General features: G+C 34.0%; 89 protein-coding genes, 4 long non-coding RNA genes and 3 pseudogenes across 167 annotated transcripts; 45 read left to right on the top strand and 51 right to left on the bottom strand.

The window, feature by feature from the left end:
• The first annotated feature begins 9,591 nt into the window (after positions 1-9,591).
• On the top strand, positions 9,592-12,713 carry RCAR3 (regulatory components of ABA receptor 3). The gene is made up of 3 exons (XM_088210661.1): positions 9,592-10,068; positions 11,446-11,661; positions 12,196-12,713. The coding sequence occupies exons 1-3, from the start codon at positions 9,934-9,936 to the stop codon at positions 12,412-12,414; spliced, it is 570 nt and encodes a 189-aa protein (XP_088066787.1). The 5' UTR covers positions 9,592-9,933; the 3' UTR covers positions 12,415-12,713.
• A 1,408-nt stretch (positions 12,714-14,121) lies between these two features.
• On the bottom strand, positions 14,122-21,314 carry FTSH11 (FTSH protease 11). The gene is made up of 17 exons (XM_022053577.2): positions 20,462-21,314; positions 19,986-20,139; positions 19,773-19,865; positions 19,525-19,610; positions 19,265-19,388; positions 18,585-18,704; positions 18,106-18,156; positions 17,802-17,863; positions 17,595-17,652; positions 17,309-17,434; positions 17,154-17,234; positions 16,669-16,798; positions 16,397-16,545; positions 15,633-15,914; positions 15,169-15,258; positions 15,037-15,090; positions 14,122-14,867 (listed from the first exon to the last, which is right to left on the bottom strand). The coding sequence occupies exons 1-17, from the start codon at positions 21,148-21,150 to the stop codon at positions 14,697-14,699; spliced, it is 2,520 nt and encodes an 839-aa protein (XP_021909269.1). The 5' UTR covers positions 21,151-21,314; the 3' UTR covers positions 14,122-14,696.
• Positions 21,315-21,925: 611 nt separating this feature from the next.
• Positions 21,926-27,508, bottom strand: PTB2 (polypyrimidine tract-binding protein 2). Its single transcript, XM_022053568.2, has 11 exons — positions 27,350-27,508; positions 26,332-26,577; positions 26,027-26,236; positions 24,855-24,917; positions 24,693-24,766; positions 24,210-24,305; positions 23,956-24,013; positions 23,680-23,784; positions 23,512-23,593; positions 23,026-23,138; positions 21,926-22,693 (listed from the first exon to the last, which is right to left on the bottom strand). The coding sequence occupies exons 2-11, from the start codon at positions 26,515-26,517 to the stop codon at positions 22,340-22,342; spliced, it is 1,341 nt and encodes a 446-aa protein (XP_021909260.1). The 5' UTR covers positions 26,518-26,577; positions 27,350-27,508; the 3' UTR covers positions 21,926-22,339.
• A 1,862-nt stretch (positions 27,509-29,370) lies between these two features.
• SWEET3 (Nodulin MtN3 family protein) lies at positions 29,371-31,319 on the bottom strand. The gene is made up of 7 exons (XM_022053805.2): positions 31,189-31,319; positions 30,905-30,941; positions 30,567-30,789; positions 30,279-30,440; positions 30,044-30,163; positions 29,709-29,908; positions 29,371-29,577 (listed from the first exon to the last, which is right to left on the bottom strand). Exons 1-6 carry the CDS (start codon positions 31,226-31,228, stop codon positions 29,732-29,734), a joined length of 759 nt encoding a protein of 252 aa, XP_021909497.1. The 5' UTR covers positions 31,229-31,319; the 3' UTR covers positions 29,371-29,577; positions 29,709-29,731.
• Positions 31,320-40,230: 8,911 nt separating this feature from the next.
• TRY (Homeodomain-like superfamily protein) lies at positions 40,231-41,171 on the top strand. The gene is given in 4 exon segments (XM_022053524.2): positions 40,231-40,486; positions 40,633-40,720; positions 40,902-40,971; positions 40,974-41,171. Coding segments are annotated over 4 exon segments (327 nt in total). The 5' UTR covers positions 40,231-40,419; the 3' UTR covers positions 41,076-41,171.
• Positions 41,063-45,115, bottom strand: SIGE (sigma factor E). The gene is made up of 6 exons (XM_022053521.2): positions 44,965-45,115; positions 43,243-44,013; positions 42,888-43,034; positions 42,050-42,286; positions 41,661-41,924; positions 41,063-41,462 (listed from the first exon to the last, which is right to left on the bottom strand). Exons 2-6 carry the CDS (start codon positions 43,948-43,950, stop codon positions 41,265-41,267), a joined length of 1,554 nt encoding a protein of 517 aa, XP_021909213.1. The 5' UTR covers positions 43,951-44,013; positions 44,965-45,115; the 3' UTR covers positions 41,063-41,264.
• A 1,326-nt stretch (positions 45,116-46,441) lies between these two features.
• LOC148239704 (uncharacterized) lies at positions 46,442-47,060 on the bottom strand. Its single transcript, XR_015816571.1, has 2 exons — positions 46,926-47,060; positions 46,442-46,768 (listed from the first exon to the last, which is right to left on the bottom strand). It is a non-coding gene; the product is annotated as an uncharacterized LOC148239704 (long non-coding RNA).
• Positions 46,791-48,839, top strand: LOC110823192 (putative WRKY transcription factor 53). Its single transcript, XM_022053523.2, has 3 exons — positions 46,791-47,499; positions 47,583-47,711; positions 47,989-48,839. Exons 1-3 carry the CDS (start codon positions 47,177-47,179, stop codon positions 48,671-48,673), a joined length of 1,137 nt encoding a protein of 378 aa, XP_021909215.1. The 5' UTR covers positions 46,791-47,176; the 3' UTR covers positions 48,674-48,839.
• Positions 48,840-48,887: 48 nt separating this feature from the next.
• On the bottom strand, positions 48,888-52,935 carry LOC110823543 (sm-like protein LSM6A; annotated as a pseudogene). Its single transcript, XR_015816570.1, has 4 exons — positions 51,861-52,935; positions 50,332-50,505; positions 49,286-49,399; positions 48,888-49,192 (listed from the first exon to the last, which is right to left on the bottom strand). The product of XR_015816570.1 is annotated as a sm-like protein LSM6A (transcript).
• A 2,187-nt stretch (positions 52,936-55,122) lies between these two features.
• Positions 55,123-58,763, top strand: LOC110823535 (uncharacterized; annotated as a pseudogene). The gene is made up of 6 exons (XR_015816374.1): positions 55,123-55,302; positions 55,428-55,478; positions 56,717-56,837; positions 57,768-57,881; positions 57,975-58,221; positions 58,467-58,763. The product of XR_015816374.1 is annotated as an uncharacterized LOC110823535 (transcript).
• Positions 58,764-58,906: 143 nt separating this feature from the next.
• On the bottom strand, positions 58,907-61,876 carry SPCH (basic helix-loop-helix (bHLH) DNA-binding superfamily protein). Its single transcript, XM_022053823.2, has 3 exons — positions 60,839-61,876; positions 60,034-60,582; positions 58,907-59,205 (listed from the first exon to the last, which is right to left on the bottom strand). Exons 1-3 carry the CDS (start codon positions 61,286-61,288, stop codon positions 59,140-59,142), a joined length of 1,065 nt encoding a protein of 354 aa, XP_021909515.1. The 5' UTR covers positions 61,289-61,876; the 3' UTR covers positions 58,907-59,139.
• Positions 61,877-67,494: 5,618 nt separating this feature from the next.
• GLA1 (Folylpolyglutamate synthetase family protein) lies at positions 67,495-71,461 on the bottom strand. Of its 2 annotated transcripts, XM_022053928.2 has the most exons (10): positions 71,118-71,460; positions 70,877-70,974; positions 70,601-70,751; positions 69,924-69,986; positions 69,581-69,742; positions 69,293-69,484; positions 69,039-69,138; positions 68,579-68,710; positions 68,343-68,474; positions 67,495-67,977 (listed from the first exon to the last, which is right to left on the bottom strand). In XM_022053928.2, the coding sequence occupies exons 1-10, from the start codon at positions 71,406-71,408 to the stop codon at positions 67,646-67,648; spliced, it is 1,653 nt and encodes a 550-aa protein (XP_021909620.1). In that variant the 5' UTR covers positions 71,409-71,460; the 3' UTR covers positions 67,495-67,645. The 2 variants fall into 2 exon arrangements, with proteins under 2 accessions (XP_021909620.1, XP_021909621.1); XM_022053929.2 differs by lacking the exon at positions 70,601-70,751 and having other exon boundaries at positions 69,908-69,986; positions 71,118-71,461.
• A 123-nt stretch (positions 71,462-71,584) lies between these two features.
• LOC110823185 (uncharacterized) lies at positions 71,585-74,451 on the top strand. 2 transcript variants are annotated; one of them, XM_022053516.2, is made up of 3 exons: positions 71,585-71,740; positions 72,068-73,042; positions 73,346-74,451. In XM_022053516.2, exons 2-3 carry the CDS (start codon positions 72,328-72,330, stop codon positions 73,849-73,851), a joined length of 1,221 nt encoding a protein of 406 aa, XP_021909208.1. In that variant the 5' UTR covers positions 71,585-71,740; positions 72,068-72,327; the 3' UTR covers positions 73,852-74,451. The 2 variants fall into 2 exon arrangements, with proteins under 2 accessions (XP_021909208.1, XP_021909206.1); XM_022053514.2 differs by having other exon boundaries at positions 73,343-74,451.
• Positions 74,452-74,904: 453 nt separating this feature from the next.
• Positions 74,905-75,761, top strand: LOC110823186 (arabinogalactan protein 41-like). Its single transcript, XM_022053517.2, has 2 exons — positions 74,905-75,264; positions 75,455-75,761. The coding sequence occupies exons 1-2, from the start codon at positions 75,144-75,146 to the stop codon at positions 75,526-75,528; spliced, it is 195 nt and encodes a 64-aa protein (XP_021909209.1). The 5' UTR covers positions 74,905-75,143; the 3' UTR covers positions 75,529-75,761.
• A 748-nt stretch (positions 75,762-76,509) lies between these two features.
• On the bottom strand, positions 76,510-81,535 carry MTM1 (manganese tracking factor for mitochondrial SOD2). Its single transcript, XM_022053513.2, has 11 exons — positions 81,425-81,535; positions 80,976-81,249; positions 80,300-80,389; positions 80,027-80,155; positions 79,708-79,767; positions 79,422-79,592; positions 78,929-79,031; positions 78,464-78,555; positions 78,178-78,327; positions 77,514-77,572; positions 76,510-76,932 (listed from the first exon to the last, which is right to left on the bottom strand). Exons 2-11 carry the CDS (start codon positions 81,225-81,227, stop codon positions 76,800-76,802), a joined length of 1,239 nt encoding a protein of 412 aa, XP_021909205.1. The 5' UTR covers positions 81,228-81,249; positions 81,425-81,535; the 3' UTR covers positions 76,510-76,799.
• Positions 81,536-85,437: 3,902 nt separating this feature from the next.
• On the bottom strand, positions 85,438-87,428 carry LOC110823240 (low affinity inorganic phosphate transporter 4-like). Its single transcript, XM_022053589.2, has 2 exons — positions 87,172-87,428; positions 85,438-87,066 (listed from the first exon to the last, which is right to left on the bottom strand). The coding sequence occupies exons 1-2, from the start codon at positions 87,353-87,355 to the stop codon at positions 85,649-85,651; spliced, it is 1,602 nt and encodes a 533-aa protein (XP_021909281.1). The 5' UTR covers positions 87,356-87,428; the 3' UTR covers positions 85,438-85,648.
• Positions 87,429-88,127: 699 nt separating this feature from the next.
• On the top strand, positions 88,128-92,693 carry PDV1 (plastid division1). Of its 5 annotated transcripts, none has more exons than XR_015816343.1 (5): positions 88,128-88,575; positions 89,668-90,179; positions 90,758-90,851; positions 91,369-91,471; positions 92,149-92,693. XR_015816343.1 is itself a non-coding variant. In XM_088211457.1 (2 exons), exons 1-2 carry the CDS (start codon positions 88,270-88,272, stop codon positions 90,181-90,183), a joined length of 822 nt encoding a protein of 273 aa, XP_088067583.1. In that variant the 5' UTR covers positions 88,129-88,269; the 3' UTR covers positions 90,184-90,694. The 5 variants fall into 5 exon arrangements, 1 of the variants encoding a protein (XP_088067583.1); XR_015816341.1 differs by having other exon boundaries at positions 91,291-91,471; XR_015816342.1 differs by having other exon boundaries at positions 91,369-92,693.
• Positions 92,694-100,692: 7,999 nt separating this feature from the next.
• On the bottom strand, positions 100,693-102,703 carry CRF3 (cytokinin response factor 3). The gene has a single exon (XM_022053348.2). The coding sequence runs from the start codon at positions 102,075-102,077 to the stop codon at positions 101,019-101,021; it is 1,059 nt and encodes a 352-aa protein (XP_021909040.1). The 5' UTR covers positions 102,078-102,703; the 3' UTR covers positions 100,693-101,018.
• A 13,506-nt stretch (positions 102,704-116,209) lies between these two features.
• UBC10 (ubiquitin-conjugating enzyme 10) lies at positions 116,210-120,660 on the bottom strand. The gene is made up of 5 exons (XM_022053439.2): positions 120,522-120,660; positions 120,306-120,383; positions 118,376-118,503; positions 117,303-117,407; positions 116,210-116,597 (listed from the first exon to the last, which is right to left on the bottom strand). Exons 2-5 carry the CDS (start codon positions 120,373-120,375, stop codon positions 116,454-116,456), a joined length of 447 nt encoding a protein of 148 aa, XP_021909131.1. The 5' UTR covers positions 120,376-120,383; positions 120,522-120,660; the 3' UTR covers positions 116,210-116,453.
• Positions 120,661-124,603: 3,943 nt separating this feature from the next.
• Positions 124,604-133,062, top strand: LOC110823109 (myosin heavy chain-like protein). 2 transcript variants are annotated; one of them, XR_002541345.2, is made up of 5 exons: positions 124,604-124,983; positions 125,772-126,090; positions 126,652-126,710; positions 126,803-126,893; positions 132,918-133,062. XR_002541345.2 is itself a non-coding variant. In XM_022053414.2 (4 exons), the coding sequence occupies exons 1-4, from the start codon at positions 124,716-124,718 to the stop codon at positions 126,832-126,834; spliced, it is 678 nt and encodes a 225-aa protein (XP_021909106.1). In that variant the 5' UTR covers positions 124,604-124,715; the 3' UTR covers positions 126,835-127,133. The 2 variants fall into 2 exon arrangements, 1 of the variants encoding a protein (XP_021909106.1); XM_022053414.2 differs by lacking the exon at positions 132,918-133,062 and having other exon boundaries at positions 126,803-127,133.
• LOC110823238 (putative inactive receptor kinase At4g23740) lies at positions 129,334-132,625 on the bottom strand. The gene is made up of 3 exons (XM_088211055.1): positions 132,253-132,625; positions 130,509-131,813; positions 129,334-130,000 (listed from the first exon to the last, which is right to left on the bottom strand). Exons 2-3 carry the CDS (start codon positions 131,761-131,763, stop codon positions 129,342-129,344), a joined length of 1,914 nt encoding a protein of 637 aa, XP_088067181.1. The 5' UTR covers positions 131,764-131,813; positions 132,253-132,625; the 3' UTR covers positions 129,334-129,341.
• A 1,018-nt stretch (positions 133,063-134,080) lies between the features above and the next one.
• LOC110823107 (hAT transposon superfamily) lies at positions 134,081-138,525 on the top strand. Of its 2 annotated transcripts, XM_022053412.2 has the most exons (4): positions 134,081-134,213; positions 134,865-134,900; positions 135,259-136,890; positions 137,871-138,525. In XM_022053412.2, coding segments are annotated over exons 2-4 (2,040 nt in total). In that variant the 5' UTR covers positions 134,081-134,213; positions 134,865-134,899; the 3' UTR covers positions 138,278-138,525. The 2 variants fall into 2 exon arrangements, with proteins under 2 accessions (XP_021909104.2, XP_088067758.1); XM_088211632.1 differs by lacking the exon at positions 134,081-134,213 and having other exon boundaries at positions 134,222-134,900.
• A 788-nt stretch (positions 138,526-139,313) lies between these two features.
• LOC110823110 (Ubiquitin-associated/translation elongation factor EF1B protein) lies at positions 139,314-141,962 on the top strand. Of its 2 annotated transcripts, XM_022053416.2 has the most exons (6): positions 139,314-139,631; positions 139,914-139,966; positions 140,262-140,426; positions 140,669-140,764; positions 141,497-141,639; positions 141,766-141,962. In XM_022053416.2, exons 1-5 carry the CDS (start codon positions 139,409-139,411, stop codon positions 141,629-141,631), a joined length of 672 nt encoding a protein of 223 aa, XP_021909108.1. In that variant the 5' UTR covers positions 139,314-139,408; the 3' UTR covers positions 141,632-141,639; positions 141,766-141,962. The 2 variants fall into 2 exon arrangements, with proteins under 2 accessions (XP_021909108.1, XP_021909107.1); XM_022053415.2 differs by having other exon boundaries at positions 141,497-141,962.
• A 724-nt stretch (positions 141,963-142,686) lies between these two features.
• Positions 142,687-146,766, bottom strand: LOC110823108 (Galactosyltransferase family protein). Of its 2 annotated transcripts, XM_022053413.2 has the most exons (12): positions 146,514-146,766; positions 146,307-146,370; positions 145,852-145,901; positions 145,517-145,704; positions 145,208-145,271; positions 145,051-145,123; positions 144,816-144,939; positions 144,053-144,140; positions 143,902-143,952; positions 143,681-143,752; positions 143,487-143,599; positions 142,687-142,916 (listed from the first exon to the last, which is right to left on the bottom strand). In XM_022053413.2, exons 1-12 carry the CDS (start codon positions 146,612-146,614, stop codon positions 142,894-142,896), a joined length of 1,011 nt encoding a protein of 336 aa, XP_021909105.1. In that variant the 5' UTR covers positions 146,615-146,766; the 3' UTR covers positions 142,687-142,893. The 2 variants fall into 2 exon arrangements, with proteins under 2 accessions (XP_021909105.1, XP_088067273.1); XM_088211147.1 differs by lacking the exons at positions 142,687-142,916; positions 143,681-143,752 and having other exon boundaries at positions 143,512-143,680.
• A 1,556-nt stretch (positions 146,767-148,322) lies between these two features.
• ABCC10 (multidrug resistance-associated protein 14) lies at positions 148,323-155,511 on the top strand. 4 transcript variants are annotated; one of them, XM_088211124.1, is made up of 13 exons: positions 148,323-148,637; positions 149,071-149,125; positions 149,302-151,399; positions 151,519-151,839; positions 151,916-152,002; positions 152,161-152,748; positions 152,845-153,009; positions 153,210-153,504; positions 153,605-153,819; positions 153,893-154,198; positions 154,342-154,402; positions 154,975-155,214; positions 155,315-155,511. In XM_088211124.1, exons 3-13 carry the CDS (start codon positions 149,339-149,341, stop codon positions 155,425-155,427), a joined length of 4,452 nt encoding a protein of 1,483 aa, XP_088067250.1. In that variant the 5' UTR covers positions 148,323-148,637; positions 149,071-149,125; positions 149,302-149,338; the 3' UTR covers positions 155,428-155,511. The 4 variants fall into 4 exon arrangements, with proteins under 4 accessions (XP_088067250.1, XP_088067249.1, XP_088067248.1 ...); XM_088211123.1 differs by having other exon boundaries at positions 149,066-149,125; XM_088211122.1 differs by having other exon boundaries at positions 149,049-149,125.
• Positions 155,512-157,678: 2,167 nt separating this feature from the next.
• LOC110823237 (ABC transporter C family member 10-like) lies at positions 157,679-160,468 on the top strand. Its single transcript, XM_088211527.1, has 11 exons — positions 157,679-157,876; positions 158,006-158,065; positions 158,255-158,326; positions 158,403-158,489; positions 158,647-158,850; positions 158,935-159,078; positions 159,163-159,234; positions 159,332-159,496; positions 159,616-159,828; positions 159,984-160,286; positions 160,388-160,468. The coding sequence occupies exons 1-11, from the start codon at positions 157,679-157,681 to the stop codon at positions 160,466-160,468; spliced, it is 1,599 nt and encodes a 532-aa protein (XP_088067653.1).
• Positions 160,469-162,902: 2,434 nt separating this feature from the next.
• Positions 162,903-165,365, bottom strand: LOC110823450 (tRNA dimethylallyltransferase). Its single transcript, XM_022053833.2, has 2 exons — positions 164,971-165,365; positions 162,903-163,322 (listed from the first exon to the last, which is right to left on the bottom strand). Exons 1-2 carry the CDS (start codon positions 165,363-165,365, stop codon positions 163,217-163,219), a joined length of 501 nt encoding a protein of 166 aa, XP_021909525.1. The 3' UTR covers positions 162,903-163,216.
• Positions 165,366-165,475: 110 nt separating this feature from the next.
• On the top strand, positions 165,476-170,283 carry LOC110823449 (LIM domain protein). Its single transcript, XM_022053832.2, has 3 exons — positions 165,476-168,120; positions 168,284-168,475; positions 169,046-170,283. Exons 1-3 carry the CDS (start codon positions 165,476-165,478, stop codon positions 169,608-169,610), a joined length of 3,402 nt encoding a protein of 1,133 aa, XP_021909524.2. The 3' UTR covers positions 169,611-170,283.
• An 80-nt stretch (positions 170,284-170,363) lies between these two features.
• On the top strand, positions 170,364-173,443 carry LOC110823323 (Tetratricopeptide repeat (TPR)-like superfamily protein). Its single transcript, XM_022053684.2, has 2 exons — positions 170,364-173,100; positions 173,246-173,443. The coding sequence occupies exon 1, from the start codon at positions 170,500-170,502 to the stop codon at positions 172,558-172,560; it is 2,061 nt and encodes a 686-aa protein (XP_021909376.1). The 5' UTR covers positions 170,364-170,499; the 3' UTR covers positions 172,561-173,100; positions 173,246-173,443.
• Positions 173,009-176,415, top strand: LOC110823324 (hevamine-A-like). Of its 2 annotated transcripts, none has more exons than XM_022053685.2 (2): positions 173,009-173,100; positions 175,280-176,415. In XM_022053685.2, the coding sequence occupies exon 2, from the start codon at positions 175,344-175,346 to the stop codon at positions 176,259-176,261; it is 918 nt and encodes a 305-aa protein (XP_021909377.1). In that variant the 5' UTR covers positions 173,009-173,100; positions 175,280-175,343; the 3' UTR covers positions 176,262-176,415. The 2 variants fall into 2 exon arrangements, with proteins under 2 accessions (XP_021909377.1, XP_088067447.1); XM_088211321.1 differs by having other exon boundaries at positions 173,013-173,100; positions 175,305-176,415.
• Positions 176,416-176,591: 176 nt separating this feature from the next.
• Positions 176,592-179,061, bottom strand: LOC110823327 (putative pectinesterase 63; annotated as a pseudogene). The gene is made up of 4 exons (XR_015816299.1): positions 177,769-179,061; positions 177,474-177,662; positions 177,085-177,326; positions 176,592-176,998 (listed from the first exon to the last, which is right to left on the bottom strand). The product of XR_015816299.1 is annotated as a putative pectinesterase 63 (transcript).
• A 50-nt stretch (positions 179,062-179,111) lies between these two features.
• On the top strand, positions 179,112-180,930 carry LOC110823328 (putative pectinesterase 63). Its single transcript, XM_022053687.2, has 4 exons — positions 179,112-179,615; positions 179,720-179,929; positions 180,069-180,310; positions 180,398-180,930. Exons 1-4 carry the CDS (start codon positions 179,112-179,114, stop codon positions 180,555-180,557), a joined length of 1,116 nt encoding a protein of 371 aa, XP_021909379.2. The 3' UTR covers positions 180,558-180,930.
• Positions 180,931-182,966: 2,036 nt separating this feature from the next.
• Positions 182,967-184,515, bottom strand: LOC110823231 (pectinesterase PPME1-like). The gene is made up of 4 exons (XM_022053578.2): positions 183,980-184,515; positions 183,684-183,893; positions 183,331-183,572; positions 182,967-183,204 (listed from the first exon to the last, which is right to left on the bottom strand). The coding sequence occupies exons 1-4, from the start codon at positions 184,475-184,477 to the stop codon at positions 183,045-183,047; spliced, it is 1,110 nt and encodes a 369-aa protein (XP_021909270.1). The 5' UTR covers positions 184,478-184,515; the 3' UTR covers positions 182,967-183,044.
• Positions 184,516-185,884: 1,369 nt separating this feature from the next.
• Positions 185,885-187,537, top strand: LOC110823229 (putative pectinesterase 63). The gene is made up of 4 exons (XM_022053576.2): positions 185,885-186,420; positions 186,525-186,734; positions 186,864-187,105; positions 187,223-187,537. Exons 1-4 carry the CDS (start codon positions 185,917-185,919, stop codon positions 187,380-187,382), a joined length of 1,116 nt encoding a protein of 371 aa, XP_021909268.2. The 5' UTR covers positions 185,885-185,916; the 3' UTR covers positions 187,383-187,537.
• An 839-nt stretch (positions 187,538-188,376) lies between these two features.
• LOC110823423 (acidic endochitinase-like) lies at positions 188,377-189,497 on the top strand. The gene has a single exon (XM_022053798.2). It carries the CDS (start codon positions 188,432-188,434, stop codon positions 189,383-189,385), a length of 954 nt encoding a protein of 317 aa, XP_021909490.2. The 5' UTR covers positions 188,377-188,431; the 3' UTR covers positions 189,386-189,497.
• Positions 189,498-190,721: 1,224 nt separating this feature from the next.
• On the top strand, positions 190,722-191,843 carry LOC110823407 (hevamine-A-like). The gene has a single exon (XM_022053782.2). The coding sequence runs from the start codon at positions 190,795-190,797 to the stop codon at positions 191,728-191,730; it is 936 nt and encodes a 311-aa protein (XP_021909474.1). The 5' UTR covers positions 190,722-190,794; the 3' UTR covers positions 191,731-191,843.
• A 560-nt stretch (positions 191,844-192,403) lies between these two features.
• Positions 192,404-193,596, bottom strand: LOC110824628 (hevamine-A-like). The gene has a single exon (XM_022055165.2). The coding sequence runs from the start codon at positions 193,513-193,515 to the stop codon at positions 192,583-192,585; it is 933 nt and encodes a 310-aa protein (XP_021910857.2). The 5' UTR covers positions 193,516-193,596; the 3' UTR covers positions 192,404-192,582.
• A 4,641-nt stretch (positions 193,597-198,237) lies between these two features.
• On the bottom strand, positions 198,238-199,383 carry LOC148239703 (hevamine-A-like). The gene has a single exon (XM_088211240.1). The coding sequence runs from the start codon at positions 199,359-199,361 to the stop codon at positions 198,432-198,434; it is 930 nt and encodes a 309-aa protein (XP_088067366.1). The 5' UTR covers positions 199,362-199,383; the 3' UTR covers positions 198,238-198,431.
• A 3,374-nt stretch (positions 199,384-202,757) lies between these two features.
• On the bottom strand, positions 202,758-204,080 carry LOC110825220 (hevamine-A-like). The gene has a single exon (XM_022055674.2). The coding sequence runs from the start codon at positions 204,072-204,074 to the stop codon at positions 203,115-203,117; it is 960 nt and encodes a 319-aa protein (XP_021911366.2). The 5' UTR covers positions 204,075-204,080; the 3' UTR covers positions 202,758-203,114.
• A 2,673-nt stretch (positions 204,081-206,753) lies between these two features.
• LOC110823227 (hevamine-A-like) lies at positions 206,754-207,847 on the bottom strand. Its single transcript, XM_022053574.2, has one exon. It carries the CDS (start codon positions 207,815-207,817, stop codon positions 206,888-206,890), a length of 930 nt encoding a protein of 309 aa, XP_021909266.2. The 5' UTR covers positions 207,818-207,847; the 3' UTR covers positions 206,754-206,887.
• Positions 207,848-209,004: 1,157 nt separating this feature from the next.
• LOC110823226 (hevamine-A-like) lies at positions 209,005-210,010 on the bottom strand (the record flags this gene model as incomplete). The annotated part of the gene is made up of 1 exon (XM_088211525.1): positions 209,005-210,010. A coding segment is annotated over one exon (789 nt), but the record flags the coding sequence as incomplete, so codon positions are not given.
• A 2,552-nt stretch (positions 210,011-212,562) lies between these two features.
• LOC110823432 (hevamine-A-like) lies at positions 212,563-213,681 on the bottom strand. Its single transcript, XM_022053811.2, has one exon. It carries the CDS (start codon positions 213,657-213,659, stop codon positions 212,721-212,723), a length of 939 nt encoding a protein of 312 aa, XP_021909503.2. The 5' UTR covers positions 213,660-213,681; the 3' UTR covers positions 212,563-212,720.
• Positions 213,682-215,846: 2,165 nt separating this feature from the next.
• PKP-BETA1 (plastidic pyruvate kinase beta subunit 1) lies at positions 215,847-221,022 on the bottom strand. 2 transcript variants are annotated; one of them, XM_088211515.1, is made up of 13 exons: positions 220,645-221,022; positions 219,710-219,997; positions 219,407-219,572; positions 219,025-219,159; positions 218,759-218,869; positions 218,565-218,653; positions 218,228-218,290; positions 217,936-218,111; positions 217,733-217,835; positions 217,467-217,615; positions 216,977-217,085; positions 216,352-216,473; positions 215,847-216,004 (listed from the first exon to the last, which is right to left on the bottom strand). In XM_088211515.1, exons 1-12 carry the CDS (start codon positions 220,876-220,878, stop codon positions 216,366-216,368), a joined length of 1,731 nt encoding a protein of 576 aa, XP_088067641.1. In that variant the 5' UTR covers positions 220,879-221,022; the 3' UTR covers positions 215,847-216,004; positions 216,352-216,365. The 2 variants fall into 2 exon arrangements, with proteins under 2 accessions (XP_088067641.1, XP_088067640.1); XM_088211514.1 differs by lacking the exon at positions 215,847-216,004 and having other exon boundaries at positions 216,273-216,473.
• Positions 221,023-221,593: 571 nt separating this feature from the next.
• Positions 221,594-232,543, top strand: ATIM (timeless family protein). Of its 4 annotated transcripts, XM_088211362.1 has the most exons (20): positions 221,595-221,921; positions 222,008-222,160; positions 222,246-222,405; positions 222,997-223,315; positions 223,403-223,540; positions 223,621-223,810; positions 223,923-224,053; positions 225,394-225,606; positions 225,854-226,020; positions 227,034-227,112; positions 227,269-227,793; positions 227,957-228,327; positions 228,746-228,850; positions 229,119-229,373; positions 229,464-229,532; positions 229,817-230,044; positions 230,578-230,688; positions 231,018-231,134; positions 231,905-232,244; positions 232,382-232,543. In XM_088211362.1, the coding sequence occupies exons 1-19, from the start codon at positions 221,819-221,821 to the stop codon at positions 232,197-232,199; spliced, it is 3,729 nt and encodes a 1,242-aa protein (XP_088067488.1). In that variant the 5' UTR covers positions 221,595-221,818; the 3' UTR covers positions 232,200-232,244; positions 232,382-232,543. The 4 variants fall into 4 exon arrangements, with proteins under 4 accessions (XP_088067490.1, XP_088067488.1, XP_088067489.1 ...); XM_088211363.1 differs by lacking the exon at positions 232,382-232,543 and having other exon boundaries at positions 228,749-228,850; positions 231,905-232,348; XM_022053391.2 differs by lacking the exon at positions 232,382-232,543 and having other exon boundaries at positions 231,905-232,348.
• Positions 232,544-232,790: 247 nt separating this feature from the next.
• LOC110823527 (uncharacterized) lies at positions 232,791-233,461 on the bottom strand. Its single transcript, XR_002541427.2, has 2 exons — positions 233,064-233,461; positions 232,791-232,972 (listed from the first exon to the last, which is right to left on the bottom strand). It is a non-coding gene; the product is annotated as an uncharacterized LOC110823527 (long non-coding RNA).
• An 859-nt stretch (positions 233,462-234,320) lies between these two features.
• Positions 234,321-241,041, top strand: LOC110823256 (uncharacterized). Of its 3 annotated transcripts, none has more exons than XM_088211073.1 (16): positions 234,321-234,480; positions 235,157-235,563; positions 235,642-235,705; positions 236,254-236,370; positions 236,466-236,764; positions 237,422-237,477; positions 237,647-237,741; positions 238,081-238,183; positions 238,292-238,386; positions 238,457-238,519; positions 238,870-238,945; positions 239,037-239,145; positions 239,383-239,495; positions 239,679-239,737; positions 240,346-240,454; positions 240,582-241,041. In XM_088211073.1, the coding sequence occupies exons 2-16, from the start codon at positions 235,173-235,175 to the stop codon at positions 240,714-240,716; spliced, it is 1,884 nt and encodes a 627-aa protein (XP_088067199.1). In that variant the 5' UTR covers positions 234,321-234,480; positions 235,157-235,172; the 3' UTR covers positions 240,717-241,041. The 3 variants fall into 3 exon arrangements, with proteins under 3 accessions (XP_088067199.1, XP_088067198.1, XP_088067200.1); XM_088211072.1 differs by having other exon boundaries at positions 237,419-237,477; XM_088211074.1 differs by lacking the exon at positions 234,321-234,480 and having other exon boundaries at positions 235,382-235,563; positions 235,659-235,705; positions 237,419-237,477.
• A 577-nt stretch (positions 241,042-241,618) lies between these two features.
• On the bottom strand, positions 241,619-245,835 carry LOC110823397 (Protein kinase superfamily protein). The gene is made up of 6 exons (XM_088211071.1): positions 245,199-245,835; positions 244,303-245,009; positions 243,521-244,180; positions 242,891-243,071; positions 242,312-242,765; positions 241,619-242,204 (listed from the first exon to the last, which is right to left on the bottom strand). Exons 1-6 carry the CDS (start codon positions 245,468-245,470, stop codon positions 241,857-241,859), a joined length of 2,622 nt encoding a protein of 873 aa, XP_088067197.1. The 5' UTR covers positions 245,471-245,835; the 3' UTR covers positions 241,619-241,856.
• A 2,371-nt stretch (positions 245,836-248,206) lies between these two features.
• MAKR6 (membrane-associated kinase regulator) lies at positions 248,207-254,976 on the top strand. Of its 8 annotated transcripts, XR_002541354.2 has the most exons (6): positions 248,207-248,505; positions 248,907-249,060; positions 250,657-254,024; positions 254,154-254,346; positions 254,478-254,514; positions 254,612-254,976. XR_002541354.2 is itself a non-coding variant. In XM_022053511.2 (5 exons), the coding sequence occupies exons 4-5, from the start codon at positions 253,361-253,363 to the stop codon at positions 254,159-254,161; spliced, it is 672 nt and encodes a 223-aa protein (XP_021909203.1). In that variant the 5' UTR covers positions 248,207-248,505; positions 248,907-249,060; positions 249,997-250,051; positions 250,657-253,360; the 3' UTR covers positions 254,162-254,563. The 8 variants fall into 8 exon arrangements, 5 of the variants coding, with proteins under 5 accessions (XP_021909203.1, XP_088067379.1, XP_021909202.1 ...); XR_015816271.1 differs by having other exon boundaries at positions 254,154-254,514; XR_002541353.2 differs by lacking the exon at positions 254,612-254,976 and having other exon boundaries at positions 254,478-254,563.
• A 5,256-nt stretch (positions 254,977-260,232) lies between these two features.
• On the bottom strand, positions 260,233-264,397 carry LOC110823512 (S-type anion channel SLAH2-like). The gene is made up of 6 exons (XM_022053907.2): positions 264,098-264,397; positions 263,147-263,301; positions 262,451-262,933; positions 261,310-262,080; positions 261,146-261,177; positions 260,233-260,987 (listed from the first exon to the last, which is right to left on the bottom strand). The coding sequence occupies exons 2-6, from the start codon at positions 263,297-263,299 to the stop codon at positions 260,633-260,635; spliced, it is 1,794 nt and encodes a 597-aa protein (XP_021909599.1). The 5' UTR covers positions 263,300-263,301; positions 264,098-264,397; the 3' UTR covers positions 260,233-260,632.
• A 15,116-nt stretch (positions 264,398-279,513) lies between these two features.
• LOC110823159 (P-loop containing nucleoside triphosphate hydrolases superfamily protein) lies at positions 279,514-285,862 on the top strand. Its single transcript, XM_022053479.2, has 16 exons — positions 279,514-280,045; positions 280,859-280,980; positions 281,133-281,221; positions 281,309-281,344; positions 281,480-281,573; positions 281,737-281,779; positions 281,909-282,009; positions 282,153-282,217; positions 282,314-282,810; positions 282,920-282,992; positions 283,088-283,222; positions 283,663-284,231; positions 284,383-284,518; positions 284,630-284,698; positions 284,771-284,923; positions 285,151-285,862. Exons 1-16 carry the CDS (start codon positions 279,840-279,842, stop codon positions 285,262-285,264), a joined length of 2,502 nt encoding a protein of 833 aa, XP_021909171.1. The 5' UTR covers positions 279,514-279,839; the 3' UTR covers positions 285,265-285,862.
• Positions 285,863-286,011: 149 nt separating this feature from the next.
• LOC110823160 (uncharacterized) lies at positions 286,012-287,948 on the bottom strand. The gene is made up of 2 exons (XR_002541350.2): positions 287,525-287,948; positions 286,012-286,226 (listed from the first exon to the last, which is right to left on the bottom strand). It is a non-coding gene; the product is annotated as an uncharacterized LOC110823160 (long non-coding RNA).
• A 193-nt stretch (positions 287,949-288,141) lies between these two features.
• Positions 288,142-291,733, top strand: LOC110823203 (F-box family protein). Of its 3 annotated transcripts, none has more exons than XM_022053537.2 (6): positions 288,142-288,799; positions 290,244-290,413; positions 290,516-290,603; positions 290,821-291,017; positions 291,105-291,229; positions 291,453-291,733. In XM_022053537.2, exons 1-6 carry the CDS (start codon positions 288,615-288,617, stop codon positions 291,600-291,602), a joined length of 915 nt encoding a protein of 304 aa, XP_021909229.1. In that variant the 5' UTR covers positions 288,142-288,614; the 3' UTR covers positions 291,603-291,733. The 3 variants fall into 3 exon arrangements, with proteins under 3 accessions (XP_021909229.1, XP_021909231.1, XP_021909230.1); XM_022053539.2 differs by having other exon boundaries at positions 288,149-288,799; positions 290,266-290,413; XM_022053538.2 differs by having other exon boundaries at positions 288,170-288,799; positions 290,259-290,413.
• Positions 291,734-291,933: 200 nt separating this feature from the next.
• On the bottom strand, positions 291,934-294,255 carry LOC110823204 (reticulon-like protein B3). The gene is made up of 5 exons (XM_022053540.2): positions 293,976-294,255; positions 293,026-293,206; positions 292,763-292,904; positions 292,530-292,599; positions 291,934-292,348 (listed from the first exon to the last, which is right to left on the bottom strand). The coding sequence occupies exons 1-5, from the start codon at positions 294,178-294,180 to the stop codon at positions 292,179-292,181; spliced, it is 768 nt and encodes a 255-aa protein (XP_021909232.1). The 5' UTR covers positions 294,181-294,255; the 3' UTR covers positions 291,934-292,178.
• Positions 294,256-301,246: 6,991 nt separating this feature from the next.
• Positions 301,247-303,491, top strand: MAKR5 (membrane-associated kinase regulator). Its single transcript, XM_022053401.2, has 3 exons — positions 301,247-302,775; positions 302,881-302,949; positions 303,040-303,491. Exons 1-3 carry the CDS (start codon positions 301,749-301,751, stop codon positions 303,123-303,125), a joined length of 1,182 nt encoding a protein of 393 aa, XP_021909093.1. The 5' UTR covers positions 301,247-301,748; the 3' UTR covers positions 303,126-303,491.
• A 4,556-nt stretch (positions 303,492-308,047) lies between these two features.
• Positions 308,048-310,302, top strand: ABCG8 (ABC-2 type transporter family protein). Of its 2 annotated transcripts, none has more exons than XM_088211659.1 (2): positions 308,048-308,160; positions 308,266-310,302. In XM_088211659.1, the coding sequence occupies exon 2, from the start codon at positions 308,310-308,312 to the stop codon at positions 310,101-310,103; it is 1,794 nt and encodes a 597-aa protein (XP_088067785.1). In that variant the 5' UTR covers positions 308,048-308,160; positions 308,266-308,309; the 3' UTR covers positions 310,104-310,302. The 2 variants fall into 2 exon arrangements, with proteins under 2 accessions (XP_088067785.1, XP_088067784.1); XM_088211658.1 differs by having other exon boundaries at positions 308,099-308,160; positions 308,291-310,302.
• A 1,861-nt stretch (positions 310,303-312,163) lies between these two features.
• Positions 312,164-314,085, top strand: LOC110823291 (putative small nuclear ribonucleoprotein F). The gene is made up of 5 exons (XM_022053656.2): positions 312,164-312,323; positions 312,497-312,584; positions 312,703-312,740; positions 312,847-312,911; positions 313,787-314,085. The coding sequence occupies exons 1-5, from the start codon at positions 312,318-312,320 to the stop codon at positions 313,854-313,856; spliced, it is 267 nt and encodes an 88-aa protein (XP_021909348.1). The 5' UTR covers positions 312,164-312,317; the 3' UTR covers positions 313,857-314,085.
• A 727-nt stretch (positions 314,086-314,812) lies between these two features.
• On the bottom strand, positions 314,813-316,522 carry UGT88A1 (UDP-glucosyl transferase 88A1). The gene has a single exon (XM_022053433.2). The coding sequence runs from the start codon at positions 316,401-316,403 to the stop codon at positions 314,973-314,975; it is 1,431 nt and encodes a 476-aa protein (XP_021909125.1). The 5' UTR covers positions 316,404-316,522; the 3' UTR covers positions 314,813-314,972.
• Positions 316,523-316,547: 25 nt separating this feature from the next.
• Positions 316,548-320,901, bottom strand: LOC110823126 (SNARE-like superfamily protein). 2 transcript variants are annotated; one of them, XR_002541347.2, is made up of 6 exons: positions 320,685-320,901; positions 320,343-320,594; positions 320,123-320,237; positions 318,135-318,253; positions 317,687-317,925; positions 316,548-316,811 (listed from the first exon to the last, which is right to left on the bottom strand). XR_002541347.2 is itself a non-coding variant. In XM_022053435.2 (5 exons), the coding sequence occupies exons 2-5, from the start codon at positions 320,564-320,566 to the stop codon at positions 317,874-317,876; spliced, it is 510 nt and encodes a 169-aa protein (XP_021909127.1). In that variant the 5' UTR covers positions 320,567-320,594; positions 320,685-320,901; the 3' UTR covers positions 317,454-317,873. The 2 variants fall into 2 exon arrangements, 1 of the variants encoding a protein (XP_021909127.1); XM_022053435.2 differs by lacking the exon at positions 316,548-316,811 and having other exon boundaries at positions 317,454-317,925.
• Positions 320,902-321,332: 431 nt separating this feature from the next.
• On the bottom strand, positions 321,333-325,643 carry LOC110810288 (protein SGT1 homolog). Its single transcript, XM_088211358.1, has 10 exons — positions 325,348-325,643; positions 324,584-324,653; positions 323,864-323,988; positions 323,496-323,622; positions 323,182-323,278; positions 322,994-323,059; positions 322,592-322,730; positions 322,379-322,464; positions 322,146-322,250; positions 321,333-321,783 (listed from the first exon to the last, which is right to left on the bottom strand). The coding sequence occupies exons 1-10, from the start codon at positions 325,508-325,510 to the stop codon at positions 321,676-321,678; spliced, it is 1,086 nt and encodes a 361-aa protein (XP_088067484.1). The 5' UTR covers positions 325,511-325,643; the 3' UTR covers positions 321,333-321,675.
• A 138-nt stretch (positions 325,644-325,781) lies between these two features.
• LOC110810287 (Pentatricopeptide repeat (PPR) superfamily protein) lies at positions 325,782-329,757 on the top strand. Of its 2 annotated transcripts, none has more exons than XM_088211356.1 (2): positions 325,782-328,958; positions 329,168-329,757. In XM_088211356.1, coding segments are annotated over exons 1-2 (2,685 nt in total). In that variant the 5' UTR covers positions 325,782-326,274; the 3' UTR covers positions 329,169-329,757. The 2 variants fall into 2 exon arrangements, with proteins under 2 accessions (XP_088067482.1, XP_088067481.1); XM_088211355.1 differs by having other exon boundaries at positions 329,066-329,757.
• Positions 329,094-331,371, bottom strand: LOC148239702 (NADH-ubiquinone oxidoreductase-like protein). The gene is made up of 2 exons (XM_088211359.1): positions 330,941-331,371; positions 329,094-329,611 (listed from the first exon to the last, which is right to left on the bottom strand). Exons 1-2 carry the CDS (start codon positions 331,251-331,253, stop codon positions 329,415-329,417), a joined length of 510 nt encoding a protein of 169 aa, XP_088067485.1. The 5' UTR covers positions 331,254-331,371; the 3' UTR covers positions 329,094-329,414.
• A 2,070-nt stretch (positions 331,372-333,441) lies between these two features.
• LOC148239701 (uncharacterized) lies at positions 333,442-336,607 on the top strand. Its single transcript, XR_015816510.1, has 2 exons — positions 333,442-333,585; positions 334,545-336,607. It is a non-coding gene; the product is annotated as an uncharacterized LOC148239701 (long non-coding RNA).
• On the bottom strand, positions 334,945-336,288 carry WRKY27 (WRKY DNA-binding protein 27). The gene is made up of 3 exons (XM_022036361.2): positions 335,714-336,288; positions 335,528-335,641; positions 334,945-335,431 (listed from the first exon to the last, which is right to left on the bottom strand). The coding sequence occupies exons 1-3, from the start codon at positions 336,286-336,288 to the stop codon at positions 334,945-334,947; spliced, it is 1,176 nt and encodes a 391-aa protein (XP_021892053.1).
• A 5,565-nt stretch (positions 336,608-342,172) lies between the features above and the next one.
• On the bottom strand, positions 342,173-347,051 carry LOC110810363 (Tic22-like family protein). 3 transcript variants are annotated; one of them, XM_088211603.1, is made up of 11 exons: positions 346,590-347,051; positions 345,670-345,764; positions 345,164-345,243; positions 344,963-345,004; positions 344,727-344,854; positions 344,143-344,323; positions 343,572-343,750; positions 343,250-343,456; positions 342,877-343,153; positions 342,634-342,733; positions 342,210-342,228 (listed from the first exon to the last, which is right to left on the bottom strand). In XM_088211603.1, exons 1-10 carry the CDS (start codon positions 347,006-347,008, stop codon positions 342,635-342,637), a joined length of 1,707 nt encoding a protein of 568 aa, XP_088067729.1. In that variant the 5' UTR covers positions 347,009-347,051; the 3' UTR covers positions 342,210-342,228; position 342,634. The 3 variants fall into 3 exon arrangements, with proteins under 3 accessions (XP_088067730.1, XP_088067729.1, XP_088067728.1); XM_088211604.1 differs by lacking the exon at positions 342,634-342,733 and having other exon boundaries at positions 342,173-342,228; XM_088211602.1 differs by lacking the exon at positions 342,210-342,228 and having other exon boundaries at positions 342,561-342,733.
• A 728-nt stretch (positions 347,052-347,779) lies between these two features.
• LOC110810320 (dnaJ protein ERDJ2A-like) lies at positions 347,780-354,580 on the top strand. 3 transcript variants are annotated; one of them, XM_088212008.1, is made up of 12 exons: positions 347,780-348,081; positions 348,384-348,725; positions 350,244-350,469; positions 350,584-350,679; positions 350,836-350,956; positions 351,083-351,189; positions 351,267-351,484; positions 351,828-352,005; positions 352,096-352,215; positions 352,429-352,515; positions 352,973-353,083; positions 353,517-354,580. In XM_088212008.1, the coding sequence occupies exons 3-12, from the start codon at positions 350,284-350,286 to the stop codon at positions 354,345-354,347; spliced, it is 2,055 nt and encodes a 684-aa protein (XP_088068134.1). In that variant the 5' UTR covers positions 347,780-348,081; positions 348,384-348,725; positions 350,244-350,283; the 3' UTR covers positions 354,348-354,580. The 3 variants fall into 3 exon arrangements, with proteins under 3 accessions (XP_088068134.1, XP_088068133.1, XP_021892146.1); XM_088212007.1 differs by lacking the exon at positions 348,384-348,725; XM_022036454.2 differs by lacking the exons at positions 347,780-348,081; positions 348,384-348,725 and adding an exon at positions 348,771-349,957.
• A 1,454-nt stretch (positions 354,581-356,034) lies between these two features.
• On the bottom strand, positions 356,035-359,008 carry EMB1417 (Pentatricopeptide repeat (PPR) superfamily protein). Its single transcript, XM_022036547.2, has 6 exons — positions 358,864-359,008; positions 358,250-358,334; positions 357,911-358,009; positions 357,552-357,695; positions 357,211-357,423; positions 356,035-356,682 (listed from the first exon to the last, which is right to left on the bottom strand). The coding sequence occupies exons 2-6, from the start codon at positions 358,331-358,333 to the stop codon at positions 356,368-356,370; spliced, it is 855 nt and encodes a 284-aa protein (XP_021892239.1). The 5' UTR covers position 358,334; positions 358,864-359,008; the 3' UTR covers positions 356,035-356,367.
• Positions 359,009-359,135: 127 nt separating this feature from the next.
• Positions 359,136-364,904, top strand: LOC110810322 (uncharacterized protein At3g49140-like). 2 transcript variants are annotated; one of them, XM_022036455.2, is made up of 11 exons: positions 359,136-359,295; positions 359,555-359,645; positions 360,182-360,404; positions 361,336-361,438; positions 361,547-361,614; positions 362,242-362,403; positions 362,521-362,646; positions 362,929-363,267; positions 363,549-363,701; positions 364,084-364,179; positions 364,488-364,904. In XM_022036455.2, exons 1-11 carry the CDS (start codon positions 359,226-359,228, stop codon positions 364,578-364,580), a joined length of 1,524 nt encoding a protein of 507 aa, XP_021892147.1. In that variant the 5' UTR covers positions 359,136-359,225; the 3' UTR covers positions 364,581-364,904. The 2 variants fall into 2 exon arrangements, with proteins under 2 accessions (XP_021892147.1, XP_088068140.1); XM_088212014.1 differs by having other exon boundaries at positions 361,529-361,614.
• A 144-nt stretch (positions 364,905-365,048) lies between these two features.
• On the bottom strand, positions 365,049-366,537 carry LOC110810323 (NAD(P)-binding Rossmann-fold superfamily protein). Its single transcript, XM_022036456.2, has one exon. The coding sequence runs from the start codon at positions 366,368-366,370 to the stop codon at positions 365,306-365,308; it is 1,065 nt and encodes a 354-aa protein (XP_021892148.1). The 5' UTR covers positions 366,371-366,537; the 3' UTR covers positions 365,049-365,305.
• Positions 366,538-366,931: 394 nt separating this feature from the next.
• On the bottom strand, positions 366,932-372,705 carry LOC110810386 (DNA primase). Of its 5 annotated transcripts, none has more exons than XM_088212009.1 (14): positions 372,507-372,705; positions 371,885-372,036; positions 371,452-371,657; positions 371,161-371,307; positions 371,006-371,057; positions 370,641-370,815; positions 370,303-370,385; positions 369,937-370,146; positions 369,387-369,503; positions 368,914-369,070; positions 368,454-368,561; positions 368,296-368,361; positions 367,914-368,179; positions 366,932-367,412 (listed from the first exon to the last, which is right to left on the bottom strand). In XM_088212009.1, the coding sequence occupies exons 1-14, from the start codon at positions 372,586-372,588 to the stop codon at positions 367,329-367,331; spliced, it is 1,905 nt and encodes a 634-aa protein (XP_088068135.1). In that variant the 5' UTR covers positions 372,589-372,705; the 3' UTR covers positions 366,932-367,328. The 5 variants fall into 5 exon arrangements, with proteins under 5 accessions (XP_088068135.1, XP_088068136.1, XP_021892241.2 ...); XM_088212010.1 differs by having other exon boundaries at positions 371,161-371,304; positions 372,507-372,704; XM_022036549.2 differs by having other exon boundaries at positions 371,452-371,618; positions 372,507-372,704.
• A 1,336-nt stretch (positions 372,706-374,041) lies between these two features.
• On the top strand, positions 374,042-377,941 carry LOC110810357 (CBS domain protein with a domain protein (DUF21)). The gene is made up of 13 exons (XM_088212013.1): positions 374,042-374,480; positions 374,843-374,919; positions 375,038-375,121; positions 375,204-375,317; positions 375,490-375,576; positions 375,737-375,876; positions 375,970-376,057; positions 376,132-376,205; positions 376,340-376,452; positions 376,586-376,836; positions 376,968-377,014; positions 377,173-377,449; positions 377,580-377,941. Exons 1-13 carry the CDS (start codon positions 374,300-374,302, stop codon positions 377,628-377,630), a joined length of 1,584 nt encoding a protein of 527 aa, XP_088068139.1. The 5' UTR covers positions 374,042-374,299; the 3' UTR covers positions 377,631-377,941.
• A 167-nt stretch (positions 377,942-378,108) lies between these two features.
• LOC110810270 (transmembrane protein, putative (DUF3464)) lies at positions 378,109-384,815 on the top strand. Of its 5 annotated transcripts, none has more exons than XM_088212017.1 (2): positions 378,109-378,729; positions 383,688-383,922. In XM_088212017.1, exon 1 carries the CDS (start codon positions 378,170-378,172, stop codon positions 378,710-378,712), a length of 543 nt encoding a protein of 180 aa, XP_088068143.1. In that variant the 5' UTR covers positions 378,109-378,169; the 3' UTR covers positions 378,713-378,729; positions 383,688-383,922. The 5 variants fall into 5 exon arrangements, 4 of the variants coding, with proteins under 4 accessions (XP_088068143.1, XP_088068141.1, XP_088068142.1 ...); XM_088212015.1 differs by having other exon boundaries at positions 383,675-383,922; XM_088212016.1 differs by lacking the exon at positions 383,688-383,922 and adding an exon at positions 379,968-380,112.
• LOC148239700 (heavy metal-associated isoprenylated plant protein 39-like) lies at positions 379,016-380,073 on the bottom strand. Its single transcript, XM_088212020.1, has 3 exons — positions 379,930-380,073; positions 379,674-379,752; positions 379,016-379,550 (listed from the first exon to the last, which is right to left on the bottom strand). Exons 1-3 carry the CDS (start codon positions 379,933-379,935, stop codon positions 379,219-379,221), a joined length of 417 nt encoding a protein of 138 aa, XP_088068146.1. The 5' UTR covers positions 379,936-380,073; the 3' UTR covers positions 379,016-379,218.
• Positions 379,930-384,268, bottom strand: LOC110810272 (heavy metal-associated isoprenylated plant protein 12-like). 3 transcript variants are annotated; one of them, XM_022036378.2, is made up of 6 exons: positions 384,204-384,268; positions 384,034-384,109; positions 382,571-382,679; positions 382,314-382,392; positions 381,890-382,201; positions 379,930-381,241 (listed from the first exon to the last, which is right to left on the bottom strand). In XM_022036378.2, the coding sequence occupies exons 3-6, from the start codon at positions 382,574-382,576 to the stop codon at positions 381,135-381,137; spliced, it is 504 nt and encodes a 167-aa protein (XP_021892070.1). In that variant the 5' UTR covers positions 382,577-382,679; positions 384,034-384,109; positions 384,204-384,268; the 3' UTR covers positions 379,930-381,134. The 3 variants fall into 3 exon arrangements, with proteins under 3 accessions (XP_021892070.1, XP_088068144.1, XP_088068145.1); XM_088212018.1 differs by lacking the exon at positions 384,204-384,268 and having other exon boundaries at positions 384,034-384,173; XM_088212019.1 differs by lacking the exons at positions 384,034-384,109; positions 384,204-384,268 and having other exon boundaries at positions 379,930-380,020; positions 382,571-383,056.
• A 6,504-nt stretch (positions 384,816-391,319) lies between the features above and the next one.
• LOC110810319 (heavy metal-associated isoprenylated plant protein 39-like) lies at positions 391,320-392,592 on the bottom strand. The gene is made up of 3 exons (XM_022036452.2): positions 392,433-392,592; positions 392,130-392,205; positions 391,320-391,904 (listed from the first exon to the last, which is right to left on the bottom strand). Exons 1-3 carry the CDS (start codon positions 392,436-392,438, stop codon positions 391,597-391,599), a joined length of 390 nt encoding a protein of 129 aa, XP_021892144.1. The 5' UTR covers positions 392,439-392,592; the 3' UTR covers positions 391,320-391,596.
• Positions 392,593-396,628: 4,036 nt separating this feature from the next.
• Positions 396,629-400,265, top strand: LOC110810312 (Homeodomain-like superfamily protein). The gene is made up of 8 exons (XM_022036442.2): positions 396,629-396,942; positions 397,996-398,053; positions 398,482-398,605; positions 398,709-398,876; positions 398,961-399,065; positions 399,178-399,287; positions 399,392-399,451; positions 399,694-400,265. Exons 1-8 carry the CDS (start codon positions 396,704-396,706, stop codon positions 399,769-399,771), a joined length of 942 nt encoding a protein of 313 aa, XP_021892134.1. The 5' UTR covers positions 396,629-396,703; the 3' UTR covers positions 399,772-400,265.
• Positions 400,266-401,763: 1,498 nt separating this feature from the next.
• LOC148239699 (uncharacterized) lies at positions 401,764-407,482 on the bottom strand. The gene is made up of 5 exons (XM_088211516.1): positions 406,769-407,482; positions 406,056-406,594; positions 405,398-405,953; positions 405,005-405,268; positions 401,764-404,456 (listed from the first exon to the last, which is right to left on the bottom strand). Exons 3-5 carry the CDS (start codon positions 405,539-405,541, stop codon positions 403,935-403,937), a joined length of 930 nt encoding a protein of 309 aa, XP_088067642.1. The 5' UTR covers positions 405,542-405,953; positions 406,056-406,594; positions 406,769-407,482; the 3' UTR covers positions 401,764-403,934.
• Positions 407,483-407,873: 391 nt separating this feature from the next.
• Positions 407,874-409,939, top strand: LOC110810318 (small ribosomal subunit protein eS10z-like). Its single transcript, XM_022036451.2, has 5 exons — positions 407,874-408,033; positions 408,139-408,187; positions 408,579-408,858; positions 408,957-409,086; positions 409,625-409,939. Exons 1-5 carry the CDS (start codon positions 408,031-408,033, stop codon positions 409,703-409,705), a joined length of 543 nt encoding a protein of 180 aa, XP_021892143.1. The 5' UTR covers positions 407,874-408,030; the 3' UTR covers positions 409,706-409,939.
• Positions 409,940-410,963: 1,024 nt separating this feature from the next.
• Positions 410,964-414,075, bottom strand: LOC110810309 (heat shock protein 83). The gene is made up of 4 exons (XM_022036440.2): positions 413,741-414,075; positions 413,198-413,339; positions 412,801-413,081; positions 410,964-412,701 (listed from the first exon to the last, which is right to left on the bottom strand). The coding sequence occupies exons 1-4, from the start codon at positions 413,876-413,878 to the stop codon at positions 411,151-411,153; spliced, it is 2,112 nt and encodes a 703-aa protein (XP_021892132.1). The 5' UTR covers positions 413,879-414,075; the 3' UTR covers positions 410,964-411,150.
• A 1,778-nt stretch (positions 414,076-415,853) lies between these two features.
• LOC110810315 (glutaminyl-peptide cyclotransferase) lies at positions 415,854-419,561 on the top strand. Of its 2 annotated transcripts, XM_022036448.2 has the most exons (11): positions 415,856-416,054; positions 416,305-416,361; positions 416,579-416,614; positions 416,939-417,003; positions 417,346-417,409; positions 417,706-417,823; positions 417,960-418,057; positions 418,683-418,753; positions 418,862-418,889; positions 419,086-419,140; positions 419,268-419,561. In XM_022036448.2, exons 1-11 carry the CDS (start codon positions 415,866-415,868, stop codon positions 419,402-419,404), a joined length of 918 nt encoding a protein of 305 aa, XP_021892140.2. In that variant the 5' UTR covers positions 415,856-415,865; the 3' UTR covers positions 419,405-419,561. The 2 variants fall into 2 exon arrangements, with proteins under 2 accessions (XP_088066766.1, XP_021892140.2); XM_088210640.1 differs by lacking the exon at positions 416,579-416,614 and having other exon boundaries at positions 415,854-416,054.
• A 458-nt stretch (positions 419,562-420,019) lies between these two features.
• Positions 420,020-426,767, top strand: LOC110810313 (glutaminyl-peptide cyclotransferase-like). 3 transcript variants are annotated; one of them, XM_022036444.2, is made up of 12 exons: positions 420,020-421,138; positions 421,219-421,275; positions 421,599-421,634; positions 422,043-422,107; positions 423,095-423,158; positions 424,293-424,410; positions 424,597-424,694; positions 424,830-424,900; positions 425,026-425,053; positions 425,231-425,285; positions 425,590-425,717; positions 426,418-426,767. In XM_022036444.2, exons 1-11 carry the CDS (start codon positions 420,887-420,889, stop codon positions 425,685-425,687), a joined length of 942 nt encoding a protein of 313 aa, XP_021892136.1. In that variant the 5' UTR covers positions 420,020-420,886; the 3' UTR covers positions 425,688-425,717; positions 426,418-426,767. The 3 variants fall into 3 exon arrangements, with proteins under 3 accessions (XP_021892136.1, XP_021892137.1, XP_021892135.1); XM_022036445.2 differs by lacking the exon at positions 426,418-426,767 and adding an exon at positions 425,810-425,900; XM_022036443.2 differs by lacking the exon at positions 426,418-426,767 and having other exon boundaries at positions 420,021-421,138; positions 425,590-425,900.
• Positions 426,209-431,780, bottom strand: LOC110810286 (ABC transporter A family member 2-like). Its single transcript, XM_022036397.2, has 16 exons — positions 431,263-431,780; positions 430,402-430,633; positions 430,084-430,262; positions 429,811-429,996; positions 429,592-429,687; positions 429,310-429,513; positions 429,047-429,206; positions 428,736-428,965; positions 428,451-428,568; positions 428,278-428,354; positions 428,107-428,196; positions 427,867-428,010; positions 427,480-427,785; positions 427,331-427,411; positions 426,894-427,070; positions 426,209-426,658 (listed from the first exon to the last, which is right to left on the bottom strand). The coding sequence occupies exons 1-16, from the start codon at positions 431,629-431,631 to the stop codon at positions 426,395-426,397; spliced, it is 2,913 nt and encodes a 970-aa protein (XP_021892089.2). The 5' UTR covers positions 431,632-431,780; the 3' UTR covers positions 426,209-426,394.
• A 1,071-nt stretch (positions 431,781-432,851) lies between these two features.
• LOC110810285 (ABC transporter A family member 8-like) lies at positions 432,852-441,434 on the top strand. Of its 3 annotated transcripts, XM_088210636.1 has the most exons (19): positions 433,523-433,764; positions 433,873-433,926; positions 434,289-434,661; positions 434,785-434,864; positions 435,005-435,143; positions 435,703-435,822; positions 435,898-436,022; positions 436,157-436,315; positions 436,704-436,866; positions 436,945-437,070; positions 437,170-437,253; positions 437,980-438,335; positions 438,735-438,935; positions 439,335-439,444; positions 439,552-439,636; positions 439,881-440,009; positions 440,112-440,217; positions 440,458-440,546; positions 440,961-441,434. In XM_088210636.1, exons 2-19 carry the CDS (start codon positions 433,924-433,926, stop codon positions 441,255-441,257), a joined length of 2,745 nt encoding a protein of 914 aa, XP_088066762.1. In that variant the 5' UTR covers positions 433,523-433,764; positions 433,873-433,923; the 3' UTR covers positions 441,258-441,434. The 3 variants fall into 3 exon arrangements, with proteins under 3 accessions (XP_088066760.1, XP_088066762.1, XP_088066761.1); XM_088210634.1 differs by lacking the exons at positions 433,523-433,764; positions 433,873-433,926 and adding an exon at positions 432,852-433,261; XM_088210635.1 differs by lacking the exon at positions 433,523-433,764 and having other exon boundaries at positions 433,804-433,926.
• A 60-nt stretch (positions 441,435-441,494) lies between these two features.
• LOC110810284 (putative polygalacturonase) lies at positions 441,495-443,676 on the bottom strand. The gene is made up of 6 exons (XM_022036394.2): positions 443,616-443,676; positions 443,195-443,527; positions 442,907-443,021; positions 442,623-442,797; positions 442,404-442,474; positions 441,495-442,270 (listed from the first exon to the last, which is right to left on the bottom strand). The coding sequence occupies exons 1-6, from the start codon at positions 443,649-443,651 to the stop codon at positions 441,582-441,584; spliced, it is 1,419 nt and encodes a 472-aa protein (XP_021892086.1). The 5' UTR covers positions 443,652-443,676; the 3' UTR covers positions 441,495-441,581.
• A 355-nt stretch (positions 443,677-444,031) lies between these two features.
• LOC110810283 (putative polygalacturonase) lies at positions 444,032-446,337 on the bottom strand. Its single transcript, XM_088210637.1, has 6 exons — positions 446,177-446,337; positions 445,723-446,055; positions 445,447-445,567; positions 445,197-445,371; positions 445,041-445,111; positions 444,032-444,848 (listed from the first exon to the last, which is right to left on the bottom strand). The coding sequence occupies exons 1-6, from the start codon at positions 446,207-446,209 to the stop codon at positions 444,160-444,162; spliced, it is 1,422 nt and encodes a 473-aa protein (XP_088066763.1). The 5' UTR covers positions 446,210-446,337; the 3' UTR covers positions 444,032-444,159.
• Positions 446,338-449,196: 2,859 nt separating this feature from the next.
• Positions 449,197-451,538, top strand: LOC110810314 (beta-carotene hydroxylase 2, chloroplastic). 2 transcript variants are annotated; one of them, XM_088210639.1, is made up of 7 exons: positions 449,197-449,824; positions 449,909-449,968; positions 450,075-450,146; positions 450,539-450,673; positions 450,844-450,969; positions 451,210-451,270; positions 451,380-451,538. In XM_088210639.1, the coding sequence occupies exons 1-7, from the start codon at positions 449,435-449,437 to the stop codon at positions 451,451-451,453; spliced, it is 918 nt and encodes a 305-aa protein (XP_088066765.1). In that variant the 5' UTR covers positions 449,197-449,434; the 3' UTR covers positions 451,454-451,538. The 2 variants fall into 2 exon arrangements, with proteins under 2 accessions (XP_088066765.1, XP_088066764.1); XM_088210638.1 differs by having other exon boundaries at positions 449,198-449,824; positions 451,210-451,266; positions 451,376-451,538.
• A 5,032-nt stretch (positions 451,539-456,570) lies between these two features.
• Positions 456,571-458,120, bottom strand: MIND (septum site-determining protein (MIND)). Its single transcript, XM_022036441.2, has one exon. It carries the CDS (start codon positions 458,000-458,002, stop codon positions 457,007-457,009), a length of 996 nt encoding a protein of 331 aa, XP_021892133.1. The 5' UTR covers positions 458,003-458,120; the 3' UTR covers positions 456,571-457,006.
• Positions 458,121-458,553: 433 nt separating this feature from the next.
• Positions 458,554-461,323, top strand: LOC110810317 (uncharacterized). The gene is made up of 2 exons (XM_022036450.2): positions 458,554-458,755; positions 459,945-461,323. The coding sequence occupies exon 2, from the start codon at positions 460,376-460,378 to the stop codon at positions 461,015-461,017; it is 642 nt and encodes a 213-aa protein (XP_021892142.2). The 5' UTR covers positions 458,554-458,755; positions 459,945-460,375; the 3' UTR covers positions 461,018-461,323.
• A 1,312-nt stretch (positions 461,324-462,635) lies between these two features.
• On the bottom strand, positions 462,636-466,887 carry LOC110810316 (deSI-like protein At4g17486). Its single transcript, XM_022036449.2, has 4 exons — positions 466,397-466,887; positions 464,693-464,954; positions 463,600-463,667; positions 462,636-463,131 (listed from the first exon to the last, which is right to left on the bottom strand). Exons 1-4 carry the CDS (start codon positions 466,529-466,531, stop codon positions 462,844-462,846), a joined length of 753 nt encoding a protein of 250 aa, XP_021892141.1. The 5' UTR covers positions 466,532-466,887; the 3' UTR covers positions 462,636-462,843.
• A 1,315-nt stretch (positions 466,888-468,202) lies between these two features.
• On the bottom strand, positions 468,203-474,945 carry LOC110810295 (Protein kinase superfamily protein). 3 transcript variants are annotated; one of them, XM_088211561.1, is made up of 3 exons: positions 472,004-474,945; positions 469,771-470,611; positions 468,203-469,289 (listed from the first exon to the last, which is right to left on the bottom strand). In XM_088211561.1, exon 1 carries the CDS (start codon positions 474,579-474,581, stop codon positions 472,098-472,100), a length of 2,484 nt encoding a protein of 827 aa, XP_088067687.1. In that variant the 5' UTR covers positions 474,582-474,945; the 3' UTR covers positions 468,203-469,289; positions 469,771-470,611; positions 472,004-472,097. The 3 variants fall into 3 exon arrangements, with proteins under 3 accessions (XP_088067687.1, XP_021892100.1, XP_088067688.1); XM_022036408.2 differs by lacking the exon at positions 469,771-470,611; XM_088211562.1 differs by lacking the exons at positions 468,203-469,289; positions 469,771-470,611 and adding an exon at positions 470,618-471,295.
• Positions 474,946-477,505: 2,560 nt separating this feature from the next.
• LOC110810337 (RNA-binding protein-like RNA recognition motif protein) lies at positions 477,506-480,307 on the top strand. 7 transcript variants are annotated; one of them, XM_022036485.2, is made up of 6 exons: positions 477,506-477,648; positions 477,747-477,845; positions 478,538-478,633; positions 479,458-479,531; positions 479,623-479,749; positions 479,826-480,307. In XM_022036485.2, exons 3-6 carry the CDS (start codon positions 478,631-478,633, stop codon positions 480,081-480,083), a joined length of 462 nt encoding a protein of 153 aa, XP_021892177.1. In that variant the 5' UTR covers positions 477,506-477,648; positions 477,747-477,845; positions 478,538-478,630; the 3' UTR covers positions 480,084-480,307. The 7 variants fall into 7 exon arrangements, with proteins under 7 accessions (XP_021892177.1, XP_021892176.1, XP_021892172.1 ...); XM_022036484.2 differs by having other exon boundaries at positions 477,507-477,648; positions 477,747-477,841; positions 478,532-478,633; XM_022036480.2 differs by having other exon boundaries at positions 477,507-477,648; positions 478,532-478,633.
• A 336-nt stretch (positions 480,308-480,643) lies between these two features.
• LOC110810344 (keratin-associated protein, putative (DUF819)) lies at positions 480,644-483,706 on the top strand. Its single transcript, XM_088211565.1, has 6 exons — positions 480,644-481,147; positions 481,493-481,719; positions 482,228-482,338; positions 482,495-482,650; positions 482,860-483,101; positions 483,230-483,706. Exons 1-6 carry the CDS (start codon positions 480,771-480,773, stop codon positions 483,551-483,553), a joined length of 1,437 nt encoding a protein of 478 aa, XP_088067691.1. The 5' UTR covers positions 480,644-480,770; the 3' UTR covers positions 483,554-483,706.
• Positions 483,707-484,034: 328 nt separating this feature from the next.
• Positions 484,035-488,493, top strand: LOC110810299 (uncharacterized). Of its 3 annotated transcripts, none has more exons than XM_088211567.1 (6): positions 484,035-484,446; positions 484,576-484,802; positions 486,644-486,754; positions 487,090-487,245; positions 487,418-487,659; positions 488,011-488,289. In XM_088211567.1, the coding sequence occupies exons 1-6, from the start codon at positions 484,154-484,156 to the stop codon at positions 488,152-488,154; spliced, it is 1,173 nt and encodes a 390-aa protein (XP_088067693.1). In that variant the 5' UTR covers positions 484,035-484,153; the 3' UTR covers positions 488,155-488,289. The 3 variants fall into 3 exon arrangements, with proteins under 3 accessions (XP_088067693.1, XP_088067692.1, XP_021892107.1); XM_022036415.2 differs by having other exon boundaries at positions 484,057-484,446; positions 488,064-488,493; XM_088211566.1 differs by lacking the exon at positions 486,644-486,754 and having other exon boundaries at positions 484,045-484,446; positions 487,114-487,245; positions 488,064-488,493.
• Positions 488,494-488,794: 301 nt separating this feature from the next.
• On the top strand, positions 488,795-496,961 carry LOC110810297 (ferric reduction oxidase 4-like). 3 transcript variants are annotated; one of them, XM_088211564.1, is made up of 10 exons: positions 488,795-488,909; positions 490,485-490,696; positions 490,841-490,943; positions 491,079-491,267; positions 491,845-492,079; positions 493,898-494,225; positions 495,285-495,522; positions 495,733-496,448; positions 496,635-496,770; positions 496,880-496,961. In XM_088211564.1, the coding sequence occupies exons 2-10, from the start codon at positions 490,534-490,536 to the stop codon at positions 496,881-496,883; spliced, it is 2,112 nt and encodes a 703-aa protein (XP_088067690.1). In that variant the 5' UTR covers positions 488,795-488,909; positions 490,485-490,533; the 3' UTR covers positions 496,884-496,961. The 3 variants fall into 3 exon arrangements, with proteins under 3 accessions (XP_088067690.1, XP_021892104.1, XP_088067689.1); XM_022036412.2 differs by having other exon boundaries at positions 496,635-496,961; XM_088211563.1 differs by lacking the exon at positions 488,795-488,909 and having other exon boundaries at positions 490,361-490,696; positions 496,635-496,961.
• Positions 496,962-497,360: 399 nt separating this feature from the next.
• Positions 497,361-501,053, top strand: LOC110810296 (ferric reduction oxidase 2-like). Of its 2 annotated transcripts, none has more exons than XM_022036411.2 (8): positions 497,361-497,682; positions 498,073-498,184; positions 498,254-498,445; positions 498,685-498,919; positions 499,060-499,387; positions 499,540-499,789; positions 499,952-500,661; positions 500,764-501,053. In XM_022036411.2, the coding sequence occupies exons 2-8, from the start codon at positions 498,081-498,083 to the stop codon at positions 500,904-500,906; spliced, it is 1,962 nt and encodes a 653-aa protein (XP_021892103.1). In that variant the 5' UTR covers positions 497,361-497,682; positions 498,073-498,080; the 3' UTR covers positions 500,907-501,053. The 2 variants fall into 2 exon arrangements, with proteins under 2 accessions (XP_021892103.1, XP_021892102.1); XM_022036410.2 differs by lacking the exon at positions 497,361-497,682 and adding an exon at positions 497,704-497,972.
• Positions 501,054-501,510: 457 nt separating this feature from the next.
• Positions 501,511-508,763, bottom strand: LOC110810281 (dentin sialophosphoprotein-like protein). 6 transcript variants are annotated; one of them, XR_015816392.1, is made up of 7 exons: positions 507,269-508,763; positions 506,991-507,090; positions 506,408-506,604; positions 504,355-506,294; positions 503,638-504,261; positions 502,181-503,545; positions 501,511-501,962 (listed from the first exon to the last, which is right to left on the bottom strand). XR_015816392.1 is itself a non-coding variant. In XM_088211560.1 (7 exons), exons 4-7 carry the CDS (start codon positions 506,600-506,602, stop codon positions 502,462-502,464), a joined length of 3,843 nt encoding a protein of 1,280 aa, XP_088067686.1. In that variant the 5' UTR covers positions 506,603-506,604; positions 506,991-507,090; positions 507,269-508,231; positions 508,400-508,763; the 3' UTR covers positions 501,989-502,461. The 6 variants fall into 6 exon arrangements, 4 of the variants coding, with proteins under 4 accessions (XP_088067686.1, XP_088067683.1, XP_088067685.1 ...); XR_015816391.1 differs by having other exon boundaries at positions 501,511-501,839; XM_088211560.1 differs by lacking the exon at positions 501,511-501,962 and having other exon boundaries at positions 501,989-503,545; positions 507,269-508,231; positions 508,400-508,763.
• Positions 508,764-510,625: 1,862 nt separating this feature from the next.
• Positions 510,626-515,756, bottom strand: LOC110810298 (proline--tRNA ligase, chloroplastic/mitochondrial). The gene is made up of 11 exons (XM_022036414.2): positions 515,318-515,756; positions 515,167-515,223; positions 514,788-514,898; positions 514,577-514,663; positions 514,356-514,469; positions 514,073-514,279; positions 513,304-513,441; positions 512,810-512,971; positions 512,279-512,478; positions 511,135-511,218; positions 510,626-511,012 (listed from the first exon to the last, which is right to left on the bottom strand). Exons 1-11 carry the CDS (start codon positions 515,648-515,650, stop codon positions 510,871-510,873), a joined length of 1,635 nt encoding a protein of 544 aa, XP_021892106.1. The 5' UTR covers positions 515,651-515,756; the 3' UTR covers positions 510,626-510,870.
• Positions 515,757-516,015: the final 259 nt, after the last annotated feature.

Raw genomic sequence — 516,015 nt, 5'->3', positions numbered from 1 at the left:
ATGATCCAACATGTCTATCGCGAAAGAAATAAATATGATGGATTCTCCTTACCAGTAAATCTCAATTCTCATGTTCAAGTAACGAATGATCTAACACGTCTATCCCGAAAAAAAATAAATGTGATGGATTTTTTCTAACAGTGGGACTCAATTCTCATGTTCAAGTGACGAATGATCCAACATGTCTATCGCGAAAGAAATAAATATGATGGATTCTCCTTACCAGTGGACTTCAATTCTCGTGTTCGAGTGACGAATGATCTCCAACAATTCTTCGCTGACAATATCATAATTGTCTCTTAACTCCGATTTCTTATTTTTCTTGTACAAAAAAGTAAACACTATTAACAAAACTATTTATTTGATTTGACATAATTATAAGATACGTGGTGGTAAATTTATAAGTACATTATTACTATTTATTATCGAAAAAGTTATTTTTTTAATTCGAACTAATTATAAAATATTGGATTTGAGATCATATTTGTTCCGCGAATAATTATCAAAAGATTTATTCGTTTAATTTACATAAATACTAGTTTAAATTCAAACTAAATTGTACGAATATTTTTTTCTATTTATTTAAATACATAATTAATATATTTATTTGTCGTACCTAACACTAAATTTATTGAATTACGTAGTAATTAGATGATATACACACTAATAATATAATAATTTTTATCACGAACGCACAAGGGATCGGGCCTATAATTATTTTGAAAGCGGATTGGGCCACGTGTTTATTTCTATTGGGCCTTTAAAATTTTAATTCCCCAAACTAATTTTGTAAATGGGCTTTTTATCTCAAGGCCTTGTTTTAAACTATCATCTTATGGAACTGGAACTAAGCATATATATATATATACATACATATGTGGGTGTGTGTGGAAAAACATCAAATGTTATAGTGTGTGTATATATATATATAGATGTACGGAACTAAGCATTAAAATCTAACAAGTGCATTAGTAGGGATTGTATCAGTGAAAATCTAACAAGTGTACAAATCAATTAAGTGGAATAGTACAGTATATAATATAATAATATATATATATATAATTGTATTGTATGCATATGCCATTTATATGTCAGTGGTAATGAATATAGAAATTATGATTGGCTGCCGCTCAATGTTAATGGCAGACAGGACGAGTACTCGGAAACTCATTTTTCTTAAACCAAACAAATTCCATCATCTCATTTTTTTTTTTTTCAAAAATAAAATTGGTATAACCTGCAATTAATTTCAAATATTTAATTGAAAATAATATTTTATAATTAATATAATTACATTATGTTAAAATTTTAAACTAATGTTTAAAATAATATAAGTGATATAATAATTATTCCCTAAGCAACCAACTATATTAAATATGGAGATTATTTTTTCTTCATTGCCTGTTCCTACGGTGACTGCTGTCTCCAAGCCCACACCTACTTTTTGCCGTCTTAAGTGCTCCTTAATCACAAATTAATTAGTACCCCATTATAAAGATGTGAAAATATCATATTATTATATATGTAATATGTAATTAAATATATTATAAGTAGATTTGTGGAAGCTGATTTGCTGTTTGCGATTATGTTAGATCTCGTGTAAAAGGTATATGGCTTTAAAATGAAGCTTAGTGTGCTTTGTGTAGATGCCCCATTTCACTAATTCATTTTATACTATGCTTTTTTTCTTATTTGCATTGTGTATTTTAATCACCCATTACAATATATACATATACACACACAACCCATTACGTTATATACACGTATATATAGATTCACACGCATACAAATAAGATATGTGGGTGTGTGATTATTTTAGACTTTAGAGAGATTATGAATGGACCCATTTACATTTTTGTAATAAATGTTGGATGGTCATTCCATTGAAATAGTATTTACATGTATATATATATATATATATATACACACACACACACTAATAATGTTAGATTCAAATAAAGTGTTATGTATATATATACATATACGCGTGTGTGTGTGTGTGTGTGTATTATTCCCTAAAGAGAACTATTGGTTTATATATCATTGGTGCAAATGGACATCCTAAGAGGTTTTAGGGAGGGACACATGTCCCGAAAGTGAAAGACATACAAGTTCACTTTTCACTTTCACCTTACCCACAAAAATGTGGTTCGTGGGCAAGGCCAGGTGGATAATCTGAACCGTTAAAATTAATTTAGTAAAAATCTGGACACGTGTCGGAATCTAGTAACTCTTGTCCGTGCCGTTTTATCTGGAAATTGCTTCACCTCTTTTGGCCATTCGTGTCACCGTGTCTCCTCTCTCCCTCTCTAATTTCCATACCATACATAATTGGTTTAAGTGTAAAGTTAATGTAGCACTCGAGCAAATGGATTTATAAAATTACGTTGATACTTTCACATATTGCGAGTGTATCGTATAAAACAATGTGAATAACTCGTCTTTTCGGGTATTTTCGATTATGTCGATATTCGAAATAATTTTATTTTTTTTATATTATTATATTTCTATAGTTAATAATTAAGATTCGAGTAAATTTTAGAATGTCAAATCAAATTTAATTTTAAAAAAATAATAATAATTGTATCGAATTGGGATAAGTTACGTTAAATTAAGTATCAAGTTGCAAATAATTCTAATTTGGACCTACACGAATCTAATTTTATCACTTTCATTTTTTTTTTGTCCTTTTTACTTTCGGAGTTTTATGTTATGTTAATTTTATTTTGTTGATGTAAATATAAATAACGTATATAATATAATAAAATGTTTAGGTAATTAAATAACACATGTAACGACTTCATAAATCAAAAATAAAATATATACTAATTTAAATGCGGAAACGAAATAAAATGTTAAAATTTACATCCCTTACACAATAATTTAAAAGTACTAAATAATATTACGGAATAGATATTATGAAAGAAACACGAAAAATAAAAAATAAAAAGTATTTAATATCTACACGAATCTAATTTTATTTATCTAAATATAATTAACGTATATAATATAATAAAATACTTAGGTAATTAAAAAACATATAATTCCGATACGTCTAAAAAAGATTAAGAATAACTTAAATTTGTTACCTATTTGGTGCGAAATTAAGTTTATTATTTATAGAAGCAGGTAGAGTTTAGAATTGGTCTTACTTGATTATTTTTTATAATATATATATATTTAATGTGTCAAAAAATATATAAATTTTATAATAAATAAGAGTTTGAAATTAAAATAAAATATGAATAGTAAATAAGATAATTATTAAGTCAAAATTTATTGATAAAATAGATATTTTTTTAATATATTTATTTTATTAATTATATGCGACACGATATTTTAATATTTTTATAAAATACCGTGTTTTATACGATTAATAAAATAAAATAATAATTATTTTTAATATTAAATTTGATGTTACGCAATTTTTATTAATTAAAATAAAAATAACTCCCAACTAACTTGCAGCAAATTAAATCGACCGTCTCACCCACCCAACCAGGCTGAAAAGATGAGCGCCTTTTAACATGGCGGAATTGAATTGGAATATGTTTCTTTTAATTCACACTCACGAGAATTTCATTTAATATTTACTTTTGAAATAAATGCTCGTATTTTACTTTTTAAAAAATAATAATTTTAAAATGAGTAATTGGGTATTTTCAAAAATATATATATAATTTATATAAATTAAAATTTTAGTACAAAAATGTGTTATTCGTATTATATTATATACAAAATTTATGATTTTATATAAAATTTAAAAATACAAAAAATGGTAGAAAGGGCAAAAAAAAAAAAAAGTACTATGTTTCTTTTTTTTTTTTCTTCGTTTGAGTGGAGGATGAAATGAAAGTGGTATGAATTATGAGATTCCAGAAGTTTGTAAACGAAAGAGACGACTATATATATATATATATATATATGTAATGTGTGTGGCCTACCACTTTACCAAAATAGTAGTAGAGGTTTATGGTGATGCTCTTGAATCCAATACAACTAACTTGCCCTTTTAGGTTTACAATTTCCATTTCGGTAAATTACTAAATTCATACCCGATTTATACTCGTTTAAGTTTATAGTTTTTCTATTCGTAGTTGTTATGTACTCCGATAATATGTTACATTGAAAGTCAATTAGGACGAATTAGTAAATTATCTCGGATAATTTAATATGACAGCTCGTCACATTTATAATCATTATTAGTAAATTATATAAATTTTTGTTAATTTTTTTATAAAAGAAATATATAATTTACTAATAAAAATAAAATAATTATGAGATTTAACAATAATTAACAAAAATAATTATATAAAATTAAAAATTAACCTGTAATTATATCAAGGGTTAAATGGTAATTTTGTTAAATATTATGAAAATTGTTGAGATAAAAATCTTTTTCAAGTTTTTTAACAGCCTTTTTGAAGAGCCTCTTCACGAACTCTGCCGTCTTCGACTACCGCAAGCCTTTTTTCCACTCCCATCACGTGCCAGCTGACCTAGAACTCACGCTTTCCCCGTCGTATATCCAAAAGGCAAAAATTTTCCAAACTCTTCTTCCCAACGCGTGCTCTCCACATTCGAATCTTCATCGTTAATGTAAAGGATGCACCGTCGGATATTGGAGCGTAGACGCACATCTTGATTGCGCAAGTTGCGAAACGAACCCGAATAACCACCCCCGTTTTGTAAACTTGTACGGTTCGTCTTGCGGAGCATGTGGGTCCCCACGTGTGATTTAATAATCTTTTTTTTTTTTTAAAGAAAAAAAAATTTATTGTTATTAAATGAACATTCGAGAAGTGTGTGAAAGACAATAGGAGTAGATGAGGTTGTATAATACGACAAGTGGGTGTCCTACCATAATCACTGACAATCTCACTGGTGATAAGTTGCTGTTCGTTTAATATCAGAAACTAATTTTGGTGCTTAAACTGCCGATAATTATTAGATTTTTTAGTTTTTTTTTTGTTTCTTAATTATACATTATTTCAAAAATAATATATTTATTTTTCTTAAAAATATGTCACGTATAAATATATAAATAACAGTAAATTTACAAATGAAATGCACATAAATTTTAAATTTATTTCAAATTTAAAATTATATGTAAATTCTATGTGAAATTAAAAGTTCATTTTTATTTTTAATTAGATTTTTATAATTTTTAAATGCAGTTTTTTTTAATAAATTAAAATAAGTGCGAATTTGTAAATAAATTCCGTAATATTTAAGCATACTTTTATTTTTTTAATTTGTAAAGAATCATAAATTAATATATAAAAATATAATTTTTAAATTTATAAAAATTTATTGAATGTAAATTAAAAAAAAAATAAGTGAAGTATGAAATTAAAAATAATTTTGAAAAAAAATAGTGAATATTTGGGTTTGGGGGATATTTTTGAAAAAAAAATACCAGAAACTGATGGACAAAATGCGATTAGAAAAAATTACGCTACGTAAGACCGCTCAGTCAACAGCCCTGATAAATCGGAGTGTGCCACGTAACAAGGCACATTGATTCGGTGCCACTGGGGAAGCCACGCTAGCAATCTACGTGCGCGCGATCGGACGGCCTGAATGCGTTCCTACGCGCGTGGACGGTCTGGATTTGTTCCCTCCTTAGGCACGAACAGACAGTCGCAATTAAACGTGATGAACGGTCCAAATTCGTTTCCTATTTAAACGCCATCGTACAGTCGAGATCAAATCGCGATTAACGATCTAGATTCATTTATTATTTAAATGCGATCGGACGGTCGAGATCAAATGCGATGAATGACCTAGATTTAAGGGAGACGGGTATAAATATCTCGTATCATACCGAACTCAAACCCTAGCCACCAACCTCCTACCGGAGAAGAAGAACCAATCGCCGGAGAAGGGAGCCAACCACCGCCCGCCAAAAAAGGAAAAAATTCTCCTATCCGTTAAGAATTTGATTCCAACTACTCCATGGTCAAATCAGAACAAAAGGAATGGTGGATGAGTCAGAAACCACAGACAAAGCCCGGCACCGCTGCGGACAAAACCTGAAACCGCCTCCAATGAGCCCCTTCTTGTTTTCTGTTTCGTGCAATTTTTCTACTATTGTGTTCACCGTTCTGTTTTCTATAAGTTGACTGAATAAGAACGTCCAGTCGCGAAGAAAAATTCTGCCACTGGTAGATTTTTATTTGTTGACTTTTTTATTCCAACCGAGATCTCCTAATGTGTTTTCTCATATGGATGGGTATAAAATATGCTAAAACTAACCGAAACTAGCCAAAACTGGTCGAAAACAGCCAGTCTGAGGCAAATTGCCGTCGCGAACGACAGTGCCATCACCATAGCACGGTGATGCCGCCGTGTCGGAATTTTGAAATAGACTAAAAAACATTTTTAATACCAATTTTGAGTTTTTTTGGGTATTTTTATGTAAGTGAAGCGTGTTTTAATTTCTGTAGGAAAATTTAGAAAATCCGGGGACTACTAGTAGGCGCAATATAAAATTTGATATTTCGGACACTGATTCAAGTAAGAATCTCTCATCTTATTCTCTATTATGGAATTGAAGCTTAATTATCAATAATACTGTATTTTGCATAATTTAAAAAACTTCAAGAATTAATTACAGGTTGCTAATTGAGGCAGAACTGGTTATTTATTATTGTTTGCCATATTTAATCAATTGTTTAATTTTACAGCTTTAAATGTATGATAATATACTAGAATTGGTAAAATAATTTGGTCATGTTTCCTTTATACATGTCTTTTTTGTTTTGCATCGATTTACGATTAAATTGTGAAATTAAAAATTAAATATAAACGAAAAATTGATTGGTTTAATGAATAAATGAATTGTAGCCTTACCGGATATCTTGAGAGACGGTGGACAGATCGAGTACAAAGGGAACCCCACCGTGAATGTCACCTCATACCGAACGGGGTATCAAAGATTGGTATTTTAGCGCTCATATCGGACGGAGTATGAGAATGACTCGTTTCACCCTCATACCGGACGGGGTATTGAGGGATGATATTTTTTGTTCTCATACCATACGGGATATGGGGACGGCCGGTTAGTTGACAAAGTTGGATGTTGGTTTATGCGAGTGGGACATCCTTATAGACCCCCATAGATACCAGTAGACAATTAAAAATGGAAATTTGTTATTCTTACTTACTTGAATATGAGATTATGATGTTGTTTAGTTATTGTCTCTATACGTCGGTTTTAAAAATCTTGCAACAGTAAGTATGTAATAAATAGTTTTACTTATGATAAATGAATTTATTTAAATTAAGAGCTTCATTAGTTATTTTTATGATTTTACTAACATTTATTCTTTGTATCGATAAGTAGTGTGATATTTTTATTGGGCTAGTGTATCTCACCTATTTATTAACTATTTCAGGTTAAGAAGATCAAGGCTCAGATCCCGATCAACAAGGGGGTTGTGGATAGTTAACCACCAAGACTCATTTAAAAGCTACTGAATGTCGTAATAAGATGCTCAATTGTCTACTTTTCATTTATTTCTTTGATTTTCTTTTGTTTTTTTAGAAGGGACATTCTCGTATCTCTATTGGATATTTAAAACTATTGTGTAATAAATGTAAACCTTAACTTTATTATTCCGTTTCCGGATTCAATTTATGATTTTATTTTTTTTTAAGTTCGCGGGTCTCTACATGAACAAATATAATAATACCAAAAGAAAGCACGCCTATGTATTACACATTGTAGGTCAGAAAACCCCGATAAAATTCTCTTAAATGATGTTCATAATTCTCATAGGAGGTTATTATAGGAAATATAGTTCGGGAGGCCCGTTAAAAGCCAGATTTGCTAAATAGTCCACACACCGATTTTTTTCTCGATAGACATATTGTATCTGAACAATCTAATATTTTATGAGTCAGACCTTAATAGTCAAAATAAAATTATAATGATATTAAAATTCGTGTTGAGTGGGAGCACATAATTGTTAAGAACCCTATTCAGGATCTGGACGAATAGAGCACTATCTATCTCCAATATAACACGGCACGAGCCCAGGTTCCAAACCAACTCGAGACCATACAGGACCCGCCATAGCTCTGACTGAAGAACATAACAAACACTAATGTTCTTGAGTTGCTCTCCAAGCCACTGACCATTGTTATCCCTACCAACCGCACCGGCGCAGACAATGTCGTTGCTTTCACAAAAGGCCTTGTCCGCGTTGATCTTGATTCTCATGGGACGGCGGTGTCCAACTGATGAACTTCTCCTACTTCTCAACGCGATGGCCAGATATTGAGTAAATAAAATATTTATTTTATCTACAAACGTACATTGATTAAGATTAAATTTAAATTAATTATTACAATAAATACCAACAAATTAATAAATTAACTTATTTATTTAATTTAATTAAATAATTAATCCATTCACAAGGCTACTAAAGTTTTTTCTCTATTACTTTATATAATTTGTGTATATGTAATATACATACATATATATATATATATAGGTACATAAAGAAATTAACTATTAAATAAATATATTTTATCAATTATGTGATGTATAAATATATATAAAAACACATCGTTCCTTAAATACTAACTTAGATTATCCATTGATTGATTATTGGGTCAACTACGGTAATTATGCATATAATTGAACCTTCCTTGCCTTTACATCTTCACTTTTCATTTACTCGAAAAGCCAAATTTAAATTATTAAACAAATTACAAGAAAATACCAAATTCAATTAACCCACCTAACTCATCCAATCCCTTTCTCAATAAATTTTTTTTTTTTTTTTTTTATAAAATATATAATATATATATATATACAGACACATAAAAATACCCATAAAAAATAATATTGAATTACACAAAAATTATAATTTATTAATTTAAATTTAAATTTAAATATAATTTATTTTGTCTGTGTAAAAACAAGTATATAATAGGATGACAATAAAGTTAAAAATGTACCATTCTCTTTAATCTTTTTTCAGTGGCCTTTTTATTTTTTTGCAGCACCATAAATGGTTCCATTGCTGCACCATAAATGGTCCACGGAGTGGCCGACATTTTCCCCCACACCTAATTCCTTAATTTAATTCCTAACTCTCCCACCCTAAACCTCATTTACTCCTAACCCCCGAGGGGCATTATCGTCAATACGCACGGCGACCCCTCACAAGCGGACAAAATAGGTGGCGCATTCGTAATATTCCGAAACTCTTTGGTTGAAAAAATTAATTACGGCATAATACGTCTCTAATCTTCTACTTAAGTGGAAATGACTCCAGGGGTATTATGGTCAAAACAACCGCACGGCGTCGATCGTAAAAGGACAAAACCGGGGGTACGCTCGTAATTTCATCGGAAAGATTGGTTACAAACAGAATGACGCCCAGGGGTATTATTGTCATTACGCAGACGACGAACGGAAACGGACAAAAAAAAATGCGTGGCATATTCGTAATATGGGAGCCCATGGGACACCGCTAATTATTTTTATTTTTATATGCTCAGAAGAAAACCGGTTTATTTTTAATTTTTTATTATTTTTTTGAGCTTTTTAATTATTAAAGAAGCTAGTTACATAATGATACTTTTTCACGCGGATTATTTTTATTTCAGGCGATAGAGATGATAGGGAGACCAGAGGCAGAGGCATTAGTTTCTTTTATGGCGGTGACTCGCGTATAGTTCCTCTCTTGGGAGTTTTAGGGACCAGCCCCAAACCAAGCGAAATCTGTTGTCTTCTTCTCCGGTAAATCGCTAGTCGGAAGAATCTCGCCGGACGGAGGTTAGTGTTGCGGCTCCCGTCTGCGTGGAGAGGGAGAAACGAAGACTCGGTGTTAATCTCACGTATCTTTTGCGGTTTAATGGTTGTTAGGGTGGAGAGAGAGAGGTAAAAAGCGTATTTGGATCAGATAAGGGGGGAAAATGAATGGAAGTGCTGTGGCAAATGGAATAGGGAGTGTGGAGAGTGAGTACATAAGGAGGCATCACAGGCATGATCCTGCGGAGAATCAGTGTAGTTCCGCTCTCGTTAAGCACATCAAGGCTCCTGTTCATCTCGTAACACTACTTTCTTTATCTTTTATGTTTCTACCTGTGTATCTTTAGGCGTGTTGTGTTTTTCCTTATCTGTTATGCATGTCTTTAATGTGTGTTTGTACTCTTAGGTTTTTTCTTCGATTAGGTTTCTTTTACTTGCGATCGATGATTGATTTGGAAGTTTTGGTTTATGAAGATTCTGTAGGTTCGTGTTTATCTGGAAAGTTTTTCTCTCCGTCTTAACTTTTTTCTTTTTTCCCTTTCGTTGTTCGGACTATATAGGTAGATAGTGGATTAAAGAACGGTACATACATACATGCGAGATCTTTGAAGATTAGGCTAGAGATTTGTGATGTAATTTGTTTTCCGGAATCGAATTTCAGTTTTTGATTTTTTTTTTCTCGAGATTCTATGATCTCGATCTGTTGTGGCTTCGTTTCATTTTGATAATTTTAACAGAATCTGGTGCTTCGCTCCTCGTTTCAGTTCTTTTCGTAATTTTTCTTTCTTAATTTTAATCACTCTGTATTTGTGTTCTGAGAAAGTGCAGAGGAGAAAAGATCGATATTTTGTTTTGTTGCTTCTAAAAACTTGTGTGGATTTTCTTTGCTATTTCTTTTTTGAAGTTGCTAAATATCGATTCTATCTTGCAGTTACTTAAGCAGGCAAAAAAGCGAAACACAAAGTTTACCAAGTTTATCGAGATTGCTTTTACTAGGTTTGGTTAATACTCCAAAAAAAGCATTTTCGTCCTCTTAGATTTGGATATGATTGTGTTGGAATTAAAATCTTATCCAATTCTTCCTCTCCTCTGCCCCTCCCCCTCCCCGCCCCAACCACCACCACCAACACCACCACTAAGCACCAAAAGGGAAAGTTCAACTTCTCAGTAATGTTTTTTGTGGATTTCCTTCCATGTGTTTAAGGTTGGTAAAAACTCATAGTTGATCTAGTAGATGAGTCCTTCCTTTTTTTTTTTTTTTTTTGGCTGAGGGTGTTTTCCAGCTATGACCTATTCAATTCTCGAGAGAAGTTCTCTGAGCTTTTCACTGTAAGCTGCCGAGAAGTAGAGATTTCAAACTACATTGAGCTGAAAGGTTTTGTATTGCATCTTCTTTAAATAAAATTGTGTGGAATATTCTTTACAAAATGTCTCTTTTTATTCTTTTCCTCTGCAAAGAGATGGGGGTTTGTGTATACAGTTGAAATGAATGTATTAAGGAGGAAAGTAGAGTGACATTGATGGTTGTAGAAATAATTTGTTTGATCTTAATCATGAAGTGTAAGTGCTTCTTTAATGAGAGTTTGCAAATTGTTGCCTTTGGTTTGGGTTGTTTGTTTTAAGATATGATTATACCTATTATAACTCCTGAAATATGTCTTACTTTGTTTGAACAGGTTTGGTCTTTGGTCAGAAGATTTGACCAACCTCAGAAGTACAAACCGTTCATCAGCAGGTGCGTCGTGCAGGGAAACCTTGAGATTGGTAGCCTTAGAGAAGTTGATGTGAAGTCAGGTCTTCCTGCCACTACAAGCACTGAAAGATTGGAGCTTCTTGATGATAACGAGCATCTTCTCAGTATCAGGATTGTTGGTGGGGATCACAGGCTAAGGGTACAGAGTTTCTTCTTTTGATAATCTAAGCGCTTCTCTTCTTTGGATTACTCTATCATGTTCTTTGGCCTACCTTGTTTGATGTTCTTTCAGTTTTATAGAACAAAACGAAAGTCATGAACTTAAAGTGAATTACTGGTTTACCCAAATTTAATTTTTTAATTATACAATTACTTCTTTTCACTTTGCTATCTAGTATTCAAGACCTTTACTAGTTGTTTTTAATTATACAATTAATTCTTTTCACTTCATGACCTTTACTAGTTGTTCTTATTGGTGAGGATATTTATACTCGTCAAATCAGGCTTTTAAGGTTTGAAATGCTCTGGATTCATAATTACTTTGTTGCTACCTTTGCACCGAAAAAAGACTCACATTTAACTTGCCTAATTTACAATGTAGCCCAAAGCTCAGTTCTTTCTGTTCTGGCTCAGTAGTATGGAGACTGGTTTTACCTTTTCGACTTGTGATATTTGATTAAGCATCATAGATCACAGTTCAAACCTTTTTGACTATATCTTTTCCTCCCAACAGAACTATTCTTCGATAATTTCACTACATCCAGAGATCATTGATGGAAGGCCTGGAACTCTGGTGATTGAATCGTTTGTGGTGGATGTGCCTGAAGGGAATACCAAGGATGAGACGTGCTACTTTGTTGAAGCTTTGATCAAGTGCAACCTCAAATCACTTGCTGATATCTCAGAGCGGCTTGCGGTGCAAGATCGTACTGAGCCCATTGACCGGATGTGAAAAGTGGATTTCATTTGGTTTAGGTGGAGGGCTTGGATTGCCGTGGATGAAGCTTCCGGGGCTTTCGTATCTCGGAGGCTATGGAGTCAGACTGGCAGTAAAAACTACTTCCATCTTCGTGATATAATTTGCTCTTTTTCTTTCATTCCCGTTTTTATGTTATCTGTCTTCGCTTTAAAAACTATGTGCTGGATTGTCCTCATTTTTAGTAGCTCAAGAACCACAGCTGTTATAAAATTCTCTTTCTAAGAATGAAAAAAAAAAATGGGAAAAAAAGAAAGAAAAAATAGGTTCTCCTATTCTGTCGTTTCCAAGTTTTGTCCCTGGTGGTATCTCCTATTGTCTGTGTATATACATATATATATATGTTATATATATAGATATAAAATATGCTGGGAATAGTTCATTTTTGTGTAAATTTTGCACCTTGTATTGTAGTCCCGAGGTTCCTGTGGCAGACATTTGGTTGCAGTGAAACTGTAGGGTAGCTTTACATTTCAAGTCACTTTGTAATTACTATGTTCGGTACTAAACTAATTTTATCTTTGTTTTAATTATATCTATTCCCCCGTCCGTCCATCTACCGTATCTCGAAGAGGCTCGTGGGAAAAAAGGTTGAAGAAAATGACACTATTCTATTACGTTATTATTATATTCCCACCGATAGTTTCATTTCCAGTTATCTTTTTTTTCTCTTTTGTCCCAAGTAGGAATTGGAAATTTAACTTTGAGAAACTGCAGGCAGGAGTAGAGATGGTGAATTGAATAAAGTAGGTCTTTTAGAGCCATGCACGGAACAGACGTTTTGATTTCTGGGCTCTAGAGCTGCTTCCCTACGCATTTAAGGTCTGTCGGTGGCTATTTTACGATGTAAGTGCAGTAATTTTAAGACGACGTAAATCCAGAGAACAAACAAATCTATCTGACTGTGAAGGACAAGAATTTTCGTCTTAAAATATAAAGGGTATCTCCATCCTCAATTAATATTTCTCTATTTGTTATGCGGCTGCTATTTTAAGAATGGGAATATTTTGGCATATTCGTAACGAACATATATATATATATATATGTATATGTATGTATATTTAAAAAAAAAAAAAAAACTTATCCCTCATTTAGTTCGGTACTGGTGATATACTATAATATACTATATCGCATATATCATGTATTAGGTAAGAGTAGTTTTGAGTTAGAAGAAACTGGTTGTTTACCTCTTTAAAGAATAAACTTAATTTTTAGTTGCTGAATAACCCAAAATAGGAAAGCAAGGACTGTATTCGTCCCCAGATACTGATCAGGTAGGGTATTATAAATAGATCTGAGACATTAATTTGAAAATTGAAAATACATAAATAAATTAGAGTTTTCTGTTGTTGAGTAACCCAAAAAAAGAAAAAAAAAAACAGAGACTGTATTTAAAGGTTGATGCTGATGTAGTAAGATAATATATATAGATTTGAGACCAATTAATTTGAAAATTATGAATAAAAATATAAACTTAATTATTCGGTGCTGAAAAGCAGAGACTCCATTCAAGATTTGATAATGATATGATAGGATATTACAAATAGACCCGAGACCGACCAGTTTGAAAATAGCAAGGTTGGTGAAGCATTAATGAGCTTCTACTGATTTCTAACTAAAATTAGAAACGTATGGTTGAGACAATACTAACCATCTTCTCAAAGTCAATTCAATAACAGAGCATAAGCAAGCACCATTACTACCAGAACTTTAAATAATCTCAACTACAAACTATGTCCAATAAATAGCACAATTCAAAATTTCACCCAAAGGAGGGTATATAAAAAGGTGTAATATAATACAACACACTACTGCTACAAAATAATGCATTGTGTTACAAATCATACATGATTCTTTTCGTTATACTCTGTTAGAACGGAGCAGTCTGCAGTCGCTGCTTCGGAGATATCGCTCGGAGGAAAAAAAAAAAAAACATTTGACGCCTCGAAAGCGTATAATTAAATTAACTGCCCTTTTTAAACTTTCTAACATTTAGTAGTATTCAATAACTTTTTTTAGTACCATTACCACAAAGTTATTGAATTACCAAAAAAATGTTAAAAAGATTAAATGGCAAGGTGCTTCCAAGACGCCAGAGAAGAACTCAGTGCTCGGAATCTGGAAGTGACTGTCTTGTGACATTCACTTGAAAACAGTGAAAAGAATAGCGTACGGGAGAGGCTTAAATATTCTGTACAGAGCACGGGTCCTGCAGCTGAGTAGGTCACAGAAGAGAGCTACATGTTATCTTTTTGGTTTTATGCCAAGACAAGGTCTCCTTGTTCTTGTTGCATTTCTTGCCCTTCTCGTTGCTCAAATTGAGATAATTGTCCTTCTCGGTATGGAAGAAGGATTCGTTTTATATCTTCTGCGCTGAGTGTTTCATACTCCAAAAGTGCACTGGCTAGTGCATGTAAAGCCTTCTCGTGCTGGAAAAATGTTGAAAGAAATTGTTGGTGAACTTCTGGAATATAAAAATATCTATAATATGATTGGACAAGAGTAGGAAAGAAGCCCACAGAATACATTTAAAAAAAATATATATATATTCACGTATAGAAATGCAAAATCTGATCTAACGAGACACTCCGGACAAACCTTCTTCAACAAAGCCTTTACACGATCATATGCTTCTCTTAAGAGTTTTACTACCTGGACAGTCAGTAGTAAAAGGTCAAAATTTAATTACTACTGTTGAATCATAAAAAAATTATGACTTTTTTAACGTACCTCGGCATCAATACGTGATTGCATTTCTGAACTAGGCCGCTCTTTGATGTGAACCGGTCCAATTGCATCACTCATCCCACAATTTGACACCTTGCATTATCAACATGATCATAGCATTAAGCAATTAAACTAAACAGAGGCCCAGCTGCCTCTAAGTTTTTCAGATGACTTGATATTTCCAAAACCCTTAAGCTTTCTAAACCCCCATTGTTTTTTTTTACTACTTACTCTATCTCTGAAAAGACTGCACTAGCAAGTCAAGAAGTAGAGACAGGATAGATAATAAATGCTCATGATTCCCATGACTAAAACAATAACCTTCGAAAAAACACTACGCCGGGAATAACAAGCAAAATAATTTGGCAAAAGAAAAACAAACATTAATGAAAAGAACAAGAAAACTGCAGAGCATTTTTGCTAGAAGAATGGAGGAGCTGAAGTCCTCAGTTTCTTGCGAATAATACCATATATTGAGCAAGCTCTGTGGCTGTGTTGAGATCGCCGCTTGCTCCAGTGGTAATTTGATCATTCCCAAATATGAGCTCTTCTGCAACTCTTCCTCCCATACAAACATCAAGACGGGCTAATAACTGTTTCTTGCTAATTGATGTCTCATCACTTGATGGGAGCTGAGTAACCATTCCTAGGGCAGATCCACGGGGCATAATTGTTGCCTTATGAATTGGATGTGCACCTTCAGTATTGAAAGCAACAATAGCATGACCACTCTCATGATATGCAGTGAGCTGAAATAATGTGCAGAAATGTCAGCAAATAGCAATCCATTGCAAACAATTTATTGATGGTGAACTCTTCACCTTGGAGAAGCAAAGATATAAATACATGCTGCATAGTAAAGCAGGAATGGTGTGTGTTAGCTCTATTAACATCCTACCTACAGAGTTAATACATACATCATTGATGTTAGTTATCACGGGTCAAAATATAAGCCATTCGTGGAGCTTTTCCTGAATAATTCTATGCTTTGAGCAAGTAGGAATTGTTTTCTACCAAATTATTGCTCATTGTACAGATTTACAAGGATGGGAATCAGATAAGTCCAGATTTACTATCACCAGACTTCCCCTACAACTCCAAAAATCCCAAATTACAAAACAAAGAAAGTAGAGATGCTGTCAAACTGAACGGGATGAAGGTTAATAAATTGACATGATATAACCCAGAAGAGTTAAGATTATACAGATTGCATAATCTGATTTGCATATACCTTCTTTGATTCCTCTGATATGAACATTGTTTTTCGCTCAGTTCCCATAATTATTCTGTCCTTGGCAAATTCCAACTGTGTAGCAGTTATCTTCTCTGCACCTTCCACAGCTGCTTTTATGGCAGCAATGTTTACCAAGTTCGAGAGATCTGATTGGGGACAGTTGTGAGTAGAGAAGAAAAGTTATAAGTACAATGGATCAACACAAATAAATTTACAGGAAAAAAATGAATCTCTGAGATTAAGAGATGGCCATTTCAGCAGAAGCTCACCAGCACCATTGAATCCTGGAGTTCCGCGGGCAATAGCTTTAACATCCACATCATCAGCCAAAGGTTTATCTTGTAGATAAAGTTCCAAAATCTCTTGACGACCTCGCACATCTGGATTAGGAACAACAATCTAAATATAGTTGTGTCAGTACTCTCTCCAACAGCATGAAAAATGGATCCAAGTACTGGATTGACAAAGATATTTTTTTGCGAAGAATCTAACTTCCTTGCATGAATTTGCAGCTGGAGCAACTAAATGAAAAATGTACTTTAAACTGGGCAGCTGACAACTCCAATTGGCAAATTATAAAATAAAGAATTACTAGAATAGATCAAGTTTTCAACACAATTGCAATTTTCATCACATGCAGAAACCAAAAACCTTCAGCAGCAGCATCTACATTTTCTCCATTAGACTGCTAAGGAAATGTGACGAACATAAAAGAACCAGAGACTACAGGGTTATTGAAGGACTTAATACTTACATGCCTATCAAATCTACCAGGTCTTGTCAAAGCTGGATCAAGAATATCAGGCAAATTTGTTGCTGCCATCAATATTATTCCCTGTGGAAAAGGGTTAAAGATATTAAGAACCGTGGACAAAGGAATTGCTAACATTTAGATCATATACTACATACCTCATTTTGTTCAAAACCATCCATTTCAACGAGTAGTTGATGCAATGTTTTCTTTGTATGTCCTTCCCATTGCTTTCTTGTGGATCCAACAGCATCTATTTCATCAATGAAAATGATACAAGGAGCCTGTAAAATAGGAAGCAATCACCCATAGGGTTGTGCGAGTGTAGAGAGGCCCATGACATAGGGCATATTCCCAACGACTTAGTACACTTAGAATTTCAAGTCAGGGAGGAAATCCCATTCTAAGTTACTGTTGACAATTTCAATGATGCCAAGAACAAACCTTCTTCTTAGCTGCTTGGAATAATGATCTCACACGCCGGGCACCAACTCCAACAAACCTACCATACAACAGAAACTTGACTCAGCATCTGCAACATCTGAAAGATAGAATCAGAAATTCCCAGATCTAAATGATACTGTTATTAAACATTATCATGTCACTCTAAGCAGAGCAGCTGCGAGAAATGCTGGAGCAAAGATGGCTTACATTTCCTCAAATTCAGATCCAGCCCTATAGAAGAAAGGTACCCCTGCTTCTCCAGCAATTGCCTTCAAAGTGCAGACCATATAAAACCATCATTCAAATAAATTATATGAAAAATTTAGTTGCTGGAAATGTGAAAATGCCACCAATGTCAAAGAAAGTTAATTGCCAACCCAGTTCATTAATTCCTAGGCACATCCACATAATATATAATAGATAGCAGGGATATTAGTTCAATGCTCAAGCCAATATGCAAGCATGTTTGAACTTCAAGAGGCAATGCAAGAACTTAACAATTTCATTTTACCTTTGCAAGCAGAGTCTTTCCTGTCCCAGGTGCCCCAGTCAGAAGAATTCCCTGCAAATGTACTAATGAATTAGGTCATATACAAGGAATAAAACCACTAGAGATAAATGAAATATCACATAAATATTATTAAAACAGAATTAATGTAAGAAGAGAATGATAATTAGTCTCACTTAGAAGCATGTAATAAGCCATAACATGATTGTACTTTTATCCCAAAAAAGAGAAAAAACAGGCATTTCAGTGATACATATTCTCACTAACATGCATAACCACATGTTAAAATAAATATATTGCAGGAGTTATAAAATCAAAAGACCCTCTATTTGCATTCTGTATACAAAATTAGGGATCTTGAAAACTTAAATCTTCTCTCCCAAATACAGTGCAGCTGAGGTCAGGTGAAGATCAGGATTCAGAAATGAACTTATTGTAGTAACAATAACCTGAGCCAAAATATCAAAATATTTTCTACAAACCTTTGGTAACTTGCCACCAAGACGAGTAAATTTAGCTGGGTTTTTGAGGTATTCGACTACTTCCTCCAGTTCTTGTTTTGCATCATCACAACCTTTTACATCCTTAAATGTTTTAACATTCTGCAAGCAAATCCATTGTCAGTACACCATGCCCAGTCTATGATAGATTGCCATGTAGTACATAAATGGTCAGCACTTTAGAAAAAGTAAACAACCACAGATAACCTGCAAAGTCAATAACGAACTTGGACATTATCAATACAGAAACAAAATAAACCTGCTACTAGATAATAGATTGTTATCAATGACTGCACAATCTCCCTTCACCAGACTATTCCACTTTACTTCCAGACATCAGACATAATTTTTAGCATTTTGAACAATTTCAAACACAATAGTTCCAATGCGTTTTTTTACACAACAAATGATATTGAACTTGGAACATTATCATATAAAAACAAATTGAATCTGTCACTAGATAATAGAATGTGATCAACCGTTGGATAATACCCCTTTCAACACTCTGTCTCATTTTACTTCCATTACTTCATATAAAATTTTTAGCATTTTAAACAACTTCAAGTACAATATTTCCAACAAGTTTTTTCTTATACAACAAAATTAACCTTCTAACTGCCAAAAACAACTAATACTTCAAGTACATAATATTAAGTATCTACCTTCTCTGGCATGACCTCTTTATTCAGCTCTTTTGGGGCATAAGAAGAACTTGAGCCAACACCTGAAGCTCCAATTCCACCCAGGCTACCTATATACTTCTGGAGCGCAGCTGCACCCATTAACCTGAAAAAGTGCTTCCAGATTAAACTAGAGTAACAATAGGGAAGACACGATAATTTGGGCATGTAAATGACAAGTCCCAACCCTCAGTAAAAAGCTCCAATTGGAAAACTCTTTTAGGTTTTAATAAAATCCTTACCATACTAAGCCAACAGCAACAGTGAATAAGATAGTTGAAATAAGCTCTTGTGCAAACCGTGATTTGTTTGAAACCTTAGGGTCAACCTAACAGGGGGAAGAACACATAATCAATACTACAATGGTATTACCTGGAAATAAAAGGTTTATATTGGTAGACAAAAGGTGTAACCCAATAATAATAATGAGATATCAAGTAGGCTGTCCCCAAGTCAAGGGCACCAAGTCAAGACTTTTATGGATCCTTACCATCACAACATGCAATGGTTGTTTCTCAGATGTGCCAGGGCTCAAAACTGGTTCATCACTGTTCTCTGAGGCTCGCTGCTTTAGTTCTTGCAGCTAAATTAAAAATTGAGAAATGATGAATTGAAATGTAGCAAATGATGAATTGAATGGATGAAACAAATAAATGCCATACACGTGTGTCGCATAAACAGAGAAAGGACCATGCCCAATTACCAATGTGGGAAGACTCGAGGGTTTTCCAGATTGTTCATCTGGTAGATAGTCAGCAATAGCATTGGTGATGACAAGAGCCCGAAGATATTCTGCAACTCCTCGACTGTCTACTGCATAGTATCTTTGTTCGAAACGCTTGATTACGGACTCAGGACTGAATGAAGAAGATTAAAAGAAAAGAACAAGCACTATTAAACACCATATCGATATTACTGCACAGCTTGCCCGTATAAACATCAATTGCACAACACAACTTATAATATGAAAGACCATCCATCTTCAAGCAACCTCTGAAAGAGACATTCTTTTAATATCTTATATGCGACTAAACTTTCAGATTATCCAACTAATACCATAAAAATAAAAAGAAAAAAATTTCTTAAAAAGGAATAGAACTTCCCGTTTGCCTTTCTACAGTTCGGCAACCAAAGATAGAATAATGGCAATCAACCAAACATGAAATTTCAATGCCACACCTGTGCTTATTGAGCTCAGCCAATAAAGCGCTCTGTACAGCTGCATCATTGGGATTTGCATCTGCCACCTCAATGAGCCGTTCGAGCCGCGTCTCCCGCCGCCAAAACGGCCACCAGCTAAACCATTTCAATGCCATCAACTTCTCTATCCCTTTCGTCGCAGTCGCCCACAGTCCCATCAGAAACACCACCAGTGGAATTTTGCTTTTCAGCCCCTCTTTCTCCGCCGATTCTCCATTGGCCCCTTTACTCTCTCCAGAATCCCGCCCTTCGTCCCCACACTGCGCAACCCCATTCTCCAACTCGACTCCATCGATTCTCGACTCTTCAAAACCAGAAACCGCACCCTTCTCCGAACCTTCCCCGCGAGAATCACCGAATTCGGATTGTTTGACGTCGTCATCCACGACTGCACCCTCTCTTGTCAACTCGGAATCGGAATTAACATTCTCGGGATGCAATGTGCAAGCAACGGATAAACACGCGGAGCGTAATCTGGAACAGAGAAACCCTGAAATAACTAAGGAAGATTTAGAGAGAGAAAGAGGATTGAACGATAGAGAAGCAGCGTTGCAGCGACGTAGTTGGCGGTAGCGTGGAGAGGTGAGATAGACGTGCTGATTCGAAGGAGATGGATAGAAGGAGAGTGAAGGCTTGCAGAGAAGTGAAGCTTGAAGAGTACAAGTCATTGTTTAGGGTTTATCAGTTCTCTTCCTTGCAATACTCGTCTCTCTCCCTTCGTTGAGCTCTCTGCGTGGAGTGAGTAACAGAGAGCCACAAGATTGGGATTAGAGGGAGAAACGAAGTTCTTAAAACCTTATCTCTGACTGAAATTGGCGCCGGCTTGTAAACTATTGACTTGCGACATCAGTTAGGTGCTTTATTTTTATTTTTATTATTATTATTATTTTTCGCTGAGTCGATTCGGTGAGTTTTGACGGTTTAGTAACTTTAAAACTGACCGAGTTGGGAAGTTCAGAAGAACAAAAACATCCGACGACGTTTTGAATTATTGTTCAGACAATTTCTGCATTTTATGCTTTTGTAAAATAGAAAATAACTGTAATAATCGGATACCCTTTTAATAGTTTTAATAATATTATTCCATCAAAATTATATATATATATATATATAATGAAGATTAGCTTAATCCTTTTTCAAACTTCAAAACATTATAGAATAGTATTACTGATAACTCTTCAATTAATAAAAAAAATCCATTTCTTCGATACAGGTTTTTTATTTCACATCGGAAAAAACTTGTTTCATCAAACTAGTCAATGAAGAACCTGCAGACAACCGAGTTCGGTTCGACCATGCCAATGCATTGAAAGGATTTAGTCTCAGTAAAAAAAAAAAACCGAGGTACTCGGAAAAATTCTAATCTGAAAATATTCTTCTTCACCACCCTAGAAATTGGAGGAAGAAGATATTTCCAAATCTCCCACCTGAAAAAGACATAAATAAGCAATCATGGATAAAATTAGATTAAGGATTGATGTCAGAGTTCTTTGTTGTTCGAAACAAAGAGTCAAAATGGTTCTTCCACCAATACGAGTACAAATGAGGCAAAAGATTTCTCCATTTGTTGTTTTAAAGACAGAAATTCCACAATCCAACATTCAGCTAAATAAATAAAAGCATCTCAATAGTTTCACTAGTACTATCAGCCATCAGGGTTGAAGATTTTGACCTTAGCAGGAAGGCCATGCTACTGTGTACACAACCTCGCCCCAAAATTGGACAATAAAAAGTTTTGAGGTTTTGCGTTGGATGATCTTTTCAGAAGTTTTTCGCACGGGCAAGGAAAATCCTTCTCCAAATCCTATCGTGCAGTTTCCTAGAAGATTGCCATCAATCTTGCAAATTCAGAAGATGTTATTGCATCCGGCCAGGACCATAGGGAGGAACAGGCCCTCCTTGTGGCATGCCACCGTGGCTGGGCATCTGCATCATTCCAGGGCCTGTAGGTGGCATGGTCCCAGGAGGCACATACCGAGGATTATTCATCTGCATTGGCATGGAGTGAGGTGCGAGTGGAACAGGAGCAGCCCATCCACCAGAGGGCTGGGGCATACCAGGCTGTTCTGCACTTGTAGCAAATGGAACCCCATTGTATTGATGAGCAGCAGGAGCCAGCATCTGACCAGGCTGTTGCCCCAATATTGAAGGTTGAGGATTTACTAGGGCTGTGTTAGGGATTGTATAATCTCTGCTGCGGTCATTATTCACCTGTAATCAGCACATTTTTTATTGAGGTTCGACTGTAAGGCTCTTTCCATTTCTCGATAAACTTTAAGGTACAAAAATGTCATAATAGCATGTGAAATTTATGACAAAGGAAGCATCATGAGTGACAAACAAATGCATTAAGAAAAATGGATCAATCAAAAGGGAAGTAAATTAATCGTGAATAATTAAACCATATCATCAGCAAATGAAACGAATAGTTTATCTGAAGACAAGCTTATGTAGATGGATCTTTGTATTAATCCTTTTTCCACTTTTCTCTTACCAACAACTTCAATAAGTATATAAAATTCAGAAGTACTTATTTCAACTACCTTTATACTAAGATCGGTGTGTCGTGAATATGAGATATGAAGCTTGCAGAATCCTCCATCATAGATGCAATGCCCTTCCAATGCTTCCTTGGCAACAACAGCAGTTTGCACGTCTACAAGGCAATGTGAAAATTAGAACTTAAAACAACATTTACAGAAAATAATAAACCAACAGTACGAATTGCCAGCTCTACTTCTTCACTGTTTCTTTCTCTTTGCACTGTTTTGAAAAGAAAGAACAGGATGAAAAATAGAAAGATCAGGCAACACACTCAAGACAATGATTGTACAACATAACATGTTTGACATTTATCATGGGATCTGCTAAGCAGATCAACTAGGTGCCTCCAGTAGAGCTCAGGCTACCCTAGTAACTTGATAACCTACCAAACAGCCATCACTCACAATCTAGATTTTTTAGAAAGGTTTTAGAAAAGAATATATGACTTTTTCTCATATCAAAAAGCAAGTAAGGTTTTTGCCTACCAAGGTATTGAATCAAAGCCTGCACTCCACCATTCTTGTCAAACATGGCAATCTTCTGTACAGGCCCAAAAGCAGAGAAAACCTGTTCATGGTGGGGAAAAAAAAGAAAAGATTGATAAGGGAACACATAACAATGTTAACAGCTGAAAAAAGAAGGATCTTGAATACCATGTGTAAAACATCCAAGGTGACTGCATATTGCATGTTCTCAATTGATGCAAGAAGAACATTACTCTCAGGCTCTAGCTTTTTTCCATCAAGACCCACTGCAATCTGCAATTAAGAGAAAAAACACAGTTACAGAACTTGCATGATATTAAACAGTCAGATAATAGACAGAATAAGCAAACTATCATCACCATACACGAAATTATACTCATAAGGGAAATTATTAAAACATGCGACTAGACAAAACCGATGAAAGAACAATTGTAAGCATATTACCTGACCACTGCCATCAATAGCTGATGGAGCCACAGGAAGGTACGGATTAGTATAGTCCCTGAGATAGTACAAAACAAGAGTCATTAACAAACAAAAACAGACAAAAGGAGGTATCCAGCGAATCACAGAGGATAAGGGAACGATTGACAGGATGTGTAGCAAGAAAACAACTACATAATGTGAAATCAAAGAAGCAAATTTATGAACTTACCAAATTAGCAGTAAGATACAAATCGAAAAACACAAAAAAATACCTGCTCCGATGGCTCTGGAACTTTACACTCAAGTCAGTGTGAGCAGAGTAAGTGATCCTAAGGGTACAGGGTCCCATATGCTCAGGAAGCAAATACCTGATGCCCGATAGAAAAACAAGTCAATACAATAAAAGCTGCTCAACAGACTTGATGAAACAGGCAGAATAGCTATTTATGTTAGCAGGTCCTATGTGAAGAAATTAATTTCCAACTTCACACCAAAACAAAGGAGTGGACCCATCACCTAAAGAGACTCTCCGATAATTAAAAAAAAGCCAAATATTCATTGTACTTCAAACTTTTAAGGACTAAATTAATGGAGAACAATTGACCTTAGAAAATTAACAGCCGTTTAAAAGTTTAGGTTGGACAACAAGTAACAGTCAGGTGCCCACTTCCAAGTGCATGTGCACCAAATCTATAGATATATGGTCCATAACAGTTGGACTAAATACCGTGTCAAAAAATTAATACAACTGTCACCTAGGGATGCTTCTTCCATCCAGAGCATTTTTTGCAGATGAAGCAGTTTCGGCATCAGAAAATTGCACCAGCGCCTAGGAAGAGCATACGCATGAAATCAGCTAGTTTGCAAATGTTAACTCGAGCAACAATTTAATGGATAAGCATATCAAAACAAAATACCTGGAATCCAGCTGTCTTCTCAAAGGTAGTAATTTTATGGACAAATCCAAAAGCTGAAAACACCTGCATCACCACACAACTTTCAGAAAATAGTTTGGATGCAGAATCTATATCCAAAAAGTGCAAAAATTCAATAAAAAATCAAACATATTTTGCAGACAGATAGAAGAACTAAATTCCTTCATTCACCAACAAAGCTAGACGTACGAACCTGATCGACTTTGCATCTTGAGAGGATTTTAGCATTTATTTATTCATTTAGAAATAGAAATTTTAGCATTTATTACCATTCTCCAAGTGTATCTTTCAATTTTCATAGGCATTATTATGCACACTTAAGAATTACATCTAACTAGCATGGTTTTATAAATGCAGAGAACAAAAAGTAGTAACTGATGAAACAAAAAAGGTATCCAGCGGGCATATTTCATTTTGGTTCCAGTTTACATAAGATGAACAACCCAGTCAACTATTTTACAAACTTACAGTTATAAAATGGAAACTAACCTCCATAAATTTGTGGAAAATTACCAAATGCTCATAATCGTTAAGACATTAATGAATCAGCACACGAAGTTACAATTATTGATCCAAAGTTACCAAATATATACACATCTATTCTAGCTCTTAGAATTAGCAAAACTTCCAGAACTCAGAAAACCTTGCATTATAATATGGTTTCATTCGCCTATAATTTGAGTAAAAAGTTTATTTCGCAAAGAGCAGCTAAGATAATAAAAAAAGTTACAAAAACAGACCCATACTTTAGTGCCCACAAATTCCAACTCAAGAAATGCATCTTGAGAAAAAAACAGCATGAATATAAAAGCACAGCATCACTCATGCAAAAACCCTAGGGACACACTTAAAAAGTCCTATTCTATAAAAATCATAGGAGTAGGGAATAAGAAGGAAGAGTAGGGAAGAAAGAGGCAGTGTTAAGGGAAGGAGAAAGGAGACAAACACACAAGCGCTCTTTCTCCCGATGCATTAAGCTGCCATCGAAGATATTGCCTTGACATGGGCCTGCTGATTCATTTACATTCGTGTCAAATAAAAGATTTCCAAAGCACGACAATCTACAACCTAAGTTACAGAAAATCATCCACAACATCCTCAGGTAGTACATTTACCTCTTCTAACCAAAACCAGAAAGCGTGCAACGAGCTTACCAGGTGTAAGACATCAATGCTGACTAGGCGAGCATCCTGACCCTCAATTGTCACCAACAGAACATTGCCAGCAACATCTGCAGTTGTTTTGTTGTTTACTATTTCTTGCCTGTTGGAATATTGGAGGTAAACAGTTTTACCCCGTACTTGAGCAGGTTCTGAAGATGAAGCATAGTAGGAAATCATAGCTATAGCTTGATTCAGATCAGCCTGAAGGATAATACAAGGTAAGAAACATTAGAGCTAGGAAAGAGATAACCGAAAAGAATATAGAAAAAAAGGACAAAAATAGACATAGGCCTTACAAATTCAATAAATGCTTGATTTCGGTTTGCCCCCACATTGCATTTTGTGTTTACAACTTTACCAAATGGCTTCCCAAGTTCAATCAACTCCTCCTCTGTGCATTCCCACGGCAAGTTCCTCAAATGAAGCACCTTAGAAGGGGGTTGGGTGTAACGGAACTGTGGCTGACTGGACACAGATGCCATTTAACACAACCACCTGTGCCAAGTAAGGGAAACCACCAACACGTGTATGCCTATGGACAACTGTAATGAAAACCCTCTTGAAAATCAGGTTTCTTCTTTTTTTTTTTTGAAATAAAAATGTATAGTATATATTACCAAGGCACAAAAAAAAGGGAGTATCACCCATGTACAAAAGCTTTACATCATGTTAGTGTATCAATGACATTCCCAAAATCCACATCACTAATAATGTCATGTCCTAACAAAATATAACTAAAATAATGAATAGACCTATCTTTTAACCTCGAAAATCAGGTTTCTTGCCTAATATAATCTTTCAAAAATAGTAAGCTACTGAAAAAAAAAAATCACCCATTTATTAACAAAATAAAACGACATTAATTTCACACTATGTTCCTGCCAATTATGGATTACCACAACCATGCCTACTCCACTGGATAAACCCTTCTGGAAACCAGGTTTTCTGTTTATTATCTTTTGTCGATAGTATCACTGACACAATTAAATTATCCGCCTACCATCAAATAAGACAAAAAAATCACCTATTTTTCTATCAAAAATTCACATAAACGAGTCAATTCCTCGCATCAATTTGAATCCTACACTCAAATGGAACGACAATAAACAGGGAATGTACAAGATACATGCAGCAAAACAGATCCTCTAAACTCAAAATCTAATCAAAGTAATCAGCTAATAGCAGTTAATCGACGAAAATTCAGACATCCGAAAACAAAACACTAATCAATCTCCATAGCACACCAACGCATAATTACTCTGCGAATAAGATAAAAATCGAGAGAGAAAGAAATTGAAAATAAGGAATAAGTACCTAGAGCAATTGAGGAACTTAAACCCGTAAATTGCTGATACTCTCCGAATTAGGGTTCGCACAAGAACGAATGGGGGAAAGAAGATTTACCGAAACGAAGAAAAACGGCGAGAGCTCTATCTAAAACTTGTACGGTTTGGGGGAAAACAATTTATTTTGGCGCCGGGGTAGGCGTATTACGCATCCCGCTGAGGTTAGCATCGGTTCTTAGCAGCGTATATTTTAGCACGAGAGGCGTATTTTAAGATTTGAAGAGGCCGTTACGTGCACGATACTTTGCGAATCATCCTATTAATACTGGGCCCAGTCTAGCCTATCAAGAAGTATCCAACGTGGACATAACCCGACCCACCCACTCATCTCTCAGCGGCTCGACCCGCTAAATATGAGTGCCGGCCCATTATTCGTTATTGGGTCGGGTTAGGCCTCAGTTTGGGCCCATATATTACATAAGCTCCCTCTAGAAAAATATCTATATATATTTTAAATGTACATGCGAGCATATATATATATATATGTATATTATTGTGTTAAAAGGGCTGAAGATGGCTCAGCCCAATCGCACAAGCCCATGGGCAGTAAAGAAATGGGCTGTGGGCAACCGAAGGAGTGGCACGTGTGACATGTGTATGTGTGTATATGTGTAAATATAGGCGTCTTAGGTTAATAACGAGCACTGTTGAGATGTATATGTTGTGTAGGCACATCATTAACCCTCCAATTCTTGGGAATACATTTGTTTCTCACTTACAATTTTAGGGTTTTTCCCTTGTTATTGTTTGTTCTTCGAGCTTCTTTTTCGGTATATTTTTTAATGCTTTTTTTAATTAATTTATATTATTTTTTATAAATTTCTACATATTTTGATCGACGGAAGGTAAAAAGAAGTTTCTTCATCGCTCAAGAGAAAACAGAGAAAATTTTTCGTATATCGAGAATTTAAATTTAAAATATTTTTAAAAATAAAAATAAAAATTTCAATAAACTGTAAAATATTACTATATCATAACGTGATGTATTTATGATATCAATATTTTTACCATAAAAAAAAAAAAAAAAAAAAAAAAAAAAAAAAAAAAAACTGTCAAATAAAATACGTTTCAATCTAAAACATTGCAAATACCCTGGTCTCGGACCATCACAAGAAAAACTATAACCGAAATCGTTTTTATCTGGTATTAATTTTAAATCACGTGTATCTAAAATACTTTTTACTAAGATTGATGTAGTCGTACGTAAATCTATAATAATAGTATGACGAACGAGGAAGTCTTCTGAACTTATAAACAACGTTAAATTTAGATTATTGATTAATTATTAGAACAAGTTTTTTAATTTTTAAATTATTTTTTTATAAAAAAACTCTTCCTTAATTCCCAAGTTAAAAGAAATAAAGTTTAATGGAACCAATGACACGTGCCCTTTATAATACATGGCTGTGATTCATCAAGCATATATACTGTAATGCCATCTGACCTGGACTTGTTAATTCATGACTTCTAATCCAAAGCATGTTCTTTCCATACAGCTTGACTATACATACACACACACACACACACGCACACATATACATACATATATATATATATATAGTGGAAGTGGATTGAAAAGTCATTATCATTTGGTGATTATGAAGAAATAATTTTGTTCATATTAATTGTAAATATTATAAATACTAAAGATTATCTTTCATGTTAGTGTATTACTAATACAATCAATCAAGTGCCTTCAATTTTAGGTTTATATACATATATATGGATATAATAAATTTATATCTTAACTATAGAATTTCGAGTTGAAAATCTAAATTTATATCGTATTTATTAATCAAGTAATATTTATATCGATATATTTATCTTACAAACTCAGTAATATTTTAAACGTAACGAATATTTAAATAGGTTTTTGTAAACTTTAAATATGAAAGTATATAATAATGTATATGGTAAAAAAAATGAGAGATTAAATGTTTTTGTTTTTACTTTTTTATTGTATGAAAAAGATAATAAATACAAAAAGTGTCAATAAATATGTACTCTGATTTCATAAGTGGGTTTCTTCATATACATACATATATGTGTATATACATATATATATATATGAAATTATATAATAAGAACAGCTGCTAACTAAAGTTACAAAAACAAAATCAGAAGGCTTGATCCTTTGAACTACAGCTGCTGAGAGAAGTTTATTGGATGCAATCTGATGGAAAGTTTCCCAGGGTTCTACAAACAATTTAAAAAAGAAATTAATACAAAAATTAGATTTAATATATATATATATATATATATATACAGAAGTACTTCAAGTAATTATAATTATAATATAAATTAATTAACTACATAAATATAATCACCTTGATTAATTTGACTCAATTGGTCAACTCTTGCAATTCTCATTGTCAACTTTTATGACAAGCTGTAGGTCAGCAGGTTTGACTGCATTCTGTTCTACATCTACTGTCTCTGGTTCTTCCAATATGACTCCTTTCTTCCTGTACATAAAGTACACGACAAGCTGGACGATTCCTACGGGGCAACCCACAAGATTCGGTGACTGCAAAACATTAATCCAAGAATTGGGTAAGACTTAAATAAACATATAAATACATATATATATATTATATTATATTATATGTTATAAGTTTAATATGTGTTATATTCTTAAGAGAGTGAGTGAGCGATTGCATACCGCAAGAACAATGTCGTGGCTAAGTAATCCATAAGCGAGCCAGAGTGAGCTAGCGAGGAACGAAAAGAAAGATAAGTAGAAGGGCATGAAGTCTACACTCTTCGTTTTTATTACTCGCTTCTGCAAATTATCACCAGAAACGGAGATAACCCAGTCAGTCTTACGAGAATTTAAAGCCATTAACATGAAGAAGAAGAAGAAGAAGAAGAAGAAGAAGAAGAAGGAGAAGGCTTACGACAGCGACTAAAGGAGAGCTGTACATGCCGATGGAGCCACTGAGACCAATGAGGCCGACGAACATCTTCCGGTGACGGTGGTCGTGGAAGGCGAAAGCTGAGACAAAGGCTGTGACCGTGAAGAGGATGATAACAGGAATCAACACAGCAGCCACCTTCTTCTGCATGTAATCATTGCATTATCATGCTAAAATGGATTCATTTTATCACGAAAATTTAGTAGAATAAGTTTTGATTAATAAAATCAAATAACAATAAATTAAAAAGTGTTAGAATAATTGAATTACCCTGCCTTTGTTGGTGGCGAACCAAAGGTATACAAGAATGAAAGATGACTCAAAGATGATTCCGGAGCCGTTGATTGTGGCGACCGGAAAATTCTCCCATCTGATGCTGACCACCGGCAATCCATACCATGTATAGAAAAGACAGTTTAACAGTGCAATTATGTAAGGTATGCATGAGAATTTCTCTGTGCTTCTCTTCCTTATCACCCTTCTAAAAGTTAATCTGTAAAACAAAATATTAGTTAATTAATTAATTATCAATTATATATATATATATATATATTATTTATATAATAACAATAAATAAAGATTATTAATTAACTTAAATTTGACATTACACTGGTGAGATAAAGAGCAGCAAAGAAGCAGCATTGCCTGCAAAAGAAAAGGCAGAAGACATGTAGATTTGACATTTCATAAAATGCATGATAATTTTAGGAGCTTTAAATGAAGTGGAAGACTATAGCTATAGCTCACGTGTTATATTATATTATATTATATATATATATACATATATTTCCATATAAATGTATAAATCTCAGACCAAAAGAAGCTGATTAAGTGGAGGTAAAGGCATGGTATCGGAACAATACTATATACATACATATAAAAACAAACATACCCATGATGCCGACTGCTAAACGCAGCGTTTCAGTACCCATTTGGGGGATGAGGGAGAGAGGGAGAGGGAGAGGGAGAGGGAGAGAGGGAAAGGGAGAGGGAATTGAAGGGAGGGAAGTGGGATTTGAGAGGTTTATGTAATTTGAGGGGTATAAATAGTGGGGAGAAATAGGATATGATTAAAAATGAAAAAAGAAAAAGTGGGAATAGTATAAAAAAAATTGAATTGAAAGCAGCTGTTGAGAAGTGGTGTATACATCTTTTCACTTTTATGTTCTTCTGTGAATTACTTTATATATACATGGGATTTTAATCTTTAATGTGTGTGTATATATATATATATATATAGTAAATTTTAGGAAAACCAACTTTTAAAAAAATAAAATTTATATATTTTAATAATTTAATTTAATTATACCCCTAATTAACTATAAGAAATAGGTCATCATTTACGAAAATATAATTCTAACTCAACTTTATATTTTTACTTATAAGAGTTAAAATTCAAATATCAGTCAATACGTATGAATAGTCAACACAAAAGTTCGTATAATTTACTTATACTCAATTAGTAACCGTAAATTTTTTACCAGGTAAATTGAATTGCAGCTCATTTACATTCTTAAGAATCATCGGAATTAAACATTTTGGAATTCATTTGTAAATGGATAACTATATATATGTATTTTGAATAATTAAAATTTAAGTAACTTTGATTATTTCAATTAAAATAATATAATTATTATAAGATATTTATTTTTTTTAAAAAAATATATTATGAAATAAAATTTCGTGAGACTCTGTTTGACAAACGAGTCAATTATTCGAGATATTTTGTCATTTTTATTGGGTCTTCACTATTATTACATCATTATAGATTGTCTCGCAAAATAGTAATATTTTCTCAAAAAATTCACATTTTTTTCTTATTTTAATGTGTATTTTAATTAATTAGTTTGTAAATATTTAATTTTTTTTTATGCCACTTATTCCTTATTTGAATGATTTGCACTTTCTTCATTATATAACGTGTTGTATATATTGTTATAATTTATTAATTTTAAATTAAATTTTTCATACATTTTAAAATATTAAAATTAATCTCGGGATAAATTACGGGGTCGGCTATTACAATTAATATATGAATTTAATGAGATTTGGTCAACTTTGTGAGTGTTGGTTCATAGAATTTAATATATAGTCAGTACAATATTAATTCACATAATAAATTTTTTTTATTTAATATAAAATATTAAGTTAGATAAATATTTTAGGCCGTATAATTGAATTAAATAAAGTTTTGGGTCATCTGTAACTTTTAATTATTAAATGATATCATAATCTAACCCACCAAATTAAGGGTGCAGGCCACATCAATCTTACATGGACTACTAATGCAATTTTATATGCATTATTAATTTTCAAAATGAAAATTGAAAAAATATATATATATATAATTTATATATAAAATATCTTTTACCATTATTTACATAGAAAATTTTATTATAATTAATTTATAGGGTTTTCTTAATTTAATAATTAAATGATCTTGGCTGGTTTTATGTGCAAATATATTAGTATGTTGGGTTAGAAGTTATATATATATATATATATATATATATATATATATATTCATATATAGAAGTATATTGGTATGTTGGAATGTTGGTAAATATCTATATATTCTTATACAGAAGCATATTGGTATGTTGGTATGTTGGTAAATATCTATATATGTATATATATATATATTCATATATAGAAGTATATTGGTATGTTGGTAAAATATCTATATATATGTATATATACTCATATATAGAAGTGGGAGGCTTCCATACTTCAACTAAAGAATTGTCTTTTTTGTGTTTTATTATTAATGGGTGATCTCAAATTTGCTTTCTGGTTGTCTTCCATATTCTCTAATTAGGGTTTCTCATTTTTTATTTAATTATATGACACACACACACACACACATATATATATATATATGCGTATAATTGGAATATAAAAATAAATATGCCATTTAAAATTAATTTTAAAATATATATTTTTTTAACCCAATTACGTATTTTTCTTAATTAAGATTAGAAATACAAATTATTTTATAAATAATAAAAATTATTTACATTATTTACATTCTCATAACACACAGCCAACGCCTCTCCGTGTCTGGATCCGCTTATTATCTCCTTTATTTTGTTTCAGCCGTTCGATTTGCCTCCGTGGCTCATTCAGAGCCATTGATCGAGTTTCTTTCTTTCGTGTCCACGTGGCTGGCCCTAATTAGCCTATTGAGACACCTCAACAGTTGAGATTTCTGAAATTTATAGTTTTGTCCTGAATTTTAAGAGTATTATCATTTTGGTCCTTTCCTAGTTTACATATTTTCCTCTATTTTCCAAATCTTTTTCAATTGGCTCCCGCGTAGGATTTTTCTTGATAATTTTTTTTTGTCTTGACTCGGGAAGTTTTCATTTCCGTGTCGTTACACAAAGCCGTGTTAATTTATATATATTCCTAAATCGCTAAACTACAATTTATTTAAACTATAATTCACTTATAATATAATAAATTTATATGTAACGTAACGAAATAAAATAAAAGATAAGATTTGGATGTTCTTGATTAGGAATCTATCGCACATTTAACACGTGATTTTACGATAGTTAAAATCACGCTTTAACACTATTAAAAATGTCAAATCATATGAATATATATTAAAATTATGCAACTTAGATTGCACGATTATGCTTAATAGAATTAATTATTCAAATTTACATTATATCCTTATAAGAATATGAAAAATAAAACATAAAGTTTCAGCATAACATAAAATTAAATAATAAAAAAATTATCACATTATATTTATATTCTATATGCATTTTTATATTTAAATACCAAAAAAATTTACCGAACTCAAATTTTTTTAATCCATTTTAATTAAAATTTTTAGCTATCATAAATTATTATTTTTATATAAATATATCGTAATTTGATTAAGACGAAACTCAACTTGGTCATTAAAATCACACTAATACATTAATAAATTATTATATATATATATATTTATATTTATATTTAGTAATAAAATATACCCGGAGATAGTAAGAGAATATAATTGGCACTATTGTATTTTATTCAAGCAAAAATGTTATTTTCCTCATAAGTATATATATATATATATATATGTAATATTCTAGTTAGAACATATTCTTTAAGCTAAAAACAGCACAACAAAATGCATAATTGTTGGTTTATTGTCAATTACAGAATTTTTGTTTTCTTTCCTTAAAATTCTTTTTACATGCAATTAAGATTATTTAAATTCCATTCGATTTTGTCACATCGATTTGTCTCATAATCATGTTCTTAACTTTGGCTTAATTGGTACTCCTCAATTTTTCTTTTCATTATTAATTTTATTTTCTCAAATTTATTTATCTATCTTATTGTAAGACACACACATATATATATATATATATTTGTACGATATGGGTTTTATATTTATATTGATGTCACATGGGAATTTTAAATAAAATTTGTAAAAGAAAAAAAAAAAAAAACCCTTGTAAAATTTTATCAAATTATTATCCCCTCTTAATTTTTTTTTTAACTTCTCTAAATTCAATTAGTACATAATAAGATTAAACTATTATAAAAAAACTTAAAAAAAAAATTATAAAAATAAAAGAATTTAAAATGATGCCAAAGAATTAAATGATTAAAGACTAAGTATAGAATATATTTAATTTATACACAACCTTTTTTAATCATGCCTCACTTTCCAACCCACTAATGAAGCTCCAGAACAAACAGTGCTTAAAAGTTTATTGTCTTCATTTTTTTCTCCAATCAAAAGGGAAAAAAGATACCAATAAATCTGATTTGCATGCTTTACAATATATAATTATATATATATATAGAGAGAGAGAGAGAGAGAGAGAGAGAGAGACCAAATTGCTACAATTATATGCTAATTTTGGTAATTAAATAGATGATCTACTAACTTAACGTTTTATTTATTTTTATTTTTTTATAACGATCGAAATTAAATTAAATTATATACAAAATAATAGATGATGATTATAAAAGAAAATTTATGTTGATGGAGTGGGTAACATTAAAATAAATTATAAAATTATTATATTTTATGAGAATTAAAGTATAATAATAAAATTGGTTATCAACACATTCAATTATCATGAATGCGTTTTGATCTCTTATCTCGTCTATAAAAGGACCGCAAATTTTTCTTTCGTGTGAGTTTTTCATCAACCGAATTTATAAATTTTTTGAAATAACTCGCAACCGAAAGGAAAATAAATTCATAAATTTAACGTGGAAGCGTATAATAACGTTAGTGTTTAAATTCCTTACACATAAATTTGAATGTGCAATAAAGTTACAGAAATGTCAATTTCATAACGGTTCATAAAAAAATGAAATAAACATATAAAACTAATAAATAAATGTTGTAGGGAGGTTAACCTCCACTATCTCTTGATGCGATCCGAGGGACACCTACTTACAGCTCTTCTGCTGTGAGTGATATATATATTTATAAGTTATCATGTAATATATAATATGATAAAATTTTAATTACAAAAAATATAACACCCGAGCCTGAAAATTTGGCGTTGGATGATTTTTTTTATTTATAAAAAATATATATAAATAATTAAATTTTTATTTTAATTTAACTTTTGTTAAATTTTTGAGAAAAAATAAATTAGAGATGAAATTGAAAATAATTTTAGAAAAAATGGGTGAAAGTGTGAATAAGAGGGATGTTTTTGAAAAAAAATTTAAAAATAGGGGGTAAAATTACAAAATTAGAAAGTTTTACCACGTGGGACAGTCCAGTCACCAGCCACGACGAGTCAGAATCCGCTGCGTGACGGACACGCTGACATCGGCTCCACGCGGGAGGCCACGTGGGCAATCCGTGTGTTTGGACGATTCGACAGCCTAGATCGCATTTCACACGCACGAACGACCAGATGCATTTTTTTTATAGATGTGATCGGACGGATGAGATTGATCACGATAGATGGCTCATATTCGCCCATGCAATTGGCTTAAACAGGTAACGATTGGATGACTCTCCTCACTCTACGTCGAAGTGGATGGACAACCAGGATCAGAGAGAAGAGAGGTATTTAAACTTCTCTTCAGCCGGCCTTGAAACCTTAGCCGACACCCAGCCAAAGAAGAAGAAGAAGGAGATGGTCGGAGGGAAGACCAGCTATCAGAAGAACGTTGTTGTCGCCGCATCGAAGACACTGTCGACTGCCGAGAGAGGTAAATTTTTTTTCTTTTTGCTTGGAATTCAATCATGAGTCTCCCTATACCCATATTGGAGCTAAAATATTAATGAGTGAATTGAAAACTACGGGCAAAGCTCGGCCAAGCCGCCGTGGCCAAAACCCAAAATCCTACCCGATGATCCCTTCTCGTTTTTTATTTCACGTGATTTTTTTACCACTGTCTTCTTTATCTTTTTTTGGTGCATCTTAGCTAAATGGGAACTTCAGCCAAAAAGGAGGACTGACATAGCTGCTGTACCCAGAGACTTTATGCCTGTAGAGTTTCAATTTTTTTATCTTTTCTGGCCAACTGAGGCCTCCTAATTGGGATTTTCACATATTTATGTGCAAAACTGGTCAAAATCGACATAAATTGGCCGAAATCGGTTAGCCCGATGTGAATGGCCACCGCAGGCGGCAAAGTTGATGTTTGAGCACGGTAGCGGCATCGTGCCAGAACTCTAAAATCGGCCAGAAAGGTTTTAAAATACCTATTTTGACTTTTTGAGATATTTTTGGATACATGACATGTGTTTTAATTTTTGCATAAAAATTTCAAAAAACTTGGAGACTGCCAGGAAGTATAGTAGAAAGTACGGTATTTTAGACACTGATATAGGGTAAGAATCTCTCACTTTTTTTTTTCTGTTACGGTAAATTGAAGCTTAATAATTGATAATACTATATTTTACGAAAATTAGAAAATTCTAAAAATAATTACATATCATTAGTGGATGCAGAACCGGTCAGTGCATAGTTTTCATAGTTTACTCTTTATTTTCTCATGTATTGCTTAAAATGCTTAATATTATATTGTGTGCATTAAATTACTAGTTTTAATTGCTTTCTCGGTTATTTAGTTTAGTTAACTGCATAGTTCTCATTTATTGATATGTTTTGTAATAAATGTCTCAATCATGTTTCTTAATGTATGTATCGACTATTTGCGTGACTTACCATTGATATGTAAATATGATATATTGATGTGTAATTAGTAATTAGTTAATGGTGTGAATCTATGTATGAAAGACTAATTGGGTACGCTGAAAAATGGTAGACAGACCTTGTATATAGAAAACCTTACTGTGGATATTACCTCAATCGGATGGGGCTGAAAGTCTCATACTAAAAGGGTTTGGGAGATATGGTTCACCCTCATAGCGGACGGGGTATCTAGGCGATAGTATGTTTGATGCCTATTACCGGATGAAGTATGAGAACGACCGGTTAATTGTCAAATTTGCATATTGGGTTCACATATAGAGGGACATCCTTGTGGACCCCAGAAGTATCAGTAAGCAGGTAAAAATGAAAGTTATTGTTTTTGCTCAATTGTATATGAAATCATAATGTTATTTGAGTTATTATTTTTATAGATCAATTTTAGAAACTCATAACGGTAAGTATGAAATAAATGATTTTATATTAATTGAATTTACCTAAATCAATGACTCCATTAGTTACTTTATGATTTTTTTTTACCAACTTTCAGTTTCCGTATCAATGATTAGTATGATATTTTTACTGAATCATTGTAACTCACCTCTTATTAACCATTCAGATCAATAACACAAAAATCAAAATCCTGAACAATATAAGAGTTTTGACTAAGATTACCTCCCAGATCCTATCAAAATTACTAATAGAGGTTAACCCCATATAATATTTATTTTTTTGTTTTCAACCATTTATTTAATTTTTTGTTATGAACTGCTGTAAAATGGATATTTCCGTAACCTTAGTGAGTAATTTAGTTTGCTATGTAAAAAATGTAAATCATAATATCGTTATTTGCTTAATTCATTATAATATAAATTCTTTCCCTTAAAGTTTTGAGCTTTGATAAAAAATTATGAATATTAAAATTTTTATAAAAAAAACTATGAACTTTAACAGAGTAAAAGATTACGAGTTTCGAATATGAAAAAAAATTATGGGTTTGATTAGAGTTGTCTTTTTTTTTTTTGTATGTGTTCATCTTTATTACATCATAATTAATATATATTGTATTTTTTTTAATATCAAGTATGATATTGAAGATTAGGGTTGTATATAGACATGTATATATATATATATATAAATATTAAAGATGATAACATTTTCAATGTCAATTATTGTATGCCATCGTGATGGAAAAACAATTATTACATGCTATTTTTGGAAGTTTCATTCTCCATATTAGTCTAGGAATGTGTTGAAATAAACATACATCTAGTTAGGTAGCTTCCTCTTTTTAATCTTGAAATGATTTACATATAGATATAGATATAGATATAGATATAGATATAGATATAGATATAGACTATTAGGTAGCTTACATATGCTTGGTATATAAGGCATTCACTTTACTAAAATGGAATGTGTTTGTTTTAAAATAATTTAGTTTTAATTACGTAATTATTCGAGTTCTAATCTAAATAGAAACATAAATCTTTATTTTAATTTAAAATAAGATTACTATATATATATATATATATATTATAACATTAAAAAATAATTTATTTTTTAATTATTTTTCTTTCTTATGGTATGGGAGGCATATGGCAGCTTTAATTTATTTTTTTTATTTTTATTTTTTATTTTTTTTATATTGGCACTAATTCACCACCTTTACTATTATTATTATTATTATTATTATTATTATTATTATTATGTCTACCATTCTAATTTAAGTATATAGCTATATAGTTTTTCTTTGTTAAGGCTTCTTTACGTGAACATATATGTATATATATATGTATATGTCTACGTATACCCATACCATAACAGAGCTTGATTATGTCACGCATGAGCCCATGGGCTAGGCCCACAAGCCCACGAAAGAATTCGTGCTTTTCACTATATGTATATGTGTGTGTGTATATATATATATATATATATCTTAGGGTTTTCACTATAATTAATTTCCTTAATATTCAACTAAAAAAATGAGTTATAAGATTTGAATTGTATACACCTAATCGGTACGAGGACATGACATATACCCACTAAATTTAATGCTCTTAATTACCAAACTTAATTACTTAATAGTTAATTTAATAATAAATTACTGTTTAATTTAATGGTTAATACTTTTTTTTTTTCATTTACAAAAACATTGTATAGTAATACTTAATTAATTAAATTAATATGTAGCACTAATTTGTTACTTGGATGGTAATTATTTATATCATTTATATAAGAATAGTAGATTTAAATAATATTAATACGAATATTAACATTATGTTATTTTTATTAGTATATTATTTTGTTATCGTGCGAATGTTAAATTAAATTAACATGCAATTAATAGTTATTTATTACATAATTAATTAATTTTTATAATATTCAACTAAAGTGTAAATTTTAATATTTGAGTTATATACATGTAACACGCACAATGACACGATACTTAAACTACTAAATTTCAAATTCTTTAATTATTTATATTATTTGACATAGTAAAGATCGTTCTATAATATTTAATTATTTAACTATTGTTCATTTCTTTAATTTTTATTTATTTTTTTAAATAAAATATTTTTATAATTTTATTAAATATTTTAAATTATTACATAATAAATATAAAAATTAAATTTTATTATTTCGTTTTCACATTAAATTTATAACTTTATTTGTTTTTTACATTCTCAGCTACCACACTTTAACTACAAATCCTAATAACTAGTTAATACTTAGTTTTTCTTTTATCTATAAGAAGTCTAGAAACCTGCAAGTCAATATTTATATGTGTGTGTGTGTATATATATATATATATATGTATTTGCACGTTTATTTACTGGGTTGTTGGGAGAGAGGGTGATATTTATAGTCATATGTACATATTTATCATATAAGTTGTTCCCAATAACTAGATTTTTCTTTCATTCTCTCTCATTCTTTTTCCTTAATCTCTTTTCTTCTGTTTCTCTTTGGAAAACACAAAGATGGAAGCAACCCAGCGAAGAAGACACCCAAGAAAGCAAGCAAAAAACGCCATTTTTGACTGTGAAGGTAACTATTTTCTTCTGTTAGCTTCTCGGATTACTCTTAGTTTCTGGGTAAGTTTAAGAACTACCCAATTGAGAAAATGTTATAATCTTTTCTGGGTTTGATTTTGTTTTTATGTTCATTTGAATTTTTTTTTTTTTTTTTTACAGAAGTTAGTAGCATGCCATGGGAGTTTATTAACATGAGTGAGCAAGAAGAAGATCTTCTCTTCAGAATGTACAGACTTGTTGGAGACAGGTGACTTCTAGCCTATTTTGGAGAAGAGTTTTATTTATAAGCTTATTTGAAGTCAAACATTTATACTAATTATGTAAATTATGAAAACTACCAACTCAAAAAAATTATATTAATTTCTAGAGGAAGTAAAAAAATAACCTTAATAACTTTATAATTCTTAAATGATTTGAGATTTTTTCAGATGGGATTTAATTGCTGGACGTATTCCAGGCAGGAAAGCAGAAGAACTAGAGAGGTTTTGGATAATGAGAAAAATAGCAGAGGGTTTGACCAGAGAATAACAGAGTATATGCAGAATTCAGCTACTCCAAATTTTTTATCCCATTCACAGTATACTTTCAGTAATCCTGTATAAGATAGTACCGTATATTATAAACAAGAGAAGAAGATGTATACATTATACAAGTATAGTTAACGATTGTAGCTATATGTTGAGCTCATTTCAGCTTTATATTACATGGTGTATGAGAATTTTGTTCATCTAATCAAAATCAAAATGATTATAAACAAATGACAAGCATGGGATAAGGTCCTGTTTGGTTTTTCAGACAATATATCGGCAAAGATAATCCACTCGAGTTGGATGCTTGAGCTTCATGAAAGCCTTAACTTCATGCTTCCTTACCATCTCTCTTGAAATATTTAGGTTTCCCGCGATTTCTCCCAACGTCCGGTCACCTCTTCCGTCAAGACCATATCTTTGTCTTATTACCAAGCTCTCTTTAGGCTTCAGAGAATCAAGCTAGAATAGGAAAAGATCATAGTTACAAAGATTGGTAGAGTACAAAATAGTATTGATTTCGGATTAGAATCTGATATAGTATCAGAATCAATTCTATTCCTATGTCTCGAAGCTAAATTTTAGATTTTTGTTATAAATGTATGACAGTCAATCGATATCTTTTATAAGATGAAGAGGAATTCAAGGATGAGTGATTACCACGTCGTCCAGAGCCAGCCTAAGAAGAGCAGATTGCCTCTGACTATCACTTCCGACACCATCAACATCTGTAATCCCATTAATGAACTCTTCTTGTGTGACAGCATGCCTCGAATGGAGAGAAAAAACTGGTTTCGAAGCTCTCATTACTTCGTGGTACCTTTCCGGGGAAATTCCAACTTTTTTTATGATCTCATCATCGGTTGGTAATCTTCCAAGCTCAAACAACAACTCGAGTTTGGCTTTCTGAATTTCTACTCTAACCTGCGTTCATAGAAAAGAGAAAGTTACATCACTTAGCACACAACATTAAGCAATACTGTGTGCATATCTGTCGGGGAATCAAGCTGAGAGATACATCAAGAAAGTAAGTAGGACAAAAGCAATACCGATTCAAGTCCAAACGAGACGCGGGTAAAGCTCGAGACAGTCATGGAACGTATAATGGCATGCCTAATCCAAAACAAACTGTAGGTGGAAAGCCGGAATCTCCTCTTTGGTTCAAAACGATCAATTGCCGTAATAAGACCTTTAACTCCAGCCTGACAGAGGTCTTGGAATCTTGATCCATTTGCAAAGTCTTGAAAGTATCTATTGATTACGAACAACACGAGCCGGAGATTGTGCTGCAATAACGGCAGCCATTATCTGTTGTTAGATCTTTTGTCTTGACATATAAAGAGTTGCTTGAAATAGAAGTTGAAGGTATGATCCAAAGATGTTTAATCCAATTCTTGGCCAGTAGAAAGATTCGAGAAGAACAATTTAATCAAAAGATTTAGTTTCCCTTTCGACAAAAAACCCACACTAGTTATCACTATATTGGAAGATGTTGTGGAAGCAAATCCCAAAATATATACACAATCGCACAAAAAAAATGATAAAATAAGAAAGATATAAAATTTTACGTGGTTCAATAGAGATACCTACATCTGTAGGTAAGATCGAGAAGAAATTTTTTATAATGATGAAGATTGAGAGCACATCACTAATAAAGTTGTAAATCTTTATATACACAAAGTATTAGGGTCTTTTCTTGAATTATTCCCCAAAATATATATAGAATATTTCTAGAATCAAGTCATCTAAGAAGATAATTCAGGTTTGCAGAAGGTTTTCTTAGAAACGTAGACTGAAGCAATGCAAATTTAGCATAGATATCTTGTCTCTAATATCAATAGGTAAACTTGTGTACTATAAAAGAAGGGAACAAGAGACAGTACTTGCCTTAATGAGCTTGTTTCTTGCAGCTCTACCAATCTCCATCTGTTTTTTAACTTGAACAATATTCATATTCGTTGCCTTGGCTAATTCACCTTCAGTTGGCTCATGTCCGAGATTCTTCTCCAATTCCTCTTTCACTTGAAGGAGTGCCTGCAAGATATCCAATATAACTTACTGTCATAAGACTATACAAATACTAAAATTGTACTCTTCTCTACTAATTTAATCAATTCGTTATCTAACACCATATTTGAGATCCTAGTTTTGAGCCTCTACTTTACATGCACAAGAAAGCTAATGAATTAGGAATACAAATTTCAAAGTTTAGGAAATAAGGAAAGAGAGAAAAGAGAAACACCTTCATAGGCTGCATCAACTTGAACAACCAAGCATGTTCAGTGGAAGATAAAACTGGAGGTATCTTCATTTTCTTCCAGTCCAAGCTCACCAAATCAGTCGAAGCCGAATACTCCCTCACAAGCTCCTCTATCTTCTCATTCTCATTCTTCCGATCACTTTTCTTCCAAAATGCAGCCACCTTTCTCTCATTCTTGTCCCTTCCCAGAGCAATCCTCTTATCAAGACTCAATCTTTTAGCCCTCTTAGCCGGGTTCCTAACCACAAAACTACCAATTTCATTATCTGCTTTATCATCATCTCCACTAATCCTCCTCCTCCTCCTCCGCTCTCTCCTTGGCATACTATCTACGTCTCCCACATCAGAAGTTTTAGTAGAAGGGCTAAGCTTGTATATACTCTCAAGTTTAGCTGCAGCCTCGTTGTAGTCAACATCCAAGATACATGGAGAAGCCTCATCGGTGGACACTGCTTTTACATTTTTCAAAACTTTGCTAGACTTTCTGAGTCTCTTTTGCTGCTTCTTAGGTGCTTCTACAGGCAACAAGATTTGTTCTTGGGGCAAAATCAAAGCTGTGCTATTCGATTTATCTGCTTTGAATGCAACAATTGATGGTCTTGATCTTGATCCAGAATGATTACTCGAAAGTTTTTTGATCAATCCCAATGGAGACCGGGCTGCTGAGCTCGAGACAGTCACAACTCCCATGCCCCAAGTTGTCTTCCTCCGAGATTTGAGCTGAAATATGAGACTTTCCCACAACACCAAACTCTGCAACCCATATTTTACTCTTAGCATAAATTCTATGTTTCTATAGAAAACCAAGTATTATGAGGGAGGAAAAAGAAACACAAATCAAATTAACTCAACCCATATCATCAATTCTACAATATGTACTTATATTCACACTTGTTAAGGGAAGAATCATAAAAGTTTCTGTTTGAATTGAATATGGAATTAACTTGAAATTAATTTGTTCTCATCCAAATCTCTACCATGTTTTTATTATTCTCTTTTACTATTTTGTATAATTAAAATCTGAACCAAATCTAACCTTAACCCATCTCATCATTTTCCTTAAGCTTTTATCGGAATCAATCACCGAGTCCAAATTATATTTGATCGATTGTTTAATCACGTTTGCAAATGATCATTTAGAGTGCATGCATCATTTCCATGTAAAACAAAACAGAAAGGGAAAAGAAAAAAGCTCTTATGTGGTTCAATTTTCAGGCACTGAAGCTTCAAAATAAAGCTCAATCACAAACCATACATAGAACAAACAATGAGAAGAAATTGCTCGAGTTGAAGATTAGAATTCCATTGTTAACGACTTTAACTAAGAGTTAATGTGATTCAAAACATGTAATTATGAATGATTCTATTCTACCGTCGAGATTAGTTTAGTAATTAACCCCAAAAGGGCAATAATCAAATAGAAAAGTAAGAGATTTCTCAGTTGATACTGATTCTTATAGTCCTAAATCTAAGTAAACTTTTATGAATATCATTACATTACAGAAAACCCATCATGAATATCACCGAAAAACTGATTACTAATCCTCTAAATTTAAGAAATTTTAATCAAAATCAACATTACTTCTCCTGCTCAAACAAAGCTCGATTAACCGTAAGTGACTCTACGAGTTACACTAAAACGACAATGTTTTGCACCAAAATAACACCATGAAAATGGAAATCCAATGCAGAAAGAAACTCAACCTGGTATTTGCAGAGAGAGATTTCCTCCAGAAGGCTGAATCGACCTGGATTCTTGGCGAGAGAAGTTCAGCTGTTACAGAGTTGGAGGCTTTAATACAAAAAAAAATTCAAGTACGAATTACGGTGACCACAACTTATATCTTCTACAAGATCGACGGCCAGGACAGGCGGTCCGGTTAAATCGACGGCTGATGAAGCGTACAAGTAAGACCTTGAAGAGGCGAAGCGACGACGTGGCGAGAGGAGATGCACGAAAAGATATGAGGAGCTTGCTTACGTGGCTTATTCAGAGTGGAAGGGGAGATATTTTTCACGGAGCTCATGGATTATGCTGCTACACGTGGACGTCTTTCATTGGGGGCCATATATCATTGTCTGATTGTGGGACCTAGTACGTGTGGTCGCCTTGGCTTTCATTACGTAGCCTAATTGCAGCCATTTGAAAAATTAATTGTTTAAATATTTTTTATCACCACCTTAAAAAACGACGTCGTATTGGTTAATCAACCAAACAAGATTTAACGGAGACGTTCCGTTAAGAAAGAAAAACGTGAGACAAACTAAACGCGTCTCAGCCAACGTGGCGCCCACAAAAACGGTGGTTAAGACCGCATACGACCCGATCGTAAATTGCGGCTCCTTCACGCTCCTCTTTTCATACAATATAATTTTATATGTCTCTTTTTAGTTAATAATTTAATCGAATCGGTCAAATTTTAATTTTATTTTCCTTTTTAATTTCATTTTTCCAAGTCTATTTAGAAAAAAAATTCAAAATTTTTTATGAAAATTCACGTAAAATTAATAAAATTTGAAATTAATATTTACGTAAAATTAATTTTTTATTAATTTAAAAAGAAAATTTTCAATCTCTCGAACATAAGCACTAGTACATTTTTATAGTACAAAAATTGAAACAAATAAAAAAGAACATAATTTTCCCACAATGTAAAGTAAATTTTTAAAATTTATAATCTAATCACTAAAATATTAGTGTATATAATTAATTTTGGAACTTAAAAACTTAATATTTATATATTAATATATATATATATATATATATATATATAAAAGTTGAAAAAATGTACCACACTTTACACCTCCAAAAATAATAAAATAAACGGTGCAAACGTAATGATTGAAGGCGTCACCTTTTCGTATTTCATCATTCCCCATCACTACTAGTAGTGACGCGTAAAATATATTCTCGCACTCAAAGATTCTCAGTCTTCTCTGACTATTATTATCGCAAGCATAATTTTCTACTAATTTAATTTAATTTTAGTAAAAAAAAAACTATAAACTTTCACCCTTTTTTTTTATAAAATAGTATATAATATTATAATATTTAATTTAATAAATTCGATAATTTAATTTACTAATATATTGAAGTTGATCGTAATGGGATCTTAACGAAATTAAATTAGATTAAATTTTAATATAAAAAATAATATTTTAGTAAAAATGATTTAAAAAATTAATTTAAAGTTGTTTTTAAGTAATTTTTGTAAACTAAATTAGACCCACTACTTCAATGTGTATTGGGAACAAGTTGAAAAGCCTTAATCGATTCTTTGATGAGGCTTCACTTGGTTAATTAGTAAAAATTAATTACCCCAAGTAAAAAAAAGGGAAGAGAGAAAATTACAGAGGGAGACGTACGCTTTGGTGAAGTTGAACAAGTCAGCAGTTGGACTTTCTCCCATCGTTGAACCTAAATGTATGACCAAAGACCGGTCTACACGAAGAAAATCCATTTCACCTTTTTCTCAGTCAAACTTCTCTTCTTCTTCTTCTTCTTCTTCTGTTCAATCACAAACACAGATCATTAAATTCCCGTTCCCTTAAAATCCTACATTTACCACCTTCTTCTTCCTCAACACACACTTCTCCTAGCTCTCCATTACCAATCAATGTGATTTACGCACATACATGTGTGAATGTGGGTTTGAATATCGTACCTTTTTTGGATGCTCTTCGAATTCAGTTCGGGGCTGGAGCGATTCTTTTTGTCCTAGTTTTGAAGCGATATAAGCTGGAGAGAAGCGAATGTTGAATACCCAATTCAAATTTAGCTTCCCCAGCTTCTAGATTCTTGGATTCTGCGACAGAGATAATCAGCATTTCATGAACTGACATTTCGTCGAGCACCTTCTGGGCTTTGCTTCGACGAAACGCTTTAATTCATTTTCTTGGTTTGATTTGTGTTCTAATGGAGTCGAAGATGGGGGATGAGCAGAAGAGCTTGATAGACGAGTTGACACAAGGGAGGGAGCTCGCGAGGCAGCTTCAAGTCCACATCAACATGCCGTCTTCATCGCCGGAGACGCGGGATTTCCTGGTGCAGAAAATTTTGGTTTCGTATGAAAAATCTCTTGCCCTGCTCAATATCTGCAGTCGTACCGGCTCGTCGGCGGCGGGGAATGTTGCGGGGACGTCGGAATCGCCGCAATCGATGAGTGCAAGTCCCCGGAGTGAAGACTCCGATCGTGATACCCTCAAGGACCAAGAGCCCAGAGATAGTTCCAAGAAAAGGTAAACTTGGTAATACCAATATATATATGTGTGTGTTTTTATATACAGATAAAGTAAACTAAATTTAGCTGTAATGATTTTAGGAAGGCGATGCCAAGATGGACACAGCAAGTGAGAATTACTCCAGGAACAGGACTGGAAGGTCCTCTTGATGATGGATTTAGCTGGAGGAAGTACGGACAGAAAGATATTCTTGGGGCCAAATATCCTAGGTTCTACTTTTGTTTCTTTACTTTTTTATATATATAATAAATGCGTATATACATATACATATATACACACACAAACATCCACATATAGTTTATATAACTCATCTGTTTTACTCTGATATTTTACGCTTTAACCGTCCTATCATCTTTTATATCATGCAAGACAAATCAAAAAAGTACATATGATGTGTGGATATATATATATATATATTTACTTATAAATACGTGTAGTATAAAGCATGCATGCGAATTAATATATATATTTTTAATTTTATTACAGAGGGTACTACAGGTGTACTCATCGAAACGTCCAAGGTTGTCTGGCAACAAAACAAGTTCAAAGATCCGATGAAGACACCACCATCTTCGAGATAACTTACCGTGGCCGCCACACCTGCAACCCAGCTTCTTCCTCCGGCGCCGTCACTCCTCCCCTGCAACAGCCGGAAAATCAAGAACAGAAACCTGTTACAGATTCCGGCGAACAAACGACGTCGTCCCACCTTCTTCCACCCCATCATGACCAGCGCCAACAACACCCGCAGCAATTGCTGTTAGATCTCCGAAATGGACTTAGGATTATCACCGACGATTTGGACAGAATTCACCAACCCCCATTCTCTTCTTTTAACTTCCAAACTCCGTCAAACTCGGCTATGAACTATGAAGCTCATTATCATGGACTCTCGCCGGCTTCCATAGCTGATAACGGTGGTTTCGTCGGAAACTTCTCGCCGAGCTTCATATCGCCGGGGACCTCTGGGTCCAACGGCTATTTCCGTACTACTAGAACCACTAATGAGATTCGTGAAGCTAACTTTCGAAACTCTGAGTCCGAACTCGCTGAGTTAAATAACTTTGGTAACTCGGGTACGAACTCACCGACTGTTGGGTTGGATTTCCCGTTCGGCAACGTTGAATTGGACCCGAACTTCGCATTTGGCAGCCCTGGATTTTTTTCTTAATTAGTTATTGAAATGTAAACGATTGGATAAAATGCGCGTAGATTAGAGAACCTGAATTTACTTTTTTGCCACCATAAAATGTTGACTGGTCAACGGATTGAAGTCATTTTTGTTTCTTTTTAACATAAATTTGCAATTTTAATTCCTTTTTTATAATTAATATAAATTTATATATTAATCAATAAATTATATATAAGCTATAAAAAACTATAAATTAGAAACAAATTTTTGTATATGCATTAATGTATATATCTACACTTGAGAAAAAAATCATGCTATCCTATATACTGCCGTGGATCTTTGAGGTACCTTCTCAAAGTGGTTCAAAACATATATCATATACACACACACATATATATATATCTTCAATGTTAGCGGTGAGCTACCATATACAATCACTCTCAGATTTCCTCTACATGAAAAATATCCTGCAGCCTCTACTTTGTAAGTTCCTCCCGACCTGCAATGATTGAAAGGGAGCCTCTGCTAAACTCATCTTTGATGTGCTGATAAAAAGAACTGCAAGTAAAGCAATTAATTTCTGATTAATCAACAGTGCAAAGATGAACTACAACCAACTGAGAGGAACCGGGAGGGAGGCGTCGTCGATACCATTGTTACCGCGAGTAAAAGCATCACTTTATTTATTTTTCAACTGCCCATTCGCATGTTCTTCTGTTTACTCCATTGCTATATTCATATACCCGTCCAGACATGCCAGGGTACCTGCACTGATGAGTGACAGATGGTAAAACCAGTTTTCGTATTCCTGAATTCACAAGTGAAGATACTGAAGGAAAAACCATTTACAACCGTATAAGCAAAACCATCTGCATATGGGTATTTGATAATCTATATTGAGTGAGATTAACCAAGAAATTAGGTGTTTAATATTACATCAAAATTCCTCATCAGAGATTAATATTGTTGTATTAACCAAGACTCGTGAGAAAACAACAGTTCACCCGTTAAAATTCACCACATTTTGTCACTGCGGTCTAGGAATCATAAAACTGGGATTACACCTCAGAAAACTCCTATATAAGAAACCTATAACCATAATTTGTAGTTTTTGTGCCAAAATTTTGATGCAGTGCATCACCAACAATACGAATTAGTGATCGTGAAATTGCAAACCATGATGTTTAAGATATGATGCTATCTATACACATCCGCACAGCATTAATTTTGATCCTGAAAATGATTATGGTGATTTTCTCTCTACCTCCCTTGTGCATAAAAAAAGAGCAAGAAAAATCCTTTTGGCTTAGAGAAATTAATCAAATAAGCAAAGTACCATCATGCTTTGAAGAGTTAGTTCTACACATCTAAAAGGCAATAAAGCTTTCATAGTGATGCGAAGCTAAAAGCCATAGCAATTTTAATCACATCCGATGATCTGGGATTTATACCCTTGGATTTCAACATAAGCTCATGAGCTACACATGTAATTACATTTAAACAACAGAGGCTAGAAAATCTGCAAAAAAGAAACAGCATTATTTTGAACTGTCAATCATCCTATGCATATAGGATGGGAAGTCTGAACTCGCAGAAAAATGACATTTTAAAAGGAAAAAAGAAAATTGGTGATGATCGACAGAGATATGAGATGTGAAGAACAAAACGAGACAAGAGAAACAGATAAAGAGACTAACCTCGATAATCAACATCAGAATTCAGTTTGACAACAACTAGTCACCCACGAATCGATTTGAGGAAGTCCGCTGGTGTCCTTGTATTTGCTGACCCTTTCTCTCCAGCTCCACTCATTTTTTCTTTTTCACTTACAATTTGGATATACCTACTGTGAATTTGTTATCACCACTGACCTGTACAAAATGTGAACTTTATCTGCTTGGATCAGCCACAACTTTGTAATGAAAAAAGGAAAGCTAACTTTCTGCCACATACCAACAAAAATCATAAAAGGTAATCCCTAATTCCAATACAACCACACCCTCGTTTTAACCGGAGGGAGAAAACTTTTGAACTTATTGACAAAATTTCAGAACTCTCAATCGGTAATATCTTTGATAGTCTTCCGTGTGGATTAACCAAAAATGAAAACCACAGCTAAGTGCATCTGTGTATGTACAAATTGTAACTGCACGTATATTATTCTAAGTTTATGGACATTCTTCAAAGTGCTTGCATCAAAAGAAATGTGTTGCAATTATTAAACTTCACCCCTGTGAGGTTTTTCACTCTAGAGCTGGTGACATGGAGGAGAGACACTAAAGTTTTTATCAAATTATCTATAGTGACTAGTAAAAACTAAGTGGTATAATAGCTATTCTTGAGCTTGTATATTAACACCCGGGACTGGATACATAACAGCTTATAATCAAGGCTGTTCCGTGCTAAACTATGCAAACAACTGATTCCAATATGTTAGGACTGTGTGTGTGTGTAACACAACTACATGCATCGAACGAGAGAAAACTTCACCACCGCCAAAGCAGAGAACTAAGAATGGGTCAGATTAGTTTTAATTTAGAAAACATCAAAAAAAAATATATGGTAAAACTTTCTAAAGACTTCGATTATAACATCTTCATATTTGGAAAATGGTTCAAACACAAGGAAAAAAGAATAGAAATTCCAAAAGAATCTGCACAGACCAGATTATGAAACAATAGTAAAGGGATGAAAATGGATTTTGATTTTCTTGAAAGCACAATTCTTTCTATAGAAAAGAATGGAAGCAAAAATAAATAAAACACCCTTCAGTAAAATAGCAAGAACAGTAAGTAACTTGTTCAAGGTGGATTGAAAATCTAATGTAAAAAAGTTCTTTCCTGTCTGATGCATAGCAGAGTCTGGATTGAAAATCAAATGTACAAAAGTTGTTTCCTATCTGGTGCATAGCAGAGTCGGGATTCTTATACAATTTAATAAATTACTAAAGATATAAAGTTGTTCGTAAAAAATTTGTACAAAAATTTACAAGCAGTTTACTGATGAAAATCGCCACTCAATCATAGAAACGATACTTCTCAATCACTCACCAAATCACTCAACATAGAGTTGACCACATGATAAATCTCTTGTATTGATAACTGAATCAGAAGAAATTCCCAATTCCAAATATCATTCAACGCAAGATTAAATTGAAAGGAAAACCAAAATGCCAGAAACTCTCTAAGTAAGAATCGCTCAACCCTAGGTAATGAATACATCGTACCTGAAGATTCAGAAAAAGAGAAGGAATAGCGGCCGGATCAGTGAAAACGCGACCGAGGTTTGGACTTGGTGGCGGAGCTGAAGGGGATGTGTACTGGTTGAGTTGCGGAGTAGCAGAGCACGAGCGGCGAAATTTATCTGGCCTTGGCCAAATAATCAGGTATGGTGGCCTGATTGTCATGCGATCAGTCTATGCCAAGGCCTGGTTGCACGACCATCACTTGTTGCAACACCACCAAACCATGGAGTTGGAGCAGGTGGTCGTGGGACAAAGGTCTGTCAATCAGCTGTGTGAAAAAGAAGGCCCTGATCGGACGATCAGTCCACACATTAAACTTGGCTCAGCTGGTTGCACAACCAGACCTTGCCTTTGTTGGTCGCCGACGGACAGAACTTGCCTCGACCAGCCACGTGACTCTTGGTAAAACATCAGACGACGTGGACCATGGGATTCGTAAACACGTGGCATGCGTTCATTGGACACATTATAACTTTCCTGAGTTGACTTGATTATTTTTCTTTCAAGTATCAATTAATATGAATAAAAACTGTCTGTCTCTTCCTCCCCCAGTTCATCTCTCAAATCCCTCTGTTTCCTCTCTGAAAATCTCTCCATTTTCCCGTCTATCACAATGAAACCCCCTTCACACAATAAGAAAAAGGGAAAGACATCCGATAATTTTTTTAAATTTTTAATCTTAAATAAAAATAAATATTTTAAATTATTTACCTGTTGATCAAGAAGTAAAAATTTGTTAAGTTTCCTAATTACCATCTATCCTCTCTCTCTCTCTATATATACCTACAAACCTTAAACTTCATCCCTGCATTTTTTTGTTTCTTTTGATCTCCTCCCATGAGAGGCTAGGAGATAGAGAGGGAGGAAGAGAGAGTCTTGCTAAAGTCCCTCGTTTGGGTTCTTCTTCGTAGGACTCCCTCTTCCTCCTTCTCTATCCCCATAGCCACTCATGCAAAATATTACCATCTATCCTCTCTATTATACCTTGTAGCTTTTTCTTTGGATCTGCTCCCATGAGAGGCTAGGAGACAAGGAAGAATAGAAAGAAGAGTTCTGCTAAAGTTCTATCGTTTGTAAGCATCCAAGAAGGTGTAAACTGGAAATTATCGTACAAGAATGATCATTACGAGAAGAAGACCAAGTGCAAAGTACATGAATTTCTTAATCAAGAGCGATTAAAATCAAGCAACCCTTCTCGCTAATTTTGGGATGCGCAGAAGTTCAAAATTTTTTTGTCCATTTGCTTCTTGGATTCAATATCAATAGCCTTATCTTTCCATGAAGCATGCTGATCAATCTCAGGGTTTTTTTTTTTATTTTTTATAGAAACTCTGATTATATAGAAATAAAAATATTTATAATGGAAAAATTAAAAAAAAAAATATTACCTATAAATCTATAAAAAAAATTGTAAATCATTTTCTAAATTACTTTTATTTGTAAATTTAAAATATAAAATTATTATATACAATAAAATAATATATTTTATTTATATTTATTACTTAGTTATACAAATAAATTTTACACATAATCTTTCAAAATTATAATGTTTTAAACTATTTTTTAATATAATCATATTCTTGGTACAAAAAGAATCTTGTAGAAAATTATTTACTTGTAGAATTTTTCATATTTAAGAACGATTATTACAGGAAGAAAACTAACTGTTAAGAATATTTAAGAACGATTATTACAGGAAGAAGACTAATTGTTAAGAATATGTTTTTCTTAATCAAGAATAATTATAATCAGACAAGCTTTTTCTTCAATTATTGGACGCTTAAGAGTTCAGAGATTTTCTTTTCAAGTTTCTTCTCAATTTACAGTTTGCAACTTATACAAATTCAACATTTCCATTGCTTAAATTTTCTACATGCAATGCACACGTATACAACAATTTATACATGCAAATATGCATTTAATTAAAGTATAAATTACTTGATTACAGGACATATATATATATATTTAAATATTAAAAATCAACGTGTAATATTTGGAGAAGCATGAGAGCGATGATGTGAATCTATATTTTGCATGAGTGGCTATGGGGACAAGGGGGGAGAGAAAGAGAGTCCTACAAAAGAAGAGACCAAACGATGGATCTTTAGCAGAGCTCCCCTTTCCCTCCTCCCCGGTCTCCTAGCCTCTCATGGGAGCAGATCCAAAGAAAAAACTACAAGGTATAATAGAGAGGATAGATGGTAATATTTGGCATGAGTGGCTACGGGGACAGGGGAGGAGGAGGAGGAGGAGGAGGAGGTAGTCCTACAAAGAAGAACCTAAACGAGGGACTTGATGAGAACATAGATCAAAGAAAAGCAAGGCAAAGAAAGATTGAAGCAAGATTCCATAAAGATTTCTTAACCTTTCTCCTACTCAACTGCAAATGTATCTGTCCTTTATTCTTCTGCTTTGACAGCAACCAAAAACCAGTTTTACACGTTCTTGGTCCTATCACGTTGTTCCTTTTTGGAGAAACATGAGAGCGATGATGTGAATCTATATTTTTCATGAGTGGCTATGGGGACAAGGAAGGGGAGAGAAAGAGAGTCCCACAAAAGAAGAGACCAAACGATAGAACTTTAGCAGAACTCTTCTTTCTCTTCTTCCTTTGGTCTCCTAGCCTCTCATGGGAGCAGATCCAAAAGAAAAAGCTACAAGGTATAATAGAGAGGACAGATGGTAATATTTTGCACGAGTGGCTATGGGGATAGAGGAGGAGGAAGAGGGAGTCCTACAAAGAAGAACCCAAACGAGGGACTTTAACAACCTCCGCTATCTCCTAGCCTCTCATGGGAGGAGATCAAAAGAAAAAATTGCAGAGATGAGTTTTAAGTTAAGGGTTTGTAGGTATATGTATAATTTTCTTTTTTATTAATTGATTAACATGTAAGTAATTTAAATTTTTTATTTTTATTTAAGATTAAAATAGAAAAAAAAAAATTACCCACAAACCCAGGCCACCTCACGGGAGGATCAGTTGCTTCTTTAGTCAAGTACCTGAATCTATCAGGCATTGTACTCTCTCCTCTCCCCAGTCTCTCTGTTTCATCAATCTTATCCCCAGTTCCATTGTCGGTTTCTCCTCTCTTCGAATTCAAACAAAAGTGAGATTTCCTATCCCTCAAAATCACACAGCTGATTGACAGACCTTTGTCCCACGACCACCTGCTCCAACTCCATGGTTTGGTGGTGTTGCAACAAGTGATGGTCGTGCAACCAGGCCTTGGCATAGACTGATCGCATGACAATCAGGCCACGATACCTGATTATTTGGCCAAGGCCAGATAAATTTCGCCGCTCATGCTCTGCTACTCCGCAACTCAACCAGTACACATCCCCTTCAGCTCCGCCACCAAGTCCAAACCTCGGTCGCGTTGTCACTGATCCGACCGCTATTCCTTCTCTTGTTCTGAATCTTCAGGTACGATGTATTCATTACCTAGGGTTGAGCGATTCTTACTTAGAGAGTTTCTGGCATTTTGGTTTTCCTTTCAATTTAATCTTGCGTTGAATGATATTTGGAATTGGGAATTTCTTCTGATTCAGTTATCAATACAAGAGATTTATCATGTGGTCAACTCTATGTTGAGTGATTTGGTGAGTGATTGAGAAGTATCGTTTCTATGATTGAGTGGCGATTTTCATCAGTAAACTGCTTGTAAATTTTTGTACAAATTTTTTACGAACAACTTTATATCTTTAGTAATTTATTAAATTGTATAAGAATCCCGACTCTGCTATGCACCAGATAGGAAACAACTTTTGTACATTTGATTTTCAATCCAGACTCTGCTATGCATCAGACAGGAAAGAACTTTTTTACATTAGATTTTCAATCCACCTTGAACAAGTTACTTACTGTTCTTGCTATTTTACTGAAGGGTGTTTTATTTATTTTTGCTTCCATTCTTTTCTATAGAAAGAATTGTGCTTTCAAGAAAATCAAAATCCATTTTCATCCCTTTACTATTGTTTCATAATCTGGTCTGTGCAGATTCTTTTGGAATTTCTATTCTTTTTTCCTTGTGTTTGAACCATTTTCCAAATATGAAGATGTTATAATCGAAGTCTTTAGAAGGTTTTACCATATATTTTTTTTGATGTTTTCTAAATTAAAACTAATCTGACCCATTCTTAGTTCTCTGCTTTGGCGGTGGTGAAGTTCTCTCTCCTTCGATGCATGTAGTTGTGTTACACACACACACAGCCCTAACATATTGGAATCAATTGTTTACATAGTTTAGCACGGAACAGCCTTGATTATAAGCTGTTATGTATCCAGTCCCGGGTGTTAATATACAAGCTCAAGAGTAGCTAGGAAAGTTATACCACTTAGTTTTTACTAGTCACTATAGATAATTTGATAAAAACTTTAGTGTCTCTCCTCCATGTCACCAGCTCTAGAGTGAAAAACCTCACGGGGCTGGAGTTTAATAATTGCAACACATTTCTTTTGATGCAAGCACTTTGAAGAATATCCATGAACTTTGAATAGTATACGTGCCGTTACAATTTGTACATACACAGATGCACTTAGCTGTAGTTTTCATTTTTGGTTAACCCACACGGAAGACTATCAAAGATATTACTGATTGAGAGTTCTGAAATTTTGTCAATAAGTTCAAAAAATTTCTTCCTCCGGTTAAAACGAGGGTGTGGTTGTATTGGAATTAGGGATTACCTTTTATGATTTTTGTTGGTATGTGGCAGAAAGTTAGCTTTCCTTTTTTCATTACAAAGTTGTGGCTGATCCAAGCAGATAAAGTTCACATTTTGTACAGGTCAGTGGTGATAACAAATTCACAGTAGGTATATCCAAATTGTAAGTGAAAAAGAAAAAAACGAGTGGAGCTGGAGAGAAAGGGTCAGCAACTACAAGGACACCCGCAGACTTCCTCAAGTTGACTCGTGGGAGACCGGTTGTTGTCAAACTGAATTCTAGTGTTGATTATCGAGGTTAGTCTCTATCTGTTTCTCTTGTCTTGTTTTGTTCTTCACATCTCATATCTCTGTCGGTCATCACCAATTTTCTTTTTTCCTTTTTAAATGTCATTTTTCTGCGAGTTCAGACTTCCCATCCTATATGCATAGGATGATTGACAGTTCAAAATAATGCTGTTTCTTTTTTGCAGATTTTCTAGCCTCTGTTGTTTAAATGTAATTACATGTGTAGTTCATGAGCTTATGTTGAAATCCAAGGGTATAAATCCCAGATCATCGGATGTGATTAAAATTGCTATGGCTTTTAGCTTCGCATCACTATGAAAGCTTTATTGCCTTTTAGATGTGTAGAACTAACTCTTCAAAGCATGATGGTACTTTGCTTATTTGATTAATTTCTCTAAGCCAAAAGGATTTTTCTTGCTCTTTTTTTATGCACAAGGGAGGTAGAGAGAAAATCACCATAATCATTTTCAGGATCAAAATTAATGCTGTGCGGATGTGTATAGTTATAATCATATCTTAAACATCATGGTTCTTAATTTCACGATCACTAATTCGTATTGTTGGTGATGCACTGCATCAAAATTTTGGCACAAAAACTATGAATTATGGTTATAGGTTTTTTATATAGGAGTTTTCTGAGGTGTAATCCCAGTTATATGATTCCTGGACCGCAATGACAAAATGTGGTGAATTTTAACCGGTGAACTGTTGTTTTCTCACGAGTCTTGGTTAATACAACAATATTAATCTCTGATGAGGAATTTTGATGTAATATTAAACACCTAATTTCTTGGTTAATCTCACTCAATATAGATTATCAAATACCCATACGCAGATGGTTTTGCTTATACGGTTGTAAATGGTTTTTCCTTCAGTATCTTCAATTGTGAATTCGGGAATACAAAAACTGGTTTTACCATCTGTCACTCATCGGTGCAGGTACCCTGGCATGTCTGGACGGGTATATGAATATAGCAATGGAGTAAACAGAAGAACATGCGAATGGGCAGTTGAAAAATAAATAAAGTGATGCTTTTACTCGCGGTAACAATGGTATCGACTACACCTCCCTCCGGGTTCCTCTCAGTTGGTTGTAGTTCATCTTTGCACTGTTGATTAATCAGAAATTAATTGCTTTACTTGCAGTTCTTTTTATCAGCACATCAAAGATGAGTTTAGCAGAGGCTCCCTCCCTTTCAATCATTGCAGATCGGGAGGAAATTACAAAGTAGAGGCTGCAGGATATTTTTCATGTAGAGGAAATCTGAGAGTGATTATCTATGGTAGCTCACCGCTAACATTGAAGATATATATATATATATGTGTGTGAGTATATAATATACGTTTTGAACCACTTTGAGAAGGTACCTCAAAGATCCACGGCAGCATATAGGTTAGCATGATTTTTTTCTCAGTGTAGATATATACATCAATTCATATATTAGTTGTTAATCCATACCCATATGCAGATGGTTTGCTTATACTGTTATACTCTTTATTATACTGATATATGTAGCTTATATGAAAATTGTATTGATTTATCAGTTTCTCTTTGTAAATGGGTTTTCCTTCAGTATCTTCAAGTGTGAATTCAGGAGTACTAACTCTGCTTTTACCATTTGTCATTCATCAGTGCAGATATCCCGGCATGTCTGGACGGGCATACGAATATAAGCAAACCATAACTAAACATAGATATGAATGTAAAGGAACGAAGATGATGAGGAACGAGGAATCATGAGATTTTGCAGGGCACCATTGATGGTGCATTGAAGAAACTAACAATTACTGCAACAGACGGTAATTGAAGTCAAATTATGACACTGTAAATTTGATCGTGCAAAACGATAAGAACGATAGAAATGTTTCAGCCAAATTAACTTTTTACTGTGTCAGATTTCGTATGTTATATAAATTTATTTATTTTGGTTTCAATTTTTCACCGTAAAACCCAGTAATATTAATAAATTCATTTTAAAACTTAATAATTTAAGTTGATATTTCAGTATTCTAAGACAAATATATATATATATATATAGATAGGTATATACACACACACACACACACAGAGTTACATATAAGGTTAAAGAACTGGATAAATAATATAGCAAAATGAAGTAGAGTTGTTCATAGATGCAGAAGGGTTACATGCAGTAGTTTCGACTGATCTACAAATTACACTAATTAATATGTTAAAAAAAATGCCTCCACATTCTCTATTATTAATTAAATCACATTAATTAAGCATTAATTAAGAGAATTAAGACAGGCTGCCTTCTAATTACTATTAATTAATTAATTAAAATTAATTTCAGCAGAATGTTTTCTGGATTTGTTGAGCGAGTTCCTCAGCACTGAGTTGACATTCAATTCCAATCTACGAACACCAAAAAAATAAAAAAATAAATTATTAAATTAATCTCGAAAATTTAACATTTGTTATAATTTAATGCGTAATATTTTAAAAAAATAAAATAAAATACATAAGACATGTTTGGATAGTTTTAAAAATAATTATTAATATTAATATATTGATTTAATTAATTAATTAATTAAAGTTTTATTTATAGAAGAGGGTCGTGGTTTCCAAGGGGACATGCAGTAAACTTATAGCAGACAGACAAGAGATAATACGAAGAAAAAATTATTATAAGCTTAATTTTACATAATTATTTTTATAGTAAAGTCGAATACTTTATTATAAAAAGTATAATTTGAATGTTAGACCAAGGGACAAAAGTTCAGTGTGTATCAGGATAATTAATGAAGAAATTAAAATGAACGTAATTAATGTGCTCCTTCGAGGAAAACTAAACATGCATACATCTAATTGTATGAACTCGCGTATATACACATATAGTTGTATTTGTACGTACATATATATATATCCCTTATTTTGAAATTTATTAGATATAATATAATTTATATACTGTTTTTCTTCTGTATACATACATATTTATACATATTATATGGCCAAAAGCTGGGAACTTATATCCTGTATATTCATATGATTATTTGAATACTATCCGTGTATATATGCATGATGATAATTATTAATTAGCTTAATCATTCTGGCTACGATTAATTAATCATTACCAAGGGAGAAAAAATGAGCTTTTGCATGTATATATATTCGTACAAACTTATATATATATATATATATATATATAGATTTATAATTTAAGAACTGGTAAGGGTCGCGTACCTTAATGGTGAAGGAATTAAGCATGGTTTCATCAACGGTATTTATGTTGACATGAAGAATTTCAAGCGCCAGTTCCTCCAGAGCCGCCATGATCTTCGCAGCCTGACCCGGAATCCGACCCGAAACAGTCTTCAACACCAAATTAGGACCGGAGAACTTAACCTCGACGTCCGCCAAGGCTGACTTGGAGTTGGCGACGAGCTCTTTGCCGCCGTCGACGGAGCAGCCGGAGGTGGAAGAAGAAGAAGGAGAAGGGTCGAGCTGCATGCCGGTCGGAGAAGACAAGTAGGGTTGGTTGTGCAACCTGGGTGGTTTGTAGGGGCTGTTTGGCTGCGGAGTTCTAGGGCTAATCGGGAGGTTTATTCTGGGACTCAGCGGTGGCTTTCTAGGGCTTAGTGGTGAGGGTCTGGGACTGGAGACGACGGGAACCCTAGGGCTTAGAACTTCGCTGTAAGCTTTTCTTTGTTTCTTAGCTTCCAGGGACTGTAGAACTTGCTGTAATTCGTTGATGTAGTCGATCACTCCGCTTATGATGGAAGCTTGGTCTCCCTTCAGCCATAACCAAAAAATAAAAATCAGTTCATCTATATCTATATATATATATGTGTGTGTGTGTATACATTCTCGCACATGAAAGATCAATTAGGGTTTTATCCGGTGTGTTCTGTTATGTTATAATTGTTGTCTTTGTATAACAGTTCATAAATGGGTAAATCAAGTAATCAAGTACCATGAATCTTGAAATATATATAATATATGTATGCGCGTGTGTGTATGTATATATGTATATATATGAGATGGGTACCCTTTTGACGTAGAAGCAAGGCATTAAGGACCTCAAAACCGATAAATGGTCATTCATTTGCTTTCTCCGGTTCCTTTCCACCGTGATATGGGACATTCTCTGTGGCTCATCTTGATTCCGACCTTCTTGATCTTGCTGACTGGAACTCGCTACCTTTGCTCGCTTGCTCTTAGGCGAGTTGCAGCAGGGTTCAAACTCAGTCTCTGGATAGTCATGAACTAACGTAGTAGACGACGTGGATTTCTGAGAGACCAATCTCCTCGTCGTCGCCTCTTCACCGGCGCCGCCACCTCCAGCAGAAGCGGAGGTTTCATCAAGCGGCGTCAACGGAGGAAAATCTGCAACATTGTCCAAACTCTCAAGGAGAGCGAACAAGTCGTCTCCTACCAAGCTGAGAGCATCCCCGAATTCTCGGTTGTCGTCAAAAAGATCTGATAAACTCTGACTCATTATTAAAAACCGACCAAACCGCAGTGAGAGAGAGAAAGTACTGAGTTAACTCAGTGATGAAGAAGAAGAAGAAGAAGAAGAAGAAGAAGAGGGAACAGATGAAGCAGGCCCAGATAGATATAAATGACAAGAGATTGTCAAGATCAAGAAAACGATTTTGAAAAAAGATTAAACAAATAAAATTACATACGTGAAAGGGACTAAACTATCGCAATCGGGGTAAAGGTGAGTTGAGCTGGGTGTTCTTTTTGGTGGGAGAGACGAGTGAGTTGCGGGGAATCAGTGAGAGTTGAAGAGCAGATCAGTGCAGAATCCCAAGAAAAATGGAGAAGAAGACGAAGAAGTTGAGCATATGGGTTACTGTAGATGACAACTCCAGATGGTGAGAGAAAGACGATAGGCTGTGAAGAGAGGGAGATTTACACATGGGGAATTGGGAAGGAGACAGAAGAGGAAGCTGAAGAGGAGGTTTATAAAGGTAGTTGAGTTTATAAATATACGAATCAAATTTTTTTTTAAAACAAAATCGAAACAAGTGGGGAGACTTAAAATCGAATTGTTTCAAATTCAAGAAGTCGTCCATTTCAAATAACTAAATTGAAAAAGTATATTATGTATAATATATACGTGTATATATGTATATGTATATGTATATAAAGTTAGTAAAATGAACTACAATATTAATTGAATATGCTTCACATTTGTCTCTTCAACAGTTACTGCCTGGGGATAGCTACATACATATACATATATATATATATACATACATACATGTACATATGCATGCATGCAACCTTTTCTCTTTCTACTCTTGCTATTATTTATTTATTTATTTCGATCGGCATATGTATACATATGTATCTATATATATGCATGCAAGAAATATCCTTGATTAACTTTCTTAATAAATGTTTTTGCTTTTATATATGTGTACGCAGCCACCTTCGAATAAGCCTGTTATATATCATTAATTATACAGTGTAACGTATACATATTGAAATTAAGGGTATACGCAAATAAATATTCTATACTGCATGAGTAGATGGTTAGGTTAAAATTTATTAGTATGAATGTTGTACCATGTCCGCAGATGAGTGAGTGATTCCATGGCCTGTGTATGGGGACGGGCTAGGGTTCATCAATCTCCCCCAGATACCCAGATATCAATGAAGAAGATCAGCTGAATTTGTCGTCTTCTCCCAATTTTAATTGAATTTGAAATTCCATCTTCAATTCAAAAAAAAATCATATACAAACACCCACATATATATATATATATATATATACACACACTGTATGCACACACAGAATTAGGTAATTTAAAAGACAAATAACTATCAAGAATTTTTTGGGTTTTCCTCATCATATACAAACACCCACATATGTATATATATATATTGTATACACGCACAGAATTAGGTAATTTAAAAGACAAATAATTATCAAGAATTTTTTGGGTTTTCCTAATCATATACAAACACACACACATATGTATATATATACACATAGAATTAGGTAATTTAAAAGACAAATAATTATCAAGAATTTTTTGGGTTTTCCTAAAATATATATGTATATATTTATCAAAAAGACAAAACCAATATATACAGCGGGAAATATACACTTATATATAGATACAAGCTAATGTCGATATAATATATATATATATATATAAAAGTATTCTAAGTCGACGACTGAGTGAGTAATTATTAATTATTAATTAATCTACAGAGGAAGTCATGATTGTGTCAACATTTCTAGGTGATTAATCAGATTTTTTTCTGACGAGAGAAGGAGTTGCAGTAACTCTTAATAATTACTGAGTAGAACAAAGGAAAAGAATTAATTACTGCTGCGGTTAAAAGTAATTATTTGGAAATCTTTTTATGCAAACTGATCGAAAGAATGTTCCAAAAAAGAAAAAGGTATTCTCTGCTGCTCCATGTAGTAAATAGTAACTGCCCTTTGTGTGTTTGTATGTGTGTGTGTGTGTGTGTGTACATATATATATATATATATATATCTCACTATGGCACACATATACACATACAGAAGGAGGCCGCCAAAAGCATATATGTATATACGTACATATAAAGTTTTCAGATTTTTTTGAAGTTCTACCATTTCGACCTGTACATCTATATATCGCGCACAGTATGATATCAAATTTTCTTTCAAAACCAAATAAAAATAATATGCGATAATGGGTATCGGGAATGATATATTAGTTCGTAACAATTATATATGTTCTATAAAACCTCTCGCTATATAATTAGTAATATTTTTTTATTTTTACTATATGTGTATGTATATGAATATGTACATGTTTTGAAACGTAAATAATTGGTGGAAGAGGGAAGAGGGAAGAGGGTAAGTGTGAATATTAGTGCTGAGCCTGCAAGTTGTAGTATGTTTTATATACATGTTATGTATATGTATTTATATATGATGAGTTTCATGTTATAAAGATGGTGGGTTTTCAATGAAGACAGACACGGCATCTCCGTGCCCTAGCTACCGATCATCCAATGCCGATACATATATTCTAAAATATGTACATACGACTATACACACACATGTTTTAATATATACACTTGCATATATATAGTATGTATATGTACAGAATCAATTATTAGCTTTCAAAAAAGTATAGAATCAATTATTTATATCGTGATTATTTCTCTAGATACGACAATTGAAACGTAATTGTAATCACACACATATACGCACAGATAGACGTATACATATAGAGAGAGAGAGAGAGAGAGAGAGAGAGAGAGACCGAGTGATTATTAATAGAGAGAGAGAGAGAGAGGGAGGTGGGTCATGGTGGCAGGGAGAAAAGGAGGAGGAGTAATTGCGATTCAGCATGGGAGTGCGTTTCATTTAAGTTAAAAGCAGAAGCAGCAGCCTACCAATTTATTTACTTCCTCATACGCATCCAACTCTTCCATATCATCCATCAATTTTCACATTTACCCACCCCAACCACCCCTTCCCCACATGTATATACATATATATACACACACATACATACCCACATCATGTATATACATACCCAAATCAATGTTTTGCGTATTATCAACTAATTCTTACGTGCATGCAGTTTTTAAGTTTTTGATAATTAACTCTTTAACTTTAGTGATATATATATCTCTCTTTAATAATTATGCATATGTGTGTACAACTATATATATATATATATATTAAAGTCACAACACGAACCAATACTTGCTCTTTCTTTGACCAACTAACATTCTCTTAATTTGGTAAAAATAAACTCCAATATGTATTTTAGCAAATCAAACTTGGTTAAATGAAAACTGTGGTGTTATAACTTTAGCAATATATATATATATATATATATATAATAAGATTCGGTTTGATATTATAAATCTGAGATGCATGCATATGGTGATGTAGCCGACAAGTAGAGGTGGGAAGGTTGGGTTTTGTTCGGGTCCAGATTTAAACCCTAACTCGAAATCCTATGCAGGCAGGTTTTAACTGGTTAGGGTTTAAATAGTTCATTTTGTAGAAGACGTAGCAGGAAACGACATTGGTGGAACGTTCAAGCAATACGAATATAATTATATCCTCCACCAGCTCTCCCACTTCCCCCCCCACCCTAGCCCCTCTTATATAAAAATATATATATGTATCTATATAACACACACACACACACACCATTATATATTATATAAATGTGGCATGATCGATGTTGTCAGGATTTTATCAAATCCGAGTAAATATCAGAAAAGTATTAATCTTTTTTTTGTCACCATTAACGGATATATATATATATATATATTTTATCTGATACAGTGTGTGTGTGTGTATATATGTATCATGCATCTTATAGTTATTACATTTTGATATATTTGTTATAAATATACAACTTTTTACATGACATTTATGGCCACCTACACATTATATGTGAAGAGAAAGAACGGAATAAGAGACAAATTTTAGAAACGAATTCTCGAAAGATTATATATATATACATATATATATATATATATAAAGTTGACATAAATAATAATAATAATAATATCAATTAATAATCTGGGTCCTCCTCAACTTCACTCCCCCCATCTGAAACATCATTTACTAGCACCACGAAATATATGAGCAAGACATTACTCCACTTTTGCAACATCATTTTCCTTTTTTTTCTTTACATATATATATACACATATACATACGTATATATACATATATATATATATATACTCTCCGACGAGTGTAATACATTTCGGCCTGGCGAGCAAGTGGCTCAGGGGTCGAATTAATCGGAGACGCATCGAGAATTATGCTGTCGTGACCCGATGAATGTCGGATCTTCGATTTGTGACCCACCAAATTGATTGCAAAATTTAGATTTCCATGTCCCATATCGGATGTGGTGTTCCTATCTTCTCATATAATTACATATTTAAATTTTGTAAGTTAATTATTGTCCAATAAAAATTTTGTAAATTAAAATTTGAAATTACATATTTAATTTTTAAAAAAAAAATAATTATTAAATTAACTATTAATTTTTTTATCTCATTTAAACATTTATAACGATTTTAATTAAAGAAAAAGTTTAAATTTTTAATTGATAAAATTGGTCAGTTAAATATTATTTAATGACTTATTAATTAAACAAAATGGGAAATTTTATTAAATAAAGTACCAATCTAATTTAATTAAATTTGGGCTTGTTAATTAATTAATTACCACGCAGTGTATATACATATATATATATATATATACGTGTGTATGTATAGTACAGCTAGTACAGGACTCATCAAAACACTGTACAAATTATTAATCACCTTGGTTCTTGTTTTCCTTCTTCAAAATTCGAAATAAATATCTATATATTCACACACACACACACACACACACATATATATATATATATATATATTTTGTGTGAATATATATACCCACATGTATCTAGTTCTAGAACAGGTAAACTTTATTAGAAAAATTAAGAAAAAAGATTATGGGTAAAGAGGATTTATCATGAAATTGATATATATATATATATATGTGTGTGTGTATATACATTATATATATGTAGATGTTTCTGTAGAGATTTCTCTGATTAATAGCTTGTGAATCTACTAACATACATACATACATATATATATATATATATAAGATTTCGAATATATGTAATGGGACCCAAGAGACTCTTTAAACGTTATTGGGTTACAGAACCCAACTTGCTTGTTTCATTTATTTTCTCATACCACACAGCTTAGAAAAATAATTAAAAAAATAATAAAATCAAACAGTAGAAATTTTTTAAAAAAATTTTGATAATATTTTACAAAATTATTTATTATTTACAGTACATATATATATATTATATTAAAATTGTCAGAAAAGTGTGGGTTGGTGAAATTTAAAAAACCCATATTTTTACCTCAGTAATTAATGAACTTTTTTAAAGAAAAACCCAGATTTTTATCTCAGTAATTAATGAATTTTTTGTAAGAAAAACCCAGATTTTTACCTCAGTAATTAATTAATTTTTTAAGAAAAACCCAGATTTTTATCTCAGTAATTAATTATTATTTTTTTTTAAAGAAAAACCCAGTTTTTTATCTCAGTAATTAATGAATTTTTTTAAGAAAAAGCCAGATTTTTACCTCAGTAATTAATGAATTTTTTTAAAGAAAACCCAGACTTTTATCTCAGTAATTAATGAATTTTTTTAAGAAAAAACCCAGATTTTTACCTCAGTAATTAATTATTTAAAAAAAAAAAAAAGAAAAACCCAGTTAATTATAAAATTAAATAATATATTTTATTTGAAGCTTATCCTAACCTGGAGAATCCAACGCAAGAGAAATTTTAGGCATTAAACACTTCATTCATTTTTGTAATAAAGGCAGGGGGGCCCAATTCAAGGATCCTCAAAGCTTCACATTCATGGGACACCTCTCCAAAAAAATACAAATAAATTAATTATATTATTATTATTTGGTTTAAATTTTATAATGATTTTTAAATATACATATATATATATATACACACACAAGTGTAGGTAATATTTAATTATAAAATGAGGATTCAATTGAAATAAATTTGACAATGAACTCTCAAAAATCTTGGTTATGGTGCTCTCCCTCTCTATCAAACTAATGAGAAATTTTGAATTTCAATGGCAAATGTTTTATGAAAGCTACCCATCAAGAACATTTACATGGAAGAAAATAAATACTTTATATAGAAGTATATATATTATACTTTGCTTATTTCATAAATATGCAATACTAAAACAAACAAAATCTGAACTTCTTAAGCTTTGAGATCACAAACTTGAATACAAGAGTTGATTTGAGTAAGAACCAGGCATTAGAGCTGCAGAGAAGCTAATACTAGAGAAACTATATGCAGAGAACCTGTGACTACGATAATACCCGAGCCATCTCCCGTTCGTTTTCTAAGAATCTGATTTACCATTCTCATGGAAAACAGGGGAGAGTTTTCGGCAGCCAATATTATCGCGGGCGAAAGTTGATCTTTGGATAATTCTTGGTATTCAGCCATTTCGTCATGAAGAATATTGATGTCCAATTCTTTCGAGGCTCTGATCCAACAATCTCGTAACAAGGAAGGTGAAGTTGTTCGCGATTTGCCCCCAGCAATGTCAGCTTCCGTTAGGTAGACAGCTTCTAATTGCATGCCTGAAATAACACGAGTGTCCCAGTTAACATGCACTCTTAAAGAGAAATTCTAGGAATTTGTTTTGTATAAATTTATATACAAGACCATATATGATTAGCATATATTTTAACAGAAACAATTTGTAGAGAACATCTAAAGTTTTTTACTTTTTTTTTTTTGGGTTGAGTCAAATATTTTCATTACCATTTTCCAAATATTGTCTTGATTAGGTGTCCCCGAGAACAAAACAACGAAACCAAAAGAAGAAATAGAGAGAAGGACTAGCTATATCGCATCTAGTCTCAAAGTCTTTTGCTCATTTTCGGGTTTAACTAGAGTAGCAATCATTGACTAAACAAATGACAAAAATGCCTACGGAGTATACCTGAAAGAAGTTCTCTTGCAAAACCCAAATGATCCTTATCATTAGCCATTGCTACAACAAGAGCCAATGGTGTGTCTGGATATGTCATTTGTATCATGTCCATCAAAGCTTTAGCAGATTCTTTCGTGTGTGCTGAAAAACATACAGAAACCATCAGAACACTTCAGATTTCAGAAGGTCAATAAATCAACCCACTCCCAAACCATAGGAAATAAGGAAACAGGGCATAAATCAACCTCCATCAAGCAGTACTGTCGCTCCTGATAGTCCTAAAGCCTCAGCTTCCTTGGCTGATAAAAACTGGCTTCTCCCTAGCAAGTAAGTATTCTCTAAGCCAGCCCGAATTGATTCATCCGACAATCTCCATCCTGAAGAATCCGATAAAGGTCAAAACAGACGGTAAGATTCAATATACTACCCATTCACTGTACTTCTCATTTTGAGTTTTATATGACTAACTTTAAATTCTAAATTTCGCAGCAAATCTTAATGAAGGAGCACTTAGAGAGAACTATCGTGATTGTCAGAAGAGAAAAGGGACATTCCATGGTAATAAAAAAAGGCTAAGGTTCTGGAAAACATGAAGCAGGGAAAAGAAATAAACGAACAAGAACCAAAACTCTAAACAGAATTCCAATACATGCCTACATCTCACAAGAATCCTTCAACTGATTATAAACAAAATTAAGCCCCCACCTTGATCACGGAGGCAGAGTGCCACACATGCTGCAGTTACTGCATTCTGAAGTTGATGACGACCAAGCATGGATAGGTTTACATCAAATAACTCGGTAAACTGCACGAATTAGATTTGTTAACACGTACTAGAGAGTTTGAGAATTGGTAAGAATACCTAAACATGACCAACAAATTCGTAATAGTGCTTGAGAGTATGTAGTGCATACTCAAGAATATGAAAGCCTTTGTTCAAATGATGTTTGAGAAAATACCAGCTTAAAGTCGCCCTCTGCTTGAATCCTCATGTCACAAGACTGGCAAGGTCTACCTTTGTAAACAATGACTTCTTTCATTATACTCCCGATTCCAGTATCAGATGCAGATATGACGGGTGAAGACATCGACGAAGCTTTGTCACGTAGAATAGCCTCAATATGGGGAAGAAAGGGCCCACCTAGAACCAACTGAAATTCAAAATCACATAAGTGTCAATATTGTTGAATCAGGAACAACTATTTGATTGGTCAACTACACGCCACTCGAGGGGAGAATCACCTAACTGGGCGACCTTGTTTGATGATTCCAGACTTCGCCAATGCAATGCTTTTCAACGAACCACCTAGTGCTGCCAAGTGCTCTTCACCTATAGTTGTTATGACAGATGCAGCTAGTCCCGTATGGCTAATAATATTCGTAGCATCCCTCGAACCTCCTAACCCAGCCTGTTCAATTGGAAATGTGACTTAACACAGCCTTTGCCAGCTTTAGTTAGTGAAGAAAAGAACACTTGAGCACAAAACACTTATATGTAAACTTAGTATACATGCATGGTCTTATACAACAAAAGTTAAAACAATATAGAAGTTAAGAAAAAAAAAGTTCTTTACAGTGAAGATGGATAACCTCGACAACTGAAATGTCAACATTCTCTTTGGCAAATAAGGTGAACGCCATAGCTGTAAGAACCTGAACAATTTTCCATCAAAATGAAGAAAAGCAAAAGAAAAAAGAGGGATTTATAGCATAAAATTAAATATTTAGCAAAATAATAATGTAAATTTCAAGATCAAACCAGTAAACTAAGGATAATTCTCTTCAAGCATGAATTTGTCAAGATGAAGTTTCTGATAAGAAAATCTGAGGAACAAGTAAGAGAAAATAGATTTAATCTACATTACTCCGACTTCAATGCTGGTGTCCAGTCTGGGTATAGATCTAATCTAAGACTAAGAGTCGAGCTTGGGAACACTGACACACCAACACTTCTACTCCAAGAGTCTTCCCGATCATCTTCGTATTATCCAGATGCTAAACCAGCATCAAAATTTGAGACTCCGAGCAACATGGCATTCAATCAAAAACTTAAAATGAAAAACCAAGTCCAGAGACATGGTGGATCAACTAACCAAATAATTTTTCCTATATATAATACAAACCCAAAATATACTTTAACCAAGATACGAAAACCAAGAGAACCAACAAACTAGACTAGGACAGCCTAATATGATATTCCAAGAAGCTAATAAGTTGTTCAATCATATAGAGGCATATTTCTACTCCAATATAATACTATATAGTACCTCAAAGTGACTCAGGCAACCATTTTCATCTTCAATTGCCTGATCAAGAGTCTGTTTAACCTCATGGAAAAGACAATTCAATGCCTTTGCAGACACTGGCTGACCGGATTTTCCTAATGACATGCGTTCCCTTATACTCAGGATATGTGGGCTGCTTAAAGAAAAATTAAGCTTGTTTTCACTAAAACGATAAGAGAAAAAGAGAAACAAGAACAGTGAAGATATATATATAAAATCTTTCAATATTTTGCTTGAATATATCAAATCCAACAGTACCTAGTATAACAACCAACTGAATACCCTTCTGCACGAAGAATATTTGAAACAAAAGCAGCAGTAGATCCTTTTCCCTTTGTCCCGGCAATATGCACTGCCTATAATTTCATTCAAAAATGATTTTCTTTAAATCCAAGATAGTTAAAAATCGACATCTAAATCTCAAATAATGGTAAGCTTCTTATATATAACCGAAGAATTATCTGCACTTTCTCGGCAACCAAACAAAGAAAGCACAAACCTTGAACTTGGACTGCGGGTTGCCCAGACGGTCCATGAGGCGCCTCATCCGACCCAGATCGAACCCTTCGTCGGAATCCGTACCCGCCCCCTTTGGCACACCGGATTTCTCGTAGTTCTTCAGGGATTCCATGTACTCCATAAAGTCTCTCATATCCGGTTCTTCCGTGTATGTAGATATGCACCTTTTCGACACTAACATTCTCGTGATATCTCCTCTATGGACTGGAGAAAGAAAGGGTTTGTTGCTGAAATTTCTGGGGAGCTGAATCAGTGGCTTTAGCGCTCTCATCTGGGCTTTCCGTTTGTTTCTCAGGAAAGAGACGAGAGAAAATCTTATGGATCCTCAAAACCGCCATGCATGGCGCAACGGCGTCGTTTCGTGTTGGCTTTTGTCTCCTTATGGTGACGTGGCAGCATCCAAATGGTTAGAATATTCGCACGTGGCAAAGAAATCTTTTACTGGTCACTCACACGTATGCAAACATTTCAGTTGAAGGGTACCCGGTAAGCCGAAGGGTCTGTCATTCAATATTTCCAGTTCAGTGAAAGAAGCAGAACGATCATGGCTCCTGCGCTAGGGTTTACTGTATATTTTTAACGAGAAATCGTCATATTCTCTTCGTAAGTATTCACTTTGCTGTATTGCTGTTTGTGCTTCTTGTTATATTTGGTTTATACTCTTGTTTGGTTTCCGAGAAAGTACCTGAGAAAGAAATTTTAGTACGTATAGCTTTCTCTCAAACTGAAAAAGACTTCATTTTCTTGGAAATTCTCTACGCTTTCTTGTATTTCCATCTTCTGGTTCTTTTATTTTGCGACATTAAACGTAGTAAGTTCTGGTTTTGAACTTACTGGTACTTGTAGAGTTTGCCTTCTATTTGATTGTGGAAAAGACCAAGCGACATTTCGTTTACAACTTTGTTCCTTTTATGGATTTGACCATGCCAGGATTAGGTTCTTCTGTTAGAAGTTTGAGTTCAACTTCTTTCTTCTTCTACGTTCCTGACCAAATAGTGGATTGCTGGGTTTGTTGCTTCTGGTTTTTAGAACTGGTTAGGTTTTGTAAGACTTTTGAACAAATGGTATCTGCCATCTGCATGAACAGTTGAGAGCAGGGAAAGGTTCTGATGATTTATGGTTTCTAGAACAGGCCTGATCAAAAAAGAATAAATTATTTGAAAGATGTCTTTGGATAGTTGAGAGTCATAATGCATGCTAATTTGGGAAACGTGGAAGATAAAGTTCCGAAAGAGAGAGTTAGTTGCAGGAAAGAGGTTGACAAATGTAAATGTGGTGAATCAGAAGAGAGAATTGAGACAGCCAGAGCAAGGTGCAGCAAACTGGAATTAGAGATTCGGAGGAAGGATATTGAGTATGAAGCACTTGAAACTAAATATAAGGCTTTGAAAGTTGAGAAGGTTGCCATTGAAGATGAACTGAGGGTTTTCAAGCAAAAGATCGATGAGTTGAACAAGAGGTCTTTTTGTGGAGAAGGTAAGGACAAGGTTGATTGTGGTCAAGCAGATAGGAAAACGGAAGGAGTTGTTGATTTGACAGAGGAGGACGAAGAGGAAGATGTTGTCATCCAGCTTATGATGGAGAACAGTGCTCTTGAACTGGAGAAGAAAAGGGCTGAAGATGAGGTTGGGGTTTGGAAGGAAAAGTACAGGAAATTGCACTCTTTTGTCCAGCGGATGGATAGTAATTCAATCCTGGAAGATGGGAAATGGCCCTTAAATGAGAAGATAAAACTGGTTTCAGAGGGGTTGGATTCCAGGACAGGTCTTCTGATGGAATCGAGGAGAAATGGAGCAGGTGAAGCCATGACAATCAGATATGATGTGGAGAAACGAAAGAATTCCCTCCATTTAGGATCTCCATGTGATGTCACAAATGAAGGAATTGAACATCTGCAAATTACAGGTAAAAGTATAGATTAGTATATATGTTTCTTTTCCTGTTATTATTCCCTAACAAGACCAAAGAGTAGTTCTCTTTGTTAGTGATATTCTCGGAGATAAAATGCTTCGTTTCTTGAAAATGTTTATGCTTTATAGGCATCGCTCAATTACATAAGCCTTTGTATAATATGAATTACTTATTCTTAGAGTGGTCTATCGACTTCTCCCCAAAGGGCATAACGTGTCCTTACATCTCTTAACTGTTCTAATGGTTATTGAATATGAAATGCTTTATCCATCTTTTATGTCATTGGTTCTGCAGCAGCATCACCTTACAATGTCACACCCTGTAGGCACTCGTCATCTGTTGAACAAGGAACGAGGGTTGTGCCAAATGAGGAATCTGAGTGGGATCATGGTAGAGAAGTTAGAAGACGTTTGGTATTTGAACAAGAAAGAAGCATTGGCCAAAAAATTGCTCCATCCACTCCTTCCGGTGCTGAACTTACTTCACTCAATGTAATTAATGTTTATGACAGTGATGACGAATCTGATGACGACGCTCCTATACAAGCACCTTCTACCAGTAACCATGAAAATGAAAAGATTCCTACTACAGCTGCTGATATTCAGGAAAAAATGACTCCTGCAATTAGTGAGCAGAGGAATAAGGAGAATGTGAATGGTTTCAAGGATGACATCCCATTTCTTTTAGCACGTAAAAGGAAACTAGGCTGTAATATCATTACAAGTGACACAGAGAGTGATGATGATGGTAACATCCTAGTACATAAATTCAAGAGGTTGCATCTGCTGGAAAAAAACTCTTGATGAAGCAAGTTCTGATTTAAAAAGCTTCTGAGTGACATCCTCTCCTTCTAGAGATGATGCTATCTCAAGGAAACCGCCAAGATGGTGCCTAGTTGAAGTCAAAGACAGGGCAGAGAAATGCTCTTCCAGTAATCCAAATCAAACTGAATCTCATCAACGAATCCCAGCAACTGATAAGTTTCAAGAACCTGAAGAGGATGAATCAGAGAGTGAGGGTAACAGCTTGGGTGGATTTATTGTTCATAGGTCTGATGAGTCCACTGGTGATGATGCTTTTCGCAAATCGCAAATCAATGGAGGAGTTCCAGCAGTGTGATCCAGGTGCTTCCGAAATCTGCAAAAAGCTAGCAACTTGCTACTCGAAACAGTTGTTCGAAATCTACAAGAACGAGGAGGAGGATCCTCACTTCCTTCCTTCCTTCCTTCTTCACTTGGAGTTCATGGTGTCAATCCCAGAGAATGGTCTTTTTGTTGTTTCTCCATTCTCATTTTAAATGGGGTAAAAATGGAAAACTCATTTTTGTGCAAGAGAATATGGTGCTTCTGTAAATATTTTCTAATATTTTATTATAGTAAATGAATTCTGCATGTGCACGGGTATATGTATATACACGGTGGGTGTGAGGTTATAATGATGAAATATTATAACAATGACAATGAACGTACCAACTGGTTAAACGAATCCAGAAAAGAAATCCCTCCCTGAAAAAAGAACATCATCGCCATGATAGTCAACAATCATCATTTACTTAAAATACACACAATAGAATATTCCATGTACATAAGAAAAGCTCTGGCAAAATTTCAGCCACCAGGCTTGCACACCTTCAAATACAGGTTGTAAAACCAATGCATATACATACATACATGCACATGTATGTCCATACGCAATAATACATAATAAGTTATATAGAGGCAATACATCATCATTTCGTATTACTTTTTGTGCATATGTATGTACGTGTAGATGTATGTATGTATGTATGTACGTGTGGATGTACGAATGTGTGTGCATGCGTATTAATGCTAATTCTCTGTTCTCCTTCGGTTATAAAACGGTCTGCCATTGTTGAGACGCATTAACCATCTCTCTTGCCTCTTCTCTCGCTCAACGTAGCCTTTAAACTCTCCTCCATCTTCTCCCTCTTTCCATCTCTCTCTCTCTCTCTCGCGATTTCCTTTCTCTTTCTCTCTGAGAATCGGTCCAGAGAGAAAGAGAAAGACGGCATTTCAGGCTCAACCAAGACAGAGAAAGAGATCAAAGAATTAATTGATTCAACATAACAATATCGATGGCGGTTTCAAGGGTTTCTTTTGAGGTTTTCGCCATCATCGCCATCGTTTACTCCGTCTTCTTCCCTTTGGTTCACGGACAATCCATGGCAGCTCCTGCTCCTGCACCCGCAAACGACGGTAAGCCCTCTATTACTCTGTTACATATATATATATATAATATGTAAAAATTAACAAATCTTATTTTTCTCTAAATTTTTATATATTATCTCTTAATTTTTCCTCCATTTAAATGTTAATTTCTTCAGATTGAAGAATAATTTTAATGGAAATTACTTGTTTTCTAATTCTGTTTTCATTAATTTTGCAGGCACAACAATAGATCAAGGGATAGCTTATATCCTAATGTTGGTGGCTTTGGCGCTCACGTATCTCATCCATTAACATTCAACAGCACAAGACACAAAAACCCACCCAGTTCATGTCTCAATTGTTAATCGTGGTAATTAGGGGAAGCGAAAAAGGTTCTTCTGTAACTTAAGGGGGAAGGAAGAGGAGGAGGAGTGATGAACTCGTTGTTGTTGAAATGGAGGAGATGATATTTTCATTGAATTGTATTTTGATTTTATTCTCCATTTTTTTCAATCTCTATTTCGGTTTTTGGTTTGTGGGTATCATTGATTTTGCTTATAATTTCACAGCTTCTTTTTTTTTTTAATAAAATAATCAGAAAAATGCATAACCTAATACGAACATGAAACTAACCCTAAATTAAAATGTTATATAATTAAATTTAAATTTCTATTCTACATTTAATGGTTTATATTTTTCGTTTCATAAAATTAAAGTTCAAAGCAATGGTTGGAGTGCGTGTTACGTTCTACGAATGTACATGTTTTGATTGTGTGTGTGCGAATTCTTCTGTGATAGTGAGAATCATGATCTCATAATAGTACTAATTAGATAATAAATACATCCGTTCAAGTTTTAAAAAAAAAATTTAAAATTTTAATAACTTCAATGTAATAATTGTGTTGAGGTAAATAAAAAATCAGAGATAATCGCTGAAGAGTTATAGATATGTCAGTTTGAACAAAAATTTGCAGAAAATTCTGGTACGTGTATTTGAGAGGGAAACCCGAAGTTCTATTTCTATTTTCTACCTCCTTAAAAAAATAAAAAGTGTAGAAATTTAGAAGTTTTTTTTCCAAGCAAAATCTTCTATACATGTCTTATAAATTAAAAAGCATAGCTTTAATTTAAAACAATTAGACATATTGTTATGGAAAAAGAATGCCAATAGAAGAGAAAAGCTCCTGGCAATTATTTGGTTCCTGCTAGCAAATTCCCTAAGTGTGAAGTGTAGAGTTCAAGCAACATGCAAGAAGAAAGACTACCAATTCTGGTCAAGGATGAAGATGGGAATTTGTAAAACTGAGACTAAACTCAGCAAAAAATTGATTATCGAGTCAAAATTCGATCCCGCTCAACCTAGGCGGAATATTACATGCAGATCAAAATTGTTGAGGAAAAAGAACATTTTTCAGACCTTCGTGCAGCCGACTGCCAATTATTATCTCCAAGCTAACGTATCAACAACAAAGGTCGACTAGCGCTTCTTCCTAGCACCTAAGTATTTGCTCTTATGCCTGGTCAGTAAACATTGAATAACAGGTGGATAGGGCCGAAAAAAAACTGCACGTTAGGTGACTCTGTCATGAAGTTCCGTATTGCCGATGTAGGACATACTTCACAACTTCGTAAAATGAAACAACAATCCCAACCGAAGGACCTGCTCTCGCAACTCTAGGACCGACTCCTGTAAATAGTCCCTTCATCCCTCCATCCCTGTTCCAAGCAAAATTAAACGGAGTGTCAATGCCTAGACAAAAACTTATCCACCAAGTTTTACGGACACAATAGAGGTAGCAACAAGAGAATCCTATGCCAATGTGATTCACCCAAAATCAGGCAAAAAAAGATAAGAAAAGCATGTCATCTACTCTATTATTGCTTCATAAAATGTTGACTTATCATTGGTACAAGATTTCCGGGCCAATATATCATATATTCCAGTGAAGGGAACAAAATAATCGATAAGTCACCATTAACCTTTTCATATTTTTTTGGTTTGATTGCTGATATTGGGTAACCAAGAAGATTTTGATAAAAACTTTTATCTTGTAAATCATAAAACCTATTTTACATCGACAACACCCCCTTCGGTGCTCTTCCTAGCGATCCTTTTACTGATAACACTAAAAGGAAGACCATTAACCATTTATTTATAAGTTAAATTTTTTCTCTTCTTAGGCAAAGACCAAAAGGCAATACAAGAGAGCTCAAACAGAAGTGCTAGTATTTCTATCATCTATGAACAATGAGATAAAAATTTAAAGCCTATATAAGTACTGAAGGAAGACTTATACCTCCAAATCTCCATCAGTGTTGTCTGTGTCGTCATCCTCAATGCTCTAGCAGGATCTTTCTGTAATTAAACGAACAACAGAATATGAGAAAACAAGCATGACAAAGCAACATTGCATTAATCTAACAATATGTTTGGAATGAAGAGAGTGAGGGAAAAGGAAAAGAAAGGAGGTACAATCATTTACTTCACTTTTCCCAAATAGGGGACAAAGAAGGTGAAAGGAAGATTTAGAAATCTTAAACAAAAAATGTCCATCATGTATCTACATTATAATTTTGTTAATGAATGGTAATAACAAAAAATGTCCATTCCTTCTCATTTCCTCTAAAAATCCTCGTTTCTTTTCCTGTACTTCAACTATTTTCCTTTCAAACATAATGTAAAACTCTAGTTCCTGAGAAGTGGGAATACAGTTACATGAGATCAAAATCCCATAGATTTTCCTCTGTTATAAAAAAATAAAGTATATTCCACTATGGCATAAGATTAGTATCTTAGTTTATTGTCTTCTCGTAAGTTAACTTAAAAAAATGTAACCTTCTGCACAAAAAAATGAAAAAAGTAAATAATATCTACTATCCTTGGAGATACCAACACTAGTTGGTGGTTAACATTCCACTAAGTGAAAATAATTGGTAATATGCTTCTAAGAAAAAACAAACCTCTATCTGCCTTCGGGTTTTTGCAACATCTAGGGGACAGGTAAAACCACCAGCCAGACTTCCAGCAACAAAACCAGCTGAAAAATTAGCGGCAAGGACACTGACAACATTAGATTCCTCGCTGACAAGTCCAAGAAGTCTTCTTCTCATCTGCCCAAGGAGATAGCAATCATCATTTAAAAATATGCAATGTGTTGCATATGTGCCATTTTATAGTGACAACGGATGGGAAAAATGTAATAGTAATCTAGAGAAGAAAGTAACATTTTAAATAGTAGGAGCTCACAGGTTCAAGGGTTGACCAACAGATTGCCGAAAATGGAACATCACGTGCAAGCTGTGCTCCCATGCCTGTCCATAAAACGCGGTAGCCTTGCACTGTAATAGAAAAACAGTGCCAATCAAAATCTGATAGGAAAACTCGAACATCGTAACCGACATGACAGGACTGATGCATATTCAATGGTCATATTTCCTTATTCATACATACTAGAATTTCTTTCCTTTCTCAAAATTATCCGGCTTTTATTTTTTGGATACTGAGTGAAGGAACAATTGCAGCCATATATATATATATTTTAAATAAACAACCGACAATTAGTAAATTTTTAAATACATATAGTTATGCCATATATGCTTAAGCCTCCGTTAAAATCTCCTGTCACGGGCCTTCACAATGCAAGAGGAAGTTCTTAAATAGGAAAATACATGGCTAGGCTACAAATGAAGATATCAAGAAGAATCATCTTACAACTGTTTTGAAGATTAGTTTCACCCTTGACATGAGACAGAACTCCAAGCAGAGTCTTCAGAACACCAGGAGGCTTCTTAGCAATTTGTGTCTCTTTAAATGCCTATCGCCAAACAACAATGTAGACTATAAGAAAATAAAAACCACCATCTGCATACAACATAAGTCTAAGGAGACACCGGCAAATGTAGAAGCCTATTTATATATATATATATAAAGAGAGAGACACACACACAGCAGTGTAGATTTCTGCTTAAGGCCAACATTTTTTTAAAATAAAAGAAGATTAGTATTAAAAGGTACCAAAGGGGAACCGCCATCTGCTTAAGGCTAACATACATAGAATATATAATTGAGGAAATGGAATTTTGTAAAATCCAGCTGCCTAATATTTTCTAGCGAAAAATGAACAGTAATGTGATCATCGGGGAAATTCAGAGTCTGCTTCTGATGCAAAACATTAAAAAAATACATAAATCAATAACCATTTTACCTGCATGCGTGTTCTAGCAAGTTCAATAGGGTAGCAAGTTGTGCAAGCTAAAGACCGTGCCAATGCACCTGCAACTAAGGGAGCATATGGTGTGGCACTCGGTGCAAGCTGGCCAGTAAGCTCCTCTAACCAGTTGCGGAATATATCATAGCAAGGTAGATAGATCCCCACCTGTACAGTAAGCATTTGCATTCATCAGCTAAAACTTAATCAACATAGACCTCTCAATAATCAGGAACGTTTTCCCTATGGTATAAGATTTTTCCTACTAATTGAAAATACTTACTGTTGGTACAGCAAGTGCTAGGCCTGCATTGGTTCCTCTCCATAGCCTTGAAATTCCTTCCTGCAGAAACTCTCCGTTAGACAGAGGAAAGAGAATGCAGTGTACATCACATGCAAAAGGTAAGCATCTTCTCCACTAGATATACTGAAATGATTCTTTCACGCCATTGAGCACCAGCATTTGTCACAGAAGACCAAGTACAATGTTATCATTTAAGTACCAAGATAAAATTTCTCACCCAAAGTCATATTCAAATATTTCCAAATCTTCACTCAAACTTTCTACATGAGATATAGGTGACAATATGAACACCACTGACCTGTCGTATGATTTTGTAGAAGACATCTAATGTTCCTTTGTAATGAAAACAATCAGGGGGGCACATTGATACAGTACCATGAACTCCAGCACGTGTACACGACGGAGAACACCTTAGATCAGCAAACATCTGAACCAACATATTGCAACATATCAATGCAGAACAGTGTATCATAAAGCATAAAATAGCCTGCCACATGGACTGACATCAGCTTATAACATATTTAAAGAACCAAGAAAAATCGCAGTAAAGAAGAGTAATAGGCATGTATACCATATTTGGACCGAAGTACGCCATACGACCAACTAGATTACTCAGCGGATGTGAATAAAGAACTCCAGCAGCCTGTGCTTGCAACCTTGTCTAAAAATGCAACAGAAAAAATCAAACACAACAGGACTCCAAGGAATAAACCAATCTTAACATTTATTCTACTAAACAAACAATCAAGACAATAACTATAATCGATGCATCACAAGAATTCAGTAAATAAGGTGATGAATGATTTTCCTACTCCACATATAGACATGGATAGAAATACCATTCGATCTCGATACCCAACCCCTAACCAACCAAACACATCAAATAGCTAGATAAATCGAATTTGCAATAACGTTGAAATTGAAAAGAGATTATTCCATTTATTTCCGTAGATGGATTTAGAACAGTAACCGGAAATGTAAGGGAAATCTACAGACAACATTAATAATGTGAATAGAAAATTGTACTAAATAGGGAACTCTCTCATGAACCAGCATGTTTCTTGTTCGTTGCAAAACCTAGTGAAGAACAGCTAGCATATTATAAGATGAAACACAAACGCATAATCATAAAAGGAAATGAAACACCACTGTATCTGATACTAATTAATTTTCTCACGCTTTCTCGTAAACCAAGCAGAAAATTAGAATAACCGGAACAACAAAAAAAGAAGCAAAAGGAGGATTACCTTTACAACATCAAGAGGATTCACAATAACAGCTGACAAAATGGCAGCGCCGGCGGCCGAGAAAGCTCTCTCCGCCAACCCTAAATTCCCATCGGTTTTGTTACAAGGAGGCTGCGAAGCACTAATTCCGGTTCCGTCTCTATCGTTTCTTATCGGCTCGGCGACTAATAAATCCCCTCCGTTGATTCCTACTCCTGACGAAGACTGCTCTGAACCCATCCATGCACTCCTCGTGCGCTCTGTTTCCGCCATATCCACAACCCTCTTACTCTGTCTATAATTGAAAAAATTCGATGCACCGAAGAGGGATCGATCAGTTTATACTTATCAAAACATAGTTTCTTCAGAATCAACTTTCTCCTTTAATTTTTGTAATTTTTTGGAAATAAAATATTTTTTTTTCCTGGTTCCGTGGTGCACAGGAAATAGAAGTACAGAAAATTACGAACCTCTATTGCCACACTAAAACGGCGACGCACATAAAACCCTCCAAGCTGGAGGCCACGTTTGGCGACTCGATTAAAAACGACTTCTCCAATTGTAAATCTGAAAGGGCTTTTCTAAACGCATAAAAAATTATTAATTGATAATAAATTAATAATAACCAACAAAATTTGTGGAAGAATAGTTTTTATTTTTCTACTTCTTTTAATTGAGAAAATTTTATTATTTTTGGATGCTTAATTGATAGAGTTAAAAAAAAAAAAAACACTTACTAAGTGAAGCACTTATGGGGAAAAAGCACTTACTCAGTAGTGGTAAGACAACGGCTGAAGAATGGAGCGAATGAAGCAGTAGTGCCCAAAAGCACTTACCGATTATTTTTGAGGAAGCAAACGAGGTCTTAGAAGACTTGCCGTTACCGTTTTCTAGAGGTTTCTATTCATGCCAGTAAGAAAGCGCGCCTCACGGTGCCTAGCGGAATTAACGGCGGAACGAACGTATAAACGAGGAGCTCGACTAGGGTTTTTAATTTTTTTTTAAAGGTAATATTTGAATTTATAAATTTAATTATCAGAGAATGTAAAATATTTTTGTAAATTAAAATATATATTTTTTAATTAATAATATTTTAATTTTGAATTTATTTAAAATATCACTAAAAATTACCAAAGACGCTTTAAAATTATTTTTTTTTACTAAAAAACGTGTGACTATAAATTGCATTTAATAAAAATTAATTGTAGTATTTAATATTTTTTAATAGAATATCATAATATTGATATGCAAATATAAATTATATTAATTAAAATAATTTTTAAAAATTTAATATATATTATACATTAAAATTAATCTCTTTATTTTTAGTTATTATACTTTTAAAAATTGTGCATATTAATATATCTCTTTATTTCTATTAGTAATGTTAACATCTTGTCGCCAACTCTAACATGTAATATTATTTTATTGAATATTTTTTGTATTATACTTTAAATGAAATTTACTGTATAAAATTTATTTATTTTTTAAATATTTTGAAAAAATTTTTGAAATATGAAATAAATAAATAAAATCCTTCCTAATATATCTCGTTGATCCCATGGTTAAATCTTTGACCCATCTTTTTAGTATTCGCGTCTCGTGTTTTACATATTTCAGTGTCAATTTTGATCAAATCATGCATTATTTTTTAAAATTATAATATATCAACATTATTTAATCGTAAGTGGTATGGAGAAAATCCGATAATTGATTAAATAAATTTCTTAGTTTTTATAAGATTTTCTCAGCTACCAAATATAACTCGTGAAAAATATTTAGCAGGTATGAAATGAAATTATTGGGAGGGTAGAATGAGTAGTCTTAATTTTATTCGGCATCCTCTCAGCATTAATATGATTAAGAGCTATACTCATAATCTTAATTAATACTTGATCCTCGTTTATTTAAAGCACGATTATCTTGTTATTAAACTTCAAATTCCATGCTGCCATAATCACAACATACCCAAGTCTTGATGTGAGTGGGGAGTGTTGGAGATATAAGTGTTATGCCAACGATCTAATTATTTGTGTAACATATTGAATACATTATTATTTGACAATTTATTTTAATATATGATAATAGTATTTTATTATCATATTATTTTATTTATGTGATAAACTCCTTAATTAAATTTATAAATTTTATATCAAGATGAATATATTAATAATGAGAGTAAAATCTTTTATGATTTAATTTAAAATATTATTAGTCGTTGGATTATCAAAATAAGACATTAATGATCCGGTAGAACTAATATATATGTGATAGTCTCTATAAGATAAATATTAGTTGATCTCATTAACTAAATTAACTAAATCGCATATATAAATTATGCATATGGAGATATGATCATTGAACCAACCTAATTGATAATTTCTAATAGTTAATATTACCTTAAATTGTCAATATAATATTATCTTATTTTGATGAGATGTAATAATTTTCTTAAACATGAGATAATCATAGTAATTGATAAGTCATTTACTATATTTTGATTTTAAACACCTATAATCATATAATTAGTTAAAAATATATTGAGGGTAATTAAATAATTATAGAACTAATGATTGATCAATACGAAATATGTCAATTTGGGTAATAAATTTAAGTTATATGTTGTCATTTATTATAATGACTAAATTAATATATTGGGCAGAACAGTTAAATGAATGAAAAAAATAGTTTATTTATCATTCATTAGTCAATTATAATTGATATAAAACATAATTAGTTATCTATTAGAATTTAACAGTTAAACCATATCTTATAATTAATCCGGAGCAATAATAATAGAATGAAGTATTATATATATTTTTTAGCAAGTTATTGAGAATAATTGTACATTTCATACTATTTGGTCATTGAGGAGTGTTGTTAGATGACAACCTTAATTAGTAAATTAGTTTGACTAATTTCCTGCCGGTTTAGTATTGAACCTATGAGGTCGCACGCTAACGAGTGTTTTGACTTTTGTTGAATAGATTAATTATTTTAATGTAATAATATAACATGTATGATTATTATAATAATTGAGATTATTATAAAATTTAATTTAAAATTAAATTGATTTATAAAATTATGTTATTAAATAATAATAATTAAAAAGAATAAACATATATATAAGAGATATGTATCTAAATATTTAGGTGTTAAAAAAAAGGGTGGATGAATCCAAATAAATTTGGACGTCTACAGGAAGAGTCCAAAAGCAACTCCTCCACCCATGTCACCTATATATATATATATATATATATATATATATATATATAGGTGTAGAGGTTTTAAAAATGTGTGGAGAGGAGAACTAGAAAAGGTAGCCGCACACCAAACAAAAAAATTAGAGAATTTTTCTCTTAAAAGTTTTGTAAAAAAAATTTAACCCATCAAATTCTCCCTATGTTCTGTTAATCAAATAGTTAAATAGTAAATATTAATTTCAATATTGATACATATAAAGTATTTGTATTTTTAAATAATTTTAATTTAAGAATTATTGTCAGATATATTTTAGATTTAATTTTTAACGTACAATATAATTTTTAAGTACAAATAGATCAGATTGAATTGTTTTTATCTTTCGCTGTGTATTATGCACGTATTATAATCTATCGAGGAGATGTAGCCATGGAGAGCTAATGAATGATTTTATTTTATATTTTATTTTTTTGAGTGTGTAATTTTTTTTTATTTTTATGAAAAAATACTCAATTATATAATGTCATATATCAGATATGATAACACGTGACAAGTATTTTAATTTCATCAGCATAAATTATTAAAAATATTTAAAAGTACAATAACCAAAACAAACTATATATAGTGAATCAAATAAAAAAATAGTACAAAAATCAATATATATTTTAGTCAGTGTCATATGGTAAGTCTAATGATACATGACAAATATACTAATAACATTAACATAAATTAATAAAAATAAATTAATACGCACGGTTATTAAAAATAAAATAATTATAATTAAAAGAAAAATACGTTGAGTAACCAAAATAACATGAAATAATCCGTAGACAAAGAAAAATGTATTTGAGCGAATAAAATGTTATAAATTATTTTTATATTTTCTAAGTTGTTTATTATCAAATAACAAACGATGTACTTAATTCTAATGACATACAAGTATATCGGGATAAAATAAATAACGAGGCATATTACATTTTCTCGTAAATTTTATTGTACTATATAAAATATTGGAAGACATTTTTATTTTATAAACTATTATATACTTTACCTCCTTTACATCTAGTAGTTATTTGTTTGGATGAATTAAAGGATTTACATTCATTAAAAGATGTATATATTACCTTGTGTGTTTTTTATGTATGTGTGTGTGTATATATATATATAAAACAAATTTTCTTGTGATCATCTTGCTAATTCACCAAGAAGTGCAGCAAAATTAAACTCTGTTTTCACTTCCAAAGTACATTTTTGATATATACACACACACACACACACACACACATATATATATATGGATTATTATTGCATACAATATTTTTATTAATTAGAACCACGTAAATATGTAATTCACCATGGCAAAAAGAAAAAAAAAACATTTTCCTTGCCTGCCTTATTAATTAAAAAAGGAAAAAGAAAAAGAAAAAGAAAAAACCCGTCACCTTAAATATATATCCTAATGAACGCACCGAACCAGCTTTTGATGATTTCTTCTACATCGAATCCACGCGGCTTCCTTGTCTGTCCATGGTAGCCCTCGACGGCTCCCGGCCGGCCATCTGCATATCATTCTTGCCTCCGTCTTCGCCGGAGATCTCCTCAAGACTCCGGCCTTTTGTCTCGGTCACCAAGAAACTAAAGCAGAACCCGAGCATATTCGTAAAGGCAAGAAACATCATAGCCTGTCTTATCTTCTTCGTGTTACCATTCAAAGTATAGTTCTGAACACCAAAAGCTCCAACAATGGCGCCGGCCTTCCCAGCCGCCGCACTCAGAGCATGACATGTGGACCTCACCCGGGTCGGAAACAACTCCGCCGGAAGCACAAAAGTAGTACTGTTGGGTCCGAAGTTGGCGAAGAAAAAAGTCAAACCGTAAAGTGCTGCAAATAACCATTTATGCTCCTTGGTCTTGAGATAATCGTATTTAATCCCGATAATCAGCATGAAAATAGACATCATGAAGAAACCCACGAGTTGGATGATGAATCTTCCTAGGGTTTCGATGAAGAAGACGGTGAACCAGTAACCAGGGAAGGTACCAAACAAAGCGATAACGAACATGGCGCGTGAGGTCTCGAAGACTTCTTCCAAGGCGTTGACTTCAACGTCTTTACGGGTGAGACCCATGACTGGGAAAATATCCTTCTGGGTTAGATTCTGGCTGTAAAAGGCAATATCGAGCAAGAACCAGGTGGTCATGGTGCCTAACAAATGAAGCCCGTGTCGTCTGAAGAATTCCGGCGAGAAGAGTTTATATTCATTGGAAGCTTTCATTTGCGCAAGCTTGTCTTGTTCTGCTGCAAGCTCAATATCCAGAACTCGACCCATGTCAATGGCGGCTTGTTTAGCGTTACCTTCGATAAGCGCAGTGTACCTTCCCGTCTCCGGCATCTTCATTCTCCAATAGTACGTTAAAATAGCGGGTAAAGCACCAAGCATCAGCACAGTTCTCCATAATAAATCAGCTTGAGGCTGCGTGGAGAAAACCGGGTCTTTATGAAAACTCGGAGCTTTGTAAGCATTGAGAAAGATCTTCGAGAGTATCATCGAAACCAGTCCGGCGAAGATAATACCGACGCCTTGCATGGCAAAAACCGCTGCTATAAATGCACCACGAGTCTTCTTGTTGGCGTATTCAGACATGATAGTTGCAGAGAGAGGGTAGTCTCCTCCGATACCGAACCCCAGCCAGAATCTGAAAAAACAGAGTGTTCCGAGAACGGAGGAAGCGGTCGACCCGAATGACAAACCAGAACATATGGCGCAAATCACCATGAGAATCAGAGTAATCCCGTAGACCTTTTTCCGTCCAAGCTTATCTCCAAGCCACCCGAACACCAGTTGCCCGCTCAGGGTTCCAACCAGCGCCACCCCGATCACCATGTTGTTGACCTGAGGAGGGAGCTTCCCTGCAACGTTGAAAAAAATCAAACGAAATCATCAATTTACTGATTAATCAATTTAGATAAATTTTTTTAAAAAAATTAACAATAATTTGACGAAATTTCACTCGCCTGGCTTTCCCGTCGCCGGGTCGAAGTAATAAAGGCGGCCGAGGAGTTTGGAGATGGTGGAGATGCAGAAGAGATCATAAGCGTCGGTGAAGAAGCCCATACCGGCGATGACTATGGCCTGAACATGGTACCATTGGGTACGAGCACTGTCTAGTGCATTCAGCACCGCTAGATTGTTTGACATTTTGGGAAGACCCGGTGAGAATTAATCTGGGCCGTCAAATTTTCCTCCTTGAATTTTCAAGTTCGTTTACATATCACATTTAGTCAGGGTGGCGTTATTTATAGTCGGGTTGTTTATATTAATTATATAGTAGTTTAAAATAAATCGTTTATAACTAAGTTTTGAGGATAGAACAAGAAATTTTAGAAGAGAATATATAAGGGGATATCCCAATCTTTGTAGCATATTGTAAAATTTATATATATTTGTAAAATGTAAGTATATGCGCTCTGAAATTAATTCTTAACTTTATGCTGTCCATATATATGAGTGTATGTGGGTGTGTGTATATATATATTTAGATTATATTGTCGATGTTATTAACATGACTTTTATGCATACCATAAGGACAGCATTGTTTTAGTTGTCATATATTGGCATGAAATCATTTTTTTATTAATGTTAAAATAAACTTTGACTATAATTAAATTTATTTAATTTATATTACTTTTAATATATATTTATTTTTACAGTAAGTAAAACTTACGTAAAAATAAATAAAAATAATCTCACCTAAAAATTATATTCGTGTATTATAAAATTTACGTAAAAGTATATAATATATTGTGTCACACGTGGGGACCGTTAAAAGTATAACTGAGTTTTGCTTACGTGGAAATTCTGTTTTTTAGTGGATGACGTGGAATCCATTTATTGGAGGTCAACATTTCTAAGCGTGGAGCTCGCTCCACCTTAACGCAGCTCATCCCAAGTGACTGTCGTAATGCTTTCTCCCTCACTTCATTCCAAAATTTCTTCCGCACCTTTCTCGAAAGTTGGAAACAAAAAAAAAGGCGCTAATCCAAACCCTAGGGGAAATTTTTCTTTTTTCCCTCACGTATCTTCATTTTCTGTAATTATCTTGTTCTCGTACCATGAAATGGGATATGGAGGTCGATGAAATCGAGGCTGTACTCGAGAAAATCTGGGACTTACACGACAAGCTCAGCGATGCCATACTCTTAATCTCGCGAACTCACTTCCTCAACTCCCTCAAATCGCTAAAGAAATCCGAGAGGAAGAAAATATACGGTGAAAACGGTGATGGAAACCGGGATGGTTTCGTGTTTGTGAAGGACTTTCGGGTCGACGGAAGTGACTTAGCGATTCAAGAGGCCAAAAGTCTCAATGAGATTAGAACCGCTCTCGAGAACCTCGAAGACCAGCTCGAATTTTTCCATGTTAGTTGATTTTTATTTCTTTTTGTGTAATTTCTTTCGGTTTGATAAATTTTGTTTGGTTGATTAGGAAATGAGCAGAAAGTGAAAGAACCTTAGTATTTAATGCTGAGGATGGTTTTGGCATATTCTTTTTACCGTTTCAAGATCTCTGTCTGGAACAAAGTGCAGAGAATATCTAGCTCTTTCTACTTTTTTATATTCTGTTTAGTTGCAGAGGAAATTGTAGGAGCATTGTTGTTTTATTAAGTTGCCCTTATATTTACAGGTCGTTGAGCCAATTAGCCAATTGTTGCCTTAGGAACAAAACATGAGTGGTTTTGCTATCCTTTATATTATGTTTTCTAAATGAACACGAGGGTTCTGGATACTGATCCTATGTTTAAACTAGTTATTGGCGAGATAAAGGAAATAAACTACAGTGGGAGTTTGTTTCAAGCTATTGACTTGTTTTTCTTTTCGGATAGCCATCTCAAGTTATTGCAGTCATCTTAGGCCAAAATATTTTAGTTTCATATTTCCTTGTTTTGAGAAGAAGATAGGTTTTAAGTACATTAGCCCTAGTGTAATTATAGATATAGTGCGATGGTGTTCTTCTAACAACCGAATTTTGAATTTTTGGCTTATTTATTATTTTTCCTCATTGTTATGCTAGCTAATTATGGTGCTTGTATGTAAATTTTCTGAATTTACTAATTGAATTTTTCTAAGAAGGTTTGTTTTTGATTCATTGGAAATTCGTATATTTATTAGCTTAATTACATGTGATTCTGGCATTTGGTGTTCTCAATGGTAACTATTTGAAGTGAGTATCAGAGAATCTAGTTCAAGTCAAAGTAAGAGAAAAGTGATGTGAGCGTAATTCTAGAAGTAGGAGGGGTGATAACAATCTAGGGTCACAAGGGGAGGTAGCTGGGAGTCATGGTTTGCTTTATTTCAGTAGGTCACTAGCCAATACATTTTTAATCACAAATGGATGTTTTTAGTTTGTTGACTTTCTTACAGATCTGACTTGGCCTGTGTTAATTATAACGGTCCTTTCAGATCATTTCTCTGTTTAAATTGCTGCTGATGGTTTCTAGTTCTATAAAACAGACTATACAAGCGCAACAGCGAGCAGAAAGAGATGCTGCTATTGCACGTATAGAACAAAGCCGTGTTGTTCTTGCTATGAGATTGGCAGAGCATCATGGCAAGAAGTATGATGTAATTGAAGAAGCTCTGGCCTTTGTAGGAGATGTGCGGAATTCAGGCCATTTTGTTTCACCCGAGAACCTCTATAGTTCACCAGTAAGTCCATCTGGTGGGAAGTTTGTTCCACATGAAGGGAAAAAGTCCAATATGCTGATCAATGTCTTTGTTTCAAGTTTCAATCTGGCAAAAAAATCCTTGAATTTTGGGCATATGGGTGGAGTATTGGGCAATGCTGCATTGGTTGCAGTGAGCATGATTGCAATGTTGCATCTACATCAAGTCGCTTACAAGGACAATATACACAAGGTAGAAGATAATATCTATAATAAGAGGATTGGTAGAAAATCCTCTCTACGGGAGTCTTCTTCGTCCAATGGTCATCTAAATCACTTGGATGTGCTAATGGCCCAAGGGTAAGGCACATGGCTTGAACTATTATGTCCCCAAGAGATGAGAGCTCAAGTTGTTTCTTTGAGTCAAATAAGTTGTTGCCAGTAGCTATTCTTCCACAAAAGGAGAAGATTTTTGATACGCAGTTAGGAAGCACGACTTGCTTAGCAAGAAGAAGAGGCAAAAGATTTGAATGAAAAATAGAATACGGCCAACGGCCATATATAGACGGCCGTAGTTGTCTGAAGAGCAACGTGCTCTGATAGTTGTGGCTGTTGAAAATGGTTCTAGGTAACATTATAACACTTGTACAAGCCGAGAATCCCTGCTAGTAGATTGGTTTGAAGGTTCAGATAGTTGTAGTTTCAGTTGTTACTCCTCTTCCACAAGCATTTTATGTAGATTCTAACATTTACTAACTTATCTTTGTGTGGGAGGCAACAAAAGAAAAAAGAAATATGTGTAAGAGAGATGTAGCTGGTACTGTTGCTTTATCTTTTTTCCACTATATATATCAAGGCATGATATTTGTGATTCAGGTTGTAAGGTTCATAATGTGTCTGCTGTCGCTAGCATCTGCAGTGTTTTTTTTTTTGGTCAGATTATGCAGACAGAACCAGGGAATTGCCTCGTAGACATAATGAGCCTGTAGATAGTCAGTGTATCAGAGAGCTATGCTATTACCGAAAACCCAGGTATGCTCCTAAAGTGTCCAACCCTGACGTCATTGATGTGCTATTAATCAGGGTCTGGGCAGAAATCAACTCTGTGATTTTCTTTCATAGGCTTAATGTTGTTTAGGGGGATGATGTATGCTCTTGGATTCAACTGTGGGCTTTTGGAGGCACTATACTTGTAGATAATCTCATAACTTTTTCGTAGTAATTCAGTAATTTGTGCAATAATCACCTAGCATTATATACTAATTGAGTTGATACACATTATTAATAGATTAGTATACAAAGTTACTGAGTTTTGCAAAACATTAAAAACTTTTCCCATGGTTTTTATAAAATTACTGGGAGTACTGCAGCCTGCAGAGACGATTATAAAAGTGTAACCTTTTTTTTTTTTACCCCTCAAATTTGATTTGTCATATTCCACTTCATTCTAATTCACTTAATTTGGTGCCAGGTATGTCTATTAAAACTGGCTTATGTTGGGCTCTTTTATCTGACAAATGAGCCCATGAATCCATGGTACTCTTACTAGGTTCTGTCTCATTTGAACTGGCCCAATTCTCATGAATGCTTGAAAGGGGATCAGGCTGTTGAAGGTATTGCTAGAAAATCTGAGGCTGGGAGTGAAATACGAGGTACTTTATTTTTAGCTATGCTTTTATGAAAAGCTTTAACAATATATGGGTCTCTAGAAGGATTGAAACAAAAATTGCTAACCCTTAGTTAACTTAATCAGAGATGTTACCGACTGAAAAAAGAATTACTAACGCATTTTTAAGACTTAAACATAAAGCTCATAATATGTATATCTATATAATATATTTAGAGAGAGAGAGAGAGAGAGAGAGAGGCTCTTTAGGAAGGTGGTTTTTAGGTTCATGGAATATGGCTGGTCAGGGATGTGTCTATAGATTTTAGAAATTTTACAGAATTTATTTGTATGTTGACGATTGTTTAACTAGAGAGAGTCGTGGATTCTGCTAGGATGATAAAATGAGAGACCTGTAACCTTGGGCATTTTATAACGGAAGACTACGAACTGAGAGGATTCTTAGTAGAAAAAGTGCCAAGTGAGACCATAAAGTCAGTAGAGTGCAAGAGAAGAAGAGATTATTTATCCTAACAAGAATTGAGCGAAGTGATAAAACCTCAGGTTTAGGACCAAGATTGACCTAGCTAAGCATCTGTTTTATTTAACAATCATAATCCATGCGAATCAGCTTTATTCAGGAATTGCAATTGTGAATTGACCAATTCCTGTTTCCTCAATATTTTTTCCTCTCGAGTGTACAATTCCTGTTTTTTTTGGCAGTCTTTGTGGGGTTCTTTTTCGGGGCCCCCGTCATCATGGAAGAAAGTTGAAAATTCTTGAAGATGAAACATCAACGCGCATCACACCTTCCACACATAATAGGTGGTCGAGGATGGTGCCAAATTGTATACCCATCATGAAAAAGCAATGGCGGAAAGTTTTGTTTTTTTTTTATTTATTTTTATTTTTAGAATCAAACTCAGGCAAACAGTAGATCAAGAGATTTACAAAGGCGGCCAAACGCCAGCGAGCTGAAAACAGCTGGGTGGCAGAAGGTTTGATTTTGTTATCTGACCCTCTGTCTTTTACTTTGTCCTTTCTAGGGGGGGGCAAAGTCTACGCCTGATTCGGTAGCATATGGTGAAGGATTTGACGGGAGAAAGAAGGAATTAAAATCTAAATCAGGTTTGTTTGTTTGTTTTTTTTTTTTTCCCTTTTTTTTTACCTATGATTGTCTTGAAGGCATACTGTTCAGTTGGTAATGACATATTAGTTCAGTAACATTTTGTGATAATTAATGGACAGTGTCAAAGTCTAAGAGATTACTACTCATGGTTACTGGATTATGAGGAAAAAAAAAAAAAAAGTTTTAAATTTTTTAGACTATGTTTGAATGAATCTACAAATAGTGTGAAATTGGTTTTCAAATCTGCATTTATTTCAATTTGGAGGGTGTATAAATTTATCTTAAGGGTGTATAAATCATAACAACCACTTATGAATCTTTTTTCGGATTACACCCATTATCTCAAGTTTTGGATCGAACTAATCCATTGACCCAAATAGTTCATGGGAGAAAATTGAGTTATTTGGGCCCTGGAGGATTAACGGGCCGAGCTGCTAATTTTCGGATACGAGATATCCATCCTAGTCACTATGGGCGCATTTGCCCCCATTGACATGTCTGAAGGAATCAATGTTGGGCTTATTGGATCTTTAGCGATTCATGCCCGGATTGGGGGTCTCTAGAAAGTCCATTTTATAAAATCTTTGAGAAATCAAAAAAAGCACGGATGCTTAAGTATGTATACAATTTGATGTAAGATTCATACAGCATTAGAGGTTACCGCCTCAATAAAATTACACCCAACTGTTCATCAAACGAAAAAGAAAGTTTGTATACGTTGTGTGTATAAACACTGGTTTGACTCAGTGGGTTAAGAAGGCACGAAACCCCACTTCATATTTTTTGTAAATTAGGAGACGATACTTTTGTCTTTTACGTTCCAGCATTTTCTTATTCGCGATCCTCGGCAGCATACAAATTCTTTGTGGGACACATCAAGCATTCTTTTCTAGGGTTTTAGGTCAACCGGGGAACAGGACTGCGAAATTTATAGAAGAACATATGCCTATATTTTATGTCTATATATATATTGGTTTTGGTCTTCGTGTCCGAAGTCAACATTTAGTTCTATTTTAATTTGCATAATAATAGTCGACGTGAACACCCAACTTTTCTTTGCCAATTACAAATTATCTTCGACCATTTTTCCTTGAGAATATGAACTGGTAGACTTCTGTACTCTGTTTCCCTCCTCGTAATCTTATACTTGCATGCTATATTAAAAGTCAACGTTCCAACAAACTTTTTAAAAATTTATAAATTCAATGGTCAGCGCAGTAAAGTTGAGTTTATATTACACTGCCAAGCTTTAGAATTATAAATAATATCGTTTTAAACCCAAAAAATTCCCTCGTATCGAAAGATTAGGGATTGTGGAAACGGATGCATTGCTGGTATATAAGTCACTTGGATCGAACGAGACGGACTGTTTGAAATTTGGCTTTATTGTTGAGAATTGGAAAACACTACTGAATAGCCGGTCTGATGTAGCCGTGAACTGGGTTAGACGCAATTGTAATGAGACCGTCTATTGTATTGCAAGGACTTCTCGTGAATTTTTGTTTTTTTTAACGTATCGAGAGGCTCTCACCAAATATTGTTATTTTGTTTGAGTAATAAGTTTTAACGAAGTTTTTTTTTTTTTTTTTAAAAAAAAATGTAGATGTTGAAAAATTTGTCCATTAAAATCTTGGTGAATGCATATCTGCCGGTGGGTGGAAGTAAGGTTTTTATGGGGCCTTACTCATGTACTTTCTCCCACTGTCCTGTTATCGTATGCCACGTGTCCAATGACTAATCCTGGCCTTGATTGGATGGAACTCCCCATACACGTCACGTGATCAACGCACTAGATTGTCCCCCCCCCCCACCCCCAAAATGTACTCTTTTAGAAAACTATTTGTTGGGCCCCTTGGATATTTCTATCCGGGCCCACTAAAGGCGAGAGAAACGTAAAGCTCTTTATTTTGCGGGGGAAAATCTCTTGCATGATAATATTGACCAGATCAGATGGGCTGATCAGACCACATATTGATTTTGTGGGTCCCTCCAGCCAGCCATCGCCTGCAGAACGGGGCGGCTAAAACGTCGTCGCTTAATGGGTAATTAGCATTTTTTTTTTTTTTTATAAAGATAATTAATTAGGATTCGATCAAATCATTAGATTAAGAAAAAGATCAACACTATATTACATGATTTGCATTGATTACTCATAATTTTGAGGAGCCAAATTTTAATTATGTATGTTTCTGAAATTGGGTGTCCCCCGCCACCCTAACTTTAAAAAATTCCTTTCTTTTTTTTTTTTTTTTTTTTTTTTTTTTAACGTACAAGAATAATCATTTTTATTGATATAATAATTTGTATAATTAAGCATATATTACTTTTTAAAAAAAAAATTATATATCTATATATGTGTGATAGTTTATAGCTTGTTCCAAACACACGTAAAGAAACAGAAAGAAACAAACAATGTGTTTAATTGCAACCGAATAAGTCCAATATCAATGCATCAAAAGTTGAGGTGGAGGTGGAAGCAAGGCATTGGGAAGAGCATGCATACACAACGTATATAAATACGTGCATATATATATATATATGTGTATAAGTAGTTAATGTTATTTAAAGAGAGCATCAGATGATAGTGAAGTCGAGGGGACCAAACCCTTGACCCTATCGAGTTTCATTATAAGATACATACATACACACACACACACACACACGTATAAACATATATACATACACAACATAATCTTGTACGTATAAATGTATGTAGGCACATAATAGAGACAAAAGGCAGCAGTGTGCGCAGAGCGGTTGCGCTTAGGTGTTGTCCTTGTTCGTCAGTTCATCAATACGCACAACTTGGCTCTGATTTCACACCTCATATATGTATCTACATAAACACCTGTACATATATATATATATATATATATATTATATACGTACAATGTAGATAGCTTGCTGTTATAATACACCCGGTACGTATACGTAGAGGTGCGAGTAAGTGTATTGTGTGCAAGAGTAATGTCATTTTCTTCCCGTTTGTGTAACGAGTGGCGATTCATAATGTCGCCGGCAGCAGCCAAAAAATTAAATGGTGAGTTTCAATTATTGGTAATAAAAAGACAAAAGCGGTAATTATTGACGGTAAAAAAAAAAAATCAAAATTAATTAATTACTACTGTTTTTTACTGTCATTTTCTATATTATTTACCGCCATATTTATTACACAGTATATATATATATATATATATATATATAACAATATTATCAACCACACACATTACCCACAAGTTTTTATCTCAATAATGGGTATAATTTTTTCTTTAAAAAATTATAATATATGTATATATATCACATGATTAGTAATATATATATATATATTAATAAAAATATTACGAATATGTAAATTTTTATTGTGTGTTATGAATATTTTATTATAAAAAAATTACGTCAAAAATAAAAAAAAAGGATATAATAAGTGGTGGATAAGGAAGTGTGTGCCTTTCAAGTCATTTATCATTAATAAATACACTATATATACATACATACATATATATATATGTATGTATGATACATGCAAATTGAGATAACATTGCAGAAATTTTGTCTTTTCGTATCTTTAGAATGCAATATTACAACTCTTGTGTATGTACCCATATATGCATATACATACATATATATATATATATATATATATATAAGGATATGTATGCATAGCTTCATCTTTTCTACAAACAACCTCTTTTTTTTTCTTTTTTTTTTGTATTCTCACGTTTCATTGCATGCAAAATTAATACGTATTAAGATGTAATTAAAAATAAAAAATAAAAAAACTTCAAATCTTAATTGAAAAATATCACGTAATCATTATGTCATCAAATGCATACATGTATAGATATACATATATATATATATATATACACACATATATGTATAATCTAAATTTCCCCCCTCAATTTAATGTGTATGTTTCAGGAGTTGGTGATTTTTCTGAATCGTTCATTTGAGGTAGTCAATAAATTTTTGACTTTTTGGTCGGAACTTCTTTTTAAAAAGACAAAAATATAGGGTTGTGTCTATTTATTTTTAGATATAATATAAAAAAGTATATACATATATATCTACATATATATATATATATGTGTGTGTATATATATTACTATGTACGAGCATCGAACCAGGTTTTATGTGGGTAGCCAAGCTACTTGTAGGGTTCTAGCTCTAGATATGGGTCAACTAATTTTGTCTCACATTATATTTTTTTCATACATATATATGTGTGTATATATATATATATATACATGCATACATATATATATATATATAGCCAACAAACAAGTCCTACATAGCTATGACTCTGAACTTCCTTTCCCAATATCTCCTTTGTCATTTCTGTAAAAAGCTAACATGTTTTTACTTTTTGAATTTCAATTTATTTATTTATTTATTTAAAAAATTGGATTTTATTAATTTTATTAAATTTTAAATTATTAGGAGACAAGAGATGCTTAGCTTGCAAGAACTAATCAATATCAACTTTTTCAAAAAAATAAATTAAATTAAATTAAATTAAATAATCAAATAAATGCCAGTTATATATATATATATATACTTACACATATAGATATTATTTAATATTTTCCAAAGTAGTGAGTTAATTCAGTAGTTCACCATGCATTATTATTACACCAACTTGTACGTAAGTGAAAAATTTTTTTTTTTTTTTTTACCCATTTTTTAAATCTCATATCTCAAAGAGTAATTAAATAATTAAAATTTAAAATTAAGAAAAAACCCAGATTAATTAATTAATTAATTAATTAACTAATTAATGGGGGAAAAAACACCATGATTACTAATATAAATAATTAAATATATATATATATATAAAATGTTATATTTTAATTAATTAAATATTGAATTGAACCAGAAACGGCAATGATGGAGCGATGATTTGACGCCGTTTCGTAGAAGATTAACGAGGTTTCTAGTTGTGGTACGCCCATGACTTGCTTCATTTTTTGTTGAACACGTGGTACGATATCATTGGCTGTGATATGCGGCTCTATAGTATGCTATGTCATATTTACTATCCCCCCCACCCCCACCAAGCGGTTTCTCATGTATTGCACTTCTCAAAATAGTGTTGTAACTGTCACGTTACAACAGCAATTTCATTCTCATCCATACGTATATACATATACATATACATATATACACACACACACATATGGTATATATATATATATATGCATTACATATTCGATTTTCAAGTTCCATAAGGCAAGACTAAATAATAGATGGTACACTAAAGATTCCCCAAGTTCAATGATTATAATATTTGTATTCCGACTTGAAATTTATAAGTTCAAACTTTATTTAAAATGTAAAATTTATTATAAATTAATAAATTAAAGTAAATACAATTAAATTTAATTTTAATAAATTTATTATATTTTACGATTACGGTGAACATTCTAAAAGGATTGAATTTATTTCGGAATAATTAATTTCTCATAACCCGTTTAATTTACGGGAGAGAGAAAAAAAAAGTAGTTGCGATGCGAGAAATAAAGTGTTTGGTGGGGCCTCCTTTTATCACGTATAAGTTTCAATGAAAAACGATTTTGTCTCCACATTTTCCACAACCTACATATGTTCCTACTCGATGGGCCATTATAATTATATCCTATACAAACACACACACACACATACACACATATATATATATATATATATATAGGTTTCACCCACTTATCCCACATATATGTATACATGTATTATACACACGTGGGTGTTAAAAATGGTTGATTGAAAACTTTTTGCATGTGAAAATGATTCAACTTTATTTCAATTGTTGACCCATTTGATCTCATATTTTGACTCGTTGATCTCCTATACTTACACACATATAAATCAAGTTTTGTTTCTATGTGAATGTATGAATTTTGAAAATTATATTAAAAAGTATTATAATTAATTAGAATTCAAAATCTTTTAGCCATAAATTTCCATTGTTAATTTATAATTTTATGTCATACACACACACACACATATGTATATATATATATATATATATATGAATTCTAAAAAGCATTTAGTGGGTCATTTACCCATTTTATTACAAATTATTCCCATGTAACTTTTTTTTTAAAAAAAGTACAAAGCAAATGTAATTCATTACAATGATTTTTATATTGATTTTTCAAATAATATTTTCCACATTGAGGTTTCTTAGATTTTGATTATTTCTTTATATATATATATATATATATATACACACACACACACATATATATATATTGAGTCTCATTTAATTTAATTCATAATTATTTTTTTTTTACTTTTCTTAGTATATTTTAAATTTAATTATATAGTAAAAAATGAAACTTTGGTAGAATAAAACACAAAGAGCATAAATTATTGATTTCTAAAAATAAAATTTCAATTTTAATTTTTTTTATTCTTAGTTTAATTTATATTCATTTTGAAAATATATATATATATATATATATATATATATATATATATATACTTTTAGATATTGGGCATAATAATTATTGAAATATTTTACTTTATTTTGTAATTATCAATATATTACTTTTCATATTTAAGGCGCATGAGATTCATAATTAAGATCCATAGATACTTGTACTTGCATATATATATATATATTATATGTGAAATAAATAATTGTATCATATGATTTCAGAGACATAATTATTATAACATATTTTAATTTAGGTTTTATTTTTCAAGTATATTGACCTCCTTTGAGTAACAGTCAAGAAAGTACAAATTGCAGGTTGCTCAGTCACACATATATACTTCTCATGTTTTATACATATCTACCTATATATATATATATATATATAGATAGTCACTTGGTAAGTGTTGAAGAACCATCGATTAGCTAATTAAATTATTAGTTAATCTCTAGATAAACTAATGTAATTAATCATTAATCTTCAATTTTATTTTTGTTTTCATGTGTTTAAATTTAAATACAGCTATATACACATCTACTTACACACACAACATATGTATAGGATTATTATTTTAGGACTTGTAATTATTTTTTAAATTATTAAATATTTTTAATTTAATTTGAGATTCCCAAATTAATTTTTTTAATAGAAAATATAAATTTAATTATAAGTGGAAAACGAAATTAATTTGTACATATACCAATCAAGGATTTAGACGATAAAATATCTGAAATAATTAAACATTATATGTCTACGTCCAAGTGTATACATATAAGCATGTATATATATATATGTAAGTATATATATATATATATATTGAATTCATTGAATCTTGATAATGAAATGAGCTAATGTCGTGTAAAACGTGAAGGCAACCGTTGATTTGGATTATAGTATGTATATTTTGGGGAAACCATATTGTGTGAAACTTTATAAAGGAAAAGTTATAAAGTTAAAACGAATATAAGATTTATAATATACATATACGTATATATATATATATATATATATATATATATGTTAGTATTTTTTTATTTTATTTGATATTATTTTTAAAAAATTATTGAAGATTATTAGACGTCTGAATATATTGTTAAAAATTAAGTTAACTATAATGAAAAATTAATATTCGTTAATCAGTTAATATATATATTTTATTTAAATTAAAAAATTTAATTAAATTAATTATTGTATTTTAAATAAATACAATAATTAAATAGAATTATAATATAATATAAAAAAATAAAATGTGACAAATTTCAATAGGGCATAGAAGTTAAAAACGTGCCCAAATTTTGTAGTAATTAACCTTAAACAAATCTCTAATTAATTAATGCTTATAATTAAACCAATATTAATTATAAATTTCTTTTTCTTTTATTATTTATTTATTTATTTTTTTGGATATTTTCCGACTTTATTGCTTTATAGAACGAAGGCCCAAACGCTTTGCGGCTGCCAGGCCAAATTTTTAATTTAGAATTTAATTTTAATTAAATATATATTATTTATTTTATTTTAAATTAAATAGATTTTTTTTTTTTTTCAAAAAAGGACTCGAATTCACACGAGCGGCACCGACTCGGACTCAATCGACCTGCAATGGCCGCAAATCTCGGCAACTCGTGTGAGGCAAAAAGAATGCCAGCGTGGAATTTTTAATTTATTTTTAATATTAATATAAATATTAAAAAGCGATAGAGAGAGAGAAAATAATATATATTTTAATTACTAATTACTTCCCAATTATACACGCCTTAAAAAGCCTAATTATTTCCATAATTTATACTAAAAAAGAAAAAAAATATATAAAAAATAAATAAAAGTGCTTAAAACTGGGCAAAACTCCACTCTCAGTCTTCTTCTTCTCCGTTAGTTTTAACGGAGATATTTTTTTTCTCAAAAATTAAATAAATAAAATATAACTAAGCGGGCAAAAAGGTGGCCGGTAACGTTATTTCTCGGCCGGTACAAAATCTGCCGAAAAATCGGCGGGGACTTGGAGAAAGTCGCGTCTGTGGAAGAGCCGATTATAGTGCAACCAGAGGATCTGACAGGAACAGATCGTCGATGTCTTGGAAATAATCGTCGACTTGACCGAACATGGCCGGCGAGGTACCGAAATCTCCGAAAGAGGTCGAGACGAAGCCGACATCATGAAAAGTCGCGTCGAGGAACACGCTGTCACTTGGCTCATCACTGACCACATCACTGAACACACTCGAGGAGCATGGCTCGTCAAAAAGCGGCATGGGAGGGATCGAATCGTTGAAAAAGTCGTCTAGGAAGGGAAAGTCCATCGGCATGGAGTCACCCGATTCATCCATGAGTTGACTCGAGTTTTGAACCGGTTCAGGATTAGACTTGCTCTCTTGTTCTTCGGGTTCGTTAACCGGTTCGGCTGATTTTTGTGGTTCGGCTTCGTCAGTGGAGTGGGTTCTGAAGTTGAGCACCGAGGTCGGAGAAGATAGGTTGTGAGACTCGTCGCCGGATTCGTAGCCGGAACCTGAAGTGTTAACCTCTGGTTTTTCAGATTCTTTCGCCGGTGGAGTGACGAAGTTTGTTAACGCGTCTGGTCCGCGAAGCTTAATGGCGGCATTGTCGTACACCATGGCAGCTTCTTCAGCAGTATCGTAGGTTCCCAACCAGAGCCGGACACCTCTTGCGGGATCTCGAATCTCAGCCGCCCATTTACCCCATGGCCGTTGTCGTACCCCACGGAACTTCCTGCCATTTTCTCCCTTAGAACACGAGGGAAGCTTTAACGGCCGGCGACGAGAGGGAGGACCGGCGGCGGGCCTCTTCTTACTTGAGGCAATGACGACGTCGTTTTTAGGCTCGATGTTGATCTCGTTAACGAACTTCTTCACTCTCTGCCGGCTGAAGAACGGGTCCTCCTCATCGTCGCTGGAGGAGTCCGTTGCGTCGTGATCAGTCATGGATATCCGTACAACTCGGTGTACAACTTCCGTGTGCTGATTGGTGACCTCCTTGTGGTTAAACGACGACGGTTTTGCAAACTTCTTGGTGATGTTTTTGTGCTCTGTGTACTTAACAGGGCATAGGATACTCTGGTCCATCATCATCATCTTCTTCTTCTGTAAAATTTTTTTCAGAATCTCTCTATTCGCATCGAGGGAAAATCAAAAGGAAAAAAGAAAAACAAAAAAGCAGACAGGCTCGTGAAGAAGAAAGAATAAAGAGGTCCAACAAAAAGGTTGAAGGAATTGTCAAAGTGAAGCTTGTAGCGTTTTTCAGAAAATAACCCAAATCAGAAATCTGCCAAAAAGTAACCAAAAGGCAAAAATCGAAAGCAAAAGGTCACGACAAAAGACTATTCTCCATTGACGAGCAGAATACTAAACAGAGAAGACTCCCAGAGACAGAGGGATCTCAAAATATGAAGAATCAGAAAATCCGTGGAGGAGAAGAAACCAAAGAGTTCTTGTACAAAATAACTTGGACGAGGGAAAAAGGAAACAGGTCGAAACCTTCCATAAAACGATCAATTACTTCTCCAGAGATTTCCTAGCGAAAAAAAGGAAATCTGCCAAAACAAAACCGAGAGTCACCCGGAGCAGAGTTTCATAAAATGATGAGTGAAACTCTCAGAGAGAGAGAGAGAGTCAGTGGAATGGGAAAGTGTAGTGGTGAGATTTGTGTGAGAAGCTGAGTTTTCTGTTGCGGTGGAGACGAAAACACTGAAATCGCTGTTTTATAGGATCCAACAGCCGTAATTAGAAACCCAACGTAGGAGAAAAACCCGTTTTAATTTTATTTTTTAAATTTTCAAAATACTTTTTTTTTCTAATTAATTACTTTGCTTATTTGTTATTTCCCAATTAGTATTAGCCGAGCCGGTCGGTTCCTAATAGAATATACGAGCCGCCGCATCCCGATGACCCTATTAGATTCGAACACGTGTCGAGTGGGCCCGAAATAGAAACCCGATCGAATCAGATAGCATCCAACGGTGATGAGTAGGCGCGTGGCGAGCTCTCGAATTGCGTGATGCCAGTCATGTGAGGCCCAAGATACCCTGCTCTGTTAAATTGGTCGGTCAAATTGTTTGATTAGGCAACGCACACCCCCTGCTTTGACCGCTTAAAAAGTAAAAAATGCCGCTGTTAATTATAGTTTATCTCCTTAATTACCCGCTTTAATCAGGAATTTACAGTCGGTAATTACCTGTTTTAACTGCTTCGTTAATCAGGCAAGTAATTCTAAACATGACACGTGCTATCCCCGCCTTCAAATATAAAAATTTACTGTGCGTAATTAACTTATACGATGGATGTAATTAATTTAAAGAAATTACAAAATATAATAAACAATATTTTTGTGCTGGCTCCCGGCTGGATTAATTAAATTTTAATTTTTTATGTTATAATCTTTTTTAGATTTACTTTTTTACAGCTGGACTAATTCGGCTGGCAGCACAGGAATTTCACCTTCTTTAAATGGTAAAATACTATATTATTTTTTCAAATCGTTATAATTAATTTAATTAAAAATATATATATTATAGTTAATTAATTCAAATAAAATAATGAAAAAATCTCTTTCTATTTTTGGTTTGATTATACAAGATTTGTTTCCTTTTATGAAAAATCAATTTCCTGATTGAGTATTCGGTCGACAGTTCAAACCCAAATTTGACTTATTAGACAATAATTACGAACCGACATCGTTTTAGTACCCATTCCCTTTCACATTCTCGTTCATTATTTCTTGATTTAATTTCACACGAAAATTAAAAAAAAAAAAACAAATTTTTAATAATTAATTTGTAAAGAGTTAAAAATCGGATTATCCGAAACGTGGAGGGTGGCGGTCATTCCATTGGATAGGGTAAAAACTGTAGCCAAACAAGACTTTACTGCCGTGCGAGATCACGCGGATGACTCGTGACGGACAGTTAAGTCTGGTGGGGCCCAGAACCCAATAGATGATTCACATTTCTATTTTCCGGTTAGAGAGATCTTGACCGCTTGATGTCCGGAACGCATGGTCAACATTTGCTTTACTCTTTTGATGAACCGTTTTACTACTTTCTTTCCATATGTAGTACCGTACACACTATACGCTCCCATTCATTGCAATCAATTTTTAGTCAAATAAAAAATATTTTATAATATTTTACTGTTCGTATTTTTTGAATTTAAAATTAAAATATTAAAATAAAAGGAAATTTATTTAATAATAGATTGCAAAATTTCAAATATTTTCAAATGCAATTTCCCAAAATTATGTTGTATTTTGATATCCCAATTTATTATTATTTATATACTTTTCTTTTTTAATTTATTATGTATTTTCCAAAATAATATTTTGATATTTTTTAGATACACCCGTTGATACTTGGAAATTATAATTTGACTTTATTAATTATAATTTTTAAAATAAATTATTAAATTAATTGAGATAAAATTTTAATTTATTAAAAAATACAGATAAATTAACCCGTAATTTAAAGTATATTATTAAAAGAATAATTAATTAAATGTTTTTTCTTAATCCCACTTAGGAAAAGTCGATAATCATAATACAAATATACTTAACCGTCTAAACAGTAATAATTAGTAGTTAGAACATTAATTATCGAATTAATTTCACACTTCAGTCCAATTATAAAAGTCAAATTCTATTAATTTGGTCATACGTCTAACTTCCAAAGCTCATGGAACCAACAAATAAAAATACAAAAAAAATAATTAAAAAAAATACAAATTAAATTACCCTTTTGTTTAAAATGTCAAAATTAAGTTACACTTTCATTAATACATATATATATATATAATACTTATGAAATTATTTAACCAAATCATTTTACCCATATGGTTATTCAAAGTTTTAATTTAAAATCGAATCTAAAATTTCGATTATTATACTTAAAATAAAATTACCATATATTATAACGTATTTAAAAAAAATCGTAAAAAGTTGATTTAATCATAAGTTAATTTATGTTCGAATTTAGGTTCGAGAATTTAGTTTTTTCAAATACTAAAACATTATTATTTTTATGATTATGTTTTAATGGTTCATTTATAAGGTTGGTCCGGCTACAAATTTATTAAATACATATGTGTGTGTGTGTGTGTGTATATATATATATATGCTTGATTATTACATTACTATAATACTCAATATATGTGTAAAACAAATATAGCCGTCTTATTTAGTTTTTTCACTTGACTTGTTATGTCCAATTTTCTACATGTTCAATCATTCATTTGCTTAATCTTAATTAAGTAGAAGGTATAAAAGAAAATATTTGGTACTTAATTAATTAATTATTAATAATAATAATAATCCCGCCTAACTTTTTTTATGTTACGTGTCAGTGGTTAATTGGCTGTTAGGCTCTCACTATCATATAGTTAGGCTAATACTATTCTTCTTTGAAATTGAGAGAATTTTGGTCTATTTATTACGTAAATAATAATAATAATTGTTGTAATAAATAATGAAATGAAACTAAAAAATTATTATAAAATAATTTATATGGGATTTGTAAAGGAAACAGGAGGGTGTAGAGGGTTGGGAGTAAAATCTGAGATGGAAGGCTATACATATATATATATATATATGTATATATATATTATGGAGGTAATTATAATGTAGTACTGAGGAAGTGGGAACCTATCATAATGGAGGGAGGAGTTGTACTGAGTCTTCTGATAAGTTTTGTCACACACATGTTCTCTTCAGTTCAATTCTTATACATATATGTGTGTGTGTGCATATATATATATATATATTTGAAGATATATGTATCATGGGTTTTCACTCATTCATTCTGGTGTAAGAGCCAACTTTTTGTCTGAGTGTTTCTTTTTCTCCTTTTCCAATGGTATCGAACCATAATGTTTTGTCTCCTCTTAAGACATATTTTTATTCCACAAGAACTATATATATATATATATATATATATATATTCGTATAATGTGTATTGATTTTCTTGTTAAAGAAATTTTGATCCATGATTTTAGCGACATTGGTGGATTGATTCAAGAGATAAAAGTTTGTGATACGTATTGAATGATCCGTGTTCACGACGTAAAATTCATTTTTATTTACGTTAACAGTTCGATTTTAACCGTAATAAAGTAAATAGAATAATTTAATATTTGTGTGATATATCTTGAAAATGTAGACCCCAATGATTAACTATTCTTACTAATGCTATCGTAAATCGAAAATATTTAACTTACGTAATTTTGGTGACTGACTATAAATTTTTTAAAATGTATTTAATTTTAAAAAATATAAACTGTTACTTTAGATTGATAGAATATTATATGAGTATTTTTTGATTCGATCAGTGATCTCTTTAATTTTTATAATAATTATCTTTTTTATTTTATTAAATTTCAAGTTATATTTCATGTTCGGTGCCATCATATGATCTATTTAACTGATAAAAAATGACATAATTATTAGTAATAAATCATTATCTACCGAGAAATGTCTTAATTGATATATCAAAACCACTGTTTTTCTTTTTAATCATTTCGATTTTCTTCGTTTTCATTTTAAACGTGAAAGTTTTTAAGAAGAGAACCACAAACCTCGTTTTTTTTTTTTTTTAACGCAATTCTCACCGAACTAAATTTAGAAATGTTTAAGTAAGACTTTTATTAGTTGTGTATTTAAAAGATAGTGATGAAAAATATTTTTTTTATATATATTTTAACACATTCTTTTTTTTTCATAGATATTCAAATTCCGAAACAAATAATATAATTTTAATCGAAGGAAAAATATAGAATTTAATTTACTTTGTTTTAAATACTTAAATCTCAATCTATTTTTTATATTTTAAATATTTATAATTTGTAATTATCAAGAAAAAGCACCCGATTAGAGGAAGAGCAAATCGAAAGATCCCACCCAATTGACTCTTGCATCACCCAAACCCAAAAAAAAAAAAAGAAACTAAATCATACATATATATATATATATATATATACATGCAGATATATATATATATGTGTGTGTGTGTGTGTGTGATTAGCAAGTTCAAGAAGCAAAGCTGTGCAGTTCTTGAGCCAAGTGAAAAACATAAACAAAAAAGAAGACAGCCATGGAAGTACACCAAAATCGACAAAATCACCGGTGGTCTGCTTAGTTATATACACTATTTTTCCATATATTATCATATATATATATATATAAACGTACATGTATCTATACGTGACATCTATACAAACACGTAATTAATTATAATTAATTTAAATTCTTTGGCTCTCTCTCGTGTCAAAACGTCTGCATGTCTTTTTGTGATGTATGTATCGGTGAGTTTGCCAGGGTAGAGAGGGAAGAGGGAAGTCAATGAGCATCAAGTCAAAGATTCTTTGTTGGATTCTTATACAGATCTCCCTATATATAATTATCAAGTTTGTATTAAGACATATACGTACAAGTAACATATACATATATATATATATATATATTAGTTAGTATTCGTCGATATCGAATCCTATAAATATATCCCACCATGCCTGTGTAACCGGCTGCAGTTCTGCTTCTTGTGTTTCCGTATATATGCGTACATGTATCTGTGTGTGTGTGTATAGTCAAACAATATCAAGGAGGTGATCAGTGCATGTATATGTGTATGTATGTATGTATATATATATATATATATATAGAGAGAGAGAGAGAGAGAGAGAGAGAGAGAGAGATCGTGGATTTTTCTACCCAGTGAATCACATACATACATTTATTGAGATTAATGAGGAAGATGATGATAAGATATATAAATGTCACTACTTCGCCACCAATGTGAGTACGTATGTGTGTGTGTGTGTGTATATATATATGTATATATATGTATGTATATACGTGCTTGCACTATCTTCTTCTTCATATATAATAATTAATTAATTAATATGTATTAAATTAAATTAAAAATGTCATAATTAACCGGGAGAAGATAGAATTGAATGGGTGTTTTAATCCCAACGAATTACGAATTAATACACAACAAGATCTGTTCTTAAAAGACGGGTTTATTGCCGTGTCGATCTTCGTGTATTATTATTATTTGTGTTTTTTTAGAACTCGATTTTCTAGAGAACCAAACAGAAAAAAAAAAGAAAATTAAATGAAAATCAAGCAAGAAAAATTAAATTTAATAAATTAACACCCATATTTTTACAGTGAAATTATTAAAATTTTAATTAAAAAACAAATTTTAATTATAATTATGCATATGTATATATATATATATATATATATTTCAGTGTAGTTTATAATCTTTTTTATCTTATTTTATATTTCATTGGTCAAGAACACAAAAATATCTAAAGGGTCTCTTGAAGGAACCCAAAAAACTATACCTTTAACTTTTGGGGTCTTTGATAAGCTCAATCTAGCTATTGTCTTTATTTATTAATTCAACATTAAATTTGTATGTATATATATATATATATATGTATCTTCAATATGTTTAACTAACTTAGTTTAATTAAGGACATATGATCTTCCCTAGAAGTTGATAAAAATTAATTAAGGGCAAATTAATGAAGATTGTGAGGTTAATCACTTGTGAATTTTTGTTTTTCTCCTTAAATTAAGAATGATATCTTAATTTTTCACCCAAGTAAACTCTTTTTACTTATTAAATTTCTCATTTTCGATGTAATCAGTATAAAATCTTAGGACTATCTACTATTAATATAAGTAAATTGACGAAAATTCCTCAACAAACCTTTTATTACACGTATGAATTTATTAGCTAAGTCTTTTATCGTAATCTTGTACACGATTCCCATATGGGATATCAACTTAAAATTTTGAATTAATAACCGTTCGTCTGTTTCTAAAATCGAAGCAGAAAGTAAAACTTTTAATGTCTTATGAGTTTTCGAGGGTATTGAGACTAACTTTACAAATATTAGGATAGATAAGTTCACACTTTCGGTTCTATTTTTTTAGATCATGACATCAAATATTGAAACGATTTTGGGTGTATCAGGGAATCTAGAGACTGTCCGTAGGCGGAGTGAAAACTCGATTTTAGACTCTGAAACAAATAAGAATCCCTTACCCTATTTCCTATCATGACATTAAAGCTTAATAAATGATAAAATAGTATTTTATGAATTAATAGATATGTATAATTAACTAATATTGCTAATGAGGCCCGAACCTGATGTATTTATCGGTCTGTTCCTGTTTGATATATTTTATAGTCTAAATGTAATATAGTATTTGATTGTTTATTCTGTGGTTTCGTATGCACGAATCACTGTTTAATTTATTATGGTTTCAATTATTGTGAACCCGATGTTGTGTTGCCTTATTTGGTGTGCGTTACTGGTTTACGTATTCATGTTGATTGGGTAATTAAGACTAAGGAAAATAAAAAAGGTATGTGAATTCATAAATAAATAAGTCGACAGCCTTACTAGATATCCTAGGAGATGATGGACGGACCGGGTCCATAGGGAACCCTACCGGGAACGTTGTCTCTCATACCGGACAGGGTATGAAGACTTTAAATATTTTGGCACTTATACCGGACGGGGTATGGGGACGACCCACTTCACCCTCATACCGGACATGGTATTGAGGTTTATAGTTTTGGCGCCCATACCGGACGGTGTATGGGGACGACCCTGGAGTTAAGTTATTAAGGTGAATGGTTCACGTGTAGTGGGGACCCCTATGGATCCTCATGGATACTGGTAGACTGGTAAAAGAGGTCATTTGTTGCCTGATGATTGAGATATTAAAAGTATGACATATGTTATGTTACAGATTGTGTATGAACTTATGATATCTATGATGTTATTGTTTCCATATGTTGTTTTTATGAATCTTACCGATGTAAGTGGACAGTAAATGATTTTATTATTAATAAATGAATTTGTTATTAATTATGATTCATTTGTCGTTTTTGTTTTCTACCAACCTTTACTACTGTGACAGTGAGATAGTGTGACATCTTTACTGGGGTAGTGTAACTCGTTCCTTACTTAACCATTTCAGATCATGAGGACTTGGTTCTCGAACCCGTTCCACATGAAGACGACGAATAGAAGCCTAAATATTTATTAGTTTTCCTTATAGTATTCATTCATAGTATTTCATTCAGTTAGTTTATTCTTTCATATATTTAATACGTTTTAATTATTGTGTAAGAGATGTTAATCATAATCTATTTTATTTTGCTTCCGCACTTAAAATAAATATATACTTTTCCTTTTAAATTTATGGGGCCGTTACACATCATCCATACCTGCTACATTCTATAAGATTAACATTATATAAACTCAAAAAAACATATCGTAAAAACAAAATCTTTATACACTTCACTCGGATTGAAGCAACAAGTTCTTGGTAATTCTCTTTTCTAAGTTAGTCAACCTCTCGATAATTTTTAATGTATACCCATTGAATTATATTGTTCATTCAAAAATGTATTGGATTCAAATTTTTGAGAATCATTGATTTAATTAATATAATAAAATGTATCTCTTCATACTAAGTATATTTGGGTTTATTATCATGTTTAAATACTCTTTAGGCATAAAATTATGAATATGCAATAAACTTACACGAAGGTTTGAAATCGTATATGGAGATGCAACTTTAAAATCATTTGAAGAAGAATTTAGTGTTGATATGCGAAATTTAGTCCACATATATATGGTTTCAAACATTCAATCCTTTATATATATATATATATGTGTGTGTGTATATATATAGTCAAATTTATTTGAAAGTCTAAGGGGGATCATAAGTAGTTCTTTATTTTTTAAGAAATCATTTTTTTATTTAAAACTAATATTATTATAACGTAATTTATTAGAATATATAAAGTTATTATATGTTATTCTATTAGCTTATTACCCATTTAGTAATTTATTATTATAGTCGAGATTTAAGTGGATATATATATTATTACATCAATAAAATACATATTTTTAACAAAATTCAAATTATATAATTAAAAATTCTTTGTACCGATATTAAAAAATTATGAACAAACTTGTTAGTGATTAATTATAGGATTAACATTTTATAGTAGCACATGTTTAATACGACATATGTATATATATATATATATATATATATATACATATATATATATTTTTTATGTGGGTTTAGGTGAATTAGTTTCGAAAATTGATAAGAAAAGATATATGTAGGTTTAAAAGGTTAAAGATAATAAATTCAGAAAGGTGAATTACTTGGAAATTGCTTGTTGCGGCATTAATCCGGTGCGTTTTGGTTTCTTTTAATCATTATTAATTATTTAATTAAGCGTGCATAATAATAAATATAATATTAACACGTGTATAAAGATATGTACAAACACACACACACGAAGTTGTGCGCAAAAGCGGACCGTGTGGGGGTGTTTTGTCTCGAGACGTGACGACCGTCTCAGTTCGTGTGGGCCCCGCTGACACCCCTTCACTGTTAAAAAACGGAACGGTTCACCGGCGCCGTTTACGCCTTCTCGGGTACCGAAAACAGGCACGTGTACTCGTCCCACGTGAACGTGACGTGGCTCTACTTAGAACAACACTATTAACTTTTAAATGTTTCATAATTTATCACCCAATATTTAAATAAAAATATGTAAATATTTTTAAAATAATAATAATAATTAATTTTTTTTTAAATTTTCACTAAATAAAATTTTGAATAGTGCTTAATATGATTTTTTTAATTAATTAATGTTAATTAATTGATAAATAATTTTAATTTGACCCTAATATTAAGTGATTTGGTAGAGAACAATTAGTGGGTTTTTAAAAAAAAAAATAAATTTAATAACAATTAAAATTTAATTAATTAAGGATAATTATTGGGTTTGGTTGGTTCACAAATGATTGGCTTTTATTAATTCAAAAAAAAAAAAAGCCCTAAATTTTGGAGAATCAAGACTCTTGTTCTTGGCCAAAGCCTATTTTATTTTTCCCAAAATAGAATTAGAGACATTGATTAATGGGTTTTTTTTTTTAATTTTAAAATACGAAATGTAGATTTTGACTTACACTAATAAACAATAATTTCTACTCTTACTTACCCCAAATTTTGAAAAAAAAAATTAAAAAAAAAACCCAATTATTTTAATATATTTTTTGATTGATTTTATAGTGGATGACATTACCCTTTTAATGTAATTAATTAGTTTTTAATTAGTTGTTAATCGTATAGTTTGATTAGTCATTCCTCTCTTAATTAAACCCTAATCAAAATAAAATTACGCACTATAGAGAAAAATCAATTAAGCAATTTAAAGTGGGAAATGTAATGGGTGGCATGAGATTAAGATCATAATTGTGTGATTAAAATAATTATTTAGATTAATTTAATTTTTTAATTAATAACGACTTACTCAATTTCCGCAAGCAATTACCAGACAAAATTAAAAAAAAAAAAAAAGGGATTTTGGAATTATTATCACTCAGGAGTTGTTGATTAGAGTGTCCAGCTCAGCACGTACTCGATGTCCACTTGGCAAGTTCGCATTCTGCCACGTGTAAATATCTTAAATTGAAAATTCCCAATGAGTGGAAAATCTGTGATTCTCTTCTGGATGGTTGTCTGCAACTGAGATTAGGTTTAGCTTTTTAAATTCCATGGAAGCTGATTTCCAGGAGCTCTGCTCTTTCTTCCACTCGTGGGCACGACCCTTTTGCCGGATACACACACACATATATATATATATATTATATGTATATACCTACCCAGTACACCACATATACGTGTATATATATATAGAGCTTGAGACTTTTGGTCATAGATCTTTTGATGAGATGATGATTTGACAAGTGTAGGGTTGATCTTATTAAAATATTTATATTGGAAATAAGTCGCCATTGTTTTCATTAATAATTGAGTGTATAAGCACTTTATAACTATAAGCCAATTTAAAATTCCCAAGTATATCATGATATAATCACTATACAAAAATGTTTTATTCTATAGTTGAATTATATTATGTATAAGTCCTAATTAAGCTATAGTTATATTGTTTTAAAATTATTTATTTAATATTTAAGAATGTCATACAGAATTTACATCAATATCATGTAATAAATTGAGATATTATTATATATACAAATGTGTGAAATGAAATTGATCTTTTATATGTTAATTAAATTTATGTATTTCTTTTTTGTCTTTGATGCATAAGTAAAGATTATATTGCAATAATATATATATATATATACGTTGAAGTTCATAGTTATATACATATACGTATACAAAGTAAAGATTATATTGTTATAAAAAAAAGCTATACAAAATAATGGGTATTTATTCTTTGGTAATTTCATTTCTAACTTAAAATTTGAACTTCTATTTATGTGTTTAAAGATTATATTGCAATAATATATATATATATATATTGAAGTTCATAGTTATATACATATACATATACAAAGTAAATATTATATTGTTCTAAAAAAAAGCTATACAAAATAATGGGTATTTATTCTTTGGTAATTTCATTTCTAACTTAAATTTTGAACTTCTATTTATGTGTTTAAAGATTATATTGCAATAATATATATATACATATATATGTGTGTTGAAGTTCATAGTTATATACATATACATATACAAAGTAAAGATTATATTGTTCTAAAAAAAAGTTATACAAAATAATGGGTATTTATTCTTTGGTAATTTCATTTCAAACTTAAAATTTAAACTTCTACTTATGTGTTTAAAGATTATATTGCAATAATATATATATATATATATATATGTTGAAGTTCATAGTTATATACATATACAAAGTAAAGATTACTTTGTGGTAATTTCGGTTCTAAATTAAAATAAAAGTTCAAAATTTAACTTCTATTTATAGTAAAAAAAAAATTACCCTACAAGGTAAATATAGAATTGTATGAATGTATGTATGCATGCATGTGAGGGTGATTCATGGGTCGTTCATTTTTTTTTTATTTTTCTTATGGAGAAGAAGAACATAAAGAAATGATACACACACACACACACACACACATATATATATATATATATATACATATATGTTTTAGATTCCTAGGCATTGTTTGGTTTCTTTATTGGATTCTCGATTAGTGTAGAAAAAATAAAATATTTACGTACGGAATAAATAAAAATTATATATATAAATTATATTTGATTGTATTTAATAATTAAATTCGACAAAATCCAGTTTCGAGGTATGACTTGTGAGACAAGCTATAAGTAGAGAAGAACCATGCAAGTAAACACTAGAGATTTCAACTTTCAAAAAGTTCAACTTCAATTACAATATTAATACACCATCAATACATACACACATACATACGTACATATCTATATATATATATATATATAGTAGTTCATTAAGTCCTACAACTATCAGAGTAATTCAGTAATTAATATAATTAAAGTTATGTTTAAACTTACGTATAATTTAACTCGAAAAAAATTATTATACTAAAAAAATCTAATTATGTCAAATATTTTGACCGTTAATCTCACACGTATACCCATACATATAATATATATATATATATAAATATAAATATAGATATATTAAGAAAAAGGTGGTGACAGAAATGAGAAGCCACTATCTCTGATATAAGCACTAGAGCAGAAACCCATGTTCTGGTTTTCTGAAACTGAGAAACCACTTCTCCTCCGTTGGATTTTAAATTAACGGTGTAGATTTTTTCTGGGTATTTATTCGTCCAATAACTCTCATCATAATCAACCCTCCAAAATATATATATATATATATATACAATGGGTTTCCAGGTGATGGTGGTCAAGTAGTGGAACACAAAATTTATAAAAATAAATAAAGCAGAAAATAATTTAATATTTAATCTTAAATTTACCCTTAAAAAATAAGTTTTATCATTAAATTTTAAAGTATATTAATGGCGCCGAATAATTTGACTTTTGACTTTTTTTTTTTTTTTTGCCTTCTGTACGTACTTTACTAGAGTATGCAGCAATTTTTACTGGTAATATTATTTATCTAGTATTATTATTTGGTTAAATATATATATATATATGTGTGTGTGTGTGTGTGTTTTTGGTTATAAGCCCATTATATATAAACATATATCAAGATATTCGAACACTTGGTTTCTTTTAAAAGAAATATAAAAATGCAAGTAGTAAGTATCTCTCGGAGCAGAGTTAAGTGTATCTTGGAGAATCAGTACTGCCATATAATAAATATATATATATATATACTGGTATGGGGGAATAATTGATAATTATAAAATAAATTTGGGATGTATTATTGGGTTAAGTATATAATTAATTTTATTTTGAAATTCATGGTTTGATTCCTATTGGTTCAAAAGGTCAAACTACAAAAGCCATGAATGTCCATGATACGCTGATAATGGTTACTGTCACATTCAATAATTATAGATACATTTTATTTATTTATTTATTTAATATATTAAAAAATGAGTCATAATATATCTCGTATTGTTATATGCCAAACAAAGAATTTATCCAAAAAAAAAAATTAAATAAATAAATTTTGTCAAAATATTATTTTCAGTCACAATATATATATATATATATATAAAGTATGTTATATTTAAAGAATGAGTTCTGACTTAATGACTATATTTTCATTTATATTAAGAGACTAAATTAATTATTTTTATACGTTTAATGTCATGATAAAGAATTTGTATGATTATTTGTTAATAAAGAAAATAAATTTATTTTACTTGAATTTAGGATTAAAATTATTCAATAGAATGATGCATGGCTGACATAGTTCACCGATAACGTCATAAAAAAAAAAGTTTGGTTCTATTCTTTCTGGGTTTAAGATAGAATAAGAATATTTATAAAATAACCAACAGTTTTTAAAAGATGATATTAAGAGAAGATTTTAAGTGAAAGCAAAGGGATGGTGGGTTTTGGAAGAGTGGAATTATTTTCTATAAAACATCAAAAAAATATTTTAAAATCTTCTGATTCAATTAAGCAGAGAAGGTTAAAACTAGGAGGGCATGTTTACCCCTCTTAGAGAAGAAAAAAAAAAATAACCCCAAAACATACTTTAATAAAAATATATTGAGGGACCGAGTCGACTCAGCGGCAAGTGCAATTTCCTATCAAGGACCTAGTGCGGCTGAGGAAGAAGAAAGGAAACCGAGCGTAGCTGTCAGAAGAACTGGGATGGGATGTTTCTGTCCCTCTCTTAGTCTTAAATTGAAAAGAACAGAAGTAGGGGGAGGTCAAATTCCACGTTCTAGAGTTGGTTTTGCATTATCCATCATCATACAACAACATTAAAACAAACTTACGTGTTTTATCCTTTCACTAAGTCGTGTTTTGGACCTTTTTCTTTTTTTGTCCATTTTTTTAGGCTTCAAAGGACATAAAACAAACATTAGTACAGATTTTATCAAAATATTAAAATGGAAAAGGGCCTCCCCTCCCCACCACCCCCCCAAACCTATCCTCCCACATGTCACACCCTTCATCTAGCCCATGGCATATTTTTGGGTCCAACTCCGGGCAGTCGTCTCGTACTTGTTCCTGTCGGTCTTATACATGTGAGCAATCTCCGGCACCAAGGGATCATCAGGGTTAGGATCCGTCAACAATGAGCAGATTGATAGCAAAACCTAAAATATGAAAGGGAAAATTTTCATCATTTATCCATCAACGGCAAACCAGGAAGAAAAGAGAAAAACTCCCGTTATAAAAATATCAGAAATGCTAAACGTGTTTTGTCCCAAATTGATGAAGCCAGTTAAAGTGGATACAAAAGTCAAATAACTTTTAACTGACATGAACAGCTCACTTAAAAATATTTCTACCAAAAAATCATATCATAGCTAAAAACAGCATCAGTATGTGTCGTTATGGTGCACACACGCTAAAAAAATCATATTGTATTTTGCAAAATAATCTGGCAGTATATGTGTAACATTAAGCTAACTAACTGCTGCAACTCCTACATGCAATGGTCCCCATAAATGTTATAGCTAAACGAGGCCATAAGTATGGACCCGGTAAATATTAAAGCTAGGCACGTAAGTCTCAGTTCCAAAAGGGCAGACTGTAGTTAAGGAATACTTCAAGTGCTTGGACCATGCGAATTCTAACTACTGCTGGCTGGATCATTTGGTCCACCAAGCACACAGATAAAAGTGATAACAAACTAGCTACCATAACTCAGCAGGCTGTACTACTTGGTCACTCAAGGACAAAAAACCACCCACTATCATTTGCAGAAAGAGTCAATTGAGACAGCATATAATAACTAGTCTTAGGATAAGATTCCTCTACTCCCAGATTAAGGCTGTTAACAGTTAAAGAGAATGAACCTTGGAAATGGTCAGTGCAGGACTCCACTGTTCCTTCAAGATATCAAGACAAATGCTACCATTGCTGTTTATATTTGGATGGAATACCTTTGTTCTGAATGCTACCTGCAGGATCATTTCATGTAAAAAAAAAGTGAGGATGCTTAATTTTCTGCGTTGTAAATCATGCAAGTGTTAGAGTATTTGCAGAGAGTCATCCACATTATAGCTACATTTGGAACAAAACATAAACTTTTATGGAATATACTTGCAAATCCATACTTAACCTAACTAAAAGACAATGAAAATCTTTCCTCAATAACAAAAAGTGACCCCACATGGAATTCTGTGTAAAATTGGAAAAAATAAGTTGCAAATATAATATAATTAATCGGATTAGGAAAGGTATTGTTTCACTTCCAAATACAATTTCATATGGAATACTTTTTTGTCATTCTAATATAAGTTCACACACTGTCCCACTTAAAGTTCAGACTTGCAAATGAATTTCACAATACTTTTTTATTTATTCCAAACACGGGCTATATCTCTCAAGTTCAAAGGAAAACAGAAATAAGTTCTTTTGCAAGCACTAGGTACCAGAAAACAGCAAGTAGTTTCAAGATATTTAACAGAAGCACATTTTCTATTTTTCATTCAAGATTATTTAGCCTTGCCAAAAAAAGAGATACCAATTTTTCTCATCATTTTCCGCTGCAAAATTGTTAAAAACAACTTCTCTGCAAAAAGGACAGCATCGTCGTCTTGGATGGAAAAGATAGAATAAATCAGAAGCTTCACGCCTTCTGTAAGTCCTTTTAGCAGCGAAAATTCAGAAAAGCTCGGGAAAATTGACATCATGTAATATGATGAAATAAAAATTGTAGGCAACTGATAGAAGCTATACCCAGCCAGGTGCTTTTGATACCAAGTAAGGAAATTACATAATTATGAAAGCAGAAATATAGATAAAAGTGCTACCTTTTTCCAGTGAAAGCTAATGCCTTTCATTCAAGTGATAAGCAATTAGAACCAACAGAAAAGATATGAATCCATGAAACTCATACAATAAACATAAATCTATTAAGATGTACCTTGGGAGGCTTAAATGGATAATCCGGAGGAAAATGGATAGTGACTAGGAAAACACCTCCAGAATAAGGACTGTCTGGAGGACCCATTATGGTTGCCTGCCAATGGAACATGTCTTCTGCAACAGGACCTGTGATATTACACGAGTTTTAAAAAGAAAGGAATAACTACAACTATCAATGAAAACAAAAGATTTTCCATGACATTAAATTAACAAATTTACCAAAAAGATACATTCACAGGAGCAGCAAACATACTTGTTTATTTTTCTAACAGAAATAAACAAGAGAAGAAATAATAAACAAAAATAAATATAGAAAAGTTTGCATGGGAAAAGAGAAAAGATGATTTACTAAAATTTCTTACCCTTATAAAGCATTAACTGAAAGCCGTTTCAGGCAACTTTCTAATTACGTTCTCAAATGAGACAAAAACAGAAACATAGAATAAGTTCTAAAAACCTGGTCAGGTCGGCCAGCTGGACCCACAAACCATTTATGATTTAATCATTTGAACCAATTGAAAAATTAGATACAATTTCATACAAGCAAGAAAACAAAACAATACGTGCCAAGAGTAATCTTTGAACCAATTGACAAATCAGATTCAATTTCAACGCAAGCAAGAGAACATAAAAAATACGTGCCAAGAGTAATCTTTGACATAGAGCAGTTAAGCTTGCACTTTTATTGGGCAAAGATCCCATTTATTTTTTCCCAATTAACCAAATTCTGCATCATAGTGAACACGTACAGACCCAAATAAGGAATACAGTTTATTCATAATCACTTCTAAGCAAACTTCTTACCTTATAATCACTTATAACCACATAATTATAACAACAGCTAACAATTAGCACGAGCAAGCTTTGCATTCATCAAAAAGGAATGGTGCTCCACCGATGTAAACTTCTGATCATATGATCATCTTATCATAACTATAACAAACTAGCTGACAATCAGCCAGGCTTGAAGGAAAAGCAAGCATTCACCCAGAACTCTTACGCTCCACTGGGATCCAAATTAATATATCAGAATCAAGCAATGTGAAATATTTTCATCAATAGGAGATGAGATTTCCGAGGGTGAAGATTGTATTTCTCATCTGAATATGTAATTTTCTGCCATCCAGAAAACTTGAAGTACCAACTCGTTAAGTAATAATTCATGAGCTCCAGCAAAACAACCACTATCCACTTCCAAGTTCGTTTCTCAATATGACCCATTGTTGCACAAAGAACTAAAATTAGAATAATACCTAAGATATCTTTGTGCATGCGCCTCTCACTCCACCTCAAGGTGTAGGAGGAAAAATACTGGACAAACAATCTTTTTTCTTTCTGAAATAAACTGGAAAACAATCTTGCATCTTGAATTTCATTTGCAAACCTGACATATCAAGTATGCAGAAGAATATTTCAAAATCGCTATAAGCAAGTGGCGATGCACAATACAGCAGTTCTCCTAGAAGTAGAGGAAAATCTTTCCAGAATTAAAAACGAGCAGCCTAAACGGCAACTGCGCACATCTTACTCTTATCACGAGTTGTATCCTTCTCTGATAATCAAAGACAATCATTTAGAAGCCATTTAAGATCAAGTATAGACCACTAACTCTGTTAGAAAGACGAATAACTAAAAATCACCCCCTAATATCTTCTAAAAGTGCCACAGCCTAAGCGATCATCCGAAATTCGACAAGAAGTTGTCGAACAAATCTCAAAGAGAAACCACTCAACACGCACAGCTGTAGACGTAGTGTTCACATCGCAAGAATATTCATGTCGAAAATAGAAATGAAAAAGTAGGCGAAAAACACAAAACGAGTAGAGATCAGAATAGAAAGAGCCTTACATAAATCGAAAACGAGGAAAAGATAATCAAACAGAAAATCAGAAAGGAAAAGAAAAAAAAAACGGATAAGAATGCAATACCAGCGCTGCATGATGTAGGAGGATCCTTCTGCAAATCCTTCAATTCCTTCAAGATCCGTTTCGATGCCATCGTAAAACCTAAGATCCAAAGCACGAATATATCCTTTCATCAGATGAACGACCAAATGCTAACAGATACGGATATACCTAACCACAGATAAATATATAAACACGCAGAGAGACAGCCAAGGGAAGAAGATGACGATGAGATCGTACCTGAAACTAGAAGATCCTCCTTTCTGGTTTTTTTCTTAAATTTTATTCTCGTTATGCGCTAAGGGTGTATGTACGGGAGGAAGACGAGGAGGAGAAGGGAGAAACGAAAATGGAGGAGGAGGTGGAATTAGGCGAGGTGATGAGTTTTATAGATGGCCGTAGTGAACCGGCTTTTTTGGTGGATGGCTGTCCGATTGGATTAATTTTAATTTTATTTTAATTTTAATTTTTATTTTTCTGCGTGTGGGTCCCACTTCGCGTTTTATGTACGAAAGACACCAAAATTTTCGCCGAAAGGTGGCCGTCGCGAAATTAGTTGATGCACGAAATAATTGATGCGAGGAAATTCCGTACTGTTCACGTAACGACGTCGTATGCTTTTGTTGACGCGGATGGACCGGCAGGGCGTCGTCGCTCGAGCCTCCCGCGAGTCAAACTTGCTAGCTCGCGCAGACGCGTCGGTCGGTCAAAGTCATCTTTGAGTCCTTGACGAATCCGAAATATGTAAATTTTATTCTGACCAGGGTTATTATTGTAATGTTAACTTTTTATTTTTATCACTCTTTTTGTGGTTTTCGCATTAAGACAAGTAAGGAATGATAAATATAGTTATTCGGTGTTAATTTATAATATATTTATAATATTATAAAATTTATATTTATATTTTTTTAAATATAATACAAAAAAATTAACTATTTAATCACTATATTAATAATTATTTAATAATATTTACTAAAATTTTAGTAATGTTATATTCATAAAAATTCGTTCACTTCAAAAATAATTAATTAAAATGTACGTTAAATTGAATATTATGGTACTAACCTAATTGAAAATTTATTTGGTCATCTTAAAATTTAAACTCATTTGAAATAAAAAATATGTAATATCTGGATTCAGAATTTAGTCCGAAATTAATTTTAACATTCTAAATTGTATAAAAATTTATTTTTTAAATTAATAATTTTAATTTAATATAAAATTATAGAAAAAAAAATAGGTTATGCATGATATTGAAAATAATTTTAAAAAAAATTGATGAAAATTTAAGTTCGGGAGGTGTTTTTTTTTTTAAAAAAAAAAATCAGAAACTGGGAGTCAGAATACAAATAATAACATTTTAGTTATGTAAAACCACACAATCAACAGTCTCGACGAATCGAAACGCGTTGCGTGGTAAGGCACGCTGACTCAGTGCCACGCGTGTAACGTCTTATTTTTTTTCTTTCAGCGGCGTAGTCTCAAATAGATTAGTATACATAACACTCGTATCTCATTTCAAATCAATCACACACATAAAAAAAATAGTGCAACCAATTGTTTAATTTCTAATAGAAATTCCCAACCGTAAACGGATAAATACAGTAGAGTATGAATTTCATAAATCCTTATTTTACATACGATTTACATTGCTAACAACTATGTAAGTATCTAATTCTACCAATAGTAAACCCTGCTTCGTTTTTTCTATATGGTAGGTTTAGAAACCGGCAACTCCGATCTTGAATCCAGTCCGACTTCATCTGTAAATAATAGAAAATGAGTACATATAAGTAAGTACAGTAAATTTAAACCACAAGTATAATGTAGAAACCCAATTAAAACCTAATTCTTATATGTTTTCCCTTCTAGTTAACTTGGTCATGCTTTCTTCCTACCTACCACCCCCATTACTACTCCTCTAACTCTACGGTACTACCACGTCTCCTTAGTAATCAATTATCAATAATACTAGGTGTGGTCACCCCCTAACATCACCCCCTCGACCCTGACTCGACCACTCACCCACACTGTTACCCTCATCCGTCACTAGTACCGGCAACAGTTTTTTACCTTTCCCCGACTCGACCCCTAACTGGCCACCCACACACACTATTACTAGTTTCTTTTGTCACCAACATCGGCGACTCAACACGTTACCAATCTGGAACCCCCCAAGCATCACCATTATCGGTGATCGACTTATCGTTTTTAAGTAACGACAACCAATATCGACGTCCCCAACTCAATCACTTTTAAGGAAACCTCACATCGTCCCTACTCAATATGCCCCGCATACTCACATACCTAACCCACACGCTGGGCATTCCAACATTAGTTATTACTAAACCATCAACAATGTCCTGTAATTCTCAAATTTACAAACATATTTACAGAATATACCCCCATATACCACCATACAACACACATCCACACACAACACATTTACACAAATACATAACTACACCAAATACTCACACACACAACCCTTACATATCCACGCTCATTGTTCCCTAACCTTCATAATACTCACACATGCAATTCGTAAATTTACAAACATATCTACAAAATATACACCAATACACACCCACACAACACACATCCACTCACAGTACATTTACACAAATACACATCTACACCAAATACTCACACACCCAACCCCTACATGCCTACACTCACTTCTCTTTAACCTTCATAATACTCACACACAACCCCTACATGCCTACATTCACTTCTCCTTAACCTTCATAATACTCACACACCCAACCCCTACATGCCTACACTCACTTCTCTTTAACCTTCATAATACTCACACACAACCCCTACATGCCTGCACTCATTGTTTCCAACCATTCCACTTTCTGTCCCTCTCTTCCCTTCTCTTTATTTTTTTCGGTTTCTAGCACTTTTATTCCTATGATTATCACTCTCTCACAGCCCTTCGCCTCTCCCTATATTTCTCTTTCAGCATTTCACCTCATATTTTCCCATACTCGTTCTACTTCCAATCGTTCCACTTTCAGTCCCTCTCTTTCTTCCTATTTATTTTTCTCGGCTTCCAGCACTCTTCTCCATACCATTATCAATCCCTCACAGCCCTTCGCTTCTCCCTCTCTCTCTCTCTTTTAGCATTTCACCTTCTGTTCTCCCGTGTTCGTTTTACTTCTCCAGACTCACTCCAACTCACCTTGCCTCCCCACGAACTCTCTTACACCTTTTTCATTCACCGTTCTCTTTCCTCTAACCGTAACCAAAACTTACCCTCACTCTTCTATTCCTCACTTCTTCTACTTCCTTTCCTAATTCCTTCCACTGTCTAGATAACACCTCACCGTACCTATTGATCTCTCCTCCAGCAGCTTCTTCCATTTCTCTTCACTCATAACTCCAACCAACAGTTCTGCCACTCACGGCCTATTTTCTAATTATTTTAAAATAATTAATTAAGATTTGAGGTCAAATTGAATATTACGATATTCAAAATGAGATTAACACAATTGAAATATTACTTGGTCATCTTAAAATTCTAACATAATTTGCGATAAAGAAAAGCATTTGACTTTTTGTTATGATATTTATTTTTATAATAAATTACTTCAATTAATGTGAATTTTAAAATAAATCACATCAAATATTTTATACGTCTCAATTAAAATTAATAACTAAAAAATTATAAAATAATAAAAAAGGATAAACTATTTATTTATTTTTTAAAAAATTATATAGTTTATTATATACGTAATTTTAACAATTCGAACATTGTTAAAAAAGATAGATATTATTATATACTTGCTACGAAAATATGTTATTTAAAAAATATATTTATTAAACTCTAAGAAAATATAATGTTTTATTTAATAAAAATTATTTTTTAAATTTATGTGTTTACGTATATTTTTATTTATTTAAATATATAAAATTTGTATATTTATAGTCTTATTGTTTTTATTTGCAAACTAGTTTTTATTATTTTACGAGAAAATATATATAAATTTAAAAAATAAAAATTTAAAACATTTTTAATTTATTAAACGGCTCTTAATATTTTTTATAAAACAATATGAGTGATGACTTTTATAACTCTAAATACAACAAACAGATACGTTTTAAATTTTATTAAATTTTTAAAAGTATATATATATTTATTATTATTATTATTATTAAAAAATGAAAAGAGGAGCCAGAATTGACAAAGACGAGCATAATTAAATTTGATTAAAATTTTAAATAAGTTGGACCATAAATTGTGAAAAAGGGAGATGTAAGGATACAATTATCGACGGCTAGGATCTTATGAATATTTTCGTAACGACCGCAGACAATAATAGCCCTGGAAACCCAATAATCATACGCGACAGTTTTCCTTTTCCGGTTTTCCCCAACAGAAACAACTCACTGTGTGGTGTTGACGGATTCCGGACCTGCCACCGGAATATGGAGCGATTCAGGACTCCACGGCGAGTCCAAATCGACGAAGCACAGGCGCTGAAGTACGATACCGCCGAACCGAACGATGGCGGACAGGAAGATCGAGAAGAGAACGGGATGCGACTGAGATCATCGGGGAGCAAGGTGACCGAAGATCAGGAGCCGTTCATGGGAGTCAAAGTCAGACGGAAAGCTTCTCGCCACCGTGACTATCGAGGGGACTATGTCGACGTGCCTTCGCGTCCCTACTTGATGAAGATTTTGGAAAAGCAAGGTTAATTTTAATCGAATATACTATATATTTTTCGCATTTTCTCGCTTTTGGTATCTTGATTCTGACTACTGGTTAGTCAAGCAGTTAAAATTGATTTCGATGGTTTTGTTTAGCATTTTATTGGAATTGACTTGCTTCCCCTTTCTCATTATGTGGTGATTTTTATGTATTGGGTTTGGTGTTAATTTTGAAATTAATTCCGTGTCAGGAGTGATTGAACTCTGTTAGTGACTTAAATTTTTATTGAGTTGAATGTTGATATGAAGAGTTTTTCTCTTTATAGTTATAGTTAACATAATAATCTTGGTGTAAGCTTGTATTTAATGCCATATAAGCAAATTAGATTAGCTTGATTCATTTCAAGAATCTTAGAGAACATTTAACAGTTTGATTCAATTTATTGAATCATTCATGGTTCCAAATGTTGAATCCTGGTAATGTTAGATGAATGTGGAGTTAATTTAAGAGAAAAAGCAGTTTTAATTGTTGTAATTTGAATGCTTCTCGAGTTATGAGGTGGAAGGTTCATCTTGTGTCTATTTGTTTGAGTACATTTGTTATCTAGTTTTAGTGCTAGGCCTGGTGTTTTGATCACTTGCCTAGTCCGGTTTACTAGAAGGATCCACTTGGTAGTTCTTGGCAATGTGTACTTATATAATGTCTCGTTGGCTAGAAGGATGTTATTGAAATGCCAGTCTTTGGTTGTATTTACATCTCAGTCAATTGCTTAAGGTTCAGTTTTCATTAGTGACTCTTTTGTTATTATATTTGATCTTTTATCTATGCAGGTGATAAGACAGTTCTTTTTGCTGATAAAGTTTTGAAGTTCACTGGTTCAGGGAAAATGAAACAGCGTATTCTTTTAATAACAGACTTTGCTATGTACATTGTTGACCCGGAGACTGATGCACTGAAACGCAGGATAGCGCTGGCAGCAGTAGAAAGGATGTGTTTAAGTGAATTAAGTGATAACTTTTTTGCAGTCATAATACCAACAGAGTATGATATACTGATGGCTAGTACTCGAAAAACTGAAATTGTCACTGTCTTGGTTGAAGCAACTAAGAGTGCAGCTGACTACGAACTTGAGGTGGATTTCTCTAATAGGTACTAAATTTATACTTGTTAATTGTTTATTGTGTTTATGTGTTCTGTACTTTTGCTTCTTGGCTTACAGTTGGCATTTTAATTTTCTGGGATTATTCTTTTCCAGTCTGATCAGTGAGATAGCACTGTTCATTTGATTTAAGCGGTTAATACTTGCTCCTGCCTATTGGAGTTCTCTTTTCCACTTTCCTCTTTCCTGATATTTAAACTGAAATTGGGTGGGAGCCATAGATGGAGAAAGGGAATGCCTTTTTGGCCTAAAGTTCTCTGATCTAACAACACTGTGTTGTATCGGGTTCACATGCGTTGTTGTCAGGAGGATACTTTCAATGTTCTCTGGTCTCACACCTGACAGACATTATGTTATACCTGGTTCAAACATGATTGTCAGAATAAACCTCGAGTTTGATATGTTTAGTTCATTGAATAATAATTATGACCTTAGTTTAACTGGTTTCTTACAAGTGTTATCACCATCGCATTCACACCTGTCAATAGCTTTCAGCTTTACTTGTTGAGTGTTTTTGTTATTTCTGATAGGCTGGCATATATCTTTTGCAGGTTTGAATATCATGCCACTGCTGAATTAGTGAAGGAAGTTGAATTTGAGGAAGTTGAAGGTGTGTGCTATTATTCCAAAAAGGTTTTGGCTCCAATGGTGTTCCCTCAATTGTTTCCACTTCTAATAGAGCCTGTTTGATGTGAATCTCAGGGGGCATTAAAACAAGAATTATGAGGAAGTAAATTGCAGTGTATACTTGTGGCACCAAGGGCTTTGCAGGTAGATCAGCATGCTTGTAAAGGTGAATGATTCTTTGCTTATTGCTTGCTGGATTCTGGTTTAGCTTTTGGCCGAACCTCATGCAAATCTGTAGTTATTGTTTCCTTCCATATGTTGTGTGTAATTTTTTTGTTCCAAAAGGAAAGAAACCATATCATTGTTCAAGTGTAAACCAATTTCATCTGGGATGTATGAAATTTGATTGCTTAGACTTTCAAATTGATATAGTAGTTTTTCTCCATGGTGGAAGATTTACTATGCACACCTCTCTTATCTTTTCAGTTTACCCGTTTGTATCCACATGCTACACTTTTGAGATAACAGATTCAAGCATTAAATCTGACTGCTATATTTCATCTATTACTTGTGAGAACTGTTTGAAAAGGGTGTAGATCGTACGCTTAAATTGGATTTGGTGTTACAGAAAGCTTATCTTGCAAAATCAATTATGAACTTGGATGTTTTAACCAATAAATTATGATTTTTGAAAAATGTTACTTTTCTAGAAAAGACTAACTTGCTAACATCTAACAACTGAAAGGACGGTGCCGCATAGCCTTGTACTTGTACACTATGTCTTGGAAATCATTAGAGATGAATCTAGGGATTTTATACCCAGTCATTTGGATGTCGTTTTGTTGGCTGAGATCAAAGAAACTCATAGTAGGATTGTTAAGAAAGAATTAGTGAAGACTTCAAACAAGGGTAGAACCTTTGCTGGAGTTGCATACCTGAGTACATTTATACATTAGTACGAGTTGAAGAGACTTACACTTAAAAAACTAGCTATTGAAGTAGTAGTGCCCAGATGCACATAACATAAGTTGAGATTTGAGGATTTAAACTCCTATAATCACACATCGAAATAACTTTTGATATGAGATTTAAGTTTCATATAATTTTGACAATCATGCAGACTGATTTTGTATTAGCACCTTTAACTAGTTCTTGATAAACACGGTCATTCCGAAGTCATCAACCTAGCCACATGATTGCAGCCACATGACTGCAATTTGAAAAAGATTGAATGATTCCTGCACCTAAGAAAAGCTAGAGAAGTCCAAAACCATATCCTCAGTCTTGTGCTTTGGAGGCAATCACATGAGATACGTCAACAAGATTTTGTTGCACCTGCAGTATAGGTGTTAAATCAGGTGGGCGAACCGTAAGTTATTTCCGGTAAACTTGGCCCTGCATGTTACCAGCTTGGGCGTGCTGGGATGAGGGTATCCGGGCCAACCAGGTGCCTAGTCTTAGTTCTGACCCGAATTCGTCTCCAGCCAATCAATAATTAAAAAATTAATTTTTATTAATGAAACAAAAATAGATAAAATCAATAAAATTATTAAAGCCATCAAATAATAAAGAAAATTTTAAAAATAAAAATATTAATAAAATTAATTAAAAATTCATGGCATACAGGCTGCCCAAGCCTGCATGTTAGGTCATGACATTAAAATTGGGATGATTTTGGGTAAGTCATAGATCACTTAATCGGATGCACATGGGCGGTAATTTCTTAGTACCTTTATGCATAATATTACTTCTCTTATATTTTAAAAAAAAAACCGATAGCTGCTGGGTAAAGCTGCTGGTTGGTGGGGGGAGTGTAGCTTTTAAGCTACTCTTGGAAGACAGCCTCTTTAGAAAGTTTTATCTTATCCCAACAAGAACACTTAGAGGTAGAATACATTCTTTCTTTGGGCTGAAAACAACACTGTCTACCATGAGATCATGGTCTATTTTAGGTCGATTAGCACCAAATCACGAAATCTATTTTTAATCAATTTAATATCACAATGTAGTGCCAAAAAATACTAAAAAAGAATGTAATTTAAATATTTTCATAACTTAAACAAAATTAAGAAACGAATTTATGACAAAAATTATAGTATAAGATTAAAATAATAATTAACTATTCCTATTTTTTTATTTTAGAAGCCAAGTTTCATACATCAGAAGCAAACATTTGGTATAAGGCAAGTAAAAAGGTTTGGTTTCGATGGTTTCGCTGTAATTATAAGATAATCATTTTATGTAAATAATAAAAATTTATAAAATAAATTACAGCAATGTAAAAACACCAAAAGAAAAAATTTCAACACTATAATTTATCCTAAATTATAAAGCAACCAACACTCTTAAATTTCACGTTCAAGTAATTATCCACTGATGATGAAAACAGTAGCTAAGGGCCCCAACTTGACCTTGAACTCAAGTGGGAGATCTAATTTTACAGCAAACTTTTCCCAGAAAATATTTGGTAGGTACCCAACTCATTATCCAAATCAACCTTTAGCCTCTCAAAAAAATTTTCACAAATCAAAATGATTGATAACTAGGAGGAGAGTATTGGGTTGGTTCAGTTAAATCAGTTACCAAACTGTAAAAACGGATGAGTTTTACTCATCCGAGTGCATTTCTTTTTTTCGTTTTAACCGACTAGTGTTCACCCAAAGACGAAATAGACTTATCGCATAGTAGAGGAGGATCTTATTTCTGTTGCTGCATGTGGTGTAGGAGTTGATATAGAAACTTCTGATTTAGTTTCAGGAGATGGTTGACTTCTTCTAATATCCTCCACCATTTTCACAACATCAAACATTTTAGGTCTTCTCTCTGGTATCTTCACCACACAACTCATTCCAATTTGTAACATCTCTACCATTTCTTCCTCTATGTTGGGATACCTCAAAAGTTCTACATCAAACACCTCTGCGGTCCACTCCTCCCTAACAACAGAATTCACCCACCTCACCAGGTGAACAACCTCATCGCTACCAGTGGCGTGTGTTGAGGTTTTCCCGGTGAGAAGCTCGAGCAGCAGGACTCCAAAACTATAGACATCAGATGCTTGGGTAGCTTTTCTGGTGTCTGTAACTTCTGGGGCTCGGTGTCCTGCCACCCGCATTAGGGGTGGGAGCATTGGACTCATCAATGTGGCCAAACCAGTGTCGCATACACAACCATATCCTTTAGAGTTGAGGAAAATGTTGGAAGCTTTTATGTTGCCATGGACAAATTTGCCACCATTTTGTGTGTGGATATGAACAATGCCTCTTGCTGCTCCAACAGCAATTCTTAGTCTTGTTTCCCAATCTAAAGGAATCCGGCCCTCTCCCCGTTTACCTGCACAATTGTAAATGCATATTCAGGTCTACTGATGTTTGCAGGCTGCAAATTACTGCTCTAAACTATCATAAATAATGTCTGAATAGTAGACTAGCAAACAAGTTAGTTTTCTTCGTGTGGATTTTTATGCTGGATTGCAACATCCAGGAATGAATATTATTAGATTTAACTGTTCATCATTTGTCTAAGATTCATAAAGAGTTGTATGGTAAATAACTGATCCATTAGACAATACACTTTCTTGCTCACCAGCTTGTTGGCTGAATGTATGGATTTAGCAAAAACCGTCAGTACCATATGCTGAAATTTGATTTACATAAATTAGACTATAACTCTAGACTTTTGGTGTTGATAAAATGTGAAATAATAGAGTTGAAACCAAATTTTTTTAAAGCTTACAAATAGCTGGATCCATTCTTTATACATTAACTTATAGGGCATTTTGAAAGGCAATGAGATTTCAGTATGAGCAAGGAAATAGGTTTGGAAAGAGAGCTGCACATACCATATAGCAACGCAGAAACACTGCCCTGCCGGTAGTAGTCATATACCATGAGCTTCTCATCCTTTGAATAGTAATATGCCCTTAGAGCAGCAACATTCTCATGCCTGATGCTACCGACAGTCTCCATCTGTTGCTCGAAGTCCCTTTTTGCCACACTTATTTCTTTCAATCTCTTGACAACCACTGTGCTTGCATCATCAAGAGCTGCCTTATATGTTGTTCCGAACATTCCCTTTCCGAGCACCTCTGCAGATGCTCTTAACAGGTCCTCCAAATCAAATGCAAGACTACATCCCTCAAAGAACACTAGCCTGTTCTTCTTATCTTGATTATCAGGAGACTTTGTCTTCAATGAAATCTCTTTCTTGTTCTGTGAATTCCCCAAAAACTCTCCTCTTTTCTGCTTAGAGTAACAAAGTATCATCAAAATAGCAATTACCACAAATGCCATCACACAACCTCCTAGAACAATCCCAAGTAGTGCAGGTTCACTAAGCTTTGAGGCTCTTTTCCTTGATGGTTGAGCAAATGGAGGCTGCATAGGAAGAGCTGGAGGGATGACAATTTCAGACCAAAGATTATTGCCAGCAAATGCTGAACCAGGAAATCTTTGCAGGGATTTAGGTATAGTGCCTGTGAGGTTATTGTTCGCTAAATTCAAGTGCTGCAAACTAGGCACATCGAGCAGAGTAATCTGGCCGGAAAGCGAGTTATTAGCAAGGTTCAAAGCCGTGAGTTGAGTCAAATTCGATATTGAAGAAGGGATACTTCCGTTGAATTCATTGTCAGAAAGATCAACAATTGTAAGATTTTTCCAAACTGAGAAATCAGAAGGCAAAGGGCCAGAAAATTTGTTGGATTGAAGATAAAGGGCGGTCAGCTCTTTGAGCTCAGCAAAATCAGCAGGCAATGAACCTGATATGCCATTAGAGTGAAGACTCAAAAGCTGGATTCCTGATAGGCGACCAAGAGTGTTCGGTAGGATTGGACCGCGGAGCTTCATTCCCGGCAAACGAAGAGATATAACCTGGGAACGGTCATTGTTGCAAGTGACTCCAGTCCAGGTTTGACATACAGAGGTGCTGCTGTTCCAGTTTAGAGAGTGAGAATGGTGAATATTGTGAAGGAAATCGAGTAAGGCTTGCTTATCTTCAACTGGGTCGCAACTAATGGGAGATAAAATTGCTCCCAAGGTGATGATTGCATAGAAAATGAAGAGGTTATTCATCTTCTCAGTCAACAAAAGAGATTTCATTCTTCAGAAGGTTGAAAGTCCCAGAAGCTCTGTGGAAATCTGGGTACCATCTACAGGAATTTTGTGAAGAAAAACCAATCATAATCAATCAACAGGAGCATGTAGTGCTGTCAAAAGCTACTTAGAAAGAGAGATATCTCTTAGTAATAATTATCAGCTATAAATCAAGCTTGGTCAAAAATGCCAGTTTTTAGCTGGGTTAGGTTTAGTCATTTTTTGACTTCTGTTCTTTCACCTACTCTGTTTGGCAGCAGAGAAAAACTTTTGTCCTAAATGCGGGGAGGAGGAAACAGAAAATCTAAATGAAGACTAAAAGGAAATTTCTTGTCTTAGTTTGACTTAACCCATCTTTCATCCTCCCCTAAAGAGATAACCCAGAGAATAAAAAAGGGGAAATTCTCCAAGTTCATTACTTTCCCTCTGTTATTTTCCTTCCTTTTCTCAGGAACCAAACAGAAACCCAAAGAGGAGAAGCAGAAACGTACTTACTTCCATATCAAGGTAAATGCTCTGGTTCTCTCGGCAACAGGCAAAAAGACACCGAGAAGAAAGGAGAAGAAGAGGACAGAGTCTCTCAACTCAAGCCTCTACGGTACCTCTTCTACCATGAAAACAATAAAAAGGTACTGATATGCAAATTAGGCTTCCTAAAATCCTTCAATCCTGACATGAACCGTCTGAAAAAAGAGAGATAAAAAAAAAAAAGGAAAAAGGCACCGGAGACGGTGATGATCAGAAAACTGGTAATGATGATTGATGATTGATGATTGATGATTAACAGATATGATAGGAGGAATATGAGCTGTTTTTGCTTGAGAAAGCAGCATCACATGCAAGAAACTTAATTGAGAGAAAGGTAACCCCATGAGAATTGAATATATTATAGCGCAGAAACAGGAAGATACATGTGGAGACAAAAGAGAGACAATGGAAAATAATGAATATAAAAATTATATGCATTGGCTGTTTGACATTGTAATACATACATACATACATACATATATATATATATATATATATATATATGGGTTTTTTAGTTATTTTTTTGAAATATAATAATGTGGGTTCTTGACATTAAGTTTCATGCATGCATATATATTAACTAAACATATATCGAGATTTAGGCTAACATAATTCTTTGTTTCTTTTCACAGTAACGAAGATCGGTGCAATTACAGGAGAAAGTAATTTCTTTGTTAACAGTTGACAAAAGGGACAATCCAACAAACATTATTTAGTAGCGTTTCTGTGTATGTACATATATATATATATATATGTATATAGATCCAAGTAGAAAAAGATCCATGGTTATACTGTTGTCTAGCTTTGATTATCTATTCATATATAAGATCAGATTCTTTATAAGGAAAAGAAAGAACATGTCTTCTTTGTCTTATTCATCGAAAATGAAATGCTCGAGGGAATTGTAGGCAACAGGTGACCAAACAGGGTCTTAGGGTACCACCTACCAACCCAATTGATATTTATAGAGCATTTTCATTAAAATAATTAATGAACTTGTCTCAAAAGGGATTTAATCTTGAATCGGATCTAAAATTTAATCTTTATTAATAATTATTCTTTAGGTTTAATGTTACGAATTTATCGTAACACGGGTATAATTTAATTGCAATCACTATTGAATTAGAAAGTTTCGAACTCGATAACTAAGATGATTAGGTAATGGTCAATGGTTAAGGGTGGTTAGTAGCGATTTTGGTTTCTTAATTCAATCCAAGTCGAGCTATTGAAGTATAAACGAACGAAGACACAACGACATACGGTTTTTAGTGAAAGTCAAACTCTACTTATAATAATTTACACATGAAATATATAAATAAAGATAATGTTTTTAAGTGATTGTATAAAGACACCATGTTGCATGATGTAAGGGGATCAGGCAGGTGAGTCGTCAATTAGAAAAAGAAGCCTCTAGCCATGTGACAAAGTTTGACTTTTGTTTAAATAATAAGCCTCCAATATTATCTTCGATTCGTTTCTGATTTTCAAAATGATAATGAAACGGTGTCGTTTTGGGGAAGCATCTCTTTTTGTGTAAATCCAAAGGGTGAGAATCGAAACCGGGTCTCTAATGTTTCTCTTGCTTACTTTTTGTCATTTAAACGAACGACGTCGTATTACTTTCGAATGTTTCCGACCCGCCGGTCGCAGTCCCTGTTTGTTTTCCCCATTCCATGCATACGGCGTCGTTTATTTAAAAAAAAAATGAATTTCAATCAAGCTCTGAAGTCCGCGATATATCGCCAAAAGAAAAAAAAAAAATTGTTTTAAAGAAAGAAAATATAAGTGGAAATTTTGATAACGAGAAAGAGAGGATAACTGAAAAGGAAAGAGGTGAGAATGAAAACCCTAACTCCAAAATATCGCGATAAATAAAGAACCTCTCACATCTGCAACTTCCGTTTATATCTCCATCGAGATTTTTCTCTGTAAGCTCCTCATCTCCCGCTATTTCTCTCCATTTTACTTATTTTTTGAACCATTTTTGTTTCTCTTTTTTTCCTTTATATTATATATTTTAAATATTTCTGTTCTTAGGATATTCGAAGCTCTTCTTGAATGTTTTCCGCTAAGCCAAGCTTTTAATCTAGTTCTTAGTTACTATAGTGACGCTTTCTGTTTTGTTTCCTGAGAAAACGAAGATGATTATAGGTGTAGAATGCAAAATTGGTTCTCCGGACTTGTTCGCTGGACATTCTTGTCGGAAAAATTTTACGAATGTCAAATTCTTGATTCGTGCTTTCTCAAAGCTAATTGATAATTTCGTTACTTGTTTCTGTACTGGTGATTTTTTTGTGAAAATTCGGTTAATAGATATCTCTATCTAATTTGATGCAATCGAGGTAGTAATGTTTCACGAGGTGGTTATCGAAAAACTTTATTAATACCAGCAAAAAGAATTTCGCCTGTATAATCTTCTGCATTTTCTTTCCTTTGTTTAACTTATGGCCTGTGATTGGGTAATTGATACTTTTCTTGGAATTATTCTGCTGGGAAAATGCTTGAGAACTCGTGATTCTTGAATTTCAACTGTCGTATACTTCTCTCAACGTCTTATTGCTGCTTCTTGTTTTCTGTAGGTTAACCTGAGCCCAGCAAGCATTTCCGTATAATCAGTAAGTTCAAGCTTATTCCCGTGCTTACAGCTGACTGAAAATGGAATGTGTGCTCGTAGTAAAATCTCATTCAACTTTGGTTAGAAAACATTTAATAATCTGTGATAACTAAGAAGAATGACTGTGCCTTTTTGTGAGTTACCTGGTTTGGTTTTTCTTCACAAAAAATGCCGCCTTCTCGGATTCTTTAATGAACTGAGGTATTATTGTTATTCACCTTCATTAGTGTTCAAAATGGAGCAATTTGCAATGCATTTCTGGTTGTCAATTTGTTTGATGCAGTATTATCAATGAAAAGAAAGAAAGAGAAATTAATAAAATGATAGTAAATTGATTGTTATGTTTAATCTTTTGATAGTGGTCCGAGAAAAAGATGTCTGCTGGGAATATGCTGAGAAACTAGATGGAAATAAGGTTAGATGCAAATTTTGCCTGAGAGTTTTGAATGGTGGCATTAGTAGGTTGAAGCATCATCTGTCTCGCCTTCCAAGTAAGGGTGTAAATCCATGTAGCAAAGTAAGAGATGATGTCACCGATAGGGTAAGGGCTATAATAGCGACCAAAGAGGATGTCAAAGAAACATCCAGTTCTAAAAAACAAAAGGTGGCAGAAATAAAACCTCCTGGAAATTTATCTGCAAGTAAATCTCTGATACCTTTAGAGGTAGCATCGCCGGTTTCTAAAGCTTTTCCTAGTATTTCTACAATGGCACTGTCCTCCTTAAGCAACCAAGAAAATGCAGAGAGAAGTATTGCTCTGTTCTTTTTTGAGAACAAGCTGGATTTTAGTCTTGCCCGTTCGTCATCTTACCAGGTGATGATTGATGCAGTTGCAAAGTGTGGTCCTGGTTTTGCAGCTCCTTCAGCTGAAACATTGAAGACTTCATGGTTGGAGCGGATCAAGTCTGAGGTAAGCCTACAATTGAAAGATGCTGAGAAAGAATGGGCTACCACAGGCTGTACAATAATTGCAGACACATGGACTGATAACAAATCTCGAGCTTTAATAAACTTTTTGGTTTCCTCACCCTCGAGAACGTTTTTCCACAAGTCTGTTGATGCCTCATCATACTTTAAGAATACAAAATGCCTCGCGGATCTATTCGATTCTGTGATTCAAGAATTTGGTCCGGATAATGTTGTACAAATCATTGTGGATCGTAGTTTTAATTATACTGGTATTACAAACCATATCTTGCAGAACTATGAAACCATTTTTGTATCTCCTTGTGCTTCTCAATGTCTGAATGAGATTTTGGAAGAATTCTCCAAGGTAGATTGGGTGAACAGATGTTTCTTACAAGCACAGACCATATCCAAATTTATATACAATAATGCATTGATGCTTGATCTAATGAAGAAGTTCACCGGAGGGCAGGAACTCATTAGAACTGGTATCACAAAGTCTGTTTCCAACTTTCTAACGTTGCAATCAATCTTGAAGCATAGGACAAGGTTAAAACACATGTTCAATAGCCCTGAATATGCTACAAATTCATCATATGCAAGTAAACCACAGAGCATATCTTGCATCACTATTGTTGAAGACAATGATTTCTGGAGGGCAGTTGAAGAGTGTGTGGCCATATCTGAGCCTTTTCTGAAAGTATTGCGGGAAGTATCTGGGGGGAAACCTGCTGTGGGCTCTATATATGAGTTAATGACCAAGGCCAAGGAGTCCATAAGGACATACTATATAATGGATGAAAACAAGTGTAGCACATTTTTAGACACTGTTAAAAGGAAGTCAGAGGACCAACTTGAATCTCCTCTACATGCAGCAGCGGCTTTTTTGAACCCTAATATCCAATATAATCCAGAAATAAAACTTCCTTCGCGTATAAAGGAAGATTTTTTCAAGGTTTTGGAGAAATTACTCCCAACACCTGAGTTAAGGCGTGATATCACCAATCAAATTTTCACTTTCACAAGAGCAAAGGGAATGTTCGGTTGTAATCTAGCAATGGAAGCACGGGATACAGTGCCACCAGGTATTTATACTGCTAAGTATTATATTTAATGTTTATCTGTTGGAAGCAAATTTGCATATTAGATAAAGAGACAATCATCTCTCAGTTTCTGACATATCACATTGTTAGCCTGTGGATATATCTAGTGCATCCAGAAAAAGCTTTTACTTTTTTGAGATCTATTTTTGGATCCTTAAAACTTGGGGTATATCCATCAATTTTGGAGGAGTTAGGAAGATCTCTCAATCATCCTAAATTGGGTTAACCATGAAAATTTGTATTCTAAAAGCAAGCAACATTAAATTTTCCCTTATTATATGTTTGAATCAGAATGTCATATGTTTTTCGTTAATCAAGTTTTGAGATCTTTATTAAATGTCCTTTATTATTCTTTTCCTTGAAGATGGTAGGTTAGCATCTTAATTATTCTCTGGAGTCTTCAGACACACTTCTTTTTTGTTGGAGTAACTCCTCCTTGGAGCTCAGCTACCCATTCACACCCCATCCCCAAATACACACATGCCACTAGTAATTTTCATGCATCTTTACCCGAGAATGCTGCTCCTGGTTTGTTTTGGGCTGCCACTTGATAAAAATTAACTTTAGTGAGCTACTGAACAATCCTGCTCTTTTCAATGTTTCGTTTTCTGCGTAATGTATGGTTCTTTTCACTAATTGCAGTGACAGTTCTAGAATCCTAGGCAATATTTGGAACAAATGCAAAAAATATATTGAATTTATTTGCGAATTCACGTTATTTCAGCTAAGAGAGAATGTAAATTCTGTAAAAGAATAAATTCATATGGAATTTGGAGTATATTGTTGCTAATTCTATGTGAAATTCTATATGAGGTCAATTTTATCATTTTCAAATATGTTTAGTTTTTGAATGCACTCAGATGTTTTCTAATAGCTACTCAGGTTCATGTATTAGAAAGTATTACAAGTCTGTTGTCTGTGCACTTTGTGGAGTTTCCTGACTAAATGCTGTTACAATCTAGGGCTCTGGTGGGAGCAATTTGGTGACTCTGCACCGGTATTGCAACGTGTTGCAATTAGAATATTGAGTCAAGTGTGCAGCGGTTTTACTTTTGAGAGGCACTGGAACACTTTTCAACAAATTCACTCTGAAAAACGCAACAAGATCGATAAGGAAATACTGAATGACCTTGTATATATCAATTACAACCTTAGGTTAGCGAGACAAATGAAAACAAAACCTATAGAAGCCGACCCCATTCAACTTGACGAGATTGATATGACTTCGGAGTGGGTAGAGGAGAGCGAAAACCCTGGCCCGACTCAATGGCTTGATCGGTTTGGCTCTGCATTGGATGGAAGTGACTTGAATACAAGACAGTTCAATGCTGCCATATTTGGTGCAACTGACCATATCTTTGGCTTGTGATTTTGCAGGTACCATCAACTGATTTCTTTTTTGGTAATCAGTATATACATACATGATTTGTTTCTCCATGTGTAGTTCTCTTTGTTGATCTTAGTAATGTGAAAGTAGGTTTGCAGCAATGTTGTAAAGTAGTTTCAGGAAAATAGTGTCAAGCATAGTTGTACAAAAATGATGTAAACTAGTGTAGTACAAGTGATGTATCTAGAGAATGAAGTTTGATTTTAGATAAAAATTTCTTCTTTTTCTTCTGATACAATCTGTTTAAATGTTTGCATTTCTGGGAATTATGAAGAACCAGGAGACGAAAATTCGGAAAAATATTATTCTGGATTATCGTGTAATCGTATATCAAAGAATTTGATTTCAGTTCAATGATTAAAATTAAATTTGCAGTTCGATCAGAACTTAATATTTTTTTTAATTAAAAAAAAATTAAATTAAAATTTAATTATCATGAAATATAAAAATTAAAATTTAGTTATATTTAGTTATTTTTAATAATTTTTAATTTTTTGTTTTATAAAATTATTTTAGTTTATGATTTTTTTATGTAATTATAAACTTTTAATTAAAAACTATATAATTTTTTTCTATTTTATTTATATAGACATAAAAAATTATAACTAAATAAAAATAATTATTTTATATTTCTTAAACCAAGTGTAAAATATTTATATAATATTTTAATTTTTTTAGTTTCTAACCATAATTCATGTTACCCATAAACATTAATAATTTTTAATCAGATTTAAAAGAGAAATTTTTTTTTTTGGTATTTATAAAAATGTAAAAATATTAAGTTTTAAAAATAATTATATCGATTTAAAAATTAAATTTCAACGAAAAATAATTCAATTGTAATTTATACAGTAAATTATTAATTTAACAAATATGTTCAATCCAAACTGAAAAAGCAGAAAAAAAAAAGGAATCGTCATCGCGTGTAGCGCACTATTCTAAACCGGTGTGGAATAGGACAAGACTTCCAAACAAACACCATCCCATTCTCGACGCGTTCTCTCTTAGGAAACAGTCTCCAACAAGGGCTTTCTTCTGAGAGTTTACATACCTGGATTCTCTCCGCTCTCCTTGTTGCTCCAACACATCTTGACTTCGCTCTCTGCTTAGATAATGGACTACGATTTCAGGAACAGAGCCGGACCTCCGTATGCAGCACAAGTTCCGATGTACGGCCAGGACACGTCATCGCCGACGCCGGCGACAAGCCACCCGATGTACGGATCGTCTCTATACCCGAGGATCGGTCAACCAGGTCACAGCCATGTTATGGTCCAGCCCCCATCGCGGACCTCCTCGTATCACCAGGCCTCGTCTTCTTCCTCCTCTTCTTCTGGTGAGTCAAAATCTCCTCCATGGTAATTGGAAGAAAGTAGAATTTTGTGCCCAGTTGGTTTTGTATTGCTTATTGGTTGATAAAACGCCAAGTTCTTTGCAAAGCGAAGTTTCGTGCCATCGTTTAATTTTGTTTCCTACAGACATCATTCTACTTGAAGTTTTAAAGTTTCTAGGTTTAGAGATGTGATACAATTTTCTATTTGATGTTACAATTATGATCGATGTGAATTTTGTTTCCTCCTTGCTTACATGATGAGTGCTCTGGTTGATATTTCTGCAGCTGGATTGGGCATTAAGGTGGTTTTGAAACCAGAGTATCGGATCACTCCTCCGGTATGATTTGAGTAATTAGATTGTCGGATTTCTAGCTTTGATATGGAGAATTATATACTAGTTGTTGTTTTGCAAATTATCATTATTATTATTATTATTTATTTATTTATTTATTATGGTATTCAATCTTTTCTTGAGTAGTAAAGCAGGTAATCAGGCCTTGTATGAGATTTTCAGGCCTATTTTTGCAGGAAAAGAAGCGATAATTTTCCTTTTGGTTCTGTTTTAGTTTATGTTGTTTATTAGGTTTGTGCTTATTACCGCTTTGCACTTATAAAGGCTTGCCATTATGCAGCCTCAGTTGTCACCGCTAGTGGGAGATATCCCGCGTAGCAGCTTCGAGTTTGATTTTGACTTTGAAAGAAGAATCCTGGCTGAGGCAGAGAAAGAAAACCAGAATTGGAGTAAACTTGGGTTGGAAAATCTTCCATCTAAAGCCCCGGAATCAACATCTTCAGTGGTATGTTTTTCCAGTTCCTGTCTAAAACAATTCTCTGTGGACCATTGCGGCTTGTGATATTGACATTTTCTTTATGTTCACATGATAAATTTTGCTCAAGTTGTTTCATGATGCTCTTGTTTTGGTGATATTATAATGATTAGTTACCACTTCATTATAAGAACAATGTCTTTGCACTGGATATCTTCACGAAAGAAGCTCTCAAACATCAATTTCTGACGTGGGTTGTGTTGTAAATGCAGGGTTCAAATCCTGTTGTGAAAAAGTACATTGCCTCAGGACTCAATGCAGAAGCTGTTTCCATAGCAGTTGGAACCTACGGAGACAATCCAGCAAAGGTACATTATATTGATTTCTAAGACTAGTATCTGATGGTTGGCTGATTGATATTGTAATTAATTATGGAACCTGGGTAGTACTTGTTGGTATTTGTTTACAAACTGTCGTTTAAAAAATCTGGGCTGTCAAGAAATTGTCGCCTCTACTTCAAAATTTCTCCTGAACTTGTCCTAATATGAACTAGAGATAGAATGACAGCAGCATGGTTGTTCTTCCTCCTCTTCCCTACCCCCAACTAAAGAGAAGCAATTTTTTTGGATGTCAGATGAGATAAACCTTGAATTAAAGTAAGAATGAATCTTAGTAGACCTACACTTTTATGTCCTTGAAAATTGATTGCTAGATACTTTCACATTTATCACTGACAATGTAAGGTATGTATTAGAGTATACAAGGTAAGTAGTTTTGTAAATAAAAGGGCTGTGATTTTTATTTCTGTAAAGTTGGGGGTTATTTTGTAAATACACATTAGTTCCATGTATAAATACCCTCAGTTAAGGAGAAGAAAGTATCTTCTGTTTTTCCAGATTCTTCCACTCTCTCTTCTTCCTCACTTTCTTCCACATAATAACTCAACTCACACACTAGATCTGTCTCAGGTTTACTAATCTAGTTGTTTTCTTTATCAACTATGTACTTTGATGAACGTTAGAATGTAATAGTATGCGTTAATGATCTTTGTGTTCTTATGTAGTTCAGTTAAGTAGTATACCTTCTTTGGCTATCTTCAGGTTCAAGAGTTTGTCAATGCCTATACTCTTCTACGAGAAATGGGATTTTCATCTAGCAATGTCTCCGAGGCCTTGTTAATGTTTGATAATGATACGGACAAGGCGCTGGCGCATTTCCTCAACAGCCCTTCTTAAGAAAACTGGTAATTTGTTAGTTAAAATCGAACATCAATCCTTTGGTTTGATTCTTATTGTAAAGAGATAGGCCCCTTTTAGCTTGTTTTTTCGGCCTTTGTAACAAATTGCACCGTGTTACTACCATGTACCAGAGTCCAGAATGATATGACAGATATATGTTTCAATTTAGTTCAAATGCAGCACTACGTGATGCCTGCTACTCTTTCAACCTTAAGTATAATCGGCCAACATGGCGTGCCCAAGTCGATGAAAACAGTCATGGATTTGCTGCTGTTTATATGGATTATGAATTGTATAATCGAAAATTCATATTGACATTTGCTTTCAACTTTACTTTTTCTGGCATTTGTATCTTGGTATGTTTATTATAAGCAGAAAATGGCTGTTTCGATTATAAACTGATGCATTTTTCATAAGGTAGCTAAATGTTGGATGTGATTCAACTGCTTGCAAAAATCTGCGATTGCATCGGTATAACAAGCAAGATGAACTACTGTCGTTTTATCGAAATCAAGATATTCCTTGATCTGTTTCCACCTCTCATAAATTTTTTAACTTGTTATAATATAAAGAAAAATTTGGTTTTTGTTAAACTTTCTGGAATAATTAAATATAATTAAGGGTAATTACAGTAAAAAAAGGTTAAATTACAAGATATTGTACTATAATTAATTGTCTTACACGATGCAAAATTAAGATGTCCAAAATTCAAATATCACTGCTTACAGAGTGTTCATATCATGTCAGTCAGACTTGTTCTCTAGCTCTGTACAAGACAATTAGGCAATTTGTTGAATACAAATGGCAAAACTCCCAACAATTTCAATCCAACAAATGGTCTTGAGGGGTTAATACGTCTCATCATAGGTCATGGAGCTAAATCTGGTGATCAATTCAGTAAAATATAACATCTTCCTATTTCTGTAAATGAAAGAATAAATCATGTGGATGTTACATGACACTACAAAGAAATCCGGAACGCAAAGAGGGCAAGAACACTGGTACAGTTTGAGTTAATGTAAATATAATTTGTATCGTTGCACTTGACATACTTTTGTTTGGATTCCAACTCTCTTCTGTCAGCAGTTTTTCAGGATATTTGCAAAAAATAACCTATCGGGAGTGACAGGGTGGCTCGGAGAATTGACCGGTGCTTCCTCCCCTTAATCTCATTCAACTGCATCGTAAGCTACCAACATCTAATCTCATGTCAAATGTATCTGTGATGCATCACTCTCCAAGGATCTTGGAGTAAACCGTTACACCCCCGAACAAATAGTTTCTGAAAAACGAAAAAAAGAACGTATCACGAATAAAAGGGAAAGATCTAATAAATACTCATTTGGTATATGTTTCTCCTAAGGATTGTTTTGGTTGAGCAAGCTGCTCTTTGAAGGGCCATCCTACTGTGTGTTGACTAAATTACAGGTCATTTTTTAAGAAATGGGTTATTCACTAAAAAGTCACTCGCTCTAAACTCGTTTTGTTCAATTCCTATTCAGTTCTCACTTTATTTTCAGCGCTTTAAATTAATTGTAATATGTAGAATTAAACCATAATTTTCATATTTGAACTATCCTACTCTCGTGCTTTTACATTATTCTTGCAGAAAGGATTTTCAATTGAAAACCTACTTCTCAGGGAATTCAAGTTAAGAGCTGAAGCAGTTTAAAAATGAGAACTTGATATATTCTTTATATCAAAATTATTTTAACAATTAAACATGATAAGAATTGAATAAAAAACCTTAATGTGTATTTTGCTTGAAATGTTATATTAACAGTGAGATGTGTGCGTGTTTGTGTGCTTATTGGTGTATGTTCATGTGTGTGTGTGAGAGAGAGAGAGAGACCTGATGACCAGGATGAACAGCAGAATTTTCCTTCGTCCACATGTTTTACATCAACCCCAATAAACCAGGATCCAGCACTAACATCATCATGGGCATAAGTGCGAAGGATAGATCTGCAAATTCAACCACTCAGGCGCTGAACCATGCTTCGTGCAGATACAGGGCAAAATCAGGTAGTACAGCAAGGAAGTTACCTGTTTATTGATAAATATTTAGCCAAGGCTCGTGATATGACATACATCTCACCAGAAGCATGGCGAAAGTATCTGTTGGACACAAAAAACTTCACTTTTAAAACTGTGAAGCGGAAATATGAAATAGACCAAAATTGTTTCATTGAGTCTAAAAATGCATAACCAATTCACATTAGAAAGTACTGGCATTTTTAACTAGCAACAGTTGGAACAAGGCTTACGATTTTTTATCCCCAAATTTCCACCATTCTGGTTCATACCATTTGTGGTTCCTGCCAAAATATTCAGAAGTATGATGGTAAAATACAAAAGCTTTAAAAACAAGAGTAAATTCTAATAATCAAATCTTTAAAGAGAGAGAGTCAATCTCACGGTTCTGAGAAAACTTCGCCGGATTTCATACATCCAATATAAGCACGAGGACTACTCAAATGAGCTGAAAGAGTTGCTCCCAAGGCATCTGTAGAAGACCAAATTATTAATGCCTTGCACAAAGCAAAGAAGTAAATAAATCAGAAAGAAATTATTAATGAGAAACACAATACAGATGAAATTTGTGCAATTGTTTGTTCCCAATGTTTATTGAAGGTAGCCTGAAATTTATGTCCGAGGAGAAAATTATTGGGTACAGCATTCTAGGGAGTCCTCAAATTTCTCTTCTTTTCCCTCTAGGTACAAATTTATATTTACGATCTTTTTTTTCGTTGAGAAAATTTATATCAAATTGTAGAACACCTGGACACTTTTGAAAAGTCGTGACTTTAAATCAATTTATTTCCAGCTCAGAAGAATCATACAAAATTTGACGAAGATGGCGTACCATCTTATGTAACGCACACGATAGCATTTTAGTATTTCTTGATACTTTGTGTCTCTATAAGTGTTATGTTCTATTCCATTCACTTTTACCTTAAATGAATTACTCAACAAAAATATATACTTGATGCAGAGTGGCAAAGTCAAATTCGTTAATCTCTTATACAGAAATTACTTGTATTGAAATGAACAAGTAGTCAATGAATAGTGCGCAATGTAAAAGGATTGATATTTTTCATTCAAAAGAAATTTGCAGAGTTGACAAGAAAATCAAGCAGAAGCCAGGTTTATATATTAGTCCATCATTTATGGTACTGACCAATATTGACAAAAATATTATCGTTGACCTTTGCATAAAACTCTGCATCCCATTTATCTGCAGCATGAGCGAAAAATAGTTTTGCCTTCTCTGGGAGCTTCTCGGGTGCCTCTATTTGGTTATCCTGTCAGCACACAAGTAGATGAATGAGCTCCTAATTAATTAAGATTGATGTAGATATGCTTTCAAAAGATATCTGCAGCGAAATGAGCATAAGAACCAAAGATTCACATACAAGGATGATGAAATCATTAGTTCGCTTATTTTCATTGTCAATCTTCCTGTCAAAGCTGTCCCCGCGGTTTGCACTATATGAAAACAATTATCATCATATTAGCATGCCAACCAGTGCTTTCAAGGATAAAAACAATTAACAGAGCATAAAATCAAACCTTCTTCCAATAACAAATCGTGCAATTACACCCTTCTCATCCTCCAATTTTTTCAATGCTGCATCTGCAAACATCAAGATTCTTCTTTCAAATTCCAAACACAAGCGAGGAAGATGACATTGCCATGGAGATAATATTGTTATAAGAGAATCCTTCGTGTGCACACATAAAGACACAAATTGTCTATATTCATGTTTAATCAAAATTTAACAATTAGTAATTCAATAAGACAGATAATCTCATTGTTGGTTAAACCAATGATGCAGATCTCATTAAACAATTAAAGAGAGGGAGCATAAAGAGCTCTACCCGTTCCCATCCATGCCTTACGAATTACATCTCTTTTGTTCTCATGGCCAAACCTTGTTAGTATTCCTATCACTACTAGCAGTCTTTTCTTTGTTCCATCGGCACCTGTTGAGTGCTTTGAAGTATAACCCTCCTTCCTGGCTGCACTCAACTCCACCTCAAGGGCTGATAATTTCTTCTGCTGTTCCCTGTTAATAAATTAATACCTCAGGAAACCCATGAGAAAATTTGAGATAACAATGAAATCCTCATTAGCACCTATAGCAGCTAAGAATTAATAAAATCATGACAAGATCAGTATGCAAACACATAAGTATGCCAAAAAACAACTTTACCTGCAAGCTATGATTTTCAATGTATCATCCACAGATATTGCAGATTTCCCCTAAAAGCAAAAACGATTGTGAATTTCCCGACTTTTGAACCAAAATATGATTAAAATAACCAAGAAGATCAAGAGAACACGATACATGTTTGTTAACATATATGGGAGCATTACCAATCATACTCCCCCATATCAACCATTTATTCAAGCAGCAAGATTTTCAGGACATCCTTCAGATCCCCATCTAGTCTACTGGTAAGCTATTACTATGTAAGATGGTTACAGTAAGTAACAGACCAACTACATAAACCATTGCACTCATGAAATTCATCAAAACAAACCATTTTTAGGGAGAAGGAGACACAATTAACCGATACGAAATGTGAACATAAAGTAAACAGTATATGCACTGAAGTACCTCAATCAACATAGCCTAACGATCATATACACGCAGAAAACACTCACCTGCCCAGTTATCCTATCAAGCTCGTTTATCAAATGAACCCGATTCTGTGCTTCGAACCATAACCTATCTCCCAAAATCAGGAAAATACAGAATGTGAGATGCGAGCGCGCGTGTGTGTATATACATCTCATATACATATATAGACACACATAAGTGTACGATTCGGAGTTGAATGACACAGGGAGAATGAGAATTGGGGCACAAACCGGCCAGCCACGTAGACGGAAGCGAAAGCGGCGAACATGGAGAGTAAAAGCGACAAGATTCTCATACTCGACCCTCTACTATTCGATCCCTTCCTCGGCATTTTATTCTTCCTAATTCAATTTCTCTAGCTTCCTTCTTCTGTTTCTCCTTTCACTCTCCACTTCAGATTTACTCTCTACCGACCCAGAAACGTCGAGAATTGGATTTGCAGGGGAGTTTGGATCTTCAACAACCCACCCGCCTCTTGCTAGATCAACATTCAAGCTCTAATTTGATCTGCTTCGAACAAAGATCGACTCGCTGATTTCCTCCCTCTTGACTCCGAATTAAAACAAAAACACAGAGGAAAATTTGATCGAGCGTTGGTATCAGCAAGAGTTTGGTCCTTCGGGTTTCAATCCCATTTCTTCAAGTAACGACTTCTCTCACTTTACATTTTTTTTTTCTTTTTTAATTTAAATTATTATTTAATTTTCATTTTAAATTATTTATTCATAAAAAATATATAAATTTTGAAAGCAAAATAATTTAAAAATTATTTTATTTAATTATATACATTTATTATCTTATGATATAATTTCAAATTAAAATTTTCGTGTATATTTATAATTCCCAAATTCCTCAAATTGGTCATAATTTATATATAATATGTTTTTTTTTATTGTATAATTAAATTATATTTATTCACATATTTGTACCATAATCATGAATTATTTATTTCATGTTTATCATAAATATATTTATATACTAATACACGGTAATGTAAAAATTTAATTTTTTTTTTAAAAAACACCCATTTATTTTTTAACGTTTAATTAAATTATATTATTTTAAGAAAATTTAAAATAAAATTAAATAAATATTTTTTATATATATAAAAAAAGAATTTCGCTATCATAATTAAATTCAATGATGATAATGCAATAACTTACTCATAACGTATTATTAGTATCGATGTATTTTTTCGTTCCTTTTGAAAAAGAAAATTTTTTTAATCATAATTTAATTGTAAAGTATTACGATTTTAACAAAAAAAAACATATTTTATGTTAATTAATTTTTTTAATTAATTAGAGTAATCACAATTTAATAACAACTAATTAAACTTTTTATTGTTTAGAAGAAGAAAATTCAATGATTAAGAAATGTGGAAAATTGAAGTGCTTTTTTCTTTGTTAAATATAAGAGTTTGTAGATGTGAAAATATTATAAAATGAAGAATGACACACACACACACACACATATATATATATATATATATATATGCTGATTCCATTGTACATATATATATATATATGTGTGTGTGTAGTCTACTTAAAGAAAAGAAGCCAAATAAATAAATAAATAAATAATTCGCGCAATACTAAAATATTTTTTTTTTCTTCATCTTATTATTTTTTAAATAGAGAATCTAACAGGCTACTGAGATTGACTTTCTGAGGAAAGAAAGAGGGACTGAGAGAGAGAGATATATATATATATATATGTGTGTGTGTGTGTGTGTATATGTATATATATATATATATATATGAGATAGAAATTTTTTAATAAATCGTTAGGTGAAACAGTAAATGGGTATCTAAAATCTACAAGAGCTGTGATTCCTGGTACGCAATAGAAAAATGATGTCTTGTATGTGTGTATATGTTTGTGCATGTGTATGCGTACGTGTGTGTGTGTGTGTGTGTGTGTGTGTGTGTATGTATTTATTTTCCGATATGAAATCAATACGTGGTTTTAATGTAGTAGTCGCGTTCCGGAAAAGCTTCAAAGGCTTAGAGCCAAAACAGGTGGACCGATCATCCACGTAATAGAGAGAACTTGGTACGACAGGACAAATTGAGAAGCGACGTGAGCCATGACGACATCTTATTTAATTTATTCACGTTCAATTCGTCCGCTTCATCGTACTCGGCCTCGCCCTGTCGTTTATAAAGCATCTAATCAATCCATGTCAACTACCATCACTACATTCCCACGTCGCTCTGCTCTGCATCTCTGGTCTGTATCTTGAACAGAGAGACGCAGAGAAAATGGAGTATAAATAGATGGGTCTCTCCCATTTCTGCGCGTCTTTCATGGGTTCATCTCAAAATGTGTAACTGGTTCGAGTAATTATAAGAGTACGTGTGTTCGATGCTTTGTTTGTTTCCCGAGAAAGAGAGGGATTTTTTGTGGGTGGTTTGCGTTTTGTTTTTCTTTAAATGGTCGTTTTCGTTTCATAGTTTTTTTTTTTAAAGAACGTATGTTGTAATTGAGTATTGACTTGTCAAGTTGAGAATTTTCTTCTGGCTTCTGCTTCTTTTTTTTTTTTAATTTGTTTTTAAACTTTGTGTGATGTCCTTTTTTCCCCTTCTGCAACGATGGAATGTTTTCTTCTTGTCGTTTCTGCTTTTTTTTTTTTGGCACGATGCCAACCAACATTGGCCTTGTACTTCCCTAAATGGATTCTTCTGCTTTTTCCGATTTTATTTAATTGAATGAAATGAGCAGTTGGTGACCCAATTCTCAGTTTGTTATCTCAATCTCTCCAGCTCTTCTTTTTTGTTAGTTTAGTCTTGTTTTCCAACTGTTCGAGAGAAGATCTACTTGAGGATTTTGGCCAATCAAGGTATGTGCTCAAGTTTTAGACAGCTTTGGGACGAATGCTCTGTATACATTTCTCACTCGCATATATTAACTCTTGTTTTTGGGTGTATAAGAACTGAAACTTATAGGCTGATTGATATTCTTGTTTCCACATGGTTCTCTATCTGATAGGAAATTTATATTTTTTTCAATATGCAGTACTACATGGTTTGAGGTGCAAGAAAAAAGGAAAATAATGGAGGGTTTGTGGTCCATTTTCTGTGGAGACTCTGGTTGTTCATATAGTGGTAGGAAGCCGTGCAGTTCGGCTTCTGTATTCTTTACTCATCCATCTTCATGTGTTAATCATGCGTTGATTATTTGTTTTGATTTTCTGCTCCTAGTCCTGCTTTTATTAAGCATGGTTAAAAAGTCATCAACAATAATATTACATGTTCCTGCCCGATTAGACCGCCTTCTGGCTTTGCAGATTGTTTCTACTATCCTTAATGGTCTTCTTGGATTAGCCTACTTATGCTTAGGAATTTTTGTTTTAGAGGAGAGGTTGAGAAAAACTCAGAGTGTTTTGCCATTGAATCGGTGGTTGCTACTGCTTTTCCAAGGATTCACATGGTTGTTAGTTGCTCTAACTGTCAGCCTTAGAGGAACGAAACTTCAGAGAACACCATTGCGGCTACTGTCAATTCTTGCCTTCTTGTATGCAGGAGTTGTCTGCACTCTGTCTCTCTTTGCTGTTGTCCTAGATAAACATATGTCGATTAAGATAGTGTTAGATGTTGTGTCGTTACCCGGGGCAATACTGTTGATTCTATGTGCTTATAAGGGGTATAAGTATGAAGAGATTGATGAAGTTCTTGGAGAAAGAGACCTGTACACTCCCTTGAATGGCAAGTCTAATGACATCAAGGAAAACGATGCTATTTGCCAAAGAGTTACTCCATTTTCCGAAGCTGGGTTTTTTAATAAAGTTTCTTTCTGGTGGTTGAATCCATTGATGAAGATGGGAAAACAGAAAACTCTAGAGGAAGAAGATATTCCCAGGTTGAGGGAAGCAGACAATGCTGAGATGTGTCATTTGTTGTTCATGGAAAAGTTAAACAAACAAAAACAAGCAGAACCATCTTCCCAACCATCAATATTGAAGACAATCATACTATGTCATTGGAGAGAGATTTTAATTTCTGGGTTTTTTGCTTTGGTAAAGATCCTAACTGTCTCGGCTGGTCCTTTGTTTCTTAATGCCTTTATTTTGGCTACAGAGGGACATGAAAGTTTCAAATATGAAGGTTACATTTTGGTAGTAGCACTTCTTTTCTCCAAGTCCTTAGAATCCTTATCACAAAGACAGTGGTACTTTCGGAGTAGGCTAATTGGTTTGAAAGTGAGGTCTTTGCTCACGGCAGCCATTTACAAGAAGCAGCTGAGTTTATCAAATGCCGGTAGGCTGATGCACTCGAGTGGTGAAATAATGAATTATGTCACAGTTGATGCTTACAGGATTGGAGAGTTTCCTTTCTGGTTCCATCAGACATGGACAACAAGCCTCCAGCTATGCATAGCACTAGTTATCCTCTTTCGTGCAGTGGGAGTAGCAACTTTCGCTGCCTTGGTGGTTATAATCCTCACAGTTCTATGCAATACTCCTCTTGCAAAGTTGCAGCATAAGTTTCAAACTAGCCTTATGGTTGCACAAGATGAGAGACTGAAGGCTAGTACAGAGGCTCTTGTGAGTATGAAGGTGTTGAAATTGTATGCATGGGAAACACATTTCAAGAATGTTATAGAATCTTTAAGGAAGGTGGAGTACAAATGGTTATCAGCGGTGCAGTTGAGGAAAGCTTATAACGGTTTCCTGTTCTGGTCATCCCCGGTTTTGGTCTCTGCAGCTACATTTGGAGCGTGTTACTTCTTAAATATCCCTCTATATGCTAGTAATGTTTTCACTTTCGTGGCAACATTGCGTCTAGTTCAGGATCCCGTTAGAGCTATACCTGATGTTATTGGAGTGGTGATTCAAGCAAATGTTGCATTTGCACGGATTGTCAAATTTCTTGAGGCACCAGAACTTCGGAGTTCAACTGTTCGGCAAAAGCACAACTTGGAGAGCACCAACCGTGCAATTTTTGTAAGATCTGCCAGTTTTTCATGGGAAGAGAATTCTTCAAAGCCAACACTTGAAGGCATAAGTTTAGAGGTTAGGCCTGGAGAAAAAGTGGCAATATGTGGAGAAGTTGGTTCAGGCAAATCAACCCTTTTAGCAGCAATTCTTGGAGAAGTTCCAAATATACACGGAACTGTAAGTAATTAACTCTCTTTTCAGGCCCCTCCATTTTCTTAATTATTCTATATCTAAATGTTGAAGAGCTCTTTCATACCTTACCTGTAAACTGCTCCTTTTCTTTTTCAAATTTACAGATTCAGGTTTATGGGAAAATTGCTTACGTTTCTCAAACAGCATGGATTCAGACAGGAACTATACAAGAAAACATTCTATTTGGGTCTGCTATGGATAGAAAAAGATACCAAGAAACAATTGAGAGATGTTCATTGGTAAAGGATCTGGAGTTGTTTCCTTATGGTGATCAGACTGAGATTGGTGAAAGAGGAGTTAATTTGAGTGGTGGGCAGAAGCAGCGAATTCAGCTTGCTCGTGCTCTCTATCAGGACGCTGATATCTATCTCTTGGATGATCCTTTTAGTGCTGTTGATGCCCATACAGCAACAAGTTTATTTAATGTAAATGCGTGCTTTATTAACCTTCTGATTACTTTCGTTGTCATCCTTCAGAGAAAACTGACATAAATCTTCACAGGAATATGTTATGGAAGCACTTTCTAGGAAGGCAGTGTTACTTGTGACCCACCAAGTAGATTTCTTGCCTGCATTTGATTCTGTTTTGGTCAGTATACTCTGCTTCAGAAACTTCCTAACTGTTCTTTATTCTTCTTTTTCTTTACCTACATTGGACACCCATATCTATTTTATAACCTCTTTTTAACTGTCAATAACAATATAATCTTTAAAAATTTTCAAGTTTTATTTTTGTTATGTTTACAGTTGATGTCAGATGGAAGAATCCTTCAAGCTGCACCTTATCATCAGTTACTGGCTACAAGCCAAGAATTTCAAAAACTTGTCAATGCACACAAAGAAACAGCTGGTTCTGAAAGAGTTGCTGAGGTTAGCAAGACCCAGAAACATGAAACATGTGCTAGGGAAATCAAGAGGACTTATGTAGAGAATAAATTCAAAACATCCAAAGGTGAGCAATTGATCAAGAGAGAAGAGCGAGAGATAGGAGACAGTGGGATTAAGCCATTTAGACAGTATCTTGGTCAGGACAAAGGGTTTTTGTTCCTATCCATTGCTTGTCTGGCTCATATTATGTTTGTGAGTTGTCAGATAGCACAGAACTCGTGGATGGCAGCTAATGTTGACAATCCTCATGTCAGCACACTACGTCTCGTGGTCGTTTATCTGTTGATTGGAGTTAGCTCAACAGTTGTTTTGCTAATTAGATCTCTTTTTATTGTCATTATGGGTATGAGATCATCAAAATCTTTATTTTCACAGCTGCTAAACTCTCTTTTCCGAGCTCCAATGTCTTTCTATGACTCCACACCTCTAGGAAGAATACTTAGTAGGGTAAGCAGCACAATTGATCAAGTACTGATGCAAAATTTAAATTAACCATTAATTGGAAGTAGTCTTTCTTAATCTAGTTCTTTTGTTCTTCTTCAGGTGTCTTCTGATCTTAGCATAGTCGATCTTGATGTGCCATTCACTTTAATGTTTGCTCTTGTGGCTACCATAAACGCTTACTCTAATCTTGGAGTACTGGGGTTTGTCACTTGGCAAGTCCTGTTCATCTCCATTCCAATGATCTATTTGGCACTTCGCTTACAGGTATGGTTATCTAGATTCTTTCTGTCGATACTAACAAGATATTTTAGGCCTTCCTGTGCTGATATTTTGAACTTGGGTTGTTGCTTATATAAATATATTAGATAATGAGACTGCTGGCATTAGGATCAGTTGCTTATATAAATATATCAACCCAGTAAGTGTAAATTGCATTACAGAATACTTGTATTATTTATCTGCAGAGGTATTATTACGCGACAGCGAAGGAGTTGATGCGGATAAATGGCACAACCAAGTCGCTGGTGGCAAATCATCTAGCTGAATCTATAGCTGGAGCCATGACAATTAGAGCTTTCGAGGAGGAAGAGCGATTCTTTGCAAAGAATCTTGACCTCATTGACACTAATGCTAGTCCTTTCTTCCACAGTTTTGCAGCCAATGAATGGTTGATACAAAGACTAGAAACCATCAATGCCATTGTTCTTTCCTCTGCAGCATTCTGCATGGTCTTACTCCCTCCTGGAACTTTTAGCTCTGGTGGGTATCTAACAAACTTGCTCAATGACTTGATTCAATTGTAGTAATTTAGCTACTGCTTATCCAAAATGCTATAAGAATTGGCTTATTCCATTGGCAGGATTTATTGGAATGGCTTTTTCCTACGGTCTTTCCTTAAATGTCTCCCTTGTATTTTCGATTCAAAACCAATGCACTCTAGCAAATTACATCATCTCAGTTGAAAGACTAAACCAATACATGCATATACCAAGTGAAGCACCTGAAGTTATAGAAGAGAACCGGCCTCCAAGCAACTGGCCAGCTGTTGGGAAAGTGGAGATATCCAATTTACAGGTACATTTTCTTTTGTTACCCTTCAATCTAATGTTTGAGTACTATGCTGAGGTAAGAATGGATTGCATAACAGATCAGATATCGGCCTGAAGCGCCACTGGTTCTTCGAGGAATAAGCTGCACCATCCAAGGAGGACATAAAATTGGTATTGTTGGCAGAACAGGCAGCGGAAAAACCACTCTCATCGGTGCTTTGTTTCGTCTGGTGGAACCAGCTGGAGGAAAGATTGTGGTAGATGACATTGACATCTCTAGAATTGGACTTCAAGATTTGAGATCAAGATTTGGGATTATTCCTCAGGATCCTACTCTCTTTAATGGGACTGTTAGATATAATCTAGATCCTTTATCTCAACATACAGACCAAGAAATATGGGAGGTAATGTTTCAACATTTCATTTCCTTTGCATCTGACTGCTGTTATATGCTGAAATTTTTCTATGCCCTCATTTAAGTGCTTGAACATTTACTACTTGCAAGATAGAAAATGCTGAACATTTCCTTGTTCTTGTGATCATTAAGGTACTGAGGAAGTGTCAGCTTGGAGAGACTGTCCAAGAAAAAGAAGGATTGGATTCTTTAGGTAAGATATTATGAACTAACGTATAATTTATTATGCTGTAGAAATTAATCCCTAATATGCGCACAATCACATAAAGTAGAGAGAAAAATAAAAATAAAAACGTAAGCTTTACGTGGTTTGATAAGGGGAAAAGATCAAAAAGAAAATTTTTCATTATGATAAATAATAAAAGTACATTAGATTAGTTAAGTTGTAAATCTTTACATGCAGAAAATATCAGGATTTACCCTGCAATATTCTTCGAATATATCAGAATATTTCTAAAATATTTCTCGGAATATATTAAATCGAACTACATTAGCGTATTATTTATAATACATTTTTTCACGCTTAAGTTTGTAAAGTTCTGATTATAGTTTAATCATATAAATAAGTACAGTATGAGTGTTATAGATAGGTAAAGTATGAGTGTTAAATTTTTCGACTCTAATATAATATAAAATAATTGAATTAAGTATAAAATTTTAAACAAAAAAAAATATGATTCAATCTATTATCTATACATTGACATTCTCGGTTTTTCTTTTACTTATACTTGCGAGTTTTGTTAATAATCACCAACTTATACATAGTTGTGGAGGACGGATCAAACTGGAGCATGGGTCAACGACAATTGTTCTGTTTGGGACGCGCTCTTCTACGAAGAAGCCGTATATTGGTTCTCGATGAAGCAACTGCGTCGATTGACAATACAACAGATATGATTCTACAAAGAACTATTCGGAGCGAATTTGCAGATTGCACTGTAATCACAGTGGCTCATAGAATTCCTACGGTGATGGATTGCACCATGGTGCTCGCTATTAGTGATGGTAAGTATTTAAAACGAACTAATTACATTTACGGAATCTTTCGACTCGTTTGTATATTTATAGCGGGTAAATAATTTATTCATGCTTGTCTGTGTTGTAGGTAAACTTGTGGAGTATGATGAGCCAATGGAGCTAATGAAGAGGGAAGGTTCACTTTTTGGGCAGCTAGTGAAGGAGTACTGGTCTCATTACCACTCTGCAGATCTACATTGAAGCTTTAGGAATCATTTTTCTCCACTGTAAATTAAATTTTGTTAAATAAATAATTCACTAATGAGTTAAAAGTACTATTTCTTACACTAATATTGCACATTATTAAATTCTAATAGGTGACCAACTATATTTCATATCAATTATAATTGACTAATGAATGACATAAAATTTTTTTTTTTCTTTCATTCAACTGTTCTCTTCAAGATCTTAATTTAATCATTATAATAAATGACAACATAGAACTTAAATTTATTACTAAAATTGACGGATTCCGTTTTGATCAATTATTAGTTCTATAAGTATTTAATCACACTCAATATCCTTTCAATTATAATTTTATGACTATCGGTGTTCAGAATTAAAGCATGATAAATGATTTATATTATGATGATCTCATGTTTAAAGAAAATTCTTACATTTTATCATCTTAAGATAATATTTTATTGATAATTTAAGACAACGTTAACTATTAAAAATTTTAAATTGGGTCAGTTCATATGTATCATATATATATATATATATATGTAATTTACTTAATGAGATTAATTAATATTTATCTTATAAAAATTATCACATATATATTAATTTTACCAGATTATTAATATAATATTTTGATAATTTAGTGACTAAAAATATTTTAGGGTAAATCATAAAATATTTTATTCTCATTATCAAGATCTCTATTTTGATATAAAATCTATAAATTTAATCAATAATTTTATCATATAAATTAAATAATGATAATAAAAATATTATTGTTATATATTAAAATAAATTATCAAATAATAATATATTTAATATATTACCTAAATAATTAGATCGTGAATATAACGTTTATATCTCTAAGATGACTCGGACTCGAAATTATAAGAAAAAAAAAAAACTATTTGCTTCATACAAAAATGATATTGATTTGATACTATATCGATTTGATTAGTCAACTGCGAACTGGGACGTGGGTTTCTCCTCTGCAAATCCTAACAAGACCCCATTGTCTACTGCCGGCTCAAAGCCACCGCCATGCACGGCAAGAAACCCATTTACACCGCCACCTTCGTCGTCTCACTCATTCGGCCAAGATGTTCACGACGAAGCTGTTTTTCTCGCGAGTTTCTCGAACATGGCCGTGGCTGATCTTGAACTAGTGACCGACGCTTCCGCCGGCGGACGGATCAGCAGGGAGACGTTTTGGTCGGTTAGATTTTCGGGTGTATATGTATATATGTTTGTGTTGGGATTTTTATAGTAGGAAGAAAATTTAAATTTTTATTAATTTTATTTATTTAATAATTTAAAATATTTTTAAATGATTTTATACTAAATTTAAAATTTAAAAAAATAATATATTATAATTTAAAAAATAAATATAAATTAAATTTAATAAAAAATAAATCTTATTTTAATTTAAATAAATAAATAAAATAAATTATAATTTTTACATTTATCTTCAATAATTTTTTTTAACATAAAAATTCTAATAATTAAATTTATTTTATTAGAACACTTTTTTTAATATTTTTTTTTATTTGACTTTTATATTTTAAAATACTTCTATTTCGTATTTTTCGTCAAACTCTAGTTATTAATATATTTTTTATTAATTTTTAATTATTTAATGTATTTTTTATCAAAATTTTTTTTAGAAAACTTTTTTTTAATTTTTTTTAAATTTTTTTTTTTTTTTTTAAGTAAAATTCTTCAACACTGTAATTTTTGTTTTATGTATAACCAAATAAAATATTGTGATTTAACTTTGTGGGTGGTTTTGGTTTCGTCTTTCTTTCGATGGTCGTTTTCATTTCATAGTTTTTTTTTTTTTTTTAAATGTATGTTGTAATTGAGTATTGACTTGCTAAGTTGAGAATTTTGATTTGGATTCTGCTTCTTTTTTTGTTTGTTTTAGGAAATTTGTGTGATCGTCCTTTTTTCCCCTTCTGCAACGATGGATTGTTTTCATCTTGTCGTTTTTTTTTGGCTTGATGCCAAACAACATTGGCCTTGTACTTCCCAAAATGGATTCTTCTGCTTTTTCTAGTTTTCTTTATGTGAATGAAATGAACTGTTGGTGACCCAATTCTCAGTTTGTTTATCTTATTGTCTCCAGCTCTTTTTTTTTTTTTTTGGTAACTTGAGTCTTGTTTTCCACCTGTTCGAGAGAAGATCTAATTGAAGATTTTGATCAATCGAGGTATGGGTTTAAGTTTTTGACAGCTTTAGGACGAATGTGCTTTATACATTTCTCACTTGCAACATGAAGTGCACCAACCGTGCAATTTTCATAATATCCGCCAGTTTTTCTTGGGAAGAGAATTCTTCAAAGTCAACACTTGAAGGCGTAAGTTTAGAGCTTAGGCCTGGAGAAAAAGTGGCAATTTGTGGAGAAGTTGGTTCAGGGAAATCAACCCTTCTAGCAGCAATTCTTGGAGAAGTTCCAAATACACACGGAACTGTAAGTAATTACTTCTCTTTTCAGGCTCCATCATTTTCATAATTATTCTATATCTAAATGTTGCAGAGCTCTTTCATACCTTATCTGTAAACTGCTCCTTTTTTTTTTTTTTTTTTTTCAAATTAACAGATTCAGGTTTATGGGAAAATTGCTTATGTTTCTCAAACAGCATGGATTCAGACAGGAAGTGTGCAGGAAAACATTCTATTTGGCTCTGCAATGGATAGACAAAGATACCAAGAAACAATTGAGTGATGTTCATTGGTAAAGGATCTTGAGTTGTTTCCTTATGGTGATCAGACTGAGATTGGTGAAAGAGGAGTTAATTTGAGTGGTGGGCAGAAGCAGTGAATTCAGCTTGCTCTTGCTCTCTATCAGGATGCCGATATCTATCTCTTGGATGATCCTTTTAGTGCTGTTGATGCCCATACAGCAATCAGTTTATTCAATGTAAATACATGCTTTTATTACCTTCTAATTACTTTCATTACCATCCTTTAGAGAAAACTGACATAAATCTTCACAGGAATATGTTATGGAAGCACTTTCTAGGAAGGCAGTGTTACTTGTGACCCATCAAGTAGATTTCTTGCCTGCATTTCATTCTGTTTTGGTCAGTATACTGTGCTTCAGAAACTTCCTGAATGTTCTTTATTTTTCTTTTGCTTTACCTACATTGGACATCCAAATCTGTTCTATAATTTCTTTTTAACTGTCAATAATAATATTATATTTTAAAAGTTTAAGTTTTACTTTTGTTATGTTAACAGTTGATGTCAGATGGAGAAATCCTTCAAGCTGCACGTTATCATCAATTACTGGCTACAAGCCAAGAATTTCAAAACCTTGTCAATGCACACAAAGAAATTGCTGGTTCTGAAAGGGTTGCTGAGGTTAGCAAGCCCCAGATACATGAACAGGTGCTAGGGAGATCAAGAGGACTTATGTGGAGAATAAATTCAGAACCTGCAAAGGTGATCAATTGATCAAGCGAGAAGAGTGAGAGATAGGAGACAACGGGATTAAGCCATTTAGACAGTATCTTGGTCTGGACAAAGGGTTTTTTGTTCCTATCCATTGCTTGTCTTTCTCATGTTATGTTTGTGAGTTGTCGGATAGCACAGAACTCTTGGATGGCGGCTAATGTTGACAATCCTCATGTTGGCACACTGCTTCTCGTTACTGTTTATCTGTTGATTGGAGTTAGCTTAACAGTTGTTTTGCTAATTAGGTATCTTTTTATTGTCATTGTGGGTATCAGATAATCAAAATCTTTATTTTCACAGCTGCTAAACTCCCTTTTCCGTGCTCCAATGTCTTTCTATGACTCCACACGTCTAGGAAGAATACTTAGTCGGGTAAGCAGCACAATTGACCAAATACTGATGCATCAGTTTTAAGTAACCATTAATTGGAAGTAATCTTTCTTAATCTAGTTCTTTTGTCCTTCTTTAGGTCTCTTCTGATCTTAGCATAGTCGATCTTGATGTGCCATTCAGCTTAATGTTTGCTCTTGTGACTACCCTGAATGCTTACTCTAATCTTGGAGTACTGGGGTTTGTCATGTGGCAAGTCCTGTTCATCTCCATTCCAATGATTTTTTTAGCAGTTCGCTTACAGGTATGGTCATCTAGGTTCTTTCTGTCAATACTAACAAGATCTTTTAGGCCTTGCTTTCTTGATATTTACAAAATACTTGCATTGTTTATCTGCAGAGGTATTAATACGCTATAGCAAAGGAGTTGATGTGGATAAATGGCACAACCAAGTCGCTGGTAGCAAATCATCTAGCCGAATCTATAGCTGGAGCCATGATGATTAGAGCTTTCGAGGAGGAAGAGCAGTTCTTTGCAGAGAATCTTGACCTCATTGACACTAATGCTAGTCCTTCCTTCCACAATTTTGCAGCCAATGAGTGGTTGAAAGACTTGATCAATACATGCATATACCAAGTGAAGCACCTGAAGTGATAGAAGAGAACCGGCCTCCAAGCAACTGGCCAGCTATTGGGAAAGTGGAGATATCCAATTTACAGGTACATTTTCTTTTGTTTCCCTTCAATCTAATGTTTAGTTATTATGCCGAGAAAGAATGGATTACATAACAGATCAGATATCAGCCTGAAGCGCCACTGGTTCTTCAAGGAATAACCTGCACCATTGAAGGACATAAAATTGGTATCGTTGGCAGAACAGGCAGCGGAAAAACTACTCTTATAGGTGCTTCGTTTCATCTGGCAGAACCAGCTGGAGGAAAGATTGTGGTAGATTGCATTGACATCTCTAGAACTGGACTTCATGATTTGAGATCAAGATTTGGGATTATACCTCAGGAACCTACTCTCTTTAATGGGACTGTTAGATATAATCTAGACCCTTTATCTCAACATACAGACCAAGAAATATGGGAGGTACAGTTTCTGGATTTCACTTCCTTTGCACCTAACTGCTGTTATATATAACTTGCAAGATACAAAATGCTGAACATTTTCTTATTCTTGTGATCATGAAGGTCCTGAAAAAGTGTCAGCTTGGAGAGACTGTCCAAGAAAAAGGAGAAGGATTGGATTCTTTAGGTAAGATAGTTAATTAAGAATTAAGCTAATTTTGTCAGTAAAGTAATTAATTATCTGTAAGGAACTAAGGGTTAATTAGAAAATAGAAAAATAATATGCAGGGTAAAAAGGATAATGATTATAAGGGTAATTTTATTTTTTGTATTATAACAAATTAGGATTAGGGTTAAGTGAACTAGAAAAATAGAAAAATAAGAGAAAGATCGAGACTTTTACCCGATCATCATTCCACCATTCAGGTGGTTATAACTTCCGGTTTTTATAACTTATATATAGACGAGTATTTAAAGATAAATATATTTTTTCTCTCAAATTTTACCAACTCTCTCTCTGTTTTCTCTCTCTTTCTTCTATATCCGAACTATAGATCAAATTCGTGATATTATCTCACAAATTTAAACTACTATAGAATAACATTGTTTGTAGTAAGTTTCATCACGGTTTAAGTATAGTTTAATCATATAAACAATTAGGATGCAAATATTAAATTTCTTTAACTTTAATATCATATAAAATAATTGAATAAGTATAGAGTTTTAAATACTAAATATATGATTCAATCTATCGTTTATACGTTAATATTCTCGTTTTTTCTTTTATTTTTGTTTGCGGCTTTCGTTAACAATCACCAACCTATACATAGTTGTGGAGGACGGATCAAACTGAGCATGAGTCAACGACAACTGTTCTGTTTGGGACGTGTTCTTCTAAGACGAAGTCGTATATTGGTTTTTGATGAAGCAATTGCGTTAATTGATAATACAACAGATACGATTTTATAAAGAACTATTCGAAATAAATTTGTATATTATATTGTAATCGATATAATTTGATATAATATTAGTATAATACGATAATAATAATTTCTGAATAAAAATACATGTAAAAATATAATATGATTCGAGCTTATAATTTTTTATGGAGAACGAGATATATCAGTCGTTTAATTAAACAATATTAATACATTGATATGCAATGATATAGTATTGAATTTTATTGATATTTTAAAATAATTATTTATAAATTTTATTAGTTAATGTAATTTACTCTTAATATATTAATTAAAATATTTGTATTACTCTTACATGTATTATACTTATGGTATAAATTGGAGTTGTTGTAAATTATTTATGGTAAGTATAAAAATATAAATTACAAATATTTTTATATTTTTTTTTATAAAATTTGACCCTTATTATATGATTTGTAAAATTAATTTATAAATGATTTTCTAAAAGTTTACAAAATTAATCATGCGAAATATTCTAGAACATGTATATATATATATGTGTGTGTGTGTGTGTGTGTGTATATATATGAATATTGATTTCATATCATATCAATTTGATTGGTCAACCCTGAAAATTATATTATTATTTCCTTAATTTTCTCTATTAAACACTTATTTTCTAAATAAAAACTGAGAGGTTTAATTAAAATATATTACTTTAGAGACGTTAATACAGGCTTAATCCGCCATTAACAGATACCTTGATCGGCCATATTCTTCCATCTACACTCTCTGCAAATGGAGCCTCCGAGCCCCAACACTGCGAACAAGCTCCGTGCGCTGTTGCCATGGTTAGGAGCTGTAGCTGGGTTCTTCCTCGTGGTTTTCATTTTAGCAGTAACAATTGAGTTTCTGCAACCATCTCTGCCAAGAATCCATGTCGACTCAGTCAATGTATCCTCCATGACCATATCCCCTGACCTGGTCGTCACGGCAAACTGGGACGTGAGTTTCTCCTCTGCAAATCATAACAATAAACGCATTCTCTACGACAGGCTCAGAGCCACCGCCATGCACGGCAAGAAACCCATTTCCACCGCCACCTTCGTCGTCTCACTCATCGGCCAAGATGTTCACGACGAAGCTGTTTTTCTCGCGAGTTTCTCTAACATGGCCGTGGCTGATCTTGAATTAGTGAAATACACCCCCGACGGCGGAGGGATCAATGGGGAGACAGGTTGGTTGGTGAGATTTTCAGTGAGTTTGGTCGGAGATGCGATTTACAGAGGACCGACATGGCCGAGGAACAGAATCGCCATGGAAGCTTCTTGTGGAGAAGTAGAGGTGGTGTTTTCTTCTAACAGTAACATGAGTAGTATGGTGGTGTTTGGGGAAAGGAGATGCAGAGTTGATGGGTACTGGAGAAGTTTAGGCCGTGCGTTTAGGATTGTGAAGATAATCTCCATTGTTGTCACCTTGTGGGCTTTGTTCCCTGTGATTTACATATTAGCTGTTCTTAATGCTAGATCATTAGCATGTCTAATATAGTCCCAAGTTTAATTAATTAATTTATTACTTAATTTTTTCTTTTTATTATTTTCTTATTCAACATTTCTACTAAACTATATTAAATTTTTTATTTTTTTTAAAAATTTTATTATTTAATTTATGATATTGTATGCCAAGATTAGTTTTCTTAACAAGAACAAAGGCCAAAACCATGAGCGCAATTTCTCTTTTTGAATACTTCAGAAGAACTTTCAAACATTCAGTGAAAGCTGACTACTTTACAAATGGAAAATCCCTTTTGAGTTCTCAACTGGCTAATGCCTAATATGGTTAACACCAGATTTGGTTACATTTCAATTCCGAACTCATAGAGCTATCTGTTTTATTAGACAGCTCTCTCGGAAACACAACCTTCCCATTCGAATCGACAGATTTTCTCAGCAAAATATAATTCAATGCAACTCAAGGATGAGATTAGAAAATAGAATGAAGAATGAAGAATGATATGTAAATGCTATTCTAATCCCTAAGGCCCGCCCAGAATGGCATTTTCAATATCCTCCCTGCTCAGTGCATAGCTGAATCTCCTCTCAACATCTTTTTCCAGATTACCAGGTCCACTCTTCAAGTATCTGCAAAACAGAGAATTCCCTGAAACTTGATTTAACTAGGAAAAATCTGTATTTGTTTTAACTCCCTGAAAATTCCATAGAAAGCAATGAAAAATTGGACCTTCTAGAAAATTCAAAGTTAAAACAATTGACTAAAAATATGATTCCATTATTACAAGCAGCAGACTATTAGGAGCAAAAATGGAGAACAATCTGGTGCTAGACTTTGAAGTATACAAATAACATATTAACCACAAATGGAGATCAATTTGGCATCAAACTTGAAATATATAAAGGACATGTCAGCCTCCGCCCCTGCTACCTTGCTTGGTGCTTCCCCATTCCTCTCCATGCGGAAAGAAAGAGGAGAGAGATAGAGCCAGACTCAAGACTGATGCAGCAAGAGGAAACCAAAAATATGCACAGTGAATCTAAGTAAATTTGGAATCCTCCTTCCAAAACAAGAAGGGATTTTCTGCGATCAGAGTTTTGAGCCTCTAATTCCAGATATTGGTATGATTTTGAACTAATTGGTGATCAGTATAGTTATGTGATGACTCAGAGTTACAAAGCATGCAACTATTTGGTTCCTATCATACACTCCCTTACACTATACTTTAGCCTGATTCTGAAACCTCATGCTCATGTATGATTGTGCAAAAAAATGGAACTACCAACATGCTTGAAGAGAGAAGGCATGGATCACAGCTGCTGTAATGAGATGGTTGACTGTGGAAATACCGAGCATGAGAAACCAGTCAAAACACCAAATAATATCTAGCCATACTGCATTACTTTTCTTCCTGAAAGCAGCATTTGTGCCACTAGTACCAACCTTCCAAATACCAAATTAAAGCACAATCTCTGAGGAAAAAGAATCCGATATCCAGAAACCAAGTAAACATCCCAAAGACTGAAAGAGACCAGAGTCATATCTCTGATCTTAAGCTCTGCTGGCGCCTAGTTCTTATCAATTCATTACCAAGGCCAGTTTGTTCTTCAATCTAAAAGCTACTTTCCCTCTACAAGAATAAAACAAGCAAAAATTACAATTTCACCTCCTCTAGTTCTTACACATTGTTTCTCTAAGAGATAATCTTAAAATTTTTCTCCTAATTTATTTTAACTTTTCCATGTTTCCGTTCAGTAACGGTTTCATGTAAAATGAGAAAAAAAATAATAATTCAAGTATCATAATAACTGAGGATCAGGTTTTTGATCTGTAATAGGGCCAACCAACATAACTAAAAATGCATTACGTCCTGAGAAAAAATGAAACCTAATTTCACGAATAACAACCATTGTAAGTGACTTAAAACACTAGTAAGTTCCAACTTAACAATCTGAAAATCCCAATACCAGGGAGCAAAAGTGTAACATGGTCCTGATAAAATCCAACTCCATTTGAATTCATTGATCCAAAAACTTAAAGAGAGTAAAATTTCACCATCCATAACAGTAGCCTAAAGCTATAAACTTCATAACTACCACCAAAATCTGACTACCATTTAATTCCATACTTCGTCATTTTCAACAAGAAACCAAAAACCCAGAAGTCCAATCATAGCAAATCCACCCATGTATTCTCATTGCTTGAAAATCAAATATGAAAGCAGTAAAACATAGAAAAAAATATTTAAAACCAATAGGGCGGGAGTTTGGTTTTTACCTTATAAAAAGATCAGTAACATCAAGCGATAACTGGGCATGCCAATCGGGCTTTTCAACTAACCAAACAGCTCGGTCCTCTCTGCTTTGGAAAAACCCTAGATTTCTCAACCAAGCCTCAATGCAAGGCAAGCTGTGAGAATACAATGGCTTCTTCTTATCTGGAAGTCTCCTGAGCCACTCGTCCTCTGTATCAGAAAGCTCCTCTGCTTCGGACGAATTTGCGTAGACAAGAGTTAGGGTTTTTCTCCGGGAGGGCGAAGGGAGAAGAAGGTGAGATTTGGGGAAATTGATAGGGTTTAAGGTGGTAATGTAATGGAGTCTCTGAGGAGTTATGGTGTTGACAGAGGAGAGTATATCAGTACTGATGAATTTGAAAGCAGACGCAGAATACATGATTAATTATTGGAGATTTTTAACAGGGTAATTTGATTTGGTTAGTGAATTGGGTGAAGAAAATCAAGGGAAGAGATGAATGAAGAAAGAGAGTGGAGGTTGAACCGGTTATGGAGCAAACCTCCATTATCTTCTTCTTGGTGGTGACTGAAGAAAATTTATGGTGTAAGTACTCGTACTGGCCTACTTACTGGATAAGGGCTTTGGACCTTACGAAAAGTCCTTGGGCCCGAAAGCCCATTATCCAGAACGACGTCGTTTACAAGGCAATAGAGAAAATTTTTGTTTGCCCGCCCTTTTTCATTTTCCCGCCGAAGAACCTCAAAACAACAACGTTAAACGACGTCGTTCTTGCATTTCTTCATCTTGATCTTCCGTCATCTTCTTCCTCTCCGTCTCAGCCTGCACATGTTAGCCTCTTTCATTCTATCTGCAAATCTGGATCGAGTTCTTTTATTCTGCAACACGGAGATTTATCTGTTTTTCTAATGGGAAAAGGAACGATAACAGATTACAGCAAAACGCAGCGTATAGTGTTTCTGATAGACCTCAACCCTCTTTTCCATCTGTCGGACTCAACTCCATACCTGACCACTCTCCTTTCCTCCATCAAGACCATTCTCTGTTTTCCACCTCTATCGTCATCTCTATTTTCCTTCAAGCCATTCTTTTCATCTCTCTCCCCTCTCCTATCCTGCTCCAAGCTCCCTTCCTTTTCCTTTTTTGGTTCTCTCTCATTTGACCTCCATGAACCCACCTTATCCCTTCTCTCCCGCCTCTTCGTTTCCCTCGAGGAAATCCCAATTTCTTCTAATTCGAGTTCTGCTGAAGCTACGTTGCCTCGTGGGCTCCATATTGCCGCTTCCATGCGCCAGCTCGCACACGAATACGCGTGGGATCCGATGGTTCGCGATCCTGTGATGGGTAAGGTTCTGGGTTGTGATGATTCTGTTTCTGTTAGGTCCAATTTGGTTGTTTTGCTTTCTCCGATTTGTAGAGATTTTGATTCATTAGCTGCGTTCTTAAATTTGGGAATTGATGATCAGTGCTTAAAGGATTTGGATTTGTTTAAATTGAAATTTCGTGGGATTTTTGGGAGTGTGAATGATGCTTTTGTTTCCCGCGATATTCATTTCAGTTGGGTGGATGTGAAATTTGAATCGGGATCTACTCAACAGGGAGTTGAGATCGGTGGTTCTGGATCGACATTTGCGTTTTTTGAGAGTGGAATTAGGGATTTGGGATGGGGGTTTTCTTCAACTGATTCAATTGTCCTGGGTTCTGCTTTGCTTCCTTTTGGATTGATTTACCCGAGAATTGGGATTTCTTCTTATTTTTCCCTTTATAATGAACGTTGCAAGAGAGTCCATGTGCAACTGAGCCTTGAGATCTTAGACGTAAAAGGTAAGCCTTTACAATGCAAATGCTGTGAGCTAGAGTTGATTGTTCCCAGAATCTTCCATGAAAATAGGCTTGATGGGTCCACGAATTTACAGACTGGTTGTGATGAGAAGAGCAAAAGATTATTGGTGGAGAAACTTTGTGATGGAGTCACAAAACTTCATATTAAGGCAGTTAGGAGGTATCAGGAGTGTGTGAAGATTGAGGAACACTTATCTGAACCTGTTACAGTTTGTGAATTTTTGGGTGAATCTGGTTCCGATAACAAAGGGAACTCCAGTAATTTACATGTAAATCGGATTCTTCGAATATTGGCTCTGGAAATGGGTGAGTGTAGCTTGCCAAAATCTGTGCCCATTTGGAAAATTCTGTTGAGCTTTTTATATAGGGAAGGTTACTGGGCTTTGGTGGCCCTTTCAAGTGACAAAAGTCCTTTATGTATGGGAATTCTCAAGCCCTTCACAGTTTCTTCAGCTCTACTTTCCATTATGAATGATGAATTCTACCCTTGGAACATGGTACAAGAATTTGGTGGAGGAGGAACTGAGTTGATCACAAAAGCAGATTATGTGATTAGCAAATCAAATGCTGATATGGAGCACTCTCCTTTTCTGGATTCCCAATCCGGGCCTGCATCACATGGTAAGCACACAGCAGAAAACATTGAGAAAAGGAAAACTAGCAGAAAAAAATTACATTTGCTTCAGAACCTCTCATGGGATGCTTTTTGCAAAGCTGTGCCTGATCATTATGTAGACTTAGAAGATATCTTTTTTGCAACTGAATGTGATAACTCAAAGAAGTTAAAATTTATGAAATGCTGGATGAAGCAGATAAAGAAATCTAGCAGTTGCAGCTTGGCAATAACTGTAAATTCCAAGCCGTGTGAGGATATCACAAAACAATTAGACCCTAGAATGGGGGAGCTTCTTCAAGAAAGCGAACAATCAATCCCTTTATCTGCATCATTGGGAGATAATTCAAATTCTTTGGTTGAGATTTATAGGGTGCAGGAGAAAGATACTCTTTATTACCACTCAGAAAACTCAGAAACTTTAGAAAGTTTCTTCTGTAGTCTTCCTGATAAAATTAAACAAGGAGTTGCATCTGAAGAAGTGGATGTATGGGCTTTGGCAGACCGACTCGTGACCTCATCTATTTTCTGGTTATGCCGAAAATTTGAAAAGAAAATTGAGAGTGAAGCTCCTGTGCCCAAAATTGAGAATGCTTGTGGTGGCATGGTAGCAGAGGAACTGACCAGACTCTTACTCAGGGAGCCCAAGGAGTTGTTTTTGATGCACAAAAAGAATGATCCGTTGTCTATGGCGTCTGATTCAAAAAATTTAATAAAAGAGTATCCTTTTCATATGGTTCACTAAATCTTAAATTTGAATATCTTCTTTAGTTTTCATTACCCATTGGTTCACTTATTTATCTATATAATTCACTTGGTTTTCTTATTGGTTTTATAAGGTGAACCGTTGGGTTCAACTTCTGTGATCCTTAATAAGTAGAAGATATGAACTACAGATTCTCTTTCGCATCGAGATTCTAAAATCAGAAGTAGGTGTGGGTATTGAGGAACATGTGAAGCAGAAGTTTGTGAAACATATTTGCACGTTCCTAGAGGCTATTCAATGCCATCTAGAGGGTGGATTTTTTGGCGACTGGAGCCTTGAGAATTATGTGGAGAAGACCATAAAGAATAGGTGCGTGGTTTATGCCCGTTTCTTCTATTTGCCTCATTAGGACTTAATTACATTATTCGTTCCGGTATTATTATTATTTTTATCATTCGATTTGATTCATATTCTGATTTTATATTCAATCAGTCGTTATAATTTTTAAAAAAATAATTGACTTAGTCACTCTTTGTTAGTGACTATTAATATTATTAACGACCATATTATATATTACTGATTTAGATATGTGATATTATTTAGTTAGTTATATTTTTAAGTCAGATTTCATGTGTTGCCTGTCGTAATATTTAAACGAAAAAATGTTTAGATGAAATTTAGATTATTTTAGAAAATAAAAATAACAATAAAAAATTTTTAATTTGGTAGAATATTTGCTTGGATAGCATTCATGATGGTTGTTTTGGATAATCTTTAATGGATCCTGAATAAAAATAAGTACTGTTCTCCGAGTTGTAAATTTTTCAAAAAAAAAAAAAAAGAGAAAACTTCTTGAATAGCTTTCATTTTGGTACTTATCAGGCATTCTATTATTAAACTAAGAATGTTCTGACTGATGTTTGATATGCATTATTTCAGATATAGCTCTACTCTCGGAGATATGGTTCATAAAATTTATACGAAGATGGATTTGTTGGTGTTCACCGAGGAGGATGGATCCCCTAATAACTTGCTCAATAGCGAGGATAGTAATCAATCCTGGAGAGAAAAACAAGAGAAAGATCAAATGAGTGATGGTTGCAGAGTCAATCAATCAGTGGCAGTGAGAAAGAGGTTCCCCCTTCATGAATATACTGATGAAAACTGCCAAGAGATTAAAAGAGAGGAGCATTCTCGTAAATTAATGGAAGCTCAAGAAAGAAGGGAGAGGGCTCGAAGATTTGCCTCTTTCACTAGTTGGATGCCGGATTTACAAAGGGTTTGGGCGCCAAGACATACAAAGGAAATGAAAGTTAAGGTCCGGAAGCTGTCAAAGAGGAAAGGCAATAAAAGTACAAGCTGCTATGATATGGTATGTGAGACCCCAATGACAGGAAATGAACGTTCACATCAACGAGTAAATTCCAGTGGTGACAAAGAATACCATAATAGCAATGGGACAAAGTCTGGCGTGTCAGTTTCCAAGGCTTTATTTCGAGATTAACTGTTAAAGGAGCCAGTCAATCCTTCTTAGGCTTCTTTATTTTGTGTCTTTCTGCAGCCATTTCCACGAAAAGGGTAAAAGGCCTAACTGCTCGCGAATGCTTATCTATACAGCTGGTTTGGACTAAAGAATGACTTGTACCATTTCCTTAGCAGGCTCCAACATGAAATGATCTGGTTTCTAATGAAGGTAAGGAAAATACAAAGCTGACAAAATTCGAGACAGAATACCATGCATGATCCATCAGCTCTCTACCGCGGAGAGGCAAGGAAAGGGTGGTCATGCCAGAAATTCTAAGAGCATGTTTAAGGATGTGGTGTTCTGCAACTGGGATTGAAAGATGACTTAGAGGTCTCAAAGGCGTTTTAAACCGGTGAATTATCATTCGAAAGGCTTTCGAAATTTTCTTGGTCTGTTTGTATATGTGACTCTTTGTAAAGATAGAAACTCAAATTCATTGCAGAAGACGCATGTGATGTGATCTTCTGGGCTTGAAGAACCTTGGAGACAACTTTAAGGCCGAAGATCTTTGTGACATATTCAACATAATAACATTTAGAAGAACTTCCTGTAACTCTGTTCTTTATTCCTGTAAATTTGTAGTAAATTTGTAAATACGTTTAATCAAAATTTTCAATTTATTTTATGTTTAAATATTTTTATTTAATTTAAAGTAATATATTTTTTAAAGTGAGAAATTTTATATTAAACGTATCAAAACGGGTCGTTTTATGTATAAGAATATAATTTGAAAATAGCTACTGGGGATGATGGACGTTGGGTGCAGCATGCATGCACCATTCCAGTTCAACTTGTCCAGTCAAAGTCCATAAAGCAGAGCTTCCTTGCCCGAACCCCCCTTCTGCAACACGAGCCTTCTTATCAGTTCATGAAACGGATCATCGTCACTCCTCTTTCCCGCCATTTATTAACGGTTAGACAAGTACAAACCTCGATCGCACTAGACCCATGTCCTGAATTTGTCCCGCGCTGCTCTGTTCTCTCCGAGAACCTGTGTGGAAAACTATTGGACCAATACCCAGATGTCAAAACGCTGAAGAAACTGCATTCGAAAATGGTTGTTGATAATCAGTTTCACTTGAATCCCTCGATTGGCATTAAACTGATGCGAGCCTACGCTGCTAACGGGGAAACTGGAGCCGCACGTCACGTATTCGACGAAATTCCTGAAAGGAATGTGGTTTTCTTCAATGTTATGATCAGGAGTTACGTGAACAACAATTTGTATCATGATGCTATTCTTGTGTTTAAATCGATGTCTAGATACAGAATTAGTCCGGATCATTATACTTACCCTTGTGTCTTGAAGGCTAGTTCTGGTTCTGGTTCTGGTTCGGGTTCGGGTAATTTGTGCATTGGCTTGCAAATTCATGGTTCTGTTGTGAAAGTTGGGCTGAATGGAAATTTATTTATTGGTAATGGTCTGGTTGCTATGTATGGAAAATGTGGTTGTTTGGTGGAAGCTCGGCGAGTTCTTGATGAGATGCCCAGAAGAGATGTAGTGTCTTGGAATTCGATGGTTGCAGGGTATGCACAAAATGGAAGGTTTGATGATGCTTTGGAAATTTGCAGGGAAATGGAGATGTTGAAGCTGAAACCTGATGCGGGTACTATGGCTAGCCTACTTCCCGCCGTGACTAACACATCAACTGAGAATGTGGGTTATGTCAAAGAAATGTTCTTGAAATTGGCTAAAGAGAGTTTGGTTTCCTGGAATGTGATGATAGCAGTTTATGTGAATAATTCAATGCCTGCCGAAGCAGTTGACCTGTATTTACAAATGGAGGCTTATGGGTTTGAGCCTGATGCAGTCTCTCTTTCTAGCGTTCTTCCTGCCTGTGGCGATACTTCAGCTCTGTTGATTGGAAAGCGGATTCATGAATATGTTGAGAGGAAAAGGCTCCGGCCAAACTTGTTGTTGGAGAATGCACTGATTGACATGTATGCTAAGTGTGGAAGCCTAGAGGGTGCAAAATCTGTATTTGATCAAATGAGGTTTCGAGATATTGTGTCATGGACTTCTATGATCTCTGCATATGGTATGACTGGGCAAGGTCATGATGCTGTGTTACTCTTTTCGAGAATGCGAGACTCGGGTCTCATTCCAGATGCCATTGCATTTGTTTCAATTCTCTCGGCTTGCAGTCATGCAGGATTGCTGGAGAAGGGGTGGTATTACTTCAAGTTGATGACTGAGCAGTACAATATAGGTCCTAGGATAGAGCATTTTGCATGCATGGTAGACCTCTTAGGACGTGCTGGCCAAGTAGAAGAGGCCTATAAATTTGTTAGAGAAATGCCAATGGAGCCAAATGAGAGGGTTTGGGGGGCTTTATTGGGTGCCTCTCAGGTGCATTCTAATTTGAGCATTGGGCTTATTGCTGCTGACCAGCTATTTATGTTAGCTCCGGAGCAGTCAGGTTATTATGTCTTGTTATCAAACATATATGCTAAGGCTGGTAGATGGGAAGATGTAAGAACTGTCAGATCAATCATGAAGAGCAAAGGAATAAAGAAAATTCCTGGAGCCAGTAATGTTGAACTTAAAGATAAAATCCACACATTTCTTGTTGGTGACCGGTCACATTTGCAGTCGAAGGAGATCTATGAAGAGCTGGATGTGTTGGTGGGAAAGATGAAAGAGGCAGGTTATACACCTGAGACTGATTCTGCCCTTCATGATTTGGAGGATGAGGATAAGGAATCCCATCTGTCTGTTCACAGTGAGAAGTTGGCCATTGCCTTTGCCATTTTGAATACTGAACCTGGCACAACAATCAGGATTACCAAGAATCTTCGAATCTGTCAAGATTGTCATGTTGCTGCCAAGCTAATCTCCAAGATTGCTGAGCGTGAAATCATTGTTAGGGATACCAATCGTTTTCATCGGTTCAGTAATGGTGTTTGCTCATGTGGTGATTACTGGTGATCTGATTTGGGCACTCATTTTTTAGTTTGATGATACGCTGGGGCTGGTTTGTTCTTATACTTGGCAATGTGATTGCCATAGTGTATACAAGGGAGGCTGCGTCAATGATATTTGGTGAAAATGGCTGTGGGTTATTTTTACCCGAGTGCTGTTGAACCCTGCTCCTTATCCTACATAACTGATGGTCTTGAGCTTCCTGATTGTCAAGGCCACCCAATAAAAACAGGCATTTTTATAATCTGTCTTGATCCATGGCAAATCAGTAACTTTTTTGGACCTCTGGTTGATATTCGGGGGGATTTGATCGATCAATTCGTGTGGGGTTGAGAAAGCACTAAATGATCTAAAATCCTTTCAACTGTTGAGTCCACTAAGAGACTCCCATGACTGCAATCAGGAAAGGCTTCATCTGAAACTTGAAGTAATGAACATTATATTTGACAACCAGCTAAATTTTACAGATAAACCGCAATGAACTTGCAAACTTCTATAAACAGCTTTTATCAACTATCCGAAACATGAAGAAAGCTAAGTAAGAAGGTTCGGTTTTCTTTTTCTCTTTATATTCACAAACATTAATTCAGATAACATCAGCTTGTGCACTTGTATAGCATGCTACACTTCAATAATTTACATAGTTTTTACTATAAATGCAAGTTGATTCTGATGTTCATTCCTTTTTCAGGGCCGTCAATCATCATTAGACTATATCTTCCCATATCTTTCTTCATGGATAGATCTAAAGCAATTCTCATATGGACCTTATTTTTTTGTATAATTTCTTTAGGATTATTCTCTGGAGATTTGTTTATTTAGAGACTGACAAGCTACTGTTTTCTCTAATAGTTTATTCACAATTTTAATTAGCACTCTGAAATTTACTCTTCCATCTTTTTAGGCAAAAAAATGTGCCTTCAAAATTTCAGTAGTAACAAACTGCATCTCGCATAATGGAGTTCTCTAAGTGCATGACAAAAAGGAAGAGCCTGTATGGATCAAACTCTAGGCAGAAATTATTAGGATGGATTAATGTATTTGGATTAATGTATCTATCTGCTGTATTGTGCAAGACTTGTCAAGACCAGCTTTAACAAGACATGCTGCTGGCCCTTCAACTGTGACACCATTTTGGCTTAAAAAATAGTTAATATTCCGATTGGGTTGTGAACTCGGTTCATGGTTTGCTGAATGATTAGATATAAAAATATGTTAGTAAAAGATGCTGTCGAACTGAACCAATGGCAAGTGATAGTGTCTAAAAACTTGCGAGATTAGAAAATTGAGGAATATGAACATTTGCTCCAAACTTTCTTACATCCGCTTAACTGACAGTAATGATAAACTCATATGACAATACACCAAATTTAGTGATTTTTAATTTTTGTTCCTGTATAAGACTTTGATCAGTAATATTCTATAAGAATAGACGAAATTTTCAACTAGTATTATTTGGAAATCGGTTACCACTCCAAGAATTTCCCTTTTTACATGGGAAGTAGCAAAAAGCTGCATTTTTACATTAGATAATTTAATAAAAAGAGACTTTATAATTATCAATAGATATTTTCTCTACAAAAAAAACGTGTAATCACCTACTCTTGATATGTCCATTCTCTCACAGCCTTCAGTCTACTATTCTTGGCCTCATGAGATTATCTTCGGTCAAACATAAATCAATTTTGAATGAGCTGTTTGCATGGGAAGGATTGAACTCTCACAAGAAACCTTTTAGACTCGATTCTCTCACTATATTTTGGATTATTTAGAAAGAAAGAAACAATCGTACTTTCGAAAGAAAAGAAGTCGACTTCAGAATCGTCACTGATAACTGATTTCATTATTTCGAGTCCACTATTTTAAAATATAACATCAAATGCTTTTATGATCTTGACTCTATAATCGATTATTTAATCGATTTATAATTTTTTTGTAAATAGGTGGTGTCCCCTGACATCTTTACTTCAATTCAACTTCATACCTTCAATTTTCAAAAAAAAAAAAAAAACATGGTTTGCTGAATGGTGAATTTTCATCAGGTTGATCCGGTAATAAAAGGATAAAATTTTTACAAATTTTTACTGGAACATATTTGCCGGAGTTTTTCCCTGCTATCCCTCTTTCCCAGGATACACAGTTCTGTTTTTTTTTTTTCTTTTCCTATTCCTAAATTCTCTCTTTACACTCTCTCCGGAAAAGAAAACCATGAATCACTAGGTTTCGGATTGTAGAAAATCTACGAGATACTGGTTCTTGCAACTACAATTACCAGTATATTGTATAAAGCAAAAGAAAGTATATTTGGTTTCAGAAATCTTTCATTCCGCTTATGGATTCTCAACTTAGGTAGTCTGAATTCGAGTTAATATGTAAATCCTATCTTCTTATATATAGAATCTTGAATTTATATCTATATTTAAGTGGAGAAATGCATGATCATTAGGGTTAATCTACATGCAGTTTTAATACAAAATATCTCTCTTGTCCACATATAATCATATATCTAATTATGTGCTAAAAAATTGGCAGTTCTTGAGCATGATCACATGCTCTTTCCTTTGACTGTAACACCCTAAGGAATATAATCACATGATCTAGCTTTAATTATAAAAGTCAAAAGGAGCTCCGCAGGCATGGCTACGTGCATCCAAATATACAAGTATATATGTATATATAATTTATATTATATTATCTTTTATGATGAAACTCAAATTCTATATAGGGACCTTTATGGACATGATAAACAGATCACAGAAATCATTCCATTTGTACATTGACCTGAAGCAATGATCTCCACAAAGAATCACGCATCAACCTTCCTGTTTCTCTCCTTCCTCCTCTTGGCAGTGCTTGTTGGAGTCTCTGCCGGAAGAAGAGGAAGAATCACTACCTACTGGGGTCAAAACGGCAATGAAGGAACTCTAACACAAGCTTGTGCTACAAAGAACTATTCTATTATCAACATAGCTTTCCTCAACAAGTTCGGGAGCGGCATAACCCCGGAGATCAACCTTGCTGGCCACTGCAACCCAGCAACCAATGGTTGCACCTTTGTAAGCGATGCCATAAGAAAGTGCCAGAAGCACGGCGTCAAGGTCTTGCTCTCTCTTGGTGGCGGCATTGGCAACTACTCATTAGCTTCAAAGGCTGATGCCAAGAGGGTAGCAAAGTTTTTGTGGAACAACTTCTTGGGTGGAAGATCTTCGACACGTCCTCTGGGCAATGCTATATTGGATGGGATAGATTTTGACATTGAGCTTGGTTCACCAAATCACTGGGCTGATCTGGCTCGCTACCTTTCCTGGTATAGCATACTAGGAAGAAAAGTGTATCTATCGGCCGCTCCTCAGTGTCCCTTTCCTGATAGACTTCTGGGTGATGCTGTTAAGACAGGAATTTTTGACTCTGTTTGGGTTCAATTCTACAATAATCCACCATGCCAGTTCAGTGGAAATAGCTCGCAGAATCTAATAAGTGCGTGGAATCAGTGGACTCAATCAGTCAGGGGAATGAAAACGAAAATCTTTTTAGGATTACCAGCGGCTCCAGCTGCTGCAGGAAGTGGATTTGTTCCGCCAGAAGTGGTGACTTCTCAAATTCTTCCGGTTATAAAGAAATCACCCAAATATGGTGGTGTTATGCTTTGGTCAAGGTTCTTTGATGGCCAAACTGGGTTTAGTTCTGCCATTAAAAGCTTTGTATGAAAGCTTTGAGTTGATGTGGTTTATTACTTGTTCTTGGTTTGAATAATAATGAAGTTGTTTGACATTTAAGATATCATTAGACATGATTTGTTCTTATTTTTGCTTAATCTGCATAACTAAACCGAGTATAATAAAGTTTTGTTTGTTACGTTTTTGGACTTTTGCTTGGATAAATGGACCTTTTACATTCTGGGTCCTTTCTGACTTGTGCATATATATATATATATATATGTATAAACAACTTTCATCTCGTAATCAAATCAGCTGACTATCAATAATAAGTAAATCCCAAAAAAGAGCTGCAGCATTTCAAAAAGATGAAGATGGAAATTCAGATCCCAAATTCAAAAATATTATTGAAAATATCTAAAATGTAAAATATACCCATCTAAATACACTAAAAGTACTTGCGTAAGCAGTTCATCTCAGAGGCATACGATTATTTCCATGCCCATGTCTCGGCTTTTCGATTAACCCTGATCAATGCATCTGGGTTCAGTCCAGCTGATCCAGTTTTACTCTCAAAGAAACAAAACACAAAAATTGGAGTTGGATGAAGACGATCTTAAAAAAAATTCTGTACTTTTGGAGGAAGTAGAAGCCATTTGGTTCCCTGAATATAATCTAGAGACAAGAAAACTTTAGCTTCAGCACCACTTAGTTGCTTAGTGTAGTCGACCCGACCTTCAGTACTAGCTCCAGGTCCTGTGCACTTATATTCTCCATGGAAAACAGTACTGCAATATTATCACATTTTATATAATTCAGTTTAAATTCTTGAAATAATTTTTAACTAAAAAGAATATTAAATATAATGACGTACTCTTCTCTTTCAGGTTTGAAGTTAGCGCTCCATCCTTTGGGATGGACGACGAGGCCCATGTCGGTAAAGGCGTAAACCACCTTTGGAGCCGCCATCCAAGCCCTTCCCAAGTATATTCCTGTTCCTGATCCTGTAATTTTACAGTGCACGAATGAATATCCGGTGCCTTCTGATTCACTATTCCTTCCTTGTGCTGTTATCACCCTTAATCTCTTATCGTCAACCACATGGATTTCTGTATTCTGCATCATTCAATCCACTTATACCATTTACTACATATATATATATATATATCACAATAACATTGTATCCATGTTCATATATATGTTTGTTGAATTTTGTTTATGTGCTGTTGAGGGTATAATTTTACTTATATGATAATATTGTACCAAATACAGGGAGGTTCCCCTTCCAAAGATGGAAGTCAACAGTTCCTTCCACGTAGCAATCCTTGAAGAAGTGGAAGCCTCTGTCGTCACAAAGTGTGTCTTGGAAGCCGATGAATCTGCAGCAGTAGAATGCAGCCCAGTTTCCGTTGGCCTTTTAGTCTTTGAACAGTCTGGCCTTGGCGAAGAATTCTGAATCAAGAATTATATGTCGAATTCAAGAAATCATGAAGTGAATAAAAAATAACTCAATCAATTATTTATGCATGGTATATAAGCATGTAATGCATTACTTAACAATTATAATGAGATTAACAGACATGAAGTAATCAGGCAAGGCGATAAGGGTAGCACTTTCAAATTTTCCCATCTCTGCTGCAGTATCATCAAACATAATTCTCGGCTGTCTTCCCAGGTTCTCCGAACAACGTAATGAACGGCTTGTTTCTGTCAATACAGACTTTCTCACTGTAATACAGACTTTCCTGCAGGTATGCTCTTGATGGCTTCATTTATGGTCTTCAAATCTCCACAACATCCTTTTTAACCTTGATAATTGTAGGCTCAACCTCTGCTTCTGCCAGGACAGGGTCTAAGGCGCCTTTTCTATCCGCAGCAGGCTTTACATTCTCATTAAACCAGCTCTCTATTTTGCCCTTTTCTGCCGAGATTGTTGTTGATTCGTTCGGTCTAACAATTGTAGAAACCATTATAATCATCAAAAGGGTGGCTCCATAGCCATAGTTTTTGGGATGTAGAGTTGCCTGAAAACATGAGAGGCTTAGAGTGATTCTTGGGAAACTTGAATTTGGGATTTAGACTGATATCTTTTGTTATTTAATTAACTCCTGAGCCTACTCCATTTTTGTTTTCCAGTAAATACAACCTAATGGAGAACAACAGTATAAGATATAATATAATACTTGGTCCAAAAAGAAAAAATAATAATATAATTATTCCAAGGTACTAGTGTAAATTATAATCAACAAAAGGGTTATTTCATGAATAAAAAATATATACTACAGTTTTAGAACTAAACTAACTAACTCGATCATAATGTATATACATCATAAATTTTCTGTAAATACTAAAATTATATAATTTTGATAAAAATTAATAAAAATATAAGTATTTGAATATTTAATAGTGTTTGAAAAAAATTCAGATCGTAATAATAATTTTAAAATTCTAAATCTTTATTTTTATTTTTTTGTTAATCTTTTTGATTGATTACTATCTTTTATATTATAGTTCTACATGTCTAATCTATACGTATATAAAAATTATTGTCTAATACGATATTATTGTCTGGTACATTACTTTAAACTGAGACCAGAAGAAAGTAATTAGTATGTGATTATATGAACAAGTCAAAGGAAAACAAAAGGAAAGAAACACCTTAGTAAATGTAGGAAAATTGGAAAGTGTAACAGTTCTTCATGCCTAAAAGTAGAAGCCAGAAGAAAACTGAGGAACCACAAAAACATCAGTCTAAATCCCACATGCAAGTTTTCCAAGAATCACTCTGAGCCTCTCATGTTTTCAGGCAACTCTACCTCCCCAAAAACTATAAGAGATGTGGGTATACCCTCTCTTGCTCACATAATCAATCAATTCATCAAGCAGCTAAGAAATATAAACATGGGGATTTCAACAAGATCCAGACACAACCATGGCTTTGAAGCCACCCTTTTGATAATTGTAATGATTGCCACAATCATTAGACCGAACGAATCAACAACGATCCCGGCAGAAAAGGGCAAAATAGAGAGCTGGTTTAATGAGAATGTAAAGCCTGCCTCGAATAGAAAAGGCACCTTAGACCCTGTCCTGGCAGAAGCAGAAGTTGAGCCTACCATTATCAAGGTTAAAAAAGATGGTAGTGGAGATTTCAAGACCATAAATGAAGCCATCAAGAGCATACCTGCAGGAAACAAGAAGAGGGTAATCGTTTGGATTGGAAGCGGTGACTATAGTGAGAAAGTCTGTATCGATCGAAACAAGCCATTCATTACTTTGTTTGGAGAACCTGGGAAGACGCCAAGGATTATGTTTGATGATACCGCAGCAGAGACGGGAACATTTGAAAGTGCTACCCTTATTGCCTTGCCTGATTATTTCATGGCTGTTAATCTCATTATAATCGTAAGTAATGTATTACATACTAGATACTATATATAAATAATTGATTGAGTTATTTTTTCTCCACTACATGATTTCTTAAACTCGACATATAATGGTTGATTCAGAATTCTTCGCCAAGGCCGGACTATTCAAAAACTAAAGGGCCACAAGCTCTTGCAACGAGGATCGACGGAAACTGGGCTGCATTCTACAGCTGCAGATTCATCGGCTTCCAAGACACACTGTGTGACGACAGAGGCTTCCACTTCTTCAAGGATTGCTACGTGGAAGGAACTGTTGATTTCATCTTTGGAAGGGGCACCTCCCTGTATTTGGTACAATATTATCATATAAGTAAAATTATACCCTCAACAGCACATAAACAAAATTCAACAAACATATATATGAACATGGATACAATATTATTATGATATAAATATGTAGTAAATTGTATATGTGAATTGAATGATACAGAATACAGAAATCCACGTGGTTGATGATAAGGGATTAAGGGTGATAACAGCACAAGGAAGGAACAGTGCGTCGGATTCCACTGGATATTCGTTCGTGCACTGTAAAATTACAGGGTCAGGAACAGGGATATACCTGGGCAGGGCTTGGATGGCCGCTCCTAAGGTGGTCTACATCTACACCGACATGGGCCCCGTCGTCCATCCTGAAGGATGGAGCACTAATTTCAAACCTGAAAGAGAGGAGTATATCACTACAATCAATATTCTCTTTTTGATTAAAAATTGTTTCAGAAATCTAAACTGAATAATATATACAATGTGATATTGCAGTACTGTTTTCTATGGAGAATATAAGTGCACAGGACCTGGAGCTAGTACTGAAGGTCGCGTTGACTACACCAAGCAACTAACCAATGCTGATGCTCAAGTTTTCTTGGCTCTGGATTATATTCAGGGAACCAAATGGCTTCTACCTCCCCCAAAAGTATAGATTCGTTTTGATGATCATCTCCATCCAACTCCAATTTTTGTCTTTTATTTCTTTGAGTGTAAAACTCTATTAGCTGGATTTAACCCAGATCGATTGATCAGGCTTGATCAAAAAGCCGAAACATAGGCAAGGCAAATAATTATATGCCTCTGAGATGAACTGCTTAGGCAACTACTTACAGTGTACTTAGATGGGTATATTTTACATTTTAGATATTTTCAATAATATTTTTGAATTTGGGATCTGAATTTCCATCTTCATCTTTTTGAAATGCTGTGGGGAAACTGGCGACAGCAGAGGTAGAAAAATATTGTAAACATCAACTGTGTTAAGATCCATCTACTAGGTAATAAAAAAGGCCTTCTTGGAGCAATCTCAAATGACCAACTTTCATTCTGCCATGACTCCTATGCTCAGGAAAAGCACACCAAAAGCTCAAAGCTAGACAATCCCTATTCTCCGCACACCCTCAAGAATCATAACACAAGTGCATTACAAAGAAAATAAATAAATGGATGGGAACAAATCCATAAATATCACAAACATTAAGTCTTAACTAGGAATTAACAGAGAGCATACGTAGATTAGGAAGGTGAAAATCATGTAAAGTAGCTTCTGATCCTCTTGATTTCATGAGAAGATTGAAACTCGTTCCATGTTCAAACAAAACTCTGTATTTCATTGACCTTTTCTTATGCTGAGTTTAGCCAATTCTAATAAATCAGGATCATAACCAAACAAAATTTAGATCAAGCAAACAAAGCAGTCATCGCTTTTGTTGATCTCAAAAGAACATTCACAGATTAAAAGTTAGAAAGACTTTACCACTCGAAGCCCAGATTCCACAAGTGAAGACTTTCTCCTGCTCGGCCTCTGTTCTTTACTCTCCTTCTGAATCTAAGGTTCCCCGAATTTTTCTCAATAAAAGGTTCCCATTTCCTCAATCGTTCCAAAAACCTGGCAACACTTTCCCCTAAACCCTAATTCAAAAACCTTTCTCCTCTCCTTCGTTCTGCATTCCCCCAATCCAAAAACCCCGTCTGCTCACACAAACCTTCGAAAACCAATGCCTGCCTCCTCTATCTTCCCAAACTGCCTTTCTCTACTCCCTCTTTCTTGTAATCTCAGTCTCTTTCCCTCAATCTCACCCCAAACTTATCTCCTTTCCCTCGGCTTGCTCCCTCTAATCTGCTCTTCTCTCTTTTTTCTTCTATTTTTTTCACTCTGCCAACGGATCTTCCACTTTCCAAATCGCCAAACACCTCCTCTTATAGATTCTGTTCTCTCCTTCTCTTGGCCCGTTCCAACTCCTATTTTGGGCCTTTCCCCAGCAGATTTCGCGCGCCAGCACCTCCATTTCTGTTCCGCTCTCTTCTGTCTTCTTCTTCTTTCACGTCAAACTTCCGAGCAGCTCCTCTTCTCTGATCTTTCTCTTCCCGCGTCACCTTCTCCTCTGTCTCTTTTCTCTGTTTTCCCGCCTCTCTTTTTGTCCCGCTCGTCTGCGTGCTTCGGTCGATTAGCAGCCGAATGAGTGTAAGGCTAAAACGGCACCGTTGTTGTTTCAGGGGAAACGGTTTTCGGGTTTGGTAACGGACTTTGGGTCCGAATATATTTGGGCTTTAAAAACATTTAAGGATGGATAACAAAAACTTTAGGCCCAATTATATATAATGATAATAATAAATTTTAATATTTTTAAAAGTAGTTTAAAATAAATATTTAATTCATTGTATATGTTAATCCTGAATTCTTAGGGTTTTTATTTTAACAATAAGTTCATGGGCGCAGTGTCAAACCGAAATACCCAACAAAGATTAGCTCTCTAATACGACTACCGTGTTACAACTTCACTCCAATCACTAGCCTTGCCTTCAGTATCTCCCTTCTTGGGGTTAAGGTAATAACTTCAGGCATGACCAACTCGTATAGTGTCATGGGCAGTGTGTAGCAAGTTCGAGAAAAAATTTACCATCGTATGACTGACCGCCGATTACTAGTAATTCTGATTTCGTACAGGCGAGTTGCAGCCTGCAATCGGAATTGAGGACGAATTTTTGGAGTTAGCTCACCCTTACAGGATTGCGAGTTAGCAAATGATGACAATGCACGGATTCAATGTAGATTGCAAAAACTTTGTTGTTCCATTTTAGAGAGAGTTAAGAAAAAGAAAGTAAAAAAGAAATTTCGAGACCTGATAGTTCTGAGACCATTTATTTGACAACGTAGTTTGAATTAATCTTGTAATTTTTTTTTACTAGAAATTTTTACGTTTCTAATAGGTAATACATAAACATAAATGATAGTATAAAAATAAATAGTATTTAAATAAGAATAAATAGAAATACAACTGAATTTAAACTTAAGTAGCAGTTAATCTTATATTAACTGTAAGTAATATAAATAATTAACTTCAGAGCAAAAAAAAATTTATTAACTTGGAAGAAATAGTACAAATTATTCGAGAGAAGATTTACACCAGAACAAAAATTAAACTTTTGGGGGAGGTAGCAGCCATTTGGATGCCTGGATATATTCAAGAGTCAAGAAGGTTCTTGCTTCAGCATCAGTTAATTGCTTCGTGTACTTAACCCTGCCGACATGACTAGCTCCAGCTCCCGTACACTTGTATTCTCCGTAGAAAACAGTACTGCACATCAAAAGATTAACTCTGAAATTAATTTTATGTTCTTTCTTCTGTAATTTATTATAAATTTGAGTCAGAACTGTGTATTCGTATTCTAAGAGAAGATTATAGAGACGAAGAATTGATTACTGTGCACGTTCGGGTCTAAAGTTATGGCTCCATCCTTCGGGATGAACCACATTACTCATGTCAGTGTAGGCATAGACAACCTTTGGAGCAGCTCTCCATGCCCTTCCTAAGTATATTCCTGTTCCTTTCCCTGTTATTCTACAGTGAGCGAACAAATATCCGGTGGATTCCTTGGCACTATTTCTTCCTTGAGCAGTTATCACCCTCAATCCATTCGTCTCAACAACGTGAATTTCTGTATTCTGCATCGTTCATTAACATAATATTTATATAAAGATTTTAACTAATAAACCACTGTATTAATATATTAATAGTGATAATTAGTTTCGTTCTAATAATATTGTAGTACTTACCAAATATAAGGAGGTTCCTCTTCCGAAAATGAAATCAACAGTTCCTTCGACGTAACAATCCTTGAAGAAGTGGGAGCCTCTATCGTCGCATAACGTATCCTGGAAGCCAATGAATCTGCAGTTATAGAACGCAGCCCAGTTTCCATCAATCCGCATTGCAAGAGCTTGTGGCCCTTTAGTCTTTTTATAGTCAGGCATTGGCGCCGAATTCTGGACCAAGAAATTAACCATTGTAATTAGGAAGACGACGTTATCGAATTTAGGAATTGTGCTCGGACAAAATTAGAGTTACTTACGACAATAACGAGATTAACAGCCATGAAGTAATCAGGCAGGGCTATGAGGGTAGCGCTGTCAAAGGTTCCACGTTTTTCTGCGGTGTCATCAAACAGAATCCTTGTCAGTTTGCCAGGTTCTCCATACAAGGTAATGAATGGTTTGTTTCTATCGACACAGACTTTCTCGTGGTAATCTCCACTTCCGATCCAAATAATTACGCGTTTCTTGTTTGCTAACGGCACACTCTTGATCGCTGCATTTATGGTCTTGAAATCTCCAGCCCCATCTTTTCTGACTCTTATGATGGTCGGTTCAACCTCTGCTTCCGCCAGGAGAGGGTCTAAGGTGCCTTTTCGCTGCGAGGCAGGCTTGACATTCTCCTTGAACCAGCTCTCTAATTTTTTCCCATCAGAAGGGATTGGTGAGCGCGATGTAACGACTGTGGCAGTCGTTAAAATTGCCAAAATAATGGCTTTAAAGCCATAATTGGATCTGGATCTTGTTGAGTTACTCATATTAATTTTACTAGTAGTTAAACTAATTGATTTAGAGAGCAAGAGGGTATTTGCTTGTACTATATATAGGTCTTCGATATGGAATTGCCAGGTCGTGACACGAGAGACTTAGAATGATTCTCGCAAAATTTGCTCTTCGATTTTAACTGATTCTTTTCATTCTGCGATTCCTCCATTCTTTTTTCTTCTGACTTCTATGTTTAGGTATGAAGTTTTCTTGACATTTCACTTTCTGTTTTTAGCAGGTCTCCTCCTGATAATCAGTTAACGGTAGGATTCATGTCATCATCACCTTATAATTCTACATATGGTAAGAAGTCATATGTAGCATTCTTTTTAAATCAAAATTTATAATTAAATGAATAAGTTTTTAAGCCTAAATATAAAATTAACAGAGACCTAAAGGGTAAGAAAGTACTCTCCAAACCCACGACCTTATAATACAGTAGTGTATAAGCAACATTTTATGATAACAGAGATATATATATATATATTAATATATATGAATGTAACAATGTGACATGAAGCCAGCTGAAGACCGGAAAACTACAGACCCTATAATTTTTCAAACTGGGAGTTTTGGTCTGCAGAAGTACATTAAAGTTTATATAACTTTCCAGGATGGGATAAGTGTATCACAAATATGAACTAAGTACATTTTGCTGCATAGTGGGAAGGTGATACAAATCAAAGATGGAATTCGAAACCCATTAATCTTCGTCGTGATTAATGTTCTTTCGTTTCAGAATAGCCGATTAACGCGAAAATCCGTATAATTAAATTAATTTGTTTACAAAATAAGCATCAATATGTATTTTTTTGGACCTTCTCTGGTGAATTCAGTCGGTATGAATTTGGCTGCCGATGCTTCAAGCTTCTCTTCTTCTTGATTCTGCTTCAGTTCTCATCTTTTCTGGTTTTTTTGGGTCTTATAAAGTCATCTAGGCTTTATTTAGTCATGCTCTAATTCATCCTACATCTGAACTGAATTCTTTCGGGTTAAAGAATCTCTTCTTGTTGCCTGGTGAGACCGCGAGCACCGGTTTGGCAATTTAACAGTAATGACCCATTTCTCTGCTCAATTGAAGAAGTTTCAAATTCTTTCAACTATTATCAGACAATCATGAAAAATAGTTAACTGTTCTATCATATTTTTTTACAAAAGAAAAAAGAAGGGCGTGGACCATGGTCCAAGAAATATCACATGAATATATATATATATATACATAAGATTGACTTATTACTAGGCATGTGAAAAATAGAATTCATACTTGCTAAATGTAGAATCCAATAGGAGGAACCGCAAAATTAGTCTAAATCTCTTATCAAATTCTGCAAGAATTAATCTCAGCCTCTCATATCAAGAGCCAAATCTTTCTCTCCGGTCCCTATAAATGATCTGCGATTAGCCTCTCTTGCTCACCCAATCAGGTTGAAACATGGGAATTTCAACAAGGTTGAGACACAATTATGGCTATAAAGTCATTATTCTGACAATTTTAGTGATTGCTACAATTGTTAGACCAAATGAATCGACACAAATCCCGGCCAATAAAAACCAAGTGGAGAGCTGGTTCCATGAGAATGTGAAGCCTGCTGCGGCGAGAAAAGGCACCTTAGACCCCGTCCTAGCAGAAGCAGAAGCTGGAGCTACTATCATCAAGGTGAAAAAAGATGGAAGTGGAAATTTCAAGAGGATAAATGATGCTATCAAGAGCGTACCATCCGGGAACAAGAAGAGAGTAATTATATGGATTGGAGCTGGAGATTACTTTGAGAAAGTCATCATTGATAAAACCAAACAATTCATTACCTTATATGGAGAACCTGGAAAGACACCAAGAATCATGTGGGATGATACAGCAGCTGAACTTGGAACGTTTGGAAGTGCTACGCTTATAGCCTTACCGGATTATTTCATGGCTGTTAATCTTATCATAGTGGTGAGTAATGAATTCCGTACATATGTTGCTGTTCTTTTGTTGGGAAAATAAATTTCCAATACGCACACAATTTTTATATAATAACACATTGTTTCTTGATTCAGAATTCTTCACCAAGGCCTGATTATAAGAAAACGAAAGGGCCACAGGCGCTTGCGATGAGAATCGATGGGAACAAGGCTGCATTCTACAACTGCAGATTCATTGGCTTCCAAGACACATTGTGTGATGATAGAGGCTTCCATTTCTTCAAGGATTGCTACGTTGAAGGAACTGTTGATTTCATTTTTGGAAGAGGAACCTCCTTATATTTGGTACGATATAATATCCTCACCATACATATATAATGATTAGATTACATGCAAACACGTACATTTATCATATGGTTAAGATTACATATATATATATGTAACAATGCCGTTTGGGTTGATTGAATGATTCAGAATTCAGAAATGCACGTGGTTGATGATAAGGGATTAAGGGTAATAACAGCGCAAGGAAGGAACAGTCCAACAGATACCAGTGGATATTCGTTCGTGCACTGTAAAATTACAGGGTCGGGAACAGGAATATACTTGGGCAGGGCTTGGATGGCGGCTCCGAAGGTGGTCTATGCCTACACCGAGATGGGCAATGTCGTCAATCCAGAAGGATGGAGCAATAATTTCCAACCCGAACGCTCAAAGTAATCATTTTTCCGTGTACTTTTTATTCATACTATATATTTATGGGGGATTCAATCAATTCTTCTTCATTTGTACAAAAGGGTGAACATTAATCTGAAGTATACGTAACATTGCAGGACTGTTTTCTATGGCGAATACAAGTGCACAGGACCTGGTGCGAGTACCGATCATCGGGTTAAGTACACCAAGAAATTAACTGATGCAGAAGCTCAAAAATTCTTGGTTCTTGACTATATTCAGGGATCTCAATGGCTTCTGCCTCCCCCAAAAGTGTAAACCAGTCTATTAAAGTTTATATCTGAATTTGTTGATTTTTAAGGTTAAACCCATAAATTAGAAGTAATAAATATGGGTTTGAGCCAAACTGCTCAGGCCATTGTATGTGCTAGAAAGTGTACTTGATAATTTAATGTTGGTTTTTCATTCTTTCAGACAGGGAGTAAACTCAACAAAAACGTCCATTAAAGTTAATATAATGAGATGAACATGCCGAATAAACCATCAACTAAGAAGCAAGCATCAGACGGTAAAAAATAAAAGGATTTAAAGACTAAGACCAGCAGCTAAACATTCTAGCACACCCACATGTAGTATATAACAGCCCAGATTCAAGCAATCCATGTGGTACTGTAAGGTACAACTGTTAAAATACAATGTAATAAGTTTGTTAGGCTTAAACCAGTTATCTTGTAGTTAACTCAGAGCTTCAGATTCTACATATTAACAGGTAAGCAGACAAATCTGGAAAAGGAATGAATAAAAAATGGCACTTAAAGCGCCGGGAAAAGCCTGAATTGCCAGGACAGGACGGGAGCAGCACTTCCCTGTCTCTGCCTCTTTAATTTGCTCTGTTTCTACCTTTTCTTTCTGTAGTCTAACTCCAATACTATTTTTCTATTTACTTCAAACTCTATCTTAATAATTTTTAGGACTTGAATTAAGACTAATTATAGGTTTTATTCATGATATAATGTTTAATTGATTCCTAATTACTGCTGTCCCAATTGATTAAATTTCAGTAAAAATAAACTGGCATTTCTGATAAGCTTAAACTCTTGGGATAATCAATTACGATTATTAATTTTTTCCAAGAAAAAATTATTTCTTAGTGAGTATATTGATATACAGAGACGAAGATCATTCTTTTTTGCAGAAATACATATAGACAGTGTTCTTGTTAGGTAGGGTAGTTGGATCATAATTTTTAAGCACCAGCTCATAAATATTTCTCCTTCAGGCGTTTGGGAACTCTATAAAAGGGGGCTACCATGTTAACAATGGTGCACATCAAACACTGAACTGGCTATCAGTTTCCGACAAAAAAAATGGCCGGTAAAGCTCGAGTTATTCTCTTTTCCCTCGTAGTCCTAACCCTAATCGAATCCTCTCGTGCCGGTTCCGGCATTGGTACCTACTGGGGGCAAAACACTTTTGAGGGAAGCTTGAATGATGCATGTTCTAGTGGCTTGTATTCCTATGTTAACATAGCTTTTCTTAACACATTTGGTAGCGCTCAAGTTCCTCAACTCAACCTAGGAGGTCACTGTGATCCAAGATACGGTCAGTGCGTAGGGCTTACGACAGACATTCTTAATTGTCAAAAACTAGGAATCAAGGTGATGCTTTCTCTTGGCGGTCCTACTGGTACATATACTCTAACTTCCACGGAGGATGCCAAAAACCTCGCAATTTATTTATGGAACAACTTCCTGGGTGGACAGTCGGCTACTCGCCCTTTCGGTACTGCGGTGTTGGATGGTATTGATTTCGATATAGACCTAGGTTCGAATCAATATTACAGCGATCTTGCAAGGTTTCTAGCAGATTATAGCAAACAAGGGACAAAGGTGTATTTATCAGCGACGCCTCGTTGTACATTTCCCGACAGTTATATGGGAACTGCGATTTCAACCGGCCTTTTTGATTTTATCTGGATCAAGTTTTACAACAATCCTGCATGTGAGTATGCTGTTGGTAATATCCAAAGCCTTACCAGTGCCTGGACCAAGTGGACTTCATCGGTACCTTCAAGCACTATGTTTTTAGAATTACCGGCATCAGCTGATGCAGCGACGAGTGGTTTCATTCCCACAGATGTTTTAATTAATCAAATTTTTCCCCACGTAAAGACGTCTCCCAACTATGGAGGAATAATGATTTGGTCAAGGTACTATGATAGTTTAAGTGGATATAGCAAGAGCGTCAAAGGAGATGTACCTCAGCAAATCGAGCTCAAGTCTTCTTTGGAAGACGAAGGCCGATCTTGCTCCTCTGCCTAGTGTGTTGTTCGGCACGTTTTACTTTTTCGATCATCGACTTCTATGTCTGCTCAAATAATGTAGCTCAAATAAAAAAGACATGCTAAATAAGAAATCTTCTTTTCACAGTAAACGATTTCGTTGTAATGTCATTTTTTTTTTCATATTTCAGTTGATTATTACATGTTTCTTTTTAGTCTTTTCTTTATTCTCGAAGAATTCCGAACACATATATTTAACTAAGTAATCAAACCATTGTCTTCGTACGCTGCGATCAAACACAGAATCAAACTCTCGCTTTACTCTTAAATCGGGAGAAAGTAATCAGTAAGTTCAGACTCGTCATACTAATTATTCTCTTACCTGCAACTCCCTCACCTCTTCTCTGTTTTTCTCCATCATCCCTTGGCTCGTATTCGATTTTCGTTAAGCTAACTTCGGAGAACTGCCTGCTTCGTAATCATCCTTGCTTACCAAAAATGTTAGCTTGCTCAAGATTTAACCAAAACTATACAACATAAATTTATCCATCCCGAAGCCTACTTCGAAGAACTACCTGCTTCGTAATCATTCTTTTGATGTTTCGATTTGTTTGCTTAGTTTACCATATTGCATCATGTGTTAACATGTATAAATCCCTTGGACTGGAGGAAAAAACAGGGCAAGGAAAACTGTTCGAGCTGCTTGCGTACCCCAAGTGAAGTATGGAGTCAAACATAGTTCATTATTTGTTTGTAGTTAAACAAGCTTGTCTATAAATAGCATATCTAACTATTTCAGTGTTTGTAATTAATTTTTTCTTTGTAATTCTAGTCGATAGGGCCTCGATTTAGATATGCAATTGAGATGTTATATAACAATATTGTGTACACACGTATATGTTCATATATGCTGTTCATCAATATTGTGTATACGTATCGATGTTAAGTGCTATAACCATGCTCCGCCTAATTGTATCCCTCATTCTTTCTCCTTCTACCTACTCTTCATGCATTTGCATGACGATTCGGGGGCATGACTCATGTTAAAAGCTTGAATTGGGTTTGCTTTTCTGTATGATTTAACTACCATAGATATACATATGGATACATATATACATATATGTGTACATACATATGTATTTTACATCTCTCACGTAAGTAACTCATTCTAATTAGCAATATGGTCCTGAAAATAAATCTTAACTAATTATCTATAGTGAAAAACGTGAATTGGCTGTATATTTCCTTTATATTTTTTACGAAGTTCCATTAAGTATATTTTTTTTAGTAGATTATATATTCTTATTGTGTGTATATGTTATTAATTAAAAAAATGTAATTAAACTATTGGGCCCCAATTCCTATATGTGTGTGTATATATGGAATACTTATAAAAAAAGTGTATATATAGAACTGATCTGAAATCAGTCTACACCAACAAATTAAAAAATGGCAACCACCAGTAAACTTCAATTAGCCATCCTCCTGCTCCTTGATCTATTATATCTATCACTAACTGAAATCTCCCATGATCAGACACCTCCTGGCATAGCCATTTACTGGGGCCAAAAACTAAATGAAGGAACCCTAACAGACACCTGTTCCACGGGCTTATATTCCTACGTTAACATCGCCTTCCTCCAAAACTTCGGCAACAGCAGAACCCCCGAACTTAACCTGGCAGCTGGGTTGCCGGCAGACATTAGCACCCACATCAAGAATTGCCAAGAACTCGGAATCAAGGTCTTGCTGTCGATCGGCGGTTCTTCCAGCGCCTATTCTTTAACATCTATGGCCGATGCCAAAAACTTTTCAGATTATTTATGGAACAACTTCTTGGGTGGCCTTACAGTTTCCCGACCCTTCGGAAATATCATATTGGAAGGTATTGATTTTTACGTAGAGCAAGGTTCTGATCAGTATTATGATGATCTTGCTAGGTTTTTATCGGAATATAGAAGTGAAGGAATTAAACGGGTATATCTATCTGCATCTCCTAACTGTCCATTTCCTGATAGTCATCTACGAGCTGCTCTGAACACAGGCCTTTTCGACTTTGTTTGGGTTAAGTTTTACGATAATCCATCATGTCAATATAGTTCTGCAAATAACAATCTTATTTCTTCATGGAATCAATGGACTACATCGATAGTGGCAAAGAATATATTTCTGGGTTTACCAGCTTCTTCTTCAGCAGCCAAGAGTGGGTATATTCCGCCATCTGTTTTAACTTCTTTGATTCTTCCGGAGATAAAGAAGACGCCGAATTATGGAGGAGTGATGCTTTGGGAAAGATATGAAGATATTTTGAATGAATATAGTCAGGCCATTAGAAAACATGTTAAGCAGGAAGAAAAGAATGGAGATCTTCTATTTACTATATAGGTAGATATAGATATGCGTGTTAGGATTTTCTAGCTTCTAACTTCAAGTATGTGTCATGTAAAATAAGGCACAGAGATTGAATAAAGAATCTTACATCTGCCAATTTTCCTATATGTATTCTTCCACATGATGGCTTCATTTTTTTTCTTCCTCCGCGTGATCTAAACAGTAATAGGAAAGATCATATTCTAGCTACCGATACTGTGGGAACTCATGTTTATCAGAAATTTTAAACTTCCAAGTGTTTTTGATCACGAAATTTGTGGAAGTTTTGGCGTGGTTAATTAATAAAAGCTCATTTAATCTAAAAGAAAAGTTTGTCTAATCTTTTACTACAGTGTCAATTATTACATCCATATATGAGATTTACATATTATATATGATTATAATGGTGTAAATGGGTAATGGATTTTAAATACATTTTTGCAAAGCTTCTCTCTGCTACTCACTCCCTCTCTCCTCAAGCTTCTCTCCTCAGCACAGACGGTTTTTTTTCAGAAAACTGTAAGCTCATTTAATTTATTTACTCTGAAAGATTATTTCTTCCTTTCTTTAGAGAGAGAGAGATATATATATACTTTGAGTATCGCAAGATAATTAGATATTCAGATACACATAAAATATCTCCCAACGAAGAACAAAAAGCAAGTTTACAGAAGAAATACAGAAAGAATACAATGCAAAGCGAAGCAAATATCATTTCAAAAGAAAAAAAAAAAGGCGAAGCAAATACATGTATATATATATATATATAGTACATGGAGGGATTTTATTATAATAACTCTCACATGAGGTCATTACAAACTTCACACAATCATGATATTTATTTAACGATATCACTTAGGCGGTGCATTAATAGGCGCTGACAGACTTGATCAGGCTAAATTCTCTGACACAATAAATAATATTTGGACTAATTTTGTCGTAATACCTTGACCAAATCATTACGCCGCCATAATGTAGTGATCTCCTTATATAAGGAAGAATTTCATAGCAAATCTGGGCGGGAGTAGCATACCCACTTACTGGAGCTTCGGGAGATCCTGGTAATCCCACGAAGATATATCGGGCATTTATATACCAGGTCCATGTAATCCATGATGCAATAAGGTTTTGACTATTCGAACTATACTGACACGACGGATTGTTGTAAAACTGAATCCAAACATAGTCGAACAAGCCTGTATTAAGTGCAGTTCCAATGTTCAAATCTGGGAAGGGACACTGTGGAGCCGCCGATAGATACACTTTTTGTTCCGGTGTACTATATTCATGCAGATGCCTCGCAAGATCGGCAAGATATGAACTTTGCCGCTCAATGTAGAAATCAACGCCGTCTAATACAGCATCTCCGAATAGACGGTCGGGAGCAGATCCACCCAAGAAATTATTGTAAATATAATCTGCGAGGTATATAGCATCATCGGGGTCCGTGAGGAACTGGATACCACCAAATGGTCCACCAATGGAGATTAAGACCTTGATACCTAGGCTTTGGCATTCGGTGATCTCCGGGCCAATGAACTTGCAGTCGTTGATGGACGGGCTGCAGTGACCGGCAAGGTTGACGGAAGGAGGTTGGTGACCGCCGTACTCAGAAATGAAGCCTATGATGACATAGGAATAGAGGCCACTGGTACAAGCCTCCGTTAAGTTTCCTTCACCACCATCTTGACCCCAGTAGACAGCTATGCCAGCTGACTCGCCATGGCAGGTTTGGAAGAATGCTTGGAGAGGAAGAAGAAGAAGAAGAAGAGTGATTGTAAGTTTAATAGTAATCGCCATTTTTTTTTTTGATTAATTTCTTGGATTTTCATCAACTTCTTTACTGGTTATTTATAGATGAATCTCCATATGATATATATCATGAGTCTTGATGGTTGATATATAATTTTTTATTTCATATAATATAAGAAAATAAAAATAAGAGGAAAATCCTCTCTTAAAATTGCATGTGGCAGCTTGTCGTGCATATATAATATTTTTCTAATAACACTTTATACATTTTAATAATTAATTTAAATTTATGTAATAATAATAATAATACAATTAATTTTTTAATAATAAAATAATAAAATCAAATTTTTTGAAAACAAAAAACATAAATAACACAACTTGTACTCGATCTTACAAAAAATAAAATAAAATATTACTTTTTTAACGAACAAATTAATTATATATATAGTATTCTATAAGTTACGTAAGTCCATAAAATAGTTCTAATTTATTACATTTTTGTAATAGACTTCGTAGTCACGTATTGCTATCTATTATCATTTTAACACATGGTGTGAGCCCAATTAGTCCTCTCAACATTTTTTAAGACGGCTTCGTTTTTCTTGTTCGAGATGATCCAAGCAATAGTTGGAAAGACCATCTTCAAGCTACCTATACCATGAGTGTTCACAATCGTGCTAAAATCATCTTACCAATTTTTGCTTTAGATACTAAACTTTTACATTTCTCGATGTTCAATTCTATTTTTAGACTAAGTAAGTCCACATCGACTCAAAAACATCATCATCTCATATTTAATTTTGTTTAAAATAAAATAAGTTCGTCTCTGAATTAAAAATTTTAAATATAGAAAAATAAATTCGACTTTATTCAAAATTAAGTAACGTAGTATTGAATTAAAAATTACTTTAAAAAAATTAAATCAATGAAATATAATTTTTATAAAAATAAAAATTTAGAATTTGGGAGAGTTTTTATATTAAAATAAATTAAATAATTATCTTTTAATACACTATCAATTATTACATTCATTTATGAGGTTTATATAATATTAGTGTTACCTTCACGATCTATTCATATACGTAATTATGGAGTCGTATTTGTGTAATGAATTTTACCTTTATTATTTTTTTGAAAAGTATATCAATTATGATACATATTATTATACATATTATCACGAATTCAGAAATTATTTTTTAGAAAGTTAGTAGTAAGAAATTAAATGTCATGGTATATCTATATATTTATGTATCATGGCAAAAAATATATATATGTATCATTGGCGTTGTTAATGTTTATATTTATTGGTAATGTCAAAGCATATATAAATTTAGTGTTATAAATAACCAAACATATGTTAGAGCTTCTATGATCTCTCATAATTTTTTTTAAAAAAAAAAGAAAAAAAGAACTAACAATTTATATTAAATTTAAAAATAAATCTTAAATTTTCTAAAGTTATATATCACGTAGCGTTTGATAAAAAAATATTAAATAAAATCATATCTCGTGTTAATTCTGATGGTATATAATAAATACGTTAAAAGCAATAAAAAAATTAACAAATATGAACTAATTAAACAAAAATTAAATTGAAGAAAATTAAATTAAATAATTCAGAGACAAAAAAAATTTTAAAATTTTACTTTTATTGGCAATATTAAATTATATTTAAATGAGAGTTTCGAAACAAATATTTTTTGTAGTATCACGAATTTCCTATCGTTTTAAGTACTTAGAAATTCATCTATTTTTTAATTTCGTTCAAATCACATAATTTGACATCTATAAAACATATGTGATACTTAAAGATGACAACGCAAATTGTAAAATTAGTAATATAATATTGATAATTTCTGTTTAAGTCTTTAAATTTTCTTAATTATATTCAAAATTTTATACTTTTGAATAAATATTCGCAGTTCACAAAAAATTAACTTACTGCTAATCAAATCACAAGGCATGTAAAGTTTTATTTTCTCTATCTTCGATATCATCACATTTGTAATATTCAAGGGACGGCAAATATATATATGTAAAATTCAAGTGGTAAATATATATAGATATATGTAATTAAATAACAAATAAAAGAAAGAAAGAGATGAGAGATCAAGAAGGGAGAGATGCGACTGTGAGAGGAAAGAGGGTTGAGCAACATCGACGACCGAGGAAGAAGGGTCTCGCTGCGTTGCATGATGCAGTAGCCGAGAGAGAAAGGAAATTAGGCACGACGGCCATGGCGCATGCGGCGGTGGAGAGAGGAAGTAGCCACGAGGAAAAAGAAGAAAAAAAAAGGCAGAAAAGAAGGAGAATAAGAGAGAGAAGAATCATGTCAGGTAAATAGAGAAAGAGAGAGAGAGAGAGAGAGAGAGAGAGAGAGAGAGAGAGATAAGAAGAAAGGAAAAGAAAGAAGAAGAAGAAATGATAAAAAAAAGAATAAAATAAAAAAAAATGATGAAAGAAAAGAAAAAAAAAGGAAGAAAAAAATTAATTGAAGAAGAAAAAGGGAGGGATGGCGACCAAATATGATGTTGGTGCACCCATGTGACAACGCGCGCTGATTCGATCATCAGTGTCTGACATTTTCGGTGACACGCGTATAATGGCATGTGGTGACGTTGGCGACTGGGACCGCATGTCTGAAGGTAAAATTCGCTCCTAATTTCATGTAATATAGTTTTCAAAATTATTCATAATTTAATCTATATTTTTTATTATAAACGAGAAAAACTACTCAAACGGTATTCAGATTTCCGAGAGGACTGTAGATCGAGATAGAAAAATTTTTCAAACCTTTCTTGATCACACCATAGGTAAGAATTATGCATATTCCGTATGAATACATAAAGTATATGTTTATGTAAATGTATATATATATAGTGTATTGTACGTGAATATTTAAATGTATGTGTAGTATAATAGAAATATAATTAGTATATCTAATTTGTATTTGTTTATATTTATGAAGTATGTTTAATATATTGTTAGGCATGTGTATATATATAAAAATATACAATGAATATGATAAGAATTGATAAGAACAGAACTGATAAGAACAAATACATGAATAAATATTTATATGTTATGTTATGTGTAATTGTGCATACATGTTTAAGTATGAACCTGTGTGAATATATCAGTAGAGCTTATGTGTGTGTGAATATAAATATATACTCTGTGTGAGATATGTAGTGATGGTACATGTCTGTATTATAATATATTAGTATGTATTAAAATGTGTGTACATTTGTTGTGCATGTGAAATGTATAACCAGTGTATATACGCATGAAATTTGGGTACATTGCACTGGCTGTGTGATCTGATGCAGATATATAGTGCATTGTACTTGCTGTGTAATTTGGTACAATTGTGCGAGAAATTTGAGTATCATGCGCTTGCTATGTGATCTGGTACAAGATGATTTAGAAAGTAACTTGAAATATATAGCTCTGATATGCGTGATGATATTATGTATTTTGTATGTATATGTTTGTGTTTAATTATGCATACAAATTAAGATTTTAGGTAAGAAATAAGTGAATTAGAAATGAGAAAGATTTGAAAAAAATGTAGAGTATAAGAACCCTAAATACCTACTCATTAGTCTAAATCAAGAAGAGGAGGGTGCATGTGTGGCTGAAGTTCAGCGGGTATGGTGAACTTGCACATAGATAAAGTTTGAAGTCTAGTTCAGACGTGGATAGGTATTTGTGAGTGTTGGTCACTTAACAAATGTATCTACTGTGGCCATTATAAAATTTATGTGTGTGTATGTATCCATGAGATGGGGGGATCCATTTCGCATCTCCTCGATGACGATATAAATAGTATCGCACGATAAAACCTTAGATGTGATATTCTGAGTGTATTATGATATTTCGAGTGTGAATGTGATTTGAAAAGAGAATAAGAATTAGGTTAAAAGAGTGAGGATTAGAATGTGTTCGTGTGATGGTTTATTTTGTTGTATATTTTAATTAAAATATTTTATTTGACATTTTTTTAATTATAAATATTATTATATTTTACATATTACAAGAATGTATGTATGTAAGTCTTTATTAATAATAATTTTCTTACTGACCTCATGAACCTCACCCCAATTCACCTCGTTCAGGTCAGAAAAAGACAAAGATCAAAAGAATATGACGAAGAAAATTTTATTAATTTTTATTTTAATACTGTAAATTAATTTAAATATTTCAATTATATGTAAATAAATAATTATTCAATCATAAGATATATGTATTAAAATATAGTTTCGCTACATATTTAATATTTATCTGTTACAATAATTAAAAATATAATGTTAACGTTCGTACCCATTGACATTGAGGTTCGAGATGTTATAACATTATATTCTTTTTTTTGGGAGACAATATCCTTCCTCGGCCGCCTCCCTAACCCAATATTCTGAACACTAGGAAGAAGTCCTCAACATGACTTCACCTCAATAAGAAGAAGATGATGACCGAAGAATGGTGGGTTTTTAAAATGAAAATCATAAAAAGAAAAGGAAAAAGGGAAAAAACCCAAATTAATTAAAGAGATTTTGTTGCAGAGACCATGAAGGAGAAAGAGAAAGGGAAAGAGAAAGATGTAAAGGAGTGAATGTTAGTGATCTATGTCTGAGCTTGAAACAGTGGGAATATGAAGGAGAGAAGAGAGAGGTAAAGACGACCATATGAATTGATCCTGTCACTGCACTCCATAATTATGAATTGATATACATATATATATATAATGGTATAGATTTACGTAAATAAGTATATAGGACATGGGAATTAAAGGGGTAAAGTACGAACAGATATATATATATATATATATATATGTAATATGTGGAAGGGTTTTATTTATAACATAATCTCCACACGAGGTCATTACAAACTTAAACATAATCATGATGATTAAGCAATATCTGATGATGCTTAATTTTATTTAACATTATTACTTAGGTGGTGCATTAATAATCAGCGACAGATTTGATCAAGTTTGATCTCTTAACGCACTTAATAATATCTGAACTGATTTTGTCCCAATACCTTGACCAAATCATTACGCCGCCATACTTTGCTGATTTCTTTATTTCAGGAAGAATTTCTTTGCAAATTTGGCTGGGGGTAGCATACCCAGTTGCAGCTTGCGGAGATCCTGGTAATCCCACGAAGAAATATCGAGCATTTATCGACGAGGTCCATTTCTTCCATGCTGCAATAAGATTTTTACTATTCCCATTATACTGACATTGCTGATTGTTGTAAAACTGAATCCAAACGTAATCGAACAGCCCTGTATTAAGTGCAGCTCCAATGTTCGCATCTGGGAAGATACACTGTGGAGCCGCCGATAGATACACCTTTCGTCGTTGTGTACTATATCCGTGCAGATACCTAGCAAAGTCGTCAAGATATGAACTTTGGGACTCCATGTCGAAATCAACGCCGTCTAATACAGCATCTCCGAATAGACGGTCGGGAGCGGATCCACCCAAGAAATTATTGTAAATATAATCTGCGAGGTATTTGGCATCACCAGAGTCCGTGAAGGACCGGCGATCACCACGTGCCCCACCAACGGAAATTAAGACCTTGACTCCTAGGTTTTGGCAAGTGGTGATCTCTGGGCCGATGAACTTGCAATTGTCAAGGGACGGAGTACAGTGACCGGCCAGGTTGACGGAAGGGGGTTGGTAGCCACCGTACTCAAAGATGAAGGCTATGATGACATAGGAATAGAGGCCGCTAGTGCAAGCCTGTGTTAGGGTTCCCTCACGACCGTCTTGACCCCAGTAGACGGCTATGCCAGGTGTTTCGCCATGGCAGGTTTGGAATAATGCTAGGAGAGGAAGAAGAAGAAGAAGAAGAGTGGCTACAAGTTTAGTGTTAATTGCCATTTTGCTTTGATTAACTTATTGGGTTTTCATCAACTTCTTTGTTGGCTATTTATAGATATGAATCATCCATATAATATATACTTCAAAAAAACATGTGAATCATTCTATATAATATATATTTAAAAAATATACTCTATTAATAAAGTGGTAACAGATAACGTATAATATTTGAATTCGGACTTAATTTATTAAAAAAGTTTTTAATTTTTTTAATCGTCAAAACATTTTAAATGTACATAAAAAAAACAAAAACAAAACGAGAATCATTTCATAGAATTGCATGCATTCGCTTGTTATTCATATATAATTTTTTAATAAAAATTTATATATTTTAATAATTAATTGAGATTTATACAATAACAAATAATACAATTAATTTTTTAAAAAATAAAACAATACCATCAAATTTTTAAAGAGACAAATATAAATTCACAAATTAAACCGTTTATCTCAAACCCGTATTCTCATAAAAAAGAATGAAAACACAACTTCGATTAGCTACATATGTAACATTTTAAAAGTTATACAAATCCATATAATAGTTCAAATATATAATATTCTAAATTCATCACGTGTTTGTAATAGATTTCAAAGTGAAATATCTTATCTATTATAATTTTTACACATGTCTAGATTTTTTTAAAAAAATTATTACCTCAATAATGGTGGTTTCAAAAAGTATATTTAAAGAAGGAAAATTCTTAATTTACTCAAGTAATAATAATAAATAATTATCACGTTAATTTTACTCATAAATAAAGATTTACTCGACCCGTACTTCAAGTAAGATAAATTTTTTTAACCTAGTTACATAAAATTATTTATATTTTCTCCATGCAAATCTCATGATTGTTTAAAAAATAATAAAAATAAATAAATTATCATTTCGGCACGTGACATTGGTCCACGATCGCGGCCGTCCATTTTGTCAACTCTCATACATTGCACCAACTTCCAAACCCTTTCTTTATTTTTCCTAGATTTATATAATTTTCTATCTTTAATTCTTTATTTTTGAAATAATTCTTGAGATTAGAGAATTGTAAGTTTTTGTAGCTCAATAACTCTTGATTGGTATAATTTTAAGATTTTTCAAATATGATTTATCGTTAATTTTGATATGGTATCAATTTTTTATTATTTTATAAAAAAAATTGATATTTTTTTAATAAAATTAATTAAAAATTGATATAAATTTCATATTATTCGGAACGCAGCGTAATTAGTATCAAATTAAATGACGCCACATGTTAACTATGGTGATATATGACAAATATGTTGATGGCAATAACAAAAAATTATCAAATACGGACTAATGGGAATAACTTTAAAAAAAATTATATGAAGAGTAAATCGAATAAAATAAAATAGTATAGAGACCAAAAAGTATTTAAGCCTTTAATTTTGTTTCCATTTCAAATCATATCTAAATAAGATTTTCGAAACAAATTTTTGTGTAGGATCTAGACTTCTTGCGGTTTGAAGTGTGAAGTATTGGTTACTAATAAATTATTTAACTCATAAAATATTATCTTTCTTTTCAGATCTTGAATATAAGACTTACATCGTGAGAATTCTTGTATGAGAGTCAAAAAATTTGTATAAAAATAAAATAAAATAATATAAATGTCAAAAAGAATATTTAAGTCTTTATTTTTATTGGCAATGTCTAATCATATCTGAATGAGAGTTTCGAAACAAATCTTCTTATAGGAACGAGAACTTCTTGCAAATTTAGTACTTAGAAATTCATCTCTCTTAAATCTGGTCTAAACCACATAATTATGTTACAACAAATAACTATTAAGTATTGGTTATCATTAAATCGTTTAGTTCATAAATTATTATCTTTTTTTAAATCTTGAATATGAGATTTACATTATGAGAATTCCGGGATGAGATGTTAGAGTGTATCCAATTAGTAAACTTTTCATACTTGTGAGATTTTTTTTTTATGTTTTTAATTTTTTTGTTGATAATAACTAAAAACTAAATTATAATTTATATGTCAGATATTATGTGACATTTGATAAAAAAAAAAGTATCAAATTAAATAATATTGCGTGTTAATTCTGATGACACTTAACAAACGCGTTAATGGCGATAATAAAATTAACAAACATAAACTAATGCAAACAACTTTTGAAAGCGTAGACCAAATCAAATGAAAAAATTGTATTAATACTAAATCGAATAAGATAAAATAATACAGATACCAAAAAAATTTAAGTCTTTATTTTAATTGGCAATGTCATATTATATTTAAATGAGAGTTTCAAAACAAATTTTTTTTTTATGTAGTATCATAAACTTCATGTAGTTTTAAGTATCAAATTATATTATATAATATATTAACTCTAATAACACGTACTTTATGCATTAACGACAATAATAAAATTAATAAACATAAATTAACGCGAACTACTTTTGAAAGTATAGAAATAAAAAAAAACAAAAACTTTGTATAAAAACTAAATCGAATAAAATAAAATTATACCAATATAAAAAATATTTAAGTTTTTTATTTTTATTGACAATATTAAATCATATCTAAATAATAGCTTCGAAACAAATTTTTTCGTGATACCATAAACTTTCTGCAATTTTAAATACTTAGAAATTCATCTCTTTTTTAAATCTAATTTAAATCGTGCAACATATATTGCAATAAACAACGGTGAAATATCAATTACTAACAGATTGTTTAGGTTATAAACTATTATCTTTTTTTACATCTTAAATATAAATTTACACTGTGAGAATTTTGGAATTGAGATTGTTAGAGTATGTCCATGTAATAAATATTGCATATTTATGAGTTTTTTTTACATTTTTATTTTTTTTATTGAAATTACATCAAATTACTAGATACCATATGTTAACTCTAGTAACACGTAATAAAATGCGTTAACGGTGATAATAACAACTATTGCGAACACGTTTTAAAAGTAGAGGAACCAAAAAAACGAAAAAAAAATTGTATAAAGATTAAATCGAATAAAATGAAGTAATAAAAACCTTTATTTTTATTTGCAATACCAAATAATATCTAAATGATGATTTTTACACAAATATTTTGGAATATCATGAACTTACTACAGTTTCAGATACCTAAAAACCATCTCTCTCTCTCTCTCTCTCAAATCTTATCCAAATCATGTAACTTAATATATATATATATATAGAGATCTGTGATACGTAGAGATGACAGTCTAAAATGTTCATTATTTTTAATTTAAATCTGAATATGAGGAACTGTTAATCAACAGAAAAAAGAATATAAAAATAATCTTGCGAGTTTCTAAATAAAAATTAAAGAAGAAGAGAAGAAAAAAAAAACCACATCAATGAAAAAAACTTTGTTACAGAGACCATGATAGAGAAAGAGAAAGAGAAAGAGGTAAAGGAGTGAATGCGAGTGATCTATGTATGAGCTTGAAACAGCGAGAATATAAAGGAGAAAAGAGAGAGGTAAAGACCACCATCTGAATTGAACTTTCACTGCGCTCTATTGTTGTGATTTGATATATATATGTGTGTGTGTGTGTGTGTGTGTACGTACGTAAGTGTATAGGACATGGGACTTAAAAAGGGTTAAATACTAACATATATATATATATATATGTAATATGTGGAAGGGTTTTATTTATGATAAATCTCCGCAGGAGGTCATTACAAACTTCATAGGATCATAATGATTAAGCAATATCTGATGATGCTTAATTTATTTAACAATATTACTTAGGTGGTGCGTTAATCCTCAGCGACAGATTTGATCAGACTTGATCCCTTCACGCAGTTAATAATCTCTGGACTGATTTTGTCCCAATACCTTGACCAAATCATTACGCCGCCATACTTTTTTGATTTCCTTATTTCAGGAAGAATTTCTTTGCAAATCTGGTGAGGGGTAGCATACCCACTTTTTGCAGCTTGCGGAGAACCTGGTAATCCCACGAAGAAATATCGGGCATCTATTAACGCGCTCCATGTTCTCCATGATCCAATAAGGTTTTGACTATTCCCATTATACTCACATAGCGGATTGTTATAAAACTGAATCCATACATAGTCGAACAGGCCTGTAGCAAGTGCAGCTGTAACTTTCGCACCTGGGAAGTTACACTGTGGAGCCGCCGATAGATACACCTTTCGTTCCTGTGTACTGTATTTATGCAAATACTTAGCAAGGTCGTCAAGATATAAACTTCTGGACTCTATGTCGAAATCAACCCCGTCTAATACAGCATCTCCGAATAGACGGTTTGGAGCGGATCCACCCAAAAATTTATTGTAAATATAATCAGCGAGATAATTGGCATCACCAGGGTCCGTGAGGGACTGGCGCTCACCATTCGCTCCGCCAATGGAAATGAAGACTTTGATCCCTAGGCTTTGGCATTTGGTGATCTCTGGGCCAATGAACTTGCAATTGTCGATCGATGGGCTGCAGTGACCAGCAAGGTTGACGGAAGGGGGTTGGTAACCGCCGTACTCGTAAATGAAGGCTATGTTGACATAAGCATAGAGGCCGCTAGTACAAGCCTGCGTTAGGGTTCCTTCACGACCGTCTTGGCCCCAGTAGATGGCTATGCCAGGTGATTCACCATGGGAGGTTTGGAAGAATGCTAGGAGAGGAAGAAGAAGAAGAAGAGTGGTTGTGAGTTTAATAGTATTTGCCATTTTATTTTGCTTAGTTTCTTGGGTTTTCATTAACTTTTTTTGCTGGCTATTTATAGATATGAATAATCTATATTATATATATTTAAAAAACATGTGATTCATTCTTATAATATATATATATATATATTAAAAAACATGTGAATCATTATTCTACATTATATATATTTAAAACATATAGTTATAATCTATAATGTTTAATTTATTATATTAAATATTTAACTTATTAACGTATGTCACTATAGTAAATAAATTATACTAAATTTTAATAAATTTATTATATTTTTTAATAAAATAAATATTTTATTATGATTATATTTTTTATTTAAATAAATTTATCATATGTAAATTTTTTTAAGAAAAATTTATAAATTTTAACAATTAAAATTTAATTTTAAAAAAATAAAATAATAGAATCAAAATTTTGAAAATATAAACATAATTTACAAGTTAGATAACTTAATTCAAATTCATGTTTTCATAAAAAAAAATGAAAATAACACTTATTCAACTATGGAATAGGTATATATATATATATATATATATATATAATATTCTAAAAATTACATAAATCCATAATACATATAATATATTAAAAGTTACAAAATTCATAAAATAATTCCAAAAAAAAAAATTACATGTTAACTCCGATGATATACAATATAACAAAAATTAATAGATACGGACTAATCCGAACAAACTTTTGAAGTACAAGGACCAAAAGAGTAAAAAAAGTTGTATAAAGACTAAATCGAATAAAATAAAATGATTATAGATATCAAAAAAATATTTAAGCCTCCTATTTTTATTGGCAATATGAAATCATATCTCAATGAGAGTTTCGAACTAAATTTTTTTTAGTATCACGAACTTTGTATGATTTTAAGTATTTCGAAATTCGTTTCTCTCTTAAATCTTATCTAAATCTCACGTAATTTAATATTTATATAAATATGTGATATATAGAGTTGATAGTTCAAATTAAAAAATTAGTAAAATAATATTAATATTTTCTGTTTAAGTCTTTAAAATTTTATATTTATAAAATATTTTTTTAAATAAAAAAAATAGTTCTAATTTGTCACGTTTTTCTAATAGACTTCAAAAGTTGCTAATCATCTTGACACGTGGCGTGAACCCAATTAGTCCTTGTCGATCTCCATCATTCACTTTCTTAATTCTCGTACGTACATTTGCACCATCTCCTTATCTGATTTAGGTTTATATAATTTTCATCTTTAATTGGTTTTTTTTTAAAAAAAATAGCAAAAAGATATTATCAAGAAATTAAAATTGTATTTCAAATAAAATATCACTTAATTATTGGAGCTATCCTACCGAAACTACTAGTAATCGCATACCCGAAATTAATATATCCAAAACATTTGTATTAAACTTGCATCATTAAAAAAAAGGGTCTTTTAATCCGGTGAAAGATACTTAAAACGACCATTCTATTCCGTATAATTACGATAAATATTCGAAGTTTTCCATTACCTAAAAGCAATATTAATAATGAAAGAACCGGTACCATTCTCGGTAACTTTTGAAGATGACTTCATTTTCCTCGTTCTATATAATCTAATAGTAGAAAATATCACATATCAGTTATTTATACTGTGAGTATTGATATTTGTGTTAAAATTATTTAAGCAATATTTGTTTTAAATACCAAAATTCTTTATATTTCTCGAACGTTTAACTCTGTAGGTCAGCACTCGATTAAAACTACTGATATAAATTCAATTTTGTTTTAAATCAAATAAATTTATTTTCGAACTAAAAATTATATAAAAAAAACTAGAAATCAACTTTATTTGAGATTAAGTGATTCAACAGTAAAACACTTTGGTGTTTAGCATGTTTAATTAATAAAGCTCATTAATTATATTAAAAGATAAATTTTGCTTAATCTTTTAGTAAGATGTTAATTATTATGTTCATTTATGATGTTTATATAGTATTACTATTTTGCTACTCATTTGTAATTATGGAGGTGTATTTGTGCAATGAATTCTACCTTAATTAACTTTTTAAAAGAAAAAAAATATCAATTATAATCTTGCAATAATGTTAAAATATATGTAGTCATGATTAAAATAAGTTATTTTACATCATGTTCAGAAATTATATATTCGAAAAGTTGTAGTAAGAAGTTAAATGCTAAGATATATATATATATATATATCCATTATCATGGTAAAATCATAATTTACAAAAAAAAAAAAAACCTAATAACTTATATTAAATTTAAATAAGACCTTAAATTTATAAAATAATAATATTTATATTTTTTTGGGAGATAATATCTTTGTTTTTTTTTTAACTGTAATTTAAATTTGATTATCAAATTAAGAAATGTTAATCAAAGTCACAAGCTATATAGAATTCCTTTTGGGAGGTAATATCCTTTCTCACTGGTTCTGACAGGACATTTGGCTGTCGCATTAGGGACACATGACCACTGGGGAAGCAAGAAGAAATGGAAATGAACCAGTCCTCAACATGATTTCACCTTGACAAGACGAAGAAGATGACTTAGGAATGGTGAAATAGTGAGAATATGAAGGGAAGAAGAGAGACGCAAAGGCGACGATCTGAATTGACCTTTCACTGCACTCTAGAATTACGACTTCATATTTTTTTTTAAATGTATATATATGTATATATAGTATATATGTACGTACGTAAGTATACAGGACATGGGAATCAAAGTACTAATATATGGAGGGATCTTATTATGGTAAATTTCCCCATGAGGGTCATTACAAACTTCATATTATCACGATAGTTAAGCATTATCTCATGATGCTTAATTTATTTAACAATATTACTCAGGTGGTGGATTAATACTCAGCGACAGATTTGATCAGGCTTGATCCCTTCACGCAGTTAATAATCTCTGGACTGATTTTGTCCCAATACCTTGACCAAATCATTACGCCGCCATACTTTTCTGATTTCTTTATCTCAGGAAGAATTTCGTTGCAAATCTGGGTGGCGTTAGCAAACCCACTTCCTGCAGCTTCCGGAGATCCTGGTAATCCCACGAAGAAATATCGTGCATTTATATTCGACGTCCATACATTCCATGATGCAATAAGATTTTTACTATTCCCATTATATTGACATGGAGGATTGTTGTAAAACTGAATCCAAACATAGTCGAACAGTCCTGTGTTAAGTGCAGCTCCAATGTTTGCATCAGGGAAGGGACACTGTGGAGCCGCCGATAGATACACCTTTCGTTGCGGTGTACTATATTCATGCAGGTACCTAGCAAGATCGTCAAGATATGAACTTGGCGACTCCATGTCGAAATCAACGCCATCTATTATAGCATCTCCGAACAGACGGTCGGGAGCGGATCCACCCAAGAAATTATTGTAAATATAATCGGCGAGATATTTCGCATCACCAACATCGGTGAGGGAATGGCGCTGACCACTTGCTCCACCAATGGAGATTAAGACCTTGATTCCTAGGTTTTGGCAAGTGGTGATCTCTGGGCCGATGAACTTGCAATTGTTGATGGACGGAGTGCAGTGACCGGCAAGGTTGACGGAAGGGGGTTGGTGGCCACCGTACTCGAAAATGAAAGCTATGATGATATAGGAATAGAGGCCGCTATTACAAGCCTGTGCTAGGGTTCCTTCGCGACCGTCTTGACCCCAGTAGACGGCTATGCCAGGTGATTCGCCATGGCAGGTTTGGAATAATGCTAGGAGAGGAAGAAGAAGAAGAAGAGTGGCTGTAGGTTTAATGTTAATTGCCATTTTGTTTTGGTTTTGTTTGTTGGGTTTTCATCAACTTCTCCGCTAGCTATTTATAGATGTGAATCATATGTTCAAACCACGTACTCTGTTCATGTCCTGCCAGTATTTGATGTATAATTTTCTAAATAATAATATAAAATTTTGTAAGCAAACATATATGAATTACAAACTTTCAAAACAAAAAAAATATTCTAATAGTTAACGTAAATCCATGAAACAGTTCCAATCCATTTATTATTTTGACACGTGGCGCGAACCCAATTGATCCTTGTTGATCTTCACTTTCTTAATTCTCCTACCTACATTTGCACCAGCCCCTCATCTTTAGTTTCTTATTTTTCTGTGAAAAATAGCAAAAAAAAATTAAGAAATTAAAATTATACTCATGCCCGAGTCACCACGTTCGGAGTATGTGTATCAAACTTAAACTATTTAGAAAGAGATTCTTTCGACCCACTAAAAAATATCTCGTGGGAGTAATTTGCTCTATCAAATTACGATAAAATTTTTAAATTTTCTAGTACTTTGAAGTAGTACCAATAACGAAAGAGTTGTAAGAGATGTTATCGTTCTTATCACTTTTGAAGAGGGTTTCATTTTCTTCGTCCGAATAATCCAACCAATAGTCGAAAAGATTATCATTCAGCTACCGATACGATGAGTATTTACGTTTATGCTAAGATTACTTTAGTCATTTTTGTTTTAGACACCAAACTATTAGATTTCATAATCCTCAATTTTGTTTCCAAATTAAATATCAATTATGATCTTATATTACTGTTAAAATATAGATAGTCAGAGTTGATTAAAATAAATTATTATACATAGGATCAAATACTCAGAAATTATTCAGAAATTTTTAGATGCCAAGATATATATATATATTCCTGTATAATGACAAATATATAATAAATAAATTATATCGTATGTTAATTCTGATGATACATAATAAATAAATTAACGGAGATAACAAAAACTAATAAATATGGGTAAATACGAATAGTTTTTAAAAGTACAAGGACCAAACGAAGAAAAAAAAATTGTATAAAAAACAAAATTAAATAAAGCAAAAAGTGTAGATACCAAAAAATATGTAAGTCTTTATTCTTATTAGCAATGTTAAATCATATCTAAAATGAGAGTTTTCAAATATATATATATATATATAGATAGTATAATGTACGTAAGTAAGTATATGGGACATGGGAATCAAAGTACTAATATATTATATGTAAGTAATACATGGAGGGGTCTTATGATAGTAAATTTCCCCATGAGATCACTACAAACTTCATATGATCGTGATAATTAATCTGATGATGCTTAATTTTATTTCACATTATTACTCAGGTGGTGCATTAATACTCAGCGACAGATTTGATCAGGCTTGATTCCTTCATGCAGTTAATGATCTCGGGACTGATTTTGTAACCAAATCATTACGCCGCCATACTTTGCTGATTTCTTTATCTCAGGAAGAATTTCTTTGCAAATCTGGGTGGAGTTAGCATACCCACTTCCTGCAGCTTGCGGAGATCCTGGTAATCCCACGAAGAAATATCGAGCATTTATCGACGAGGTCCATTTCTTCCATGCTGCAATAAGATTTTGACTATCCCCATTATATTGACATGGAGGATTGTTGTAAAACTGAATCCAAACGTAGTCTAACAAGCCTGTATTAAGTGCAGCTCCAATGTTCGCATCCGGGAAGATGCGCTGTGGAGCCGCCGATAGATACGCCTTTCGTTGTGGTGTACTATATACGTGCAGGTACTTAGCAAGATCGTCAAGATATGAACTTGGCGACTCCAAGTCGAAATCAACGCCGTCTAACGCAGCATCTCCGAACAGACGGTTTGGAGCGTATCCGCCCAAGAAATTATTGTAAATATAATCTGCGAGATATTTGGCATCAGTAGAGTCCGTGAGGGATTGGCGACGACCATATGCTCCCCCAATGGATATTAAGACCTTGATTCCTAGGTTCTGGCAAGTGGTGATCTCTGGGCCGATGAATTTGCAGCCGTTGTCAGCTGGGTTGCGGTGACCGGCAAGGTTGACGGAAGGGAGTTGGCAACCACCGTACTCGTAAATGAATGCTACGATGATAGAGGAATAGAGGCCGCTGTTACAAGCCGTCGTTAGGGTTCCTTCACGAGCGTCTTGGCCCCAGTAGACATCTATGCCGGGTCATTCGCCATGGGAGGTTTGGAAGAATGCTAGGAGAGGAAGAGGAAGAAGAAGAAGAAGAAGAAGAAGAGTGGTTTTCATCAGCTTCTTTGCTGGGTATTTATAGATGCGAACCATTTCATATCATATATATTTAATATACTATATTTTTTCATTATATAAATTATAATAATCAAATTATATTAAATTTTAATTAATTTATTATATTTTTAAGTAAAAAAAATATTTTATAACTGTGAAAAATCAATTTAATTTTTTTATCAAAAGAAAAAGGAAAAAAATGTGTTACACAATAAGTGGATTCAAATACACTCTTCCCTCCCTATTCTCTCTTATTAGAACGAGGCTGTTTTTCGTGTATTTTTACCTTGTTAGAAATGCTTTTACTGTTTTTTCTTAGTTTATATAATTTTCATCGTTCATTGATTATTTTTATAAAAATTTGTGACGCCCTGATGCCAGCTTGACACTCACGTCGAAAATAACAGATAAAATTATATTAATAATTGAACAGCAAAAATATATATCTCTTATAAACTATCAAAACAATACACTGAAACATTATGTTATCAATTATATTTAACAAAATGTACAGATAATCCTCACAAAAGATATTAACCTCACAAAAATCTCAAAACAAAAACTCCAAAACCCTTCATTAGTTCGTAGGTGTCCCTGGAGTGCTCCAGACTCGTATCAGCCGGAAGACATGTCAAGTCATCTAAGGGAGTGGATTGGAATGAATTCCAGAGATTCGGTAAGAGAAACAATATTGAAATCATACAAATACGTTTGAAAACGTAACTAAATGCAGTTTATAAAAACACTTGTAGGATTAAAAATATTTTAAACGTACCAAATAGATTCTTCTCAAATATCGATACCAAATCTATATTTTCAAAGTGCCTGAGCACATCATATCAAATTTTACCCAAATGCCAAATATACCATACCATATTACAAATACCCTAACTCATACATATCGGATTGACTCTTCTTCTTAAGTCTTTTTCATTGCTTAATATTTTTAATTAGATTTACATTGTCAAATCTATGTGTGCAATTACTTACATCTATTTTTATCTATTTCGTAGAAGCGAGACACCAACTACTATTGAGACACCAACTACTATTGTGAACGAGAGTACCAAATATAAATACCAAATCAAATGTAAATAATATTTAGAAAAATAATTTATATATATATATATATATATTATACCACTCATTCTCTCATGTCGCCAATGTCCACGCTCTTGGCTAAGAACATGAACCAAACATTCAGTTCCCCAGGAACACCGAATATCATTCCATAATGGGAACCAAATACAATATTTACATCCTATTAGATGTTCTAATACCAAAGACTTTCCCTCCTAGGAAATTAGATGAATCGGATTTAACTGGACTACTCGATTAATTAAATCTTAATCTCTTATTAATTGTATTCTTCTTAATTAACCAAGCTAGCTTATACTCAAATAAAAATCCGAAAATTCCAATTCCTAAAGTTCATTTTGCATAATTTTTTTCGTCATTTTTCACATGCACGATTCCAAATTTTTTCTTTGTTTTATTTTTCAAAAATTCCCTAATATATTCTACAAATTTTCCCTTAATTCCATACATACAAGTCTCACGATTACTTTTTTATTTATTTTCCAATCACTTTTGAATTAAATTTCTAATTTTCTAATTATTTCTATCAGTTTATTTTACCAAAATTTTCCCTTATTTAATTTCTAATTTTTCATTTAAAATTACAAATTTTAGAACAAAAAAAAAAATCCAACGCTCGGAGAATCTGAAATTTTCCTCCAGCATCCGCATTCGATCTGTCAATCCCAGCTCCATGTGGCTAAAGCTATCTTGCAGGCTGTCAAGTCCCGCTTCCAAGCCCTCGATACGGTTCCTTGTTAATGGTCACGATAACCACGCTCTGATACCAATTGTTAGTCCCGATCAGAAACACAAATACAGTAAGTAATTTTTTACTCTCAACACTTTCAAAAATAGCTTCATTTTCCTTCTTCTAGATAATTCTAGCTACCTATAACATAAGCATTCACACTTGTCCTAAAATTATCTTAGTAATTTTTTTTTCTTTAGACACTAAAATATGAAATTTTTTTAACGCCGGTACTCGACTCAAAAATACTGTCGCAAACTCAATCTTGTCCGCGATTAAGCAAGTTTATTCTCCAATTAAAAACTCAAAAAAAAAAATCATCAACTTTATTAGAGATTAAGTGATTTAACATCGAATCAAAATCGCATTTAAGAATATTAAATCGAAGAAATATTTTATTTTATAAAAATAAAAATAAAAATTCAGATTTGGAAACACTTTCTCTGCTAAAATATATTAAATAATTATTCATGAATTTCTGTTTTTTAATTTTTTTTTTATCAAAAAATTTGTCCTCGTATTTTTCGTAAATTCACTAAATGGTTCAAAATATTTAGAATAAGAAGGAAAAGCCAGAATTATGACATCATATTTAAATATATATACTGTATATGTAAGTAAGTAAGTATACAGGACATGGGAATTAACGTACTAATATACTGTATATATAAGTACTACATGGAGGGATCTTATTATGGTAAATTTCCCCATGAGGGTCATTACAAACTTCATATTATCACGATAGTTAAGCATTATCTCATGATGCTTAATTTTATTTAACAATATTACTCAGGTGGTGGATTAATACTCAGCGACAGATTTGATCAGGCTTGATCCCTTCACGCAGTTAATAATCTCTGGACTGATTTTGTCCCAATACCTTGACCAAATCATTACGCCGCCATACTTTTCTGATTTCTTTATCTCAGGAAGAATTTCGTTGCAAATCTGGGTGGGGGTAGCAAACCCACTTCCTGCAGCTTGAGGAGATCCTGGTAATCCCACGAAGAAATATCGTGCATTTATATTCGACGTCCATACATTCCATGATGCAATAAGATTTTGACTATTCCCACTGTACTGACATGGAGGATTGTTGTAAAACTGAATCCAAACATAGTCGAACAGCCCTGTGTTAAGTGCAGCTCCAATGTTTGCATCAGGGAAGGGACACTGTGGAGCCGCCGATAGATACACCTTTCGTTGCGGTGTACTATGTTCATGCAGGTACCTAGCAAGATCGTCAAGATATGAACTTCGCGACTCCATGTCGAAATCAACGCCGTCCAATACAGCATCTCCGAACAGACGGTCGGAGGCGGATCCACCCAAGAAATTATTGTAAATATAATCGGCGAGATATTTAGCATCGCCAGCATCGGCGAGGGACTGACGCTGACCGTTTGCTCCACCAATGGAGATTAAGACCTTGATTCCTAGGTTTTGGCAAGCAGTGATCTCCGGGCCAATGAACTTGCAGTTGTTGATGGACGGAGTGCAGTGACCGGCAAGGTTAACATTAGGGGGTTGGTAGCTGCCGTACTCGTAAATGAAAGCTATGATGATATAGGAATAGAGGCCGCTGGTACAAGCCTGTGTTAGGGTTCCTTCGCGACCGTCTTGACCCCAGTAGACGGCTATGCCAGGTGATTCGCCATGGCAGGTTTGGAAGAAAGCTAGTAGAGGAAGAAGAAGAAGAAGAAGAAAAAGAGTGGTCGTAAGTCTAAAAGTATTTGCCATTTTGTTTTGATTTATTTCTTGGGTTTCCATCAACTTCTTTGTTGGGTATTTATAGACGCGAATCATTCCTTATGATGTATAATTAAAGCACGTGCTTTTTATAATTCTTTATAAAAATATAGTCTAATATTTTATTTATTAAAAAACAAAATAAATAAAAGACTTCTATTTTTTTGGCATGCATATTAATAAAAATTTAAAATTTATAAAATAATAATATAATTAATTTTTAATAATAAAATAATACAATATCACTTCTCTAATTAATAAATAATTATATTTAAAATATTTTTAAAAAATTAGATAAATTTACAAAATAATTCTAATTTATCACGTTAATTATCATGATTTTGACACGTGGCGTGGGCCCCCCATTTGTCCTTGTCGATCTCGATCATTCACTTTCTTAATTCTCCTACGTACATTGCGCCAGCTCCCATGTATGTCTTCATTCTTTTTCTAGGTTCATACAAATATTTTATTTATCTTTAATTGATTATTTGTACGAAAAATAGTAAGTAAATACATACATACATATATGTATATATGTATGTATATCAAGAAATTAAAGTTATACCATTTCAAATAAAATATCATTCAATTTCGGTTTATCCTTATCCCGACGAGCCTACTAACAATCACATATTATAAATCAACATGTGACGAGCATCTATACGAAGCTTGGACCATTCTCTCCCAACTCATGTGAGTTATCTCAAGAGATCAATATGTTCCGTCTAATTACGATAAGTGTCTCGAGCTTCTTGATACTTTAAGATAATATTAATAATAAAAGAGTTTGAAGAAATGTTATCGGTTTCAGCACTTTCGACAAAAACTTCCTTTTCCTTCTTCGAGACAACCCAAACAGTAGTTTAAAAGATTATATTTTCAACTACTTATGCCACGAGTAGTCAATAATTTTTTTACTTTCAACACTCGCACTCGACTTAAAAATACTGTCACATGGAGGAAATGCTTTATTTACTCAAGTAATAATAATAATAATAATAATAATAATAAATAATTATCATGTTAATTTTACCCATAAATAAAGTATTACTCGACTGTACTTTCACGTAACGTAATTTATTAATTTAGTTAGAGATTAATTTAAGAGATTTATATCTTTAAATTCTTTTTTTTTTAATAAAAGAATAGTATAAACTAAAGTTAAAAACAACGATTAAACAATCTATTAAGATAAATTTTAGCCTATAATCTCGTTTTTTCAAGTTCTATTTAACTATGAAAGCGTACTTGTGTAATGAATTTTACCTTTATTCTTTTAAAAAAATATATATATACCAACTATGATACATATTATTATACATATTATCCGATATTCAGAAATTTTTTTTTTTAATAATAAATTAAATGCCAAGATATTTATATTCATATATCAAGACAAATATATACATATATATATATATATATTCTTTACATTACCAATGTTTATCTTTACTGTTAATGTTAAATCATACTTAAATTGAGAGTTTTAAAATAAATTTTTTACAGGGGTACGAAATTCTATAATTAAATAATATTATTGTTATATAAAATCATAATTTCGGGGGTACGCTGGAATAATTTTGTGGTATTCAAGTAAGAGCTTATTACAACAATCAAGCATGTCCGCACTATACTAGGTTAGGTCCACGTCTATACATATACATCTACATACGTACGTGACAAATGGACGAATATATATATATATATATAAGCTACGTAAATCTATAAAACAGTTCCAAATTATCACGTTTTTTAAAAGACTTAATAGTGACATGTGCTAGCCATTATTATTTGGGCACGCGACACGGGTCCGGTCCAATTTGTCCGTCCATCTCCACCGTCCACTTTGTTCATTCTCATTAATTGCACCGACTTCCCAAAACTCTCTCTTTATTTTATTAGGTTTACATAATTTTCTATATTTAATTCGTTATTTTTGTGAAAAAATAAATAAACTGACTAAAAAATAAATATTATTCTATTTCGGATAAGATTTTTTATTTTTTTGGTGGCATTTTACGTGATAATAATTTGTAAATAAGTAATATAATATTTCAAACACAGTCTAGTTAGTGAATTTATTCAAATCTTAACTATATAGAATGAAAATACAATAAATAAAATAAGAACTTATGTAAAGATTATATTTTAATTTTTAAATAAAAAATTAAAATATAAGCATGAAACAATAATATAATAAATATCATCCTTGTTACTACAGTGTAAGCATAGTTCAGTCCAACACAACTAAAATGCGTACTGATAAAATATGACTGTAGTTTCTGAACCGTGGCCGAGCTCAGTTTTTCTCAGCCGAGGATATTCCCGTCTGCCTGGTACCACAAATTAGAGCAAATTTGATTTCAATCAAGCAAAGAAGCTTACAATCATATTGATCTCACTAAACCCGGTAAATGCTCTTTTTGGACATTTATAAGAAGCTTTTTCCCTACCAAGTTTCTAATAAAACTTACTGGGAAGCTATTAATCCTTAAAACAAGAATAGGAAAAAAAAACGATACCGAGTGATCTTGAAGAGGAGAAAACAATAAGACAGACGGAGATACTACCAATCTCAGAGCAGCTGCAAAATCCGAATACTTTTTCGTTTTTTTTTTTCTTTTTTAAAGGTTTGAAGTAATTCTGGTTGCTAGGAAGATAACTCAGTCTGATGAGTTACCTGTCCTCTGTGGCTTACACCTTTCGGACTTGGATATTATGCGTGGACTGGAATCGCCAGATAGGCTGTCTGCCACTCTGAACAAGTGCTACTTCTTCTCCCTCTTTCACCATTCCTTGTTTCTGTACATGACAAAGAGAAAAATATTATAACAGGGAAGCGCTAAAAGGAGTTTATTTGTTTATTGAAACAAAGATGCACAAGAGTTTAATTCCTTATGGAACCAAATCTGCACATTTGTCCAAGGTAGCTCTAATGCTCCGCACACGATAATGTAGTTCTAAACTTCTATCCCAAAACCTCAAGTACCATATTCCAATTCGTAACAATAAGAATGCTCCATTGCCCAAAGCAAGAAGAGCCTTTCACTGTTAAGGTTTACCATCAACATAGTTGATTTCAAAATATGGATCTGGGTTTTTCATAATATTATAAGATTTAAGAACGGAAAATAAAGAGGTTTTTAGGTACCATACGTAGACTATAGATATTATTACCACAAACTAATCGTCAGTTAGTTACATCATGGAACCTTAAAGATTCACTTGAAGTTGGTTTTAGTGAACAAGGAACAACTTTTGTTGAAAAGGATTTTCTATAGGTGAATTGAGTACTGAAACCTCACCTGCAGCAAACTTAGGGCCTTTGTAAAAGTTTCTTCAGCATCATCTAAAAACTCCATATATATGGGACACACTCCTTGATATAAAGCCAGTCTCTGCTGTATTGTTTTCCTGCATGACCATCAATACCATCGCATCAGGTCAAGCCTGTATAGACATATATTGCCTTTGCAAGCATTAGTGTAGCAAAGAATTGCCAAATAATACATTCACCACTAGACTCCAGCCTCCAATTTATTTTAAGGTCCAGCCAGCTATCATATATTTACAATTACTCAACTAAATCAGCTCAGATAGAATACAAAACTAAGAATACAAAATACATATGGGAAAATAATTATAAGAATTCATCAGGACTTTCTTTTTCTTACCACAGAACTTAGTTCAGACTAGAAAACTAAACATTAGCTTCTTTTTTCCTGTTTTACCTTATGTTAAATTATAATGACCTCGCCAAGATATATTAGGGATTCTCAGTCATAAGAAACTCACTCATTCGTGAAGGCAAATATAGTGCCAGAAGGTCGATAGTGGCTCAGAAGGATAGCCATGAAACCAGTTCTAGTGAAGACAACAATAGAGGTCCCAAGAGTGTTCGACATCATGGTTGCATGGTATGCAAACATCTCGCTCATATGATTCTACAGAGAACAAAAACTTCCCGTAAGTATTCAGGGTTAGACTTAAAATTTAGCAAAGAGCAGGAATAAAAATAAAGCATACAGAATCTGGGGAAAAGGCCACATGTATTATCTCACCTTGAAGGCTTGACCAAGGTTAGAAGGCATTCCACCACCAGAAATGGTTGCTTCTGTCCGTAATGCTACTGTATGCATAACTTTCACGGCCTTCAGTGGGAACCTGGAAGAAAAAGAAATTGCATAAATTGAAACAGATTCAGCTAGGAATCTGTTAGTAACATCTATCCAGCTTCGTGAAAAAGTCAAAAAATGCAACTCACTTTCCGTGAGCTGTTTCTCCAGAAAGCATTACAGCATCAGCACCCTCACGAACAGCAATTGCAATGTCTGATACTTCTGCTCGAGTAGGTGTTGGATGGACTATCATACTTTCGAGCATATTTGTTGCTACAATAACAGCTTTTCCCATGCTACGGCAAATCCTTATTATCTCTTCCTACACATTTCATACAGTTAACAGTTATGGATGTGAGATTCTGAAACATGAAATATTTGCTAGAAGATTATAGGACTTTGAACTTATTGTCCTCATCATCCTTCAGTAAAATGTACCTGCAGAAGAGGAACCTCCTCAATAGGGAGCTCTGCACCAAGATCACCTCTTGCAACCATTGCCTAAAACAAGAAGAGTAAAGATTTTGGCACTTCTTGCGTAAGTGTTAAATGAGAAATACCTAGATGGACATGGAGCCCCATAGGACATCAGAAAATTTTCAAATTTACTGTTGAATAACTGGACCGTATCTAACATCAAAAGAAAAAAGTCTTTCCTACCAATATAGAATTATTTTGCATTCGGTGCAGTTGTCATTTATACTGTCTAACTGTAAATAATAAATAAAATTTAAATACAATTCAACGATACAAATGAAGAGATTCAGGTGATCACCCCATCTGATGCTGTTATAATTGAATGCAAATTTGGTATAGAGTCTGCACTTTCAATTTTCACTATTACATGTATATCTGCACCACAGCCTGCCAAGTCAAATGCAAATTAGTTACAAATGAAGGATACAAATTAGATATTTAAGCAAGTATCAAAAATAAATTTAGGTATAAAGTTCATATCTGAACATTTACTTTGTAAATAATTCTTTAATTCATGAACCACTTGTGCATCTTTGACAAAGGAAACAGCATAAAAGTCTACTTTGTTGTCCACTCCAAATTTAATATCATCCCAGTCCTTCTCTGCAGAAAATCACAGTGAAGACTTAGTATTGAAGTGCAAAAATGTTCTAGTGTCACCTAATAAGTAATTCTCTGCTATCCCTCCTATCAGAAAAAAGAAATCATAATAGAAGGAATTAAAATAATCATAATAAAGTAGTAATCCAAGTCCTAACCAGTGATTGAAGGCAACGTTGCGCTCTTTCCTCGAACATTTAGATGCCGTCTAGACTTAAGCTCTCCACCATCAACAACTTCACATTTAACAGAATCTTCTGTCTTGGACTTCACTATCAATGACATCATACCACCTATGTTGTAAATTAAGAAACACTAGACCCTATTAGTGTTCGAATAAATCTTTTTCAAAAAACAAATGCATGAATCATGATAAGTGGTCTCCTTTAATAGAAAGATTATTATTATTATTATTATTATTATCATCATCATCATCATCATCATCATCATCATCATCATCATTACTATTATTATAAAAAATAAGCACCATGCAGAGAGTTCCAATTTCTTTCTATAACAGAAAGTTTCCCAGTAGTATACCATCAATAAGGAGCATGTCACCTACTGCTACATCATTAACAAAATCATCATAATTAACACTGACACAATCAGCTGTGCCAACCCCTCTCCGGATTGTAAAAGTGAACTCTTGCCCAGGGGCTAACATGATTGGTTGAGGCAAGTCCCCACTCCTAACCTCTGGACCCTGATAACAAGAAAATCATATCACAAAAGCAATAAATTAACAGACTCTCAATTGACAGAACATTTTGGAAACCCCAAACGAAGCATTTGTCATCACATGTTATGTAGAGGATAACTAGATAAAATATTGAAACTTGCCTTTGTGTCAAGCATGATCGCAATGGTATTGTCTTTGCTTTGTGCATTATATTCTTTAACTAAATCAATGACTTGCTGATGGGATGCATGGTCCCCATGAGACATATTCAAACGAGCAACATTCATTCCAGCCTCGGCCAGCTTCCATATCATTTCTCTTGTATTGGTTGAAGGACCAATTGTGCAAACAATCTTAGTCTTACGTCTAACTATTGGCTTAGACCACATTCCCACGGATGCTTCACCTACATGTTGCAATGCTCTTAAATCCTGAATCTGTTCACCTCTCTGTCAGAAATTGAAAAGAATGTTTAGTTACAACTTCTTGTTTACAATCAGATTACCATAAATATGCTCTTTCAAAGGCTTGTGATCTGAAACGGAAAACAAAACTGGCACCAGTTCAGTGCATGGAATTTACGTTTTCTCTGCCTTCTATTTCCTCTAACTTCAAGATAAACTAATCAAGAACAGAACTACTGCTGTGTTCTTTATTTTGACATGCTTACGACCACAACTGACCAAAACCTCCAATCGTCCCTCAGAACGTTGTTAGAAAAAAAATCCTCGAACAACCGGACTAAATTTCGGACAACGTGCCATAGTTAAAGCAACAAGCAACTAATCAAGAAATGAGCGATTCAAACACACCAATTAAGCATGGACAACAAAAACGAAAAACTCAGATCTTAAAAAAGGACCTATCACTACATTCCCTCGGCCGTCAAGGTTCAATATTAAAGCATCGCATTGCTTCCTACTTTTAAACAACTCCTCAGAAACCAAATGTAATCTGGCCTTTTATTTTACCCGTAGCCTTAAGGGGCAGCTCTTAACAAAATCGAATACCAGCTCTCATTTCCCTACCATTTCTCTACAGTTTATCCTCAATGAAACAAAAAAAAAAAGGATCAATAAGCAGGAGTAATAAAGACCTGAGGTATATCTTCAGGTGACACCGGAATGACCTCAGGCTCGGCACGAGCGGATCTCTTAGCAGTGATCCGAGAGCCACTAAGAAGGACTCTTCGGCCTTTATTCACCTCGCGTGCTAGCACCTTCGAAGCGAAACTTGCAGGCTTTATCTTCTCGACTCGTTCTTGCACAGATCCATGGCTAGGACTCAGCAACGAGCCCTGAATCGATCTAGTGGCTACCACCTGAGCCATTGCTTCAGAGAGGAGAGACAAACAAATTCTTTAGGGAGAAACTGGCGAAGAAACTGAAGAAGTTGCTTGCGTAGTAAAATGCAACCAGTGAGCTTTAATGGTCTTGTTGAAGCCGCTGAGCTGCGAGTATGGAAATTGGAGAAATCGCCGCTATGTTGGGCGGAGGTTTATATGAAGCTGGAAGAAGAAGAGCAGCCTAGTTCGTATCGAAAGAAATTGATTTGCGCTTCCTTTTTATTCAAAACGGTTTGGAATTTTGCATTTAATGGAAAAGTGTGGTTACTGTCAAGGAGATGCCAGACATATAATACGGCGTCGTTTACCGACTCGTAATTTTGGTATTTAAAACTCCTCTCCTCAAAACTACGACGTATTGGAAACCTCTCCAACTTTTTTGAGAGCAAGCTGGTATTTTTGGTGGCCAAAACGATAGAAACTCTCATGCAAGTTATAGTGTTAAACAACCATAGACAATACTCTATAAATTTTAGATTAAATATATAAAAAAATATTTTTATTTATTTAATTTCTAATTTACACTACCTTATATATTTGTGACTCCCATTTAATTAAATATAAAAATAAAATTAATTAATAAAGATAATTATATATATAATATCAGTCTTAAGGTTATTTAAAATAAAAATCATGGCGCTTTTCTATCAACAGGCCCATGAATGGATCATTATATGGATCTAAGCCCGAAGTCATCCTCTTGAGAGCGCGGGAAAATTTGCATCTAAAATGGCGCCATAGAAAACCTAAGGTTCTCAAATTACCAACCAGAATCCCCTACTCATCTTCTATCTTCGTCTATCTCCAGAGAATTTCATTGTTACTTCAGATCTGATTATTTCGCTACCGTTTAATGCTCTCGGTTTCTTCTCCGTTCATCGTTAAAACAAAAGGCTAACCCCATTGAAGCCATAACGGATAAAAAATGGAAATGGAGGGCTTATCCGCTATCTGTGCGGGTCTAGGCCTCGCGGCGGAGGACGATGGTGGCATGCGGATCGGATATGTTAAGGATGAATATTGCCTAGGTAATCTCTATCCGTTATATCCGAACAGTTAAAAAATTCAGTTGAAGATGCGGATTTTCTTATTAGTTTCGTTTTTGTGCTGGTAGATAATTTGAAGGATTTGCTGAGGTTTTTGAGGCGTGACGATCCTCAAACACGTGAAGTGTTTAAGCAAGTCTGCAAATGGAATATTGTGTCAAAGGATTTGATACCAATCATTGAACACTACCAAGACGATCGCAATTTGGTACTGAATGCTGGTAGGTGTGATTTTTTATGGCTTTTTCGTTTACTTCAAATCGGAGGACTGCTGAGTTTCATAACTGTTTAATTTTATTTATGCAGTGAAGATATTGGTGTTTCTTACCATGCCTATTGAGCCTTCTTCAAATGACATTCCGCTACAGATAGAGTACCTCTGGGGGTTGAAGTCTTCAATCACCCATTCTAACACTGTTGCAGTGGTAGTTTCTCTACTTGAAGGACCGCTTGAAAATTTGGAATGGTTGGTGGAAATCCTATTCATTGATTTCATAACTGTTCCATTTATATTTATTTTTCTCTAAGAGAAGATGGACAAGATTCCGGGAGTTAAATGTTAACTCCTTGGCCTAATCAGCTTGTAAACAAGTTCATACCTCTACTACTTGGTTTTAGAGCATGAAATCTTTTGTGCTTCTGCAAATTGAATTATAAGTTAGCCTGTGATTTATGGCTGTGTTTGGGGCATAGGATGTGGAATTCTTAGAATAGGTTATATTATTCTACCATATTTCAAATTCAATTGGAACAAGTGAAATTTTGAAGTGTATTATCTTAACTTAATCAATTTTTGAAGGGTTAAAATAATTGTGGACTCTAATTGATTCCACAGACAAAGGATTTTTCTTCCAAAGACAGTCTTTTTTATGCATGATCATATGCAGACTTTTGGTATCTGTATGTCACATTTGATGGAACAGTCTTTTCATCTATCTTATCGATCTGCTTGTTCATAGTCAAAATAATTCCTGGATTTCGGTTTCTTGTTCCTTGTCTTTCAGATGCATTTTGCTTTGTTTTGCTCTTATAATCATGAAGAGCTGATTCTATGCAGTGAAGCATTTACAGAGGATAACTGGAAACTAGCCCAGCTAGTACTCACTTTATTCAGGAACATTCTTGCCATCCAAGAAATTTCATCAATTCAGAAGGCTGGAGGATCCGCCTTCCAATACTTGTCACTCAGAGATAGATTTCTCGAGCTTTTGTTTCATGAGAATGTGATGGACTTAATAATAGTTGTGACTCAGCATATTGGTGGTTCGTCCGGTTATTTTCATGAAGATAACTTGCTTTTATTAGAAATTTACCATTACATATTTTTGGGTCAAGACTCAGAATTAATTGCCAAAGCTCATTCAGAGGGCTCCAAGGTTGGTGTTCCTTCATGTTTTTCTCTGCTGTCTTTTCTTGTAACACAGGGTTCATTTAACCTATCATCCCCAAACTTCGTACGATAGGTGAGGGAAGACAACAAAGCATCTCTTGATGGCCTGAAGTCCATTATGGAAGAGGAACAAGAGAAAAGAAAGCATTCCAGACTCCAGAATATGAATCGTCATTCGCAGTTTACTGGAACATTTACAAGGCTTGCAGTGGTATGAAGTTTTTCAGTGTGCTAATGCATGTGAGGGGTTTACTTGTAATATTTTGCTAACTGTTGCAGACTTCATGACAGGATGGTTCTAAAGCAGTGTTCAAAGGAAATCCCTCTTCTGTTTCTCTAAGTAGCACAGTTAAATCACATAAAGGTCATAGGCCTAGTAAAAGGATTGTTCAGGAACATGGACATTTGCCTTCAACAAAAAGCAAAATTTTGGAATTGCTCCATGACTTCATCAACCAGTTTCTGTCAGGCGGTTATAATGGCAAGTAACTTGATGAAATTGGCCATTTGTCTTGACTTTTATTTGCAATATCTTTTCACCTCAGCTTTTCTTTGGGATGCTAACATCGACATGTAAATCAAATACTCTTCAGTCTTGGTGCAGTCAATTTGTGATGATATCGAGAAGGAACATCATGCAATTCAGAACAGTGATATCATTGTTTTCTTCCAGGTTGCTCAGTTCATTACTTCTTTCCAGTATCACAAGTTTTTGACCTCTAAGGTGAATGTCCAAAATACTGTATCTCCTTTGGTGATTAGATGCATTTTATATCTATATAAAACCTTTTTGTGATTTATTTTCCTGTCTTATCTAGTCGAAAATTCTTCATTGTTCACTTTTGACCATGAACCAGCTTGAGTTAATTTTGAGCAATATCAGTTCTAACACCACTCAGACTTTAGATATTGTAGGACTCAAAAAGTAAAGATGAGTTGATTGGAAACTTAATGGAAAAGCTCAATAATCAAAAGGTTTTATAGGAAGGATACAAAAGCTTTTTTTTTCTAGAAGAGATATTTTTTGTAGTCATTCACTTAAGGATGTCAAAGTATTGTAATGGGAAACAAATTAGCACATGAATCATTGTATGCCGAGAGTCAGTGAGAAATAAATATTAATCTTTGACAACGAACAAATCCGAGTTATCAAACTTCATCCTTGTGCCTTAACTTAAGCAGAAAAAAAGAACTAATCAGAGCAGTTGGAAGTTTGTGCTAGAAGGATAAATGAAAAGAACTAGGTCTATACTTGAAACTATATTTAAGTCAGTGAGAAATGAATATTAGTTTTGGACAAAGAATAAATCTGAGTTATGAAACTTTATCCTTGTGCCTTTAACTTTGGCAGAGAAAAAGAACTAGTCAGAGAAGGTTGGAAGTTTGCGCTAGAAGGATAAATGACAAGAAAATAGGCCTATAATTGAAAGTATATTTGATAATATGATCCATCAAACTTCACGTCAATGTTGGATGAAGCTGCTAGAACTAGCCATTCTAGGTGGGAAGGCAGAACAAGAAAATTGTTCTGATTGTAGTCCATTTGTAGCTAATAAATTAATCACCAAAAAAGACAGTTTCAACCACCCAGGAGTATGTAAAATTTAACAGGAGATAAGCCAATCACACAGGTTTTTTTTTCAGTGTTTCTTCATATTATTTAGTTGTTAAATGATAATATAAGAATTTTATCTGTCTCTATGCGATAAAATCTTGCTAATGGCTTGCTGCAACTTTTCCATCCCGTGCTTGAGTTCTGCAGAATAGTGCCAAAAGCAATGCACTTATTTGATGTTTTTCCCTGCTTCCATGTTAGGTATACTGGTTTTGTTCTAGGCAATGGTTAATGCTAGTAGCCAAGCCATACAGCTTGAGGTGACAGACCCTGAGTTTACTTCTCTCTAATCATCAATGTGATGGAGGTTTCTTAAGTTACCTTAATGAGTTTACTTGGAATCCTATGTAGCTTTGGTCGGACTCATGTATCAATATTGTTCTGTTGACTGTTAAGGTATATTTTTTTATATTATAACTTTTTCTATTGTCTTATTGATGATATAATAGCCAACTGTGGAGCCACAAACATGTGAAACTTCCCCTGTTAAGCAAGCTGATGTCACCTATTTTAAGGGTGAGATCTGTGGACCAATTGCTGCGTCAATGAATGAATCAATGTTTTCACTTGTTATTTCGAGGTGGCGTAATGCTTTTGATGGCTTGAAGGAAACAAATAACTATAAGTTTTTGTCTGCAGCAAGCTCTCTCATGAAAACCATGGTAATACTCTTCCTTGTTTGGTGAAATCCTCTTATTTTGAATTAGAAAGAAATCCTCGTATGTTATTTATCATGCTCCATGTTGTGCTTTCACAAGATAAAACCCTTGTTTTTTAAAAAAATATTGTACCTGCATTTTGTACAAGAGAATCTTAGGTTGAACGCCTTTGTTGAGTTTTAATTAGTGGTGCTGAAGTAAGAAAAGAAAATAGTTGTTTTTAATTCTTTTATCTTCTTTGCTAATGCAGATCTACATGCTAGATCTGGTGCTTAAGTTATTGCCAGAAGCTTCTAAGGAGCCTCAGACAACTCGCATCCTTCTTTACAAGCTTTTCTATGATCAGACCGAACAAGGAATGACTCATTTCCTCTTGAACCTTATCAAAACATTTGACACTCATAGACAACCCAAAAGGTTTTTCTTATTCCTTCACCTGAAGAAGGCTTGTTTTTTATTCTTTTGGCTTCTTGTAGCATGCATCTTTGACAAAGATTATCTGGCTTTTGGCATGTAAAAATGTTTTTTATTTTTTATTTCATAAATTCATATACTTATCTATGCATAAAAATACGCATATGGTAGCTTGTATATCTGTTGAGCTTAAGTATGAATAAGAAGAGCCTTTTAGATACCATTGGAAACAGTTTTTTGTTCCTTTCTCATTCATTTCATATTTTTGCTGTTATTTTTAAACGTTGTTTGCATCTTAACTACTGCACGTGTTAAACGTATATGAATTTTGGGAAATGAAAACTAAAGATTGTTTCAGGAAATGAATTCTTAACATGGTAGAGAATAAAGTGGTTTGGTGTATGTTATAGGATGTCACGATTGGCAGTCAACTATATATAAGCTTCTAAGTGCTGCGAGTGAGTACATCATGGATTCTTGTTGATTGATGCTCAGGAAGCCCTATCTTAATCTAATATGCTCAGCTGCTTATTTCATTCTGCCTAGAAGTGTTGGATGGATATGTATGTGCCCTAGAATGATTTAGTGATTATTGTTTGCACTCTTTAAAAGTCCTGTCCAAGTGCTTTCATGCCTGCTTCAGGGGAAAGAAAGTTGCATAGGATAAGAATTGTGTCGATGAACCAATCTAAAAGCAAATAAGCTAAGGTTTTCTTTTGTTTTTCTTTTATGTGTAGTAGTTCTTTTAGTAGTATTTTACTAAATGTTGTTGTTGAAACTCGCTCTGATTTATTTGCAGGTCTTAGATCTGTCACGTTCATTTTTTTTAAGCATGTGTCTTTCCGTTTTACTGAACCAGAGTAGTCATCTGACAAACACCAATTTGCATGTTTGTCTATGAATGCTCCCGAGTATGAATTCTGCTTGTGCTTTTTGTGACAATATAATATGTCAATTTGATTGATCTTATTGGCTCGAGTGTCTTAGTACTGGTGCTATTTTCATTGCTTTTTCAGTGATCTTGCAGACTTGGTTGGCATGATATATGTAATTTTATGCCTTATGGAGAATCTTCAAGCACGCGATACATTAAGGGTATGTTTTGCTTTCACATACATGGTAATTCTATCACTAGTGTATCTTCTTGACATCATGTTCTTGCTTTACACTTCATCTCTTTACAATATTCTTCTGTATATTAATGATGCTTTCAGTCAGAAGTTACAATTTAAATACTCCTTTTATATTAAGGTTTCTAAAAAGTCAAGGGCAGGCAAAAAGAAGAGAGTACCAATCAGCAGGGAGGAAGGTGACGATAAACGATCTGGAGACCATCCTCCTACTTTAAATGACAGCAATATTTTAACTACCGAACAAGCAACTGATTTTAGCACTTCAAGGAAGGACAAGTCTGTAAAGACGACAACCGATGGGGAGAAAAATACAAGCAGCTCCATTCTACCTGATGAACCTAGAATGTCTGCATCAGAAGTTGGAGGCAATTTGTTGCAGATGGATACCAAAATGTCCAATCATATGGATGATCTTTGTTGCAGCATTTATGAATCTTCTAGTGACGAGCAACCTGCTGTGACTAATGAAGTTGATTTTAAGGTGTCTACTTTCGTTTCAGGTTTTGCAAACAGCAGCATCATTCAAAACCTGTGCTGGTTGCTTAAGTTTTATAAGACCAATTCCATTCAAACAAATGACTACATCGTAGCCATACTGCGGAGGGTAACTGATGAGCTTGAGCTCTCTCCAATGCTCTACCAGGTTGGTCGGTGAATATTTTTCCTCCTTGAGAATATTGAATAGATATGTATATGCGTATATAGTTTAGGAATTTGGATTATTTTTTAAAAGGTGGTATTCTTGACTATTGAACTTCCATATACAAACATCTCAAGTGTCTATTACTTTTGGACAAAATATGCAGTTATCTCTCCTCTTGACTTTCCACGACATCTTGGATGAGCAGAAATCTTGTCCATCCAAGGATTATGCGAATATTGTTGATTTCCTGACAAGTTTAGTCAGAAAAATGCTAAGAAAAATAAGGAATCAGCCCCTACTTTTTGTAGAATTGCTCTTCTGGAAGACTCGGAGAGAATGTCATTACATTGATGCAGAATATTTGTTACATGAACTTGGCGCTCTGAAGAGAGATATTAGAAATAAAGAAGATATTTCAGAAAATGGAGAAATTAGTTCATCACAAACCAAGGTATGGGCTAACAGAAGCATAGCAGACGCATTGGGCGAGGATGAAGCTGATGTTATTATATCTCATGACCTTCAAAATCAGAAGTAAGATGTCTTTATTAAGCTTCTAATTTAATTTTCATCATTTACATTCACCCTTTTATGTTCATCCATAAAACTTTGTGTGTAACTAAGTAAAATCATATTGCACCTTGTTTTTAGGTTCTTAGACTGTGTCTGGTTTATCTGCCCTTATCTATCTTAATTAGTAGATCATCTTCCCCCTCTCCCTCCCGACATTCCTAACCTTCTATATAATTGAAGTTATATTATCATCAATACCCTCCCCCATCCCCACCTCCCTCAAAATGGATGAAGAATCATTGCAATGCATACATCACATCTACTTCAAATAGTGCCACTAATTAGAAAAAAAGTCTAAATTACTGACATATTTTGATATGATTTTTTTTCAATAGCGAAATTATCTGATAAATAAAATCCTTTTTCCCTTCTGGTGCAGTAGGGAAAGTTGTGCAGAACATGACTCTGAGAAGGCTTGTCAAAGAAAGAGAAGACTTGTCATCAGTGATGAAATGGAGACTAAAATCAAGGACCTCTATGATAAGTATGTTGGATTTAACCTGGATATTTGCTGCCAAGAGTATACTGTTCTTTAAAATTAGAAGCAATTAGACAAATTAACACAAAAGTTATACAAATAAGTTTGTGAGCATAGTTGCCATATGGCTAGCGATCACAGCTTGTGATTCTCTGTATTGATGAGCTGATCATATGTTTGGTTTTTTCTCTAACTTTTTGACTCATCAAGTGCTATTCATTAGTAGTCTTTGAACATTTGAACTGAATCAATTTGATAAACATGGTTGTCACAGGTTTAAAGATGATGGGAATTGTTATCATCTCATTGCTGAATCCTTAGATCCTGATGGTAGAGTTTCAGCTGCTCAAGTTTCGAACAAGCTAAAGCAGTTGGGACTTGGTGTTTCCCGAAAGAAAAGGATGCGAAATGCTGATGGTTATTTTTCTGCTAATCCTAATCAGCATAAGGTAGATGGACATATGGTGCAAAGTGAAAGCATCCTCCAGGACTCAAATGTCCTAGAACGAAGTTCGTCAACACAGCCTACGTAAGTGTTCAGAAATTCTTAATGTATATAACTTTTGGGAGTTTTTATTTCTTTTCTGCTTTGAACTGAATTTCTCATTCCTTTGAACAGGCACACCAGAAAAAGAGTGAGTGCTTTCAACAAAGATCAGGAGGCAATGATTAAAGATTTGTTTGAACAGTAAGTATGAGATAACTTCCTTTTTACATCCTTAAATTTTTAGGGTCAAATCTAGTGGATTGATGACCTTGCTAATCTCTATAGTCTTTCCACATTTTATCCCCCATTTTATTGCTAAAATAACTGTAATACAGTGTTGTTGCTATTTTTATCATTTATGTCTTGTCTACCTTGAAAGATTAACTTCAAATGCTTTATTGAGAAAATTAATTTTAAAATATGTGGATTAGCCTTTTTGTATTTGTTGGATGAAATACATGACTTGGATTTTCTTCTCTTTGCAGGTTCAAAGATCAGAAGAGGTGCAGCTACTTGATTGCAAATGCATTGAGTGCTGACACTAAATTCACCGCGGCCCAAGTTTCTCGTAAACTGAAGCAGCTTGGTTTACTTGTCCCTTGGAAAGGGAAAGCTAAAGCCAACATGCAACTGAGAGATGAAGAAGATGGTGACTTTTATGCAGATAGAGGATTCAACTCTGACGATGAAACATTGTTAGCCTTCAGGAACAGGTAAACCAGCACATATATTTCTAGATCAAGCTTCTGGAGATCCACGAGAAATTACTTGGTTCATGTATATATTTCGTTCTATAATTTCCTTCATTCTGCACTTTTCACTTTGATGGCTTCTTTACTTGCCCACTGTCACCTGGACAAGTAATGGGATTAGGGTCCAGTCTGTTCTTGCATTCCAATATATTCAATCGGCCACGGCTTTTCCTTTTTTATCCTATTTATAGCTGCATCTCTCTCTCTCTCTCTCTCTCTCCATTCTCTTTGACTGATTATTCAATGCAACTGGGCATAGCTGGTGTTACAGAAACCCTAAACCAGAGAATGTGTATGTGGGTGGTTGTGTATTTTCTCTTATCTCAAATACTGTTCCCGCAGCCCACTTTCTGAGTTCCTTATTGACAACACATGTCATGCAAAGAGATAGTATTGTATTTTATGAAGAAAAGTTCATTGATATAATTCTAAATCTTCTCATGTTATAAATATATGAAACTCAGTAGTCCATCTTTTCATTTATTTTTCTTTAGGGGCAAGGGCAAGAGTAGTGGTAGATTGCCTGATCAGGAGTTACCTAATCCAAATATGGAAGATAAAATGACAAATAGTTCTGATGATAAAACTCTAAGCTCTGTCCTCAAGTAAGTCTCTCTTCCTCCCCATAGAATGAAAATAATGTTGATGCTAGGACTGAATCCCAAATGGGGTTAACTTTTTGTCATAATTACTATATATTTTCTTTTCCTTTGATCCACAGTTAGAGTTTGTACTTTGATGGAACAACAATACAATTTTTCCATTCACATACGATTTATTTTTGTCACAGACTGCATAATGATTATTTTGTTATATCATGAATGATATAATTTGACCACAAGTTTTTTGGCATTGACCTGTTAAAATATCCTAGAGTTTCCACTGCACTTCTGTTCTGCTGTCTTTCTTAAGATTGTTTATCTTTTGGGCATAGGAAAACGAGGAAACTCCCTTCAAATGCTGACGATGAGAAGCTCACAGCAATCCCGAGAGAAAGGGAAATTGTTAAAACAATCTCTGGAGATGGATGTACTAAAGTTAATACAGAGAGGTATAAGCATCCTGCAAAATATTTTTTGCCATTGAATCTCATTCTACTAGTTCTACCATCTGAAATTGATTCCTAGAATTACATGAAGACAGGTAATCTAAAACTTATTGGGTTCGTCTTTTCCTTTTTTCATGTTAGATTGAGTTTAACAGTGCAGTTCATGACGAAATTAGATAGGAGCGGGGAACTTTGTTAGTTTACTCTACATAACTGGATAAGTGCATGCTGAGTTATTCTTCAGCGTATCTAAGAAAATCAGCGCCAAGTAACCACCTATTTGATGAGCTCTCATCTTCTATGGTGAATAATCTAATAAATCGATTATGATAGTTTTCAGATCAAGACTTCTATCTAAATTATTTAAGAGTATATTTGCATCAATTCTAGGAATTTTGCGGAATTAATTTGCAAATCCACACTTAGGGTATGTTTGGAAGAAATCTAAAAAGTTTTTAAAATTTATTTGTAAATTTGCACTTTGATTAACTAAAAAATGATATAAAATTTATTAGAAGAATAAAAAGTTGACTTTACATGGGATTTTCACGTGTAAAGTGGAACAGTACCATTTTAAATTAATTAGAATGCTTGCTTTAATTCTAAATGAAATTCCGTGAGTCAGTTTTTGGGGGTCTTTTTATCATTTTTATTGCATAATTGTAAATGGATTTCAAATAATTTCCTACTTGTTCAATAACGTTAATTCAACTGGTAGAAGATGTAAACTCTATTAAAATGTGATCTAAATTGATCTCGTATTTCTAAATCAGGAATACGTCCGTTGGGACCAGCCAGATGGATGTCTGGGATGCCAAGAAGAACAGGTCTTCCTTCAGTCTCAGGCAGGAAGGCATTTCGGAAACAGAAGCTGATAGCAGCATCAAAACCAATCTGCCAGTATCATCATCAACAGAAATTTTGGAACATGAACAATTAGATGATGATGATGATGATGATGAGTTAGCAGATTCAGGGGATGATCTACCCCAAAATGAATCAAATCAAACTGCTGCCATAAATAGGAAGAAGCTTAGGTTGGTAATTGATTTTGAAGACGACGATTAGGATGTCTAAACCAAACAAGGCCGGCGATCCACCTTCACACTTAAGGTGCTGCTCTTTTCTTGTTTCATACAACAATAACTTATCGCGAAAGCTTTTTTCGTGAACTGAATCAAATGTAAATGAAAATCAGTTTGGATCGTACTTTTTAACTGCTAACGAGTTTAATACTCATTTCTTTTCAGGCTTCCATGAATCTGACATCAACCTACACTATAAAATTAATCTCACAAAAACTGTGTTTTTTTGTGGAAAAAAAAAATAATGTTATTTTCTGTTTCTTTTATTTAACAATAGCCTGTTTTTCTGTGTGTATATATGAGGAGAGAAACTTGGGATGCGTTCAATCTGGTTTCTTTCTGCTCCAATTGGCTTGTAAGCAAGTTCAATTATAAACTTCTCCTAGATTTTTGGTAAATTAAACTAACAATGAAACAAAAATTTGAAATTACATTGTAAATTGAATTGACGGGTAATTCATGAACTAAAATGGTAATCTATTTTTTAAAAAAAAATAAAAAGTTGGAGCAATAACCCTTCGTGAAAATGCACCAATCTCGAGACTCATTTTAAATAAATAACAAAATATTAATATAGGTGCATAACCCAACTTTATTCTCAAATAACATTTGTTTAAATTCATAATAATAAATAGATTAGAGACAAACATAACCAATACCAAGTCCTACTTCTTCAAAAAAATTTGTCTTGGCTAAATTGACTACCAAGGACTGTAGCACCAATTGAAAAGCCAGCAGCAGCAAAGACCCGCCAAGCTGAAAGTTAATCAGAGTAAAAACCAGTCAATTACATTCAATGAAAAATGGTAATTACTTTTTAATTAATAATAAATACATTTCTAATTACCATCCGTTGCAAAAACGATCTTCGGAGTTCTGTGTCGGCGGCTGTGGCCGTTGGGCACGAGAGTAAGGCGGTATCGTTGGATTTTGCGGTGGTTGCGGGACAGAAACTTTCCCCTGAGGCTGAGGTGCGGGCGGAGGATATACCGGCGGAGCATAACTTTGAACCGGTTGAGAATAATACTGAGCTGGTTGAGGATAATATTGAGCAAGCGATGGATTATTTTCGGATCCATTATTTGTACCACCTACGTCAATAATCAATATATTATGTTCGATACATAAAAATTTCGAAGCTTAAATTACTATCATTTTCACATTGTTAAAAAAAAAAACAATTATAAATAACATTTTCATATAACAAAATAGGACCCAAAATTTTTTATATGGGTAACAAGTTAATCAAATAAAAACCATGATTTAGAAAATATAAATGTGTATATATATATATATCTATATGTATATGTATATATGTATGCATATACACACCTTGAGAATCAGAAGGTGAGAAGTTTAAATCAAAGTGCAAATGGGTTTGATCATGATCGTCATGATTTTGCCTACCATTGTCTCCATCGTGGAAAATGAAACTCATGGTCTCTTCTCTCTTTGCTTTTCTTCTTTAATCTCAAACAATTAAAAAGCCAAAAGAAAAAAAAAATTGGACCTCTCAAATTTTATTTGAAGAACTTAAAAAATACCCTTTTGAAATTAAAATTAAAGATTGATCAACTCATTTTTATAGATTAATGGAGGGAGCAATAGAAGAATCAAAGAAGCTTCGTTTGATTTTTCTTGGTGAAATAAATAGTGGAAATTAATTATTAACCTTTAAGTATATTTTTTGAGATAATAATTTACTTGATTTAAGCTATTTTAGTAGGGTAAAATTAAATTGTCTTCACCTTAATTTCTAATTTGGAAATAAGTACTTCTTAATTAATTAATAGTACGCGTAATTATCAAAATATTAATTACAATAATAATTAGTAGAGTCTAATTTTTCTCAATTATTCCTTGTTATGAGCCGAAATAAATGGGAAAATAATTATAATGTCAAAATAACTACGAATTATGGAAATTTAAATGTTTCTAATTAAAATTTTATGATTGTAATTTTATTAAATCATAATTTAAAAAATTACTATTTTTAATTAAGAAGTGACATAAAATATTGAGTTGAAACGATGTCGTTTTAGCCCATGACATGAAGCCTGCGTCAGCAGCGCAATTTAGCAGGAAAACGATTAAAAAAAACATAAAGCGCCAAATGCCACCTGAAGCCCCCCAACTTCACGTTTCCAAGAAGTAAAACGATCCTTCTTCTTCTTCTTATTCTTATTCTTCTCCTGCTTCAGTCACAAATTCAAGCCACGAGCTGGTGATAATCAAATCTCCGAAGAGGTCTATAGGCGCAATTGGTTCGATCCTTTTCTCTAATTTGTCAAATTTGTTGTCTCTGTTTATGCATGCGTTTCCCTGAAATATAATTGTTGTGAACCCTAAGCAATTTGTTAGTTACTACTTTCATAATTTGCATAGTGGTGACTATGTTATCTCAGCTAGTCAGTTTCGTGCCTATATTTTCAAGAACTGAGTTAAATAATTTGTTATAATGTCTTCATTTTGACTTAATGCGGTCTTACTTGCTATAATTTTTTTCTTACATTTTGGCATGCATCTGTATATGCGCATAAGTTGTGTTGTTTATATACGATCGATAGGTATGGTATTGTGAATGAATCTCATGCTTCTGATAAATATAGAAATGAATGTTAGTGCTCATCTGGTACCTATGCTGTCAAATGGAGCCTTGTTTGGCTTTTAATTTCTCCTGGTCGAGATAATTGCTTCAAGTCATATCTTAATAATGTCAGTGGCAACAATTAGGAAATGTCAGTTGATCGTGCTTTTTTTCTAATGAGAATCTCTTGTTTAGCATTCATTAACAGATAGTAGGAAGGTTTAGTGTCATAGGTTTTGAGCCAGATTTTTGCAATTTTTGATGAGAGAATATTTCTTATGAGTTCCATTTTGTGGAGATTGAGGTTATGGTTTTATGCTAGGATATGAAGCCTGACAGTTCCATAATTTTAGGGCTAATCAATATAAAATGGAGAACATGCAATATGCAGAGGAGCTCGTGAGAGAGTTTATGATCTTCAGAGGGTTTACAAATACTCTGCAGGCTTTTGAGGCAGAATTATGCACAGATGTTGGTAAAGGGTTTCAAGTGGACAAGTTGTTAGATTTAATATTTTCTGTGTACATTCCCAAATTTCAGGCTGAAAAATTAGTTGGTCTTCTTAGTTTCTTCAAGAAATGCCTTTCTTCATCGTCCGAGACAACTTTTGTTGCTACCTTAGCAAAATTGGAGGTTTCTATTTTACGCTACTATATTGTATATGCCACACAATCAGGAAGGAAGGACAAAGTTGTAGAATTCTTTGGGATGAATGGAAATGATTTGCTGCAAAGTGGCAAAGATTGGACTCCGTGGTTTGGTGAGTCTATCAGTTATCCTTTTCATTTTGTCTTCATACTCTAGTTTATCTTTAGTTTATCCTGTGACTGTTTTGCAGCCATTCCTTATTTAAAGAATCCAAGCTTGGACTCCCAGTTTCGCATTTACTTCACAAAGGAATGGTATGAAGCCTTGCGCCTCTCTGTGATGAATTTTTTCAGCGTGATCTTCAATAATACTCATATCCTTTTGAATGTTTTATTTTTCTTGTTGCTTTGCTTAGATCTTGACATTTCATAGTTTCTATCTCTGTCTCTCAGATGTAATCCTAGGTTAATAACTTAATAACAAGTTAATACCTACGTAGGACCTTTTGTCTATCTCTTCTAGTTCTTCTCTGGTACCAATTTCTCCTTAAGCTTCTTATTCCACCTTGATCATCCAATTTGGTTCAGATGAACATGAGTTGATCTGCATTACATTATTAATTGGGAGGCTTTTTTCTACTGTTTTAAAAATATTGTTCTGAAAACAGTATCATTATGAGTATATTTAATGAACATGATGTCCTATACTGGAAGGGCCATTTCTTTTATTTGTTCTACATGGCAGTCCTCTCTCCAAAACCAAAAGGGACACAATTCTATTGTCTTTTCACCTGTATTATTTCAGAAATATTTATTGCATTGTCCTTAATTAAGCCACGTATCCCTGCCCTATTGAAAATCAGTTCAGATCAGAACACTGTCAACCGTCTGAAAAAGGACATCAAGCAACTTAATCTTAAGTTGTCACAACTTCAGGCGTTGTTGGAGGAAAAAGAGGTTCAGTTACGCCAGATAAGGAGGTAAAATATCGGCATTTTTATGTTTCTCTGGAATAGTTTTTTGCCAGCACAGTTTTCACTGACATTACTATGGTCTTGTTACTTAATAATGCCAGCAATGCTGCATTGGCAACCAAGTCAAGCTCAGAACAAGCCAACAATTCAGCTTCATCAAACAGTGTGCATGAAGAAATCCTTCCACGCACAAATTCTCAAGACGCTTGTGTTTATGAGATCATACAGCCAGGTCAAAAAGAACCACATCAAGAATTAGCTACTGCTGAACATGCTAAAGCTACATCTGGATCATCAGTTTTCATGTCTGGGCGTGATTTAAGTTCTCTTTCTTATCCTCGTACTGATAGGCTTCAAAGCGATGATAACAATCAATCACCCTCTTCTGGCACTTTCACTGGTAGGCTGTTCTTTATCACTTTGGCATTTTATCAATAAACAAAATAAGGAGATTTGTTTTATAAACATGATAATATCTACCTCAATGCGAAAACACAACCTGGGACTGAGATTTGGCATGCCAAAAGTTTAGTCTAGCAAAATAAAAAAGATATTAAAATATTTTAACAGTAGCGTTGGAAAGGTTAGTGTTAGAGGGGCCAATCAAATTTGAGATATTAAGCAGCATCCGATCTGTTTCTATGTGACTAAATAACCTTGTCTGCCAATGTGATTTATTATATGTGGTGAATGCAAATAAAGGATGATACATGTTAAGGATAATTTCTCATGCTAAAAAGTGAGAGAAGCCTAAATCAGATAATTGATATACTTTTATAACTAGGAGGCTCTGTGTTATTTGTTAGCCTAGAGTTCGTTTCTTTCCATGTGATCATAAATGGCACTCATGTGTGCTTGTGTATGTTCATGAGGCAAAAGGTTACTGACATGTGATCACCTGTAGAAGTTAAATTAAAGGTATCATGTTCTCACTTTTCTTTTGGGAAGACCTTCATTTTGCTGGTTTGAGTTTGTGTTGGTTATCTTTGGAGTCTATGCGGACTTTCACTTCTGAAATTATAATTGATAAGAGATCATTGAATATGACTACCAGAAGATGTCAGAGAAACACCGGGAGAAGAAGAATTCCCTGAAGTTAAAGTAGATTTCCAGGTAAAAAATTTTGAAAAGACATGAAAGAATATTTGGTCTTTTGCTAGGTCTTAGTTCTCTCTTTCTAATGCCATCTTTTTCAATTACCAACCAAGTTTTTTCACCTTAAGTTTCATATTTTGTTCTCTACATATACTCCTTGTAACATCTGCAACACCATGGTTTTTAGGAGACATTTTTGGGCCATACAAGTCCTATAAGTCGGTGCCGTTTCTCAGCATCTGGGAACAATATTGCTAGTGCTTCTGCTGATGGCACAGTCAGGTTTGTATAGAGTTATGTAACCTCACTAGGAAAGCAGGATATCTTGTGGTTTTTGTTGTTCCCTTATGCTAACTGATTTTGATCTTTCCTTACTCCCTGCCTGCTATAGAATTGATTTTATGATGTAAAAAAATTAACATGACTTTTTTTCTTGGAGAATCAAATAATTCTGTTTTACCGGCCTCTCTGTTGGGTCAGTGGTTCAAACACTTTGCTGGTTTTGCATACCTGGCAGATAGAGTTTATTGAGTATGCTAGAGGAGTCACAGGCCATTTGGTGCTTGTTAATTGCTTGATATTTTTTGGAGTTAACATGTCCCTTTTGCATTTTCTGACAAGGATATGGACATATGACTCATCAATTCCAGCAACTAGGAATGCAACCATATATTGTGGGGCAGAGATTTTGTCACTGGACTGGGAATGTAAATCTGACCGTTTGGTAAGTACTTTGGCAATTTTTAACATGCATTGCATGATGAAGGAATAATAGTCTGATAATCTGAGATTAAAAATTCCTGCATTAAGTGTTGTCTTTCTTTGACAAAAGCTTCTCATAGGCACCGCTGATGGAGGAATTAAAGCATGGAATGTTGATGCAAAGAGGGTTGTCTGTGATCTTAATACAACTCAAGCATTTCCAAGGTGCCTGAGGCATGAACTTCTCAATTTTCATCCCTCTGTGCTCCATAACTATAATTTTGTTCCCTTGCAGTGTTTTGGATATAAAGTGCAGCCCTATAGAGCCTATTTTTGTTTCTGCAGCTGCATCTAGAAGGTATTTTCCTCTTGAAATTTAATCTCAAAGGAAGTGTATGAATTCTAGACTTTGTGCTCCCAGAAAATTTATTCTATTTTACCACTTGTTTCTTCTGTCATAGTTGTGATGTGTGTTTGATGCCGTTGAGTTTACAAGGTAGAACATGTAGTTGTATAAAATAAAAAAAGGTTCAGCTGCTACTTGTTCATCGTTATTAATCTTCCTTTGACTATTTTACCTCCTGACAAATGTTGCTTTCCTTGCAATTCAATATCAGCAGGGCTCCATTATGTGTCATTTGATTCTATTAATAGCTAAGTCATAACTTTATGCTAATATCTTAAAATGCTTGTTACTATTCCTTGAAGACATGGCTCTAGCTATATTGACAGTTTGGGGTTTGCTTCATTGACTGTATGGAACATGAAGGCATGGAAGGCTATGGTATGCGTTTCTTTGTTCCACTACTTCTACTTTAGTAAAAATGGTCAGTGGGACATAATCTATTATCTTATAAATTTTGACTTGAATGAAGACAGTTCTTCCGCTTGGTCAAGATCCTCCAGCAATCACTTCTCTATGCTTCAATCACAATGGGAAGATTTTAGCAGCTTCTGCAACTGATGGAATGATCCACATGTTTGGTATCCTTTTGCTATCTAAGGATCTGATGTGTTACAATTAAGTGGCTTATTATTTACATATAAATGGAATACTCATTATTTCCAAGTCCCTGTGGCACATGGACCTAAAAGATGATAATACTTGTAGAGGGAGAAAAAACTAAAAAGAAACTTTTTAGGGAACTGCACTACTTCATGCACAAGCAACGGTGTCTATGTATTAAATGCATGCCTAATCTGCACCTTAATGAGCAAAAGATATGTCTGCTGGTCTGCCAATAACTGGATGGCCTGCACATGATTCAGCCATAAGCTCCCTTCTTTTTGGGCCTGATGAGACTAGTATTTTTAGCTTGGGAACAGATGGCAAGGCAAGTATCATGTTCATTACATCATTACGCTTCAAATTTGTTTGCATCTACCCATATTTTTTAAATTTACAAATACTTTATATGGTTGCGCCTCCTTGTTGTTATTGAATATATTTAATCTTTTATTTTAAAAAAATCTTTATACTAAATGTGGAGAAACTCTAAAAATTGATGTGGCAGCAGATATTTGAGTGGAGCTTGCAAAACCAAGGACAAGTTCTTTGGTCAAGGGATTGTAGCAGGTATTCTTGCGTTATTTTATGTCTTCTTATTCCAGTGGCTATGTTTGTTTTGCTAATCTTTTATGGGCTTTATATAATGTCCCTATTGTTTTGGATGATGATGCTAAGTTGTCATCTTTGGAGGATGGTGAGTACACAACCATGATATTCTCAGATATAAGGACCGGGGGTATTTTGTTTTTGCATAAGATTTATTTGCTTGTTGGAAGTAAATTCAGCTGATATTCAATTATTTTGGTGTGATTACAAGATTTATTAGCTTTTACCCAATACCATCTAATTTAGTTTGTTAAAATCAGCGTCAGTATTTTGTTTTCTCTTGATGGGACATGCACATTTGTCTCGAACCGTATTTGGTTAAGGTAGAAATTGTCTTTTGAGTTTTGAGAAATGTCCCTTGAGAAATTCTTGTCTTCTGCTTGAACTGAGTATCACTTAATTTGAATATTCAATACATATGTAAATATATAAATATCTCGAGTTTTGAGCTATGTGCCTCCAGAATGTCATGTCTTCCCCTGCCTGAACTGGGTGTCACTTGATTTGAATGTTCAATATGTATGTAAAGATAGAGATATATTCATTAACTTCGGTACTCCATTTTATAGGTTCTGTGATCCTGAAACCGCGATGCATTGTCGACATGAAATGGCTTTGGATGCTAATGGGAAAAGACTCCTGACAACATCTGGTTTAGTACGAGCACCTATATATCAGGTTGTTCTCTCCTCTCTCTTTCTCTCTCTCACACTATCGTGCAGACTCTTTAGGTATAGGTGCAATACTTCTGGCTTTTATTCTGAATAGGCTCAATTTTTTCTGCTTTACCCTTTATTTTTTGCAGGTTCGAGGTCATACTAATGGATTGAAAACCCTTCCACACACTGATGTTGTAACAACTGTCGACTGGCATCCTACCTTGCCCATTTTCTTGACTGGATCAGCTGATAACTCGGTCCGAGTAACTTCTATGCTATAAGGATTAAAGACACTCTTCTGGGTAATTTTCTTAACCTTGTTTTGCAGTGAGTCTGATGTTGTCGGAGTGAATTTGGTCTTGTGTTCGGCTTGAATAATATTTTACAGCATCATGCAATCTTCGGTTTGTATCTTAAGGCAGATATTCTTGTATTGTATTGAATATTGTATATTATACAAAATTATCATCTGTTCTATAGGGATTATAGAAAGAGGAAAAAATATGTAATGCGAAGAAAATTCTTGTTAGTTTTAAACTAATATAAATGTATGACATGTAATTCAACGCCTGATGTATTGCATGTCATGTTTATTCAGTTACAAAATTCATCTCTATTTTTCTATTACTTCGTTTCAAGTAGAATTTCCTAATTGCGAAATAGGTTTCGAATTAAAAGAAAACAGAAGGTAAACAATTATAGAATTAAACCTATTTCTTATAAACCCAATAGAATTGCCTTCTGTTGGGATCAAACTGGAACATGTTTATCTGGCCTACGGATCCTGTAAAACATTGAAAATTATGTGTAATTTTTCTTTATTGTAACTTATTGTATACAAATTAAGTATGGTTTCCTTAGACAATTACTTTGGATTGGTTTCTTGTTATTTTATATCGTTAGTTTGTAGGTTATTATCTTAATTTTTTATTTTTAATTTGTTCAATCTTTAGTATTTAGTGTTAATGTTTAAAACATCAGTGAAGATGTGTGGATATTTTTTAAAAAATAATTTTTTAAATGAAAAGAAAGAAAACCAATCATTTTTTGCCTAGATGTTTCGTATTTCTGTTGATTTATATGAGAGTGTGAATTCGAGTTGAACTGTACATTTTGTGTTATTCTCGTTAAATTATTGTAATGTTATTAATTATGCTGTTGTTGGCGTGTTGGTATTACTTAATTACTAAAATTTATAAATTTTTATTTAAAAATGATAAAAAAAAAATTACAAATTACTGAATTCACAAAATAAAAAACTAATTTACATGAACCGCAGAGTCTGATTTGATATTCGGCCAATTGAACAGTTTGACCAGAACTTTGTCATGATTAGAAACCTATCGATCAATTTAGATCATGTAGAGAAATTTAACAAAATTTTCCTTTGCTTTTAGACATTATTGTTATTATTATTATTATTATCTAGGCGACATTGTGGAATAACTACAAGTAGCCTGAGTGCGAAAAGAAGCTTGAGTAGTAATGGTAAAGGAACTGTAGGGATTAACCTCCCTCTTCATGGCCCTGTACACACTATCCAGCCCTTCCTCAATCAATTCCAAGACAGTTTGTGGCATGGGCGGTGTGTTTATTTCCACTACTGATCCTTCCAACATCTTCACCACTTCGCCCATTGAAGGCCTCACAGACACCTCATCTTGGATACACCAAAAGGCAACTTTCAATGCCCTTGTCACCTCTTCTTCTTCCACTGCCCCTTGTAATCTCCTGTCTGCAACTCTTGTTGCTGTCCCATTTATCATCTCCTAGAAAGTTTCCCCCTTTGATTAATTAGCCCAATTTTCAAAATTATCATAGATTAATTTATTATAAGAATAATTAATTAATGAAAAGATTATTTGATTTAGGTTACCTTAAAAGCCCATCCAGGATAAAAGAAGTCCTCTACATCAAAAGACATATCAAGATTTCTCCTCCCACCAACAATCTCCAGAAGAAGCATGCCATAGCTGTAGACATCAGCTTTTACTGTAATGGGTCGATTACTGATCCATTCAGGAGCCAAGTAACCTCTTGTGCCTCTCACCATAGTTACAACACGAGAGTGCTCTCTTCCCATTAGCTTAGCCAGTCCAAAATCCGAAACTTTTGGACAGAAGTTCTCATCTAGCAAAATATTTTCAGGCTTTATATCGCAATGAATTATCCGATTTCTGCATTGCTCGTGGAAGTATGCAATCCCTTGGGCAGTGCCAATGGCGATGTTGAGCCGAGTTGGCCAATCTAGATGCTTATCCTGGCTTGTATGTGAAGGGAAAATCCATTTGTCCAATGATCCATTCTTCATAAATTCGTACACCAAGAGACTGTCAATACGTAGATATAAATTCGTCAGTTCTCGAATTAATTCAAATCTATACTTTATGTAAACACCACATAAAGACAAACGATTAGTTCCTATTGTCTAATCCATTAAATAGATAAGACTTACCGGTGTGAGCCCTCAGAACAATAACCACAAAGGTGAACTAGGTTTACATGATGCATAGAGCCAATAGTATTAACTTCAGTTATAAACTCCTTCTCGCCATGAGGCAAAACTCTGTCTAGTTTCTTAACTGCAACCAAAGTCCCATCTACAAGGCTTCCCTTGTATACTCTTCCAAAACCTCCTACAAAATAGGCAATACAAATTAGGCCAATCGATAAAGATGTGTATTTCTTCCTTCAATCCTGGGTTTAAAAGATTTCACTTTCGTATTTTACGAATAATATTATAGGTAAAAATGTTTGTATAAAAATTTAGTTCGGTAATATAAATGGACACTACAGGTTGAATAAATTACTTAATTTTCTATTTATAGTTTCGTGATTCTACGCAAAGATTTTTATAAAAGAAAAAATTCTTTGTATATTCAGGGAGTTATCTTAAAAATTAGAAGTTAAAACGTACCATACTAGCATATAGAAATGAACCTTAACATCATTCCGAAAATAGTAATAACAATAAGCAACATCCTAGAATACCATTATTCATATTAGCATGAGAAAGATATATTTAGTTGAGTTAATTTCTTCTTACTTTTATCTCCTGTTTTGGTTATGTAAAAAGTTAAATTACCTGTTCCGAGTAGCTCTGAAAAATTATTCGTACGAATCTGTAGATCTCGATAGCTAAAATTCATGGGTGCACCAGACAAAATCAAGTTGGTCTCAAGAGCTCTCCTCATTGCTCTCTTCCTATGAACATTATAGTATAATAAAAGACAAAGCAGTCCAACAAGAAATGTCATACTAAGAACAACTGGGATAATGAGAACCTTCTCTTTGACATCATTAGACCCATCTGACGAATCACTTGAGCCACCTCTGTTCTGATCTATTGATTCGTTAGACCTGATCTTCATGAATAGGGTCGAACCAGGATCTTCAAACCCACCAAAATCCAAGCTCCTTAGCACCCAACAATAAGGTTTCTCGTCATCTAACCCATACACTGAAGCCACACATTCACAGTTTGATAAACATGCATCACCACATTTTGAAACTGTTTTAATGTCACTGTAATTAGCTAGAATTGAAGACTGAGAGAAGTAGTAATTTGTTTGTTGGACTGTTGAAATTTTAAACTGAGACGTCTGATCGTTTCTGTGATTACATTCTTGGATTAATGGTGAGTTTTCGGAACACTGTTTGCCGTGTTTGGTAGCACCAGGCAAGCATGTACATGAGGCATTAGTCTTACTTCTGTCGAGATTACATATCCCATTACCACATATTCCTACAAAATGAGTTGAAGTTTAATATTTATTGACCCTGAATTTGTGAAATGGTAAAGCAAAAACCAATTATTTCAATGACATAAATTGACTTTGAAAAAGGCATCTATTATTTGATGCATACCTGCAATATCACAAGGATTGGAGACAGCCGCCCATTCTGGAACCCATTGGCGGGAACCATTAACATCATTATCCCATCTATATAAACGTAGATTCCCATTAGCTTCTAGTGTTAGTCTTCTCAGAACTGATGAACCAGCTAATGATGATCTGTTTATTGCAGAAGATAACCCATTGTCATCTTCATCATTCTTATAAACATAAACAGCTCCATTAGATGATTCTCCATAAACAATCCCAAAGCTCCCTGCTTCGTCTAAAGTCGCCACAACATCGCCTGTAACATTGGATATCTCCGGTGCAGACCAGTAAGAGTAGTTGTAGTATGAGGCCTGGTCAAACGGAGAAGATGAAGAAACGACGTCGTATGGTTCAGGCAAGTTGTACGTTAGAGCAAGAGTGAGTGAAGTGCGCTGCTGCAGCATTTTGAGGGTGTAGTAGCCGCGAGGTGACATCTGTGAAGTGAGCTCGAGAGGGGCCTTCAATGGCTGGTTTGGAAGGAGGGTGTCAGATGGGTTTGAAAAACTCTGCCATGCAGGGTGGTTGGTGGCGGTGAAGAGGATGAAGTTGCCGGATTCTGACATGACTGCAGTTTCAACGCCGGCGCCAGAGGTGTTGGACATCCAGACCGCGGTTCGGCGGTCGGTGAGGACGAGGTTTCCTGTGGTGTCAAGCTCCAAGATTGCGTCTTTAGTGACCGGAGAGTTTCTATATATAGATGATCATTGAGAAGAAAATCTGAGTTTTGGCTTACCTGCTGCAAAAGCTTTTGTAAAATTTAAAACCAAAATATACTTTCCATTGATTCAGTCAAGTCTATATGTTATTTAACTAATGAAATTTTCTCTTCTTTTCTTTTAGTTTCTTTCTGTGTTCTTGAGAAGTAGTTATGATTACCTGTTAGGCGACCAAACAATAGTTCGATCACCAGGAAGCCGAGCGAACCAAATGGCCAACGCAAAACCTCCATTACTACCACCTTCCACTTCACTGAATCCAAACGCAAATGTTCCATTCTCGGAAACCCAACTTCCATCCTCTTCCCCCGCCACCAACCTCGAACCCAGACCAACCCGGCTAGCCATGCACAGCGCACCGCCGCCCAGCAGCCCCTCTCCCGCCACGACCAACACACACAGAACCCACAAAGATTTTCCCTTTCCGGCCATGGAAAACAAGAGAAAAAAGAAAAAAAAAAAAAAAAAAAAAAAAAATTGCTTGTTGAAGAGCTCACTGAAATTCGCATGGCCATCTCAAATAGAGTTCACAGCCGCAGAAGAAAATAATAAAAAAAAACTATTATGGGAGAAAAATGTATAACACGTGTACATTAGTGGGTGAGCTAAATTTTGAAAAGGGTCTTTTTCATATATTAATTTTTTTTTTGGTCGGTTTGAAAAATATAATGGAACTGGATAAAACGGCGCCGTGTGGCACGTGATTATTTGTTTGTGGAGTTGAAAATGGGCTGTGAGGCGATGCGGCGTAAATAAAATTAGAGAGGGTTCGGGGGATTCTTGGGTTGGGAGTAGTGGGTACCTAAAGACACTTGCTTTCGGCGGTTTGATTTTCAAAGTCTTTTTTTTTTTTTTTTTGGGCACCCATGGCTTGTACTTATTGGTACTTCTTGTTTTATTTAGGGGAAAGAAAGGTTGGTGGAATTGGAAAATGATAGTGTGAGAAAAATATTTTGGACGTGTGGATGTCAATATGGTTTAAATTTGATGGGTTTAAAAGTTTTCCAACGAAGAACTTGGAATTTGTATGCAAATGCAAGAAGACATGTGGATGTCAATATGGTTTAAATTTGATGGGTTTAAAAGTTTTCCAAGAAAGAACTTGGAATTTGAATGCAAATGCAAGAAGACATGTGGATGTCAATATGGTTTAAATTTGATGGGTTTAAAAGCTTTCCAACGAAGAACTTGGAATTTGTATGCAAATGCAAGAAGACATGTGGATGTCAGTATGGTTTAAATTTGATGGGTTTAAAAGTTTTCCAACGAAGAACTTGGAATTTGAATGCAAATGTAAGAAGACATGTGGATGTCAATATGGTTTAAATTTGATGGGTTTAAAAGTTTTCCAACGAAGAACTTGGAATTTGAATGCAAATGTAAGAAGACATGTTTAATTTGAAAAAGGAACTATTTAATGGGTGTTAGGCAATTTAATTAATTAGTAAAACCAAAAGAGTTCGAAGTTAAATCTTGATAACACCCACTAGTTGAATAATGTATCAAAAGTTTTTATATTGTTTGAAAAATGTTCAAATCAATCATACTTTTTTTTCGGTTTAAATATAATTTTTTACGTTCGGATTTTATTTGAATATACATTCATCATTAATGATATATTTAATACTCTTAAATATATGATCGCATAATAAAAATCGTGTTTATGTAAGTATAAAATTTTAAAAATATAGCTAGCATGACAACCACACAAATTGATGATGCATTATTTTTTTTATTTAAATACAATATATATTTGAATAGACCTTCATCACTAATTGTTTGTCTAACACTCTTAAATAAATGATCGCGTAGTAGAAATCATATCTATATGGGTATCGAGTTTTAAAATATGGTCAATGCAACAACCACATAATTACTTCTATTATTACTACTGTTATTTTTTACAGTACTATGCTTTTATGTATCACTGAGCTGAATAACGATATTTAAATAAAAATTGAAAAGTATTAGAGGGCATTGGTATTGATTAACATCATAGTAGCCCGTTATACATCGCACTAGCAAGATTTTTAAAACTTAATGTTTATATGAATACATTGTTTATTATATTATAAATCTGTATAAAAATATAAATACTCTTAATGATAAAAATTTATTGAACAATATTTAGAAGTTTGGATTACATTTGAAATGTAAAATTATTGTTGGAGTCAATTTGACTTTTTTGAATAGTACAAAAGGTTATATATATGTATATATATTACTTTATTAATATATTTTCTCAATCTAAAATTAAGAGATATAATTGAAAAAAATATAATGATTTATTATTATGCAATTCATAAACTAATAAAAAAACCTACTAATTTGAAAGAAAAATACAATAAAAGAGACACGAACCCAAATTTAATGAGTTACTTCTCCAAGTCATGACCCATTAATGCAAAGTGTTATATATATATATATATATATATTTGAATAGATTAATACATTAATTAATTAAATTATATAGATATATCGAATATTATATTATAATATAAATAATTTACAAACAATGATCATTAAATAAAAAAAGTATAGTATAAATTAAACTTAAGAACTAATTAATTAAGTAATTATTGATTATAGAAATCTAAACAACTTTTTACCATTAGTGGCTGAAAATATTTAGTTTTTTTTTAATTAAATTTAGTTGAAATTTATTCAAATCTTAAATTTGATTAAAATACAAAATTATGGAATTTAACAAGTGATTAAATTATTAAATTAAAAATTATGGAATTAACATATTTCAAATTTGAATATTCTGTGTAAGAAAAATGAAATGTGAAATAAGTACAAAACGACAAATTGAAAAGACACATACCAGCCGACGCCGGGGTCTCTTAAGAAAAAATTCGAATGATTGTGGGGGACCTGCGACTTTTTCAACGTCACCAATTTAATTTTAAATCCTAAAATAATTTATATTAAATAAAAAAAATAAAATTATACAAATATTTATTAATTTAAAAATTATAATAAAATTAATAAATATTTATTTTTTAATATTAAGTAATTAATTATGTTTAACGGGCCTGAATTTGAATTATCAAACCGGGCCCATTCTAATAATAAAAAACAGTTTATTGGATATTGTTTGGGCCGTTAGTCATTGATTAAACGGCGTCGTTTATGGTTTCAATAAAACCACACGTCGGAGTTTACTGGGCTCTCTTGAGTCTCGACGACCGCCCGTCTTCGTCTTCTTCCTCGTGGTCGGTCTGTGATGCCCCGAGGCAGGGTCCGATTACTCAACCGATGCGACAGCTAAGTCAACTGAATTCCCGGAGTCTGGCAAAGCCGGTGTTGTAGCGATGTAAGGCGCATGATGTCACGCTGTTCCATTTCTTCACTCCTCGTCGTGCTCCTCCGTCGAGGTTTGAGGTTTTGAATCCTCCGAGAAGCTCGTTATCAATCGACCGAAGCTTGCGGGTCACCGGTTCTCTATCTACGTCCTATATCAGGTTTTTAAAGCTCGTGTTCTCTGCTCCACATATATATATATATATATATATATGTGTGTGTGTGTGTAATTTTGCTCTTACGCTTGTGTCTGTGCTTTTTCTTTAACTGAATGTGGATCGGAGGGGCACATGCTGTTTGGTTTCCCTGAAAACTGGAAGGAAAATTTTAATTAGATTTTAAAGCTTTTAATATATTATCCAAGGAATGTGAAGTTTCGATTCAACTGGATTATATAGCTGTTTGAGTGTAAACAATCAAACTTTAAGAAATTGAAACTCAAAGTTTATCAATTTTCTTGTGGTTTGAGAATATAAACGTTCGAAATTGGGACTTGAACCTTTTTCTTTTCTTTTAGGATTTTTGGAATTAGTTTTTAATAGGAGTTGTTATCGTTATGTAGAAATGGGGATTCTCGTGCTTTAGTCTAGAAGACTCCTCCTTAATGACTCCTGATTCTGAGTGTCACGGAGATAATTTGTCCGAGGAATTTTTGGAGCGTAAATTGGATCAATCAAAAGGGTGCGAGAAAAGATTGGATTTCAGATATTCTAAAGGTGAGAGTTTATTTCACCTCTTGGTAAAAGGACTTTTAACTTGTGGATGAGAATATTTTTTTACCTGCTAGTTAATTTAGTTGTTCTTTTTTTTTTTTTAACAATGGATATTGCTTTTGCTGTTGTTTCATTTCAAGAACTTGTAGATCTTTTAGAAAAGAGACAAAATAGCGTTAATTTCATCCATATGGTCTGTTGGAATACAATCGACAGAAAACAGTTCGTTGTTGTGTGAATCATGGTGAATTCTAGTCTTCAGTTTATTCACCATGCCTGTGAATTTTGTTATGTTGATTCCAATACATTGCTATGGAGTCTGATCATTTACACCTTGGTAGAACCCGATATTCCTAAATGTTGATGCTCAATAAGTGTTTACCCCGTCCTTTGTAATTACAAGTCTGAAACCAAATCAAATTAAACTGCTCTAGATGGATCTCTCTGCCGGTCCATCATTCCCTTGTGGGGAAAAGCTATCTGTCCTCTAGTGTTGGTTGTCACTGTAGCTCTGTAGATAGGCCATAGTTATTGTTTAGTAAAGTGGAAACACTTATTAAACTGCTCTGCATGATTAATTGGCCTTTAAAGTAAGCTTGAGTCAGATGCTGACACTTGGGCGCTTTGGTCATTATACTTTATTATATATATGTTTTCTTTTCACCCATCCCATTTTTTCCGCTGTTCTATATCTAGGTAGTCCCAAAAGTTCCATGACCACCATATATACACAATTAGGTTTTACCTTATTGAGTACTGGTGCGTTCTGTAAGATTCTGTTAATTATTTGAGAGGAGTGATCTGCAATGTCATACTATAAATAAAAGAATTAGACTTTCTGGATTCTGTATCTCTATGTTAATTATTTGAAAATAGCAATATATGGTATCTGCGGCCGGTAATATTATGTCTAATTATCTTTGCGGGTTACCAATGCAGTGTTTAATAGTAAACCATGGACCTTGCAATCAGACTTTCAAAGACTATTCATCAGGTGGATAATTTACTGGATTTGGATTGAACATTTTCAGTGGAAAATCAGCTTATTGTCTGTTTGATAATTATCAAAAGAAAACCAAACTTCAGTGCTTAATGGAGTTTTAATTTGGAGGCCAGTTACAAACTTCGGTGCTGAATGGAGTAATAACTTTTTTTTTTGAAACAATGAATGGAGAATGGAGTAATAACTTAGACATTGATTTTGGCATCCCATGATAACAGAGTGTTTTGAGTGCCTGGTTGTAGGATCAGTGTTAATATGTCTGAGTAACTGTTGATATATCAGTACTTAAATTAGAAAGAGTTGTGGGTGAGATCATGAACATTGAGAAATGGTCATTTCCGTTGGTAGAAATAAGGGATTTCATGAATCAAGCGAACACTCACACGGAAGTGTAATATCTAAGAATAAACTTTCCTACTAGATTTTGGATACTTTGCACAGTTGGATTTGGTTTTTGCAAGACATAATAGTCTCTATCAATCTAAAGAAAATGATTTACCTTAATCTTGCTTTATGAGATTTTTGGTGATGCAGGTAATGCTCTTTGGGATTGCCTCTTTCTGTTTGCTCAGGTCACATGAATAATTCTGTTTCAGGTTCATACAGTTGGGTTCGGAAAATGATATTTGCCATACAGAGGACAACCCCTGTACAGCCTCTTTACTGATGTAGCTGAAGGTCTTGATCGGATGGCAATCCTCCACCGTTGTCTTGCAAGGTTTCATCTCCTTCCATCTGACTGGTTCAGGCTTACCCTTAAGGAAAAGTGGCAGTTTGATGTTGGGCTGGGCTGCCCTTTTTCCTTTTGTCAATCATACAAGTCAACTAAAATTTGTTACCTACATGCCCGTTAGATTCTCAGTTTTGATGAGTTTGGTAGGTTTTGCCGTGGCACACTTCAATATCCACGGAATGCTACCATTTCTCTTTGGTGGCTCTTACATAAGCTTGGAATGCCCTTGTACTCTGTACTTTATTTTTCTTAAGCTCAGGGATCAGTTTCTTTATACTCTGTACTTCCAGGGTTTCACTTGATCTATTGCGACAAACTGTCCTTTTCGATAATCTTGTAGGAAGTGAACTTTATTGTTACTTTCGTATCAGCACCAATTTCCCACATCTTGTGATGGATGGAATGTCCATCCTTCCGGTGGAGAAGTGGGGTTAAGTAACTTAAGCTAAAGGCTGTTATAGAACTGATGCAACATCCTTCCATGATTCAATTACTGTAGTTAGAAGTGACCAACTGCTAGTCTCACTTGGAGTCCTCGTTTTTAAACTTTTGCCGACTCATGCATAAATGATTATAAAAGATAATTCTGGAAGACAGGAACAGTGAAGTAAGTGTATTATGATGTGCTGAACAAATCAGTTTAATTGCTTTTCCTCAAATTTATTTTCTGCCACTGAAAACATTCTCCTTGGAATTAACTGCTTTATGTACGTAGATTCTCTGGCATTTGCTCATTGTTTTCGAAGGGGGACGCAAAGCGGGACCAGTTGGTTTCAGGTCACTTTCCATTCTTAGCTTTTGTCCCAGAAACCTTGTTTAATGTCTATATCATTCCCCGACAGTTCTATGGACCTTTGTCTGCTATTTTTGTTTTTGTAGATTGTTTGCAAATAATAATTAGTTATATTTTGGATGAAAAAGACATTGCTTTCTCTAGCATTTAAGTTTTGAAAAGATTCTAACTCACCACCACTCAGACTGTTAGTGGATGTAAAAGCCTGAAATTTCCTTACCATGAGAACTAGATGATATTTTTTATTTTTCCTGTTTCTTCTCCTTTCATATTTTTTTATGTCTCTGTTTAACTCTTTCAAGGACAAAAAACATGGCTACGTATTGCAGTAGGCATCATTCACCCTTATCTAGATCCTGAACAAGAGAATTAATTTCCAACGAGTCATCTTGTATATTTGTTGTAATGTTGTTCTGAATTAAAGGACTGTGAATATTGTTGTCTGAATTACAACTCTTCTCATGTGTCATTATGATGCTCGACTTTATCTTAATCTAGGATGTTGCATCTCTTTTTTTTTTCCCCTTTTCCTCCAGCCATCCTGTGAGAGATACTAGATTTGGTTGATATGATTTTTTTTTTTTTTTTTTTTTTTGACAAACTTATTATTTGCAAGTTATGAAAATATGTTGGAGCCAAAGAATTTACATCTGGATATATGTCATAAAATTAGTGCAAGTTCTAACTGTTGCTTTCCTAGGGAATTTTCTGATTTAGAGTTGATAGACTATGCTGGCCTGCATTTAATATGTTATCTGATGGGTGCTGTAGAAAATTTTATAGCATGACATGTTTTATTTTATTTTATTTTTTAAAGAAAAAAGAAATTAGACATTTGGTACTTCAAAGGGGCTACTCACCTTTTTGTCGTATTGATGTTTTTAGGTAGATGAAAAACATTATTTGCTTTCACTATTTGGACATGTATTTTATGATCCTTTATGTTGAGCTCTTAGCTGTGGCAGGTAGGTTATGAAAATGAGCATGTTGAAGTCATCTTTTCGGGATGCCTGTGTTTGATAATCGCAGAGTAAGTACCTGAGAATATTGTGAGAAAACAATTCAGGCTGAGTGAAATCACCAAAATATTTCTAGTATGCATCCAATAAATAAATATTTTTTATAGATATTCTTGTTTTCTTTTTTAGAGCATCTTGGATTGACCGTAGGGTTGACATTAACATACCCAGCAGAGACCCTAATTGGTTTTGATTCATTTCTCTTTGTAGAATATTATTAGTTTCGAAGAAATTTTTGAAAACAGAATGATCTGTTTTCTTTTTTTTTTTGAATGAGGGACAATTATCTGTTTTATCATCTTGTTACATTGCTCTAGAGGCTGCGGATGTGTAAAAATGTAGTATGCATGAACCTATGCCATTTTCTTTTCTTATAATTTAGTTGTGATAATTTATAAATGAAATAAAACTGCAAAAAAAAGGAAAAAGAAAAGGTAGCTATCTTCTTTTGTGAAGTTTAAAGTAAATGTGGGGTTAAACAGCCCTGATGAAATAGTAGATTGCGAGTACTAGTGGGGGCTCACATTGCTGTTTCTTTTCTTTTCCCTTTTTAATTATTAAATCTCATTGTCTCTTGCCAAACAACCACATATAGATGCATTAGTGAGAGAGGATATGAAGGTATATAAATATGTAGGAGATATATTTGTTCCATGAGAGAAGAGCCCTTGCTGTTAACCCACCTCGTCTGACTCTTTCTTTTTTGAGAATCTTTTCATCTCTATTTTCTTACATAACTTAGTAGAGTGGAAGCCATGGAAACTTCCTCTCAGCCTCTGTCCATTGAAAGTTTTTCCTATAGTTGGCTAGTAAACCTAAAACCATCCTTAGACAGCCTTGATGGCTCTCTCCGAGCCTCCTTGGATGCATGCGATGAAGCTTCCTTCATCGAGATGGACCCAAGAATGCCACCTTCTAAGAGATTCTTTAGAAGTTCTCAAGATTTAAAGTTTGATTTCCCCATTGCTCAGTCTCCTCTTGCTCTTGTTCATGCTGATGAGCTGTTCTCCAATGGTTATGTTATGCCTCTTTTTGTTGATCCATTGAAGATGGAGGCGTTTAGAGCCTCTGATTCAGCTCCGGCCATCCCTACCACCTCCTCCCACACTTCAAAACTTGGGATTCCAGCTAAGAAAGCAAATACTTTTCCCAGCAGAAGGTGCCGAAAACTGTCAAAGCGAATGTTCCTCAAGTATTTGGCTTTTCTCAGGCCATTGTATCAGAGACTTCGGGGACGCAAGTCGAGTTCCAGTCCTGGCAGTGTTGATACAAGACCCCGGGGAAAGAAGAACTGGGTGTACTCGACTGAAACTTCTCCACGGATAAGTGTTGCTTACTCCACGGATGACTGTTGGCGCAGGTCTTGTGATTCTGAAAGTTCCATTTATGAAGCTGTTCTCCACTGCAAAAAATCTTTCGGTATGTCAATCTTCGCCTCCTAACATATTAAAAATCTCACCAACGTAATTATTCTTGTGAAAATCTTCAGATCTTATAATTCTTGTATCAAATTATTTACTCGTAGTTTATTGTTTTTTCATTTTCCAGGAAAATAACTTGAAGTTTCTTGTATATAAAACACTCTCTCTCTCTGTGTCAGAGAGAGAGAGAGAGAGAGAGAGAGAGAGCAGAAGAAAGAAAGACAAGGGAAATTAAGAAGCCAATGCAGATACCCATGTGAAGAATATCACCAGCTACTCGTCCTTTGTTTTTTCTTCTCTTCATCCGGAATCTTGATAATGTAAATTTTTGTCCTATAATAGATTAATTAGAAGCTGTTTGAATTCCTGGAGCCATTGAAATTCTGGGCTGAGGGGGGAAAAAAAAAAAAAAAGAAAACTGATGGCTTCTGTCTTAAATTCTTCCTTACAGGAGGCAAGCAACAAGAAGGAATCTCTTCTTTATTCTTGTAAAGCTCTTTTCTTAAGTAAATGAAATTGGGATTTTACTTTTTCTAAGTTTCAATTTTCTATATATCAAACTGTTTGATAAGGTTCGAGTTGCAGGACCACAAAATATGTGATGAAAGCTGTTGGATGATAATGTTGATGATGAAATTTCTGCTTTCACTGTTTTGAGGTCCCTTCACTTCTTCGAACACATGCTACCGAGAAATCAGAAACTCTCCGGTTCGAACCTGGGGTGGTTTTTTCGGAAACGAATTCGGAAAATATGTAAACTTCGGTTTTAGATTTATATCTTCACATTTAATTGTGAATTTATATGTAAATTTTGTGTATTCTTCTTCAGTTTCTGATAATATTTGTAGAAAACTGCATGTTATTGTAAACATACTTTGAGAAGAGAATGCTTCAATGTTTGTGATTCCAAGAAAACTGCAATTAGACTTTTTGGCTTTTGGTATACTTTATTTACTTTTTATATCTATCTATCTATCTATATATATATATATGTGTGTGTGTGTGTGTATAAGCAATCATGGCTGCAGATGCTCCAATCTCCAATTATCAGAACTCTCTGTCTCTCTCTCTCTCTCTTCTCCCCCACATGGGTGAAGAAACCAGATACTTTCAAAACTTTGGCTTGTCTTTCACATGCTTCGCACAACATACTGAAATGATGGGAATATTGTTCTTACTGCAATTCGAGTTATAATCTGTTTACTCCCAATAGAAATAAATTTATAAATGTTTATTCAGAAATTTTGAGAATATTAACTGTTTTAAATATAGAAATACACATATATATATATATGTATACATATATGTGTATATAACAAACAAATCATCTTTTTGAATCTCTTCGACAGAGATGCATGCTTTCTTTGATTTCCCTGACGTAGAGTCTTTTTTCTTTTTTGGTAAATCCCCGTAGCAGAGAGTTGCAAGTTTAGAAAATGTCACTATACATATATATATATATATATATATGTAACAGTGAAGATTCCCACAGTTAATTTTTCAAACGACAGCAATAATAATCTGAGCAAACAGTATCCGAGTACGTAATTATCAATCCTACTCCAGCTGCTGCTACAAACAGTATCGGATTATCAACAAAAAAAAAAAAAAAAAATCTCCATGTGAATGGTTCCCTCTTCATGAGCTACTGTTCAAGAAAAATCTCTCCCTGAAGAATCCATCTTCCATCTTTTTGGAACACAAATTTAAGCATATATATATATGTATATATATTTATCTATATAACCAAAGCTGGCAATAAAGAATCCAAAACTCAAGCAAACATCTTCTGCTTCCTCTGCTTCATATTCAGACACGCCTCATGTATATATTAATTTCTTTTTATGTAATAATACCCTCATTGATCATCATCATTCTCCTCCTGCCAAGCTGTGGTTTGATCTTTTTATCAAAGGAATCACCCATATATTTTTTTAATATTCTCTTTTTTCTTTTGCCCATATCTTTGCAACATGGTATTCTTAGTATGTGTTTATAATATATATATATATATATATATGTATAGATATGATTTCTGCAGGGACAAAAAGGCTTATAAATCATTGAACAAACAAGCTGACTGCAGTACTGATGCTTGAATATAATATTTCATATTATTAAATTAATGCCAACATAAATTTCCATTATGGAGAATGGTAAGTAACCCTAAAAGGCAGGCAAGAGAGCTGCAACCACATCATTCTGCAATGTGAAGCTTCTCCAAGTATGTCTGCTTGAAGTGTCTCTAAATTCAGCTGCAAATTTTCTCGCCTTTTTAACGAAATCATCATTGAAATCTTCGATAACTTCCAAGAGTTTTACGCCGAAGTCTAAATAAGATTTGTTTATTTCGAACCCTTTTTTATACAGAATCTTTAAAATGTGCCTTATTTTACTAGAGTATGCCTGAAGAAACTCTGCCCAATTAGGAAGAGTGTGGCGCAAGGAAACTTCCTCAGCTTTCAAGATATAATATTTGTAATTTCTTAATTTATAAGCATCCCCTTTCGAATTAATAAGAATTTTACGAGATTGATTGGTGTAGTCATCGATTTAAACAAATTTATAAGATAATATCTTGATAAAAAATTTATAATTAATTTAGTCAGTTCGATAAATTTTACAAAGAAATAGACTAGTAGATTATCAAGATTTTCATAAATTACTTTAAATTTAAAGACGATCACCTACATTTTCGATATTACTGGGTATGCTGCAAAAAGACTAACTCTCGAAATTTCATTTCAATTTTAATAAATCGGGCAATTTTTTTTTTTCTTTTTCTTCTTCAAAATGTTCAAAACGAACTTGCAATAATTAACGTCATTCTATTCGGGCCAAGGCAGCGAAAGGCGCCTGGTTCTGGTCCCCCCAAATACAAGCATTTTTGTGTCGTCTCCAATGCACGCTGCACACAACAAGACGCCGATTTCTCCCAAATCTTGATCCGAAGAGCGAACCATTTGCAATTTTTATGCTCGAAACCTTTAAATAAAATAAAATAAAAGAAAGAAAAGAGTTTGGTTGGCCTAATTTTAGCCAGGGAAGCATCAAGAGAACTGGCTAACATTTAGAGATGTGTCACATGTCATGAGAAGCAGGATAGGGAGACATTGACAAAATGTGCTAGGAGAAATGCCAATGTTTGGATGACAATGATTTTCTGTTTCTATCTACTTCTTTCTGTCTTGCTTGTTGGATTTTTTGCTCATTTTTTTATAAATAAAATTCGGGATAACCTAACACGATGCATTTATTTTTTTATTTTTCTCTCATTTTTGTTACAAAATTTAACCTAATTTTTCTCGCGGGGACCAAAATGTTGCGGAAAAAAATAATAATAATTGGATGAACGCAATGCGAAATCAAATTTGAGATTTTACCCGAATTAAATACTATATATTTTGAAAACAAATGCAAATTGAATCAGGGAGAGATCAAACTATGACAATACAAAAAATTTTATGTGATTCAATTAATATATTCACCATTGTCTTTGCTTAAATTGACCAAAGAGATGAACAACTTGAGGCTCTGAAATTCAGGACGTATACATACATTTACATATATATACACACAAACACACACATAAGGCCAAGATTTTTCAAACATGTCATTTAAAAAAGTCATGTCAAATTATTTTTTTCCTTCTCAAAAGAGACGAAATTAGCATCTCTGAGTACTTTTCTTCTTTTTTTTTTTCTTTCTTTCTTTCTTTTTCTTTGTCGACTAAATTCCAAAAAACTACAGATTTAACGGATATATAGGGAAATGAATTGTCATTTTGGAAAGAAGTGATCAATTATGTGCATGGTTGAGTATTCCACACAGCAACTTATACTCCATAATGTATGTATACATCTACATAGAGATGAATATATATAATCTAAAGATATATAGGGAAGACACTACATATAGTTCTAATCAAGTATATGAGCAATGATAGTACGTTCGGGAAAACGTAGACAGGTAATTAAACATGTTGCAGAGCTAAAACGTGCAGTAATACATAAATAATATATATATATATTAGTTCTGAGCCGATGCTCGCTCTTAATGAGATGAAACTTACGGAGAAAATATATATATATATATATATGAGCCTATTAAAATTATACAGTATTTTTTCTTGGTTAAGTTAGGCCAATGCTTTAACAAGAAGTTTTGTATACGGAATCACTAGCTAGAAACCAGAAAGAAAGGATTGATGGAACATGAATTAGAGCGACCAAGGCCAGGTTTCATGGTGTTTGTCGGGTGAAAGTAAGCTTTGGATGTCATTGTTACAACTTTTAAAACAATGAACAAACCCATATGTAAGACATATCTATACATATAATCTATACCCATATCTATATATACGTATATATGCATACATTCATTGCACCCGGAAGCAGTGTCTATGTCAAGTTAGCTGTTTGGCTCTCCTAACTTATTTGAAGAAGATAAAAGAACGAGACATGCATGAATTTCCATGCAAAGTATTTTTACAGCTAGGGTTAGATTTCTTTAGTTTCTTATTTTATTTTTTTTTAAAGAAAGAAATTACTTTTATTTTTTTAATTAATTAATAATAAGAATATTTTAATTCACGAGATAATCTTTATTAACTAATACAAAAACATCAATCATAATGTAATATCTCGACAATAATATATAAACGTTAAAATTAAATCAAACTAAATTTAAAAACAACTGTAAATAAATCTTGAATAAAAAAAAATAAACACAGAAACGTACATAAATCCGTAGTAGAAGAAATCTACACGTCCTACGGCATATTTTTCAAATTTTCACGTAGTATTTTGAGTTCTCACACTCTCTCTATTTCTAGTGATAGAATATCATAATAAAAAATTCGTACGTGTAATATAGGCTAAACTTGTCTGTAAATTTTTTATATTCTTAATTTGATAAATTATAAAATTTAATTTTTAATTTAATGCATTAAGATCTAATATATCTTTAATCATATCGGAATGCGCTCTTAATTGTATCGAATCATTTCTAAATATACCCAATTAATTTGATAACTTTTTATGCAGATTAATTTATATATATATATATTGACACGATAAATTTAAAATGTAATAAAAAAAACAAATAATCTAACTTAAATATGTAAGATGAAAATAATATTTTTTTTATATTATAAATTAAAATTAACAGAAGCAAATATTATTAAAATTAAATATAATTAATTAAATTATAAATCAAAATAGTGTTATATACATAGATTTAATTGGTTTGTCACTTCAAGGAAAAGACAATGAACCCTGTAATGGCTGACTATAATTATTATATTGAAGGGACCAAGACATTCCCCAATGGTATAGTCAACTTGTCATCACATGCTATGGAGCTATATCTATTTAAGAATAGACTTCAATATATATATATATATAATATCTCACTTTTCTTTTCCTACACATGCTTATATGTATATATATATATATATATGTGTGTGTGTGTATATATAAGGATTGAATTTTTGAAAAGTTTAAATAAAAAGACAAAGTTGAGCTTCAGCTCAATTTGTAACACTTCAATCTTACAATATTTATAAATAAAAATAATTATTATATAAAATAGATAAATATTTATTACCTAAAATGTTACTTAAAATAGCAATAAATTTAAATATATATATATATATAAATTAAATGATTTAACTACGATATAAAAATAATATTTTACATTTTTATGTAGTTTTATTAAAAATTTATGTTTATAATTAATAAATATTTACTTAAAATAACAACTAATTTTATAATCAATATATAATTTTTAGATATAAAATATATTTTTAAAATGATCTCGTAGTTTATATAGAATGAAAATAATGGGTTCGGTTTATAATTTTTTTTTTATCACATTTCACTCAAATAGTTAAAAAAAAAAAATTAATTTCTCGTTCTCAAGAATCTTAAACGAAAAAACTAACCGTACTAAAATTGTCATCTTCAACTATTGTTTATATACGATCTATATTAAATCTGACCAACTGATCGTTTTACCTCCTTTACATTCTTGATAGCACATTTTTATCTCGATATAATTTTTTTAATAGTATAATTTGATCATCTTCTCTACTACTTAGAAAAAATGAATTACAAAATATTATCGTTATCACTTGAATAATTTACACACCAAGTTTATAATCGCGACGATCCAATTACACGAGCAGAGCTCTACAAATCGAGCTATTTATCTTTGGCTCAGTGCTTCTTCCAAGTTCTATACTTAATATCAATATGCAATCGTGATATATATAGACACACAGCATACAAACAGGCTTACAGAGGATCCCAAAATTCTACCTAATGAGAACTGCAAAAAAAACTTCTATTGCTAATACTGATACAAATACTTATTACTTTCATATATTTATACATAAAAATTTCTCATCTAATATACGCAGTACATACCACTGCTCATCATTTATACATTAGCCTTACTGCAGAAATCTTCATTTCCTCGTTATATACGTTCATCGAAACGATCATAAATCCGTGCCTGATTATGCGTTCATCTCATATATTTGATTGACGAAGATTTCACAAAATTTGCAAGGAACCTCTTGTATCTACTGACAGGATTTGGAGCTTAAATTTTATTAATCTTACCAGCTTCTATGTCTTTCCCATTTGTTGTCTCTGAAAATTTCAAGTAATGTTCAATGTTTTCTGAGCTGCTGGTTCTCAGATGCCGGAACCATCCATTGTGTTTCGGTTTTCTATCCGAAATGGCAATGGAGATGTCATTAGGGAAGAGATCCCAGAGCACAAAAGCATGGACTATTGTTGTCACGAGTAGAGCTGTCACAGTGAGTGTTGCAGCTCCGGAGAGGATCACCGAGAGGACTTGAGTTAACACGTTCGTGACTACTTCCGAATACTTGATCGTTGAAATGGCAGCTCCGGTCATGGGGAAAGTATACGCCCACCAAGCCAATGAAAACCTGCAATTCAAAGATAAATCAGAATTTAAAAGATCAATCAAAGCTTTAACGTATAAATAATAGATTGAATACTTGTAAATCAAAGTTTAAACTTTTAGTATAATCGAGTACAATCAAGTATTTAACACGAGGCTTAATGGGTCTGAGGCAAAACTTACTTGAATCCTCGAAAGAAGTTAACCCGAACAACCTGAAAAATCATTAGAAAACACAAAAAACACATTCTGATTTAGAAACTAATTGTGGATAATTAAGCAATCATATATTATATATATGTTCATCAATATATGATATGCAAATATGGCAGGGAGAATCCAATTACCAGAGCTATATAAAGAAACAAGGCAATGAAGTAAGCAAGCTTTGATCCATTATCAAAGGAACCGGTGATCTTTGCCCAAGCCATTGAAGCAACACTTGGTGCTGCAACAAACAGGAAGAAAACAGGATGGAGCTCTTTGGGTAATGTTTCATTAGTTGGGAGTCTCTGATATAGAGTTACAAACAGGACTGTATAGTGAGCCATCCCAATTGCAAAGAAGAATATAGGACCTTCTTTCAACCCCATTGATGCACCCAAGAGCGCTCCAACAAAATTCCCTACAATCGATAAATGGTTCGAAGGATTGGCCACTTTTGAAAGCCTTCTTTGCCCACCTGACATCCATTGTCCGTAAATCTTGAGTTCGAGACAAAGGATTGGAGCCATGAGGACGTACCAAAGGGCAGCCGGGAGGCTGGTACAAATTCTAGGCGGCATGCCAAGAGCCATGAACAAGAGGGCTATCCAAGGGGCAAAGAAGAAGTTGACACGAATCGGGTGATAATACTCACGACGAACTGCTTCGAAATAGAGTATTACTTTCAAAAGATAGATGGAAGCAACAACAGTAATAAGTAACAGAGAGATGCACCATAGGATCAAATTGATCTTCAAGCTTATGTGCAGAAATTTTGTGGATTCTGCAGTGGCTAAGGTTTTCCACATAATGGCTTGGCTGCTAACTCCAAGGCAGATACCGAACGAAGATATGGGAAACCGGAGAAGAAATGGCCATGTCGTGTCTTCTGGAAGCACAATTTTCTCCGAAGCCTGTACAAATAAACTTTCATGTCATAATCATAATGTTGATTGTAGCTTGATTATGGGAATGTTTTATGTGTATTTTGGAGAATATTTTAGAGAAAATTCTAGTACTTTGTATATGTAAGGATTTACAACTCTATCAACGATGTACTCTCAATTTTCATTACAATGAAATTTTTTTTTTCAGTTTTACCTTTACATGTAGACATATTTGTCAAACTACGTTAAATCTTATGTTTTTTTTTATCTCACTTTTTATTTTGAGTGATTGTATATATACCGAGGTTTTATTTTTTCAACAGATAAGAAAGCTATTGTGGTCAAAATTTGAATCAAACTCAATACGGCGAAACTAGAAGGAAGAAAATAAACTCACCCTGAGAGTGTCCAATTCAGGTCCTTCCAAGGCATCAAAGTATCTGTCTACAGACAAAGCTTCATTCTCTCTATTCTGAGCAGCTTTATTTTCTGGTCTATTAGGCTGTGGCTTTCCACGAAGATTCGATATCTGCCTCTCGAGTTTTCCAGACCACGTTTTGAAGGAATCATACCGACCATATTCTTTTAGCCTCTTAACAGTTGGATTGATAGGGAGTTTATCTAATTTAGCTGGCTCCACAGATGGAAATCCTTTTGGCATTGGCTGAGAATGGAATTGGACTGTCTTCGACTGCATGTCAGCAATCTCAAATACAGCAGAAGAACTTGGAATTTCCGGGGTGAAGAACACTTCTTTCGTGTCGTTTAAGCCAATTTTCGTTGGAGAAGTAGGCAAGCTAACCGAAAGAGATGGCTTCCTCTGATGACCAACAGGTTCAGACTCAATACTCTGTCTTTGAGTAGCATTTGTTTCTGTTTCCTGTTATAACAAAACACAAATTCAGGACTAGAACTTTGATTCTGATACCATCGAATAATAATACATTGTCACCGATTATCTCGAAAAGTTAATCCGATCAAAGATAATTCAATCAATTATTTATACATTAACAATGATAGCAAGAACAAAACATTTAAAGTTAGCATCAGGTATCAAACCAAGGCTTAAAAATATGTCTGGTTAGCAACTTACTGTGGCTTCTGATGAGTTGCAGGACTGATACCGACTCAATTCAAATCGATCATTCGCAATACCCGTCTTGTTGACATCAAATCCAGTGATTTCACGCGATGATAACTTTCTGAGGAGTGTTGGAACAGAAACCACATATTCTTTGTCCTCCATATCTGAGTAACAGAAACACAAAAGATGTGTATGCACAGCCGGTTCAGTCATTTGAGGCTTTTTACACATATGTATATGTATATATATATATATATACATACTTTTTTACGACAGAAAAACAATTAAACCCAGTTTTCTAAAGACAGAATCATTCATGGGTTTTGAAGAACAACATTGCATTTAGTTAAAAACAAAAGCATAATCACTTGGGTATTCCAAATTGATTTTTCCCATAACAGAGAAGACAGTGAAAAGATTTCATGATTAAGGTACTTAATTTCTTTCCTTTTTTTCTTCCTTCTTGACATAAACGACTTCTAAAATTGAATATAGATCAGAAAAAGAGGTAGACATATTCATGATTGAATCCCAGAACATTTTCTTTTTTCTGATATGAAGATTCCCTTTGGGATTATTTGCCATATCCATGCTCTTGGCTGTTTTTGCAGCTTGAAACTACGTTCAAAATAACGTCGGATTGATTTAAGTAATTACATAAACTTTCAGAATCAAAAAGAACTTAGATCTAAAAACTTAATTGAGAAAACGCTGCTGGCATCTGATCTATCCGCCATTGAAATGATTCATCCATCAAACACTACAATATTGTTCTGTAAATTTCTTTAACAGCTAATACATTAGTTTTTCTTTAGCTAGTAAATCACATTAAACCATTAAAAAAAACCTGCATTGGTAATCATATAAACATAAAAAACAAAAGACCAGAAAATTTAATTTTAAACTAACTCGAAACTAATGGAAAAGAAAATACTGCTAAAAAAAAAAAAAAACTCTGACCTTCAAAAAAATTCTGCCAGAAATTCAGGACAATCTGGCAGGAAGAAAATCAAGTCTGAGCAAAGAACCCACAAGGAAAAAAATGTGAACTTTTTCTCTTCTTCCTCTTCCTCTTCCTCTTCCTCTTCCTTTTTCTTGAGATTGAAGAAAACCCAGAAGGTCTTTGGGTTAAAAAGAAGAAGAAAATAGTGTTTGGTGACCAAGAAAATAAAACAGAGAAGAAGAGAACTCTGAACTTGTTTCTGGAGATGTGGAGGAAGCCGAAATTTATAATTGTCCGTGCAGACGTCTTGTCGCAGCCACTCGAAGCTGGAAATGAAATTCAAAATATTATATAATATATATATATATAAATATATTATCATATATAATGATGATTACCATCAACAATTACAAGTTTCATGCAATAAGACAAATCAAGAACCAGAAAAGAGAAAATAATAATAATAAAATACACCATTTTTAGCTTGAAAACGAGTATTCGTTTGTTAAACACTCGGGTAAGCGGCGCGTACAGTTGTAACTTAATTTTTTTTTTTTTTTCCCCCCTAAAAAAATCGACAGGTTTGACCGTACATACAATTTAATAATTATTTTTTTACTTATTTAAAAATTAGTGTATTTTATATTATTAATTACGTAATTTACATATTTTAAGCATTTTTTTTGTCAATTTATAAAATATTGGGTTTTTTAAAATTTAAAAAAAATATATTATTTTTGTATAAAATAAAAAATTTATAATATAATTTTTAAAATTATATATATAAAATAATTATTATTTAAAAAATAATAAAAATCAAGCAAATTAAATTATTGTCCGCGTTTTCAAATGACATTTATTTTTCTTTTATTTTTTATTCAGACGACATAAATATTATAAATAATTATAATAACAATAATATGTGAAGATTAATTAAAAAATTAACGTTATTAATTATTAGTAATTAATTTTAAAATCAGTATTTATTCTTAATCCCAATTTCTAATTGTATATTTTCTGATCTGATCTAAAACGTGGGAATTTGACCCGATAAACATGGACCTGAGAGATATAAATATCTTGGGTTATGGAGAATTTATTTAATGTAATTTACTAAGTTAATAATAATTTTTAAAATATATATATATATATATATATGATTTTTATCAATTGGGCATTTTCCACCGTCAATTTTGGACCCTGCCAGGAAATTGGACGTACAAAATTTTGGACTATAGCTGCCCAAGAATTTAATAGAACATTCTTTAGAAAAAATGGTTGGTGGAAATAGCTAGTCCCCCCACATACAGCTAGAACAGTTCTTGATTTTCTTTCTTAATTTTCTCGGCAACCAATCAAGAATTGATTTGAAGCTTCTAGTAATGTTCCGTAAAGTTCGTGCTTAATTATATAATATGATTAAATATTCAATGATTAGTCATAATTTTCTTGTCAAATTGATTATTATTTTGCTTTAATCTTAATTATACATAATTATTTATGCTCAATTATGAGTGTATTTTACGTGTATGTGTATACATACATTTATATATATATATATATATTGATATTGCATTATTATTGAAATTTATAATTATCTAAGAACATGTATTTATCTTGTAATATTCTATTAAAATTTGTTTTTCTTCAACTTCAATACTACGAAATGGTGCATCCCATTTCTTTAAAAAAAAAAAAAAAAAAACATTCGATTCTTTTTCTAAGTTATGTACCTACATATATATATATATATATAAATCATATATAATATACGTATCAATTAAATGTACCCATTATTAATTATATTTATATAATTACGAATGATGAATGTATATTATAATTTTATTTTTTATATATTATGTTAATTTAAAATATGGTTGTTATATATTATATTATAAATGAATAAGTTAGTCCATTTTGACATACTTACGTGACTTAAAATTATAAATTAAATAATCAAAGATTAATGTTTAATAAAATAATTAGTAGCACGACAGTTGTTACCATGAAGAAAAGTTTGACCGGATACAATAATAAAATATTATGAAATTAATTAATTAATTATGATAACAAATAATTAATTAATTATTATCTTATATCCTTAAAAAATGATTAACAACTAATTAATTGGCGGCAAGATTACGACGTGAGAGGTCGTGAGAGAGTGAGAGTTAAAAAGAGCATACCTAATTTACTTTGGTAGCTAGTGGATTGTGCCGCATTAGTTTTATGCATTTTAATTTTATTTTCGAAATACTAATGTAACGCCTCGTGTTTGTTTTTACTTCAACGGCATTACTACAATACTGTTAGCATACGTAATATAATAATATATCATCTTATAAATAATTTTAGTCATATACATAGAAAATATTTAAATCAAATCATTCAAACTTTTAAGATTTCTCTATTATTTATAGTTTATCGTTTCAATATGAGATACTTGCTACTAGGTATGTAATTACTCTGTTTCACTTATCATACTCCCTGCTCCGTCTCCTCTACCCGCTAAGTTTGGAAGTACGCAGCTCGGGTCCAGTTTCCGATACTACTTCATCTGTAAGTGATAGGTAATGAGTATATACAAACTCAGTAAAGTAAATTCAAATCATAAACACAGTATGAAAATCCAGTTAAATGCTTAATCTTCTAATTTTTCCCTTCCATTAGTCACGTCATCTTTTCTACCCATACTCTCCACTTTTTTCTCATCTACCTCTACCATAATTATCATAACATACTCACCACATTAAACCACCCCAACATTTCCAACACACCTGTCCCATCGACCCTGATCAAGCCACTCACCCACACTATTATTCCCGATAAAAACCCCCGCAGCCATCACCAATATCAGCGACCCTATTTCCTCACCACTCGACCCCCAACTAGCCACCATTCACATCGTTACCACATTCTTCCATCACCAACATCGGCGACTCAACTCACCCTCAATTTTCGTCAATTCTCTGCCTTAAATTGGCCACACGCTCATACTGTTACCATACTGGCAACCCCCTAACTGTCACCAACATCGGCGACACTACTCATCACCAATACCAAATAACCACCAATAGCCAACATCAGCATATTTATTCCCCAAACAGACCATCAGTGGAGTTATACCGTTTCCACGATCACAATCAAACCTCATACATGCATACATATTCAACAAACATAAAGAACAGCTCATACATGCTTTCACATTCAACAAGCATACAAACTATCTCATACTAATATCCACATGCATGTACAATCAACCGAATTCTTATGTATACTCATCAATCCCTATCTTATAACTTACTCATACAAACTTCCTCTCACTGATATCCCTCTCTCTTAACTCCATCAATTATCCCTCTCGGATTATACATACACCTTTCCTGTCACAATGTAACCCTCATTCTTACCTTCTTCAAGAGTCCCTTTCAGACTACTCCGTCTCATTGGTATCTCTCTTTCATCTCTCGCAAAGACCACTCTCAGACCACTCCCTTTCCACTGATATCGCTCTATTTCATCTCCCTCACGTACTACTTTCAAACTTATCCCTCTCACTGGTATCTCTCTCTCTCACATCTCCTACTGGTCCCTCTCAACCGCTCCTACATTCACAATCCCCTGCACTAATACCAGACTTCTTCTCCCTCTGTTGACATTCGGATACTTATATTTATACATACATACATATACACCAAAGCTTAGAGCTATCCAGTTCCTCTTTCGTACTCCCATTCGTACCTCATGTTCTGTTTCGCCTATCCGTTCTTCCCCTCCCTATTCACTCCTCTATCGACTCTCTACAAGTCCTTCCCTTTCTACAGCTCCTCTCCGTTGATCCTCTCCCTCTTGGCTAGGCTTCAATTCACCGGTATACATTTTCAGATAATAAGTTTAACTACAATTTACCATTTTCATGTTTGAAATTCAAATTCATAATACCTCCAGTCTCCATCGTCTTCCGCACCACCGTAGCTCACTCAGTCACCTTAATCATCTCCTCATTCTCCAACTCTCTCTTCCGTCCTCGATCGACTCCTCTTTTCCTCTCTTTTCGTCCCCTCCCTCTCAGTCTTCTCTCTCTCTCTTGAATCGTTTATCACCAACCTTCTCTTTTCCCTTCTGGTTTTTCCCCTTTTTTTTCTTCATCCTATTTATACCCCACCTACTAATCATCATAGCTGTCCATTCCATCTCACAATCTACACCCATCTTAGCTATCCATTCCGTTTCCCAATCTGCACCGTTCACCCCTCTCTCTCTCTCTCTCTCATACATACATATATATATCATTATTGTTATTGTTATTATCATTTTTCCTTTTTTTTTACAACCCAAAACTCAGTTATTACATTATTCCTCCATTTAAAAGAAATTTGATCCCTCAAATTTCGTCATATTACCTTAAAGAGTTGCGGATAGTCACTTCTCATCTCGTCCTCCTGTTCCCACGTTGCTTCCTCATTTGCGTGATGTCGCCATTATATCTTCACCATAGGTATTATCCTACTTCTCAATTTTCTTTCTTGTCGCTCAAGGACCCAAATTGGTTCCTCTTCGTAGGTCAAATCATTCACCAATGGCACTGCAATACTCTAGTAGGAACATCTGAAATGTAAAGTGTACCTTGTATTACTTCTAGAGTCGCAGCTGCCTCCGGGGCTGTTATGACAAACACCCGTCCTCGAACCATCGGTCTACTAAGCTCCCTGGGTAGGGAGCAATCACGTATGAAGTGCTGAGTACTACCACACCGGTAGCAACCCCAACTGCCACCCAAGTATGGGCGATCGCCATGGTTCTTACCGCACCGCGTGCAACCTGTATTATTCGAAGGTATCTAGCAACTTAGAGTTAGATCTTGTACTGTTCTCTGCCTCTTCTCTATTTGGCCAGATGGGGGTGTTGGTAATCTATAACTGGAAAATCCTCTGTGATTCTTCGAGTGTTCTTTATACAGTGTCTCTACCAATTGCACCTTCTCTAATACCATCTGATAAATAGGCAACACAAGCATAGCTACTTGGTGATATAGCTCTTGCCTCAATCTCTTTTCAAACCTCCTAGCTTTTCTCGATTCATTCATCATAACTTCGAGCGCAAATCGACCCAAGTCTATGCACCTCTCGGCATATTCGGCTACTGACAATCTTCCCTGCCTAAGTTTTGTGAATTCAATTTCTTTTTGTTGTCTGAGAAAATCTAAAAAGTATTCTGCATTGAAAGCTTCCAGGAATACCTCCCAAAGGATTGGGAAAATCATAGCTCCTTTTTTCAATTTATACCAACGCTCTACTGATCCTCTTAACATAAATGTGGCCAGTTGTACCTTCTGTTCAGTTGTCACTGTTATCACTTCAAATAATTTTTCTATTTCTGTTATCCAGTCTTCTGCTACCAATGGATCCGAGCCCCCATTGAAGGTCGGGGGATTAAGCCTTCGGTATTTTTCAATGTTGCTTATATCCACTCCACCTTGGTGAACCCCCTGTTGTGGAACAAATGCTGTCTCAAATCATAGTTCTCTCTCTCGAATCATCGTTGCTAGGCTCTCAACCACTCTGCATCGCCGGTTAAAGTCCTCTTGATATGCCCCTGTTGTCCCGTATGCGGTGCCGACAGAACGACAAAGGGTCTTGGTTGTGAGGGGGGAGACACTGCTTGCTACGGGGGCAGCTCTTGAAATGCAGAGAGGGGCATCTGGTGGAATGCAGGCGCTCGTTGTGGGGCTTCCGATGGGTGGTCCTGCGCACCCGGGCAAATTCCCGACGTGGTCGGTCTCAGCCCTTCTTCATCATCTCCCTTGGTCTACCTCTAGGATAACAACACACATTAGTATTTCTCCTTGTTTGCTCTGATACCAATTGTAGCACCTCGATTTTTTTTTCTTTACAACCCAAAAGCCAGTTATTACAACTAATTATAAAAATATATATTTTTACCAAATAATGAATTATAGATTTTGATGTTGAGTTTTTAATTTATCATGTGGATTCATATGTGTAAATTATTGTGTATAAAACACTATCAAATTAATTAAGTCCGATTAAAAAGTGATATGATATAGTTAAAAATATATTAGACCTTAATGCATTAAATTAAAATGCGGGGTTTATTTTTATTAGTAAATACCAAATCTGTAAGTTCTAATTTTATTATGGATCAAATTATGAACACAGAAAATTTACAGACATGAATAGTTCTCAAATTACACGTAATATTTTTTTATTTTAATATCTCATCGCCAAAAAATTGAAAGAGTGTGAAAATTAAAAAAAATACATGCTAATTTGGAATATCACCGTATTACATGCAGATTTTTTCCGCTATAAATTCATATACGTTTTCATTACAGATATAATCTTTTTAATTTGATATGAATATAGTTATTTAGATTTCAGATATAGTTTATGAAATTCCTACATTTAATAATATACACATATATGTTTATATATAAAAATGTTTGTAAAGAAAAAGCTTATCTTTTATATTAGCTATAGGTGAGAAAATCTTAATAAATAAAAGCTTATGGTAAACCCAATTTCCTTTTTCAATTTAAAAAATAAAAGAAAAAAAATGTTAGGTCAAAATAATAATTTATAATTAACTGTAAATAATTTATTTGTCCATAACATATACATATATATATATGTATATATACATATATATATATATAATGTTAGGTCAAAATAATAATTTATTGCCCCCATTAAAATAAAGATAGTTTGGCTAGCACTTAGTAAATTCGTGTGTGTGTGTGTGTGTATATATATGATAAATAGTATAAGGGAAAAACAACAAAACGGAAAATAAAAAGTAGTTGAAAGTCGTTGAATTACCGGAAGTGGGACCATGACGGCGTCAGCACCACCAATGTAAAAAGATCCGTTCAAGTCTTTTGACGTCAGTTTGTTTATCGTTTGCTCTCCGCCGTAGAGTTAGTGCCGTGCTCACTTTACATGTAATATTAATTATTATAATTTAATTTTTTTTATAAAATTAAAAAAAAATAAAATAAAATAATTGGTTTTCAGTAATTAATTAAATTAATAATAGGATTTTCGTTAATTTAATTAATTACTAAAAATTATTTTTTAGTTATTTTAAAATATTTAAATATGACGTAATTATTTTAATTTTTCCTACAATAAAATTTAGAAAAAAAAAAATTATGTTTTGAAATATGACGTAATTATTTTGATGTATTGTTTTTATGTAATAAAGCTGATTTTTTTTATATAAAATTAAAATTAATTAGTTTTATATACGTAGTTTTATATACAGCATGCACTGTGGAGCATATGCTGTATATAACTCCGTACGTATATGCCGTCGTACAACTCGAGTTTGGAGCTCCTTCTTCTTCTTCTTCTTCTTCTCTCTTACGTATCCATTTGTATCTGATAGTGAAATCCTCCTAACTATATATATATATATATGTGTGTGTATATACATACACGTATACAATTTTATGATTTTATAATATATACACCCATGTAAGAAAATCAAATATTATATGATTGTTAATATAAAATTGGATGAATTCGTGACGTTACAATATTATCAGTAACGGAGTTTTACGTGCAAAGTCAACGCTTAAGTCACAGTTTTATTGAACTTTTAAGTGATATATATCGTACTGTTTTGATGGTATTACGTGGGAAGCATGTCACTTGTGTGCATTAATACCCGTACACGTGTATATATATATACACACACACACACACACGTGTATATATATATATATATATATATATATGTAAAGAAATTGTATAGGATAACAAGTGTTCTAAAACTTAGAAGTTGAAACTCGAATTATGTGAATCGACAATAACATATACTTAGGAATATTATTAGGGTATTAGAGTATGGAGCTTAATTATAAATATATATGCATATATATACACATATATATACATATATATATATATATATCAATAGGCCCATTTATAGGAGCATTTGGGTTAGCTAAACGCATGTTAATTAATAAGCCCTTGGGCCCAATAAACCCTTTTTTTTTTCTCCTTTAGCCTTACTTTACTTGGGGCCATCTAAATATAAGGTTCATAAAAATTGGGTCATACTTAATTTTAACAAACATTTAATTTGTAATTTTATATGGGTTAATCACAATGAATTAAAATTTTGATGTTATAAATCAATAGTTTGAAAATTGATTTTAGGTTAATCTTAATTTGACTGTATATATATATATATATATATATATTATAAAATTAAGAAAATTGATTGTTCAATTAATTAAATTTTTGGGTTTTTTTTTCATAAAAAAATTAGGGATATTGTTGTACTCTAATATGATTATGCAAATTATACAAGACAAAATTATTGAATAGAATTATTATAAAATAATTATACTTAACCCACCATTTAATCCAAAATAAATGGAACATAATTTCATAAGTGGCTAATGATGAATTTTAATTTATTAAAAAAGTTTATAAATGGGTAATTTTGACATATAGATACATGCATTTATAATAAAAAAAAAAACAAACAAACAAAAAAAGGTCAATTAATTTGATAAGATGTAAGTTATCAATAATTATTTACTTTATAATTAGAGACATGTGTGTATATTGACTAAATAATATATATATATATATATATATAGAGTATGTATGTATGTGTGTGTGTGTGTGTATATAGTGTTTGATATGGAATGGTGGAGGTCCCAATTGGAATTATTATATATCACTGCACCACTCACCCTACCACAACATTCCTATATGTATATATATATATATATAATTATTTTCACTGTATATTTCATTTCCCATCATGCTTTTTGTAAGTTGTACTCCTTGTTTGCTACCACACATCTTATTCATGAACTTTTTTTTTTTTTTAAAAGGGGAATTTCACTTCTTTAAAAAAATAAAAAAATTAAGTTGATAAGCATAAATAATATTAATAAATTTAAAATTTTAAAGATTTAATACTAATTATTATAAAAAATATTTCATGCGAGAAAATTGTATTTTATTAAATTTAATATAAAAATATATAAAATTAAAATTCGAATATAATGCAATTATAACGTGATTAATTTTTTAAAGTATCTGAGTCAGGTGAAATTTATTAAAAAATAATTAGAATGTATATGGAGTAAGTGAAAATCAATTCCGATCAATCATATTTTTTTATTTAATTATTTGAAATTATATACATTCATGCAAGCACACCCGATTATGATATAACACCAAATAGATAGATACTATACATATATATATATATATATGTACGTGTGTGTGTGTGTGTATATATATGTGTATTATATAGATCAATGCAATTCTATCCACACAAGATGAGATATGTGCTAACAATTACGTCGACTTGTAGTTCTATGCAGCTTGTTAGGAAAGGGTCGGCAAAACCAAACACCAAACTGTTCCTTATTTTTCATATATACATATACATACACATATAATATATATATATATATATATATACACACATATCAGAGCTGTCTTTCGTGAAAATAGTGTTTTCTTAGTCATGGAGATAAGTCATGAGAATCTCACTATGCACATTTTGGTTTTTGGTAGGTTAAAAAAATCAAACTATATAACTCGTAATTTTATAAATATATTATAAATTATATGATTAATATTTTTATAACTATAATAAACATAATGAGTTAAATATATATATATATATATAAATTGTATGATTAGATGCTCATTTCACAGCACAACATACACATCAAATCTACTATAGAAAAATATGAACCACAAATTTTATACATTATACTTTATATTATAATGTACAATATTATATGTGAATAGTATATTAATTTATTTAAATTAAAAAAAAAAACTTCATTTACATTTAAAACCAATTTAATTAATTACATAATTAATAATTTAAACTAATATATTATTTTAATTATTTATTTTACTTAAAAATAAAATTAGAATGTTCTGTTCTAAATAGTAAGGTGTCCGTCAAAAAGACAAAATGCACTACTTTTGAGGAAATTATTAATAAATCTAATTTATTTTATAAATATTTCCACTACTTAAATTTTTATTTTATATTAAAATATAATAAATTTATCGAGACTTTAACATAAAATAATAATTAATTATCGTATTTCATTAATACATTAATAAATTAAATTTTTTATCGACGCGAACATTACATGCGTGTTATGAGAAATTATAATAGGATAACACCCGAATTTACCCGAATTATCTGTTTATAATCTAGTTTTTATATTTAATGATATTCGAATATTTTTTTGAAAAAAATAATAATTACCCAATAATATATAAAAATAATAATAATAAATTGTAGTATTTCAAATAAAAAGATACATATATATATATATATGTGTGTGTGTGTGTGTGTATATATAGTTGGGATGTGTATGTAATGAAAAGACATAGGAGAAGCAAGGGGGCAAAACCTTTGTGTGATTTGGACAAAGTGTGTGATGTGTCACACACTAACAATTCCCTGCTGGCCCAACCTGGGTTTGGCTTTTCTAGCCCACCCTCTCTTCCCATTACCCTATTTTACAGCCTGTTCATTTTTTCTTTTCTCCTATTCACTCATTATGTTTGATTTGCAAACTTATATAGATCTACATATACATACACACACACATACAAACAGGCAGATATTTGCATATATATATATATATATATACTTAACAGCAATAATATTTTCTGAGACTAAATTCTGTCTTTTTTTAGAATAATATTATATGTCCATTATATTAAGAAAAAATTAACCATATATATATATATATATAGAAATAAATGTTAAATTTTTTATAAAATATTTATTTTTGTTCTCTATATTGATAATGTATTTCTTTTGATCCATCTATATTATTTTTAAAAAAATATATATATATACACACTAATTTACATATATTAACATTTAATACGAAAATTTATTTAATAAAAAAATAATCAAATATGTAATTCATTGTCACGTAGTACATTCGTTAACACGATTAAACAGTTTATCGGGGACGGTACCCCAACATAATTAAATTATAGACGTAGATCGATATAAAATTTTATTTTATTTTTAATTTTTAATAAGAGAGAAGGTGTATGATTGCATGATGTATAAAGTTTGAAATATTATTAACCATAAAGTCCACACCACATTATTGGCCAATCTTTCACATTATTTGTCACTTCTATATTATTGAACGGTGCAAATTATTCATTATCATGATGATAATTAATACTAATCTTCTATAAATTACGAGGCTATATGTATATATATATATATATATTATATTATACAGCATAGTTTTATATAATTAGTAAACCAAGCTCTATAAGAATAATCATAATCTAAATTGTAAATCAAAGTAGTTTACAGAACAAGACACGAATAGTAGTCATGGTGATTGTTCGTGTCTCTCATTTCAATATATATATATATATATATGTATATGTATATGTATATGTATATGTATTTATATATTATAATATGTGTGTAATAGCTTTCCACCAGCGGTAAGGCATCTAGAAATTTCCTCCAACATCTTCCAATGCCTTTTTAACCCATGTTCTCGCAATCTTTTTTCAGTCTTTACACACACACACATATATATATATATATATATATGGGTGTATGTCTGTGTGTGTTTTATATGAATGGAGGGGTAGAAATTGATGAATCCCATAATGGAAAGCACTATCTAGGGTGCTACGATGTTTAACACTTAACTTACTTACGTATGTAAATCTTTATTATTATACGTGTATGAATATATTATAAATTATAAATTTATAATATTTAATTTAATATTACTAAATATTGTACTTAAATAAATATTTAAAACACAGAGTCAACTATTCGCGTCAATTCAACGAGACAAAAAAAAAAAAAAAATTTACCAGAAACGTACTCTGATCAATTGCGAAATTGATTGTTCTTGATGGTTGGAATTTGATTCTTCAAATTTAAAATAATCTTAGAATTTGTAAGTTTTTATACCGTAAAGATATTATTATTTTTTAAAAATATGTATATATATATATATAAAAAGATATACGTATTTTTATTATTTATAATTCGACCCTTTTATCAAATTAGAAATAACAATTTAATCTCTGCACGTTAAATTCACAATAATTTTATGTCATCGTCTTCAAATAATTCAAATTTCTCCGAATCGAGATTTTGAAAGTACTTCCTCATCCTCCTTTGGTCAAAATTTTTACACTTGTTTCTTATTTTATTAATTTCAATATTGCTTTTTAACAAAGCTTCCTTTTTCTTTTGTCTTTTTTTTTTTTTGGTTGGGCAATGTTAAAAGTAGTTCCTTAGCTAATAGGTAAAGGTGGCATACTATGCATTACATTATTCTTATAATTATTATATATTAAACCAAATTACACTAACCATTCATTATGGTTTTCTTGAATTATATATATATATATATAGATACAAAAAATATATATTATTTCCATAATAGACAAAAATATGATACTTTATAAATTATTATAAAACTTATCATATACTCTATTAAATATTTTATTAATTTATTCATAATTCATAATATATTTCTGATATTCAAAAAAAATAAGTGTATATATTTATTAATTAAATAATACACATATATCGATCATAACATAACATAACATAAAATAATTTTTGTACGAGTCCATTGTTATTCATAATTCTTGAAAATATATAATTGATCGTTCAATTTTTTTCTTTTAAATATATATATATATATATATTCGTGGTTACTATTATAAAATAAAATTATATAATAATTTATAAAACGTAGTATAATCTAATATTATTGTTTAATTTTAAAAAGTATATACAATAAAATTTATGTGTATTTACTATATAAAAATTCAATGACAAAGTTTTTAATGGTGGGAATATTTCGAAACATGTTGATATATTATACAATAATATTGCTAAAATTATAATAGATATATGTGTGTGTGTGTATATATATATATATGTTGATTATATAAGGTTTAATTTTCTCAATATAAAATAATATATTGAGGATCCCACTTGATTTTTTTTTTTAATTTTTTTTTGCCATTACTTGTCATTTTGTGTGTTTAAATTTAATTTTGTAAATTAAATTTTGTTTATATGTGTCTATACATACATACACAACATATATACATATATATAGGTATAGAGAGATATATATATATATATATATACAACTTTTGTAATTTATTTTTTCTTAAAATGCTTTTTTTTTTTTTTATGTGGTGAGGGAGACTTAATAATAAAGTATATAGTGGCATTGGCGTGTAACCCACGAGTCGCAAATAAATGTAACAAAGAAAACCATGTGAAGCTGACGTGGAAAAATAAATATTTTTTTAATTAAAAAAAAGTAAATTTTGGTAGAATATGCTTAAAAGAGAATCTCACAATTCGTATAAAATTACAAAATTACCCCCAAAAAAATACAATTTAATTTTTACAAAGAGAAAAAGTAAAGGAGAGATGCTCTTATAATCAACCATACCCTTTTTGATAACTTGATAAGTGCTCTCCCACAATTTTCACTAACTTTTTTTAAAAAAAAGTTGTATAGCTAAAAGTCGTAACTCTATAGAATTCTTCGATTAAAAAATGGGCGTCGAGAAAAGTTAAATTGTATTTTAGTATATCGTATAATCGATCGTGAAACATAAGATTGAAACATTAATCGTTAAGTAAAATTAAAAAAATTTTAATTTAAAAATTACGAGTTCAAATCTCACTGATAATGTATAGTTTACTATTTTATAAAACATATTATGATACGACAGTAGTTTACTTATACTGTTTGATTTAATAAAACTAAAAATTTAATTTGTTAGTGCATTTTGGAGTTGTACTAATTAAATTGAAGTTAATTTTAATAAGTCATTAAACATTCCGTATGTTGGGTTTATCTAATTAGGGTTGAAAATCTCAACACTATATATTTCATATGGACTGCCATCAGTCCACAAGAGTGATGCAAATTCTTAATATTTTTTATTATAAATCTCTTGACAAACTCGGCTGAACCATATGAGAGGAACGAAATACTGAAAGGAGTAGCATTATGAAGAAAGATATTCTTTTTCTTCAACAACTCTGTCTTTATACTTTATAAAAGTTATAGGAAAAGCAGCGAACTCTAGAAGTGTTGGCGTTATTCACATTTGAACACGAATACTATTTCGTTCTCAGCAGAAACCGGCCTTAGAAATGGAACGTCAACTTATCTTATTGCCGTTCAATTTAAGACAGCGCTGATAGCTTGTAGTGAACAGTTCCCTTATGAAACTAACCAAAAACCCTAAATTTTTATTGGTATTGTAATTTAATAGATAAATATAAATCAAATCTTATAAAAAATAAATTCTGAATAATTATATAATATTTTAAAAACTAAATTTAAATTAATAAATAAAATAAATTATAATTTATATATATTTGAGATAATTATAACTAAATAAAAATATAATGTAATTTTTTTAATAAAAATAATTTAAAATTAAAAAGAAAGATTTAAAATAAAAAAATAAAAAAAGTTGATTTCATGGGCGCCAGCCGCCTATTTCTTGTTTTTTTGGAGAAGAGTTCGGAATTACGTGGAAAGTAATTTTTAATTTCTAAAAAAAATTATTAAAAAACAAAAATGTCAAAAAAAAAAAAAGTAAAAACGTGCAAAATTAATTTCTTTTCTTGTGGAATCTCACGCGCTCCACTTACCGCAGTGGTAGAAGGAAGTTACAGGAAAGTAATTATTTAAAAAATAAATAATAATTGAATAAATATTTATTTTCGGAATTTTAAATAAAATATAAGTGTATTTTAAATATTAATAATATAAAAAAATAATAATTGATTGGTGAGTATTTTACAGCTGTAGTTTTTACACAGTATTGACTCTACTCTGACGGTGCATCCAAGTACAAGAAAGTCAAAATTTAACCATAAGTCAACGATTTTGTGATTTAGAGAAAATTACTATTATCTTATAAGTTATTTACCTTATAACGTGGGACCCACAATTTTTTTTTTTTTTAAGGCTATGTAAATCCATTATATATATATATATATATTTTTAATTTTATATAATGGGGAAGCTTTCCTTAAAATTTTTTTTTTTTTTTAAAAAAAAGAGAAGTCACCATCATAATCAAACTATATATTTGATTTAATAATTTAATTAATAAAGCTACAAAACGTTAAAAAAGAGAAAAGTTAAAAGAAGGCCGACCAAAAAGTTGAAACCCAGAATAGCCGGTAACCGGTAAAGTCAAAAAAAAAAAAAAAAAACACCAGAGTGAAAATTTAAAAATAAAAAAATTAAATTAAATTATTTATTTTAATATTTTTTAATTAATTTATGAAGTTTTCTTTTCCCGGCAAAGACTTTAACGTCCATTAGTAATAAGGCATGCTATATATAGCAGGGGAGGGACAGGCCGCATAGCTTGTAGTCCATTATCTGTCGAACAGAGCTTTCGGCCATTTTTATTATTGTCTCCCCCTCTCTAAACCAGGAAAAATCTAAAGACTAAATTTCGCCATTTCTGATTTCTCGAGCTCGAATCCTTGGATCATCCAACTGGGTTCGTCTTTTTTCTTCCGTGTGTTCCATTTCAAGCTCTGTGTTTCTTGATCTTTTGTCAAAAGTTTCGGGTTTCGAGTTGGGTATGAAATAGGGTGGAGAGGTGAAAGAGAAGGTGGGGTGAAAAAAAGGTTGCTTTTTGTTTTTTGTTGGGGATTGACGAGAGAGTGAAGGCGATGGAGCAGAAGCACGTGTTCTTATCGGCGTTAGGTGTTGGTGTCGGGGTAGGCCTTGGGTTGGCTTCAAGCCAGAGCTTGAGTAAATGGACGAGCTCTGCAACAGACGGTATAACAGGGGAGCAGATTGAGCAGGAGTTGATGAGACAAGTTTTTGATGGAAGAGAAAGCAAGGTTACTTTTGATGAGTTCCCTTATTTCCTAAGGTAATATTTGTATGTGCATGTATATTCATAGATTTCATGAATAAGAATTGATTCTGGTTTTAAGATGATTACTTGACTACTTGATTTCTCTCTCTCTCTCTCTCTCTCTCTGTTTCCTTTTCTTTTCTCTGGGTTTTATCTCTGGTTTTAAACTTTCACATGGCGATTTAGAGATCTTTAGATCGAATGATTTGATTGGTAGAATAAGAATATTCCTCATGCATGGAAGAAAAGGACAGAAAAAGGTTTCAATGCTGCTTCTTTGTGGTTCTTGTTATTCTGATTTGTTCAAACGGAAAGTATGTGGGGTTTGGTAGGATTGCCATGTGAGGGATCTGTTTCTGAAATATTCCCTCTGCACATGTTTCTAGGAATACTGGATAAAATTATACCGGTGATTTATCTTTTTTAGGGGTTTAATTTAATGGGTAGGTTTCAATTTTTGTATCTTTATCTGGGTTTTAGCAGAAGATGCTTCCTCTGATTCCTTCTTTTTCTGGGTGGTTGATTTTTTCCCATTTGTAAGCTTGTCTTGTACCAAATAGGAAAATAGAGAAAAAAAGAAAAGGGTAAAAAACAGAGGAAAAGCAGAGGATGACAGTTGGCTTTAGAGATGTGAAGGATTCAACGTTTATATACGTTTACGTGGATATATTCTGTTAAGCTTAAGACATTTTAAGTGGTTTAACTGAATTTAGGGTTTAGATGATGATTTCACACTCAGATAGTCTTTGAATTTATTCTGTTTGGTTCAAATTCTCTTCCACGGACTCATTGATTTGGTGTTTTGATTGTGATGATTGGCAATGCCAGCGAGAAAACTCGGGTGTTGTTGACAGGAGCTGCCTATGTTCATTTAAAACAGCTTGACATCTCCAAGCATACCCGGAATCTTTCTCCGGCCAGCCGCACTATTTTGCTTTCCGGACCTGCAGGTAAAGCCTTTCTATTCCTTTTTTTTTTTAAGGAATCCAAATTTACTTGCATTAGTAGTCTATAATTTTAGCTCCTGCAAAGAGAACGGTTCTAGTGACAGTTCAGTGAGCTTGAAGCATTCTACTTATATTCAAGTTTTGATCTTTGGCAGAACTTTATCAGCAAATGCTTGCAAAAGCATTGGCACACCATTTCAAATCAAAGCTTTTGTTGTTAGATATTACTGATTTTTCTCTCAAGGTAAAATATCAAGCTTGAATCTTTAATTATATTTGGTTTGATTGAGATTAGTAGTTTTACATGATTGTTATGGTTGCCTTGTGACAGATGCAAAGCAAATATGGCTGCACCAAGAAAGAAGCTGTGAGCCTTCTTTGCCCTAGTGGTGAAATTGAACTAGTTATATATCTATATATATATATATCATTTTGTTGAAAACTGATAACTTTTTTATGAGTTTAAACTTTGCTTTCATTGATTTTAAGTTCTCTTTTGTAGTCATTCAAGAGGTCAATCTCAGAAATGACATTAGATCGAGTGTCGAGTTTGTTTGGTTCCCTTTCGATGCTTTCTCCAATAGAAGAAACAAGAGGTATGAGAAGAAAGTACATTGGATCAAAATGAAATCTCAGATGCCAATTTCAAACATAACGATATGTCTTAGATCTTGTTAAGATTCAAGTTGGTACCTAAATGATCCAGTTTTAGTCGAGAAACTACGCAAGATCAGCTCTGATAATGATATATTCTTACAGGTATACTCCACGGAAGGAGCAGTAGCATTGATGTTAAATCAAGGTAACTTATATCAATATATACCCTTAAACGTTTCAAGTCCTTTAAGCTTACTTAGCTGGCCATATGTGATATTTGTTATGTATAATAAATATCGTATAAATTTTAAAGGTTCTGCTTAAATGTTTGCAGGAGTATCGAGACATCTACTAACCCTCCGAAACTCCGAAGAAATGCCTCTGCAGCATCAGATATGAGCAGCATTTCTTCCTGTTCTACAACTCCAAATCCCAGTAATACTTCATCTCGTTAATCACTATAATGTTTAAACTTATTAGAAATGGTCCAATCTACATTAATAGTTCCCATCACGCTTAAATTTGTATACTAGCATATTGTATTGACTGTTTGTTTCGGATCCTTTCGTTCTCTTTAGCTCCCCTCAAACGTTGCAGCAGCTGGTGCTTCGACGAGAAACTTTTTCTGCAATCACTTTACAAGGTATATCAATATTATAGACATTGCTTGTTTCAGAACTCAGATTCAGACCTTGTTTCCATGATATTTAACAAGAAAGTTTTGATTTTTTTCTTATAGGTACTGCTTTCAGTATCTGAAAATGACTCCATAATACTATACTTGAGGGATGTTGAGAAGCTTCTACTCCAATCACAAAGGCTTTATAACCTATTTCAAAGATTGCTGAAGAAGCTTTCTGGTCCGATTTTAATACTTGGGTCGCGGATGATTGATCCAGAAGATGATTGCAGAGAAGTCGATGAGAGGATCACTGTTTTATTCCCATACAATATTGAGATCAGACCACCTGATGATGAAACTCATCTTGTTAGTTGGAAAGCTCAGCTAGAAGAAGACATGAAGATACTCCAATTTCAAGATAACAAAAACCATATTGCTGAAGTACTAGCAGCAAATGATCTTGAATGTGATGATTTGGGTTCAATCTGTCATGCAGATACTTTGGTTATCAGTAATTATATTGAAGAGATTGTGGTATCTGCAATTTCTTATCATTTGATGAACAATAAGGATCCGGAATATCGAAATGGGAAGCTTGTTATATCATCAAAGAGGTAGATTTAGATTTAGATTCCAATCTGAACTTTCATGTTCTTCATTTTCTTTTTTGTATTAATAGAAGGAAATTCAGTTTAATTGATTGCTTTTATGTCTTTGAATCAGTTTGTCCCATGGACTGAGTATATTCCAGGAAGGTAAAAGTAGTGGGAAGGATACCATAAAGCTGGAGACAAAGGTTTGTTTTTCTTTTCAAGAATTTGAGTACTGGGTGACCTTTGATTCATGTTTTATATGGTTTGAATCATTCTGCTGCTTTCTGGGAAATTACAGGAGAATGAAGAGACTGTTGGTGCAAAGGCTGAGTCGAAATCTGAATCAGCAGCCCCTGAAAATAAAGGAGAAATTGAGAAATCTATTACAGGAGTGAAGAAGGACGGCGATACTCAAGGACCAGCAAAAGCACCCGTAAGTGGAATTTGTTTAAACTAACAGAAAATAGTCCAATATGTGAAAAAGTTAATCTCAAACTGGCATTCCATCACACAAAACAAAACGTAAAGAAAGAAAAGATACAAGATTTATGCAGTTCAACAAGGATGCTTATATCCACGAGTAAGAGCGAGAAGAAACTTTCTACTATTGATGAAAAATGAGAGTGTACAATCACTGATAGAGTTGTGAACCCTGATATACATAAACTATTAGGATTTTCTCTGAAATATTTGTAGAATATATAAAAATATTCTTAAAATATATACAGAATCAATCACATCAACACAATCTAATCAACATGATCTTGAACTTTAGATTCATGCTCTAATATCATGTTAGATAATTTAATCAAAACTTGACTTAGAAGAAATCTAGTTTTGTCTGAGTTTAGAAATGTTGTTGAAATCCTACAGGAAGTTCTTCCTGATAATGAATTTGAAAAGCGAATCAGGCCAGAGGTAATACCTGCAAATGAGATAGGAGTGACATTTGCAGACATTGGTGCACTAGAAGAGATCAAAGAGTCCCTCCAAGAGCTTGTCATGCTCCCTCTCCGGCGACCAGACCTCTTTAAAGGAGGCTTGCTCAAACCTTGCCGGGGTATTTTGCTTTTCGGCCCTCCTGGAACTGGCAAAACAATGCTAGCCAAGGCCATTGCAAATGAAGCTGGAGCAAGTTTCATCAACGTCTCCATGTCCACCATCACTTCAAAATGGTTTGGAGAAGACGAAAAGAATGTTAGAGCTCTATTCAGTCTTGCAGCCAAAGTTTCCCCAACGATCATCTTTGTTGATGAGGTTGATAGCATGCTCGGACAAAGGACAAGAGTTGGGGAACATGAGGCTATGCGTAAGATCAAGAATGAGTTCATGACACATTGGGATGGACTTTTAACGAAAAATGGTGAACGAATCCTCGTTCTTGCTGCAACAAACAGGCCATTTGACCTCGACGAAGCAATCATCAGGAGGTTTGAGCGCAGGTATTGTATCCAAATTCTTGTCTATGTCATTGATTAGCACGAAAAATAGCTAACTAGACCAGATGGAAACGAAATTGAACTTACATTTTACATATTTCTCCTTATATAGTTCCTACTTATATGTGTATATATTCTCTTCTTTGCTGGACAGAATTATGGTTGGTCTTCCATCGGTTGAGAACAGGGAGATGATCTTGAAAACCCTGTTGGCAAAAGAGAAAGTTGAAAATCTAGACTTTAAGGAACTTGCTACCATGACCGAAGGATACAGTGGAAGTGATCTTAAGGTTTGTTCTTTTAATCCACGGCTTAACTTGGCTGAACCTTTTGGTTAAAATTTGATTAAATCCACGTTTAATCCAATATAACTAACTGATTAAACTTTGTTATGGATACAGAACCTGTGTGTAACAGCTGCATATCGACCCGTTAGAGAGCTTATACAGCAGGAAAGATTAAAGGATATGGTAAAATGCGTAGCCTCTTTTTTCACTATTTAGTATTCATTTTCGATATTTAGAAGAAATGATTGTCCACAGGAAAGCAAAAAGAAAGAGGAAGCAGGAAAAAGCACCGAAGAGTCAGAGAAAAATGCAGAAGAGTCATCAGATTCAAAAGAAGAAAATAAAGAGGAACAAGTTATTGTTTTAAGGCCCTTGAACATGGAAGATATGAGGCAAGCGAAAAACCAGGTAAAGTTTATCGATATCCTTTTATGTCAAATCAAATGTTTGGTTGGATAGTTGATACGTCCCTCTTTTCATAAAAGATTATGGACTCAAATCGAGTTGTGCATTTATGAAATTTTTAGTAAAAAATTGTGTTATGATTGATGTGTATGTGTTACGTAATTAACAAAATTTTAAGGTTGTACAAGTTTTAACCATACACTTACGGGTTGAAACACAAATTTTTGCAGGTTGCTGCTAGTTTTGCTGCAGAAGGATCAATAATGAGCGAGCTGAAGCAATGGAATGAATTATACGGAGAAGGTGGTTCGAGAAAGAAGCAGCAGTTGACTTACTTTCTGTAGATTGCAGAAGCTGGAGACCTCTCATCATATTTCTTCTTTTTCTTTGAGAAGCTTAAAAACAAAAGCCCTTCACAGCAAAGAGTGCTTATACAACTGCTCTCACCCGAGTATGGCAACAACCAAGCAAATGAATTACTAGCAACACAGAAGTGTAAAAGTAAAAGCAAAAGCAGAGGCTATTTTTTTTACAATGCTGACAAGTGCTTAAAAAAAAGCCAGGCAGAAAAAGCTTGCTTCACAATGCTGGCATGATTCAATATTATGTGGCATTGATTCAACATCATCAAAATAAGCAGAATAAAGGAAATGAAGATGGTTGACCTTAGATTGTTTAGGTCAATATTTTACAGCAAAAGTATATCTACACCCCTTTGCCACCATTAATTTAGACCTGTTGCATGTTATTATTCAAAATGTGGTGTGAATGTGGAAATGGGTAATGATTTTTTTTTTTATATCTTTTAATATTTGTAGTTGTTGCAAAGTAGCTTTTGTACATTGATAATTTGGCTTGTGTAAGCTTTGATGATCATAATATAACCCTTTTCTTTATGGGTATATTGTGAAATAGTTAAATACGAAAAAAATTTCCTTTTAATGCGTTTTTTTTATTATAAAAAATATATCTTTCATTAAATACAAAATTCGATCATTGTATATGTAACAGTCTGTTCTAAAGATGGGGCATTACCACCATTTAGCATCCTAATTCCCGAACTTTTTTCATCTTACAACAAATTTCAATCATTTCATTCTTCAAAAGTAATAACCACCTCATGTTCATTAAACACCTAAAAAGTACATTGTCAATTCACATAGTTCGATATTATAACAATTATAATTTCAAGGTTGATATAGTGTGTACTCATATATATAAAACAAGCATCCTATACTAGCGTGCTTTCCTTAAGTGTAGGCCTCCATCGCTATGCATTTTGATTTTGACTTTGAATCCAACACATCTGAAAACAACAGTAACGAGTATCAATAGATCCAATAAAAAAAATGTAGAATTTAAGACTACAACATAAAAACCAAGAAATTCTTCACCCCAACACTCCTCACTTAAACCACACTCTCACTTGTCCGCTCTCCCATCCCTATCCTAAGGTGGTCATTTCCCTAGAGCTTAGTACTTATATCAACCTAATTGTACCTACTGTTTACTCCTACTAACCCGAAATACTCCTATCCCACCTGTAGCTACAGTCCTAAAGACCTACATACACTCATAGTTCACCTATGTCCACTACTCAACCTCAATATCAGAACGAATCAGTCTTTACTGAACACACATCCATACCTTCCATTTTTTCAGCCTGGAGAGGCCACTCACACACATCACTCATTCAGTTATCCCCTAATAGCCCTGGGGCAACGGCCTATAAAGACCCCACCTATACACCCGAGTCCACACCATCACCGGCAAATGCCCGACTTAGAAAGGCCACACCCACACATTCACTCAACCAACATTCCATGTCCAACCTGGGACAAAGGCCTGTGAAGACCACACCTACCAACATCCTAGTCCACATATACGATTTCCTCCCTCACAACTCTCGGCCAATGAAGGCCCTCCACTTATTCATCACCCACCTGTCACCACAACCACAGAGGCTACACACACTCACACACATATCACATAAACTCACCGACTTAGTCCCTACCATTCTCGGCCAGTCTCTGCCACACACACACACACACCAGATGCCTCTCTGTAATGCTCACCTACACTGTCACACTCGGCCTGTAATGGCCACACACGGCCACTGACCATATCATGCTTTTCTGGAGCCACACACCCACTCACACCCAAACTAAATCACAAAATTTCAACTACTCAGTGCATACAATCTTTGGCCAGTGTCTGCCACACACGCATGTATCAAACTCCCTAAGTTGCTCGCTCACACAGTCCCACTCAGCCTGTAATGGCCACATACGCACACCGATTGCGTCACAATCTCTCCCTTGCTATATAACACTCAATCCCCCTCTTCTACTCAGATTCTATGACCTTGCCCTAGCCTACACAACTTCCGCTCAACCCATACTCTCACCCGACCGCGTATACTCTATCCTCGCAAAACCTCCTCACGATAGAGGTTACTACATCCACACTTGACTTAATAACCTCATCCGCATCTCTCCTCCCTCATTCCCGATCACCTCATTCAACCAATTCCATGAAAAGAAAAACACAAATAGGATTGATCTTGCTTTACCATACCGAGTCAGAAACTCTAAATTCCCTTACCTTTTGCCTCCATTTCCTCTCCCTCAGCCATGGCTCACTCAACTCTTTCGGTCCTTCAAATTCCTCTTGCGATTTCACTCTCCCTCGTCGTCTCCTTCACTTCTCCCCTGTATCTCCCTCGGCCGTTCTCCTCTTCTCTTCCTCTTTGTTTTTTCTTTTTTCCTTCTTTCCCTTTTTTTTTTCCTTCTTTTCTTTTTTCTATTTCCTCAACCTATTCATACTTACTTGTGGCCCATCACGGCCGTCTCTCTCTTTTTCCCTAATCTAATCTACATCGTTCCTTTCTCTCTCCCCTCTCTCTTTTATTTGTTCCTACATATATATATATTTCTCAATTATTACAGTATATAAGCAAAAAAAATATAAAATTAAGTTAATGTTACGAGAACTATGATCCATCATTGATGCGTAAAGCTTCTTTAATTAAGATATTAGTTGTTTGATTATATAATTTGAGAATTCAATTCATAGAAAAAAAAAAGTAAAAACATTTTAAATTGTTCGACAATGTGGTTAATTTGAATTTAATATAAACCAAAATTTATGTTTTCTTTGTAGTAATTCCGTCAAAGTAATTTAATTTTTCTCATATTTTTAGTTTCTTGAATCATTATCTTTTCTTTTTGAAATAAAAATTTCTTGAATTATTATATTTTAGTAACTTGTTGATTTCTCTCTAATTTTAGTTAATTTTTTTAAAATTAAATTTATATTTATTTTTTTAAAAATTAACTTAATTAATACATTTAATTTAAAAAGATGAAAAATATTTAATTTAAAATACATATAAAATTAATTTAAAAGTAAAATACTTTTTTTTTAATTAAATTTTTTATTACATTTTTAATTAATCAGTGGCAGGACGGAAAATTAAAATAACTGAAATAACGACGCATTGTCTTCTTCGGATTAAGAGGACGATGATCCGTACAAAACACTCCTCGCAGGTTTTCCTTCTCTGCTAAGACCACGCCATGATCTTCTTCCACCCTGCGTTTCCTTCCCCTTTCCCTCTGAAGCAAACGGTGAATGAATTTCAATGATTCGAAAGGACGATCCTTTTTTCCTCTCATAATTGCAATTCCCGAAAATGTCAACTCCGATCGAGAGATACCGTAAGCTAGGATTCGCAGAGTCCTTACCGATAATCTACAAGTACCCAGTTGCATGCGAGGAGCTAAGCTTCATTCTAAGAAGCGCTTATGCAAAAGTTCCCAAAAATCTCCAAGCCCTCATCTTCCAGGACATGCTCGCCGCCTTTCGCCTCTTTTCCGAGTAAGTATTTTTGCATCGATCGCATCTGCTTCTCTCAAATTGAAGCACTTTTATTCTCTTATTTTCGTCATGCTGGAATTTTTTGCGTGGCTACGTTCTAGTTTCTTGAGTTTATTAGGCGTTTGATGCTGGGAATTTTTCGGATTTGGGTCTTTTCGAGTTTGATTGAATTCGAGAACTCTGTTTAGGGTTTGAAGCTTGTCGGCAATTACAAATGTTAAATTTGCTTTGAAACTTTAACTCTTATTCTAGCGATTTAAACATATTTTAATCTCCCTAGGCTTTAATGGAGAGAGATGAAGCTGGAAATTGCCCCCAAAAAAGTTGACCATACACCACCAGCCGTGTTTTTTTTCTTCTTTTCCGAGCCCACACAGTTTTTTCTCGCTCTCAAATTCTCCTTCCTTGCCTGCACATGGTTGTAAACCCTAATATACACAAAGATTTAGGATTTTTTCTAAAATATTTTCATAATATACCCAGACTATTCTTCAAAATATACACACAGAATCTTCCTAAAATTGAGCCAAATCAACAAGTTGCAACCTCGAAAATGTTATATCCAATTGTTGCAGTCTCTTTTGAGCTAAGCTTCGTTATTAATGGCGCTTATGACAAATTCCTCAAGAATTTCCAATCCCACATCTTCCTAGACATCCTCACCAGACAATACATAGCTTTTGAGCTAAGCTTCGTTTGTAATGGCGCTTATGACAAATTCCTCAAGAATTTCTAATCCCACATCTTCCTAGGCAGTCTCTTTGAGGTAATCTACTAGACAATACATAGCTTTTGAGCTGAGCTTCGTTTTTAATGGCGCTTATGACAAATTCCTCAAGAATTTCCAATCCCACATCTTCCTAGACATCCTCACCACCTTTGATATCTTTCTTGCGTAAGTATTCTTTATCAATCACCTTGGTTTCTCTCAAGTTGATGCAAACTAGTTCTCTTAATTTTTGTCGGTATTTCTTGCTTACCATGCATGCCCAGTTTCTGATTTTGATGTTTTTTTCTAGCTGGGTGGCTTATCTTGACTCCTGGGTCTCTCTGGTGCTCGGGTTTCAAGCTTGTTGGCAATTTTAAAGCTATTAACTGCCGTTGATATTGAACTCTGTCTTGTTAATTTAGACATCCCTTAGAAAGTCCCAAAAGGAAAAAACAAAAAGGGAAAATCTTGCATGCACCCAGTTTTGTTACTCGTAATTTGCTGTGTAGTAAGAATATGTGTTTTGCAGGAAGCTTGCTTTTCTCGGCAAGTACCGATCTCTATGTCTGCCATTGTTTTGATTTTCTCTTCCAATGTTGGACTCGGTGAATTTATTTAACTTTCTAAATATATATAAATATAGGGCAAGAGATTCTCTGTCTTGTTTTTCTCTTCCAATAATTGAATGAAATCATTCGTCGAAATTTTCATTTTTTTTTTTTTGGTTTTCTGAAGCTTATCTTACTCTAGAATGCAGACATCCAGTGCTAAAGCAGCAGCCTATCTTCTCCTTAGAAGTGCAGAAACTGCATTGCCAAAGCAGAAGAGAAATTTAGCCATTACAGAATTTAAACATGCTAAAGTTGCTCAAAAGAGGTGCTGTAAATCAAGGCAGGAAGAAATAGGTACTTCTGTTACACAATTATTCCATGGAAACCCCAAGTGACATTATTATGAGTCCATGATTTAAAATTATATTCTGTAAGCACTTTCTATTATATTCTCAGGTAACAAACAGCTGCCGCACGATGTTCTTGTGCACATCTTCAGTTTTCTTGATTTGCGATCTTTAGTCTCTGCCGGACCTGTCTGCTGGTAATCTTTTTCCCCATTTGTAAGCACTTTATGGAGCCTATTACTCGGCCAACCATACAAAACGCCAATCCCTTATCCATCTCGCTTAACTAGACAAATTGCATAAAGCAATCGATAACATGGTGTCAAACTTCAGAGTCCACTAAAACCACACTCCTCCCCGGTAGCGCCTAGAAGAGACCAGATTGTCTTCTTACATCTATTTGTCTTTCTACAGGTCATGGAATTTAGCAGCCGGTGATAACCATCTCTGGCGCTTGCAGTATGATATATTCTTCGCTAGTTATCCCAATTGTTCAAGGCTTAAGGTCTCACCAGATGGCAGACTTTCTGAAGAGAACACAGTTTTACAGGAAGAAAATATCACCCGAGCTGGTGTAGATTGGAGAGAAGAGTTTAAAAGAGCATATATAGGTAATCAGCAGTCATGGCCTTCATGAGTTCTCTTTTTACTTTTTCGAGTAATCTCTCCTCACTAATCATTTTTACTCCCGATATTAGGAAGTTCCTCCAAGAGATTAAGATGCGAACGGGGTTATTGCGGCCAGTGCAATGCAGTAGTTTGGGTCAATAGCTTGAAATGTCCCAGTCGACACTGCAGGGTGAAGCCTATAGAACCTTGCGAGGTATGTTAATCTAGATAATCAAAATTTAAGGTCACTTAGTATCTTAGTGATTATCATGACTCGTACTAGTTACAAACACCTGTATATGATTTACTCAAATTTTTTAATAATATATATATATATATATATGCAACAACTAGTGTGCTACCTTACTGCATATGTCGAATGACTTACCTAATAGAGGCATGGAGCTTATCGAACTGCACTTTTTTAACTCTACCAGGTAGTCAAGTACATATTGGATGATTCTGTATCAGCGGAGATGTCTTCTTCATCAGATAGTGACAGTGAATCAGATGAAGGGTCAATTTCAAGATTATGGGTCTACCCAAGACAAATTAGTAGATTTAACAAGAAGCCAATTTCCAATTGATCTTTTCTTCAACAATTCTTTTGTGATATCTTTGTTCTCCAGACTTTTCCTAGTGAAGATTCTTGAAAGAGAGATAGTTCTTGTAAACATGTACTTTACAAAGATGGATTTGAGATGCCAATTTGCGAAAATCGCTATTTCTTATGTTACAGGCAAACCCTAATAATCTACAGGTCTGTAAATAAAGACCACATATCTTGGAATAATTATGAGCCTCAAGAACAAGGGGAGGAGGAGATTAGGCTTATTCATTCAAAAAGAAAACATGGTCATTCATGGAAGTTCATATTGCGATCATTTCCATACCGATAAACAATCAGGAAGAAACTAATGATAGTTAAATAATATCATTCATTTCTTAATTGGTGATGCTTTATCATATGGAGAGCACATCTATTTATATTAAAGTTAAAATCTGAAGTTTAGAAACCCATCTAATTGTACCCAAAAACATTTTTTCTCCAACACAGTAATAGAAACAGGGATTTCTAATGCATAGAAAGTTTTTGGCAATCACCACATAAAGCAAGGCTAACCCCTCTGTCATACCAAGTTCGATATGACCATCCATGGTGCCTAATCCTTCTTCTTCTCTTTCAATGGTCCCCTCGGGATTTTACTCAAAACCTTCGCATCAAAAACTGCATATTGCCTTTTTATCTCAACCATCGCCTTCTCAGCAAATGAATCGATCTTGTCATCGTATTTCTCGTAAACCACTGGCACTGTGTGCAGCAAGATGAATACTGTTTTCACAAATCAACAAATGTCAATCACTTCATAAAGACAGACAGTTTTTATATAAAAGTGTATGTTAATCACTTCATAAAGGACATTACATAAACATATAAAATTTTAAAAATTAAAAATTAAAAAACGTTGTCCCATATCAAATAGAGATTCTATGAAAAAGTACTTGAAACTCACCTACGTAGAACAAGGTCAGGAAGTTACACCAGCTGCTGACAATTGACAGAACCCATAGACCAGCAATTACCTGCTCTCATAGAAACGTAATTCATACCAAGCTATCAAGAACTAACTATATAATTGAAGGGACGTATATTATTTACCAGAGATGCTTATATCTTAATACTACTTCAAACTCCTAATCTAATGGAAAGTGCCAGTAACAACAACACAGTTTAAGATTAACCTACAGTGAGAAATTTCTTCAAATCTCTCCCAGATGCAATATCATGCAGGAGAGTCATGGCCCTGTTGATCTCAATTCTTAGCGCAGAAGCAACTTGAAGAAAATAATCTTCAGGGATTGAAACATCTGGAATGTGGGGTCGGGACCTTGGTAAGGGCACAACCAATACGAGTTATATAAGACAAGATGGACCAGGAAAAGAAAAAGGATAAGATAGATAAATAGATAGGAAAAAGAGTAAGAGGGAGAACAGATCCAACTTCTTACTTGTTGATGAAAGTTGATGCATTGGACCACAAGAAGAACATAGCCAGAGAAAGTATCAAAATATGGCACACCAGAGTAATCAAATGGTATTCAAGCAATTCGAAGAGAACCCACAATGCGGTAGCACCACCAAGCACGCCAGCAGAGATTTTCTTGTTTCTCCATAGTATAATATCAGCAACTGTGCCAAACAAATTACTCAACTTTCTAAAAAACTCACTCCAGTGAAAAATTCAATTTAAACCAAAAAAAAAATTAATCCTCTTCAGAGACAACCACTAAACTTATAATCAACCGAGAAAAATAATTTCTATGCAGGCACCAGGAGAAATTATTCACAAAATGTAAACGCTGCAAATTTCAGGATAGAATAAGATTGGGACTTTTGCTTCCATAGCAATTTTAAATCAGCCAAAGTGACATCATATTTAAATTAACTATAAAAACAAACATAACACTCTAAATCGATGGAATTATACAACCAGTTTTCTGTCGACCTAACGCATTGTCAATGTTGAAGTGGAATGAGAAGAAACCCAATGACATTACTATTACTCCTGAAAACAATAACATTTACAGTAGCTATAACTGATCATGTAGACACAAGAGTATAAGACATCAGGCAACACAAGTTTATCTCGAATTAGCGCTGCTTTTAGCTTATATAATCCTAATTCATGACAACATTTCCAAAAGAGAAGCATAAGTTTATTGTGTTCTCAACTATAAATTTGACATATATCGTGCACAAATGAATAATAAAACGTCTAAAACCTAAATATTCTACCTCCTAAACCGCATTTTCCATCAACCAGAGGGCGGAAATTAAAATCCATCGGATCGTTAGATCCTAAACGATACTGTATGAAGAAAAGAAACAATACGCAGAAGATCAATTAAACCCTAAGACGAAGAGCGGATATAAAATGAAAGAGAATCTAGGTTTGTACCTTTGCCGCCACCCATGACCTTGTGGACGGGCTTTTCTCGACCGAAGAGCCTAAAGATCTTGGACTTAACCGCTTCAATCGGAGATGGCTTGTCGTCATCAGAATCGGAGGATGATGAAGACGAATCATGTCCACGGATCTTCTCGGAGATCTTCTCCATCAACGATTCAGCGGCTGATTCGTGTTCGCCAGCATGTTCCGCCATGGATCTCCGCCGAGAAGTAAGAGAGGGGTTTCTGCTTTGATGAACAAAAGAAAGGCGTTTGGGTTTTTTCAGCGCGAGGATTTTAATGGAAGAAGGTAAATGGCAGAAGCCGGCTCGCTAAAACGGCTGATGCGCGCGAGCCGAGTTCGGGACCTGAGCCTACTTGTAATATCATCACAGCTATCGAGGCAAGCTTTAGGTCCAGACCATTCGGCTGTCGGAGGATAAGGAGAGATATTAGGGTGACAGCGATGCGTAATTCCCTCCCGTCACTGACGCCACCTTAATTGTTAAATTTTTATTTTCACCTTAAATAAGTATTTATTTTAATATATTTTTCTCGATTTTTTTTTTTTTTGGTTTAAATCAAGCGTTATATTTATTTTAATAAATTAATAAATTTTAATCATATATTATTCGAATAATTTATTCTCATTAATTTTTTTAAAGTATTCAAATTTAATTTTTTTATTAAAAAACTGCACTTTTAAATAAATAAAAATATTAAAAATAATTTATAACCGAGTGTAAAATTTTATTAGTAATTTACTTAATTTTTAAAAAGAGAATTATAACGTCTGTGATTAATAATTATTAAATGCTTTAAAATATATATATAACAAATGTAATTAATTCATTTTAAAACTTAAACTCTACCAATAACCTATAAATATATAAATTCACATATATGTATATATATACGTATAAAAAACTATTTTAACTTAATTTTAAAATTCATATATATATAATACACATATACACACACTTCTAACTAGTTAGTAATAAGCAGTTTTTGGGCATGCATTGAGTTAACAGGCCCAGCCCGTAATCAAGATTGGGCTCGTTTGGTACCATTTGAAGGCCCACAAAGAATACACACACACATATATATATGTGTGTCTGTGTGTTATGTGTATATATATATATATATATATATACACACGTATAAGAAAACAGATAATACATATATATCTGAAAGATAACAAATAAAAATATATTTTTTATGAGTTATAGTTTTTATTTTGACAAATTTTATAACTTAATTTATGGGTTGTAATTAAACATATACCTTATAATGTTAATATATAGACTTACAATTTAGTATAAGTTTATATATATATATATATATATATATATATCTAATGAAATAACTTTATATAATGAATAGTTCATGGCTAAGTCATTCCTTTTGCTTCTATATATGATTTGTTATTTCGATAGTTACATTTCAAACAATACAAATTAAATGAAAGACTTAGTTGCCATTGTAAACTTTAATGCTTATTCGTGAAAAATTATAATATCTTTTTTTACGTTAGGCATGTTCTATGTATGTTATTTAATTCTTTTATATTATAAATATATATTGTAAGTGGTCGAAACTTTAAATGAATATGAATTTATAATTTAAATGCAGAAGCGAATAATAGAGTTAGGATTTACATTAATTACACAATAGTTTAGAACACCCAACAGGACTATGAGAATTTTTATTCGAAAATATAAACGGTAATTAAAAAATAAATAAATAAATATTCTACGATAACATTCAGTAGTACTCGAAAGGAGTTCGCGTGGTGAACTACTCACAATATTTTTGTTGATCGGGATATAGATATTGGTCTTTTTTATCTAAAATGGTTAATAAAATTTTGAGTTACACTAGTTAAGTAAGAATATCACAATACTCACATATACGAAAAACTAAATATTGGTAAAAATCATAAAAACAACTAATAGAGCTTTTAATTTGATGTAAATTCATTTAATTTAAAAGATAATTATTTATTCCGTACTTACCTAACGAGTTTTTCCAAAAATAACCTACGGATACCCATATTATTTTTTCAGGTATATGATAACAAGAGACGATAACCTTCCATTTTTATCTGCTTACTGATACCCCTAGGAGTCTATAGGGATGTCCATCTACTCGTGAACCAAATATCCAATTTAAACAATTAACCGACCGTCCCCATACTCCGTTCGAAAATAGGCGCCAAACATTCTATCGCTTCAATACCCCGTCCGATATGAGGGTAAATTATGTATCCCAAATCTTTTCGGTAAGGGATTTATTAGTCCCGTTCGATTAAGGTAACTTTAATGGTAGGGTTCCCTATGTACCGGCTCCGTCCGCCATTTTTCTAGGTACCTAATAAGTCTTTCACATAAAGATTCTCATCAACAAAACAATTAACCACACAAACAATTATCTCATATTTCATTTACAGATCTATTAAACTATGTTATTACTAATAGTACATAACTAAATAAAACAGATAAATCGATAAAACTATAGAAAATATAAACTTAAAACATACACTATATAATAACAAGCAAATAGAGCAGTACAATAACATAAACAGAAAATCAGGATAATTGTGAACTAACAAGTTCCGATTCTACTAGTGACCTCTAATTATTTTTAGGATTCCCTAATTTTTATAAAAATACAAAATTATACAATGTTAAGCCTCTATTTAACGTAACAGGGAATAATGTGAAAGATCCTTACCCAAATCGGTGTTTTGGGACGTCGCACTATCTACTACGCCTTCTAACGGATACCGGGTGTCCTAAATTTTTTATGCGGAATCCAAAACACTCGTCGTGTACCTAAAAATATTCAAAAAATCTAAAATCGGTGCCCAAAACTAATTTCGGCCGATTTTAGAGTTCCGGTATGGTGGCATTGTCGTGCTCCGGCGTCGGCTCCACGACGATAGTTCACTTCGGCCTGGCTAGTTTTGGTCTTTTTGGCTGGTTTTGACCGGTTTTACACGTACATCCTTGCAGAAAAATACATTATGAGCCTCGGTTGGCTGAAAAATTACAAAAAATACTGAACCAGCGAGGGGTCACCGAGTGCGTCAGCTTCGCCGGTCCTTCTTCACGGCTGGGGTTTCTTTTTCGGCTAACATGCACAGAAAAAGACAGTGAGCATAATGATCAAAAAATTACATGAAAGGGGAAACAGGAAAAGGTCCATTTGAGGAATTTTTGGATTTTGGCCGCGGCAGTTCTGCTAGACTTTGCCCGCAGTTTTTAGGTCACCCACCGTCCCTCTTGCTTCGATTTGACCACAAGGTTTCTCGGAATCAAATTTCAAATGGGTAGGTGAAATTTTTACCTTTTTTTACGACCGGCAGTAGTTCCAGTGCGGCGGCGGTCGACGGTCGGTCTCTTTCTCCAGCGCCTGATTCTTCTTCTCCGACAGAGGCTGACGGCTAAGGTTTGGGCTCTTATGTGATGTAAAACATTATACCCATTTCGCGTTAATCTGGATTATTCATCATGATTGATTTTGTCCGTCCGATCGCGCCTAAGGAGGAAACGAATCTAGACCATCCATCATAATTTGATATCGTTTGTCCGATCGCGCTTAAAGAGGAACAAATCCAACTCGTCCACGTGTGCAGGATCGATCATGGGTCGTTCGATCGGGGGGTACGCAGATTGTCTGCGTGGCACCTAGGTCAGCGAGTCTTGCCATACGGCATGCTCCGTTTCGTCGGGGCTGCTGGCTGGGCAGTCCTACGTAACCGAACTTTTTCTATTTGTACTTTGATCATTTATTTCTAATTTTCTTTCAAAATACCTCTCGAATCCAAATTTTATTAATTTATTCGAAAATTTCTTTCAATTACATCCCTACCTATTTTTTTCAATAATTTAATAAAATTAAATTATAACTAATTCTTTATTTATTTTTTAAAATACTGAAATTGATCCCGGACCAAATTCGGGTATGGGTATTACATATATATTAAGTCTTAAAGTATACACACAATTCTTCAATATGAATCTTGTTTAATACACTCAATCAATATACTCTTAAATTTTTTTGGAGATATAACAAATCATTAAAAAGAATTATAATAGATACAAGGCATGGAGAGAGTACAGCGGCCTTGCAGAAGTATATATAACAGGCTGACGTTATGCCCAAACTCAATAACTTTATGTGGAGATTGTTGAATAACATTTTTACCGCTAAGTTGAGATTATGCGAGAAAGGTACTGCAGACAATACAACGTATTCTCGTTGTGGTATAAGAGAAACTACTCAACATGTTTTCCTTTAATGCAGTAAAGGGAGATGTTGCTGGGGAATTATGGGTATTCAAGTTCATATCGCACAATTTTATGATGTCCTAAGATGGGGATAACATATGGTTAAATCGCCGAGCACACAAAAAGTAGCTGGTCGTACTCTGTTGTATGTGGAGACTACAACACGAGCCAAATAAATTACTGTAGACGGGGAAGGTGTTTGCAGACCAAACATTTATCTACCTAATGCGAAAACACTTGGGCAAGTGGTGGCAAACAAACATCATCAGCAGTAAGGGAACGATGCAACCCTATCAAAGCCCAATGGAGATGCAGCGCTGACAAAGCCCCTGAAGTGGGATATTATAAGCGTAATGTGGATAGTACAATTTTTGAAGTCGGAACCGAAGCGGGTTATAATGCAGTCATACGAGATTCCTCAAGTGTTGTTTTAATTGCACTCTCATGACGAATTAATGGCTGTCGATTGCCATATCTAGCAAAATTAATGGGGTACCGTCAGGTTTTACTCTATATTGTATCCAATGTTCAAATGATCAACATTGTGAAAGTTGACGTCCAAATAGTTCAAAAATCTTAGACAATAAATAATAAAAATTACTCGAAATTTGAATTCATCATCGCAATTTGTAGAGCTTTCCCACAGCAGAAATCCGACATAAACCATTAGATGGGTTATGAGGAATTGTAATAAGGTAACTCGCGAACCAGATAAGTTTACGTGTAAGAAATATAAACTCAAACTCTATTATTTCACTTTCATATTTTATTTATGACTTTGTTTCTGTGCCGAAGATTACAAATTTCGTATATGAAATAATTTACTTCTTAATATGGTTGTATTACTTTTTTTTTAATAACAAATTTACTCAAAAATATTCAATAACCCATATTTTCTTATAAAAAAAAAGCTATACAACAAAGGGATTTTGATTTTTGAATGGGGAAATATATCTATATATCTATATATATATATATATACACACATTTATGATGAGGACTGGCACAATTCACCTGAGATGACAACAATGAAAAATGAAAAAACAATGATGGTCTTGGAAGACAAAGCAAAATCTCTTCCCTCCCCCCCTCCCCCTTCCAAAAAAGAAGAAAAAAAAAATCCAACTTGTCATTTTATATCCATGATTTAGGGTACAGAATCTTACAACTTATGACATTATTTTCAAAATTATAATTAAACAGCAATTAATTATTCAATTAATAATCATGCTTATTATAATATTATTAATATTATTTATTAATTAAAAATATTATAACCTAATTATTTATACATATTTTATGAATAAATTAGTAAAATTATTTATTTTAATATTGGGTGTTCTTCATCTGGTCATTAAATTAATTAATCAAAGAAGATACATGTGAAGTTTACTCATTGCTCACAGACTTATATATAAGAGCACAGTACATACAAGCAAATTACTACAGTACTCTAATAACACATAATACAAAAAGCTCATCACCTGCCACACCCAAAGATGGAATCTCATATATACATATATATATATATATAATATATACACACACACACACACACACACATACACACATTACATCATGCCAACAATATTTACCTACCATGAGTTTATCTTATATAAAAGTGAGTGGTAGAATTAAAGTCACGTTATAACTGTATTATTTTTAAAATATGTCGAGTTCAATAAAAATAAATTATGCATTAAAAATTTTTATAAAAAAAATATTATTGTTAATTTCTTTTACCTCAAAATTTTAAATTAATAATACTGTTTATTTTTATTAATTTATATTTTAACCAAATTTCTTAAAAATATAACCCATTATTATAAGTTAAATACTTTCATTAATTTTTTTAAAAATTAATTATTTTTAATTAAAAAATATAAATTAAAGTTATTAATTTTTAATAATTAATTGAATAATCCACTAACTTAATATTTTACTTTTTATCAACTCGTAACGATTAAAATTAAATTAAAAAAGTAAGTCATAGAATTAGAAATGTTATTAAAATATCTATCAGACACGTTGTGAATTACGCATCAAAGATTTTTATAAAAAAAATATTATTTTTAACACAATTTAACGAAAAAAAATATTTTATTTGTCATATATTTATAAGCGAATTAAAGAATTAAGAATTTTATTAAGAGATAATCTCGATCACAACGTTGTGACTGTATTATTTTTAAATAATATATAATTATAAATTTTTATTAAAATATATTGAATTTAATAAAAATATTTTATTAGCAACTGAACTCTGCCAAAAGTCAAACCTTTTATGGCAAGACTTGGACTCTTTCTTTTTATGAGTCCAATAAAAATTATGTAAAAGACTGAAGACCCATCCCTTTAAAAGGGTAGGGTCCCCCAAGGCATGACCTGCCTTTGCCCATTTTCTGACTCACCAGATCTTTTGATTCCAATTTATTTATTAATAAAATAACCCTAATATATATATATATATATATTTTTTAAATAAAAAAAGAAAAAAGAAAAAAAAAAAAATAAAAAAGAAAAAAGAAAAAGGTAAAGTAATCCTTTCTCTCCTATTGAAAGAAGACTTACCTTCTCTCTTTTTAGTTTCCTTTTTTATTTTTTTTTATTTTCCTATTTTGGCTTTTCCTTTTTCAAAATTTTCACTTTCTATACTTTTTCTTGGAAGTTTCTCAAATGTCTGTTGTACCTAAAAATTCTCGGTCCAACCTCACGCGCCTCACAATTATTATATTTTTTAAAAACTATTTTTTTATAAATTTATTACGTTTTATTCTTTCTCTGAAATTATATTATTGTTAAATTAATTCGTGAAATTTAATATAATTTAGTATTTAATATGGGCGGGATAAATAGAACTGAGCATGGAGTGAGGGAAACGCGCGAGAAAGAGCGTGGGAAGAGGGAAGCGGAAAAACATTCAAACTTTGATTTGTAGAAGGTCTGGGTCGTCCCTGACCTCTGAGCTGAACCCTGCGTTTTGCAAAGAGTATCTGTATTACTCTGTACCCTGCTTCCCGTAGCCTGCAACTGTAAAAAAAAACTTTATATAGACTATATATATATACATATGTAAGTATATGTAGATGTATATGTGTATGGCATGGTCACGTGCTTCTTCTGTTGCCACATACCCAACTCCATGTCAATAAAACCAGCCAAAGGTCCAAAAAGCATACCAAGCCCACTGTGCGAAAGCCAAAAGCTCTCTTAGAAAAAAGCAGAGCATAAAAAAAGCAGCTTTTTTTTTTTTCTCATCAGCTTAAAACTCCTCTCTGCTTCTCCCTTGTGACACCATTTTCAATTTCCTCTCCCCAACACCACCATAAAACGATGTGCAAAAGCTCTCTTTATCTCCTCTTTACTAAACCCTTAAAGGCTTAAACCCTCTCATCTTCTTCTTCATTCATCACGCCCGCTGAGATTCATCTCGTTGTTATTCTTTTTCTGGGTTGTTTTTTTTTTTTTTTTAATTCTTCTTCGTGGTTGCCATGGAGGGTACTGGCCTTCTCAAGCTTCAGAGACCTACCGCAAGCGACGATAATGGCGGAAGCACAGAGAGAAAAGCATGTGATAGAAATGAAGGTGGCGATGATGGGTTTCCGTATCCGTTGTTGGAGTCTGAGAAAGAAGCATTGGAGGAAGAAGATGACTCGTTCTTCGATCTTGAGCTACCTCTATCTTGTTTGGATGATAAGAAAAATGACAGCGAAGGAAGTGACGAAGAAAATAAGAGTTTAAGAGACGAAAGAAGTTGTCTTGATTCTGGCGAGAACAAAGCCGACAGTTCCGCCATTAAAGCCGGCGAGAGAAACACTAAATTTGCCGAGAAGCCATTTTCTGCGTCTGCAAATGATCATTTCTCGAAACGGAAAATAATCCCAGTTGAGCTCAGCGGCAAACCTCAGTCACCTATTGCTCTACTCAAATCGGCTCCGAAATTTTGGGTCTTCACGTTCAAAAAACCGAAAGAGAAAACAGATGACGAGTCAGTAAAGACGGAGAAGAAAGATGAACCAGAGTTGACCGTCGAAGAAAAAAGAAGCAAGAACTTCGCTGTGAAATTTAGAATGGAAGAAGTTCAGAGCTTCTCGATGCTCACCAGAGGAAACAGTCTAAGGAAAAAAGGTGGAATTCCACGAAATCAAAGCGCAGAAGACTCATCGAAACGATCGGATTTGATTCAGAAATACTTGAAGCTAATCAAGCTCAAGCCATTTTACATTAAGGTTTCAAAGAAGCAAAACGAGAAAGTGAAGTTATCCGGAGAGATATCAATGGCGTCGGCTGCATCGTCTCCGGTTACGGTGCCCGGATTTTCCCCGAAGAGGGAGAAGCACGGGAATATTCAGGCGGGAATACGGGAAGTCTGTAAGCATCTGGGTAAGAGCAGATCGGCGTCGGCAGCGTTCGGAGCTCGGTCGCCGGTGAGCAGAAGAGATGATTCGCTACTTCTGCAACATGACGGAATCCAAAGCGCCATTCTTCACTGCAAGAGATCATTCAATGCTTCAACAGGTTTTTTATATTCAATTTAATCCGATAATAAAAATCAAAATCTTTTCATTCAATTCAAAAAATCTAATATGTTTTTTTTTTTCCTTCGTTCTCCCGACAAATCAGATCCTTCATTCTTGCTTCGTTCTGCAAGCAATTCTTCACATGAGAAGCTCAGCACTTCATCTTCAGAAGGTACAAAATATTAACTTCTCTCCTTAATCAAGGACACCATTAGTATCTTTGCTCAATCGTGTGATTAACTCTGCAAATCTTCTCTCTCAGATTCTTACCCACTCTCCCGGTTGGCAAGAAATTCATTCGAACAAGCAATTTCTTATAAGAAAACAAGCGGGTTCTACAGTAGTTGAAGAAGTAAAGGAAAAAGGAAGGAAGAAGAAGCTCTTGTTTTTCTTGGATTTGAAGACAGAGCAAGCGGGAAAAACTCAAGACAAAACAAAAAAAGAGATTTAAAAAAAAAAAAAAAGGAAATGTTGTCCATGAATTTGAAAGATAAAAGACAGAAAATCAAAACAGGAGGATCTTGTTTCCATTTTTCTCTCTCTTTTTTTCTTAAATTTGATGTAAAAAAAGAAAATCTGATTGAGTAGCTAGGTATCTATTATGATGATGAGAAGAGAACAGAGTTATATCACTTCTGTGTTCTCTGTAAAAAGTTGACGGTGTATTATTCATTATTAGATAGTTGAGAGATCGAAAGAAGCAAAATTCTGATACTGTTCATCTTACCCATGTATCTATTACATATATACATACATATATCAAAACAACAAAAAATTAAAAATTTATACGACCCATTTGAAAAAAAAAAAACAAGAAATCAATCCAGTACATATATATATATATATATTCATGTTACCCACATCTCTCTTCATGTTTCCATTACATCCATACATATACATGTATATCAAAAGAGAAAAAGTTCAAAAATTTATATGACCCACGAGAAAGAAAAACAACAAATCAATCCAGTATGCATGTATATATATATACATACACGTCTTACATACAAATTTTAGAAAGAAAGAACAATCATGTCTGGTTTGAAAGAAAGATTTGAGAGTTGGGGGAGGGGAGGAGAGGGGGATATTGATTATACCAAGGAGGGTGAAATGACTTGACAAGTTGCGATTCATATTTTCTGTTCTTTTCCCCCCTCACTCAATTCATTTTTTGTTCTTGGAATTATTCACTTTTTCAGGCCATCATGTTCCTTGTTGATGGCAACATTTTATTGACTCGGACAAGAAACTTACTGAACCGTATAAACATTAATCTCTGTGTTAGATTCAGAGCAGTGTATTACCCATCTGATGATGTCGAGATCTCACCTGGATAATAATAAATAGGGTTTTCAATTTCTAATTTTGTAGTTCAAAATATTTGATTGATGTAAAGTTAAAAAAAAGGAGATATGATTCCCATATCTTAGCTTTCTAAGTGAGTTTTTTTTTTTCTAAAATTATGTTGGGTTTTTTGAACTATTCTAGCTAAATTTAAAAGGATTTAATAATCACATAGTATTTTTTATTTAAAAATATAATAAATTATTCAATATTTAAATTTAATTTAATAAAAAAAAATTAAAAGCTCGTCGAATACATTACGAGTCAAGAAACTCTCGTGACAGAGATCACTTGGCGCGTGAGCATACATACAAATGAAGGCCAAACTGTAACAAGAAATCAAAATTTACCAATCGGTCAGCGCATTTATTCCCTTCGCGATGTGCATGTTATAATTTGACACGTTAATTCTTCAATAACAAGTGTTTGATATCGCGGACGACAGCACTCCGAACACTAATACAATAATCATCATTGTTAAGCAATCGTGTACAGCCAGAGAACCATCCATCTCAATAATAATATTGCGGTATCCAGCATTCCGTACGAGCCGGAGATCGTCTGAGGTCTTTCAAAGTTCGGCTTGCACTGCGACACTACTGTTAATTAGTGAATTAAATTTTTAGTCTCATTTAATCAAATACTATTTTAAACACCGATCTGACTCAGTTATTAATATAATAAATATATATATCTGTCGCTTATTGATTTTTTTTTTTTAATTTTAAAATTATAACGTAACATAAATTTCCTATTCCAATCATAAAATAAATAAATTTTTGTTCAAGAATGATATTTTATTATATAATTTATAATATAGTTATAAAGTAGTGAGCTAATTAAATTTTAAATTCGTAATTTTTAAATAAAATATAAAAAATTTAACCATTAAATTACCTCATTCTCAATAGGTTTAAGGAAGTCTTTGGTATCACTTTATGGTACTAATAAAGCATTGTTTTTTTACATGCAAATTCTTGGGGTTTACAAATTTTACATTTTACCTTCGGTAAATACTTATAATTTTTACCTCGTTGAAAAGTAAACGAAGCATTTTCCTCGAAAGAACAAAAAAAAAAAAAAAAGTAACCGAGGAAGATCCTCCTGTTGATAGCAACGAGTTGAAAAATTCAAGCTGTCTGCTTGATGCATCCGGGAAGCTGCCGCCCATGAAGTCATATTTTCTACCCCTAAGATTAGTATAAATTTATAATTAAATAATATATATATATATTAATCATAAATATATAAAAATATAATTCGAATTAAATTTATACTGCCCGTAAAAAATAAATTAGGGTAATACATAAAAAATATACACTTATAACCTATATTTTAAAATATATTACGATTACACTATTATAGTTAATCGTATGTCTAACCCTATTAGACAAATATCCCGTACGATAAAATAAGTATTCGTGCGTGGATTAGATTCTAAAAAAATATTATTAGTGCGATAACCGCGTGATTAGTTTTGTTATTACCAATTTATTTATTTGTATTGTTGTATTTCAATGTACCGCTAACTTCGATCGATTGTTGTATTTGTACGTGTCTCTGAGTTGGCTAACGATGCTTAAATGAGAGTTGAACTCGAAGGGTATTGACGCTAAAAAATTTTTCTATCGAAATCGCGTAACTAAACTAAAAATATTTTTAGAACTAATTATTGTACATACATATTATCCATCGGATAGACATGTATCTAAGAGTGTTATACACACAATTATATCACTATATTGATATACAAACGAACAAAAAATGCATTATTAATATTTGAAATTGTGAAAAATTGGAGGGAGGAGAGTCATAATTAAGAAGAAAAATAAAATATGCAAGCGAAGGCCAAAAAATTTTCAAGACAAAATCATAAATGCAAAAGATGGCAGAGACCCACCCGCCCGCCACCTTGTCTCCCAATTTGAGTCACCTCTCTGCTTCATTTTCAAAGTCAATTTTAATCTCCATTTGGTTTTTTTTTTTTCCATCAGATCACACACTGTTTCGCAGCATGTAGTCTAGACTGTCTTTGTTGTCCACCAAGTCATCATCATGTATATATATATACATACATACACGTCGTGTGTATAATGTGTATGCGCTGAGTTCAGAGCTGTCAAACCAGTGTTTCTTGAGTTAACCCACAAATTTTTAACTCTAGTGGATTAGTTTGATGTTGAAGAAAGAAATGTCGATTTGTAGGTAATATTTAATGGTATATATACATACACACGCACGCACGCACGCACGCATATATACATATATGTATATGGGGAATCCGATAATATACAGTAGGGTGATGATTGATGTGTATTATAATATAAAAAGAGTATGCTAGTCGCGCATTGTTGTCAGCAGTAAATGATTGCTTATGGAGACGGCAAAGACTTACAAGTAAAAAACAGCATGATGAAGATGTTCAAATTTTCCAAAGAGATTTTGAAAGAAGAATAAAAAAAGGTGGCGGATGAGATGATGAATTCTTCGAACCAGATGATGAACTCTTCGACTCATAATTAATTATTTATTCTAAAAAACAAATTACTTTTTAATACAATATAATATATATTAATCTTGCCAAACTTAAAATATATAACATTAACGAAAGTATGAACAACGCTAAAATATGGATAACCCTAATATATAAATAAGCATTACCTGCGGATGGCTGGGTGGACGGGCGGCCGGGCTGGGTGGCTTCGGCGCGATCACCCGCGATTCTGGTGGAAAGGCGACGGTGGTTTTCCCTGGGTTCCTGAGGGGATGTCGAGGTGGATGTCTTGCTGGTTCGGACACCGTCGTCATCTCCGGCAGCGGACGTGTCTGAGAATGGTCATATTGCTGAGGACTGTAAGGCCCTTCTTGCGAGTCACCCGGATATGTCAGTCGGCTGGGTCTGTAGGCCGCCATATCTGGGATAATTTGTCACCCATCGCAGCTGTTCGTTATACATACGTATACGTATATTAGAATTAGGCATTTGGATTGGGCTATTTCATCTAGTGAGTCAATGGGCTGTATAATTTAAGAGAGGAGATATACTACAAGCCCATATTTTCGTGTATGAATCGATACGACAATTTCTTTTTAAACTGAGTTCAAATGGGTTGAAGATATATATACACACACACACACACATACATATACGCACGTACAAATGAAGAGACAGTCAAGAAGATGACGAGCAGGTAGGGTTTCATGAAAATTCAGTTTCATTTTTACGAGTGGCAGCCCACTTCGAAGCCCAACAAGTTTGAATTCTAATGGACCACGATAATATCGTAAATGTTTCGAAAAATGCAAATTTCTTTTGTTAATAACTTACGAATGTTGATCAATACGTAATCAATCAGTCGAGAAGTAATTAAAAATAATATTTCAACTCGGAAACAAAATGTTCATGAAAACTTTTGTTCCCGTTGAACTATATGCATTAAAATTCCGATTTATGAATCCCTCGATCAAAAAAAAAAAAAGAGAATTGAATTATTTCTTTCGGAGTTTTTTAAATTCGATAAACGTTTATTATATATTTTATTATAATTTTTTAAAGTTGGGATTGAAAATAATAGAATTCAATATGAAATTTAATATACTTTATTTATAATTATTACTTGGATAATACTAATATTTATAATTATTAGTGGTACACAATTAATAGTTTATTATTTATCGAATTTATTTTTTAATTGGAGAGAAAATTAATTCCTATAAAACGACGACGTATTAATCTTTTGGGTTCGTGGGAAATGGAGAGGTTCACGGATTCGCAGTCCGATTCAATACAAAGCTCGTCGTCACATGCAGACACCCAACTGGAAAAAACACGTACAAGAACTGTCGCCTCGTGAGCTAATCAGAAAATCGCCATTGTATGTATGTATAATATATATATATATATTAAAAATATTCCATTTTGGTACGACAAAATTCCTCTCATTAAGTTAAATAAATATATTTATTCCCACTTGGTATTTTTTTGAATATACAGTTTCTCTCACATGATTCTGCTTCTTCATCTCCACTCCAATTTGACGTATGTCTCTTTATCGTCAAGCATTTTATTTTTGAGTTTGTATATTTAAAATATAATTTGATTATGATTTTATTTAGATTACGTTGGAACTAAATTGATTTACAGGAATAAATCGTGTTCTCTGCAACAGATCCATTTCATTTTCCGCCATGGACGACAAACCCTCACCACCTTCCCTCAAAACTTACAAGCTAACAGCTTCTTCAATTTCCTACACCAAATCATCGACTTCCGCCGTTAACTTACCTTTCTTCTTCTTCAAACACTGCACCACTCCGCCCACTTACATCTTACGAGACATTTCTTTCACAGCCCACCCTTCTCGGATCCTCGCCATTGTTGGTCCCAGCGGAGCTGGAAAATCAACTCTCCTCGATATTCTAGCCGCCAGAACTTCACCCACGACGGGGACGGTTCTTCTCAACTCGTCACCGATCAATCCGTCGTCGTTTCGGAAACTCTCAGCTTACGTCCCTCAACACGACGCTTGTCTCCCTCTGCTTACGGTCGCAGAGACCTTCGCTTTTGCAGCGAATTTGTTAGTCCCCAAAACTGCACAGATCGCCATTGTTGTATCTTCCCTTTTAAAGGAGCTTAAATTGTCGCATTTGTCGGACTCCAGGCTGGCTCACGGACTTTCCGGCGGAGAACGGCGGCGGGTTTCAATCGGGTTGAGTCTTCTTCACGACCCGGCTGTTTTACTTCTTGATGAACCCACTTCGGGTCTTGACAGTACTTCTGCTTTTAACGTGACACAGATCTTGAAATCCATAGCTGTTTCTCGTCATAGAACTGTCGTTTTGTCTATTCATCAACCGAGTTTCAAGATCTTGTCTGCCATTGATGAACTGCTTTTGCTCTCTAAAGGAACTGTGGTGCATCACGGTACACTTTCTTCTCTTGAAACATTCTTGTTTTCTAATGGCTTCACTGTCCCTCCCCAGCTAAATTCTCTCGAATACGCCATGGAAATTTTAAACCATCTCCATGAAACCAAACCCATTACTCCGCCATCTTTTCCTGCAACTCCATCCTCCTCAAACTCCACAAACTCTCCTTCTCCACTCTCTCTCCCTCAACCTCAAACTCGTTACAGAAGCTCGAGGTTCCACGAAGTCTGTGCTTTGTACAGCAGGTTTTGGAAGATTATTTACAGAACCAAACAGCTTTTTCTCACGAACACGTTAGAGGCTCTCGTCGTGGGTCTGGTTCTGGGTACAATCTATATAAACATCGGCTATGAAAAAGAGGGGATTGAGAAAAGATTTGGTCTTTTTGCTTTCACTCTCACTTTTCTCCTCTCCTCCACTACTGAAACTCTCCCTATATTCATCAACGAACGCCCGATTCTACTCAGAGAAACTTCAAGCGGCGTTTACAGACTCTCATCTTATCTGATAGCCAACACACTCGTCTTCCTCCCTTATCTCCTCGCCATAGCCGTCATCTACTCCGTCTCTGTTTACTTCTTAGTGGGTCTTTGTTCTTCATGGCAGGCTTTCTCTCACTTCGTTTTAATAATCTGGATCATCGTTCTAATGGCGAATTCCTTCGTCATGTTCTTAAGTTCTCTCGCTCCAAATTACATCGCCGGAACCTCGCTCGTTACCATTCTTCTCGGCGGCTTCTTTCTCTTCTCCGGCTACTTCATTTCGAAAGATAGCTTGCCCAAGTACTGGCTGTTCATGCATTTTTTCTCCATGTATAAATACGCTCTTGACGCTCTGCTGATCAATGAATATTCTTGTCTGGTTTCGACATGCATGATCTGGTACGAGGAGAAGAAGAGCTGCATGGTGACGGGAGGAGATGTGTTGGAGAAGAAAGGACTCCATGAGACACAGAGATGGAGTAATGTTTATATCTTGATTGGGTTCTTCGTGTTCTATCGCCTTCTTTGCTTGCTGGTTCTGATAAGAAGAGTTTCCAGCTCGAAGAAATGAAGGATTTACAGAGCATATTTATTATATTAATCTGTACGTGTCTCTTTAAAGATCATTTCTACTTTTTGCTTCTTCATCTTCTTCAAAAGAAATTTGAAGCTCCTGTAAATGGCTTCTTGGCGGTTTATCTGATTATGAAAAACAATAAATTAAGTTAGTATTTTTCTACAATAATTAAATATTAGTCTCTAATTTTTTAGATTATTTGTACAAATATATGATTAGTAGGGAAGAAACATATATATAAACATATATATATGTTCTTAAAATTTATGATTATGCATGACTAGAAAAAAGTGCATATATGTATATACAAATTATTAAGAGTTTGATGAGATCCTATGAATATTATTCAATTTATTATTTGAAAATTATGATGGTAAAATTGATTGTATCTTTTTTTTTTTTCAATTTTAAAAATTGTTTCGTCTATTATTATTATCGAAAAATTATTTCGACTAGGTAGAACATCTTTTTCATGGATATACATGAAATGATATGTCTTCATCAATAAAGCGAAAGTTAGGGTTTTTTTTTTCTTAAATAAAAAAATCTAGGTCGAGTTTTTTCCCCGTTGTAATTGTTGTCACGAATTTTTTTTTTCTCGTACATATTATGAGTAACTAGAATTAAATTCAATCTGATCGCATCAGTACTATTAATATAGAGTTAAAGCTTTTAATTTCGTTGAATTAAATATTAAAAATTAATTATATCTTAGTTTCGTCCGATCATTAATAATTTAATTATTTTTAGATAATAGTATGTAAAAAGAATGCTCGTAAAGTAACCTACTAGTGGAGTAAGATTTCGTACGGATAAAAGAAAGAGAGCTAAAGAGAGTGTCAAAAAAAGAATTTTTTTGTACATAATTATGTGTAATCTCGAATATTATTAGTTCGGGTACATATACCAAAATGGTAATTATAAAATAATAAATTTTATATTCAAAATATTAAAATACGACATTGTTACTATATATATGTATATATATATACACACACATTCAACTATGTAGAGGATGATTTCTCTGTTGGTCATCAAATCACAATATTATATATATATATATATATGTATGTATGTATATTATATATACACCTTTTGTGGACATAACCAACATCATGATGCTTTTCTTCTTAAATGTAAACCACAAATCCATTACCCCATTTGCATCCAAATCCAATTAATTTCCTTAAACAAACAAGAAGCTCGCCATATTTTTTTTATATGATTTGACTTAAAACGACGTCGTGGGATATAAATTCTCGAGTCTTATTCTCTTGTTGATTATTAATAGCGTAGTGTCACGGGTCTCTCCAATAATTATCTCATAGTACTTTGTGTGTGCGTCTGTCCATACATATATATATATACACACACACACACACACACACACAATATATATATGTATATGTATATATACAATGCATGAGATGAGATAGAGGTTGGAGAATCCAAGGGTGTGGTGATGAATGTAAACAAAATAGGGTTTTGTCGGGTGGTGAGTGTGATGAAATGTTGCGTTTTGTTTGATTCTTGCCAACTCTCTGTCACTGAATCAATGCACATACATATATAAATATGTGTGTATATATACACACACAGACACTCACGGGTGCTTCCTATTTCCCACTCGTGAACTTACTCTTGGCCTCTCTATTCTACACTCCATGTGTATGTGCACAACCTTTTATATATATATATATATGTATGTATACACACACACACACACACATGTTTTCTTAAACCTGACTTCCATATATAATTGTATTATAAAGTAGTAATTATAAATTATAATATTTAATTTATTAACGTGTTAAGGAGATAATATCTGATAAAATTAAATTAAATTTCAATAAATTTATTATATTTTTAAATAAAAAAATAAATAATGAGATTATGGCCGGATGACCCGAAGAGTGCAATCTAAATGCATTTCGGGTCGACCCAATGGGCCTCAAGCTATTGGATCTTAATGTTGTCAACGAGCAAGACTAAATTAGGAAACCAGGCCTCGAAACCTCTTATACACCGTATCATACGTATACGAACTTACAGACCGTAGGTATACGACGTCGTATCAGGCCTAGGGCACTCTTGAGCCGTGCAGCAGTGGTGAATTAATAATACATAACGAGTATCCGCCATTTCTAAACCCCCTAAACCCCGCCAAGTGTAGCGACAAATTATTCTCTTCTTCTTCTTTTTTCTTCAATGGCGGTAAGTTATCATTCGCTTCTCTAGATATTAGGTTAAGGCGATTCATCTTCGTTGCGTTGCTTTGAGAATACGTATTTTTGGAGAACATTAGGGCTAGTTAGTGCTTTTTTCGCGGTTGATTGAGATTTTGAATCTCAAATTCATTTTGATTTCTTGTTTCGTAATTTTTGCAGACAATACCAGTTAACCCCAAACCCTTCTTGAACAACTTGACTGGGAAAACAGTTATTGTAAAATTGAAGTGGGGAATGGAATACAAAGGTATTTTTTTTTTTCGCTGTTAGCTAGTCAATTGTGTCCATAGAAAACCCTCATTTTTAATTTTATTTTTTTAATTTTTAGTTTATATGCTAATAATTCTTTTTGATTTGAGATGCAGGGTTTCTTGCCTCAGTGGACTCTTACATGAACTTGCAGGTGCTCCCTTATTATTCTGATACCTAATATATTTGATTCACTGGAATAATTTATCTCTGCGATCTTCATTTTTTTGTTTCTGAAAATTTTTCGTTTATAAACACAGCTAGGTAATGCTGAAGAATATATTGAGGGACAGTTCTCAGGAAATCTGGGAGAGATTTTGATCAGGTAAAGAAATTTTCCTGTGTGATTTAAGCCTTGGAATACATTATTTCAATTTCACGAGGTGAATTTTGATAATTTCTGAGAGTATTTTCATCATCATTTAGTTGAAATAAGTATATACTTCACAAATGAATTCCACAAAAATTCTAGATTGATCCAAACATAGCCTTAGTAATTGAACATTGTTGAATACCATTCTTGTATTTCTAGAACATCGTCCTCTTTCGTCTAGACTCATCTGTACTTGGTGCTTGGGCTTATATGAGCACAATGAACTGAATGTCGAAGAACCATCGTTGGATATGCTTGCTTTGAGTTTGGCCAGCATCATTGGTTCCCTGCCGGCTTAAAATGGATTTGAGATTGGCCGATAAGTAAACCATATGATATGTCCTGGTCATAGAACGTCGCAGAACCGTAGATGGATATGCTTGCTTTGAGTTTGGCCAGTATTGTTGGTTCCCTGCCAGCTTAAAATGGATTTGAGATTGGCCAATAAGTGAACCATATGATATGTCCGGGTGATATAACATCAATTTATTTTGTTTTACTTTGTCTCGTTCCAATAAAAGAACAAATGGCTTGATCGTTTTTTTTTTTCGAAAGAACTTTGCAAATGGGGAGATGTGGTGGATCACTATTCTTTAATGATCTGAGAATAACCCCTAGTCAAGTTTTCTCTTATATTTTCCTGCCGTGCATAAAGCAAATTCACAGCAAATTATACATACAGCTTTTATTGCTGTAAAAATAGTTGCTCTCTTTTCAGGTTGAATCAGGACAAGCAGTTGATTCTGAAAGTTTTAAATCAAAACAAAGTGAAAATATTCCTAACTCGGTATCTTATGGAATCTTTGTTCATGTCTTATAACCTGCAGATGCAACAATGTTCTTTATCTTCGTGGGGTACCGGAGGATGAAGAAATAGAAGATGCTGATCGAGATTAATCACTGTTTTAAGCACCATCTTGGGGTTTTAATAGGAAGATCTTCTTTTGTTTCCATGTTCAGCATGTATTGTATTTCTATCACGATTAGGCGCATTAAAACTGATTTGTGAGACCCACCCAGATACATCTATCATTTACAGAGCCTTGGGAAGCAACTTTGTCTTCTTTTTTGTTGTATGATTCTCAACAGTCTCGAAATCTATTTTATCCCGGATATATTTCCCAAAGTGTTGAAGGACTTACTAGATATTGATCTTTCTATTGTCAGTGTAGTTTACTTGTTTCTCCTGAAACGGAATACAAGATTAAATGAATGCTTAATATCTTCTTCTCGGGGCACTATGTAGACGGACCTTAAGAACTTGATGCTCATAACATGCATACTAGGTTAACGAAACTTCGTTTTTGTATTTGCAACACAAGGTGTTATATTTTTCTTTTTTCTGTTTATGAACTGCCGAGGTTGAGAAGACTAGTTATTTATGGGATCAAAGAAACCTGTTTTATGTATGTGGATGCTAAGGTGGTTAAAACAATGTATTACTATTCACACCCGTATGTGCATATATGTATCTCACTGACTAGTTCTAGTGGTGTGTATGTGTATAGACACTCAAAACACAAATGTTACTACATTGTAGTCACTGCTAAAGTTGTGTTTTCCTCCTCGAGTTATCGGCTCAATCTGAATTTCGAGTCTAAAATGGCAGACTCAAGTATCTTGTATCCATCATTACACAAACCTAATTCCTTCTCCCATCCCCACTTCTCTACAACCCCACCAATTTCCTACTCTCTCCGCCAGTTTCCGATCACAGCTCCTCCGCTCAAACCGCCATGGAGATTGACCTTGGACCTCCTCCATCTCCATAACCCAAATCTTGTCTCTGCTGCCAGTTATGTTATTTTTTATAATACGTAGAATACTTGTATATATTTTTATGAGGACGGACATGGAGCAAAATTTTCATTAAATTTATTTAATAAGATTTTACCGCAAATAAATTAAATTCTCGCGGCCAGTTATGTTATTGATTGAAGGCCATACCCTTCGCATATATAAAGTACACGATATATGTCTGAGCTCAGAAGGTATGGATAAGTGTACATCATTTCATTTCTTCTTCCACAACCCAATGAGTTTGCTCAGCGCGACACAGGACGAACCATGCAAGCTCATTGCTTCTTTAGCTGCAGCTTTCATGGCCTCAACTCGTTCTCTAACAAACTCACCTTCCTTGCATTCCATTAATTCTCTAACTCGCTTCTCCACCTCCACTGAACTCACAAACCCGTTCTCAGACTCCACCATTGGCAAAGCAATCTTCATTTCCTCAACCAACAGTACTCTGTTTAATCTTTGTTCTGCATAAAGCGGCCACGCCAGCAATGGAACCCCAGAGCAAATCGCCTCAAGCACCGAGTTCCACCCGCAATGACTCACAAACCCACCGACCGATTGGTGACTCAGCACTGCTTTCTGCGGGGCCCATGACTTGACTATCATTCCTCGCTCTCTGGTTCGACCGAGAAACCCGTCTGGAAGCAATGAATTCAAATCCGGGTCGGTTAATTTTGTAATGTCAACATTCTGATCATCAGAGACCGGCGGATTTCTCACCACCCACAGGAATCTCTGGCCGCTCTTCTCTAACCCGACGGCGATTTCATGCAACTGATTCTTGGAGAATAATCCTAAGCTACCAAAACACAAGAAGACAACACTCTGTTTAGGCTGAGAATCGAGCCAAGTCAAGCATTCATGCGCAGCCTCATCCCGGCCATGTCTACCTTCTCCAGAAGAAATCAATGGGCCGATACAATAAATTGGCGCCGTGGAGCCATCAGGCACACAGAGCCCCCTTGTTAAAGCTTGGATAGCTCTCGGCTCGAGCTGGTCAAACGTGTTTATTATAATTCCTGAAGAAGTCGGGAGTTGGGTTGCCATGTAGAGAAAATGTTGGTAAACTTCGTCATTTCGATCAAGCATAGGCTTGGCCAGGTCTTTAGCTGGAATAGGCGGTAAACCGGGGATTTCGACAAGGGTATTACCCATATCCTGGAAGCTTTTGTCTGTGTTTTTATGGAGAGTTGGTAGGTAAAGGAAGGAAGCGAGACACCCAGCACCAGAAGTGAAGAAATAGTAAGCAGGGACGTTGAGATCAGAAGCCACGGAACGAACTACAGTGCAGAAGAAATCGATGATCAAAGCATGGACTGTAAAATTCTGGGAGATGGAGAGAAGGGTTTGGTGGACGTTAGGATTGTTCAGACGGAGGGTTTCGAAAGTGAGAGTTTCGTGATGGCGAGGCGCGAGGGAGGGCGAGAGGGTGACCGGAGGAAGGTGGTGGAAGATGATGGAAGGGAAAGTTGCAGAGAAAGAAGTGATGTATGGAGCTGTTGAATCAGCTCGGTAAGGTGGGGTGGCGACGAGTACGTGGATGACGAGTGAAGGTTGGTGAGTGAGTATGAGTTTTCCGAGTTCGAGCATGGAGACTAAATGACCTATCGGAGGAGATGGGTATAAGACTATAGCGTCCGCCATGGCTGATTATGATTAGACACAGTATGCAAATGGAGGAAGGAGATGATATAAACAGCTATAGCTCAAAAAGTGATTTTTCCCCTTACCTGCTTTTGGAGTGAGAGTCAATTATATATAACATATTTATGTATTTATTTATTCTAATTTGATCCTACAGGGTATATGTATCATTAGTTTGTATCATTACAGCCATTGAAATTTTCCAGACCTGTAAACAAGTGGTCCAATACGATAGGAGCAAGGAGCTTACATCAATACCCAATCGACCTGCAGGTTCTCTGGAGCCATTCAAGTTTTCTTCATAAAACGGTGACGTACTTGAATTCCCTTGCACATTTCTATCGTCAACTGCCGCCACTTCATGTCTCCGTTTTGGAATACCCTTCAAATTTGTTTGTAAATTTATACCTACTTTCATAAAAAAAAAAAAAAAAAAAAATACTTTTGAATAATAAAATTTAAACTCGTAATATTTTAAATTTTATAAAATTTAAGTTAAAATTTTATTTTCTTACAAACATAATCTTAGATTCTATCAAAAATTTTATAACCTAAATCAAATATAAAACTTAGTAAAAAGAACTTATAAGACAGAAAAGTCTCGAATAATGGAGTGATGAAGTCAATTGCACAGCTCTTCAACAACCGTATCTCAAACAATATTCAACAATTGACTTAACTAAAAATAATTGGTAATTCTCGAATCTCGTCTTTTTCACGCAAAAATATAAAATAAAAACAAAATGGTAGATGAAGGTATTTATGTACTTCACACACGTGTATTACGTGCATACTAAAATTAGGTTACCCACTGGATCAAGCAACGAGTGCACCCTCAAATATGGGTTGATGGATTTAGTGTTTGGTGTATTTTCCGACGTTCATAGGAATTCTACTACGTTTCTACTTAACGAATATAATGATACTGATCAATCCCCTTTTTCTTGTGCCAAAAGATCTTTCTATTTTTTGAAAAATCGGAGTTACATCTCTTTCTCGTTTTCATTCTAAGAGTTTTTATTTATAAAATAAAATAAATAAAAATAAAAATAAATACAAATGACACTTTGATTGTAAAAACCGAATCTAAATATCAGTGCATGCGCAACCAGTAAGAAAAATTGGTATGTAGTTCTCGGTGGAATTCCAAAGAGGTAAGAGGAAAAGGTATCCATAAAATCTGCCAGTCTAAAAACGAAAATACTCTGTGAAACTAAATTTGTTACAGAAAGCATAGAGAGATTTTATCGAACTCATGCCACAAGATCGTTTGTTGACCTGACCTGTTCCTGAGATTGATTTTCTGGTGTTCCTCTTCGTGGGGCCGGGCTGAAGGGGTAAGACCTGCCAGAACAAATCTAAATTTGTTTATCACTTGAAAAAGAAAATACTTCAATCTTGATGCGTCTGCCTCTGGGTATGCGTGTTTGCAGGATGAGATAAGGAGTATCAAGCACAACCTTCAGCGCACTATGAAATGCTTCTTACGTATTGGTCAAGTGCTGTGTTGAACAAATCAGACCTATGAAAGGCAAAAATAAGAACCCTCAGTAAGAGCTCGATTGCTGGTTTAACAAGAGAAATGCCCAAAGCCAACACAAGTGACTATTTGGAGTAAGATGGGGGCAAAGCTTATATAAAAACCTCTAACTGAAGTCCTCTGGAGCAAAGAGTCACTAATCTTGCATATATCAATAAAGGGTTTGAAGTAATAAAAATGTCTAAACTCACTTGACCGGGCTTCCTGGAGTATAAAGCGGATTTTTGATAACATATTCAACAAACAAGTTATAAATGTACTTCAGGGATTCCCGTAGATCACCAATCTTAGGATGAGTCACCAAGATAATCTGCATGGATGGAAGAAAATACAATGGTTGTGTCAGAGTTGTGTAACTCTATCCTATCAGATAATGGAGTTGGAGTTGAGGGAAATATTTAGCAATAGCTAGGCGCTAGATCATTTCCAAATATCACATCCACGATCCTGTTGTTACAAAGACAATAAAACCTACTCTGATTATATCTTTGCAATAACAAAAAAATACAAACTAAAATGAGACTGTGAAGCACTAGACACAAGGCTACAAAAATGATGCACCAAGGCCATCTACCATAGAAGTGATTGAATAAATATCTGAATCCCTATAAATCATAAATTATCTAAACAATACAGCGAAAGTAACAGATTAAAAGGAGAGCCAGTTCATATCTTTCTAACTAATCTACTTAATATATCAGATAGGCCTACCATATCTCAAACATTTGTGAGCTCAATCTAATTCAAGGATAGGAATTCTCTCTGCTTCTTACTTTAATAGAATTTTGCTCCTTTCAACTTGTAACAACTACTTGAACTACTTTGAGGTATAACCTCCAATCTGCAATACCATATTGAACCAGTTTCACTAAGTTAAAAAAAACATGGATTTTTCTAGAATTTAAACAAATTTATCCGCTTCTTAATTTAATAGAATTTTGATACAGGACAGAACTAATACCATAGTAGGATACGAGCATTATGGATTCTTCTAAATTCAGTTCAGCAGGTATGCCGTCTTTTCTTTCTTTTTCTTGTACAAAGGAGCATTTTCACAGCAGGAGGTTGTTCTCTTTTATTTCCTTCTCCCATTAGAATCAGGTTCTTTCTAGTTCTAGGGAGTCCACATATACTCTAAAGTAATCTTTGTAGTTACTTCATATTGATAGCTACCATAACAGCTAACCCATCTTCTTGACCATCTTTATTTTGTTTGTTCTATGTCAACATTATATAGCATTTACTTTATTTTTCATTACTTGTGAACAGTGAACACTAAAAATTGGTCTATTTAGCATTTAATAGTTGCCTCAGGTTAATTCCTTTAAGAAATTCATGTATGAAGCACTTTTTGTTTCCATTCATGTATAAAATATTGAAGAAAGTTCACACAAGTAGTAGCAAAGAAACATTAGCACCCAACTCCAAGCAACCCATAAGCAAACTTTACTTATCTAATAGGTTGGGTACACATGCCAAGAAGTCAGTTCCCCAGATGCTTTCCTCAAAATTTAACCTTCCATTATTCAGCAAGCAAAAGCGTTGCCTACGTTAATTTGTTACAACCAAAGTTTAAACAGGTATCCAAGGCACTAAAACCTGACAAGTAGGTGAAAACAAGTCAACAGTAAATCATCCCAGTCATCTTCTGTAATTCTCTAGTCGCAGATGATTCCATACATTTCTAGAAAATATGAAGGAACAGCATGCAATTTTAAAGAATTCAAGCACCCATCACATATAAAGAATCCAATATGCAAGACCTGAGACAGAGTGAAACAGGCTAAGAGATTATGTTAGCAACATATATTGAACTCCAAGGGATGAAGAAAAAATAAGCACCAAGAAAGAAAGCCTCATCAAACAGCATGCTAAACAACTGAAATATCACAGTTATATTTTCTTTCACTGTACGCGAATCATCCCAAAAGAAAAATTTGATAGCAGGCCTTTCTCCTTCCCTAAATGGTTACCTCCTTTAAAACTACCATAAAGTGAAGGAGAAACCAAACCTAAAAAAGGAACCGAAGAAACATGTACTAAAGTCCTATTTACAGGTAATGTTTAATTCTCAATTCTCATCAAACATTTAAAAAGCACATCAGTTTCAAGATAATTAAAGGGAAAAATCTCATAATTAGAGAAAACCAAAAAAAAAAAAAAAAGAAAGAAAGAACACCTTTATCCCCGAAGGAGTCTCCATGAAACTAAGCTTGTAGGTGTTGGTACGGAAACTGTGAAACGAACATCCTTGTCCCGGTAGCTGAGGTACTCCTAAATTCCCCTTGTCCGCACTATAAATCAAAATTTAATCCCCCAAATAAATTCAAGACAATTGATCAGATCCGTAACATAATTATAATCATAGTAACAGAAATGTGAAATGCAATCTGACTTACGTTGTGGGATCCATCTTGGCCGTCAAGGATTTGAGAGAGAAGAGAAGACCGAACATGAGCTTTTGATCTTGCTGCGGACTTAGCGTGTGGAGAGGCCGATTCCACTCCCTGTAAAGCAAGCACACACCGTTTCTGTTGAATACATACATCATGTGTGCATTATTCCCCGATGCCGTAGGCGGAGGAGGTGAGGGGCTGATCTCCGATCCCCCAAAGAATTGCATCCTCGGAGAATTGAACTAGATTTGCAGGCTGTGCGTCGAGCGGAAGATAACAGAAACCCTAATTAGTATGCAGATTAGAAACGGAGAATTCCTTCTTGGGATTATTACAGTTGCATACCTTGGAGATTTGCTGATTGAAGAGAAAAATTTACTTCGCTGCAACAACTTAAGCTTGACTGGGAGACGAGTTACAAATCGAAGAAGACTCGCGCGAGCCGGATTGCACGACGTCGTTTAGTGGCATTAAAAAAATACCCGTAGTCACAAAAAGCCTGTTACTTTTTGTTAGTAGCTTCAAATATTTAGTTCAGACCAAAAATATGTATTTGTAATTAGCAAAAGATATAATATAACTACTAAGATTTAAAATAAATTTTTGCCATAATGTATGTTAATTGTCTAAACTTCATGCGTATGGAAAATAAAATATAACACTTCTCTCAACTATTATGCTATTGAAGCTTAAACTAACAATATAATGTTAAGACTCCGAAACTCTGGTAAAAATGAATCCAGATCGAGTTCAAACAGTTTAATTACGAGACTCTAAAAGATAAAAAATGCTCGAACCACTCTGAGCCCTTTAGCTCAGTTGTAGAATTGTATTTTTTGTTTCTAAGATATGCAGCTCTTCGGTGAATCTGACAGTGGTTTGTGTCTTTTAACTTGAATTCACAAGCTCTCTGACTCTGCTGGTAAAATCAAATGCAGGAATTACCATGCATCTTTATTTGAAAATTTGGGACGAAAGTTCAAGACAGAATCATAAATAACAAATTTATCATGTCCATTCACTTGATTTTTCCAGCAACTCTGAAACAAGCACAATAACTTATGTGCAGACCAACTTAGCAGAAATTATATGGATCACTAAAAGTTCGACCAGGAGACAAACAAGTTCACTGCAATTTCTAGATATGCCACACTTTTGGAAAGACACAAATAGAAAATATGTGACAAGCCCAAGAAGTTAAAAAGGAAAAAAGGAAAGATTTCGATCTACTAGTGCCTCCTGAGCCACAGGCATGACTTGCACATTTCACAACCAGACGAAACACGAAGCAAAATCATTCTCTTATGTCACATGATGTCTGATTGGAGCAATAGTTTTAATGATCCCAACTTTTCATTTCCATGCCTTCAGGTGGGCTACCCTCGACCTTCTTGGAACCAACTTCTTTCCAGTTTGTTGACAGCACTGTGCCATTCGATTCCACCTGCAAAACCACACCACGAATTAAGATGCAAGGGCACAGAGCGAAGTAATGTGGTCATCTGATTTGAGCCTTTGTAAGCTTATAAGCTAGTTATGAGATGAGAACAGATCATGTATGTGTTAGCTGGCTTCTTTTTTGGTATAAATATCATTGGCTTATAAACTAAAACTTAATCCTAAAATAAGCTAGTATGAGTTGCTTCTTTTGTAGACTGCTTTGTGACTCATAAACCAAGACTTCTACCCAATTTTCTTCTTCAATTTTTTTCATGATAAAAGAAAACCACCCTCAGGAAAAACCCACTAAAATGATTATTACGGTGCCATTTTACAGTAAATAATTACAGAAGCCCAAAATCTTACAAAGGACTTGCTCATGGCTCTTCTTGCGTCCTCGTCAGCATCCCGATAAATGTCCTGGAAAAATTTGTTTAAAGCTGCATCACCATCTAACTTTTCTTCTTTCTCCTGAAAGTAGAACCAACAAAGTGTCATGCCTTGATCTAAAATCATAATGTAAGCCTTCCGTTTCTAAAAATGTACTTGTGAATCCAGTATCCAGCAAAAATCAATAGTTTTCAGACAGAGAAACAGACCTCCTTTTTCACTTGAGCTTCAAGTTTATCCCAATCAACCCTTTTGGGTTTTGAAGATGGGTAGGTTGGCCTCTGAGCTGCAGTAACTGCAAAGCTTTTCACTTTAAGTACGTGTAAAAGAAATCTACAAGCCAAATAAAAAATCCTGAAAGAAAAAAATACTTGACAGCAGACAATGTCTGAAGGCCTCAACCGGGATGAATATTAACCTACCAGAGGACACATTAACCCTTTGTACAACTGCATTTTCCTGGCTGAATTCAAGAGAATTCCAGTGAATACGCTCGGCTTTTGCAAGGCGAACTTCAATTTTGGTGGATAAGACAACATGTCGGCAACGATCAGGTATAATCTGTATTTGCAAAAAATGACAAACATATAGAGTTAAAACTTTATTCAAAATTCTATGAACAAAAGGAAATCAGTAGCTAGCAAATCTACTCTTCTCTCGCCCTACAACAGAATATGAAAAAAGAAAGCGGGCGATTCCTTTGTTCGTTATGAAATGTGTGAAATATTTGACTATATTCCCAAGTAAGCAAACACTATTTGTAGTAATTGTTTTACATATTAGTCCCACAAACAGAACTTTTATCATGAGTTTCCAGAAAATACCTTTCCAAACAAACGAGGTTGAAAATGATAAACTTCCTGACCAGGAGTGTCAATACTAATGCTTAGCTGCAAAGCAAATTAACAACAGAAGATAAAACATTCAATCCGCTTATTTGCACATTTATTTAGACAAATTATGAAGCATGTCGAACGACAAGTGAAAGTGTTAAATTGAATGCACATCATACAATTTGTTCACCATAGTCAACAGAGACACTATTAGCTGGTACTCCCTTGGCAAATATTGTCACAACGACTTCCTCCGGTTTCTGATAAAACTCATGCCTGCAAAAGTATTTATTACTAGAGTAACTGTGGATTTCTGTCAGGCAAAAACACACTTGTTTTCCAGCCATTAACATCAGTTCAAACAGATGAACTAAAAATAACACAATAGTGCTCGTCCATTGATAAAATGTATGAAACACTATCTTTTATTAACTACTTCATGCGAACAAAAAATATACTGAAGACCAAGCAAGCGTCAAAACTTTATACCAACCTATACTTTGGTTTGGCCGATGTTGCCACTGTAATCTGATTGGGCTCATTCACTGGCTCATCTTTTACAGGCATGACATTCATTGGCACATTTTCAGATGACTGCTTTGGCAAATTACCTGTTTCCTCTGGAAAGAAACTCAAAGCACCAATAAGAAAAAAAGATTTAGTTCCATATTTTTATTTCAAAATAAAAAAGAAAAAAGATTTAGTTCAGATACACAAGATCTTTTCTTCTGAAAAATCAGAGACATATTACATTCCCTCTCAAAAATCTTCCGAGCATTTTACCAATGAGAGTGGTAAACCAGTTTCATATCTTACAGAAAAGAAATATGCTTTGATTCCAGAGTTTCCTGGTGTACAAACCTGCAATTCGTTGTTCACATTCCTTGATCAAATTGGTAAATCTAGAGTCTCCTGGAGCAAGAGAAACACCTGCTTCCAGGGCTGCCTTGGCAGTTTGATATTCCTCAAGTTTCATGCATGCAGTACTGTAAACAAAATCAGTGAACAATGAAAATATGCTCATTTCTAGCAAAATGAGGTGAAGTACGATATTTTTCAGCCTAAACTCATGGGTGAATAAACAAAGGGGGTCACACAACCTAAAACAGAATATCATTAAAACAGCCAACAGAGGATTGTTATGACAAAGAAAATGGCAACAGACAATGTAAGAAATGAAGCCTCGGAATATAAACCTAAAAAAACCATCTCCATACATGGACCTAAAAGCTAGAATCTCTAAATTGGCATAAGTACTTCACCAGCTGAAGACATACCACTCTGGCAGCATCTTACAGTTGGTTAGCTAAAGGGTGCGGCAGGTGCTAGGAAAGCATGACTAACATATGCATTTAGAGATATAAACATGTTTTAGTCCCCTGTCAGTTCATCTTTACCAGACATTAAGTCAAATATAGGATTAATAATTTAGACAATAAGTTCCAGATCTAATAACTCACTTAACATACAAAAGTTTGAACAGAAAGGCATCCATTAGAAACACATAGACATGCATGAATAGTTCCAATACAGATTATTGCAAAAGCAGCTAATTAATCTAGCTAGGTATTGTCTACTCACGCTTTTCGCAGATATGCTTTAGCCATTGAGAGATCCAACTCGATTGCTCTGTTTGAATCCGCCACAGCCTCTACAGATATAGAAGATTTAACCATAGTTTTCCAAACTCATAAAATTAGTCATCCATCAAACGTTCTTTATTTTTTGAAAAAGAGAAGCCCGTAAGAATCATCATAAGAGAAACTTGATTAAAGAAAGCATGTGCTTATTGTATGCATACGTACAAAAGTGGGCAACAAAATTTTATTCCAGAGAGTATAAAGACGTATATCCTTGAGCAAACCATATATGTCTATAATCAAGAGCTTTCTAGTATTTCCGAATGTATAAACACGCATGTCCTCGTGCAAAAGCATATATGTCCACAATCAAGTGCTATCTAGTCAATTTGCAGAAAAGATCTCTCAATTCCCAATACTAAAGGACACAAAAAACACGTTATTCAAATTTTCGGTAGCCTCCCGCTCCCCTCCAGTTATTCTCGCGAACCAAACAAAAACTACTGTTTAAGATTCTAAATGCCAAATGAATTGAACACCAATCACTGAAATCAGGACTTCACTAGTTTGTAAGAAAGAATACTACGCAAATTCAATTTTATAAAAAGATCCATTTCCATTATTGTTACTCCCTCGAAATTCTCTGTAACCAAACGAGACATCAGCTAAGCACCATATCGAAAAAACGGCAGAGAAATCACAATAAGAAGGAGAAATTAAACAGAAATAAAAGCGTATAGAAGGAGATTACGAAGTCACAATTACCGGTGAAGTTTTCGAGTTTGATATTGGCCTGAGCCCGGTCAGCGAAAAGCTCAGCGCTGTTAGGGTTAAGCGCAATTGCTTGCGTATATAGATCCACTGCAAGCTCGAAGTGGTCGTCGATGAAGGCCTCTTTGGCCTTCAGTTCGAGATCAGACGACGCCATGGATCACAGAGATTAGAACTGTCTAGAAGGGAACTAGAGAAAGAGATAACCTGAATCGGAGAAGAGAGGGGGATACGTTAAGAATAAAGAGAGAATATTGTTGACTTGAGCCATTGGCCCAATACTCGTCAATAGATTCTGCTCAACAAAATAAAATAATAATAATAAAAATAAAAATAAAAATAACAAATATTATATATATATATTTAAAATTTTATTATTAAGAAAAAAATAATTATCATTTTAAAATTAATTAAAAATTAGTAATCGTTTTAAATTTATTCAAAATTTTATTTCTCAATAAAAACTATAGATAGAAAAAATTAACAATCCAAAAATAAAAAAAAAAAGAAATTAATTTTTTTTTCACAAGCAATGTTCTTAGTAAGTTTCTCAGAAAAATTCCCGTGATTGCTACAAGTTGGAAATTTTCTGTTGAAATATGATCAAATGGATATAGAAAAATGATCGTAGAAAATTTATTTTAAAATCTTAGGAAACTGAGATCTAATGTGAAATTATTGACTTTGATTTTTTGATTAATTACAAAAGTTTCGAAATGAAAAATCTAAAACAAAAATTAATACAGTTTGACAAGTTCATCAATAAATGATCTTGAAAGTTGAATAATTTAATATCAAATTTCGTTTAAAAGATTAAAAACTTTCGATAATTTTATTTCCTTGAAGATGCAATGCGAGGTTAACATTGCAGGCTGGTGTTGCCGCCGTTAACAATCCTTCTGGAAAGCAATTACGACAGAGATGATATGCAAAGCAGCGACGAAGCTGGTTAACTCATGCGAGTTAACTCGTTTCGAGGAGACATGTTCACGGATTCTTTTTCTCTGCAACTCCAAGTCTCTGAAAGTAGGTTTTTGTGTTCATAGCCCAGTAATCAAGCTGGGTCTTCAAGATAACATCTATCTGCAGAACAATCTGTTGTCTGTTTATGCAAAATGCTGCGAACTGGACGAGGCGCGAAAGGTATTCGACGAAATGCCGCAGAGAGATGTCGTCTCGTGGACATCCATGGTTTCTGCTTATGTCAAGAACGAAAGCCCTGACTCAGCACTTCGGTTGTTCGATGAGATGGTGAGTTTGGGTGAGTCCCCGAACGAGTTTACACTGTCTAGTGTGCTGAGATCTTGTGCTGCTTTGGGAGAACTGAGTCGTGGAGCTTGTTTGCAGGGGTTTGTGATCAAGAGTGGGTTTGAGTTGAATCGGTTTCTGGGTACCGGTTTGATTGATTTGTATTCCAAGTGTGGTTGCAGTGAAGAAGCTTATAAATTGTTTGGTTGTTTGGATAATGGTGATACTGTTTCTTGGACGACGATGATATCTTCCTTTGTTCAAACTCAACAATGGAGAGATGCTTTAGGATTATATGGCAAGATGATTGAGGCTGGGGTTCCTCCAAATGAGTTCACTTTTGTGAAACTCTTAGCTGCTTCTCGTTTTCTTGGTGTGAATTTTGGGAAATTGCTTCATGCCCATGTAATAATCTGGGGAGTTAGATTGAATCTGGTGTTGAAGACAGCCATTGTCGATCTATACTCAAAATGGCAAATGATGGAAGATGCTATGAGGGTTTCGAATTTGACACCGGAATCTGATGTTTTACTATGGACTTCTGTTATTTCCGGGTTTACTGATAACTTGAGGTTCAGAGAGGCTTTTAGTGCATTTCAAGAGATGCAGATCTCAGGAATAAAACCTACTAATTTTACGTATTCTAGTATTTTAAATGCCTGCTCATCAGCTCAATCTTTGGATTTGGGAAGACAGATCCATGGAAGAGTGATTAGAGCTGGTTTGGAGGATGATGTTTCTGTTGGAAATTCACTTGTTGATATGTACATGAAGTGCTCTCAGGTAATTGAAAATGGCTGGAGAGTGTTTACAGAAATAAACTCACCCAATGTCATCTCTTGGACCTCCTTGATTGCTGGTCTAGTCGACCATGGTTTTGTTCAAGATTCCTTTGAATCATTTGTTGAGATGCGAGCAGCTGGAGTTCAACCAAATTCCTTTACTGTCACTAGCATTCTCAGAGGGTGCAGTGAAACGAGATCACTCTGGCAGACATTGATACTACATGGATATATAATAAAAACAAAGGCAGATGATGAAATTGCAGTTGCAAATGCTCTGGTTGATGCCTACGCTGCATTAGGAATTGTGAATGATGCATGGCAGGTGATTAGCAAGATGAATCAAAGAGATGCCATCACATACACAAGCTTAGCTACTAGAACAAATCAGATGGGTGACTCTGAAATGGCATTGAACATCATCAATCACATGTACAATGATGATGTTAAGATGGATGCATTTAGCTTGACAAGCTTCTTCTCGGCTTCATCTAGCTTTGGGACATTTGAAACAGGGAAGCAACTTCACTCTCATTCCATAAAATCTGGCTTGAGCACCTGGATTTCAGTCTTAAATGGGCTGGTTGGTTTCTATGGTAAATCTGGAGATGTACATAATGCACATAGAGCTTTCAAAGAAATAACAGAGCCAAATGTGGTCTCATGGAATGGTTTGATATCTGGACTGGCATCAAACGGATACATCTCCTCCGCACTCTCTACTTTCGATGATATGAGGTTGGCAGGAACCAAACCCGATTCAGTAACATTCTTGCTAGTGCTTTCTGCTTGCAGTCATGGTAAATTGGTCAACCTGGGTCTTGAGTATTTTCAATGTATGAGAGAAAGGTATGACATATTACCACAATTTGATCACTATGTTTGTTTAGTTGATCTCCTCAGCCGGGGAGGCCAACTAGAGGAGGCGATTGGAGTTGTAGAGAAGATGCATTTTCGGCCAGATGCTCTGATTTACAAAACGTTATTAAGTGCCTGCAGAGTGCATAAGAATCTGTCTCTTGGTGAAGATATAGCCAGAAGAGGCCTTGAAATCAATCCATCAGATCCAGTCTTTTACACACTGCTCGCAAACCTATATGATGAGTCTGGCCAGGCTAAGCTAGGGGAGATGACTCGTCAGCTAATGAAAGAGAGAGGTTTGAGGAAGAATCCTGGTTGGAGCTGGGTCGAGATTAAGAGTAAAATGCACTTCTTCGCTTCTGGAGATAGCTCCAGTCAGGAGATAAATGAGATTCATCAACAAATAGAACAACTTATAAATGAGTTTAAGCATAGGGGTTATTTGTATAGAGACAAGGGAGAAACATCTCACCATAGTACCAAGTTAGCTGCTGCATTCGCTCTTCTGAATACACCATCAATGGCTGCCATACGTATAGTAAAGAATACGCATATGTGCAAAGATTGTCATAACTTTATCATACTCACAACTCAAGTAATTGAAAGAGAGGTAATCATAAGAGAAGGGAACCGAATCCATTCTTTCAGAAATGGTGAGTGCTCGTGCAGAGGTAACTGGTTGTTTAGGAGAACAGGAGAGGACTGCTATCAATAGTAATCATCTAATCATTCTCTTTCACTTGTTATTCTTTTGTTAACAAGAGCTTATAACTTCTTCCATAGCTTAAAATATTCAATAACATATTCGGTTTTCTCTACAGGTTTTGATTGGTGCCATATCATATAAGCTGTCAGTATAATCATATGTGTACATATATATAATATCTTCTCTTACAGCTGATTATTCCAAGTTTTGGGAACAGGGATTGACATGGATAACCGGCACTTGTATCCTTATGCATGAAGTGGCCTCGGGAAAACAACAAAAGTTTATAAAACAGCTTCTGAAGTCAAGATTATTAACTGAATAGTCAAAAGCATTTTTCTCAGAGAATTAAATCTATGCAAAACTACCAGAGGCCAGGTACAAGGAATTCAAACGAGAAAATATGAAGAAAATGAGATATAGCTCAAAAGCTCAAATTTCCTCCCACACATGTGAGCTGCAAGCTACTCTTTTGATTGTGACTCACTGGAAGCAACTGTCTTTGCCTCTGATTGGGAGCCAGATGTAACAGCCTGCAAAGTCTTGTAGAATTCTTCAGGAAGAGGACCAGGGCGATGTAAAGGAACGTGCTTTGGAACTGGGGCGTCGTTCTCAATAACCTCACATTGGTAATCGTCAGGAACACCCCAAGGATCCCATTCTGCAATGCAACATTGTTCGGATTTTGACACCATTAATAATGTAAAATCAATATTTCTTTTTGCAAGAAATTGAACCAGAAATTATTGAAGAACAATGTTAACTAGTTCAAACAGATTATGCAACTCAGGTAGTATCTGAAAATCACATTAATGTCGACTGATCTTTAGTTAAATGACTCAGAAACTTGAGAACAGCATGCAGCAATTTGTAATTCAATCTATCATATACCAACATCCTATAACTCAAGAAAATCCAGAGGAACAGCAAGTGCATTTGAAGAGTATGTTCCTTATACATGAAACTATTAGCTATATTCCATGATAAGAGATGCTCACCTAAGTAACCCCGAAACCAAACTTGTTACAACTTGATGAGTATTAGGAATTAATGGTGATGAGAATTTCAACAATCAACCTCAATACTAATGTGCTTTTCCATCAACTTAATCCGTCCAATTGAACCAAGGTTGCATCTGGTTCAATTCTTACTAAGTTCCTGTTCGATTTTTAGTTACAATTTTCATCCCGTTAGTAATATTTTTAGTTACCACTCCTCCCTTTGAATTCCTCCATGGAAATTCAGTTCTTGTGTTTTAAAACAGTGATTAAATTCCCACTGTTAAGAAATTTTAGTCAGGAAGATGGTAACCAAAACAACATCCTATTTGTTGTAGTTACACTTACTACGAATAATAATAGAATTAAATTGAAGAATTACTAGGAATTACAAGAGAATTAAATCAAACATACAGTAAATGCAGCTCACCCAAATCCATTTCATCATGTATAAATTAACACATATAGATCATATAAGAAAGACCTTTCCCTCTGACCAAGCAACTTAATAACATAAAGGGTGAAAGAAAGATCATTGCTGAGTCAGGCCTTTGAATATAATAGCAGTATTCACAGGAGTAGTATGCATGTAAAATTGAAATGCACATCCATGAAATTGGTATGTGAAACATCAAGCAAATGACCAATGGCCTTTCGAGTTACCACAGGCTCCACCAGTAATTCTAAATACCAGAAATTCAGAGATACCTTGAACATGAATTGTCAAGTTCTCGGACAACAGCGAGCTCAAAGTTTCTCTCTTTTTTTTTTTCCCCCAATCTTTTCTGTTTGATTTTTAAAATGTCCAAACATATCAAACTCAATTTGCAAATCAATGGCACACAAGTTCAACGAACTAGCCTAATCTTCAAATTTCCATTTCTCCTCCACATTCTCGACAACCATAAACAAAGATCATTCACTCCAAAAACAGACAACCGAACGAAGCAAAACCAAAAATTACCGACTATGATAAACGAAAATGTACATACCGATCATTTTCCCGATGAGCTTGAGCTCGTCTTGGGCCTCCTCGATTAGTTCCTCGACCTGGCCACAGCCAAGCCGCTTCTCGATCATTTCCCAGTCTTCCTCTTCCTGGCAGACCTTGAGACGGTGCCTTGTGAAGCTCTCAACCGCCTTACGATAGCCCTCATCCTCAGGGACGGCCTGGATCTCCTTTAGGGTTTTGTCGTAAAGACTGATCAGCACCTCCCTCGCGTTGGGAACCACATCCAGCCCAACGATCCCCGTCGTCTGCTTTACCTTGGCCATTAATGGCCGCGCGATCACCCTCAAGAACATCTTTCCGGCTTGTTTCCTCACAGCTCCGAATCACTTCTGTCTTTCCCTCTCCCTGTTAACCCCGACTCAGATACTCTCTCACCGTGTTTTCTTTCCGAGTTGGAGAAAATTAGTCTGTACGATAACTACAGTGGTATTAAATCTGGACCCTTATTTTACCTACGTCCACTGAGCCCGAAGTATAACGAATGGTCAGGATTTGTTTCTAAAGTACTTGGTCAAACTGAACTTCTAATAACTGTACGGCTGAGATTGAGATTAATCCAACATGCAGATTTTATGGGCTTTATTCTGGGCTTGTCAGAATACACTAGCTCAAGGTTAATATCCAAAACAATCACTATTTCTATAGAACCCAAAATTAATAAGCAATTATCCAAAATCAGTGAAGCCCTAAATTTTCTTCTTACAATTTACTTTATTACCTTTAAATTTCAATCAAAAATGTTTTACCCATCAAATTGAAGTTATGTAAAAGTAATTTTTGAATGTTATGAAATTAGTCTCGTTCAGTCACGAAGTTAATTCCTATCAGTCATATGATTGATGTGAACGGTTGTTGACAGGTCTTCAACATAATCTTGTGATAATATTGTATATAAAACGACTCTTAAAAATGATTCATTATTTCTCCTTTAAATATCGACTACACATACTTCGCTCGTCTAAATTAAGGCACAATTAAACCACATGAAGACAAAGGAATTCATTAACCCAATGTTATAACCTTAATATCTCCTACTCACATGGCTGATATGACTAGTTGTTGACAGGTTTTCAGCACAATCTCTCGTGTAATAATCTTATTATCTTTCAGTTGTGTGGTTGATTTGACCAACTATTGATATGTTTTCAGTACAGTCTCTAACGTATCAATAATGAGACCAGTTGTTGATATATTTTAAATACAACTGTAATGTTATTACCTTATTATCCTCAGTTACATTGTTGACATGATCAGTTACTGATACATTTTCAGTATAATTCTAATATTATTACTTTATTTTCTTTGATCAAGTTGTTGACAGGTTTTCTAATATTATTACCTTAGTAGCATCAATCACATGGGTGAAGTGAACTAATTGTTGATAGGTTTTCAATATAATTTCTAACGTTTCGATACGTTTTCAATACAACTAGAAATATTATTATTTTATTAGTCTCAGTCACATGGGCTATGTGAATCAGCTGTTGATAGATTTTTAATATAGTTTTTAATGTTATAATTTTATTATCTCTCAGTCACGTGGTCGAGGTGACTAGTTGTTGACACGTTTTCAGTACAACCTTTAACTTTATTACCTCATTATCTGTCAATCACATGACTAACATGATACAGCTATTGGCAGGTATTCAATATAATTTATAACGTTATAACTTTATTATATATCAGTCACGTTATTAACGTTACTAGTTATTGATATATTTTCATAACAACTCATAATTTTATTACCTTATTGTCTCTCGATCACATGGTTAATGTGATATAGCTGTTGACAAGTATTCAATATAATTTATAACATTATAATTTTATTATATTTCAGTCATGCACGTTACTAGTTGTTGACATATTTTTAGTACAACCTATAGTTTTATTACCTTATTATCTCTCAGTCACATGACTAATGTAATACAACTATTAACAGGTATTTAGTATAATTTCTACTATTACAACTTTATTATCTCTCAGTCAGTTGGTTGACGTTATAAGTTGTTGAGATGTTTTCATCACAACCTATACTTTTATTACCTTATCATAGTCACATGGCTAACATGAACAGTTGGTGACATGTTCAATATAATTTCTAACGTTACAATTTTATTATATCTCAGTTACGTTACTGACGTTACTAATTGTTGACACGTTTTCAGCACAACTTATAATTTTATTACCTCGTCGTCTCTGAGTCACATGGTTAATGTGTACAACTGTTGACCGATATTCAATATAACTTCTAACGTTACAACTTTATTATCTATCAGTTACGTGGTTGACAGATTTTTGGGATAACCGCTAACTTTCTTGCTTTATTATCTCTCAGTCACATGACTAACATGATAAACCTGTTGACTGGTCATCAATACAATCTTATGACCGTTTCGTATTTGAAATAATTCTTAAATATAATTTATTTGAGAGCCTTTAAATACCCGAACAAACACACCTTCCTCGTTGCAGTGGTTTCATCGAGTTCGCCGATACAAATAAGTAGAGGAAATTGATAGAGGTTTGAGAGAAAAAATAAAAGAGATGGTGAGAGAATTCTTCTTTACCATCACTATGTGTTTGTTTGAAGAGATGTGCAGTTTCCATCTTCAGCTATTAGATCTGGTAAGTTCACATATACTTTCTTCTAATTGCATATCATATATATATATATAGCATCTATATAATTTTCCCGTTCATGAAGTTATAGAAAATTATTCTTTTCTTTTTCCTCTGTGAATTTTACTATAATGGATCCGTCATTGACACAGTCATAATAATATACATACACATATGTGTATATATATATATATATAGCATATAATTATTCTGTCAAATTTTCCTTCTATACATATATTTACAAATATAATAAACGATACAGTAGATTTTGAACTACATCATTTTAATATATATATATATATATATATCCAATTAATATCTGATATATGTATACAGCAAAAAGACAAAGACTGACTTAATCACATTTTCTCATTAAATACCTTGATTAATATAATATAAAACCCAACGACAACTTGCATCTCCTTATACTAAACATCATTAGAGAATCTTGAACCCATATAATTTGGTAATTAACAATATTTACAAGGTGCTTAAATTAATTAATTAATTAATTATCTAGATTATTGCCTAAGAGATTCTTTAAATTTTCGTAATTAGGAATTAATTAATTAATATTTAACAAAAAATAATTAATGGGAAGGGTTTGACCAACTCTTGTATTCTATAAATAAAAAATAGTTGACCAGAGAGAGTTGGCTGGCTGGGTGAGCGGGAACAGACGGAAAGAAGAAAAATCTAACATTTGTCTCCGTGATTAAAAAAGACGACCAAAACTGTGTCGTTTTGTGGGTTGCGAAGAGAACTGACAACTGTCATGCACCCACTAGAGTGTTAAAAATGAAAATTTCTTAATTTTAAATTTAACAAGTAGGATTTTTTTTTTAAATTATTTATTTGATTAATATTAAAAAATAATATATTTATTGATTTTTTTTTTATATATTTACATTTATATTTATAATTATCAGTTAAATTAATGTGTTTTTTGTGTTTTGAATTTTCAGGAGAAAATTCGGAAATGGAGAAAATTTGAGATGAAAAATTAATTCCCAATTGGAATGGGAGGTATAGGAAAAGAAGACAGCTTCAATTTTGAGGTTTCAGAGTTCAGCTGAAATGGTGGGAGCTGAAATTAAAAAAAAAAAGAGAAGCTAACAAGAATCAACAGCAGTAAAATGCTGTTTGGGCACCGAGAAAGTTTTGGTTTTTGTGATTTTTTCTTTTTTTCACAGAAAAGAAGAAGAAATTTACAGATACTAACAGAAAGGGGAGGGATCTGATTATCCTCCTCTAGTCCCATGTCTCGGTGTTCATATTGGTTCATAAAAAAGAAATTGAAAAAAAAAAATCATGATCCCTCTCATTTCAGCGTAGAAACTCTCCGGCGAAGCTTCCGCCGGCGCTTCAAAGCTTGAAGTTGTCATCTGAAACTGGGCTCCGCCCTACTCCGTCGTCGCAGCTGCCACCGGAACTACCATCGAACCGCACCGTTTGAAGCCTGGAGAAGATGTTGTCGTGATCGTTTAATCTCAGGTTGGGGATCAAGATGTCGTCTTCTTTCTGCTCCTTGGAGTCCAATCCCTCATGAGGGTTCCTTTCCATGTTTCCCTCTTCTCCATTCATGGTCGCTGGAGAGAAACTGTTAGTGGAAAGAGGAGAAGAGCAGGAGGGGTTGGGTTTGCTCTGTTCTGGGTCAGCAGAGCTGATTGATTTCAGAGCTTCCGACAATGGTTTATTCCGGGTACTTCCGGCGAGGGAATTTCGGTGAGTGGGTTTTGGATGGGTATGGTCTCCGGAGTAGGTGACGATGAAGATATTCGGATCCAAATTGCTCCGTTCAACCTGTTTTCGGGCCGAACACCCTTTGGAGCTGCTACACCTGTAGTAGTTCCTGCATAATTTTCCACTCTTACTCCCGAATTTTCCCGAGAAAATTAAGATGAGAAAGAGAAGGAAGCAATCAGCAGAGAGAAGTCCCAGTTTCTACCTCGGGTATGGAGAACCTTTAATCGGCTTTTGCCCGTATTTCCGCCATGCCCATACATCAGCTGAAAGATTCTCAGCGGTAACATGGCAAACTGTTCTCTTCTGCTGGTTCTTCCTGTTGCAAATCAATCAGATTAGATTCATCCGGGAAAGAAAAATACTTTACTGGGTGGATTCAATCTGTTACCTCTTTCTACATCTAGGCTTGTGGAGATGAGCTTGTTGCTGTTGCTGATGCGGAAGTTCTGGATCATGCAGCTGAAATTGCTGAAGCTGTGACGGTGACAGTAACGGTGCGTTTTGTCGACGGTCTCTGCTTGGACTACACGACGTCGAAACGGAAGATAACGGCGTCGTATGGAACATGGACCTTTTTCCATGTATTACTTGTCTTTTTCTTCGCTGCTGATCCTGTGGCTCAAACTGATGTTGCTGTTGTTGACGGTGAGAATCAAATTCTGCAGGAGCAGAAGAACCGACCAGTGGATCATCAATGGCGGAAGGATGAAATTCTGGAATTTGGAGAAAGGGTCTGCACGAGTTCTGCAACTCGCAGCAAGGACTCATACTTCTACTATCAAACTCGCTTTTTTCGAAGCAATACTTTACAAGACTGGGAAAAGAAAATGGATCTTCTTCTTCTTCAAAAGTTAAGGAAGCCAAACAAGCCAAAGAGTTATCATCAGATTCAGTGGCTTTATCAACAGAAGCTTTACCTCTGCAACTTCTAACAATGGCGGATAGATCCCAATCGTCCTCCATTTTTATCACCTCGAAGGTAAGTTATAAAGGAAGCTAATTGACTGTTCAAGACGCTGCATTTTTTTCTGGGTTCTGCTCTGGTTACCGGTTTAGCAACTGGGTTTTAATGACAGAGAGAGGAAAGGAAGCACAAAGGACGGCGCTGACTTTTTGTGGCTAAAGAAAATATAAGAGGAAATATGTATGTATAGACTTGGTAAGAAGAGAGAGATGGAATGGTTCGTAATTATTTAATTATTTATATATGAAAAAAAAAGGGTATTGAGAATTCCACTTTGTAAAAATTTAAAGTGAAAGAAATAAAGAAAATACTTTTAGATTTTTGGTGTTTGAGAATTTGGGTAATTCTTATTTTAATATTTTATATTTAAATTAATTATATATAAGTTATGGAAATAGTAATTTTATTTTTTTATTAACTTAACTGACCCACGTAACAAATATTAATTTAATATTATTGGTGGTGAAAAATATGATTTATTAAAAAAATGATAAATATAATCCATATGCAATTTAATATTATGTATATTTTGATCAAATTCATAAAAATATATTATTTAAATTTAAATCACTCGAAACCCTTTTCTAATAAAATATTTTTCTATAACAATATTATATTTTCTCTACCAACAACGTGTATATATATACACACACACACACACTATATTTATGTATATTTCTTCTCATTTACATAATATTTATTTGTTTAAAAACTAAAAAAATATACAATTTAAATTTAAATCACTCGAAACCCTTTTCTAATGAAATATTTTTCTGTAACAATAACATACATATATATATATGCATATATATACATACACTATATTTATGAGTGATGGGTTATTAGGAGTTTCATGGCGGGATGAGTTCCTATTGAAAGAAAACAAGCCGACCTTTTGCTTTTTCTTTGACTTTTTGAAAAATGTCAAAGGTGGGGCCCATGGAAACGTGGCATTAAAACCCGAAACGGGTTCCTAACCCAGGCTAAGTAGCCAACACGCTTTTATTCTTCTCTGCTCCTACTCGAGATATTAGTGGCTACGTGCAATCAAAACCTCTCTTTGTCTCAATTATTGTCCACGCTCTCCCCCCCACGCGTGCTCTCACTCACTGTAACCAGTCACCTTTAATTATAATTGATTTAGTCAGAAAATTAAGTTATTAATTTAATTAATTATTTTTTAAAAAAATTAAAAATAAAATGAACATCTAAGACAAATAAAATACGTTATATACCAAATTTTCGATAAATATTATCAATAAAAGTATTATAATAAGTATCAAATTTTGGAAAATTGATTTAATAATTTATCTTATATATTATTACCAATATTACCCTCTCTATCTCTCTCTCTCTATATATATATATATAAGTTATTTTTTGTGTAATTAAAGAAATCAATAAATTTTCAATAAAAATATTATAATGAGTATCAAATTTTGGAAAATTGATTTAATAATTTATCTTATATATTATTACCAATATTACCCTCTCTCTCTCTCTCTCTATATATATATATATATATGAAAGTTCTATTTTGTGGAATTAAAGAAATCAATAAATTTTCAATAAAAATATTATAATGAGTATCAAATTTTGGGAATTGATTTAATAATTTATCTTATATGTTATTACCAATATTACCCTCTCTCTCTCTCTCTCTCTCTATATATATATATGTAAGTTCTATTTTATGGAATTAAAGAAATCAATAAATTTTCAATAAAAATATTATAATGAGTATCAAATTTTGGGAATTGATTTATCTTATATGTTATTACCAATATTAACCTCTCTCTCTCTCTCTATATATATATATGAAAGTTATATTTTGTGGAATTAAAGAAATCAATAAATTTTCAATAAAAATATTATAATGAGTATCAAATTTTGGGAATTGATTTCATAATTTATCTTATATATGATTACCAATATTACCCCTCTCTCTCTATATATATATATATAAAAGTTCTATTTTGTGTAATTAAAGAAATCAATAAATTTTCAATAAAAATATTATAATGAGTATCAGATTTTGAGAATTGATTTAATAATTTATCTTATATGTTATTACCAATATTACCCTCTCTCTCTCTCTCTATATATATATATATATGTAACACATATAAGTTATATTTTGTGGAATTAAAGAAATCAATAAATTTTCAATAAAAAATGAATTGACTTTTTTTCATGGTACCAACCAAAAACATGAGGGGGTGGGTAAAGGATGTTTTTAGTGGTTTGATTGGGTGAAGAGAAACAGGCCCAGATATGATAGATTCTGAGAATCATTCTGCTAATCCCACTCTCCCTCTCAAGTTTGGTCCATGGTACACCAAAGTTTTTATATACATACACACACACACACATACACACACACACACACACACACACACACACATATATATATATACATATACATGTACTTTTTAATGAGTTAAATCTAACCCAAAAAAATGTGTCCTTCAAAATCTAATTTATCAAGTCAACATTATCATATTTTAGTATGAAGACATTGCTACTAAAATTAATACATTAATAATATTGGTTTTATTTGCCAAATATGAGTTATTAAGTTCTAATAATTTGACAATGATACCTTTCTATACTTTATTTGTGGACCATCATGTTTATATATATATATATACATATAATAAATATAAGATAAGCCTTTATATTGTTTGTCTATAATGGTATGATTTGTTTCAAAATTATTATTTTTTTATTAAAAAAACTCATTAAATTTAGAAAATATAAGAGAATTAATTTATAGTCATAGTGGAATTATTACTATGAAATTTGATAAAGTGAGAGAGGAGGAAGAATTAGTATAATAGATACCAATATATATATGTGTGTGTGTATATATATATACATATATATATATATAATATTATATGTGTGATGAGATTCATGTCAAGAATTAGAGTTAATGGATGATGATGAGGGTTCTTTTAAATGGGTGGAAATGTTATATATAGATGCTTTTACAATATATAATTATAGATTTAAAGAATTTATTCCTCAAATAAGAAAAGAAAAATTTTGTATAATTATATGGAATTCCCAAAAAGTAATACGTAATATGATAGAGAATAAAACATGAGAATATATGCTTCTAGATCCTTCTTTTTTTTTTTTTTTTGCCTCAAAGGTTTGGAAAATGTAAGCCAAAATTTGTGAAAAAAATATTTTGAATTTCTATTTACTTCATAGATATATTTATGTATATAAAATATGCTAACAGTTGAAAATATTTGCTTACTTTTTTCCATTTTAAAAGTCTAGAGTATATTCTAAATCAGTTTTTGTGTACTGAAAATTGAAATGAAGTCCTTGTACCTATGCACATACAAACAATACACTGCAACATATTATACAGTCATATATATATATATATATATATATATATATGTATGTGAAAGCTTTAGAACAAGATGGTTACCATTGGAGACTATGATTTTGGGACCACCACTTCCACACTCTGTACCACCACCACCACCATTCCTGTCTCAATTTGCCAGAGGAAGTAAATATTTAGTTCTTTCTTAGTTAAGGAAAGAATGAGATATTTTTGCAATTGGTTCTTTATGTTTGGCTGCTATATGAGTTATATGTATTTGTTTTAATACAAATTAAAGCTTACATTTTGGACTAATTCAATCGGATGATGTTTCTGATGCATTTATGAAATAATTCACGAATAACCCTTAATCTATTCGATACTTCTAGATATATAATTTTTTATAATTTAACTCGTTTGATACAAAAATAGAAAAGAGAAATAAAGAAAATGTGTATAGTTTTATACAGTTTTCTAGGTCAACCAAATCGGAAAGCATATATATATACTTAAAACTAACTATATCTTGTGCTACTAAATTTAAAGGTAATGTTAAAATATTTATTTACTAGAAGTCGTTTTATTATTAGAGATTGTTGTAAAAAGTATTATTATTTCAAAACTCAAAAACTGCATATTTAGAGAAATTGACTTTTAAAATTTTACACGTAAATTTTTAGTAAAAGTTAAACTCATTTTTTAAAAGTTATAACATTTGTAGTTTTTAACTTCAGAACTATTAAAAAGTAGATTTTAACTTTGATTATTACCAAATCACTTTGCATTACGTATGTTTGGTAATAAAAAATACTCTAAGACCCAAAAAGTTGAAGTCAAAAGTTGAGTTAAACATCCCTTATTGAGAAGACAATAACCCCATAGGACTACTACCTTTTCTTTTCTCTTTCACTAGATGAGAAGAATTGGGAGAAGAAAGAAGATGATGAGCTTTTTGGTTGTTTGTAGTTTGTAAGACTTTATGGGGGCCTAAAGGAGGATAAGGTAACTGACATGATTGTTATTTTGTATTGATTTTGGATGATGAGAGGGAAGAGTACATTTCCTTTTTTCTCTTATGGTGGGTTTGGCAAGTTTAGGAAAGGTTGGAGGAGAAGCTGAGAGAGAAGGAGAAAAGGACTTGATGGGTGGGAGGCCATTTTTGGTTTTCATGGGTTTGGCAGGTGAAGTGATGATACATTTGTCATTTGTCATTCACAAATGTCATTTTTTCAGAAAAAGCAAAGATTGTGATCTAAACTTATCTCCCACTACACACTCCTTTCCCTCTTTTGGCTGAAAAATTGCTTGTGAATGTAAAATAATTAAGTAAATGAAAAAATAGAGAATACAAAATTTACTTGGTTCAACTAATTTTGTCTTATAATCTTCAAGACAAACTCATCCCCCCACTACTATTGTTTTACTTAAACCAAGATTTCCATCTTCTCTTAAATTTTTTTTTTGTAAGTATAAACTAACCAAATACCAATGACTAATATGTTGGATAGAAAGAGGTATGCTTCATCAGAACAGATATTCGGTTCTCGCAAGCAACATTTTGAGTAAGCTATAAAATGAACTAAACCACAAAAAAGTACCTTCAAAAATTGCTTTAAAAGTTTTAGTGTAAAATAAAATTTTAAATGTATTCTTGACCCTTTATAAAAAAGGAATTGTAAAGTCAACAAGAAATTCAAATTCATTATTATAAACTAGAGAGACTACCATTCTTTATGCTCTTGCTAAAATCCCTACAACATTACACTTGATCTTGCAACATATAAACACACACATGTCATTTGACTACAAGTCATAAATCTATGAAAAATAAAAATTGAAAATGCTAACAGTATAAGGTACAAGTCATGATAATTTAATTGATGTCAAATCCTCCTAAAACGCACTAGTGGCTTTCTGAGGGGGGAGTTGAGAGGACTGATTAGATTACCCACCCCTTAGTGTGGGATGAGATGAGAAACTGGGGAGAGAGGTAGTAAGAGCTGAGACTGTAAGGGGGGGCACCCCAGAGAGGAGAAAAGAGAAAATTGCTACTGTCACCACGTGTTTTCTTCTGGTTTAAAATCACCTATCAGTACACCAGGCCCCCACCACAATTTTTGGCCTTTCTTTGTGCTTTCTCCCATCATTATTATGTACACAAAACATGCTTGAATATTAATATTACTATTAGTACAGGAGCTCTTTTTTTTCTTACCATAAATGGTAATGCTACAATCATTATCTTCATCTACAGTTGTCGAGGTTTTCTTCAGGATTATGCCACTGCCTTGATACTTAAAAGTTTCTAAAATTATTAATGAAAACTATTTCTTGTTATGTAATGTTTTGACTTTGAAGTCCAATCCTCTATTTACAGTAAAGGGAAAATCATAATTTTGTTCTGGTAAAACTATAATTTACTATGTCAAAATTACTGTAGTTGTTATATTCTATTGACCCCAAAAAGTTATTATAAACAATTTACTGAATCTAACAGTAAAAGTATATGAGGACTCAAAAAAAGTGCACCTGTGAATATATATGCCACTGCACTATGCTCGTTGATTGAAGGACAGAGGATGCCTGATTATCCCTGTAAAAAGAAACCCGAAAGTAACTATAAATTGCTGCATAACTGGGAAAGGAGACACTTAGCAGAGACTATCCAAAGACTAATAAAGATCGTGGTTAAGCAGGGCATCCATATTAGTAGACACAGAAAAACAAACATCAACTGCAGTAAGAAACTGAGAATCAGGGCTGATTGAACGACCATAATGTCATGACTGACATTTATCTAATCACAAAAATATAAAACTATATGAAATAATAAAGTTATGAGTAAAAGCCTGCTTACCTCCAAGAAACCTGACACTTACATCCATGCATAACATGGAGAATGGTCAATAAACCACATCAGTAAAATAGCGTTGAGCAACATTATTGTTCTGATTTAAAAACAAAATAGTTGTTCAAAATTACAAAACATGGGCCACACCTCAGACAAAATATCCTTTGCATCCGTTTATCATTTCTTTACAAATGGTACACTTGACTACAAACATCATGCAGCCACATAGAGGAACCGCTTCATAAGCCTAGAAGGTATGATCAGATCAGTCAAAACAATAAAATTCTTACATCCTTTTTTTTTTCTTTTCATTTTTTAATTTACAAAATTGACCAATGCCAAGCATGTATTTTAGTTAGTCAGGCTACTTCAGTTGTTTCCTCCACGTACCCATCGAGGAGAACCTGTCTTTGCTAAGCTGGAATAATAATCACCCACATTTGCAACAAATAGCGGATCCCTATCTTCAACTTTTAACTTGTCATTGTTACTGCCAGAAGCATGTCCTTGATCTGAATGTTCCAACTCCTTTGTTAGATCCTCCATTGTCTTCTTTAGGTTAGCTTTGCTCATCTGCCCAGCCTCCCCGGTTGAGATTCCAACCATGGTAATCTTCGGGAGAAAAGGACTTGGCTGTAAGTTTTGGTTTGTGATATTCATTGATGAGCTATTCACGAAAGCCGAAAGCAATGAGTTAGTGAGCTCTGAAAATGTACGAACACAAAGAGAGTAGTAAATAATTCCATATTCTGTAGTTTAGTACCCTGTATCCGCTAACATCTGATGCTTTTGCCCTTGCTTCAACCATGAATGATTCAACCAATCACCAATAGGAAGCTGGAAATCCTTGGTCTCTCTGTGGTTACCTTGAAATTTATCATCTAATTCAACTCCTGATGTGTCAAGGCCTGCTTCAAAGTCGGTGAGGCAGTTGGTGGGCTTGGAAGCTTTCAGAAACGAAGCTGTACTCCTGCAACAGAATAAACAATTTAGCATAATGAAGAGGCGTAGGAGTAAAACATGCATGTATCATAATGCTAACATTTTGCGCCACTCTGCAATCTAAATAATATCATGCAAAGTACCTTCTCTCAAATGAGTCCACCAAATACGGAAACTTTGGCTGAATGCCAGTGGCTTTCCGCAACCACCTATTGCCCAAGAGTAATTTGTCAACAGCATATAGAAGCTGGATTTCAGCAGCCTTTGAGATAACACTTAATGGTATTCCAGGATGGCCTATCTCATTCAGCACCTCTTGAACCTTGGGACAAAAAATAGTCATAGTTAATAGAGTCACCCCAAGTTAATAAAAAAGAAGTGAAGAAGAAAGAACATTAATGTGTCATACTGAATCTAAATTACTCTTCAAATATTTTTGTTGTCAATTATGAACCAACATAAATACCAGTCTACTTTGGCACACATATGTAACTACGCATACAAACCCCATTATCATCTATATAATTGACAGCTCAAGAATTGTATAAACAGCCATCGAAGACTCTCCAGAATGAACCATAATGGTTTTCTGATTAACAAAAGAGAAAAGACTGTAATCAATTGAAGTATCTCTTGACCAAATTTGCACATTCCACTCTCACATAACTTCAAGTATAATTCTAAGTGCAAGCCTAGACCATTTAGATTCTTTACCTCAGGAGGCTCCCAACTATTATCTCCCATCTCTTCAATAACTTCTGCGGCGAAGCTGTCATCAACTACATCACGTCGCCGTTGGATACGTCGAGTTTGAATCAAGGAATGAAAATGCTGATCAACAGACTCTTCAAGAATGTTGTCGAGCATGTTTTTATCAAAGAAATATGGTGTATACCTGGGGAAGCGCATGGTAACAGTGCAAGAATCAGATGCACCAAAGACATGATTATTATGACTGAAATGCTTAAGGGCAAGATGATGCGCTAAGAGATATGATACTCAATCATAATAAAAAATTGGAACCCCAATTATATGATAGTTATGAGTAAATCAAATAATTGCCTTTTTAACATGACAAGAGATAGACTTAGTATAATGAAAGCAGAACAGAGACTTCCACCAGCTGACACATGGTATTTGCTTTACATTCTCGGACATCTAAGTGACAGTTATTTTATCAAGTTTGAATTCGTGCAAAACTATGTTATGTACAACACCCCAACATTAACTCTCTAAGCAGAAGATGACTTCATTAGTTTCATTCAGAAAATACAAGAAAATGCAGCTAGAGAAAATACCACTTAATACCATCAACTGTAGCAATAGCAATATCCAAGTTCTGAGCACCAAAGACAGGAACACCATCCACCTTTGTCCTTCCATCATTTTGTGGGATTTTCTTAAGAAGTTTGTTGGCTGCCTTTATCTGCAAGAGCAGAAAATTTCCTTTCATTTTACCAAATGTTACAACATAAGCGAATTACTAATCGAAAGGAAAAAAAAAAAGGAAAAACATAAGTAGACCATATATCACCTGTCTTTCATTTGGAACAAACTGAAACATATGAGGTTTTTCCTGCATACCACATCATCAAAATGTTTTGGTAGTCTAGAGAAAAAGATCTGAGAAAACTAAATTTAATCTGAAGGAAATAAATTGATGTCCAACAATGCAACTAGAATTTGCAAATTCAATAAACAAAATGAGCCATCAGTACTTTCAGGTTAACAATACCTTGAAATGCTCATATGCCAAATCAAGACGACAGGCACCAACCACGCCACTTGGAATATTCAGCTGCTTAACGTATGCAACTATGAACATGCATCATAAATGCAAATTATTTCAAAATGAAAAAGCCATCAACTTAAGCTGAGTAATAGTGAAACAGAAATGAAAAGAAGGATACAACAATTGTAAGGGAAAAAGGAAGGGCGGAATAGAACAAGAAAGTTATAGAAGATGAGGTATAGCAGGCTAAATCAGGATCAGACAAACATTTTTGTTTACATATGCCATGGGCAAAAATTGTGAATGCATTTTAAGTTTATTGATCAGCAGGATATATATTGTTTCTTCAACAGAATGTAGATTTTGATAATTGTTGCTGGTGAGTTTCAGAAACCAAAGAAGAAGCTGGTTCCAGAAACTTCATAACAGCAGCAATACTGGATATAATTTTGGGTAAGGTTCTTAAATAGATAACGAAATAGTAAAGTAAAACTATTCTGCAACCGTACCTGCATCACCTAAATCCATGAAAAAGCGAAACACAGGGCCATTCCTCTCGCTCTTAGTAATAGTTGCAAAAATCTTCTTAAGCCATTGAGGTGTTCTACAGATCAATTGTGCAATTTACTAACATAAAAAGAAATCTAAGGAAACTGAAAGAAGAGACTTGTTTGTACAAGCATCCCAATCTACAAGCATATCATGATCTGCTCTGGCCTTGTTATAAGCTTAAAAATCAAATGAAGCTTAACCCAAATCCACTCTATTCACTCAAGAAAATCCACTCAATTAAATAAAACATCAGAGAAGAGACATACTAAAAATAAATCCAATGGTGGACTACAGAGAACACTGCTCAACCCAGTTCTCAAAGCCCTACATAAGCAAAACCCTGGAAAGTGAATGTTTCAATTATAGAGGATAATATATTTAATCCTGGATCCAGAACTTGGGGAGTGCCAGCCTCTAGGCTGAGCTTTTAGTTATATGCTCAACAGTCAATATCAAATCCTAACTCAAACAATACCATTGCTCTTTTCAGATTTTTTCCAAATTCTTAAAGCACAATCGACCAGTCAATATTAAATTCATCAACTCTGCAGAATTCAAAGTTATCATGCATTCTGAAAATATTAATAATTCCTGTAAGAACATGACAATATCAATTTTCCCTGTTAAATCTGTCTTTCTATTTTAATTCTTGCTGCTTCTTTAGCCACAGAGAGCAGTTTAATTTTCAGAATCACCAGGAACTAAACAAGACAAAACAAACCTAAAAATTTAGAAACGAAAAGCCAAACCAACCACCAATATTCACTAACGAAATACCTCAGTTCAAATCCTACAACATCTTCGACACGAGTGCTAAACACTAGAAGTGTGCGTAACCAAGTCAAATAGAGGTAAATGAAAAAGGTAAAGCACGGACCTCTTTGAAATGAAAGGAATATCAAAGTGAGTTGACACTGCCATGAGACCCGTCCCAGTAAGATCGCACATGCTGAAAACCTGGCCAACGAAGGCAGGTCCGCTGGCCTTGCCGTTCGAGTTGAGCCCTCCAATCCTCACTGCTGACGAGAAACCCGAATTGGACTCAGCCGAGGAAACGCCCTTGATTGTTGATTTAGAGGAGACTGAGTCGGACTGGGGGGACTCGAACACTGAAGTGAGCGGGAGGACGGGAGAGTCGGCGAATTTGAAGGGGACGCACAGTTTAGGAGGAGAGGGTGGATACGGTGCCGTTTTGGGGGAGGGAAGGAGAAAAGAGAGAGAAGAGCTGGTAGCATGGAGGAGGTTAGCGATGCGGTGGTGAAAGTTATGTTGTGGCTGGTCAGTTGCAGAGGCCATGGATGTTGGTCGATTGGTTAGAGAGCATTCGCGGTCGTGGAGAGGGACACTGGACTATAGAGATTGGAGTGAGATGAAAAGGGTAGTTTGGGAATTTCAAATATTTTTACTTTTTTTATTTTTGAAACCTAAAATTTTCTCTCTTTAATTTTGTGGGGAAATAAATATTTTAACAAATTAATTTTTTTATTTTCTATTTTATTATTTTATCTCAAATATTTAATTAATAATTATTTATTTTTTAAAATATAAGTGAGTTAATTATTAATTGATTTATTTTAAAAATAAAAAATAAAAAATAAATGTCAAATCCATACTCCTAAAGCATTTGAAATTTTTTTCACTATATAATAACATCTTAATAATAATATTTTTAAAAAATTATTAATTTTATCGTATATCTTAATATTTGTTGTATTAATAATTTTATTTATTTTTTTATTTAAAAAATAAAATGAATGATTTTCGTGATTTTTTTTTTAATTTTTACTATTTTTTTATTTAAATATAATATTCATGAAAAATGTCACAAAATAAAATTATCACTGAAAAAAATTTAATATATTATGAATTTTTTTTTTTTTTTAAAAAATAATTAGATTAACGTGTGTGTATATATTAAAAATATAAATATAATATAATTTATTTAATTATTCAAAACGTTAATAAATTTCGTAAAATATAATAAGATTTTTTACCGGACAGTAACTCAGTTTATTTTGACTATTTTACCCTTCACAAATTTGGGATCACATAGGTTTCTCTCCCTCGTTTATTTCAATTGTCACAACACGCGCACACATTAGTCACAACCCGCTGGGTGCCGCTCTGCCCACCACCGCCCCAGCTCGCGGCTACACGGCCTTCCTCTTTCTGCTCGCTGATCTGACGAGAACCGCTGCGTACTCATCGGCCTCTGCTTCGTTCCTATCACCGGCCGGCGGCTTGTGCTCTTCTACTGCGAAATCCCACTAGTACACATCAGCTGTAGCTCCGCGTTCAAGTCCAGATCTACAACGTGCTGTCACTGTCAACCCCGCTGCTATTCATTCTATTGGATTTTGAACCTTCAGGTATCTTGTGTTCATTACACAGGTTGGGCGGTTCTTATTTAGAAATGGTCTGGCCTTTATAATTACTCTTATATTGAGTGATATTTGAATTGGTATTGTTTTTTGATTCAGTTGCCAATACAAGAGGCGTGTCCTGGATATTTTTAGTTTTCTATGTTTTGATTAAAAAAGTATGGTTTCTGTGCGTGAGTTGGAATTTTGGGTGTATTGGGATTTGGATATTTTGTTAATTGTTCTTTTGCATATTGAGTTCTTCAGCTGTTGCTTCTCTAGTTTCTAAATGATCTTAGACATTAACACAGCGTTGTTGGGATTCTGAGGAGGCCGAATTTTTACCGGGGTTCGGCTGTAATGAAGAGCATCCTCGTGGGGATGGGAGAGGGAACTAAAACCTGTTTCCTACTGAGTAAGGGGCGTGGTGTGGGATGGCTGTAATGCTTGATTATTTTCTTTTTGTGCATATTGACGCTAATATACATGGCAGGATTCCAGAGAAGGTTATGCTAAGGTGTTGGAATGAAATGTATCGTTGTTGGGATGGGACAGGGGACAAAAGTTCTACTAATTGAGGAAGGGGCTGGGTGCGGGGAGGCTGTAATGCTTGGTGGGACACAGATAGAGATCTGATTCTCTTCTTTTTTGGGGTTTGTTTTCTCTCACTTAAATTAAAAAGGGAGATGTTTTGTTTTCCGCAACTCCAACCTAATTTCAATACAAAACATCCGTAATTTTGCTGATGTTTCTATTTAAAAAAGAAATTTTTTTGCTGATGTTTCTAGTTTGAAGAAAACCCAAGGAAACTCACATTATGAGGTGCCTGTGGAGAGATCATGATCTGAGTTCCATCTTTTTCCTGGAAATTTTCTTTTTCACATCAATATGGTTATATTTCATGCTTAGGGTTTTCAGTTCGGTAATTTGTATTCTAGTTCCCATCTTTTTCCTGTGGAGAGATCATGATCTGAATTCCTAGCTTTCCCTAGCATTTTTTTTTTCTCTCATCAATATGGTTTTATTTTCTTGCTTAAGGTTTTTGGTTCAGTAAATTTGTATTCTGCTTTACCATTGGACAATCTGTGTTTACTGGAATTTCAAATTTTTAATTTCATTGATTGAAATCTGTTTAACTCTGGGATTTAAGTTGCATTTAAACGTTTTGAAACTTCTAGGCAGTTTCAATTTTGATTTGACTATATGTTCATTTGATTTAGTTATTGGCTTTGGTTAGGGGATATGATCATACGATTTGACTCAACTAAGGTGGTATTTACCTATATATTCCTGTATATTTCTTGTTATCTTGATCAGTCTGTTGTGCTGTGTGCTACTGTTAAGCAACTTTGATCTGCTGTCAGGATTTAAGCTGTGTTAAATGTGTTGAAACCTATAGCTAGGTCAATTTTGATTTGAGTGTATGTTTGTTTGATTTTTCAGTATGGTCTTTAGTTAGGGTTTCTGGTTGCTATAATGGGATGCAAGCAAGCGGTTTGGCTAAACTAAGCTGGTGTTGACATATAATTTTGTCTCTATTTTTTGATATCTCTATCTGCCTGTTGTTCTGGTACTACTATTAGTCAACTTTCGAGCCGCTGTCAGGAATTAAGGTGTGTCTAATGTTTTGTAAACCTTTAGCCAGTTTCAATTTTGATATGCGTGTGTTTATTCAATTTGTAAGTTATGATCTTTAGTTAGTTTTCCTGGTTGTGGTAATGGGATGCACTCATGAGATTTGGCTTAAAAAGATGGTATTTGCATATGTTTTCAAGGATATATTCGTTGATATCTCAATCAGTCTGTTGTGCTGGGTGCTACTATATGTCAATCTTCGAGCTGTCAGGAGTGATGAATTTGGATTGTGACGGAATAGCATATTAAGGTAGAATATGGGGCAATTTATCTTCGCATAACTGAGATGCAAGCAGATGTAGAAGAGATACTTTGAATTGTGAAGAGTCATTTAGCTTTCGCCTAGTTGGTCTTGCCTTTTCAGCTCTGAGCTTTTATAATAATTAGAAAGTGAACTTTGCAATAAGATAAATATCAGTAGCAGTTTTCGAAAATAGTAGATATGCGTAATATTAGTGTTGAATTCCTGTTTGGTGGTGTTATCTAAATAGTGCTCTTTAAATTCAACTGAGTTCTAAGTAGGGTCGGTTTTACAGGTACAGTGACTAATCAGAAATTGTTTGATAAGAATTTAGAATGGCTGCTTCCGAAGAGAATAGTGCCTTGTTCCCAATTTTTATCTTGACAATAATGGCACTGCCTTTGGTGCCTTATACAATACTGAAGTTATGTCGTGCTGTCTCAAGGAAAACAAGGAGCATACACTGTCAGTGCTCTGAGTGTGCACGTTCAGGAAAGTATAGGAAATCTATATTTAAGCGGGTAAGTTTTTCCAATTAACTATTAATGTATTGATCATTTGAATGCCTGAACCATTCCAGAAAGTTTCTGAATTAGACAATTTTTATTCATCAATCATTTGATTTCTTTGTGTAGATATCAAACTTTTCAACATGCAGTAACTTGACACTCGTACTGCTTTGGGTTGTAATGATATTCCTGGTTTACTACATCAAGAACATGAGTGGGGAGGTAATTGTTTTTCAACTCAATCTTAAGTGTTGGTTCCATCCAGGAACAAGTGGTTGTTTTACTTATTTTGAAATGCTGCTCCAATCATGTCCGGGCTTTTGACTGAGTTTCATATTACGCCAATGCATCCTGAATGTTCTTTTCTTATTTATTCAGATACAAGTTTTTGAACCATTCAGTATTCTTGGTTTAGAACCTGGAGCTTCTGACTCAGAAATCAAGAAGGCCTATAGAAGGCTGTCAATTCAGTATCATCCTGATAAAAATCCCGATCCAGGTTGGAGGTGTTCTAGTTCAGCAGCTTATATGCGCTTGCTTATGTCTCTTTTAATTGGCCTAAAGGATGCGGCTTCTTACCATTAATTTTGTAAAATAACTGCCCTTTACATTTTTATTTTTTCAGAGGCACACAACTACTTTGTGGAGTACATATCTAAGGCATACCAGGCTCTTACAGATCCAATATCCCGTGAAAACTTTGAGAAATATGGCCATCCAGATGGCAGACAGGTAGTTTATTGTTCTTTCTTAAACTGAAAGATGGTTTGTCAGCCATTTATATCTAATATCTTAACATTCTGTTTTAGGGATTTCAAATGGGCATAGCTCTGCCTCAGTTTCTTCTGGACATCGATGGGGCATCTGGTGGCATACTCTTACTCTGGATTGTTGGTGTTTGTATTCTTTTGCCATTGGTGATTGCTGTCGTATATCTCTCAAGGTCATCAAAGTATACAGGAAATTATGTCATGCATCAAACGCTGTCCACATACTATTACTTCATGAAACCTTCTTTGGCTCCGAGGTACATTATTTTATTCATTAGAAAAGAGTTAGCATTAGGTACAAATATGGACACAAATGCATTATGATGAGGATGCATGTTAGACACACAGATGGACATGGATGTATACACATCTAATATATTTAGTAAAAAGGTGCATGCTACCAATGTCAGTAAAAACCATTTTCTTCACAGGTTAGTGTCTTATGTAACTTGACAGCATCACACTACTAGTATAGAAGAATTAGTGATGTCCATATTTGAGAAATGCACTTTTTTCAGTACTTTTTCTTCCTCCAATTTGTGAATTTATCTGCAATATGTTCACATGTAATGCTTATCGAACATGATTTTGATTAAATAGCAAAGTTATGGAGGTTTTTACCAAAGCTGCTGAATACATGGAGATTCCAGTTCGTAGGAGTGATGATGAACCTCTTCAGAAGCTCTTTATGTCAGTTAGGAGTGAGTTAAATCTGGACCTCAAGAACATTAAGCAAGAGCAAGCTAAATTTTGGAAGCAGCATCCTGCTATCGTTAAGGTGATATTTTATATGTTTAGTAATGGAAATATATTTGACTGATTTTGCCTGAAGGCTCATTTGATTACATTTTGTTCACTTTCTCTTCAGACAGAGTTGTTGATTCAGGCTCAGTTAACTAGGGAGTCAGCTGTCTTGTCACCAGCTTTGATAGTTGATTTCAGACGTGTTCTAGAACTTGCACCTCGCCTCCTTGAAGAATTAATGAAGGTAATTTCTATAGCTATATTATTATTATTCTTCAAATGACATCTAGTGTTTCTGCACGATTCAATAGGCTTACACATTATACCCTTAGTTTAACCTGTTCAAATATGTATTTTTACTTAAATGCAAGTGTTACAATTTCCCAGTTGCTTCTGTCTGTTTTGGTATTTATGTACTCTCCCTTTTGATGTTATTAATCCTATGTTTGCAATGCAGATGGCAGTTATACCGCGAACTGCTCAGGGTCATGGATGGCTGAGGCCTGCAATTGGGGTGGTTGAGCTTTCCCAATGCATCGTTCAGGTGCTGATTCTGTCTCTGGAGTTTGTATATTAGTTGCTTATTGACATTCTTTGGTTGGGTCATCATGTATAAATTGTGGTATTCTTTGATTCTCTTTGGATATTGAGCACTTCTGAGCTTATTGACTTGATCCCATGCAATGCAAGAACTATCCTCCTAGAATGCACATTTCCTCTCGAATTGTTAAAATGTTTGTTGAATTATTTTTAGTGAGTAAATAAAGTTCGTCTTTAGGTTCATAATCATAATCGTCTACCTTATTTCTTGACGGTGCTGATTCTTAATAATTAATTATGTAGCATGGATATGGAAATATCTAGGATCTGGGCATGTTGAGTTTATAATATGATAGATCATTATCATTTAAATACTACTTATTAAAATCTTTTTATGCTTTATTCTTTTTTATTCTCAGCACTAAATATAGATTCTGCTTGTTCAAATATATTCAATGCAGGCTGTTCCTCTAAGTGCAAGAAAGTCAACTGGAGGATTTACTGAAGGAATTGCTCCCTTCTTGCAGCTGCCACATTTCAGTGAGGCTGTTGTAAAAAAGATAGCACGCAAGGTAAATAACTATTACCTTATGCTGGATCTCATTATCCAGGAACGCATCTATTAAAAAAAACATGAATGCTAAGTTAAATGTGTCTTTATGGGTGATGTAGTTGGTGCGATTTGTATTACTTCATAAACTTACAGACATAGTGGGATGAACTTTGACTTGATTTTCTGACAAATGTACAAACTATTCGGTGTCATGTATTTACGGTATAATGCAGAAGCACAGTCTGATCTAAAGGCTTACCCACTGTGCTGGATGCAGGAACATTTTTTGTGCATACTCATCTATGTTTTAATTGGAATTTTCTTCATTCGTAGTCCAATAAATTACTTACTGTAACCTTTGGGTTTTTTACAGGATTGATTGAGTTTGTTCAGTCTTTATTATTACACATCATTGCATTCGAATTACCTTCTCCTTTATTCTTTTTTTGCAGAAGGTGAGAACATTTCAGGAACTTCGAGACATGCCTTTGGAAGATCGCTCTGATTTGCTTACTCAAGTAGCAGGATTCTCTACTGCTGAAGTACAAGACACCGAGAAAGTGTTGGAAATGATGCCGTCCTTAACGATTGAAGTTACATGTGAGACAGAGGGTGAAGAGGGTATTCAAGAAGGTGATATTGTCACTATTCAAGCTTGGATAACTCTCAAACGTGAAAATGGCTTGATTGGTGCCCTCCCTCATACTCCATACTTCCCTTTTCACAAGGAAGAAAACTTATGGTTTCTACTTGCCGATCCTGTCTCAAATAATGTGTGGTTCTCCCAGAAGATGAATTTCATGGATGAAACTGCAGCTATAACAACTGCTTCAAAGGCGATTCAGGAGACGATGGAGGGGTCAGGAGCAAATATGAAGGAGACAAGTGAGGCAGTTAGACTAGCGATCGATAAGGTGCGAGGTGGCTCAAGACTGGTGATGGGGAAGTTCCAGGCCCCAGTAGAGGGGAATTATAATTTGACTAGTTACTGTTTGTGTGATTCGTGGATAGGCTGTGACAGAAAGTCAAACTTGAAAGTTAAAATTCTGAAGAGAACTAGGGCTGGCACTAGGGGTGGTCTGCCATCAGAGGAGGGAACTCTCATGGAGGATGGAATTGAAGAGGAAGAAGAAAATGAAGATGAAGATTATGATGATGATTACGAGAGCGAGTACAGTGAAGATGAAGATGAAAAGAATATCAAAAAGAAAGGTCCTGCTACCAATGGCTCTGTACCTAAAAGAGGCTCGAGCTCGGAAGGTTCAGGCTCGGACGAGGACTGAGACAAATTCTGTTGCCACACCAAAAAAAAAAAAAAAGCCTTGAATTTTTATATTTATTCATATATATTGTTTACTTAGGAAGAAAACTTCACAAAGCAGAACACTGATAATTGTCCATGTGCCCCTCTGGCATATTCACATAGTTCTGTTAGTGTAGACATGTGTTTAGAATCCATTGTCATTCACCCTTTTTGAATTAAATTTTTTTTAAAGATATTACCATGTTATTTAAACATGTCTACAGTAATTCAAAAAGTTCCTGCTACCAATGAAGATGAAGATGAAAAGGATACCAAAAAGAAAGTTCCTGCTAGCAATGGCTCTCCACCTAAAAAAGGCTCAAGCTCAGAATGGTCAGGCTCCGACGAGGTCTGAGACAATTCTATTTACCATACAAAAAAAACCTTGAATTTTTATATATATTTATATATATATTGTTTACTTAGGAAGAAAACTTCACAAAGCAGCACAGTGATAGTTGTCCATGTGCCCCCCATGCATATTCACACAGTTCTGATGCCGTAGACTGTTTAGAATCCACTGCCATTCACCCTTTCTGAATTAACATGTCTTAGATATTATTAGCATGTTATTTTTATCCATCCTATGTTGGATTTTCTTTTAAAATTCGTTCTCTTTTCATCCTTCGATAGGGAGATGAAAAGGGTAATTGATTTTGGTAAGAAATTTTTTTGGCTGCCATTTTTTTTTTGTCAAGTTGTTTAATTTGAGTTTCTCTGGTTTCTACCATATGTAAAAGAGGTTTCACGTCTCTAATTCAAGACTACATATAGATATATATAGACTAAGAATAGGATGGTATATAAAGCTTGATTCCCTTGCTCTATGTGAAAGAAACATGTACATATACATATATACACTCGCACCCAGAGACATCCACATGTATGGTATGCACCTGATTTTTTTTTTTTTTTTTTCTTCGGAGGAGCATGTCTGCGTGTAATTTACTAATTGGACTCTACTCCATTGAAGTACTGAAGGTTATTTGCTCTATCAATTTGGTCTGCTTCGTCATGCTTATTTTCAGCTACTTATTATCTCATGGCCTGTTAATCTGGTGTGTGTATATATATCTGTGTGTGTGTATATATATGTACACATACACACGCACGGTTCGAGTGATGGCAAGTTTATTTGTATATATATATATATATATGTATGTACACATACACGCACGGTTTGAGTGATGGCAAGTTTACAGAGTTCTCCTTCTGCTATTTTCGTGAACTATAAGATGAAAATTACTAATGAGGTGCTTGGCATCTGTCCAGGGTTCTAACGATGTACTTGCATGCGTGTACACACACATATATATAATAAAAACACACAGACACACTTATATACACGGTCGGAACGATGGCAAGTTTGCAGAGTTCACATTCTGCAACTTCAGGTAATTTTAAGACCAAAATTACCATGTACGTGCGGGCACATGCCTTCTGCTAATGTGTATTATATCTTCTTAAAGTTCAATTTCAGTGTTAAATAACAACTGAGCACTTACAGGGAACATATGAAATATATAACTCTTGGCACGGGCATACATATATATATATATTATTTGATTTTTACAAATTAAAAGGAAAGGAAATGAAAGTAATTTCTTACAACTAAACAATACCATGTAGATTAACTTTCTCATAAACCCTTGTTCATAACTTGGGAATTCAGTGGAATTTTCATCCATACTCTTCATTACGAAATTTACTTCGGTACAATCAAATTCAGTCCTAGAAAGTACAAGAAGGCGAGAATGACTCTGCTTTCCTCCTTTAAGTCTCAAGCTGTGAAACAAGAGATAAGCAGTAGTACATCTACCAGCTAGGTCTGATCTCTTAATTTACACCCACAAGTGATCAAACTAACAATCAGAGTTTTCATATATCACCTTCATTATCACAAGAACCAAATCAGTATTCCCTCACCTGTATATGACTGCAGTGACTTTCCACAGAGGACAAGAACAGGATTTACATGATGTGGACAATTGTGTAGCTTACTAAGAAGAGATGTTAGCTTCAATGCTTTCTGCTTTTAAACTTGATTGAGCTTGCACATATAGATCATCATTCTCGATCTTTTCCTTGTTATTGCTAATTGCTCCTTTGTTGTCCTCAGTGGATTCATTGAGCTGCTTCGCTTGAATCCTGACACGCTTTCCTTTGATGTACCTATACTCCCATTTCGGTGGGGGGTATTTTTTCACTAGTTTGTCATATTTATCTAACATACCCAGTTTCTGGAACACTTTCCCAACCATTGTCACAATTGGGGCATTTGGTCTGATACCAAGCTCCTCCATGTCAGCAAATATCTGCAGAAGTAAATAACTAGAAGTTAATAGTTGTGGATACAGTAAAAGAACAAGAATCCAGTATAGCAAGTTCCGATTTGCAAGCAGATTTAAATATATTGCTGCAATTAAATTATTTTGTTGCTCATGGAAATGCTTAATAGGAGCAGGAATCCTTGAGATGCATTACTCAAACAGTTGTACTCTATTCTTTTTCACTCAAAAGTCATCTTAAGAAAACGTGTAGTACTATTTGGGTAGATACGCATTACTAACGGAAGAAACAATTTTTTTTTGCTATGACTAACTAGCTGTTTATAGAACGGTCTAAATCTCGGCAGGCATCTTGTTTGGAAGTATTAGACACTTAAGTTTTCTGGTACATTGTTTGGGCAGCTCCTCAAATATACAAAGATATACAGCAACAGAAGGCATAATGCATAGTGATGGGGGGCTTGAATAAGAGTTGAAATTGCAGCAATTTTATATTAGGTAGTAGAAAACAATAGTTGCAACAACAAAGTTTAAGATAAGATGGCAACACAATACCTCGAACAATTTATCATGCATTTCCCTTTTATAGTAAATAGAAACCATTTTCTGAAAGAAAATACGGGGGGTGCTCTCTATGTTATCGGAGAACATCTTTGTCCATAGCTCTTCAGCCTCATCAATTCTCCCATCCTCTGCCAGAGCATTCAATAAAGTGAAATAAGTTGCCATTGTTCTCCCCTGACCTTTGCTTAACATCCATTTCGTCACCTACAATCCCACACAAGTATTCTCCTTAACTAGAAATTTATTATGCAGATTGTCACCAATAACAAAAAATAGACTGGATTTCTACCCTACTTCACAGAGAGGGCAAAGTCTGCCAAATTGTTATCTACCTGAATTATTCTCTTCCATTCTCGTTCATACTCCAGAGTTTTCAAGGCTTTCTTCACTACGATCAGAGGAAATTCTAAATCCCAGGCGATAAATGAGTCAAGAGCCCCATAAATTTCCTCTTTGACATTTGATAACCCTTTTATCTACATAAGCATACCCTAAAAAGATCATATATATGGAACAAAAATTCATTTCTACTCCATTATTATTGTTTATTTAAATATTATATTCCACCAGAACATCAAGCATAGAAAGCTCCAGATTGAAATTACCAGCTGTTTGTATGTACTTTAACAAAAGCTAACTGGCAGAATGCAGAATTCACAAGCAATAAAGAAGGAAGTGTTTATGAACTTACACAGGTAACAAGTTGCGCTGATTTAGAGATAGTCCCAATTTTCTTTCTTGATTTCCATACCCGAGGATATCTCGGTCTTGGACCTTTAGCAGCACATACCTAAGTTGATCGACAAGCTTTCAAGGTCAACCAAAACTGAAAGAACTAAGTTGCTAAAATTTGAAAAAAAAAAAGGATAAGAAAAAAGATCTGAAAAACCATCACTTCTAGTTTTCTAAATTTTCTACTCTTCAGAATCAATGAACTAAAGCTTACAAACCCAATAAAGGAAACTAGTAAAAGCAATGGATTATAAAGGCAGATTTCATAGCACTACTTTAACTGAAAAGGAAAACTCACCACAACAGTGCTAAGACTCCTGGGGACTTCAGGTGATTCTGGTTTTTTATTGAAAAGTGGCACTGAATATCTCAGACAAATCATCCTGAGAAAGCATAAAAGATAAACTGCATTCACTTTTGAAGTTCCTTAAAGAAGGCAAAACTACCAAAGTGAAGGATACTGTGACGTTGACTTAACAGTCAATAGGCCATGGATTTGCCAATGTAATGTTACTGGGGAGCAAATTTTTCTTCCGAAACCAAAAGTATATGCAAGAAAAGTACTTCAATCAACCCTTTGTATACCAATCAAGACTAGTTTGAAGAGTGTAGCAATGGAAATAAACGAAACAAAAAATGAATTATTCCGTGATCAAATTCAAGTAGTGAAGATTGCAAAACATGAAGAGGAAATTGAACTCGAAAACCTACAATAATCCCGAACTAGGAAAATACTCTAGTTCGTGTCGTGCAAATGAAAGAATCCGGCTTCGTGTTCTCTAAATTTATAGTAGCAGTATTAGTATTTGCTAAGATGCTCCAAAAATCGAAAGAGCTTTAAAGTTATTTTTCAGATTCATAAAATTTCTCAAGTAACCAAACTAGCATCGACAGGGATGAAGAGAACGATACCGGACAGCAGGAGTAGTAGCTGAGACCTAACAGAGCTCACAACAAGGAAGGTTTCCTCGAATCGAAACTGTTGAGAACAACCTCATTTGTTAGATATTTCTCTTCCTTCTCGACTTTCCGTCTGATTTTCTCCATATCCAAACAGGTAAAAACGCTGCGTTTCATATCGAAATGCAAACAAGTAAGTGGGTAGTATGGGGTTTCTTGTCTTTTCACAAACGTCAACGTGGCCACTTGTAGCAAAGCTGAGTGGTATAAATGTCAAATTGGCAAATATTACCACAGACCTCATCCTCTTTTAGCTCGTTTTTGTAAGGGAGGGAGTGCTTGCTTGAGCATCATAGATCGCATGAAAAGTAGAAATGATTGAATCAGCCATGGCCGTCCGATTCCCCGCCGGCGCAAGTTTCCGATCATCTGCCGACTTATTCCGTAACTTCTCTCTTTCTCTCTCTTTACGAGGACGTTTTTGTTTCTGAGAAATTTAAGCAAAGAAAACAAACGTTGCTGCCTTCCTCTTAGTTTTATTTATTTTGGTGTTTTAGCTTCTCTGAAAGTGAAAACTATACTTGAAAACCTCAAGCGAGCAAGAAATAATGCTCCGTGCTTCTGTTTTCTTTTCGAGATTTCCTGCATTTTCTCAGCCACCAAACAAGATTTCTAATTATTTTTTTTACTTGTGGCCTTGTAGATTATCGTCGTCTATGGAACTCCGACGAGGTTTCCTGCGGCCAAGTGGCGTCTAGCCGACGTTTGCTCTCTGGCTGCTTGAACACAGCTTGGTAATAAAGCTGAATACGTTTCCTTTTCTTGTTCTTCTTTATAGTTTGTTGCTTGGAAAACTTGCAAAGAGATAGAATCTAATTCTGTGCTATGCGAAACTTAATACAATACTTTTACTTCTAATTTTCTGTTGAGTGCGCTTAGGCAGATTTTTGAAGTAACATAGTTTTAAATCTTTACTTGATCAACCATTACTCATGTAAAGAATCTACATGGTATAGAAAATGATGCAACTCTGACTTCAAACTGTCTAAATTATACTTGCTCATTTAGGAGCCTAAATGAAGGCAATTTTATCCTTGGAAACCTATGACGTATGGAGATAAATCTGCATTTTGGATAGTGTCAATTTCGAGGTTAAAAATCTGCATTTGTTGAGTCAAAATAATGGTAGAGATACCGTATTTACATGTGATTTTAGCTTAAATTGTTTCAGAAGTTTTTCATCAGAATTCTTGTATTACTTCACATATATCTGTAAATATTTTAATATGTTATCAATGAGTTTGTTAAGGAATTTAATATTAATATTCAGGAATAGATTTCAGAGGTTTAATGGTGATTCGCTGTCAAGAAGAAGAAATATTAAAAGGAATAGGACTCAAGCAACAGCAGAACATTTGGGCTCAGCGTCAGATCCTATAAAACAGAATGAGAGGCCACATTATCATCCATTTGAGGATATTGCTGACTCAATGTCAGAAGATGATGGAGATGCAAGACTTACAGCTGCAGAAACTACTAGGACAATCATTGAGGTATTATATTGCATTCTTGGCAACCTATAAGAGTCTTTTTCTTTTCTTTTTTTTTTCGAGAAAGGGAATACAAAAGAGTTTTACTCGCTTATGGCCATTTTACTTACGTATGCTCGTGCATGAATAAAATAAAGTTCCTGCTCAGAGTGATGCAGAACCTTCCATGGACCTTCAGCAATGAAATTATTATATTCATTATATTTCCGCTTAGATTGGTGTCTTGATGGCTGTATGTAGGATATCCTCCAAGTGAGTAACGTTGATTGGTGTAGTATTAAAACTTTTGATGCAATATTCCAATTTTCTATAGAGAGATAAGTGATTGTTAAGCTCTTTATAAGGATTTAAATGACATATTACTAATAACTTAAGCTTAAGTTTTTTAGGACCAGTGGTTTAGATCTGAAAGCTGTTTTTTTTATAGATGAATTTGGATCTGAAAGCTGTTGAGCAAGTAGGATTTGGACATGGGACATTACAAGTAGTATCGGACCATATGCCAGCTTGATGCTTTGGGTTGGTGTTATCTTGAACCTTATAGATCTTTAACTTGTGATCTTGATGAAGACATTATGGATTTTATTTATGGAGATTGTGATACCTTAATCTCACATCAAATAATAGTGGTTGTTGAGCGTTGTATAAAGTTTTAAGTCATATATTATTAATAACTTGAACTCAAATTTTTGAGGATGAATGATTTTCAAACCTAGAATATTACATGTGATTTTCTTAATGTTCATTGAAGAAAGCAAGGAATGAGTTACCGCTGACTACACTCCAATATTTATATATTTTTCTATAACACCACTGCTGAAGGTTTAGAAATCTAATCTGTGCAGCTTCCGTCATCTAAAGTTGCATGCTTATTTCTGATTTGTCTTTTTAATTGTTTGCATACCTAATGTTACCTGTAGTCTGTTGTTTTCAGGTGAGCAGTAAAGCAACACTGATGATTACAGGTTTGATCAATGATGAAGTTCATGAGAACATTATTTGGCCAGATTTGCCATATCTAACTGATCAACATGGAAGTGAGTCGATTATTGGGAGTTTTTTACATACTTGTCCAGGTCCTCTTTTTAGAATGTGGTGATCCCATCCATTTAACTGAAGCATCAAAGTGCTTCTATGTGTTGCAGATGTATACCTTCAAGTGAAGAATGACGAAGACATTTTGCAATCTGTCACTTCAGATAACAACTTTGTGGTATGAAATATTTTTTTCTTTATTCTCTTTGTTTGGATATCTACACTGTAGCTTATAGGCACAAAAAGAGGATGCAGACCGTGAGTTTGTGTATGGATCATACATCATTTTTCTCCTTAATGCAAAAGCAGGCATAATTCTTTTCGCTTTGTCTTATCATTTGGTAAAAGAAAATCAAGGCCTCAATCAAATGTTTGTAATACACTATTATCGTCTTATTAACTTAAATTTTTAGAAAGATATTGCTAAAAACTCACGTCAAACATGGGTGTCTTTTCGCTTTGTCTTATCATTTGGTAAAAGAAAATCAAGGCCTCAATCAAATGTTTGTAATACACTATTATCGTCTTATTAACTTAAATTTTTAGAAAGATATTGCTAGAAACTCACGTCAAACATGGGTGTCTAATTGTCTAAAAGTATGTGCAAATTCATGTCTCCCTGAATGTAGACAAGTTTAAAACAATCTCCTGTACAATTTCTGCATTACTAGGCTTGCATATGCAGTTGTGTCGTGTTAGACAAAATCCTTCTTCCTTCATATATTACTTTACTAAAATGCTGCAAATACTCTTATTTAATTGCGAATTTCTCAAGGCTTTAATCAGTTCATGCACAATGTTGCAGCAAGTCATTATTGGGTTTGACACCTTGGAGATGATGAAGGAAATGGAATTAGCCGGTCCATCAGAAATTGATTTTGGAATTGAGGAGATTGAAGATGAAAATAGTGATGTTGAAGATGATGATGAAAGCGATGAGGATGATGGAGATGAAAATTATGAGGAAGTCTGAGTTTTTGTCTTCCTTTCGTGTATAATTAAGTGTTGCACTAGAAATTAAAGTTTCTAAAATAAATGGTGTAATTACCTACATGTCTCTCATGTATTAAATTCTTGTCTGTAGGATTGGGTCGCTGTTCTTGAAGATGAAGATGATCAAGATGATTCTGATGGGTTGCTTGGAGGCTGGGGAAATTTTGAGACTATGCGGTCCTCACATCCAATGTATTTTGCCAAAAAGCTGGCGGAGGTAGTTGTCAATAGAATTACATATACCAAGTGATATAAAATCCATGTAGTTCTTAGGTTCAAATTTCATTGAATGAGTCCCATTTACCCTCTTATGCCATCCATTAGGACATCTGGAATGAGTTTTCCCACCTGGCTGCCAAGTTTGCTTCAGATCCATATTATCATAATCTGTATTAGAGGATCTTTATGCTATGTGTTGTTCATCCTTATAATCAATCCATTTCTTTGTATCAAGTAAATTTGCTCCCCTGCTGTTTTAATCCTTGCTTCTTCCACTTAGGTTGCTTCAGATGATCCAGTAGATTGGATGGAGCAGCCTCCAGCTGGTCTAGCTATTCAAGGCCTTTTAAGACCCGCCGTCATTGAGGAACACTCTGATATTCAGAGGCGTATATCGAGCCATAGGTTGCGTACTTCTGAAATAAAGGAAGCAGAGGACAGTGCAGAAAAGAGTCAAGAGGATCTTGATATAATCAATGATGACAGACTTGAATCAGGGTCTTCTGAGGACAGTACAATGTCGGCAGAGGAAACAGGGAGGGAAGTCCCAATAAATGGTACTACGTTCTACAAGCTGGAGATGATTAAAATTCAATTGATTACAGAGCATGGCCATCAGGTAAGCAGTGCAGTTTCATACTTGTGTTATAATATTGGATTGGTGCTAGTAGACCCATAATTTTTTCTTGCTTTGGATATATATTTGTAACCTTTCAAATGCTGAAACTGACTTTTCATAGTTAATTTGTTTTTCCTATTGTATGGTTTGTTATCTCCTTCCTCATTGAGTAAACTATGGCATGCAAAATCATATGCGACCGACACCTGTCTTTGCTAGTCCACTGGAAAATAACCCACATGAGTTGCAAGAAGATAACTGTTGTCTCTGCTTGTCCACAGGCTGTTGTTGAAATGGAAGACTTCAGGCGGGCTCAACCAGATGGCGTTGCTCGCTCATCAGCCAAAATTATATCTCGTCTTAAAGCTGGTGGAGAAAAGACAATAGAGGCTCTGAAATCTCTCTGCTGTAGGTGTAAGGGTATTCAAGTGGAGGTAAATACAGGAACTTGCACATGAAGCATCCTTGCAAATTTTTTAGTTTAGTCAGCCTTTGAGGGTTTGAGTTGCTGCCTTTGGTACATATGATTGGTATCCAATTGAATGGAACACATTCTTAAAATTTCAAATATCCTCTTGATTTTGTACACAGTATTGAAGCATTAGAAACACGAATGCCAAAGGTCTTAGATCATCCTCAACTACTATTGCATCACCGTATGATACTTAAACATTTACAGTCATAAAGTGGGATGAAGTATAACATTTGAATCATTCTTGCCTTCTCTGTAGTTTATATAGAACTTTGTTGGATATCTGAAGCCTTTTGTCTGATGTTTCTAGATATATGATATTTTCTTTTTGCTTCCTTTTTCAGGAAGCAACGGTTATCGGTATTGATTCCCTGGGCTTTGACATTAGGGTTTGCTCAGGAAGACAAATCCAAACATTGCGGTTTGCATTTAGCACTCGGGTATATCAGTTATCCTTCAAATTCTTCTTTCCTTAACTAATAGTTTTAACATTTATTTTCTCCGTTTTGGGAATGTGATTCTACAGACCAAACTATTTGATTTGCTCCATTGACCTTCTAAGTAACAGATATATTGCCCATGAACAATTATTAACTTTGCCCGTCTTGTTCCTATTGTTGCTCAACCAAGTTCATGAATTTATATTTTGGGAATTTCTGCAGCATATGTATTTGTCCCCAGGTTACCTTCTGTTTAAGATCTTGAAGTCATTAAATTTCTAATTACCCCCATTAAATTGTCTCTGCAGGCTCCTTCAGAGTCCGCCGCCGAGAGACAACTCAACGACTTACTATTTCCAAGGGCCCATCACAAGACACAAAGAAAGAAACATACTCATTAAAATGAATTTTGATGTTGTCAAATCAGCCCCTATTCCAGCTTAGCTCAAGATTGTGCTATCCCTCTTTCGCCATGAAAATGGAAATGCCAGTTTGCCAGGTTATATATTTTACCATCACTGCTTATTAATGATCATCGAAATCCATTTTTTTCTATGCATTTTCTTTGATTACATTTGACTCGGTAATGCTGCTTCATACCACTGGTGGTTGACGCTAGGATGCCAAAGAATCCATATGTACCTCACATTGAATTCCTAGTGGAGGAACAATTAAAATGCTGTAAAATTTTCATTAATAATTCGAGGAGCATTTACTTTCATGAATTTTTACCGCGTGATAATACATCTAAATACACTCCGTTAAACAAGTAATCTTCCATCAATAAACATATATGATATGTAGCATTAGGATGCTAAATTCTTCATAGCCAAAATGGTATCAGTCAAATAATCAGAAACTTGAACCCATTTGATAGAATGGTATCAGTTTAGACTATGAGGATGCACTTCAAAGTAAAGATTTGAACAAAGTTCTCAGTTAAGAAATTGTTTAACATAAAATCGCAAGGTTTATTCTGCGATTAAATATATAGGTAAAAAATTACTGAGAATTTAGGTACTAAACTACCTGTAAACTTAGACATTAAATAGAAAACATCTTTAGAAATTTAGAGCAAATTTGCCTATGAAGAATCCCATGTTGTTACCTCTAATTTCATTGTGACTCATGGCAATCTCAATGCTTCGTACACTAGTTGGGCTGCAAGAAGATCTACAACAGCAGAACCAACGGATTTAAACACTGTAACCTCCTCAGCATTCCTCCTTCCTTCTCTCTCTCCTTTAATCAACTCCACCAAGTTACCACAAACATCTCCCTGCTCAATCACTCCTCTCTCAAACGCACCCACCAGCTCCCCGGCCTCCACCAATGCCGCCTCATTGTCAATGAAAACTCTCCCCCTCCTAATCGCCTCGTCATCACACTCCCTCATCGTATGCGTGAATGATCCAACCAAATCCAAATGCGCCCCTGCCTTAAGTCTCCTTCCTTTCACTAATGGAGCCTGAGCGTTGGTGGCGCAGCTGATAATATCACCCAGTTCACAAATTTCATCCAGCGATCCACTGGTCTCAAAACAGACCCCGCCATGGTCTTCGCTTCTACGGAGAGATTCAACCAAATCCTCTGCTTTCTGCATTGTTCGGTTCCAGACAATCACTCTTCGCAGGCTGGGTCTCGCCGCTAGATGGGCCTTGATCAGGTGTGGTGCCAGATTACCCGCGCCGATCATGACGAGGACTCTGCTGTCTTCTCTAGCTAAAAACTTCGAAGCCAAGCCTGATACACAAGAGGTTCTATAAAGGGTCAGTTCGGTTCCGTCCATGGAAGCCAGGGCCTGACCTGTAATCGTGCTGAACAGATTGTAACTCGCTTGGACACCGGGTAGGTTTAGCGTTGAGTTTTGCGGGAAGTGGGTGACGAGCTTGACGCCAATGTAAGGAAATGAAGGGGAGGAAGACCAAGAGGGCATGAGGAGGAGAGAGGAGGAGGGCGAAACGGCGTAGCTTTGGCGGATTGGGGTGGTGATAGTCGCTGAAACTGCGGGGAGAGAATCGTGGATGTGGCGAATCAGGGAGTGATGAGTGAGCACAGAGCGTAGCAAATCGGTGGAGATTAAGACCGGAGAGGAAGCTGGTTTGGTTATGGCTGCCGCCCTGTTGTCCTTAGGATTTTTGTCGTCCGTATTCGAGGTTAAAGAGTTGGTAGCGTTCGAACTGGATGCCATTGAAGAGGATTTCTAAGATTGAATTGAAGCTTTATTTAATTTGTTTGTGCTGACTGACACCTGACCAGGGTTGGGGAAGAAGACGAGAGTCCAGCAACGTGAACTTACAGGGAAAATGAAGAGTTGAGCAAGACTTTCATCAGGCAATAAAAAAAGGTTAAGCTGTTCGCCTTTCGTTGCTTCAAATACTGGGAGAAAATGGCAGTAGGAGACAACAAACAATAAATTATGGGCTCGCCTGGAGAGCCCAACGCCTACTGAAAATCACTGGGCCAACTTCACCAACACCGACCCACTTGTTTGGGTACATCATTTGTCTCCTAAAAAATATGTTTATTCCGCGTGTCGTCATGAATACCAAGTTCAGTCGGTCTAAACAATTTTTCAGGACCATAAGAATAAAATAAAATACCATTTCAAAAAAAAAAAAGAATAAAGTAAAATATATAAACCATTCTCGACTGAATACTTAGTAATTCAAACTCTCTTTGAATGCATGAATTTGAGCTCTGTGCTGTAAGTCCCTTGTCGTATGACAATTAACTTTTACAGAGAGAGAGAGAGAGAATGGAATAAAATATAATAAAATTATTAGTAACATAATCTATTTTGTCTGTCATCCTATCGATTTTAATCATCTATTTAACAACCGGATATTCTACTGCCTTGGAGAAAAAAATAGGGAAAAGGCAGTGGCCGACTGAAGACTTGAAAAACATGTTAAGAGACACAGCTCGGCTATGGAACATCAATAACATGACCTAAAAAATGACTCTTCATGCTGTTAAAACATACGTATCTGCCCAAAAGGAGCATCAATAAAATGACTTGAAAAATGATTCTCCTCCTCTCCATGCTGGTAAACATTTCCTTGAGAGTATGTACCATTTCCACTACTCTCTCTTTTTCCTTCAGCTAACCTTTAGCTTCTAGATTTTCTTTTTTGACACTTAACGAATCAGTTCGAGTGCGTAAGTTCAGCCTGGGACAGGGTCCATTCCGCAGCCATCCACCAGCCGTCATCTTCATCCTCGGTGATCTCCTGTTGCAATAGACAATCAAGTCATAATAAAAATGTTCTGTAGATCAGCAGACGGTAAAGTCTAAGGTTAAAGACTGTGTTTGCTGAGCATCTTATCAGCCAATATGAAGGTAGACCGTACACCAACTCCAGTAGAAAACAATAGTGATATCATCATTACTGCTGCTGGTATTTATCTTTCATATGGGAAAGGTAAAAGCAAAAAAACAGTTGGCTCCAAGAAAACAAAATTCGAGATTAAATTATATGATCCGCTTGAGAGCCCCCAAAACATGTTAGAATGTATAACAAATATGGTCTTTTTTACTGTGAGATAGACAGAAAGGTATGGATTCCTCTTAACACTGGTTTGATCTTTTCCGATCTTTTCATTTAATGTCATAAGCTTCTCGAAAGGCCCAACAACTGATTTCTGAATCGTGGCATAGTGGTTGTGTCTATGGCATCAAGAAGTTAAATTAAATAGAGTGGTGGTAACAAATATTTATTTAGTAAACTAACCATGTTGATGAATCCCAATTCCTTTGGTTTACTTTCGAGATCATCTGCAACTTTTACCGCTTCAAGCCACCAGGACTTCTTACTGGAACACTCTACACTGTGTCCATTGTTGCTTTGCGAAGAACCCAATTCCTGTTCAGTATAAACAAACTGGTCTTTGAAGTTATTAATTTGTTTTTTGTGATGACCTGTCTGCCCCGAACCAAAACAACATGAAGGATCAGGAATGATATCCATCGGCACTAGACACAATGGAGACCGGTAGCCTGGTGAATCAATAAGATTAGCTTTTAATTGAGCTTCATTCAACCAAAAAATCTTCACCTTCGTACCAATTTCTGAAATTAAACCAAAAGAAGAAAAAAAAAAAAAGAGTAGGCACCTCTGCAATCTGGGTCATGACATTTCTGGTAATATACAGCTCTTCCCAGGTCAACAACATACATCACTGCGCCAGTAAAAATTCAAGTGCACATTGGCCTATCTTGTCTTTAAAAAGGACAAATAATGGAAACTTGAAGGAAATTACAATAGATTTACCATGATTGCTTTTATGCTGTCGACCAATTCGCGCACAGTATCTATTTCTCAACATGCTGTAGACAATCAATCTATATTCCGAAAACCAATACCAGCATCTTATTTTCCCTAAAATCGTATTAGCAAGTGATTGAGTACCAAGGAAATTAAATAAAGATACCTAGCAGATGTGCTTGCATGCCAATATAACTTTCCAGTTGAGTCATCAAGTTTAAGAAAAAAGCTGGAGAATGCCTAATATAAATTCTTCAGTAAAGTATAAATAACAAAAGATACCATGATAAATGGAAATAAGAAAAATGGCAGTTGGTGGCTGATTGATGAAGTTCAAATATTGAGAAACTAACAAATAAAAATGATGACAATAAATATAAGATAAAACCAGAAAAATAATAGCATCGCATTTATGCTTCTATAGATTTGCTCCATAATCTAAACAATCAGAATAACATGGAACCACCTGAGACGTTCCCAATGGTAGCAATAGATTCTATAAAATGGTCCAACACTGGGAAAGGTGATTTTCCCATGAGGTATGATGATGGAACATCACTAGTGCTAGCATTTAATTGAAATTCCTGAGAAGAACTGGACCATCTTCCAATATTATGGTTAACCTGCATTACGAATAAGACATCATAGTGGTTTATCCTCAATTTGAATAACATTGCATCAAGACACTTCATACCAAATTGGCATTATATACGCATGAAAAAACTGATCAATACTTCAAAAAACTGAGCTACCCAGGGTATGGAAGATTACAAGAATGCACAGTTCTACTTAACTATCACTTAGTATTGCATCCCTTCATATCCTTGACTCTCCTTATATGAAAGAGTGTATGCAACAAAAAGTAAGCCCAAAAAATGCTAATAATTGTGTCCAAGTACAGCGATACACTACTAGAAAGAATTCTTGAGTCTGGATTACCTCTGTATCAAACTGCAGGGTCTTCACACACTCTAACTCCATTTTGCAGACAAGAAATTTCTCACAATCAACATCCATATTGCAGATCAAGGATGCCATGAACATGTCTTCCTCATGCTGACATTCAATATGATGGAAATGTTCAGCAAAACTACTTGAGTGCAGAGATTAATTAATAAAGTGTCAAAAGAACCCAAATGAGCAGCTCTCTGCATTAGAGGTGCTTGCTTCTAGATGATTGGCAAATCACCTTGTTGGCATGTTATTCTACACCTCTAGGGACTGTTCAACTCTTCCTAGGAAGTGAAGTAGTTGCGCCCATGCACGAGCAGATGCATATTCACACAGAGGAGAAAGGAAGAGAAATTCCCAAAGTCCAAGCATATACATCCTAACCAAATACTTGAAAGTAGAGTGCCAGTGGAAACAGTGTAGAGCTTCCAAGCACTCGAGAACTAATTTGTATGGTAGCAAATAAAACCAGCAACCCATAGTTTGGCAGCTACAAGTACTACAATTGAGAATCATTCTCAAGTGGAAGTACACATACCATGCCTTTACATTTGAAACGCCCCGTAGGCAGAAGGACAGACGTCTTTCCTGCCTTTGAAGATAGTGGTAAACGAAAGCAACGATTTCTTGAGTAGACAGCAGTGTCCACAAAAAGGTGGCTTGACAAGTCAGATGAGCAGGAATCTTTTTTTATAAACAATTTCCCAAATCTTCCCCCTTCCCCGGTGCTTACTATCCGTGAGCATATCTGATAATATGTCATCACATGACAATAATTGATATTGCTACAAGAGAGAAGAAAAGATAGTAACTAAAGCAGATTTTTCTTTTTGTGGAGAAACTATATGCAATAGATTTCTCTTCTTGGAGAACGAATAAATAGTTGATATTCGCAGAAGAATACCTCAGCAACAAATGCACCCGTGTGAGAGTTGTCCTTAAAAGCAGTTTGTGGTATACGGACAATTAAGTGACGAGAAAACTTATCTGTGTATGAAAATTGATGTAATGATTAATTATAAATACACTCCTTCAAAATATTCAAGCAAAACCAATAATTTTACTAGGACTAGCAACATATTCTCGAGAGACATTAGTGGTATCAATCAGCTTATTCGAACAAGCTGCTCCATTTTTGTGAGAATGTTAAAAACTAAAACAAAAAAGTAAAGAAAACCACAATTGAATTGCTAAATCAGCAGAGTTAAATAAACACAAAAGGAAGCATGGAGCTCATAAAACCTGCTGTAGAGGAATCGAGCTCAACTACCCAATCATGATTTCCTTCAATAGAGTACTTTTCGAGCAAGGCTTCGAGAGTGACTGCAATCAAAAGATCAACCATCTCATCACCATCTTTTCCCACATTGTCTCCTTTATTGAACTCCAAGTCAAAGTAGAGATGGCATGGTAAACCCTGGAAGCAACACATCATCCCACTGTGATGATTCCACATCTTTTGTAGGATGCTTTTTGTAACTAGAGGAATAAAATTATTCTTGTGCACAGTTTCAGCTTTTTTAAGGTTTTATCTAACCCTATTACTAAACACAGACAAGGATAAATGACAAGAACACAAATTGAGATGCAGATAATGGGGAAAAGACCTCCTGAACCACTTCATAATGGTGGCGGTATTTTGAATCCATATTTTGGTACCTGGATTTAAAAAGAAGAATAAGCACAACAAAAAATTGAGAAATAAGTGATCAAGTTGTCTTTAAACTCATCTAAGTACACAAGAATAAATAGAAAAGAAAACCTCTTCCAGAACTCCTTGTATGTAGAGGCAAGATATCTTCTTTGTCCATTAAAATGATCTTGATAACTAAAAATACGTAGAAGTTCATTTCCTTTTGCAAACTTCATTGCTTCCTCCTGCCTTGGAAATGTGGCCCACACTTCACTGCTAAGTGGATAAGAATGGAACCACATAACACTATAAATAACTACAGTACATTAAGAGAGACAAACTGAAGGTATTGCCTAAAAAAGCATTATACTTGATTCTAGGGGAGAAAACAAGAGTGCAAAACCCAAGCTATACAAGTACCTTAAGGTTGATTTACTTTGTTCTTTGAGATCAACATGTATTTCACGTAACAATCGCAACAAACTCAATGGCCTTTTTGGAGGAACTCCATGTGGCGACCCATAAAACACGACTGGAGAGATCTGAGTGCGGTGGTTAAATTTGTCTGTAACCATTGCAGAGCCAGACTGAAGGGAACATAAATATCGATGAGAGCATTGAACCACCTGGTATAATAAACATGGATGTCTGGCCCCATAATTCAGGTATTAACTCAGGGACCAAACTTAGTTAGACATGAAATCTAGCGAATGCACCAACACAAAAATGCATGTTCCCCAAACAATAAAATGAAGAATGCTTGATTGCTGCCCTCTAACAAATAATGAGCACCTCATCCGCCCTAAAACAGCTAAATATAAAACTTCGAAGACAACAAAAGTAGATTACACACTTTTTCCATGCAGAGATGCGCGCCTGCTGCATTTGCTTGTCCTCCTCCTGCTGATACCGGAGATTTCATACCAACGGAAGCAGAGACTTCGCATGTCGAATCTTCTTTGTTCAATTTGCTTTTGCTTCTTTTTTTTTCTCTCATAGCAGATGCTGAGAAGTAAGTAGAACAATGACGTTTTAAAGTTCCAAAGCACATACTCTATCATATGAACGCATAAAACACAGCAATCCAAACAACATCTCTTCAGCATACTTACAGCAACCACTTAGCTTTTATAAAACAGCACTTGCATTTATTGAGATCAAAATTCACACCAATAGTTGCCATTTTTTCCTTTCTCTGCAATTTTCAGGTCTAATTTGGCACATTCTAAACGTGCATTAAATTGATTTACACACAAACATAAACCCTAACTCAGCGTTTTATTTATGAAGAAACCTGATAAACATAATCCATAAACACAGGTCAATACTCCCTCCGCGACTGCCAGATTAGAGACAACAAAAGATCAAGCGGAAAACATTAAACGTAAAATTTTCACTGATATTTTCCAGGAAATTTTCCTGGAACCACCAAACAAAGAGCGGCACTAACGGAAAGGAAAGAAAACGAAACGTACCAGGAGGAGAAATGCCGCACTTGAAGCATTCGAACAATCGATCAACATCTTCCTTCGTATTCGTATTTGCGTTCCCTGACATTTTTCTTCTGGATTCGTCCTTCTTCACTGTTTAGGCGGGAATTCCACTTCCAAACTGGAAGCATCGCGAGCAGGAAAATGCCCGCGGTGTTTACTTCTTTAAAAAAGGCGGAACCAATAAAAACATATAAATTATCAAATAATTATTACAAATTGGAAAAAAAAAAATATTTTAAAACATATTTTATTATTCTTATTTATATATTATTATTATTATTCGTGTAACATAAATAAAATAAAATAATTATTCTTGGTAAATTTATTGAATTTAAATTGTTTTATTTTTAAAATTCTTACATAAATCATAATAATATAAAATAAAAATTACTCCTTTAAAATTTGCTGTCAAAATTTTTATAATTAATATAATTTTATTTATTATAAAAATAAATTGTACCGAAAAAAAATTTAAAATTTTTATTATAATATAATAATATCATGTATACATATATACATGCACGTAAGTATATATAAATATATATCCAAATTTATAATAATAATATTATGCACATATATATATATATATATATGTATGTGTTGTATAAAATTAAAAATGTATATAACATATTTTATAAAAAAGACATGATTTTTTATAAATTTATAAAAAATATATTTTTATTATAAAAATATATAATTAATAATAAATATATATAAAAAATAAAAAATTTATTTAGACTTGAATTATATAGTATGAATATTACTCGAAACTCTAACAATATTTTTTAAAAAAAATTTAAAAATATTAACAATTAAAAATTATTCTTTTCGTATTAAGTTTATTCGTAATATTTACAAAAGTATATATACATATAATATATATATATATATATATATACACACGTGGATTGTTTTTTTAAGTGAAAACTTGTACCTCATCCTCCCTCTTCTATGTCTTTTGCCCCTTCGTTCAGATCGTTTTGGGCCATGCTCTTGAGGGGTCAGCATCCAATCTAACCCTAACCCCTGCCCTTTAACGAGTTTTTTTTATTTAATTTTTAAATTTTAATTATATATAAAATACGTAAAATATATTTTTAATACACAAATTAACCAATTTTATTAATATATTTAATTTTATATTTTTATTTATTATAAAAAAAAAAATTCGATTTGAATATAAAATTAATTTAGAAAATATAATTTCAATTTAATGACGTATGCATTCGTCTGCCATTAGACAACTAAAACAACCAAACTCAGCTGGTGTCATCTTTGTCTACTTTCACCTGCTCCAATCCACTCTGATTTTTTGTTCTTATGTTCTTGTAAGCATCATTTGATTGATGCATAGTTAGATTTTGCACAGCATCATCGGACAGAAAATGAAGGGTACCATTCAACGTACGGTTTCGAGATATATATATATATGTATATGTATATGTATATGTATATGTGTATGTATGTATGTGTGTATATATTTGTATTACGTTCGTTTTGTGGTTCAAGTTTGCTTAATCCTTTTTTTTTATATTTTGGCTGCAGTTGGGAGTTTCAATTCTAAATTCTAATGACGCTGGAGCGGGTGTCATCATTTTTCACTTTCCCATTTTATATCATCTCCTCAAGAAGACCTCCTTGAATCAAGCATTCCCTTTTCATTATCTCCCACTACCTATACGTATAGCTACAGACGTATATAAATAGTACAGCAGGATACTGAATGCAAAGGAATTTGTTTGGAATTAATTGAAGGAAGCTGATCCAAACCCAAAATGGCTGCAAATGATGTGCCATGTTGTGAGCCCATGTTCTGGGTGTATCTGGTTATATGTACAGCTCTTGTGTCTTTTGCTGGTCTCATGTCAGGCCTTACTCTAGGACTCATGTCCCTCAGTTTAATGGATCTTGAGATCCTCGCCAAGGCTGGTCAGCCTCAGGACCGTAGAAACGCAGGTTCGTCCCTTTCTCCATTATGGACTTCATCATCCTAACATCTTCAATTCAACAAAGTTACTGTTGGTACCTTGCATAAGATAAGATAAGATAAGATTCCAAATCATATCACTATAAAGATTCGTATAAGAATTCTCGATAATTTAAGTTCAAACTTTCCAAAATAGTTATTTTGATCTAAAAACTTGTTGAACTAGTAGTGTTCGTGTTCGAAACATTACATCGATACTAACTATTCGAACTAAATACGAATGGGTAATTGTAGGTCTTACCTTGAATTGGTACCAAATCAACAATACATCTTGCACTTGTCTAAAAAATTTTACCTTGGCAATTATGTTTGTTCTTTTTGTAAATTGCAGAGAAGATTCTGCCAATAGTAAAAAACCAGCATCTACTCCTGTGCACGCTTCTCATAGGCAATTCTCTGGCAATGGAGGTACATATACAGATAGACATACATATGTATAAATATAGATAGATTGCTTATTCTGTATATATGTTATATACTTTTCAAGCTTTAAATACTTATTCCTATTTGTGTTCCACAAATTTAGGCTCTGCCAATCTTCCTTGATGCCCTTCTTCCAGCTTGGGGTGCCATATTGATCTCAGTCACTCTCATACTTGCCTTTGGTGAGGTAAGAACTCCCACTCCCACTCCCACTCCCTAAACTTGTTATCTTGATTTATCAACATGATTACTCCTATTTTCTCTTATAGATAATCCCTCAAGCCGTATGTTCTCGTTACGGACTTAGCGTCGGGGCAAAATTATCGATCCTCGTTCGATTGATTGTCATCGCCCTCTTCCCTTTAGCCTATCCAATTAGTAAGGTAATTCGCTTTCATCGTTCCCTCATGAAATATTGAATATACTTACAATATATGATTGAATTCAAATCGCACGTATATAAATAATTTCAAATCATATACAAAATTTAATATTTATTATAATTTGATTTATTTCTTTCATTTTCTAAAGTAAAAAACTATACTATCTTTTAAGCTGTTGGATTGGCTTCTTGGGAAAAGGCATTCAGCACTTCTAAGACGAGCAGAGCTGAAGACATTAGTAGACATGCATGGAAATGAGGTTGGCCATGATCTCAAAATTTTTTTTTTTTTTTATAAAAAGGCAAAATAAATATTTACACGAATATAAATAAATAAATAAATACAGAATATAGTATATTACATGTTAATTTAATTGAATAAATGGAAATTAAAATTAGTATAATTGTGTAAAAATATAGGCAGGGAAAGGTGGCGAGTTAACCCATGAGGAAACAACCATTATTACTGGAGCTCTGGATATGACACAGAAGACTGCTAAAGATGCAATGACACCCATATCAGAAATCTTCTCTCTCGACATAAATTCTAAGCTCGACGGGTATATTTATATACTTATGTAGTTATAAGTATATAATCAATTGTAAGCATCCATTAAAGTTGTTTTTTTTTTCTCTCTGATTACTGTTATTAGGAAAACAATGGCAGAAATAATTAGGAAAGGGCATAGTCGTGTTCCTATATGTTCAGAGAGCCCTACAAATATCATTGGCCTCATTTTGGTAAGCACCCTCTGAAGATTTCTAGCTTGTTAATAATTCTGTATATATTTACAGTTTTAATTCTTGTTTTATAGGTCAAAAACTTGATCCAGTTTCGTCCAGAAGACGAAACACCCATCAGAGATCTCACTATAAGGAGAATACCAAGGTATTACTGTTGACGATATACAACTTGAGTTATAATATATAATTTTGTTGGACTTTTAAGAAGAATAAATTTATAGGAGATGAGAAGAAAAATAGATAATGTGGATACTTACGATTTGTTAAAAATATGTGCAGGGTGCATGGAAATTTACCTCTTTATGACATGCTGAACATATTTCAAAAAGGTCATAGCCATATGGCTGCTGTTGTCGATGGTGAGAATGAAGAAAATGAGATTAATGTAAAAGGTAAATATATATATATATATATATGTATATATATTACCTGAATTTACCCATTTCATGTTTTCAATTACTACAGTAACTATTTTCCACATGAAAGTTAACCAAAGTGTTAGGTTCATGGTTTATTGTTTTCCAGGAATCGATCATCAGTCTGGAGAAAACGAGCAATTCAATATATGTTTAATGAATTCTTGTCTTTGTAACTCGAAAATAAAGAGTGTCGAGAGGGACTTAGACAAAAACCTGCAAGCCCAAGTCAGATTTCAGGAACAGCAGGAGCAATACATACATGATTTTTCTAATGAGGATGTGAAATCTCTTCCAGTCCTAAGTGAGGGGGTGATTGGCATTATAACACTGGAAGATGTCATGGAAGAACTGATACAGGTCACTATAATTACATATATGTATATATTTATGTGTCTAAGTAGTTTCATATTGGCACAGGAGTTTAATGTAATCACAGAAAAAGTATGGGAATTTATGCAAATGCTAATCACACCTGTTTGCTTTTGCAGACCGAAATTCTTGACGAAACTGATGAATACGTTGATGTTCACAATAGGTAATGAATGTTTACATATCATTTTTTTTGGCAAGAAGTACTAAAAATCCTTCTCGAATGGTTTTAAGATCGTATTCTCTTGTACTAATTTTATTTACTTCGTAGTTTTTTTATTATTAACTGTAAGATAATTTTATTTTACCGATTCTTATATTTAGGATTAAAGTCAATATGTCATCTCCATCGATGAGGTCTCCTAGAGCAGCATCAGCATCTTATCTTCCCTGTAGAACTCCGATTGCATCCCCGATCTCTCCATACCGCCAAAGTCCGCTATCTTCAAGCAATCATACTTCTATTTTGCATTCACCGGTTTCACCTTATACTCAGTCACCATTTATTAGACCAGTTCTTTCTGCTTCCCCTGGAAAATCCACTCCACATTCTCCAGCTATCTATTCAACCACTGCTTGCCATTCGCCATCCTCACATCGGGTAAATAGATTACATCTAGCTTAAAGAATCACTGAGCTACTCGAAAACATTCAAAAGTTGTGTTATAGTAGATTTATAAGTTCATATTTATGTCAATTTTTGTTCTCTAAATGATAAAAAATTTGAACAGGTTTCAAGAAAATCATATGAGAAGCTGAGAAGGCCTGCAGGTGGGTTTTAAACCAGCACCAAGTAAAGCATAGAACTTCACTTGAAATTATACAAAGATGAGTAATCAAACAGTGATGGAACTTTTCAATTTCCAAGTGTCTTTCATATTAAGAATCAAAAGAAATATGATTTGCTGTTCATAAACATGTTAAGAGGAGCCAAGAAAGCTTTCTATTTCTTTGTTTTAACAAGATTTTTCTTGTTTTGTGTTTTTATATTTCCATACTATAATGTGTATATGATGGGATATTGTTATTTCTCTGTGTTACTCTATTTTCCTTCCCTGAATTTCTGAAAAAATGTCAACAGAAGAAATAGACAAATATTATATATATATATATATAGTGTTTTCAAGATAATAATGATATGCAAAATCTTGTGAAAAATATCATAAATATCTCAAAAGCTATTACCCAAAAAGACACCAAAACACCACCACACCACACATTGCCTTTGGATAAGGTAACTGTCAATAAGAATCCAATAAACTTTGTTATTTCTAAAGAAGAAAAAGTTGAAATCAAACATAAAACCCAAATCCAAGAAGCCATGAAAACACTCATTTGCTCAAAACAATCCCCACAACTTCTTCCCCTTCCAAAACCATATCCACGGAACCCACCTCTGCAACATAAAATCAGCCAAACCCTAATCCAACCCACACCCACTTGGAAACTCCATGCCCAAACTAATGCCAAAGGCTTTAGCAGCAGCAGCAGCAAATCACTCAGAGCCAAGACCAGGAATCCCAACAACAACAACGGTAAGGAGAGCGGTGAAGAGGATGAGCCACTTCCTCAAGTGGTGTTTAACAGGATGATAGTGAGGATTTTGGTATCTGTTGGGGCACCTTTGGCTATTGGTATTGGACTGTTGAACCTTTTGGGTTTGATCAAGGACCAGAACTTATGGGATGTTCCCATGTGGCTGCCATTTCTTACTACTTTGCTCACTTTTGGAGCATCAGCTCTTGGGATTGCTTATGGCAGCTTGTCTGCCAGTTGGGATCCAGAGAAGAAAGGCTCTGTTCTTGGATTGGAAGAAGCTCAGCACAATTGGGCAGAGATGTGGAGTGAAGAAAATGATAGCTAACCTCTACTTCTGAATTTGTATGTATATGCACACATATTTTTCTTACATGCATATATTGTCTGTTTTATGTTATCATGTTAAGTTAGAATTGATTCAAATCCTAACCTCAATCCATTCTAAAGCATATTTTGGGACAAAGCAAGTTAAATTACCAGTAAACCAGAACTTATCTAAACCTAAAGTTGATCGAGTATCGACTACTAACATCATTTTAAAGTAGCAAAAAGGGTTAACAACTAACTAACCCAAATTTCTAACAATCATGCAATCAGAATTCAAAGAACACTTAAAATCACTAATGACTTCGGTAAACCTCAGTGTCACATAGAAGTATTTATCAATTTGTGAACCCAAATAACTAATCTCAAATACTCTTACTCAAGTTCTTGATGGTAAGTTATGAACGATCCAAACCAATTCTAAAAATCAACGAATCACATGTTTTTCTAAATATCGCAGAAATCTATAACAAAAATCAACCGCACAAAAAGAAAAGCAAATTTGAATCAGCAAATAACACAAGACTTGGAACCATCATTATCATTATCTAAAGCGGTAGCATCAGTTTGTGTACTTGTTTGAGGATTAAAACCTTTGAGATTCCTAAGCTCACCACCACAGTCAACTTCAACTGTACAAATTGACATCGCCGTATCATTCTTCTCACCAAATTTCTTGGCCTCTTCCTTCTTCTTCTTCTCAGGCTCATTTGCAGGTCCAACATAGACAATTTCAATGGGGCAAATCTTCCTCAATTTGCTTTCAATTTCCACAACATCAATATCACCAGTCACTGTCAATTTCTTCTCCTCTATCTCGACTAAAACCGAATCCACACCTGCAAAAATTTACATGAATAATGTAAAAAATTATGTACTTATCATTTTACTGAGTTTAATTTACAGACCCGATAAAATTGTGTCCGATTCAGTAATGTTATTAAATTCACAGAGTTCATTACCTGAACTCCCACACACGATATCCAAAGCTTTTGTCTTGTATATATCATCATCCGGTAAATCGAACTTCAACACTATTTTCTGCCCAAAACAACAACTTAGTTTTAATATCGGTGAGGATAATCCATCAAATGATTCCAATCTCATAGATCCGCAAAGGGAAAGGATGGGAGACTCCAAAATAGAATACAGAATAGATTTGCAGAAGAACAACTTTTTATATGCTTAAATTTAAACCCAAGAGAAGTAAATACCAACCTTCATGTTTGAAATCTCTAGTGAATTTATATTGCTAGGTATAATCGCTGGTAGAGAAAAGTTTCTTTCCCGCTAGAAATAGAGATCTTCGCTGCAAGAATTCAAGGTTAAGCAGAAGAAGAAGAAGAAGAAGAAGTTCAACCCTTTTCCTAATTGTTTCCCTTTCATGGATACTGTTCAAATTATTGCAACTTGTTGCAGGGGTCCACCCCTTTTCATGGATACTGTTTCACTTCCATGGATAAAAACTCTAAGCCCGACGAGTATATATATATACTTATAGATATGATATATGTCTCATTGATATTAGCAGGAGAAATGTAATTAACTAATTGTAACCATGAATTAATTTTGTTTTTTTCTTCTGAGTTTAATTATTATTATTAGGAAAACAATTGCAGATACAATTAGAGAATGACATAGCGTGTTCCTGAATATTCAGAGAGCCCAGCAACTCTCATTGATCTCATTTTGGTAAGCACCCTTTAAACATTTCTTTTTATAGGTCAAAACTCTGATATGTTGAACACATTTCTCAGAAAGGTCATAGCCATATGGCTGTTGTCACACTGATTTTTGTAACTCAAAAATCAAGAATGTCAAAAAGGTATTAGACAAAAACCTGCATGCTCAACTAAAATTTCAGGAACAATACATACATACACGATTCTTCTAATTAGGATATTGAATCTCTTCCAGCCCTAGGCGAAGGGTTGATTGGCATTATATCACTGGAAGATGTTATGGAGAAATTGATACAGGTTAATATATGTATATATATATATATGTCTAAATAAACTTTGTTCTTTCTGAAAAAGAAAAAGTTGAAATAAAACATAAAACCCAAATCCAAGAAGCCATGAAAACACTCATTTGCTCGTTACAACCTTCACAACTTTCCCTTCCAAAATCATTTCCATGGAACCCAACTCTGCGACATAAAATTGGCGAAACCCTAACCCAACCCACACCCACTTGGAAACTCCATGCCCATGCTAATGCCAAAGGCTTTAACAACAACGGTGAGAGTGTTGAAGAGGATGAGCCACTTCCTCGAGTGGTGTTTAACAGGATGATAGTGAGGACTTTGGTATCTGTTGGGGCACCTTTGGTTATTGGTGTCGGATTGTTGAACCTTTTGGGTTTGGTCAAGAACCATAGCTTATGGGATGTTCCCGTGTGGCTGTCATTTCTTACTACTTTGCTCACTTCTGGGGCATCAGCTTCTTGGGATTGCTTATTGCAGCTTGTCTGCTAGTTGGGATCCAGAGAAGAAAGGCTCTGTTCTTGGACTGGAAGAAGCTCAGCACAACTGGGCAGAGATGTGTGAGGGAAGAAAATGATATAGCAAACATTTTGTATTTGTATGTATACGTACATGTATTTTTCTTACATGCATATGCTGTTTACTTCATGTTATCATGTTAAAGTTAGATTTGATTCAAATCCTAATTTCAAGAAACTCCTTCTCTGATACTGATTTGTCATAAAATGACTACTCTAATAAGCATATTTTCTCAGAAAGCAAGTTAAATTACCATTAAAGCAGAACTTATCCAAATCCAAAGCTGACTGGGAATTAACTATTAACATCATTTTAAAGTAGCAAAAGGGGTAATAACTAACAACTCCAAATTTCTAACAATCATGCAATCAGATCTCAAAGAACACCCAAAAATCACTAATGACTTCAGTAAAACTCAATGTCATGTAGAAAGTATTCATCCCAGTACTATTTACTCAATTTTCAGGCTCAAATGATCAACTTTTGAACCCAAATAGTTAATTATACTCGAAGTCAAGTTCTTGATAGTAAGTTATGAATGATCCAAACCAATTCTATAAATAAATGAATCACATGTTTTTCAAAATATGGTAGGATATCTCAAGAATCTATAACAAAAATCAACTTCACAGAAAAAAGCAGAACTGAATTAGCAGATAACACAAGTCTTGGTACCATCATTATCATTATCTGAAGTGGTAGCATCAGTTTGTGTACTTGTTTGAGGATTAAACCCTTTGAGATTCCTAAGCTGAGTATCATGATATGGTCCATAATAAAAAATGGGTGCAGGTGCCACCTCTTCCCCCTTCTTCGCATCTGGTTTCTTGGCCTCTTCCTTCTTCTTCTCAGGCTCCTTTGCAGGTCCAACAGAGATAATTTCTGTGTGGCAAAGCTTCCTCAATTTGCTCACAACTTCCACCACGTCAATCTCCCCTATCACTGTCAATTTCTTCTCCTTCATCTCTACTGAAACCGAATCAACACCTGCCAAATTTACATGAATAACCTAAAAGATTATTTTATTATCATTTTTACTGAGTTTAATTTATAATTTTGTCCGATTCAATCGTGTTATTTAATTCGCAAAGTTCATTACCTGAAATACCAGTCACTATCTGCATAGCTTTTTTCTTGGATTTGTCATCATCCCGTAAATCCAACTTCAACACTATTTTCTGTCCAGAACAACAACTTAGGTTTTAACATCGGAAAGATAATCCATCAAATGATTTCAATCTCAATAGATCCGCAGAGGGAGAGGATGAGAGACTCCAAAACAGAATGCAGAACAAATTTGCAGAAGAAAAACTTTTTATACGCTTAAAATTAAAGCTAGGAAAAGTAAATACCAACCTTCATGTTTGAAATCCCTAGAGATCCCTTCAATAATGGTGAATTTATCCCACTAAGTACGATCTCTGGTCGAGAAACTTTTCCTTCTCGCTAGAAAGAGAGGTCTTCGCTGCAAGAATTCAGTTGTAAAGAGATTAAAAAGGAAGAAGAAGAAGAAGAAGCTCGGGAGAAGTCGGTGAGGGAGGCTCAATAATGGAGTACGACAGAGAAGACGAGTTACGAGTCAATGGTCAACTAAATAGTAGAATTCAACTAAGCTTCCATTGCTTATCTTAATTTTCATGGATACTGTTCGTTCCAATCACTACAAATCCTTGCAAGAGTTTCACCCTTTCTCCTAATTGTTCCATTTTAAGTGTTTTTAGGATTATCTTACATGTAATTTCTGGGCTTTTCTGATAAATCGTTATGTTAATTTTCCTATTAATTCTTGACATATAGAATCAAAATACTCCAACTAGGGTTCTTAGAAGATCTAAACAATATTATTATAATTTAGCCTTTAATTTTTTTTGTTACTGTTATACATGTGTGTTTGTACACACACACACACACACACACACACACATATATATCTAGAATTCACTTTTTATATATAATTATAGAATTCACTTTTGATGATATCAATATTACCTTGTTTCATATACATGATTACAGATAATTTTAAATGATACAAAAAAATTTCCAAGTATTTATTAGCTTAAAGAAATACAGATAAAGATCAAAATAGTATTAAGGGTTTAACCTTTCAAAGAAAATAAATTACATTACTAGAATAAAATTGATTGATGAATTCCCAATTATGACTCTAAAAGATTCAAGAAACCAAATATATTCATTAACCAAAACCTAATCCCATGGCAACTTGAAAACCAACACTGACAGAGAAAACATAAGTTTTCCATTAAGAAGATTCAGCAAACAAACACAGACATCATCATCTTCTTCTACACTTCAGCCAATAAAAGTATGGTCTCATCTCAGGACAATGAATTCTGAAGAAGTTTGCAATCTCAGTGACTATTTCATTTTTCTTGGGTTATTCTTTCTTTGATTCTTATTTCTTTGGTTCTGGTTTTTTGGGTTCTTCCTTCTTTTTCTCAGGCTCTTTTTGCAGGACCAACAGAGAGGGTTTCTGGATATCAAAGCTTCTTCAGTTTGTTCACAATGTCCAGCGGATAAACGTTTTCGATCACTGTCAGTTTCTGATCTTTCATGTCAATGGAAATAGATTCCAAACCTGATCAAAACCAGTTTTGGGATCAAAGTTGGTTCAATATAACACCTGGGTTTTTCTTTTGGTTTTGTTTGGTAAACACCCAGATGGAAAAATAAGAACATAATTGAACTCATGTATGATGGACCTTTGAAGATTCATATGGTTGTTAATTTTCTTCAGTTTTTCTAGAATCCAAACAGAGAAAGCTGAACACGAATAAAAAAAGCACTCTAATTAAGCATACCGGAAAGGCCAGAAACTTTCTTCATGGCTTTTTGCTTGTGTTTGTCATGCTATGAATTCAGTTTCAATACCACTTTCTGTAACAAAACAGGATCAGACAATCAAGATCTACGCTAAAACATAATCAGATCGAAACAAAGAAACAGTGAAAATTCAGCAAATAACACAGACAACGTCATCTTCTTCTACACTTCTGCGATAAAAGTATGGTCTCATCTTCGGACAATGAATTCTGAAGAAGTTTGCAATCTCAATGACTATTTCATTTTTCTTGCGTTCTTCTTTCTTTGGTTCTGGTTTTTTGGGGTTCTTCTTTCTTCTTCTTAGGCTCTTTTGCAGGACCAACAGAGATGATTTCTGGATGGCAAAGCTCCTTCAGTTTGTTCACAATGTCCAGCGCTCCGATCGCTGCCAGCTTCTGATATTCCATGTCAATGGAAATAGATTCCACACCTGGTCAAAGCCAGCTACGGAATCAAAGTAGGTTCAATCTAACACCAGGGTTTTTCTTTTGGTTTTGTTTGGTAAAGACCCATATGGAAAAATAAGAACATAATCGAACTCATGTAAGATGGATCTTTGAAGATTCATATGCTCTCAATTTCCACCACATTAATCTCACCAATCACTCAGCATTCCAGTCAGAAAAGCTGTTGTAATTAGTTAAAGCAATTTGGATTAGCTGGTGAGTTAATTTCCATTAGTGTAACTAATCAGGATTAGATATTGTATACAAATACTCAATTCATCTCACTAATGGTAGAACTGTTCATTTTTCTTTTCCCAATATGGTGTTCTCATCTTCCCCGTTCTTCCTCTCTCAAATTAATCTGCATGAGAAATCTCTCGATGTTGAAGTGACTTCAGAGCTTAATAAAATCCACACCTGCCAAAACTCTCATGAGTAGTCTAAAAAACTATTTAATTATCATTTTTCTTGTATTTCTCATCATCCTGTAACTCCAACTTCAACACTATTTTCTGCCCAAAACAACAACTTAATTTTAATATCGGAAGGATAATCCATCAAAGGATTTCAACCCCAACGGATTCGCAGAGGGAGAGGACGAGAGACTCCAAAACAGAACGCATAACAGATTTGCAGAAGAAAACCTTTCTATATGCTTAAAATTAAACCCAAGTAAGGTTAAATACCAACCTTCATGTTTGAAATCCCTAGAGATCCCTTCAATAATCGCCAACTAAACCCACTAAGTACAATCGCCGGTCGAGAAAAATTTCTTTCCCGCTAGAAAGAGAGATCTTTGCTGCAAGAATTCAAATGCCAAGAGATTAAAAATGAAGAAGAAGAAGAAGAAGAAGAAGCTCGGGAGGAGTCGGTGAGGGAGGGCCATAAACGGGAGTAATGACAAAAAAGACGAGTCAATGAGTCAGTGGTCAAATCAACAGTGGAATTCCAGTGGGAGGAAGTTCCATTGACAAATTACAAAAGAAAGCTTCCTATGTTCAGCTGAAAACAATGGTCAAATAAACAGTGGAATTCAAATGGGAAGTTCCGTCGACAAATTACAGAAGAAAGCTTCCCGTGTTCATCTTAACATTCATGGATCCTCGCAAGAGTTCATCCATTTTCCTGACTGTTTCACTTTCAGGGTTTTTAGGGTTATCTCATATGTAATTTACCGGCTTTTTTTTAATCTATAGAATTACAATTTTACAATTAGGGTTCTTAGACGACTCAAACAACATCATTTACAGAACTAGAAGGTAGATCGATTTTTCTTCAAAGATAAATGGGAAGAATAACCAGAGAAAACCAAAAATTAGCGCTCAATCAATGGAGTCCAATCAGTTCATATTAAATATTAATATTTAATAATATCAAACTTTTTTTTTATTGTTATTAATGTATTAATGTAACTAATTAATTAAGATTATTTATTTTAATTATTTTTTAAATCACGTAAAATGATATAATTATTTTAAACTGTTCAAAAAATTGAAAGTTTAAAATCAATAAATAGAAAAATTGGTATTTATTAACTTCTACCGTCAGAAATATGAAAAAGTTTTCGATCATTTTTAACTCGTTTAAAATATTAGACATCATAATATTATTTTAAAAATATAGTAGAAATGTATAGATTATTTTTATTCGAAAAATTAAGAATTTATTTTAATATAATTGACGTATTCGCATATAACATATTTATCGTGAATGAAATAAATTACAAAAATTAGTTAGTAAATATTAATTTTTTCTTATAATTAGGTCTACGTCCATATGTTCGCATGACTAGTAATTTTTAGTAGCTTTTTATAATTGAATCTCCGTCAACATGTTCGAATGACTTAGTAATTTCTAGTAACTTCTCGTAGATAATGTCATGAATATTTTTTGGACCCAATACGTATGAAAAACTCTTTTATGTATTTTTGCATTTCACTCTCTTGTAATAAAAAATTATGTCATGGGTATCTTTTGGGTTGTATGATTGATATTATATATTTGTGTACACCCACATTTATATATATATATATGTGTGTGTGTGTGTATATGTACATGTATATGCATAGGTGGTGGTTCGGTTATGGTGTTGGATGGTTTTTAGAGATCACTTTCAAGTGTTCAATTATTTGTCTTTGGTGGTTTAGTTGGGTCACTCTCTTATATAATATATACATATATATATATATATTATAGTCAATCTCATTCGTGTACTTTTGTTTTTCAGCAGACGACAGTTTCTATTGTTCTTATCGTTTAGGTTTCTCAAAGCCGCCGTGCTTTTCTAATTTTCTTGCCGTCAAACTACGTATCACGTCGTGTCTTATCTCCATTCGTACAGTACATATATTTTGAAATGTCAATGTTTATATAATCACGTACATATATATATATATATATTGCATCATTTTCATACAAATGATTATAGAATTCACTTTCTTTACACTTCTCTGTGACTTTTGCAGCTTGCGTGCTGTCCAGAGTTGTCATCATACATCCCAGAGAGATTGTTGGTTATATATTGGGCTCAAAAAAAATTAGGGTTGCAGTTCTTTTTTGATGTATGTATGTATATATATATGTGTGTGTGTGTATGTGTGTGTGTGTGTTGCACAGGAAAAAAAAAACAGAGAGATGAGAGGTTGTGCTGCAAGAGGAGAAAATGAAGAAGAAGAGAACTATACATATATATATATGTATATATAAAAGTTGAGTGGTGGTAGAAAAGCAGATGGCTTCCACTCTCTCTCCCTGATGACATCGTTGATGACATCATTGCCGACATCATTGCCGACATCAGCAATTTTGTCCCTTTTTAAAAAAGGAAGTTTAGATTTAATTTTATTTACTCTTTTTTCTAATTCTGCACACACAAAAAATGTTGTTCTTTCTTCTTGATTTAATTTTTATTGGATTACTTTGTACTTATTTTATTAATAGTGTATTTGATTCGTAACTTCATCCGTAATTTTTTTCTTCGCACTGAATGATTTTTTTTTACGTAAAATTATGTATCTATTTAATTTTGTGATTATTATCTACTTATTATTTTTGTTCTGTTGTGTATCAATTTGGCTTTGGGTTACGGTTATTAGTTCCTGCTAATTAATTTGAGATTGACTTAATTTACACAATTAATTTTATGTCTGTTCAGGACCCAATAAGTGGTATCAGAGTTTGGTTGACTGATTTGTTGATTGATTTGTGGTCTGAGATTAATTGTGTGAATTAGGATTGAGAAATTTGTTGGTACTATGATAAATTATTTTCTTCAAATTATTCAATTTGAAAATCAAAGATGGAGGATATTCTTTATTACAGGGATTTATATGATTGGATTAAGTTAGAAATTGCTAAACTAATGAGAAAATCATATGATGATTGGGAGAGAATGCATACAAAAACTATATGAACTATTCGACAGTATGTGGATAATCGTGTCAACCATTATATAAATAAAGAAGTAAATGTACAGGTTTTGTGGAACAAATTAAAAAATATTTATAGGAGAAAAAATGTTCATAATAAGACTTTTATTATTAGAAAGCTTGTTAATATGAAGTTGAGAGATAAACAATCACTTGCAGAACACTTGAGTAAATTTCAATAGTTGGTAAATGAGTTAAATACGATGAAAATAACTCTAGATGATGAATTGCATGTGTTATTGGTCTTAAGCTCTTTACCAGACAGTTGAAAAATCTTAGTAGCATCTCTTAACAATTCTACTCCAGACAATATTTTATCTTTATATGTGGTAATAGATAGTCTACACAATGAATAGATTAAAAGAAAATATATGGGTACTGAGACTTCACAAACATTTGTTACAACAATAGAGAGCAGAGGTAGAAGTAAAATTAGAGTTCCTAAGGGGCACTATAAATCCAGAGGTAAATCACAAGTGAAAGTTAAATTCAGTTGTTATCATTACGGTAAATATGGACAATGGTGATGAATACATTTCAAAGGAGTTTGAGAATTACTGCCTACAGCATGGAATTAGACATGAGAAGACAGTGTCTGGTACTCTTCAATATAATGGCGTAGCTGAAAGAACAATTAGAATTCTCATTGAAAAGGTTAGATGCATATTGAAAGTGGCTAATTTACTAAAATCATTTTAGGGTGAAGCCTACACTGCCTGCTACTTAATGAATCGATCTCCATCAACTCCTTTAGATTTTATATTTCTCAGAGAGTATGGTATGAAAAAGACGTCAATTATTCTCATTTAAAGATATTTAGCTGCAAGATATTTATACATGTACCTACGAAGTAGAGACAAAACTTTGATGACATGACAGTTTTATGTATTTTTCTGGGTTATGAAGATATGGAGTTTGGATACAGATCATGGGAGCCAGTAAAAAAAAAGTTGTAAGGTCCAGAAATATGATTTTTGACAAGCACAAGACCCTATCAAACTTTGAGACATCAGAGAATATTATAAATGAAGATATTCCTTTTCCTACACTAATTTATCATTTGATCAGAGATGTCACATATAAAAGAGAGTTACATGATAATAAAGGATTTGATAATATGTCAACATCAGATGATATTGAGCAGGAGCAGCAACCCCTTGCATCCTAGGTTACAGAAGAATATCAGCTTAGAAAATCAACTAGAACACATCATCCTTCTACCAGATACCCCAGTTTTGAGTATATTACAGTTACTAAAGAGGGGGAGCCATAAAGTTTTCAAGAATTTCAGAACCATCAAGAAAAGGCATAGTGGTTAAAAGTAATGGAAGAAGAGATGATCTATTTAAAGAAAAATAATACCTATGAATTAGTTAAACTTCCAAAAGGCATAAAAACTTTGAAAAATAAGTGAGTATACAAGCTTAAGATGATTAGTGAGAAACTAGTGAAATATAAGACTCGTTTGGTAGTAAAGGGTTTCATTCAGAAGAAAAGAATTGACTTTGATGAGATATTTTCTCATGTTGTGAAGATGAGCTCCATTCCGGTAATTCTTGATTTGACTGTTAGTTTAGATCTTGAGCTTGAACAACCAAATGTGAAAAATACATTCTTTCATGGTGATTTAAAGGAAGAAATCTACATGGATTAACTATAGGGATTTTAAGTCAAAGGGAAAGAACACATAGTTTGCAGGTTGAAAAAGAGTTCGTACGAATTAAAATAAGCTTCGAGACAATGGTACAAGAAATTTGATTCTTTCATGGTTAGTCATGGTTACACTAGAACAAATACAAATCATTGTGTGTACTTCAAGACATTCCCAAATGGTAAGTTTGTCATTCTATTACTTTATGTTGATGATATATTGATAGTAAGATAAAACACTACAAAGATTAATGCTTTGAAAAAAGAATTGTTTGACTCTTTTAATATGAAAGATATGGGACCAGTACGACAGATTTTAGGTATGCAGATTACTCATGACAGAAAAGCTAAAAAATTATGGTTGTCATAAAAAATGTATGTTGAACAGGTTTTGAACAGATTTCATATGAAAAATGTTAAGCCAGTTAGCATACTACTTGATAATCACTTCATACTTAGCAAGAAATTATGCCCTGCTACTCAAAAAAAGAAAAAGAAAAAATGTCAGTTGTCCCTTACTCCTCTGCAGTTGGGAGTTTGATGTATGTTATGGTTTACACTCAATCAGATATTGCTCATGTTGTTGGTTTGGCAAGCAATTTTCTTTCGTAAGAGTCATTGAGAAGTAGTAAAATAGATTTTCAGATATTTTGAGAAGTACTTCTAAAATGTGCTTATATTTTGGAGGTTTATAACTAATTTTATAGGGATATGCAAATACAGATATGGTAGGTGACCTTGATTGCAGAAAGTCTACTTCAGGGTATGTGTTTACTTTTGCAGGAAAAATTGTATCATGGCAGTTTAAATTGCAAAAATGTATTGTCTTATCTATAACTGAGACATAGCATATAGATTTAACTGAAGCAAGTAAAGAAATGTTCTGGATGAAAAAATATCTCAAAAAATTGGGGTTAAAGAAAAATTAGTATATAATGAATTGCGATAGTCAAAATACTCTAGATTTGAGTAAGAATGTCTATATCATTGTCGTACAGAACATATTGATATGAGATACCATTTAATATAAAATGTGGTAAATAATAAAGATATGCTATTAAAAAAGATTCACACAGATAAAAATTTAAGTAACGTATTAACTAAAGTAGTTACTCATGACAAACATCAGTCTCGCCAAAAAAAAGGGCAAATCAATAATTTAAAAGAAAAGAAAAAAAAGAATTAGGGTTAGGGCTGCATTTCTTTTTTGGGATATATATATATATGTGTGTGTGTGTGTGTGTGTGTGTGTGTGGCACAGAAAAAAAAGAAAAGAAGAGAGGTTGTGGCACAAAAGGAGAAAAAGAAGAAGATAACTATACATATATATACATATATATATACACACATATATATATATATATATAAATTGAGTGGTGGTAGACAAGTAGATGGCTTCCATTATCTCTCTCTCTGATGACATCATTGTCGACATTAGCAATTTCATTTTTTTTTTCAATGTAAGTTCAAATTTAATTTTGTTTACATCTTTATTCTAATTATGCACAAATAAAATGTTATTCTTTATGTTCCCAATTTAATTATTTGTTCGCTATTTTGTAAATTATTTTATTAATAGTGAATTTGATTCAGATAAGTAATTTCCTTTTTAATATTAAAAGATTTTTTACCAAAAAATTTATTTTTATTTAATTTTATAATTTTTACTGATTAATTTAATTTATATAATTAATTTTATCGCTATTCGAAACCTATAAAAAAATCAACCAAGTCACAATCTTACAGGAACCACTATAAATACTTTATAATAAAATTGATTACACTACTACAATAAAATTGATTGAAGAATTCCCAATTTTTATTCTAAAAAATAAAACCAAATATATTGATTAACCAAAAACCCAATGCCCATGACAACTTAAAAAACCAACAGCGACAAAGAAATCGTAAATAAGAATCGACCCACCACCATTGCCGACTGTACATACACCATCTGTTTCTTTTTCCTTTATAAATTTTCTTTTCCGCCTGAGCTAAAATTTTCCATTAAGAAGATTCAGCAAATAACACAGGCATTGGGATCTTCTTCTACGCTTCTGACAAAATAGTGCTGAGTCATATGAGGATTCCAAGCTCTGTGGAGATTTGCAAGGTGAACGGCTAATTCATCTTTCTTGGGATCTTCTTTTTTTGGTTCTGGTTTTTTGGGTTCTTCTTTCTTCTTCTCAGGCTCTTTTGCAGGACCAACAGAGACGATTTCTGGATAGCATAACTTCTTCAGTTTGTTCACGATGTCCACGGGATCAACGTCTCCGATCACCGTCAGTTTCTGATCTTTCATGTCAATGGAAATGGATTCCACACCTGTCAACACACTTTAAGGGATCAGAGTTGGTTCAATAAGACCTGGGTTTTTTTTCTTTTTGTTTTGTTTGATAAAGACCCAGATGGGAAAATAAGAATACGATTGAACTCGTGGATGACGGATCCGTGAAGATTCATACGGTTTTTAATTTTCTTTAGTTTTCCTATAATCCAAACAGAGAAAGTTGAACACGAATGGAAAAGGCACTCGAATTCGGTACATACCTGAAAGACCAGAAACTCTCTTCATGGCTTTTTGCTTGTGTTTGTCATCGTGTAAATTCAGTTTCAATATCACTTTCTGCAACAAAATAGGATCGGACTGTTAAGATCTAAGCTAAAACATAATCAGAACGAAACAAAAAAAAAAAAACAACGGAACAATCAAAGGTCTAGGAAAAAGAGCAGAGAAAAACATGAAAATCAAACCCATCTTTCACGAACGGATATTTCCATGTAGAAAATTAGAACAGAGTTCGTAGAAAGTTAAACAGTTAATCAAAAAAAAAGAAAATACACAACGTATACCTTCATTTCTTAAAGCTTGAGAGACTTGAAGGACGATTTAAGAGCGAGCAAAATAAGAAAACAGAGGAGGACGAAGAAGAAAAAGAAGAAGAAGACGAGGGGTTGGACAAGCTCGGTGACTGATGAAGTGTTCAATTAATCCATAAAGCTATTTAAATATGGAGATTGATGAAGGGTGATGAAACCAAGTCAATCAACTCTTGCGTCAATGGTCAACTACAAGCAGTTTCGTGAGGCAAACTTTTTCTGAATCTTCCGCGTCTGAAGAAATCGGGTGGCCACCTTCTGGATACGACGACGTTTAACACTGCAGCTTTATTGAAAGTTCCACTCCTTTCCTTATCTACTAGGCCTCGAATTCCAGGAAATTTCGCAGTATTATTTACTATGATTCACAGCATTAATTATAAATAATAACTTCAATTATATATATAATTTATATTAAACTTTTAGGAAAATATTAATTATTTAAATATCAACATTAAAAAACTAAAGTTTTATACTCATAAATATATTTACAATTTTATATTGCTTCCATATAATCACATGGAGCCGAAACATTGACAGCAAAATGGTCATTTTCAATTCCCATTTTAACTTAAACTAATGGGTTTCCTGGTTCCTTCACAGATCTTCTTTTACCAGTCAAATAGTCCAAATACAGGGGTACCATCACCAACCAGTTACTGAACAAAGCATAAGTCAACAATATATACATATATTATGTGTATACATACTATTGTCTGTGTGAATCTGTGTGAATGTATGTATGTTATTTATGTATATACACAATTCATATGTATGTGTATGAAGTTCACATGGAGTTCATGGGTATGTGTATGAAGTTCACATGGAGTTCACCATATTTTATATGTTAGTATCCAAATAACATATTATTAATAATGTTATATTATAAAGAGGGTATGGTATTATAATAAAGAACGACGAAGTCAAACTGTATTATCCGATCAATTGAATCGCTGTCGAACGCGATATCTAACAGAAATATAAGGGTGTCATCAGACGTTGTTGCACATCATATATAATATCTGCGGGTCAGAAACTGTCGAAGTTGACGCTCGTAATGTTTATAAAGCCCTGGCAGTTAGGGAGGACGGTAGTTCAGAGTTTGAATGCATCGTGATCGACTGCATAAGACTAGATATATCTCTTAGATGGGTTAGACGACAATGTAACGTAGTTGCTCGCGAATTAGCAAAAGCGGCTCGCTTTACCCGCAGTTTCGTGTTTGAGACTCTTTTACCTCGGCTATTTACGCAGTGCTCTAGTAATTAAATGCAATTGGTTATTTTAAAAAATAAAGTTTGAATTTTTAGTAACCAATACCATAACCCAAATTTCTATGGTTCAAGTGTGAGGAGGATTTGGGCAACTTCAAAGTATCCACAGGGCAAATAGAAATAGGAATAAATAAATTGGGCCTCCATGGCTCACAAGTAAATTATTTACACATATATTTTATATTGTAAAATTTTGCTAACAATATATTTTAATAATTACAAGAAATTATTTTTAATGATATTTAAATAAAAATTCATTTTTAAAAATTATTAACTTAGGGCATGCCCTAATTATGACATAATTATTATGTAATTTTACAAAATTCAGTATTTTTTTTTAAACATGGAAAATTTTAAGAGAAACTTTAGTACTTCCCTTTGATTCTAAATTGTAAATATTCGATAAGTTTGGTGTCAAATTTAAATTTTAATGATAAATAAAAAATGGGTTTTTTTAAATTATAATAATATAATATAAATATAATAATTTTTTTGAATAAATTTTTATATTCATTAATTAAATTATAAGTACCTACAAATTTTATTATAATATAAATAATTTATAAAAATAAAAAATATATTGTTCGATTCAAACCCACAAACATATTATATAAAAATATAAAGTAATTGCATCCCATTTATGTCGTTTTGCTATACGTAGCTCATTTTTTATTTAACAATTTCAGATCAAAAGAATCAGGTTTTAGAGTCTGATCCGCAAGAGAATTACGAGTAGATGCTAGTTTTATTTGTTTTTAACTTATTTTCTTATTTCTTGTATTTTTTTAAAAAAAATAAATTTCGTAATACTGTTTAGTACTCTTAAGTTATTGTGCAAAAAATATAAATATTAATCATTTTATTTTACTTTCGCACTTAAATTATTATCTGTTTTCTTTGAATATTTTCGAAGTCGTTACAATATGTATGTATATCGGCCAGCTACGCGGAGATCTGTTTGTGACCACAAAATCTCTTCTACAATACTCACCAAACAAGCCCAACTTTTACCTTTGTCATTCCAATCCTAAGATCTTGCACGTCAATAATCCTTCCATCATACCTTGGACAGAATTATATACATACACATATATACTTTACATATATAATATTATGTCTTCTTCAACTTTTAATTACCCTTTTTTATTATTTTAGTTCGTACATGAATTATAACATCAAATATTAATTGAAAAGTCAATATTAATATAGTAAAAAAAAAACTGCCCGAACGAACCCAAACACTATCAATCAACAAAGAAAGTCAAATTCCAAGAAAGAGGATTCGGTGTGAGCGAAATGTATGGAAGACTAAAAAGGCGAGAAAATATCTGGAGGAGAAAAAGCAACGTTTGGTGGGCGCTAAAAATACGTACATGTAAAAATGGTATGGTGGGGCCCATCTTTAAATATCTTCTTGCTACCTGCTTTGCCCATCATGGGGGACTCACCATTGGCCACTTAAGCTCCCTGAAAATGCACCAAAACCTCATGCCATATCTTCTCTCCGATGGTTGCCACGTGTCGTCTAATTAAGGGAAATGCCTATCGCTTCGGACGAGAAATTATCCGGTGAGGTCGAGTCTAAGTAAGCCGCGCAGTCAGTTAGTCAACGTGTTTTCGTAGTATTGGTTCATTTCACCGTTGATGTGGTAGAAATAATTTCAGTGTATCGTCTCTGCTCTTCCTCTCCAGGGACATAAAACGCACGGTTCACCGGCTATTTTAGTCTTCCAAGGTTGGTCTTGGTAGAAACTTAAGAAAAGGGAAAGATTTAATCAAGTGCTCCGCGGTCCACCATTGGCAAGTTTTTATTTTTATTTTTTAAATATTAATAATTTTAAAAATACAACAATTTATTTATACATATTAAATTTTGTAATAGTTAATAAATATTTTAAATATTTAGATCCTCTTAACATTTTAGTATTAACAAAGTTGATTGACATATTATTTAATAAAATAAATTACAATAATTTAAAATGATAAAAAAATTTAAAATATTATTAAAGTATATAATTTTTATGCACAATTTTAAAAAATTTATGAAAATAGTTAACAAAATATTATAGAAATGTATTAACAAAAAATTTTAATCGTATAAATTTTATAATTTTTTCATATTTTTTGAGTAAAAACCCAATTATTTAAATAATAATTTCAAAATAATATGCTTAGATTTATATATTAATTTAATTTAGCATTAAATAAATAATTACAATATTCTAACAAAATTTAAGAAAAACCAAATATTAGTAATTGAGATAAGATAATTTTAACTAAATTATTTTATTGTAACAAAAACTTAGGAGTTCCAAGTTTTTAATACCCTCGATCTGATATTTTGTGTATTTTTATGATATTATGAATTAGTTTAAATAATAAAAATTATTTTTTCAAAATTATAATTAGACTTATAAATTAATAAAAAATATAAATATATAAAATTGTACATATTAGGATATATTGTACTACACCAAAATGATTTGAACGAATAAATTCATTGAACTAACTTACAATATACTTTATTTGTGATATAAATATCTTTAAGTTATTATATTTAAGTTTAAGTAATACTATTGTTTTTATTAATCATTTAAAAAATTATGATAAGAATTAAAAACTAATTTAATTTTGTTGATTAAAAAATATTTTAAATTTGAGAACTAAAAAATATTGCGATTGAGATAAATATTTTTCATTAAATAAAATTCGAAATTTTTTATCAATTTTGCAAGTACAGAATAAAAAAAAGTTTTTCTTTTTAAATAAAAATTTTTTTAAATTGACACGTGGCAGGCAATGATTGGATTATAGAGACATGCCCAGGGAAAACTCACCGTAGGATATCATTACTCCCTCAATAAGTCCATCTATTAAAAGCTTTTGCCGCCTCTCTTAAAAGCCACATCCTCTCGTATTTCCAAAGCTAAAAACCCACCAAAAACCATTTCAGAAATCCAACAACAATTTATGGTATCAAAAAACCCGAACCCGGCAGAAGGATTCTACTTGGATCCGACTGGAATGGCGCTACCCGGCATCGGACCCTTCGCCACGACTCCTGCCACTCCGGCCACGAAAGCGGCGGCATCGACCGTTTCCTCGTCGGAGGATCCGAGCAAGAAGATTCGGAAACCCTACACCATTACCAAGTCCAGAGAGAGCTGGACAGAACCCGAACACGACAAGTTCCTCGAAGCTTTACAGCTGTAAATTTCCCCATTTCCTTTAACCTTAATGATTTGCTGCATAATTCAGTTAGGGTTTTTCTTCTGCTATAGACAGATGTATGTGTGTTTTTTCTTGAATTAAGGATATCGAATGGGGTTTTGCGGGTGGAGATTTGGTTGGTTGGTTCATTAAAAGGGTCATGAATGGGGTTAACTTGTGTTTGGTTAGAGATTAGTTGAACAGAAGGGTTTGTCTTGAGGTGTTTTTGTGTGATTATGCAGATTGTGCAGGTAATCGTGTATTTGAATTGAATGTGATATATGTGCACTTGCGGTTCATTTCGAAATAGTGTTTGCTGAATGGAGAGGAAGAATAGTCTGTTTTTCTTCCTCTTTCTTCTTTCCCTAAGGAACCAAATAAGCTGCTAGGATTTTTCTTATAGGACTCTAAAGTGGGATGTGGAGTGCATTTTGAAGCATGCTTACCCTAATTTTCTCGAAATTATTCATTTTGGGAGAAATTTTTAAGGAATTTCTTATGTTAACTTCCCTTTCAGACTCCAGGGTAATATAATAACACTGAATCAACCTGATATAACAAATGATGTCTAGTACTTTAGTGGACCAACATAGAAGGTAATATTATTTTAATTTTCTAAATGTTAGAAGTCACAGACTAGACACCTTTGTTGGTTCTTTTCATGGAAACATGCCAAATATGAGAATTGTTCGGCAAGGCTAGAGGCACAGTGTCTTTTCTGAAGAGTTCTGAATTGCAGAAATTACCCTTGAGATGAAGTTGGTTACATCTATCATGTGATCGTTGTGAAAGGAGCACTTTATACTTTGAAATTGTAGTGGTAATTTTGAAAATAAAAATAACTGCCTTACAAATATCATTTTGCATGCGTTTTTGTTTTTTGTTTTTCTCTTTTTGAGAGTTTTATTTAAGATTGAAACTTTCATTGCTATTCTCAAAGATAAGTACTCTTAATACCTGTATCTTGAAGTCAATTTTGGGTATTGAAGTATATGTTTTCTGAAGAATGGTTTTTGAACTGATATAATTTAAATTCAATTGGTTCTTTTCAGCTTTGACCGCGATTGGAAGAAGATTGAAGCATTTGTTGGGTCGAAGACAGTTATTCAGGTATATTGGATGAAGATAACCTCAACCGCTTGCTGATTTTATTTGTCATATGTGTTTTTGTTTGCTTAATGAGTTGGCACTTTTTTACCCTGTCTTATTTTCTTTTAAACTTGTGCAAATTCTTTTTTGAAATTCTTTTAGTCATTCTTTTCTCGGATAAACCAGGTTTTACTTCTTTTGTTAAGAAGAATGCCTCTTCCCTTGGTTTTTTTTTTTTTTTTTTTCTGAAGGATTGGAGGTTGGTTTTAGTTTAGCATTCTGCCACTTATTTCTCCCAAATTGTTTTCTTATGTTCAGGTTTTACAATGCTAAGAGGAACGAATGTCAAACAGATACATAAATTGATGTGGTTTTTATAATATTTGACATTGTTTTTGTGATTCCATATCTCATTGAGAAGGTCTTAAATGATATACATCTGTTTTCAGATACGAAGTCATGCGCAGAAGTACTTTCTTAAGGTTCAAAAGAGTGGGACAGGTGAACATCTTCCTCCTCCCCGGCCTAAAAGGAAAGCTGCTCATCCTTATCCTCAGAAGGCTTCCAAAAATGGTGAGCATGTTTATTTTTCTTTGTTTTTTTTTTTTTCCTAAAGTAGTTGCAGTTGTTACACTGCAAAAACAATAATATTGTATTGACGTATTGGATATCACAGCTACAGTGCAGACACAAGTTTCAGGTGCCTTTCAATCATCTGCTCTTGAACCTGGATTCATTCTCAGGCCGGATTCCTCAACAATGTTGATGGATCCTGCTACCAGTCCTGCTGCGTCTTCCTGGACAAACAATGTGCAAACTGTCAGCTTGTCACCCCTGCCAAAAGGTTCCTAACCATCACTGATATCAGATTGGTAATGATGACCATGACCTGATTTCTAGCATTAGTCATTTGACATTTGCTTTGCAGGGACACGAATTGCAAATAACTCTTGCAGTAGTACGGAGAGTACTAGGAGACCACGATTGACTGGTGAAATGACTGAGCAAGGGAATCATGGTCATCCATTAAGAGGCGAGATCCCCAAATTTTTGTCAACGCTTATTTTTTTTTTTAATCATTTGTGGTTTATTTGTTCCACTAACTTGTTATTGATGGTTAATAACTGCCTTTTTTTTTGTTGCAGTGCTGCCAGACTTTGCTCAAGTTTACAGCTTCATTGGCAGTGTCTTTGATCCAAATACTACTGGTCACTTGCAGAAACTTAAGAAGATGGATCCAATAGATGTTGAAACAGTATGTTCTATATCAAAGTCTTGTGAATTGGTTGAATCATATGTAATGTTGTGTATTTTTTATCATATTATCATGCGATTACTAACCTTTCCTTACATTTTTAGGTGCTATTGTTGATGCGAAATCTCTCCATTAATTTGACCAGCCCTGATTTTGAGGATCATGTGAGTGCTCCTTCGACTAAATTCAAGTTCTTTTTTGAATTTTTAGTTAATTTCCTTTAATCATGATGAAGTCAATTTTCTCTCAATCGATTCATTGTGATATCAATATCACTAGAATTAGGAAAATCAGCTGCGGTGGTTCTATCATTATCATGTCGTGAAGATCGTTATTATTTCATCTAGACATCTATAGATTCCACTTGCGCCCACCCTTATCTATGCTTCATTCTCTGGTGCTGCAGAGAAGGCTATTATCATCATACGAGGTTGACATGGAACCAACTAATTGCTTGATTGAAGGCCGGACAGAGATTATGTAGGTACATATATCGAAGACTTCCTTTTCGCATACCTCATCTTCATTTGTCTCCTCCAGAGCTTAGTAACGACTCCTGCAAGGTAATATCCCAGGTGAAGTATAGAGCTCGAATAATGAAAAATTGAAAATATCTGCGACAGGGTCGACTTTGGTAATAGGACCATATGGCGTCATATATATATATATATACAAACAAACAAGGAGGATGAAAAATATTCATGACGCAGGCATGTATGGTGTAATAGTTGCCCTAAGCTGTTTTTCTATAGATATCATGTACAGAACGGTGCTGGGCATTTGTGTTGGAAGTTTTGGCCCCATTTGTTTTGGTGTAATGGGTTAACAGGTGATTGCATATCACTGTATGTTTAGTTTCACAGGTGGCTCGTACGCGGCTGCTGTAGTTTCTGGAGATGTGTATGTATACGAACTTCAGTTTTTCAAGAACTTGCTATATACCCAAATTGTTCATGGCGTTTTTGCCGTGTTTGGCTCTGTCCGTCCGTCTGTCTCTGTTCGGTGGGTTCAGAAAGGCACTACGCGTTTATATATAGTGGTGTTACTTACGAGTTGTTTGGATGATTTTAACCCTGTATTTTTAATGGGTGCTTTTGTAATAATTTCTTGAAAGTTTTTCAGTAATTTTATATAATAATTAATTACTTAACGTTATTTAATTATTTAGAAATTCTTATTTAAGGCAGTCGTGTAAATAAATAAGCTTAAAATAAATAGGAAATTAATTTAAAATAAGAATAAAATTAAAATAGTCGCCAAGGGTGAATCTGGAAGGAAACCGTGCGGTTGGGGGGCAAAACTGCAAAATTGGAAAAGTCTCTGGCTCCTGACCAATCAGGAAGGCACACGCAATGGAAAAGATGTCAGACGATTCTGGCACTTTACGGACGGGTGAGATTTCGCCACGTGGACGTGACATAGGAGATCGGATGTTGGGAGGGGGGGGGTAAAACGAAAGATCAACGGCTAGATTTACCCTCCTCAAATCGACGGCTAGAATTGCATCATGGCCGCTATATATTGGGGAGGGGCTTCGAAAAAAAAAAGCACCCTACTTCGAATTACAGAGAGAGAGAAGAGGAAGCAGAAGCGGAAGATAGATAGAGCCGCCGCGACGGGAGGTAGTCTTCTTCTATGTGAGTCCCGCCTACCGCATTTTAATGCAAATCAATGTAGACCGAACCTCCCTTCGGGCTTCGAAAGAAAAAAACCCTAATTCGAATTACGGAGAGAAAAGTGAAAGCAGAAGGTAGACCGAGCCTCCTTTCGTACGTCGCGAACACCGCCGCGACGGCAGGTAGTCTTCTTCTATGCTAATCCCGCCTTCTCAATGTTAATAAGGTTTTTAATTGTAAGAAAGAAAAATGTTTACTGCAAATAAGATGAAAGAAAATAATTCACAACGGAAGAAAATATACAGTAGCAATATAATTCTTCTAATAAATTTTCTGAACCAAGTTAAGAATGCATCAGGAACAAAGCAGAAAAGATAATAAATTGTTGTAACAATTATAAACCGTTTGACCTTATATCAAGGAGGAGAAGGTGTGTGAATGTCTGAAATATCCGGTCGATCTGACAGTGGAACTTATCTCGTGGATAATTATTTTCTTTCTGGATTATGTGGCATCCATTTTTGCATGATTTGTATGTGACTATTGTGAATTTCTTATCCATTGAGATAGAAGTTAAAACGGCATCATGCGATGAATTGTAAAAGTTTAACTGTCAGTATATAGAAATGGATTTGTGATTGGAATCTATAAATATCGAACCATAAGGGACTATAACACACTAATGTTATATAGTGTAGGGGAAGTTATATGTATTTTCATTCAGTTCAGTATGTAGGGACTCATGAATTTTCTTACCAAGCATTTTGTAGCTCTTACCACTCTTATCAATTCTAGAACAGGGTATCAAGATTGACTCAAAACCAATAGGAAAAATAAGTAATTGTGAAAAAGTGATCAGATTTGTAGTGTCATCTATTTCCATTGATTTAGTATTTCGTACATTATGTAGCTACTTAATATATTAAAGATGGAAAATTCTGCTTTGTGAACTTTTAGTTGATACTTCCTTTGAGGGAATATGAATGTTAGATTGAGGGACTACAATGACAAATTCTTGTTATCCGTATTAAATTTTAGTAATATTTAAAGGAAAATATAACTCATAGATTCATTAAAACGATGGTTTATTGCAGGTGAAATCGCCATGGTTGAAATTCTTGACTCCATAGCATATGGATGATCTGTTTCCTTTCCATCTTGATATGAAAGACGAAGATCTCTACAAAGAGGGTTTCACTTCATCGTTCGCACAAGAACAGAAGTTAAATATTGGATCTTGCTATGTGGATAAGTTATTTCCTCCTACCTATATTTCGTTTGATACGGTATTTCATCTATTGATCTCACATTTGGTTTATATATCTTATGATACAAGTTTAAGTAGATCAATGCAGGGTGCTTCGTCGAATTGTGAAGGAGATTCCTGCGAGGTTCTTATCAAGGACATTAAAGAAATGATAAAAAAATCTGGAGCCACCCACATCGCAATGATTGTTCCATATTTAGTCCCTAACAATTTTTGCACTTTGAATGAAGAAGCCTACACTTCTATGGTGGTGTCCGTTGGCAATTTTCACTATGGTGAGAAGAAAGAGCTTCAACTCATGGAAAATTTTAAGTTGAGATGTGTGGAGAAAGTCCGTCAATGAACCAAAATCACCACTCGAGAATTTGTCGATGATGTAAAACATAGAGAATATAGAGTCAACGATTGCTATGCAAAAGCCATTAACAGAATAAATAATGGGTTGACCAAGATCGTTCTAGTCGATGTTATATTCGTCATTGCTCGCATTGTTTAAGTATATTACGATACTAAAGACAGACATGATAGCTATCTTGAGATAAAGCTTTGACTGCCCCCTGATTTGTTTCATGATTTGATTCTACTCAAGAATCAACTTCCCTTCTTTGTCCTCGAATCTTCTATAACTTAATCTTTCTATCTCGCTCAAATTACAACCTCTCTCAGTTTTAAAAATTGTTTTTGTTTTTTAAGTATTTCAACTCCTAGATAATAATGCATTTCATCGATATAGTATGAGCATTATCATACTAAAATTCTCAAGTTTGTTTTTAAAGAAAAGAAAAACCATGGGCAAATTTAAAGTTATGTAAAAGAGTGCTCAAAATTTCTTAGTCTCACATTTTTTTATGTAGTGAGTAATAGCTCTGGTTGTTCGCTGTTCAAGAATTCTTGTTTAGGCAGTTCATACCATCCATACATAGTGTTTTGATCTAAGATTTCAATTCTTCTATGTTTCAGCAGTAGCATATTGTTCCATGGAGCTAAGGTCCAAAATATGGAAGAAACAGGTGTTTCCACGACTCTACCACCCAGTCAATTCCGTTCCACTTAATCCCTATTTCATGGCCACATATCTTTCCGGCTAAGTAATGGGAAACCTTTCTCCTGTTACATGAATCCAATTTTCAATTAGAAAACATTATAGAATCTTTAATTTGAAATCTAATGGCTTTGGATTAGTGTCACTATCAAAAAAACATGTAAGTTTGTAATTATATGTCGGTGATGAATGAGTTGATCAAGACTACCAGAGATGTTGATTTACTCATTGAGAAGGTAAACTGGCTAGGCAACAGCACTGCGGCCAGTTACTTTATTTAACAAACTGCGCTTTAGTGTTGCTTTGAAGCGGTACACTTACTATGCTAAGCTATGGAGAGATTTAAAGGCACACTATGATCACTCTTAACATGGTTGGAGGCGATCTTGAAACATGAGTATTTCAGGACTTCTTAGAAAGGTGCTTTCACCATTGCAGCTGAGGTATTGCTGGTTATAGATTTTATTCAAATTGTGTGTGCTAACATCGTAAAATAAAATATCTTTTTATTTTTTATGATAGCACACATAGTTTGAATGAAAGTTAGAGCCAATAATACCCCAGCGGCAACGGTGAAAACACATCTAAAAAGATTTTTGAAATACTCATGTTTCAAGATCGCTTTTTAACTATGCTAAGGTTGATCATAGCATGTCTTTAAATCTCTTCACAACTTAGTATAGAAGGTGTACTTGTTGAAAGTAACACTAAGACATCGTTTGTTAAATATAATAACTGGTGAGCCACTTTATCTTCTCAACAAGTAAATCAACATCTCTGACAGTCTTGATCAACTCATCCATCAGCAACATATAATCGCAGATATACATGTTTTCTTGATTGTAACACTTCTCCAAAGTCATTAGGTTTTGAATTAAAGATTTCGTAATGTTTTCTAATTGAATATGAGGAATTTTGAGCACTCCTTCATCAAACTTTATATCCAGCAAGTTTGTTTTAGGATTCAACTCAATCTTCACCCCTGCCTCTTGTAACTCTGTCATGCTGTAAAGGTTTTTACTCATGGTTTTTCCTTTCTTTAAAGACAAACTTGGGAATGATAATGTGGGAAATGTCCATATTATATCGGTGAAGTGCTTTACTTCTCTTTCGATGATTATTCTTTGGGAGTTGAAGTATTTAAAAAACAAACAAACAATTTTTAGAAACTGAATGAAGTTGTGATTTCGAAGAGATAAAAAAATTAAATTATAAAAGTCTTCGAGAACAAAGAATCCGAGAACCTGTCACTGCTGTAAAACAAAGAGAAAATAGAATCCGCAGTTGCTATGCAAAAACCAGTAACATAAGCACCAACGGGTTGACTAAGATCATTCTTGTCGATGTTGTATTTGTCATTGTCTGCATTGTCCAAGCATATTATGGCACTTAAGGCAGGCATGCTAGTTTGTTTTAGAGAAATTTTTAATTTTCTCATGTTTTGATTGATAATTTGATTTTACTGGAGAATAAACATCCTTTATTTGTTCTTCAAGACTTTTTATAACTTGATCTTTCTATCTCTCCCAAATAATAGCCTCTTTCAGTTTATAGAAATTATTTGTTTGTTATTTAAAAACTTTGTATCCAGTAAGTTTGTGCCAGGACTTATCTCAATTCTCACATTTGCCTTCCATAACAGTGCCATATTATGAAGGTTTCTGCTTGTAGTTTTTCCTTTCTTTAAAGACAAATTTGTGAATAACAGTGTAGTAAATACTATTATCATATCAGTGAAATGCTCTACTTTCTTCCGATGATTACTTTCTAACAGTTGAAGTATTCAAAGAACAAACACAATTTCTAGAAACATAAAGAGGTTGTGATTTGGGTGAGATCGAAAGATTAAGTCGTAGAGGTTTTTAACGAAAAAGAAGAAAAATTGATTCTCCATTAAAATTAAATCGTGAAACAAAATAGTGAAAAATAAAAAATTTCTCTCAAGAAAACTACCATGTCTGCCTTCAATGCCGTAATATGCTTGGACAATGCAAACAATGATAAATACAACATCGACGAGAATGATCTTGGCTAACCCGTTACTACTTCTGTTAATGATTTATTTACAACAACTGCAGATTCTATCTTCTCTCTGTTTTACAGCATTGACAAGTTTCTGTATGATGATTTTAGTTCGTTGATAGATTTTCTCCAAATATTTCAACTTAACATTTTCAATGGCTTAAACTCTTTCTTCTCGCCATGGCGAAAAATGGCTAATGTACACCGCCATAGGAGTGTAGGCTTCTTCATTTAGTTTACGAAGATTGTCAGGGACTCTATGAATCAAACAATATGAAGATGTGAGTGACTCAATATTCTTTATCATTTCTTCAATTTTCTTTATCAGAATCTCGCAGGAATCTTTTTCACAATTTAGTGAAGAGTCTTTCGTTTATTTACGTAAATTTATAGCCCATTTAGACTTAGCTAAGGATCTTAGCATCGGGTTTAGCCCATTCAGGGTGTGGTTTTCAGCCCATCTTCAACACCCTGGGGTTTCTTTCAGGTCCCAACCGCCCACTGGTATGCCTTACAGGTACAGTGCATCCATGTCGCAAACTTACGTAAAACTCACCATGATGAGGAAGCATTAAACCTACGCTCTAACTACAGTATCTACCGTATGGATTTAGATGCACAAATTTCATATCCGGGTTAAGAATGTTAAATTGATCTTACCTTATCGGTTGCGGATGATGATGTTGGATCGTGGTGTGACGGTGTTTCTTCTCCATGAGCTGCAAATACATACACCATAACCTGTTCGTCACAAATACTAAATCCAAAGGGTGATTTGTTTCGACTTCTGGATTTATGAACTGGTAAAAGAAGGGACTTACCGAAAAGCTTGCCTCTCTCCGCGTCGGAACAGTACGCCGAAGTGGCTTTCTGCTTTCAGCCTTTCGCTGCACAACCTCTTCCTCTGGTCTCTCGAATCTCACTTGCTCCGCCGTGACCAGGATGCTCGCAGGAGCTGAGTGTCCCGTTACTTCCTCTGCCCCAATGATATTCTGCCGAAATAAATGGAAATTGTTGTCTTTAATCAGTTCTATCTGACAGTATTTTAAATCAATCTCCCATCTTCTTGACCAAACCTTGATGAGAATCCATCACCGTTCCTCATAATTACATAGTCAAATGAAGCAATTTGAAGTCAGAGTATGTGATGGAAATTTGAAGCATCGGGAAGATAGATCAGATTCGGCTGATAACGTGGGATCCTCATCCCCAGAGGTTGATTTTGAAAAAGTTTTTGCCAGTGCGTTCAGCAGATATTTTGAAAAGAAAAACCAGAGGTTGAAGATGAAATCAGTGCATTCAGCTCATTTCTTGTGACTGGGAAAACAAATGAGACACTTGAATTGATTCTCGCTGATAACTGGAGATATAGAAACAGTTGCAGACCTATCAGATACACATACCTACATGTATATAGATTATATCTTCATTGACAGTATACAATACATATTCATTGATCTGATTAATGTTGTATAGACGAGTGAAGATAACAATTTAAAGGGAAAATGAAAAGACAAGGTTAAAATTGGATTACTCTTGAGATTCTTGAGTTATATCATCCGATTTCGAAGTCGTCCTCACTTTCTGCTACCATTTTCGCTGGAAAACATTGCTACTCCTTCGAGAACTCTCAAATGTTACTTAGCTTGCAAGTTTAAAAGCATAATGCCAAATTCTGTGTTTGTGTATCTCCATATTGTGCATGCTAAGTTAGTTTGCATGATCAAAATAACAGAAGACAAAGGCTAAATGCATGAACTACATTCTATAGGAACGAACTTGAAGGATTTTCAAGGAGAACTTTTCCCGGAAAAGTTGTTGGGTGGAGTGTTCTTAAATGTTCTGTACGTGCTTGGCAATGTAGAAAGTATGGGAAAATGAAGGCGAGTGGGTATAGATAGCGGTAGGAAGAAGTTTCAGCCTTGCCCTAACACGCATATAACGTGTCTGCATGCAGAGAGAAGAAGAAAGAGAAGGGAGAGTAAAAGAAAACAGAGACAAGAGAATCGTATCTACCCTAACACACATATAACGTGTCTGCCCGCAGAGAGAAGAAGAAAGAGAAGAGAGAGTGGAAGAAAACAGAGAAAGAGAATCGTATCTGCCCTAACACGCATATAACGTGTCTGCCCTAACAGCCAATGGTTGACACTGCGTGAAACAAGAGAGAAGAAGAAAGAGAAGGGAGAGTGAAAGAAAATAGAGAAATGTTCATGATGCAAGACCCTAACACGCATATATCGTGTCCGCCTGCAGAGAGAAGAAGAAAGAGAAGGGAGAGTGAAAGAAAACAGAAGAAGGTTGAAAGATACATATAATATATACATACACTGGTATTTATATATATATATATATAAAGCTTCAGCCGCAGTAAAGAGAAAAAAGGGCCATTTGCTTATGAGCTCTTGCTGTTTGAACAGGGTAAGGCTCAAGTTATGTCATTCTCTTTTGGACCCATTTCGGATATTCAAATAGATTTAAAAGACTCTTGAGGATGCGGGTTCGACACTCACTGGCCTCTTGAGCCCGAATTTTTAAAAGGTTTATTTAAAAATTCGGGCTCAAGAGGCCAGTGAACGTCGAACCCGCATCCTCAAGGGCCTTTTAAATTTATTTGAATACCCGTAAAGGGTCCAATAGAGAATTACATAACTTGAGCCCTACCCGGTTCAAACAGCAGTCGCTCATATATATACTCATCAATTCGCGAGTTCGCGAAACCCTACTGCCAAAAAGCACCATTGCCGACTGCCGCTACTGCGAGAAAGGGGCTGAATTCGACTTCGATTTGCAGCGATGGTACCTTGTTTCTCTATCTTTTTGAATATCTATATACTATTAACCTAATGGAAGTTCACTTGCGATGTATGTATATGTGATGATTTGCTGCATTTAATTTGCTAGATCATACCAGAGAAGAATCGTAAAGAAATCTGCAAGTACCTCTTCCAAGGTTAGTGTATACTTGCGTTTAGTTGGTAGTTGTCATGATTTGCTGTTTGTTGCTCACTTCTCGCGTGTTTGGTTGACGAGAAAAAGGGAAATTTGGGATCGTTATATTAGTTGTTGTGATTTTTCAGCAAGAACCAGAAAGGTATAGCCTCAAACGTTAAAGACTGTTTTAAGTAGTGTGAGGTGGAAATTGAGTGGAGAGTTTGTGTTACTTGTTATCCGATTGTGGAACTTAACCATCTAAATGGTAGAAGAGATGCTTATATTTCTTTTAGATTTTTATTGGGTTCATACTTAAATTTAAATTGATTAAGATGTATAGAGAGGTGGAGAATTAGATTTTGTTCTGATTCTTTTGTGTTTTTTTATAATAATAACTATTGAATTTACAGAGGGAGTTTGCTATGCTAAGAAGGATTACAATCTTGCAAAGCATCCAGAGATAGATGTTCCCAACCTGCAGGTGATCAAATTGATGCAGAGTTTCAAATCCAAGGAGTATGTCAGAGAAACATTTGCCTGGATGCACTATTACTGGTACCTTACCAATGAGGGAATCACATTTTTGAGAACTTATCTCAATCTACCTTCAGAAATTGTGCCAGCCACTCTGAAGAAGGCAGCCAAGCCCCCAGGTCGCCCTATGGGTGGCCCACCTGGTGATCGCCCCAGGTAATGTATTTGATAGCTTTCCACCATTGAGGGTTTTCGTATACCATTACATGTGTTTCTTTTGTGGCTGAGAGTATATTTTGGTTGTGTTTGGTTAGGGGACCCCCTCGCTTTGAAGGAGACCGTCCAAGGTTTGGTGACAGAGATGGTTATCGGGGAGGTCCTCGAGGAGGTGACTTTGGTGGTGAGAAGGGAGGAGCCCCTGCTGATTTCCAACCTTCCTTCAGGGTAACCCTCTTTCGTGCTTATTAGTTTCTATGGGATTACATTCTTCTTGTATTTGATTGCACTAACTTGCATGCATTATAATTTTTTTTTCAACTTAGAGTCGAGGTTGGAAGAATTGACTTAATTTTTCTATGTATCAAGACAACTATAAGTTTGTATGGTTGAATCTCCTAACCCACTTATCTCAAACCATGAAAAATTTTAGCCTACCATGTTACTGGTTCACGGAGTACTGGAATCATAGGTTGGTAATTGACTTCACCTTTGCCCGAAAATGTAAGAAGTCGGTATATGTTTAGAGCCTTCTCTTCCTGATAACCATTTCACGGTCCTCCCAATGTTTTGGTTAGACATGTAAGAATTGGCCCTATACATGGGCATATCAATTGAGAAGAATTTTGTATGCTATTTTATATGACTTTCACAGCAACTTCGCACGAGGAAGCCGAAAATCTGTCATGTTAAATACTACCTTCACAACAATCATCTTAGTTACTAGACGCCAGTCACTAAATATCTGTGCTCCCCTCCCTTGCAGGGATCTGGTGGAAGGCCTGGGTTTGGCCGCGGAGGTGGAGGCTATGGTGCAGCGCCTTCAGGATCAGGTGGTTTTGCTTGAAAGGCAATGCTAGTGTTAGTGTCGGAATCTTCCTAGTTTAGCCATTTAATATCTCAGAGCACTTTGTATTGAACATCTGTAACTTTAAATACTATATTGGCCTTGCAACGTGATCACAGTTTTGTTTTAGTTTGTTATTTAAAGAATTGAACTTCTATATGTCTGGATTGAATTTTCTAGATTGTAATTCCTGAAAGGTGAAATGGGGTAATGGAATTATTGAGCACGAAGCAACTAAGGTCTATATGATTTCATCAAGTCTTTTATTGGAGTTCTCTTAGTGCTTAATCTGCCAATTTCATATAGGTCTTGGATTTCTGGTTTTCTGTTGAAACTGAGATCTGTTGAACTTTAACCGAAAGATTAAGCCGGATATTAATTGATCCAGCCTAATGTTCAGTTTGAGCCAGGTAATGTTGGCTGTTATAATTAGAAATGGAAGGGAAACATCTATCTCTGCCATGGGCATGAAAGTTTAACTCTTCGGCTTTTCACTCTTCACATATTTGTAAGCATATTCTTCAGAGATACCAAAAATGAGATTTTATACCCTTTAAAGTCAGCTTTGTTTCTCTGGTATTGTAATTTAATTAATATATCTCTTTAGAGTTAGAAAATACATAATTTTACAAAATTAAATTGTAAAATGTTCTTATGTATGAGAAAGAGCTTATGATTTTCTCAAGCAAATGGAAATTTAGAAGTGATATCTGTTTGGTGAGACCTAACTTGTGGAGCTTAATTGTTTTCGGGAGGAAGATTAATGGGGAGTACTGTTAGACTTTTGGAGTAATGAAATAATAATGAAATGAAAAAACACAGAATAGAAATTTGAGTTTAGTTCTTCAATTTTAAATAATATATTTTGTATTTCTTTTATATGAAAGTGGAAACTTGTAGTTATTTATTAGAGATATAAATAAAATTTGTTTAATTGAGTAAAATTGGTAAATTTTGATTATTTTTTATGTATGATTATTCAAATTAACTACTAATAAAATGTAACTTTGGATTAAACATAACATAAATTAAATCAAAACAATTCAAATTTCACCAATATCTTGATCAAATTCCATTTGCAATTTACTGGAATGCTGCTGAAATACATACTCAAAGTAAAAATAAGATAAATTGCAATTTATTAAGTCAGGAGATGTATTATTTTCTTGTCTCTTTTATCAGGAATTTTTTATGGTAAGCCGAAAATTAGTACGGTAACAAATTGCTCCTTGAGAAAGAAATATTGCAAGGCAAGAAATATGTGCAAGGAGGCCATACATATTTAACTCCATTTGTAGCATACAGACGCGCACGGAGACTCTTGAAAAAGTAAAAAAAGCTACAGTAACACAAACAGAGACACAAAAACAACCAAGTTGAAAATTCACTACCCAACGCCCTCACCCCCACAAAAAGCCTCCAAGAGGAGGCACCATTTCTAGTTTTTAATCGACCTCCTCCATCTTGCTCTCCTCAGCGCCATCTTCCTCCAGAGGCGGCATGTCATCATCATCACCAGCAGTCTCCTCCTCATCAATGCTCAGACCCAACTTCAGCATTCTGTGAATCCTAGAAGCAAATGTGTTTGGATCATCAAGGCTGAAACCAGAAGTCAGGAGAGCAGTCTCAAAGAGCAGCAAGACAAGATCTTTGACAGACTTGTCGTTCTTGTCAGCTTCAGCCCTCTTCCTGAGCTCCTCCATGATGCCGTTGTCAGGGTTGATTTCCATTGTCTTCTTGCTCGACATGTATGAACTCATGCTGCTGTCTCTAAGGGCCTGAGCTTTCATGATTCTCTCCATGTTGGCTGTCCACCCGTACTCTCCGGTTACCAAACAGCAAGGAGAATCCACAATTCTGTCGGACACTACCACCTTCTCCACCTTGTCTCCTAATATGTCCTTGATTACTTTGCACAGGTCCTCGAATGATTTTTTCTTCTCTTCCTTTTTCTTTCTCTCTTCCTCTGTTTCATCGTCCAGCTTCAGACCTTCCTTGGTAGCGGAGACGAGCTTCTTCCCGTCATATTCCTTTAGTTGGCCGACAGCATACTCATCAATGGCGTCCACCATGAAGAGCACTTCGTATCCCTTCTTTTTGAGTCGCTCCAAGAATGGTGAGTTCTCAACGGCTTTCTTGCTCTCACCTGTAATGTAGTAAATATCTTTTTGTCCCTCCTTCATTCTGGTAACATAGTCCTTCAAGCTTGTCCATTCGTCTCCACTCTTGGTTGAGTGGTAGCGAAGGAGGTCTGCCAGTTTCGCTCTGTTCTGGCTATCCTCATGGATGCCCAATTTCAGGTTCTTCGAGAATGCCTCATAGAACTTGTTGTAGTCTTCTTTGTTCTCTGCAATCTCATTGAACATTTCAATGCATTTTTTAACAAGGTTCTTTCTAATTACCTTCAGAATCTTGTTCTGCTGAAGCATCTCACGAGAGATGTTGAGTGGTAAGTCATCAGAGTCAACGACACCCTTAACGAATCCGAGGAACTCGGGGATGAGTTCCTCACAGTTGTCCATGATAAAGACTCTGCGGACATAGAGTTTGATATTGTTCATCTTCTTCCTGCTGTCGAAAAGATCAAATGGCGCCCTTTTCGGTACAAATAGAATCGCTTTGAACTCAAGTTGACCCTCGACAGAGAAGTGTTTCACGGCAAGGTGATCCTCCCAGTCATTGGTCAAGCTCTTGTAGAAGGAGGCATATTCCTCCTTGGTGATCTCCTCGGGCTTGCGCAACCAGATAGGCTTCTGCTTGTTGATGAGTTGCCACTCATGAGAAACCTCCTTGATCTTCTTCTTCTTTGATTTGGTCTCTTTTTCCTCGTCAACCTCCTCAATATCTCCTTCCTCTTCCTTTTTGGGTTCATCATCCTCATCATCACTAATTTCCTTCTCGGTTGTCTTCTCAGTCCAGAGATAGATGGGGTAGCTGATGAACTCAGAATGCTTCTTCACAAGGTCCTTAATCCTTCTCTCCTCCAGGTACTCCAGCTGGGAGACAAAATAACGCAAAGCCATGTTAGTAACCTTCACAAGACAGAAGGATTGCAACATTTAAAAAAAAAAAAATCATTTGTACGAATGCGATACCTGGTCCTCCTTGAGGAAGAGAGTGATCTTCGTTCCCCTGCCAAGTTGCTCACCATTGACATCCCTGGTAACTGTGAAGGAACCGCCAGCTTGGGATTCCCAGATGTATTGCTCGTCATCATTGTGCTTTGTTGTTACGATCACCTTCTCTGCAACAAGGTAAGCTGAGTAGAAACCAACACCAAATTGACCAATCATGCTCACGTCAGCTCCAGCCTGCAAGGCCTCCATGAACTCCTTCGTTCCTGACCTAGCAATGGTACCCAAATTGTTGACCAAATCTGCACATAAAGACGTAAATCAGTCTTAACGCCCATATTACACTCCCGCGTTGAGGAAATAGTTGATGATAAGGCTTATATTAGCAATGTCACTTTGGAAAACACTAAAATTGTACCTGCTTTGGTCATGCCGATACCGCTGTCTATGATGGAGAGGGTCTTGTTGACCTTGTCAGGAACGAGCCTAATGAAGAGCTCTGGTTGAGCATCGAGCTTGCTCTTGTCAGTTAAGCTCTCGAATCGAATCTTGTCAAGAGCCTACATGATCACAAAGCATTAACCATAAAAGTTATTGTCGAAACTAAATCAAACCAATCAAGTGCTCCCTAATGCAAACCGAATCACAGCGAATCCTGGGGCTAGAAACTTCTGCAACTATAATAAACAGTAAAAAGTCGGGGAAAATTATTTTCTTTCCAGAACATTTCAGTTCTGTTTAATAGCTTGTCCGACATCAGTCCTAATCCTAGACATACAATTCTCGCATTTACTACAATTGACAGTAAAAACTCAAATCATTGAACAATCTATCGCATAAAAATTTAGCGACAATAAACAATTTGTAATCAGCAAACAAAACGAAGCATAGCAGCCTACGAAGCTACATATATACAGATTCTATTAGAAAAATACAGAGATAAGAGAGTTTAGTTACGTACATCAGATGAGTTGCTGATAATCTCACGAAGGAAAATCTCCTTGTTGCTGTAAAATGTGTTGATAATCAAACTCAGAAGCTGGTTAATCTCGGCCTGAAAGGCGAAGGTCTCTGCATCAGCCATCTGCACATCCGCCATTCCTCTATCCTTCTGCAATACAACCAAATAAGCGAACGCAGCGAGAGAAAACAACGAGGAGCGCGAGAGATTTCAGAGATTTGCGATTGTAGCTTCGAAAATTTTTCGTTGATCTGAAACACGGAAAGGGATGTGTATTTATATAAGAAGCATAGAGGTTCTAGTCCCTTCTCTGGTTAACGAGGATAGACCATACAGGTGGAAATGAATTCTGGATTGTTCTACGAAACGTAGTCGTTTGGTTCGATCGCTGGAGTTTGTTCAGTTTTTCCCCCTTGTTCTTTGCGTGCGTGGGAGATTTTTCGAGGGAAAGTGATTTTTTCGGGTTACGGGTGGGATTCGAGAAGGTTCGTACAGTTATAGCGTCTGGAATGTTCCTGTCAAAGTGACCGTTTCGGGCAAACCAGGATCTCGCACGTGCCGAAAAACGTTTACACGTGCGCAGTTTGACTTCACACTCCCGAAAATGATGATTTGATTGGTTTATTAATTTGATTATTTAAATTTTTATATTTATTTACGTATAGAAATTAACTAAAATTAATTAATTTAATCAAAATTGACTGGCGCTTTAATTTGATTATTTAACCTTTTATTTTAATGTATTTTATAACAATCAAATTTAACTATTTATCGTAATAATTTTATTTTAGATTTTCTGTATCAAAATTATTAATTGTAAATTATTAATTTATTATTTTATATATAATTTTTAAATTATAATAAATAATTGAAATAGTCTTATAATTCATCTAACTTTAATTTAAACTATAAATAAAAGTAAAAAAGAGAAAAAAAAATATATAAAACGGCATTTCAGTAAACATAAAACGGCAGTTCCGAAAACATAACCCACCTAGTTTATGTGGACTTACAAGGCTTTAGATCAAAGGCCCAAATTAGAATCACCTAAAATTGTATCCATTGGGGGCGTAAAACTCGTTATTCTTTAAATATATTAATATAATAGCGGTGGATAACTTATAGTAATTAATACAATAGTATTAATAATTTATTTTATTAATGTATTTATAAGATTATACTAGTTTAAATTGAATTTTATACAATTAGGTTTGAAATTCATTACATACATAGAACTTGTCATTCTATTACTGTATTATAAACTGACTATAACCGACACATAATATTTAGTACATCAATATCAATGATTTATCCATTAGAGTGCTCGTGAAATTGAAAACTAAATTAAGTTTCATTCCAACGAGTCATGTATCAACTTTCAATTAGTTATTTTTATGATTTTTACCAACATTCAATTTCTGTATCGGTGAGTAGTGTGATATTTTTACTGAATTAGTATAACTCACCCTTTCATTAATTATTTCAGATCAAGATGACCAAAATCCAGATCCCGATCCACAAAGAAGTTGTGAATAGTTTACTATCCGGACTCCCTTCAAAAGTTAGTGAATGTAGTCTAATGATGCTCAGTTGTTTACTTTTCGTTTGTTTTTTTTATAGAATATATATTTTCGTAATCCTACTGGTATTCTAAACTATTATGTAAAAAATATAAAACTCCACTATATCATTTCGTTTCTGCATTCAATTATGAATTTTTTTTTTTTAAGTTCCGAATTTTTATACCATAACTGACACATAATATTTGATACATCAACATTAGTAATTCATCCATTATGGTGCTCATGAGACTGAAAACTAAATTGAATTTCATCCCAACAAATCATGATATACCAACGGATTTCTTAAAGTAAAATATCTACCGATGGATTAAAAAAAAAGATCTAATCTTTTTATTACTTTTAAAGGAGTTATAGGAATTGAATTTCTATCCTTTCAATCATTAATATACTTGGTAATATTCGATACAATGAATTAATATAAAAAATTAAAGTTCATCGTATTAATAATTATCGTACTACTTAATTGAGTAAAAACAACTAATAGTAAGTATACATCATAGTTCCCAAATGGCCATGGCCATATAATAATATCCTCTCTTAAGATGATGGCCATGGCTTCTTCTTCTTCTTCTTTTTGTTTCAAAGACGACAAAATGTCTAGGCGTAACTTTGTAGTTCTCTTAATTTTGGCTTACGGTCTTGTCTTAACGACTTGCTCTCGACCATCGTCTCGAGTTTACATCGTTGAGGTGCTCAATGAGTTTCCTCATGATCCCTATGCATTTACTCAGGTGACTCATTTCCTTCGCATGTTTGTACACACAAATACAGACGAGTATACGTACATTTATGATAAATTATTGAATTAGTTTTTAAATTTTAACATTTATTAAATTAATTATCCACAATTTTAGAATTTCATTTATGTATTTTTATATCGAATCTTTCTTATTTATTAAAATTTTAATTAAGAAAAATAATTATTTATTTCAGGACTCAAATAAAATAATCTAATAGAATGGTAAATTATAATGCATGCAGGGTCTGGTTTATGCAGAGAATGATACCATCTTCGAGTCGACTGGTCTTTATGGCAGGGTGCACCATTTTTTTTAATCCTCTATATATATATATATATATTTTTTTTTCAGCTTAAACTGAAACTTATTATTATTACTAATATTATTATTATGGGTAAGAAATATTGTGTATAATTAATAAAATTTTCCAATTTTTACTTTTGATTTTAAAATAATTTTGTGATTTTTCTATGAAATTCACTCTTTAAACTTTATATTACGAATTATTGTTTCAGTCATCGGTTCGACAAGTAGCTCTTCAAACCGGGAAGGTAAAAATTACATAATGCTAAATTTTTCTTAATATTAACTCTTTTATCATCCATCGATCATCTTTAAATAATTGTATATTCGTATATTATAATTACCCGTATTTAAAAAAAATAAAAAATTACTTCAAATTTTTAATGTATTACAATTATTTTAATTAAGATAATATAATCAGTTTATAATATTTATTTTATAAAAGAACGTAATAATATACTAACACTTAATTTAAATTGATCGTCGTAATTCTAACAATACGTTAATACGATAAGTTATTATATATTTATATTTATGAAAATAATGTATACCATATTGTTTGTTATTTACAGGTTGAGAATATTCATAAGATGGATGATTCATATTTTGGGGAGGGTTTAACTCTTCTTAATGAAAAGTGAGTAATATAAAATGTTGGTAACAATTTTTTTTGAGAATTTTGTCTTTAATGTGCAAGGAATTCAATAAGCTGAATTGGGATTAATTATTTAATGTGTAACCTTTTTTGGATTTTATATTATGTTTGGAACTATAGGTTATAATTTCACATTTAATAAAATTTAGAATATATTTTCCAAAATTCACATATAACGATATGTAAATCTACTATATAAATTCATACATACATACATTTTTACACAGTTTTTGTATTAATTCCAAATATAACCTAAGGTAATTTATGGATAGCTATTAATAATATATATACTAATATAATGTCTTTTAATTTTTTTTTTTTCAGGTTGTACCAAGTAGTTTGGTTGAAGAATATTGGTTTTATATACGACCGTCGTACCCTAAGCAATGTTCGTATTGCCTCTACTCTACCACTGTTGCTTTAATTAATTAATTAGTAAATTATTCAGAAAATAATTTTAACTAATTAATTAAATTAATAATATTTAAAGCATTCAAATGTGATTTAATTGTAATAAATTTTTAGTTATAAAATAAAATAAAATTATAGATAAATAAATATTAAAAATTAAATTGTAGTAAGAATTGGATTATAATAATTAATTCAATAATTTATTCTCTCATTAAATTGTTGAATTAATTATTTAATTAATTTATTAAATATATGGAAATGCAATTTTTGCAGATCAAGAATTTTACCCATCAGATGAAAGATGGCTGGGGACTAGCAACTGACGGGAAAATCTTGTACGGAAGTGACGGCACTTCAATATTATACGAGATTGACCCTCACACCTTTAAACGTTTGTATTTAAATTTTCTGTCTTGGTTCCGTTTCATTTAGTCTTCTTTTTTCTGTTTTAATTTAATTAATAATAAATTTTTTAATTATTTATATTTTACGTATATCTTACGTCATATTATAACGTATTTACGTAGTTATTAAAAAGCACAATGTTAAATACAATGGTCATCGAGTGATTCGTCTCAACGAGTTGGAGTATATAAACGGTGAAGTTTGGGCAAATATTTGGCAGGTATGTATTTTCTTTCTTCTTCAAAATAATTAAATCATAATATCGTAAATTTTTCCGTGTACTTAAAATAAAAAAATATATATTTATTTATTAATTAAGTGATATACATACATCAATTATAATATAATATAACAAAATTTATAAATAAAAAAAATACGTAATAATATAATCTGACTCAAACTTATGTCTTTATTCTCCTAGGAAATACCTATACTAACTTGAAAATAATATTTGGTTTATATATAATATATATTTAAGGTGAATTTTGTATTTTTTTTTAACAATTTATGGGATTTACATTCTTAATATTGTGTTTCAAAGAAGGAAAGTAAGAGACAATGATAGAAAATATTGAGAGAGAAGGAGAGAAATATAAAATTGTTTTAATTTTTTTATTTTTAAAATAATTTAAATTTTTTTAATCAAAACTAAATACTACGTTAAACGACACGTATAATTTGAAATACAAAGTTAACATATTAAATAATATAATGTGTTCATTCTAATAATACATAACATAATCGTTAATGATATCAATAATCACTGTTATAGATTAATATTATTTTTTTTTTTTATATCGGACAAATTTAATATCCAAAGTATAATATATGTTATCTCTTTGTAGACCGATTGCATAGCTAGAATCTCAGCAAAAGATGGCACTTTACTCGGGTGGATACTTCTTCCAAATTTGAGGTTTTTCCACTTAGCTTTTATCTTACCAAATTTATCGCTAAAATTTAATTTTTACTGGGTTAGATTATTCATAAAATAAGTTGATTAAATAAATATTCTTTTTTACAGGAAAAAACTGATTGACGAAGGATTTCGTGTAAGTATTTTTTGTAAATAAATTTATATATTTATTAATTAAGTGATATATATACATCGATTATAATATAATATAAATAATTTATATAAAAAAATAAAAATCTAATATCAAATATAATTGTTTAAATTATTTTCCACTAGTCAAATTGTCAAAATTCAATTATATAAAAAAATATTCAATTTTTATTGTGTTATAGGACATTGATGTTTTAAATGGCATAGCATGGGATCAAGAGAATAAGCGCATTTTTGGTAAGCTCTAAGTAATATGAATGTTTTATATAGGGTCGTATTTTGGATTAATTATTTAATTATTTTAATATATATTTACATATTTTATAAAATATTAAAAGTTTTTAAGTAATGAATTATTTTGCAGTCACAGGAAAATTATGGCCGAAGCTTTTTGAGATCAAGTTGCACCTAGTAAGACATCGAATTCCCGATGGATACATCGAACGACATTGTTTGAACTTGAGAGACAACACTCTTTCTTTAAAGACAGACATCGACTAATTATAGCAATTAATCGAGTTCCTCGAATACGAATAATGGTTTAAAACTTTGTATTATACGATATAAAAATATTATTGTTGAATATATTATTACGTTATTTTCTCTATACTATATGTAAGAATTATTTTAAAAAATAAATAAATTAAAATTTTATATATTTATAAATTTATACTTAATAATGATTGTATTGAGATATTGTTTGCTATGAATTGAATTTTTTTATAAAGTTCTAATTTAAGAAATTTATAAAATTTTGAAAATCAAGTAAAAAAATATTTAATTAATGTATTTTTATTTAATATATAAATAAGAAGTGACCCATAAATTATAATTGAGTTTTATTGATGCTTTAGTTATTTTTTCATTTATAGAAAAAATAAATTAGAATTTTTTATTAATTTACATGAAAAAATAAATTAAATTATTTTTAGTAATTAATAAAAATAAGTAAATGTATATTTTCATTTAATTATATATTTTAACAAATATAATTAAATATTATTTAAAATATATATTTAAAATAAGATTATAGTTCGCATTAATGGAAATCACTTTCCGTTTAACACTTTGTTAAGAACTAGTACAGTAAAAACACTATCATAACCTGACGTGAGCTCAGATTCCAAGCTAAGTCAAGACCATCCAGGGAGAACCAAAGTTCCGCTTGGAGAACCGAGCAAATTCCAGTCCCCCCAGGTCACTGACCGTTGCAATTCCTACCCAACGCACCTGCACAAGCAATGTCGCTACTAACACGGAGCGCCCCGTCCGTGGTGATCTTTATCCAATTCTGGGGCGGTGGAATCCAGCTGATGAGGTCTTCCTGTTTCTGAAAGTGTTGCACCCGTATTTAGAATAATTTTTAATCAATATATAGGTTATAAAATGCAGTGAATTAATCCATTTACCCTTTGATTCACTTAAGCGCTGAAAATTAATATAATTCGCTCTCTCTTCTCTCCCGGAGGAGTGAAGGCCTCATCTTCATCTTCTCGCCGTTCTCCCCGCCGGTCTCCCCCTCGGACGTGATAATTCTTCATCGTGAGTCGCTGTCTTCGTCTTCCACTTCATGATATTCAAAGATATTTCGTGCTCGCGCAGATGTTTTATCCATTACTTTTTCATCCATGACGCTGGAAGAACTGCCGTTTTAGTTGCCCGCCGGACGCTGGAAGAGCACCGGAACGGTGGAGGAAGACCGCGCGGCCACCTACTTCGGCGAGACTAGTGGTCAGGTCGATCACTGTGAGGAGCAGTTGAGCTCGAGGACATATCGGTCATTTAAATGTTATCATTCCGTTCATTTTTCAATTCCATTTAATACATTTCCGAAAAAGAAAAATCTACACCTTTGAAACGGCGCCGTAATATATTGTAAGTCAAGATGTCGCCTCTTTCTCAATTAACGACGACATCTCGGATAGTCTCAGATTGTCGTCGTCACCTTCAGATGCCGCAGCCTCAGTAAGACCGATCTTATTAATGGCTTCCAAACGGCACAACAAGCAGATCAATAAACGATTTGGCGCTAAGAGCAATACGACAATGAATACTCGTTTCAGTTACCGGAAAATCTCTATACTAATACCAGTTGTTTTCGTCTTCGCTTCTCTTCTTATCCTTGCAATTTTTTTGAATATTTGGAAAACGCCGGTGAGTTCTCGTCGGGGGCCGCAAATTTATACGGCTGAAATAGTGAACGAGTTCCCTCATGATCGGAATGCCTTTACTCAGGTTCGTTCAATTTTGTTGTCTGATTTTGAATTTAGGAAGAACGTGATTTGGTTAGGGATCTGAGGTTGTTTTGCTTGCAGGGTCTGCTTTATGCTGAAAATGATACCTTATTCGAGTCAACTGGGCTTAACGGGAAGGTAATGATGATACTGGTCTCTCTTTGAAATGGAGTAGAAATGTATAATTGATGTTCAATGTGCCGTATAGTCGTAGTTTCTCTTTGTATTCTGCTTCAATTTGGCATGTTTTTATTTCCTCCATCATGATTGGCGAGATTAAGAGCATCTGTTTTTCTTTGAGAACATTTTAGATTACACACTTCAGTTGCTGACTTGATGTTACTCAATTATATCTTGATTGTGTCTATCATTTTGATAGATCATATTTTTCTCTATGATTCATTTCTGCTCAGATTCATCATATGCAATTTTTTTTTTCTAACTTCCCATTATTGTTTCAGTCATCGGTTCGGCAAGTAGCTCTTCGGACCGGAAAGGTAGATATTCCTGTTGCTAGTTTTAAAAGTTTCTGTTTGTTTCAATTTCTAGTATAAGGATAGCGAATTTATTCCTAGGAAATGTGAAATTATGGGAGGGCAAGTACATTCACTGGTGTTGTGAAGAGAGACTTGTATTAGTTGGGGATAAGCTATTTGGTACCAGGTCTAACAGGATCGGTCAACATATTTGTCGTACCTTTCTCAGCTTTTTGGCTAAGATCAACCGTAGTCAATTATATGTGTCAATTAGATTATTATGCTATGCATGCTGATGTTCCATGGGGATAAGAGCTTATTCAAGTCCAAATGATAAAAGAGTTTTATCAACCCTTGGTTTTAATCTTGGAACCCGCCATTTTTAACTATTTGTTTTTCATTTCAAAATTCATGAAATGTCTAATACAGGTTCAGAATCTTCAGAAGATGGATTACTCCTATTTTGGCGAGGGTTTAACTCTTCTTGGCAAAAGGTTAGTCTGGAAAACTTGCTATTTGCTCTTCGTTATGTTTTCAATAAGAAAATAAAAAATTGAAATTCAATTAGCTCTTGGTGTTTTCTTATGTGATCACAGTTATCTATTTAACTACTGGCCAGTAAGAAAATGAATCTGCGCTTTTCGTCTGACATTCAATATCTGTTAAGCCTTTTCTTTCAGTTCTTATATCGTACTTATAGGTGCCTTCTTTAAATAAGTGTTGGTTTCATGTGAGGTTTCCGTGCTTGGAAAAAAAAAAAACACTTGGGACGTATTGCGCAAATTGTTGGTCCTGTACTTAGATGTAGCCTTTTTCCCCGGCAAGATGCATTATAATTTACATCCTTTGGGGATTGAGGGTTGAGATATTGTCGGTGAACAAATTAATATGACTTGTGAAATACAGCAATTATCAGGAAATAATAGAGTTAGACCTGTAGCTATTAGGATTCTAACCTGCAGTCTTTAGGTCATAAGCCTAACGAGTCGACCAATTCCTCTATCCCACTTCTTCTCCTTCCATTTCTTTCACTATTCCCTTGTACAAATATTTGTTCATGAAACATTTGGTGGGTTGATTGGATGGAGTGTTGTTTCTCGAAGAATGATAGGAAACCTAAAAGAGGGAAAACCTAAAAGAAAAAAAATGAATTTTGTTGAGTGAATGTCACTGTGCATGTCTGTAATGAACTTGTTACTTCTTTTTCCCCAAGCCAAATTGTATTTTGTTTTTTTTTTCTTGAATGCTACCAATAAACTAGATTGTTGTCATTAAAAATAAGAAGAAATATACTTAACCCAGATATTGAGTTTATATAACAGCAGATTTGGTGTTTGTAGACCTCGTTGGAATAACAGGTTTCTGTGCATGCACTCGTACTTATTCTAATATAATTTTTTTTCCCTACTTTAACATATGAACCAGTGTCAACAATTGAAGGTAACAACACTAATGTAGTAAATTTTTATGTTCTTTTGTAGGCTGTTTCAAGTAACTTGGTTGACGAACACTGGTTTCATATATGACCGTTATAATTTAAGCAAAGTTTGTGCTTCAGTGCTTTCCTTCTAATGTTCCTATTTTGTTGCTGTTCTTATCATCTGAGTTTTTATATAGTCATTATAAAATATCTTCTGATTCATATTCTTAATTAAATCTGTTTGCTGCTTTGTTTAGATTTGGGGGTGTTATTCTTGATTCTTCATGCATTCCTATAAATCATCTTAATCCTCCATGTAGCTTCTGAAATAAGAAGTTGGAAGTAAAATTGAATATTGAAACTTAAATGAGAATAATTGAAGAGATGTAATGAGGAAACATAGTTCAATGGTTTGTACGGTCTCTAGGCTAAGAGTTCTAAAAAAAGGATTATTGCCTCTAATCTAGAATACTTCACTTGATGCTCTGATGAGCCATCTGATCTCTAGGCTGACAAGATAAAAGCAGAGCCTCTTCTTAACTGAAATCTCAATGATCCAAAATCTCCTCAACTTCCCCTTCCCAAACCACTTCATAAGTTTTTGTTTCTATCACCAAGAAAGTTTTTGGTGATAGAAATGGTGTGGTGAAAGAAAACCAGCCAAAAGATGAAGGTATAAAACCCTAGGTAGAGGGAATCCCTGCTTGCTAGAAATACACTCTCACTAGAAACTGGAAACTAAAACTCAACAGACAGTGTATTATTTGAATAAGTTTCTGTTGTCTCCAACAACATGAATTTTAGTTACTTTTGTACTGAAAACAAAATGGGTCTTGTCATCCGCCTGAAATGATGGTTTACTGTATCTTATGCTTTTTATAAAAAAAATATAGGCAGGCCAAGCAGGACTTTATTACAAGAGTTACTTATGTGAAAATAATTGCTGCTTTGAGATATTTAGCTAGTAGTTTCTATTTTGGTTTTGTCATGATGTTATGTCCCTGTTTAAATATTGTATATGAATTCCAAAGGCTATCAGATATTTATGGTCCTAAATTAGTCTTTGATGTCCCCGTTAAAACTTGAGGCAATGTGATTATTACCCTTTACCCTGCTGTTTCTTCTGTATAGGATTATTAATGACACACATAAAAGTGGTCCTATCCAGTCTATTACTAGCTACATTTTTTTTTTTAACTTCTCCTTTTCCATTGCCGTATCTGGATCCCACATAATGTATGCTTTTGTGTTAACTGCAGTTCAAAACATTTACTCATCAGATGCGTGATGGGTGGGGACTAGCAACTGATGGAAATGTTTTGTATGGAAGTGATGGTAGTTCAACACTGTATCAGATCGACCCTCAAACACTGAAAGGTTTCCCTTGCATACAACAGCCAGTCTCAATTCAGTTTCTTTTCCTCCATATTTGTTGGTCTAATTATAAGTACACTAACATATGGTGTTTCTGTCCAATAAACTGGTATCTTTTTATTTTTACTGACAGAGAACTCTCCTGCTTATTTTGTGTTGCCATTGAAATTTTGGCCTTATTTATTGCAGTCACAGAAAAGCACATTGTCAAATACAATGGTCATGAAGTAAGCCAACTCAATGAGCTGGAGTATATAAATGGTGAAGTTTGGGCAAATATTTGGCAGGTATTTCCTCTTATATTGAGTTTTACTATTTTCTAACCTGGTAGGAAATTAGCTAGCAAGGACTATCTATTAGCCAATGCTTAAGGTGTATTGTCGTTTTGGATGTATCTGAGGTAATCTTGTTTTCTTTTGTAGACTGATTGCATTGCTAGAATCTCGCATAAAGATGGTGCTGTACTTGGATGGATACTTCTTCCAAACTTGAGGTCCTCTCATTTGCTATCCCTTCTCGACAAGTTAGCTTAAATTTGTTGCCAATATAATTAATATTGGCACAATTGGTTCTTAACATGTATTAAGGGACTAACTTTTTCTTTATTTTCCTCAACAGGGAAAAATTGTTAAAAGCTGGGAATCGTGTAAGTACTGACTGCCATATGTTTATTTTTAAGAAGATTGTGGAAGGAAGTTCTTAAGGGGGTTTTCTGTTAACATATGTTTGTCCTCTTTCCTATCCTTATGGATAATCAGATTGTTGTATGAATTCATTTTCTTTTGGTTTCTAATTTACTATCAAATATCTTATTGTGCTCTAGAATATTGATGTTCTGAACGGCATAGCATGGGACAGTGATAACAAACGCATTTTTGGTGAGCCTCAATACTCCAGTGTATTCCAATTTCTCTGTCATTCATATATGGGGCCACAAATCATATCTCATCTGTTTTCTTCCTCCCAATCCACAATATTCTTTTCTTTGTAATCACCTGCTAATGTCTGTCTTTAAGTACTTTTATCTTGAATTATGCCTATCCTGCTGCTTATAAAGGCTATATTTAATGTCAAAAAATCCGTTTCGTGGTAACCCACTAGTTCTTGCATTGTCGTCTATTATTGTTTGTGGTGTTCGTGTTTGGTCGGCCACATACATATATTAAAACGGCTCTTATGCAGTGACTGGAAAATTATGGCCAAAGCTTTACGAGATCAAGCTGCATCCAGTGAAGCAGCATTTTAAAGCTGGAGTTATCGAGGAACTCTGTGTGAGATAGCCATGCATGCTGCAGCAAATGACTAGTACGGTGAGTGTGAGTATACTCAAGTAATTTTGCGATGTAAGAAAAATATTTTGATGGGTTATTTTATTACAATATCTGTGTAATGTATCATTTAGGTCATGCGGGGAAGGAAGTACATTATTCTCGAAAGTTATACAATGTTTGGAAAAAATATATCATTTATATTACAGTTTTTACAATGTGTCATTTAGGGTTTGATTGCAATAAAATGAAAGAATTATTTGTAGATTTTATTTAAAAATTTATACTTAATTCAAACATAAAAAATGAATTTAAAATAAAATATGAAGTAAAATCGAGGCAATTTTTAAAATTTGAATTGAGTTGATGAACATTTAGAATTGAATTTATACATAAGATTAATTTATTCTTAGGCATAAAAAGTTGTGTCATGTTTGGCAAGTAACTAGAACTCCTTTTAGTTTTCTATTTGACATGTAAAGAAACCTCAATAGAACTAAGATGATTTGAACATAGAAAATTAAACTCTGTCATCATAAAAAATTCAACTTTGATATCACTAAGGTGTCTGTTTACAACACTATAAACTCCTTGCGATAAAAAAGATATTGTAAAAAGATAAAAAGAATAAAAAAATTCATTATCTAAAGAAACAAAAATAGATGAAGAATTCACCATGTATTCGCTAAATTAAGGAAAGAGATCATCGAGATATAGAACTAATTTCTAGTAATCTGAGCAGGATCAATTACAAAGCCATGAACCGATCCTCTCCGGTTATGGCCATTGCCTAGGGAATTTCCAGGAGAAAGAAATGAAGAAGCCATCGTGATGTTAGAAGGCACTGCCATTTCAGGAGAATGACCTGAAATGCAAAGGCTACCCTTTTCATCTTCTTCCCAGAATACTTCAACCATAATACCTCTCGGATTTTCTGAAGTTTCTGTTCCTGGGATCCCCACGAACCTTGCTCCTATAGGTACCTGCATTGTCATGACAAAAAAAGCACCATATTTCTTTAATTTTTTTATGAATTAGTCTTGTACTTCAAACATATTACAATGCATATGTAGGTTTTATATGTTCGTTTTATCTAGTGGAGGCAAACTTTAGTTGAAAATACAAGCAATTATATCCCATGTTAAATTAAATTCTGTCCTTAAATTTGATGCCCCTAGAACAACAAGGTTAAAGAAGAAGTGGTTAAATTGCACTTACCTTCACTGATACACCTGGTCTTAAGGTCAAAGTGGCCGTGCTTCCATCTATTGCAGCATTCTCGAGCTCTGCCTGCCTCGCTATATTTAGGAAGACTTCTTCTAAGGTTGCAAGACCAAGTTGAATATCTGCTATGCCAAATTCATTTTCTCTATCTTGCAGCTCCACAAAAAAATTCTGTTTGAAAATTACAAACTCCAAAGGGATGAGCAGGAAAAGAAAGAAGGTTAAACAGAAAGTATAAAGAGAAGATTGTTATGTTTCTTGAGATTGTTGCATGTGTCATGTTCATGATTATATCTTGTTACTACCTACATTAATTTCAAACTTGAGCTGCTACACAGGTTAGTTAGCGGTTAGGCATTTTACTTAAATTCCAAAGAGATTATTAAGCAATTGCAAAATAAGGCAAGATGAAATATAAGCAACGAACTTACAGTTAAAAGCTTCTCTCTATCTCGTGGAATAACAAATGTGCAGAAAGCTTTGTTTTCCTCCAGCGGTATCACATTCAAGTGCTGTAAAAAGATCAAATAAATTAGGGAGCAACTCTAATCAAAAGTATAATAAGTTTTCTACGACATACTTGTTTAAAGAAGTGCTTCACGGCATCTTGGTTTTCTGCACCAACTGCTTCTATATTGGTACGACTTTGTACATTATTGTTTCCAGCGAAGCTAACATTAGTAATAAAGCCAGTACCAAAACGTGACTTCAGCCTGATAGATGTTCCAATGCAGCGGAGCCTACCCTTTGCCATGATTCCTATGCGGTCGCTTAGAATGTCTGCTTCTTCCATAGAGTGTGTTGTGAGGACAATTGCGCGCCCTCTTTTGGCGTCCTGTATTATGTCCCATACATGTCTCCGTGTGATTGGATCCATACCAGTAGTCTGCAGATGAACAATATATTTAGCAACACCAGTAAGGAAATAAATTCTTCACTTAACCTGATCAAATACATATGGATGTACCGGTTCATCCAAAAAGACCAATTTAGGATCTCCAAGCAGAGCAATTGCAACACTAAGGCGGCGTTTCATTCCTCCACTGTAACTCCCAGCTCTAACTGCAGACTTCTCAGTTAGTTTTACATCTGCCAATGACTTGTGAACTAGCTGCATTTTAACAAGGTTAATCATCATCAATTACTGAAATGACAGCAAGAAACATGGGAGTTGAGTCACTCCGTCTGAGGTTTAAGAAGCACATACTGACTGAATTAATGTTGTTGGTAGCCCTTTAATACTGGAAAACAGGTAGAGGTGCTCTTCAGCAGATAAAGCATCCCAAAGGATGTCAAACTACAAAAGGATAAAACCAATATTAGTAATTGCACAATGGATACAACAAACACTCAGCAAGTGAAAGATATAATCAATCACCTGTGGACAAACTCCTATCAGTCTCCGAATGTTTGACATGCCAACGGAGCTTCTTATGGAATTTCCGTAAATAAGCGCTGCCAACAAGGTAGTTTTTAATATTATTAGATGCCTCCCAAACTCCTTCCCCTCTACCCCAGACCCAATACAAAGACTACAAGAATGCTGCTTACCATCTCCGTAAGTCGCTGGTGTTATACCAGTCAAACAGTTGATTGTAGTAGTTTTTCCAGCACCGTTGGGTCCAAGCAGACAAAATAATTGATCTTTTTCAATGTTCAACCATAAGCCCTGAAAGTTTACAAAATTAGCACTTTAATTCATGCTAGAAGATAAGTTCATATAACAATTTTTTTTTTGCTTCCGGATGTTGGCACTTAGTGAGTGATTACACACCAGATCAACCTCAAGAAAAAGGATTGTTGGATGGAAAGGAAATTTCAGAAGAAGCCACTTACTCTGATAGCATGATACGGTGAAGTCCTTTTGCATTTACAGCAGCAACCAATATTCCTTGTTCCGGGAAATGTCTTTACAAGGCCACGTATCTGAACTGCAACACTAGAATGAACAGAATCTTGCCTTGTTTGTTGTTTAACAGTATTTTCTTCTTCAATGACATCCTCATCCTCTGGAGGGATATGTTGCGGTGGTGGAACAGAACCCATGCAACCACAAATTCCACCCTCTATGTAGGAAAGGAGAAAAAGGGTCAGTGTTATTTGTTAATAACAAAATGTCACCAGTTAAGTGAATTTCAAACTCATACCTTCTACCTTGTTTCCACCTTTCCCTGTCCAGTAACCAGGCCTTAAAAAGTAGAAAATTGATTTTCGCACACCATAAGCGTTTGGAAGTACGTTATCCAAGTATATAGCCAAAATGAACCAAAGGGCAAAACTTCCAATCAGCCATAGGTAGATATCATTCTGTCAAAAAGTAAGAGATATAAATATAGCTACAATGACAACATTAAGATGCAATGCATGGTGTTGCAGATATTAGAACCTTAAGGTCCAAGTTTTGACTTACAATTGTCATCACACAATCACCATCAACATTTGGAATACACTCTGCTCTTTTGCTCCAGCTAATTCCAGGATTGCGAGGAGTTGTAATTGCTTTGCTAAGCAGAGCCAGTCCTTGGGAAAACGGATTAGGTGGAAACAATGACCAAATGGCTCTAAGAAAAGTAGAGGATTTGCGATCATAAGGGAAACCACTTGATGTGGCAATCTACAACAAGAAAATGAGAGTTTCATTACTAAGGAACATATAACTCAACTCTTAAAAGAGGTATTTAGGAGACTTTACCTCTGTGATAAAACCAACTATGAACAAAAAGAAACCAACTGTGGTTGCTGAAGATGACTTGCTAATGTAAGATGACAGCATGAATGCCAGACCCATCTACCATAAGGATTCAAATGAAATTTAGATGAATATATTAAAAATCAACCAGTAGAAAGTAGCAAATATTTGAACTCAAGCAATAATGAAAGACTAGCAAAGGTTGCTGGAACAAAAGTTTACCAAGTTGAACTGGAAAAGAAAGAAGAGAAGAAACACTACTACAAAACTGTTCTTCAAGAAAAAATCAAACTGGAACATCATTCCAAAGAGAACTGTCAAGATTGATGAAACAGTTGTGATGATTCCTTCCCAAGTTAGCCATGACAACCAATAAGCAGAATCAAAAAGACCCATCATTGTCATTGCCTGTTTGTGGAGAAAAATCCACAATTAGTAATAATTATGTAAAAAAGGCTGTAAATGCTAATCCTCGATTGAACTAAATTTTCATACCTGCCGAAGTTTGAGCTCTTTCTCTGAAACCAAAGAACTGATTTGAAACACAAAACCAAACATGGCCACAGTAAGGAAGAACACTGGTCCCATGCTATCCAGTATAGAAGAAGCTTTTGGTGCGGGATATGCAGGGCGGGCAAATTCCTTAAATCCAACAGCCCAGCTAAAGTTTGGATCTGAACATGCATGGACAGGGTCACATATTAACAAATATTAACTGACCAGTTAAATTTAAGTATAGATGTCATTACTTAAGAAGCATACCACTTAATAAACTCATCTTAAAACAAAGGAAAAACAAAACTTAATCAGTACCTCCAATTAGAAATCTAGAAATTTCACGTTCAGCGGCAATCTGGAGTGGGATTTGCATTCCAAATGTGGGATCTTCATTAATCCCACTCGTATCTTCTGTGGTAGAATTAGTCTGTATACCATAGCCAATTACTGTAGCATTTCTTTCCGTAAAATGCAAAGCTCCAGGTACACGCATGGGATTAGCAAAAAGCCATTCGTCTACCTCCTTGGTTGTTCTAAATGATTTAACCTGCATAGACAAAGTCAATGAGGGAATGCCACATTTCATCTACTTCCAGAATAAGCAAAGCCTTAGTTTTACATACATATGATTGAAAAAAGAAATAATAACGATGTGAAAGTTTATTCAAAACAGCCACTGGTTCTAGTCTTTCAAAGAGTGATCCCAAAAGATTAAATCCAAAAGAAAAAAAGAAGCAAAAGCTACTGCACTTGCTTCCATCTGAAATGCTACAAAAGTTACAATTAAAAGAAAAAAAAGAAAAAGAAAGGCAACAGAAGCTTTTACGTCGAACAAAAATTAACCAGGACTACTGATTCCAGACATCAAACAACTGATAAGGGTAAAATTCGAGTTCTACTTTTCAATAATCTTATAATTGTAACTGAAGAATTACATTTGTCCAAATAGCAAAGCATCCTACGTCATTGTCTGTCCTTTCGTTTTTATTCCCATGGAGTTTCTGACAGACCAAACCCATTTTTTAGAAGAAAATTCTGTCACTCACCTCAGCCACCAACCACTCATTTCATTTATAATCAACTGCCTTTACGCTGTTCATTCAAAAATCAGCACAGGTTTTCATCCTTATTTTCTCGTCGACCAACAGAAATAAAAAACACAGAAAAACGCATTACCTTACTATCTGGAATCGGTCTACCAGGATTATTGGCCATGATAGCTCTGACAATCCTTCTGACTCTTCGGCTCCCGTTTCCGCTCCAAACGAAGTCAAAACAAGGGAGCTTCAAGGATAACTTATCCTCGCAAGGAGGAATTGATGGCGAGACTAGCATCACCGGGTCCGTATCGGCTTTCATTCCCGTCGAAGACGCCAACCTCGCCTCCGTCGCTCTCTGTATTAAGAAAATGAGGAGGATGAAGAAGAACGAAGAGAACAGCTGAAGAAACGTCGCTGTCTTATTCCTCCATGAAAGTAGTAGGTTCTTCTTGAGGAGCGCTTTGAATTGCTGGTAGAGCAAAGGGAAACCTCTCTCCAAATCCATGCTTGTACTCTTCTCTCAAATCTTTCTTAACTTACTTGCTTTCTATTGTAGGCTCAATGACGATATATATACGCGTACACACACACCTATATGAACTATAAAGCATCACGGAAGTATCTCACATTCGATTTTGAAACGCAAAACCAGGAAAGGAAAGAGAGAAAAGAGAGGAGAGACAGCAGGGCCAAAAATCACGCAGTGTTGCTTTCCAAGCGTTTCAGTTTGTTTTCCGCGGCTTCTGTTTTCCGTTTGTAGGATAGTTAATAACTCCAGCCGGCACTGTGCCGTTCCGTCAGTTGTAAAATTGGAAAACAAATTTCCCCCTGGAATTTCACGGAATTACGAAATTGCCACTACGTTTTGAATTTCAAGTAACTAATCCATCCCCGCCCCCCAAATCTGGTAAACGGCGTTTTTCAATTTGAGGTGTGGTAATTAATTAATAGCCGAAAAAGGAAAAGAATTAAGGAATAATATTTGTTTTTCGAGGAAATTAAGGAAGAGAAATTTAATTTAAGGATAAAGTGTGAAACCGTGTGGCTAAAAATGCAAAAGAATAACAAGCAATCTGATAACCGGGTGTAATTAAAGAAAACAAAATCAATAATATTAATTAACATTTAATTACGTTGGATTAAGATTAATTAACAATTACATGACACATATTTTCTACAATTAAAAACTCTTATCCTTTTTAAGCTTTCCTTCCGGGCTAAGATATTATTTACAGCCCAAAAAATTAGAGAAAAATGTGAAGATATAATGAAAAATGAAATTTCATAAAATGATTATATTAAGTTTGATATTTAAAAAAATAAATTAATAATAATAAAAAAATCGAATATTATTATTATTAATTTATTAATATATTAATTTAAATTCTTGTAAATACAAGATTAATTTATTATTAATAAGATTATGTTTATTATAAATTTTTATTTTAAAATACTAAAATTATAATACTTGGAAATTAATATCTGTATTGACTAAAATATATTAAATTAAATATTTTAAAATAATTTAAATCATCAAAATAATTTTATAAAAATTTTAAAATAATTAATTTGTAGAATTATATTTGATTGGATTATTTTATTTATTGTAGTCAGTAGTAAATTATTTGCGTACGGATTTATTTATGGGATTCAATGGTAAATCGTCTGTAAATTAGGGGTAGTTCGGGAATTACAATTAGAAGTGTAACCGTCGTCCGTCAGGTTTCCAGAGACTGAAAGCGCGTGGGCGATGAAAGGAAAAAAGACGATCATTCAGAGCAACTCGTGATTTTTGGGAGCGAAAATGGCGGAATAGGTTTTAAGCTGATGAACACGTAATTTCTTTTTCCAAAGGACTGAAACACGTAGCTATTAAATGGAAAAGAAGAGATATAAACAGTGACGAGTCACCGTTGACAGAGTAGAGACTTCATTCCACATTGGAAAGCACAAGAGCTTCGCTCGATTGTTTGGCGCCCGATAAGTTCTTTTGAATTGCAACTCTTCATAGTTTAAAGTTTATTAGGAAGTTCTTTTGGCCTTCAATGGCTGATCCGTCGCATTTTTCACGTCCTCGACCTACCAGTTTCGGTGCTCAGGCAAACGCTTTGCTTAGAAAGAACTTAACGTTTCAGGTCCTTCTCTCCCTCTTGCTCATCTCTCTCATTCTCTCTCTTTATATATGTCTGTGTATGTATATATAAGCGCTCTCATATGGATTCTTTGTTTATGAGAAAATGGAAGGATTTCTCCCTCGTCTATGACTGTTTCTATATTCGGATGAATTAATGGCTAAATATTGTATGTTTTCTTACTGTGTATGACAAACTATGACTATTCGTCTGCATTTTTCTGGTCTAGGACTGAAACGTATGTGCAGAAACTTATCGACAAACTGGTGATTTCAAGATTTTTTTAAAAAACTTATCGACGAAAGATTATTATATCTTTGGCTGTATTACGTAATAATTGGTGAAAAAATGTTGAAATTCCGTGGACATTTGACTGTATTACGTAAGCACCATGAAAGAAAAAACAAAAGCGAGAGTGGCTACTGACTAAAAAACAGACCCAGCCCAGTCGCCTTCTAAAAGTCCCTTTTGTCGTCTTCGACATCAATTGCCCACTGCGGAAACCTGTAATGCTTTATTAAGATAATATTTTTATAACCTGAGACATCGGCTTTTTGTATATTCACGATTTCTACTTTTTGCCTCTCACTGTTTTTCCGGGAACTACCTTTCAGGATTGCAGTGGATAAATCCCGCACAGACGTGTGAACCTCCCAAGTCACTAGATGGTTAATTGGTCATTATTTGTGTTCTATTACTGTCTTCTGATTGACTGAGTTATATCCGGATTGATGCTTTGCTATGGACGAACTTTAGTTTGATGGTCATATATGGTTCAGTCCTTGATTTGCTGCCTTCTGGGACCTGCTTGAGTGTTTTGTTAACTTTTTGAATTTGTTTTAGTGTTTTCTCATGTATGGAAACTAATTGAACGCATTATCTAATGATAATTTTTGGGAATGAATGTCTATTTCCCCTTGAATTGATATCTTTGAATATGGTCGTTCTAATGAAAATAATTTGATTGCCAATGTGGTTATTTTAAGTTTTATCAAATTGATGTCCCTGATGACATACAATTTTCCTTCAGAAACGAAATATCTGCGTCAACATTAGGCTCATCTGTATCCCTATCGTCCTCTGCCTTTTACTTGTTACCGTGCAAGTACTTTTTGAGACCGTAATAAACGATGCAAGCAACTGCCAATGTACTTGTGATAACAAGAAGGAAGCTGGTGAATGTGAGAGAACCTGTGCGTTGCAGTCTTTGCAGCAAGAAAATTTTTGTCCTATTCGTAGTCCTCTAGAGTGGCCTCCGTTATTACAAATACCACCTCCTGAACAACGTGCAGTGAGAACCAGTTTCATTCCATCCCCAGACTTGCCAAATGAATCATGCAGGAGAGCAGGAACCTGTCCCGCAACTGTATTTTTGACTGGGAATAATCGGTCTCTCGGAGAAGGTATATTTCTCGCTAGCTTCTTATGTTCGAAGCTTTTTGCTTCAAGTATCTATCCTTCTTCCCATGAGGATTTTAATATCAACGTCCATGTGCTGGTTTGACATTAATCTTCGTACTTGACAGCTCTTGCTGGGAATATGTTCTCTAATTCTTTCCTTCTCAACCTTTCCGATGATACTGGTAGTTTAGCCAACTATGTCCTGGTATGTTCGTTTTTCCTTTTCTCTTGGAGTTCTTTAATTTTCACTTGCTTATGGTTCTCTTTTTTAGCTTTCATTCTCATGGTTGTGGTTATTCTTCCCTTTATAGCTTTACTTATAGTCGGTTTCATAAAATGTTTAAGGGTACGGCAACAGAGACCCCAGATTCGTATTTCCTTGACACTGCTTTTGATTCAAAACTTCCCATCTACAGCATTGAACGGCAATGCATCCCAAACTCTACATATTCAATTCATATTCAAGAACTTGATCTGCAAAAAGGTACACAGTTTTGGCCCCTTATGTTGGTGATTTTCTCATAAAATTCTTCATTCCATGTAACTGCTAAATGTGAGGTTCACCTGTTGTAAAATGGATGAGGACGAATCAATTGTTCTCCATGATAAAGATATTCAGAATGAAGAACAATAATGGACATCAATATTATGAAAAAGAGGCGCATGTATGCTTGCACGCATCTGAGCAAGTAAAAGCATATATGTTGAATCTGCACGCATGCAAATGCATACAGAAGGCTCCCTATTTTCATCTTGACCCTGAAATTAAGTCGGTAAAGCAAAATATGACTAACATGATAAGTTTAGTTGGTAACTCAACCACATTGTTCCCTATTTTCATCTTGACCCTGATATTAAGTCGATAAAGCAAAATAATTAACATAATAAGTTTAGTTTGTAACTCAACCACATTGTTATTTTCAGTTAACATAACAAAAAAAGAAAAAACTAGGAAACACAATATGGCGGAAAGAAGAATTTTTTTTGGGCTTTAAATTGCTTACAAGGATTGTTGCTTAAGGAACCTTTATTATGTCTTTCAGAGGTTGAATGTGTTCAAGGTCTATACTTATGGCGCAATACTTCCACTGACGTGAACAATGAGCTATACAGGGGTTATTACAAAGGCAATTCAGAGGGAAAGACTAACGGGATTGTTGCAGGTTGGTCTCTTGATCTTATTTATCAATATGTTCATTAACTAGATGATGATTCTGGCTATTTGAATTTTTTTACAGCTTATGATTTCTTAAACTCAAATATATTTAATTTTAATTTGAGTATATGGTATAATTCAACCTCTACGAAGAAAGCAGTGAGAGAACATTCTGAATTGGTGCGAGTCCCCCGTTCTGTGAATTTGGTATGTATTCTGAATTTGGTTGAATATTCCTTGTTATTTCAGACCAACTGTTTTCCTGTTTGCATCATTAATGTGCTTTTTTTTTTCTCTTATATCTATCTGAATGCTGACCTTTTTTATTTTTATAATCATAGGCATCCAATGCGTACCTCCAGTTTTTGCAAGGGCCTGGAGCTAGAATACTGTTTGAGTTTGTCAAACAAATGCCCAAAGCAGAAACTAAACTCAGACTGGATATTGCATCCGTGATTGGTCCACTTTTCTATATATGGGTTATTCTACAGCTATTCCCTGTAAGTATAGCTGCTGGTTCTCATTTTCAATGTAACTCTTGATTTCATTTCCTTGTCAAGTTATTTATCATGAAAATGTTCTTAATCTTGACGTGTCATTCTCTCAATAGTCTCTTAAGTTTACAATTTTTCCTTGAGGAATTTCTTAAATGTATATCTACTTTTGTTCTACTCATCTGAACTATGAATACTCTGGTTGTGACCATGATGAATAATTAACAATAGCTCCTTTTTCCTCATATGATACATATACTTCCCTGAGTTGCTGAGATTGACTTCATCTTGGTGATTCTTATAGCTATCTTGTACAACCTATCATCCCATGGCTATTTGATGTAACCTTGTTGATTTATGTCCATGTTTCCTTAAATTTTGCTTTCTGATGTAGGTGATTTTGACATCCTTGCTATATGAGAAACAACAGAAACTGAGAATCATGATGAAAATGCATGGGCTGGGTGATGGTCCATATTGGATGATTACATACACCTATTTCCTTACTATATCTCTACTCTACATGCTATGTTTCGTGATATTTGGCATATCCATAGGTAATTAATGCAGGCCTTCGACATGTTTCAGTTCTTTTTTTAGTATAAGTTAACTGTAGCTGGTTTGCTTCCTGACAGGTTTGTACTTCTTCAGCCTCAATGACTATGGTATCCAATTCATGTTCTATTTTATCTACATAAACCTGCAAATTGCCCTGGCTTTTCTGGTTGCCTCAATGTTTTCAAATGTGAAGACTGCTACAGGTATGATTTTGTAACTTTATAGTAGTTAGTGAATAGAATGCTTGCTTCTTTCTTAATTGTAACTGACTTTTTCATGTGGTCAAATGTACATCATTGCAGTTGTGGCTTACATATTTGTTTTTGGAACTGGTCTTCTGGGTGTCTTCCTTTTCCAATCCTTTCTTGAAGATCCATTATTCCCGAGTAAGTTTGAGAAACTGCAGAAAAGAATTTACTTTCTGATTCACAAGGCCTAAGAATAAAATTTATTTGCTTGTTTCAACTGCACGGCCTAGCGAGCACTTGAAAGGGTTTGAAACTTCTTGTAGCAAGCTTCTGTCTTAGATCTCTTTTTTGGTAATATAGAATCCAAATTTTATTATCTATTAAAAAAGAAGATTTAGTAACTTTCAGAAATCTCTTGATTTTAGGTGCCATCTATGTTTGTCTTGGTGTCTCATAAAGTATTTTGAACATAAATCAACCGGATTTTAAGAAATTGGATGAGTATTAGATTGATTCATCTTCTTTCTGTTTTGTGTGGAAGAACCATTTTAACCATTGCATGCCTTGAACAAGTAGGATCCTTGTATCTGGAGGTTATCGCAAGAAACTTTTTGATAAAATTGAAAGTTTAAAAAATAGAAAAAAAGAAATTTTGGGGGGTTGTGGACCTCTTTCGAGATGAAGGTTCAATACATTTATTTATTTTGTTTTTGGTTACAATATTGAACGGTAGTCTATTGTATGCTCTGTGTTGCTGTTGCGTTCTGTAATTTATGTCCTGCAACTTTGCTAAAAAATGTGCAAGTATGGGCAGTAGCTCTTTTCATGGATACCATTATGTTGTTGGTTGTCTATCTTCTGTATTTCATTTGGATTTATTCTTCTTAAAACTCTTGAAATTGAGACAATTTTCTTTTGTTGTAGGGGGTTGGATTATTGGATTTGAGTTATATCCTGGCTTCTCTCTATTCCGTGGACTATATGAGTTTTCGCAATATGCCAGCAGGGGGTTCTCTAGTGGGACTTATGGGATGCAGTGGAGAGATCTTAGTGAAAGTGGGATGAAAGAAGTCCTAGTTATCATGATAGTTGAGTGGCTGGTGATTCTTATTTTTGCATATTATGTAGATAAAATTGCATCTTCAGGAAGTAGCAAAAGTCCTTTATTTTTCTTGCAAAAACTCCGGAAGAAACCTTCTTCCTCTTCTGAAAAGCCTACCCTTCAAAGGCAGGAGTCTAAAGTGTTAGTTCAGATGGAGAAACCAGATGTCAATCAGGAGGTAACTCTGTTTGTTTCTCTTTACTTTTTGCTTCTATTCAGGGTTAAGCTTTCCAAACATGTCAAAGACCACCTACTGGATTGCAAGAAAGCTGGTTTACTAAACAAAATTTGTCAATCTAGTAAAACTTAAATGTGCGGCACATGTTCTCATATTTTGTATGGGTATGCTTGAGTTTGCACGCCTATGAAATTCTTGATATGTATTTTTCTTTTCTCTTCTCTTCAAATTCTCTTGTTGAAGACGATCAATGCTTGCTTATTCTCTCCTCACTGTAGTAGTATAGCAGTCCAAGTTCTGTATCGTTTTGGGGTTACTTATTCCTATTCTATTATTAAATTGTTTTAGTTATATCCTGTTATCTGACAACTCATTTTTTATAATTTATTTTATTTCCAGAGAGAAAAGGTTGAACAGCTGCTAGTTGAATCAAGCACAAGCCATGCTATCATATGTGACAACCTCAAGAAAGTGTATCCAGGGAGGGATGGAAACCCTGCAAACTTTGCTGTAAAAGGTCTATCTCTTGCTTTGCTGCAAGGGGAATGCTTTGGTATGCTGGGTCCTAATGGCGCAGGCAAGACATCTTTTATTAGTATGGTAAGTGTAAATGCCGTTCAATATCTGTAATTAGTAAACCTAGATTTCTGTAAGCCACTTTTGTAGACTCCATGTTTCGCTGCCTTTTATGTGAGATAAAAGAAATGTCCATCGGGATCTTGAAAGAACTTTTCTGGGTATCTCATATCTAAGAAATAACTAAGAAGGGTGAGACAGAATTTCCTGGTAGGATGTTACTCACAGAATAGGCATATTGCTGGTGCCATCATGGGTGATGTTTATTGTTATTGTTTTCAAGTTTTCCTCTCCTTTGTTGTTTCTTATAGTTTTTCCTCCACATAACGTACTTCAAAGTTGCCTGAGAGTTTTTGCTTTACAGTGGTAAACTTTATTTGTCTTGCATATTCTCAGCAAATTTAGTCATTATGTCTCTGACAGATGATTGGACTCACAAAGCCAACATCTGGGACAGCAGTTGTTCAGGGCTTGGACATTCGAACAGATATGGATGGAATATATACCAGCATGGGTGTCTGCCCACAGCATGAGTATGCTATTAATCACTTTTGTGGCAAGAAAAGTGGGTCTTTTCTTTCATCCTATGCAAAATTGCAACAGTTCTCATCTTTTCTTCCCACTGATTGCTTACTTTCAGCCTTCTTTGGGAAACCCTGACGGGAAGGGAGCATTTACTATTTTATGGCAGACTTAAGAATCTCAAAGGTTCTGCATTGAAGCAAGTAAGCTCTCATTTTTTATGGCGGATTTAGAATCTCAAAAGTTCTGCATTTACTACAACGAATAACGGATCTGTTATGTAAATCAAGAATTGAATGCAAGCATTTTCATAGAAATAGAGAATGTGGTTTAAGATAAAAACTGAAGAATACAATTAAAAGTTTAATTGGTACTTTTTATTATAAAATACGTAGAAGGTGGTCTCTGTTTCCTTTCTATTGCCAATACCTGTACCTCTGATTTCAGGCAGTGGAAGACTCTCTCCAGAGTGTCAATCTGCATCATGGAGGCGTTGCTGACAAACAAGCTGGGAAATATAGTGGAGGTATGAAGAGGAGGCTTAGTGTGGCCATTTCTCTGATTGGGAATCCTAGAGTATGTCCTCATCTATCTTCAACTAAATTTTCTGATTCATACCTTTATGGTAGTTTTCTCTCATTAATGCTGTTATGGTATAATACTCTTGAAATTGTCAAGGTTGTTTATATGGATGAACCCAGTACTGGACTGGATCCAGCCTCTCGGAATAAATTATGGGACGTTGTTAAGCGTGCAAAGCAAGACCGTGCAATTATTCTGACTAGTAATCTCCCTTTCTAATTTTTTCTCTTTCCATAAGTTCTGAATTTACATAATTTGCTCTTCATCCTCCTCCTCTTAGAGCTTTCAAAAGAAATAAGGAAGTAGCCCTTCATATACCTGTTTCATAGGCTTATATGATATTCACCAAACTGTGTTTGTTAAGCCAACAAACATATCTCATTATGACAGGATATGTTCACCTATTGTTTTGCTGAGAAAGGTTGTTTTAAATGTTTCTCAGCTCATTCCATGGAAGAGGCAGAGGTCCTGTGTGATCGATTAGGAATTTTTGTTGATGGAAGCTTGCAGTGCATAGGAAATGCAAAAGAGGTAACTCTAATATGGTAATCTGAATAGGATAAATGTAAATCAGACGTAGCTATGTGCCTTCTTTCCTCCTCCTTTCATTTATGTTCTCAAAACTAAAGTCTCAATTTGGTACCTCAAAGCACATTAGTTTTCGTTTCTCAAATATTATGTTTATGCGTGTTTTAATCTATATGACAATATGTATATGGTGTGTTTTTTAGTCCAATACATAAAAATTATTTTGTGAAGAATAATTTCTAAACTCAAATCACTTTTACTATATATCTTTCTTTTAAATTATGAAATTAACTTATTTATGTACAAACTATATATAATTTAGAAAACGAAAATTAGAAAATATTTTCATGTAGTAAACTCAGCTTTAAATATTACATAGATGACTGTTGAATGATGTTTACCATCTGTTTATGATAGTTGAAGGCTAGATATGGAGGAACTTACGTGCTTACGATGACAACTTCTGAGAATCACGATGAAGAAGTGGAGCAATTGGTGCAGCACCTTTCTCCGAATGCTAAAAAGATATACCATATATCGGGAACCCAGAAGTTCGAGCTGCCAAAACACGAGGTCCAAATCGCGGATGTATTCCAAGCTGTTGAGAATGCAAAGGGCAGGTTCACAGTTTTTGCTTGGGGTTTGGCTGACACCACTCTTGAGGATGTCTTCATCAAGGTTGCTGGTGAAGCTCAGGCCTCCAAGGACTTATAATGACACCATAGTTTGTAAGATCCAATCTATTCAATATTTAAGGAGTCTGTTTGGTTGAAATTTGTTATTATCACTATTTCTATATCGTAACGTAGTTATAATTTTTATAATTATTGTTGGATCGAACCAATTTAACTCCTATATAATATATTATTAGATGACAGATTTTTATTCCCACGTACTAAAGGATCGTAACAAGATCTATAATTCCTTATCATCCGATTTTCAAAAAGCATAACAAGAGAACTAAATCCGAAAACTCATTTCGTTTATTTCTTCTGAGATATTACAAAAGTTTTCTTGATGATCATCTTTTGGCATGCACTATATTGTACATTTTTGCAGCGGAATATCCTCAATTGGTAGTTTATCATCTGGGAAAGGACAATCCATAGGTTGTTCCTTTTCTGGCAGCAAAGTGCAAGCTTTGGGCGTAACCCGGCTCGTAACTCCAGCCACATCACTGCAATCCCATTGCAACTTCTTTGCTTTTTCGCTCAAGCCAATCTCCGCATTAGAAATACATATTCCAGCAAAAGGATCTTGTTGAATTCCCTCGAGGCTAGCCGAAAGTGTGACATTTTCGGCCGTTATATCGTTGTAGTTTATGTTTTCGATTTTAGGAAGAGCATGCGGATCAAAACCAGGACTCGGGTGTGACTTATAGTCGCCTGCCATCCAAAACACATACTTCATGGTCTTCAATGTCATTCTCCTTACAAATATGTCCTTAACGTAGCCTCCTCTTCCAATGGCTGTCTTAATTCTAACACCAGATTCTGTGTTGATTGCTACGATGTCTTCAGCTCTGACATCTTTGACTCCTCCAGACATCTCGCTGCCAAGAGCGATTGCAGCACTGCGTGGCGAAATGCATGCGAGCCTTCTGATGATCAGTTGTTGGGTTGGCATTCCAAATTTTATTCCAAACTGATCAATACCACTCTTAACGGCAACGCAATCATCTGCTGAGACTACGAAGCAATCTTCAATTCTAGTGTTTGTGCAAGAATCTGGTGATAAACCAAGAAATTTGTATTGATTAGTAAGTAATTAAGAGTTTAAATAAAAACCAGAACTAATTGGTTCAAGAATTTAAATAAAGCTACGGTCGAAATATATATATATATATATGTATATGTAAACCTGGATTAATCCCATCTGTATTTTCAGAATCAATTGGTGCAAGAATTGTGACTCCTTGGATTAGGATATTGCTGCAATTTCAACACTAGATCAAACCCAACTTTTATAAATCTCTCTCTCTCTCTCTCTCTCTCTCTATATATATATATATATATATATATATATATACACACACACACACACACGCATGTATATATAATACCATTGTTATAAACGTACCTGCTGTAAACCGGATGCACATTCCATGCAGGTGAATCTATCAGAGTTACATTAGAAATCTGGACATGATCAGAGTACACGATCTCAATCAGACATGGACGGGTGTTTTTAAATTCACCCTTTTTATACTTTTCCCACCAAGGTTTGCCTTGCCCATCAATGGTCCCATTGTTACCTGAGGATAATTGGGTATAAAAATAAATCCAAGTTAATTATTATAACTGATGTTATGCTGTATAACAAGTAAGAAAATCATAAGAACATAATTTGAAAATCATAATCACCTGTAATTATCACGTCTGTAAGATTTGTTCCATAAATGAGACTACTGTATCTTCCTGGAGAACTTTTGTCACCGTAAGAGGGCAACGCAGGAAGAAGAGGCCATCCTGATTCATCCTGTAATACATATATAAATATAATTAAATAAAAAAAAGGATGAGTCCGAATTTTTTGACCGAGAGTTAACTTTTCGATTCTATTAGATCAAATATTATAAACTGATCGCTGATAATTTATAATACACTCGTAAAGCGACGAGTTATACGTTATTAGGGTTTTTTTTCGTTCACCTGAGATGCGAGAAGGGTGGCACCTTGTTGGATGAAAAGTGTAAAGTGACTAGTAAGATTAAAACTACCAGTCAACCACTTTCCAGGAGGAACAACGAGCTGAGCTCCACCATCTCCGGCCAAAGTACTGAGTTTGTCGATAGCAGCTTTAAACGCTTTTGTATTAGAGGTTTTTCCATCAGGAACACCGCCGAAATCCACCAAAGAAGCAGTATGTTTACGGCAACTCAAAGCCGAATATTCAATGCCCTGCAAATTTTTATCTGATCCACATTGCACCGTTCGTAAATTCAAGAATCCCAGCACCAATACGCCAAACAGTATTTCAGTGATCTGCAAAAAATATTTATACAAACTGAAAAATATAAAAGAATAATGTTTTCTAGCAAAACTTGAGGGGCGAAGAGAAGAGTATACTTACATGGAAGTTTTGATGCTTGATACCCACTAACTCCATTGATGGGGGGCTCCGAAGAACACTGAGTTTTATCTTGCATTGTGTGTGTGTGTGTGTGTGTGTGTATATATATAATGAGAAGTTAAAAATATATACGAGGATGTTAATTAAATGAATATCTATACTTGGAATAAAACAAAATCATTACCCACTTCATGTATATGTACATATATCCTACATAATTAATGTAACTGATAGCTTAAACAATAATAAATACACAATCAATGATATTTAATATTTTAACATGAAGTCAAAAACATGAATCGTGCATAAATCTATACCACATTATCTGAAATTAACTTTTAGTAAAAATAGAGATGCTGATATTTAAATATTACATCTTTTACTTGATACTATTTTTAAATAATTATTAATTCATAAATAAGTAACGTATAATTTTTATTTTTAAGAGAAATTTAAGGTTTAAAATACAATAGCATTACCTCTTTTTCTATTTTCTAAAATAAGTTTAACGAAAATTATTTCGTAACGATGCTATATTTGTTTACTATATTTTACATTTTTGTATCGAGATATCCTCGATCGGTAACCTATCATTCGGAAAAGGACAATTAATAGGTTCTTCTTTCTCCGGCAACAGATTACAAGCCTTAGGATTCACATGGCTTGTAACTCCGGCGATGTTGGTGCAATTCCACTGCAACTCCTTTGGTTTTTCAGTCAAATTGATACTGACATTAGAAATGCATACTCCGGTAAAGGGGTCTTGTGGAATCCCCTCAAGTCTCGCTGAGTATGTTACGTTTTCAGCCCTTACGTCTTTGTAGTTTATGTTTTCGATCTTGGGAAATGCTTTCGGATCAAAGCCGGGATCAGGGTGTTGATTATAAGACCCTGACATCCAAAACACATACTTCATGGTCTTCATGTTCATTCTTCTTACAAAGATGTCTCGAACATAAGCTCCTCTTCCAATGGCGGTTTTGATTCTAATACCAGATTGTGTGTTGATTGCTATGATATCTTCGGCTCTAACATCCTTAATTCCTCCGGACATCTCACTACCTAGAGCGATTGTGGCACTATCGGGGGAAATGCAAGTAAGTCTTCGAATGATCAGCTTCTCGGTTGGCATTCCGAATTTTATCCCGTATTGATCCCAACCACTTTTTACCGCGATGCAATCATCTCCCGATACTATGTAACAATCCTCAATTCTAGTGTTTGTGCAAGAATCTAATCACAAATCAAAAATTAATATTAGATTAGTAGGCAATTAAGAATAAAAATCGATGCATACAATTATCAATTACGTAACGTAAAAATACTAATCACAAAACTACATAAATAACGTTTAACTAGAGACGAATACAGAAGTATAGTTCGATTCAAATCCACGATTTACAAGAGAATGTATTATTATACTACCTGGATCAATCCCATCTGTATTAGGAGAATCGATTGGTGCAAGAATTGTGAGTCTCTGGACAAGAACATTGCTGGCAATCATTCAAAAATTTACTTCAAATTGTTATGGTTATATCAAAACTATAAGAATTAATTCTGTAGTTTATTACAATTTACCTGCTATAAACAGGATGAACATTCCATGAAGGTGAATTGATCAAAGTAATGTCTGAAATTTGAACACGGTCTGAATGCATAATCTCAATCAGATAAGGTCTGGTATTATGTAATTCGCCATTACGGAATTTTTTCCACCACGATTCACCTTGTCCGTCAATTGTTCCATTATTTCCTAAAACCAACAATAAACAAAGTCATGAATACTATATATATATATATATATGTAGATATATAGAAACTACATTACCAGTAATTATCACGTCGGTAAGATTTGTGCCAAAAATGAGACTACTAAACCTGTCTCCGGGAGCATCTCTTCCTCTTCCGTAAGAAGGCAATGGAGGAAGAAGAGGCCATTCTGATTCATCCTATTAAAATTACCCAACTGGTTAATAACTTCATTTAGAAAGAGTTGATTACCATCTTGATTTTCATATTAAATATATATATATATATATATATATATATACACACACACACATATATCACTCCATTATAATCTTTTTCTTGTATTTGTATTTACCTGAGATGCAAGAATAACAGCTCCTTGTTGGATAAAAAGAGTAAAATGACTAGTGAGATTAAAACTACCAGTGAGCCATTTCCCAGGAGGAACAATGAGCTGAGCTCCACCATCTCCAGCCAAACTACTTAGTTTATCAATGGCAACTTTAAATGCTTTCGTATTAGAGGTTTTTCCATCAGGAACACCGCCGAAATCCGTCAACGAGGCTGTGTGTTTCCGGCAACTCAAAGCCGAGTATTCGATGCTCTCCAAAACCCTACTTGGCCGACACTGTGCTGTTCTCGAATCAAACAATCCCAACACCAATACGCCAACTACTATCTGAACGATCTGTCATAATTTACGAAAAGAAAATTTTTAGAAAACACACGAACAGAGAAGAAAATTCACTAAGAAAGTTGAAGGAATGGAGAGGATAGATATATATATATATATATACACATATAATTACATGTGATTTTCTTTGTTTCATATACAACTCCATTGTTGTGAAATTTTCATGAGAAAATTTGTGTCTTCTGTGTTTTTCATCTCTTGTATCGAACTATAAATAAAGAAAACATGAATTAAATGTATACATTTAGAATAATATCATTATAAAATCAAAAAATTATAATACAAAACCACATTTTAACTATTATTTTCTTTTTTAAGATAGATAATACACCTATATTTGATATTAAATTTATAACAATAGATATACGCAGAAAATATATGAATAGATTATTAAAAATAGAATAAAAACATCTATAATATAACAAGTATATCTAATATTTAATATTAGAAGTGTATCTAATATCTAACAATTATATAACTTTTTTAGTATAATATAACGTATGATGATTTTGTTTTAGATAAAAATTAAAATTTATATTTCTATATTTAAGAATTTGGTTAATTATATGAATAAAATCTGTCAGTTTAATCATTATATAACTCAGATATGATAATTATATTATATGATTTTTATGATCAACTCTTTCTAAATTGATATTATAATTCACTATCAATTTCGTAATTTATACAAATTAATTTAAATAATAAAGTATTAACTTAATTTTGGTACTACAATATTACAAATTAGAAACATTTATAGATGACATAATATATATTTTTATATGTTATCAATTCTTTTATATATACTAAATCTTGATTAGCTAATTAATTGACTAATTATCTTGATTAACTATATTATTAAATCTTAATCATGTTTTTAAAAAGCTAATCTTCTCTATATATACAAAAATAAATTTGACACATTACTTTGATTTGCCTTACCCAACTTACTTGATTTACCAAATTCTTTAAACCTCATAATTGCATGCCATGTATATCCACCTATATTATATCTATACATATATATATATATATATATATATATATATGAACTTATCTCGACGGGTCAATGAGCCATCAAAAAAGTTCATACTATAAAAGGACACGTAATCTAAGATCTCTCCCAAGAAAAAGAGCCTAAGTTCTATACATATATATATGACGTGAAGCCGTGGAATTTGTTAGAGGATAGGTTAAATACGTGTGTATATATATATATATATATATGCATATGTAAGTAAATATTTTTAAATAAATACTACCCATATTTGGATTTATTTCCTACATAGCTTTAGCCTTTATTTTTATGTATAGTAAATTGAGAGACCATTATCTTTACTTCATAAGATAAAAGGTTGTTGATAAAGTATGTGGGTATATATATATATATATATATATATATATATATATAGATAGATATATATTACATGGGTACATACATATATATATATGTACACGTGGGTATATGTGTGTGTTGGAGAACATAATCAGAAGAACCTAATTATTTGATTTTCTAAGTCGTGGCACGATCATCTTTTTTTTTCTTTTTCTTCTTTTTTAAATCATAAGTTCATATTTAGGATAATTACAAGGGAACAAACACTCTTTATCCTCCATCATATCTATTTAGTTAATTATTACAATAAAGAACAAATAATTAGGATCCTATTAGTTAATTATTAGGTTTTAATCTCCAAAATTCGCCTAATTAAAATATATGTAACACAATAATTAACGTTCATGCATTAGTTTAATTTTTTCATTTAAAAAATAAAATTCTCATTTTATTAAATAATAAATAAAAGGGTAAATTTTTATTTTATTCTTTGATTTATTAATTATGATATAATTAAAAAAAAAATTCGCTATGATTTTAGTTATTAAAATTTAATAGTTTAAGATAATTAGAGTAATTAAATATAATTAATTTAACTTGGTTCGTTATTAGTTAATCTTTAATCGCGATCCAATCAGGGAAGGGATCCGACCCGAAAAGTTGAACCCACCGTAATCCGCTGACGCAAAAGGCTTGCCAGATGTCACGGCATATGGCGTTCGACTAGACACGCACATAAAACATGTGCCAATAGCACGATGCCACGTGGCTCCGCGGCAATAGCCCCGCAAAGGCTCGTGGGGGGGATAACGTGGCGGAATAACCGGGCGAGTACGGTAACATAAAAAAAAAAATCGTATTGACGTTTTAAAAAATTAGAAAATTCGAAGGCTATTCGCTGGCCAGCGCCTGGGCAATCCTACGGCGGGCCAGCAGCCTCACATTTCCTCTCGCACCTGACGTTTGCCTTTCTCACTTGTTGTCCACACATCGTCTTCCCACTTTCCCAACTTTTGCCCCTACTCATCCAAATATTTACCAATTTACCCATGCTCTTGTTCTAGCCCAAGATTGTTAATTATTTTGCTAAAAGTTTTTGAAATTATTAAATTTTAATTTAAAATTATATAATATTTGAGAATCTTTATTTATATTATTTCATATTCTAAATGGAAAAATATACCCAAAAGGCTAAAAAAAAATTACTTCAGCTATTAAAACAGTTTTATTTTTATAAATTAGTTTAATTTTTTGATTAATTTCTATATTTTTTTAATAATTTAAATTTTTTTATTGTTATATCTAAAATAATTAATCACGAATTATTATCTTATAAATTTTAATTAATTAGTTAATTTTATAATTATTGTTTTAGTTTGGTAGAAGTTTATAAAGATTAATAACGAGTATTGATTGGAGAAGTATTCCGAGAGTTTGAAAACGAAAGGGTAGGCGGATAGGAGTTGAAATCGGTCATACCATTTTAATAATTCACATTTCTATTTTCTCGTTATAAAAAAATTATAATTAATTTAATGTGTGTGTATTATCCATTTAATTGTATGGTAATATTATGTAATTTTTTAATTAAATTTTTTTTCATTTATCATTTTAGAATTATTTAAATTATTATCCACTTTATTAGTAGTTTTAATTACAAATTATAGTAATACGGGGGGTGGCGCCAATAATTTCAGTGGCATCAACTGTAATTTAAGGCAATATCGATGTCAAATTTTTAAGACCATGCCTAAGTCTATTTCTGAGAGACGGTTAGTTTTCATCTTAAAAAGGAGTCAAGACTGATCGAGAACGAAGATGTGGTCTCTGTGCATTTAACTCTCCACTCCTCCAAAAACAAAAAAAAACTCTCTCCTTCAGTAGGCTCCAAACCTAGGTTAGAGACCATACCCGGCCCCCACCGTCCATCTCTATCTCTCTGCCTGTCGATAATTCTTGCGTTTGTTTTGTGTGTTTTCTGTGTGGGTTTTTGTTGGGTAGAAACCTTTCGTCACAGTTCTCCTTCAAGCTCCTTCTATGGCGGCCGGACTCTCCGCCGCCATTACCCTTAAATCCTTGGGTTCATTCCACTCCGCACAACCCTATCCTCCTCCGAAACCAACTCTTATCTCCCCTCTCTCGCGAGGTTTAAACAGGGGAATCTTTAGACCCCATAAGAGGACGACCTTCGCCGTCTGCTTCGTGTTGGAGGAACAGAAGCAGATTGCCCAGATCGAGAATCAAGCCGAAGAGCTGTCGAGCAAAGATGTAGAGTTGGAGCAGATCTTAGCGTCGAAGATGGCGGAGAAACTCGCCAGGAAGAGATCCGAGAGGTTTACTTACTTGGTCGCCGCTGTGATGTCGAGCTTCGGGATTACTTCCATGGCTGTTATGGCAGTTTATTACAGATTCGCTTGGCAAATGGAGGTATAATTTTTTCTTTATCGCCAATTTATCTCAGTTTTCTCACAGTGTGAAATTTACTACATGTTCAATTCTCTGGGTGTGCAGGGTGGAGAGGTGCCTTTCTCTGAAATGTTCGGTACATTTGCTCTCTCCGTTGGTGCCGCTGTAAGTTCAATATTCCTCCATTGATTTTTTTCTTAATTATGCTGGAAACGTCGTTGTTTTCGTCGATTAGACTGCTGAATTTTAATTGGGTGGCTTTCATTTCCAGGTGGGTATGGAGTTTTGGGCGAGGTGGGCGCACAGAGCTCTCTGGCACGCTTCTTTGTGGCATATGCACGAGGTACCCACGAGTTTACCCAATTAACTTTTTCTTTCTTCTTCTCTAAATTCTATCCGTTTTTTAGACTGTGAAAAGTGCCTGTATCAGTTGAAAATATTCTAGTGCCGTTTTTATTTATTCAGAGCTTTTCACTTCCCAGTCGGAGCAGTAAGTCAACTCCGTCACATGAGTTGTTTTCTAAACCAGTCACCCAATTGCTTTCGTCTTCTTCTCTTTCACCAAATGCAGTTCTACCTAATTTATTTTCTTCTCAAAAGGAGCCTGTAGTTGTTGGAAGATATTTCAGACTTTCCGTCGCCATTTTTTTTTTTTGTTTCTTAAGACCTCTTCCCTTCTTCTTCTTCTTCTTCACGAACTCACTGGTTTCTATTTTTCTAAAACAAAAAATACAGTCTCACCATAGACCAAGAGAAGGTCCATTCGAGTTAAACGATGTTTTCGCCATAACCAACGCAGTTCCTGCTATCGCTCTTCTCTCCTACGGCTTCTTCAACAAAGGCCTCGTTCCCGGCCTCTGTTTCGGCGCTGTAAGTCTCTTATTCTCCTTTTTTTATGAATTTTATATTAACCGCTTAATTAACGGTTAATGATTTAATCATTCTTTATTATCCTTTTCTAAATTAATAATTAAACTTAATCTTTCTTTATTATGCGAAGTGACTAAATTACCCCCACGATCATCTCGTAATTGCAACAGGGCCTCGGCATTACTGTGTTTGGAATGGCCTACATGTTTGTCCACGATGGACTGGTTCACAAGAGATTCCCGGTGGGACCCATCGCCAACGTGCCTTATTTCAGGCGAGTCGCTGCAGCTCACCAGGTACGCGATAAATGGTGTGGTAGATTAGTTACAGTAAGGTAGATTAATTAAATTAAAATTGTAGTTGATTAAATTAATTATTTTTTACGAGCGCTTAAATAAATTTGAGTAAATAATATATTTTATTTTTTAAAAAAATAATTAATATTATTTAGCGAACTTTAAGGATTTTTTAATTATTTATCTTCCGACAAAGGCCTGACGGCCGTGATCTTCTCTGATTCTGCTGTTTGGTTTCAGCTTCATCACTCTGATAAATTCAACGGCGTCCCGTATGGGCTGTTTCTTGGACCCAAGGCAAGTTATTTCTAAATATTTGATTAAATATAATTAAATATAATTAAAGTAAATAATTTTTATTTAATTAAAATAAATAATATATATATATTTTTTGGGTGGGGAACAGGAAGTTGAAGATGTGGGAGGAAAAGAAGAGCTGGAGAAGGAGATAAACAGGAGGAGGAAGTCATATAAGGGTTCATGAGAATCAATAATATGCACTGTAGAAGAAGAAAAAAAAAATAGTGTCAATTAAAATTTAATAAGAAATTCTGATAATTATTTTTTAATTTTATTTTACTCTTTTTCTCATGGGTAAAAATTATAAAGGAAAAAATATTAATATAATATATATATATATATATGTGGAAAGCTTTACAGCACATGCCTGTGGGGATTTTTTGTATTATCCCATTTAAAAACAAAACTTTGAAATAAAATTTTTGAGCGTATTAAATTTGGCTCTTTTCTAATTTCTCTACTTTGATAAAACAATCATACTAATTCGTGTTTATTATGTGTTGTCAATGTCGGTAGTAAATTTATTACGTGACAACATACTAAACGTATTTTTTGTTAGATAAATTTTCGTGTTTGAAAATAAAGTAACTAAAAAGTTAAATTACTAGTTAGTTTTGGGATCTGGGCTCGCTCCAAGTTATTTTTTAGACGGATAGTACTCTCGTCGACCGAGTCCTTAATAATGAAGTGATCTCGGTCAATGCAAACTTCAATTTTATCATAACTATAAAAATTTAATTCATTAAATACTGAACTATCAGTATACAATATATCTATCGTTAAAGTAATAGGCGTACGAAATACTTAACAAATCAAACTTTTGACTGGCCCATTGACTTACATCACGTATAATACCTTCAACTTAACAAATTTCATTAAAGAATATCTCATCGGAGTCTCCTAACCTAAGATGCGTAGTACCTAAACGTTTTTTCTTTTCGATTTTATTGTACTTTTTCTCCCTTTGTACCAAAGAAAAAAGTTAAATTATTTTTATACGTCACGATTTAATGAAAAGATTTAACTACTTAGAATTATAATAAATTTACTATATTTAACGAACAGTCGTTAATACAAAAATTTTTTAAAAAATTTAAAAAATAAAATAATAATATAAAAATTAATTTAAATATTTTAAAAATTAATTTAAATAATAATATAAAGATTTAACTCATTAAATACTAAACTGTTAGTATACAACATGTCTATCGTGAAGGTAATAGGCGTACGAAATACTTAACAAATCAAACTTTTGACCGCCCCATTGACCTACATCACGTATAACACTTTCCTATAAACTTAATGAATATCATTAGAGAGAATCTCATCGGAGTCTTCTAACCTAAGATACGTAATACCTAAACATATTTTCTTTTCTATTTTTTTGTATTTTTTCTCCATTTGTACCAAAGAAAAAAGTTAAATTATTTTTATACGTCACGATTTGATGAAAAGATTTAAGTAGTTAGAATTATGATAAATTTACTATATTTAACGAACAGTCGTTAATACAAAAATTTTTTAAAAAATTTAAAAAATAAAATAATAATATAAAAATTAATTTAAATATTTTAAAAATAATACGAAAATCAGTTATATATTTAAGCACGTAAAACATAATTAGTGCGTACATCAAAAGATACAAACAAAAAACATAAACGAATTAAATGTGACTAATGATTTTGACGGCAATGTAATAATGCAATTTCATTTGAACGCGTAAGATCATATTATATCAAAACAATATATATTTGACCGAATTAAATAAAGTCAACATTTTGTCCCACGAAAATATCAAGAAAAGTATGGTGGGTATGTTTAATTACACATTATATATAATTTACATACATTTATTATAATATAATTAGGTAGCCCACATGATTAATTTTTTAATTAATACCAATTATTAAAATTTATTTATTTAATAAATTTATACTCATTTATTAAATAATATATATATTATAATACAATTCAATTTAAATTTATCACATTCTATATATATATATATATAAAGAGGTATAAATAAAGTTCCAAAATTCATTGAGTGGTTCGTGCACTTACTTTTTTAATCCAAAAGACTAATAGGGTCCGCTTAGGTAATATTGCTTTTAGTGGGAATTCGAAGATTTTGAACAACCACGTAGCATGTTACTGTTGTCTCTATATCTATATATATATCTATATATATATAAATATATAAATAGCTATATAACTAACTTCCACGAGCTTATATTATATACACTTTCTAATGCTTTAGAATCAAAGTCAAAATGAATTTGTATTCTTAACTAATTGTGCAATATTATTTGATGTTGACGTTAACCTAAAAAAAGTGCTTTTATGCATCTACACACACACACAATATATATATATATATATTCATAGGGTATGCACTCTTTCTACGTAATAAATACATATATATATAATATTATATACATAATGGTAATTAATGTACATGACTATTTTATATATATATATATATCTATCTAATATATAACAAATAGATTTTAGTCCAAGGGTTTTTCAAAAATTTTAACATTAAATAATTATTTTATTAAAAAATTATAAAATTAGTATATAACTAATTTTTCAAAATCAATATATATTTTTTGTAAAAATTTAAATTTTACAACTTTTTGAGAGAGTTTATTTTTTTTTCTTTTGTATAACTTCTCTTAAATGTAATAATTAATTGTAATTTTGATTTTAAATTTTAATTAAGAGGGTAATGCTAATTGGGTTAAGTTAACCCACATGATTAAATTCAACATATTTAATATAAAATTAAACTAAAAAAATTAATATATATATATATATTATAATTGCTTGGAGGACTCTCCCAAGTCGATGTCACGTGCGTATGTATGTATTGAGTATAATAGTCATAGAGTAGTCATACACGCACACAAGGAAACAATGACGTGGGAGAGCCATTCAAGCAATTACAATATATATATATATATAAGCAGTGAAATTTGCTAATGATAAATTATATACGTACACAATATATAATGTGAATACAATTCTTTCTTTCTTAATTTAATAATATAATATAATATAATATAAAAAAACAATAATCTTTTTAATGGTCTCACTGTTTGGCGTTGAACAATGAACACGAATGTGTGACAAATGTTGGCAGCAGATTTATTTGCACCGTCCAATAGATTAGTAGTGGAAAGACATATCTCAAATGCAGTTAATATTTTATAATAAGATTTTAAAAAAAAGTACATCACTCCAGTCATTAATTTTTTTTTAATATATATATATATATATATATATATATAAAAGAATCGAAAAATATAACAAAAACATCTAATTATTAGGTATCGTAAGACTGACTCACTCGCGTGAGATTCTCTTTAATGATGTTCAGGATATTTGTAAGATGATACTGTAGATAATATAGGTCAGGGAGTCGGCTAAATGCTTGATTTGTCAGAAAGTTCGTACATCAATTTCTTTTTTTTTTCAATAAATATGTTGTATTTTAATATTTTGATATTTTATAAGTTAAATTTTGATGGTCTGACCCGATCAATTCGATCAAACACTCGCCATCTATTTTCATTGTTCAATTCTTTGACAACATGAAAAAACCAAAAGCTCTGCCCTCCATCTCTATTTATCCAAGAGATGGAAGGGCGGAGGCCTTTGGTGTCCCCTCTAGTCAAGAATTGGAGCCTCACAATCACTAGCCAATATGCTTTTCTCGCATGCCTTTCTTCGTTCATGGTTCGATATTTTGGTGTCCTAGGCGTAGAGGAAAAACACTAATCTATCCCGAACTTGGTGGTTAAACTTTGCTGGTCTTATAACTTGTCTCCCACTATTTCGTCCTTCGGTGTGTTAAAATATTTGGTCCTACAATTGATGAACTCGCAAGCGTGGATTTCATAATTGAATATTTTCTAATTATTTACACTAATTTAATTTAACCTTTTAAAAAGAGATCATGTTATACGTTAAGTGTGTTATTTTCGAAGATGTCTTTTTTTCTCGAAATATCTACGAGTAAAGAAGCAGTAGAATTAGGTAATGAGATTTTTTTAGTATTGTAACTTTGATACTAAAGTCAATAGAAAATGAGTAGTAGAATTTACGGATGTCTTGATTCGGTCGAAAATATAATTTAATAAAAAAAATTATATTATATTAAATTAAATTCGAACTAATTGAAGGGAAGTGACTTAAATCTCATATACTCAAAGTGTTCTATACATTCAATTATAAAAAGTTTAATTTATACACTCACACACATATATATATATATACACATCTAATTTTGTTAACTTTTGTAAGTATATGAAATTATATGATAAATTATAACTTGAAATTAAAATATATAATCATTGAGAACATAATTTTATTTTTGCTTAATTTAAAGAGGTTTAGTCAGGAGTTTGACAGTGTAAAACCAAATTGTGATGCCTATATTATAAATATATATATATATATATAAAAGCTCAATTATTATTTTAATGGGCCAAAACAAAAAGCCCAACAGGCTTAAGTGTATAAAAAGCCCATATATAAGCCCAAGGTATAAATTTTTCTAACCTCAGTTTGAGACCAACTTAGAGGCCCTCTTCCCGGGAAAATCAGACATGAAACATGGACTTCATGCTCCTATCTCCGGCCAAATTGCATCACTTTCCGGCTAACTTCCTCGAGACAAACCGGAAACTGAAAGCCAACTTCCGATTCTTCAGAGTGAGATTATTAGCATCCGAATAGATAACTCCATTTCAACATTTGGAGAATGACTATTATTTTCGAAAACATTTGCAGACGGTAGAGATCAGCAAGATTGCTTCGTGGTTTTTAGGAATCACGACGACAGATTCACTTGTTGGTATCGGAGGCTGTCAGCTTGTCTGCTCTTGCCCTTAAACAGGCGAGCTTTTGTTTGTAATTCTGAAATTACTTCTTGTTCTTTGTGTTTCTGTTTCCTCAAAATCGTTAAATTTTCAGGTTGAGTAGTTTCTCTCCTCGATGTTCTGATGAGAAATCGAAGTATATTCCCCTTAAAAATCCCAATAAAATACTGGTAGCACTGATTAAATCCATTCTTGCCATTCAATCTCATCTTAATGCATTCAATGAAGAAACTACAAAGAATGTTTTCCCCGACTTGGTTAGAACATTCGAAAACATGATATTTCGGAAAGAAATGTGGTTATACGATCTATTCAACCCAAATTTTTCTGCTAATAATCATAAGAATAAACTATTGATCAGACTGATTGTAATCATTCTACTCCCACCGCGGGATAAATGCAATCTCATCTCAACATATTTCAATGAATGAACTGCCAATAATCTTACTCCTTAATGAAAAAAGACATCAAATTCTTGGCGGACATCCTAAAAAACAAGATAATAGAAGCCAAATAGGAAAGGAGAAAAACAATTTCCAACATTTCCTAAAGCGATTCTAACAAGAACAATCTAAACAAACTCATAAGACACGAGAAGCTCTGTGCTTCGCTCTAACCAGATGTAAAAATTGAATCTTGATGCATCAACTATAACCATCCAAAAGCTTGACCTTCATTAGCCAAGATACAGCTAACACAGCACACCAACTAAAAATGGCACTAAATTCTACTTGCCTAACTCAAAAAGGAAAGTAGTGGAATCAATCATCATCTCCATTGAAAAGAAAAAACCAAACTTTACCAATCACTGTACACAGCTCCTTCTCAAAGACGCATGATATCGTCTTCAACATCTAGCCGCCGAAAAAGGAGAAGAATCCTCGCTTTTTAGGCTCCTCCTCCATCATTACAGCCTTCATACTATCCTGCTCGACGAGCCTCCACGCCGCCTGCTCGAAAGCCAACCCGGCAAGCGTCGGCGGCTTGTTTAACACAAGTGGGTAGCCTCTGTTCGTGCTCCTGATCACCTCTGAGTCCTCTGGGATCACTCCTAACAAAGCCAAACCCAGCATTTCTTGAACATCGAGCACTGACATCATATCCTCCCCCTTTATCATATCAGTCCTTACTCTGTTCACAATCATCTTTATATCCCTAATACCATCGCATTCCAACAAGCCTGTCACCCTATCAGCATCTCGCAAGCTGGTGATGTCCGGCGTGGTCACGAGAACCGCCTCGTTGGCGGGGGTGATAGCGGTGATGAACCCAGCGTCGATCCCGGCTGGGCAATCAATGATAATGAAGTCAGGTGAGCCCTCTTGCCTAGCTTTCAAAGCATCCACCAACCAGACCAGCGCCTTCCCGCCGAACCCAATGGGAAGCTTCGATCTGGGTTTGGAGATACAAAGCAGCTCGAAATTGGACCACCGCTTATCCCGTACGAGGGCCTGATCAAGCCGGCAGTCGCCATTTAGAACCTCGACCACTGTATAGTTAACGCGGTTTTCGAGGCCGAGAAGTAGGTCTAGGTTGCGGAGCCCGACGTCGGCGTCAATGGCTACTACAGAGAAACCAAGCCGAGCTAAAGAGAGCCCGACGTTCGCGGTGGTTGTGGTCTTACCCACCCCACCTTTCCCGGAGGTGATCACGACTACACGCGGGGTCTCTCCGGCGAGCTCCGGCTTCCTGTTCCACTGTAAGACTGACCGTACGACGCCGGATTTGCGGGGTTTGGATTTGAATCTTAGATGGGGTTTTAGGGGTTTATGGTAAAAGGTTTTAGATGGGGTTGAAACTTGAATAAATGAGGGTTTAGGGTTTGCAGATAGCAGTTGTAAGGATAACATTGCTGCACATAGGGAGAAAAGAGAGGGTTTTAGGGGTAGAGGAAGACGAAGACAATTTCACGGGAGCAGGGATTCGGAGCAGAAGAAGACTGCATTCGGGTCTTGGGTTTTAATTCGGGTTCAAACCCAAATTTATCGTCGGGTACAGAAATGGGCTTTCGGGTAGTCCAACCCAAGTTTGGTTGCGCAAGGACCCGGGACCCGGGACCCGGCTGAATGATTTTACAATTTTAGCCTCGGAGTAGTTGATGCGAAACGTCCAACCCGTTTTTTAGATCTAGAATCTGGGCCGTTCAACAAGAGTCCTGCAAACCATTCGGATCATAATACGTGGAAAGATCTAATCCGGCGGTTGTCATTATCTTAATGGCATCGGGACCCACTTTGATCAACCTGATCCAATGCAAGTAGGGCTGCCACGTGGCTTGACTCCAGCGATGACATTGCGAACCAAAAGAAAAGTCAGATATTCTAGATTTACCCTCAAGACACGTGTCGCGATCTCATTCGTGACTGACACGATTACCTATTCTCCACTCCCTCTGTTCACCTCCCCTCTCTTCTCTTGTGATCAGTTAGTTTTCTCTCCCTTTCTCTCTGTTTCCCCTCTTTATTATTTTGCTTCTCTCTCGTTTTCACTTTTTCTAGATCCAAAGAGTCTTGCAAGTCCTGTATATTTACATTTCTCTCTTTCTATTATCGAAGAAGTCAGGGAGTGCTTGATGCGGCTCCTTTTATGCCATTTTTGACAAGGTTTGGCTAGTATTCTTCTTCCTTTTAGGTTATTTTCTTTTTTTCAATTTTTTTGTTGTAATCTATAGGTTGATTGCGTTCTACTTTTGGATATAGGTTTTTTGTTGTTTTTTTCTTGTGATTATTGGATCTGAGGTTGATTTACGCACTGAAATAGTTTAATTCAATTGGATTTGCTTTATCCGTGTCTGGCCATGTTAGATCATAGGACTGGTGTTTATACCACAGTCTATGAAATAGATCTAGTTCGGAAGGAGTCTAGTCTTTAGTTTGTTGATTGCCTGCTTGGATGGTAAGAAAATAGGGAACAGAAATTGATGCTGATAATAACTTGATGAGAAGGTTTTGAGTTGTATAATTTGTTGACAGATAATTGGTATAGTTTTCGTTGCTCGATTGCAGATTGTGATGTTTTAGTTCTGTTCCTTTTTCTTTTGGTAGTTAACATGATCAACAATTAGTACCTTTGGTAATTGGTTTTTATTGGTTATTGGTTAGCTTCTTAGGCCACTGGCTGGCACAAGTTCATCGTCCGGGAATCATCTTACCTGATAAGAATATTACTTTATTTGTGCTTTTCTTTTTCTTTTTCTTTTTCTTTTCTTTATTTATTTATTTTTGAGTTTGTTGCCTCTCACTCTCAATGCTTGGATCTCCTGAATTCATTGAATCTAGATCTTTGCAGCTCTCTCAGCTTTCATTGTTAATATGACTTCTGATTTTTTCAGTCTTCTTTGGATTTTTGGTTCTGAAAAGTGATAACTTACATGTGTTTGGTGAGGACAATTATGCTGAAAGGCTTTTTTATGACTCTTTTGCTGCTGTATGAACTCGTGCTGTGTTTCTGGGGCATTAGTTCCATGTCAATGCTTTAATTTATGGGTTTTTGGCTCTTTCTCTCTCGTGTAATGTGAACTTTAACTATATTTGTGTGCATGGTGCCTTAAGGTCCTTACAGATACTTCACTGTCCTACGTGTTGGGTTAGTAGAATTTTAACATAAGATGTCTAATTTTACTGGGAATTTCTGTGGTCGAGCCCCTGATGGTTTATGATTTTAACACAGTAGTTAGAATCAGAGGAGAGTAATGACATTTTGTATTTGCTTTAGATTATCTGAATGTAATGGACTTTCCAGGAAGCTTCCTTTATACATAGACTTCTTACACGATTTCTCCTTCCACTGCAGTAGAGAAGGCGATGTGAGCCATTTTGACTGGGCAGTAAATTTTTGTTCAACAGTTTTGTTAAACTGCTACTCGTCTTGGCGGGCAAAACATGGGCAAATGCAAGGGTTGTGGGAAATTGGCAAGAATGCTGCCAAGAGATAGGACTCTAATTGCTTACCGGTCTTCCCTTCTTTTATCTCCTGTTGTTTCTGTTTGGGATTGCATCGTCCGTAAAATGAGGTATTCCTACAGACCCGAGTGGGTGTAGTTATTTGGTTTATAATATCATACTGGTTTCTAACACAAATTAAGTAGAATTATTTAATAGTAGAAGTAAAGAAAGAAAAAAGGAAAAGAAAACAGATATATAGGAAATGTATACGATTTAGAGGCCTTCTGTTAAAGAAAAGCATTTGAGCATAGGGGACTAAGCTTATAGTTTGTAGCAGCTATGGATAACATGGCATGTAATAAAGTGCAACCAGTTGTGAGAAAAGCAAAGAAGAAGCAAGTTAAAGATGAGTTGGATAGAATCAAACAGGCTGAGAAAAAAAAGAGGCGCTTAGAGAAAGCCCTTGCTACTTCTGCAGCCATTCGTTCAGAGCTAGAAAAGAAGAAACAGAAAAAGAAGGAAGAGCAGCAGAGGCTGGATGAAGAGGGTGCTGCAATTGCTGAGGCTGTAGCTCTCCATGTCCTACTTGGTGAAGACACTGATGATTCGTGCAAGATCGTTTTGAAAAAGGAACAGGGGGTCAACGCATGGGACTGCGCTGGCAACATTGACCTATTTATGGCTGGAAGGAGAGCATATCTCCCCCATCAGGCGCGTACTAATTGTGCAGTTGAAGGAATTGGATGGGTCACGAATGCTTATGGATCTGACTGCAAGTGGAGTGAGCTGGGAAACGGCGATTGGTCATTCTTATATGATCCTTTTAGAAGGGATTTGCAGCCGCCATATTTTGAGGATAGAGGACGTGGTGATGAGGGATTCTCAGCCGGACTTATTGCAGCTCAGGCTGTTTCATCCCTCCAGATCTCAGAGGATGCAGAAGTAGACACAATTGTCCTCAACAGGGTATTAAGAGGATGATTTGAGCAAGTTTCAAACACACTAATAGCTGTCTGGTCACTTCATCAAGCTCTGATCATAGTTCTTCATAATGGATTGTATATATTAATCATCAACACATATGCCCGTGTTCACCGGATTGCTTCTTCAGTGTGGAACACTGTGACACCAATTTCGTTTATCTTTTAAAGTTGTTTGGGAAGATGCTTGTTTTTTGTTCATGAAATGGTACTATGTTGGTTGTAATCTCATAATCTTTGTGGAAAATATTGACTCTGTTCTATGGGGCTACTGCATACGTGATGTTAAGCTCTTAGTCGTGGATCATTCAATGTTGCAATATCTTCTTGCTTCCTGTAAGCATCTAATATTTTCTGCTTGAGGCTTTACAGGCGATATGTACAGTGAGTCTCTTGTTCACTTTTTCTTTTTTTTTTTTTTTTGGGTGTTGTTTACAGATTTCAAGTTTGTCGTTAAGCCTATTATTAAGTTGGCAGATTTCTTTTATATGTGATCGAAGGTCTTTTAGATTTTGCTCCTAATCTAAAACGAGGAGTTATCGATATGAAAATACCCTCTGTGTCTCACTAGCCGTTGGATAAGCCTGTTCATTATCTCCCTCCGAACCGTGTGCTACATAGCCTGTGGATTATTGGATTTACCATAGAGCCCCAAATTTTAATTTATTTTAGTAATTCAATAATCACGAATAGTAATCATTTAATATTGTCTAATTACTCTTCTTACAAAGTTAGCATCAAGTCAGTAGCTCCCAAGCATGATTAGAGATCTCTTGAAAAAAAGTACCTATAGAGCGTCAAAATTTGACACCCGCTGTGCCTATAAAAACCACTCATGCTACCAGCTGGTACTGTACAGAAACCAAGTAATTGCTTAGAGACAAAAATAATACATTTATTCTCTAATAATAACGATTGTTAGAAAGTTAGCATCAAAAAGAAAATACCACAGAGAATTCTATCTGATCAGTGACTGCTCCGTGTAAGTTAGTTTCCAAGTCAGCCAGCATTCGGCTACCCCTTACCCCTTTATCACAATTTATGAGTCACGGCAACAACAAAAATTTTCAAATTATAGACATATATATAGTCTTTTGTGACACTTCTGAAATATTTGCAAGTTAATTTTTTTTTTCTTATTTTACAGTAAACTGTTGATAGAAAATTGTAAAATAACGTAAAACTCGTAATGTTTTATGCCAAAAAAGAAAATTAAATTATATGGGGACTGTCAGTAAAAAAACCACAAAATTTATAAGTTGCAAATAGATCAAACTGTAACGAGCTCTTAAATTTACAACTGTAGTTCAGGTACAGTTTTTTTTAAAAAAACTTATAGATTACATGCTGATATAATAAACATTTGAAAAAACTTGCAGGAATTTCACTTTAAGTGGAATTACCCAATTAAAGACAGAATTAATCAAAATCCAGCACAGCAAACCACTCAAGTCAAACATCAAATTAATAAGGCACCAACCGGCCAGTAAAAATAATAAAAAAGGCAACGCTATTAGCTAGGTACCTAGCGCCAATAAGTAAGAACAAATGCATATACAAATGAAAGAGCACAAATTAAACCCAACAAAAATACTAATGAAGAAAAATAACACTCCATCTTGGCCTACAAAAAGGTGCAAGCTAACCCAAATATTAATTGACAATTTATAAGCTCATATTAGTTCTTATGGACATCATAGCACACATTTTGGTTGGGAAGATAAATGGAAAATTTTACATTGATACACAACAAATAACTCGTTGAATACCTTTTTCATGGTTTCAACTCATTTGGATGTTGAAGATGCATATTTTGAAAATATACCCTCATACATTGTGCCGTGAATTCTGTTGCAGCAACAGTTCTGCATCTTGACGCCTTTGTTGCCGATGTAGATCATCATTCTCATTCTGGTTCTCAATCTCTGTACTAGTAGATGGTTTGGCACCTGTCGTGATGAGGTTTTTAAACCAAGTAGCCTGAAATCCAGGGCTCCCTCTATTTGAATTGCTGGGAGAATCAGAAGCAATGCTGCCAACGTTGGAAGTCACACCCAAAAGAAAACGATAAGCCACTTTGCTAGCTGATACAATCTCTGTTTTTGCCTGTCTAAACTGCAATAACCCACCAGAAAAAAAACATGAATAACAACGATCAAACAACAAATTTGACAAACATAACTACAAGTTTTATAGCACCACTGCATGTAATATCATACATCTTTAAAACATTGCACAATCTTGGGTCACATCTAAGTTCAAAGATTGCACCGAAAGGCAAAATCTAGACTGCAATGAGAAACAGTACACCCAAAAATAGGTAGAACTGTTTTAAAATTCAGAACTTAGCTCTTGCAAAATGTAAACTGTATCAGGAATGCAAAATGTAAACTGTAACTAGTCACCAAACAATTACCAAGTCAAGAAATAATGTACATTATATAAAGAGCAATATATTGTCTGCTTTGATAAATTTAGATGAATCTGCATCTGCAAATCTATGTTTGCATAATCTTTTCATTCAAATGATAGGAAAGAAAAAAATTAGTATAACGAATGGAAAGAAGCTTAAAAACATCTCACCCGTAATGCTGTATTTCCTGCTACTTCCATAGCAGCATCACCAGCATTTGCAAAACGATTAACCCAACCTGTTGCAGCAATCAAAATAACATAAGCTGAAGGAAAGGGCAACTTTCTGTTAAACCACTAGACATTTCAAAATTGTCTCTCCCCCAGAAATCAGACTACAGACATATAATATAACAATGAACTTAATTTTTTCATCGACATAATGGTTAAGCTAATCCCTGCACAATGCTTGAACTGTTCAACATACAATCCAACCTCCAGCTTTACTAGCCCTGATCCTAGGAACCCTTAACTCATTCCAACCAGGTTGACTATGTAGGCCGCACAAACTATATTCACCCAAGCAAAAGTCACTCGGAAGTCAATTTAACTAATTCCTTATTTCATCTTCCAGCACAGAAGCCAAGACATCGGCGTTCTGAACACATTAAAGTGGTTCCTCCTACAGATTCTGGTGCCAATATTGACATCCTATGGAAGTTAATCGAAATTAATGTGCATAGGCTCGCATGTATCTAAAAGGAAAAAGGAGGCTAAGAATCTTGCCATGCTTTTACCCATCAAACAAGCTGTCGCACACTTGTACACAAAGCGCAGGCTGATTCGAGTTGGTATTTCACAGACACAAAAACTAACAAACCCCATCAGCATATGAAGATTATACTCACTTTGCTAAAGAGTAAGAGCAAAATAAAGTTGTTCTCATTGAAAAAATTTAGTCTGAATATAACAAGCAGGAGAAAGACAAAGAACAAAAGATATCGATAACAGAAAATGCCCGATGATATGTCATATAAGCTACATTCAAACAGAGTTGTCCTGACATCTTTAAGGCAGCATATAGGGTGGGGGGGGGACCTCTTTACAATTCATGCCCCTACTTCCCACCAATTAATCGAGTACGTATGCTCCTTTTCACTGAGTTCGGGGTTTTTTCGTTACGGAGTGAAACAACAATTCCCAAATGAAGAGCAACAACAGTTTAATATGTCCTTATGGATGGTCATGTTTTCCTTTAGTAGCATGCTGAGAACATCAATGTTTTTAAATCTACTAGACAAAAGAATTCTCTGATAATGCATACCTGGAAGCTTTGGCACCCCAAGTCTTTCACAGAACTCATCACAGAAGTGGTTGCAGTTTTTGGCTAACAAATCATAAGAACTTCCAGGCCACTCTCTACTAAGTTCCCGCAAGATCTGATTGACCTTGAAGATTGAACAGTTTGTACTCCCCAGGACAATGCATTCACGATATGTATACATTGGATTCTTTCCAGAAGGGCAACTAAAAACTCCAGTTCCTTGTTCACAGAACCCAAAAGACCATTCATCTTCTCCATATACCTGTCAAATGCGTAAGCAACAAATTTTTCATCCTGCCATATTTCTCTACCTAACTTAAATATATGTATATATGCATTTTATTGCTAGCATGTAAAATGCATAGAAAAGCCAAATCAAAATTGGTATACCAATTAAAAGAAATAGGGATATTCTGTGATGTCCAAGGTATTGCGTAAAGAAGAGGAAACATGACATAAGTACAAGCATTTAAAGAAAGCTCCCCCGCATGTATTGTTGGTTGGCATATAGCAAACCTTTCCATTCCATTTTCACTATGAAATAATCAATGACAAAGAAGCTTCACTTCACAGGCAAAATTATTAGTAAAAGTATGCTGATAAATTAAGTGAAAAATACATTGCTTATAAATGTCAATAGTAAGTGATAAGCCTCCAGTCAACAAACAGAAATTGTTCTTCAAGGGAAACAACACAAATAATTATATTAAAGTTTCTCGTAAAGAAATCATATCAAAGTTTCTCATGAAGAAACCATATTATAGTTTAGTTAACTTAAAAAAGGCTCTGCCCAACTACATTGGCTGAACTACAAGATAAATTTCTTCAATTCTGAAATAAAATCAATATATCTAAATTCCAAAAAAGGGTGGGAAACAGTTCGTCAAAATGTTCATACTTCCAGTTATCTCATACAGGAACTAAACTAAATTCCCGCTGTACCGTACGGGACATTGCTACTACAATCCATGACTTGTGGAAAAAAGAAAAGAGAGAATATGATGCCTTAGGACCTCCAATAAAATTCATCACAATCACTTAGCTTATACATTACTAGTTTGAAGAAAAATGGTTCAAAGAGTAGAATTAAGAAACAATAGGAGAACCTGAGCCTAAAACTAATCAAGTTTCATTAGGAAAATCATTAATAAGTAAAAACATAGAAAGGAAAAATGCTCCTTACTTTCCCAAGATATCATCTAGAAATTTCATCAGATTTAACTAATGTTGACCAAGCACACTGTTCACCGAACCCAATCATGGAAAGAGACAGTCGTGTAATCGAGAACTATTTGGCAACCGGTAGGAAGGTGAAAACTAGTAGCTAAAAAGTCACTGGCGAGGCGACTTTTATCCAAGTGATAAGAAAATGAAAACAAATGGAAACATATTCTTCATTGAGCCTTGAATCTCACTACAAAATTATTAAACATGTAGATACAAGTAAAAAACACAAGCCAAAACACAAAAACAGAAGCTGATGAAATCACTCGAAACTTACACCCATAAACATCTAAAATATACGGAAGAAAAGTGCTACTTAAGTAGGCCAACATTTCATCATATAGAAACCCTAGATCCATTCACAACCACAGAATTTCCACACGAGTGCATCGACCTATGAATGCATAACACCATACACAAACAAAGTACATACATGCAGGAATAGAGATCGAGAGAGAGAGAGATAGAGAAAGGAGAAACCTGAACAGCGCTGTGAAAGATTCCACCGAGGCCAATACCGTCCTTGAAGATTTTGTTGATCTGAACAATGGTGCTGTTCGTCTTCTCCGATCCACTATTCGTCACGTCATATATATGCAGTATAACCTCTGTCATCTTCACACCAAAACACCAACCCTAACCTCTCAACTCTTAACTCCCCTCTGTATATACCTAAGAATCCCAATTTTCACGGCAAGTACCCTGACACCTCCGTCCCTGGCTAAATCTTCTATCTTCTCTCTCACTTTCCCTCTGATAAAAAAAAAAAAAAAAAGCGAACAGAACCGTAGGTTTCAATTCAAATCTACTGCTACTGTCATTTCTTCTTCTCTCCACTTTGCTTCTCTTCTATTCTTCTCCCTCTAAATTCGAAATTTCATTTTTAAAAACTTCAGTTAATTAATAAGAATAATTTTTGCCTCGGTTTCCTAAATTTCTAAAATTGAAAAAAGGAGTTTCAAATCGTAGCAGGAACTGTAAAAAGGTGAGGGTGTGTAGATGAAATCTCAAATTTACCCCTCGATTTAGACCGAAATTACGAAAATACCGAGTGTGTTTATTGGAGGGAAGGATTCTTAATAATGGTGGGCATGACGATGTGGGGCCCAGTTATCCATCTTGCTCTAATCATTTATCAACCTTTAGTCACCGACAGATGCCTTAATGAAATTACCCTTCTGCCCTCCATTATGCTTCACTTTTTATTTAAAATAGTACCAGCCTGTGACTTAAATTTTTTTTAAAAAAATATTTCTATATTTAATTTTTTTAATATTTGATTTAGATAATTAATATTTTCTTTTTCTGACGGTAACGGTTATTTTATATTTACCTTTGCATGTTAAATTATTTTTTCACAAGTTTAATATTTTTTTTCTTAAATAATAATAATTAAACAAATCATAACCGATAAAAGATTATAAAAAAATAATATATTTTATTTTGATAGAATTGATGATTTAATTTATTAATATATTATTATGATTATAAATAATATATATTATAATTTAAAATATTTACAAAAAAAGATATATATATATATATATATTTTTATGTAATATGCTGTTATTTTTATAGATTTCATAAAGAAATCTTTTTGTGTTGCACGTTTATAATTAAAAGCAACATTTTTATATGAGCTTTAGGAAAAGGAAGAATTTTTTTAAGGCAATTTTAGAAATAAATTCCAAAAAGTTCTAAAATTTATTTATAGATTAAAAAAGATATTACTAAAAAATTATAAAAAATATATTATATAATATAGAATTTTATGTGGTACATAAAATCATCATTGTTAAAGCCTCCATGTATTTGTATAAGTTAAAAATTAAACTAATTAAGATTAGGAAAAACAAAATAAAACATTACTAGAAAAACCACAAATTTAAGGTTAACTTACAAAGTATAAAGGTAATTTATTTTATTTAAATTATCAAATAAGTATTATCGACTTAAAATATATATATATATATATAGATACGCTTTCATCTTGATTTGTATTAAGTAAAATTTTGATATAATATATGATTCAACTTGAATCTACAATTTTATAAATAATAATAAAATTATTAACTCTTTAGGAAAGAAATAGTGGTAACACTGTTTAAATACGGCTTTGAGTCATATTGTCTAATATAAATATAACTACTGCTTTATCTAATTTTTCTGTTGTTGACAAGAAAAAAGAAATTAAAACAAGAAAGAACCAAACAAGCCTTAAAAGAAGTAGAAGTTCAAAACCTACTTCAAAAAGTTCCAAGGTGAGGGGCAAAGGTAGATTAAAAATGAAAACTGAAAATTTTGAAAATTTGATATTGTTTCTTTCATATATTTTTTATATATTAGATACATGGTATTTACACCCATATATACAGACTTGCTCCTAAAGAATATGATATTAAAAAATATAAATTTATATAAAAATCTAATCACAATAAATTAGGAGATAATTCTGATAATTTCCTACACTCTCCTTCAAGTTGGTCCATAAGTGTCTTGCATGCCCAACTTGTTTAAAACTTGATGGAAGATTTTACTTGATACAGCCTTGGTGAGAGTGTTGGCAAGTTGATTTTGAGATCGAATATGAGGAACTTCAATTACCCTTGCTTCCGGTTAATCTTTAATAAAATATCGGTCAATCTCCACATGTTTTGTTCGATCATGTTGAACAAGATTATGAACTGTGTCACATACGGCCTTGTTGTCGCAATATAATTTCATAGGAAATATTGGTGTAAGCTTAAGTTCTTGCAACAAATTTTTAATCCATAATAGCTCACACATATCTTTAGCCATATATCTATATTTCGCTTCCGCACTAGATCTGGCTACAACTCCTTGTTTTTTGCTTCGCCATGTAACCAGGTTTCCCCCAACAAATGTCAAGTATCCTGCAGTTGAGCGTCAATCATCAATTGAACCAGCCCAATCTACATCAATATAGGCTTCAATAGATATAGTATCTCCCTCAGTGAACATAATTCCTTTATCCAAAGAAGACTTCAAATATTACAAGATACGTATCACGACCTTCATATGTTCTTCACTTGGAGAGTGCATAAATTGACTTACAACACTAAAAGAGTATGCCAAATTAGATCTAGTATCTGAAAGATACATCAACCATCCTACCAGCCTTTGATAACATTCTTTATTCGCAAGAATCTGATCTAAAAATGTACCTAACTTGATATTTTTTGCAGCAGGTGTATCACTTGGTTTGCAAGGTAGCATGTCAACTTCATTCAGTAAATCGACTATATATTTTCGTTGTGATAGGAATATACCATGTTTAGATTATAACACTTCGATTCCCAGAAAATACTTTAATGGTCCGAGATCTTTCATTTCGAATTCACGAGAGATAAGTCTGCAAAAACATGTTCAAATCGCTTGTGTCACAACCAGATATTAGAAATAGATCTAGAACTGGTAACTGATAATGACTAAGCCAATGTGCTTAAACTAGATGTTGTGGGATCAAGATAATAGAGCTTTCATTTTCTAGTACCACACCTAATCGTCTTCCTTGTTTTGTTGTCCTTAAAAACACAATAATGAGGCCAAAAAATTACGACACAATTCAAAGAAGTTGTGATTAGAGAAACTGATATCAAATTAAAATCAAGAGAATGAACTATTAAAACAGAATCTAAATTTAGCTTATCTAGAGAAAACGAACTTTTACCAATAACTGTAGCTTCAGTTCCATTGGTTGTAAACACAATAGATTTTTCATATGGTTTTCGACTTTGACAAAGAAGTAGTATCAAAGGACATATGATCAGTTGATCTAGAATCAATAATCCATGTACAAGATCCAATAGAAGCAGGGTCGATAAAAAGCTTACCTTGTGAATCTGAGGATGTGTGGAAGGTTGTAGCATTAGGTGGAGATACTTCATCTGTAGTGATGGAAACAAATATTGTTGCTATTGAAAGCTTATTTTTACATTTTGAAGCCTTGGAAGGGTCCCACCATTCAGGATATCCAATCAAGTCTTAACATCGACTTTTAGTATGTCCCGTATCTCCACAATGAGTACAGTATATAGATGAGCTAGACTGCTTATTTCCAATATCAAAACTTCGAGATGTCATCATTGACGAAGGTGAAGCAGTACCAGTGTATAGATGGTTTGTTTCGACGAGCTAACATGGCAATAGGATCAGAAGCAGTCATGTCACCAGTCAGGAGACTTCGACGATTTGCTTCACGGCGAACATATGTATATGTGCGCTCAAGATCTAAACTTGGGTTCATGCGAAAGATTTCTCCTCGCACTTGTTCAAACTCCACGTCAAGACCATTCAAGAATATATGTATCCTCAATTTCTCAACAGATGCTTTATACATAATAATATTATCAGGATCTTTCATTTTAACTTTGTCACGATAATCAAGTTCTTGAAATATTTCAACTAGTTCACCATAATATATAAGAAGAGAACGACTTGGTTGACGAAAAGAAAAGGCACATTGATTAAGAGCAAAGATTTGAGTTTCATCCGATCCGTCATAGAATGCCTTAGTAAGAGCAGTCCAAATTTCATGCGCAGTACATAACCAGCTTTTGACTTTTGATTTTCAGCATACCATTTGGAGTAAGATGGGTCATTTGTTTCGGGCTGAGGTGAGTCACCAATGATATAATCAAGTTCCTCACGACCAGCAATGTGCATTTCCATGATCTGGGACCATATGTCATAATTGGTTTCGGTGAGGATTATATCAAATCTCATATTTTTATGTATAACAGGGGAGGATGATAAAATGGTTGATTTGGTGGTGTGTTTTGTTGATTCAGTAGCCATGGTTTGTAGGGATGATTCGGTTGGTACGGTATTGAGGGATAATTCACAGAGTTTGCAGGGACTTAGAAACCTGATCTAATACCATGAAAGTTTGGGAAATTTGATATTGTTTCTTTCATATCTTTTTGATATATTAGATCAATGGTATTTATAGTCATATGTATAGACATGTGCTTGGAGAATAGGAGATTAAAAAATAAAAACTTATACAGAAATCTAATCACAACAAAGTAGGAGATAATTCTGATAATTTAATATCAACTAATTATGAAATAATTATGACAATTTCCTACAAAAACTACTGTGTCCAGAGCAATAGAATAATCAAGTCAAGAGATAAGCAAAGAATTAGATCAGAATTGAACCAAACAAGAGCTGTTAAATGAGGCCAAAGCTTTTAATTACTACTGCATGACATGGTTAGACCTGCTTCTGTTACCATATGCAATGTGTGTGTGTGTGTGTATATATCCACATATAATATCAAGGACAAGCATTCCAAAACTTGATATAAAAGCAATTATCCAAACCCCAAAGTTGTCATGTTTTTATCACTTAAACCTGACAAAAGAAAATTCTAAGTTTTAGAACTCTCAAACCTGCATTATTGAAACTTCTGTGAAATTTAAGTATACTAGAGGGTAGAGTTTAAGATAGAAACTGCATTTGTGTATTTCCGCATGTTCTCATTAAAAAATAGTATTATGATTCATGCATAAGCATATTTGTTCCCGCTAGATAACAATGCATAAAAATATTAGAAACTAAGCTGATGATAGGCATGGTCGGATAAGGAAGGAAAAGAGAAAGGACATTTATGGTCGGTATTTGGCTTCTATATATCATGCAATGATGCAAATATTTATAAATTGTTATGGTATTGCATGAGATGACATAGTAAACAACAACCAAATCGGATTACATCAAGAAATTACAAAGTCATCCGCAGACAGTTCATTCTCATCTCAGGTACTAGAGTGCAGGATACAAGAAGATATATGCATTTTTACTAAGAAAGCTACAATGTTTGGCATTAAAATGAAGACATCCATCTAGTGCTAGATACAACAGAATTATATATATATCATGATTACATCGTTTAAGAATGGGAAAATATGTTTATTGTAATTAATTTCGCCCATTAATGTGGGCTCTGAAAATCCAGATAAATATAAAGCTATCATATATGCATGCATATTTTGGAGAACAGGTATACTCAAGAAAGACCCAAGAAAGAATATATAAATAAGGTTAAATTCAGATTGGTACCTGCAAGGTAATTTGGAAAAGACCCTTGGAGATATAAATGATCTCCAGACTATCCATGCTCATGGACTGTATGAATTGCAATATTAGCATAAACCTATCTGCCCTCATTGGTCATTAACTGAGAAAAAACTTGGCTTGTTGTTATATCTGAACTACCTTTACCATCATCTCGATCTATTCTTGAGTTGCTGCTAGATGGAACTTGCGGATCATTGCTGCTAGTTGCTGGGAGCTCAGATATGTTTACATTGTTGCTTTCGTATGCTTCAGATTCTTGGAGTTGCAATGCATGCTCCAGATTCCACAGCACATCACCCATTGATGGTCTATCAACACCATAATCAGCCAAACATTTTTCTGCTGTTTCCCCATATTTTTTCAAAGAGCTTGGCTTTATCTGACTCACAAGACGAGGATCAACAATTTGCGCAAGCATGCCTTTCTTCTGCCATTGCATTGCCCATTCTGCTAAATTCACTTGTTCCCTAGAAAGTAATGGATCAACAGCAGGTCTTGCACAAAGAACCTCAAAAAGAACAACGCCAAATGAATAAACATCTGATTTATCTGTAAGCTGCTGTCTTCGAAAGTACTCAGGATCAAGATATCCAAAACTACCTTTTACGCCAGTGCTTACATGTGTCTCATCAAGACATGGACCAGATCTTGAAAGACCAAAATCAGCAACCTTAGCCACATAATTTTCATCAAGCAAAATATTGGTGGATTTGATGTCACGATGGATGATTCCTTGTGCTGAACCAGTATGAAGATAGTGGAGACCTCTTGCAGAGCCAATGCATATTTCAAGCCTTTGCTTCCACGACAAAGGAGGATGTTTTGACCCATACAAATGGCTCTTGAGAGGCCCTTTCTCCATGTACTCATAAACCAGTATCATTTCTGACTGTTCTTCACAATACCCAACAAGTGAAACAAGATGACGGTGTCGAATCTTGGATAAAACGGTTATCTCAGTCTGGAATTCTGGAAGGCCCTGCCTAGACCCCGGTACACCTCTCTTCACAGCTACCTTTGTATTGTCTCGAAGCACCCCTTTGTAAACCATACCAAATCCACCCATACCAATTATCAAAGTCTTGTCAAAATTGCTAGTTGCCAACTGTATATCAGCAAAAGGGATTTTCAAACTGTGATATCCGTTTGGACCTGGAGAAGTATTGGCAGTCCCTTCAGACATTCTACTGTACGAACTGCCTCCATATACTCGTAAAGGTGTCCAACCCATACTTTCAGCTGGCCTTGGTGTCGGCTTCTTCTTCTTGCGTTTGCAAATGAGCAAAACTGCGAGTACAACAAGACATAATACAACAAACCCTCCAACAATTGGCCCCACAAATATCCATACATTTTCCTTTCCATGAGAAGTTTGTGAGGCTGCAAGATTCACCATCTTCATGATCTCCACCCCATTCAGAATAGCATTAACTTTCAAAGAAGTGCTAAGATCAGATGGGCCTACACTTACCCTGATAACTCCCATTTCATCTGAATCTGCCACGAAGTCTATGTAAACCGGAGATGAAAGTACATGAATGGTAAGTGTGGAGAGATCAAGATCCTTATAGGCAGAGTACTCATTGATATACACATTGAAGTACAGCTGATTAAGAGATATGCTAACAATGTCACAGAAATGCAATCGAACTAGATGTCGAGCAACACCGACACCAACAGGAAAATCCCAGGTGATATTAAACCTTGCCTGCACTGTTGAATTATCCCTGTTCATCTGCTGTGCAGTCATATAAACATTATCAGGTGCAATTTCCTTAGTTGCCCCACCACTCTGGTAATTAGGAGTATGAGTGGTGACTGCACGTTTTGCAGCAGATTTCAGAACCAAAAAATCCTCATCGGGAATCCAAGTCCTCCATAGAGTATCATTAAACGGGGTTAATTTAGAACCCCCAACATTAATCCTACGAATGGCCTCTAAAACCTGAGCTGAAAGATTCTTGTACTCTTGAGCCCCATTACCACTAACCAGTTTAGTTCCTTCATCAATTATAAAGTCCCTAGGAGCTGAAAATACTTCAATTGCGTTAACAAACACAAAACCGGAATCACGCATTGGACTAAACTTAATTTCAAGCATTTCCCCATTTAGTCTCAGTATAAATTCTTTTAGCACCATAATTTCTGTATTGAAACTGCTCAATACCGAAAATCCATTAACTAGAACGTCAAATTTCGCAGATGTTAAGTCGAATTTTTGAGCTACAAACGGCAAGAAATGGAAACGTACAAAATGAGTTCCGTTTTTCTTGATGCTGAACTTGTAGCTTAACTCACCGGTGAAAACTCGAGCTGTGTGGTACAAGGCCGGGGAATCTGGAGATGGATTTTGATCAGTAAGCGAAAGTGATCCCTCTGTCGAAAGGAAAATCGACCCAGGTTTCGTTGAATCGCCGAGAAAAACGCGGTTGAAGAGAGACGAATTGGTGCCTGATCCACAGTCGATAAGGTAGATATCTGCGGGAGTAAAAGACGTCGAGAAATTAAGAGAGAAAAGAAAGAACGAGAGAAACAAAAGGGTACTGGACTTGATCTCCATGGAAGGAGGTCTCTGGAGCTAAGGAAACAGTGGAGTTTTAAGACGAAGAAGAAGACGTAGCGGCATTAGTTGCAGAGAGATTGGGGGTGTAGTGAACAGAGTCTGGGTTGTTGACTTGTTTTCAACCATGACAGGACTCTGGAAAGAATTTGAAGAATTTCTCCCTCTGCTCTGAGCATTCACATTCAAACAAACAAACTAGCTGGTTTCGAACTTTTCGACAAGTGGATGAGAGTGGATTTGGATCAGACTCTCTGCTTTTCTTTCCACAGTATCATCCAAGCCGAAAATGGTAGATTACGACACGTTCTTCTTGATGGCATTGATCTTCCATGGAAATCAAAGACGAATTTTTCGAAGTTAAAAAATCTTTTAGGCGGGTTTACTACTTCTTTTGGTTAATTATTAATTACAGAACAATTTATATTATAATTTTTTTTCACGAACCTAATTATATTTTTAACTTGAATTCTTATAATATTTACTAAATTATATAATTTTTTAAATAAAATTTCATCATATATAATTTTGTAATTTTTTATTAAAAAATATTAATCATTTAATTAATAAATAATTTATAACAATTTTATAAAATTTTAACTTTTTATTAAAAAATAATTTAAAATATACTTAGTTCTAACTTACCTAATTTTTTCAATTTCTCTTTTAAAAAAATTTTCTTTACTTTAAATAAAGAGAGAGCGTGAGAGCGCGACATAATTACAAATACTCATTATAATTACTTTTAATATAATTCGAAAGATCAAACTTTTTCCACTCATATATTAAATTATTTATCAATTTTTGCATTATCACCCCCAAATAATCAAACTCTATCTTACGTAAAGTTGTCAATAGTACGATTAACTTCTGAATTTGAAATAATTATTTATATATCCGGTATTAGTCGCAATTCATAAGAATATTCTGTAACCTTAATAAAAGAGAAAAGAATTAATGATTTATCGAATGTATATTACATTGTTCAAAGAACCCTAAATGCTGTCGAAGTAAATGATTGTCAATAAGGACGAAGTGGAAGAATAGAGGAGATTCTCGAACGAGGAAAAAGACCCAATGATTTTAAAAGAATTGAACGAGGAGCCGTATGAGAGGTGAAAATCTCACGTGCTATTTGTGTTTTATGTTGTGATGATTAATTTTAAAACTTTTTCACAAAATATCACATGTTTGAAAATATTTTTGTAATTAACTGAATAAAATATAAATTATTTTTAGTACCAGAATCAAAATCTACTTTTAATAAATTCAATATCTTAAAAAATAATTTTAAAGTTTTATATTTAAAAATTTCATAAATTATTTTTATTAAATACGCAAATTTTAATTTTTTTTATAGAAAATAATAATATTTTTTACACCTATTTATATAAACTATTAAGTAATATTGATGGGTCTTGAATTTTGATGATATTTATCTATATTTTGAGGGATAATTTATATAAAATTTTTTTATATTTATCTTGAAAAATATTTGATGTACATTTTAAAGAATTTTTATTTGTAAAAAACTCTACTACTATCTCTATAAATAAATTCGCTAACATATTGTTAATGTACTTTAAGATTACATAGCGAAATTATTTATTATCAGTTTTATCTCTAAATATAAGTATATTACAAAATTACGTTTGTACGTGTGTGTATTTTTTTTTTTTAATTTTTACTTTGATATGATTGTAATTACTTTAAGAATTAAATTTTTTTAATAAATAAATTTTAACTAAAAATAATTTTAATTCATAATTATTTTAAACATTTAAACTTATAACTCCACTAATTATTTTGTGATAGAGTTGAAAACTTTAATAAGATTTGTCATCATGATTCAACCGTAAGTAATATTTTTATGACACCATCTAAATCCACTTTGACAAAATGATATAAATAATTTATTATATAAACAAGTTTAAAGTTCATTATATTAAATTATATCATAAATGTAAGTACGGGAGATATATATAATTTAAGTGGATACCATTTTCAATCAATCTCGCACGACAAAAGTGGAAGGCATTCAAGAACACCAAATGAGGGGAACAGCTTGTCACAATTATTAAAGCCCGTCGGTAGGCCTTTAATGCCCTCTCTAGTTGAGTAAATTACACACACCAAACTACTTTAATATTTTATTATTTTTAATTAACGTTTGAAATTGTAATTTTCAAATATAACATAAAAAATTTAGTATTATACCAATAATATTATTTGTAATATATATATATATATATATAATTTCTCTTGTAAATTCATTTGAAAAGTTAATAAATTCCAACCCATGTCACCCACATAATCCATCGCCAACTTTGTGAGATGATACATGGTTGCTCTCATCTTTTGGACCATACACACATATTATTACGTGCATAGATATAAATATAAGCATAGTTTTATCTTTGGGCACCAATTCAAATAGTAATTTCTTTTTCTTTGGGCATTTTCTTTGTCTTGAATCTTGATGAGGCTAGGTGGGTGGATTCAAGAACTTGTTGGTCCACCCCACGAGAATATTTATTTGATATAGTGTGTACATGCATATATATATATATATGTATAGATATGTTAGATTATATCATCATGATGGTGGTGGGCCAATTTTGTTGAAATTTTTAGGTGGGTTGGTGGTAAATTGGTGGTGGCGGTAGTGGTGGTGGTGAATAAAAGCAATACTAAGAGTTTATAACGTAATATGTAAAAAAAATATTTTTTGGATATTATTTTTCTTACAATTCTAATTTAATTAATGTCATAAATTTAAAATATATTCTTAAATATTCCAATTGTCAATAATAAAATGAATTCTCTGAGTCACGAGCCGGGTTCAAATCGAGCGCGGTTTAATTGAACCGGATCGGGCTAAATAATGGACGTACGGTTGGTTCGGTTCGGTTTGCTTTACTAAATTTCAGACGGTATGCGAGGTATGGCCTGGTAAAAAAAGCGTGCTGGGCCGAGCGGCTCAAAACTGTAATTCTGCGAGCAGGTCGGAGTAGAATAATAATATCAAAGCTTTTACGGGGATGGAGAATGGAAGCCGAGATTAGAGGTAAGAGAAGATCAGAGAGGTTACTTAACTTTCTGTTTATCTCTTACTTTCTCTCCCAGGTTACGAGCCCTAGAGTGTTGTGTCGTTGTTCTTCTTAGTTTCAGATTTTGAGACTCATGAATAGTTCAATCTTTTGGCCATCTTCGATTTGTAGTCTCTCTCGCTGACGTGACTCGTTGATCTCCTCAAAATCGTAGGTATTGTTCCTTCTCTCTCTCTCTATATATATATATATTGGATTACTTATATCTGCTGAGAACAACTTGTTTACTTACTCCATAATCAGAAATTCGGTGAGCTACATTACTTATGGCAATTGTTTAGTTGTTCAACTTCCGGTTCCAACTTGCATTGATGTGCACAGTTGAGGAAGATGTGGAGAAGGAGCTTGTGTTAGGAAGTTTAGGTATCGTTGTTTTGCGGGTGACTTGTGTGATTTATGGATGAAGCCATTTGAGCTTAATTTGGTTTTTCATTTCATTTCGTGGATTAAGGGTTTATGCTCTTTCAGTCCATAACTTTCTATGTCAGAAACTGAGAGGACGTGGTTTTAGATGGGCACCTACTTGCCTTTGCTTGTTAGTTTTCAGGTGATTTCAGGTTTAAAAGACATACTGGTTTGGTTTTTGGGATTTAACAATTGGGTTTTGGTATAAATCAAAGAGGTTTGGAGATGGCAATTAGTATAGGGTTGGTCATGATATGGCAATATTTAATATGTATCCAAGCTGCTGCTAAGTTTTTACTTTAACTTCTGGTATTTGTGATGCAATAGTGCTTGGAATCAGAAGATTTCTTGTGTAGTAGTTGAAAACTAAACTATGGATGTTGCTCTGGTATAATAGTTGATGGAAGAAAGTCCTGACTGTTGTTCATTTTTTAGATGCAGGTTGATGCAAGCTGTGAATTGTGATATTTTAAATCCTGAACCTTTTACAAGCTTGTGAGCTGGATCTCTGTACCAAATTGCCTTCGCAGTTACATGGTAAACTTTATGTATTCTTTTAGCATACTTATGGGAAAAGAATTATTTGCTTTCTCTGGGTTTTTTTTAATTATTTGGAAATTGAAAAAATTAGGTTGTCACATGCCCCAATTTTAGCATCTGTTTACCTTGTGTACTAACTGCTGATAGCTCTTGTTTGTTCTTGATTCCTGTTGCTGCAAGTAATTAAAATGAACTAATCTGATTTATGGAAAACTTTGTACAATGTCTTGATTGTAAAAGTGTTACTTGCCTCCTGTCAAGTGATTGAATTTATCAAAATCATAATGCTAAAGATAGTTCGTAATTTCTTTTTTTTGGCAATTTAACGTCTCTTACATATTCAATTCGTTGTACTTGTTGCTATTAGCTGAGTGTATACTATTTACACGTTGCCAGATGTTCAAATTGTTGTCCTATGTTTTACCGGGCTTGGAAACTTAATAGAAAACGATTTAAATGGATTGCCAAAAGATGATGATAGTATATATGTATTATAGGTGTATATTTATAGTTGTTAGAATATTAATGTATATTAGTTAATGTTTGCCCATAGTGTCCTTTTCCATTGTCTTTTCCGTTGTAGTTAGTCTATTAGTAGGGTTAGTATTTCCTGCGTGGCTTGGAATTCCCTCTTCATTTTTCTTTTGTTTTTGTTTTTTTAGTCACAGGTCACTAGATAAATACTCATGTACAATTTCTTCATAAAGGATCATTATAGTTTAACAGCGATATTGTAGTTTATTCTGTCATCAATAACCTGTGTTTCTCTAATGTGATGGATGATGGCATGTAGACTTCTAAATGTATGAAACTGGCTGCAGGATCCTAATAGTTTCCTTGATGAAAAATATGAGAGCAGACTTTATGTTGGGAATCTCGATCTAAGGGTGACTGAGTAAGGATGCTGTTCTAACTTCTTGTGAAAATTCTTGTTGTTCAGCTTAGTATTTTGCTAAAAGTTTATCTTCCTTCTTTTCCTTCCCAAGAGCTGCCTTGATAAAGATGTTCTCTCCATATGGGAAAATTGTGTCAGAAGACTTCTTGTGGCATACCCGGGGGCCAAAACGCGGAGAGCCCCGTGGCTTTGCTTTTATTCAATATAGCACCAAAGAGGTAAGTTGTTTGCTTCTTCTTCATCTTCTCATTAGTTAAGCAATTCCTGATTTCCACCATTAAAGTGAGTACGCAGGAAGCTAAATTGGCCAAAGAGAAGATGCATGGGAGATTAGCGTGTGGCCGCCCTTTAGTTGTTCGTATAGCTAGTGAGAAGTACTTGGAACAAGCAGCACAAGATCCTTCAAAAGCAACGACAGGAGACACGAACAAAACCAGCCTTGTCGGCAGTTCATCGGGGCAAATGAGCCGAAGTGCTAAAATAGCTGCAATCAAAAGCAAACTGAAGTCCTTGGAGGAAGAAAGTGGCAGCGCCAAAAAGCAAAAGCATTGACAGCAGTGCGATCAATCATCCAACAGAAGATAACCATATCAAAAAAATCATTCGAGAGTCTTGACCGGATCAAGAAACAGTCACGATTACCGTACTAGTCCTGGATCAAGCAATGTGTATCCTTAGAATGTTGTTCGAGATTAACTAAACGTATCATCTGGTTCAGATTGATTTTCTCGGCCTTCAACCGATGACAATTTATAGGAAATCCCTTTTCCTCTGCTTGATTGGTACCATTGAATCCTGATTTTCTTTCTGAACCTACTTGTTGCAGAAATGATGGGTCATGATCAAAGAGCAAAGAATGAATTTTTCCAAAATACATTATACGAGGCGCTTGATGTTTTCTTGAATTTGTGCATTTACAGATTTTTTCTAGGATTTTATTTTTAAATTGGTTATTTTATATAAAATGTTAATTTTTTAAAAGGTATTTGCACGTGTTTTTAGATTTTTAAATTATAAATTATAAATTTTTTTAATAAAATTAAATTAAAAAATAATGGGATAAAAATTAATACATTTACATAAAATAATAGAAAATTTAAATAAGAAAATACTATCACCTTACTAAATTGTAAATTGTAATAAGCGCATAGTTCAGTGTTCGTTCTTGCAAAAGCTCCTCTTGAAGAAGTGGAAAGGCAACTTCTCTTTCTCCTCTATCGGGAATCGCGGTCCAAGTCAATGGCATCGAAGCTGCCGTTTCTGCCGCTTAATCGAAGTTGGTCTCCGGCGCCGGAGTTCCAACGACTTCCCTTGCCTTCCTGCCAAAATCTGCTCGGAGTCTCAACAACAGGCGCATCATTAGTCCAAGATCCATCACCATCATCATCATCATCATCATTATCGTCTTCGTCGCCGTCACCTTATTCATCGTCGTTCTCGTTATCTCAGAACAGAAACGAAACGTTTTTATCGCCTAATCTGCCAGGCAGAAACCCCGCTCAAAAATCGATCGGGCCCGTAACTGTTAGATCTCAGTTGAATTTCCCTCTCATTTCGCCCAACGACCAGTGGGGCACCTGGACCGCTCTCTTCTCTGCCGGCGCTTTTGGCATTTGGTATTAGTTCAAAAATACATAATATTTGAATTCTTGATTGTGTTAGAGAAAATGAGTACGTAAAACATGTAGTTGTATTGTAAAGGGCAGAAGATTTTATGTTTTATGCTTAATCAACAAAACATCTTAGAATCTACTTTCCTCATCTTGGCAGGCTTATAGAGTGAAAGAATATGTGCATCACTATGTACGTGAAGCAAGTTATGTTTAGCCAGTAGTTCTTTAAGGGTTGAGACTTGAGACTGTTAAGATTCAATCTAAGAAATTTAAGAACGGAAACAGAAATCTCGTTTTAATCCATCTTTGTTTTTGTGCTTCTGTCAAAATGTTTTCTGATGTGTGAAGGTCAGAGAAGACCAAAATAGGAAGTGCATTGAGTGGCGCCCTGGTGAGCACTTTAGTTGGACTTGCAGCCAGTAATTTAGGGTTAATTTCATGTGAGTCTCCTGTGTATTCGGTGGTGTTGGAGTACCTGCTCCCATTGGCTGTTCCACTGTTGCTGTTCAGAGCAGATTTGCGGCGTGTGATCAAGTCCACCGGGACCCTTCTCCTGGCTTTCTTGCTTGGTTCAGGTAAAAGCTAGTCGATGTTTATCAAGTCTATTTCTGTGTTTGTAGTTTAAAGCTTGAGAAAAGAGTTGTTGATGATGTTGAAGTTAGAGGTTTAGTTCTGATTCTAATCTTGTAAGTTGAAGCTTATAACATTACTTGTAAACATTAGTTTTTAGTCATCAATTTAATATCTAAAGAATAATAGTTTTAGAAATTGTAATTATGTTTCTCCTAACAAATTTGTATAATCATGGACGAAAATACTAGTACTTATAGTTCATGTTAGGAGCTTGAGTTTATGACACTACTTGTTTTGATAAGTGATAACCATTGCCCTGAAATCAAGCTCCAATATTTTTGCGGACCAACACTTGTTTGTTACTACAAGAATGTGGTACTGAGAAAATGAATATTGGTAATAGGTGGACAGATTGCACTGTGATCTTTACAATTGACTTTTGATTTCAGTGCTCTGCAATGTCCGGTTAGGAGTATTTTTGAGAGTTGTTTTTCTTCGCTGTGTTGGTAGTTGCTACAACTGTTGGGACAGTATTGGCGTATCTTTTGGTGCCAATGAGATCGCTTGGTCAAGATAGTTGGAAAATAGCAGCCGCTCTCATGGGTAGACATATTGGTGGAGGTAATTTGCTTTTTTCCTCTGCCAAAGATGTGAGTTCTGAAAATGTTATTGTATTCGTATCATGGTTTGTTGTAGTTTTATATATTTCTTTTGCTTCAATCCACTTGTGGTTTGTCCCTCATGCCTGATAAAAGTTTTGTTTTTTATGCTGTTCAGCGGTCAATTATGTTGCCATTTCCGAAGCTCTTGGGATTTCTTCATCAGTTTTAGCTGCTGGGTTAGCTGCTGATAATGTAATTTGTGCAATATATTTCACATCGTTGTTCGCATTGGCCTCTAAGATACCTCCTGAGACTTCATCTGCAACCAGTGGTGCGTGAGACTTTACCATTAGTTTTTTATTTTTCTAGCTCCAGTCTCTTTATGATTGATTATCACATCTCAGGTGAGTTATTTTATGACTATTTCCCCAGCTGTTTCTCTTACTCTAGCTTTCTTTAAGCATCAATTGTTGCTGTATTATGTCGATTTTTGTATTATCGAAATAATGAGCCCACTAATTCAGTTTGGAAGTATAACAGATGTTGCAGTGAATGAAGGTTCTGAAAATGGTGGCAAACTTCCTGTGCTGCAGATTGCTACTGCTCTTGCTGTATCGTTCGCTATCTGCAAGGTTTCTACATTTCTTGCAAAATATTTTGGAATTCAGGGGGGTAACCTGCCTATCATAACAGCAATTGTTGTCATTTTAGCAACTGTATTTCCACATCAGTTCAGTCACCTTGCACCAGCTGGTGAGGCTATGGCTCTAATACTGATGCAGGTGAGCCAATTTTATTGGACAAATCTCCCATTCTTCCAATCTACTCGACCTGATCTAATTCTTCGCAAGAAATTCCTCAGTTTATTTTGCACCTTGTAGCCTGTTTTCTGCAACTTGTTTCTGTACAGGTATTCTTCACGGTGGTGGGTGCTAGCGGAAACATATGGAGTGTGATAGCAACAGCGCCTGGTATTTTCATGTTTGCTCTGGTCCAGATCGCGGTCCATCTTGCGGTGATCCTTGGATTAGGAAAGTTGTTTCGGTTTGACCTGAAGCTACTGCTTTTGGCATCAAATGCAAATGTTGGAGGTCCTACAACAGCCTGTGGAATGGCCACTGCCAAAGGATGGAGTTCAATGGTAGTTCCTGGTATACTTGCCGGAATCTTTGGTATTGCCGTTGCAACTTTTCTTGGCATTGGATTTGGAGTATATGTCCTGAAATTCATGTAGAAGTTTTAGATTATGTAGACTAGAACTGAGCTGACCTGTAACCTGGATGAACTTTAGTTACAGTAATATCTGTAAAACTATGTTATTCTTGGCTGGGAAAAAATGCTATTTGCTTGCTGTTAAAATAAACAAATAATGCTATTTGTTCTAAAATAGTTGTAGGCTTTTTTTTTTTTTATATAAAAAATTATAGTTCAAGCCAGAAAGTGTTCCTATATATATATATATATCATGGTTTAAGAATTTATATTATAATTGATATATATATATATATAATAACTTAATTAATAAATATATAAATTTATTAAAAAAATAACTTTATTTTCTTTTATTTCGAACTAAATTTGTCCTTTTTAACGGTAAAAAAAAAATTTTAAAGGCATCAAAAAGTTTTTTGAAGTTTTTTAAGAAAAAAATATCGTGCACATTCCATGGTAGAGTTTGCCAATCAAAGATTGACACGTGGATATTTGCCACCTCATCGTCGTCATTCTAAGGTGGCCAATAACTGCCAAACCCATATGATTACAAGATGAATGAGAAACTTAGGTCTCTTTTTCTCAGTCGGTCTTCTCTGCGAGAATAACGATTCAGTAATCGATGGCAGCTCTCTCTACATTGCCGTTTGGTCCGTCACCACCAATCCAGTTGCACCAGCTGTCTCTCTCCTCTTCCCGCCATCGCCTCCTCACTCTACCAAACCATCAATGGGAAAAGAAACCAACATTTGAACGCAGAAACAGAGCATTTCTCTCACCATCGACCTTGCATTGGAGCACTATCTCGATTCGACGCGTGGAAGCTCGGTCACAGCTGAGGTACTCTATCATTTCTCCGGACGACCACTGGGGCACATGGACTGCGCTCTTCGCTGCCGGCGCTTTTGGTCTCTGGTAATTAATTTACTCCCTCTTTCAGTTCCTTTTTTTTTTTTGCTTAAATTTTAATTTTATATACTCTTCGAAGTTCATTCAGAGTATTTTAGGTAATCGCTATTGTTTGTTTTTGTTTTTTTTGTTCAGGGCTGAGAAGACGAAGATTGGGAGCATGGTGAGTGCTGCACTGGTGAGCACATTGGTTGGACTTGCAGCGAGCAATTTAGGGATTATTCCTCATGAAGCGCCGGCCTACTGGATTTTCTTGGAGTTTCTATTACCATTAGCTGTTCCATTGCTGTTGTTTAGAGCAGACCTGCGTCGTGTAGTACGGTCAACTGGAACTTTGCTCCTTGCTTTCTTGCTTGGATCAGGTATTTTATCGGTTTGAATATCAAAAAATCTGTGTCATGGTGATTCGTCTCCATTGGATTGTAATCATGAATATTCATGATATAAGTTCAGAATCCAAGATGCTGCACTTTGTGCTTTTTTGAAGAGGCGCAAGACTTTTATGGTTGTGAAAAGTATCTAGATTGTTAGAATTGCTTCCTCATGCGTTAGAAAAAGTTCAGTAAGTAAAAAAAAGTTCAATAAGTGTTGGAAACTTAAGTACTTTTAGTTCAAATCTCATTTCTATTGAATAGTAAGAGAACACAATGAAGATGTGATAAAGATTTGAGTGCAAATAACATTCTAATTGTAAGTCATTTCCATTGTACTTACAATTTAATTTGAGGAAATTCTGTTGTTCCTTCATCAACCCAGAGTTGAAGATGAAAATAGTTCAGTTATGCATCAAATATTCAAATTATAAACAAATTCTGCCTATTAAGTAACTTGAATCTATAAATAAAATGAGAATAATATAGATTTGAACCAAACAACTTAATTTATAGGGGTAATTTGCTTAGCTGTGATAGGAAGAATTGCAACTTTTGGCAATAAATAAAAGGCAAAAGGAGGACCTCAACTGGTTGCCAATGCCAGGACTCTGTGTTGTGTCCTACCAGATTTGTTTTAGGTTGCTAATGACTCACATTTTTTAAGGAGAAGAACTATTATTTTGGGACTTGGTAGAAGTCGTCTGCTTTTCTTAGGTCTTCCATTAGTTTTGAAGGGTCCAACAGCTATACTTATCTTTTTAGATGATGTCCAACTCAGTATACTCAAGGATAAAATGAAGAATCCATTATCTTGAGAAGAACCTGAAAGAATTTTAGTATGAAGAGTTGTGTCTTTCTTTCTTTCCAGTTCTTTGTGGATTTTGTTGTTCAGTCAATCTAACTTATGTATATTTATCTATTCTAGGATAGCTAACAAAATAAATGGGATTACAAGTGTTTGTAGCAAGGTGTCCCTGTTTACGGGTCTTATGGACAAGGCAGATTATGAAAGGCTATCTTATATCTCTATCTATTAAATCTCTATATTCGTTCCATTATTGTATATTATGCCAGTCACAACAGTGACTACACAAATTTAGTATCTAAATATCTAGCGCAACAATTCTTCCACCATTGTGATGGTAAATTCTGGTAAGAGGTTACTCTGGATGACTGAAGAATTAAAGAGTTCTGATTCTCAATTGCTTTAGCATGGCTTGTTATATTAGGAAATTTAGAGTAGGCCATTGAGATCATTTTTTCAGGACTAGATGTGGCCCTTATTTCAACTATGATCTCCTTTGTTCTAATTTGCTGACTGCTAAGTATTTAGTAAATATTTTGTATACAGGTTTATGACCCCCTTGGTGCCGATTTTAGTGACATTTTTACTCATGTTTATTTCAAGAAAAAAAAAGTGCTGACTGCTAAATTGGCCACTACAACTTCGTTTTTTGAGTGTCAAGGTGTGTAACTTGTTCTACTAAGGAAATTTGTCTTTTAATTTGCTATCCAAACTCTACTGTCAATAGCTGGCCAATTTCATTATGGGCTTCTATCTTCTACTCTAAAACTGATTGCCTGTCTACTTAAAGTCTTAGATGACTTGTGATTTTCATTTTGAGTTGTGACAGTCATGATAAGAATTATCATATGTTAGGACCACAGCCTATTAGCTTCAAGTTAAATCTGAGTACAAGTGAGATATCTGTATGCAGATGACTTAAAAAAGAAAAAAGAAGAAAAAGAATGAATCTTCTTCATGAGAATGGTACGTGCTGCTGACCTTCTTTTGACCCATAATTTTCATTCATTTCTTTACATGACAGTTGCTACTATCATCGGAACTTTAGTGGCTTTCCTGATGGTTCCTATGCGATCGCTTGGTCCGGATAATTGGAAAATAGCTTCTGCTCTCATGGGTAGCTATATTGGTGGATGTAAGTTGTAGGCAGTCAGGACATATTGTTGCATTTTACTTTTGGTGAGCTCTCAATCATAGATAATTGAGGTATATTTCAAAGATAAGGATTGTAACTATCAAATATATTTTTGTAAATCTGTAACCCACTGCCCACTTCAATTAGGAATATGTGGTGCTTATGTGCATTGCAGGATACACACACAGACACATGCTCATAAACATGAAAGGAAATCAATTTTTAGCGAAGAAAAAAAAATAAACGATAGGTTGTTGACCACTTTGTACATGAATGCATGTCTTATCTACGAAGTTCACTTTCATGACTGACAATATCATTTTCTGAATCTGTAGCTCTTAATTATGTTGCAATTTCAGAGGCTCTTGGTGTTTCATCATCTGTTTTGGCAGCCGGAGTTGCAGCAGACAATGTTATCTGTGCAATTTACTTTCTGGTGTTGTTTGCATTAGCCTCTAAAATTCCTCCTGAGTCTTCAGAATCTAAGAGTGGTACATAATCATTTAGCTGGCAACATGTCTTGTGAAATTGAAAACTGTATTTGATGGAAGTTTTGTCTTCAAGAAGAAAAATGGGGATCCCGTAATTTTTTATCATTTAAAAAATTGATTTCTAGATACCAAGATAAAATATTCCCCATCATGATATGTAATTCTTTGACAGATGTTGAAATGGATATGTTGTCCTCTTCTGGAGGCAAGAACGCTGTGCTTCAAACTGCTACAGCTGTTGCTATATCTTTTGTGATATGTAAAGCTGTTAATTATCTCACAAAATTATGGAATATTCAAGGAGGTTGCCTTCCAGGAGTAACAGCTTTAGTTGTCATTTTAGCAACTATTTTTCCAGCACAATCTGGTTATCTTGCACCAGCCAGTGACACTGTTGCTTTGGTTCTGATGCAGGTAAATGAAATATCCCCAATACATCCAAAGTGATTAATTACATCTTGTCCTTCGTCTTAAATTGTTATGCTTCTTTCTATTTTGGGTGTTCAATTCATGCAAGTAGAAAAGCCTTCTTTCTCTTGATATTTACTCAAATAACGGCCAACTGATAGCTTTAGATATTTTAACTTGTAAGAAGCATAACCAAAAGCTTTAAAATTTTGGAGTTCTTCCTGAAAATCTCTGATACTTTTGTTCCATATTAAATTTTTAACCTTACCATTTCTTAGAAGAATTTAAATTTATGTTTTCCTTCTGAATTTCTGGATGGTGAATCGAAAGCCAAATTGACTGTCTTCAAATTTTAAGCTTGCCAAGGAAATAAGAGGATATCAGCTGAAAGCTTTTATGAGTGATAACAGGTGTTCTTTGCCGTGGTGGGTGCTAGTGGAAATCTATGGACTGTTATCAATACAGCTCCAAGTATTTTTTTGTTTGCTCTGGTTCAAATAACCGTTCATCTTGCCGTGATCCTTGGATTGGGAAAGCTATTTCATCTTGATTTGAAGCTGTTACTTTTGGCATCCAATGCCAACATTGGAGGCCCTACAACAGCCTGTGGAATGGCCACAGCCAAAGGATGGGGTTCTTTGGTTGTTCCAGGAATTCTTGTCGGTGTTTTTGGAGTTGCCATTGCAACTTTTCTTGGAATTGGTTTTGGAATGACAGTCCTCAGATACATGTAAATAGGACTTCTCACAGGGATAATTTTCATTTTAAGCATTCTGATAAATGAACTAGTATCAGATAAAAGTCTTTTGTATGTCATTATTGATTTCAGCAATTTATCAATCCCCAAATTTTCCCAATAGAATGGCATGTATATTGTTTAAACCAGGTTCTGGCAACAACAGGTTCACGTAAAGGGAAGGTTATTTTGGAATATGCCACGACGTGCTGATCTCAATCCAGAGGAAATTTGCAAAATATGAACTTGATTAGGTAATTTAAGCTAATATTCTCGAACAGAATTATGGAGTTGCTAAGCATATCTCTCCTGTATATTATGCCATGTAGCTTGATATATTAAGTGGATAGTGTATGTAGTTTGTACTGTACTACTCTCTTGATCAAAGTCAATTGTACTTGCAGTACTTGTAAAGTCAACTGTACTGCATTAACAATAATCAGGAACAGAGTCACCCCGAGATTCCAGCAACTTTTACATCTGGAATCAAAGTAGAGAAGCATTTATTAAACAGAAAATAGTAAGTCATCTTTAAGCATCATGGATTTTTTTTTTTCTCTTTTTATATTGTCAATTTGCACTTGGGACTTATAATACCAAATATTGAAATTTATTTATTATTTTATTTCTTTGATTAAGTCTTATCGCACACAACACAAAGTTTAAACACAAGAGAGAAATGAATAAACTAATTTCAATGTTATGTACTATAAGTCCCATGGTTCAAGTGATAGTACAGTTGGAACCTTTAGAATAGACGATGGAGTGATAGTTCATGTGATGAAGTGCTCAATTCTTATATAAACAAGTTATGTTGTAGTAATATGTGTTTTTAATAGTTGTGCACAGATAGAATATTACTCAACCTTACACAATAATCGTTATTACTGAAATCAAAGATTTTGCAGTTGGTGAGAATCCTGGAATCATGTTTCATTTGTTACCATAATCTAATATTTATGAAATTTTTTTTGACATTTTTAGACTGGAGTAAAATTACAGATCTCTCCATAAACTATACAAGATATTGATGATCAAATGCTATTTTATGCTTTAAAATTTTTGATTTATCTCAGAAAAAAATTTGTCTTGATGATGGGTACATGCTGTATGATATGCCTAATAGATACGTTAAATCTTTGTTAAGTCTAAGAGAGTTCCTTATATTGATGGTGAAATGTCTCTTCCAAAGCATGAGGCATTGTTTTAAGATAGTTTATGAGCATATCTTGTTAACTTTTGAACATAATTATAAAAGTACTCTCTTATTCTTTTTTACTACTAAACTATCAGTTAATTTATCAGTAATAATATGTTAATTAAGTGTTAAATAAGTTTTTAATCTCATAATTATACTAGAGGGTTGCTAGATGATCGTACACAGTCAAGTATTTTTTAATGAATTAAATAAGAGGGTATTTTGTAATTGTGCTTAAGTTAAAGGGGTACTTTTGTAAGTTAATGTTTATTGTATGCACCCTCATAGATATTTTGACTTTTAGGAAATTGAAGGACCGACTGATAATTAAAAATTATATAGGGATCTTATGATATCAGATCAATCAACACTGTGGTAATAAAAGGAGGAACCCCAATTTGTACTAAATGAACTCAGTGATAATAAAAGGGGAAATAAGGTTTCTGTGGAGTCATTACTTAAAGTCTAATCCAGATATTATAGAAATATGCAAGGGATCTTGACTCTACAGTTGTCTAAATTTTTGTTTATATTAAAACTTCAAGTGTTGACTTTTACTTAATGTTAAATCAATATATATTACTTTATATTAAAAAAGAGATGTTCGCCAATTACTACTAACTTAAAGATTGATGAATTATTTCTACAACTTTAAATTAAGTTGTGTTTCTATGACTGATTTTTTATACCAAAAACTTATATTTATAAAAATGTTATAATCTATTATTTATTATCTAACTGTGTACATATATCTATGTGTATATAACCTAGATCAAATCATTGTTAATTTAGAGCAAACAGAATATTTAATGTACTTAAATTCCTTTTCATTAACTGGTGCATCTCATGGTGTTTTCCTTTTGAATGGTGTGCGCTTATATATACATATATATACAGACACACAAACGCACAAGCATTCCAAGCTCGTCATAACTCAAGGGTAGAGATGATGGGCAACAACAACATTAACACTGTATTAAGGATGATCTTTCTTGTGCTGTTTCTTGGATGGCTCTTGATCTGGATCCTGTTGCCTACAAAAGTATATAAAATGACATGGACACCCAAGCTAGCTAGCGAACTTAACTCCACGTATTTTGGAGAACAAGGTCATTATTATCTTTTGTTACCGTTAACGTTAATTGGTTTGCACAGTTCTATCTTGCTTGTTTTTTTGTTTTTTTTGTAGGAGTTGGTTGATCTGTTTTTTGGTTAAAGAAATTCTTACCTAGACCATATTTTAATTTTTGTAGGGACAAATCTTGTGCTTTTCTCAGTTCCTATGATGATAATAGCAGCTTTGAGTTGTGTTTATCTCCACCTGGAGAGCAAATCAGGAAGTCCTCCATCGAAAAAGTAAGTAATCAACTAATTAGTCTTCAGCTTTTTTTAGCATTTTCATATGTATGAAGCATATATCATATGTGTAATCCTACTTATGTATAATAATATCTATTAAGAAGGTTTATAATTATTGCTGGTCGCATGCAGTGTGGTTAAGAAAAGCAGGCGTTTGGGCTTATCAAGCCGTCCAATTCTAGTGATGGCTCCTCTAGGGATTGTTACCGCGCTGGAGCTTGTTTTTGCAGTTATGTTTGTTGTGCTCTTGATTTGGTCTCTTGCTAATTACCTGCATGTCAGCTTTGGAAACCTCCACATGCATAAACAAGGAGAGAAAGTGTACGTACTATATAAATGACTTTCCTTAAGATTAGATATACAAAATTTGCTTGAGATTGAATTAATACATGCTAGATATGTGATTCATTATATGCTCATATTTTCTACTCTTTCATTAGATTAGTTTAAATAATAATTGTTCACAGGAGATCTTTTCCACTGATGGGTTATTCACAGTGAAAAACAACTTGTCCCTTAATGATTTTTGCCTAACACAAATATACAGATTGTGAGCGAGATTCAAACTGAAAAGGCATGCACTAACTTTACCAGCTAAGCTGATTGGCACCCACGTCTAAGAAGATAATTTAACTTCAAAAGAATCGATCTATTCATTTCCTTCTCGACCCTTTTGTTTTCTTTGATACATAACAGTTCTTTCTATTGCGCTTGAGTTAGTTTTTATGGTACTAGATCCTGTGAGATAAGAACTCGATGGATGGAGTTTGACGAGGGTTAAGTCAACCACTGTTTATAATTGAGTTTTCAAGAATTATTCTGCTATTGGTACTTTAGCTCGAAATATCTTACGGTGTTTGACGAGTTTTTGCTATGATTGTGCTTTATTTTTTGGCAGGTGGCAAGCTAAGTTTAGAAGTGTGTCACTGAGACTTGGGTATATAGGAAATATATGCTGGGCATTTCTGTTCTTTCCAGTGACGAGAGGATCTTCAATCTTGCCTCTACTTGGGCTGACTTCAGAGTCTAGTATCAAGTATCATATCTGGCTTGGACATCTTTCAATGGTTCTCTTTTTTGCTCACACCATAGGTTTCATGATTTACTGGGCCATGACCAATCAAATGGTTGAGGTACGTACTTATGGTGGTCAAGTGACCTAAATTACGCATTTTGAGGAATACACATACACTACGTTTTAACTTCGGGATCCAATTTATATACAGCTTTCAAGTTAGATGAAAAAAAAAAATTACCAAACACAATAGAGCCTATCTTTCTATGAGCTTTTATGTCTCGGTGAGCTTACAAATCCTATAAATTTAGCTAAATCAAAAAAGAGCCAAACGGCACAGTCCTAAATCTTGTGATATTTAGCGAGTAAATTATTGTTTTGTGGTGGATGAAAGATGTGGAGTCATTTTCACCTTTTCGTATGGAAAATGTCAAAAAGCTCTCTCATCTTTGAGTTTTTTTGGCCTCAATTCATGCTTTTGTTTTTTATCACAAGAGTTAGAATTACATAGTGGTGGGCTTAGATTCCTTCTGTTGGTCATCATTTTCTTTTTGTCTTTACTCAAAAAGAGAGAAAAAAGAATAAATATGAGGTTGATCTTGTATGTCAATGTCGAAGGGGAATATCAATTATTGGCTAAGTTCTCACAGATTAAATGCGAAATCTCATTTAGTGGTGTCTTAATTAACGTAATGGTATATGCATGTTGAAACATGTCTTGATTTCATCTACTTACTTTGGTCAAAGAGTTCATTTTTTACTGTAAATTCAGTAAAATTTTAAAAAATCTTTGTTTGAATATACATATCTTACTTTTTGTCTATAAAAATATATTTTCTACTAAATAAATAGAACAGTGAATTTGAGTTCATTGATAGAATTAGGGTAAATATATGCAGTGAATTTGGTTCAATTCTCATTCCATTCTTGTTCAATTCATATAGTTTGTATGTTTGGTTTCACCTCTTACCCCTAAGTTAAATTTTTTGGATGTAGATAGAAATTTGATTCACATTTTAATTTGTAGTAATCAACTTTTTATATTAAAAAAATTAAGACAGAACAAAAATAAAATTGACCGTGCATATAATGTTTTAATTGTAAATATCAAGATTTATGTTAACTCGTATGTTTTAGTCTTTGTGTCATAACTATATCCAAAACATTATAATAGTTTGTGGACATAGGATATGTGTCCAACACTAAGTGTGCATGTCGAGCACTTGATAAACTACAATTAGATATATTATGATATATGATAAAATGAAAAAAACGATATAGACTTCTATATTGTAAGGTGAAAGGAACACAAATTAATTGGTTTTTTTCTTGAAATTCTAAATTTTGCAGACTTTTATATAATAAATACTTAAGTAGTTATATATTAGTAAATATTAGTTATCTTTTTGTGCTAAGTAACTTTATTTTGTTATGTACATGATCTTCACATAGATTTATATATTTTATAATTGTTTTATACTCGAAATATTTTGGGAACTTTCGTTACCAAGCTCCCAAATCTTCGATTACAAAAGTTATATAGTGGGGCATTTAGATCATTACTCGTACCAGACACTTGCATATAATTTTGAACAACATAGGTCAAGATTAACATAAATATTAGAGTTAGAAATTAGAGGATAGTGGAATGAACCTAGGGTACCCTTGTGTTATATCAATGATTTCTTGGGTTACACGATAGGCCATATCATTTTTCGAAAAGATGGGCAGGAGGTGAGTCGAATCAGGAAACTGAGTCATAACCATTTTAATCATATTAATCTGTAACTTCTATTTAGAAGACAAAAACATTTACATTTAAAACTGAGGAAAAATTTTATTATCTAACTTATTGCGGGTACCATAAAATGAAATCATTCAATTAGTTTGGCTTTAACGATGATCATTAATTAACATAAAAATGCAAAATTTGTAGATGCTGGAGTGGAGCAAAACATGGGTATCAAATGTGGCTGGAGAGATTGCAATTGTGATTGCATTAGCTATGTGGGTGACAAGCTTCCCATGCATAAGAAGAAAGATGTTCGAGCTTTTCTTCTACACGCACCATCTCTACACACTTTACATTGTCTTCTATGTACTCCATGTTGGTGATTTCTACTTCTGCATGATCCTTCCTGGGATCTTTCTCTTCCTTATCGATCGATTTTTGAGATTCTTGCAATCCCGTCAAAGGTCACGACTTATTTCAGCTCGTCTGTTACCATGTGGGATCGTTGAGCTTAACTTTTTGAAGAATCCAGGTTATTTTTCTATTACTACCCATAATTTAATACATGTAAAAAATAAAAAACTCGATGATCAATTATCAAAAATGTTAAAGTGTTTGGCTTACCAAGAGAGCTTATAAGCTCCTCCAAAAGTTACAAATATTTGATGAGATACTTATTAGTGAATAAAAGTGTTACGGTTAATAACTTATAAGTTCTTATTTTTTAAAACTTTGGCTTACCAAGAGAGCTTATAAGCTCCTCCAAAAGTTGCAAATATTTGATGAGATACTTATTAGTGAATAAAAGTGTTACAGTTAGTAACTTATAAGTTTTTAATTTTTTTTTTTTTAAAAAACAAAAGATAATTTTTTCAAAAAATTTATATATATTTTTAAATAAAATAATGTAAGAAATTTTTTTACAGAGCCCATGCTAATTTTTTCTATATCATCTTAATTTTATCGGATGTTTCCGAGAAGATTTAAGATAAAATACGAAAATTTTTTAAGAAGTAAGACCTAACTTTAATAAGATTATAGATAAATAGTTTTAAATTATTAATTACAAATCATTTTTTGTATAATACCAAAATTTTTATAATGTTATAAATATCACGATTGAAGTGTAATAATTTTGTACATGGGTTTGTATCATTTTAATGCTTATAAATGATACATACTATAATTTTATTTTATTAAAAAAATACTGAACGATACTACTCTCCTCGTTTTATACTTTAATTTTTCAAATTCAAAAATACTTTTATTAATTTTTTTTAAAAAAAATCTTTGATGAAGTAAACAATAAAGCAAGCATATCTTTAACCAAACTATCATACAGCCTTAAGCTATTCTTTATAATAATTACCCTCCTCCATTTCGATTCAAGCCAAATTTTCTCTTAAAATTTTGGCATCTAGTTCTAACATCTTATTGAATGATAGAGTTTTACGATTAATTACAGTAAAAGCTTAAAATTTTGAGGGAAAAACTCTAATACAATTACATAGTTGATCAAGATGTTGAATTCAATCAACTTTTATACATTGCCGGAAATAGTAACCCATAACTAAGTCTTCTTCTTTCTCAGGATTGCTGTATAATCCCACCAGCATGATGTTTGTAAGTCTGCCTGCAGTTTCTAAACTGCAATGGCACCCGTTTACAGTCACTTCTAATTGTAACTCGGAGCCGGAAAATCTCAGCATTGTTATCAAATGCGAAGGAATTTGGAGTCACAAGCTTTACAAACAGATCTCTTCTTCGCTCGATAGGCTTCAAGTGTCTACTGAAGGACCTTATGGTCCTACTACATCGAACTTTCTAAGGTCAGCTCAATATAGTAATTTCGTACTTAACGAGATATACTAATTCAAATAATAATTTGTAAGTTGTGAAATAGTTTTACTTATATAATAACTACAACCCAGAGGAGAAGTAATATTTAGACTCATACCCTTGTTGGTTTATGTGGAAGGATGTTATGATGTTCCAAGTTTTGATATACAGTTGAGTTTGATTAGCATCTTAATTGGCAGACATGAAATGCTGATAATGGTAAGTGGAGGCAGTGGTATAACTCCTTTCATCTCTATCATCCGCGAGATCATTTTCCAGGGCCAAAAACCAGACAGCAAGATCCCGCGAGTACTTCTCCTATGCGTTTTCAAGCATTATGTCGACCTGGCGATGCTAGACTTACTTCTTCCAACCACCGGTATGCCTAACCAGCTCCCTAAAATCCAAATACAGATTGAAGCCTATGTCACCAGAGACAAAGAAGCGCAGAATACCGAGGGAAACAAGTCACTCCAGCTCCAAACGTTCTGGTTCAAGCCACACCCAATGGACACGCCTGTTTCTTCAGTCCTTGGCACCAACAACTGGCTATGGCTCGGTGCCGTAATCTTATCATCATTTATCATGTTTGTCCTCCTCCTGGCCATTGTTACCCGTTTCTATATATACCCAGTTGATCATAACACTGGCGAAGTTTACCATTTCTCTTATAGAGCTCTCTGGGACATGTTTCTAGTTTGTGTTTGCGTTTTCGTGGTTTCTAGTGCAGCTTTTCTCTTCTCCAAAAGACGGAATGCTGTTGAGAACATCCAAGTACAGAGCTTGGATGTTTCGTCTCCGGCAGCATCACCTGGTTCGTGGTTTTGCGGTGTTGATGGAGAGCTTGAAAGTCTTCCATGCCAGGCCCTTGTTCAAGCTACCAACATCCATTTCGGATCAAGGCCTAATCTCAAGAGTAAGTTGCTCAATTCTACGTCGATTCATAATATTAAAGCACGAGAAACTATCGGTGTATACTAATTATACGAACTATTTTTATCATATATTATATTATTAGAATTTGAACCAAATTTACACTTAAAAAACTACTTTATATAACATCTTATTTATGTGATTATAACGGGTACGGATCAAATTGCAGAAATACTGTTTGAATATGAAGGATCAGACGTGGGAGTCTTGGTCTGCGGCCCAAGAACAATGAGACACGAGGTGGCAAAAATTTGCTCATCTGGGTTGGCTCAGAATCTACACTTCGAGTCTATTAGCTTCGACTGGTGATACGAAAAATGCTTGTTTATTTTATGTGTGTGTGTGTATATATATATATAAATAAATATGCAATGTATATATATATATATATCACTTTTGTTGTGTGTACTGTAGGTAACTGCTGATGGATCTCCAAAGAAAACTTCCTCTGTATATATTTCCTGTACGAAATAAACTGAAATTATTGGGATGTCAATTTGTTCTATATAACTCTAGTTTTAATCTGGAAGCATCACGACGAACAGATTGAATCCTGTTAAGAATATTTTTATTATTAATACAAATTATCAAATTAATTTTTTTTTTTTTCGAGACTTGATATTTTTTATAATTTAGTTCGTAATATTTTTTCGTTATAATTTTATTTTAAATATTTTTTATTTATTACATTGTTTTTATTTTGAACTGTTGAGTAATCATGACAGAGAAAAAAATAAAGTTGAATAATCATTGTGTTTTATGCAAGAGACAAAATACAGCTTACAAAAAGCTTAAACGAAGGAAAAATGAAAGTCAAATATTCCCACTACGTATATATTTTTTAAAAAAGTTTATATATAATGGAACTAAAAATTAATAGATTTTTTCTTGAGAAACCCATTTGCAATTTCAGATTTTCAAATTGAGGAATTCATTTCAGACTGAATTTGCTGTGATGAACTCTATATATATACATATATATATATATATATGTTTTAGATCTCCACCATGGTACTAAGTTATGAGTCAACTAGTTGAAATGCATGTATGTACGTACGTACGCATACGGCTAAATAGGAAATCTATATGAAACTTTTCGTTTCCAAAAACTTGTCATCATGAGAAAACCAAAATTATTTTCCTTTTTGCCGACATTATTCAAAGGCCACTCCTCAACATAAACGTTTTTCAAGATTCCCAGATTCTAATTATCACAGGTATGTATAAAACATATACACACACACACACACATACATACATACATACATATATATATATATATAGAGAGAGAGAGAGAGAGAGAGAAGAGAGATGGGTTCAATGAAAGAAATTTCCGCCATTAGTGAAGTTCCAAGAAGAATAATGATAGCAGCAATATGGCTACTAATAATGTTTGTCTCTCTTGGGTACATGATGATCTGGTTCGTGAACTCCACCAACTTGTTCTACACTCAATGGCTGCCTGAAATCCTTCACAAAACTGATTCTACTTATTTCGGAAGTCAAGGTAAATTGATAACTACACAAATATTAATCATTGATTTATATATTTTTCTTCAATTCTTATTACTGTGTCAAACAATAACCTAATTTTCTCTTATAATTAGGTGGTAGAATGCTGGTTTTCGCCTTCCCGGTGCTCTTCGTTGCTGCTTTGAGCTGTTTATACCTTCATCTTGTGACCAAATTGTCTGATCACAACGATCGTAACACGAATCGGTAGATATTTTGTTAAAAATTTTTTACTATTCAATCTATTATTTATATTCTATTATATTTTAATTACAGGAAAAATTTGAAGCCTCGTCTGGCATGGCGAAAACGGCCAGTTCTCGTAAAGGGCCCTCTTGGAGTTGTATCCTTGACAGAGCTCTTATTTTTAACCATGTTCATGGGGTTACTGAGCTGGTCTCTGTATTCGTACTTGACAAGTATGTTTACAGATATAAGCCGAGAAGCAGGAGATAATCATCAGCAAGTGTAAGCATAATTTTTGTTTTTAAACAAGAGAAACCTATGAAATATATTGTTTTTTTGCTTCTGCTTTCAGAATAATCGATCCAGAATCAAACTTTTTTAACAAAATTTATTACGACGAATTACCTTAATTAAACCTGATTATTGGAGGAAAACCCACTTAAATTTTCAAATTGAAAATTAAGATGAATTCTGGGTTATTTTCTCTGATCTTTTTTTTTTTTTTTTTGGTGATTATTCAGGTGGAAGAGTAAGTTGGAAATGTCAGGTCTAGCAGTGGGTCTGGTTGGGAATATCTGCTTAGCCTTTCTCTTCTATCCAGTTACCAGAAGCTCTTCAGTTTTGCAGCTGTTTGGCCTCACCTCAGAATCCAGCATTAGGTATCATATCTGGGCTGCTCATCTTGCTCTTACTTTCTTCACTGCACATGGCTTATGTTACATTCTCTTCTGGGCATCATCAGATCAAATTTCACTGGTAAATCAATACATACATACATACATACATACATATATATATATATATATAAACTCAGGTGCTGTAAATTATAACACTCACAGTAACTTATACAAGAAGTAACTAATAGGCACTTTCTTGAACCAATTCTGTGAATGCAGATTCTAAAGTGGAGTAAGATCGGTTTTTCAAATTTGGCTGGAGGAGTAGCTTTACTGTCTGGGTTAGCCATGTGGGTGACAAGCATTCCGAGTATTCGAAGAAAAATATTTGAGCTCTTCTTCTACACTCATCATCTTTACATTTTATTCGTCGTCTTCTATGTTTTTCATGTCGGGTTCTCCTCCACTTGCCTCATTCTTCCTGGATTTTACCTCTTTTTGATCGACCGCTACTTGAGATTCTTACAGTCCCAGCAAAGGGTTAGATTGCTTTCTGCAAGAATTTTGCCCGGTGAAACTGTGGAATTGAATTTCTTGAAAAGCCAAGGTATATATGTACATATATATGTGAAGTACTTGGTTTTCCTTATAAAAGTATAGCTAAAAAGAAAAGAACCCAACCCAACTATCTTAATTTGATAATGGATTTTCTTAGTAACATCCAAAATCTGATGAGAAATTTGATCTGGTTTTATTCAGAGTTGAATTATAACCCAACAAGCATTATGTTTGTAAATGTGCCTGGAATTTCCAAGCTTCAATGGCATCCTTTTTCAATTACTTCAAGCTGCGAGATGGATCATCAGAAGCTAAGCATTGTCATTAAAAGTGAAGGGAGATGGTCTAGTGAGTTGTATAAGAAGCTTTCATCATCTTCCTCCATCTCCATGGACCGCCTTGAGGTCTCCATTGAAGGACCTTATGGACCTGTTTCAACTCATTTTCACAGGTGATTAATAATACATTCACAAAATTCCAACTGCTATGTTTGGAAATTTAATTTCCTTTCTGGGTTTGTCTCTTCCACTTCTTGGGAATTCTTCTATTTTTGACATTTCCATATTGTTTACCAGTTCCAATACTCACACCATGCTTGTCTAAGCAATTGCAGGCGTGATATGCTCATAATGATCAGCGGGGGAAGTGGGATTACTCCTTTCATCTCCATCATTCGTGATCTTCTCTTCCGGGCCAATGAGTCTCTCGATACTCCACGAGTTCTTCTCATATCCGTATTCAGAAAATCTCTAGATGTCACCATGCTAGACCTCCTCCTACCAGTTTCAGGCACATCAATTGACATTCACAGTTTAAAACTCCAAGTACAAGCCTATGTAACAAAAGAACAAGGACCCAGCCCTGACCAGAACCTCATACAGACAAAATGGTTCAAACTAGACCCATTGGATGCGCCAGTTTCAGCCATTTTAGGCCCAAGCAGTTGGCTCTGGCTAGGTGCCATAATCACATCATCATTCATAATATTTCTTATTGTTATAGGCATTGTAACAAGATATCATATATACCCAATTGACCATAACTCAGATATGATATACCCCAGTGCTCCAAGAGCGGCTGTCAACATGATTTTCACATGTATATCTATAGCCATAGCTGCAACCGCAGCTTTTGTTTGGAACAAGAAAAACAAGGACTCCAAGGAAATGAGACAGATCCAGAACAGAGATTCGCCAGCAGAGGCGAGAACAATGTCGGACTCATCATGGATATACAGTGATGAAAGAGAGCTGGAGAGTCTTCCCCATCATTCTTTTCTTCAATTCACTGAGGTGCATTATGGTGAAAGGCCTGATCTGAAGAGTACGTCACGAACCAAATTGAATTTTTATTTTTACAGTTCATACATGTTTTATATGCCTACTATGGTTTTTATAGAAAATGACAGAAAATATTTTGTTGCAGAGATATTATCAGAGAACTGTAAAGGAACAAGTGTTGGAGTTTTGGTAAGTGGACCGAAGAAGATGAAGCAAGAAGTGGCAGCAATCTGCTCCTCTGGTTTTGCAGAGAATCTGCATTTTAAATCCATGAGTTTCAATTGGTGATTTGAAGAATATTAGTTCTTGTTCTACTTTAATTAACAAACCATATAGACGATCACATAACCATTTCTTAGGTTCAAAATCTCTGTTCTAAGCACGTTTTTTTATGTGAAAATGAAAAATCAACGGAAAATTCTCGAGGCCTGAAAAGATTGCAGAAGAGTTTCAGCGTAAAATTACTTTGAAGATCATATCCAGGAATCTTGACAATCAAAAACACTCTGAAACTCTCATGGGTGTTATTATGGTCCTCCAACAAGAGCGTAATGTATTAATTTTCGTACAATTTTATAGTGATTCATTCACCCATTTTAAAGGTTGATCGCATTTCATAGAATTGATCTTTCGATAGTTCACCAAAACAGTGATGAAATCGCCAAGTTCGCGAATCTTTCCCTGTATTGTGATTAGAGCTAGGTTGAATTACAAATCAATCATGTATGTTAGTCTCAACTAATTACGAATTTACGATTAACATATATAGTATATGGTCTTCTCCATCCACAGTTAGTCGAAGGTAGTTTAATCTACAATTCAATTTATCTAACCTAAAATTTACAAAGTCATATTGTCTGCACATAATTTCTTGACAACCACAAAATGAAGGTGTCCCAAATCATTTATTTATTCATGGATGGACATTGCAGGAGATAGACCAGAACTCCTACTTCAATTTTTTTTTTTTATTTTTCAAATACAGATTTTCAGTTCAGTCCCCAGCTCTAAACATTTACAGATAGATTCTCTGAATCCTGTATTGTACTTATTTGTTGAGAAAATCACATAATTCCTTACAGTTTAGGTTACAAATATTTCATCCAAAGTTCTACCACATCATAACTTTGTTTCGGATCGGGAAGGTGAGGTATGATCGAACACATTTGACATTTCTGTCAATGACCAAGTTTTGAGCTACTAAAAAGATTCATAGCTTACCTGAGAGAGTAGTGACCAAAACAAACAATACGTTAGTAGCGTTTGAGCTTTGTGCACCCACCCGGAAAAGAAATTGGAAAGTATCTTGGGATAGAAAGATACAGCAACTGAAATGATGGAGGACTGCAAGTTCATTAAGCATAGTGAAGTGCAAAAAAACCATTTGATTTTTTTTTTCATTAATCATAATATGGAAGTAGATACTGAAAACAACTAAAGAACATCAGGAAAATGATCTTAAAGAAAAGGAAAAGGAAAAACATTTATAGAAAAAAAAAAAAATGTGCCCTATCAGACCTACAGAAACTCTAAAAAATTCTGAGACCGGATAGAAAAGTTACCCAAGAACACCATGAGAGACAAAATTGATCTGAGCCCCTGACATTCCTTTTGTCGGAACGAAAATTAAATGTATTCGAGAGGGAACAAATTTTAATCCACCAGGAAGCTAAGAGATTGCAGCCAACATGGAATTCTTTCAAGCTATGCATTTCTTTTCACTACTGCAAATGAACTGCATCTATTCATATGTGTATCTTAAATAACATCTCTTCACCAGTTAATCTTAGTGCAACCCCAGGCCTCCCAGCAGCACCCTTTTTGCGGTCATCAAAATCAGAAGTCATTCCCACATTGGAGTTCTCTCCATTGTATCGAAAATTTGCACAACACCATCTGATTCGAAACGCCTCACAGGATGAATCATCTCATACCTGTTCCCATGTTTGTCATCATCACTGCCTTCATATTTACATGTCCTGCTACCACCAGCCATATCAGGAAATCTTCTGGATCGTATCAGGGGTCTGAAGCAATCATCAGAGTTCGGTCTTCTAACAGATCGGGCTGGCCCAAACCTTTGGCTCTGACGAAAAATTCTCATAGGTGATTTCCTGCCCCTAAAATTTTCCAGGTTCCGATCCTCAAACCACCTGGAATAACGATGGGGTGAGAATCGATTTCTTGGAGGAGACATCAAATCTTCCTCACAATCTGAAGCGAAGCGCTTCTGAAATGGTAATCTGACTCTTTCCATTCTAGGATCCTGCTTAAAATTCGGAGATTTAGTTCGTCGCCAGGCAATAGGGGAATGAGCCCTCGAACTTGATCGAGATTTCTTGTATGGTTGACCATAATTAAGTCTTCCTCCACTGAAGGGAGAGATACTTCTTTCTCTTCTTGCTATCCGATAAGGCATGCGACCAGAAAATTCAGTGGAATCTTCAGGCATGGTTCTATCTCTGAAACCTCTACTCGCTCCTTGTTGATATCTTCTAACCCTAGTCCTACCAGGACTAGTGTCTCTTTCATGTAAAATTCCAGTATGCATAGCATTTGTGTCATCTGGGTTTGCCAGAGATGATCTCCTCCCTAGGCCCCGGTAAACACCATTTGATGAAGAGGTTAAGAATTGCCTTCGAATGTTGTCAGGTCCAGAAACCCTTGCAGATCCTGATACAGTAGTATCTGAGCCGACATGACTCTCAATAACACTTCTGGGTCTGGGGCGTCCGACATCATAAGAACTGCTATAAATAGGTGAATGACGTCGTCTAGAATCCCAATAACCCATAGGAGAACTGACAAACTGACCACCTCCTGGGCTTCTGCCACGCACATGTAAAGCAGATCTATCTCTTCCCATGAATTTGTCAGAGCCAACATCCCTTTCATCCCGGCGACATGAATCACCAAAAACATCAGACCTGAGAACAAAAGGAAATTAATAACTAAGCAATTTTATAAGTAAAATTGTTGAAAAAAAAAAAACACAGAGAAATAGAACCATAAAATTCACCTGCTCCTCTGTATGCCATCAGAGGATAATGGCTCATCAACCCTTGGAAGCATCTCCCTCTTGGATGCCTTCAATTCAACCAATCTAGAAGAACAACACTTGACATCAGAACCATCTCTACAAACAACAGCATTCTTCTTTATCTTGCTGGCATCAGCCATTTCCATGGATCCTGCTGAGCTCCCTCTCAAAGCATCTCCGATGACAGATGCAGTTTTCTTAACCATGTCCTCAGATTCTGAACCATGTCCTTTTTTCTCAACCCCCATCTTTGTTTCACTAATTTCTGCTGTGTGACATAATTTCTCTTCATCAGACTCATAGTTCACCTGTTCAATTTCCTCACCCTCAAAATCATTTTCCTCCCAGCATGGACTTGTTTCCCTCAATTCCCCATCACGGCTCTCAATAACACTTTTTGGTCTCAATCGCCCAGAACTAAAAGAATCGTTATAAGAATGCAAATGACATTGTATAGAATCCCTATTCATTGCAGAACTGACAGAGTGGAGACTCCCTGTGCTTCTGCCTTGTAAATGTAAAGTAGATCTATCCCTTCCCATGAATTTGCCAGACCCTCCATCCTTCTCATCCCGAGGGTATGAATCATCAAACACATCTGGCCTGAAAACATAAGAACATTTTTTACATAAAAAACATAGGATAATGAGTGACCAAGAATTTTTTTTAAGAAAAAGGAAATGATCCGAACAATACCTGCCCCCCCTCTGTATTCCATCAGAGGATAAGTTTCCTTCAGGACAGGGATGCAATTCCCTCTTGGATGTCTTTGATACAATCATCTTAGAAGAGAAATCCTGGACATCAGAACCAACCATACAGTCAAAAGATCCCAAACCAAATCCTTTCTCAACCTCCACCTTCTTTTCATTACTCTCAGCTACATGACATAATCTCTCATCTGCAGAGTCATACTCATAGTCCACATGTTCAATTTCCTCGCCCTCATTTTCCTCCATGAATGGATATGATTCCCTCAACTCCCCATCCTCAAATTGAGAGTCATACCCAGCCTGAAGTTCCATAAAGTTTTGCAAACCAGCAGCCCAATTCTTATCATTTTTGGAAACAGAGCCAGAGCTGTCAGCAGAACGATCTTCTGTAGCTGTCTTACCTAAACCACTATGATCTACTTTACAGACTTCTTGAGACATACATCCAGCATCCTCTTGAGCAGCTGGGGAATTTCCAGAATCCTCCTGCATCAACTTTTCAGATATGTCATGCCCGGCAAGATCAGTTTCAACATGAGGAACTGACAAAGATGTGTCAGCTGGTCCACTTATATCCACATTTACCAGACCATGTTCATCTAAACAGGTCAATGCATCTTCGGACTTGGGTGAAGGACCCAGATTTTCTATTTCACTAACAGACTCAACTCCATCGGAAATATTTGTGTTTATCATCTCTTCATCACAACCCTTCTCAACATTTAAGCCACCATCCCCATCGAGAGTAGGCCTGTCAATCTCACATGTAACTTTCTCCATTACTGGCACAAAGGGAGATGCAACATCAGACTCTTCCACCTGAACATTTTCTGCACACAAGAGTTTGCCAACTTCAGTCCCCTCATTAACATTAGCATTACTGGGTGAACTTTTATTTTCCTCATATAATTTCTCACTTCCAACATTAGGGCAGGTGGAAGAATCAACACATGGATCCATGCTTCCAACCTGTGTCGATCCATCAGTATCAATAATGAATGAGAGAGAAGGCTCCTCAGAATTACCTACTGGTGTTGGAACACATCCATCATGGTTCATGGAAACATCAGCACATCCTTCAAATTTATGTTCCTCTCTATCAAAACCATTTAGCTGACCAGGCAAGTCTATTAACTCTGTCAAACTAGAAACATTATTTGGCACATCAGATGCAGCAGTTTTTTCAAATGTATCATGGTTATCACCAAGAGACTCCTTCTGAACCTCACAATCTTGCGGAACCTGCAGTGCTCTGGTCCTGTTTGCAGAGAAATCTCTTACAAACCTTCGGCAATCATCTTGGCCAACAGTAGAAGGTTGCTCCCAGGCATCCATTGACAGATTTAAATCCCAATGGGACCTGTCATCTCTTGGGGACCCAGACTTTTCAACCTTTCTGTCATCCTGATCAGCAGAAGGTTTGCGCGAGACAGCGGCACAATTTTCCTGAAAAGCTGAATTTTCCACATGATCTTCGCACATTATATCTTTAATGGAGAGAGAAGCTGTCTCTAGAGATACATTATTTTCTTCCATAGGAATAGAACAAGCCAATGAGTTAGGTTCTCCTTCTGTTGATTCTCCTGCCGAGTCATTTCCCTCTGCATAGTCAATACCATCAACCACACCACTATCACAAGCCACAGTTGCAAGCATCTCAATACCAGAGAAGTCTCCAACACCATCAAGTTTCTCAGTTGTAAGCATCTCAGTTCTTGATGGCTTTCTCCCAAAGTTCGAGTTCCAACAAGGTCGGCCTGAAGCCTGTTGACAAGGTAGTACAAAATCTTCAGGAATTTCAATATGTGCAGAGAGAGTCCGTAGTGGTGGAGGTGATGGAGATCGAAATACAAATCTTCGTTTCTTTATTGGTAACTGCTCTACTTTGTCTGTGAAGCGCCGTCCAAGGACAGCAACACCAACCTGTCCAACAGAAATAAAAATGTAAACATTAGAATAATGAGAATTTGCTAGAGGAAATTCTGACTAGAAGGGAAGAAAAATACAAGATAAAATTGGAACATGCAATATATAACCTTCTCAGATTCCGAAACTGTTGTGCTCTCAGCCCCCCTTGCACAGCCATTAGTTGCCTCCATTACCCCAATTGTACTTCCAGTGACTTGTTTCCTAGTGCGCCTAGTCACACTCCTGTTTCCCTTGGTCACCGTCTTCCAAGTCAAGTCAGGATTTACAAATTTTGCATGTTCCACACCCACTGTACTCATCATACCTGCAAGAAAAAGATCCTACCATCAACCAATGGTCTACCACAACTAATTTAGTTTTGCAAAGAAGCTGCTGCTTGTTTCTTCCAACTTGACATTGGAGTAGCAGAAGTATTGCCAGTGCATGTGCAGACTTCAGTCTGCAGATGGTTGAAGTGAATTCTTTTTATCTAATATATGCCCATAAGCCGATTAAATACATAAAATAAAATGCCAATGGTAGCATAGGGAAACACTCCAAGCAAATTACTCTCTCTTAGGTCTGAATTTTTTGAGTTGAATTTCTGTTACCTAAATTCTTGCCCACTAATTAGACTAATTAGGTAATCAATTCCAGGGAAACAAGAATTTTCCCCCAAAAAGTCCCCAAGAGAAAACCTGAGAAACTTACTGCTAAATCGGTTGCACAATTGTCACACCAATTAGCAGAACAAATTCCCTGAACAGATCACAGGAACATTAGCCTTTAGTTGCCACCTTAATTTTATCACCTGCAAAATATAAAGGTACATCAAAAAAAAAACCCATAAAGCATAAAACACAAACACAATACAAGAAACAAAGCAAAACAGCTAGCGCACATATATGTTTTTTTTTTGTCAAAAATAATGTTATCAAGCCCAAAAGCTGATAACAAGACTGCCAGCACATGCCTCCACAGTCCATTACCTTGAGGCAGAATGTGTTAACAAGTTTTGAAGGCCAGCAAATGCTCCATCAATTGTGAATGTGGCATTGAACATACTGGGTTCCTTATACTTGGAACCAGGCTTCTTCACAACCATATAATTAAGAGCAATAAAACATAAAGAAACTAGGAAGGGTTCACAATTCAAACTACATAGAGTTAACACCCAAAAACGAGTGTAACTGAGCATGTAATTTTTATCTAAAGGTTGCTTTCCGCATTTTGACTAGCTGTCATTTCATAAGATCCCGTTCTACTCCATCATGTAACCAAAGGTTGCCAAAGTGCATCCGAAACATCAGAACCCATTATGGAAGATATCACAACCCCTCCTAATCTTGAATCCAGTTGCAATTTTCCTTTTCGAATAAAAGCCCAGGCCAAAAAGGATCTAAGCAACAAAGCCTCCCCCTACCTTCCTCTGTTCTAGAACAAAATTTCAATTGCTTATAATCCCCAGCATAAAAGTATATGCGGCTCCATATATTGCAAAGCATGTAGACAGAATCAAACAAACATGAGATATCATGTCCCGATTGAAAAGCAACAAGTTTAGAAGACAAATTAACACCTTTCTCAGTCACCATTTTGCTCCTGCAAATCGAGAGTGATTCCTAAAATCTAATTATTCCATTTCCGTTGTAGTTACATAGAAGCCAGCCGGCACAACTGCCTTTGTCATGCATATAAAGTCACATAAGAAGCAGATCAGTATTGCGTTCAATGTTTCATCTCAAAACTCCAAAAGCCGAGTAGATCTCACGCTTTAGCAGAAAACTAAGGCTTCAGTAATGTTGATAATCACAAGAAACGGTGATATATCGCGATATATAGCTTGTTTCTAAGACTAATATATGGGAATCTCCGCCAGAAATCACATCTCATGATCCACTATGGCCCTTGAAAAACCCTAATCCTTCAGTTGTGCTCGTCAAAAGTAAATCCTGCTCAGTCATAGAGGATTTTCAATCCTTTTCGCAGCCGACAATAAATGAGGTACATCAAACAAATCCAGAGCGAATCGTAGATTTCGAAGCACAAAATCTCCTATGCTCGAGGGAAAATTAACCACAAACAAAGCGTAAAAATCAAAAACTAGGGTTTTTCAATACCTGTTTTTGTTTTAAATCAAAATCGCACGCGATTAGAGATTTGATGGAACTTCTGATGAGATTTGAATCACAGTAACCTCTCTCTTTCAAACAAATCTTCAAATCATAACGAGAAAAAAGAAGGCAACAAAAGAACCACCGAGATTCAATCCTTCCTCTTCACCTCGTTCTTCTTGGTTGTCAGTCAAGTCCTCGTTTGTAGACAAATCAATTGAAGATTTCCAACCATCCGATCGCCGGACCTTTCGACGTCGCCGAACGCCGGTCCTTCCCCTCTTTCTGATAACTTTTCTCTTCTCCCGCTTGGCGACAGACAGTCTCGTCTTCCTCTCTCTTCCCTATTTGGATTACAGCAGAGGAGATACCCTATCACCACACGTATTTATGATCATCTTTATACCCAAAATACCCTTCCCCGAGCTGCCATATTTCGCTAATTGCCTTCCTTTTTTCTTTATTTTGTTTCCGTAAATTGTTTTTATTACTCAAATAATATGATAATTTTTGCAATTATTACGAAATCTTAAAATTTTTAAAAAATATATTATATAATTTTTTTTTTTACCAATACTTCATTTTGTAAAAAATTAATAAAAAAATTTATTAATTTATTAATTTAAATCTATAATATTTTTTACTTGATTTTATAGGCAAAAAAAATTCTAAATAAATGTATTTTTTTCTAATTTTGGCAGCTTTATTATTATTATTATTTTCACAGAAATGGGGGGACCAATTTATAATATATAATAGGAAAGTTAAATATTTGCTGGAAGCCTCGATTTGGCCCAACCCTAAAAGTCAATGGTCAAACAGTGACTGATCCCGAGGGCTATATTGACTTTTCGCGTTTTATTTCTTTTATATTTTATGGGACGCTAAAATTGGAGTTTAAATGGAAATAAAATATATTTAATCACATGCCATTTTCAAAAAGGAAAATTTGAATGAAAATGAAAGATTAACAAATCAATTTTGATTATCCAATTTTAACTTACCTAATTAATTAAAATAATAATTTAAACAAATAAATTGAATACTAATCCTTAATTTTTTGACTAATCATTCATTAGTAGAACTGTAAATGATTAATTAATCTTAATCTTTTGTGTACCATAATTTTTTGAAGTGAAATATAAGAACTAATTAAGCATTAATTCTCACACGAATTATATTAAATTAATATTAAAATATGTTTTTATGGCCAGTTTCAAATATGTTAATTTGATTCTGTGGACGTGTCTTAATATGGTGAGAAGTAAAATTTATGCACGTGTTTAAATTAATTAAAAAAAATAACTAATGTCTTAATATAATTTAAAGTACGATTTTTTGAAAAAAAACATTTTTAGTAGAAATTTTTATTCATACATTATAAAAGTTATATTTTGTATGTATCACAATATATAAATTATATTAGAATGATAAAAAAAATGAAATTCATATAAAATTTATATTTAGAACTGAACAATGCATTTTAAATTTCATGAAAATTAATAGAATTTTGATATGATTTTCTATATAAACTCAATTTTTTTTCTCATTTTAAGTGGAACAGTGTTCATCTTTAAATGAAAATAAATACCCATTAAAAAAAAATTGAAACAAACTTAAAAATAAAATTTACCCAAAATTTACATTTATTTCAAACACAGTTTTAATCTAAAATAATTATACATATACACATTTACAAATAAGTTTTGCACACACACACACACACATATATATATATATTAAACTTGAAGCATAATGTAAGATTCTAACGCAAGTTTGCTGGAGAATTTGAGAATCATTTCTGATTTGGAGCATTCTTTATTCGGATGAGAATATATATATATATATATATATATATATATGTTCTATGACATTTATAACAATTTCTTAAAATACACAGAGAGAGAGAGAGAGAGAGAGAGAAATTCCTTCCCTGACAGATGCTGTTTAATATTAGGAATAGGTGAGAATAAATGGCCTATTTCTGGAGAGGAAAAAGTAATACTGGATTCTTTTTGGTATAGTAATATATATTTGCTGTTGAACAGGTCAAATATATATTAAGATAAAAACTATATTCTAGTTAAACTGATTTGTAACTTTTACATACCCAGATAATATATATATGTATATATATCTATATATAAGACACTTGTATTTGCATTCAACTAATATTTGATTGAAAATTAAGAAAAATAAATAGTATAGAAACTATATGGTTTAGCCATAGTCTGACAGTTCAGAAATTTAATGCTCACTAGTAATTTATAATACTTAGCTCTCTCTGAAACTAAGGGGTAAGAGATCAGGCAATTGTGAAACCACCCAAAAGGACAAATTGAATAAATTTACACCCTGATTGAACTTGGTTATAAATAATTTAGTCTTTAAGATAAAAAGGAGAAATCTTGGCAGTATTCACCATGTCAAGTAATTGATATAAACAACACCCTATATATGTTTGAAGATGACAAACCTTAGTAGGATTTTGCAAAAATGGCAACTTCTTCAGCTGGTTTGCCGGTCATCAGACAGGTTTTGATCCCCAGGGGTTGGTCGAAGGGAAAGCAGCGTATGGTGGCCCCGGTTTCTTCTTTTACTCTCAATTCATCTGCATCACTGCATTGGTAGTGGAAGAATAATTAGATATCTAAAACAATGGCACGAAAGTGGGCATAACTAGTGATGAAATCTTGGTTGCAGAATACAATTAGTATGTACAAAGCTCAAGCGTGAACTACCTAGCTGACCACGGACCCCTAGCCCATTTTCCCAAGGATATTGCTTCCTTGAGTTCACTATAAGAGCCCACATCCACAATGTTACTGCACAAGGAAGTTAAAACAGAAAATAAGAAGACTAGCAAATTAAAATCAAGAGCAAAAGCCCCAAGCACACATCATATGTTGACATCAATATTAGACAGAAAGCGCCCTTGAACAACAAAAGCCGTCTATTCAATGATCATTTTTCTTGAAGCAATAAATAAAACACGTGTATTCAATAATGCATTTTTCTTTAAGGAATAGAAAACATTATGTGTAGTTTGCTTCAAATACAGATGATATTGCAAATTCTATCATCGTATCTCTAGGAGTTCCAATTCATGTGATGTGCAGATTCTCCCATGGTCCCAACCAGTACACTCTCTCACACTTCCAGGAATGCGAGTTTCAGGTTTGGTTTGACAGATAAGAATAGGCACCTATGAAAAGAGAAACAGGCTGCCAATGTGCAACTCATCATATTGGACATAATAGATCAATGCACTACTATAAACTATCGTTTTCAGAGGATACCTTTGGTACCCTCGCCACCAGTAAGTTACAGTGAACTGCATCCAGAAAAAAAATAGGAAGTACAAACCCTTGAATGCCACAGCATCCACATCAGACATGGACATCTTTTATTGTTGAAATAAGAAACTAAAAATAACAACAGGAGGCCATAACATTACGCAGACAATGCCCTACAAAGAGACTAAGAGCTGTCATTTGGCTACCTGGGGGCAGTTTAAAAAATAGTTACATGTCTGGGTATCCATTGGATGCTAAAAAACAAAAAAATGAGATCAAACCGCTGGCATCCATAATTCTACTGTTTGTTATTTGCAAACAGAAAATGAAGTCCACCAATTCAGTTACTTGAGGATTTACCTTGGCAGCAAGTGCTACTTATATCATATGCAAACCATAACAATTCCTATAGCTCTTTTATTTCAAAAAAAAAAAAACCTTTCGCTCAAGAACAGAACATTAAAAAACAGATGATACTGGCAACTGCAGGACTGAGTCTAAAATTAATCAAACACAAAACTTGAAATCAACAGTAATTTTTTCTTCTTTTCAGATTCAACATAGTAATTTCCGAAGAGAGAAATTGCACCTATCCCGAAATGATGTTGCCCTCCCAAGAAGAGATGACTGGATCTCATCCAACTTGTCTTTGACATAAGCTTCTAAAATTGAAGGTTCCATGGATATGCCAAAAACTTTCCCTTCCTTTCCAGGAACATCTCTCCTTGATATGACCACACTTCCACTGGAAACATCCCGTGGGCCAATCTCAATTCTTAGAGGGACTCCCTACAAAATCAGTGTCTGAAATTAAGGTGATGAAGTACAATGTCAAACTCCAAACAAAAAGCCTTTCAGAAAATCTTATTAGGCTGCAGTCAGTTCTTTGACTCGAAAAGTATAAAATACTTTAAGAAGCAAACTTAACAATCATTAATGGTTAAAGCATGGTGAAGAAAATAATTCCGTTTAGTCTTGGTTTAAGTCAGTACCTTGGAATTTCCAAGTCATTATAGAAACTAGAACACAGATTCTTTTTTCATTTTGGAAACATAAAACCATTACACTATTAAGCACCAAAAAAGTTAGTACTGAAGTTTGTTTTTCGACAACTAAATACCTTCATTTCCCAGAAATTGAATTTCCAACCCGGGGTTCTCTGATCTGAGTCATCAAGTTTAACTTTAAGCCCAGCTGTTTGTAAAACTCCTTTTACAGACAATGCAGCAGTGAGCACTCCTGTTTTCTCATCAGCCTTCTTCCATATTGGAACAATTATAACCTAGAAGCAGATAACCCATTAGGGAGAAAAAAAAAATTGAATTCTGAAAGAACAAAATCAAGTATAACCGACATATTACTCGTGGCAAAAAAATGGACAACAAAGTTGGGTAAGCTAAGCCCTTAAGTTTCTTAAAAATATTTGCAGGCAGTTTTTTCCATCCAAAGGAATACTAGGCTCTATGGTCATGATTTGATTCCCCAACAAGTAGGATACTTACAGTATGCAATTCAAATGGGCATCTCAACAGCACCAACAAGATTGTAGATTATAGATTGCCATTTAAAAAGTAATAATAAAACAAAACGGAACATTAGGCATCTAAAACATACCTGTATTGGTGCAAGCTTTGGAGGGAGCATTAACCCATTGTCATCTCCATGCGTCATGATTATACCACCTACAAAGCGGGTACTGATAGCCCACGATGTCTGCCACACATGTTGCCTTTCTCCATTTTCATCAGTAAACTATATGAGCGTATATTTTGGTCAAAGTTCACTCATCAATAGAAATTATGAATAACCAAAGGCAAAAAATTGAAGTTGTGATTTCAAAGGACTCGGCAGAATTAAGTTTGAAGGGGCCAAAAGATCATTCAGTATAAAGCCTAAAGAGATAAAATCCTTAACATTACATCAGGGTTGACCAGTTCCTCAAAGTTGGATTGAAAATACTCTTCACCACCCTGTTCTGGTGCCACCATTATTTCTCCCAGTTTTTGGAATCTTAGTAGGAAACGATTACTCGCATAGAATGCTAATGAGCCAAGTGAAGTTGCAGACATGTTAATGGTGCCTAAGGTAGTAAGCCATAACTCTTGTTCTCATAAAAAAGGAACCCCGAGTATGGAAAACATAATCATATAGCTGCAAGAACACCAGTTATAGAACTAAAAAAATGGACTCTCTATGTTTTTTACACGTGCTATTAGCTTCCTCAACATCCTCCAAACAAGATTCCTGATAAAGTTTGTTAAGAATAATAATCATAGAAAAGACCTAGGAATATGTAAACAAAATCATTATGTTACAGCAACCACTCTAAGCTTCTGAAATAAAACTCAGAAAGGTACTTAATAGTATATGTTGCTTTGATCACCTGTGTTCCAAAGGCACGCGAGAAATTTTGACCAAGGTCGTGGCTTGTTCCAGCTTGTAGTGCCTTCCGGTCACCCATCATAGCCTCTATAGTATAAGTCTTATCAGCACCAGCAAATGTTTCCACTTTTGATTTTCGACCTACAATAACAGGTATTGCAGCCTGCTCATAAGCAAACTTTGTATAGATATCAATCATCTGCATCGCCTGTGTTACAGCAATGCAAATGTATTAGTTATGCATAAAGACCATAAGTAGCCTAGAAGGAAAAAACGGTGTTAACCTCTTTTTCTGCCTCTTCTGGGGTGGCATGTGCAGTATGACCCTCCTGCCAGAGAAACTCAAGAGTCCTCACAAAAGGTTTTGTGCGCATCTCCCACCTTGTGACATTTGCCCACTGAACCAAATAAATAGCAAAACAACTGGAAATAAAAAACGGGGAGCAAAAACAGATGCAACCAAATTCTATTTACAAGGGATACAGCTTGAGCAACAAGGTTGGACCTGGTTGATCATGAGAGGAAGATCACGATAACTATGAATCCACTGAGTAAACATGTGATTCACAATGGTTTCACTTGTAGGTCGAACCTGCCACAACCTCAAGAAATGCAACAATCAAAGCCAAAACTCAGGTCATAAATTTTCATGGACCTGAAACAGTATTATCACCAAGATAGTATGAGATTTATACAACTGCTGATTATCTGCATACCACAAGTTTCTCTTCAAGTTCCTTCCCTCCCCCAACTGTAACAAGAGCTAACTCTGGACTGAAACCCTCAACATGGCTAGCTTCTTTCTCTATGAAAGAGTATGGTATAAACTGCAGTAATATGGTTCAAATTGTACATATCAAACAAGTTGCCAATGCCATCCAGATAACAAAATCGAAAGAAAAAAATCCAATAATTTGTTAGAAACCAATGTATCACGAATATAACAGGTCGGCGTATTAGACGTTTTGCTAAGAAATTCAGCTCTAAAGACTTCACTACAAAAGAACAATCTAACTCAATCGAGACGAATATTTGCATAGAAGCGAGCATTTACTGAACTCTCTCATAAACCACAGAGAAGATTAAGAATCACACCTGTGGAAAGTACATGTTGCTGTGCCCTGTCTCCTTGAACTTAACATTCAAGTAATCCTGTAATTTACAAAGAAATGAATACATAGAAACATTTACAAACAGAGAAGGATTTAAATCAGTAATCCACGAACTATTGATGATTATTAAGGACCTGAATAGCCTCCCAAATGGCATAACCGTATGGACGAATAACCATGGTGCCACGAACGGGACCATAATCCGCGAGCTCAGCGTTAGCAATAACATCGAGGTACCACGCATTGAAGTCCTGAGACCGAGGAGTGATGACTCGGTCCTGGTTAACTCGGTTCTTCTGGCTAGCCACTCGGTCGTCCGTCTCAGCCGGACTCGAAGCCTTGCTCTGTGCAGTGAATCCAGCGGAAAAAGGCGGCCGGAGGTAGAATTGCCGGAAAGAAGCCGGAGACCGGCGCGCCGAAGGAGAAAAAAGAGAAGTGAGAGAAGGTAGTCTCAGCGACACTACCATTTTCCGATTGAAAACCTGTATTTGAGATCTTGAGTTCGAAGATGTTCGTGTGAGTTAACGAGATGAGGTTTAGACGCGGAAGAGTATGTGAGTGACTGACGTCTATGGGGGTTCGTGGTCGTTCAGGCCTGTCAGCCGTTGGATCATATCTTAGTTTCCTAAACATTTGGAAAATTTTATAGGGTTGAAATGAAAATTAAATAACGAGTTATTTGAGATTAATTCAAAATTATCATTACATTTTTACTTAGTTTTTATATTAATTTCAAACTTGCTAATTATTACATTAGAACCAATTGTCAAAGTATGATTAGGCTAGTTTTTAGCATAATGAAAATTAGTAATTTGTTTGTTATTTGTGAAAA

The sequence above is a fragment of the Carica papaya genome, chromosome 9 (genome assembly GCF_054855325.1).
Source record: "Carica papaya isolate Zhongbai chromosome 9, ASM5485532v1, whole genome shotgun sequence".
NCBI classification, from domain to species: Eukaryota; Viridiplantae; Streptophyta; class Magnoliopsida; order Brassicales; family Caricaceae; genus Carica; species Carica papaya.
Note: the sequence above shows the minus strand (reverse complement) of the source record. Positions and strands in the feature narration are given on the sequence as shown.

Coding starts and splice junctions, on each gene's coding strand:
- UBC10 (XM_022053439.2), bottom strand. CDS start 120,375: ATGGCATCGAAACGGATCTTGAAGGAATTGAAGGATTTGCAGAAGGAT. Junction 118,504..120,305: donor TCCTACATCATGCAGCGCTG/GTATTGCATTCT, acceptor GTAATATCACAG/GTCCTGTTGCAGAAGACATG. Junction 116,598..117,302: donor CTGCACTGACCATTTCCAAG/GTTCATTCTCTT, acceptor TTCATATTTTAG/GTTTTGCTATCAATCTGCTC.
- MTM1 (XM_022053513.2), bottom strand. CDS start 81,227: ATGGCGGAAACAGAGCGCACGAGGAGTGCATGGATGGGTTCAGAGCAG. Junction 80,390..80,975: donor ATCCTCTTGATGTTGTAAAG/GTAATCCTCCTT, acceptor TTGCATTTTTAG/ACAAGGTTGCAAGCACAGGC. Junction 78,556..78,928: donor AACTAATCTTCAAAACAGTT/GTAAGATGATTC, acceptor TTTCTATTACAG/TGCAAGGCTACCGCGTTTTA.
- LOC110823512 (XM_022053907.2), bottom strand. CDS start 263,299: ATGGAGGACAAAGAATATGTGGTTTCTGTTCCAACACTCCTCAGAAAG. Junction 262,081..262,450: donor CTGAATTGGACACTCTCAGG/GTGAGTTTATTT, acceptor TTATTTGTACAG/GCTTCGGAGAAAATTGTGCT. Junction 260,988..261,145: donor AACTTCTTTCGAGGATTCAA/GTAAGTTTTGCC, acceptor TTTGAATTGCAG/GTTTTCATTGGCTTGGTGGG.
- LOC110810322 (XM_088212014.1), top strand. CDS start 359,226: ATGATTGAATCAGCCATGGCCGTCCGATTCCCCGCCGGCGCAAGTTTC. Junction 360,405..361,335: donor CTACTAGGACAATCATTGAG/GTATTATATTGC, acceptor TGTTGTTTTCAG/GTGAGCAGTAAAGCAACACT. Junction 363,702..364,083: donor GTAAGGGTATTCAAGTGGAG/GTAAATACAGGA, acceptor TTCCTTTTTCAG/GAAGCAACGGTTATCGGTAT.
- LOC110810287 (XM_088211356.1), top strand. CDS start 326,275: ATGATATGCAAAGCAGCGACGAAGCTGGTTAACTCATGCGAGTTAACT.
- LOC110810386 (XM_088212009.1), bottom strand. CDS start 372,588: ATGTCAGGGAACGCAAATACGAATACGAAGGAAGATGTTGATCGATTG. Junction 370,147..370,302: donor CGGGTGCATTTGTTGCTGAG/GTATTCTTCTGC, acceptor ACATATTATCAG/ATATGCTCACGGATAGTAAG. Junction 369,504..369,936: donor GTTTCAAATGTAAAGGCATG/GTATGTGTACTT, acceptor ATTGAATGTCAG/CATGAGGAAGACATGTTCAT.
- WRKY27 (XM_022036361.2), bottom strand. CDS start 336,288: ATGGAGGACGATTGGGATCTATCCGCCATTGTTAGAAGTTGCAGAGGT. Junction 335,642..335,713: donor AAGCCTAGATGTAGAAAGAG/GTAACAGATTGA, acceptor GATTTGCAACAG/GAAGAACCAGCAGAAGAGAA. Junction 335,432..335,527: donor AAAGGTTCTCCATACCCGAG/GTAGAAACTGGG, acceptor AAAATTATGCAG/GAACTACTACAGGTGTAGCA.
- PDV1 (XM_088211457.1), top strand. CDS start 88,270: ATGAAATGGGATATGGAGGTCGATGAAATCGAGGCTGTACTCGAGAAA. Junction 88,576..89,667: donor ACCAGCTCGAATTTTTCCAT/GTTAGTTGATTT, acceptor TCTATAAAACAG/ACTATACAAGCGCAACAGCG.
- LOC110810309 (XM_022036440.2), bottom strand. CDS start 413,878: ATGGCGGATGTGCAGATGGCTGATGCAGAGACCTTCGCCTTTCAGGCC. Junction 413,082..413,197: donor TATCGGCATGACCAAAGCAG/GTACAATTTTAG, acceptor CTTTATGTGCAG/ATTTGGTCAACAATTTGGGT. Junction 412,702..412,800: donor TCTTCCTCAAGGAGGACCAG/GTATCGCATTCG, acceptor TTTGTCTCCCAG/CTGGAGTACCTGGAGGAGAG.
- SIGE (XM_022053521.2), bottom strand. CDS start 43,950: ATGGGAGTTGTGACTGTCTCGAGCTCAGCAGCCCGGTCTCCATTGGGA. Junction 43,035..43,242: donor AGTTGATGCAGCCTATGAAG/GTGTTTCTCTTT, acceptor GATATCTTGCAG/GCACTCCTTCAAGTGAAAGA. Junction 41,463..41,660: donor GGCTGGCTCTGGACGACGTG/GTAATCACTCAT, acceptor TTCCTATTCTAG/CTTGATTCTCTGAAGCCTAA.
- LOC110823109 (XM_022053414.2), top strand. CDS start 124,716: ATGGAGCGATTCAGGACTCCACGGCGAGTCCAAATCGACGAAGCACAG. Junction 124,984..125,771: donor GAAGATTTTGGAAAAGCAAG/GTTAATTTTAAT, acceptor TTATCTATGCAG/GTGATAAGACAGTTCTTTTT. Junction 126,711..126,802: donor TGAATTTGAGGAAGTTGAAG/GTGTGTGCTATT, acceptor TGTGAATCTCAG/GGGGCATTAAAACAAGAATT.
- LOC110823110 (XM_022053416.2), top strand. CDS start 139,409: ATGGACTACGATTTCAGGAACAGAGCCGGACCTCCGTATGCAGCACAA. Junction 139,632..139,913: donor TTCTTCCTCCTCTTCTTCTG/GTGAGTCAAAAT, acceptor ATATTTCTGCAG/CTGGATTGGGCATTAAGGTG. Junction 140,427..140,668: donor CGGAATCAACATCTTCAGTG/GTATGTTTTTCC, acceptor TTGTAAATGCAG/GGTTCAAATCCTGTTGTGAA.
- PKP-BETA1 (XM_088211515.1), bottom strand. CDS start 220,878: ATGGCTCAGGTGGTAGCCACTAGATCGATTCAGGGCTCGTTGCTGAGT. Junction 219,573..219,709: donor CGATCATGCTTGACACAAAG/GCAAGTTTCAAT, acceptor TCTTGTTATCAG/GGTCCAGAGGTTAGGAGTGG. Junction 217,616..217,732: donor ACCTTGGTCAAGCCTTCAAG/GTGAGATAATAC, acceptor TGTTCTCTGTAG/AATCATATGAGCGAGATGTT.
- LOC110823450 (XM_022053833.2), bottom strand. CDS start 165,365: ATGTATTCTGCGTCTGCTTTCAAATTCATCAGTACTGATATACTCTCC. Junction 163,323..164,970: donor GTTACTGATCTTTTTATAAG/GTAAAAACCAAA, acceptor TCTGTTTTGCAG/ATACTTGAAGAGTGGACCTG.
- LOC110810320 (XM_088212007.1), top strand. CDS start 350,284: ATGGCTGCTTCCGAAGAGAATAGTGCCTTGTTCCCAATTTTTATCTTG. Junction 350,680..350,835: donor TCAAGAACATGAGTGGGGAG/GTAATTGTTTTT, acceptor TTATTTATTCAG/ATACAAGTTTTTGAACCATT. Junction 352,516..352,972: donor TTTCCCAATGCATCGTTCAG/GTGCTGATTCTG, acceptor TATTCAATGCAG/GCTGTTCCTCTAAGTGCAAG.
- LOC110810319 (XM_022036452.2), bottom strand. Junction 391,905..392,129: donor GAGAGTTTCTGGTCTTTCAG/GTATGTACCGAA, acceptor GTGTGTTGACAG/GTGTGGAATCCATTTCCATT.
- LOC110810318 (XM_022036451.2), top strand. Junction 408,859..408,956: donor CCACCTGGTGATCGCCCCAG/GTAATGTATTTG, acceptor GTGTTTGGTTAG/GGGACCCCCTCGCTTTGAAG. Junction 409,087..409,624: donor ATTTCCAACCTTCCTTCAGG/GTAACCCTCTTT, acceptor CCTCCCTTGCAG/GGATCTGGTGGAAGGCCTGG.
- LOC110823407 (XM_022053782.2), top strand. CDS start 190,795: ATGGCAACCACCAGTAAACTTCAATTAGCCATCCTCCTGCTCCTTGAT.
- LOC110810295 (XM_088211561.1), bottom strand. CDS start 474,581: ATGGAGATCAAGTCCAGTACCCTTTTGTTTCTCTCGTTCTTTCTTTTC.
- ABCC10 (XM_088211124.1), top strand. CDS start 149,339: ATGGAGGGTTTGTGGTCCATTTTCTGTGGAGACTCTGGTTGTTCATAT. Junction 153,505..153,604: donor TCCTGGAACTTTTAGCTCTG/GTGGGTATCTAA, acceptor TTCCATTGGCAG/GATTTATTGGAATGGCTTTT. Junction 153,820..153,892: donor TGGAGATATCCAATTTACAG/GTACATTTTCTT, acceptor ATTGCATAACAG/ATCAGATATCGGCCTGAAGC.
- RCAR3 (XM_088210661.1), top strand. CDS start 9,934: ATGAATGGAAGTGCTGTGGCAAATGGAATAGGGAGTGTGGAGAGTGAG. Junction 10,069..11,445: donor TCAAGGCTCCTGTTCATCTC/GTAACACTACTT, acceptor TTGTTTGAACAG/GTTTGGTCTTTGGTCAGAAG. Junction 11,662..12,195: donor GTGGGGATCACAGGCTAAGG/GTACAGAGTTTC, acceptor TCCTCCCAACAG/AACTATTCTTCGATAATTTC.
- LOC110823159 (XM_022053479.2), top strand. CDS start 279,840: ATGGAGCAGAAGCACGTGTTCTTATCGGCGTTAGGTGTTGGTGTCGGG. Junction 280,981..281,132: donor TTTGCTTTCCGGACCTGCAG/GTAAAGCCTTTC, acceptor GATCTTTGGCAG/AACTTTATCAGCAAATGCTT. Junction 281,780..281,908: donor AGCATTGATGTTAAATCAAG/GTAACTTATATC, acceptor AAATGTTTGCAG/GAGTATCGAGACATCTACTA.
- LOC110810288 (XM_088211358.1), bottom strand. CDS start 325,510: ATGGCGTCGTCTGATCTCGAACTGAAGGCCAAAGAGGCCTTCATCGAC. Junction 323,060..323,181: donor TTGACTATGGTGAACAAATT/GTATGATGTGCA, acceptor TTTGCTTTGCAG/CTAAGCATTAGTATTGACAC. Junction 322,465..322,591: donor AAGGGTTAATGTGTCCTCTG/GTAGGTTAATAT, acceptor AAAGCTTTGCAG/TTACTGCAGCTCAGAGGCCA.
- LOC110810272 (XM_022036378.2), bottom strand. Junction 382,202..382,313: donor GATAGTGACTGGTATTTCAG/GTAATGAACTTT, acceptor TAAATTTGGCAG/GTGTTGATTCGGTTTCAGTA. Junction 381,242..381,889: donor TTCAGATAATGATAATGATG/GTACCAAGACTT, acceptor ATCTCTGCCCAG/TTGTGCTGAGCTTCTTCCAG.
- ABCG8 (XM_088211658.1), top strand. CDS start 308,126: ATGATTCTGCTTCTTCATCTCCACTCCAATTTGAC. Junction 308,161..308,290: donor CATCTCCACTCCAATTTGAC/GTATGTCTCTTT, acceptor TCTCTGCAACAG/ATCCATTTCATTTTCCGCCA.
- EMB1417 (XM_022036547.2), bottom strand. CDS start 358,333: ATGATTTGTCTGAGATATTCAGTGCCACTTTTCAATAAAAAACCAGAA. Junction 358,010..358,249: donor GGAGTCTTAGCACTGTTGTG/GTGAGTTTTCCT, acceptor CGATCAACTTAG/GTATGTGCTGCTAAAGGTCC. Junction 357,424..357,551: donor AATGGAAGAGAATAATTCAG/GTAGATAACAAT, acceptor GTGGGATTGTAG/GTGACGAAATGGATGTTAAG.
- LOC110823192 (XM_022053523.2), top strand. CDS start 47,177: ATGGAGTCGAAGATGGGGGATGAGCAGAAGAGCTTGATAGACGAGTTG. Junction 47,500..47,582: donor AGAGATAGTTCCAAGAAAAG/GTAAACTTGGTA, acceptor TAATGATTTTAG/GAAGGCGATGCCAAGATGGA. Junction 47,712..47,988: donor CTTGGGGCCAAATATCCTAG/GTTCTACTTTTG, acceptor ATTTTATTACAG/AGGGTACTACAGGTGTACTC.
- LOC110810323 (XM_022036456.2), bottom strand. CDS start 366,370: ATGGCATCCAGTTCGAACGCTACCAACTCTTTAACCTCGAATACGGAC.
- LOC110825220 (XM_022055674.2), bottom strand. CDS start 204,074: ATGAAAACCCAAGAAACTAAGCAAAATAAAATGGCAAATACTATTAAA.
- LOC110824628 (XM_022055165.2), bottom strand. CDS start 193,515: ATGGCGATTACTATTAAACTTACAATCACTCTTCTTCTTCTTCTTCTT.
- LOC110823186 (XM_022053517.2), top strand. CDS start 75,144: ATGGCGGTTTCAAGGGTTTCTTTTGAGGTTTTCGCCATCATCGCCATC. Junction 75,265..75,454: donor TCCTGCACCCGCAAACGACG/GTAAGCCCTCTA, acceptor TTAATTTTGCAG/GCACAACAATAGATCAAGGG.
- LOC110823240 (XM_022053589.2), bottom strand. CDS start 87,355: ATGTCAAACAATCTAGCGGTGCTGAATGCACTAGACAGTGCTCGTACC. Junction 87,067..87,171: donor CCCGGCGACGGGAAAGCCAG/GCGAGTGAAATT, acceptor TCAACGTTGCAG/GGAAGCTCCCTCCTCAGGTC.
- LOC110823203 (XM_022053537.2), top strand. CDS start 288,615: ATGTCAACTCCGATCGAGAGATACCGTAAGCTAGGATTCGCAGAGTCC. Junction 290,414..290,515: donor ATCAAGGCAGGAAGAAATAG/GTACTTCTGTTA, acceptor TTATATTCTCAG/GTAACAAACAGCTGCCGCAC. Junction 291,018..291,104: donor GTTTAAAAGAGCATATATAG/GTAATCAGCAGT, acceptor TCCCGATATTAG/GAAGTTCCTCCAAGAGATTA.
- FTSH11 (XM_022053577.2), bottom strand. CDS start 21,150: ATGACTTGTACTCTTCAAGCTTCACTTCTCTGCAAGCCTTCACTCTCC. Junction 17,435..17,594: donor TCCAAGCAGCTAAGAAGAAG/GTTTGTTCTTGG, acceptor CCTATTTTACAG/GCTCCTTGTATCATTTTCAT. Junction 15,091..15,168: donor AATCACGTATTGATGCCGAG/GTACGTTAAAAA, acceptor CTGACTGTCCAG/GTAGTAAAACTCTTAAGAGA.
- LOC110823238 (XM_088211055.1), bottom strand. CDS start 131,763: ATGAAATCTCTTTTGTTGACTGAGAAGATGAATAACCTCTTCATTTTC. Junction 130,001..130,508: donor TGTTTCTGCGTTGCTATATG/GTATGTGCAGCT, acceptor ACAATTGTGCAG/GTAAACGGGGAGAGGGCCGG.
- UGT88A1 (XM_022053433.2), bottom strand. CDS start 316,403: ATGGCGGACGCTATAGTCTTATACCCATCTCCTCCGATAGGTCATTTA.
- LOC110823237 (XM_088211527.1), top strand. CDS start 157,679: ATGAAGTGCACCAACCGTGCAATTTTCATAATATCCGCCAGTTTTTCT. Junction 158,327..158,402: donor CAGCAATCAGTTTATTCAAT/GTAAATACATGC, acceptor AAATCTTCACAG/GAATATGTTATGGAAGCACT. Junction 160,287..160,387: donor CAGACCAAGAAATATGGGAG/GTACAGTTTCTG, acceptor GTGATCATGAAG/GTCCTGAAAAAGTGTCAGCT.
- LOC110823323 (XM_022053684.2), top strand. CDS start 170,500: ATGAAACGGATCATCGTCACTCCTCTTTCCCGCCATTTATTAACGGTT.
- PTB2 (XM_022053568.2), bottom strand. CDS start 26,517: ATGGCATCTGTGTCCAGTCAGCCACAGTTCCGTTACACCCAACCCCCT. Junction 24,767..24,854: donor AGAAGACAGCTGGATTCCAG/GTATTTTGTTTT, acceptor TGCTCTTCCTAG/GCGCTGGTGCAATTTTCTGA. Junction 23,594..23,679: donor CCTTGGATGTTTTACACATG/GTATTCAAGATC, acceptor CACCATGAACAG/GTTTTCTCTGCTTTTGGGCC.
- SWEET3 (XM_022053805.2), bottom strand. CDS start 31,228: ATGGGTACTGAAACGCTGCGTTTAGCAGTCGGCATCATGG. Junction 30,441..30,566: donor TCGCCACCAACAAAGGCAGG/GTAATTCAATTA, acceptor GATTACATGCAG/AAGAAGGTGGCTGCTGTGTT. Junction 29,909..30,043: donor GCCACGACATTGTTCTTGCG/GTATGCAATCGC, acceptor AATGTTTTGCAG/TCACCGAATCTTGTGGGTTG.
- LOC110823231 (XM_022053578.2), bottom strand. CDS start 184,477: ATGAGTAACTCAACAAGATCCAGATCCAATTATGGCTTTAAAGCCATT. Junction 183,573..183,683: donor GAGGAACCTCCTTATATTTG/GTAAGTACTACA, acceptor TGAACGATGCAG/AATACAGAAATTCACGTTGT. Junction 183,205..183,330: donor TTTAGACCCGAACGTGCACA/GTAATCAATTCT, acceptor TTTGATGTGCAG/TACTGTTTTCTACGGAGAAT.
- LOC110810312 (XM_022036442.2), top strand. CDS start 396,704: ATGGTATCAAAAAACCCGAACCCGGCAGAAGGATTCTACTTGGATCCG. Junction 398,054..398,481: donor GGTCGAAGACAGTTATTCAG/GTATATTGGATG, acceptor ATCTGTTTTCAG/ATACGAAGTCATGCGCAGAA. Junction 399,066..399,177: donor TCATGGTCATCCATTAAGAG/GCGAGATCCCCA, acceptor TTTTTGTTGCAG/TGCTGCCAGACTTTGCTCAA.
- LOC110810286 (XM_022036397.2), bottom strand. CDS start 431,631: ATGGATTTGGAGAGAGGTTTCCCTTTGCTCTACCAGCAATTCAAAGCG. Junction 430,263..430,401: donor TTCTAGATTTCTAATTGGAG/GTACTGATTAAG, acceptor ATGCATGTTCAG/ATCCAAACTTTAGCTGGGCT. Junction 427,412..427,479: donor TGAAGCACTTCTTTAAACAA/GTATGTCGTAGA, acceptor ATCTTTTTACAG/CACTTGAATGTGATACCGCT.
- LOC110823449 (XM_022053832.2), top strand. CDS start 165,476: ATGGAGCAAACCTCCATTATCTTCTTCTTGGTGGTGACTGAAGAAAAT. Junction 168,121..168,283: donor TCAAAAAATTTAATAAAAGA/GTATCCTTTTCA, acceptor AATAAGTAGAAG/ATATGAACTACAGATTCTCT. Junction 168,476..169,045: donor GAGAAGACCATAAAGAATAG/GTGCGTGGTTTA, acceptor GCATTATTTCAG/ATATAGCTCTACTCTCGGAG.
- LOC110810313 (XM_022036444.2), top strand. CDS start 420,887: ATGGCTTCCAAACGGCACAACAAGCAGATCAATAAACGATTTGGCGCT. Junction 422,108..423,094: donor TTAACTCTTCTTGGCAAAAG/GTTAGTCTGGAA, acceptor GTTCTTTTGTAG/GCTGTTTCAAGTAACTTGGT. Junction 424,695..424,829: donor TTTGGGCAAATATTTGGCAG/GTATTTCCTCTT, acceptor TTTCTTTTGTAG/ACTGATTGCATTGCTAGAAT.
- LOC110823423 (XM_022053798.2), top strand. CDS start 188,432: ATGGCCGGTAAAGCTCGAGTTATTCTCTTTTCCCTCGTAGTCCTAACC.
- MAKR6 (XM_088211255.1), top strand. CDS start 253,361: ATGGAAACTTCCTCTCAGCCTCTGTCCATTGAAAGTTTTTCCTATAGT.
- LOC110823107 (XM_022053412.2), top strand. Junction 136,891..137,870: donor ACGGGATACAGTGCCACCAG/GTATTTATACTG, acceptor GTTACAATCTAG/GGCTCTGGTGGGAGCAATTT.
- LOC110823432 (XM_022053811.2), bottom strand. CDS start 213,659: ATGGCAAATACTTTTAGACTTACGACCACTCTTTTTCTTCTTCTTCTT.
- LOC110810270 (XM_088212017.1), top strand. CDS start 378,170: ATGAAAACACTCATTTGCTCAAAACAATCCCCACAACTTCTTCCCCTT.
- MIND (XM_022036441.2), bottom strand. CDS start 458,002: ATGTTATCCTTACAACTGCTATCTGCAAACCCTAAACCCTCATTTATT.
- LOC110810316 (XM_022036449.2), bottom strand. CDS start 466,531: ATGACAGAGGTTATACTGCATATATATGACGTGACGAATAGTGGATCG. Junction 464,955..466,396: donor TCTTTCACAGCGCTGTTCAG/GTTTCTCCTTTC, acceptor CGCATTTGACAG/GTATATGGAGAAGATGAATG. Junction 463,668..464,692: donor TGGGGTGCCAAAGCTTCCAG/GTATGCATTATC, acceptor TTGCTGCAACAG/GTTGGGTTAATCGTTTTGCA.
- LOC110823227 (XM_022053574.2), bottom strand. CDS start 207,817: ATGGCAATTAACATTAAACCTACAGCCACTCTTCTTCTTCTTCTTCCT.
- ATIM (XM_088211362.1), top strand. CDS start 221,819: ATGGAAATGGAGGGCTTATCCGCTATCTGTGCGGGTCTAGGCCTCGCG. Junction 223,541..223,620: donor CATTTACAAGGCTTGCAGTG/GTATGAAGTTTT, acceptor ACTTCATGACAG/GATGGTTCTAAAGCAGTGTT. Junction 226,021..227,033: donor ACTCATAGACAACCCAAAAG/GTTTTTCTTATT, acceptor TTGCTTTTTCAG/TGATCTTGCAGACTTGGTTG.
- LOC148239699 (XM_088211516.1), bottom strand. CDS start 405,541: ATGATAAAGAATATTGAGTCACTCACATCTTCATATTGTTTGATTCAT. Junction 405,269..405,397: donor CATGGCGAGAAGAAAGAGTT/TAAGCCATTGAA, acceptor TGTAAATAAATC/ATTAACAGAAGTAGTAACGG. Junction 404,457..405,004: donor TGTTTCTAGAAATTGTGTTT/GTTCTTTGAATA, acceptor CAGCAGTGACAG/GTTCTCGGATTCTTTGTTCT.
- LOC110810317 (XM_022036450.2), top strand. CDS start 460,376: ATGGATAACATGGCATGTAATAAAGTGCAACCAGTTGTGAGAAAAGCA.
- LOC110823256 (XM_088211072.1), top strand. CDS start 235,173: ATGGAGAACATGCAATATGCAGAGGAGCTCGTGAGAGAGTTTATGATC. Junction 237,742..238,080: donor TCTGCTGATGGCACAGTCAG/GTTTGTATAGAG, acceptor TTTTCTGACAAG/GATATGGACATATGACTCAT. Junction 238,946..239,036: donor TGAAGGCATGGAAGGCTATG/GTATGCGTTTCT, acceptor ACTTGAATGAAG/ACAGTTCTTCCGCTTGGTCA.
- LOC148239703 (XM_088211240.1), bottom strand. CDS start 199,361: ATGGCAATTAACACTAAACTTGTAGCCACTCTTCTTCTTCTTCTTCTT.
- LOC110810299 (XM_022036415.2), top strand. CDS start 484,154: ATGGCAGCTCTCTCTACATTGCCGTTTGGTCCGTCACCACCAATCCAG. Junction 484,803..486,643: donor TGCTTTCTTGCTTGGATCAG/GTATTTTATCGG, acceptor TTTACATGACAG/TTGCTACTATCATCGGAACT. Junction 486,755..487,089: donor GGGTAGCTATATTGGTGGAT/GTAAGTTGTAGG, acceptor CTGAATCTGTAG/CTCTTAATTATGTTGCAATT.
- LOC110823229 (XM_022053576.2), top strand. CDS start 185,917: ATGGGAATTTCAACAAGGTTGAGACACAATTATGGCTATAAAGTCATT. Junction 186,421..186,524: donor CTGTTAATCTTATCATAGTG/GTGAGTAATGAA, acceptor TTCTTGATTCAG/AATTCTTCACCAAGGCCTGA. Junction 187,106..187,222: donor TTCCAACCCGAACGCTCAAA/GTAATCATTTTT, acceptor GTAACATTGCAG/GACTGTTTTCTATGGCGAAT.
- LOC110810314 (XM_088210639.1), top strand. CDS start 449,435: ATGGCGGCCGGACTCTCCGCCGCCATTACCCTTAAATCCTTGGGTTCA. Junction 449,825..449,908: donor GATTCGCTTGGCAAATGGAG/GTATAATTTTTT, acceptor CTGGGTGTGCAG/GGTGGAGAGGTGCCTTTCTC. Junction 451,271..451,379: donor GTTTCTTGGACCCAAGGCAA/GTTATTTCTAAA, acceptor GGGAACAGGAAG/TTGAAGATGTGGGAGGAAAA.
- CRF3 (XM_022053348.2), bottom strand. CDS start 102,077: ATGATGATGATGGACCAGAGTATCCTATGCCCTGTTAAGTACACAGAG.
- SPCH (XM_022053823.2), bottom strand. CDS start 61,288: ATGAGTCAGAGTTTATCAGATCTTTTTGACGACAACCGAGAATTCGGG. Junction 60,583..60,838: donor CTTGCTTCTACGTCAAAAGG/GTACCCATCTCA, acceptor TTATGGCTGAAG/GGAGACCAAGCTTCCATCAT. Junction 59,206..60,033: donor TTAATTCCTTCACCATTAAG/GTACGCGACCCT, acceptor TGGTGTTCGTAG/ATTGGAATTGAATGTCAACT.
- LOC110810357 (XM_088212013.1), top strand. CDS start 374,300: ATGGCTGCAAATGATGTGCCATGTTGTGAGCCCATGTTCTGGGTGTAT. Junction 376,837..376,967: donor TCATGGAAGAACTGATACAG/GTCACTATAATT, acceptor TTGCTTTTGCAG/ACCGAAATTCTTGACGAAAC. Junction 377,450..377,579: donor ATTCGCCATCCTCACATCGG/GTAAATAGATTA, acceptor AAATTTGAACAG/GTTTCAAGAAAATCATATGA.
- LOC110810284 (XM_022036394.2), bottom strand. CDS start 443,651: ATGGAGTTAGTGGGTATCAAGCATCAAAACTTCCAT. Junction 443,022..443,194: donor CCACCCTTCTCGCATCTCAG/GTGAACGAAAAA, acceptor TATGTATTACAG/GATGAATCAGGATGGCCTCT. Junction 442,798..442,906: donor TACAGACGTGATAATTACAG/GTGATTATGATT, acceptor AATTATCCTCAG/GTAACAATGGGACCATTGAT.
- LOC110810281 (XM_088211557.1), bottom strand. CDS start 506,602: ATGATGAGTACAGTGGGTGTGGAACATGCAAAATTTGTAAATCCTGAC. Junction 506,295..506,407: donor CAGTTTCGGAATCTGAGAAG/GTTATATATTGC, acceptor TCTGTTGGACAG/GTTGGTGTTGCTGTCCTTGG. Junction 504,262..504,354: donor GGAATACAGAGGGGGGGCAG/GTATTGTTCGGA, acceptor TTATGTTTTCAG/GCCAGATGTGTTTGATGATT.
- LOC110810296 (XM_022036410.2), top strand. CDS start 497,777: ATGGGTTCAATGAAAGAAATTTCCGCCATTAGTGAAGTTCCAAGAAGA. Junction 499,388..499,539: donor GAATTTCTTGAAAAGCCAAG/GTATATATGTAC, acceptor GGTTTTATTCAG/AGTTGAATTATAACCCAACA. Junction 500,662..500,763: donor TGAAAGGCCTGATCTGAAGA/GTACGTCACGAA, acceptor ATTTTGTTGCAG/AGATATTATCAGAGAACTGT.
- LOC110823185 (XM_022053514.2), top strand. CDS start 72,328: ATGCATGCTAATTTGGGAAACGTGGAAGATAAAGTTCCGAAAGAGAGA. Junction 73,043..73,342: donor TGAACATCTGCAAATTACAG/GTAAAAGTATAG, acceptor TTGGTTCTGCAG/CAGCATCACCTTACAATGTC.
- LOC110823204 (XM_022053540.2), bottom strand. CDS start 294,180: ATGGCGGAACATGCTGGCGAACACGAATCAGCCGCTGAATCGTTGATG. Junction 292,600..292,762: donor ATTTGAAGAAATTTCTCACT/GTAGGTTAATCT, acceptor CTATGAGAGCAG/GTAATTGCTGGTCTATGGGT. Junction 292,349..292,529: donor CCTGACCTTGTTCTACGTAG/GTGAGTTTCAAG, acceptor TTGTGAAAACAG/TATTCATCTTGCTGCACACA.
- LOC110810344 (XM_088211565.1), top strand. CDS start 480,771: ATGGCATCGAAGCTGCCGTTTCTGCCGCTTAATCGAAGTTGGTCTCCG. Junction 481,720..482,227: donor GGCTTTCTTGCTTGGTTCAG/GTAAAAGCTAGT, acceptor CTGTGTTGGTAG/TTGCTACAACTGTTGGGACA. Junction 483,102..483,229: donor TGGCTCTAATACTGATGCAG/GTGAGCCAATTT, acceptor GTTTCTGTACAG/GTATTCTTCACGGTGGTGGG.
- LOC110810283 (XM_088210637.1), bottom strand. CDS start 446,209: ATGGAGTTGTATATGAAACAAAGAAAATCACAT. Junction 445,568..445,722: donor CTGTTATTCTTGCATCTCAG/GTAAATACAAAT, acceptor TAATTTTAATAG/GATGAATCAGAATGGCCTCT. Junction 445,372..445,446: donor TACCGACGTGATAATTACTG/GTAATGTAGTTT, acceptor TGTTGGTTTTAG/GAAATAATGGAACAATTGAC.
- LOC148239702 (XM_088211359.1), bottom strand. CDS start 331,253: ATGTTCTTGAGGGTGATCGCGCGGCCATTAATGGCCAAGGTAAAGCAG. Junction 329,612..330,940: donor GCTCATCGGGAAAATGATCG/GTATGTACATTT, acceptor GTTGCATTGCAG/AATGGGATCCTTGGGGTGTT.
- LOC110810315 (XM_022036448.2), top strand. CDS start 415,866: ATGATGGCCATGGCTTCTTCTTCTTCTTCTTTTTGTTTCAAAGACGAC. Junction 417,004..417,345: donor TTAACTCTTCTTAATGAAAA/GTGAGTAATATA, acceptor TTTTTTTTTCAG/GTTGTACCAAGTAGTTTGGT. Junction 418,890..419,085: donor TGATTGACGAAGGATTTCGT/GTAAGTATTTTT, acceptor ATTGTGTTATAG/GACATTGATGTTTTAAATGG.
- LOC110823291 (XM_022053656.2), top strand. Junction 312,741..312,846: donor ACTCTTACATGAACTTGCAG/GTGCTCCCTTAT, acceptor TTATAAACACAG/CTAGGTAATGCTGAAGAATA. Junction 312,912..313,786: donor CTGGGAGAGATTTTGATCAG/GTAAAGAAATTT, acceptor TATAACCTGCAG/ATGCAACAATGTTCTTTATC.
- LOC110823328 (XM_022053687.2), top strand. CDS start 179,112: ATGGGGATTTCAACAAGATCCAGACACAACCATGGCTTTGAAGCCACC. Junction 179,616..179,719: donor CTGTTAATCTCATTATAATC/GTAAGTAATGTA, acceptor TGGTTGATTCAG/AATTCTTCGCCAAGGCCGGA. Junction 180,311..180,397: donor TTCAAACCTGAAAGAGAGGA/GTATATCACTAC, acceptor GTGATATTGCAG/TACTGTTTTCTATGGAGAAT.
- LOC110810297 (XM_088211564.1), top strand. CDS start 490,534: ATGATGGGCAACAACAACATTAACACTGTATTAAGGATGATCTTTCTT. Junction 492,080..493,897: donor TGACCAATCAAATGGTTGAG/GTACGTACTTAT, acceptor CAAAATTTGTAG/ATGCTGGAGTGGAGCAAAAC. Junction 495,523..495,732: donor ACTACATCGAACTTTCTAAG/GTCAGCTCAATA, acceptor CTTAATTGGCAG/ACATGAAATGCTGATAATGG.
- LOC110823397 (XM_088211071.1), bottom strand. CDS start 245,470: ATGGCCGGAAAGGGAAAATCTTTGTGGGTTCTGTGTGTGTTGGTCGTG. Junction 242,766..242,890: donor TGTTCTGAGGGCTCACACCG/GTAAGTCTTATC, acceptor ACGTATTGACAG/TCTCTTGGTGTACGAATTTA. Junction 242,205..242,311: donor ATCCTGGATGGGCTTTTAAG/GTAACCTAAATC, acceptor GAAACTTTCTAG/GAGATGATAAATGGGACAGC.
- MAKR5 (XM_022053401.2), top strand. CDS start 301,749: ATGGAGGGTACTGGCCTTCTCAAGCTTCAGAGACCTACCGCAAGCGAC. Junction 302,776..302,880: donor ATCATTCAATGCTTCAACAG/GTTTTTTATATT, acceptor CCGACAAATCAG/ATCCTTCATTCTTGCTTCGT. Junction 302,950..303,039: donor CAGCACTTCATCTTCAGAAG/GTACAAAATATT, acceptor CTTCTCTCTCAG/ATTCTTACCCACTCTCCCGG.
- GLA1 (XM_022053928.2), bottom strand. CDS start 71,408: ATGAGAGCGCTAAAGCCACTGATTCAGCTCCCCAGAAATTTCAGCAAC. Junction 69,987..70,600: donor GTTGCCTGAGTCACTTTGAG/GTACTATATAGT, acceptor AAAATTGTTCAG/GTTCTTACAGCTATGGCGTT. Junction 67,978..68,342: donor TGCAAGAGAACTTCTTTCAG/GTATACTCCGTA, acceptor GTGTTATTTCAG/GCATGCAATTAGAAGCTGTC.
- LOC110823126 (XM_022053435.2), bottom strand. CDS start 320,566: ATGCAATTCTTTGGGGGATCGGAGATCAGCCCCTCACCTCCTCCGCCT. Junction 320,238..320,342: donor GCCAAGATGGATCCCACAAC/GTAAGTCAGATT, acceptor TTTGATTTATAG/TGCGGACAAGGGGAATTTAG. Junction 318,254..320,122: donor AGACTCCTTCGGGGATAAAG/GTGTTCTTTCTT, acceptor CCATCCATGCAG/ATTATCTTGGTGACTCATCC.
- LOC110810363 (XM_088211603.1), bottom strand. CDS start 347,008: ATGGCCTCTGCAACTGACCAGCCACAACATAACTTTCACCACCGCATC. Junction 345,244..345,669: donor CATGGATTTAGGTGATGCAG/GTACGGTTGCAG, acceptor GCATGTTCATAG/TTGCATACGTTAAGCAGCTG. Junction 343,154..343,249: donor CAGATGTTAGCGGATACAGG/GTACTAAACTAC, acceptor TTTCGTGAATAG/CTCATCAATGAATATCACAA.
- LOC110823324 (XM_022053685.2), top strand. CDS start 175,344: ATGATCTCCACAAAGAATCACGCATCAACCTTCCTGTTTCTCTCCTTC.
- LOC110823108 (XM_022053413.2), bottom strand. CDS start 146,614: ATGCCGAGGAAGGGATCGAATAGTAGAGGGTCGAGTATGAGAATCTTG. Junction 145,902..146,306: donor TTGATAGGATAACTGGGCAG/GTGAGTGTTTTC, acceptor TTTTGCTTTTAG/GGGAAATCTGCAATATCTGT. Junction 143,753..143,901: donor AAATTTGGGGATAAAAAATC/GTAAGCCTTGTT, acceptor TGTGTCCAACAG/ATACTTTCGCCATGCTTCTG.
- LOC148239700 (XM_088212020.1), bottom strand. Junction 379,551..379,673: donor TATCGTGTGTGGGAGTTCAG/GTAATGAACTCT, acceptor AAATTTTTGCAG/GTGTGGATTCGGTTTTAGTC.
- LOC110810298 (XM_022036414.2), bottom strand. CDS start 515,650: ATGGTAGTGTCGCTGAGACTACCTTCTCTCACTTCTCTTTTTTCTCCT. Junction 512,972..513,303: donor CAAAGCTTGCACCAATACAG/GTATGTTTTAGA, acceptor ATCTGCTTCTAG/GTTATAATTGTTCCAATATG. Junction 511,219..512,278: donor GCAACATCATTTCGGGATAG/GTGCAATTTCTC, acceptor TTCCTTGTGCAG/TAACATTGTGGATGTGGGCT.
- LOC110810337 (XM_022036485.2), top strand. Junction 479,532..479,622: donor CTCGATCTAAGGGTGACTGA/GTAAGGATGCTG, acceptor TTCCTTCCCAAG/AGCTGCCTTGATAAAGATGT. Junction 479,750..479,825: donor TTCAATATAGCACCAAAGAG/GTAAGTTGTTTG, acceptor GTGAGTACGCAG/GAAGCTAAATTGGCCAAAGA.
- LOC110810285 (XM_088210634.1), top strand. CDS start 433,172: ATGGCTGATCCGTCGCATTTTTCACGTCCTCGACCTACCAGTTTCGGT. Junction 435,823..435,897: donor GACTAACGGGATTGTTGCAG/GTTGGTCTCTTG, acceptor ATTTTTTTACAG/CTTATGATTTCTTAAACTCA. Junction 436,867..436,944: donor GATATTTGGCATATCCATAG/GTAATTAATGCA, acceptor GCTTCCTGACAG/GTTTGTACTTCTTCAGCCTC.